Raw genomic sequence first — 527858 nt, forward strand, 5'->3', positions numbered from 1 at the left:
AGCAGAGAGAGTGACCCTTTGCTTAAGCCAGCGACTCCGTGCTCAAGCTGGTGAGTATGTGCTCAAACTGGATGAGCCTGTGCTCAAGCTGGTGACCTTGGGGTTTCGAACCTGGGTTTTCTGCATCCCAGTTTGATGCTCTATCCACTGCGCAACCACTGCCTGGCCAGGCCAGAATTTGAGGTTTTATATTAACATTCAGTTTTTTTAAAGTCACAATTATTTTTTAAAGCCTTCAAGTCTAATTTGCAAATCTTGCAAAAGTCTAGAAGTATTTGACTAAAATAAGAAAATTACTTTAATCTGACCTTTGATTAATGCCATATACATATATATATATATTTTTTTTTTTTTTTACAAGAACAGAGAGAGAGTCAGAGAGAGTGATAGATAGGGACGGACAGACAGGAACGGAGAGAGACGAGAAGCATCAATTATCAGTTTTTCATTGCGGCGCCTTAGTTGTTCATTGATTGCTTTCTCATATGTGCCTTGACCACAGGCCTTCAGCAGACCGAGTAACCCCGTGCTGGAGCCAGTGACCTTGGGTCCAAGCTGGTGAGCTTTTTCTTTTTTGCTCAAGCCAGTTGAGCCTGTGCTCAAGCTGGCGACCTCAGGGTCTCAAACCTGGGTCCTTCTGCATCCCAGTCGGACGCTCTATCCACTGCGCCACCGCCTGGTCAGGTGCCATATACATATATATTTGTGTGTGCGCATATATATATATATATATATATATATATATATATATTAAGTGAGAAGCAGGCAGGCAAACAGACTCTTACATGCACCCCAACTGGATCTACCCAGCAAGCCACTTACTGGGGATGCTTTGCCCATCTGTGGTCACTGCTCCATTGCTTGGCAACCAAACTATTTTAGTACCTTAGGTGAGGCCATGGAGCCATCCTTAGTGCCCAGGGCCAACTTGTTCAAACCACATGAGCCATGACTGTGGGAGAGGAAGAGTGAGAAAGAGAGGGGGGGAGGGAGAGAGGTGGAAAAGCAGATCTCCTCTGTGTGCCTTGACTGGGAATCAAACCTGGGACTTCTACACACTGGGCTGACACTCTAATGCTGAGCCAATTGGCCAGAGCCAGATTAATACTATATTAATCACAAAATAAACACATTTTCTAATTAATTTCATATGAGAAATTAATTTAAATATATTATATATTTCAAACCACATTTTAAAACTTAACTAATTTTTTCCAAGCATTTTAAATGCCTGACGTGGACAATTCACAGCCCTAACACGCAAGTAGCATTACAAAATTGTAAGCAGTCTCTGGAGCTAGGAAGAGCTTTGCTTTCTCTGATAAACTGGCACTTTATCCTTCTGACAATGACAGCTGTACAACCAATCATGTCCCTTTATTTGCTCTGGTCACTAGGAAGCTTAGAATCAAAATTAAAGCTCAGATAGAACATATTATTGACATTATTGTTGTTTATATTTGTTTTCTTTTTTATTGGCCCTGAATTTTTAATTTCAACTTATTATTTCACTATTTTATTACATACGACTCAGGTCCTTGTGAAAAGAAAAATGTTACCAATGAAAATAAATAAGAAAAAGATGGAGGTATTAAGAAGTTCTAATTGGCAGTTATGAAATAGTTTTCGAGATGTACAGCACAGCAGAGGGAATATAGCCAATAACATTGTAATAACTATGTATGGTGCCCGTTAGGTACTAGATTTATCAGGGGACCACTTCGCAAATTACCTAAATGTCTGACCACCATCCTGTACACCTGAAACTAATATAAAATGATATTGAATGTCAACTGTAATTGAAAAAGAAAAAGGAAAAAGAAAATAAAGAAGTAGACCTGAGTAATATTATTACTAGTGACCCTCAAAATAATTGGGAGAATCCATAACCATCATGAAAATGAATGCCTGCAGCTGCTGGGGAGAGTAACAGCTTATTATTTGGGGTGCTCCCTTGGGCATATATGCACCTCTCTACTCCACCCCTGGTGAATTTGATAGTCTATGTTTCAATTCAAACCATGCCAAATATCTTGCAAATTTGATAAAGAATAATTCCATTTTGATGTGACAGGGGAGCTTTATTTTTATAGATCACTTACTGAAACTTTAAAACTTTAAAATTTACGGCCATACCACCCTGAACGTGCCTGATCTTTAAAACTTTAAAATTCATTGACTCAGACTTGACCAGGCGGTGGCACAGTGGATAGAGCGTCAGACTGGGATGCAGAGGACCTGAGTTCGAGACCCCGAGGTCACCAGCTTGAGTGCAGGCTCATCTGGTTTGAGGAAAAGCCCACCAGCTTGAACCCAAGGTCACTGGCTCCTGCAAGGGGTTACTCGGTCTGCTGAAGGCCTGCGGTCAAGGCACATATGAGAAAGCAATCAATGAACAACTAAGGTGTTGCAACGCGCAATAAAAAACTAATGATTGATGCTTCTCATCTCTCTCCATTCCTGTCTGTCTGTCCCTGTCTATCCCTCTCTCTGACTCACTCTCTGTCTCTGTAAAAAATAAATAAATAAATAAATTTCATTGACTCAGGAAGTATTTATTGGTGCCTATGATGGTTCAGGCATCTAGGCATTTAGGATTATATGTACGGTATAATGGGCTGGGGAGGGGTGAGTCAGGGAAGGGTAGAGTGTGGGTGGAGAGATAATAATCTGCTTCTATTCTAGTGGAGAAAACAATTCTACCTATATAGTAAAAAAAAGGTATCATTTAGGTTGGTATTGTCATTTCCGAAATTGGGGTTCAAAATATATTATACAGATTATATAGAAAAAGACCAAAGACAATACATTAGAGAAAATATATTAGCAATGCATATGACAAGCAAAGGCTTAATATTATCAATGCACTCAGCTCCTAGAAATTTGTAAGAGAGGGACACACAGTCCTATAGGAAATTAAAGGGGCAAGGGTAGGAATGGGCAGTTTGCTGCAGTGGGAAATGTGCGTGTCCACTGAGCAATTGCAGAGGGTCCACCTTGCTAGTAGGCAGGAAAATACACTCTTCACCCATCAGATTTGCAATAATTTATGAGGCTGAATATAAGCAGTGCTGGTGAAATTATACAGAAATGAGCACTCTCATACCAGGTGAATATGTGAAATAAAATAACTTTTTTGTACAGTAATCTTACTGTATGTATTAAAATTTAAAAATGCATATACTTTGTGATAGCATCCCACTTGTTGGTAATCTTTCTACCAAAATAAAATACTAACAAAGAAGAACATCTTTGCAAGCACCAGTACAAGCAAGTTTATTGCAAATTATTTATGGTAAAGTGAAAACAGTAAACAATTTGAGTGTCTATCAATAGGGGTATTTCAGTTGAATAAAAAACATTCATACCATGAAGTAGCAAATTCTATGAAGAGAGTGATTTTGATTTATACTTTTTGTGCTGGAGATATGGCCACTGTGTATTAGGGTAAAAAAAAAAGCAAGTTTTCATATACAGTGTGTCCGTAAAGTCATGGTGCACTTTTGACAGGTCACAGGAAAGCAACAAAAGATGATAGAAATGTGAAATCTGCACCAAATAAAAGGAAAACTCTCCCAGTTTCATACCTATTCAGTGCAGTTCGATGTGGGCTCACGCACAGATTTTTTAGGGCTCCTTAGGTAGCTATCCCGTATAGCCTCTACAGACTCGTCACTGACTGATGGCCTACCAGGACGGGGTTTCTCCGGCAGTTTGCTGGTTTCTTTAAACTGCTTATCCCACCCAGTAATGTTATTCCTATGTGGTGGCGCTTCGTTATAAACGTGCCAATATTCACGTTGCACTTTGGTCATGAATTCGAATTTAGCGAGCCACAGAACACACTGAACTTTCCTCTGTACCGTCCACATCTCGACTGGCATGGCCATGGGCTGCTCCGCTGTATAAACGGTGTTACATCATCATCTGCGCATGCGCACATGCTGCCACATCATACTACATAAACTGGGAGGGTTTTCCTTTTATTTGGTGCAGATTTCACATTTCTATTGTCTTTTGTTGCTTTCCTGTGACCGGTCAAAAGTGCATCATGACTTTACGGACACACTGTATATATATATGTCTGTATGTTCACAGACATGTGTGCATGCAACTTTACATCAAGAAATCACGCACACATATTATATGTATAATTTGTGTAAGTCAGATAAAAGTGATAGAATTTGCCAACCAATTATTATTGATGAATTTGGTGTTTGGGATAGAGGTGGATGGAAAGAGAGGATTTTTATTTATCTATTTCTATGTTTGGCTTGTTGAAACTAATGTTTCTTAGTAATAACAACGATAAAAATGATAGGTTATATTTAGTGAGAGTTTACCGTGTACCAGAGAGTATCCTAACAGGTTTTACTTGCATTTGGTTCTGACACAATGCCAGGAGATAGTAATCCAGTAAGTACTGACATCTTCACCATGTTATCAATGAAGGTAATGAAACTCAGAGAGGTTCAAGTCACTTGTTCAAGATTACACTTTTAGTGACAAGCAAACCAGAATTTAAATCCCGTGCTTATTTTCTTTAGACAAAAATTCAATGAAGATTCCTTTATAAAAATAGAATAAATTGAGCACATGGACTTGGCATTCTTTGGAAAGTCACAATTGCAAACACACCAGGAAGTTTTGTTCTAAATTTTCATGATGTTCAATCATGAATTTTGTATATACAGTCTTTTTTTTTTAATTTTTTTATTTTTTACAGAGACAGAGAGTGAGTCAGAGAGAGGGATAGACAGGGACAGACAGACAGGAACAGAGAGAGATGAGAAGCATCAATCATTAGTTTTTCATTGCGCGTTGTAACACCTTAGTTGTTTATTGATTGCCTTCTCAAACGTGCCTTGACTGCAGGCCTTCAACAGACCGAGTAACCCCTTGCTGGAGCCAGCGATCTTGGGTTCAAGCTGGTGAGCTTTTGCTCAAACCAGATGAACTTGCACTCAAGCTGGCGAACTCGGGGTCTCGAACCTGGGTCCTCTGCATCCCAGTTTGACGCTCTATCCACTGCGCCACCGCCTGGTCAGGCTGTATATACAGTCTTATGAAAATTAATTTATCTATGTCTCAACTTACACACTGACCAAAGCCCTCTCTCTCACTATTACTCACTATTTGACAGTGTCAGTTACAAACATTACTTGTAGCTCTGAAAAGGCTTGCACATGTACAGTTGTCTCTCTTTCCACATGAATGTTCTATATTTGGGTCCTAATTATGTTACAATTAAATTTTGAAAACTTTCTCTGCTTCCTGAAAACAATTATTGTTGATATCTAAGGGATTTATTTTTTAATGTAATTTTAAACACTACCAGGGTTTTATTATTATAGGAACTGTGTGCTGTAACTGTATACTGAGCCTGTGTTGAATTCCTGTGTTGGCTACACTCTTGGTTAATAACATTTTGGAGCAGAGGTGGATATTAAACTTTGACCTTTCTTTGGTTTATGGCCTCTTTAAACTTTTGCTTTCTGTTTCCCAAAGACAAAATGAAGCAGTTTAACAATTATTTCAACAAGTAGCTTCCTGATGGAGACCCTCAAAAAAATCCCTTTCATATTCAAAATTCAGGTCACTGGTCATATCTGGGCCTCAGTTTCTTCTCCTATTACATTCATCCATAAGCATACTTATTAAAGTCTTACTAAATGTATCCTCATCATTGTGGGGGATTAAAATCCCTGACCTTTGCCCTCAAAGAGCTAAGGGCTTACTCTGGGGGGAGGAGTAGTGGTTTCAGTATGAGTATATGACTTGTTGATTGAATTAATGAATGGTCTATTGAAAAATGCCAGGCCCTAGAAAGTGGTGACCATGAGATATCTTACACTTGAGAGAGACCTGTGGAAAATTTCAGCAGCATTTTTCCAAATGTGGACTGAGAGTTGATTTAGGTATGTAGAGCTATGGACAAGAAATCTACCTTGATTCTGGACTTGTTTTGTAGTATAATTTTTAAAAATTTACTAATTTTAGAGACAAGAAGATGAGAGAAAGAGAGAGAAACATTGATTTGTCCCAGTTATTATTTTTAACATTTATTTATTGATTTCAGTGAGAGAAGAAGAGAGAGAGAGACAGGAACATCGATCCATTCCTGTATGTGCCCTGATTGGGACTGAACCAGCAGCCCTGGTGGATCAGGGTGATACTCTAATTAACTGAGCTACCTGGCCAGGGTCCCCGCAGTATCATTAGAAATATGAACTTTCTGGCCTGAGCAGGCGGTGGCTCAGTAGATAGAGCGTCGGACTGGGATGCTGAGGACCCAGGTTCGAGACCCTGAGGTCACCAGCTTGAGCATGGGCTCATCTGGTTTGAGCAAAAGCTCACCAGCTTGGACCCAAGGTCGCTGGCTCAAGCAAGGGGTTACTCGGTCTGTTGAAGGCCTGGGGTCAAGGCACGCATGAGAAAGCAATCAACGAACAACTAAGGTGTCACAATGAATAACTGATGATTGATGCTTCTCATCTCTCTCCATTCCTGTCTGTCTGTCCTTATCTATCCCTCTCTCCTCTGAAAAAAAAAGAAAAGAAAAAGAAATATGAACTTTCTGCTCCACAAAGGTGGGAAGGAGATTTATAAAATACCACAGGATACTGCTTTTTTTCAAACTCCGGGTTGCTACTACAATTTCTTTTTTAAAAGGGAGAAAGGAGGAGAGAGTAGGGAGGCTAATAATTTTTTCTTGAAGCTTTATTTCAGTTAACCTAATTGGTTGATAATCAACTAACACATGTTGATACTGCTCTAAAAGTTGTTACACCTGAATAAATAACTAGTGCCCAGGTCCCCCCTCCCCATGGCCAACACGATTTCCCCACGTTCTGGAGCCTCCACCCAGCAACTGCGTACAAGGGGAATGCATGGAGGGGCCTCTGGGAACCTGTGGAGCTTTGAGGCAGCGCTGGATCTTAACGGTCAGGGCTCAATGTCGTTGAATATTTTGATCAAAAATGTTTGTTTCTTCTGCATATGTATGTACATTGAGTTATGATATCAAATATATTCTTGGAGATCATAATTTTAAAAAGTTGAAGGTACTGTTCTCTGGGAAATATGAATGTAGGAAGAAATATTTTTCAAAGAACTATTCCCTCTGGAATGAAATCACCTTCCCTGGCCTGAGGCTGAGAATTTTGTTGAATTTATATTTGTCCTTACTCTTATAGCTATGATACTGACTTTCCCTTTACCATGGAGAGGGCAACTTCTTAAATTAACTGCATCAGGAATAAAAGTAAATTGGTTTAAAGAATAACAGTAAGTCAATCATAATACAGGTGGTACATAGTTTAAATCAGGAAGGTGGTATATGATTGTAATTTTTGAGCCCTCTCATCTAGCTAAACCTTCTATTATATAGATAAAATGATGATGCCTGAAAAATGATTAATTTTGGGTGATTAGGCACCTGCCCCAGGTCTCACGGGTCAGGCAGGGATCAGAAGCTTTGACCCACCACAAAAAGCAGGCTTGCTAACCATTGAAGGGCAGCAGAATAGGTCACTTTGGCACACTGATTCTTTTCTGCTGAATGCACTTGAAAAACAGCACATGCAGACTTGCTCTCAACTCTCCTTATCTGCCTAAAGAACTCAGTTGTCATAAATCCCCTCTTGGGAGTTTCGCCCAGAGGAGACAGACTCTTATCACAGGAGAGGAGACTAGAAGTGTATACCACATCCAGACAACTTTGCCACAATCATAACTCCCATCTACTTTGCGACAGGCCCATTCATCTTTCCTAAAATTTTTTCTCCACCCCAGACCCCCACCCCGCCCATGAGGCATACATTCCTTCTCTTTTCCTATCAAGATATTTAAACCCTAATTCTAAACCACCGTGGGGAGTTATTCATTTTTCCCTGGTTATCTCACATGTATACATGAGGTTTACATGCCCATAAATTATTCTATTTTTTTCTCTTATTAATCTTTTATTACAGGGATCTTCATGAAAAAGGATAGAGAAAAAATTATTTTTCTTTCCTTACACTGTGTTTCACGAATACCAGTATTACCTGTTAAATATAGGGCACAGAATATATATATATATATATTTTGTATTTTTCTGAAGTTGGAAACGGGGAGAGACAGTCAGACAGACTCCCGCATGCGCCCGACCGGGATCCACCCGGCACGCCCACCAGGGGCGACGCTCTGCCCACCAGGGGGCGATGCTCTGCCCCTCCGGGGCATCGCTCTGCCACGACCAGAGCCACTCTAGCGCCTGGGGCAGAGGCCAATGAGCCATCCCCAGCTCCTGGACCATCTTTGCTCCAATGGAGCCTTGGCTGCGGGAGGGGAAGAGAGAGACAGAGAGGAAGGGGGGGTAGAGAAGCAAATGGGCGCTTCTCCTGTGTGCCCTGGCCGGGAATCGAACCCGGGTCCCCCGCACGCCAGGTCGACACTCTACCGCTGAGCCAACCGGCCAGGGCTTATAGGGCACAGAATATTTGAGACACTGTAGAGCCACACTTGTTGGTCAAATAAGTTTGTAAAATATGATTTTTATGTTTGCTCGCTTATAGTTTGCATTGGGGGCTGGGCAGCACCAGGTATATGTGGTCTGTGAAATTGCAAATTACCTTCCTGCTTGAGAAGGGCCATTAAGTTTTGCCAATGTTGCTGGAGGAGAGGTTTTAGCACCAGAAAGTTTTGAAAAGGAGAGAGCAGAGTTAGAATGCAGAGTGCTGAGGAAGAAGCCAGTTTGGGGGGCGGGGAGAGAGAGAGAGAGAGAGAGAGAGAGAGAGGCGAGGGACTTTGCGAGCTCTGCTGAGACTGGTGGGGCCTTTGATTCCAGGAGGAACTGGAGAATGTGTCAGTGGCTTTGGGAGCTCTGAGCGAAAGGGAAGCGTTTTCCCTGTGTGTTTGCTCCTTGGCCAGTGTGACACTTTAATAAAGGAATGGCCCACCATTTTTTGGCTCCACTGTTTCTTTACTATCTGCCCAAATCCAATGAGAACCTGCATGTGAATGGCCACGACGGCGATGGCCACTGGCCCCGCAACACTGAACGGATAAGCATTCTTTTCTAACCTGCGGTTCAGAGCTAATGATATTGCCTCTCGGAAGCAGGTTTTGTAAGGTAATACAACTACAGGGAATGCCTCAATTCATAAGACTGCAAAATGTCTTCCTTCCATCATCATAGTGAACTGGGGGTGGGAGGGGGGGCAGGACCAGAGGACAGATAGTGTATCTGCAAATGCAAAAAGTACTTTTGAGCTTTCTGTATTGTGGTGGTGGGGAGCAGCTTTTTTAAGGATCTTAGGCTCATTTCTTTAAGAAAACCTAGACAATAGTATGCAATTTTTTATTCGAATTGCTTTGTCTTGCTGCACTGCTGGCTTTGTCATCAACGGATGTTGCAATTACTTTAACAAGCAAAGGAAATGCCAGTCAAGTGTAGCACCTGGGACCTCCCCACTCTTGCAACTTGTCGGCCTCAGGCTGGAGTCAAAAACCGCTCAGGCTGTGTGTGGAGCCCAGGTGAAAAGGAAGTGGGTGGCAGTGAGGGGGAGTGGTGGTGTGTAAGGGCGCCTGGCCCCCAAGGCCAATGTTTCCAATTAGCGATTCACTTCCATCTTTGCTACACTTAACCAGGCGCTTATTATATCCCATGGCATCATCCAGACTTCAGGACTCTGGAGGAAAGCTGGGGTCAGGAGACAGCTCAAGTTCATTTGACAATAAAATGCTTTGTGCAGCAGATGTAAATTCCGCCTGCCCAGACGCTTAGGCTGAACAGTGACCGGTGCTGACCCAAACGGAGCCGGGTTTTTTTCCACCTCGAGAATCTTGTGAGGCAGTTAAGTCCACCAACCACGCGCATATTGGGCAAAACACGATGCCACCTTAGAAGGCGGGTCAATGCTTTGCTCCAGCAGCCAGCGGAGGCAACAAATAAAATGGAAGATGCTTCTCCGTGGGAAAGCAGGCCTCGGGTTTGAAGTGGGGGGGCTCGAGGAGGGAGGTGAGCAAAGAAAGGAAGGGCGAAGGCGCTTTTCCAAGAAGCCGGGTTCATTCAAACCCGGAGGACAGCAAACCCCGCCTCCCCATGCTGCCGCCCGCTCAATCGCCGAGCGCTCCGGGTGTGAGCTCGCCCCGCGGGGAGCGGCTTGCAGCCGAGGAGGCGGTGGCAGAGGTGGTTTGGGCAGTCCCGCGCGGCGGATAGGCCCAGGCAAACAACACCCATTCCCCCTCCTCCTCGCTTAGTTCAACTCCCACTCGGCCCCGGCCACGCCCTGCCGCCACCGCCCCCTCGGGCAGCTTTCCGCTTGGCAGCGCGGTCTCGGTCGGGGGCGGGAGGGAAGGCGGTGCCAGGCTAGAACCGCAGCGGCCGCAGGAAACTACAAGGACCGACAGCCTTTGCGGCCCCGCCCCGCTGCCTTTCTCCCACCACTCAGCGTGCGTCACCAGGGGCTCAGCCAATAGGGGCTAAGCCAGGGAAAAAGGGCGCCCGGGTCCGGATGCGCCTCAGGAAAGGCATGCTCCCTGCGTGGGGGCAGTGGCCGGCTCGCTCGGCGCACCGAGCCGTCGGTGGCCGCCGCGCGCCCTCATCTGCCCCTCTCGCTGCCCGTAAGCGATAGCCCCGTTTTTTCCTTTAGTGGCAATTCCGAGGGATGCCGGAGCGGGTTTTTGAGGGGAGGGCGCCGGGGAATGAGGAGGGGGGCGGGATATCCTGAGACGACAAGTTTGGCTGTATGGAGAGCCTACCAGCAGCGCGTCTGAGCTAGAACGCCGAGAGAAGGAGCACCAGAGGAGCCACGAGAGGAAGAGAAAAGCTGCAGAGAGAAGAACCCCGAGAAAAGGGGTGGGGAGGAGGCGGCCCCAGCGCCCCGGCCCCCGGCAGGTCGGCGGCCAATCCGCTGGGGGAAGGGGTGGAGAGTCGGCGGCTCCGGCGGAGAGAGGCCGAGGGGGGTGGGGAGTCGGCCGGGCTCGCACCGCCCTGGCCCCGCCCCTGGCCCGCGCCGCCGCCCGCGCCGCGCGCCGCCGCTGTCAATCAAGGGCGAGTCAGCCGGGCTCGGGCGGAGAGAGGAGCTGCTACGCCACAGCCCAGCGGCGGCCATTCGCGGAAAAAGAGGCAGAGCCTGTGCCAGCTACAGCCTCCTCCGAGCACCGCGGGCGGGCGGGACCGGCCTCTCCGCCCGCCTCGCCCCCACCCCCACCCACCTCTATCCCAGTGTCTCCGTCTGAGGGTTTGTCCTGTTAATGCGGGATGAGCGGTACGTATTCTCCACCCCCCTCGGTCTCCTTCACCGCCTCCCGCCCTCCCTCCTTCTCCAGACCCTGCTCGGTCTCCCCCCTCCCCCGGGGCCGCGGAGATGCTGGAAGGGGAGGAGGAGAGGGCGGGAGGGAACCAGGGGGAGGGAAGGAGGGTTGTGTTTTGTCTTAATGTCTGAGAGAGAACAACCTCCTTTTGGGTGTTGCTCTCGAGCCGATGGGTCGGGTTTCAAACCACGTTTTGTGATATCCCCCTCCTCCCTTCCCTCCTTCTCCCCCACCCCCTGCCGGTGTGCGTGGATCGCGGGTTTATGGAGATTAATGTGCCGGGGGGAGGGAGAGGAGAGGAGAAGAGGAAGACGAATAATAATAATCCTAATAACCTGTTGTCGTGTGTGTGTGTGTGTGTGTGTGTGTGTGTGTGTGTGTGTATGGGGGGGTTTGTTGCAGATCAGAAGAAGGAGGAGGAGGAGGAGACGGCGGCGGCGATGGCTACAGAAGGAGGGAAAACCTCTGAGCCAGAGAATAACAATAAAAAACCCAAAACCTCAGGCTCCCAGGTAAAAGGAAACATAAGAATAATTCATTATGAACATAAGGGGGAAAAGGGAGTTATGCCCTTTAAATGCCCAGAAGTGAAGAACAGAATAAAAATGTTGATTCACTCAAAGCATCTTTCTGAGAGTGAGGAAGTTAAATTGTAAATTTATAAAGATTTCATGTGTTTGAGAGTAACGTTGGTTAAAACTACACCAGAAACTGAGACTATATGAAACGGGTGTGTATTTTTTCCTTAAGGGCATTTTGAGTTTCGGAAAATAACACATTATAAAAGTTTGTTAGAAATTTCCTTTTATTTAAACTTGATATTACAGGATTAGCTTCCTTATTCCTATATCTTAACTGTTTTTGTTAATACTTCTTTTCGATTTCTGCTACTTTCTGAGTAAGTTCTGAAATGTAGAGCTGTCAAAATAAATAAGCCCCTCCCAACTACTGGCCTCTACTAAACCCGCCCACTTTTTTCCCTCCCTCTCCTTTGCCATCCGTGTTGGGTAGGACTCTCAGCCTTCTCCTCTGGCTTTACTGGCAGCTACTTGCAGCAAGATAGGGACTCCTGGTGAAAATCAAGCAACTGGACAACAACAGATTATTATAGATCCAAGCCAAGGATTGGTGCAACTTCAAAATCAACCACAACAGCTAGAACTGGTAACAACACAACTTGCTGGAAACGCTTGGCAACTTGTTGCCTCCACTCCTCCTGCTTCAAAAGAAAATAACGTTTCTCAATCAGCTTCTAGTTCATCAAGTTCTTCCAGCAGTAATAACGGGAGTGCATCTCCTACCAAAACTAAATCAGGTAATTCTTCCACCCCCGGTCAGTTTCAAGTCATACAGGTACAAAATCCGAGTGGTAGTGTCCAGTACCAAGTGATTCCACAACTTCAGACGGTGGAAGGTCAGCAAATGCAAATCAATCCAACCAGTAGTTCGTCTCTACAGGACTTGCAGGGTCAAATTCAGCTTATATCTGCAGGTAATAATCAAGCTATCCTCACGGCTGCTAACAGGACAGCTTCTGGGAATATTCTTGCTCAAAACCTGGCAAATCAGACGGTTCCAGTCCAAATTAGACCCGGTGTTTCAATACCACTGCAATTACAGACCCTTCCTGGTACGCAGGCTCAAGTGGTAACAACCCTGCCAATTAACATCGGAGGAGTGACTTTAGCTTTGCCAGTGATAAACAACGTGGCTGCAGGAGGGGGCACTGGACAGGTTGGCCAGCCGGCTGCAACTACTGAAAGTGGGACCTCTAATGGGAGTCAGTTAGTTTCCACACCCACAACCACTACTGCTGCTGCCAGCACTATGCCAGAATCTCCCTCCTCCTCCACCGCCTGCACAACCACCACTTCAGCATCCCTGACCAGCAGTGACACGTTAGTGAGCTCAGCAGATTCCGGCCAGTACGCAAGCACATCGGCCAGTAATTCGGAACGCACGGTTGAAGAATCTCAAGCACCTGCTACTACTGAGTCTGAAGCCCAGAGCTCCAGTCAGCTTCAGTCGAATGGAATACAGAATGCACAGGATCAGTCCAACTCTCTTCAGCAGGTACAAATTGTAGGCCAGCCTATCCTACAACAGATCCAGATCCAACAGCCTCAGCAGCAGATTCTCCAGGCCATTCCACCACAGTCATTTCAACTACAGTCAGGGCAGACCATTCAGACCATCCAGCAACAGCCGTTGCAGAATGTTCAACTTCAAGCAGTAAATCCGACTCAGGTGCTTATCAGGGCTCCAACTTTAACACCTTCAGGGCAAATCAGTTGGCAAACTGTACAGGTTCAGAATATTCAGAGTCTTTCCAATTTGCAAGTTCAGAACGCTGGTTTATCCCAACAATTAACCATCACCCCAGTGTCTTCAAGTGGTGGCACGACCCTTGCTCAGATTGCTCCTGTGGCTGTTGCTGGCGCCCCAATAACTTTGAATACTGCCCAGCTTGCATCAGTGCCTAACCTTCAGACTGTGAGTGTTGCCAACCTGGGTGCTGCAGGCGTTCAAGTGCAAGGAGTTCCGGTTACAATCACTAGTGTTGCAGGTAAGTTACCGCAATTTTTTTCTCTTGAAGGATCTTTTATACATTTTTAAAATAACCATCAGTTATTGCTTTTCTTTGCTAATGCTTAGATTCGACGTAGACCTCTGAAGTAAACATAATCTTAAGGAATGAAAAATACATACATACTAATGCTATACTCTCCCAGCTCTGTAATCCTCAGTGAGACCTGTTCACATTTGTACATTTTATTTAGGTTGCGTGTGTTAAATTTGTTAGATAGTTTAATAAAATTCTTCCTTGGAGCAAAACTTGCTGTTTAGAATCATAACAGTTTTCTGTAACTTAGAGATCATATTAATATTTGAGTACACTTAAACGCTTCTGAAAGAACGCTAGTCAAAATGACGTTTATATCTTCCTTAAGGGAAAGTAGGTTTAAATATGAATTAGTATACTGTTCTGAGCCTGAAGTTTTTATTTTACTTTGTAACAAGGCTTACTTTTTCTTAAGTTGGAAGTTCCTTCTCATGCTTCAGCATCTTATCCATGCGTTTGCGTTTTATTCTACAGCATTGTTTTAAACTAGATATTGATCCAGTTGTGAGAAACAATTTTACAAGTTGTTTAACTTTTATTTACTTTTTTGCTAAAACCAGAACTTGCTCAGGCTTTTGAGTTAGTAGTCTTTACTTACAAAGTTATATTTTAAGTATATCTTATATAGTAGTTCTGTTATTTATAGTTGTCTTTAATGTGAAGTTGGTGGAAAGAAATTAAAATCGAAGGTAGTAAAATGTCATTATTTAGAATTAATTGCGGTCAGGTCATTTTAAAACCAGTTATAAGCAGTTATTATGCATATAAATTATACTTCTTAAGTATTTGGAAAACTAGTCTTACTCTTTCTGGACCAGTCCTATTTTACCTACTACCTTTGGTTTTCTAGTAATTAAACACTTTTCATTGGTTCTGATTTGGTGAAAACCTGGTTGTCAATTTTAGTGCCTTTGATACTTTTAGAACTCTTTTTGTAAATATTTGGGTTTTGATAATCTGAAATGAATAAGCATAGCACTTTTGAGTGACCTTTCTTGAAACAAGTTTCAGAAAAATTATATTAGGGTTTTTTTTTATAGTTAATACCTAAAGGGGATGTATACATTTAAAATTGGAAATTGCTGGATTGAGTTCTCTGATTAGGGGAACAGAGACTACATGTTTTATTTAGCTACCATTACCTCTAAACCAGAGCTATCCAGTAGAATTTCCTGTGATGATGGAAATGTCCTGTATCTGTTTTATTCAATATGTTGACCACTAGCCACGAGTGGCTATTGAGCACTTAAAACGTGACTGGTGCAGCTGAGGAACTGAATTTTAAATTTTATTAACTTTTAATTTAAATAACCACATATGGCTAATGGCTCCTGTGTTGACAACAGAATAATCTAGCCAAGGAGTGTGGTGTTTTTTTCCCCTAAAACAATTACTGCACAATTATATAAGTGCTTCTCTTGATTGCAGGCCTTAGCTTGCTTTGTTCCTACTCTTTTTCTGAATATTGACAACAGATATTTCAGAAAAATATGTTTTTGGTGGATTGAATGATAGCATTGTCAGAGCAAAAAATTATTTCACTTATATTTTGTCTTGTCTATTAAGCATTAGTGAATTACTAAGAGACTCGACTAATTTATAATTTACCTTAGATATAGTCAATTTTGTGCTCTTTTATCAATTACAACTCAGAGTTTTTCCCTTGCCAAATGTTGGGGTAAGCAGTGTTAACTGAGAGTGTGATGGTGACTGCCTGAGATTCACTTGAGTGGTACATTATTATAAATGCAGGATCCAGCTTCTGGCACTGTCATTTTGGGGGGATGTGGTCAAGGGATTTGCTTTTCAAGCAAACTTTCCAGATGATTGTAGATCTCAGTGAAATTTGAGAACCAAGGGTCTAGTCTTCAGCAGTGAACCAAATGGCCAAGTGTGGAAGCAGGTGAGTGTTGAGTGAATTCCTATGTACCTCAGAGAATGAAATGTGACGGCAACTACAACTCATAGTTCTACTCCACAGACATCTATGGACTGGCTGCCCGCAGAGCACTTCCAGTAGTTGTGTTTTGTCTGTCATTTTGGGGGATAGTTTGTTTATTTAAAGAGTTTACATGATGTGTGTGTGGGGGGGGACTTAAATGTATAAGGAGATAAGAATTTTTCATGGTTGGATTTTTTTTCTCCTGAAATCAAAGATCTTAAATTTTGTTGATGTTGAGGAGTCTATGTCCTAGATATGCTCATTCATTTTAAGATCATAGCCATGTTACAAAGACCAGAAATGTACCCTGATTTCTGCAGGTCATTGCAGTTAATCTGGGCCTAGTTGTTCACAGATTTACCTTACTACTTAGCATAGTAGGGCTAGACAAATGTTTACTGAATCCAAGTCTAGAAAATGATGGAGAAGATACCAGTGTGGGATTGGGAGCAATGCCCTGGAATAGTTTTACTGGAGCATTCTGATTTCGTTCATTTCTTTTGGCTTTGAGTATTAAAGACATTAAGAGTGGGACACAGGGCACTTGACTGTCTCTGGGAGGGGGATGGGCAATAAGTGCCTGCATTTTCCTTTCATAAGTGAGCCCTGGATGTTCAGACCTTTTACTTTGTGTCCCCAGTCACGTTTTAGTACTTTTTGATTATATCATGTCCCCCTTCCTTTCCCCCCACCCTAGGAAAATGGTATTATTTAATTTTGTTTATTTTATGGCGGGAAAATTTGATCTAAATGCTCACCTATTAGCAGGACTGGAAAAAATTTATTAGTAGTAAGCTTTTTTTTTTTTTTTGTATTTTTCTGAAGTGAGAAGCCGAGACACAGACTTCTGCATGCCCACTAGGGGCGATGCTCTGCCCATCTGGGGCATTGCTCTGTTGCGGCTGGAGCCATTCTAGTGCCTGAGACGGTGTCCATGGAGTCATCCTCAGTGCCCGGGCCAACTTTGCTCCAGTGGAACCTTGGCTGCAGGAGGGGAAGAGAGAGATAGGGAGAAAGGAGAGGGGTAGGGGTGGAGAAGCAGATGGGTGCTTTTCCCGCGTGCCCTGGCTGGGAATCAAACCCAGCACTTCCCATACTCCAGGCTGACGCTCTACCACTGAACCAACCGGCCAGGGCTAGTAGTAAGCTTTCACAAAATGTAATGGCTAGCTCAAGTACAGGGGACTAAAGTTTTCCACTGCCCATCCTCATGGTACTCTTCAGGAAGTAGGGGAAGTGTCTGGATGATATGGGCAGAAAAAGGGAAAAAATTGTACAAGGTAAACTGGAGAAAACTGGTTCATGGAGCTGGAGAGCTTCATACTTGATTTTATGAAATGACACTGTTAATGACAGCCTAGAGGGATCCTCTTTCCTTGATAATTTATTCAGCCTAATGTGTTGCTATGGTTTGGTCTCAGCTTGAAATCCTGAGTTCCAGGCTGAGCGTCTAGCATTTAATTAGATAGACTTGTAGCAGGAACTAAATACGTGTACCCTCTATATAGTTTGTTTCTTTGTTGGGATTTTGAGTTTGGCTTTGATGAAAGGAAAAGCAGAAATCCCGTTTTAAGTTAAGAGCTAAAGTAACAACCAAGTACTGTTGGTTTACGAACATCCATGTGTTTAACTGAGTGAAATGGAAGATGTTTTGCTGTGGTACCCAAAGATCCCTAGGTAAAGCAAACTTCAGGAGTTAGATCTCCTTAAAGAATCTAGAGTAGCCCTGGCCAGCTAGCATGATTGGTTGATACATCATCCTGATGCGCAAAGATTGCAGGTTTAATCCCAGCTCAGGGCATATACAGGGACTGATGTTTCTGTCTTTCTCTAAAAACATCAGACAGAACTGATGTTTCTGTCTTTCTCTAAAATAAATTAAAAAAAAAAAGGATTTAGAATATGCAGGAACCATTAATATTTAAATCTGTAATTAACTTGTTATTGGCCTGTATTTGATTTAATTTTGGCCCTAATCATTACATAGAGTAGCAGATCCCGTTCCTGCTTGATGGATGGATATTTAACAATCTTAATGACAGTTAACATTTTTATGCTAATTTTCACAGGAAGTTCATACTTGAGGATAAGATGTTATTAGGCCTTCAAGCACTTGACTTTCTTACCTTCCTTTACTTTTTTGGGGATTTAAAATTTGAAACCTGTGGATGTAGCAGAACCAGGAGTAGGAGGGCCAGTTTTCATTCACTGCTGAAAATGGGGGCCAAAGAAAATAATCAACATTTATATTTAATTTCAAAACCTAACAATCTAGTAGAATCAACCTCTTACTACATCATTTTTCCAGAGCTATGAAAAGTAGAACATTGACTTAAGTTTAATGCAAGTATGGTTTTCTTTTGCTACATATATTCTATTACTTTGGATTTCCCTAGGAGGCCTCTTAATAGAGCATGTGCACATATGTAAACAAACACACACACATTTACATCTGCACATACATCTGTTTGTGTACATAGACATGTACTCCTTTGTCTAGTTGTTATTTCCTTTCCGAGAAGTCAGGTCTACTCATTTAATCTTACTTCTCTAAAATAGATTTGCTCAGTGTAGATTAGCATTCATTATGAGGAATTTATACTGTACAAGTGATGTAGGTTCTGAACTGCCAAGTTGGTTTTACCCATTAGATGACCTTTAAATTTGTTGATGATGCCAAAACAGTATTGTTGCCTATTTTTAAGCTTCTCATAGAAGATGAAAAGGTACTCAGTGTAGAGCTGCATTAATTATTTAGAAGGGCATCTCTGATTGGGATTTCAGGTTAGAGAAGCAATGGAAAATAGTTTTAATCATCTGTTTTCCAAACCCAAGTGAGGGAATATGTAGTATAACAAGTACTACTTAAAGGAATATTGAAGCAGGTGGAAGAGCAAGTTGAAGAGAAAAAAGGAAAGGAAGCTTGATAAAGAAGGAAGATGGGGAGAACTTGCTATACATGTGTTTTGTAGAAATGACCTGTACAAAATTATAAATTTATTTTGAAAGAATCTTCAAGATTATTGCTCACTAGTTGTAGCATTTTGGTATTGCTACTAAAGTCTCTAAAGGAATGTTGTATTTTACTGTTACAAGCGAAAGCAGAAATATGGCTGAGAGATTCTGCAGAACTAAGTGAAGTGCTGTAGGGATGACATAGTAAGGGTTGATAGTAGAAGGGGAACCTGGCCTGATACCAGATCATATGTTTATGTGGGCTCTTCTGTAATCTTCCGATCGAGGTATGACATGTGATTGAATGTTTGTAATGCTTGTATTTTGCTACCTAATGAATAAGCAGATTGTGGCAAAGGTAACCTGCTGAACCACAAATTGGCTTTATGAGTATGCTTGTGAGATAACGGCTTAATGAAAGATAATTGACTGTTTCTTTCCCTCCCTCATTCCTTAGTGGTATTTTAGAAATGAGGAAACTGAAGCCCAGAAAGTTTGAATAACTTCATGGTGTACTTCCTGGCAAAGTGAGGGCTGGAAACTTGACTTATTCTCCAGTTGTCTTTCTGCTTATAGCTTTGTTATCCAAATCTTTTGTTAGTAAATGAGGAAATGTATCTGGGTTTAGTGTAGGAACCAGAGGGGGAGAGTATCCAACTTTAGTCTATCCTCTTCCTAATAGACTGCCTGTTTATTTTCACTGGGTATTCAATTCAGCCTTAGTATGTTGAATATGATATTGATGAAGTCTCGATGTTAATCGAATTTAATGGTGGAACCTAAGTGATACTATTCTTTCTTGAAAACAAATTCAGAATTAAAGAGATTAGTAAACTTACACGTGTAGGGAGGCAAATTCTCAGACATTTGAGATATTTGTATCTTTTCCCAAACTATAGGTAGAAATGGTTAAAAAAAATTAGAAGAAGAAGAAAAATATTTGTTTACCTAGTATGTGTTAAATTCTGGGCTGGATATTTATATTAATTTATTAAAACTCACAATACTTTTGTAAGATTGGTATTATTGGGTCCATTTTACAGGCAGCCTCACTGAGCTCTAACTTCTGTAAGCAAATCTGCCCCTGCACTACGTGGTTAGAGCCATTCTCCAAATTCACGTCGTTCCGAGGCTTTTGTTTGTGTGACGTAAGGTAAAAGGCTCAGTCCACAAATAAAGGCTGTTTTTCACCCTTTGTGTCTGATGCATACTGAAACCCTTTAAAGGGTGAGCAGTTTTGAAAATCAAAGTTCTGACTGTGCTGTTAAGGTTTCTTCTAGTCCTAACATGGTGTGGCACTGACAGACAAGTATGACCAAATGTAATTGAAAAGAAATGGTGACCAGAAACTGGTGTGGCTGCATGGAGACTTCGATGTTAAACTCAGAGTTACATGCAGTAATGTAGAAGATGGGGGGATGCTTAGGATTAAGCATGAAAATAGAAAGCAGCTTGATATTTTAAGAAGAATGTCAGGAAAGCAGAAAGCCCTGATAAAGCCAGGCTTTTAAAATTATTTTAAACAACTTGTTAAGGTTTTACATCAAAGCAAGAGACTCATTGCTTGAGCAAAACGGTGTAAAAAGGAGAAGATAGAGGAAAGGCATAGTGTCTCCATTCTGCTTGTTAACCAGTGAGGAAAATGCACTTCTGCCTGAAATGACTAAGAGCTGTCACTCAGAGATACTTGCTCAAGCTAAGTGAGGAGGTAGAGGATGTTGAGTTGCTTTTTGTGTATCAGGATGATCCGGATGAATGCTATCCTAAGGGTCAGAGGAACTTACAGATTTAGTGTCAGGCCAGTATCAGTAACTTAAAAATTATGCATTGTGGAAAAATTTAGCACAAATAAGCACTTCACTTTATAAAAAAATTCTAAACTGCAGACAAACTAGTTTGATAACCATCCTTAAAGTCTTTTGAATGAATTGAGTGGTTGGTCTTGGAGTATTTTTTAAAAATTCAGGGATCATTGGGTTCACCAAGAAACTGTGTTTATCTATTTCTTTAGGGTTTCCAGATGAGTATACAAAGGAAATAACATCAGTCCAATGTATCTTGATTTCAGTATTGATAATCATGGTTTTTGTAAAGGCTCATACTTGGTTGCTTAATTATATGAAAAATGTTGATTGTCCACCTCAGTGGAGGCCTCTGGTATTGTAGTGTAGGATTCTGTCTCGATACAGTCCTGTTTAGCAGTTTCAAACATCGGATTGAAGGATGCTGTATTTACAGAATTTGAAGGTGAGACAAAGCTGGGAGATACTGCTAATAATTAGGGCAGGCAATAAGTAGAATTGAGGTTTTGAATGATCCCAACAGGCTAGAATGCTGGGCCAGAATTAGCAAGGTAAATGCAACAGATAAGATCCTCTATTGACAGGGTGGGGTGGGGCACTGCATACCTACGAGATGAAAAACCTGGCTTGACAGTAGGGCTTGTGAGGATGACTTGGGATTTATTTTACTTAATGGGAACTAAGACTAGAGTTAAGCTCTGGTTTTCGCTTGTCAGACCATTTCTGCAATATTGTGTACAGTACTAGGTGGCACATTTTAAATAGAACATTGACAAACTGTCATATCAAGTATTCTCAGAAGGAAGAGTGTGGAGAACATTTCATAGGGGCAGTAGTCGAAGAGCGGCTATTTATTTATTTATTTATTTATTTTCCGAAGTTAGATGTGGGGAGGCAGTCAGACAGATTCCCGCATGCGCCCCACTGGGATCCACTGGCATGCACCCCAGGGGGGCAATGCTCTGCCCATCTGAGGCATTGCTCCATTGCAGTAGGAAGCATTCTAGCGCCTGAGGCGGAGGCCATGGAGCCATCCCTAGTGCCCAGGCCAACTTTGCTCCAGTGGAGCCTTGGCTGCGGGAGAGGAAGAGAGAGACAGAGGAAGAAGAGGGGGAAGGGTGGAGAAGCAGATGGGCTCTTCAGTGTGCCCTGACCAAGAATCGAACCTGGGACTTCCATATGCCGTGCCTTCGCTCTACCACTGAGCCAACCGGCCAGGGCTGTTTTTATTGTTCAAACAAAATGAGAAATTATGAAAGTTGTCTTCAGATATATGAAGGGCTAGGCTTTTTGTAATTGAAATTCTTCTGTTTGACCTTGGGGGAAAAATGGAGTATGTATTTGAGTATACACATGGACTAGAGCTGTACAATAATAGAATGGTTTGGTTCACGAAGTAGTGATCTTCCTACCATCAGAGGCGAGAGCTCTGTCCGACAGAGACTCTATGGAATTTTTTATACTGTATGGAAAATTTCATTAGGTGGAGTATGGGTCTTCATCTAATTCTAGAATTTGAGGTTCTGTGAATATTTGAGAACATGGTCTTGTTCTGGGTAATTCTAGCATGTGGTGAGAGTGCTTTATAAGTTTTAGTTAAATTTAATGATTGCTTAAGTATTTAGGGATTTTTTTTTTTTTTTTTTAACAGAGGCAGAGATAGACAGGGACAGACAGACAGGAACGGAGAGAGATGAGAAGCATCAACCATCAGTTTCTCGTTGCGTTGCGACTTCTTAGTTGTTCATTGATTGCTTTCTCACATGTGCCTTGACCGTGGCCTTCAGCAGACCGAGTAACCCCCTGCTGGAGCCAGCGACCTTGGGTCCAAGCTGGTAAGCTCTTTGCTCAAGCCAGATGAGCCCGCGCTCAAGCCAGATGAGCCCGCGCTCAAGCTGGCGACCTCGGGGTCTCGAACCTGGGTCCTTCCGCATCCCAGTCTGACGCTCTATCCACTGCACCACCACCTGGTCAGGCTAGGGAATTTTTTTTAAGGGAGGATCACATTTACCATTTTTCTTATTACGAAGACAGTATAATTAAGATAAATTCTAATAATAAATGCAGTACTTTAATTCACGTATTAATAGATTTTTTTTGGCTTTCATTATACTGTTAGATGCTATTTTTCTGAGTCATTAGCACTTTTATTTGTTGACTACCCAAGCATTAGTTGTTGGTTTTTGTGTGTGTGTGTGTGTGTGTGACAGACACAAAGACAGAGACAGATAGGGACAGACAGACCAGAAGGGGAAGAGATGAGAAGCATCAGTTCTTCATTGTGGCACCCTAGTTGTTCATTGATTGCTTTCTCATATGTGTCTTGATTGGGAGGCTACAGCCAACTGAGTGACCCCTTGCTCAAGCCAGTGACCTTGGATCCAAGCTGGTGAGCCTTGCTCAAACCAGATGAGCCCACACTCAAGCCTGCGACCTCGGGGTTTCGAACCTGGTCCTCTGTGTCCGAGTCCAGTGCCCTATCCATCCACTGTGCCACCTCCTGGTCAGGCCAAAGCATTAGTATTTTAAACATGTACTTCGGTGTTCAACATTGAATTTGTAGTTAGGATATTTTATATCAGTAACTCTTTATAGTCATATTTCTGATATTGTCATTTTAGTATGAACAATATTATTACTTTTTTTGAGTGGAATTGGAGAGCAGTTGGAAAATCTAGGATTTTAAACTATGGGAAGCACTCACAGCTTCAGATTTATTAATTGACCCCATGGAGTAAGCAAATCCAGTAAGCCTGTCTTTTTGGCTCAGACTATCTAGCTTTTGGTGTTTTAAAAACAATATTTGAGACCTGAGACGCTTGCATAGAAAAAGTGATAATTCCGATATATGAAGATTCGCCTTTCCTTGTGTATGATAAAGTTAGGTGCAGGAACTGTCGGTGTTTGATTGGAGGTGTGGTGCTGTGATTGGAGTGGGTTTATTATTACAGCAGATGTGTGTATGCAGAGGTTTCTTAGAGCACAGGGATTTTCTATTTTGTGTTGGTCAGTCAGTGGTGGCCACAAGAAGAGAGCAGAGCAAAAATGTTTCATATCACTGATTCTGGAGAAACAGTCACTGTGTGCCCGGAGGGGTCACATGCAAGAAAGGGAGCATCAAGGGGGCGACTCAGCCAAAAAGGTGGGGAGCAGAGATGAGAGCAAAGGCCCATGGTTCAGTGCCTTTATGGGGAGGTCAGGGTGGAGTACACAAGAAAGGGTGTGAGGGGTTTCACTGAAACGTGTAAATGTCAGTAGGTCCCAGTCAGGGAGAGCTGGGAAGGGACACTCGGCACTGTACACACTTGACACACTGGAGCACCTGATTCCTGGCCGGGGTGTTCACAGCCTGCTTGTGGGGATGTTGAGGGAGTTGGGAAAAATGATGTTAAAATCAAATTTATAATACAGAACTAAGTATTACAACTCTTGCATTTTTTGCCTGGGTGCTACTCCCATTTAGCTGTTCTGTCCTGGGCAAACATGGTATAATTGGAGCTTGATTCCTTTTTTTATTTGTAAATTAGTGGTATTGATTCCTTCTTTATTTACCTCATAGAGTTGCAAAGATCAAATGAGATAATATGTATAAAAAGCCTTTATTATTAAAAAGAAAACTATATATGGAAGTTGGTAACTTGGTAAAAATCTCTATGTAGCGACACCCACTAGAACAATGTGAAATATGAAATAGTGAAGTGGGAGAATGAGTAGTTTTCAATACAGATATTAGCTTGAGCTAAGCAAGAGAGTTAAAGTACAAGCAAGGCTATGGGAGAGTGTGTACAGGTGGAAAAGAAGCAGTGTGGTAAGCACTAAGGGTCTGCTGTGTGCTCAGTCTGTGAGGCTCTGAATGTACTATCTTAAAGGAATGCTTCTGTTGGGGGAAATAAGGCTTCCACGTGTGAAACAATTATATGGCAGCTGCAATTGCGTATGAGAGTTTTCAGTTAAGTACTAGGTTTCGAGGTATGGAAAATGAATAGGCAAGCTCAAAGAGGAGTGAGATCAGTGGGTTGGAGTAAATAAGGAAGAAAGGCTTTCTGTGATGGAGATAGGACTTGAAACAGGCCTTTAAGATTGGACCGGGAAGTGGACATTTGAGATTTAAAGCTAGAGAGGTGAAGGGAGAGAATGTCTTGAGTCAAGTGGCCGGACATGGAGTGAAGAGCCTGAAGCCGTCATGTGGAAGCGGATGGCGGACACAGGGAATGGTCCTCTGTGTGCTCCAGAGAGGCCCGTGGTCCCCGGAGTACCTCAGGGCACGCCACTTGAACAGCCTGCCACCCCTGCTTCAGCCAGAGAAGTTGTGTGTTTATTGGATTATTTCCTAACAGTTTGTTTGAGGAAGAGATTCTGCCAAAATAAAATAACTTTGAAAAACATGAACCTAGTCGATGGAAGCAGTTGAATGGAAAGATTTGAGGTGCAAATGTTATTATCAGAGTATTTCTCTACAGATAAAAGTGTGGAAAAGCCTGACCTGTGGTGGCGCAGTGGATAAAGCGTCGACCTGGAAATGCTGAGGTTGCCGGTTCGAAGCCCTGGGCTTGCCTGGTCAAGGCACATATGGGAGTTGATGCTTCCAGCTCCTCCCCCCCCCCTTCTTTCCCTCTCCCTCTCCTCTCTGCAATGAATAAATTAAAAAAAAAAAAGTGTGGAAAAGTTTATAGACCAGGAACCAAGTAAAAAGAAGGTTGTGGAGAAATTTAGATATGAATTCAACATGGGCTCTAGAACTGTTATGGCATTGAAGTTGCTTACTATAAAAATCAGGTTGTCAAACTTCTCTTTAGATCAGGGGTCCCCAAACTACATGCGGCCCCCTGAGGCCATTTATCCGCCCCCCCCACGCTGCACTTCCGGAAGGGGCACCTCTTTCATTGGTGGTCAGGGAGAGGAGCACAAGATGCATCCACATCCTGCTCCTGGAGTATTGTATGTGGCGGCACCGCAAAGTGTGGCAGTGCTCACGTACAGTACTACTTCCGGTGACGCCGGACGCACGTGTCACAGCTCCCGAAGCGCATCATATCACTTGTTACACCTAGCAGTGACAAATATGGAACCGGACATTGACCATCTCATTAGCCAAAAGCAGGCCCATAGTTCCCATGGAAATACTGGTCATTTGTTGATTTAAATTTACTTGTTCTTTATTTTAAATATTGTATTTGTTCTCGTTTTGTTTTTTTACTTTAAAATAAGATATGTGCAGTGTGCATAGGGATTTGTTCATAGTTTTTTTTATAGTCCGGCCCTCCAACAGTCTGAGGGACAGTGAACTGGCCCCCTGTGCCCCTGTGTAAAAAGTTTGGGGACCCCTGCTTTAGATTAATCATTGCCACTCCAATAAATTCAATAAAAGGGGGGAAAAACCTCTTTAGTACACAGAATGGTGCCATGAGAGAAATAATAAGGGGTTAGGTAAAAATAATTAGCTCTGCTGGTTCATACTCTCTTCTGTGTATCAAGCATGGTGCAGCATTGAGAAACGGAAGATGGATGAGACCTGTCTGCTGCCCTGACAGAACATACTGTCTGTCGTGGGAGACATACTGCATTTCTTTGCTTTTTTTTTTGGATGAATACATAAGAAAACCTTGTATTGATCTCATAAAAGTGGGGGTTACATTCTTAGTCACACAATCCAAACTGCTCTTAAATAGAGCTATCTTTGTCTGAAAAAAAATCATGCAAATTTGAAAGGGGCTTAATTTTTAATCAGGGATTATTTTCTTTTTTGGAAGAATCTGTTTCAAAAATATAAAGCATCATAGATTCGCATGAAAGATAAGGTTAACTGAGACGTTTCTGTGTAAGCTGCTACTAGTTGAAGAACCTGAAACCTGAGTAATAATATGTAGATAATGATGCTAGTATGTGTTACGATGTCTTGATATAAACAAAATCTAAATTCTTTGTAGCTTTATAATATGCCACAATACAGCATATAGTCATACTTTCTGATGAAACACAGCAGGAAACAAGGCATAAAATGAAAAACTGGATGAATTTAAAATCAATTGTGTTTCTGAAAAATATATTTATATTCATTTTAATACAATATAAATTTTAATTTATTTTCCTATTCAAACTATAGTTCTATAATCTAATGATTGATTGGTCCTAACTTTATAAACTTAGAAGATTTCTTTTAAAATCATTTAAAATTTTTTTATTTACAGTTGACATACAGTATTAGTTTCAGGTTTGCATCCCAGTAATAGACATTATACACTTACTAAGTGATCAGCCCAAATCTTGTACACATCTGACACCATGTGTAGGTTTTAGACTATTATTGACTATATCCCCTGTGTTGTACTTTACATCCCCATGACTATTATCAATTTGTGTTTCTTAATCCTTTCACCTTTTTTCACCCATTACCCGAAACCTTCTGCCACCTGGCAAACATCAAAATGTTCCCTGTATCTATGAGTCTGTTTCTGTTCTGCTTGTTTGTTTATTTAGTTTTTTAGATTCAGTTGTTGGTAGATATGTATTTATTGCCATTTCATTGTTCACATTTTTATCTTTTTTCTTCTTCTTAAAGAAGATCCTTTAACATTCTATGTAATACTGGTTTGGTACTGATGTCCTTTAACTTTTTCTTATCTGAGAAACTTTTTATCTGTCCTTCTATTCTGAATGATAACTTTGCTGGGTAGAGTAATCTTGGTTGTAATCCTTGCTTTTCATCACTTTGAATATTTCCTTCATGCAAAGTTTCTGTTGAGAAATCACCTGAAAGTATGTGATCTCCCTTGTATGGAACTAACTGCTTTTCTCTTTCTGCTTTAAAGATTCTCTCTTTGTCTTTTGCATTTTAATTATGGTGTGTCTTTGTATAGGCCTCTTTGGGTTCATCTTTTTTGGGACTCTGCACTTTCTAGACTTGTATGTCTAGTTCAGGGGTCCCCAAACTTTTTACACAGGGGGCCAGTTCACTGTCCCTCATACTGTTGGAGGGCCGGACTATAAAAAGAACTATGAACAAATCCCTACGCACACTGCACATATCTTATTTTAAAGTAAAAAAACAAAATGGGAACAAATGCAATATTTAAAATAAAGAACAAGTAAATTTAAATCAACAAACTGACCAGTATTTCAATGGAAACTATGCTCCTCTCACTGACCACCAATGAAAGAGATGCCCCTTCCGGAATTGCGACAGGGCCGGATAAATGGCCTCAGGGGGTCGCATGCGGCCCGCTGGCCATAGTTTGGGGACCCCTGGTCTAGTTCTTTCACCAGGTTAGGGAAGTATTCTGTCACTATCTTTTCATTTCTTGCTCTCTCTTCTTCTAGCACCTCCATGATGCAAGTGTTGGTTCTCTCGAAGTTTTTCCAGAGGCCCCTTACACTATCCTCATTTTTTTTTTCTTTTTGCTGTTCTGATTGAGTGGTTTTTCTCCCTTATATTCCAAAGTGCTGATTTGATTCTTAGCCTTGTCTCTACAGTTGAGTCCCTGTAAATTATTTTTCATTTTAGTTAGTGTATCTGTCATTTCTTTTTATTTCTTTTTTTTTTTTTTTTTTTTTTTTACAGAGAGAGAGAGTCAGAGAGAGGGATAGATAGGGACAGACAGACAGGAACGGAGAGAGATGAGAAGCATCAATCATTAGTTTTTCATTGTGACACCTTAGTTTATTGATTGCTTTCTCATATGTGCCTTGATCGTGGGCCTTCAGCAGACCGAGTAACTCCTTGCTCGAGCCAGCGACCTTGGGTCCAAGCTGGTGAGCTTTTTTTTTTTTTTCATTTTTCTGAAGCTGGAAACAGGGAGAGACAGTCAGACAGACTCCCGCATGCGCCCGACCGGGATCCACCCGGCACGCCCACCAGGGGCGACGCTCTGCCCACCAGGGGGCGATGCTCTGCCCATCCTGGGTGTCGCCATGTTGCGACCAGAGCCACTCTAGCGCCTGGGGCAGAGGCCACAGAGCCATCCCCAGCGCCCGGGCCATCTTTGCTCCAATGGAGCCTCGGCTGCGGGAGGGGAAGAGAGAGACAGAGAGGAAAGCGCGGCGGAGGGGTGGAGAAGCAAATGGGCGCTTCTCCTGTGTGCCCTGGCCGGGAATTGAACCCGGGTCCTCCGCACGCTAGGCCGATGCTCTACCGCTGAGCCACCGGCCAGGGCTGGTGAGCTTTTTTGCTCAAGCCAGATGAGCCTGCGCTCAAGCTGGCAACCTCGGGGTCTCGAACCTGAGTCCTCCGCATCCCAATCCGATGCTCTATCTACTGCGCCACTGCATGGTTAGGCATGTATCCGTCATTTCTGACTGGTTCTTTTTTTATGGTTTCATGTCCTTTTTATATGCTGTTGAAATTCTTACTAATTCCTTGAGCACCCTTATAACTATTATTTTGAACTCTGTATCTGTTATTTTGCTCTCCTGTTTCATTTAGTTCTTTTCTTTGTTCTTTCACTTAGGGCCTGTTTGTCTCCTTGTTTTAGCCGCTTCTCTGTGTTTGTTTCTATGAATTAGGTAGAGCTGCTCCATTTCCCAGGCTTGGTAGAGTAGCCTGATGTGGTAGGTGTCCTATCAGATCCAGTGGCGTGGTTTCCTCGCTCACCCAAGGTGGACACTCCGCGGGCACCACTGCAGAGGGCTCTGTGCACCCTCCTGTTGCAGTTGGGCTTTGTTTGTTGTTGGCATGTCAGCAGGAGGGATTTACACCAGGCTGATTGGCTGTGAGAAATGTGTGAACCACCATGGAGGATCAGCTGTGCAGGGTCCCATCCCCTGTAAGAGCACTTCCTCTCAGTGGGACTCTGGAGTCTGCCCTTTGAGTGTGTCGCTTGTGGAGGTGGGTGGGTGGTGACGCTTCACCATGGTTTGAAGCTGTCTACCTGGTGCATTGGCTCTGGAGTCTCTCCGGAGGGGCAGACTAGGGTTAGACCGAACCATTGCCTGTGTTCGGTCTGGGGCCCCCCAGCATGAGCTACAAAGAGATCTGCAGATAACTGCTACTTGTGCTGGGCTTGGAGGTGCCCAAGCTGCGAACCAAGGCCAGCTTCCACTCGTGCCAGGACAGTCCAGTCTGTGTCTTCACACCTCCTACCAGTCTTGATATGGCCTCTTATTTGATTCCCTAGTTGTAGGACTTACTCAGCCAGATTTCAGGTGGTTCTGAGTGATGGGTTTTCTGTAGTTTAGTTGTAAGTTTGATGTTGTGAGAGGTTCTGAGTACCACGTTGACCTATGCTGCCCTGTTGTCTGGAAAACGCCTTCTTTGCTTCTAAGACATATATATTTTTTTGTTTTAACATCTTTGAAATTGAAATGCACCCTATAATTATAGGCATGTCACAGTTTAATTAGCAGAAGTTTTTCTTCCTTATGATCACTTGCATCTTAGACTCTGTGGAATATGATGACTATAGAGTTAATTAAATTACAATGTGGCATTTGGTTTGTAGAGGCTATGAAGTGTTATAGAAGCCCAGAGAAAAAAACTAGTTCTGCTTATAGGATTCTGGAATGTGTTTTCATGGAAAGGGTGATAACAGCTTGGTCATAAAGAATAACTAAAAGTTGGCCAGGTCAGGATGAGAAAGGTCATTTTAAGTTATGTTGGATTTTGCATGCAGTTTGGAAATTCTGTAAGGAGTCGTCTATAAGCATAGCAAAATTCAGGCTTGGACAAGAAATAGTAGTATACATTAAAATTGAATTGTGAACCTCCTGTAGGTAGGGGCTGTGTCATATATATATATATATATATATATATATATATATATATATATATTTCTTTTCCTCACACTGATGAACATTGTTTAGTACATATTTGATATTGAACAAAGGGAGAGGACATAGGTAGAGAACTTTGATTTCATAGGAGACAGATGGATAGATCCTTGTGATAGATTTGAGATGCATACTTGAAAAAAGAATGAGAGAGGTTATGATCATAAAAGAAGTGATTGGTAAAATGAAATAAAAGGAACTTACATATGTTTGTTTCCTATGTTTTGGAGACAGTTACAAGTGAGAATCTTAGCACTGAGAGGAGCTTTCATAAGGGAAATTGAAGGTAAAGTGTCCAAGTTGTTTCTGTTCTTAATGTGGCCAGTCAGAGAGGGTTTAGTACAGTATTGTAAATAATGAGTCAAGTTACCATAGCTTTTTGTTCACAGAAGCGGAGCTGCTTTTGCACAGGAATATAGGAACCAGATAGTGATCTGTGCTGTGGTAAGTGGGTGCCTGTGCCTGGTGTGGGGTTGGGGGAGGGGTGTAAAATGCTCACTTGGCTGTAGTTGAGGGTGGCTAGGCCAGGGAGCTGAGGGAGAAGTGGGAAGAGGGAAAGACTAGAGGCATATAATGGTGAGTACTAACTGGATTTCTATAGGAGAAATCATTATACCTAAAGTGCTATGTAAATCCTACGTGCTTTCCATGTATTTAAGTTTCCATATGAACCAACTTACAAGTTGTCTTAATACTAAATGAATATTTGTCATAAATACTAAAACCTCTAATATGCTTATTGAAGCAGTAATTTGATTATTTGTAATTTTAATATAGTTTTATAAAGTTAAGCACATTGTATTTTTATTTCTAGAATTTCTCTCACCTTTTGTCCTCATTGGTAGGATGTTGTTACCTATATTGAATTTAATGGTAGGGTAGGTAGATGGTTTTAGTAACCTCCTGATAGACTTTCACCCCTTTCATGTACTCCCTGCAGGCAGACTGTGTGCATTAAATTTAGTCAGTAAATAGGTAATCCATTTCTGTATTGTAAGACATATTGTATTCTTTATCAGGCTGAATAACATAGGATTGAATTCCCACTTCCATAATATTCTAATAGGAAAAGAAATTATTAATTTTCTTTCATGAATGAAACTAGAAGTAAAAGGATTCTTCTTTAACCTTATGTTTGTTTTATATTTGGCTCACATTTACTGCATATTTAGAGCATGCCAGATACTGTAGGCAGCAGTTGGTAAATAAGTTCACTCACTTTTCAGAATACACTGTACAGTAGTTCTTATCAGGTGCAAAAACTGAGACTTAGAGAGGTAAAGAACTTGCTCAAGGCCACATCATTAAACACATCTGTTTCTAGAACCCTGTATTTTATTCCACTGACTGTCATTCTGTATATACTTCTTATGTTTGTGTTTTCTGTGATCATTTATGGAATTAATTTACTGTTTGTCTCTTATGTGTCAGACATTGTGTTTGAGCATTTTATTTATATTAACTCATTTAATTTTTTACAATTGTATAAAGGTAATGATGTTGACTGCAGTTTATAGGACAGGAAACCAAGGCTGTCAGAGGTTAATATCTTGGCCAAGGTCATACAGGATGTTAGGCAGCTAGTAAGTGAGAATACTTTTTAAGTTTGGTCTAGGTGAGCAGGACTAGCACCTACCTTAACAGCTAAGCAACACTAACTATCTTACTGTGAACTCCTTTAGTACATTTAATAGACATTGATTCCTGTACTTTAGCTGAACACTCTGTCTCTTTGGGCATGGGCTGGATATGACACAGAGAGAGTTAGAAATAAAAAAGTTTTATTACTTTGTGGTATCCTGTGTTGAGTGGGAATTTGAGGTTAGTAAGAACATTTCCTTTACTAATTATATGTATATTATAAACCAATCTTGAATGAGTTTATAAAACAGATTCTAGGAATATAAGCCATAGAAGAGTCATATATTACATTGTCATTAACATTTGTAAAATGTTGATAACATTAACATTTAATTACTATATATTAAGCAGTATTATGAAATATGATAAACATGTAGTGATACATTAATATTTGCATTATGTTAATATAAAATTAATAAAAATTGTCACATTTATGAGGTTTTTATTTCATGACTTGCCTCTTTTTTTTAAAAAATATTTTATTCATTATAGAGACGGGAGAGAGAGAGAGAGAGAGAGAAGGGGGGAGGAGCAGGAAGCATCAACTGCCCTATGTGCCTTGACCAGGCAAGCCCAGGGTTTTAAACCGGCAACCTCAGAGTTTCCAGGTTGACGCTTTATCCACTGCGCCACCACAGGTCTGGCATGACTTGCCTCTTAATCAGTATGTGACATGTCAGTGGATATGAATTTATTTACTTTCTGAAGGTGTTATATCATTAAGAATGACTAAGAAAAAGCAAAGACTGTGGCCTGACCTGTGGTGGCGCAGTGGATCAAGCATCAACCTGGAATGTTCAGGTCGCCGGGGCTTGCCTGGTCAAGGCACATATGGGAGTTGATGTTTCCTGCTCCTCCCCTCTTCTCTCCTCTATAAAATGAATAGATAAATAAAAATTTAAAAAATTTTGAGAAACCAAAAACTAACGATTATAGAGAATTTATGTTCTTCAGATAACCCTACATATCACTTTTATATAGCATTAACTGAGTTGACAGGGATGGTGTTATGATTTTATTTTTGTTGTCTAGTGAATAAATAATAAATATCTGCCACTACCACTGCATAGCACACTGTTGTAGGTCCTGGAGAAGCAAAACAGACATGTCCTCTACTCCTGGGGCCTCTGTTTTGTTCTAGGTGAGTTTTGTTTTATCCAAGTCTTAAATTATTGCTGTTTTATTTTATTTTTTAAATTTATTCATTTTAGAGAAGAGAGACAGAGAGAAAGGGGGGAAGGAGCAGGAAGCATCAACTCCTATATGTGCATTGACTGGGTAAGCCCAGGGCTTTGAACCGGCAACCTCAGCATTTCAGGTCGACGCTTTATCCACTGCGCCACCACACATGGGTAGTTGGGAAGAGAATCCAGTTTCCATCTGGCTTCACAACTATGTTTCATCACAAACCCTTGGAGCCAAGGAAATCAGTTTTTATGAAGTTTTTTTTTTTTTTTTCATTTTTCCGAAGCTGGGAACGGGGAGGCAGTCAGACTCCTGCATGCGCCCAACTGGGATCCACCCAGCATGCCCATCAGGGGGCGATGCTCTGCCCCTCTGGGGCGTCACTCTGTTGCATCCAGAGCCATTCTAGCACCTGAGGCAGAGGCCACAGAGCCATCCTCAGTGCCCGGGCCATCTTGGCTCCAATGGAGCCTTGACTGTGGGAGAGGAGGAGAGAGACAGAGAGGAAGGAGAGGGGGAGGAGTGGAGAAGCAGATGGGCGCTTCTCTTGTGTGCCCTGGCCGGGAATCGAACCCGGGACTCCTGCACGCCAGGCTGACGCTGTACCGTTGAGCCAACCGGTCAGGGCTTTATGAAGTTTTGAAAGACTTTTTCCCCCTCATTTTTACAGTAACTACCAAAGAAAATTAAAGCCCAATTCACATTTTACAAAGAGATTGATACACCAGAATAAATTTGTAGTATTTAAGAATAGGGTATATTTAGTTTAGTCTATATTTGCAAAAGAGGTGATTGAGTTCATTTTGTGTGTTTGTAAGTTTATATATGTGTGTATATTTACATAAATACTTTTACTCATTATATAAACATACTGAGTAAAAGAATAAGGGGATTATATTCTATATCTTTGGACCTGTCACTTTTCTTGTTCTTCCAACCAACCCTGTAATTAAGAATATCAATTCATTTTGTTGTAATTCTAAAAGGGTAACATAACTCTTCACACTCCCACCCTTACCCCAAGTCACAAAGAAAACTTGATTGTTGAAATCAAAGAATGCAGACAACTTTCAGTGCTTTTAAAAGGACTCTTTGGCCGCCCTGGCAGGTTGGCTCAGCGGTAGAGCGTCGGCCTGGCGTGCGGGGGACCCGGGTTCGATTCCCGGCCAGGGCACATAAGAGAAGCGCCCATTTGCTTCTCTCCCCCCCCCCCCCCCTCTGTCTCTCTTTTCCCCTGCCGCAGCCAAGGCTCCATTGGAGCAAAGGTAGCCCGGGCGCTAGAGTGGCTCTGGTCACGGCAGAGCAACGCCCTCTGGTGGCCAGAGCTTCACCCCTGGGGGGTGTGCCGGGTGGATCCCGGTCGGGCGCATGCGGGAGTCTGTCTGACTGTCTCTCCCCGTTTCCAGCTTCAGAAAAATACAAAAAAAAAAAAAAAAAAAGGGACTCTTTGGCCCTGGCTGGATAGCTTTGTTGGAGCACCAACGTTGTGGGTTGAATCCCAGGTTAGGGCACATGCAGGAATCAACTCATGAGTGCATGGATAAGTGAAACAACAGATCGATGCTCCTCTCTCTCCTTCTCTTCCTTCCTTCCTCTCTTTCTCTAAAAATCAAACAATTAAAAAATTTTTTTTAAAAAGCATTTTTTGGTAACTATCTGAACTGGTAGTGCTAACCATGTCTGCTTTTCAGACTGGAAGGCAAACATGTTTCATTCCATAAGCAGTTTGGAGGAACAGAAGTCATCGTGACATCTATCATACAAGGAAGAGCTCTGTGCTCCTCTCTGTGCAGGTTATCTCGACCATTACGTAGTGTATGTGTCACCCTTGGGAACGGAGGTCTTGGCTTTTTCCTCTTATTACAATAAAATATTTGAGTATGTGTGTATTTGTAAAATTAGATCTTTGAAATATTACTGTCCTGTGTTAAAATTCTATAATTTTAAGCACAAATGTGTGCAAAGCCAAATTAAGCTTAAATTTTATTTCAGTGAGTCAAGAGGAAAACTTGGGTAAAAATATTTTTAACAATATTTCTAGTTTTTAAGTCAGATTGATTATTTTTTGGAGTGAAACTACAAATGAGATATGTCAGGATTTTAAAAATATAAGGTTTTCTTTTTGTTTTGAAAAATCTTTGCAGCCAAAACTAATAATGAATGTAATGCTGTTGTCCTTTAAAGAAGATCAGTCATCTAGATTTGAGTTATTAGTAAGGATTCACATTTTTTAAGAAATTGATTTGCCACCATCCTTTTAACTAAGCACATGCCCAGCCTTCAGCAGCAGCAAAGATGAGGCCAGGGCCCTAGACCTTGGGGCATTCAGATTGCCATCTGGGACCTCATCTGGCCACTCAGAACGCCCTTGCCAGTGGATATAGACAGGGAGGACGCCTGGTCAGAGAGCAGCTGCTCTGCAGTCCTGGGAGAATGCTTGTGTAGCCAGAGCCGCTCCAGCTGACGAGCAGCACAGCCCGCCCAGTGAGAAGACGGACTGCAGAGCTCACTTTGCAGAGAGCTCTCTCACCCAGCATTGCCTCCTAACCTTTCCGAAAGCTAGTTTCTGATCTTCACACCAAAGAGTTTTGCCATAGTTTTTGCCTTCTTGCTCTCCAACTTTACAAGAACCATGCCAACCTACTTATCAGTTTTATTATCTTAGCATGTCATGACAGACTTCTGGTCAGCCTGTCCCAGGGAAAATAGTGTAAAATCTAGAAATTTAGAATTGGAAGAGTTAGATGGATCTTTGTGTCTCAGTTTCAAAAGAGAAAACTTTCTTCTTATTTTAGAAGATGAAGAATATGGCAGCTGATTTTTAGCCTAGAGAGGTCCCTTAAGAGCAGTAGTATCTTTCTTTATCTGCTGGAATTTTAGAATTTTCTGCTAGAGATTTTAAAGCAGAGAGAACACCATTTTCAGCCTTATAACTGTTGGTACAAATAGAATTCAATATCAAATTCTATCTGCTACTTTGGGAAGTAAGTACTTCTTTAGATGCGGGGTTGCACTAAGGTTAAGATGCACTTACAGAATGACTATTCTGTGAAGAATTTAAATAATTATAAACAAATTTTTTTAAACAGGGATTTCAAAAGAATTTTTAATATAATATTTGCTTGGATTTCATTTGGTAGGTTAACTTAAATTTATCAAAGCCCCTTTAAAAGTATGTGTTTAATAACCATGAGTACTGTGAAATAAAGGAGCTGTTTTGGAAATTATGTCTTCAAAAGGTTTTGTCAGGTCTAGCACTCTGTTGTTATACATGGGTTGAAAAAAACAACCCAAAACCAAACAATTGTGCCTTTAAGTAGCACAAGTACATTAGTAGCCTGGCCATATAGTTTGGTTGGTTAGAGCATTGTCCTGAAGCACAGAGGTTGTCAGTTTGATTCCCGGTCAGGGCACAAACAAGAACAGATGGATGTTTCTGTCTCTCTCACCCTTCCTCTCACTACAGTCAGTAAAAACATTTAAAAAAAAATTAAAAAATATGTTTCATTAGTTATTAAGAATCTTATATTTCTTTCCATGTGTTAGCCCAATGGTTCCAATAAAGGCCATTGAGTAATCAATTCTCAGTGGTTAGGAGGAGCTAATTTGTTCCTACATAGTAGTAATACTATAGGTTGAACTTAAAATGAAGGAGCTTTTGGTGCTGTTGAGAGTAGCAGTGGACAAGAATCGCGACTGGGCTTCTGTTCCCAGGTCTCCAAGTTACTGCCCACAGTGGGGGGATGTCCTTTAGCTTTCTTGAGCCTCAGTTATAATCGCCTGTGAAATGACGAGGGCAAACTGCCTGCTGCACAGGGGTTTTCTAAGGATTAAGTGGAGTAAAGTGAAAATGATTTGTAAAATGCAGAACACTAAGTAAATGTCAACTATTGTTCATTTTTATAAGTATACTCTTTTTTTTCTAAATTAATATGTGTATGTGTTTAGCATTTTGCAGTCTCATTTTTCTATTACGTGGCCATTTTTGTATCTACAGCATATAGTGCAATGCTGGTGTACGGTGAGTTAGTGTTCAGTGAATATCCAGTAGAAATGAGATGTATGTGCATAAAATTTTTTACTTAACTTCATCAGCAAATGACAAGTCTTATCTCTAAGCTGCCTTTACAGATCATCTTTGGTTCAGCTCTTTTTGTTTATAAGTGAAAAAACTTATAAACAAAGTGTTTATGTAATTCACACCTGTAGTTCTTGGCAAAGCCAGGATAACCCAGGTCTAACTCCTTGAGGCTCACATAGGCATGCAAGTGTCATAAGCTTCTGTATTAGGAAGGAAACTGTAGGCAATTTTTTCTTGTTTCCTCCCTCTCTCAAGGGAATAAGGTCATAAAGTTAATTTTGTTTTCTCCTATCCCAAGTGGCAGTTGGTTTGGTTGCTAAGTAACTGTTCCAATTAATTGATACAGTTTTTTCATCTAGCAAAACTAAAATTTAATATTATTTAATTTTTTATAAACTTATTTATAATAGTAGAATTCATATATTTTTATGTCCAAAATTTACCTGGTTTTTTAATCTCAGCTTTTAAAAAATTTTTTTTAAAATTTATTCATTTTAGAGAGGAGAGAGAGTGAGAGAGAGAGAGAGAGAAATGGGGGAGGAGCAGGAAGCATCAACTCCCATATGTGCCTTGACCAGACAAGTGCAGGGTTTTGAACTGGCGACCTCAGCATTCCAGATCGACGCTTTATGCACTGCGCCACCACAGGTCAGGCCTAATCTCAGCTCTTCTTAATCTTACTTTTGTTTTTGGTGTTACAAATTTAGAAACTTGTTACAGGCTTTAAGTTAAGTGCTTTGTTTTAGCCATTTTCCAGTATTTGTATTTTTAACTTAAATTTGACTGGATCAAATAGTCATATTGTGAACTGAGATAATCCCATGCTCAAGCCAGTGACCTCGGGGTTTCAAACCTGGGACCTCAGCATCCCAGGTCAGCGCTCTATCCACTGCACCAACGTCAGTCAGGATCTATTAGTTTCTTTTATTTTATAACTTTTATTTCCCATATGGTACCATAGATCATGGTTAAATGCACGTATGTGGAAATAATATTGAGATATCTTAGCTGTGAGCAATTAATGAAAAAAATCACTAGTTTGTAAAATAATAAAGGTATTGTAAATTCATGGCCTTTTGGCACTTTATTGTGATGAAGAAATTAAAAGGACAAAATAGTTAAACTTAAGAGCTCTTAAAACTATTTTGAAGAGGAAATGTAGAGTTCATTTTTTAAAAGAATAAGGGTTTGATTGTAATTTTAGAGTGACATTTATTCCTTTTATTGCCTGTACACATCTTTAAATCATTTATGCTAGTCTCTTCCATCAAATACACTGCAATTCTCCTGTCTCTTAAAGTTTATTTCTATAAATGAGGTGTAAAAATTTTTTTTTCAATTCAAGTTTACATTTAGTATTATTGATATTTTGGATTAGTTTCAGGTGTATAGCATAGTGGTTAGACAATCATGTACTTCACAAAGTACTGATATTTCCAGTGGCCACCTGGCACCATACATAGTTATTACAATATTGGCTATATTTATTTTACTGCACTTTAATAAATGAGGTTTTAAAAAAGTTAAATCAGATTGTAAAATCATGTAATTGAATAAAATTGTTTCTTTGTTTATGTTCTAATCTTCTGCCCCTAAATATGCCAGATGTTATTTGTGTTCAAGAAAGTCAATATAATTTTTAAAAAATTCTCCTTCCCCTCAAAGGTGTGCTTGCTCTTATCTCTTCATGCTAATTGAAAGTGAAAAGATAGGACTAAAACTGAAAAACGGAATTCTTTGTAACTGAAGATGGGTCTGAATTGCATGGTAGCAGGTGTTGGATGGTTCTTATATGGTTAGAATGATCCTCTCCATGGTTTTAGAGCAAATCTGTGGCTAGTTCATCTACACCTGAAAGTAGAAAGCTAGTATTTCCTGGTTGCTCCATTTGCTGTTTAAAGATGTAGCTTAAAATAGTCATCTATGGAGTTTAAACTGATCCACGACAGCCCAACAGTGTTGGCCCAGCCTCTCTTGGCCCTGAACTATGCCACTATTTTAAGCTGTGACCCTAAGAACTGACAGGGCATACTGTACCCGCGTAGCACTGAATCCCAGTTCTGTATTTTCAGGGCTGGACAGATCAGCTCTAAACTTCTCTCCAGTTAACACTGTCATTCTGACACTTTGGGAATCCTCACACTCACCTACTAGCTTTTTTTTTTTAATTTTTTTAAAAAAATTATTTTATTTTTTTACAGAGAGAGTGAGTCAGAGAGAGGGATAGGCAGGAACTGAGAGAAATGAGAAGCATCAATCATTAGTGTTTCATTGCGCGGTGCAAAACCTTAGTTGTTCATTGATTGCTCTCTCGTATGTGCCTTGACCGCGGGCCTTCAGCAGACCGAGTAACCCCTTGCTGGAACCAGTGACCTTGGGTTCAAGCTGGTGAGCTTTGCTCAAACCAGATGAGCCCGCGCTCCAGCTGGCAACCTCGGGGTCTCGAACCTGGGTCCTTGGCATCCCAGTCCGACACTCTCTCCACTGCGCCACTGCCTGGTCAGGCAAGCTTGTCTTGATAGATAAGATTTCATGAAATAAATACCATTGTAGGTAAAAAAAAAGATAAAACACAAACCCTGTATTTCACCTATTTATTTTCAACATTGCTTGTTTGGATCAACTATGTGTAAAACAGAAAAATCCCAAGAGTCATTGATTATTATTGTTATAAGAGTTGCTATTTTTAGATGGTTAGTACACTAGTGCCTGATTCAGTGATTGCCTTTGCCCGTATTCTCTGCTCTCACGTCAGATTGCTTTTTCCCTTCTTAGTTCCTATTTTACCCATTTAGTTGTTGGTGACCCTGGTTGCTGATTTTCTCTTTTTTGTATTACTTGCACCCTCTCAGCTACATATCTGTTTTTTGTGTGTGATTATTCCCTAAGTTCCTATTAAGTGTAGAAACAAGCCAAGTTCCTAGGACATAAAGATGATATAAGACACAGTCCTTACTTTCTAAAAGCTTCTGTTTTAGTTGAGGAGCCAGAAAGTTCCTTAATTAAAGATAGTATATATTAGTAATAATAGAGTAGCATATGCCAAAAGCAAACTGAATGGTAAAAGGTAGTGATACTGAAATTGAGAACAGGAAGAAGTCACTTAGAAGCAGGGCAGAAATGAAAGGTTTCATGAAGCCTAGGAGGCTTGAACTGATGGTTGAAGGAAAGTCCAAAAACCATGCATGGAGAAAGAAGGCGGTATAGGTAAAGAAACAGCAGGTGCAAAACAGGGGGCTGGAATATGCTTTACATAGTTAAAAAGAATTGGTAGATGATTTAAGTTAGTGGAGACTTGGAGAGAAATGATGGAAGATGAGGTTGGCAGGGTTAGTAGAGTCTCGTTCTAGAATGACAGTGTCAGACCAGGGACAGGTGACAGGGCATCGAGGGAGAGTGAACATGTTATTGGAGGGTTAGGGGAAGGAAACTTTAATTTATAAAGTGCTATTTTAGTTTTATTTTTTAGCAGACATAGGAGCAACAGGGAAATCAATTTGGGACCAGAGAGTCAGTTGAGATATAATGGGAAATATGAATTTGGGTATAAAGTGTTTGATTCAAAATACTTTAAGAAAACAATTTGCCTGACCAGGTAGTGGCGCAGTAGATAGAGCGTCGAACTGGGATGCGGAAGACCCAGGTTCGAGACCCCGAGGTCACCAGCCTGAGTGTGGGCTCATCTGGTTTGAGCAAAGCTCATCAGCTTGGACCCAAGGTCGCTGGCTTGAGCAAGGGGTTACTCGGTCTGCTGAAGGCCCATGGTCAAAGCATATATGAGAAAGCAATCAATGAACAACTAAGGTGTCGCAACGAAAAATTGATGATTGATGTTTCTCATCTCTCTCCATCCCTGTCTGTCTGTCCCTATCTATCCCTCTCTCTGACTCTGTCTCTGTAAAAAAAAAACAAAAATAAAACAAATAAAAACAATTCACAGGATTCAGTGCATGAATATAGAGAGGAAAAATAATTTAAAGGTAATTTTAAAAAATTTATTTTAAGGAGCTTTGTTGTTCCACTTATGCATTCATTGGTTGATTCTTGTATGTGCCATGACTGGGGATCAAACCCTCAACCTTGGTGTATGAGGACGATGCTCTAACCAACTGACGTAGTCAGCCAGGACTTAAGATTAATTCTTTAGAGTATGAACCTAGGTGACCATGAGAGAAATTGTACCATTAGAAGAAATGACATTGAGAAAAAGAAAGTGATGAACCTAAATTTGAATATTTGTTAAATTTGAGTTAGTAGTATAACATTTCATTGGGGATAATCCATTCTGTGTTTGGAGATTGATTCTGAAAGGAGGGATCAGAGTTGACATTCTAGATGTGGAAGTCTTCTACATAGAGATGATGGTTGAAATTATCACAGTATGTGAAATTGATGAGGGAAACAGTTTTGAATTTGAAGTGCAAGAATGAGAACTAGCCTTAGGGTTACACTCTGTTTTGGAGACAAAAGAAGAAAGTTAAGGAAAGTGAGAGCATCAGAGAGATAAGATGAATCAGGGTGGTATGTCAATAGCTAAGAGGAATCTCAAGAGTGTTGAATGTTGAGAAGATGACTTAGAGCAGTGGTATCAGCCTGGTCCCTACCGCCCACTAGAGGACGTTCCAGCTTTCATGGTGGGCGGTAGCGGAGCTACCAAAGTATAAATAAAAAGATAGATTTAACTATAGTAAGTTGTTTTATAAAGATTTATTCTGCCAAACTTAGCGAAAATCCGACATAAAGTACTTGGTAAGTAATTATTATTATATGCTTTAACTTGCTGTAACTCTGCTTTATAAATTTTATAAAGTAAACTGGTGGGCAATTAGAAAATTTTACTACTGACAGAGATACAAAAGTGGGCGGTAGGTATAAAAAGGTTGACTACCCCTGACTTAGAGAGTGATAGTTGAGAGAAGTTCATTGGATGTAGTGTTTGAATCATTTGATAAGATGTGAGAACTGTGCTGTTCAATATGAAGGCCACCAGCAACATGTGACTATTTAAGGTAAAATTAATTAATATTAAAAATTTATTTCCTCATGTGTTCTAACCACAGCTCAATCGCTAACAGCCACATGTGGCTAGAGGCTGAGTATTGAACAGCCCTAATAAAGTAAGTGTGTGTGTTAGTGTGTGTGTTATTTATTTATTTATTTTTCCCCTGTATTTTTTCGAAGTTAGAAGCGAGGAGGCACTCAGACAGACTCCTGCATGCGCCTGACTGAGATCCACCTGGCATGCCCACCAGGGGGCGATGCTCTGCGTCTGGAGCCATTCCAGCGCCTGAGGCAGAGGCCTTGGAGCTGTACTCAGCCCCCTGGGCTGACTTTGCTCCAGTGGAGCCTTGGCCAGGAGGGGAAGAGAGAGACAGAGAGGAAAGAGAGGGGGAAGGGTGGAGAAATGCTACAGCAAAACTGAAAGCATTTAAATTGACGAGTGCTGAAAATATTGACCGAGCATATGTAGGATACATTTTGGAAAAGTTTGATAGAAACAAGAGAAAGACAGTATCTTGGGATCTGAGAAAGGCTCTTTAAGACTGTGGTTATATTCATTTGGTAAATGTGTACTGAGGGCCTTTATTTGCCAAGTACCATGCTTCATATCTACACACAATACTGAAGAAGGTATTAAAGAATATATATAGGCCTTGGCTGGCTGGTTCAGTGTTAGAGCATTGACCCAGTATGTGGAAGTCTGAGGTTTGATTCCCGGTCAGGACACACAGGAGAGGTGACTATCTGCTTCTCCCCCGCCTCCCCCTTCTCTCTCTCTTTCTCTCTCTCTCTCTCTTCCCTCTTGCAGCCATGACTCAGCTGATTCAATCACATTGGCCCTGGGTGCTGAGGATGGCTCCATGGAGCCTCTGCCTCAGGCACTGCTAAAAATAGCTAGGTTGGGAGAGGCCCCTGGTAGGCAGAGCTTCGGCCCCAGATGGGGTTGCTGGGTGGATCCTGGTCAGGGGGCATGTGGGGTCTGTCTCTATATCTCCCATTTTCACTTAAAAAACATGTATATATGATTGGAACAAGGATGTTGGGGATTAGAGAACAGATTAGGTATGCTATAGTGTGATGGTGCTTTAAGTAGAAGGACCTGTCTTCTGTGGGCACATAGAAGTGTACTACATAATCATAGGGGAGGGTTTGTGAGGAAGGGTTCTAGAGGAGATGATAGGAGATAGCTCAGGTAGAAAGGATATTCTGGGCAAAAGGTCAGTCGTGTAATAGCAAAATGTGAAAGTGATCAGGGAACTACAGTGAGTTTCATGCTTTCAGACCAGGAGTTCATGTGTTGTGGTCAGATGATAAGGGGCCAAGAAGTGGAGGTTCTTTCCCTGCCTGCCAGTGTAAGGAGATTAGTGCCATCCTGAAAGCTGTGGGAACCTGTCCGGGACTTTATGAAGTGGAGTGTCCTGGTGAAATTTAGGTTTTAGATTGCACAGTGAGGACATGGAGGACAGGCGCCGATCTGGTTGGAAGGAAGGTGGTGGTGGAGAGGGAAGTACTGTGGAGACAGGGTGGAGGTTAAGGAGCAAACTGAGCATGTTTCCGAAGCAGTAGTAGGAGCTGAAGTCAAATTGTTTTTTGAAGAGAATCACCACCAGGTATGTCAGAAGTTCAGAGAGGCAAACAAAGGATTAGTAAAGAATGCCAATGAAGCCAGAGCAGTGCTGGCTTGAGAGTGTGGGTCCAATCAGGGACTAGAGAGCAAGGACAGGATGAAGGTGATGGTCACAAGCACTGGGGGGAGGAATGGCAGAAGGTTGAACGAGGGGTCAGAGAAGAGGCAGTGCCAGCAAAGCTTGCCATCTGGGAGGTGGAGCAGTTCTAATTGATGACAGAGTTTGAGCCAAGGTCCTGTTTTATAGGAAACATTACTGATTTTTGTTTCCAAACCTACATCCCCTGCTGGGTTCTCCTTGTGACCCAGACCAGCCTTCTTATCTGACTTGATAACAGCTTTTAACTGTTTGTAGTTTTATACCCAAACCTTGGAATGAGACCTTGATGCAGTTCTTGGTTTTGTCACTTAAATCTTGATCAAGTGTTTCTTTAGATATGAGTGTCCTCAACTGTACAATCACAATAATCAATATTACTTAAGTGGACTAATGTAACATGCTTTGCACAGTGCTTAGAATACAGAAAAGTTCTCACTAAGTGCTAGCAGCTACTTATTATAATAATTCTTGCTTTAAAACACTTTATTGATTGATTTGAGAGAGAAAGAGAGAGAGAGAGAGAGAGAGAAGAGAAAGGGGCGCGGGCAAGTGGGAAGTATCAATCCTGGTAGCTTTTAATTGTTATAGTTGCTTCTCGACCAAGCCCTGGGTTTCAAACTAGCAGCCCCAGCGTTCCAGGTTGGCGCTTTATCCGATAGTGCGCCCCCACAGGTCAGGCATAGTTGTTATTGTATCCAGTTTTTCCTTTCGATTACCAGTATTCCTTTTCTGGGCCTCGTCATCTTCTAGAAGGTAAAAATTGGCTTCTCTGCCTGTAGCTTTTCTGTCACACAGCTGCCATTCCAGGGTTTTCCTAAAATCCAGCTTTGATTATGCACTCATTTTCCCTTCCTCAAAACCATAGATTTCCAGTTGTAGACAGTTCAAGTTACTGAAACATTTTTTAATGTCTTAAAAAAAATTTTTTTTTAATTTATTGACTTTAAGCCTGACCTGTGGTGGCGCAGTAGATAAAGCAATGACCTGGAACCTTGGGTCGCCAGTTCGGAGCCCTGGGCTTGCCTGATGAAAGCACATGCGAGAAGCAACTGTGCGAGTTGGTGCTTCCCGCCCCCAACCATTTCTCTCTCTCTCTGTCTCTCTCCCTCCCCCATCTCTCTGCTTTCTAAAAAATCAGTAAATTTATTGATTTGAGAAAGAGAAAGAGAGAGGAAGGGAGAGAGAAAAGAGACGACTTGCTGTTCACCTATGTATGCATTCATTGGTGGACTCTTGTACGTGCCTGACTGGGGATGAAACGTGCACCCTTGGCCAGTGGGACAGCGCTCTAGCCACCTGAGCGCCCGGCCAGGGCTCCAGTGATTACAACTTTAATACATGTCATTTTCCAACAGTGAGAGCCCCGACGATAGGGGGAAGTCTGCGGTAGAGACCACATCAGTCTCGGACTGCCTGTGGTGTTCTAAAGGACTGGAACAGCATTACAGTTTTAAAACTACGTAGGTCTTAAAATCCCACCTACAAATAATCAGATTTTCCTTTGATATTTTTTACCATCCTTCATTAAATAGTGAATGAAATGTGAGGAAATTAGAAAAAATTTTTCCCAATTTTGTTTCAAAGAAATACCCGGATTCTTCTGGGGCTTGTCATTTGCCTACTGGGAAGGATTTCTACAACATAAACTTTTCCCTATATGGACAAAGAATTGAGAAAAGTGACCCTTAATTCAGATAAAGGCCAGAATAAATAGAAATGACTGGAAGTCGGAGAGAAGTGTATGCCTTTGCTTTGACTGAGTTATCTGTGTGTTCCTAACCCGGGGGAGGCACTCACTGAACGCGTGTGGCAGTACTGAGTACTTGCACTGGGATTGCTTTATACTATACATTTAATTATTTGTGTGTCAGTCCTTCCTAAATTATGAGGAGGAAAAATATATACGAGTTAAGTAATTTTGTGTGCCCATGGCTAATTTGTAACCCTGAGAATTGCATAGTAATGTTCTGTAAACCAATCATTTTGAAGGGAAATGTGAACTTTTATTATACACTAACAGATTTTTTTTTTTTTTTTGTATTTTTCTGAAGCTGGAAACGGGGAGAGACAGTCAGACAGACTCCCGCATGCACCCGACCGGGATCCACCCAGCACGCCCACCAGGGGCGATGCTCTGCCCACCAGGGGGCGATGCTCTGCCCCTCCGGGGCGTCGCTCTGCCGCGACCAGAGCCACTCTAGTGCCTGGGGCAGAGGCCAAGGAGCCATCCCCAGCGCCCGGGCCATCTTTGGTCCAATGGAGCCTTGGCTGCAGGAGGGGAAGAGAGAGACAGAGAGGAAGGAGGGGGTGGGGGTGGAGAAGCAAATGGGTGCTTCTCCTATGTGCCCTGGCCGGGAATCAAACCCGGGTCCCCCGCACGCCAGGCCAACGCTCTACCGCTGAGCCAACCGGCCAGGGCCACTAACAGATATTTTTATCATTGAAAACATCATCATTCCAGTGGTAAAATTGTAGAAACAGTATTGGTGCAAGTTAAGAAATAAGATTTTCTTTGGAACATGGGCTCTAGAAAATGACTTGGCCACACTTAAATACTTAAACTTATTTAAGAGCCAGTCAGTGCCATACATTTTTAAAAGTAGGCATTTATGAAGGTCTGTTAACTTCCCCATGAAGTGCTAGGGAATTGCCAGGGTCTGGGACATTAGTTTGGGAGTTGCTACCACTGCCTTTTCAGATTTCTTATACAGGCACATTTAATTGTAATGACTCAGTGCATATTTTGTATGTTTTTGCATAAATTTGCAAACTATATTTGCTTAAGAAAACTCTAAAAGTTGTCAACCTGCTTTTAAGTTAAATTACTTATATTTTACTGCATTATTGAAGTGTTTGTGTGTAGAATATTTGTATTTACTAGGGGGAGATAGTTTTCATGTTTTAGAGTAAGGCTTCCCTCAAGTGTTCTTTGATAGTGTCAAAATAAAGCTATGATTTAGAAACTGGTTTTCAAGTTCAAATTTTATTATTATTTTTTTTGTATTTTTCTGAAGTTGGAAACGAGGAGGCAGTCAGACAGACTCCCGCATGCGCCCAACCGGGATCCACCCTGCACGCCCACCAGGGGGCGATGCTGTGCTGCAACCAGAGCCACTCTAACGCCTGAGGCAGAGGCCACAGAGCCATCCCCAGCACCCGGGCCAACCCTGCTCCAATGGAGCCTCAGCTGCGGGAGGGGAAGAGAGAAACAGAGAGGAAAGAGAGGGGGAGGGGTGGAGAAGCAGATGGGCGCTTCTCCTGTGTGCCCTGGCCGGAAATCGAACCCGGGACTCCTGCACGCCAGGCCGATGCTCTACCACTGAGCCAACCGGCCAGGGCCTTCAAGTTCAAATTTTAGACAAATTGATTTATAAAGTCATGTTTTACAAGAGGCCGATTTATAAACTAGAATACTATTTTTGTTTTTCTTTGTATTATAAGCTAAGAGTGAAATCTTTGCAATTACTGGAATGTTCTTTTCCTTTTGTGACAGAGACAGAGAGAGTCAGAGAGAGAAATAGGGACAGACAGACAGGAAGGGAGATGAGAAGCATCAATTCTTTGTTACAGCACCTTAGTTGTTCATTTAATTGCTTTCTCATGTGCCTTGAAGGGAGAGCTACAGCAGAGCAAGTGACCCCTAGCTCAAGCCAGTGACATTTGGGCTCAAGCCAGCAACCATGCGATCATGTCTGTGATCCCACGCTAAAGCCAGTGACCCTGCACTGAAGCTGGATGAGCCCGCGCTCAAGCCAGCAACCTCAGGGTTTTGAACCAGAGTCCTCTGTGTTCCAGTCTGATGCTCTATCCACTGCACCACTGCCTGGTCAGGCACTGGAGTATTCTTAAGTTTCTATTCCTGGTGTCAAAGTTCTTGAGAAACCAATAATAATCAAAATTAGTTTTTGAGCATGGAGTCAGTGCAGCAGGAGACAGGCAGTCTTTTGGAGTAATGATCTGTCTCAACAGGCTATGTGTGAAGTGGAAGGACCTAATGTGCTACTTGATGGTGGATTGTATTCTCTGTGGGATTGAAGCTGCCTCTACTACCATAGAGTTTATCTTTCTAATAAATAGAGTATTGTCACTTTCTAGTGGTTTTAAAAAATATGATAGTTCTAGATAGATAGTGATAAATTCTTACTATTCACTTTTTTCCATATTCTATATTGAACATTAAAAATGTCACTGGGTTTCTTCAGGAAGAGCATTTTTTTAAAACTGATTTTTAAAGAGAGGGTGGGAGAGAGAAACAGGGAAGGAGAGAGAGAGTGAGAAGCATCAATTTGTAGTTCTACTTTAGTTGTGCATTGATTGATTCTCATATGTGCCTTGATGGGTGAAGGCCAAACAGAGCCAGTGACCCTGGGCTCAAGCCAGCGACCTTGGGGTCATGTTCATGATTCCCGTGCTCCAGCCAGCAACCCCACGCTCAAGCTAGCGATCTCAGTGATCTATCCACTGAGCACCACTACTCAGGCAAGAAGAGCATCTTAAAATTAAACTTCAGTTGTACTTTTACATCTAAAATTCTATAGAGAAAATTATTTTTGCAGTGAATATGTTAATGTATTTAATGTTCTTACCAGAAACAGTTTTATATGCTGATTTTTTTCAGCAGTCCTCAAATCTTGGTATGACTCTTCTGGGAAATTTATTATCCCTGTGATGACTGCTCTGCTTTTTAAAAAACATTTTAGAAAGATAGATAGATAGATAGATCTTCAAGTCAAGTTACAACCATCTCAAACCATATCAGTGAGGTAGATTTTGAACAAACTTAGCTGTGAGCTAAGCAGTGTTGAGTACATAGGAGGTACTCAGGAAATGTTTGTTGAATGAATAAATTTCACTTGTATACTTAGATTCTCATCCAGAAATCTAAGATTTGTGGAAATCTGAATGGCTGTTGTTAAGTATTTGTACTTAATAAATTGTATAATTTCTTATAGATTGGAGTTAACTGATATTCCTCTTACGTGTTTATAATATTCCAGATATTGTGCTAAGTGTATTATATACATTGTCTCAGTTAATCCCCATCATTTTTAGGTCCTCAAAGAAGAAACTGCAGAGAGAATTAGAACTCAAAGAAAGATCTGCCTGACCCCAGAATTCTGTTTAATCTGTAGATTGCTAAACTGTGTGCCTCCTCAGTAGCTTGGTATTGGTTTACAAATTAACATGACCCATGGTATGTAAATAGTCCTGGAAGTTATTGGCTAATATGGTTCACCTTCATTTAGGAAGTGCAGAGAGCACTCAGTTGTTTCTTAATATTTTCAGTTTACAGTTCATCTGTAGAAAACACATAGTTACGGCTCTTAAATAAGATAAAGCAATATTTTATAATTAATAAATATAATTTCTAAACTTGCGATATTATTCTTTTTATTACCACTGTACTGTGGAGTCTGTGCAAGTCATATGTCTGTCAAAGCCTATTTCCAAATTTATATTACTGTCTTTGTAAAGATGTTAATTCAGTTGTGTAGTTTCTGTTATTTATGGAGACTTATATAGTTTATAGTTTTTATAGATATCATACAAATTACCATATTATGATTTTTCAAAAATTTCAAAATTAGTTATGGTTGTTTATAATGATACGAATAAATAAGGGCCATGATCATTAGTTAGTTGGAAATTCAGTTTAAGCAGGGTTTGTAATTGTCAGCAATATTGACATTTTAGGCCAGATATTCTGTATCTGTACCGTGTAAAATGTGTAGCAGTGTCCTGGTCTCTGCTCACTGGATGGATACCAATAGTAGTTCCCCAAGTTGTGAAAACCAAAAATATATCCAGACATTGCCACATACCCCCTGAAGACAAAATTACCTTTATTGAGAACCACTAGTTGAGATCTAGAACCAACAAAAGTAGGATTCTTTTTCTAGTTACCTTTTTTTTGAAAAGCTTTATTGAAGTATGATTAATATACCATACAGTTCAGCCATTTAACATTTCCATTGCAGTGGCTTTTAGTATATTGACAGAGTGTGCAGGGTATCACCCTGGTCTAATTTTAGGGCATTTGTGTAACCTCATAAAGAAATCCCAGACGCATTAACCGTCTCTTCTCGGTTTTTCTTGTCCCCCCCCACCCCGCCCCAGCCGTAGACATAACTGGTTATCTTTTTATGTTTAGGAATGTACAGCTTCCTTGTTTAAGTCAGATTCTAAAGCAAACCAAAGTCTGCTACAGACTGTTATTTGCTGAAATTTATTGGCAATGTAGAGACATATATTCTTTCCTGTATATATTTTCAGAGGCCCTTAGACATTTGTTTAGACAGACTCCCAAGTTTAATCTGTAAAGGAAATAAATAAACCTAAATAGGCTGAGTTAAGAATTATTTCACAATTATTCAGAACAGTGAGAAGTTCCGCTAGCCCTCCATGGCAGGTATTATGTTATAGAAATTAACAGTTTTTGTTTCTCCTGATCAATTCTAGTAGATAACCTTATTTCCTACCTATGTGTAAAAAGCACAGTTATAAAACACATGTACCTATTTTGAACCTGCTGGATTTTAAGCAGGGAAATGACACAATCTGATTTAGGTTTTAGAATGAGTCATCTGGGAGCTGTGTTAAGAATCAGTTTATAAAGCAGGGCAGTGATGGCAGGGAGACCAGCTAGGAAACTGTTGTGGTGATCAAGCAAGAGGAAGTGGAGGCTTGGAAGGTGCAAGCAGGGAAGGTGGGGGGAGAAGGCTTTAATGGTAGATTGATTTGGAAGGAGCGGTCAGCAGGGTAGGTACTAGCCTGTTATAGGAAGATGGGAATCAGATTACTCCAGGGTTTGACCTAAGCAGTGAGTAGGTGTGGTTGTATGCTTGTCTGAAGAAATTGGAAATTATGATCATAGTCAAATATATCACTGTTTTGTTTTGTCTTTGGGGTTTTGTGCTAAAAGGCCTTGTGCTGCTTCTGTATTTTCTTCTAATACTTTTTTGTTGTTCTGTTTTGTTTTATAGTTTGGTGGGTTTTTTTATGTTTAGTTTCTTTTAAAAATAGAAACGTGTTTGCAGTTTATTTCTGTGTATGGTATGAGATTATCTAAATTGTTTTGCCCCACCCTCACCCATGCACACCCAGATAGCCGTAGTCCCAGACCAGAATATTTATTTCCTACTTTCCCCTCTCTTTTCGTGTTACCCACGCATTTGTTTCAGACCCTGTATTCAGGGTGGAGGAGTTAAACTTGAGCAGGGCCTTGGAGGCTTTGGTAAGGAGGTTGGTGGCCTGTACTTGGTTGGTAGCAGTGGAAACACAGTCGTACTTAGGTATGTTGAACTTGAATTGTTTGTGACATCTAGGTGAAGAAGTCAAGAGAATTGTCAGGCTTCACTATATAAACTCAAATAGATTTGCTTTATATTATTCATTCAAGTAATTTCCCAAGTGGTCTAGGTATTAAATAAATGCTTATGGTATGGGAGCTTGAGGAGATGGTCATGGGAGCTGAGGACAGTGAACAGCCAGGGATCTCTAGCTGTTTTATTTTTATTTTTTTATATTTTAATTTTTATTTAGTGATTTAAGGGAGACACACACACACACACACACACACACACACACACACACAGGAACATCAACCTACTCCTGTATGTGCCCTGACCGGGGATCAAACCGGCAACATCTCTGCCTCAGGCTGATGCTTCAACCAGCCACACTATCCGGCCAGGGCTCTTGTGCAGTTTTTTGATATAATGAAGGGTTTCTTAAGTATCATTGCAATGGGAAAGGAATGACCAACTGTTGTATGACCAGTAGCTGGAAAAATTATGATCAGAAATATCTCATGACTTCAGGAGATGTAAAGAATATTCTCCCACTTACAATACCTGTGACTCCATAGGGACCAGGCTGTAAAGACTGTGTATGGTGCTGGTTCGGATAGAACTCCTGTTTCTAGCAGTGCAGGGTTTGCGGTAGGCAGGGAGTATATGTATCACTGGGCTTCTGGATACACAAGTAGTTTGAATAGTTTGCATGGTCCAGGTTATCCTTAAGGGATCTGGTTTTAGTCAATATATAAAACTTATATGTGCTCAAAAGCTACAATGAAGCATAGTATATATAATTATACTTTACATTTACCAGTATTTTCTCATGTATAAGATGCCCCCCCAAATTTGAAGTCTAAAAACTGGGTGTATCTTATATAGTGGTTGTAGATTTTTTTTACTTGCATTTTCCGCTTGAGGAGTTGGATGAATTTTATGATAAATAAAACTTGAGTTCAATAACTTTAAGTAATACATTTTCCCCCAAATTAAGGTGCGTCTTATACATGGGGAAATATAGTATGTATTGCTTTACAATTTACAAAGCCTTTACCAATTGGGAAATCAACTTGATCTTCATAAGTAACTCTTTAGGTAGGGGACAGGTATTTTAGGGAGGTCAGCATTGTTAAGAGTCGAGGAAACGGGTAGTCTCCGAGTGTGCAGGGAGAGACCTCTATGCTGAGGCCTGGGGGGGTGGAGGCACACTTGAACAGGGCTTTGGTAAGGGGTTGTGGCTTATACCGGATTTGGCTGGTAGCAGTAGAAATAAAAGTCCTGAGGTGTGTTGAACCTCCAGGTACAGTCATTGAAGGGGACGTGAATTTACAACTTCTGACTTGACTGGCATTGCGTTACCTACCATACCATTTTACTTCAGAGGTGAACAAAAATTTAAACGTTAGTAGAAGAACTACAGTGTGTATCCTTACTAGAGTGACAAAATACATATTTTTATTTGTATTGTCGTTCAGTGCTACCAGAGGCATCAAGTGCTGTGAATACACAGGGGAGTGTGAGATTTACTTTGGCTGGCAGAGCGAGAGGTTTAATTTTGTTTAGAAAATGTGTGCTGTTTTCTCACTTGCTAATTTCCATTGTCTTTTCTTGGTTGCTATGCATAAAGTACTTCATATACAGCTTCAAAATAAGCCCTTTTATTTTATACCCAGCACTCACGTGTTTGTTTCTGCAGCTGGATTTTCTTCAGCAGTAACAATGGCTAACATGTAACGAACAGTTATGTGCCCAGGAGTGTGATAAGGGGTTTGTAAAAATTAACTTTTTAAATCCTTATATCAATTCTCTGAGGTGGGAGCATTCTTATATAAACAGGTTTTTTCTTTTCTGCCTATTCATATACTTTCTATTCCCTCACCAGTTGGGGAGAAAGTAGGCTGTGTTGAAAGAAAGGATAATTATAAGGGATACTCACGTGCACATAAGGATCAATTTAAACCATCTAAATAGCTGTTTTTTGTCATTTTATGTATTATTTATCATATTTTTCCTTAAGTGAAGAAGCCAAGTTGGTGTATGTGCTGACCTGAGAGGTGAAGTCTAAGCTATCTAAAATAAGTGAACAAAGTAGTAATATCTATCCTAAATGTTGTGTTTTATGCTTATAGTAACAGTATGAAATAAACATGGGTGCTTTTGCATTTTAAAAAACTAACTCGGTGTGCATAATTTAAAACAGTCATCAATAAAGAGATGTTTGCTAAATTTGAAGTATTTAGAAATGAGAAATGTCCATAAAACTTAATCATTTTAGTTAGTTTTCATTCATTTTCTTGGAATGAATATGTTCCTTACTGTGGAAATGGTAATAATAATGCTTTGTATTTATATAGCATCTTTCATCTGAGGATTTCAAAGTGCTTTTCAAATAATGTCTCATGAGTTCTCACAGCACTTTAGTGAGGTAGGTAGGTGGCAAGTATTATTATCTTCATTTTACAGGTGGAGAAATTAAGCCACAGGAGGGTTAAACGATTTATGTATGTAGACTCACCAACCAGACAGAGGCAGCCTGAGCTACAAAAGTAAAAATACTATATTTTAGGAGGATTGGCATAGTATAAGTCATTAACCCTTTTGCTTTGTACTTGAATTATTAGAACAAATATGGTAGCTTTATAATGTTCACATTGGAATTACTGTTTTTCTTTATTGAGTAGAAAACATTATAATACTTCTTTCCTCCCTGTTTTTAGGTCAGCAGCAAGGACAAGATGGAGTAAAAGTCCAACAAGCTACAATAGCTCCTGTAACTGTAGCAGTTGGAGGAATTGCTAATGCAACGATAGGTGCTGTTAGTCCTGACCAACTCACACAAGTGCATTTGCAGCAAGGCCAGCCCGCTTCTGATCAAGAGGTACAGCCTGGCAAGAGGCTTCGAAGAGTTGCCTGTTCCTGTCCTAACTGTAGGGAAGGAGAAGGAAGGTAAATGCTCCGTTGCCAACTCTGTCTCTTTGGAAGGCATAAAATAGTTAAAATCAAGCCATTGATTGGGTACTTTGATAATTAGAACATTTGCTAGCTTTGTAGTGCAGAAGTTGAGACATAATATTGTTATGAAGGGCATTAAATTGAGCTATTCTAGAATGGTTCTCCACCTTATACTTTTTTGAAATTTTTTGACTTTTTTCATTTATCATATAAAAAAAATTTTTTTAATTAAATGAGAGAAGGGGAGGCAGAGAGACAGACTCCTGCATGTATCCCTACCAGGATCCAACCGGAAAGCCCCCTAAAGGTGATGTTCTTCCCATTTGGGCTGTTGCTCCATTGCTTAGCAACCAAGCTATTTTTATCACCTGAGGCGAAGGCCACAGAGCCCTCCACAGTACCTGGGGCCAACTCACTGGAACCATCAAGCCATGGCTGTGGGAGGGGAAGAGAGGGAGAAGAATGGAGGGGCGGAGAAGCAGGTGGTCACTTCCTTTGTGTTCCCTGACCAGGAATTGAACCCGGAACATCCACATGTTGCGCCAACACTACCACTGAGCTGACTGGCCAGGACCCATTTAAAAAATTTAAACAGCTTTATTAATATAAAACTCACATGCCATACAATTCAGTCAAAGTGTACATTTCAGTAGTTTTTAATATATTCACAGAATTGTACATCCGTCACCACAATTAATTTTAGCACATATTTGTAATCCCCACAGGAAACCTTGTGTTCTTGAGCCATCACCCCTTCATTCCCAACCCTCTCACCTCTAGGCAACCACTAACAGTGTTTCTGTCTTTCTAGATTTGCCTGTTCTGAACATCATGTAATGGAATCATATAATATGAGGTCTTTGTGACTTGTTTTATTCATTTAGCATAATGTTTTCAAAGTTTTTCTATTAAAGCATTCATCGCACTTTATTTTTTTAATGAATAAATAATATTTTGTTGTACACACACACACACGCACAGTATTTTACTTTTCCAATCATCGGTTGATGGATATTTGGCATTTTCCACCTGTTGGCAATTATACTGCTATGAACATTCTTATACAACTCTTTGTTTAGACATGTTTTCATTTCCCTTAGGTCAGCGGTTCTCAACCTGTGGGTCGCGACCCCGGCGGGGGTCAAACGACCAAAACACAGGGGTCGCCTAAAGCCATCCACCCCTGTGTTTTGGTCGTTCGACCCCCGCCGGGGTCACGACCCACAGGTTGAGATCCGCTGCCTTAGGTATATACCAGGGGTCCCCAAACTTTTTACACAGGGGGCCAGTTCACTGTCCCTCAGACTGTTGGAGGGCTGGACTATAAAAAAAAACTATGAATAAATCCCTATGCACACTGCACATATCTTATTTTAAAGTAAAAAAACAAAACGGGAACAAATACAATATTTAAAATAAAAGAACAAGTAAATTTAAATCAACAAACTGACCAGTATTTCAATGGGAACTATGCTCCTCTCACTGACCACCAATGAAACAGGTGCCCCTTCCGGAAGTGCGGTGGGGGCCGGATAAATGGCCTCAGGGGGCCACATGTGGCCCGCGGGCCTGGCCGTAGTTTGGGGACCCCTGGCATATACCTAGGAATGGAATTCCTGGTTTTGGTGCTAACTCTCACAATTTGAGGAGCTGCCAGAATGTTTCTCAGTGTGGCTGTATCATTTTCGTTCCTACCAGCAATGTATGAGGGTTGTAATTTCTCCACATTGTTGTCAACAGTTGTTATAATCTGACCTTTTTTTTTATATAATCTGACTTTAAAAAAAAAAGATTTTATTTACTGATTTTAGAGAGAGAAGAGGGAGAAAGAGAGAAGGGGTAGGGAGGAATGGGAAGCATCAACTCAGTTGCTTCTGGTATATGACTTGACCAGGCAAGCCTGGGCTCTTAAACCGGCGACCTTAGCGTTCCAGGTTGATGCTTTATCTACTGCGCCATCACATGTGAGGCATAATTTGACTTTTTGATTGTAGCTACCCTGGTAGGTATGAAATGGCATCTCAGTGTGATTTTGATTTTTATTTCCATGGTGACTAATGACATAGAGTATGTTTTCATGTGCTTGGTGGTAGTTTGTGTATCTTTTTGGAGAAATATCTATTAATATCTTTTGTCTATTTTATTTTTTTATTATTGAGTTGTAATGGTTCTTTATATATTCTAGGTACAAGTCCCTTATCAGATAAAGGATTTGCAAATATTTTCTTCCAGCTTACGAGTTTTCCTTTCACTTCATTGATAATGTCCTTTAAGACACAAAGTTTCTCTCTTGATGAAGTTCAGTCTTTTTGACTTCTGGTTTTGCTGTTGTATCTAAGAATTCTTTACGGAATCTGAGGTCATAAAGATTCCTAGTTTTCTTGTAAGAATTTTATAGCTTTTGCACATTTCAGTCTTTGATCAATTTGGGGTTAATTTTTGAATATGATTTGAGGCAAGGGTTCATTCAAAACCATTTGTTGAAAAGACTCTACTGCCCTGGTCAGGTTGGTTAGAGCATGATCCGGATATGCAAAGGTTGCTGGTTTAATCCCCGGTCAGGACACATACAGAAACAGATTGATGTTTCTGTTGCTCTCTCTTTTCCTCCTCTTTCTCTAAAATTAACAAAAACTAAAAAAGAAAATAAAAGGCTATCCTTTTCCCGTGAACTGAATGCTCATGGCATCCTTGTCAAAAAACAGTTGACCAAAGACATACAGGGTTATTTCTGGACTTTCAGTTCTGTTTCATTGATCTGTATGTCTCTCTCTACGCCGGTACTGCCCTGTGTTGATTGATTACTTTGGCTTTGTAGTAACTTGAAATTGGGAAGTATGAGTCCTGACTTTATTATTCGTTTCTAATACTGTTTTGACTCTATTGGGACACTTGCAATATGTGAATTTTAGTATCAACTTATCAGTTTCTATAAAGAAGGCAGGTGGGATTCTGACAGGAGTGGCATTGAATCTGTTTAGATCGATTTGGGGAATATTGCCAACTTAACAGCATTAAGTCGTCTGATCCAAATACCATGGTGTGTGTTTTTCTGTTTATTTAGATCTTCTCTAATTTTCAATATTATTTTGTAGTTTTCAGAGTATAGTTTTTCACTTTTTTGTTAAATTTATTCTTAAGTCTTTTATTCTTTTTGATGCTATTGTAAATCAATTGTTTTCTTGATTGTTTATTGCAAATGTATAGAAATACAATCATATTTTGCATATTGGTCTTGAATCCTGCAACCTTGCTGAACTCCTTCACTAGTTCTAATAATGTTATAGTGAATTCCTTAGGGTTTTCTATATGTAAGGTCATGTCACTTGCAAATAGAGATAGTTTTATTTCATTCTTTCCACTCTTGATGACTTTTCTTTTTCTTTTTTTTTTTTTTTTTCTATGTATCTGTGTCTTTTTTTTTTTTTTTTTTTTTTTAATTTTTTTTTATAATTTTATTTTTTTAATGGGGTGACATCAATAAATCAGGATACATATATTCAAAGATAACAAGTCCAGGTTATCTTGTCGTTCAATTATGTTGCATACCCACCACCCAAAGTCAGATTGTCCTCTGTCACCTTCTATCTTGTTTTCTTTGTGCCCCTCCCACCCCCTATCCCTCTCCCATTCCCCCCTCCCCCCCGTAACCACCACACTCTTATCAATGTCTCTTAGTTTCACTATTATGTCCCACCTGCGTATGGAATAATACAGTTCCTGTTTTTTTCTGATTTACTTATTTCGCTTCGTATCATGTTATCAAGATCCCACCATTTTGCTGTAAATGTTCCGATGTCATCATTTCTTATGGCTGAGTAGTATTCCATAGTGTATATGTGCCACATCTTCTTTATCCAGTCATCTATTGATGGGCTTTTTGGTTGTTTCCATGTCCTGGCCACTGTGAACAATGCTGCAATAAACATGGGGCTGCATGTGTCTTTACGTATCAATGTTTCTGAGTTTTGGGGATATATACCCAGTAGAGGGATTGCTGGGTCATAAGGTAGTTCTATTTTCAGTTTTTTGAGGAACCACCATACTTTCTTCCATAATGGTTGTACTACTTTACATTCCCACCAACAGTGTATGAGGGTTCCTTTTTCTCCACAGCCTCTCCAACATTTGCTATTACCTGACTTGCTAATAACAGTTAATCGAACAGGTGTGAGGTGGTATCTCATTGCCGTTTTGATTTGCATTTCTCTAATAGCTAAAGAAGATGAGCATCTTTTCATATATCTGTTGGCCATTTGTATTTCTTCCTGTGAGAAGTGTCTATTCATATCCTCTTCCCATTTTTTTATTGGATTGTTTGTTTGTTTGTTGTTGAGTTTTATGAGTTCTTTGTATATTTTGGATATTAGGCCCTTATCTGAGCTGTTGTTTGAAAATATCATTTCCCATTTAGTTGGCTTTCTGTTTATTTTGTTATCAGTTTCCCTTGCTGAGCAAAAACTTCTTAGTCTGATGTAGTCCCATTCATTAATTTTTGCCTTCACTTCTCTTGCCATTGGAGTCAAATTCATAAAATGCTCTTTAAAACCCAGGTCCATGAGTTGAGTACCTATGTCTTCTTCTATGTACTTAATTGTTTCAGGTCTTATGTTTAGATCTTTGATCCATTTTGAGTTAATTTTTGTACAGGGGGAGAGACTGTAGTCCAGTTTCATTCTTTTGCATGTGGCTTTCCAGTTTTCCCAGCACCATTTATTGAAGAGGCTTTCTTTTCTCCATTGTGTGTTGTTGGCCCCTTTATCAAAAATTATTTGACTATATATATGTGGTTTTATTTCTGGACTTTCTATTCTGTTCCATTGGTCTGAGTGTCTATTTTTCTGCCAATACCATGCTGTTTTGATTGTCGTGGCCCTATAATAGAGTTTGAAGTCAGGTATTGTTATGCCCCCAGCTTCATTCTTTTTCTTTAGGATTGCTTTGGCTATTCGGGGTTTTTTATAGTTCCATATAAATCTGATGATTTTTTGCTCTATTTCTTTAAAAAATGTCATTGGAATTTTGATGGGAATTGCATTAAATTTGTATATTGCTTTGGGTAATATAGCCATCTTGATTATATTTATTCTTCCTAGCCAAGAACAAGGTATATTCTTCCATCTCATTATATCTTTTTCGATTTCCCTTAACAATGGTTTATAGTTTTCATTATATAAGTCCTTTACATTCTTTGTTATGTTTATTCCTAAGTATTTTATTTTTTTTGTTGCAATCGTGAAGGGGATTATTCTTTTGAGTTCCTTCTCAGTTGTTTCATTGTTGGCATATAGAAAAGCTATTGACTTCTGAATGTTAATTTTGTATCCTGCGACCTTACTGTATTGGCTTATTGTTTCTAGTAGTCTTTTTGTGGATTCTTTGGGGTTTTCTATGTATAGGATCATATCATCTGCAAAAAGTGATACCTTTACTTCTTCTTTTCCGATATGGATGCCTTTTATTTCTTTGTCTTGTCTGATTGCTCTGGCTAGAACCTCTAGTACCACATTAAATAAGAGTGGAGAGAGTGGACAACCCTGTCTTGTTCCTGATTTAAGGGGGAAAGCCTTCAGTTTAGTGCCATTTAATATGATGTTAGCTGATGGTTTATCATATATGACCTTTATCATGTTGAGATATTTTCCTTCTATACCCATTTTGTTGAGAGTCTTAAACATAAAATTGTGTTGTATTTTATCGAAAGCCTTTTCTGCATCTATTGATAAGATCATGTGGTTTTTGTTCTTTGTTTTGTTGATATGGTGTATTACATTAACCGTTTTACGTATGTTGAACCATCCTTGAGATTCTGGGATGAATCCCACTTGATCATGATGTATTATTTTTTTAATATGATGTTGTATTCGATTTGCTAGTATTTTGTTTAGTATTTTAGCATCTGTATTCATTAGAGATATTGGTCTGTAGTTTTCTTTTTTTGTGCCATCCTTGCCTGGTTTTGGTATGAGGGTTATGTTGGCCTCATAAAATGTGTTTGGAAGTATTGCTTCTTCTTCAATTTTTTGGAAGACTTTGAGTAGAATAGGAACCAAGTCTTCTTTGAATGTTTGATAAAATTCGCTGGTATAGCCGTCAGGGCCTGGACTTTTATTTTTGGGGAGGTTTTTAATGGTTTTTTCTATTTCTTCTCTACTGATAGGTCTGTTTAGGCTTTCTGCTTCTTCTTGACTCAGTCTAGGAAGGTTGTATTGTTCTAGGAATTTATCCATTTCTTCTAGGTTGTTGAATTTAGTGGCATAAAGTTTTTCATAGTATTCTACAATAATTCTTTGTATATCTACGGTGTCCGTGGTGATTTCTCCTCTTTCATTTTGTATTTTGTTTATATGAGTTCTTTCTCTTTTTTCCTTGGTAAGTCTTGCCAAGGGTTTGTCAATTTTGTTGATCTTTTCAAAGAACCAGCTCCTTGTTCTATTAATTTTTTCTATAGTTTTTCTGTTCTCTAATTCACTTATTTCTGCTCTGATTTTTATTATCTCCTTTCTTCGGCTGGTTTTGGGTTGTCTTTGTTCTTCTTTTTCTAGTTCCTTAAGGTGGGAAGTTAAGTGGTTCACTTGGGCTCTCTCTCGTTTGTTCATATATGCCTGAAGCGATATGAACTTCCCTCTTATCACTGCTTTTGCTGCATCCCATAGATTCTGATATGTCGTATTTTCATTTTCATTAGTCTGTATATATCTTTTGATCTCTGCACTTATTTCTTCTTTGACCCATTCATTTTTTAAAAGTATGTTGTTTAGTTTCCACATTTTTGTGGGATTTTTTTCCTCTTTTTTGCAGTTGAATTCTAGTTTCAAGGCTTTATGATCAGAAAATATGCTTGGTACAACTTCAATTTTTCTGAATTTGCTGATATTGTTTTTGTGGCCCAACATATGGTCAATTCTTGAGAATGATCCATGTACACTGGAGAAAAATGTATACTCAGTCACTTTGGGATGAAGTGTCCTGTAGATGTCTATCATATCCAGGTGCTCTAGTGTTTTGTTTAAGGCCACTATGTCTTTGTTGATTCTCTGTTTGGATGACCGATCTAGAGCCGTCAGCGGTGTATTGAGGTCTCCAAGTATGATTGTATTTTTGTCAGTTTTTGTTTTAAGATCAATAAGTAGCTGTCTTATATATTTTGGTGCTCCTTGGTTTGGTGCATATATATTAAGAATTGTTATGTCTTCTTGATTCAGTGTCCCCTTAGCCATTATGAAATGGCCATTTTTGTCTCTAAGTACTTTTCCTGTCTTGTAGTCAGCATTATCCGATATGAGTATTGCTACACCTGCTTTTTTTTGGATGTTATTTGCTTGGAGTATTGTTTTCCAGCCTTTCACTTTGAATTTGTTTTTATCCTTGTTACTTAGATGAGTTTCCTGTAGGCAGCATACAGTTGGATTTTCTTTTTTAATCCATTCTGCTACTCTGTGCCTTTTTATTGGTGAGTTTAATCCATTTACATTTAGTGTAATTATTGATACTTGTGAGTTCCCTATTGCCATTTTATATCTTGCTTTCTGTTAGTTTTGTGTCTTGTTTGATCCTTCTCTTTCGTTTTTCTATCTTTTGTTTTTATTTGGTTGTATTCCATACATCTTTCCTCTGTTGCTATCTTTTTTATCTCATGTGCTTCTGTGGTGGTTTTTTCAATGGTGGTTACCTTTGAGTAATGAAAAGGGTCCCTACCCTGTTCATTGTAGCGAACTATTTTGTGAGTACTTTTGCACTCCATCGTCCTTTGCTACTGTTAATCTCCGTCTTCTCCCCCTCTTTCTTTTTGTTGTTGTCACAGTTTAAATTTGGTTTTATTGTGTTCTTCTTGGAGCTTTTACTTGTGGCTCTGTTTTTTTTTTGTTCTTTGTATCTGATTGGAGAACCCCCTTTAGTAATTCCTGGAGTGGGGGTTTTCTGATGATAAATTCCCTCATCTTTTCTGTATCTGTGAATGTTTTTATTTCTCCTTCGTATTTGAAGGATAGCTTTGATGGGTATAGTATTCGTGGCTGAAAGTTCCTCTCTTTCAGGACTTTAAATATTGGGGTCCACTCTCTTCTAGCTTGTAGAGTTTCTGCTGAGAAATCTGATGATAATCTAATGGGCCTTCTTTTATATGTTGTATTCTTCTTTTCCCTGGCTGCCTTGAGAATTTTTTCTTTGCTGTTGGTTTGTGTCAATTTCATTATGATATGCCTTGGAGTAGGTTTGTTGGGGTTAAGAAAACTTGGAGTTCTGTTTGCTTCTTGAACTTGAGGCTTTAGTTCTTTCCACAGGCTTGGGAAGTTCTCATCAATTATTTGTTTAAGTATGTTCTCCATTCCATTTTCTCTCTCTTCTCCCTCTGATATACCTATTATTCTTATGTTATTCTTTTTGATGGAGTCAGATAATTCTTGTAGGGCTATCTCATTTTTTTTAATTTTTGAGTCTCTTTCTTCTTCTCTCTGTTGTGCCTCAAGTTGCTTGTCTTCTATTTCACTAATCCTCTCTTCTATCTGACCTGTTCTATTAGCTAAGCTTGTTACTTCGTTTTTCAGCTTGTGAATTGAGTTTTTCATCTCTGTTTGATTTGTTTTTATAGTTTCAATTTCCTTGGACATATATTCTTTGTGTTCATGGAGTTGTTTTCTGATTTCCCTATATTGCCTTTCTGTGTTTTCTTGTATATCTCGGAGGATTTTTAGGATTTCTATCTTGAATTCTCTGTCATTTAGCTCCAAGGTTTCCAATATATTAAATTTTTTCTCCATAGATTTTTCCTCATCTAGCTGTGTTACCTCTCTTTCTTTTGTATCCATGATATTCGATTTTCTCTTCCTTAATGGCATCTGAGGGTGGTTTTGTTGATAGTATTAATGAGATTTAATAAAGAATAAAAAGTTAAAAAAAATAAAAAAATAACAAATCGAAAAGAGTTGTTTTTTTAAAAAAAATTAATAATGAAATAAAGAAAAATAAAATAAAATAAAAATTTTTAGAAAAGGAAATTATTCCCCCCCCTCTTTTTTTCCTCTCCTCTCCTCTCCCCTCTTTCTTGAGAAAATCTTGTGGTGGACTGTGAGTTATAACAAACAATGCCTGTGATGGAGGGCCTGAATTGGGGAAAAGTAATAAAGGGGCAAAAAAGAGAGAAAGAAAAAAAAAAAGGAAAAAAAATAAAAGAAAAAAGAAAAAAAAAAGAGCGTATGGACCCACAAAAAGCAAATAAGGAAAAAATTTGGGTCAAGAATAAAATGATTTGCTTTTAGGTGTTGGTTTTCTAAGAGTTATGATGAGAGGAATAAGAGGAAAATGGAAAAATGGGGGGACAAATTAAAAACTTACTATTGTATTTAGTGGAACAAGAACTAGATAATATGGAGAGCCAGGGATGGGAGCACTGCTAGTGAGTTAAAAAGGTGAAGTAAAAACCCCCCAAAATGCCACAAACATAGGTTTGAGTCCCAGATAAGATAATTTGTTTGTTATTGAGGTTTGAATGAGAGGAGATGTAAAGGAGAAAGGAAGAAACTAATATAGAGGGAGAAAAGAAAGAGAGAGAGAGAAAAAAAGAGGGAACCACTAAAAGAAGAAAAAAGAAAGGAGAGAGAGAGAGAGAGTTAAGGGTTTTGGAGTGCAACCCTCATAGAGAGAAAGGAAGAGAAGAGAAATGATAATGGGAGATGTAACACTTATGGGTAGTGTAGTTCAAGGAGAGGAGAGAGTAAGACCGGTAGAGAGTTAATCGGCCAAATTGGAGGAGGAAAAAAAAGTCTCAAGAATGAAGATAAGAGAAACAAACGAACAAATATAATAAAATGGGATAGGTTATAAAGTCTGCAGATTATTCTTGATTTTGAGAGGTTATCTTCTTGCTTTTTCTTTTCTCTCCCTCTTCCTGGTCGGTGACTCTGTACCCCGGGTTCTGCCCCTTTGGCACGCTCAGGTAGAGGTTTGCAGTTGATAAGTCTCTATGGCAATGTCATGTATTGTGCTTTATTCTCGTTGGGAGTCGAGGCTCATTAGCATTTATAGGCTCCGACAGTGAGAGAGTCCGTGTTCCTGGAGCCTTTCTCCTAGTCTTTCCTTCCTCAATTAGTAGCCTGATAGTCCAGGTATGGGGTTGCTGCTGCCTCTGCCTGGATAGTAAGAGGCTCAAATTGCTGGCAACTCCCCACTCTATTTCCACTCAGCACAGGGCTCTGGGTAAGGCTCAGTCAGTCAGAGCTGCTAGCATAATCAGGCGGGCTTTCCGCCCACTCGAAGACCTCTGGCTCTGCCACTCTATCCGGTAACACAAGCGGGCGCCCACTTCCGGGGCGCTTGGAGGAAACTCTCACTCACTGTCTGCAACCAGGATATCCGGCCAGCAGTCTCACGCTCTGAGTGAAACCCCCAACCGCAGGGAAAAGTTGCAGCGTTGGAATTGAGTCTCGCTCCGTCCCCGTGTGCGGCTTTTGCAAGGTGCTGGGGCGGCCCGAGATTCCGCTTTGGCCCACACAAAGGCCCCTGACTCTGCCCCTCTGTGCGATAACACGGGCGCGCACTGCCGAGGCACTCGGAGGAATCGCTCACTCCTTATCTGCGCGCAAACCAGGATATGAGGCCGGCCGTGGTTCCCTCTGAGTGAAACAGCCTCCAGCACGGAAAATCTCCACCGTTGGGATTAGTTCTCACTCCCTCCCGTGCGTGGCTTTCCCAGGGCGCTGTGGCTGCCCAGAGACTCTGCCCTCAGCCCACAGAAAGGCCTCTGACCCTGCCTCTCCGTGGGGCAACACGGGCACCCACTTCCGCGGCTTAGGAAGAAATCTCTCTTCCACTAACTGCGCACCGACCAGGAGACCGGGTAAAATGGCCGCTCCGCTTGTCTTTCTTTGTTTGGGTTTGGCGCGAGTGTTAGCTTGTATTGCCCGGGTTGCCACAGGATCAGATTTTCCTCGGCTTGGATCTCTGAGCCACAGCCTGGTTCGGCCGTTTTTGCTGCGGGGGCCTGGATCTATTCACCCCCTTTGCCCGCCTCAGTTTCTATATTCACAGTTACCAGAGAAAGCCGCCCTGTTTAGGTTAGTGAGGAAGGCGGAGCATTTCTTACTCCCTATTTCCTTCGGGGTTTGGTTATATATTTAGCCAATTTTTCACTCAATCATACCTTTGGGTGTATTGCGAAGAATCTGGAAGCTCCAAGTATAGGTTTTTCTGTTTCTGGTTGAAGATCTTGTTGAGTTTTGGGGGAGATTTATCGGTATCGCTTCCTACTCCGCCATTACTCTGACGTCATCCGTATCTGTCGACTTTTCTTTTTCTTACCTAACTGTTCTGTCTAGAACCTACAGAAAGAACACTTCTATTTAGTGTTGAATAGAAGTGGTGGAAGTGGACATCACTGTTTTGATCCCTATCTTAGGGGAAAAAGCATTCGGTCTTTTACCATAAAGTATGATATTAACTCTGGGTTTTTCAAATATACCCTTGAGTCCATTCGCCTGACCTATGGTGGTGCAGTTGATAAAATGTCGGTCTGGAACACTGAGGTTGCCGGTTTGAAATGCCAGGCATGCTCAGTCAAGGCACATATGAGCGCAACTACAATGAGTTCATGCTTCCTGCTCCTTCCCCACCCCCTACCTCCCACACTTCTCTCTCTCTCCTCTCTCTAAAATCAGTCAATAAAAAAATCGTAGAAGTACACTATTTCTACTATATTGAATGTTTTTGTCTTGAAAGGATATTGGGTTATTGTCCAATGCATTTCTGCATCTGTTGAGGCGGTTATATAGTTTTTGTTTTTTATTCTATCAACATGGTATACATTAATTGATTGTTGGATGTTAAAGTACTTTAATGTTCATAGGATTAAATTCAACTCGGTTGTGGTTTATAATTATTTTTATGTTGCTGGATTTGTTTTGTTAATATTTTGTTGACGATTTTTGCATCTGTGTTCATCAGAGATACTGGGTGTTTTCTTATTATGAATGTCTTTGCTTTCATAGAATGAGTTGGGAAGTACTCCTTCCAGTTTTATTTTTGTCAGAGTTTGTTGAAGAACTGGTGTTAACTTTTTAAATGTTTTGTGGAGTTCACAGTGAAGCATTCTGGTCATTGGTATTTTTTTGACTGCTGATTCAGTCTCTTTACTTGTTACGGGTTTTTTCCTGACTGATTATTTGTTCTTGAGTCAGATTTCGTACTCTCTGTCGTTCTAGAAATTTGTCCATCTCATCTAAATTATTTAAGCAATTGGCATGTAATTGTTCTTGTTTTATGAAAATATTGAAAATAGAGATGGAGATCTCCAACTATTGTTGAATTGGCTCTCCATCTGTTTTGGTGTACTCTTGTTACTCTTTATGTTTATAATTGTTATACCTTCCTGATGGATTGACTAGGTTACCCTGAAGAAATCTTCCTCATCATCTCTGATAATGTCTTGTTTTAAAGTTTGGTTTGTCAGTGTCCGTCTAGCCATTCCAGCTTTCTTGGAGTCTTGTTGGCATGTCTATTTGCATCATTTTACTTTCAGTTTTTTTGTATCTTTGAATGTAAAGTGTGTCACTTGTATACAGCATATAGCTGGATTTTTAAAATTCAATCAGACCCACCTCCCAAAAAATCTGCCTTTTGATTGGATTATGTGATCCGTGTTTGCATTGATGCTGCTGACATACTTGAATTCACAACTGCCATTTTACTTTTTGTTTCCAATATCTCATTCTTTTTTGTACTCTATTCCTTTCTTTGCATTAAATAAATATAGCATTTTAAACTTGTAATTTTGCACTTTAATTTCATTAATGATTTTTTTCATTATACAGAGGTCCTGTTATGACACAGTCCCTGTTCTTACAACAGTGACATAACCTGAATTTTGATATGTTGAAACACACTCTAGCTAAGTCACTTACTTATCCTAACACAGTTGTAAAATCATAATCTAGAACATAAAAACACAACTAAGCCACAGAAAAAGGAAAAGGACATAAATACACTGTACTGTATACTGTGCTGTAGTAACAGAAAAAATGACAAATGATGCCAGTGGCGTAAGGCAAAACACTCCTTTCTCAATTTTTTAAAGTTTTATGGAAGTGAGCATCATAAACTCAAAATGTCTTATGTCGAGGCTGTCATGGACCCCCTGTATTATTTTGAGTTACTTCCTTAGTGGTTGCTCTTGGACTTAACATCTATATCTTATCATAATCAGTTTAAGATTTATAGTAACAGAATTCCAGTGCGTTATGGAAAGGTTACCCCTATGTAGTTCTATTCTCTTTTGTGGTATTGTTACACATAGTATAAATATTACAAACCCAAGAATACTTTGTTATAATTACTAGTTTATATAATTTTACTTATTTTACACAAGTGAAGAGGAGTGATGCACCTGAAACCTGAAAGGCAGAAACAGCAGGCTGAACCAAAAACACAAGGCTAGTATGTTTCATAAAGAAAGCTGATTTTAAAAACGCCTGGGTGCAGGCAGGCTGAGACCAGCAAAGGGTGTCATGTGGGTTGTCAGAGGGCCTTGGACAAAGGCAGGGCAAGATAACTTCTGTTTGTGGTTGGAAGTGGCACCACAGTTCTTCAAAGTTGCCTGCACCCTAATCTAGTAGTCCCTTACCAGCATTCAGCTACAAGGGTGGTCTGAGCCAGAGTACTGAATAGGCAAGTCCTTCTTCCTTTAGGCCTGCATGGTTCGTAAGATGGTGGCTGAGTAGGCATTTTATCAAAACCTATGTAATTTTATTAACCAATGTCACCCTGTCAAGGCAGTAGCCACGGCCACCATCACAGCTGCCTGGCCCATGCAGGTTCCCATTAGATTCAGACAGACAGTAATGAAACAATGGAGGCAAGAGCTGGTGGGCCATTAGCTTTAATCCTAGCTTGCACCCAGTGGGCAAGTAAAAACATACACTGGGCTCCAAAACCCACTCATTCAGTGCTCACAAAGCTACTGGCTTATTCGAGTTTCCTAGAATCAAAGGTTTCTAGCTCACCAGCTTTATTCACCTCTGTTCCCCATCTCCTTCTCTCTGCACAAACTGGTTTCTCCTTCAGCACTCTGCCATGTTGGCGGCTTCTCCTGGCCTCCTCCACGTGGCCTTTCTCTACTCTCCTACAGCATGGGCTCCTCCTAGAATGTAATCAGTCTTCCCCAGGAACAATGTGATCTCTCTTACTTTTAAAACCTTTTGGCGTGAAAGCCGTCCCCCAACACATATTAACATAATCACGCCCATTCCAAGCAATCGCGTCGGCAATGGGCTTCCATGTGGGCAGAGCCGTCTTTAACAAAGTGAGCATAATATATTTTATCTGCCCAACACACCCCAATAAAGTCTCCCATCCAAGTACCAACCAGGCCCAACCCTGCTTAGCTTCCAAGATCAGATGAGATTGGGCACATTCATGGTGCCAATAAAGTCAATTAAAAATAAGAAGTGGGCCCTGGCCTGTTGGCTCAGCGGTAGAGCGTTGGCCTGGCATGCGGGGGACCCGGGTTCGATTCCCGGCCAGGGCACATAGGAGAAGCGCCCATTTGCTTCTCCACCCCCCCCTCCTTCCTCTCTGTCTCTCTCTTCCCCTCCCGCAGCCAAGGCTCCATTGGAGCAAAGATGGCCCGGGCGCTGGGGATGGCTCCTTGGCCTCTGCCCCAGGCGCTAGAGTGGCTCTGGTCGCGGCAGAGCGACGCCCCGGAGGGGCAGAGCATCGTCCCCTGGTGGGCAGAGCATCGCCCCTAGTGGGCGTGCCGGGTGGATCCCAGTCAGGCGCATGCGGGAGTCTGTCTGACTGTCTCTCCCCGTTTCCAGCTTCAGAAAAATACAAAAAAAAAAAAAAAAAAGGTGGAGAGAAAGCAAACAGGTATGTTTAGCTTTTGCTGTGTTAACTGTATCATTTCTGGTTCCTGTGAGCTTGAGTTCCCACTTCAAGTGGTTTCCTCAGCCCAGTATAGCTTTGCTTTAATCCACCTACGTGGTGCTATTTTTGGCAAATAGTTAACATATATTACATTTTTATAATGTTATAGGCTTGATAATACGTTTTATGCATATTGTTTATAAAATTGCTTTTTAAAATTAGTTAAGAGAAGACATATGCAGTTATCCTGTTATAATTGTATAATTACCATCGCTATGTGCGGTAGAATTGCTTTTTAGGGTCGTTTGCTTTCAGAGTTGTATGGCCAGTAGCCATGGCCACCATCACAGCCGCAAGTGAAAGGCAGGGAGGCGCAGAGACAGACTCCTGTATGCATCTTGACCAGGATCCACCCAGCTACCCATCTGGGGCTGATGTTCTGTCCATCTGGAGCTGCTGTTCTGTTGCTTGGCAACCTAGCTACTTTAGCACCTGAGGCAGAACTATGGAGCCATCCTCAGCACCTGGGGCTAACTTGCTCATTTGAGCCATGGCTGTGGGAGGAGAAGAGAGGGTGGGGAGAAGGGGTGGAGAAACAGATGGTCTCTTCTCCTGTGTGCCCTGACCAGGAATCGAACCTGGGACTTTTACACGCCAGGCTGACACCCTACCTCTGAGCCAACCAGCCAAGGCCTCCAATTGTTTTTTTGTTTGTTTGTTTATTTGTTTTTACAGGGACAGAGAGAGAGAGAGAGAGAGAGTCAGAGAGAGGGATAGATAGGGACAGACAGGAACGGAGAGAGATGAGAAGCATCAATCATTAGTTTTTTTTGTTGTTGTTGCGACACCTTAGTAATTGTTCATTGATTGCTTTCTCATATGCCTTGACCGCGGGCCTTCAGCAGACCGAGTAACCCCTTGCTTGAGTCAGTGACCTTGGGTCCAAGCTGGTGAGCTTTTTGCTGAAGCCAGATGAGCCCATGCTCAAGCTGGAGACCTCGGGGTCTTGAACCTGGGTCCTCGGCATCCCAGTAGGACTCTCTACCCACTGCGCCACCGCCTGGTCAGGCTCCAATTGGTTTTTAAAAATTATTCCTCTTTATTGATATTCTCTATTTGATGTGACATTGTCGTTTTGCTTCTTTAATCATGATTTCCTTTAGTTTTTCCAACATATTTATAATGGCTACTTTGAAGTTTTATTAAAAATGGTTGCTCTCACAGGCAGCTTCTCTTTCCTGTTTTCCCCCCCTAATATATGGGTCATACCTTTTTGTTTTGTTTTTGGCATGCCTCATAATCTTTTGTTGGAAACTGGACAGTTCAGATAATATCTTGCAGCAACTCTTAGCACTGTCCCTCCCCTCTCCCTATTCACAGCTTGTTATTGTTGTTTGCTTATTTATTTAGTGACAGGCTGTATATTTTAGAGACACTCCTGGCACACCATGAAGCCTGTTGCTCCTCAGTGGATGCAGACTTGAATATGACTCTGGGATGACCTTGGTTTTGATTGTCTTCTTCCCTGACCACACCCAGCTATTATGCTTCACTAATTTCCAGCTGATTGCTCTATTGTTTTCAACAATGTCCTGGAGCATACATTTTTTCACAATCTGATCCAATCAGTTTCCTTCATGTACTAGATTACGTGGTCTGTGCTTGAGATTTATTCTAACTCTGGAGGGCTCCTCCCAACTGTCTCTTTTCTGGCTTCTGTCTGGCAGCCTAATCTAGCCTACAGTTTAACCCAGTGGTAGTCAACCTGGTCCCTACTGCCCACTAGGGGGCGTTCCAGCTTTCATGGTGGGCGGTAACGGAGCAACCAAAGTAAAAATAAAAAGATTTAACTATAGTAAGTTGTTTTATAAAGATTTATTCTGCCAAACAGCGAAAATTCGACATAAAGTACTTGGTAAGTCATTATTATTATATGCTTTAACTTGCTGTAACTCTGCTTTATAAATTTTATAAAGTTAAGTTACTTCCCTACTTTATAAATCACCATTACTGTGGAACCGGTGGGCAGTTAGAAAATGTTACTACTAACAGAGATACAAAAGTGGGCAGTAGGTATAAAAAGATTGACTGCCCCTGGTTTAACCTTTTTTTCCAATGATTGTATTAGACTTTTTCCCAGTTGACTTTTGCATTAATCTCCAGTGGTTTTTGTGTGTGTGTGGGGGGGTTTTTTTGTTTGTTTTAGTGAGAGAGACCACACAGATAGGGACAGACAGACAGGAAAGGAGAGAAATGAGAAGCATCAGTTCTTCATTGCGGCATCTTAATTGTTCATTGATTGTTCTCTCACATGTGCCCTAACCTGGGTGATGGGGCTACAGCCAAGCCAGTAACCTCTTGCTCAAGCCAGCAACCTTGGGCTTCACGCCAGTCATCTTGGGCTTCAAGCCAGCATCCATGGGATCATTACTGTGATCCTGCACTCAAGGTGGTGAGCCCACACTCAAGCCGGCAACATTGGGGTTTTGAACATGGGTCCTCCGTATCCCAGGCTGATGCTCTATCCATTGTGCCACCACGTGGTCAGGCTAATCTCCAGTATTTTTTAAGAACCTCTGAGTGTCAAACTTCTCCACACTTTGTTGCAAATAAAGTCCATTTTGGCAGAGAGAGGAGAGATTTGGAACTCTGTTTATATGGTATGCTCATCCTCTAGCCAGAATCTGTCATAATCTTGAACTGGGGGTTGAGACATGAGAGGCATCTTTCTCTCTCAGTGGCATCCCTGCTGTAGCAGGTGCATGCTCGTTGGCAGGGGCATCAGTAGCCTCAGGTTTTCTTGGCTTGCCTCTCCTGGCTTGGGAACCTCTGATTTATGAATTACAAATGAGCTGGGTCAAGGGTGATCTGGACGCTGGCGTTTTCACCTTGCCCTGTCCAAGGTGGAGCCTATGTCTAAGGAGGTGGGGTTGGGTGAAATGGAGTCCCTGGCTGTGGGCCATACTCACCTGCAATTTAGCCTCAGCCACAGGTAGTTGGGGGTAGAGTAAGAAATGCTGATGTCCTGCCCCTTGTAGGTAGATACCTTCCAACTAGAAGATGGGAGGAGAGGGAACTGTGTTCTTGGCTGCACCAATCGTGTTTCTGTGTCAAGGGAGGGGGAAGGGAAGGGAGGGGTGGGGGAGGGAGTGGAAGTGTCTTGGCTCAGATACCACATTCTCTCGCTGTTCAGTTAAATTCTGTGATTTTCATGGATGCAGGTTTCTTTATTTGCTGTATACTCCTAGGGCCAGTTCCAGACTGAAAGTGGTATTTATTTTGTTTTGTTTTTTTATAATTTTCACCAGTTTCACAGGAGTAGGTGTATGGAGTTCATCACTGTCCTGCTAGAATTGAAACTCTGTACCTTATACTATTAAATGGGGAATACTATCCTTGGGTATATCAGAGAATTCTCAGGTGTCTTGAAAGTTTAAAGAAATTTTCTTGGCCCTGGCCGGTTGGCTCAGCGGTTGAGCGTCGGCCTAGCGTGCGGAGGACCCGGGTTCGATTCCCGGCCAGGGCACACAGGAGAAGCGCACATTTGCTTCTCCACCCCTCCGCCGCGCCTTCCTCTCTGTCTCTCTCTTCCCCTCCCGCAGCCAAGGCTCCATTGGAGCAAAGATGGCCCGGGCGCTGGGGATGGCTCTGTGGCCTCTGCCCCAGGCGCTAGAGTGGCTCTGGTCGCAACATGGCGACGCCCAGGATGGGCAGAGCATCGCCCCCTGGTGGGCAGAGCGTCACCCCTGGTGGGCGTGCCGGGTGGATCCCGGTCGGGCGCATGCGGGAGTCTGTCTGACTGTCTCTCCCTGTTTCCAGCTTCAGAAAAATGAAAAAAAAAAAAAAAGAAATTTTCTTTCCACAGGGAAGAGCCTGCTAAGAAATAAACATGAGCCCTGGCTGGTTGGCTCAGTGGTAGAGCGTCGACCTGGCGTGTGGAAGTCCTGGGTTTGATTCCCAGCCAGGGCACACAGGAGAAGTGCCATCTGCTTCTCCACCCTTCCCCCCTCTCCTTCCTCTCTGTCTCTCTCTTCCCCTCCTGCAGCCAAGGCTCCACTGGAGCAAAGTTGGCCCAGGCACTGAGGACAGCTCCATGGCCTCTGCCTCAGGTGCTAGAATAGCTCCATGCCCCAGATGGACAGAGCATCGCGCCCTGGTGGGCATGCCAGGTGGATCTCGGTCAGGCACATGTGGGAGAGTGTGTGACTGCCTCCCCACTTCTCACTTTGGAAAAATACAAAAAAAGAAATAAACATGAACGTAAACTTTCTGACAGTGACATATTTTTATAGCATTTTTCAGTTTTGTATACAACCCTGGGTTTTTTTCCCCCTTAAGTGAGAGAGGGACAGAAAGGAAAGGAGATGAGAAACATCAACTCGTAGTTGCATCATTTAATTGTTCATTGATTGCTTCTCATACATGCCTTGACCAATGGCTCAACCCAAGCCAGCAACCTTGGGCTTCAAGCCAACGACCCTGTGCTTAAGCTGGCAAACCTGTGCGCGCGCCGGTGACTCGGGGTTTCCAACCTGGGCCCTCTCCCAGCCCGATGCTCTCTCCACTGCTCTGCCACTCTCAGGCAGAATTTTCCTGGTTTTTAACTACAGTTAATGCATCAAGATTTAGAAATCCTACTCAGATTTCCTTTTACTTTTCCATAATTATAAGGTGTCTGGAGTGTACTAAATGTTTGGTTTTTGTTTTGTTAGAGGCAGTAATGAACCAGGAAAAAAGAAACAGCATATCTGTCATATTGAAGGATGTGGAAAAGTTTATGGCAAAACATCTCACTTACGAGCACATCTTCGCTGGCATACTGGAGAAAGACCTTTTGTGTGCAACTGGATGTTTTGTGGCAAAAGATTCACAAGAAGTGATGAGCTCCAGAGACATAGAAGAACTCATACAGGTTAGTTGGTTTATTTTTGGACTTGTACTTTCTACTTATTTTTTCAGTGCTTAGATGAAAATTTTAGTGGTAGCTGTCAAACTGGAAATGTGGAAATTAAAACAAACTCTTTACCTTATATTTTATTCTACGTTTTGTAAGCTTTATCAGCATAATTATGTGACCTGGAATTTATTTCATTTGCTTATCTTGTATTAGCAAGGTGAATTCTAGTATGTTTTTCCCCCCAATATTTAAAATAAGATGAAAAGAGTTGAATTAAGATTATTAGTGATTTTTTATTAGTTTTTGTTTTGGCTAAAATATCTGGAATAATAGGACAAATACCCACCTAACTTAGAATTGACAAATGTTAATGTTACATTATCTGTTATTTTTTAATAAAATAAATTATATAAAGTTGACATCATCATTGTCCTTCTAGTTTTCAAGGACAGAAGCTACCATGAATTCAAAGTGTTTTGTACAGTTTTAATACTATATATTACATTTATTGTTTATGGGTATAGTAAATATTGTTTTGTGTGTACTATGAAATATTACATAAATGGTATATTACAGTATCCTAACTTCATTTGCTATGTTTTGAGACCTATCCAAGTTCTTATGTATGCATATAAACATGTATCCATGTGTCTGTTTCTTTAACTGCTGTACTGTATCTATCGTGAGACCGTAGTCCACTGTGTTAATCCAGTTTCCATACTGTTGAGATTATCATTAGCTTTTGTTGCCACAGACTTTGCTGCTATACATATACAGTGAACAAGTATAAGTAGCAGTATTGGAGCGTAGAGAAGTATATGTTTGGTAACTGCTAAAGTCCCTAACGTGGCTGTTATCATCTCTGCTTCACTAGCAGAGTGAATTTTCCACTTTGCTGTGCTCACCAGAACTCACAAATGTCAGGCTTTGAAAGTTTTTGTGAATCTAAGATGATTTCTCATTTTTTAAAATGAGCAGGGTTTTTTTTTTTTGTTATACTGAGATTAGCCTCTTTTCATGAATTTATAAGTCATATATATTTCTTTTTCTCTTGGATTATTTGGTCATCTTTCTTTTCAGTTCCTTTTTGCTACTGATTTATATGTTGCAGTCCCCGTATATCGTATATCGCTAGTCTTTTATCTTTGTGCTCTTTTGTCATGTGGAAGTTTAACATTTTTATTGAGGCAAATATAGTATAAGAGTATATAAAGGTTTCTCTCATACATTAAAGTCCTCTTTAGAGTGGCTCAACTTCTGGATCCTCCTTTTTTAAAATTATTTCTTAGAAATTAAATTTAATGGGGTAGGTCCTCTGTGTGGCTTTTATCTGTCAGTTTCTACATTAATTCTGTACTATTTTAATCACTTAAAGGCTTAATTAAGTCTTGATCTGGTAGAGCAGTTTCTTGCATAGAACACTGATTATTTAGAACATGTCTAATATATATTGGGGACTTGATATGTCAATTTTGAATAAATTAATAATTTGGGTAAATGTTTTACTTAAACTTTACCTTGTACCAAGATACATGTAAGACAAAGGGAGAGATAGAACTGACATTTATTGATTGATCAGATGTTTCAAATATATTATCTCATTTGATTCTAGCAGCAACACTGTGAGATATAATATAGCTTCTTTTCACAGATTTAGAAAATAGTCTCGAAGAAGAAAAAATAGTTGTTAAAGTTTGATGTTGCCCTTAGTAACACAGGTAAATCTTTGTGTATTGGCCAGTTTCTTAATAAGCATTATGCTGAAACTATAAGAATTTTAATTTTTAAAAAGGTTTTTAAAAGTTGTATAGCATTGCATTGGGGTTTCTGAGGCCACCTCACCATTCATATTGGCAGAGATGGTATGAATAAAAATTAATCCCATAAAAAGATTGGTTTATGTTTTAGAAAAATTGAGAGCATGCAGTATTTCCACCCTGGCTTAGCAATGGGAGAGATTAGGAAAGCCAAGAAAAATGACTAATTGCTGCTTTCTTTCCTTCCCCATCTCCCACCACTACTTTTTTTTTTTCTTCCCAGAGACAGAGAGTCAGAGAGAGGAGGGACAGACAGACAGGAATGGAGAGAAATGAGAAGCATCAATCATCAGTTTTTCATTGTGACACCTTAGTTGTTCATTGATTGTTTTCTCATATGTGCCTTGACCGCGGGCCTTCAGCAGACCGAGTAACCCCTTGCTCAAGCCAGCCACCTTGGGTCCAAGCTGGTGAGCTTTTTGCTCAGGCCAGATGAGCCCGCGCTCAAGCTGGCGACTTCGAGGTCTCAAACCTGGGTCCTCTGCATCCCAGTCTGATGCTCTATCCACTGCGCCACCGCCTGGTCAGGCTCCCCCACCCCCACTTTTGAGGGAGAGAGAGAGAGACAGGAAGGGATTGAGAGGACGAGAGGGAGATGAGAAGCATCAACCCATAGGCGCATCACTATTTATTTATTTATTTATTTGCAGACAGAGAGAGGGACAGATAGGGTCAGACAGGCAGGAAGGGAGAGAGATTAGAAGCATCAATTCTTCCTTGCGGCTCCTTAGTCTCCTTAGTTGTTCATTGATTGCTTTCTCATATGTACCTTGACTGGGGCGGGGGCTACAACAGAACGAGTAACCCCTTGCTCAAGCCAGTGACCCCACATTCAAGTTGGTAAGCCTGTGCTCAAGCCAGATGAGCCCACGCTCAAGCTGGTGACCTCAGGGCCTCGAACCTGGGTTCTCCGCATCCCAGTCTGACACTCTATCCACTGTGCCACTACCTGGTCAGGCCGGTAGGTACGTCACTTTAGTTGCTCATTGATTGCTTCTCATATGTGCCTTGACTTGGGGTGGGGCAGAGCTCAAACTGAGTCAGTGACACTTTGCTCGAGCTGGTGACCTTGGGCTTCAAGTAGCAACCTTTGTGCTCAAGCCAGTGACCCTGCACTCAAGCTGGCGACTTTAGGGGTTTTGAGCCCGGGACCTACCTCAGCATCCCAGGTCAACTATCTATTGTGCCATTACTGGTCAGGTGAAAAGTTTTTGCTTTTTTTTTTTAACTTGGAACCCACATGATTTTATAATTTTGTGTGAGAAACAATGAATTTCTAGCCTGACCAGGCGGTGGTGCAGTGGATAGAGCATCGAACTGGGATGCTGAGGACCCAGGTTCGAGACTCCAAGGTCACCAGCTTGGACCCAAGGTCGCTGGCTCGAGCAAGGGGTTACTCGGTCTGCTGAAGGCCCGTGGTCAAGGCATATGAGAAAGCAATCAATGAACAACTAAGGTGTCACAGTGCACAACGAAAAACTGATGACTCATGCTTCTCATCTCTCTTCGTTCCTGTCTGTCTATCCCTCTCTCTGACTCTCTGACTCTGTAAAAAAAAAAAAAAAAAAAAAAAAAAAGGCTAAAAAAAAGCACAATGAATTTCTAGAGTCCCTCTCTACCTCATATCCACAGTCACATAAACACACAAAACAGATTTATCCAAGCGTTTATATACACAAATACTTTAAAACTAAAGATTAATGATTTGGAAGTATATATATATATATATATTTTTTAATGACTCATACCATTATCATTTTCTACTAGCTTAAATAATTCAGAATTGAATGTACTTTAAGCTCACTTCCAGTGTTTCAAACATCTTAATACATTATATACAAAATTGTTTTAAGTAAATGTTATTCTGAGAAATACTAAACTGAATATCACTGTATTTATTTTACTTTTACTTATTTATTTTTAATTGAATTTATTAGAGTGACACTGGTTAATAAAATTTTATGGGTTTCAGATGTACCATTCTAGAATTCGTATTTACTTATGAATACTTAATATAGGAACTTCTAAGTATTTAAAATTGTTGAAAAGAATATGAATGAAACATCTTTTGAGACCAGTAAATATTATTTAAACATTTAATATGTTATGTTGAAAGCTTTGGCCATTTATTGCAAGAGCCATGTTTTATATTATGTCCAACCATTATGCTAAGTAGAAACTCTCAGTACTTTGCCATGAATGAAGTTTTTTGTTTTTTCATTTTTGAGAAAGGAAGGTGGGGTAGAGATATATAGAGAGAGACAGACAGACAGACAGGAACATCAATCTGTGTTCCTGTCTGTGTCCTGACCCTTGATCGAACCGGCAGTCTCTGTGCTTCAGGATCATACTATTAACCAGCTGAGCTATCCAGCTAGGGCTGAACGAGTTATTTTTATTCACTGCTGAAAATAATAGATTTTTTTTGCTTTATATAAAATAAATTTTAAAAAAACTTCCAAATGATACATGCATATGGTATTAAAATCAAAATCATATAGAAGGATCTTGCAGTCTTTGCCCCACCCCTGTTCTCCCAAGAGAAAATTATATTTAATCTTTTAACTATTTTTACATTTTAATTCTTCCTGTGATGGCTAGTATATAGCTAACTATTATGCCTAAAGTATTTATTGATCTTTTAATAGTATTAGACACTATTGACTTCTTGCTTTGAGAGTTAAGAATTTATCTCAGTTTGCGCCATCTGATGACACTATTTCTTTTTTAACTGTAAGCATGCTGAACATTATCTCTTGACCCACTGTGTTCATTTCCCATCTCTTTCACCTCTTACCTTCTCTCACCTAAACTTTTACTCTCTCCTCTTTCATTTGATGTTAAAATGCTTACATTTCAATAAGCAACGTCTCCTTTTTTCATAACTTAGTTCTTAAAGTTAAAAATTAGTAAATAATAATTACATTACAACTATATAATGTACAATGATTACATATTTACTGTGTGTTTTTGGTGAAATTTCTAATTGCTGTTTTTCCCTTTTCATTGTTATTTTAACATTTTTGTTACTTTTGTATTTTGGAGGCGATTCTTTGAGTTTACTCAAATATCCTGTTTATTTTTTAAAGATTTTATTTATTGATTTTACAGAGAGAATAGGGAGGGGAGCAAGAAGTATCTTTAAATATATTATTTATTTATTCATTCATTTTAAAGAAGAAAGAGAGTAAGAGAGACAGAGAAAAGGGGAGGAGCAGGAAGCATCGACTCCCATATGTGCCTTGACCAGGCAAGAAGAAGTATCAACTCATAGTTGCTTCACTTTAGTTGTTCATTGCTTGCTCGTTGCTTCTTTTAAATGCCTTGACCAAGCAAGCCCAGGGTTTTGAACAGCAACCTCAGCATTCCTGGCCAACACTTTATTCACTGCGCCACCACGGGCCAGGCGTCCTGTTTCTCTTTAAAGAACATACTAATATTTCACTTTCAGCATTTCTCATTTTATCTTGCCTGCAGTAATTATTACTATGGTATACTAAAGGTCATTTTTTCCCCTTCATTGCTTGTACAATTTTTAGTTGTAATTCTTTTTTTTTTTTTTTTTTTCATTTTTCTGAAGCTGGAAACAGGGAGAGACAGTCAGACAGACTCCCGCATGCGCCCGACCGGGATCCACCCGGCACGCCCACCAGGGGCAGTGCTCTGCCCCCCAGGGGGCGATGCTCTGCCCATCCTGGGCTTCGCCATATTGCGACCAGAGCCACTCTAGCGCCTGAGGCAGAGGCCACAGAGCCATGCCCAGCGCCCGGGCCATCTTTGCTCCAATGGAGCCTTGGCTGCGGGAGGGGAAGAGAGAGACAGAGAGGAAAGCGCGGCGGAGGGGTGGAGAAGCAAATGGGCGCTTCTCCTATGTGCCCTGGCCGGGAATCGAACCCGGGTCCTCCGCACGCTAGGCCGACGCTCTACCGCTGAGCCAACCGGCCAGGGCTAGTTGTAATTCTTGTGTAAGGAAGATTTATACCAGGGGTCTCAAACTCGCGGCCCGCCGAACAATTTTGTGCGGCCCGCCGAACAATTTTGTGCGGCCCGCAGACTAATCCACGAAGTTCAAAATATTTTGGATAAAATTAAGTTAGCCTAGGGGCCTACTTGTATTTTTCATTTCTCTAGCATCCTAGCTAGATATAGCTTATTTAACAGCAGTTGTGATGCGAACTACAGTTTCTGGTCGTTTTGTGACACTGAGTAAACTGCATGTACGATTGTGCTTGTTGTACTGATTTTTTTTTTTGTTTTCAACTGCAGTGAGAAAAGTGTTGCATAACAGTTGCCTTTTGTAGACCTAGTGCGGCCCACCGAACAGCTGTGATCTTGCTCTGCGGCCCACATGCTGAGTTGAGTTTGAGACCCATGATTTATACAATACCTTCTTCCCCAGTTGTATGTTTATTCAGTCCTTTATTTATATCACTGTGGACTCATGAGCATATATTTTATTTGGAGAGTCATAACCCAATACTGTTATTTTTTCTTACTCAAATCATTCTACCTTTGGCCAATGGAAATTGTTTTAGGTTACCTCTGCTGCCCTTTTGACATGCCCCATCTCACTCCCTGCTTACGCAGAGCCTCCAAGGGTAGGCACAGGCGAGAGTTTGGCCTTCTCGGGCCTTCACTGAGCAGGCTAACAGTCCTGAGCATGTAGGTAGCCTTCTAGATTCCAAGGAGTATGTCAGAACTTTTCAAAACCCCTATGGACATCTTATTCCCAGCTTTTCCTTTTAAACTTGTTGTTTAGTTTATCTATTACTTGTCTTAAATATTATTCACTGCCTCTTCCTTCCATGAAGTTAAAACACTTCCCCATAATTGATTTAGACAAACACAGAGCCTTCTCTCTCCTCAAAGAAGGTTTTCACATTGGGGTACCCTCCAAGTAGCTTGTTAAATACAAGTCTTACATGCGGTCTTCCAAAGGACTACAAGTCCGAAGAACTGCTAGACAGATCAGACAATGTTAATTCTTTGGGAATGAGAATTTGAAAAACCTCCAGTTCTGTTCTGCTTCCTCTGCTGGCTGCCAGGTGGCTGGGGAGTAGCAGAACATGGAGTTAGGCAAATTAAAACACCACAAAGCTGGCCTGACCAGCCGGTAGCGCAGTGGATAGAGCGTCGGACTGGGATGCGGAGGACCCAGGTCCAAGACCTCGAGGTCACCAGCTTGAGTGCAGTGTTGCAACAAAAAACTAATGATTGATGCTTCTCATCTCTCTCCGTTCCTGTCTGTCCCTATCTGTCCCTCTCTCTGACTCTGTCTCTGTAAAAAAAAAAAAAAAGAAAGAAAAATGTTTAAAACAACACAAAGTGTTCTGTTCTTGTCAAGATTCAGCCATTTTTCTTTAAAAAAAAAAAAAAAAGGAAAGAAAACACTCCCAGAGTTCCTGTAAACCTTGTTTAATTTCCAGAGTCAGAAAAGGTCAACTGATCATTTTTGTTCAGTTTTCTGATTCTTTTCGTAGAGGAGTGAATTTTTGGAGGTTGTCATCTTTATTGACATGACCTCTTTTATGGTTTTGGGTCTTTCTTCTTTATTTCTGAAGAATTACAAGGATTAGAGAGAATTGATAAATTCTGTTTATGACATGTTAAATGAGGCTGCCCAGAGCACATCTAGGAGATGTCAGATTCACAGTTGAGAAATCTAGATCTTGATGTAGTCATCCATTTATAGATGATTGGAGAAGATAAAATAGCCTCTTTTTTTTTTAAGATTTTATTAATTTTTTTTACAGAGTCAGAGAGAAGGATAGATAGGGACAGACAGACAGGAACGAAGAGAGATGAGAAGCATCAATCATCAGTTTTTTGTTGTGACACCTTAGTTGTTCATTGATTGCTTTCTCATATGTGCCTTGACCATGGGCTTTCAGCAGACTAAGTAACCCCTTGCTCAAGCCAGCGACCTTGGGTCCGAGCTGGTGAGCTTTTTGCTCAAACCAGATGAGCCCGCACTCAAGCTGGCGACCTCGGGGTCTCGAACCTGGGTCTTTCCACATCCTAGTCCGACGCTCTATCCACTGTGCCACCACCTGGTCAGGCTAAAATAGCTTTTTTAAGAATGCATTTATAGTGAAATGACCAAAGGGCTTCTATATTTGACTAGATAATTTCTGAAGGAGGAAACAAAAAACTACTCGTGCAAACTGATGTCCTGTCAATTCATGGACTCGTATCTCAGCCAGTCTCTCAGAAGAGTCTATCAGTCCTTTTCTGTGGTGTCAGCTTTCTAAGTACTTTCATAATTACATAAACCTTTTTAAGTCTTGTTTTCCTTGTGACTTCCACTGAGCCTCACCTACTCCTAATCTTTCACTTCAAGAAAATTGAAGCCACATTACTTCCCTTAAATTATCATCCCTTCCCCTTTTACCCACAAGACAGAGGAGAATTGAGTGTACTCGTGGAAAGATGTGCTTAGGCTGGGTAGGTGAGAGTGCCCATTAGGGAATGAGGGCTAAGGACTTCAGAGGGAGCAGTGGAGGGACCCACGGACTGCTGGGCTCTCAGTGTGAATAGCTAGATTTCTTAGGAAAAAAATTACAAAATGATTTCTGTGTTATATATAAAAGTCTGGTTATTTTTACTGAGAAATTATATATATGCCACATACCGACATTTGATGAAAGTTACTTATTGAGCAAATAGTGTGCTTTCACTTGTCTATTATAAATTCCAGACATTAAAAAGTTCCCAGATAATGGGTTGAATTGTGTCTCCCAGAAAAATATGTTCAAATTCTAATCCCTGGTATCTGTGAACGAAACCTTATTCAGAAACATGTTCTTTGCATATTAGATGAAGTAAAATGGGGCATACTATGCCAGGTTTTCTAGTGGGCCCTAAATCCAATGATGACAACCATTTAAAAAAGGGAAAAACACAGGGGAAAAGGCAATGTGAAGTTAGAGGTAGAGATTAGAGAGATGCAGCTTCAAGTCAGTGAGTGCCAAGGGGTCCCAGAAGTTATCAGAAGGCGAGAATGGGCCAGTGAAGGATTCTCCAGAGCCCCTGGTGGGAACACTGCCCTACAGATAAGCCCAAGGTCACACAAAATACATACATAGAATCCAAGGAAGTCTCTGATACAGAGTCACTTATCTGTGGCATAAATGGGATTCCTCATAAAAGTGCACCACTCCACATCATGCAACAGTCAAGGTTGTAGGAAGAAGCTTAGTTTTAAGAAGATCTTAGTAATTTAAAAGACAGGAAAGGCTTAGTCTTAAAACTAGGCCTTAGGCTACAATGACTTTGCTGGTTTACAGCCTGTCTCCCACACCCAGTGCAAACTATAAGCAAGCAAACATACATCATATTTACAAACTTATTTGACCAACCCTCCCGCAGCCAACGTTCCATTGGAGCAAGGTTGGCCTGGGCACTGAGGATGCCTCCATGGCCTCTGCCTCAGGTGCTAGAATGGCTCTGGTTGCAATGGAGCAATGCTCCAGAGGGGCCGAGCATCGCCCCCTGGTGGGCATGCCCAGTGGCTCCTGGTCGGATGCATGCAGGAGTCTGTCTGCCTGCCTCCCCTCTGCTTCTCACTTTGGAAAAATACAAAAAAAAAAAAAAAAGAATATCATGGTAGGAAGTCATCCAATGTTTCTAAATATGAATTTTCTACTTCAGTTATTTGAAAGAGTCTACTGTATGTTAATAGCCAGGTAGTATACAGCATGGCGTTTTCTTAGTAATCTAGGCAAAGAAGCAAAAAACTTTTTTCTATAGTCAATTTATTAAGCCAGAATTGAGTTATGTTATTGGGATTTCCTTAGAGCAGCCATTTTCAATCTTTTTCAGCTCATAGCACACGTAAACCTATTGCTAAAATTCTGTGGCACACCAAAAACTATTTTTTCCTGATCTGACACAAAAAATAAGAATAATTTTGATTCATTTACACTGGACAGTTATTGTTGTGTTTTTTAAAATATTTGACAGTCTAAGGAAAAAAGAGGTCAGTGCCCCTGACTAAATAGTCAGGTATTGTTGTAAAATGCCAAAAGCTACAGAATTAATATTAATATTTTAGGAAATTTAAAAAACATTTTTTTAATTTGGGCTAGGCATGCAGAAAGATTTTGTGAGTGTGATTTCTATGCTTGTGTGATTAGCATAAGACCAAGATGGCATTGTGTTGTAAATGCAGGAAGAGGAAGGAGGTTTGGATTCCCTGACCTTCCCCCATTCCTATGGGGGAAGGGTCAATGGCTAGCCAGGTGTAGGGAGAAAGGAATTAAATCTTTTCTTAGGCTGATGGATCATTTGCAGGCATTTTGTTCCCATGGAAACCACCCCTCCCCTCTGAAATCATGAAATTAATGTATGTATCTCTAAACAAAAGGTATAAACTTATGCCGTGATGTCAGGTTTTCTCCCCTCCCATGTATAATTAGGAGTATATAAACAGCCCCTGAACTGTTTAAGGGGGCTGCACAATTTGGGTCTGTTGCCCTGTGTCAGATGTATGCGGCCGGCATATTTAATAAATTTCTTCCTTTAATAAAACTTTTCAAAAACTTACTTGGATTTATATACCTCTACTGTTAAGCCTAATCCGGAGGGACTCGAAACACTGAAGACACGAACAAAATCCGTCGATTACACACCAAAGCTTTATTGTCTAGCTTGGTCAAACGGCGGCAACTCCGACAGAAATCTGAGGGAGAGCGCGCCGGCCCTTTGTTCTACCTAGTTTTTATAGTTTTGCAAGCAGGAAGTATAGAAGCAAAAATTGCAATTAGGAGCCCCTTACCACTATTGGTTATAGTCATATGTCCTTTAACATGATAGGACCATGTTCAATTTGCAAGCCATACATCATTTTGGAGAAAACAAAATTTACAAGTCAATACAATGATAGAAAGATGTTTCTTTACATATTAAGAGACATTCCTATATTTTCTAATGTTTATCCGCTATCTCTTTGTCCAGAGTCACACACATTAACTATATGCATTCATATGGGAGAGGTAGTTTCCATGGGGACAAATGCCCGCAAATGGCTCATTACTATAAGAAAAGGTTTATTTTGGCTTTTCTCTTCCTGCACCTGGCTAGCCATTCACCCCCTTTCCCCACAGGTGTGGTGGAATGTCAGGGAATCCATGTTTTCCTTCCCTTTGCATTTACAATGCAATGCCAAGGGCCATCCTGGTTTTATGCCAGTCACACAGTATAGAGATTATTCACAAAATTTCTCTGCACACCTTAACCCAAATTAATAAAATGTTCTTTAAGCCTCTTAAAATATTAATATCGATTCTGTAGCTTTTGGTACTTTACAACACCTGTGGGTGAGGTGGCGCAGCGGCTCCTCAGGGCTCCTCACTACTAACACCTGCGGATTTGTAGATTTAGTTACCTTACAACAGTATTGCATGTTTTAAAATTCTCAAAGCACACCAGTTGAAAATACCTGTCTTACAGAAAAATTTTGAATTTGTCCTTGACATGCTTTGGGTACTTGTAATGAAGGTATTTCACAGATCTTGAACTATACTGTATAACAGCTATAATTTATTTTCTTACTAGGCTTTAATTTTTTTAAGGGTGTATCTTATGTAACTGTTTTCTATTGCTGTCATAATAAACCACCGCAAATCGAGCAGCCTAAAACCACATGCATTTATTATATCACAGTTTCTTTAGTCTGCAGTTGAGTAAGCTCGACCTCGGTCTGCTTAACATTTTGTAGTCTAAATTGGTGTCGGCTGGGGGCTGTGCTCCTAGCCCAAGAATTTGCTTCCTACATCTTTGACCCTGGCAACCAAATCCAGCCTTTATGTGTTGTAGGACGGGAGCCTCCGTGTCCTTGCTGGCTGTCAGCTGGGGCTGGTGTTTTTGCTTTGGAGGCTGCTGATGTTTTTTCTCCCTCTTCCCCTGTGGCCTCCTCCAGCAGCAGGGCAGGTCCCTCTCAACTTCTGACCTGATTTCCCTGCGCCATCTCTGCCTGCAGCTACAGAGAGCTCTCTGCTCGGGAGACTCCTGCGATAGGGTTAGGCCCACTTAGACAAGTCTAAATAGTCTCCCTGTATTACCTATAACTGTAGCTAACATTTCTTTTGCCATGTAGTAAAACAGATTCACAAGTTCTAGGGATTAAGGGAATGGATGTATTTGGGGGGAGCCATTCTGCCTACTGTCAATAAACTAATATTAACCATTTTGATAAGTAATTGTACTAATTACCAAAAGTATTACCCTACTAAGAATAACTATAAACTAATTTAAAATATAGCATGTGTAATTAGCACAAGAATTCCGTTCCTCCTGGAGATAATGTGTGCTAAGAGTAAGAGATTTAGAAATTCTGACACCACAGAACACACACTTCTGTGGAAAAGGATAATAAACTGAAGTATCATTTCCCTATGATAGTTTAATTGTACAACATAATTATTTTGAGATTCTGGCCATATTTCTTGAAATCAGTTGAACAGCCACACTAATCAGGAGACAGACTTGGTAGACCTCAAACAAACCGTGTCACATCATTTCCCATTTATCTTGCATTTTCCATGCGGCAGGCAGGGATTTCTTTCTTACTGAAGCTTAACCAGAGCCCCACGTGGTTGCTAATAAGGTCTCAAGATCATGAAAGTTTCTTAAAGTCAGAGATTCTCACTTGTTCACTTTTGTATTGCTGGTGCCTGGCACATTGCAAGCGTTCTACAAATATTTGTTGAAAAGTGACTGAGTTCATGAACATCCCAGCTGACAAGTGCTCGCTGAACAGCCACTGTGTAGGCTGAGCACCCAGTTGGTCCAGCGCTTCCTGGATGATACCGTGTTGTGAGGCCGGCGCCTCCTGAGTTCTGTCTGGGTGTCCTTGGCCGCGTTACTGCAGAAGAACAGCAGTCTCTGGTTGCACTCGGGTGATGCAGCATAAAGAGCCCACACTGAAACTGGGTGCATTGAATTCTGCTCTGCTATTAATAAGTTGTGTGATTCTCAAGCACATTAGTTTCTGGAGCCTCAACTTACACATGGATACAGTGAGAATGTAAAATAAGATCTTTAAGATATTTTTTAGGTTTAAAATACGTAAAGAGAATTTTTCTTTTGAAAGCAAATGGGAAACTTGAAAGGTAAAGGACTTCAAAATTGGTCCTAAAATTAAACCCTCATTTAATTATTTTTCATCCTTGTCTAGGTATTAGCATTCATAAATGCAAATCACTTTTATCTTAAAGCTTAGCTGCTTGTATTTTTAATGTCTTTGAGAATTTTGTATAAACCATTTATTCTTTAATTTTTCAAGACTGAAAGAGAAAGAAAAGTTCAATGAGATACTGCAAATACAATTTAAAAAAATAAAAGCAAACACATAAAGAAGAGGGGAAAATATCTGACATGGACAAACTTGAACCTATAGATTTTCTATTGGTAAGTCAAAGTAGGCCAAGCAAAGAAGTCAGCTGAACTGAACTTGATTATCCAAGTCCTCTTGTCAGGCTGAGAAGACCTTTCCTTCCCTTAAGTTCCAGTCTCAGAAGCAAGGACTGAAGATAACAGCTGTTCCATCGTGGATGTCACAATATACTACTTAACCAATATTTTTTTACCTGCTCAATCTGTTATACACAAAATTGAAATGGCTTTTTTCTTTTGTTACCAGTTAGTTAGTTTTTATTCCAGAATGTAGAAGTGGAGAGTTTCAGTAGAACTTCTTTTGTGTTAAAGAGACCATAGATAAGGTCACTTTATATACCAGAACCTGACAGCTTTATTCCTTGAGACCTAACAACTCTGTTAGTTGAAATGCAGTGTTTGCCCGATTCTCATTTTTGCCTTGTGAGGACTCAATACACTACTAAATTATTAACTGATTTTATTTGAAATTGTTCTAAGATACTTTTATGCCTTTAGGCATTATAACAAAAACCCAGACAGTTCTCAAGGCAGAGTGCGTGAGCCTCCCACACTGTGTATTAGTACACCTGCAAGAGGCTGTAAGGGTCATCTGTTGGAAACCCTCTTATTCTGGAGATGGGAAAACGGAAGCCCAGAACGGTTATTTTACTTGCTTCAGCTTTTACTTCCAGTTCTTAGCAAAACCAAGACTTTAACGTGGATCTTTTATTCCCAGTCACGTGCTGCTGTTTCTCCTGCTCTGCTCTGTTTGTTTGATAGCATTTAAAAATAAAAACAAAGTATTTTGCACCTAGTCAAAAGTTAAAAGTGTAGTATGACCAGAAGAGAAATTATTTAAAATAATTTTGTTCACATGGAATGAATTACTATTGTTTACTATTTTTCTGTTTAGGTGAAAAGAGATTTGAATGCCCAGAATGTTCTAAAAGGTTTATGCGGAGTGACCATCTCTCCAAACATGTCAAAACGCACCAGAATAAGAAAGGTGGTGGGACAGCTCTTGCCATTGTTACCTCGGGAGAACTGGACTCGTCTGTCACGGAGGTGCTTGGCTCCCCCAGAATCGTCACAGTTGCGGCCATTTCTCAAGATTCAAACCCAGCAACTCCCAATGTTTCAGCCAACATGGAAGAATTCTGAAAAGTTATTTATAAAAGAGACCTCTAGTGCTGCACTTAAGTTTACACACCTTTGAAAATCTGGAAGTGGGCTGGTCAAGTGGATTACAGAGTAGGAAATCATGTTTTCATTCTTGGCTTCTTTACGTATTCCAAGATTTGGGGTCAACATGTAAAGTGTTTAATTTTTAAAAATACAAAAAGCAAATTGATATACTAGAAACAGAAAAGTATTTCCTCCATACTCTAAGTTGTAGTTTTTTGGAAATTGTCATATAATGTTGAAACTGAACCTTCCCCTCTCTTCCCGCCATGTGTTAGCATGTTTAGAAAGACAGACTCAGTAGTTTGCAGGCTGGACCTTAATTGGACTTGTTGTCGTTGAAATACTTTGTTTTAAATTCAGTCAGTAATAATTTATATGGATTTCTTTTTCTATAGCACAGAAAACAAGATAGTTAACTGATGATAGGGATAATATTTTATTTCCTTAGCTTGATTTTTGGAAAATCAACTGAAAATAGTTTTGGCCGTCTTTTCTAAATGTTAGACATTCTTCAACAGTTGAATTAGGTAAGTTCCAAAAAAGTAATCTGAGATGCATCTCAGATCTTTATTACCACTACATTATAGTAGTGTGTATGCAGACAATCAGTGAAGTTTTAATTACTTTCTCCGTTTGGAGAGACAAGAGGAACTTAGAGCTAAACCTTAGGTTAAATTTTAGATTGAAACCTTAGGAAAATACTGGGTGGGGGAAATGGTTAAAACAAAACTCATAATAGCTTCAGAAAAATTAAGTGAGATAACTTAACATATAAGTTAAGTGAAGTTTTGAAGTTAGGATTGATGATATTCCTAACCCTAGGTTGTACCACAAAATTCATTTTAAGGGTTTATATTGGAAATGTTTGCATAGAGTATAAATCAATCTGTAGTTTCATATTCTGTAAATATGAGTTATGTTGACAATGTGCAAAATTCTTTATGCTTTGACTTGGTAGCCAAAGAAAGAATTATCACACTTTATTTAAGGCCAGCAGAAAATTATCTTGTAAGTACATTATAATTTCCATTTTCCTCTCTAATAAAAATTAGTCAATCCCATTTTATATTTAGTACTGTGTTAGAAGGCTGATGAGAATTTATGACACAGTAATGTCTTTATGTTATGTTAGTTACTGAATTTCCCCTAAAAAGACAGCCTAACAGATATGTAACAGGTATGATATTATGAAGCAAAAGTTATTTTTTAAAATCAGAATAATGTTAGTTAAATAAATGACTAAAAAAAAATTTATTTCATTGTTTATGCAAGGGTCTTATAGGAAAGATGGCCAAAAGTTTCATATGAAAAATGTTTGGACTATATCAGTAGCTTAAATATTAGTAAGATATTTCCTATTTTAAAAATGTATTTACACAGAATCATAACGGAATTGGAATTGACCATTTGGAAACTGAAGTTTTTAACTTCTTGGTTTATTAACATCATTAGTTTGGGAACTGTTTTGACATGTTTTCTCGTGCGTTCTCTATTATTTCAGGAAAAGTACTACTCATGAGAATTCTCTTCCAAAATTGTGATATTTCTTGTATTTTTGATGAAGGAGAAATACTGTAATGATCACTGTTTACACTATGTACACTTTAGGCCAGCCCTTTGTAGCGTTATATAAAACTGAAGGTCTTTTGTGCTTTCAGTTTGTATAAAAAAGCTTTGAGATTAAAGGAAAAAATTTTTACACTGTGGTTATAAATTTCAAGTTTCTTAAAGCTTTTGTAGACTTGTAACAAAGTCTTTAAATTTTAGTTGGATTTTGTAAATTGTTTTGTATATTTTATTTAATGTACTCTTAACAACTGATGTATCTGGCTTTAAAACATCAGAATCAGTTTGTTTTGTTTGGTACAGAGGAGCATTTGGTAGTGTTAATTTTAATTTTATTATATAGGAGCTGAAACATCAAATATATATTTTATCTATCATTATGCTACACAATCAGTGCTATAAATTTTTTTATGCAAAGAAACTTTCTTAATGTTTGAATCATGTTTTCTCAGAGTGACACTTTTTGTTGAGAATACCAAGTATGAGCTCTCTGCACCATTATTCCATGATCCACTTTTAATGCATACCCATGTATGTATGCTCTTCAGAAATGGAAGTTAATTTTCAAGCAACAATGAGGCCTATTATAAATTTAACAAATTGAACCTGGGTAGCTTGATAGCATATAAAATATATTAATTTGTGTTAGCAGGTACACATTTCACCACTGAAATTAGAAATATTTTTGACAGTCTGTTCTGCATACCATTCTGAATCCACTTTTCTGTCTTATAAGAATCGTAAATTTCAGTGTCCTTCATTTGACTCAGTGGGATATAGCTGTTATAAGTAATAGGGCACAGATGTGCAGTAGAGTCTGGTTTAATGGCATTTCTCTTTTCATTCCCTTTCCACTGTTATAAACATTTTTTTAATTGTGATGATCAGTGCGAAGCTATGTATTTATCATGGTAGAACTCCAGTGTTAGGCTAGTCTTCCTTACAGTATCCTTTCTTTTGTTAGGTTTGTGTATGTGTTGCTGATTACATTAGAACTTGATGTTAAGTCATTATTTATCACACTCTCATGAGAGCAGTAATAAAAGTGTGTAATCTAGGAGAAAAAGTTAATTTGTCAAACTTAGATAAGCATGATGTTTAGGTCCTGTTTTTCAATTTTATAACTGTTTTATTGCAACAATATTTGTATTTAAGTCTTCATTTTAATGCCTTGTGGTGTTTTTTTATGCATGTCACTAAGTTGTCATCCCACATAAATTGATGTGCAGCATAGGGTATTAAATCTACGTAATGATTTTAAAACAGATATAGTTGATGGTAAAATGTAAATGTTTTGCAAAAATTCCTTATAAAAAGTTTTGTAGTAACATTTCACTTGTAAATTTTTTTTGTAAAAAAAAGAAAATGAAAAAAAAAAAAAAGAATTCAGAAAAAAATCCTGTTTCCCATATCCTAGAATTTAGACACTTATTCTGCCAGCAAAGCCTCTGGGGCTGTAACTGACATTTTTACAGTGCTGATTTGTATAAAATTTGTTTTTTGTGGATTTGGAAATAAAATCATGTACAAGTTGTTGCCTGCAATAACAATTGCAAGTAACCTATAAAAATTCCCTTGAGTTTAACATGTTTCTTCATTTAATTATGTATACTACAAAGCAGCAATAAATTGTTTGAACTATCAACCTTCTTATGACAAACACTGGAAAGTAAATGCTTCTCATTAGAAAATGTATTGGCAACTGGACCTAATTCCTGGTGTTAAGATCTGGTCACCATTTCTCTGAACACACTGCCAAAGAACACCAATCCAAATTTCATGTTAATATGTAGCCATTGTCTAGGCAGTTATGGAAATTAAAATAAGATTTAGGCACTTTTTTTTTTTTACTTAAATATTTTAAAGCAATAAATGTTAGGAAGTTGTAGGAAGAGCTAAAAATGAAAACTAATTAAAATATAATTTAAGATGACAGAAACACTGAGAAGCAAGGTATGCCACAGAGATTCTACAAGTCTATGTAAGCAAAAGCTGTCGCCTTTACCTCTTGGGAGAGCCCTGCAGATCTCCTGAAGAACCTTACAGACATAATAGCTACATTATTGTAACAACTTCGGTTAAATCAGATTTGCAATCCCAGGGCCAGATTAGATACAGCCAAGTGAGGGGTAGGGAGTGTCAGGCAGCAGGGGATGTACACTGGCCCACACCAGTGTTTAAATCGGTAGTAATCAGGGGCGGCATACTGTGTGGGCGGGTCGCTTTGCACAGCAAAGCCGTGAGGTAAAGACATGGTTGTCACAACTTGGTGTAATACTATGCGTTCATAGATGACTGTGACTCAAGAAACAGTTCTGTTTGCTACTCTGTCAAACAAGACCAAGAAGGAGTAAGTTTTTCAAAAGATGTGTGAAAACTAAAGATGTATATTTCAGTTACTTGAAAAATGTGCTTGGAAGCATCAGGATGATACATAAATTGGGGAGGGGATAATGGGATAATGTAATTAGAAAGTTATTTTGTTACTGGTTTTTAATATAGTAAGACCAGTTTGGATCTTGGGATTCTAAGTAGCACGTAACGATGAAGAAGACTGACTCAATGAGCGAATACCATAAAAGTCATGTTTTTTGTTTTATCATAGATTATTGATAATAAAACCATCGGTGTAGGAAAGTTGAATCCATGCTAAAAGCAACACTGATGTGGTGTGGTTTATAATGTCCTTCATAATGGTAACTTCAAGAAATCAGAAAAAAAAATAGTGTAGTTTGTTTGCTATTTTTAGTTAGAAGTTCTGCTCAAAGGGGTGTGTAGAGAGTTCAGATAAATGCAGGAAGTGTGGACTACTTTGTTCAGTACATCTGAGCCATGTGTTTCTGTTTATTGCAAGCAGTGGTTTCCACTTGCCATGCACACAATGAACTTGTGATTGTGTATGAGTTTAAGGCATGTATTTCTGTTCTTTTAATATTTGCTAGTTAGCACAGGCTTTAGGCTATGTTCCTCTTAGTAGCAATTGGCGGTGAAATCATTTGCTTTTGGACACCTGGGAGTAACCTTAGGTGCCAAGGAGTCTAAGAAAGAAGGAGGGAGATAAGGAGAGAAGCCTTATAAAACCTTATTTTTGTCTATACAAGTAACAGTTTATCAAATGTTAGGATAATTTTTCCTGGAATAAAAAGTTCCAATTAATAGGGTTAACTAGATTACAGAATATTAATAAATACTCCAAATTTTCATATGTAAAAAGAAAAAAAATATTGTACATTCCCCAGTTGAAGTCAACCAGAAAAACTGGGTGACAAAATTTTCACATGAATTTATATTTGAAATGTTACATGGAAACAAAATATTTTACCATAATTTTTTTTTTCAAGGAAAATAGCTGTGTTCCCCCCATTAACAGTAACTGAGATGCTGTTTAACTTTGTTCAATGGTAGCATAACAGGGTTTTTTCTTGCCTATATTTTAATAGAGTTAAGTATAATACTTTTATAAAGATAATATGTATGCTATGTGTAACATTTTAGATCTATATCAATAGAATATTTGGGTTGGATTAGGAAGTTCAGACTTCAAAATAAAACTTGTTTTAGAGCCGCTGACAGAAAACCACAGGCAGTTCCAGGTAGGCGTAAATGTGCACACACGGCCTATAATAAATTCTGTATAAAGATTTGCATCAATAATCTCCATAAAGCTCCCCTTTTATGCTCTCCTATTTCTGGGCATTAATTTGTTACAGAACTTAATGATAACAATGATTAGTAGGTTGGTAGTTTGAGTCTCCACCCGCTGAACAAATACTAAGTGTGTACTTTGAACCAGATGTCAGAGATAGACCAGGAATAGGACAAACATCCCTATACCTGCCGTCATCGAGTTCATGCATACTAGACCTGAGCAAAACTTGAAGCGAGGAGCAAGCATGGCAGATCAGTACCCAAGGGCCAGCTGGGGGAAGAGGAAGCCAGGAAAAGGGCTGAGCCCCAGGTTGGACCATGGCTGCAAGGCAACAGTCTAGAGAGGCCAGAAGGGCGGTCGGCAGGAGAGAGGTGAGGCAAGGTGGTTCAGCGGCATCCAGTAGACCAGTAAGCCCTGCCGTTGGGTTGCCGAGGCTGACTCACAATGCAGAGTGGGAATAGCAAAGCCCTGTGACCTCACCAACTGGGAGGAAGATGAGTGTGGTTTGGTCACTTGCTAGTCACACAACCTGGAACAAATAAAGCTTTCTGCAACCTCTTTTTCTACTTGCAAAATGGGGATTATACCTCATAGGTCTTGTAAGAGGATCAAATAAGATAACTCTATCAAGCCCCTGACAATAAAGTTAATAGAAGATATTGTTAATTAGAAGTTAACCCAAAAGATGGAGGGCATAGGACATTTCCCAGCTGGCCCAATGTTGAAATGCTTTAAAAACAGGCAAGAATACATTGAAAAGTTAGTTCTCAATATCCCATAAAGAAGGAAGGGAGAAATTTCAGTGGGCATTTATTAATTCAGCTGTGTTTTTCTCAAACTATCTGCCCGTCTATGAACTGGTATGTGCTCTATCTCAAAACTCTATGATGGTTATCTTTTCCTAACACTAAGCAAAATTCACATTTTAAATCTCATTGTCTAATTTTGAAATGTTGATTCCAGCTACTACTTGCCTATGTCATAGTGATAGCAGACAAGCGAACGTGGGAACAAAGCAAATCAGTTGGTGGAAAACAGTTGCTTGTGTGTTCAGTAACATATTTACGGATGTGTTTATGTACAATTTTCTAAATTAAAAATCGCCTCTTCTGTGTAGAGAGATGGTTATTACATAAATGGACCTGAGGTTACAGGGCAAAAAATACTCTTATGTTTTCAACTTCCTACCAGATTGCAGCCACAAAAAGAAAATGCCCAATTTGGTGTCCAAAGGTTTTCTTATCCTAGACAACTTCCTCTTAGACATGGTTCAGAAAAGAAGAATAGGGTTAGGGTGCTCTACATTTATGAGCTCCAAGCTACTTGTACTTAGCTTTTAAGAGTCTTTGTGGAAGAAGACGGGATATAAACAAACAAGTCAGCCAGTCTGGCTTAGTGCCCTGCCAGACTCGGAGGCACCTCTGGCTAGATCTAGCTCTCCACGTCCAGCCTTCCTGGCCGTGTGTCTTCCATGGCTTCAGATCCTGTTAGTCGGGCCCCTTGCGTTCCCAGGCTTACCTTTGAAGATCCTGGTTGTCAGTCAGTCCGTACATTTATTGAGCACCTGTGGTGTGCCAGATGCTGGCGCAAGGGATGCTGTTCCTCTTTTCTGCACTCACCCTGCCTCCTTGCCTCCTTGGATTTCTAGAGCGCTCGGAGAGAGATCCCCTGGCCCCACTCTGGGACTGGCCAGCGCTTGCAGAGGTGGGGGTGCGTTGTGTGCCTTTCGACAGGGAAGAGCCACGGCTCGGATCGTGTTCAATGAGTCGAGATGAACAGATTTCATGAAGAGATTTCAAGTCAGAGTCAGAGAGCCAAGAAGTCAGACCCTGGGAGTGAATGAAGATCAGACAAAAATAAATTACAGGGAAGAGGAGGAAATTAAACTTGAGCAGTTGTTGCAAACACCCATTAGGCTTTGAATCATGCCTTTCTAGACGGCTTGGCTCAAATTGTAATATATATTATCCTGCTATGAGATATGGTTTAATAAATATTTTATTGATAGTAGTATTATTTTTGAGATGTGGAAGCCATAATAAAGTTATATTTTCTGCTGGTAAAATCATTCCTAGCTTGTGTGACTTTATGTTGGAATAAATACACCAGTAATTCATGGTACTATATAAAGGCCAGCATGATCTCCAGGTGTTGGTCAACCTGACTACTTTGAAAACTGTGAGGAAAATGATCTGAAGGCAAACAATAAGCTCATGGAAAAAAAAAAAAAAAGATTCCAGTTCAATTCAGGAATATAGCAAATGATTACAACTTTTAACTTATGTCTTTGAAGCTTTATGTTCTGTTTTAACTTATTTGTGAAATTCATATATGTGTATGTGAAAAATGGGTGGTATGTGTTTGGTGAAATGTCATTTCTAATTCATAAGTCAGAATTAAATTTATAACTTACTCTGGTTTGTATTGTAGTTGCCTCCTCTCACTTTCTATAATTATGTGGATATAAAGATAACATTGTTAGAAAATTAAGCCCTATTCTGATAATATGTAATCTTATTTTAATTATCGTTTTTATGGAATAAATCATGACTATAGCAGGGTTTAGGGTCCTTTGGAAAAAGTCTCAGTTCTTCATTTGTTTTCTTGTTTGTTTTGTTTTTCAGAATACTGAGGATGCTAATTTTTTTGTGTAAGTATGTCCACCAATTTCCTAAGTAACTGGGAGTACTTTTATTCTTGTGTCCAATTGTAAACAGACCTTCACATGAAAAAAAAGGGCGAACATACCGAAAGAATTTCATTAAATTGATCACTTTGCAGATATAAAATATATTCTGTATTTTCAGGAAAAGTATTACCTTGTTAAACAAAAGGTTTTAAAAATATTAATTTTCTTTTCAATATCTTTGAGTTTATGATCTTGACAAATTCTCTAAAGAATTCATGCTATGAGAAAAGGTGATAATATCAGAGAATATATTCAAATAAAATATTTGTCTTCAGTTTTGGTCAGTTGGTTAGACTTAGAGCATCATCTCGAAGCACAGAGGTTGCTGGTTCAATCCCTACTCAGGGCACATACAGGAACAGATCGATGTTCCTCTCTCTCTTATTTTTTATTTTTTTTGTGATAGAGACAGAGAAGAACAGAGAGACAGACAGATAGGGACAGACAAGCAGGAAGGGAGAGAGATGAGAAGAACCAATTCTTTGTTGCAGCACCTTAGTTGTTTATTGATTGCTTTTTCACATGTGCCTTGACTGAGGGGCTACAGCAGAATGAGTGACCCCTTGCTCAAGCCAGTGACCTTGGGCTCAAGCCAGCGACCTTGGGCTTCAAACCAGCGACCTTTGGGCTCAAGCCAGCAACCATGGGGTCATGTCTATGATCCCATGCTCAAGCCAGCACCCCTGTGCTCAAGCTGGTGAGCCCGCACTCAAGCCAGCACCCCCATACTCAAGCTGGTGAGTCTGCACTCAAGCCTGATGAGTCCACGTCAAGCCGGTGACCTTGGGGTTTCGAACCTGGGTCCTCCACATCCCAGTCTGACACTCTATCCACTGCGCCACCGCCTGGTCAGGATCTCTCTCTCTCTCAATAAATAAATGTTAAAAAGAAAATTAATGGTCATATTTATGATTTAAGTATTTATGCCTCTTGCTAAGAAAAATGTATGATGTCTTTTAACGCTAGCATTGTTTAGAGTACTTCCAAAATAAGTATGATATTTAAAATATCAACTCTCCTTTAATTTTTTTTCTAGCTGAGCTATAACTTGGCCTAAAACACATCCAGCTTGTGAATCCAGAGGACATTGCTTTGTTCTATGACCAAAGTTTAGGCAGATTTCAAAGGAAGAGTTCATTAATCTAGTCCATGTTCAGTTCATTCCCCTTAAACAAAAGAATATTAAAGTAATTATTGATTCTCTCATAGATACAGGGGTGACAGTCAAAGTATTTAATAATGAACACAGCACAGCATCTATCAATCAGAAGGGATGCTAGACATAGGGATGGAGGAGGGTCCCAGAGCCTCTCTCTGTCCCTCCTGTGCCAGGTGTGTCAGAGAAGGGGTTAGCTGTTACAGCTGGTTTGCTACACCAACAGAGGTGATTGCTTTCTAAACTTCATTTTCAGTGATTTTTTTAAAACCTCGTAACTGTATTTATCAAATCTAAGACGTGAGCAATTCTTTTATATAAATGTATGTGCCGCTAAAAAAACAAAAAAAAAAACAAAAAGCTCTGCCAGTTACACTATATGCAAAGCTTTAATATCACTTAAAAGTTTTGCTTTCCACTTATGATACAGCTCTATTAGACTTAGATATTTTCTCATGTTTCACTTTTGTACGTATGGTACATTAGAAATGTAAATGAAATAGTTTCTTCCTATTCAGTGACTAACTCTTCAATCGTGTTTCTGCCCAAGAGCGGTGGTTTTAAAACTTTGTCCATAAATTCTTTGATATTCCTCCCTTCAGTCAGAGTAGCCTCCCTTCCCCTCATGTGTGGACTTAGTGACTTGCGTCTAATGAGTGGAATCAAGTGGAGTGGTTGTGACAGAGTGTGGCTTCAGAGACTAGTTGGGTTATTTGCTTCAGGGGACATCAGCTGCCGTCCTGTGAGCAACCCTCTAGAGAGGCCCTGTTGTAAAGAACTGAGACCACTGGACAGCCCCCACCTAAGTGAGGTTGAAGTGGATCTTCCAGCCCAGTCACGTGTTCAGGTGACCAATCCCAGACCCTGTTGTAACTTCAACCCCATGAGAGACCCTGAGCCAGAGCACCCAGCTCAGCCCCTGCCAGATCTTTGACCAACAGGAACTCTGTGAGCTAACAAGTGTTTGTTGTTTCAAGCTGCTACCTTTTGGGAGTTATTTGTTATGCAGCAAGAGATGACTAATACACCAGGAGTCATCAATTTTCAACCAGTGTCATCTGTGCCATTAAAAGCATAAATGATGCAGCATTTCTTAAGTGAATTCTCCACTGTTACCTCCTCCTGCATGCTGGTGACATTCTGTTCTCCAAGTTTTGCTGCAGATGTGTGGGCAGTGATAACTACAACAGACATGCCTTTCAGCAGACCACAGACGTAAGATACACCCCCGTTTCACAGATGTGAAAACATGCAGCGTAGACTTGAAACACAACCTCAGCTATGTTTACTATATATTTCCCTTCTGCTTGCATCAGCCCCGTTCTTCACTAAGACCTTGATCTTGCCAGTTGCAGTTTTGTTGACCATTTCAGGACAAAACTCCAGACTTTCACAGGGGATTACTATATTTGCATCCTCTGTTGGGGGGGGGGGGGCGGTGAAGGGCTCAGTGGCTGTAGGAAAAGACCGGTGGTGTGATCTGAAGGAATGTTTTATTGACCTTGAGCTGTCTGCCCCAGGCACCCCTTAGTGTGTCACAGAGAGGCGTGCCCTCTCTCTACGGGGCTGCGAAAGTCGTGGGGGCTCCTTGGGGCTGGCCAGATTGGGGCATTAAAGAGGACAGGCTAATCCTTGGAGATATTCCAGTTATCTGTGACATTTGATATCCTGGAACAATTCACTACCAGCATAGTAGAAATATATCCTAAATACATACTTTGAAAGAAAAGCAAGAATGCAAATAGTGCTTACTAGTTTAGGAAGAAACTTTTGTGATGCTACAATGGGTCATAATGTAACTATAAAAGATAAAACATCTGGAACACTGAGGTTGCTGGTTCGAAACCTTGGGCTTGCCTGGTCAAGGCACAGGTGGGAGTTGATGCTTCTTGCTCCTCACCCCTTCTCTCTCTATCCTCTCTAAAATGAATAAATAAAATCTTTTTTTTTTTAAAAAAAGATATAATATAAATATAAAGAGAAAAGGGGAGATTTATGTGGCTTAAGTACACCATGCTCCTCTTCAAGTCTCTCTCTCCACTATATAAGCTATCACGTGGGAAAGGGCTTTTCTACTATTGAGCACCAGACAGGTGTCAGGCTTGATTCCACTGGGCGATGCCTTCATCTGAGAGGGACCGCTGATCCTCACTTTGTTTCCACCTGCGCCCAACTTCGAGCACTTGCTCTGGGTTGGCTCCTCACTTCTGATTCAGGAAAGGTTTAACGAACAGGAATAGAAATAATAAGGTTTAATACGGTTTGGGGAAGATTCGGAAATGATTGTGCTTTTACCCTCTACAGCAGGCGTCCCCAAACTATGGCCCGCGGGCCGCATGCGGCCCCCTGAGGCCATTTATCTGGCCAGCCGCACTTCCAGAAGGGGCACGGCTTTCATTGATGGTCAGTGAGAGGAGCACTGTATGCGGCGGCGCCGCAAAGCGCAGTGTCACTCACGTACAGTACTACTTCCAGTGACGTAGGACGCACGCTTCAGGGTTCCAGAAGTGCGTCATATCACTTGTTACAGCTAGTAGTGACAAATATGGAACCGGACATTGACCATCTCATTAGCCAAAAGCAGGCCCATAGTTCCCATTGAAATACTGGTCAGTTTGTTGATTTAAATTTACTTGTTCTTTATTTTAAATATTGTATTTGTTTCCGTTTTGTTTTTTTACTTTAAAATAAGATATGTGCAGTGTGCATAGGGATTTGTTCATAGTTTTTTTTTTATAGTCTGGCCCTCCAATGGTCTGAGGGACAGAGAACTGGCCACCTGTGTAAAAAGTTTGGGGACCCCTGCTCTACAGTTTAGCTTCCTTTCAGTCTCCCGATGACTTTAATCTCTTGAGTTTTCTTCTCTGGAGCCAGTACTCCTAGAATAAAGCTGCTTGCTCTCATCTCCTGTAACTTCATTAGTCTTGTTTCACAGATTTATTTTTTCCCTTCTCTCCTCAGAGGCTCCAGGCTTTCCCTGACTAAAACTTCTTGGGACACGGAAGCCCTTCCCTTCCTGGCATTTTTTTCTAAAAGGGCGTTTTTCTTTTCCTTTCGTAATTGAATTTATTGGGGTGACATTGGTTAATAAAATTATATAGGTTTTAGGTGCACAATTCTATAACATCTGTATACTGACTGTAGTGTGCATTCTTCCACCCCAAGTCCACCTCCTTCCATCAGAAGGGCTTATTTTTTTTCAATTCAACAAATATTTGAACAAAAACATTGCTAGAGGTTTATGCTGGATGCCACAGGGGATTAGAAATAAAATGGCACCTGACCCAGTGGATAAAGCCTCCACCTGGAATGCTGAGGTTGCCGGACCAAGGCCCCAGGCTTGCCCCAGGCGCATGTGAGAAGCAACAGGAGTTGATGCCTCCTGTTCCTCACCACCCCCCTCCACCCACCTTTCTCTCTCTCTCAAAATCAATACATGAAATTTTTTTTAAGGTTAATTTTTTATTGATTTTAGAGGAAGGGAGAGAGGGAGAGAGAGAGAGACAGGAACATCAGTCTGTTCCTGTATGTGCCCTGACCGGGGATCGAACCAGCAATCTCTGTGCTTCAGGACAATGCTGTAACCAACTGAGCTATCTGGTCAGGGCAATAAATAAAATTTTAAAAAGAATTATTTTTGGGGGGGTATTTTTCCAAAATTAGAAGCAGATAGGCAGACAGACAGACTCCCACATGCGCCCAACCGGGATACACCCAGCAAGCCCACTAGGGGGCAATGCTCTGCCCATCTAGGGTGTTGCTCCATTGTGACCAGAGCCATTCTAGCACCTGAGGCAGAGGCCATGGAGCCATCCTCAGTGGCCAACTTTGCTCTGATGGAGCCTTGGCTGTGAGAGAGGAAGAGAGAGACAGAGAGAAAAGAGAGGGAGAATGGTGGAGAAGTAGATGGGCGCTTCTCTTGTGTGCCCTGACCAGAAATCAAACCTGGGACTTCCACACCCCAGGCTGACTCTCTACCACTGAGCCAACCGGCGAAGGCAAAAAAAATTTTTTTAAATGGCATGGTCTCTTACAGTGCCCGCCTTCAAAGAGCTTAGTTATAACTAAGGCAAAGTTAGAAAGCTGCATAAATAACTATAAAGTGAAGCAGTGTGCATTCTGCTTGTACAGGAAGAGATGACATCAGGACGGTGAGGGTTTCCTCTCCTGAGAGTCTTGTGGTTGCTGTTTGGTGGCTGGCTGGCTTTTGTCAGTAATTTGCAGCGCACGTCAGTATTTCTTCCCTAAATGCAGGAAAAATAGCACAGTGATTATAATACAAGAATAAATTGGGTTGCAGGTACTCACAACTGGAAACCTGCTTTTGCCCTACCCTTCATTATATAGGAATATGCTTTTCTGCAAACCCATCAGTTTTCCTACTGCGTTTCCCCCTTTAATTCTTCAATTCATATTTATTCTCTGCAAAGATGCTTTAGGTACATTGTTTTGAAAAGAAAAAAAAATCCAAACCAACAGTGGAAAGGAAATACAACTTAACGGTTTTATGTTTGCTTAGAATGCTCTTGGCCAGATGAGTTTACCTTCCTTCCTGTGATTTGCATAATGTCCTCACCTGTGTGTCCCCCTTCTCTGCCCACCCTTGTTGCAGATTGGTGACCTAAACTGCAGCTCCATTACAGTTGCCCTTCAGCCACGTGTTTCTGTGTCTTGCTATCTCCGAAAATCCAGATGTTAAAATTCCCCAAATCAACGTTTTTCTCAGCTCCGCTATGTTTCCCTTTTTCTCCTTTAAGAAACTTAGGTTGAAAAGAAAAAAAAAAAGGAAGAAACTTAGGTTGACCTTAGTCAAGGGCTTCTCAAAGAATAAAGCCCCTTGAATATTTAGCCACACTTAAAAAAAAAAAAAGGTAGTAACGTCTTGGCTCTGGCTGGATGGCTCAGTTGGTTAGAGCATCATTTCGAAGTGCAGAGGTTGCTGGTTCGATCCCTGGTCAGGGCACATACAAGAACAGATGTTCCTGTCTTTCCTGATCTCTGCCTTCCTCTCTCTAAAATCAATGAAATAAACATGTTTTTAAAAAAGTAGTAACGTCTTATAATTCATGGGGAAGCATGTTAGTTCAAGGGGATATTTCCCATCATGTTATATGTATTGGGGTTATCTGAGGAAAAAACACCTTCAATACCTTTAAATGGACACTTTCCCCCGTTTTTCCCTCACTATCAGAAAGCGGATTTTGCTCAGGCTCCCCCTAGTGGCCGTACCCTTAAGGGAAAACTGGAGCTGGGTCTTGGTAAATGAGGCTAACCTAGGAGATCTCGTTTCCCTTGCTCATACAAGGTTGAGGCTTGGGCCTGAGATGTAATTCTAGCCCGTCAGATGTAAGGGGAAATCTTTCTGGATGTTTTTGGAAAGCTTTCTTCATTCAAAAATGAAGATGATCCTTTTTCTTGCCTTTGAACATTGTCACCTACCCGATGTGCTAGCGAGCATAACTGCCACTTAGTAACCATGAATAAAAGAATCACTGAACTGTCGTCGGAGAGCACAGAAAAGAACAGATCTCGTCCCTGAGTCATTGAATTAACCAACCCACGTCTTCACTACAACCAGACTTGTCGGTGAGATTATCAGTGTCTTCAGTATATGCTTCAACTGGTTGGGTTTTCTGTTCACACAGTGTTTCTGCCTCCTCTGCTGTGGCCCTTGACTCCTCAGGGCACTCTTTTCTCCTTTATTGTTGGGGACCTCCCATAGCCTGACCAGGCGGTGGCGCAGTGGATAGAGCATCGGACTGGGATGCCAAGGACCCAGGTTCGAGACCCCAAGGTCGCCAGCTTGAACATGGGCTCATCTGGTTTGAGCAAAAAGCTCACCAACTTGGACCCAAGGTCGCTGGCTCGAGCAAGGGGTTACTCGGTCTGCTGAAGGCCCACGGTCAAGGCACATATGAGAAAGCAATCAATGAACAACTAAGGTGTCGCAATGTGCAATGAAAAACTAATAATTGATGCTTCTCATCTCTCTCCGTTCCTGTCTGTCTGTCCCTGTCTATCCCTCTCTCTGACTCTCTCTGTCTCTGTTAATAAATAAATAAATAAATAAATATTCTGCCCATTAAATTTGAAAAGAGTTGTGAGATTGGATCCTTTACCCTCACCGAGTAGTTGTGTGATTGGTGGAGGAGAAGGCTGAGGGATCTTAGGCCTAGCAAACCATGGAGGAAACTTCATGGGGACTGGAAGTGACCTCCTGCTCTGACTGCTGGGGCTGGTCCTGAAGGCGGGGTCTGAATCCCTCCTGTCCTCGGAGGGGCGCAGCAGGGGTCCAGCTTTCCCCGGGGGAGAGGCTGAATGTCTGCCTCACTGTAGGCAGGTTAGTTAGCCTCTCAGCGTCAGAATCCATGGATTCTGTCACCGTTCTACTGCCCCTTAACCCTCTCCCATGCTCATCTTCTTACCCAGGATAAATACCACTGAAAAATACGTTTTCCAGCTTTATGGAAATATTGATGTGTAACATTGTATAAACTTAAGATGTACAATGTAGCCTGACCAGGCAGTGGCGCAGTGGGTAAAGCGTCGGACTGGGATGCGGAAGACCTAGGTTCGAGACCCCGAGGTCGCCAGCTTGAGCGCGGGCTCATCTGGTTTGAGCAAAAAAGCTCATCAGCTTGAGCCCAAGGTCGCTGGTTCAAGCAAGGGGTTACTCGGTCTGCTGAAGGCCCATGGTCAAGGCACATATGAGAAAGCAATCAATGAACAACTAAGGTGTTGCAACGCGCAATGAAAAACTAATGATTGATGCTTCTCATCTCTCCATTCCTGCCTGTCTATCCCTCTCTCTGACTCTCTCTCTCTGTCGCTGTAAAAGAAAAAAAAAAAAAAAAGATGTACAATGTAATGATAGGATACACATATATGCGATGAAATGATTCATATAGATCATAATGGATATATATATATATATCCATTATGTTTATTGATTGCTTTCTCATATGTGCCTTGACCGGGGGGCTACAGCAGACCGAATAATCCCTTGCTCGAGCCAGTGACCTTGGGTCCAAGCTGGTGAGCTTTGTTCAAACCAGATGAGCCCGCGCTCAATCTGGCGACATTGGGGTCTCGAACCTGGGTCCTCTGCATCGCAGTCTGACGCTCTATCCACTGCGCCACTGCCTGGTCAGATGAAATGATTAACATAATAAGATTAGTTATCACCTCCATGACCTCACATAATTGCCTTGTTCGTGTTTGGTGTGGTGATGACATTTAAGATCAGCTCTCTAAGCAACTGTCAAGTCGAGAATGCATTATTGATAACCACAGTCACCGCACTCTCCATGAGATCTCCAGGACTTGCCGGATAGTTCACAAGGAGTGTTCTCTACTTCCTAGGACTTCAGGTGACAGTGCTGTGACAGGATTTGCTATTACAGAGCCAGAATGTCCTTCCTTCAGTTTCCAGGAAGGTTCTCCTCGCTTTTCAGTCCCCACCCACAGCCTCCTCAAAGTCTTCTACAGCAGTTCCTGCAGGTTCATCAGGATTGTACCAACGCATTCCTAAAAGTCTTTGCAGCTTCTTCCCACTCCCACATTTTAGGTATTTGTTATGGCAACACCCTGCTTTTAGGGACCAAAATCTGCATTACAAATTATTCTAAAGCCCTGTCTCTGTGGTTTAAGGCAGCAAACATTATGTCACAGTTCACGGGGGTCAGTAATTTTGGAGCTGCTTCGTGGGTGGTTCCGGCTCAGGGTCATTTGGGTGATTGCAGTTAGGATTTTGGCGGGGACTGACTGTCCTCTGAAGGTTTGACTGGGGCAGTAGGAATTGCTTCCACAATGGATCATTCACTTGGCTGCTGGAAGGAGGGCCTCTCCATTGTGAGTGATCCAAGAGGGACAGAAGGCAGCTGTTGTGTCGTCCTTCAAGACCTGGTCGCTCACTCATGTCACTTCTGCCACATTCTGTTGTTCATTAGGAGAGTCGCTGAACCCACCCTTACCTTCAAGGGCTCTAGGCTCCATCTTTTGGAGGGAAGGAGTGTTGATGAATTTATTTTTGTGGGGTATTTTTTTTTCTTAAAAGATAATTGAGATATAATTGACATATAACATTATGTAAGCTTGTGGTGTCTAATGTGTTGATTTGATACATTTATATATTGCAGTATTTGGAGGGAAGGCGTATGGGTGAGAACTGCCCCAGGAGGGACAGGGGAGGATCACGATGAGGTCATGTTCCCCTTAGAAAGGCTGAGCCACCAAGGAGGCTCACTCAGGGCTCTCACCAAACTTTTTAATTTTTTTTTTTTTTTTTTTTTGTATTTTTCTGAAGCTGGAAACGGGGAGAGACAGACAGACTTCCGCATGCGCCCGACCGGGATCCACCCGGCACGCCCACCAGGGGCGACGCTCTGCCCACCAGGGGGCGATGCTCTGCTCCTCCGGGGCGTCACTCCGTTGCGACCAGAGCCACTCTAGCGCCTGGGGCAGAGGCCAAGGAGCCATCCCCAGCGCCCGGGCCATCTTTGCTCTAATGGAGCCTTGGCTGCGGGAGGGGAAGAGAGAGACAGAGATGAAGGAGGGGGGGTGGAGAAGCACATGGGTGCTTCTCCTATGTGCCCTGGCCGGGAATCGACAGGGGTCCCCCGCACGCCAGGCCGACGCTCTACCACTGAGCCAACCGGCCAGGGCTCTACCGCTGAGCCAACCGGCCAGGGCTCTACCGCTGAGCCAACCGGCCAGGGCTCTCACCAAACTTCTTTAGTGAGAATCCTGTGATGTCTATTCTATGCCGAAGAGCCTACAAGGGGGTACACATTCTCCTTGTATCTGTGGCCCCAGTGATCTCTGTATTCTCTAGGTAGACCACACTATTGGAATCCATTTGTTTAAAGATCTAGCTAAATGTTCTCTACCAGAGTCTAGTGATACCTGCTCTAGCTAATCAAGGGTTCACGTTCAGTCTCTTCAGAGGGTTCACAGTAGTTCATTGTCCTGCACATTTAGGTCTCTGATGGGTTCATGTCAAGTTGTAATATTTTAGATTTCTCAATATTTTTTGCTTTTGTTGTAGTAAGGGTGGGAGTGAAGCTCTTTATCAGTTTTCTGCATCATAAGCAGAAGCTGGAAGTATGCTTCCAATAGAAATTGATTGACATATTATTGAAGCACTTCAAGCTACTGATGGTTTTAATCCTATTGAAGCTTAAATTGAAGGTAATGGAAATCTCTTCATGTTGGCTTCTGAAAATTTTGACACATCTTCACAAGCGTTTAATAGCTTTTCTGTTTCCTGCTCTGACAGTATGTTTCCAGACCTCCTTATATTTTTTTCTGTGCCAAAGCTAGAATCAGCCATTTCTCAAAGTTTCTTTGTTTATTGGAGTGGGAAGTCATAGTTAGAGACCAACATCTCAGCCCTGGGGATGCTCATTGCAACGTGTTACTTCTTGTTTCAAACACTTTTCAGTGAGCAAAGCTAAGTAATGGATATTTCATTAAAGACAAAATAGAGCATGAGTTTATATTGAAACTTGAACTTCAAAATCAGGTCTGAGTGGTTTTTACTTAACCTCACCTATTTTATGTGTTTCTTCTTTCTAGCACGCCGAAACTCCTGGTTTCCAATGACACTGGCATAATTATTCATTTGCTTTTAGTAGATGCTGCCAGATTTTCCCCTTCAAGAACAAGTTACTCATTCTCCCACCTGCTGGAAGTGTTGCCCGCTGATGCCTATGCTGAGTCCTTCTCCGGGAGTTGTTCCCAGCCGAGCTCAGTGCTGGGGCCGAGGCTCTGCTTTCTCCCTTGGTGCAGTATGGGGCTACCATGGTGTGCTTCTCTTACCTTAATTTGGGGCATCTCCAAAGGGCCATTACAGCTTAAGAGCTCCCCATGGCATCAGCCAAGCCTTCTCTTGTAACTGCCTGATGATTCACCCTCCTCCTCTGCCTACTCCTGCTTCCTTCAGTCCCTTACAGGTACTTTTTCCCTAAGAGCCTTCCCTAACAAGTGGCCTGCATGACTCTTCTGCTGTCATGAGAAGAGTGTCCCCAAGTAGCTTGCTGGTGCAAGGAACCAACCTGGATCCAGCATGTAACTCAGGCAAGTCCAACTCAGTCCTGTGTACCTGAATCTGCCCTCACTCAACCCACAGATGCAGGAGCAAGAACAAATGATTATTGCTAGAAGCTATCTCACTGCACTGCGGTTTGCTGTGCAGCGCCAGCAATGTGACAGTCAATCAGAGTGTTGTTGTAAGAATTAATTCAGTTTAAATATATAGAAACCACAAACACTTAGGTCAGTGCCTGGCACTTTCAAGCATTATAAAGGGTTTATATTCAGTCAGAGAATGGCAAATAAGAGCAACTAAACAAGCAAAGGCAGAGTATGTTTATTATGTCAGATAATGATAAGTTCTAAGAAGAAAAACAAAGGAGAGTAAAGGGGAGATGTTAATTATTATCAGTGTTCAAGAAAGCCTCACCTTTGAGCAGAAATCTGAGAGAGTGAGCCAGGGGTTCTGGGAGAAGAATATTCCAGGCAGAGAAGAGAGCCAGTAGATCCATAGAGAGGATGCTTCAGTTTGAAGAAACAGCAAGAAGTCCAATAAGAGGGAAAATATTAGAGGATGAGGATGGAAGAAATCCGGTTTTTCTTAAAACAAGACAGTAACTGCTAACTGTAACCAGGGTCCACTCAGCCTTTATGCCTCTTGGTAATAGAACACTTTACCTCCATTCCAAATTTTAATAGGACTCATGGTTATCCAACTGGAAATTTCATTTCCTAGTTTCTCTTATAACCAATAGAAACTGAAAGTAGTGAGATACAATTTGTGTGTCTTCTGAAAGATAATCTACCAGCCTCCATTTCTTCTTGTCTTTCCGCCTTGTTGGTTTCCTCAATAATGATGAATAGTATTTTGACATGTCTTCATTCTATATTTGGAGGTGCATGTTACTTTTTGAAAATAGTACTTTTTTAAAAAGATTTTATTTATTCATTATAGAGAGGGGAAGAGAGAGAGAGAGAGAGAGAGGAGCAGAAAGCATCAACTCCCATATGTGCCTTGACCAGGCAAGCCCAGGGTCCCAAACTGGCAACCTCAGCGTTTCCAGGTTGACACTTTATCCACTGCACCACCACAGGTCAGGTGAAAATAGTACTTTAATATTTGGATTATTATTTTTTTCCTGCTGATCTGAAAGTCGTTCTCACTTTCAATTTAGTACAATTCTTGTTGCGACACCTTAGCTGTTCATTGATTGCTTTCTCATATGTGCCTTGACCGTGGGCCTTCAGCAGACCGAGTAACCCCTTGCTCAAGCCAGCGACCTTGGGTCCAAGCTGGTGAGCTTTGCTCAAACTGGCGACCTCGGGGTCTCGAACCTGGGTCTTCCACATCCCAGTCCGACGCTCTATCCAGTGCGCTGCCGCCTGGTCAGGCTAGTACAATTCTTATTTACAGAATTCCTGTTACTTTGGGGTAGGGGGCTGCAAAGCTGGAATACAGGTTGGGGGAGGGTAGGGGAGAATAAGAAGCTTTGCAAGATGTTTGCACTGACTTCCAGATTTGCCTGCTAGCCCTGGAGCCCCAAGTGTTATAAAGGCTTTCCAGAAGCCTATTAATTCAAGATTCTGATCCTGTAACTGGAAAAGCTTATAGATGTCTCCCAGAGACAATGAACTTTCTGAAAAGAAAAAAAATTGTTGAAGCTCTGAATCTTGATGGAAACACCTGTTTATCAATAACGAGTCGTCGTAGGGGTTAATGAGGGCAACTCTCTCGGGAGGGATAGGGGTTGAAGTTTTCACAGGCAAGCCTGGCATATTGCGGTCAGAGCATGGCAGTAACGCCAGAGGCGCTTTTGTTGCTGGTGGAGTGCCTTGACTTCCATTTGTAAAACAAACAAAAAACGCAACACCTGTGGAGTGTAATAAACTGAAGAGCAACAAGAGAAGGTATGCCTATATTTCGAAATAGTGCGGATTAACTAAAAAATAATAATAAAGAGGATCAACTAAAAAAGACTTTAGTTCCAGGTCTCCCTCCCCTCACCCTCCCTTCTGGCTACTTCAGTAATCAGATTTCCTTAATCTCAGCAAATGCCATTAGTAGACCGTACTGAATCCCACCGCAGTATCACAAAGACGCGCTAATCCGGAACTTGCCTCCCTTCACCTAGTTCCCAAGCACGTCGGAATCTACGAAGGGCGCTCTGCATTCCCAAGCGGCCAGCGAGTAAGGGTCGAGGGTGGGGATCGCAGCCTGGAACACCTACACCTTGGATTTTCCCTCAAGGATGAAGTTTGCTCGCAGGGTTGGCCCTTTTCTGTTACACTGGGACAACCTCGGGCCAAGGCAATGCGAGACCTGGCCGCATTGGGGCCTGAATCCCGATCGCCCCTTCTCCTTGTCACTTAGTCCTTACGTGACTTCGTTTCCTTGCCCATACCAATTAGACGACCATTTGGAGCCAGGCCTTTCTGTGAATCACAGGAAATGATCAAGGTGAAAGATTTAGCATGAAACTCCACCCAAGATGGTATTGCTTAAATCACAGCAGTTAATCGGTTCCGGGCCGTGATTCGTCCTCACTAGCAGCAAAAGAGACGTCCAGGGGGCCGCGGGGCCGGAGGGCACTGGAGGGGGCCCAACGAGGGGCTCAGGCCGCTCCCCTGCCGGGTTTGGGGCTCAGAGCCTGAAGGCCGCGCCCCTTCGCGCTCGCTCCGCCCCCAGCGGGCCGGGGTGGGGACTCTGTCCCCCTGGAAACGGGACGCGCAGCTCGCCCGGGTCCTGCGCCTCCGCCCGCCCCGCTCGCACTGCGCGCGGAAGCCGGCTCTTAAGTAGCCGCAGGTGGGGAGGGTGGGCGGCGCTCTCGGTGGCCGCGGGAGGAGTTGGGAGCCTCTCGGGGTGTGTGTACGCAGGGGTGTCCTCACCCACCCGGGACTGGGCAGGGTGCGCGCGGAGCCGGCAAGTACCCCGTCTCCTCGGACGTGCCGATGGCAACTCCGTCGGTAGCTCGGCAGGTGCGGGGCGTCCAGGAGGTCCCAACCCTTCGGTTAACCCCCGGCGCGGGTCTGGAGGCAGCGCGCGTGCTGGAGCTGGAGGAGGAGGAAGAAGAGGAGGAGGCGGCGGCCAGGAGAGCGCGGAGTTTCGCCCAAGACGCGCGGGTGCGTTTCCTCGGCGGCCGCCTGGGGCAGATGCTGGCGCTGCCGGAGGAGAAATGGAGCCAGTATTTGGAGAGCGAGGACAACCGGCAGGTCCTGGGACAGTTTCTGGAGAGCCCCAGCCCCGCCTGCCTTGTGTTCAGCGTCGCCGCCGCGGGGCGGCTCGTGGCCTCCTGGGAGGTAAGAAGCGACGGGCGAGGGGTCCCGGCCACGCCGTCCATCCGGCATAGCGGGTACTTGGGTGCGGACAGGCCATTCGCGCCTCCTTGGGTTCACGCACTCGGGCTCTTTAAAAAACTTTTTGAAGTCCGCCCGTGCGTCGGCAGAATCCCGGAGGTGCGCCCACTCTGCAGCTAAGCGGCTGTGGGTGGTTTTCTAGAAGGCCAGCCTTTGCGCCTGCTCGACCCGCATAAAGCAGGACAAGCAGAGTTTCTTTAGCCGCCCGGGCTTTAGGCGCAAGGTGGGTTCTGTGCCGGGTAACTTCCGTTTCAACCTCTCAGCTTGGGTCACTCTGGAGCCGCAACCTTTAAAAATGTGTTCAAAAACAAACAAACAAACAAACAAACAAAACAAAACAAAAAAAAATGTGTTCAACTTGACAAGTACTCTGCCTGTCAACTCCATTTGATCCCTTCCAAATGAGTGCCGAGGTGGTCTGCGCAAACGTGGTGCTTCCCAGCCATCGAGGGGCCATCCTTTCTGCCCTCCTTTCCTCTCTCTGCCCCCCACCCCCCAACCTTTAATGTTTAGACTGCTCACCCATTTGAAGGTTAACGTATCACCTACAGGTGCAGCTTTGTCAGCTAGCATTTTTCAAGTGTGAAACGTTTGGAGCAAGGTTTAAAACCTTCAGGTGGCACATGCCTCAGGGAAAGGAAAGTGTTCTTGTCACTAGATGTGGTCGTTAGGATACTTGGGAAATAGGATCCCAGGGAAGAGAGACAGTAACCGGAACTCGCCTTCGGGTTTTGTGAGTTGTGAAATTTTTTGTTTTGCTACTTTCCTAATATGACTAATTAAAAAAAATTGTCAGTAGACAAGGAGACAGAACACTTAATTCTAGTAGGTACGGGGTTTTGTTTCTTTTGCTAGCAATCTAGATACAAGTTAGATTCTGCTTGTTAACAGAAATTAACTTGTACTTGAACTAATTATCTTGTTCTTGTTTCAGATTCCAAGAGATGCCAAATATAAACTCGTTTATATTGCCAAGAAGTTTACTGACGGCGTTGGAGTAAATGATTTCTCTCAAACGGTTTTATTTGGAGAATTACCCACCTCCCCTATTGGACATGTAACTGCTTTCCTAGACGAGGTACTAGTCTGTCTTTAATATTTGAATCTGTTCGTTTATCTCAGTGACACTGGAATTATTAGGGACAAATCTGGATGTTTTTTAAAAAGAGAGAATGGGTGGAGTATGCTAGCATTTAGGCTGTTCCTGAAATGAACTGATGCTAAGTCCACCGGAGGTCGTTTGTAGGGTCATCCTTTTCCTTTTTCAAAATAACGGAAGTAAATAAAAAGCAGCTTGGAGTGACTAGGTCCTTAGCTAGAATTAAACTTGACATTCAGAGAAGAGACAAACTGACACTTTGGAAAGGGTTTTGAAAATCAGTCTTTGATTCTTGTTAGTTTCTAAGTGTCCCTTATGACAGATAATGGCTAAAAGTAATGGAAATAAAGTGTCAGCAGTAGTTGCCTTTAATATCTTCATTTTCTTCCCTCAAATCAGAGAAATGCTCCCTAAACCAGTGTAACTGGCACTTGAATGTGTATCAGAGCCACCAGGGGATTTTGTTAAAGGCGGGCTGAATGGGGCTGGTGTTCTGCATTTCTAACCCGATAGACTAGCTTTGAGGAACAACATACTGAGTGACTGAGTTCCATGGAACCAGAGCAGTGGTTTGCAGTCTTTGCTGAACATTAGCATCACCTGCTTAACATACCGGACCCAGGTCACACCTCAGACCATTTAAATCAATGCCTGGCTCCCACCAACATCCCCAGGTGATTCTCATGTTCCGCGAACTGAACTTTGGGAACCTCTGGGTTGGATGTCAGTAAACCAGATCTCAATCAGCGCACCTGCCAAAAGTAAGGTCAGACTAATTGCCAACCTATTTATGACTATTTCCCACTTCTCTTGTACTGCCTGAGTGAGTCTCTGTGGCTGTCGTTTTGAAAGGAGGTATTTTCTTACTGCCTTTGGGCTCTAAGCCCCAACTTGTTTCCCTCTCCTCCTGTGGAATTGACTTGGCTTTAGCTGATTTCAAAAGATGCTAAGAGAGTTTTCTGTCTTCAGTGTTGGAGACATTTTGGGGTATGTGGCAGGTATATAAGAAATTTGTATTGAACTGAATCTGATGAAAGGATTTCACATGAAAAGTGCTTCTTGGTCATTGAAATCGGACTGCTGTCAGGGTCTGGGAGGGCAAGGCTGCACTTGTCATTGGCATTCTTGATCTGCCATCTGAAGGGGCAAAACTCTTTCAAGTTTCTCTGCTCTTTCTCTGAATTTGTCCTACTCTGAAAGGGTTAAGTGCGAGTAAGCTGTTTAATAAGTACATCTATAGAGGGCATAAAACACCCAGAATGTCAGGAATTAGGTGGTTTGGGAGGTTCTCATTTAATTATGCTTGAGGATATGAGAATTAGGGAGGGGAAAAACTGAGGACCTCACACTTATGGGGTCACTCAGGTCTATTTAAGGCTTAAATTTGGTAGGAAGGAGGCCCTAGGGCATGGTTGCAGATTTTTAGGTTAGAAGTTTCCAAGGATTGTCTGGGCTTAGTATCCAGTACGGCTCACAGAATTGGCTGATTAACAGTTGATGTAACATCCTCTCTCTAGCCAAGATCTCTCTCCCAAATTCCATAGTTGGAGAGCCACCTGCCTCCCTGCCATTCCCACTAGATGTGTAATAGACACCTCAAACCTGACACCCAAAGTTGAGCTGATCTTCTCCAACCTGCGTTACTTGTAATTGTCCCCAAAGTAGTGACATGAGCTCCATCAGGCCAGAAAACCTCAGTCAGCTCTGACTGACTCCTTTCTCTGTCTCACACTTCGTAGCCATTCTGTCAGGAAATCATGTGAGTTCCACTTTCAAAGTCGATCCAGTCCCCTTCTCGCTCCACTGCGACCACCCCGGTCCCGGTCACCATGATCTGTCATCTGTGTGACTACAGTCGTCCCCTGATTGGTCTCCATCTCGACCCTATTCCCAGCACAGCAGCTGAAGTGATCCTTGCCTAAACATGAGTCAGAACATGTCCCTTCTCTACTCAGACCCTGCACTGGCCCCCCCTTCACAGCAAAGAAGGGTCCAGGGACTGTGTATTGTTGCCCACTGGGACTCAGCATCACCGGAACACTTGTTAGAACTGTAGAACTTCGGGGCCCGCTCCAGACATGCGGCATCAGAACCTGCAGGCGATGCTTAGGCTTTAAAGGATGAATGAACTGGCCCCACCTCTGTGATCTGACCTCTTCCTCTCCTCTCGTAGCTCTTCTCACTTGCTAACTCATGGCCCCCTGGCTGGTTCTAATTGCTGCAGACACACAATTGCCCCAGGGCCTTTGCTCATCTTCCCTAGAATCCACTCAACCAACCCTGTTCTAGTATTTTTGCTCAAACACCTCTTTTCAGTGAAGTCTCCTTCCAGGAGAGCAGGGATCTGTGAGGGACCTACTTCAAGAGCAAAATTCACGATGGGCATGGCGGTGGGTAGGGGTGGGGAGGACAAAAGCAACTCAGTAAGAAAGATAAATATTATTTAATGCAGTATTTAAAATCAAGATGAATGGGAAAAGCCCCAGCACTTTAAAGGTTTTTTTAATTTAAAAAAAAATTGTTTTTTACAGAGACAGAGTCAGAGAGAGGGATAGATAGGGACAGACAGACAGGAACAGAGAGAGATGAGAAGCATCAATCATCAGTTTTTCGTTGCAACACCTTAGTTGTTCATTGATTGCTTTCTCATATGTGCCTTGACCGCGGGCCTTCAGCAGACCGAGTAACCCCTTGCTCAAGCCAGTGACTTTGGGTCCAAGCTGGTGGGCTTTGCTCAAACCAGATGAGCCCGCGCTCAAACTGGCGACCTCAGGGTCTCGAACCTGGGTCCTCCGCATTCCAGTCTGATGCTCTATCCACTGCACCACCTCCTGGTCAGGCAAGCCCCAGCACTTTGAATAAAAATAGGACCACTAATAGCACTAGCGCCAAGTCATATTGGAGTTTGTGACGAAAAGGAAAGTCAGTAATACCGATTCTGTCTTTTATTGAGAAAGGTTGGTATTTTGTTCACTGTGAAATGTTTGGCATTGCTTTTAAAAATATTGAAAAATATTCATCTTGCTCCTGGCTTTTTGGTGCCCTCTTGTATTTTGTTGGCGAGGTGGGTGCTCCACTCGCCTTGGTGCAGTCCGGCCCTGAATCTCTGCTCTGCTCGCTGATGTGTCCCAGACAGACAGTCCGTTGCTCCACACGCAGTAGGGGCTCAGGGAATACTTGTTCAGTGCATGAAGGTTAAGTAAGGGCTAAATGATATTCTTATAAAAAAGAGCACTGAAGCTCCGAAGCTTCAAGATATTTAGGTACAAAGCATTTGGTGCATGATTTCTGAGATCTCCACTTGAATTTTTGGACATTTATGTGAAAGGACATTTATGGGAAATTTTATGCTAATAAGCTCATGGTGTTTATTTGTGCATTTAATTAATATCTATTGACTACCTATTTGGTGCCATGACTGGCAACTAGTGATGCAGTTTCCGCCCTCGGGAAGGGCACAGTCTGAGCAGGGAGGCAGGCAGCGGAGCCAGCAGGGATGGGGCACAGTGGGTGGGCTGCCGTGGGCTCTCACAGCCTGCTGGGCAGGCCTCCTGGCACCCCCTGCCTCCTGTGGGTCCGTGGGGAGGGTGGGGAGTGCTGAACGGGATGACCCTAGGTCTCCATTTGCCGGGACAGTTTTAGTTTCCACCTCTTAGAGACCAGTTAACATCTGCTGATGATTCTTTTTTTTTTTTTTTAATTTATTTTTCTGAAGCTGGAAACGGGGAGAGGCAGTCAGACAGACTCCCACATGCGCCCCACCGGGATCCACCCGGCACGCCCACCAGGGGCGAAGCTCTGCCCACTAGGGGGCGATGCTCTGCCTGGGGCAGAGGCCAAGGAGCCATCCCCAGCGCCCGGGCCATCTTTGCTCCAATGGAACCTTGGCTGCGGGAGGGGAAGAGAGAGATAGAGAGGAAGGAAGGGGGGGGTGGAGAAGCAAATGGGCGCTTCTCCTATGTGCCCTGGCCGGGAATCGAACCCGGGTCCCCCACACGCCAGGCCGACGCTCTACCGCTGAGCCAACCGGCCAGGGCCTCCCATCTGACTTTTAGAAAATGCTGTTGCTGTCAAAGATTTCCTAGGGAAAGCGGTCTTGCAGTGGGTCAGTGCATGTCCCGGCCCACGAGCCTCTCAGTCTGGTGTCTGCAGCTCTGCAAGAACTGTCCGGCCTTTCTTTCAGCCATTCCTTTGGGGGGTCTGGGCTCTGACTCTAGGCGGGCCAGACTGGCAATTTCCCAGGGCCCCGTATTCCTGCAGTCGTCCATGACTTCATAGATCAGTGTCCAGCTTTCTGGAATGCCTGCCCTGACCTTTCATTTTAAAGATTCCAACCAAGTAGTAACTCTCCTGGCAAGTCTTCCCAGAAACCCCACCCTCCCAAAGCCAGGAATTTCTCCTGCTTCCCGGTGCGTCCTGATTGGTGCACCGTAAGCGTGCGTCCAGCTAAGGCAGTTCCTCCATCCCGGGACCAACCCACCGAGTTCACTCAGCTCACTCACCGCAGGCGGAGACTGAATCTTATAATCTTCGTTTTCCTGGCTCGTTACGTTATGGGTGCCGAGCAGGAAGCGTGTAATACTAAAACACGGCGGAAAGATTTGTTTCAACACCATTAGAAGACCAAAGAGAATTTCCAGTGTGTTTTTACCAAGGTTGTAGCCGGGGAGATGTGTAATGGATATCTCAAATAAACTTTAAAAAGGTGGAATAACTATTTTCTGAGCATTTTAGCTGATGGAAATGTTACAGTATAATTCTGGTAGACAAGGGTAGATTATGTCAGAAAAGTGAAAAATGTTTAAAATTAGTAAATATGGAAAAGAGTGGGAAAGCAAGAAAGAGACCAAGTTTGTTAACAGATTGTCATTAATCATGCTGGGTTCTGGGAATAAAAAATAATAATTTTTGAGGGTCTTCATATATAATACATGATTTCATCAATATATCCAATTTAATGATAGAAGGAGTCCCAAAAAGATCCATGTAACTAAATAAACATCTTCCTGACTGTCAAACTTAAATCCACCGGGATTCCAACCGGGACTTGTGATGAAGATTAGTTTACCCTGACCTCCATGTGATCGAGAAAGACTCTTTTCATTAATGCATCTGCCAATGTGCTCAGTTTGCATTAAGAAAGCAGTTTATTTACTTGATGTGATTCTTCTTATTTCATACCATGTTTGCGTTGTTGAGAACCTCCCCAAATGCTTGATAAGTGGGCAAGTGAATGGGCAAGCAGTAAATTATTTCCTTTTTGAGAGAATTTGTCTCATTAAGTCTAAATGGGTCACTGATTTTGTCTTCTCTTTGTAGATTTGCTATCGTAGCTGCATATTTATGAAATTAAGGGGTTTTGTTGCTGATTTTGGTCTGACAAGAAAATCTTTGAAGGAACACATTGTGTGTAACTTAACTGCTTTTAAAAATGTTTCTCTTTTTAGATTTTAGTGCCAATTCTTTCTAATAGAAGCAACCATACATCCTGGTCCTGTTTTATTTCACAAGACATGGAACGTCACGTAGAAGTCATGAAACATAAAATGCAAATTTTTAGGGGTAAAATGTTGAGAAGAACTTTCCTACCAATACCCTCTATTGCTGGAAAACTTGACCTGGATCAGAAACATCCAGAGACCAAGTATGTAATGACGTGGTGTTTATAGGATACTAAAATGCAGAGCCAACATACCCATTTAATGCCACACCCCCAGGAAATTATTAGCAAAATATAGAATTATAACAATATAACTTATTTTTAAAGATTTTATTTATTGATTTTTTTAAAGAGGAGAGAGAAGGGGGAGGAGCAAGAAGCATCAACTAGTAGTACCGTATTTACCCATGTAGAAGACGCTCCCATGTATAAGATGCACCTTAATTTTGGGGCCTGAAATTTGAAAAAAAAAATTATTACATAACTTCATTGAACTCAAGTTTTATTCATCATAAAGTTTATACAACTCTTTATCACATGAAAAAGCAGGAAATGTAAGTAAAAAAAATTTACAACCACTGTATAAGACACACCCAGTTTTTAGACCCCAAAATTTTCAGGAAAGGTATGTCTTATACATGGGGAAATATGGTAGTTGCTTTTCAGATGTTCCTTGACTGGGCAAGCATGGAGTTTCAAACTGGTGACCTCAGTATTCCAGGTTGATACTCTGTCCTGTATCCACTGTGCCACCACAGGTCAGGGAATGACATATTTTTATAATAATGTTGTGCTGAAACACCATACTTATTATTTCCTTTCAAAGTATACTTTTTAAAGCAAGTTGTAACAATTGCCATGATGTCAAGAATATTATTTTAGTAAAATGGTTTTGAGGAAATTATTCTTTGTTTAACAGTGTTTTTTTAATGTTAGAGATAGGCCAATGACAATAACAATGTCCCAACTCACATTGAGGCCATAAAAATAATGGATCTGATTTTGAAGTATTCTTATTTAGAAAACTAGTTCATGAATACATAAAATACTTTGTTAAAAGCCAAGTCCTGTCCTTATTGGGGGGAAATGATTTGATTTTGAATTCCTTATCCTTTCGATGTTTGCAGGCTAGAGCCAAGTGAGAGGACGATACTCCATGCGATCGAATCAGTGGTTATTAAATGGTCACATCAAATCCAAGAGATTACAGAAAAAGAGTCAGTGCAGCCTCTGCTGAATGGTCTTCACTCGCATCCTCAAACAGAACTGGAATTCTGGACAGTGAGGAGAGAGAATCTGTCATGCATTTATGACCAAGTAAGTAGTTAGCCCTAGAAATGGCTTGTCATTTGAATTGGCAAAGCCCTTTGTAGAATAGGCTCTGTAATGCAATGATTTCCAGTCATTCTAAAAATTGAACATACAGTCTTTGAATGACTTAGTAATTTGCTCTCCCATTCCAAAGTACTGTATAGTATGCGCTTTTAAAATTAAGGGGGGTTGCCTGACCAGGTGGTAGCGCAGTGGATAGAGCATCGGACTGGGACATGGAGGATCCAGGGTTGAAAACCAAGGTTGCCGGCTTGAGCACGGGCTCACCAGCTTGAGCGTGGGATCACAGGCGTGACCCCAAGGTCGCTGGCTTGAAGCCCAAGGTCTCTGGCTTGAAGCCCAAGGTTGCTGGCTTGAGTGCGGGCTCACCAGCTCGAGCGTGGGATCACAGGCATGACCCCAAGGTCGCTGGCTTGAAGCCCAAGGTCTCTGGCTTGAAGCCCAAGGTCTCTGGCTTGAAGCCCAAGGTTGCTGGCTCGAACAAGGGGTCACTCACTCTTCTAGAGCCCTCCCATCAAGGCATCAATGAACAACTAAGGTGCCACATGAAGAACTGATGCTTCTCATCTCTCTCCCATCCTGTCTGTCTGTCCGTATCTGTCCCTCTCTCTGACTCACTCTGTCTCTGTCAAAAAAAAAAAAAAAAAAAAAAAAAGGTTAAAATTAATGGGGGTTAAAATTAGTTTTGCCTGTTTGAGACTATTTTGACAGCATTGAAGATAACTGGGAACACTTCGTGGCATAGAAAGAGAGTGACTCTCCAGGGAAACATGGAAATTTAGGAGATTTAATTAATCTAGTCAATTTAATTGACCTGGGAAGGAATATGGGCTAGAGGGATGTCCCTTCGGGAGAGCTAACTTTGGTCCCTCTGCTGGGTGCTTGCCTTCCAAGTGACTCAACTTAATGTTCTAAAAACTAAGACATTTACTCATATGTTTTCACGTCTCTTAGAGATTTTCTGAACCACAGCAAGAAATTTTATATAGAAATTTTAATATTTTACCTGTATACTAATACTAATTGTAAATTGACAGATTTTTTTTTTTTTTTGGAAAATACAAATCAAGAAAATTAAGAAAAAAAAGTTATTTTAAAAATTACTTTAGGCTTGAAACCAGATGTCTTTGAGGGTTAACTACTGTGTGTATTGTGTGTGAGTGGAATATAATTGAAGTATTTTATTACAGAATACATTTATTTAGTGATTAATTTAACTTGTATTTGTTAAAAAGAAATGTATTTTTTCTAATTTAGCTTCAGGCTCCTACTGTCCTCAAAATGGTTAAGATCCTGAAAACCAAACGAAGCAGCTATTTCCCAACTTTGAAGGACATTTTCGTGGCTGTGAAAAGTGGTAAGACTGGTTTCTTGGCCTTCAGTGCCCCTCAGGACCTGGCCCCTGTCTGCCCGCCCCCTCAGCGCCCTGTGCCATCAGCTTGTTCATGAAATGATTGCACTTGGCTCTTCTCCTGTTACATTCATCCTAATCATCTGTAACTCTGTCCTCCATTTGTACTGAACTGTTAGGGCACCTAACTGGCAGGCACCTACCAGAGCAGGCCCGGATTGAAGTTGTATTGAGTGTGTGTGTATGTGGGGGGGGAAGGCCTTTGGTGCTCAGCAGGGCGAAGGCCCGGCGTAGAGGTTTCCGATCAGCAGCTGGGATGCGGTAGGCTCACTTAGTCGTGAGCAGACTCTGAATGTTTTCACATGTACCACTCATTTAGCTCAGAAGAACTCAAAGTCATCGTCGGAGTTGTAAAGATTAAACATACAGAGAGGAGGGTTGGTTTGCTTGCTGGATTTTGAACTGGCGGTGCCTGCGCATTGTCAAAACCCAGACATTATACAAAGGGACGCAATGAAAAGTCCCCTTGTCCTCTCACTGTCCAGTCCCAAAGCCCCCGGGAGTAGCTGCCCTCCCCAGTTTCTGGCCGTGTTTCTTGAGGTGTGTTTAAGGAAAGACACACAGGAGGGCCTGCGAAATCACCAGATGTGCTTATCACATTGTTTTTTTTTTCTTAATAAGAAACATTTATTTTCCGGCCTTGGCTGGTTGGCTCCATGGTAGGGCGTTGGCCTGGTGTGTGGAAGTCCTGGGTTCGATTCCTAGCCAGGACACACAGGAGAAGTGCCCATCTGCTTCTCCACCCTTCCCCCTCTCCTTTCTCTCTGTCACTATCTTCCCCTCCTGCAGCCAAGGCTCCATTGGAGCAAAATTGGCCCAGGCACTGAGGATGGCTCTGTGGCCTCTGCCTCAGGTGCTAGAATGGCTCTGGTTGCAACAGAGCAATGCCCCAGATGGGCAGAGCATCGCCCCCTGGTGGGCATGCCAGGTGGATCCTGGTTGGGCACATGTGGGAATCTGTGCGACTGCCTCCCTGCTTCTCACTTCGGAAAAAAATACCAAAAAGAAAAAAAAGTTTATTTCCCCACAGATGCCTTGTCTGGGAAAAGTAAGAATTAAAATTTTATTGCATTTCTTATTTTTCCTTTTTATTGAATTTATTGGGGTCACACTGGCTAAGAAAATTATACAGTTTTCAGGTGCCCAAGTCTATGACACACTTCTGTACACTGTCTCACCACATTTTAAGGGCATTTGATCTATTAGATGCAGTTATTTAACTTGAAAATTAACATCAATTAAAACACTGAGTTTAAACCATGAGCGCACCTGGGGAGTGACAGTTCCGGCCCTGGCAGGCCTTTTTTTTTAGGTGGCAGGACGAATGGGTGACATGGCAAGTAAGCAACATGGCGGTGGGGCGTCCACGTGACTCTGGACAGTTCAAAAAAGATTCAGCAGGCATTTGTCTATTTTTTTTTTCCTGACAGAGGTCTTTTGGGATAACACCTGAAAGTAAGAATTTAATTCCCTAGCTTTATAAATAAAGTTCATTTTTACTTAATTAAAGGTACTTGTAATCTCAGGAGCAAAATGGAGAGTCTGACGGAGACCCAGTTAGGGTGCATGAAAACGATCAAATTCAATGAAGAAAATTTGGTTTAGATTAAGCAGTGATGGATAATAGTTAACTGTTTAAGTTTTTCTTTATATATATAGCATTTAAAAAAATTATTCCTTTTATCCTGCTTAACAATATTTGTAATTGAACTAAAATTCACATAACACAGAAAGTAATTTTAAAGTAGACAGTTGAGGGTCATTTAATATATTCACAATGTTGAACCATCTCTAGTTCCAAAGTATGTTCATCACCCGTGCTTGACAATTTAAAAAGTTAATAAAAAAAGTTATGTTTAATAATATAATAGAAAATTTCCCAGCTCTTGCCCAAGTTAGGCTCATAGGACACTGGGATGAGACAATAAATGATTAAATTGTGCTAGACAGAATACCTCGGAGGAATTAACATTGTAGCGAAGAAGCTAGTAGTAATCCAGACCTACAGAGCTAGTAGTAATCCAGACCTCTGTGACAGCTCTACAGAGATGTCTTATTCCCGGGGTTTCCCTGGGGTTGAGTCAGTTTCTTTAGACCCTCAGGGTGTTTTCCTACTGAGTCTTTAGTCAGTTTGCTAGTGCTGTGTGAGTAGCTACACCAGGGGTCCCCAAACTTTTTACACAGGGGGCCAGTTCACTGTCCCTCAGACCATTGGAGGGCCGGACTATAAAAAAAACTACGAACAAATCCCTATGCACACTGCACATATTTTAAAGTAAAAAAGACAAAACAGGAACAAATACAATATTTAAAATAAAGAACAAGTATCAATAAATTTAAATCAACAAACTGACCAGTATTTCTTTTTTTTTTTTTTTTTAATTTTCTGAAGCTGGAAATGGGGAGAGACAGACAGACTCCCGCATGCGCCCGACCGGGATCCACCCGGCACGCCCACCAGGGGCGATGCTCTGCCCACCAGGGGGTGACGCTCTGCCCCTCCGGGGCATCGCTCTGCCGTGACCAGAGCCACTCCAGCGCCTGGGGCAGAGGCCAAGGAGCCATCCCCAGCGCCCGGGCCATCTTTGCTCCAATGGAGCCTTGGCTGCGGGAGGGGAAGAGAGAGACAGAGAGGAAGGGGGGGGGGGTGGAGAAGCAAATGGGCGCCTCTCCTATGTGCCCTGGCCGGGAATCGAACCTGGGTCCCCCACACGCCAGGCCGACGCTCCACCGCTGAGCCAACCGGCCAGGGCCCTGACCAGTATTTCAATGGGAACTATGGGCCTGCTTTTGGCTAATGAGATGGTCAATGTGCTCCTCTCACTGACCACCAATGAAAGAGGTGCCCCTTCCGGAAGTGCGGCGGGGGCCAGATAAATGGCCTCAGGGGGCCACATGCGGCCCGCAGGCCGTAGTTTGGGGACCCCTGAGCTACACCATGGCTCTCCTGAGTGGTGGTTACAGACAGAGAGTGGATAGAGGCTTCCCAACCCACCATGTGTCAACTGTGGGATAAATGATATAAGAAGAAACAGGACAACATTAAGTCCAGCCATGTTGTTTTGCATTGTTCTCTTGAACTTAGACGTTTAAAAAAGAGCCTGTCCCCCATTAACAGTGGTTTTCTTTCCCTATAGCTCTTCTCGAAGCCCAAGACGTGGAACTTTACCTGCGACCACTCAGGACACACATTCAGCGTCTCCAGGAGACTGAATTCCCCCAGACCCGCCGATTAATCGCCCCATTGTTTCATACCATCTGCCTGATCTGGAGTCACTCCAAGTTTTATAATACCCCTGCTCGGGTTATAGTGTTATTGCGGGAGTTCTGTAATCTCTTCATTGATCGGGTATGTAGCATTAAAAATAGGGATAATAAAAAGATTGCCATGTGGTAGGTTTTATTAGGTCAGTGAAGAATGAATAAACCTAGTCTACAGTCAGAACACCATTTCTTTCTCTCTCTCTCTCTCTTTTTTTTTTTTTTTTTTTTTTTTTCCAGGAAGGGCTTTTACGGTAACCAGGGCTAGGTGACTTTTTATCCTAAATAGCAAAGGAGAGTTCTGGATAGAAGTCAAACACATTCAAAGGGCAGGTTGTTACTGAATTTTGTTTGTTTAATCTTCAAAGGGATTTAAGATGACTTCTAATAAAAGGCAGCCATGCACAGTACTTTGTAGCTGTCCCTGAGGTTTGCTCAGGAACGCTGGCTGGCGGGAGATGTTTGGAAAGTAAGTTAGGAGAATCTGGCTGGTAAAAGATTATTCTCAAAAACCAGTAGTGGAATTACATTAAAAAAATTCTGATTAATTGTTGATCTTTAAAAATCCCATGTTTATAATTGCTTTTCTGCTCTTCAGTTAACTTGCAAAATGCTAAAAAAAAAAAAAAAAAAAAAAAAAAAGAATTGGACTGCTTCTGTGTCCTTCTGTGTAAATGTTCATTCTTCTTTTGTTTATGAGATCAGAGAATGTGATATGATTTGGGAGCTAAAAGATACTTGGAAGGCAGATGATGTGGCAGTTCTTAGTGGGCCTTAGTCTGCTTGAGCTGTGGTAACAAAATGCCATTGATTGGACAGCTTTTTTTTCAGAAAGTATTTACTCAGTCTCGGAGGCCGGGAGCCCAGATCAGGGTGCCGGCCCGGTCGTGTTCTGATGAGGGCTCTCGTCCTGGCTTGGAGATAGTTGCCTTTTCTCCGAGTCCTCACCTGGCGGAGAGAGACCTTTCTCTCCTGTTCTTCTTATAAAGCTCAGTCCTGTCAGATTAGGGTCCCACCCTTAAAACCTTATTTAGCCTGACCTGTGGTGGCGCAGTGGATAAAGCATCGACCTGGAAGTGCTGAGGTCGCCAGTTCAAAACCCTGGGCTTGCCTGGTCAAGGCACATATGGGAGTTGATGCTTCCAGCTCCTCCCCACCTTCTCTCTCTGTCTCTCTCTCTCTCCCTCTCTGTTTCTCTCGCTCTCCCTTTCTCTCTCCTCTCTAAAATGAATAAATAAAAATTTAAAAAAAACCCACAAAAAAAACCCCTTATTTAAATTCCTTTAATTACCACCGAAAGACCCTGTCTCCAGATAGTCACACTGGTGGTTGGAGCTTCAACATATGAATTTTTGGGACACAGTTCAGCCCGTAGCTGTGTGTGTGTCCGAACCACTAGGAATTGTTGTAAACCAGGTGCCCGAGAATCAGGATCTGTGCATATGCCTTAGCTTTTTGAGTTGTTAGGAAGGCTTCCCACCAGAATTGGAGCTCCTCCAGCTGCAGCTGACAAACTGAAGTCAAACAGAACAACAACAAAACCATATATAAGTTCATGTGAAACTGGGAAGTCTTAGAATGTGATGACTCCAAGAATAGCCTGGGGACTAAATGATCATTTCAGAGCTTCCCGCCATTCTCCGTTTTGCTGGTTTATGTTGACTTTATTCTCAGACTCTCACCACGTGTTATGTAAGGTGGCTTTCAGTAGCCCCAGATGTATATCCTGGCAGTAGAGGACTTCGCTGGGAAGAGGCTCTTCGTTTTTAGTTCTGGCTCAGTGTGTCTTCCTTCCATTTTGAAACAGCCATTGTGGCCGAGGAGATGAGATGTTTTGGAGAGGCCCGGGCTACGTGCTGGAGGACAGTGGGTAACTGGTCAGCTCTCAGTCACCGATCTAGTCTCATGTTTCCCAGTGGTTTTCACTTCATGGCTCACATAGAAAACTAAAAAGTTTTTATTGCTCAATGGGGTAAACTGGAAGAGATTGAGAGCCTGGCAAGTCTGCTTGAGTCGAGACCAACGGCTTGGAGCTCCCGCTGCCCCAGGCACCAGGAGTTTGCTGTTCTGAGTAATGGAGAGAACAAAGGTGTCGGATAAACTGGTTAGGGAACTGGGTTCCAGCCCAACCCCTGGTACCTTTTTCAAATGGATTAACTGAGATTTGAAAGATAACATCATTGGAAAGGCAACATCATTTGCTCAATTTCTCTTAGACTCTAGGGAGAAATCCAGACTAGAGAACAGGTCTAGAGACTTGCAGTTAAGAGTTTCTGGGCTATGATATTGAGTTATTAATATGCTTATTTTTTTTCTCTGTGCTTCTGAAGAGGTAGAGTGATATATGGAAAGTATGTTGGACTCAGACGAACGTGGATTCAAATCTAATTGAATCACTTAAGAGAGGTTAAATTATTTCTCTGAGCCTCAGTTTCTATATCAATAAGGGCTGGTAGTGCCCAGTCCATGTGCTGTTTTGAGAAACAAATGAGATAACCTAAATGAAATGTCCAGTATGGCATTTAGTAGAGGCTCGTAATCGTTCCAAACTTTTGATTTACAGCTAGTTGAAGCTATTGATAGGACATAACAGGTCAGTTCCTAGCTATATTTTATCTCCTCTGGCTTTATTCTATTTCTGTTTCTCTGTTGTGCAAACTCAGTTTTTGTGCTGTTGTTAAGCATGATCTCTATTGCAGGGTCAATGACTATAAGTAACCACCACTTCTCCCAAACCCCAGAACCTTGTCTCATTTTGAGAGTAAGCCCTGTTAGTGGATACACCCCAGAGGTGGTCATTCATTGCTATCAGTGGCTTGTAAGAAATCCTAGTCACTTTTAAGCAGGGGTCCCCAAACTACAGCCTGCAGGCCACATGCGGCCCCCTGAGGCCATTTATCTGGCCCCTGCCGCACTTCTGGAAGAGGCACCTCTTTCATTGGTGGTCAGTGAGAGGAGCATAGTTCCCATTGAAATACTGGTCAGTTTGTTGATTTCAATTACTTGTTCTTTATTTTAAATATTGTATTTGTTCCCGTTTTGATTTTTTACTTTAAAATAAGATGTATGCAGTGTGCATAGGGATTTGTTCATAGTTTTTTTTTTTATAGTCCGGCCCTCCAACGGTCTGAGGGACAGAGAACTGGCCCCCTGTGTAAAAAGTTTAGGGACCCCTGCCTTTAAGCCTGTGTAAACCTATTATCCCTGGCTCCTAGTCCCTGTTGATGGCCAGAGTTTGCCAAGCTCCCAAAGAAAAATGTCGCTTCTCTTGTTCCTTAGTTACTGTTCCTGTCTTCTGTTCAAAGGTTCTGTTGACCTGATTTCCTTGATTTTTCAAATGGACTTTGTAGTAAATCTGCCCCAACATATTAGGAACCAAAAATCAGTAGTGAGCCAACTTTCATACCTGGGTTCCCTGAAGAGCTAAACTGCCTACTCATAGGTTGTTTGCTGTCAGATTTTATTTATTATATTTAACAAATATTGTATAATGCCTATTATTTGCCAGGAACTCTTCTAAACCCTTTACAGAAACTCACAAATTTAATCCACATAGCAACACCGACAAAGGTGCTATTAGTAGATTTATTTTTACATTAAAAGCAAAGCAAAACAAAAAAAATCCTGATGTCCAGAGAAAATAGCTTTCTCAAGGTCACTCAGCTGTAAGTGATGGAATTCTTACTCATTATGCTTAGCTTCATATTTCACAATAAGCTTTTATTTATTTATTTACTTTTAGAGAGAGAGAGAGAGAGACAGGGACAGACAGGAAAGGAGAGAGATGAGAAGCATCAACTTATAGCCGTGGCACCTTAGTTGTTCATTGATTGCTTCTCATACATGCCTTGACTGGGGTGCTCTAGCTGAGCCAGTGACCCCTTGCTCAAGCCAGCGACCTTTGGGCTCCAGAGTCCCTGTGCTCAAGCGGATGATCCCGTGCTCCAGCTGGCGACCTCGGGGTTTTGAGCGTTTGTCCTCAGCATCCCAGGTCGATGCTGGATCCACTGTGCCAGCGCTTGATCAGGCTAATTGTCTATTTTTAATTACAACATAATATGTGGTATACTAATAATGGTAGAATATTCTCATTGCATAAAATTTATAACAATAAAAATACTCTTGCTGCTCTATCACCTTATAATTCAGCAGTTTTGGTATTTCTTTCCTTCAAAACTTACATATCCATTTAGGCATTTTATCATACATATAATTTTATTTTTTGCTAGCTTCTTAAAAATGATTTTGTTACTTGAATATTTGGATTGCTTCTAGCATCTTCTATTTATGCATAATATGCAGAAAACAACTCTGCAAAAATCTTTTTCCTTAATTTGGATAATTGGCTAGTTCAAATTCCTAATGTTGATTAAAGTGTACAATCTTTTCATGGCTCTCGAATACTAATATTTATAAATTATTTTCTAAAAGATTATATCAGTTACACTGCTGTTATCAGTGTATAAAAAGTTTTACTATAACTTACCAGCTTTGAGCATTATCATTTAAAAAAAATTGGCTTGGCCCTGGCCGGTTGGCTCAGCCGTAGAGCGTCGGCCTGGTGTGCGGGGGACCCGGGTTCGATTCCTGGCCAGGGCACATGGGAGAAGCGCCCATTTGCTTCTCCACCCCCCCTCCTTCCTCTCTGTCTCTCTCTTCCCCTCCCTCAGCCAAGGTTCCATTGGAGCAAAGATGGCCCCGGCTCTGGGGATGGCTCCTTGGCCTCTGCCCCAGGCGCTAGAGTGGCTCTGGTCGTGGCAGAGCGATGCCCCGGAGGGGCAGAGCATCGCCCCTGGTGGGCGTGCCGGGTGGATCCCGGTTGGGCGCATGTGGGAGTCTGACTGTCTCTCCCCGTTTCCAGCTTCAGATAAAAAAAAAAAAAATTGGCTTGATTTATTGGGTATATAGTGGCATCATGTTGTTTTTTAACTTGTGCCTTGAATGATTTGTGTGATTACACCTTTTTTGTGTTTTCTATAATTGTATTTCCTTACGTAGCTTTCATCTCTTTGCTTCCACAAATCTATTGGCCTCAGTGTTTATGAAACATTTGAATCCTTGCAGTGTTATATGTCAGAAGTCATAAGCTGATTGTCAGCTGCATTTGACCGATAGATCAATGCAGTATTTTTATTATTTTGCATAGCATTTTAAAATTAAGATTGTTGCCAATAATTAAATTGAAGAGTTCCCATCTGAATTCAGCATTTCAGCCTCCACTGGAAAGTCATTGGTGCCCAACCTGTGGTGGCACAGTGGATAAAGCGTCGACCTGGAACACTGAGGTCACCAAACCCTGGGCTTGCCCGGTCAAGGCACGTATTGGGGTTGATGCTTCCTGCTCCTCCCCTCTTCACTCTCTCTCTAAAATGAATAATAATAATAATAATAATAATAATAATAATAAAAGAAAGTAATTGGCACACTCAGTTACTAGAGCTTCAGGTGCCCTTTTAGGTGGGTCCCATGCTTCTAAGTGACCATGGTCTCCACTGTTTGCTGCTGTAACTGATGTGTGTCACTCATTTTTTTTTTTAAATTTTTTATTTATTTATTCATTTTTAGAGAGGAGAGAGAGGGGGAGAGAGAGAAACAGAGAGAGAGAAGTGGGGAGGAGCTGGAAGCATCAACTCCCATATGTGCCTTCACCAGGCAAGCCCAGGGTTTCGAACCGGCGACCTCAGCATTTCCAGGTCGTGTGTCACTCATTTTAATTGTCTGCCTGATCCCTCCAGACATTCTAGTCCTAGGCAGCTGTTTATTACTTTAGAAGCAAATGTGTTTCTCTTCACTTGTTTCTAACAGTGACCATTAATATAGTCATTTAGGCCAGACACATAAAAGACATCATCTGGCCACCTGAGATGATAACACACTTGAGCTTTGATAATGGGTTCTTTTTGAAAATGTTTCCCTGGTAACCCAGCTCTATAGCCTGGTCACTGAGCTTCACGACCACTGCAGACTCAGCACCTCTCTATTCCACGGCTCGGTATGGCTGCTAAGGATGTTGTCATTCACGAGATCTTAGGTGAAGAAGAGTTTGAGAGGTTGAGCTTGGGTGAGAGGTGTCAGGCTTGAGTAAAAGTGAAAATCCATAAAAGCACATGAAAAATAAAGATGCCTGGAGACAGGCATCAAATGAATAATATTGCCGATAAATTGCTGAATGATGATTGATTACCTTATTGATAAATAAGTTGGTTGGCAGAATTTTGGTTTGAGGCCTGTGAGATAAACCCATCGGCTTCTTGTTGATCTGTGCTAATACCACTGAGTATGTGAACAGATTGCTGGTGTGGTTGGGCTCACTCCAGAGAGCCACCAGAGGAAGCAGAAAATACGCGGAGTTTAAGAGCTAAAAGGGATCTTGAGATTCACTTAATTAATCTCTTCCTTTGGCAGCAAAGACAACTGAGATCCTGTGAGACAACCTAGCTTATGTTACAAAACCAGGTAGTGGTTCCTAATTGGATCAGAGCCAGGTCTGCCCTTGCTGACGCTTTTTTTTTTTTTTTTTCTTCTCACATACTCTACTACCCAGGAAGAGGGTTGTGGAGTCTAGGATATTTCATACTGTAGCCTTGCGTTTTGAGGTCTTACTCAAGCCGTATGAGGAGCAAGGGAATTGCTGTAACGGTCTCATCTATGAGAGGGTCAGCTGAGCAGCACAGGAGTGAACAGAAGGATGGCTCATGCAGTGGAAGTTACTGCAGATGTAGGTAATTAGGTCCCGAGGGGCTCCGGAAACAGAAGATGTTGGAATAATCTCCACAGATTTTTTTTTTTCACTTCCTGGAAGGACATACTCATTCTGAGGGATGCATATAGATAAAGGCATTGGAATCCCTAGCTCTACCAGAGTGTAAACTAATTTTTTGTTTGTTTGTTTGTTTTGTGGCAGAGACAGAGAGAGTCAGAGAAAGGAACAGATAGGGACAGACAGACAGGAAGGGAGAGAGATGAGAAACATCAATTCTTCGTTGCAGCTTTTTGTTGTTCATTGGTTGATCTCTCATATGTGCCTTGGGGGGGGAGGCTACAGCAGATCGAGTGACCCCTTGCTCAAGCCAGCGACCTTGGGCTCAAGCTGGTGATCTTTGCTCAAACCAGATGAACCCGCGCTCAAGCTGGCGACCTCGGGGTCTCGAACCTAGGTCCTCCACATCCCAGTTCGACGCTCTATCCACTGCGCCACCGCCTGGTCAGGCTTGAGTGTAAACTGTTTTAAACTCACATTGTTGAGGGATTACTGGTCATTTTCTCCCTGTGCTGTGTGAAATGCCTTTCTGTGGAGGTTAATTTTCCATGCAGCCCGGGGTGAGAGATAAGAGCATAGATTGGGAATCTACAGCGAGAACTTGAAGGATTCTGATCAGTAGGGATTTCAGACACTAAGTTAATGATTTTCTTATCACTTCACACATTGATGGTGCAGAGTCTATACTGTCTGTAAAACTGTGGCCGTTAATGGGAGGAGGATAAGATATCTACATTTAGGGGGGAAAAAAAATGCCTTTGCCCTGGCCGGTTGGCTCAGCCGTAGAGCGTCGGCCTAGCGTGCAGAGGACCCGGGTTCGATTCCCGGCCAGGGCACACAGGAGAAGCACCCATTTGCTTCTCCACCCCTCCGCTGCGCTTTCCTCTCTGTCTCTCTCTTCCCCTCCTGCAGCCAAGGCTCCATTGGAGCAAAGATGGCCCGGGCGCTGGGGATGGCTCTGTGGCCTCTGCCTCAGGCGCTAGAGTGGCTCTGGTCGCAACATGGCGACGCCCAGGATGGGCAGAGCATCGCCCCCTGGTGGGCAGAGCGTCGCCCCTGGTGGGCGTGCCAGGTGGATCCCGGTCGGGCGCATGCGGGAGTCTGTCTGACTGTCTCTCCCTGTTTCCAGCTTCAGAAAAATGAAAAGAAAAAAAAAAAAAAATGCCTTCACCGGCTCTGGTGAGCTCAGTGGCTTTTGTTACATACTTCATTGAGAGCTCTAGTCACTTTCTAAGCAACCACAAAATTAAAGGCACGTATTTTAAACCTGTCCAGGAGGTCCTCAAACAACATCACTTTGCTCAACGTTGCGTTGTTACAATGCTGGTGAGATGCCGTCGGAGCCTAACTCTTGTTTCTCTTCGGTCAGCCTGTGGTGAAACTGGTTTGTTACACATCGTTTCCCTGTAAGTCACAGAACCTAGCTGTGATGTTAAGGGAGGACTCACTGTAGTGAGGTTAAATCAGAGGTCTCAAACTCGCAGCCACCAATTTTGTGCAGCACGCAGACTGGCCCGCAGATTAATCCACGAAGTTTGATTAGTCTGCGGGCCACACAAAATTGGTGGGCAGGCCGCATGGCAACGAGTTTGAGATCCCTGGGTTAAATCAAGATGCATCAGGAAGAAATGATAGAAACTTAGAGGTTCTCGAGGTCCTGAAAGGGGAGTTCTGACTGTTTGTAACAAATGTTGAGAGAGAAGACTGGAAGGAACCTGGACGATGGTCCTGTGGGAGTTGACAGGCCCGCGTGAAAACTGTCTTTTGCTTTAACCCGTTGCTCTTTGCCCGTTCCCCTTTTCAAAGTGGTTCATATGGCATATGCCAGCTAGATCTTATGTCCTGGAATGATACTTAAGCCCCCAGGAGAGAAGTTTGCTAACCTCAAAGAATTGCCAGGGGTGTAGCCACCCATATCAGCTCTCTCTCATCTTTGCCAATGACCTCGTGCTGCCAGGTAAGGCGACCATATCTGTAAAATTCATGTTCCGATAGGTTCTTCCTCCTGGCTTGTGTATTTCTTTATAAGAAAAAATTATCATTGTAGAATATCTGCTGGCAGGGATATCTATGCAAATTCTGATTACACAGTTGTCATTATCTGTGAAGCTTTGCTATAATGTAATTATTGCTAGATTGTATAAATCCAAAAGTTTTAGTCAGGTGTACATTATTCTAATGTATACAAGTATGTCATTGAAACCAAATGCCTGAATTTCTAGAATTTATGCTGTCTTTTTCATAGCATTGCTGGCCCAATTCATTGTCATTTAAAAATAATTCACTGAAAAGTTTTTAAATAAAAAGAGTAATGTTTCGAAACAGATGTTTTCAGTAAAAAACTATTGAACGTATTTTTGATCATTTTTTTTTTCTGTTCACTTAATTCTAGGCAACAGCTTACCTTTCACCTGAAGACCTTTTGAAAGGAGAAATTGAAGACTCCCTGGAAAAGCTGCAGGTGGCCATTAACGTCTTAAAGACATTCGAAAATTCTTTTTTCAACTGCAGGAAAAGATTGGCAAAATATTTTATGGGAAATGAGGTGAAACCATGGGATTTCCAGTCTCATCTGGTGTTCTGTAGATTTGACAAATTTCTTGACCAGTTCATGAAAATAGAGGTATTCATTTATTCATATTGTAAATGAGTTAAAAAAAAAACCTGCAGCTTTTTATATAATTTGGGAACAGTTTATTTGGTGGAAGGTGGGAGATTTCCTTATTGATCTCACGAGGAGCTCACAAGACCAGGGCTATAAAGATCTCTTTAAAAGCTTTAGTTTGGCTTAAAAAAAATTATCTTTGATGCTTTTTTGATACTGGGAGTAAATGAATTTTTCTCTGTACCAGTGACACTTGACTTACAACTTAGTAAGTTCCTGGAAGACAGTTCTAAATCAGGAAGCTGTAAACTAATCCTTCTTTTGTCTTTATATGTTTACTATTTGACATTGGGATTCCATACTTGAAAATTATTTGATAATCTAAACCAGTGGTAGTCAACCTGGTCCCTTCTGCCCACTAGTGGGTGTTCCAGCTTTCATGGTGGGTGGTAGTGGAGCAACCAAAGTATAAACAAAAAGATAGATTTAATTATAGTAAGTTGTTTTATAAAGATGTATTCTGCCAAACTTAGCAAAAATCCGACATAAAGTACTTGGTAAGTAATTATTATTATATGCTTTAAATTGCTGTAACTCTGCTTTATACATTTTAAAAAGTAAAGTTACTTCCCTACTTTATAAATCACCATTACTGTGGAACTGGTAGGTGGTTAGAAAATTTTACTACTAACAGAGATACAAAAGTGGGCGATAGGTATAAAAAGGTTGACTACCCCTGGTCTAAACCGTCACACTATCTTTTAGTATATATATAAATATATATATACTATGCTATTAAAGTATGAAAAAACATTCATAAAAGTAAATGAAAAGAACATGAAGATGTGTACTATATAAATGTTTTAAATCACTAAAAACCAAAGTAAATGAATACGCATACTTGTACGCACATTCACACAGCTGTAGTTTGGAGCTGACTGGCTAAAGTTTACTTATTTATTTATTTAAGTTTGAACTAGTAGCATGGCCTTATTTCCTTTGTAAGCTCTTTATAGCAAGTTTGGGCTTTTTTTGTTGATACTATAAGTTTTGTTGAATTTCATTGAAAATTCGAGCTTCGTGTTTTGAAAATTCTCATTATCACTTAATCAGCCTGAATGCTTCTTAAAGTGTGAATGCTAACTAAATGCCTAACTACAGCGACTCAAGGCACCCTTTTGTAATATTCTCTTAAGCTGATTAAGAGACAGACGATTCACCGCAAAGTGTGGGCGGCTGAAATATGAATTTTGGCTCTTAGCTGAGGATCTACTTATGATTGGAAGGATATAAAATTAGAGGGTTTAGCCAGGGTAAATTAGTTTAGCCTGCACTGCCAGATAACTTTCAATAAATATGAAAATGGGAGTACTGTATGATTTTAATAATTATTCATTATAGAGAGGAGAGAGAGAGAGAGAGAGAAAGGGGGAGAAGCAGGAAGCATCAACTCCCACATGTGCCCTGACCAGGCAAGCCCAGGGTTTTGAACCGGCAACCTCAGTGTTTCCAGGTTGACGCTTTATCCACTGCGCCACCACAGGTCAGGCTGATTTTAATAATTAGCAGTGACTTTGTTCAACTAAATCATAAATATTTATCTTCTAGCATGTCACTGCCCATTAACTCATAGATTTTTGAATGTTTGAAAATCTTATTTCTTTGAAACTATAAAATGTTTCTTTCCTGCTCTAGGTGGTGGGCATATCGTCACTGTTTTATGTTATTTTTTTTTCAAAGGATGTATTTGTCACCATCCTGGAATTTGAAAAGCTGGAGAGACTCGAATTCGGTGGCAGCAAGGGAGCGATTTTGAATGGGCAGATCCAGGAGATGAGGGAAGAATTTGTGGAACTCTGTAAAATTTTTAAGCAGAGCACTTACGACCCATCTGATTATGACAACACGGTAATATTACACCTTTGCATTTCTGTTTCATAGACTCCTATCATTTTAAAGTTGGAACCGACAGTAGGTCGCGGTGATAACAGGTGCCACTGAGGCCAGCCTCTCTAGGATGACGGAGGTCTCCTTAGCGATAGACCCGGGACCAGAACATTGCCCTTTGTATCTGCAGTTCAGAACTGTTTCTAATACTGCAGCAGACCTCAGCCTGGGTTTGCTTCGCGATTATGTGCATTGTGAGGGACCTTCCACAGGAACTCATTTCGATCTGCTGATCTGATGTCCACGTAACTTGTGTGTTTTTAGCTCCTTCGTGAATAACTAGATGATTTTTTGGTCGACTTGAACAGTTAGCTTCAACCCATTCACCACTTACCTCACTAACATGTATGTTGTTTCTCGTATTTTTCATTCTTATGCTTTAGAGCTATTTATAATTTTATATTTGCAACTTCAGGAAATGGGGGGAAGCTTTCAGATGGAATCTGCTGCTGGTTCCTGTCACCCCCAGCGTGCTGGGGGCCCGGGAGTTAAACTGTGAGCCTCTCTGCAGCTCTAGGATAAAAATAGCTTCGGTTTAGTGGTTTGCCAAGAACAGCAAAGCCTGGGTAAAAAATAAATAAATAAATAATTAGCTCTTACTGTTTTATAAAGAATGTGTATTTATTCACAATCATTTATACATGGCTGAATAATTGATTCTTGACATGGGCCAGTGCAGTATGCGAGCTCTGTAAGGACCCGGTCAGCAGACTCGATCCCTCTCACTGTCATCGGCTTCTGGGGCGGGGCACTGATGGTGAGAGGATACCGCCATTGTGTGTCCCTGCTAATTTGTGGGCCACGTCGGAGGAACCCAGGACTGTGGGGACGGTAGTCTGAGCACATTCCCGGAGCCTGGTAGGATGTCTTGCACTTGGCGGCTCTTCAGTGACTGTGGGTGGGATGGGACTCGGGTGAGCCTTGACTTAGCTGTCCTGAGCAACTGAGCAGAGCAGTGTGAGGCCCAGAGCACACAGGGTCCTCGGGTGCGTTTGAATAGCAGGAGAGTCTGGATTTTCTCATGGTCAGTTTGCTAAAGTAGTGTTCCATAGAGTCAGTTTTAATTTATGTACACAGGTGTAGCCACATGACACATGCCCACCACGTATACCCCCACCACGTATTCCTTCCCTGGCCCCCACGGAATAGACACCACTACTGGTAGAGTAGTTGAGTGGGTCATGATCAGTCTTCCTGCACTTTCGTATAGAAATAGTTTAAATATGTTCCAGTAAATTAAATAGTCCCCGGTCATTTGCTTTTTGTAATGCTGTCATTTCCCTTTTCGTCAATCTCAAGCGTGTTAATTGGAATTTGGGCCTTTATTGGTGTGACAAAAGGTCTGCCACTGTAGTTCATTTACAGAACATGGGTTTTCTCAGGTGTATTGATAATGTTTTTGGTTTCTCAATTATTAATATTGAATGGAAAGGTCACTTTAGGTATATTCTTTGACTACTTCCTACAGGACTGATTGAGACTTGCTTTCTTATTTATTTTCTTTAAATTAAATTATATTAGATATACAACATTGTACACATTTAAGGTAAACAACATGTTAATTTGATACATTTATAACAATGAAAAATTATATACATGTATATAAATGTATTGTAAAATGATTGCCATTGTAGCGATAATTAGCACCTCTATCGTGTTAAGTAATTATCCTTTCTTTTTAGTAGTTGTAATCATTAAGTTCTAGTCTCTTAGCAACTTTGGTATTAGTGAATATGGCAACCACATTGTACCATAATATCAAACTTACTAAAAGCCTTGCTTTCTTTTCTTTTTTTTTTTTTTTAATATTAATATTTTTTTATTAAATTTAATGCAGTGACATTGATAAATCAGGGTACATATGTTGAGAGAAAATATCTCTAGATTATTTTGACATTTGATTGTGCTGTATACCCCTCCCGCAAAGTTAAATTGTCTTCTGTCACCTTCTATCTGGTTTTCTTTGTGCCCCTCCCCTCCCCTAACCCCTCTCTCCTTCTTCACCCCCTCCCCCCTCCCCCAACCCCCCTGCCCCTGTTGCCATCACATTCTTGTTCATGTCTCTGAGTCTCATTTTTATGTCCCTTCTATGTATGGATTCATCTCAGTTTTTTTTCTGATTTACTTATTTCACTCCGTATAATGTTATCAAGGTCCATCCATGTTATTGTAAATGATCCGATGTCATCATTTCTTATGGCTGAGTAGTATTCCATAGTATATATGTACCAAAGTTTTTTAATCCACTCGTCCTCTGACGGACACTTGGGCTGTTTCCAGATCTTCGCTATTGTGAACAATGCTGCCACAAACATGCGGGTGCATTTCTCCTTTTCGAGCTGTTCTATGGTGTCCTTGGGGTATATTCCTAAAAGTGGGATAGCTGGGTCAAAAGGCGGTTCGATTTTCAGTTTTTTGAGGAATCTCCATACTGTTTTCCACAGTGGCTGCACCAGTCTGCATTCCCACCAGCAGTGCAGGAGGGTCCCCTTTTCTCCACATCCTCGCCAGCACTTATTCTGTGTTGTTTTGTTGATAAGCGCCATTCTGACTGGTGTAAGGTGATATCTCATTGTGGTTTTAATTTGCATTTCTCTAATGATTAGTGATGTTGAGCATTTTTTCATATGCCTATTGGCCATCTGTATGTCCTCTTTGGAGAAGTGTCTATTCATCTCTTTTGCCCATTTTTGGATTGGGTTGTTTGTCTTCCTGGTGTTGAGTTTTACAAGTTCTTTTTTTTTTTTTTTTTTTTTTTTTTTTTTTTTTTTTTATTTATTCATTTTTTAGAGAGGAAGGGGGACAGAGAGAGAGAGAGAGAGAGAGAGAGAGAGAGAGAGAGAGAAGGGGGAGGAGCAGGAAGCATCAACTCCCATATGTGCCTTGACCAGGCAAGCCAGGGTTTTGAACCGGCAACCTCAGTGTTTCCAGGTTGACGCTTTATCCACTGCGCCACCACAGGTCAGGCCAAGTTTTACAAGTTCTTTATAAATTTTGGTTATTAACCCCTTATCAGACGTATTGTCAAATATGTTCTCCCATTGTGTAGTTTGTCTTTTTATTCTGTTCTTGTTGTCTTTAGCTGTGCAAAAGCTTTTTAGTTTGATATAGTCCCATTTGTTTATCCTGTCTTTTATTTCACTTCCCCGTGGAGATAAATCAGCAAATATATTGCTCCGAGAGATGTCGGAGAGCTTACTGCCTATGTTTTCTTCTAAGATGCTTATGGTTTCACGGCCTACATTCAAGTCTTTTATCCATTTTGAGTTTATTTTTGTGAGTGGTGTAAGCTGGTGATCTAGTTTCATTTTTTTGCAGGTAGCTGTCCAATTTTCCCAACACCATTTGTTAAAGAGGCTGTCTTTACTCCATTGTATTTCCTTACCTCCTTTGTCAAATATCAGTTGTCCATAGAACTGTGGGTTTATTTCTGGGTTCTCTGTTCTATTCCATTGATCTATATGCCTGTTTTTATGCCAGTACCAGGCTGTTTTGAGTACAATGGCCTTGTAGTATAACTTGATATCAGGAAGTGTGATACCTCCCACTTTATTCTTCTTTTTTAAGATTGCTGAAGGCCTTGCTTTCTTTTTCTTTTTTTTTTTCTTGCTTTCTTAATCATTGAATTTTAACAGCTTGTCGGGTGACTTTAGGCTCTGCCGCTTTGTTGACATTCTAAGGGCTACTTGATTAAATAAAATGTCCCCAGGTAACAAAGTAAAGATGGTAGCTATTCTTCTGAAGGATAACCCCTTGGCTTTACTTGGCCCTGATAATCAGAGTCCATTAATACCTACTGAGCAGGCGCTGCGTGCCAGACATGTGCCAAAGCTGCACACACATTCCTGTGTAGTTCTCACTAGAACCCTGAGAATGAGCACCAGGTCGACGCGGGTCAGCACATTGCCTGAGATTACAGTTACCCGGGAGTGAAACGGATTTTGTTTCAGAACTTTTAACCCCAAGCCCAGGTCTTTTCACTGTGCCACTCCGCTCTGTAGTATTTCTCTCTCGGGCTGCATATTCATTGAAATGAAGGGAATAAGGTCATCTGGGGCCCCTGGAGGAGCTCACCTGAGGACCTGTGCCCTGAGGTGGAGCAGTCCAAGATGCTATCTCTCTTTTCCTTTTTCCTGTTACTTTTTTTTTTTTTTTTTTACAGTGACAGAGAGAAAGTCAGAGAGAGGGATAGATAGGGACAGACAGACAGGAACGGAGAGAAATGAGAGGTATCAATCATTAGTTTTTCACTGTGACACCTTAGTTGTTTATTGATTGCTTTCTCATATGTGCCTTGACCATGGGGCTGCAGCAGACTGAGTAACCCCTTGCTCAATCCAGGGTCCTTGGGTCCAAGCTGGTGAGCTTTGCTGAAACCAGATGAGCCTGCGCTCAAGCTGGTGACCTTGGGGTCTCGAACCTGGGTCCTCGGCATCCCAGTCCGATGTTCCATCCACTGCGCCACCGCCCTGTCAGGCTTTCCTGTTACTTTTTAGTAGGACAGTTGGTCCAGGTACCTAGCCTGATATTACACCAGAATCTAAAATGCATTTGAAAAGTAGTTATTTAGTTCAGCTTTAGTAGGCTGTATTCCAGTTCCTGAGATTAGTTCTGTTCTCTTCTAGTCTGTTAAGCTATTCATTCTTTTGTTCTTGCTGTATGTCGCATTTTCTAATTTTAGCTATATAAAAATTTTTAGGATTTTCATGAATTTCCTGCTTATTTCTCATGATAAAAATTTTTTTTGTGTGTATTTTTCTGAAGTTGGAAATGGGGAGAGACAGTCAGACAGACTCCCGCATGCGCCCGACCGGGATCCACCCAGCTCGCCCACCAGGGGCGACGCTCTGCCCACCAGGGGGCGATGCTCTGCCCCTCTGGGGCATCGCTCTGCCGTGACCAGAGCCACTCTAGCGCCTGGGGCAGCGGCCAAGGAGCCATCCCCAGCACCCGGGCCATCTTTGCTCCAATGGAGCCTTGGCTGCGGGAAGGGAAGAGAGAGACAGAGAGGAAGGAGGGGGCAGGGGGTGGAGAAGCAAATGGGTGCTTCTCCTATGTTCCCTGGCCGGGAATCGAACCCCGGTCCCCCGCACGCCAGGCCGACGCTCTACCGCTGAGCCAGCCGGCCAGGGCTCATGATAAAATTTATTACTTAAAAACATTACTTACTCATTTGGAAAGGTGACATGTACAAAAATTCAGTCTCCTCTTTCTGCCCACTGACTTTCCCCTAGGTCTCCTGTGGTGGCTCCCAAAGGCATCTACCGTTACAAGTTTGTTGTGTAATGTTCCAGATACTTGGTGCATGTACTAGCATATGCATGTGTGTATTCGTTGTGTTTGATTTTGCACAAACAGCACCCTCTACTCATCATTTATGCCTTGCTTTGGTCACTTAATGCATTTTGTCAGTCATTCTGTAGCACTATAATAACATTGCCTGCTTCATTTTTTTTTAAAACAACTGCATGTGATTTCATTGCATTTATATACAGTTTATTTTAAAATATTCTTTAAAGTGTTGTAGATATCAGTGTTTAAAAATTTGCTTAGGGAAGATGGAGCAGGTGTGCTTTTCTCTATCCCTGTCACTAAGTGCAGCTAGCACACTGGTCACCGTGTAGAAAACACACTTAAGGCTGAACGGTGAAAAGAAGAACATCTAGCTAGGAACCTTGGGACCCGAAAGATGAGTGTCCGGGTTTTCTTGTTGTCTGAAATAACCCCGAGTTAGAGCTGAGGATCCTGGTACCTGGAAACTCCCATGGGCACAGACATGGAAAGCCCTAATGCAAGCCTGCTTCCTATCAAGAAGAAGACAGCCTAGCAAGACAGAAAACCTGCAGACCGTAATCTCTCTAGTCCAGCCAAACAGCACAGAAGAAAATGTGCCCCACGCCCATTTATGCCAGTACAGACCGAGTGGAGAGCCTAGACTTAGACCCAGTTTAGAACAAGATGCTCCAGCTGCTCCAGCCCCCTCTGTGTCCGAGATGGTCACGTAGGGAGCCATGATTTTCATCCCTGCTGGTCAGTAATGAGCTCACTCTGTGCAGTGTCCATGGAGAATCTGTGGGGAGCCTGGATTTCTTCTCTCACCCAGCAGCTCCCCACTAGACTAGTATCAGAGGAAGCCTGGTTGAGAGTCAGGACCATGACCAAGTGGCAACCAGGTCACCAGCACTGTGACACCTGTGGAGACCACATCGGGAACTGGGTGCCCAACTATAACAAGGTGCTCCTCACCCTTAGGTGTTAATTGATGAAGAGATGCTAGACTTCTGTCTCTATCTGACAGTAATGAGGCTAGAGGCAGTGTTAGAGAAATCCAGGAAAAACTGAAGGTTTAGATAAGATCTCAGGTCTCATAACAATATGAAAATGGATCCCAGGTTCAATAGGAAAGCACTTCTACCAAGAACCAGGGAGATCTCAACTGAATAAGAAAAGACAAGTAATAGAGGCCAACATTGAGATGACAGATGTTAGAAGTAGCTGGTAAATATTTTAAAGAGCCATCGTAAAAATGCTTTAACAAGCAGTTATGAACATATCTGAAAGAAATGAAAAAAAAATAGCCCCAATAAAGAAATAGAAATTCTCTGCAAAGAAATAGGAACAAGTGAGAATTGTAGAACTGAAAAATAGAACAAAAATATAAAGCACACTGATTGGGCTCAATGGCAAATGGAGGGCTAGAGAAACAAGTCCGTGAACCTGGAAGACAGAGCAACAGAAAACACTCAGTCTGAAGAAGAGAGAGAACATAGACTGAAGTAAAATGAACACAGCCTCGGGGACCCGTGGGACCGTGAGAGAGCTAGCATTCATGTCACAGTTACAGAAAGAGGAGAAAGACCATGTGGCTCAAAGTCTTGAAGAAAGAATGGCTGAAAACTTCCTAAACTGTCCAAGAGTTATAAACCTTCAGATTCAAGAGGAAGTTAGAATCAATAGCAGGAAGATAAACCAAATGATAAGCATAGAGAAGTCTGTGCCGAGATATATCACCATTAGACTTCCGAAAATTGAAGATAAAGAAATCTTGAAAGTTGGGAGAGAAAAATGATTTGCCTGACAGTGGATTTCTTATCAGAAATGATGGAGGCCAGGAGGAAATGGCAATGGATTTCTCAAGTGCTCAAAGAAAAGAAATGTTACCTTGGAATTCTCTACGCAGTCCAAAATAACCCTACAGGAATAAAGGGGTAATCAAGACATTCTCAATGAACAATAACTAAGAGAATTTGTTGCCAGTAGATCTGACTTCAAAATAATGGCTAAAAGAAGTTCTTGATACAGAAAGAACAATAGAAGAAGGAACCTTGGGACACCAGGAAGAATGTGGTAAGCAAAAGTATGTGTAAATACAATAGACTTGCTTTCTCTTGAATTTTCTAAATTATGTTTGATGGTGGATGCAGATATTATAGCCCTGTGATTCTAAATATGTATACAGAAAATATTTAAGAGCATTATAAATGGAAGAGAGTAAAGAACTCAAAATGGAGGGTGGTTTTGTTTGGTTTTTTTTTTTTGCCTTTTAAAAAATTGCGGTAAAATGTCTTTTACATATATTTACCATTTAATTTGTAGGTGTCCAATTCACTGGCATTAAGTATATTCAGTATCATGCAACCATCATTACTATCCACTCACAGAATTTTTCATTATCCCAAACAAGAAAATCTCTACCCATGAAGTAACTCTATTTACCCCTTCCTCTCAGTCCCTGGTATCCTTTACTCTTTATTTATGAATTTGTTTATGGTAGGTTCCTCATCTAGATGGACTCACACAAGATTTGTCATATGTGTTTGGCTTACTTCACTTACATAATCTCTTCCAAGTTCATCCATATTGTTGCATGTGTCCGAATTTTAGTCCTTTTTATGGCTAAATAATCTATTGTATGTGTGTGTGTGTATGAGTTTTGGATATTCACTTGTTGATGGATACTTGGGTTGTTCTCACCTTTTGTCTATTGTGAATAATGGCACTATGAACGTTGGTGTTTTGAGCCCCTCCTTTAATTTTTTTGGGATATATACTTTGGATTAGAATTTCCAGACCATAGGGTAATTTTATGTTTAACTTTGTGAGGAATTTCTGAGCTTTTTCCATAGTGGTTGAACCATTTCTTTTTCCCATCAGCAGTGTAGAAGGATTCCAATGTTATCCCATCCTCAGCAACACTTGTTTGTTTGTTTTTATAGTAGCCATCTCAATGTTTGTGAAGTGATATCTTCATTGTGGTTTGATTTGCATTTCCCTAATGATTAGTGATGATGATCATCTTGTCATGGGCTTATTGGCCATTGGTATATCTTTGAGGAATTATAGTCATATGGTCAGCTGCTTACTCTGCATCTCCACTTACAAATTTAATGACCCCTGGAAATAAACAAATCTGTAAAACCAAACCGCTGCCTTAACAGCTCCCTATACCCATGCTTTCCCATCTTCTCCAACCTATTAAGTGGCACATATAATGGGCTACATAGTGTGGAATATTGGAGTCATCCATGACCTTGCTCTTTTTCTCATGACAAACATCAGGTTCTCTCAGATGTCACTTGGATGCATGGCCAGATCTCACTTCTCTCCTGGGTTATTGCGCTTGCCCCACACTGCTCCCTCAGCCCCTGTCTTGGTATCCTTAGGGTCTGTTCTTCACACAGCAGCTGGAGTGAGCTGCTTTTAGGAGCTGAGTCCAAACACAGCATTTCTCTAGCTAAAACGCTTCATTAATTTCCCATGTCACCAATAAAGGGCAAATTTCCCGGTTCAGAATATAGAAAACACTTTCGGATGGTTCTTGAGTAGTACCAGCGTATCATCTATTTAACAAATATTTATATTTATTGCAAAGCAGCTATGTGCTGGGAACCTCTGTAAATATTGGTGCTACAATTGTGGAGAGAAGAGCCTGGCCATTGTACTCATGGAGCTTAACACCCAGGGGAGAATACAGGGGGGGCAGTTAGAGTGCTAGACTAAGAGTGTTTTCACCTGTTCTGGGAAGGACACAGAAAATAACAAACATAAATAGAACTAAAAAAAAAAGAAAGAAATGAGACAGGTGAAGAGTAGGTGGAAAGAAAGTGTTAGCAGAAAAATGTGTTATGCAGAGAAAGGGAATGTGGTTGGATCCTGGGGTGTGAGAGGGCTAGAGGAGCCGGAATAGTTGACAGTGTAAATAGCGTCCAAATGACAAGGGAAGGGCCTTGTAGATTGCGTAAGACTTTGAGGCTTTATCTTAAGAAATTAAGGGATCCAGTCGGAGGATGATGATTCAATCAATGAGGGACATAATCGGGTTTTTATTTTTGGAAAGCTTGTATAGACTGCAGTTGGGAGAATGATTTGGAGAGACAAGGCTAGAGGCAAAGAAAGTAGTTAGATAGTGGTTAGCGAACATCCAGGGAGGGTCATTGTGATCAGGACCAGGGCAGCGCCCAGGGGGTTGGAGAATGGCGGACATATTCAAGAAGCGGTTAAGAGAAAAGACTGATAGCACTTGACCAAGAGAAACAGGAGTCCGAGACGTTGCTGACGTTTCTGTTACAGTGTGTAAAAAAGAAGAGATGCTTTATAGAGCGGTGACTGAGTTTATAGATCCTGCCAGCGTGACTGAATTATCTGTGGGACTTCCTACGGGAGGGGTGCGTTGGCAGATGTGAATTTGGGGTTGAGAGAGTAAGGGAGAGAAAAGAGTTTGGGAGAGAGGAAGAGAGATCCGCGATGGAGATTAGCTTTTTTTTTTTTTTCCTTCCCGAGTTATTCCTTGTTTACTAAGTGTTCAGGCAATGTTTGAGGATCTTAAGTTGTGTTTTCCTTGTTGCCATATTGCGAAGAGGGATAAGTCAGGCTTGTTACAACTTGTTGGGAAATCGTGTTTACTTTCAAAAGTCAGTGATCCTTGAACGAAGGAACTGTTTGGCTGTAATTCAGAACTAGGGACTTCCTCGATGCTGAATATGACATGTGGTGTGTGACGAACAGAGCTCTAGAACTCCGCTGTTACAGTCTGTCTTCAGCATGTGTTCGCACAAGGTGCATTCCTCATAGAACATCATGGTTGGAGTGCGGGCTCTTGAGCCACGTTCCCAGGCTTTAAATTCTGGTCCTACCGTCTACCAGTGAAGTGACCGTGGGCACATTATTGACCTCCTCTGAGTTTGTTTTGTTGCCTATAAAATGGAAAAGAAAGTACTTCCCACATCCAATGTTGTGAGAATTGAGTTAATAGTGTGAAGCATTTAGAGCAGAAAACTCTAAATGAGTAAATGTTAGCTGTCATCATGAAGTTAAACGTGTGGCAGGCACTCCAGGGGTAGTTTGACCGGAAAGCGCAAGGTGTTTCTGGATTTCTGGGATAATTCACTGAAGACTGTGAATTGCAATGCTGTGCAGATGATAGTTACTCTGTCATGCTTTCTAATTATGAGTGGGTGGTTATGTATTAGGAGGAAACGGGGTTGCTAACTGCATAGTAGTGAGAGAGACACCGGGAAAATGTTAAGTGTTTTTTTTTTTTTTTACAGGGACAGAGAGAGAGTCAGATAGAGGGATAGATAGGGACAGACAGACAGGAACGGAGAGAGATGAGAAGCATCAATCATCAGTTTTTCGTTGCGACACCGTAGTTGTTCATTGATTGCTTTCTCATATGTGCCATGACCGCGGGCCTTCAGCAGACCGAGTAACCCCCCGCTCGAGCCAGTGACCTTGGGTCCAAGCTGGTGAGCTTTTTTGCTCAAGCCAGATGAGCCCATGCTCAAGCTGGCTATCCTGGGGTCTCGAACCTGGGTCCTTCCGCATCCCAGTCCAATGCTCTACCCACTGCGCCACCGCCTGGTCAGGCAAGGGTGTTTTGTTTTATCTTTATAACGAATAATGCATCTTTACAGACCTGTGATTTTAGTTCTCACCTGATGACACAGTGTTTCCTGGTAGGTTTTTCTGCTCCATGAAAAATAAACAAAACTTCCTATTTAAATGGATAGGTATACTTGAGTTACAACAAGAATGGGTTCTGTTTTCTTTTCTGAAAAGCTTTGCTTTTTTCATTTGCAATCCAAATGAATTGGGAGAAGGAGGACAGACTGGTGGGTCAGAGTGCTGATGCTGGGGTCCAAAGCAGGGACAGGGATTGTGACAAAAGTGGCGGACAGTGTGGAATGCTCAGTGTTCCCGTAAAGCTGCCACCTGAACCGCTGCTCAGGTGTACAGTGTAGCTTTCTTTTTTTTTTTTTTTTTTTTTTGTATTTTTCTGAAGTTGGAAACGGGGAGGCAGTCAGACAGACTCCCACATGTGCCCGACCGGGATCCACCCGGCATGCCCACCAGGGGGCGATGCTCTGCCCCTCTGGAGTGTTGCTCTGTTGTAACCAGAGCCACTCTAGCGCCTGAGGCAGAGGCCATGGAGCCATGCTCAGCACCCGGGCCAACTTGGCTCCAATGGAGCCTTGGATGTGGGAGGGGAAGAGAGAGACAGAGAGGAAGGAGAGGGGGAGGGGTGAAGAAGCAGATGGGCGCCTCCCCTGTGTGCCCTGGCCAGGAATCGAACCTGGGACTCCTGCACGCCAGGCCGATGCTCTACCACCGAGCCAACTGGCCAGGGCCAGTGTAGCCCTTTCTTGATCGGCCCTGGAATCCTGCTACGAAAAATAAATTCATTCAGAAAGTGAGGGCAGATGGGAGGGGGCAGGGTGTGTTATGCTTGTGTGATTGCTGTTTCCACTATTGGACTCTTTCCTGTAAACTAATATTTCACACTGAATTTTACAGGAATTTGAAAGCGATTATGTTGTGTTTAAGTCCAAAACTTTGGATTTTGACAGAAGGCTTGGGACGATTCTTTGCGAAGGTTTCTTGAACTGTAATGGTTTGGAAGCTGCATTTAAGGTTAGTTCTGAAGACGCTGTCATAATAATCATTTACTAATGAGTAATTTAGACTGTTAGATGAAAGGGTTGAATATAGTCCTTTCCGATCCAGGTAAACTATTGACTGGTCACAGTCTCTTTTCATATTTCGCTTCCTGAATTATAAATGTAGAATTATGCTCTAATGATTACTTTGGACAAGGTCAAGACATTGAACTATTGATCTTTTCTTGCATTCACAGGGTTTTAAGTTTCATTACCTTTAGAGTAAATTGGGCATGGCCTATGAAATACTGATTCAAAATTAAACCAAAGTGAAAAATATCTGTTAATTCAAGAATTTATTTTCTTAACCATTGCTTACATAGGTTGGGCTCACCTTTCTACTTATCACTCTGACAAAAACAAATAGCAACTTATATACTGTCTTTCATCAGGTATATCAATTAAAAATGTCAAGAAATTATGCATTGACAATATAACACAGTCTAATTTCAGAGATGTTAAAGCGTGAAAAGATGTTGGTGAAATATAGGATGTATCTATTAAAGTGTGCATAAAAGAAAAGCACATTGATAGTCCTTCCAAATGGAAAGCTGATCATGTAAGGAATAGGGACACCCTGTGAAACTTGCTCGCCAAAGAAAATTGTAAGCCAAGTATAAATTCAGATGACATTGCAAAAGAGGCTGCAATACCAGAAGAAACATAGCTAGAGAATCATAGGCACAGTTCGTTGACAATGGCAGTGCCAAACAGTGTGTCAGTGGTTAGAGCATCATCCTGATATGCGAAGGTTGCAGGTTCAATCCCTGGTCAGGGCACATAGAAGAATCAACCAATGAATGCATAAATAAGTGAAACAACAAACCAGTTTTTCTCTCTCTCCCTTCCTCCTTCTCTCTAAATTCAATCAATCAATAAAAGAAATATATCATAGACACAGATGTGATGATATAAGATTTGTTTGATTTTGACCTTCAAATTCAGATGAATTGGTCAGATGGTGGTGAAGACACTAGCTCAGGGGTCGGGAACCTTTCTGGCTGAGAGAGCCATGAACGCCACATATTTTAAAATGTAATTCCGTGAGAGCCATACAACAACCCATGTACGTTATGCATTATCCAATAAAAATTTGGTGTTGTTCCGGAGGACAGCTGTGATTGGCTCCAGCCACCCGCAACCATGAACATGAGTGATAGGAAATGAATGGATTGTAATACATGAAAATGTTCTATATTTTTAATGTTATTATTTTTTTTTATTAAAGATTTATCTGCAAGCCAGATGCAGCCATCAAAAGAGCCACATCTGGTTCGCGAGCCATATGTTCCAGACCCCTGCACTAGTGTCTTCTGGCCCAAGCCAAGCGTTTTAACACAGAATTCATGAGGATCAAATACTGCATTGTTTTCTAAGCGCTCTGGGATGAAACCAAGATGCTGCTGGCCAAAATATATATAGCCTGTTGTTATGAAATAAACCCCCCTGTAATCCCACCTCTCAGAAAAACTATCATATTTAATACTGCCACACTTTTTCTCGGGCTAGATATGCACACATATTTCTTTTTGACAAAAATGACATCATATTCTGATCCCCCTTGGTAACCTTTTCCACGTAGCAATGAATCATAACTGTTTTCTTGCTTTTGTAGCAGGATTTCGGCAGTATTTTTTATTAATGCCTCCCTTACAGTCTATCACGTCCTCTGTTGCTGGGAGCCCCTTGTCAGTGTTTCTGTAACAACAGGAAGAAGGCTCGGAGAGTGAGGTCTTACTTACAAGGTTGCTACCTTTTCTAATTCAAGTCCTCCTCCTTCCCCGCCTCACACACGTTAAGATGGATTCTGTTCTAGTGCATGCCAGCTGCTGGTTCTCCAAACAGTTTTCTCTTACTGCCATGGACGTTTTCTTTAGCTTCCTACATATTTCTGCCCCATCTACTGAAACGTGTAAGGTGAGCTCCCGCCCGCCACGCGCTGCAGGGGCGGGACAGCATCTTGTGGTTTTGTTGTATTCAGATCACCTGCAGTGCCCTGGGTAGAGCAGGTCCTGAGCAGCTGCTTCAAGTTAGGTGGACTGATGGGCAGTCAGGGCTGCAACGACACAGGGAGGGAGAGGACTGCAGGGAGAGTCGAAGGAAACACATTACACGCTTGTGCGTTTAGGGAGAAAATGATTTCCACCATCAGTGTGTGGGATGCTGCACTCTGATCATGTACTGTTGTGTCCAGGGAGTAAATACCTGCAGACCGTTCTCTGAAGATCACGATTCCGTGCCTGTTCTTGGCAAAGATGGTGACCAGGAAGGGCCTGGAACCAAACACTAGTCTGTCTAGTCTAGTGTGAAACTGTCGTTCAGAGCCAGCAGTGTTGGCACTCACTAAAAAAACCCAAAAAAACTCAAATGGGTATTTCTCTAAAATTTACAGTGTGCATATATGAAGGCAGACTGTTAGAAAATAAAGGTGTCTAGAAAAGTGTTTAGACAATATAATTGAAAACTAAAATTGAAGTGTATACGGGGTGGGTAAAGGAAAGTCTATAGCGACCATGTGCAACAGTTTATTCTTTTATTATTTATTATAGTGTTATTTTTCATACAAACAACAGTGAACCTACTTTTGCTTCACCCTGTATGGGTCAGGCAGCGACAGATTAAACAGAGTCTTTGAAAGGGGCAAGCCTAGGAAAATATAAATATGTACTTGACCAGCGGCAGTAGCCTGTGAGAGACGTGTTACATAATGAAACTAAGAAGCAGAAGGAAATGAAGGCAGACCTGACAGAACTCAAATGGGATATTTAAGGGAAGAAATAATAGTTTATCTTTAATCTCCTGAGGTGATGAAGGAACACATCTCTACTCTTCATGAAATAGCTCCTAGTTCCACGATGAGGAGGAAGCAAGAGGTTCAGATGACCTTTATTCTCATTCTGGAGGGTAATGAATATGTATCTGTGATGTTGCAAAATTATGATAATGTCTACTGCTTAAAAGGTGAACTCTTGTTTTATTACTACTCTCTGGCTTTAAACCTCCTCAAAGAATATTCGCTCTTTCCTCTTTTATACTTGGAGTTAAGTCCAACGAAGCCTGTCGGATAGGCAAGATGAGATGTCGTGAGGAAGCCTGTGATATTCTGTCAGTTGTAGTTGATATAAGTGTTTGAAAGAGAATGTTATAAAATAAATATCTCCTTCCTGTTGTTGACGCACATTTATTTGTTAAATGTATGAGACAGTGTTTACTTTTGAATTTAAACAGGAAGTCTAAATTCAACAAAACAGTTGAGAGGAGAAAGTTAATAATTTACATTTTGCTAGGTAGCAACCAGCCAAGCAGATCTTAAAATATTTAGCAGTTTCTACAGTAGTTATAATTAGCATTACCAGAAGAAAAGCCCCAGAATGTGTTTGTCTATATTGATCTCTAAGATACAGTTAGATTTCCATTTTAATTTGTATGACTTTTTTCATTGTGTTTTTTTTTTTCATTGAGTATAGTTTATGGAAATATTTACAGAATGTTAAATGTGTACAGGGAAGCTTTTTTTTTTTTAAAGAGAACAAATTTTGGAGAACACCTGTTATTTCCTAAGGGGAAAACTAGCTCTTCTGACGCTTCACTGACAAGGCACCAACCTTGGTATCACGAAGTTTTCTGCCACGTTGATTTCTTTAGTTATTTTGAGAAGATATCTTTTTTTTCATTTCAAAAGAAAACATCTCTATAACAGGCCTAATAATATTTTACGAGGCCTACACAGGATAAGCAAATGATAAAAGAACAATTTTATTTATCTTTTAAATTAAATTTACGGGGGTGGCACTGGTTAACATAATTATAGAGGTTTCAGGCGCCCAGTTCTACAACACATCTCTGTACTCTGTGTTCAGCCTAAGGCGAGTCTTCATCTATCACCATTTATCACCCCTGTACCCTCCTCTGCGCTTTCCCTCCCCCTGGCAATCACCACACTGTTGTCTGTGCCCAGGAGACTTTCTTCTTCTCTCTCTCTCTCTCTCTGTCTGTCTCTCTCTCACTCTGTCTCTCTCTCTCTCTCTCTCTCTCTGTCCTTTTTTGCTGAATCCCTCTACCCCCCTCGCCCAGCCCCCACCCCCAGCTCTTTGTGTATGAATCTGTCTCTATTTTGCTTGTTAGTTCATTCTGTTCATTAGAGGCCACTTGTCACCTTGGGTGGTGAGAGGCTGTACAGGGAGGCACAGGTCCTGGGAGCTGACTGCCCACTGTCAGATGCCAGCTGTACCCGTGGTTGTGTGAATTTGGGCACGTTACTCTCTCCTTATAACTCGGTTTCTTGATCTAGAGCACGTGGTAACAGCATTTTTAGAGCCCCTGAAAATATAGTGCCTGGCACGTTGTCAGCACTATATAAATTTTACTTACACAAAAATACGTATTTTAATGACATTAGCTTGCTCGCAAAGAAAGCAGTCTCAAGCTAGCACACAGCTAATCCCTGTGGGGCAGAAAACAAGACAGGAGGCTGATGGAAATCCACAGTCAGGCTCATCAGCTAGGCTGAGCTCAGTGGAAACAGGTGGTGAAGGTCGGTCGGACCCAGGGGGTCCATGGACTGAGCAAGAGGAGCCTGAGGACCTTCAGTCTTCTGCTGGCTGGCATGGGATCCTGTTTTGGGCCACGTGCCTGCTCGCTTTCTTCTGGCTCCCTACTCATTGGCTTCTTCTGCGTGCTAGTCGTTTCTGTTCACTCACGGTTTTGCCGGCGTAAGTTCAGCCCACCACGCCCGCTCCTGTTCCTGAGAAAGAAGGGATCTAATTAGCTCCAGGCATTGGTTTGGTCAGGACCTTCTTGCCAGAGAAACCGTCTGCGGAGAGGTTGTCCTTGGAGAAGATCACCCTGCTGCCCCAGGCCTCTGTCGGGAGTGGTGTGGTGCGGAACCTGGGCTGCCGGGGGCAGTCACTGTGACGAATGCATCCGGCATAGTTAATAAGGCCGTGACCTAGAGGTCCTTCCTGTGGATATTCCGCAGCTAGAGAAGACACGCGGAGGAGGGAAGAACAAATAGAGAGTACTTAAATCTTGTCCTTAGATCTGCACACATCTACATTTTCTGGAGCTCGGCAGGAAGATATAGTAAGATTTGTGAGCAGGGGTGACTGTGAGAACTGTTCGTTTCTGACACCTGCCATTTTCCACCGAAGAAGGGAAATTACATTTAGAATTTGCTTTATTGGAAAAATAGGCTTCAGGTTTGGGGACACTTTAGAATATTTGTGGGGGACTAGATTTTTGCTCTCTCTTTAGACGTGTAAAAGGTCTAATGGGATAGATAGTGAGCTGATTATTTGCATTGAGAACCCATTGTCCTTAACGTTTCTTTAACTTTGATTTTTTTTATAGCTTTTGACCATATTTGGGAATTTTCTAGAGAAACCAGTTGTCATGGAAATTTTCAGCCCACATTACAGCACGCTGGTGCACATGTTTAATGCTGAGTTGGATATGTGTAAGCAATTGTATAATGAGCACATGAAACAGGTGAGTGAGAAGCCAAGTTGAGTATATCAACAGCATCATTTCTGTGGGTGAGGGCCATCTACCAGTACTTCATTTTAATAGCTATCTAAAGAGTAGATGTAGGCACTGAGACTTCTTGCTTTTATTTAATTGATTTTCTCATGGAGATGAATGACCTACCTTAGAATCAAAACTCTTCTGACTGGAGTAATTAAGTCGAACAATGAGTTGATGCCTCTCTCTCTAAAAAATCAGTGGGGCCAAGTGTCCGTCAGAGGACGAGTGGATTAAAAAGCTTTGGTACATATATACTATGGAATACTACTCAGCCATAAGAAATGATGACATCGAATCATTTACAATAACATGGATGGACCTTGATAACATTATACGGAGTCAAATAAGTAAATCAGAAAAACTAAGAACTATATGAACCCATGCATAGATGGGACATAAAAATGAGACTCAGAGACATGGACAAGAATGTGATGGTAACAGGGAGTGGGGTGGAGGGGTGGGGGGGCAAGGAAGGAGAGGGAGGGAGTTGGGGGAGGGTAGGGGCACAAAGAAAACCAGATAGAAGGTGACGGAGGACGATTTGACTTTGAGTGAGGGGTATGCAGCACATTCAAAGGTCAAAATAATTTGGAGATATTTTCTTGGAACATATGTACCCTGATTTATCAATGTCACTGCATTAAAATTAATAAAAATAAGATAAAAAATCAGTGGGGGGGAGGGGAGGCCATTACTCTTCTACAAATCAAGTCACTTAAATGCATATATTTTATATATATTGTCCTAAAAAAAGTACTGAAATGAACAATTGCTCAACGAGGTTGGAATGCACTAATTAAATGTTCCATTTCTTTCTTTTCACCAAAATAACAACTTGCAGATTGAATGTGGAAACGTAGTTCTTAACAAGAATATGCCATTCACCTCAGGAAATATCCAGTGGGCTAAACAGGTCCTTGAACGACTTCAGACATTTTGGTCAAACTTTGCATCACTGCAGTCTCTGTGAGTATCCAGGCTTGTGAAGTTACCCTAATGATACAGGTGACTTCTATGTAGGGCAGGAGCTGTTCATGTTAACACCGACAGAAGTCTTTCCTCTCTTTTCGTTGGCTGGACTCATTGGGGAAGATTCATTGCCGTGGTATTGGAATATGTCTAATGGGACTTATAACTTCATATATTTTCATGTGGTTATCCTTTCTTCTATTCACATTTCCTTTTCACCCACGATATGTTTGTGGGTTTTTTGTTACTGTTTTTCCTTTCTTTAAGAACTGATATTTTCTTTTCTTTTGAAGACTTCTGTACCTTTCTGTTTTCTATGTAGGAATTGGTAACTCACTGCTGTTGGCATTTAGCAAATTCTTTGGCATTCTATTCATTTCTTTTAAGGCAAAGACAATCAGCATTATTTGGCCTTCCTTCTTTCTCTTCCTGATTTTTATAGTGTATTTTGTTATATTTTGGATTGTGTATTCTTGTAAAACGGTTAAGCTGAAATCTATCTAATATATAGAAAGGTGGAAAAACCATATTCCCACAGAATGTTGGGAAGCCCTGATGATGATGCCCCAGTTCGTCAGAAGTATGTTGAAATGACAGCTCTGCTAGACCAGTTTGAAAATCGTATCTATGATGAATGGAAAAGTAATGTGGATGAAATCTGTGAATTCAGTTTGAATCAACCCTTGATTAAATTCAGTGCCGTAAATGGTCTTCTCAGTGTCAACTTTGACCCAGAGGTAGGGGTTCGATGTTTTTTGTTGTTGTTGTTTTGTTTTGTTTATCTGACCAAACAGTTTTTATTTTTATTTTTTTGATTAATTTTAATGCAGTGACATTGATAAATCAGGGTACATATGTTCAGAGAAAACATCTCCAGATTATTTTGATATTTGATTATGTTGCATACCCCTTGCCCAAAGTCAAATTATCTTCCGTCACCTTCTATCTGGTTTTCTGGGGTTCGATGTTTTTAAGGTGTTTAATATATGTAATTTTTATTATAAGTGTATGCCTGATAATGGGGTCATTTATACTTTATTTTGGGAGAATGTCAGTGCCAAGAGGATGTGACTTCTAATAGGCTTTAGTTTTAGAGATTTATTTCCCAAATTCTGTTTTGCTTCACAATTATTTATTTACCATTTCTCCTTCACTAGAGCATAGGGTACATTTCATTTTATCTTTGTGTTCTGTATTTCTAAGACAGTGTCTTGCGCTTGGTTAATCAATTGAGCTCAAATGAATGAAATCATTAGTCTTTTATCATGTTGTCTGGCTTGAATTATATTTATAGCACCTATACCAGTATTTTTAGTTCATTAAAATTTTATCATGTAAGTTTAGATTTGAGGAACCCACAGATTGTATAGAATGAAAGACCTTTTGCCATGCTGTGGGTGAACAATGGTACATTTTGCTATTATTAATATCCTTCTAAGGGACAATAACCTTGAATATGTTGGTTAAATTGATTTTAATGTTTATAAAACAATTTTCAAAATTTTCAAAAATACATAAAACAACATATAAACACCAAAAATAATATTGACAGTTAAACAATATCCAGGAAAATTATCCTTAATGAACAAATTTTTTGTTATCTGCTGATAAACCACATAACAGAGAAATTTCACATTTTCTCACAATTTCATTACATGTAATAATGAAAGTACAGGTCCTGGCTGGTTGCCTCAGTTTTAGAGAGTCGGCCTGGTGTATGTATATCCTGGATTCAATTTCTGGTTAGGGCACACAGGAGAAGCACCCATCTGCTTTGCCATCCCCCACCCCTCTCTCTCTTCCCTTCCTGCAGGCATGGCTCAATGGAGTGATTTGGGGGGTACTGAGGATGGCTCCCTGGCCTCTACCTCAGGTGCTAAGAAGAGCTTGGTTGCTGAGCAATGGAGCTATGCCCCAGATGGGCAGAGCATTGCCCCCTAGTGGGCTTGCTGGATGGATCCCAGACAGTTGCATGTGGGAGTCTGTCTCTGCCTCCCCCCATCTCACTGAATAAAAAAACAAAAAAAGTACAAGTATTTAATAGCAATTATATACATATTTATATGTATGTATTTACATATGACTATATGTGCATATATACAGTAAATACAACATATATATTTTATTTTTTTAATTAAAAAAATTTTTTTGTGACAAAGAGAGAGAGACAGATAGGAAGGGAGAGAGATGAGAAGCATCAATTCTTCATTGCAGCACCTTAGTTGTTCACTAATTGCTTTCTCATATGTGCCTTGACCTGGGGGTCTACAGCAGACCAAGTGACCCCTTGCTCAAGCCAGTGATCATAGGGTCGTGTCTATGATCCCATGCTCAAGCCAGCTACCCTGTACTCATGCTGGTGAGCCTGTGCTCGAGCTGGATGAGCTTGCACTCAAGCCGGCGACCTTGAGGTTTCGAACCTGGATTCTCTGCATCCCAGTTCGATACTCAATCCACTGCACCACTGCCTGGCCAGGGACTACATACATATTTTAAACGCCTATCTTCAAGTCTGATAGCTTGGTGTGCTTATGTTGCTGTCTTCGGCTTGAATCTGTTCTCTGACAGTGGGCCATACTTACTGATTTGTACCTTCATTATTTATATTTCTATGGACTGTGTGATTGTTGCTTTTAAAAAGCATAAGAGACAAAAGCCTCTTTACTTTGACAGTTTGAAAATATTAGTAATTATTGGATGAAAATATGCTTTGATTTTAACTTGTTTTAAAAAAGAACGATATGCAACAATCATTGATTTTTCTCTAAATAGCTAGTGGCTACCTTGAAGGAAGTGAAATACCTGTTGATGTTGAAGAAGTCAGACATCCCGAATTCCGCCTTAGCCATCTTCAAAAACAGAAACACGATTTTAAAGGTTTGTATTTTTTATATACCAGGACATATTTTGAACAGAAACGTTTTGAATTTTAATGATTGACATGGAGACCTGTGATACTTTTATGCATCTAAGGCAGATATAGGAGCTTTCACATGTGTTTGGGGTCTTGTTTTGCTCAGTACATTGGAAATCTTGAGCTTCTCGTGCGAGGCTATAACAAGCTGAAGCAGACGGTCCTGGAGGTGGAGTACCCTCTGATTGAAGACGAGCTGAGGGCTCTGGATGAGCAGCTACAAGCCGCCGCGACATTGCTGACGTGGCAGGATGACTGCTGGGGGTACGTCGAGAGGGTGACCACGGCCACCTCTGAGTTGGAGCGCAGAATCGCGCACGCGCAGAACAACGTTGGAGTCATCCAGCGGACCATGCGGGCGTGGGCCGAGTGCGCGCTCCTGCCCCGGAGAGAGCACAGGAGGGAGGCTGCCTTCGCTCTGGAGGACAAGGGCGACATCTTTACCAAGAAGTACAAGCTCATCCAAGAGGATGGCTGCAAGATACACAACTTGGTGGAGGTAATGGCTTTTCAGGCCACAGCATTCACTGATGATCTTTTTTTTTTTTTTTTTTTTTTTTTTTTTTTTTTTTAGCAGAGAGAGAGAGGGGCAGACAGGGAAAGACAGGAAGGGAGAGAGATGCAAAACATCTGTTCTGTTCTTCATTGCGGCACCTTAGTTGTTCATTGACTGTTTTATCATATGTGCCTTGACGGGGGGGCTACAGCAGACCGAGTGACCCCTTACTCAAGCCAGTGACCTTGGGGTCATGTCTGTGATCTCTCACTCAAGCCAATGACCTTGGGGTTTTGAACTTGGGAGCTCAGCATCCCAGGTCAATGCTCTGTGTATTCTGTGCCACCACCTGGTCAGGTCATAGATGATATTTTCATTTAGTTTAAAAAAAAGAGCCAAAATATTCAACCTAATAATGCCGAAGTCAGCTGCATCCTGAAAGAGGTTTCTGTGTTGTTTTGTTAGGCATTTAAAGTGGCGGGGTTTGCGTTACTTGCCTGTAATTTCTATAGATTTCTTGATTCCCTTTTCTGAGAGAAGAGATCGGAATGTGAGATATTTGGTGAACCAGAGAGGCAGGAGATGGGACCCTTATTGCTGTCATAGTTAGATCCTCTTTTGGAGGCTTGAATAGCCACGATTATTTGTTGAGTGCCTGTAGGTGCGAGCTCTCTTGTTTACAACACCTCGTGTCACGCTGTCAACTATCTCCTAAGGATGGCATGATAATAGCTCTGGCTTTTGCACTGAGGGGAAATAGGAGCTGGAGGCTCTGCTCACAGGTTTTCCTGACTCCGTTGGGTGTGAACCCCAGCAGAGCCAGGGAGTGGTAGACAGGGAGACCATTGGGAGGCTATTCTAACAGTCCAGGTGACAAGTGATGCCGGCTTGGGTCAGGGCGGTAGTGACGAAAGTGCTCACAGGCGGCATATATTTTGGAGGTAGAGCCAACAGGATTTGTTGTGACAGGTCAGAGGAGAGCGAAGTCCAGGGCGACTTCAGGTGTTTGGTCTGAGCAATGGGAAGAATGATATAGAGAGGACTGTGGTGGAGCAGATTTTTTAGGGAAAAAAACAGGATTTGGTTTTGGGCATGCTAATAAGATACGCCTGCTCAAGGGGAGATTTTGAGTAGGTTGGCATTGCAAGTGGAAGTCTAGAGTTTAGGGGAGAACTTTAGGCGTGCGACACAGAATCAGAGTCAGAAACACAGACGTGATATGGAAAGCCATGGGCTTAGATGAGATAGGGCAGTGGTCAGCAGACTGCGGCTCACAAGCCACACGCAACTCTTTGACCCCTTGAGTGCGGCTCTTCCACAAAATACCACGTGCGGGCGCTACCTCGATAAGGAATGTACCTATCTATATAGTTTAAGTTTAAAAAATTTGGCTCCCAAAAAGAAATTTCAATAATTATACTGTTGATACTTGGCTCTGTGGACTAATGAGTTTGCCGACCACTGAATAGGGTATGGATCCACTGTAACAGAGAGGAGGTGCATGGACTGGCCTTGAAATGGTCCCTGAGTGATTTTTCTCCCCTCTCATCAGCAAATGGTTCTGAGCCCTGTGTTCAGACTTCCAGTGAGGAATGTGGTTTGGAGGAAAGCTGTGGAAATAGACAACAGGGCGAATCCATGCTGCCTTTTCACACCGCGTCCTCTGTGGCTGTGGGATCTCAGTGGCTACCGGCAGTCAGAGTTTAAGAGGATGAGGGAAGGGTGAGATCAAGGAAGCTTGGGCTTGGAGGTGACTCGAGCAATCATTTAGTGACCTTTCTCTTCCTTTTTCTCCCTTTGCCCTAAATTGTTGAAGATAGAACCCTTTTTATAAATGCCACCCCAGCAATACCAACTGGGTCTCTTGGTGTGAGAAGTATAAACAATGGGGCCAGCACAGGCGTGTTACTGTGAGGCTGGGAAGTGCCCCACCGTGGGGAGTCAAGAGGCACGGGTTCTAGTCCTTGCTCAGCAGCTGGCTTCGGACCAGTGTAACGCTGTGTGTGTGTTAGGGCTTTGCAGAGACTGAGTAGACGGCCTTTAAGGATTTCTTACTAGCCCTGAGATCTAGATCCCCCTTTCAGGTGTCTACAGAGGAGTCAGGCTGCTGTCAGCTGCCCGGCGTGTGTACTGCACACCATGGGCTGCGGGTCACATCTCCTACACAGATGTAAATGGTTTCACTTGGATGGTGAACAACAGAGCATCCCTGAAAGAATAGTTCTGAAATTTGTTTGAGGGCAAGAAACCCCTAGAGCTTGCTCGTTTCAGCCCTACTTTATCTGGAGCTAGGCTCACTCCTGCAGTTCAGATGTTTACATATAGCACACACCTTCGAATTTTGGATCCTATATCCACAGCAGCAAATAGTCAAAGAAAGCAGAAAGCGCAGTCTACCTTATGACCAGCTCCCCTTCCAATGTCTCCTTTTCTCTTTGCTACTGTTTCTGGCTTGGGCATCTGCCCTCTGGCCTGTGTGAACTCTCTCAGAAGGTGTCTCTGGAATCACCCTGACTGCCCACCTGGCCTTTCAAATCCATGTTCCTAGGCCTGCGCCACTGTATGCCCAACCTCTAGCAGTCCTTGACCACGTCTGTGTCTGGCCCTGTGGTGCCCCATGGACTGTTCATAACTTCACCCACGCTCTTGGGAGATGCTGAAAAGGGAGAAGAACTTCATATTGTTAAAGCACACAGAGAACCTAGACTTGACCGGACCAGTGTTTCCCAAGCTAAGCTACTGTTCCATAGACTGCTCATAGGTGGCTTGCGAGAAATATTCTTCGTGTTTGGAAGCAATTGGGTTATTAAACCAAGCTAAGTAAACCTGACTATAACAGGTACACTTTGAGTCTCTAAGAATGACCAAGAGTACATAGCACTTTGCTGACTTAGTGAACTTTGGATATCCCAGGACAGTGTTCTCTGAAGGAGAGCTTTAGGGAAACCTCTTCATTTACAAGCAGGTCTCTGGAAGGCAAAGTCCATGGCCACATAGAGTTAGGGACAGAGCAAGAATTAGAGCCTAGCCCTGGCCGGTTGGCTCAGTGGTAAGCGTCGGCCTGGCATGCAGGAGTCCCAGGTTCGATTCCTGGCCAGGGCACACAGGAGAAGTGCCCATCTGCTTCTCCACCGCTCCCCCTCTCCTTCCTCTCTGTCTCTTCCCCTCCTGCAGCCAAGGCTCCATTGGAGCAAAGTTAGCCCGGGTGCTGGGGATGACTCCATGGTCTCTGCCTCAGGCGCTAGAATGGCTCTGGTTGCAACAGAGCGGTGCCCCAGATGGGCGGAGCATCGCCCCCTGGTGGGCATGCCGGGTGGATCCCGGTCGGGCGTATGCGGGAGTCTGTCTGACTGCCTCCTCATTTCCAACTTCAGAAAAATACAAAAAAAAAAAAAGAATTGGACCCTAAATGAATATACCTTGAATGTTCTGGGAACTAATGTATTTCTTGTCTGTATTTGAAGATAGTAATCTTATAATGACTTTCTTTTAAAGAATGACTTTTTTTTTTTTTTTTTTTTTCATTTTTCTGAAGCTGGAAACAGGGAGAGACAGTCAGACAGACTCCCGCATGCGCCCGACCGGGATCCACCCGGCACGCCCACCAGGGGGCGATGCTCTGCCCACCAGGGGGCGATGCTCTGCCCATCCTGGGCGTCGCCATGTTGCGACCCTCCTGGGTGTCGCCATATTGCGACCAGAGCCACTCTAGCGCCTGGGGCAGAGGCCACAGAGCCATCCCCAGCGCCCGGGCTATCTTTTGCTCCAATGGAGCCTTGGCTGCGGGAGGGGAAGAGAGAGACAGAGAGGAAGGCGCGGCGGAGGGGTGGAGAAGCAAATGGGCGCTTCTCCTATGTGCCCTGGCTGGGAATCGAACCCGGGTCCTCCGCACGCTAGGCCGACGCTCTACCGCTGAGCCAACCGGCCAGGGGCTAAAGAATGACTTTTGAATGTGTCTTTTTTTTTTTTTTTTTTTTTTCTGAAGCTGGAAACGGGGAGAGACAGTCAGACAGACTCCCGCATGCACCCGACTGGGATCCACCTGGCACGCCCACCAGGGGCGACGCTCTGCCCACCAGGGGGCAATGCTCTGCCCCTCCGGGGCGTCGCTCTGCTGCGACCAGAGCCACTCTAGCACCTGGGGCAGAGGCCAAGGAGCCATCCCCAGCGCCCGGGCCATCTTTGCTCCAGTGGAGCCTCGGCTGCGGGAGGGGAAGAGAGAGACAGAGAGGAAGGAGGGGGGGTGGAGAAGCAAATGGGCATTTCTCCTATGTGCCCTGGCCGGGAATCAAACCCGGGTCCCCCGCATGCCAGGCCAACGCTCTACCGCTGAGCCAACTGGCCAGGGCCTTGAATGTGTCTTTTTTTTTTTTTTATTCATTTTAGAGAGGAGGGGGAGAGATAGATAGATAGATAGATAGATAGAGAGAGAGAGAGAGAGAGAGAGAGAAGGGGGAGGAGCAGGAAGCATCAACTCCCATATGTGCCTTGACCAGGCAAGCCAGGGTTTTGAACCAGCAACCTCAGTGTTTCCAGGTTGACACTTTATCCACTGCACCACCACAGGTCAGGCCTGAATGTGTCTTTAAAATGTACTAAATGTTTAAAAAAGATCCTGCTTCTATCTTTACTGTCTAGCATAAGTTTCTGCAGCCTAGCGTTAGAATGTTCCTGTGTTAGGCGCAAAAATGCAGTCTCTTCCCTAACAGATTATTTAAATAGAATGCTTTTGTTTTTATACTCACTAGTGTTTGTACTCATGTGTTAATAATTTATGTTCCTAGGAAAATAGAAAGCTCTTCAAAGCCAATCCTTCTCTGGATACCTGGAAGATTTATGTAGAATTCATTGATGACATCGTGGTGGAAGGCTTTTTTCAAGCTATAATGCACGACTTAGACTTCTTTCTGATGAATACAGAGAAGCAGTTGAAACCTGCACCATTTTTTCAGGCACAGATGATCTTGATGCCCCCCGAGATTCTGTTTAAACCTTCTTTAGAAAGAGAGGCTGGGGATGGCGTCTACGATCTGGTCGAAGAAATGCTGTGCGGTAGTTTTAGGATGTCCGCCCAGATGAAGCGAGTAGCGACGCATCTGGAGATAGCAAATTATCAGGTATTTTCTTTGAAAATGGGTGTTGGTTTCTATCTTGATGATTTCAAAAGAAATTGGGTTGGTGGAGAGTACAGGAAAGGAGAAGTTGGAAAAAAACAGCTTCATTTTTTTTTTTCATTTTTCCGAAGCTGGAAACGGGGAGGCAGTCAGACAGACTCCTGCATGCGCCCAACCGGGATCCACCCGGCACGCCCACCAGGGGGCGATGCTCTGCCCCTCTGGAGTGTCGCTCTGTTGCGCCCAGAGCCATTCCAGCGTCTGAGGCAGAGGCCACAGAGCCATCCCCAGCTCCCGGGCCATCTTTGCTCCAATGGAGCCTCGCTGCGGGAGGGGAGGAGAGAGACAGAGAGGAAGGAGAGGGGGAGGGGTGGAGAAGCAAATGGGCGCCTCTCCTGTGTGCCCTGGCCGGAAATCGAACCCGGGACTCCTGCACGCCAGGCCGACGCTCTACCGCTGAGCCAACTGGCCAGGGCCAACAGCTTCATTTTTGATTGTAGCAACTACTCTTCCTTTGAAGAATTGCCTTGGGTACTGTGATGTTGCACATAATTGATAGCTCAAGACTGGTTTTAATAAGTGCTCGGTTTTCCTCTCATTTAGAATGACATGGATAACATGTTAGGCCTGGCGGAGGCCAGGCAGGAAATAATGAACAGAGTGGCAGGCGTCATCAGCCAAGTCTTGGACTTCAGAAATACCCTGGACACGTACGCTTACCTCTGGGTGGATGACCGGGCTGAGGTCATGAAGCATTTTCTCCTGTACGGCCAGACCCTGTCATCCAAGGAGATGGATGCTCAGGCCAGCGAAGAGCTCCCCGAACAACCCCCAACTCTAGAACAATTCAAGAAACAGGCAAGGAAGCCCTTTCGCTTTTACCGTAGTTCTTGGCTTTTGATTGAGTTCTAGTGATTTTTTTCTTTTTCTAATTGTAGATTGACATTTATGAGGCGTTGTACATTCAGATGAGCAAGTTTGATGACTTCAGAGTGTTTGATAGTTGGTTCAAGGTGGACATGAAGCCTTTCAAAGTAAGCTTGCTGAACATTATCAAAAAATGGAGCTGGATGTTTCAGGAGCATCTTTTGAGATTTGTCATTGACAGGTAGTCTTTTGTGCTTTGATATTTGGACTTATAATTTAACCCCTGACTGCTTTCTAAAACTGAGATATTAATTTTTTAAGAGTATTAGTACTACCCATTTTATTAATAGAGATAACCAGTAATATTTAATTAGGTAAATAGTGAAAGTAAGATTCAATCAACCCCTGGTCAAGGCACATATGAGAAAGCATATGTGGCTCAGGTGGTTGGAGCATCATTACAATGTGCAGAAGGTTGCCGGTTTGATCCCTGGTTAGGGCACATACAGAAATAGATTGACGTTTTTCTCTCTCCTATCTTCTCTTTCTAATATCAATAAACAGATTTTAAAGAATGATTCAGTCAGATCCTATACTTCTAAATGTTTCAATGAGCTTAATTTGTGTTTGTGTGTGAGTACATATGTGCGTATATGTATTTAATAGTCTGAATGAGCTACAAGAATTTATAAAGGAAACAGATGCCGGACTTCAGAGAGAACTAAGCAAAGGTGATCACGATGGTCTGGTTGACATCATGGGGCATCTTCTGGCTGTAAGAAGCCGACAGAGTGCTACTGATGAGCTCTTCGAGCCTCTCAAGGAAACCATCACACTCTTGGAAACCTATGGCCAGAAGCTTCCTGAGCAAATCTACGTTCAGCTAGAGGTAAGTGGAATGGTAAAATCATCCTAAATACCATAAGTTGAGCATCTCCATTAGCCAAGTTCTTTACCTGTACTCTTTGGACATCCTCATAACAACCTGTACTGTGGAGATTAATGGTTTCATTTTATAGGTCAGGAGTATGAAGCTTAGAGGATTTGACCACTTTGTCAAGGTCACACAGGTAGTGAAGCCAGCCAGGACTTGCTCATATCGCTCTGTGCCGCTGCCTTCTTGTTAGAAGGTGTTTGGGCAATAGAGAGCCTCTAAGTTGCTCTTTGAGGTCCACTCTATACATCACTTTCACACATGAAATACATTCCAGCTCTCTTTCATGTAAAACTGTCACTGAGAAGTGTCCTAGTCATTGGAAAAATATCATGGACACATTAATAAAGAATAAGGAAAGGACCTGATCTGTGGTGGCGCGCCGGATAAAGCATCAACCTAGAACACTGAGGTTGCCAGTTTGAGGCCCTGGGCTTGCTGGGTCAAGGCACATACGGGAATTGATGCTTCCTGCTCCTCCCACACTCCTCTCTCAGTCTAAAAAAAAAATTCATAAATAAAATATTAAAAGAATAAAGAAAACCGAGTTTGGGTGGAGAAATTGCTGTGTTTCCCAAACAGGATTTCTGTGTCACCCTCCTGTTTCCATGCTCTGGAAAGACCTGGTGGCTACTGTGAGCCCGATGATGGACCAAGTCTTTTTAGTTGTAGCTGAAACCATGACTGAAGACCTCACCGTTGAGCCTCTGTCTCTGTGCCCACACTGACGTTCCATAGTTTGTATAAGGCAGGGGTCCCCAAACTTTTTACACAGGGGGCCAGTTCACTGTCCCTCAGACCATTGCAGGGCCGGACTATAAAAAAAAACTATGAACAAATCCCTATGCACACTGCACATATCTTATTTTAAAGTAAAAAAACAAAACGGAAACAAATACAATACTTAAAATAAAGAACAAGTAAATTTAAATCAACAAACTGACCAGTATTTCAATGGGAACTATGGGCCTGCTTTTGGCTAATGAGATGGTCAATGTGCTCCTCTCACTGACCACCAATGAAAGAGGTGCCCCTTCCGGAAGTGCGGCCGGGGCCGGATAAATGGCCTCAGGGGGCCGCATGTGGCCCACGAGCCGTAGTTTGGGGACCCCTGGTATAAGGTCTACCGGAAAGTTCTGTCTGTTTTTGGAATGAAACAAAATACAAATTTTTCTTACCATCAATAAACTTTATTAAATAATATATTTGCCATTATTATTAATGATTTCTTGCCAGCATGAGGGCAATTTGTATATCCCAATTTTGAAAAATGTTTTATCTTTTGATGTGAAAAATTGAACCAGTGCTTGTTTGATATCTTCTTCATTTTTGAATTTTTTGCCCTTCAAAAAATTTTGTAAGGACAAAAACAAGTGATAGTCGGAGGGTGCTAAGTCCGGGGAATATGGTGGATGCGACAGACATGCTTCTGTAGCATTTCTTCCTTGTTGAAATTTGTAAAAATTACAGTGGCGTAAATGAACTTTATCATAGCCATGGGTACACTATCGCTTCACACATAAGACTAACGTGAATCAACTTTATTTTAGTTAATTTGCTACGTCAGTATGTATACATTAAGTGATAAAAATAGAGAGGCACACATGCGCCAAATAAACATGCGCTTACGTGTTGAAACTTGTTGTGATCGAAATGGACAGAACTTTCCGGTAGACCTGATATATGTGTATTTATATCATCCACGAGCTCCGGGGATAGGTTTACCTTCAACCTCGCAAATGTGATCGCTCGACACATTAACTAGAAAAAGCTTTTACTGAGGTATAGTTCAGTGATTAGAACATGGAACTCAAACCTAGATTTGTTTCCAAGAGCTGTCTGAGTCCATCTCACTTGCTTGCCGCAGAGGGGGCAGTCACACGGCCCTCAGGATACGTCCTTATTTCTGTACACTCTCCGGTGTCCCATTTCCCACTTTCCGTTCTTCTTTCTCTCTCTCTTTTAAATTGAGGTGACATTCATAGTTCATATAACACAAAAGTGACCATTTCGAAGCATATGGCATTGAGTGCATTGCTTGTGTTGTGTAACCACTACCTCTGTCTAGTGTCAAAACCTTTTCATTGCCCCCAAAAGAAACATCAGACCCATTAGTTGTCCTTCCCTGCCGCCCTGCCTCCCCCCACCAGCCCCTAGCAACTGCCAGTCATTTTGTGTCTCTATGGGTTTACTTATTCTCGATACTTTGTATCAGTGGAATTATACAATATGCGGCCTTTTGTGTTTGGCTTCTTTTATTTGAGGTTCATTGATGTTGTAACTTATATCACTACTTTATTCCTTTCTGTGGCTGAATATTGTTCCATTGTGTTATACTCACCGCAATTTGTTTAGCTTTTCATTTACTGATGGACATTTGGTTTATTTCCATCTATTGGTTATTGTGAAAGGTGCTGTTATGAACATTGATGCACAGTGTATATTTTAAAATCTTTCTGAAATCACTTAGGAACGAAGTTGCCGGGTCATATGGTAATTCTAAGTTTAACTTTTTGAGGAACCACCAAACTGTTTTTCATGTTGGCTGCCCACTTTTATATCCCTCATTTTCTTTTGTGAGGGTTAAATGCAGCAGTATATTTACAGGTGCTCTCCTGACTATAAAGACTCTATATAAATAATTACTCTATATGCATTATTACATTCTGTATAAGTATGAACTGTTCTTAGAATTGAAAATCCCGTTAGGTATAGAGTAAAATGTGGATAGATATATAACAAGGATGAAGGATGATCCAGTTTCTAGTAGAACACATTATAAATATTTGGTTTTAAAAAGATTCGGATAGTCTTTCAGTCAGACCTTGGGCCTTAAATTACATGGAGATACCAGTTATAACACAAGCAATTAATAACGTGGGATTTTAGCCACAGCCTCCAGAATTTGTATTACAAAAGTTTGACTCGCACGTTAAGGTTGTGGCAGTATTGAAAATGTTGGGCCATTCCATATTTCAAATGTGAGCCCCACGTTGAGCGATGTGCGTACTGGTCAGGAGGAAATAGAAGATTGGTAGGCAGAACAGGTCGTATGTGGAGTTTAGCAGTGCCCCAATTTTATTTTAATTAAAGCAAGTTGCAGTAGTTACTATTTCTCCTTTATAATTATTAGCAGTGATAATACTTCCCAAGTACTTGCCTTTGCTTGGTTCTGTCTAGAAGCCCTTAGATATGGCTCTGTCCTCACACCTGTACTATGTGCTCTGCAGCTAGATTAAACTTTTTTTTTTTTTTTTAACAGAGATGGAGAGAGTCAGAGAGAGGGATAGACAGGGACAGACAGACAGGAACGGAGAGATGAGAAGCATTAATCATTAGTTTTTTATTGCGTATTGCGACACCTCAGTTGTTTATTGATTGCTTGCTCATGTGCGCCTTGACCGCGAGCCTTCAGCAGACCAAGTAACCCCTCGCTTGAGCCAGGGACCTTGGGTCCAAGCTGGTGAGCTTTTTGCTCAAACCAGATGAGCCCGCGCTCAAGCTGGCGACCTCAGGGTCTCGAACCTGGGTCCTCGGCATGCCAGTCCGACGCTCTATCCACTGCGCCACTGCCTGGTCAGGCTAGATTAAACTTTTAATCTTCAAATTTTATTGATTCTCTTCCCTACTAAGAAACCTTCATTCACTGCCCATATCCTCTGAATCCCGCCAGTTTCCATAAGAGCCCGCTCTCACCCCATCCTGCATTGACACCCTTCCCTCATGGGATCTCCAGGGATCTCCCTCTAATCTCTGTCTGCTGAAACCCAGTTATTCCTCTGAGCCTAAGATTCGAGGTTACCTCCTGCTGGATCATATCCGTTGTTGAGACTTGGGAGATCATCTGATCTTTTGGTTTTCAATGCAAATCTCTCTCTCTCTCTCTTTTTTTTTTTTTTTTTTTATCAAGTGGCAGCTTATTTGAAATCCTCAAATAGAAAGCAGGTAATATAGCTGGTGTAGTGGGCTGAGTGGCCTAAGCCCACTGACGGGACCTCTTTGTGGCTCCCTGCCCATGGCTTCTGAATGGACCTCACGTGCTACTTACTTAGGTTCCAGGGGACCCACTGGAAATGCAGAGTGAGACTGCACAGATGAGGATGCAGAGTGGTGATGAGATAAAGGGTGGAAGAACGAGATGAAGGGCAAGTTCAGAGCCCAGGTCCCTTGGTTCCTGGTTTGGTGTTCCTGCCACGGCAACCATGTTGCCTCTCAAACATTTAAATTCCATGACGCACAGGCCTCCCGATGGATGTTAACACATTGTGTCACGAAGACTCATAGTCGTGCGAGCCTCTCTTTCGCTCTGACAGATTGTAAAACAGTAAGTCAGAGAATGCGTTTGACCTTTGTCTCACTCCTGCATCACACAGACACAATTGATACTCAGCCCAGGGCTCACTTCTTAATTGGTGGGTATTGAATCATTCATCAACTATTTATCCAGGGTTACAAAACCTGGATACCTTTGATTTGTGCACGTCAGCTGCACAAGCGGAGTCCTACCCCTGTGGCTGGTTTCACATGACAAAACCATTTCAGTGTCCCAGGAGATGACCCGGAGAAACAATGCTCTGTTAGTCTGGACACGAGGAATGCTTTTCAACAGCAATTAGGCACAATGGCTCTTCAAAGAAAAGAACTTCCTGTTGTCCTAGTTGCATTGTGGCTGGGCAGGGTCCAGTTGAGCTGCTACCTGAACTACTCACTGCTTCTTTTGTACATCAAGCAGCAATTAACTTTCCTTGATCTCTTCTTCAAAAAATTCTGGTAATTCAAAATCAGCCTAACCTAAACGCTCAAACTCTCTACAGAGCTTCAGGGGCTAGAGACAGTGGAGGGTGGGGTTGAGTTGCACTAGCATCTCTGACCTGCTACATTGTTAAACATGGCTCCACTCCTAGTTAGGGACCACCAAAGTCATCTCCAGAACGCTTTAATTTTATTCCCTCGACAGTGAAACAATCTTGAAATTTGAGTTTATTTTGAAAAGACTTTTAGTTATTCTGAGACAAATCTTGTATCAGAGGACATCTCTGGTTTATGCCTGGGCGGTATCAATCCAGGGTGGGTGCCATGGGTCAGTCTGGACTTCAGCCCAGCTCTAAGCCTTTTAGTCACTTTAATCTTTTTTTTTTAGATTAACTCCTCTTATAAAGGAATGAGACGATGTTAGGGGTTAGTGTGGAGATGACAATTGTTTAACTCTGTGGGGTGGGTTGGTTCTAGGCATTGCAGTAATTTCCCGTTTGCTCCTGTGTTTTTGTAGGAATTACCTGAAATGTGGGAAGCTACCAAAAAGACCGCAGCAATGGTCCGGCATGAAGTATCACCTCTCCAGAATGCGGAAGTCACTCTTATAAGGAAAAAATGTATTTTGTTTGATGTAAGCGAGCTACCAAGTTTTTTCTGTTCGTTTTTTTTTTTTTCTGTTCTTTTTTTTTTAAAGAGAGGTATTACAAGGATTATTGAAGCTCTTTGAGATTCACTTTCATTTCTTTCCTGCCCTGATCAGGGGAAGCAGGCCGACTTCAGGGAGAGATTCAGACTCTCTGCTCCTTTTGGTTTTTGTGCAGAAAATCCATATACGGTGCTGGATAAGGTAATGCTGACCTCAGTTCTTGCGTGTGTGTTACTATAGCTATTTTAGAAAGCAAATGTAGACACTGCTATATTTTGCCTTAGCTTTGCAGTAAGTTATAGGAGTTGAGAAATAACTATTTAAAACACAGCAATGAATAGTTTTTCCCAAATACATTATATTGGTTTAAATCATGTCTTTCAAAACCACTATTATTATCAAAGTCATCATGCTAGTGAAAGTAACAGCTACGACTTTTAAGTACTTAATATATATATATATGTTAAGAACTTTGCTAAGTGTATTGCTTACATTATTTTATTTTTAGTTCTTACCATTTCCCTATGTTGTAGCTTCTATTTTAAGTAGTGAATAGTTGGTCCTGCCTAAACACCCACAGAGATATTTGGTTCATGCCAAAAGGCCCTTAAAATTTGGTTCTGTCCCTAATGTGCATAGGTAATACAATGTTGTTGATCTTTAAGATCCAAACCTCAACCCGTCTACCTATCCCCCTGTGCCAGGACCACCTCAGCTACCAAGGCAACGAGGGTTGTCATTGGCAATACAGCCACAACACATGGGACCAAGAAGACATGACAGTATTTTTTAATGTATTAATCCTGTAAACCAGAAATATATATTTACATTATGGGCCATGTGGGTCCAGGGCCATTTTCATAGGAACGTTTTCTGAGTGTGGATGTTTTGACAGGACCAAATGTCCTGCAAGGCCTATTATTCTCTTGTTTTCAAATAAAAAAAAAAAAAAAAGAGTAATCATGTATAATTAACTTGTTGGAGATTACACAGTAACTAATACAACTAGTATTAAAATTCTAGCTAATTTTTTTAATCAAAATTTTTAGTCATTTTACTCGTTCCTATGTGAATTTTGCTGGTAAGAAACTTCATAGCTTATTCTTAACTCTGAATAGCAATATTACTGAGTCCTTCAGTCCTAGTTTTTAATGAGCTGCTTTATTATGGTTGCCTATAAGAATGAATAAAATGGGTAAGTAATCCAGAAGGGTGAGTTATTCATCTGAGGCTTGAACAAGTGATTTGAACTTTTATTGGAAAAATAATATTGTTTGGTTTCTCTGGAAATTTTTTTTAATGTTTATTGATTTGAGAGAGAGAGAGAGAGAGAGAGAGAGAGACAGACAGACAAGAACATCAGTGTGTTCCTGTATGTGCTCTGACCAGGGATTGATCCAGCAAACTTGGTGCTTTGGGACGAAGCCGTAACCAACTGAGCTATTGACCAGGGTGGCTTCTCTAGAAATTTTTAATCAAGCAGCTGAAACGAGCAAATGACTTTGTGCCGTTTAGATTTGGAGCTGGGCGTCTTTCTGGGTTCTTCCTCTAGGCTGCCCTCTGAGTTTGCTTCATGCTGGGGATAGTTTTCACTCATTAGACTGGTGTGAAACTTGCAGCTAACAGCCAGGACCGCTCTCTCCAAATTTTGGGTAGAATTTAGTTTTAACTGCTTTTAATACATTGGAAAAAAACCCACCATTCTGTGTAGCATAAGGTTTTCTCTTTCACTTGGCTGAAGAAGAATAGTTAATGTAGTCACTGAAAAGGAGCAGGTTAGAATATGCTAATAGAGTTGTGGTTTTTTAAAATGATTCCGTCTAAATTTCGGGTGGTTTGAACAGATTGTGGATGGGAGACATTTTTATTTGACTAACCAATGTACTGTTGTAAACATTATTTACTAAATCCTGACATTTGTGTGCTATACTGTAACAGCATATAGTTACATATTTATTTTTTGTTTATTTTTTATTTTTTTTAATTTTTCTGAAGTTGGAAACAGGGAGGCAGTCAGACAGACTCCCACATGTGCCTGACTGGGATCCACCTGGCATGCCCACCAGGGGGCGATGCTCTGCCCATCCGAGGTGTTGCTCTGTTGCATCCAGAGCCACTCTAGGGCTTGAGGCAGAGGCCATGGAGCCATCCTCAGCACCCGGGCCATCTTTGCTCCAGTGGAGCCTCGGCTGCGGGAGGGGAAGAGAGAGACAGAGAGGAAGGAGAGGGGGAGGGGTGGAGAAGCAGATGGGCGCTTCTCCTGTGTGCCCTGGCCGGGAATCAAACCCAGGACTTCTGCACGCCAGGCCGACACTCTACCACTGAGCCAACTGGCCAGGGCCTAGTTACATATTTAAAAGTCAGAGATATTCATCTTTGTCTACAAAATGTGTTGAGGGGTATTTTGAATATAAGTAGGGTTGGGTTACATTTCTCTTGATGTGTGTGTGTGTGTTCAGCATGCATAGATAACAATTGTATAATGAAAGAATATTAGAGTACTAAAATTTTTATTTACATAGTAGGAAATTAAGAGATGGTTGGAAGTTGATGAACCCCAAAAGGATTCAGTATTTAAAGTTAAAAAGGAAATCAAAAGAACGTAATTGTTGCATCCTGAGAGGGGGATGGGGAAAGTCGAAAGTGGAAAAACAGAGTTAAACCTTTTTTTTTTGCAAAGCCTGTTCCTTAGTGTGATGTCTGAACTTGGTCAGTCTGGAGGGAACGCCTTGCGCACAGAGCTGAGTTAGTGAGTGCACCTGAGGACTGGGGTGTGGCCCTGGGTTTCCGGGGCGTTTCCTGCAGCGCAAGCTCCACTCTGCTCCTTGGACATTTACCACGTAATTCACCACTCTGTTGATAAAAGCTCAGAGCTGGCTTGTTAAGAAAGAAAAAAATGAGCCCTGGCCGGTTGGCTCAGCGGTAGAGCGTCGGCCTGGCGTGCGGGGGACCAGGGTTCGATTCCCGGCCAGGGCACATAGGAGAAGCGCCCATTTGCTTCTCCACCCCTCTCTGTCTCTCCTCTTCCCCTCCTTCCTCTCTGTCTCTCTCTTCCCCTCCCGCAGCCAAGGCTCCATTGGAGCAAAGATGGCCCAGGCGCTGGGGATGGCTCCTTGGCCTCTGCCCCAGGCGCTAGAGTGGCTCTGGTCGAGGCAGAGCGACGCCCTGGAGGGGCAGAGCATTGCCCCCTGGTGGGCGTGCCGGGTGGATCCCGGTCGGGCGCATGCGGGAGTCTGTCTCGCTGTCTCTCCCCGTTTCCAGCTTCAGAAAAATACAAAAAAAAAAAAAAAAAAAGAAAGAAAGAAAAAAATGAAATCAGCTTACATTTAGTATAAAGCATAATCTCTTTTACATACAGTAGATGGGAGGGTAGCTGTCCCTTGGTAAATAAAATCATGCACTGAACTTTCTCATGCTGGGCTGTGGTTCCTCACAAATTCTCTTTGGTACATTTTGTACTATTGCTTCTCTCTAGGATGTTTTTTGAATCTGAATGTTGTTTTTCTATATTTTTTTGAAGAAGTGATTTATTCTTAAGTGGCAGCTTCTGGAGCCTCATCTTTTGCTGCCCGGCAGAGTCCCCAGCTGCACAACGGAAAAAAATCAAGAGGAAAAAACCAAATCCAGAGACATCTGATCTGATGCCAGGGCAACTTCGGCTGAAATCTGTAGGGAGAACATTGCTAACACTGTTGTATTTATTAATAGTCTGCTCTCACCTTTTGAGGAGCTGCGAATTTGCTCTTCTAAAGCCTGCTACTTTACCAGTAATTACACTGCAGATTTAAAAAGAATTGACTTTCTTTTTGAAATCAAAGTTGTTAATGTTGCCGTGAGCAGAGGTAAGCAGAGCCACAGAAGCTCTGGCGGTAGTTCGCTGGATGTGAAGAGTGTCACTGTGTGTTGGTGTGTTTTCTCCGTAGGCATACCGAGAGCTTGAGGCATTAGAAGAAGAAATGTTCCAGATGCAGGAGTCCACTCGTCTGTTTGAAGTGGCGCTTCCAGAGTACAAACCCATGAAGCAGTGCCGCAGGGAAATAAAACTGCTCAAGGGACTCTGGGATGTCATTGTTCATGTCCAAGTGAGACACTGCTTTTTGAAAGCATGCTTTTTCTTTTAGTCATTGTTTTGTATAAATATGCAACTTTCTGTGTCTATGTCATTCTACCTGGGTTTTATGTCTTGAAATATGTAGTGTACATACTTCCCCACGCCCTGAATTAGAGTTCATCCATCTGTGTTAGTAGAAGAGCCTTCTCTGAATATTAGTTGTCTTATTTTTAGTTCGGAATGGAACTGTGTTTAAGTGAGTTGACTGCTTCACATCCTTTGGGGCAGTTATGTAGGATATAAATAAAAATTAATATATAAATAGGTATTACACATATATAGTGTGACCTGTTCGTCCAAACTCATGTATACCCATACTTAATACTTATGTGTGTGTGCATATATACATCAACCTAACTAAAAATAAAGTTAATTTGTATATTTTTAATTAAGTTACAGACTTAAATGTAAATAAAAATTCTAGGGAATTAGGCATATTGCAACATGCATTATACATCATTTTCCTTGAAGTTAATTGAAAGCCATCTAGAAAGATATCAACAAGAGAGGATATAGTCAAGAAGTTAATGAAAGTTTTATGCATAATGGATTATGACTCTTATGAAAACCTGGTATATTTAGTGGTTACATATTTATCCAATTCATCTAAAGTACTCAGGATTAAATGATAATGATGGTGTGTGTACGGAATTGTCATTGCTGCTAGAAATGAATGTTTTAGCCTAAAGTTTGACATGTTCTGACAATTTTTCTCTTTTGGTGATAGGAAGTTTTGACAAGTGTGCTTAATCCTGAAATAATTGTCTTTCCACCGGGTGACAGGGCTACACTATGTACCATCAGTTTATATATTTTGCTGTGGAGACTTGCTTTCACCAAATGTTGTTGACACTTTTATCTGCTTGTGTGTTTTCAGAGGAGCATTGATAATTGGACTAAAACTCAGTGGAGACAGATTAATGTGGAACAGATGGATGTAGAGCTCAGAAGGTTTGCCAAGGCAAGTTCCATAACTGTCGCTTACAACAATTCATCTTCCTCAGCCCCACCTCCCTCCATCTTCCCTAAGCTTGTGTCTGCTGTGCGGGCCGCGTGTCCTTATGGACTCGCACAGGATATGAGACAGTGTTTTTGTCCCCCCCCCCCCCCCAGCCAGTTGCACTTTTAATCAAGCCTGACTTTCTGTGAATGAGTGCAGGAAAGCATATTAGGGCTAATGAATTTTTGAGTAGCCACTGTAATCATGAGTTTCCTCAAGCTGTCTAGAATGGAGAATGTTAAGATTAGGAATACTAGGGTAGAGAGGTCAGCCTTAGGAAAGCTTTTGAATTCTTTCCTTAGCAACTGTGAACATTTTTGTATTTTAGGAAATACCTTTTGGGTCTAGAATTTGGGGTGACTAATTGGAGTTTGCCACTTGTGGATTTCTGTGGAATACTCTGATCTCTGTGCTATTGATACTCCAGCACCCCAAGGGGGCTCCGTATATACAGAACGGAGCTGTTTTGAGTTTAGTGCTGTGACACTGAGTCCCCATGGCCATGTGCCCTCTGAAGAGAGCAGACCCTCCTTGGATAAAGCCAGCGTGCATGGAGGAGAAGGCAGTAAAAAGTGCACAGGGTCTGCTGGTTTCTTTTCTCCTCAGAACATCCTTGTCTCAACTCAATCCTGAGCTCAGCTTCTACCAACTCTTCTCAGTTTTTTTCTTCCATATTATCCCAAGGACCCTACCTAAAATCCCATCCTTCTTTTGAATGGCCTGGCGCCCCTCTGTCCCATGACTGAGCTCACTCTCTGCTTAGCTCTGCCCCCATCTCCTAACCCCAAGTTAACCTCCACTCCCAGCTGGAGTTATTTTGTTTTGTTTTTAAAACATGTTGCATCGTCCTTTTCTTCACTCTGAGATTGCTGTTTTCTGATGGGTTTTCTCATTCCCAATTCTGAATGTTGTTCCATGGACCAAGAAGAAAGCCAAGTCAAGGGCCCCATCAGATGCGTCTTTAGGTCCTGAGATATATGTAAGTTCCAAGGAACAAACACGCTACTGACATTTCAAGGCTACCGTTTAAAAAAGTCAGTCTTTGGAGGAAGGTTTTAGTAATCCAGTTTTGAGATTCTTTGTTTCTAGAAGAAACTCTTTGTTGCACATGTCCTGTAAACTCTATTCCTTCCCTACGTTCAGTGTCCCGTGGGACATTTAGTTACCACCTGGAGTAAGAAACCAGTGTGTGTCCAAGTGGCTTGTGTGTAGCGGATTTATGTGCTTGAGTGGGCTCTTTTCTGTTTCTCTGGGATTAGTCCTTAATCTAGGGGTTTACATGCTTTTACACTCTTTCCTAATTCCAGGAAATGTATATTTATTCTTTCAAAGAAAGCAAATTATAAACTGTGTTGTTATATCTGGGAACACGCTTTTATTTCTTGCTTTTCCTTAGGAAGTCTGGTCACTAGACAAGGAGGTCCGAGCGTGGGACGCATACGCAGGCGTGGAGGGCGCCGTGAAGGACATGAGTGCCTCCCTGAGAGCCGTCGCAGAGTTGCAGAGCCCCGCCCTCAGGGACAGGCACTGGCACCAGCTCACGGAGGCCACTGGGGTCGGTGTCCTGAGTCTCTCACTAATTGGGTATTTTTGTGACTGGGAAGTGTTATTTCTTGCTTTATGTTATTCATCAGGGATGAAGTGGGATTTGTGACCTGGTCTCTGGTCACGTGAGAGGCTAAGCTCCTGGAGACAGGACAAACAAATGGGACGTGCAAAGATCCTAGTTTTAGCTGCCTTCTGTGGACCAAATGTGTCCCTTGAAAAGTCATATGTCGAAGCCTGAATTTCCAACGCGATGTGTTTGAAAGTGGGGCCTTGGGAAGATACTTGAGTCAGGAAGGTGGAGCCCTCATGAATGGGAGTAGTGCCCTTATAAGAATGTAAAAGACCAGGCCCTGGCTAGTTGGCTCAGTGGTAGAGCATTGGCCTGGTGCGCAGAAGTCCCAGGTTCGATTCCCGGCCAGGGCACACAGGAGAAGCGCCCATCTGCTTCTCCACCCCTCCCCCCCTCCTTCCTCTCTGTCTCTCTCTTCCCCTCCCGCAGCCGAGGCTCCATTGGAGCAAAGATGGCCCGGGCGCTGGGGATAGCTCCTTAGCCTCTGCCCCAGGCGCTGGAGTGGCTCTGGTCGCCCGGAGGGGCAGAGCATCGCCCCCTGGTGGGCAGAGCGTCACCCCCTGGTGGGCGTGCCGGGTGGATCCCGGTTGGGCGCATGCGGGAGTCTGTCTGACTGCCTCTCCCCGTTTCTAGCTTCAGAAAAATACAAAAAAAAAAAAAAAAAAAGAATGTAAAAGACCAGAGTTTTCTGTTCTCTCATTGAATGCAAGGATAAAATAAGAAGACAGACCTTTGTAAGCCAAGAAGATGGCCTTCACCAAGAACCTGTCCATGCTGGCACCTTGATCTTGGGCTTCCAGCCCCACTGTTATTTCTCAACAGTGAGAAATAAACCTTTGTTGTTTAAGCCATGGAATCTGTGGTTTTCTGCCACAGCAGCCTGAGCTGACCAAGACATCCATCCCACTTTCACCTCTTACTGGCTGTGTGACCACCACCAACACACACAAACCACTTCGAATTTGCCTCTGTACTAATAAAATGAGAGGGCTGCTGTCTGCTCTCACACATCAGAGGATCAAGTAAGAGATTGTAAAGGCATTCCATAAAGCACAACATAACTGCAAAGAATCTTAGGATCAGCAGGCAGAGAAATGAATTTAGGGAGAGAGGGAATTTTAAATTGTCATTTTTTTAATCTCACAATTTAGTAATAATGTCTTTTTTGATAGTTTTTTTTTTTTTTTTCTTATTTGAAGCTGGAAACGGGGAGAGACAGTCAGACAGACTCCCGCATGCGCCCGACTGGGATCCACCCAGCACGCCCACCAGGGGTGACGCTCTGCTACCAGGAGGCGATGCTCTGCCCCTCCGGGGCGTCGCTCTGCCGCGACCAGAGCCACTCTAGCGCCTGGGGCAGAGGCCAAGGAGCCATCCCCAGCGCCCGGGCCATCTTTGCTCCAATGGAGCCTTGGCTGCGGGAGGGAAGAGAGAGACAGAGAGGAAGGAGGGGGGGTGGAGAAGCAAATGGGCGCTTCTCCTGTGTGCCCTGGCTGGGAATCGAACCCGGGTCTTCCACACGCCAGGCCGACACTCTACCGCTGAGCCAACCGGCCAGGGCCTTTTTGACAGTTTTTTGATGGTTTTTATTTCTTTGCAAAATATAAAATTGTTTCTCATCTGTCCTTGCCACGTGATGTTACATTTTCTTGTATTTCTGCATCTTTCAAGGCAAACATACCAATCTTACAGTTTATTTTTTAGGGCAGGTGACCTCTTTGAATTTCAAATCTATGAAAGGCAGCCTGGTCTGTTTGTTTTCTCCTTAGGCAGCTCTGGACCTTGAGGGACTCCCTGTTAAAAGGCTCTCAAGATTTGAGGACTGTTTGCTGAGTTTCCAAACTAGGCTTTGGTGTTCCAACCCTAACCCTTTGTAACTCTGGGATCATGGGCAACTTACCTGCTCTTCAGACCTCACTTGTCTCTTTTATGAAGTAAAAATAATGCATAATGCTTCCCATGAAGAATTGGTGAACAAATTAGAGATGAGACCCCCCTCAGTATGTAGTAAGTGCTCAATAAATGATCCCCAGAGCTATTATTTTTACAGAATCTTTTAGACATTGGATATTTAGACTTTGCAATTGATTGATTGATTGATTCATTCATTCATTCAGAATAGTCTTTGTGGAGTTTCCCAATATGTAATAAGCTGTGGGCCCCGCCCCCCTCACACTGCCTCCGGTGACATTTCTTCTCTCCACAGCCTCTTCCCTGTGTCCTGCCTTTCTGCAAACTAGGAAGATGTACTTTCTCTGGCAGACAATTTAGAAAAAGGCACCTTCCTCCAGACTGTCCCCAGGCATCAGAGCTGCGGCGGAATTCAACCCGCACATGTCGCCTGAGCTGGCTGGTCATGTTCAGTGCACAAACTGCACAACTGATTGGGTGGTTCATTCCATACCCCTGCTCATTGTTTCTCTAAGACAGGAGTCCCCAAACTTTTTACACAGGGGGCTCAGACTACTGGAGGGCCGGACTATAAAAAAACTATGAACAAATCCCTATGCACACTGCACATATTTTATTTTAAAGTAAAAAAACAAAACGGGAACAAATACAATATTTAAAATAAAGAACAAGTAAATTTAAATCAACAAACTGACCAGTATTTCAATAGGAACTATGCTCCTCTCACTGACCACCAATGAAAGAGGTACCCCTTCTGGAAGTGCGGTGGGGGCCGGATAAATGGCCTCGGGGGGCCGCATGTAGCCCGCGGGCCGTAGTTTGGGGACCCCTGCTCTAAGACCTGGGTCCCTGGACCCATCAGCTGTGGAGCGAGGCCAAACGTGATGCAGAGACGGGGTGACTGACGCATGGGGTTTGCCCAGGATCTCCCAGGTGTTCACACTGAGAGTCCCATGTTCCAGGAAGCCCCTCAGTGCTGGGCCAACAGGGATGTTTAGTCACCCTGTGCAGAGAGGCAGATGGGGAGGGCCAGAGGAGACCGCAGCTTTCCAGAGCAGGGGCTGGGTAGTCTCAGCAGGAGCTGGAGGGGTGATGGTTTTCTTAGAACCATGTGGCTGTTTCAGCTCTTCATTCGCAAGGATCATGGGTGACTTTGGACAGTTAGGTAAACCTAAGGGATTCTTAGCAAATACTGGGATGAGTTGGAAGAGTCGGCAAGATGGTGGAGAAATAAATGTGAGTTCTCTTTTTCACGTGGTAAATAAATATGACTAATGACACTGTGAGTGGAAATATTCCCCCCCCCCCAGGAATGATGATTAAATTAGTGATAAAAATAGGTTTAATCACGGAAGCAACTGGGAATTATGTTCGGTGAATAGAGTGCTGTGAGGGAAAAAGACAAATTAGCTGCTACCTGATTCCTGGGATTTCAACCAAATTATAATAAATGAACGTAGTGATTCTCTTTTAAAAATGGGTTTTGTGGGGAAAGGAGATAAGAAATGAGCTGACAAGGGAAGGCTATGAAACAAAAGAAGGTAGAGTATAGTGTGAACGTGACCTAAGCCTTGGCCCTAACGTCTGGGGGGTGATGCCCCAGTAACTGAGAGTAAAAAGCCATGTCTCTGAGTGTCTGCGACGTTCAGAGCTAGAGGTGTGCTCAGCAGCTGACCGGAGTATTATATTTAGCTATGACTCATTCCTCTGGCCATTAGGTAAAAGGAACCAGGACTCTCCGTGGGATATAAATTCTGCCTCCTATTTCCCCCCTAATCAGGTCAGATTTTCCATAAACGAAGCCACAACTTTGGCAGACCTGCTGGCCTTGCGGTTACACCAGGTGGAAGATGATGTCCGGAGCGTCGTGGAGAAAGCCGTGAAAGAACTGGGGACTGAGAAGGTACTGTCTGTGGGGCTGTTTCTTCCCACACTGGGCTCATCCTGCGCATTAGCAGCACGTCGGCAGACTCGGGGAGTCCTCATGCCATGCTCGTGTGGGGACATGAGGCCCAGCTTGTCCTCTGCTAGGGTCAGGGTGTGACATGGACAAGAAATGAAACTATTTCAAGCCAGAGGAAATGTGTGAAACAAGAGGGTCCTTCTAGTTGATGATACCAGAAAACAACGTATCGTTTTCTTTGTAGCAAGCACTGCTTTAAGTGCTACATTTAAATTAATTCATTTAATTCTCTGAGAGAAGTAATAGTCCTATTTTACAGATGAGGAAACTGAGGTAGAGAGGTAATTAACTTACCCAAGTTCACACAGGAGAACTGGGATTCACACTCAGGCACTGTGAGCAACACCTGTCTCATACTAATGTGTATGTCATAGCAAACGTTTGGGTAACCTTTTAAATCCCCTGCTGCGCTAGCGTTCTGTTTCAGTGAAGGATGTGAATCTCTGATCCAGTAGACATTTGATAGTGATGTGATGCTTGTTCCTTTTTGTGATGGAATTTTTTTCTCTAAACTCATCACTGTGTATTATTTGAAGGAATAAAAACTGAAGCCAGTAATGTTTACTGTCAGTTACTCTGTTTTTCAAAAAATATTTTAAAAATTCAGGATGCTAGCCTGGATATTGGTTTATTTATTTATTTATTTTGTGGCAGAGACAGAAAGAGTCAGAGAAAGGGACAGATGGGGCAGACAGACAGAAAGGAAGAGATGAGAAACATCAATTCTTTGTTGCGGTTCCTTAGTTGTTCATTGATTGCTTTCTCTTTTTTTTTTTTAATTTTTTAAAGTAATTAATTTATTTTTACAGGAACAGAGAGAGAGTCAGAGAGAGGGATAGATAGGGACAGACAGACAGGAACGGAGAGAGATGAGAAGCATCAATCATCACTTTCTCATTGTGACACCTTAGTTGTTCATTGATTGCTTTCTCATATGTGCCTTGACTGGGGGGCTTCAGCAGACCGAGTAACCTCTTGCTTGAGCCAGCGACCCTGAACACAAGCTGGCGAGCTTTTTGCTCAAGCCAGATGAGCCCGCGCTCAAGCTGGAGACCTTGAGGTCTCGAACCTGGGTCCTTCCACATCCCAGTCCGACGCTCTATCCACTGTGCCACTGCCTGCTCAGGCTGGATATTGGTTCTAAGTTAAATTTTTGTATACATTACTTATTACTATTTCTCTCTAGGTTATAACTGAAATCAGTCTGACCTGGGCAACCATGGAGTTCTCTTATGAAGTTCACTATCGGACGGGCATTCCATTATTGAAGTCTGATGAACAACTCTTTGAAACTCTAGAGCACAACCAAGTAAGATGGACATTTTTTTATTACAGGTTTCTTGTCTTTTAAATTATGGTTTTAGACTTATTTTAAGTTTCCATGTTATTTATTTGTTTATTGGGCATCTACTTGTACCAGGCTCCTGGCATGGTACCATTTGGGATCAAAAGGTGTGAACACTTGTTCTCAGGGAACTTGAACTTGAGTGAGGAGACAGACGGAGGGGGTCTGAGACAGAGAGGCTCTGTGACGGGGCGGGTAAGGGACACGTCTATGCAAAGGTAGAAAGTCAGACCCAGAGCTCAGCCAGAGGTTCAGTGTGGAACTGGAGGTTGAGAGGTCACTGCTGGTGTCTGGATAATTGACAAGCTACATAATGAGAGGCAGAGAAGATAAGCAGCAGAGAGCAGAGCTTCAAAAAAGGCTGCATTTGGTGAACAAAGGAATCGTAAAGGAGACAGAGAGAGTAGTCAGAATAGAAAAAGGAGACTGCAATATCGTAGAAACCATGAGATAAGTTCTTCCCCCAAAGAAGAGTCACATGTCATAGAAACAACCTAAGTGTCCTTTGATGGATGAATGTATTAAGGAAAATGCTTGTGTGTGTGTGATGGAATATTATTCAGAAATAAAAATGAAATCCTGCCTTTGTGACAATGTGGATAGACCTTGAGGACATCATCCTAAGTGAAGTAAGTCAAACCAAGAAAGATAAGTAGTGTATGATCTCTCTTACACGTGGATTCTAAAATATCCGAACTCAGAGACAGGGTAGAATGGTGGTTGCTGGCGCTGGGAAACGGGGAAACGGGGAGATGCTGGTCGAAGGGTACCAACTTCCAGGTATGAGAGAAAGAGTTCTGAGAATCTAATGTATAGTGTGCTGACTGTGGTTAACAATTCTGTATTATATACTTGAAAATTGCTTAGAGACTAGATCTTTAAATGTTATCACCACAAAAAGTAATTATGTAGGGGATGGAGGTGTTAACTAACCTTATTGTGGTGACCATTTCATAATATGCGTGTATCAATCAAATCGTCACATTGTACACCTTAAACTTACACGATGTTATATGTCAGTGATATCCCTATACAGCTGGGGAAGAAAAGACTGAAATGTATTAAATGCTTCACATTTGCTACATTAAGCTCTTAGAGGTGAAGGAGAATGAGAAGAGGCCATTTTGCTCAGTGACTTGCTGAGATTTAACTGTCAGAGGGTGGTCAGAAGTGCCTGGCGGACGGCATGGTGTTAAAGCAAGCCTGGCTTTAAAGAGCCGCAGAGTTCAGTAATAATCTAAAGGGGGCGGAGGAGCAATAGAAGCTTGAGTGCTTAGTGAGTTAGAGGGAGGTTAGTTTTATTTTTTCCATACTGAGGGGAAAAAAAAAAGAAGAATACACAACCTTGGCATGATTTCCAGGCAAGGACCAGAGGGAGGCTGAGAAAGAATGGAGAATAAAGTTTATAAAAGCTGCAACCTAGCGCACGCAATATTTTTTTCTGCCTATGTAGCGGCATATGGCCATCATGTAGAATACATGTTAAATGCAATTGCTTATAGTTATTATATATTTTTGGATTTAATGCCACTATTCACCCATTTAGCAAATACTTATTAAATGCCCGTTCCTCGCGTTGCGTGCTTGGTCCTAGGACTCCAGCAACAAAATGAACAGGTGTGTCAGAGGAGGGGGTGGGAGACTGGGGGAAAAAGGTGAAGGGAGTAACGAAGTACAGATTGGTGGTTGCAGAACAGTCAGGGTTGTAGGTAAATTACGGCTTAGGGAATACAGTCAGTAATACCGTGATAACTGTGTGCGGTGCCAGGTGGGCACTTGAAACATCAGGGGGACCACTCTGTAAAGAACATGATTTTCCAACCACTGTGCTATACGCTTGAAACTATACAGAATAACACTGAATGTCAACTGGAATTGAAAAATTAAAAACAAAATAAATTACAATGTAGGCAGGCTTCTCTTGCGCGGTCCTTACGGTCTACCAGGTTAGCTGTTACTTCCGGTTCTTTGCCTTGCCTTGAGGTTCAGCTGCAGGCTCTGCTTCAACGCAAGTATGTGGAGTACTTCATCGAGCAAGTCTTAAGCTGGCAACACAAATTAAACACAGTGGACTCGGTCATCTTTATGTGGATGGAAGTCCAGCGAACTTGGTCTCGCCTGGAAAGCATCTTTGTTTGCTCAGAAGACATTCGAATCCAGCTTGTGAAAGATGCTGGAAGGTTCGACGGAGTGGATGCTGAATTTAAGGTTCGTAGAAGTCGGGCTGCTGCTCTCTGTCCTAGCAGCGTTTTCCAAACCATGTGAAAATCTTGCAGAGAACCGTGAGTTGGGGTATTGTATTTATACGAATATATGTTTGCATTTTAGGAAATAGAGGGTCAGGACATTTTTTCCGTGAAGGACCGGACAGTAACTATTTTAGGCTTTGCTGTATTTTTTTTTATGGTCTCAGCCACCACTGCTCCGTGCTGCCATCGGGGCTTTGAAAGAAAGCACAGACACTTCACAGACGGTGGGTTGGCTGTGCTCCACCAAAACTTTGTCGAGGGGCCCTGAAATTTGAATTTCATACCATTTTTAAGTGTTCAAAATGTGCTGCTTTAGATTTTTACCCCCACAATCAGTTAAAAATGGAAAGAATATTCTTAACTTTGGGCCACACAGAAAGAGGCGGTGGCCAGAGGTGTCCCAGAGGCGGTAGATTGCCAAAGCCCCCCACCTCCCGCAGGAAGCCACGGTAGGTGGGCTCCTCTCCATTGAGTTAAAGACCCAGGAGGGGAAGCCAGTAACAAAGTAACCCGACCGCTTATTTGTTTGTTTGTTTGTTTATTTCATAAGAACCACAAAGAACACATTGAGATATATGCGCATGGTAATGATAAATGATTTGAGAGACTTTCAGCAAAGAATAATAGACATTAAATCTTTTCCTCTTCCTAGCTAAGCCAGAACACCCAGAGAGATTCTATTTTGTAGAACTTTCAAGGAGGAAAGAAGAGATAGTTTCATCTTCATCTCATCTGCATATCTGAATGTGTTCTTTAAGATTCTTGGTTCCCTCTCTTTATTCTTTTTTAATTGTTAGGTTTAGAAAAGAGAAATTTTGTGTGGACCCAAAATGGTGGTAATGTTTGCTGAATTTGACAGAAAATGTGTGATTATACTTTGGTTTTGATATCTAGCTAAAAGTTTAAAAGCAAAAATGAGTAGTTGTGGTGTTAGATGACCTTACCCTTGCTTCCTCCTTGTCGGCTTTTCATTTTTTAATTTTTAATTTAAATTTTGAGTGTTCTTCATTCCCAAAATGTATGACAAATTTGGAAAAGTAATTTCTAATAATGGCTCCATATTGTACTTCCACACAGTCATTGATGTTCAAGACAGCTGAAATAAAAAATGTTTTAGAAGCAACATGCAGACCTAATCTCTATGAAAAACTTAAAGATTTACAGTACAGGTAAGAATAAAACCATAATATCAATTTGTTATAATTTTATGACATTTCCTTCAAGTACCTAATTATATTTAATATCATGTTATTACAAGTACAACCTCTAGTAAATTATGTCATCATTTTGCTGATAAGTTGTCTAGTTGCCTTGTATATACTAACTAGTACATGTATTTTGTGAGTTAATGTAAATAAATACAAGCTTTTGTTCTTGTTGTTTTTGTCTTTGTATATATTTACTGGCTTTTTTGTAAAGGACAAATCTCATGGATAAGGCAAGCTATGGGGTAGAAGGTAATGCATGGGACTTTTATCCAAGTATATTTCTGTTTTCCAAAAGGACTATCATAATAGTAAAATTACAATATCTTATTATCAAGATAATAGACATGATTGATTGGTCAATTCTTTTATTGAACTCTCCTGCAAGCAATTATTAAGAATCTATGCCTGACCTGTGGTGGCGCAGTGGATAAAGCATCAACCTGGAAACGCTGAGGTTGCCGGTTCAAAACCCTGGGTTTGCCTGGTCAAGGCACATATGGGAGTTGATGCTTCCTGCTCCTCCCCCCTTCTCTCTCTGTTTTTCTCTCTCTCTCTCCCCTCTCTATAATGAATAAATAGTAATAAAAAAAAACCAAACAAAGAATCTACTATAGGCCAGGCACTGGGCTTGCACTCAGTTATTTTAAGTCCTTTATTTTGCATATAATTTAATTATCCTAGAAATTACCATTATAGAACATGTTGGAAGTTTTGAAATCCTATCCTAAGGGCCACTTGTAATTTTCACATGTAATTGTACAACAGCCAGTGGTTGTAAGAATATTCTGGTAGATCATCTACTAAAAAGAAGAGCTTTGTGCCCAACTGTGGTCACTTTTTATTGCAAAGTAGAGGAGCTGTATACCTAAAAATATATATCACATTAGCAAAATTAGTTTATCATCTGGAATTTTTTCCTGAGATAACATGGGCCATAATTTTAAAAGGGTAGGTTTCTCCAGAAGTGAATTATTTCCGTTTAGTCAGTGATCTCCGGGGGTTGAGGGGGACTGGGGTTCTGGGTCATCTCTGCTCGGCTAAGAACGACAAAGTGGAAGTAATCCTGGATCTCATGACTCCTCTGAATGTCAGAGAGACTGGAAACCCCATGTGTTCTGTAGACATTCAGTGGGGAAAGGAAGACTTTAAACCAGCTACATCTTAACTAAGGCACTTTGTGCTCAGGTTGAATGATACCAAATCTCGTCTTCTCCCTGCTAGTTAGGAGTGTCATTAAGAAAAGTGATGAGTGTCATCAACCTGAGTGTGATCTAAATTAATCCTTAGCTGATGATGTGTGTGTCTCCTCCTTGTCATGACTTGTAATAGATTAGTCACAAGCAAGACGATGGTGTGGAAGACGAGGTAACCGGGAAACTGCTTGCTGTGATGGACCGATGAGAGACAGCGCGTTTTATTTTGTTGACGTTTTAATAACTGAAAGGAGCAAGACAAACTTAAAAATACTTTTTGCTCATACAGGCTTTCTCTTTGTGAAAAAGCTCTCACCCAATACCTGGAAACCAAGCGCGTGGCTTTCCCACGCTTCTATTTCATCTCGTCCGCAGATTTACTTGACATTCTCTCAAAGGGAGCTCAGCCGAAACAGGTACTTTTTTTGGAAAACTTGATATTATACTCTGTTAGCTAAGGAATGTCACTGTTTCTCTACCGTTGTCAAAATGCTGTCTCCCATGTCACATATGGCAGGAGCTAAAAAAATCAGAGAAATTTCTTTTTTCTTCTCTTCCAAGTGAAAGGAGGGGAGGTAGAGAGACAGACCCCCGCAAGCACCGTGACTGGGATCCACCCGGCAAATCCCATCTGGGGCTGATGCTCTGTCCATCTGGGGTCATGCTCGCAATGGAGTAATTTTTAGTGCCGGAGGTAGAGGAAGCTCCATGGAGCCATCCTCCGTGCCCAGGGCCGATGTGTTTGAACCAATCGAGCCATGGCTGTGGGAGGAGAAGAGAGAGAAAAAGAGAAGGAGGGAAGCATATGGTCCCTTCTCCTGTGTGCCCCAACCAGGAATTGAACCTGGGACATACACACACTGGGCCAATGCTCTACCACTGAGCCAACCAGCCAGAGCCTGCAGTGGAAATTCTTAATGCAGCAACAGAGAGGTTCAGAGTTGGTGCTAATGGAACTAGGAAGGGTCAGTAAGGGGAACAGATGTCAAAGGGATGAAGCTGAGGGCTTTGTAAGAAGTTAGTAACGTATATACAATGGAACACCACTCAGCCATGAGAAAAGATGAAATGCGTACTGCCATTTGCGACAGCATGGACACACCTGAAGAATAGCATGCTAAACGAAATAACTAAGTCAGAAAGCTAAGAACCGTATGACTTCACTCATATGTGGGATGTACAACTGAAACATAGACACAAGCAACACCAGAGAGAAGGGGTGTGGGGGGGCCGAATATTTGGGGATGGAAGATGATGGGACTTTGAGTGGCGGGCACACAGAGCAGTAGACAGATCACGTGTCATAGAGATAGGCCCCTGGAACCTATGTAATCGTAGTAACTACTGTCACCCCAGTAAATTAAAAAAAAAGAAGTTAATAGGAGAAATGTGGGTGCCAACCCCCCCCCAGAATTCTACCACAAGCTCTGGAGTGCCTGTCAGCAGCTGTCCTGGGGGAGTGGGTACTTGGAATGAGGTCATGGCTGGTATCTTCTTTCTTCTCCTTTGACGCCAGAGTAACATTCGTCATCACTTAGTTGGGCTAGTCTTCAGTGCTGTCGGAGGCGGGCTGGAATAATTTCTGTCTCATCCTTTTACCTAACGCTTTCATTTCTCCCTAGCTCTACAGAAATAACAAACCACCCATGACAGTATTTAAACCAAATAAAAGCAATCATTATCTTTTGTACCCTGAGGGCTCGGATCAGAGCTGAACTTCATACAGAACCCAAAGAGCTCCTCCCTTTAAACATTGAGAGGCCGTTGTCTCTCGCTATGTCAGTTTGAGTGGTCGCATCCGTTGGGATCTTGCAGGTGTTACAGCCGCCACGGGCGGTACCCCTGGAGTCGGCTGCATATCGCAGATGGTTCTGAAGCCAAAGGTGGTGCTTTGTTATTGTGGGTTTGTCTCCGTGTTCTTTCTCTAGGTGTTCTTGTGCCATTTTCTTTGGAATATGTGTCTCTTCACAGTATAGTTTCCTGAATTCTGCTTGTCCTTGGACACAGCATTTAACTTCATTACTTCTTCTCATTCATCACTTCTCTTTGAACCTAAATTCAGTTGGATGGTAATTTTTAAAAAAATTTTATTTATTTATTTTGTGACAGAGAGAGGAACAGACAGGAAGGGAGAGAGGTGAGAGCATCAATTCTTCATTGTGTCACCTTAGTTGTTCATTGATTGATTTCTCATATGTGCCGTAACTGGGGGGCTACAGAAGACTGAGTGAGCCAGCAGCCTTGGGTCCAAGCTGGTGAGCTTTGCTCAAACTAGATGAGCCTGCGTTCAAGCTGGCGACCTTGGAGTCTCGTACCTGGGCCCTCCTCATCCCAGTCTGATGCTCTGTCCACTGCGCTACCGCCCATCAGGCTGGATGGCAATTCTTGCTGTTGATGATACAAGTACGTGCAGTCTTGCTATTAATAACGAAGTTTGTAACCAACTTTGGTAACATTTTCAGGGTCATCATTCAAGTACTATTTAGTATTTTCATGCTAACACCCAGAAGAAGGCCTCTTTAAATAAAATCCCTTTGATTCGATTGACTAGAAACCCAGTATCATTATGTCTCATTTATGTAGCATACAACGATGTTTTGGATGGTTTTCAAAAAATGGTTTTTTTTGGGGGTGGGTTTTGTGTTATTTCACTAGCTTAAAGCCTAGCAGTACGACCACATTTGTGCTTCTGTAACCTCCTGGGAACACCCTCACGACCAGCAGCTGACCCCTCTGCCAGGGGTGATTATATGAGACAGAGGGTGTCACATGCTATTCCAGGTACATGTTCTTAACGACTTTCAAATTTGAAAGTCTTGAAGTTCTAAATTTTCAGTTTATATGTGTTAGAAGAGAGATGTATAAATTTGTAACTAGAATAACTTCCTTTTTGTTATAGTGTTTATGTACAATAAACATTTGTGTGACTGGTGTATTGGACAGTATTCATTACAGAGAAGACAAACCCGAGACAGTTTTATTTTTCTACGATCAGAAATCCCATGTGTGCTCTGCTGAATCTCTTCACAGAGTAGCAGATCCCTTTGTAACATCTGGGGTAGGTACAGTAACATCCTGATCTCTATTTCTTATTAAAAAGAAAAAAAAAGCCAAAAACAGCTCAGCAAGGTCTAGTTTAAAATTCTCATCTCACCTCTGTGTCAAGGTTTGCCTTTCGCATAATAAATACTTAATGCTTGCTCCTGCTTCTCTGGCCAGAAGTGACTTATTTCTGCTTCTGTCTTTAACGATAAGCATCCACACACTGGGCTTCTTGTAGAACACAGGTGGAAGTCCTCGGGGGACAAGGGGGCCTTCCCGAGAGAGCTATATTGCAGAGCCAACGCTGTCTCAGCTCTTGTAGTTCTTCCCTGGGCAGTGTAATCAGCCATCTGGATGCACCCTCTTCCTCCTTCTCCACATAAGCAGATGTCCAAACTAGGGACACGTCAAAAATTCACTTTCTGTAGACACCGGTAGTGTCTATGAGTGATTCTCTAGCTCCTCTCACTTGATGACGGAGGGCAGAGTTTGGGGGAGACATCCCTCACCTACCCCATAAGGAGTGAGGAAGAGCCCTAGCATCCTCCTCTGGGCTGATAACTTACAGATGTGCAGAAGGCAGCCTTTTCTCCCTTCTCTGCATTACTGTCCATAGCGGGGGCGTATGGAGGTAGATGATGACAAGGGGTTGAGATGTGTCCTACCACGCCCTGGAGGGACTAACTTGTCCTAACCCCATTCACTGTCTTCAGAAGAGGCACACGCCCAGTTCCTCTTTGCCTTTAGTTGAATCTTAGAGGAACAGATCAGTCAACATGTGCATGTCGCCAGTTCTCTTTACCTCTTCTCAGATAATAATAATAATAATAATAATAATAGTAATAATAATAATAATAATAATAATAGAATGCCTCATGACCTAGCCAGACAACATGTCTCACAGGTCTGTGCATCCCTGGTGCTTTATTTTTTCATTAGTCTTCCTAAGTTACAGGATGAGTTTTATTTTTTTTAAACAAACTTTAAAGATGTATCTTTTAGAGCATCGTTTTTTTTTAATTTTCACAGCTTCATTTCATTATTTTAGAGTGTTATCTTTAACATCAGCGAGACCTCTGGTAATAGTCTGCTCACCTGCTTCATTCCTATCGTTTTAACCCTAAGTTCTAAATTCCCAAATCTCAGGCACATGGCTCAGCACTAAGACTAGTACCACTCCTTAAAGAGTGACTAAGTAGTAGAAGACATTCAAAAGGCTTTAAATGATGAAGCTGAATATTTAAAATCACAGCACAGAAATCTCCCAAACGGCTCGCGCCCAGGCCGGCGAGGGCCCGCACGCAGCAGGCTGTCCACACTGTGCTAATAAAAGGACGTGGGTATTTCTGCTCACCAGCTGAAGGGCTTCAACCATGTGACTACCGTCCATATGTGGTTGACAGTTCTCCTGACCCACCAGCTTTAAAAAAAAAATTAGATTTGTGATATTTCTGAAAATTTGAGATACGTATTATTTCAAATTGTGTTCAAAATAGGATTTTGTTGAGGTCTTTCTGCTCCAGTAAACTTGCAACAATTTAAATTCACATAAAATGGTATTACACAGTTCCTAAAGGTCCAGAAGGAAAAAAATTGCTTAGCCGCCCCTGTGGTGCACATAAACACTCAGGAGTGAGTTGTTGGGGTGGCAGCTAGGGAAGGTGGTAAGGGCCATTCCAGTCGTCTATGGCCACCGTTAACTTCTTTCCCAGAAAATGGCTCCGTGGAGTCAAGGTGCATTCTGAATTCTTGGTCACTTACCACGGAATAATAGTTCATGCTTTTGGCAATTGTGCCCAGTAGCCTGGCCTCGCCACCCTCTTTTATCTTCCTTTCCAGCGTCAGAATCAGTTTCAGACCACCAGACACAAGTTTTCCGCCTCTGCCTTTTGTGCTAACATTCCTGAATGTGATCCCAGTCGTGTGACCGAGATAGCGTGGCCACTGCAGCTTGGGGAATACCAATGTCGTGTCCCCCGGAAAAGATACCCTTTGTGGACAGATAACTCATGTTGACATCTTGTGAATGACTTGAATTCTTTAGATGCCCCCCCTCCTCCAACCGCCGCACTCGATTTCAGAGTGTTGGCTAAAGTGAGAGTGTCTGCAGTTTATTGTAGGATTGGTTTAGCCTGGACTTTCAGCCAGGGAGGTCTGATAGTACTTCCACCTCCAGTCTCGTAAGCAGAAATTCCCAAGTGAAGATACGTGGGTTGGAACGCCAGAGTGATGAAGTCAATGTGTCTAGAATGCCTTTGGTGGTGATCAGCTGTTGGTAAGCTAGTTTAAGGGCAAGTTTTAAAGATTTTCTTCTCCCAGAATTCCCTCTGACCTTGCAATGACATGGATTATCTAAAGCAGTGATAGTCAACCTGGTCCCTGCCGCCCACTAGTGGGCGTTCCAGCTTTCATGGTGGGTGGTAGCGGAGCGACCAAAGTATAAATAAAAATACAGATTTAACTATAGTCAGTTGTTTTATAAAGATTTATTCTGCCGAACTTAGCGAAAATCCAACATAAAGTACTTGGTAATTAATTATTATTATATGTTTTAACTCGCTGTAACTCTGCTTTATAAATTTTATAAAGTAAAGTTACTTCCCTACTTTATAGATCACCATTACTGTGGAACGGTGGGCGGTTAGAAAATGTTACTACTAACAGAGATACAAAAGTGGGCGGTAGGTATAAAAAGGTTGACTGCCCCTGATTTAAAGGATGGTGGATATGGGCACTGCTTAACCTCAGTGGTCAAACGTCACTGGGTGATGCCTGTGGAAATGCAAACTTAAATAGTTATGAGCAGCTGGTCTCCAGTTGCACATGATTCAATATTAACGTTCTTTGATTTCTCCCCCCCTTTTATAAAAACATCCGTTTGTATTTTTCAGGTGAGCTGTGCAGTGGTGAGAGTCAGACGGAGCAGTAGGAGTTGCCTCCTTTGTGCCCTCCGGGCTGCCGCAGAGTGCCTTAAAATAGCTGGCAACTTTCTCTAGTCAAGATGCTTTTAGCCACCGATTCCTAATGACTCGAAAGATCTTTTTGTCCTAGAAGAGTTGCACAGTTTTCTCTCCCCCTCACCTACATGGTGATCAGCGAAAGCTTCTCCATGATGGAGCAATATTAAAAAAAGACAAACTTTCAATGTGGTCGGCTGCATTTCTGTTGTCTGATGGTGTCCCCATGAGCAAGTGTTCGGCTATTAAATAATGAAAATGTGGCAACTGACTGAATTTTTTTTTTTTTTTTTACAGGGACAGAGAGAGAGTCAGAGAGAGGGTTAGGTAGGAACAGACAGACAGGAACGGAGAGAGATGACAAGCATCAATCATCAGTTTTTTGTTGCAACACCTTAGTTGTTCATTGATTGCCTTCTCATATGTGCCTTGACCGCGGGCCTTCAGCAGACTGAGTAACCCCCTGCTCGAGCCAGTGACCTTGGGTCCAAGCTGATGAGGTTTTTGCGCAAACCAGATGAGCCTGTGCTCAAGCTGGTGACCTTGAGATCTCGAACCTGGGTCCTCTGCATCCCAGTCCGACGCTCTCTCCATTGCGCCACTGCCTGGTCAGGCACAAACTGAATTTTTAATGTCAGTAAATTTTAACTAGTCTATATTTAAAAGATGATATTTGATTCAGCTATTGGAAAGCGTGTGTGGAACTACTTGGATGTGTGAATCTGCTTTGCAAATGTTTGTTTTATGAAATCTAAATACAGATCAAGTATTGCTGATGAAAAATAATAATGCTATAAATATAAAACACATACCTGATTTCAAAAACTTACTCCAGAGAGAAGAATGTAAAATATCTCACTAATAATTTTTGTATTCCATGTTGACCTGAATACATTTTAGGTATACTAGGTCAAATAAAATACATTAAAGTTAATGTGACCTGTTTCTTCCCACTTGTTTTCCTGTGGCTACTAGAAAGCCACTGCTGTGGAAATTGAGGCCACAGTGCATCTTCTACAATGACGTGATCGAGTGTATATATGCTCAGAAATGTTTAACGTTTGCATCGAGAAATGTCCTTCAGTGGCATCGGCCCAAATCTACGTAAGAAGAAACCTGCTAGCCTGTCCTTGGAGAAACCCTCCAGACTGCAGCGATGAGACAGATGGCACTAAACGGGCACCTCTATCAGACTGCGAATACTGGCATTTGGAAAAGTGCTTGTGAGAAATGGGCTTAATAGTAGGTGAGAAAGAGCAGCGCTGGCTCGTAGAGAGGCGAGTCCCTAAGACCACACGTTCCCACAGGCACGGTCTGTCTAGATAGCACTTCCCCTGGCTTCTCTTCCTGATGGAGTGGGAGACTCTCGGCCTCTGGATTTCAGGCATTGGGGTGACGGCGCTCCGCACTCATTCACAGCGTCACACCTTCTCTAACAAGATTGAGTCATCAGACCATTAAGAGGAAAAAGACTCGGGCCTGACCTGTGGTGGCGCAGTAGATGAAGCGTCAACCTGGGAACACTGAGGTCGCCGGTTCAAAACCCTGCACTTGTCTGGTCAGGGCATGTATGGGAGCTGATGCTTCCTGCTCCTCCCCTCTTTCTTTCTCTCTCTCTCTCTCTCTCTCTCTCTCTCTCTCCTCTCTAAAATGAATAAGTAAATTAAAAAAAAAAAAGGAAAAAGGCTCAAGATGCAAGGTTAACTGATGCCATGCAGGAACACGAGTTTTAGTTGAAATAAAAATCAATAAAAAATTCCTGCTCTTTTTAGAGAAGGAGAGAGCTGGCGAGCTATTAGCTGCGGCAGGTGGAGGAAGAGGTTGCCCTTGAGTTTAGGGGTGCGGGCTGAGGACAGAATAGGGACGACAGGCAATGGTCACAGAAGGTGGTCATGGTTGGGGTTCTCTTGCCGTTGTCTCCGCTTACCTTCCACTGAGCAGCAAGGACTAGACGCTGCTCACCTCCTTGTAGTTTGTCATAGAGATCGCCAAGGAAGAGCAGCTCTTCTGGACAGAATTTAGGAATATGTCATATTTTAAACGGATGCTTTTGTGTAAAGGCTGCCTGATACCCAAAGGACTTAGGCATGTAGGTGTGTGACAAGAAAATAGACACTCTGAATATAAACGAAATAGGCCATAAATTATATACCCAGTGGGAGTTATCTTTGATTATCCTCACAAAATAGTTACTATAAAATTTGCCGCAAATTGTATAACAGTGTATGTTTTTTGTGTGGGATTAAAATACAGTATCACTTTAATGCTATGAGATCCAAATGTGACATCACACATGTGCAGCATCCTGCCACCCAAGAGGTTGAGGCCTTGCTGTGGAATCGGGGACTGCTGGTCCTGGCCTTTTTTTTTTTTTTTTTTTGTATTTTTCTGAAGCTGGAAATGGGGAGAGACAGTCAGACAGACTCCCGCATACGCCCGACCGGGATCCACCCGGCACGCCCACCAGGGGCAACGCTCTGCCCCTCCGGGGCGTTGCTCTGCCGCGACCAGAGCCACTATAGCGCCTGGGGCAGAGGCCAAGGAGCCATCCCCAGTGCCTGGGCCATCTTTGCTCCAGTGGAGCCTTGGCTGCGGGAGGGGAAGAGAGAGATAGAGAGGAAGGAGGGGGGTAGGGGTGGAGAAGCAAATGGGCGCTTCTCCTATGTGCCCTGGCCGGGAATCGAACCCGGGTTCCCCACACGCCAGGCCAACGCTCTACCGCTGAGCCAACCGGCCAGGGCTGGTCCTGGCCTTTGCTTGCTGTCTGTCACTGGTAGGTAGATGCCACCTAATTTGCTATAAACTGTACCGCGAGGGAACAATATTTCACTTTTCGCCACTAACCTTTTAGAAACCTCCTTAAGAGATCAATGAAGTTCCTGACTGTATGAATTGAAGTGTTCAAATCTACTGTTTCTTTAGTGAGATAAGAAGAGGGACCTATGAGGCATTTGCTACTATGTATTTGTTTTCATTGTCTATAATAGCAGGTCTTTCCAAACACCGCTCTAGGAAGAAGGAATTTTAATCTTGTGCTAACAAATACATTAGAAATGGGACACATTAGGAGACAACAGGGTCCGCATTAATTTAAAAACCAGTCCTATTCTCTCAAAAGCTTTACACGGAGGACAGAACTATGAAAACATCCGGCCTGAGACAGGCCCAGTAGATGCACGGGAGACCCGTCAGCCTTGGGGTTTGCATCTCCCGGTCGCTGGCCGAGTGACTACAGGCAGAGAAATTCTTTTGAAACTATTTTCTCACCCCTGCAAAAATGTGTGAGGGTGTCTGATGGTTGAAGTTTCATTTATCCTACAGCTTTTCACCTGAAGGTTCCTATATTTAGGCCCATTACCCAGTAGAAGCCATTTAGACATCTGTGTACTTCCTGGCCACTTCAGCTGTGACAGTGAATTGTGATTGTTGGAGAGACTCTCTGTGTGTCAGTGTCCTGGGGTAATGGACAGGGATGGGGAAGGGTCTGGTAGTACCAGCAGCGACCACCGGCCCCTCCTCTGTGTAGGTTAAAGGTAAATGGGAATCTCAGAAACTCATCTATTTCATACTCAGAAGATGATTTTCTGTAACCCTGAAACCGCAAATACAGCCCAAATGTTAAGGCTAAGATTAAATCAAAGATTAAATCGCCCATAAAAAGTTTCTTACCGATATTGGTATTGGTTACACAGGGAGTTTAGGCTGGTTGCTTTTGTTCCTAGAAGCTGCTATTGGAATAGTTGCCAAGTCTGCTCAAACCGTGTTTTAAGAAAAACTCATTACAGGGATGGCACCTATATGCTGGCAAATGCTGTATAGCTTTTAAACCATCTTCTGGTTATCAGACCTCTTTACATTTTCTATTGAGATAAAATTCATATAATATGAAACTAACCATTTTGAAGTGTATGACTCAGCGGCATTTTGTATATTCACGGTGTTGTGCAACAATTACCTCTATATAGTTTTAAAACATTTTCATCATCCCACAATGAAGCCCCATACCCATTAAGCAGTCACTCTGTAGTCCCTCCAGCCCTAACCACCATCAGCCTACCTTGCTTCTATGGGTTCACGTGCTCTGGACATTTTATGTAAGTGGAATCATACAGTATGTGGGCTTTTTGTGACTGGCTGCTTTTATTTAGCACGAGTTCAAGGCTATGGACCATGTTGTGGCACGCATCAGTACTTCATGCCTTTCTATGGCCGAATAATATCCCGTTGTATGGATATGGCACAATTGATTTGTCCATTTATCCATCAGTGGACATTTGGACTGGTTCTACATCTTGGCTTCTGTGAATAATTCTGTACTTATGTACAAACATTTGAGGACCTGTTTTCAGTTATTTTGGATAGGTACCGAGGAGCGGAATTGCTGGGTCATCTGGTAATTCTGTGTTTCAGTTTCTAAGGAACCGCCAAGCTGTTTTCCACCCAGCAGCTTTTATTCGCACCATATGTGAGGAGGGACCTCTTTTTCCCACTCCTGATACTTCCTCTGGTTTCATTCTTTGCCTTTTACTCAGTCCAGCCCAGGGCGGGTAGCACAGTCTACTTAATTGAGAGTCCTTGTGAGTTTGTCTACAGAAGGCATTATTTCGATGCTGGTCCTTCCGGGTAGAGAAACTTGTCCTGGTCGATGCTACCAGGGCTGGATGGATAAGTATTGCTCATTCTGCTGTTCTGTTGGGAGGCCAGGCAGGCTTTAGTCTCCAAACTGGCCTCTAGCAGAACAAATGCTCATTGTTGTTTTTTAATTTGGTTTGTTTTATGTCTCTGGTAGTTTGGAACCTGCATAACATTCAATAAGCTATTTTTTAGGGGTTTCTTCAAAAATCCTACAACTTAGGGTGTAAAAGTAATGTTCCAGGAGAATTTGAACTTTGTAGATGTAACTTGCACTCGGAGATGTAAAATTTAACTGCCCCTTACTTTGAGCAGTGCCAGCTGGATGAAGTCACCTAATATTTTCACTTCAATGTCCTTATCAATAAAGCCGGGCAAATCCCTCTCACCTTTCTTATGTAACAGTTGTGCTGCGGCGTTCATCTGAGTTATCAAAGGGAGCATGCAGCATGGGACCCAACACAGAAGTGAGATTGTATCTGACCAACTTTTTCATTTCAGGTATTTTAACACAGCTTTTTAAAAATAACATAAGATTTTTTTAGTATGCCTAGCTACTTCTCCACCATGGTCATTTCAAACTCTAGAATTTAACAAGTGATTATTTTGCAGAACAACATTTGGAGACGGTGCTGTAACTCTATAAAGTTTGGTGACATCATCACTAGCTCGCCAGACTACTTCTCCAGTAAGAAATGCTCTGATCTTTCCTAATCACGGTGTCTTAGGTAACACGCCACCTCGCCAAACTGTTCGACAGCATCGCAGACCTGCAGTTCGGAGACGATCAGGATGTTTCTGCCCACCGTGCAGTTGGCATGTGCAGCAAAGAGAAGGAATACGTCCCATTCCCAGCCGAGTGTGACTGCACCGGCCACGTAAGATTGGATAATGATGTCTTCTATGCTGGAGGAGGATTTTCGGGATAACTTTTAAAGGTTGAATTGAACAAGAAAGAAATGAGCTCCTGTCCAATCAGTGTCTGGTTAGTTTTGTGCCAAGAGCTTCCTAAGGACCTCTGTCCAGTGTGACAGGGCTCCCCTGCCAAGCTTCCCGGGCTCTGCCCACCAGGCTGCAGCACCCCACAGGGACTCAGAGATGCTGGACAGGAGGGACTGTCACAGATGGAATGAGCGGACCCCAGAGTTAGAATCAAATGCAGCCCAGTGACAGTGCCTCCCACAAAGCGTATTGTCACCACTAGTCAGAGGGTACAGGGCTGAGGGCGGGACAGCGCCTAGCAGTAAAGAATGTTGTGGGGTTTTTTTTGTATTTTTCTGAAGCTGGTAACGGGGAGAGACCGTCAGACAGACTCCCGCATGCGCCCGACCGGGATCCACCCGGCACGCCCACCAGGGGCAAAGCTCTGCCCACCAGGGGACGATGCTCTGCCCCTCCAGGGCATCGCTTTGCCGCGACCAGAGCCACTCTAGCACCTGGGGCAGAGGCCAACGAGCCATCCCCAGCGCCCGGGCCATCTTTGCTCCAATGGAGCCTTGGCTGCGGGAGGGGAAGACAGAGACAGGAAGGAGGGGGCGGGGTGGAGAAGCAAATGGGCGCTTCTCCTATGTGCCCTGGCCGGGAATCGAACCCGGGTCCCCCGCACGCCAGGCCGACGCTCTACTGCTGAGCCAACCGGCCAGGGTCAAAGAATGTTTTAAGGAGGCTTGTGGTTCAGGATTCTGATGTGAATGTTGTCAGTGGCTGCTCGTCAATTAAGTGGACGGAGCCTCCCGAGCTGATGTCACGTCCTCTAGTTACCGTGGCACAGTTTAAATGAGCATAGTCGCTTCTGTCCCAGACCTGTGCCTGGAGAGTATTCTCAACAGTGGTCTGCAAGAATGGCTCATTGTGATTGATGAGAGAGCTCTTGGTGTTTTCAGCTGATTTAGGGGAATTGCATCTCTTTATGGTGATGCTCAGAGAGCTTGGGTTAGTCCACGGAGTAACTGAGCAGTGTCCTCTATTACAGAACCATTCGGGTTGAGGCCGGGGTGTACCGTAAAGTGTCCCTGGCAGAAATGTGCTGGCCATTTTTTTTTTTTTAAAAAACAGGGGTTTTCTTTATTCCTCTCTGCTGCTTTTTAATATTGTAGCAGAAATATCCTGCCAAATGAAGAGGAAGCAGATGGTGGAATAGTTTGATTAAAATATAGTTTTTGATCTCTTGGGCTCTTTAGGATATTATTACAATGATTAGAAAAAGTCACCATAAACTATCGTGACAAAAGCGTGTTGTAGTCTGCTGCCTCCCCAGCAGACTGCTAGCCGACTGGCCCAGTGCCCAGGAGGAGGACAGTCCAGTTGACGGATGTGGTCACTAGCAGGAGCCCTTGATGCTGACATTTTCCCCAGTGTTCCAATTTATTCTGTATAAGCAACATGTGCTAGATACTTCTGAGCGTATACCGCATTTATCCTTATAATTGCCTTTATTTTATAAAAAGATGCTGTTACTTTAGGTCCTTTTCCCCCTGCACTTTTATAATAGTTTCCTCCCAATTTAGACTATTTCTATTTCATTTGACTAGTGTTTATTGAATGCCTACTATGTTCCAGAGGCTGGGTTAGGCTTTTGGGGACCCAGAAATAAATGAGACAACGGCCCCTGTCTTTGAGAAGCTCTTAGCCTCACTGAAGAAATGGATCTACAAATAATTAGTGACAGCAGGGAGTGGTAGTAGTTGTTAGAGAGGGTTGGGCAGAAGCTGATGAAATACCAAGAAGGGCGGGGCCAAGCAAGGACCTCAACAGAGCTTAGTTCTCAGACCACACTAAGTTGCTGCTGTTGGCCAATTCACCTGAGCGTGAACCGATATAGCAACTTCTCTGTGTGTTTCATCTTGCCAAATGGGCTGGGAAGCTCTTGAAAACAGGTGGCCACATTGAGGACATAGATGCCAGAGTATCTGGGAGCTTCTCAAATGATGTCTGACTCACTGAGGGTGCTTGTAGCTTGGTGCCCTCAGGAGTTGGGCTCAGTGACTTAGGACAGTGATTCGATCAGAACCCCTGAACATGTGCAGGGCCATGTGCACAGAGCCCAGCCCTGAAGTCAGAGGAGAAGGCTCTCAGGACGTGGGGGCCAGTTCCAGGGCGGTGCTTCTAGTTTCTTTCCGTAGGGAAGACTGTGAGCTCATTGACTACACCTCCCTGCTGCCCCGTGCTCCCGAGAAAGAGGTTCTGGGGACGGTGCAGCTGCCATCACCACAGAGGCAGAGAAAGAAGTCAGCCGGGGCGTCTTCAGCCTCCCGTGTGGTTCTTGGAGTTTCTTTTATGATGTCATTTTTTTTTATTAGTGTGATTAGTTTGCAAACTATCCTTTTTGTTATATACTGTCATCCCGTGGAAACCCACAAGGATACATGTAACAAAGCCTATTTGACTAGGATGGAAAACTGGCTGACATCTATTTGCAGGAGCAAAATGAACTTTAATTTCAAAAAGGAAGATTAATTTTCGCAAGTCAGCAGTTGTCCTGTGTCTCATTCCCTCCTGCTGTCTAATTTTTGACAAGTGTGAAGAGAACCGGTAGGGAACGTAATTAAGATACTTGCTGAAAACACCTTGTCTTAATGCTAAGAACTATGAAAATTTTAGAGAACCATTTTCAGTAGTTTTAAATTTTATCCAAACGTATGTTTTAAAAATAAATCTCCCTTATCCCCCCCAGCTCTGGAATATTATTCTAGCACATGACTCTCTCATTGTCTATAATGTTTGGTTTTTCAAAACGCTGTGTATTACTAGGGGGATTTCAGTCTAGACACCCCTTGTCTTCAAATCTGAAATATGGAGAATCACAAACGCCTCCTGTAGGGTTTGGAAACTTATTAGCCAGCTCATGGGTGAAATAAGATGAGTAGTGTCTCTGGGAATAGACAGGTTCATGTAGGAAAGACGCTTCATCCACCAGGTGTTTGCCTTCTCCTTTGAGTTACTGCTCTTCTGGGTTTCTCCAAGGGTTTGCAATACACCCGGCTGAGGCCTCACTCTCTGTGCGGCCTTCGGGCCCGTGAGAGGATAGAGTTACCCCTCTTCCACAGCAGAACATTTCCATTTCCTTCAAAAGGTGGAGACGTGGCTTCTGCAACTTGAGCAGACCATGCAAGAAACAGTGCGACATTCTATCACAGAAGCGATCCTGGCCTATGAGGAAAAAGCTAGGGAACGGTGGATTTTCGACTTCCCGGCTCAAGTTGCACTGACCAGCTCACAAATCTGGTGGACTACCGATGTGGGCATAGCCTTCAGCAGACTGGAGGAAGGCTATGAAACAGCCCTAAAGGATTTCCATAAAAAACAGGTATTTTATAGATAGATGATTTTGAGACTTTTAAAGGGATTTGAAGAGGTAAGTGTCATTCATTCATTCATTCATTCATTCATTCGTTCATTCGTCATGCAGGGAGCATCCTCTGTGTGCATGGCACTGTGCTAAGATTTTAGCAATCAGTTGTTTAAACTTTCTATTTTCTACCTTTGTGTTATTCTTCTAGCTTTCTACGTGGGTTTCAAAAATGTCCATCGTGGCCATTATCCCCCAGGCGCTAGTATGTCACTCATACGTGGACACTTTGTGTCTTTTCTTCCATGTCAGACTCCACCTCAGTTGATCCGATATTTATTAGAGAAGGGGTGCAATTCCACTCGGTGCCATTTGGCTGAGGAAGCTTAGTTACACTTTTACCGGCACAAAACACTGAGAGAATGAGTTAAATTGCAACAAATTCTATTATACTTACAAAACATTACTTTCTGGTTAAACTTACTGATATTTGTGCTCTTACTGTAACTATTTTCATTACCTATTGAAATAAGGATATTTTAAAATACTTAGTTAAAATTATATTCTCTTCAATTTCAGCTATTTTCAATCACTGCTCCAAGTCCAGTGTTTTAACAAACATATTTCTACTTAATCTATTCCAATCTCTAATGCTATTTGACCTTCCTTTGCCTCCAATTTAACATTTTGTTGGTGATAATTAGAGTATTTTATGGCTTAAAATAATAAATATTTTAGAAATATTTATATCAGCTTTATTGTTTTCAATCTCTTGATTTATTTATTGTTAAGGATAAAGAACATCCAGATACAAAGGGAAAAGAAAGTAATTTTTTGAAGCAAACTTTTAGCACTAATTGAAATATTTGACAGGCCAGCCAATAGCCGATACAGTTTCCAGTTTTGCAATTGATAGTGACGCGCGTATTAGGAAAGGTCATGTTTGAATACTGTTAAGCTGTAGTTTGGTTCATGAGAAATATGTGCATTTAAGTTGAAATCCCTTTGATTATTTTTCTCTTTAAAAATGGATGCAACCATCTGCTGGAGTTTGTTTTTAATTAAAATCACTCTTGGTAATACTGTGAGCAGTTTTTTTTTTAGATGAAATTCCTTTGAAATAGCTTAATTTTAAAACTGAGATTCGAGTTGGCTATAACTGATGAGCTGCCTGAACTCTGAACTAGTAATTTCTTTCCTTAGTTCTTACTTCCAAATTGTAGTGAGGTAAAGAATCTAAGATAATTATTTAAAACTGACCCTGGCTGGTTGGCTCAGTGATTGAGTGTCAGCCTGGCACGTAGAAGTGCTGGGTTTGATTCCTGGTTAGGGCACATAGGAGAAGCAACCATCTGCTTCTGCAACCCCCCCCCCCTTCTCTTTCTCTCTCTTTCTCTCTAACCTGCAGCCATGGCTCGAATGGTTTGAGTAAGTTGGCCCTGGGCACTGAGGATAGCTCCATGGCCTCTGCCTCAGGCTCTAAACTACAATAGCTTGGTTGCAGAGCAACAGAGCAGCAGGGCCCAGATGGGCAGAGCATCGCCCCCTAGTGGGCTTGCCAGGTGGATCCTGGTCAGGGTGCATACAGGAGTCTGTCTCTCTGCCTCCCCACCTCTCACCCTTTCACTGAATTAAAAATAAATAAATAAATAGATAAAACTATTGTTCCCCTAGTTCTATTGTGATTGTATGTTAGATAATGGTGGGATTAAAAGCAAAATTATTGCATTTTGGATATATGTTCTTACCTCACCAGAGTCTTTGCAAAAATGGCAAATATAATAAATTTAAATGATGAGATTTGAAGGTTCTTTGGCAAAAGTATTGTATTTTGGAGGCTTGAGACCTGGTAAAAAAGCTTTTGCACTCTTCCTTTATCACTGAGCTATGTGAAAATCATCAGAAAAAGAGACAGAAGCATTTGGACTTTAAAAAATTAATAGCTAGTGTGCTGTGACATTATCCAGAGTATTTTTAATAAGATACAGATTAGCAACATAAAACTTTTCTCATTAACCATCCATCATCCTCCACCATAAACATCCAGATATATTATACATATAAGAAGGAAACTTTCATTTTGCTGTGTGGAGGCAATATCTTGACTTCACTTTTAGTTGCCAATTAAATAATTATTTGAAAAAAAATTGAATACAATGTTGATACTGTTTTTATCTTGTCCTGACCCTATTACCTGAGTAAGGGAGCCTGTGACTTCTGCAGCTCCCAGCATATACTGAACGTGAATATGTATTTATTGCCTTTATAGAAAGTGTGATTTGATAGCTACATGCTTCATAGTATAGCAGAATCTCACAAGATCTTGAGCCGAGCACAAACTACCTCTCCTCTCATCAAAAATTATATATTGAGCCTGACCAGGCAGTGGCGCAGTGGATAGAGCTTTGGACTGGGACGTGGAGGACCCAGGTTTGAAACCCCAAGGTTGCCAGCTTGAGTGTGGGATCCCCAGCTTGAGGGTGGGGTCACTGGCTTGAACATAGGATCATAGACATGACTCCATGGTAGCTGGCTTGAGCCCGAAGGTCACTGGCTTGAAGCCCAAGGTCGCTGACTTGAGCAAGGGGTCACTTGCTCTGCTGTGCCCCCCCCCCCATCAAGGCACATATGAGAAAGGAATCAATGAATAAGCAATCAATGAACAGCTAAGATGCTGCAATGAAGAATTGATGCTTCTCATTTCTCTCCCTTCCCGTCTATCCTTATCTTTCCCTCCCTCTGACTCTGTCTCTGTCAAAATTAAAAAAAAAAAAAAATTGTATTGAATGACAAGTCAGTTATATAAGAAAGTTCATATTTTTCCGGGAAATACTGGACCACATAATTTGAGAAATGACTGGAAGTTAGATAAGAGAACATGGCAATGCTCTAGGCTAACTAAGAGAAGAGAAAAATCCCTCTTTAAACATAAAAAAGGAAGCTGTTGCAGCAATAATCCAATTTTGTCCCAGTGTAATTTCCAGAAGAATTGCAAACTCAGATTCAATAAATGTAAAAAACACCTTGAGTTCATGATCAGTGATAAGAATTAAATGTAGAAGAGATGGGCAGTTGGAACCACCAGTTCTGTCTCCTTTATTTGTTCTCAGGAAATGAGCCCTGAGAAATTCTTCATAAACAAAGTGAGCTATTTATTAAGGACTTCTGCCATTACTAAATCTTGACTTAAGAGCAAGGGTTGTCCAACTTTTTCTCTGAAGGATCAAAGAGTAAATATAAATATATACTTTAATATCTATGGGCCAGGCAGTCTCTTTTACACCTACTCTTCTTTGCAGTTGTAGGAAAGAAGCCATAGGCAATTTTTAAGTGAATAGGCATGGCTAGGTTCCAATAAAACTTTATTTATAAAAATGGGTGGTGGGCCAAATTTGGCTCATGGCCTGTAGTTTGCCAACCAAGTTCTAGAAATGGAGGCAGAATAGATCCTGAGGTATGTCAAGATCCCTATAATGAGAAAAAGGGATTTACTACTCATATAGGCCATGAGTCCAATCTGATTGATTCATCCTAAGAGTTGGTTCTTTGAACTGACCAATAACACCAACAAAAAGATTTGCAGTTCAGAGGACCAAGCAAAACAACAGAAGGGTAGGGAAAGAAAATATAACCTCTATGAGAGAGAGAGAGATCTTTCAAAGGCTGTATAAAACTGCTTGTGATTTAAGTTGAAACTCTAAATGAATGATTTTTCTGTGAACAGTTTCTAAAATTGATTCAAAATGAAGTGGGACACTTGAGTAGACCAGTAACTACAGAAATAATTCAAACGGTAATCAGGGTAGTTAAAGATGCATGCCCCCTAAATACAGCCCTGTTCCAATGGTTTTGTCAGACATTTAAAGCACAGAAAAATGCCATGTTATTTCAATGGTTAGAGTGCAGAAAAAGATGGAAAAGATATTTTTTTACTCCTTTTTTACAGTTCTAATAACCTTGATAGAAAAAGCAGTCAATGATAGAATAAAGAATAAAATTCTTTTGGCCACTCACGAATTAGCATGCCCTTTTTGGGTCTGGATTTTTCTCTTAACACTGTTGGGAGGCAATCCTTTGTGGGTCTCATTTTTGTCTATCTTTTGAGCAGAGGGAGTGCCTGCCTTTGTTCTAGACTATTTTTGTGTGGATGTTTGTATAGCGTGCATCCTTGCAAGACAGAGGCACTATCTCTCCCCAGGGCAAAGGTCAGGTGTGCTTACTGTCTCTTATAAGAGATTTGGGTCCCCTAAACCAGTGATCCCCAACCTTTTTTGGGCCACAGACTGGTTTAATGTCAGAAAATATTTTCACGGACCAGCCTTTAGGGTGGGACAGATAAATGTATCACGTGACCGAGAAGACAAGCGTCAAGAGTGAGTCTTAGACAGATGTAACAGAGGGAATCTGGTCATTTTTTTTTTTAAATAAAACATCGTTCAGACTTAAATATAAATAAAACGGAAATAATGTAAGTTATTTATTCTTTCTCTGTGGACCGGTACCGGTCCGTGGCCCGGGGTTTGGGGACCACTGCCCTAAACTCAGGGCCCCTGTCCTGTAACACAGCTGACTGTGTTATATGTAAGCATCATACGGCTCTTTTCAGGTTATCCTTTGAAAGTGAAGGTCAGGACTGGTGCAAATGCTGGTCCTCCGCTATTACTCAATGCTATTGCCGTGACTAATGAGCTGTCTTGTGTCTGAGACCCAGGAGTCTTTCTGTCTTCTGCCAGCATCCTTGAATCTGTGACAGGCCCACTTAGCATGCAAGTAGAGCAAAATCTGCGACCCTCTCCAGTTCTTAGCAAACGTTCTGGGGAGTCATTTATATTGTTGCGTTTATTAGGAGCTCAATCTTTTTTATTGCTTAGTACTCCATTGTATAGAAATACATCACACTTTGTTTATTCATTCTGTTAATTGACATTTGAGTTTAGAGTTGGGGGCTATTATTTCCAAAGCTGCTTGAAACATTCTCGTATAAATCTTTCTGTGGACAGGTCTTTGCATTTCTCCTGGGTAAATACCTGAAAGTGAAGTGGCTGGATCATAGGGAAGGTATACATTTAACTGTTTAAGAAACTGCCAGGATGTGAGGGTGATCTGGCTGCGACATCTGTGACCCCATGGATCTCCAGGGTTGATTCGACTGATCTGGCTGGCTAGGCGGGTGTCCCCTTCCTCCCTCACTGGTTCATGAGTGTCCCTCCTGAGGCTGTGCACTCAGGCGAAGAGGACGACCTTCCCCGATAGAGGAGAGGACCATTTTTCCATCAAGGGTATATGAGTAGCTGCGCTCCCCTGCTAGAGCCTCTAAACAAGCTCTCAGGAAACTGCCAAACAGGTCTCCACTGTAACATTCCCATCGACAATGTGACAGATTCTAATGGCTTCATATCCTGGCCGGTACTGGGAGTTACCAGTCTTTACACTGCGGTCATTCTAGTGGGTGTGAAGTAGTGTCTCCCTGGGCTTTTAGTTTGCTTATCTCTAATGTTTAAAGATGCAAAACAACTTTTCACATGTTTGTTGGCATTCATATATCTTTTTAAAAAAAATTTTTTTTTTTTAACAGGGACAGAGAGAGAGTCAGATAGAGGGATAGATAGGGACAGACAGGAACGGAGAGAGATGAGAAGCATCAATCATCAGTTTTTCGTTGCAACATCTTAATTGTTCATTGATTGCTTTCTCATATGTGCCTTGACTGTGGGCCTTCAGCAGACCGAGTAACCCCCTGCTCGAGCCAGTGACCTTGGGTCCATGCTAGTGAGCTTTTTGCTCAAGCCAGATGAGCCTGCACTCAAGCTGGCAACCCCGGGGTCTCGAACCTGGGTCCTTACGCATCCCAGTCCGACACTCCATCCACTGCGCCACCGCCTGGTCAGGCTATCTTTTTTTAAATTCACTTTTAGAGAGATAGGAGAGAGAGAGAGAGAGAGAGAGCGAAAGAACGGGGAAGAGCAGGAAGCATCAACTCCCTATGTGTCCCAACCAGACAAACCCAGGGTTTTGAACCAGCAACCTCAGCATTTGAGGTCGACACTTTATCCACTGCAGCGCCACAGGCCAGATGGGATTCATATATCTTGTATTGTGAAGTGACTGTTCAAATATTGTGCTCAGTTTTTATTTTTTAAATTGGGATGTTTGTCTTTTTATTGTGTTTTTGTTTTTTGTTTTTTTTTCTGAAGCTGGAAACGGGGAGAGACAGTCAGACAGACTCCCGCATGCGCCCGACCGGGATCCACCCGGCACGCCCACCAGGGGGCGATGCTCTGCCCACCAGGGGGCGATGCTCTGCCCCTCTGGGGCGTCGCTCTGTCGCGACCAGAGCCACTCTAGCGCCTGGGGCAGAGGCCAAGGAGCCATCCCCAGCGCCCGGGCCATCTTTGCTCCAATGGAGCCTTGGCTGCGGGAGGGGAAGAGAGAGACAGAGAGGAAGGAGGGGGAGGGGTGGAGAAGCAAATGGGCGCTTCTCCTATGTGCTCTGGCCGGGAATCGAACCTGGGTCCCCCGCACGCCAGGCCGACGCTCTACCGCTGAGCCAACCGGCCAGGGCCTGTCTTTTTATTGTTGGTTGTAGGATTTCTCTGTTAGGGTACAAGTCCTGTTTCAGGAAGTGCATAGACTTACTAGTCATTTATTAATGGTATATTTTGTGAATAGAGTGTTTTACTTTTGGTGCAGTACAGTATATCAAATTTTTCTTTTAGGATTGATCATTTTTGTACCATATGGAAGAAATTCTTACCTATCTCAATGTCATAAAGACATTTTCAGATATTTTCCTGGTTCCTTCTAGCTGCTTTACGTTTCCGGTTTTTCATTTAGATCTGTGATTCATATCACTTTCTTTTTCCCATTGAATTAACGTGACACCTTGGTCAAAGTCAAATGTGGGTCTATTTCCAGACTCCTTTATTTGATTGATCTTTATTTTTTCTTTTATTTTTTTGCCAAATCCATGCTGTATTAATTGCTGCAGCTTTGTAGTAAGCCTTGAAATCATGTCGTATATAATGAACTTCAACTTTGTTCTGTTCTTTTTTCCCCCCCAAATTATTTAGGTTATGCTAGGTTCTTCTCAGTTCTGCATAAATATTATTATCACGGTTTTTATTTTTAAGAGCCTAACTAATCTTTTAGCCTAATTAAATTTTAACTGGGATGACATTGAATATAAATATAAATGTTGTGAGGATGGGTATCCCAATTGTGTTGACTCTTATAATCTGAGAACGTGGTGTGTCTCTTGATATAAGTCATCTTGCATTTCTCTCAACAATGTTTCCAGTGCAGAGGTCTTCCACATTTCTTGCTAGATTTATTTTTAGGTAGCTGATATGTTTTGATGCTGTTTAATATACATGCTAATTAATTTTTATTTATTTATTTTTTTATTTTTATTTTTTGCATTTTTCTGAAGCTGGAAACAGGGAGAGACAGTCAGACAGACTCCCGCATGCGCCCGACCGGGATCCACCCGGCACGCCCACCAGGGGGCGACGCTCTGCCCACCAGGGGGCGACGCTCTGCCCACCAGGGGGTGATGCTCTGCCCATCCTGGGTGTCGCCATGTTGCGACCAGAGCCACTCTAGCGCCTGGGGCAGAGGCCACAGAGCCATCCCCAGCGCCCGGGCCATCTTTGCTCCAATGGAGCTTTGGCTGCGGGAGGGGAAGAGGGAGACAGAGAGGAAGGCGCGGCGGAGGGGTGGAGAAGCAAATGGGCGCTTCTCCTGTGTGCCCTGGCCGGGAATCATGCTAATTAATTTTTAAATTTTATTTTCCAATGTTTGTGGTTGGTACATAGAGATATATCGACTTTTAAAGTTTTAGTAGGGTTTTGTTTTAATAATTTTACAGGGTTTTCTACATACATAAACGTATCGTCTGTGAATAATGACAGTTTTACTTATCTTCCATTCTTTCTTTTTTCCCCTTTATTTCTTTTTCTTGAGTTGTTAAATTGGCTAGGACCTCCAGTACAGTGTTGCACAGAAATAACGAGAGCAGGCATCCCTACCTGTTCCCAGACTTGAAGAAGAAGAATTTAATGTTTCAGTGCTAAGTATGATGGTAGTTTCAGGTTTTTGTAGATGTCCTTTCTAGAGAAAAGCCCTTTCATTACTACATACATACTGAGAGCTTTTACCTTGAAGAGGCAATGTACTTCTACAGATCTGTCCAGATGTTCATGTGGTTTGCCTCTTTTGTTACTGGGGTGAATATATTTTTCAAACTGCAGTTTATGTACAATATTTCAGTTTCAGGTGTACAACAGAAATTGGACGCATGTACCTTATGAAGTGATCACTGGTCAATTTTTAAATGCTAAGCCAACTTCGCATTTCTGAAATAAACTGCACTTGTACATATATTTTTGTGGTAATCTCTTTGCTGATAGTTTGTCAAGGAATTCTGCATTTATGTTCAGAAGGGCAGCTTCTCTGCAGTTTTCTTATACTACCTTTGCCAGGTTTGGGGGGTCGGGGTTATGTTCCTTGAAAGGAATTAGCACATATTGTATTCTCATCTATTTTATGAAAGAGTTTATGATAGAATCACTGGTGTTGCCATCTGCGCCTGGGGTTTTCTTTGAGGAATCTTTTAGAATTATAAATTGATTTCTTTTATATATATATGTTGCTAGGTAGTGTGTGTGTGTGTGTGTGTGTGTGTGTGTCAGTTTTGGAAAAATGTATTATTCACGGTATTTCTCTATTTCATCTCAGTCAGTGGCTGGCAGATGACAGCCCACTGGCCAAGTCTGGCCACAGCCTATGTCGCCGGCTGCTTTTGCACCACATCAGCTAAGAGGAGTCACGGTAGAGGTCACACAGCCTGCCAAGCTCTTTACAGAAAAAGTTTGTCCACCTTGACCTAAGTTTTCAGACTGAGCTGATGGGGGTATCTTGACGTTTCCCTTGGCTCATCTGGACGATCTGGCCTCAGGTCCTCCCCTTATTCCTGGTGGTGTTGAGTTGTGTTTTCTTTAATCAGGCTTTCTAGGTGTTTATTGATTTTATTTATATTTTTCTAAGAACTAATCTTTGACTTTTTCCATGTTTTTTTGTTTTGTTTTGTTTTTACAGACAGAGAGTCAGAGAGAGGGATAGATAGGGACAGACAGACAGGAATAGAGAGAGATAAGAAGCATCAATCATTGGTTTTTCATTGTGACCCTTTAGTTGTTCATTGATTGCTTTTTCATATGTGCCTTGACGGCGGGCCTTCAGCAGACCAAGTAACCCCTTGCTCGAGCCAGCGACCTTGGGTTCAAGTTGGTGAGCTTTGCTCAAACCAGATGAGCCCGCACTCAAGCTGACGACCTCGGGGTCTCGAACCTGGGTCCTCCCCATCCTAGTCCGACGCTCTATCCACTGCACCACTGCCTGGTCAGGCGACTTTTTCCATGGTTTGTTTTATATTTCCCTGATTTCTGCTTTATCTTCATCATTTCCTTTCTTCTACTTAGAGTTTAATTTGCTCTCTTTTTCAAATTTCCTAAGGTAGGAACTCAGACGATTGATTTTATAGCTGTTTCTTTTCTACTGTAAGTGTTTGAAAGAAAGAAGAAACTTTGTAACTTGAATATCTTTCTGAAGCCTGCAGAGAAAATCATGCTTAACGGTGAAGCGTTAGCATCATTTCCATTAGTGTCAGGACTGGGGTAACTAGGCTCACTGCCTCTGACTTGCACGGCTCAGTCTTGTGCTGGTGGTTCCAGCAATGCGATGAAAGGAGCAGCAGGAAATGGACGTGGGAACGGAGGGTAACAAACCGGGAGCCCATGCACGTGCCCCGGTGGCATGGGCGGGTGTGGACCTGTTCTCTCTTGCAGTTTCCTTCATTCTAGCTGGCGGAAATAAAAACCCATGGCTTCTGATATTGCTGGAATGGAAAAATTGATAGGATTAGAAGTCCTCGTTCCTATTGTTTTGAAAGAAGAACATTATTTTTTGTGTTGTGTCCGGTTGGAAAGAGTTGGGGGTATTGGTAGCTGACACCCCCCACCCCACAGAACTACAGCAGTTATATTGTAATGTTCACTTTGACTTGCTGAGTGAGATTTTCCCATTTCTACAGGGGGCCGCCCCAGCCACGTGCCACAGTGGCCTGGGTGTCCCCAGGCTGGGAACTCGGTCATGCCGGATGCTGGCGGGATAACAGTTCTGCTGCTACAGGACGATGTTCTTCCTGCTTCTCCACTGGTCCCAAGTTCAGAAAAACGCACCCGCATTCTTCACTGTTTTTTCACACTAGAAGGCCATTTGACTCTTCTTTCATCATCCAATCAGCCAGCACATCTCTTTACTCGCCCTGAATATTTCTGTTTTTACTGTTTTTTTCCCCCTACCCTTTTATTCATATCCCAGTCCCGGCCACTCTGCTCACCTGGATGACTGTGGCACCCTCCTCTCTGGTCTCTTTTTCCAGCCTTACATCCCTCCAGTTCATCATGCTACAGGATAGGACATCCTTTGAAAACAACTCTAATTATCACTCCACCTCCCCCGACCCTGGAACACATCTCATCCGACTCCTCAGTCAGCTGGCCGAGCCCTGCGTGTTTGGTCCTGGCTTCCCCATGTGCCTGGTCCCTCGTTCCCTTCCTCTGTCACCATTCTAGACTTCTCCCAGGGGTCCTGGCTTCCCCATGTGCCTGGTCCCTCGTTCCCTTCCTCTGTCACCATTCTAGACTTCTCCCAGGGGTCCTGGCTTCCCCATGTGCCTGGTCCCTCGTTCCCTTCCTTGTCACCATTCTGGACTTCTCCCAGTTCCCAGACAAGGTCACCCGCTGTCTCCTGGGCCTTCCTGCAGGCTGTTTCCTGTGGCTTACACACTGCCTCCCTGAGTGGCCAACCCGAAGTTCTCTGTACCTAAATTATACTCATTCTCTAGGTCTTAGCAATAAATACCCTTTCCTCCAAGATGTCCTTCTCAGCCCTCTTTCTGTGCGTGGTCATCATACTTTGTTCTTGCCCTAACAAAACAGTTGTAATTATTTGTCTGCATTCCTCATTTTCCTGTAAGCTCAGGAAACGGTAACCACATTTGTCTCCTGTGAGTGAGTGAGTGAAGAATGAATGAATGAATGAATGAGAGAAGAAAATGTTACTCTGGTTTGTACCGTCGCTGTCATTCATTTGTTCATTCATTCTTTCATCCATAAAATGAATGTTTACTGAGCACATGCTTTATGCCGGCCGCTCTGCTAAATACAGGAATATAGTTCTGAATAAGGCAGCTGAGGGCCTTACTCCTTTGGGCTAATAGTCAAATAGAGGAGACAAACAGTAAACAGGGAAATTTAAATAGTGAATGGCAGAACATTAGTAAGTACCATGAAGAAACTAAAATAGAAACCTGTGGACTAATTGGGTAAGGGGTAATTAATAGTAGGGTGGCCAGGGAAGGTCCATCAGAGGAGGTCAATGTGAGCTAAGACTTGAATGATGAGAGGAAGCCAACCGTACAAAGATCAGAGTGAAACCAACTCCAGGCAAATGCAGCAGTTTCTAGAAGTGGCCTTGGAGCAGCTACCAGTGTAAGAACAAAGAGAAGGCCAGTAACACTGGACCGACGCGGGGCAGGGAGGTGTGGTGGGAGGTAATGGAAGGTTTTGTGTTCATGAATAAGCTAAAGGCCGAGGTGAACCAGGAAAATAGCCATTTGAGCTTCAGAGCGCTTGTTAGGTATTTGACGAAGCAACAGCCATCTTGGATCCAGCAGGAAATCATATGACACTGCTTTGATTAAAGGGCAAGAATAAGTACTGATTACATGATAGGGTATATATATATTTATAAGCTGCCAAGGGATGTTTTATGTCTCAGACCTTGAACTTGCATGCAATTATACTATGACCATATAGTAAAGGATGCAGACATTTGATAACTTTTTATTTTTGTGGGTACAGAATTTTATGATTTAGAAAAGAGCATTATTGGAGTAGGTTTAATCTTGAGAGACAACTAAGATCCCCAACCTATGAGGCTATGCAGAGAATGTTGACGAGCTGTATTTGTAATCCTCTTTCTCCTGGACTGAACTGTTGGGGAAAAAAAAATGAAGCAATAATGAAGAAATCACAGGTTCTAGGGAGGCTCAGACAAGACAATGCATTTGAAAGCACTTGAACTTATAAATAAACGTTCTTGCAAAGTATAAAATATTACTGATGTTACAACCAATTCTTTTCGACCAAATACTGGTACTGGTGGGAAATTGGAGACTGTAAAGACTGGATATCTTGACCCAGCTGAGAAACTATCGAAAACCAAACCTCCCTTCATCTCCTCCCTTCCCGGGTTGTTGGAGATCCATCTGAGGTAACACCTGAAATTGTCATGCAACCTAACAGACTCTTGGCAAATGTAAAGACTGTTGGGCTGTTGGATTCTGTATTTGTGATCCTTAGTTTCTTTTTTTAAAAATTCCTCCTAGATTTCTCAGTTGAATACCCTGATCGCACTTTTGCTGGGAGAGCTCCCACCTGGAGACAGGCAGAAGGTCACGACGATCTGCACCATCGATGTCCACGCCAGAGACGTGGTGGCGAAGCTTATTTCTCAGAAGGCAAGTTGTAGGGATTCCGTCGATTTTGGTGTTTCCTAAAAGTGGTATTTAAGAAAGTCACGGCCTGACCTGTGGTGGCGCAGTGGGATAAAGCGTCGACCTGGAACACTGAGGTTGCCGGTTCGAAACCTTGGGCTTGCCTGGTCAAGGCACATATGGGAGTTGATGCTTCCTGCTCCTCCCCCTTCTCTCTCTCTCTGTCTCTCTCTCTCACTCCTCTCTCTCTAAACAATCAATAAATAAAATATTTAAAAAAGAAAGGAAGTCGCTATTTTTTCTTTTCTTTCTTTTTCTTTTTTTAAGATTCATGTATTTTAATTAGTCCTGAGAAGTTAGTTGTACTTTGGGTGAGTTTGATTTAAGTTAGGTAATATATTATCCTCAGGAGAATTATCCCAAGTTGATATCACTATTGCCTAGATCATATTGCCTGTGATCTAGATCATCCAAAAATTAACCCAGAGCAGGAGAAGCCTGAGAAGTCACCGTGTTCATGTCTCGGTCCTCTGGCTTCTGTAACACCTGGTCAGCTTGGTCCACTGGCCAGTGATGGTCACCTCTGTGGCTTACCCAGCCCACAGCAATAACATTTGTGTCATTTAAGTCATTTCTATATGCCTGTGATTATTTTTCCTTTTGAAGAAAGAGAAACGTTGGTCACCCCTTGTCTTTTCCTTTCAAGGCTGAGTGGCTTTCTGTAAAGAAGTTATTTTCCAACCCTTTCAGTGCGTTAATAACCTCCTCGTCCCTTTAAAAAGCCCACGTGTCTCTTAGATATTGGCAGTTTTTAATGTGAAAGAATTTTCCCACGCCGTTTCCAAAATATGTTCCCACTTATAAAAATGTCAGATGTGCTTGTCTGCTGAGCACCACTGATTGTCATGCCCATCACCTCCTCTCTCCAAATTCCCCCTTTTTTTGGGGGGGGGGAATGGTGGTACTAAAACAAGATAATTCTTTTCACACAATTTGAGTGCCTGTATATATTGAGAAATGTTTTCTGTTATTTTTCTAGTCATTCTCAAGTTATTAAAATCAAAGTGAATTTTAATTCTCTCCACAAAGTGCAAGCACGTAAGACACAAACTTAAAAATACTTCTTGCTCCAGGTCCAGGGTCACTGGTGAATAATGTTCTTTAATTGCTCAGCCAAAACCGATCCTTGCAAAGCACCACTTACTGAGTATTCTCATTTTGATAATGAAGCATTGATATCTACACTTTGAATATGACCTTGCACCTTCTTACATATTTTATTATATCTTAGCACTGGTGAGTTGCTTGCAGTAGGAGAAATTATGATTTAAAACATGTCCTTTATTTTGTACTAAAAAAGATGTAAACTTAATCTAATTTCTGATCATCTGATATGCATAAAGAGGCAATATTGAGACGTATGTGGACATCAGATAAATTAGTAGTCAATTATCTTGGTAATATCAAATGATTCCCCCAAAATTCTAGGGTCACATATATTTTGAAAGAGACTGAATTATACTTTCAAACTGGAAGAAGAATGTATAGGATTGAGTAAGATACTAAAGACTAGCAATGAAAAAAGATACTGTTATTTGATTTGATAAAAAATGAAGTGGGAAACCTCTGAACTAAAAGAAGGCTGGTTTTAGAGTGGACTATTGAAAGTATAGTTTATCTCCAGCATTCAGAAATTACGGATTATGTGTCGTTTTAATAGAAAGTATATTTTTTTCCATCTGATTTTAGTGATGCGAACATAAAGTTACAAAAATGATCCAATGTCCTGGGCTGTTCACGAGAAAGGAAAAAGCATTGCTTGCACAAATTGATTCTGTTTTACAGTAAAACCCATCTCTAAATGAAGATTTTAATTACACATGTATTCCATATTAAGTATTTAGCCATATGCATACAATTATTGTTTGTAGTAGCATGTAAGAGATTTCTCTTTTAGAGAGTTTTAGAAATAAAATGGAAAACAGCATTGATTAGCTTAATAGATTAAGCTTGATGCCTCAAAAACTGTGTCTTATGCATAATGACCATGTGATGTTTTTAGGTCATCAGTCCCCAAGCTTTTGCTTGGCTGTCTCAACTTCGTCACCGGTGGGAGGACACCCAGAAACACTGCTTCGTGAATATTTGTGATGCTCAGTTCCAGTACTTCTATGAATATTTAGGAAACAGTCCTCGACTAGTGATCACTCCTCTAACCGACAGGTAACAATAAGTTTGAGTTAGATGGGAAAAACCAAGCTGAGAAGGTCCCCTGGCCCTGGTTAAGATGCATGAGATTGGAAAGAAAGGAATGGGAGGAAAGGATGAACAGTTTGGGGAGCTGCATGAAAACAGCGTGTCAGTGAACTAGTTAGGTAACACAGTGAATGTTGACTTTGATTAGAAAAACATTAAAAAAGAACCAAACTAGAGAAGCAGAATGACAGACACTATACAATATGTACAAATCATGAAATCCTGAGCAGATTAATATGGTTCAAGGCAGTATCTTTGATCACTAAGTTCATTCTCTCTTGTTATCTATGGCTGACATCCTGTATCAGGACTTATAACCACCTGCCCCCACTGAATCCTAGTATTGGAAATATAAAAATAGTAATTGCTTATGTTCAGATTTCTTTTCTTGTTTTGTTTTGTTTTTTGTATTTTCCAAAGTTAGAAGCAAGGAGGCAGAATCCTGCATGCGCCTGACCGGGATCCATCTGGCATGCCAACCAGGGGGGTGATTCTCTGCCCCTCTGGGGTGCCGCTCCATTGCAGTTGGAGCCATTCTAACACCTGACATGGAGGCCACGGAGCCGTCCTCAGCACCGGGCCAACTTTGCTCCAATGCAGCTTTGGCTGTGGGAGAGGAAGAGAGAGAGAGAGAGGAGAGGGAGAAGGGTGGAGAAGCAAATGGGCGCTTCTCCTGTGCGCCCTGGCCGGAAATTGAACCCAGGACTTCCACACGCCAGGCCAACACTCTACCACTGAGCCAACTGGCCAGGGCCAGATTCATTTTTGAAGGATTACATACAGTGGACAGAGAGAGAACGTAGACCCGTGAAATGGCTTAAGAGATACTAAGTAGGGACTGTCCTAGGTACTGTTCCAGTGTTAAACCGGCAGGGTCTCTGCTCTCCCAGGGGCTACTTTCTAGTTGAGTGTGGCATGTGGAACAAAGAGGAACAATAAATACAATTGCTTTTAGGTGGTAATATTTGCTGTGACAAAAATAAAACAGGTTGACTTGTTAGACGGTATCTTGAAGGGAGTGTCTATTATTGTAGATTGAGTGAGAGGACTTTTGAGCCGAGATCTAAATGCTAACAATGGACCAATTATTGCAGACATTTTGGGGCAGAAAGTTGCAGGTAAAGAAAAGTACAAAGTTTCTGAGGTGGAAAGGAACCTGGCCATTTCAAGGGATACAACCAAAAGCCAGTGTGGCTCAAGTATGGCAAGGGGTGGGGCTAAGGGATTACTATTACTAAAACTCATTGTAAATATATACACATAGTTAGAAAGCTGTGGAGGCAAGGATATGACATAGGACATGAAATTTTTTGTTATTGTTCTGACCTCTGTTGAATTACTTGGTGGGACAAAGCACATTTAATCCTTGGTTTTCAGGAAAGAGAAATCACACCCCAAGATCACAGGAGTGTTCTCACATTCAGTATCACCATAGCAGACGGTTTATTTGGGAAGAAAAGTGTAGACAGCTTCAAATAGGCGTCTATAAAGCTGGGCTCCGATGGTGGTCCTGGGAGGTTGGCAGAATTCTCTCAACTAGCTTTGTGATTGTTGTTTACACATTAATCTCATGATTTATTTCATCATTGCTAATTTGTATGGCTTCTGTAATTCTGTTTTCTCTAATTCAGTTCTCTTTAACTTGTCTCTAACAAAAAGTCAGTCTTTGGTATCTTAATTACATAATTTGTATACTGCTTTCAGTGTGAGAGATGAAAATTTGTAGCTTGACAAACATCACTTTGAGAACAGTGAAAACTGCAAATGCTGAGTGTCTCCCCTGAATGGGTGATGTGGTAAATAGAGAAGGGAGAGGGAGGTGCAGGGTGTAGGAGAGAATGGGAAGAGGCATTCTGAGTTTACCAATATGTGAGGACTAATAACATTAATGATTTAATTAAAAAATCACTACCTGGTTTATTTGGAAAGTGAAAGATGAATATTTTTTTGATAGTGTTAATAGTGCTACATGATGTTCACATTGTGTAGTGTGTACATTTCTATTCCATTTCATTCTATGGATCATTTACATTAACACAGTAATACCTTTCAGACTCTTTCGTTATGTCTCCTTTGATGCTGACCTTTCTTTTGTGTGGTAGGCAGGGTAGACGGCATGCCTCCTTCTTCCATATGCGGTCAAGCTCTGAGGCTTAGGTCATCAACCAGCTTGTCACTGAGAGACTTGAGTTGGAACACAAGTGGACTGGCTAGGAGGGTGCAAGCTAGGCTGCTGTTGTTACAGAGAGACCCAAAATATAACAGCTTCATTAACACAGAAACTAAAGCCCAGAGCGGACTGGTCCCAGCAGTCTAGCTTGGCCAATGGCGGACATGCTCAACATGGCTTCCACAGGTGTTTGTCAGTGGAAGAGAGAAAACCATCTCAAAGAAGGTATTTTCCTAGGATTTGGATGCATCATACCAGCACATAGCACCTTGGTTGGAGTTTGGTCACTCCTGGCTGGAAGGAAGGTAGGAAATGTAGTAGAAGGTAGAAAACTTGGAACCTCAAGCCCAGGCCAGATAGCTGGGTTGGTTAGAGCATCGTCCTGTTATACAGAGGTTGTGGGGTCGATCCCGGTCATGGCACATACAGGGACAGATTGATGTTTCTCTCTCTCTATCTCTTTCCCTCTCTCTCTCTGTCTCTCCCCCTCTTTCTCTCCTCCCTTTCCCCCCTCTTTCTCTACTCCTCCCTCTCTCTTTCTGCCCCTCCCTCACCCTCCCTTCCTCTCTCTTTAAAATCAATAGATAAAATTAAAGAAAAAACCAAAATCTTGGAACTCCAGGAAAAGACTTAGGGGACAGTCTCCACCATAAAAAGTGCTATAATTCCTTGTCCAGGGGTCTTTCTACTCCATATTCACTGTAAAGTGTGCTTAAACAGGTGATGGCCCTGACGTATAGAAACACTTTCCATTTTCATAAGGAATTGTTTCTGTTGGCATAGTACTTAGGATCTTTCAAGACATTTACCTTTGGCTCTCTTAATATCTTCCAACCATAAACCTCATTTTATGGAGGAGAAACCTGAGGCATGTTGATGTCACAAAAAAACTTAGATTATCTGCTTATTGGCAAAGCAGATACTGGTCCCTGGTCTTCTGATGTCCTTGTATATATCTTTCCATTAGATCTGCTGTCTGTGCTAAGACAAATATCATTTCTTTTTTTAAAAATTTTTTAAAATTTATTTATTCATTTTAGAGAGGAGAGAGAGAGGGAGAGAGAGAGAGAGAGAGAGAGAGAGGAGGAGGAGCTGGAAGCATCAACTCCCATATGTGCCTTGACCAGGCAAGCCCAGGGTTTCAAACCCGCGACCTCAGCATTTCCAGGTCGATGCTTTATCCACTGCGCCACCACAGGTCAGGCAACAAATATCATTTCTAAATCAGCAGAAACCCCATGTAAGGCACTTATTATTTGTTGGTTTTTCCTTCTTTTACAACTGTTCTGTCTTTGCATAATTTTTCTCAGTCTAAGACCTGCTGAGTCTTTCCTGCAAAAAACGTATTATAATCTAAACACACATAGCAATGTACTCAAAATGAGTTCCTAAAATACATTTTAATATAATAAATTGTGTCTGTATATTTGCTTTGTCCTTTGAAATAGGTATCTATTATTTGTAGACTATGAATATATTTACATATCTCATCTCAAAGTATTCATTAAGTAGCAGTTTAATGAAGTCAATGTTTAATTCATTCACCATCCAAGATTTCATGTATTTGTTTTATAAACAATAGTTGGAGATATTGTCTGCCACATGAATAGTATCTTTACCTAGGAATTTCAGAAATTCTTTTAGCATTGCAGATTGTTATTTGTATTCAAATACTCAGCTCTTAGGAAATGAATCAAATAAACAGGTAAAGCAATACATTTTTCTCTATTATTGTTAAACAACCAACCTAAAAATAAATTGAGTAGGAAATATTGTTCTGACTCTCATTCTTGCCATGAACAGATCAAAGGTGTGTCAATAGTTCGGGCTATTATCACATTCTCTGTGTTGACTTCTTCAACTTCAAAACAAACTGGATTGCCCTTCATGTTTTCTAGAACCCCCCTATTAGACCGTGACGCGTGTTTTCTGTCACTTAAAGGTGTTACATTACTCTGACTCAGTCACTTCACCTGACCATGAGTGGGGCTCCCGCTGGCCCAGCTGGTACAGGGAAAACCGAAACCACCAAAGATCTAGGACGTGCCCTTGGCATGATGGTCTACGTGTTCAACTGTTCAGAGCAAATGGACTACAAAGTAAGTCAGACATACAATGATGTAGTCTAAGAATGCTGTTCCTGATTTGAAATGATTCAAAGTAATAGCTTCACCCTCTCTCCCCTTCTGTTAAATTCTTCGTGCCTCACACCATCATTTTAACCCAGTGGGAGTCAACCTGGTCCCTACCGCCCACTAGTGGGCATTCCAGCTTTCATGATGGGCGGTAGCGGAGCAACCAAAGTATAAATAAAGAGATAGATTTAACTATAGTAAGTTGTTTTATAAAGATTTATTCTGCCACACTTAGCGAAAATCCGACGTAAAGTACTTGGTAAGTAATTATTATTATATGCTTTAACTTGCTGTAACTCTGCTTTATAAATTTTATAAAGCAAAGTTACTTTCCTACTTTATAAATCACCATTACTGTGGAACCGGTGGGCGGTTAGAAAATGTTACTATTCACAGAGTTACGGAAGTGGGCAGTAGGTATTAAAAGGTTGACTACCCCTGATTTAGTCCATAGGAAATATCTACAAGGGACTGGTGCAGACGGGAGCGTGGGGCTGCTTTGACGAGTTCAATCGGATTTCTGTGGAAGTTCTGTCCGTGGTGGCGGTTCAAGTGAAAATGATACATGATGCCATCAGAAACAGGAAAAAGAAGTGAGTGGCATGTGTCTTTTTTTCTCTTGTTACAAATAAAGTAACATGGAATAATGTAGTAAACTTCACCTTCACAATCTCTGCTGTCTCTCCCTGTCCTATGAAGTAAATAAAATAAGAGAGAATACTTACTTAGAATAACCTCCCATATTTTAGTGTTTTTAAGTGTTAACTGCAACAAAAGTATACTCTGTCATTTTAATCACTTAAAAATAAATGCCCTCTGGGCCCTGGCCCGTTGATAGAGCATCAGCCCAACGTGTGGATGTCTCAGGTTTGATTTCCGGTCAGAGCACACAGGAGAAGCACCCATCTGTTTCTCGTCCCCTCCTCCTCTCACTTCTCTTTCTCTCTTTCTCTTCTCCTCCCCTCCTGCAGCCATGGCTCCATTGGAACGAGTTAGCCCCAGGCACTGAGGATGGCTCCATGGCCTCTGCCTCAGGTGCTAGAATGGCTCCAGTTTGCAATGGAGCAACGCCCCAGGTGGGCAGAGCATCGCCCCCTAGTGGCCATGCCGGGTGGATCCCGGTTGGGTGCATGTGGGAGTCTGTCTCTGCCTTCCTTCCTCTCACTGAATAGAAAGATTAAAAAAAAATAATAAAAAATGCCCTCTGTAATGCTGAATCTGGTGATCACATCTCAATCTTGGCCTTACTTGACCTTCTGGCAGCATCTGACACAGTTGGTCCCTCCCCTCTCGGGACACACTTTCTTCACATGGGCTCTAGGACCCCGCACCTTCCCAGTTTTCTCCCACCCTCGGAGCTGTTGCTTCTCATCTATAAAATGGGGCTAAGTATAGCCCCTTACCTTACAGGTTCCTGTGATGATTCAATGCAAAGCCCTTGCACAAATGCCTGACACACACAGTTGGCACCGTACTGGTGTTAGCTACTTTTGGTATTACTATTTCCTGACCTATTCACTTGAGATTATTACTTCCTGACCTATTCAGTCTTTAGACATCTCTTTCTCTACTTTTACTCTTCCCTTGGTGACTTCAGCCAGTCGCATGGCCTTCAGTACCATCTGACTATTGGGGCATTGTAAGACTTTACTTGACATATCTCACAGTCCTCTCAAAGTCAAAATACTGGCCTTCCACCAACACCTGCTTTGTTAGTTGTCCCACCCCCGGTAAAATATATTCTTACTTCCAGTTATTTGAGCCAAAAACTTTCCAAATCTATCCAGAACCTAACCACTTCCCAACACAATGCCACACTAAAAAAATAAAAGACGACAGTGACCGTTGGCTTAATGTGAGAAATAAGTATTATAGTGCACAGTTGTGATTTTCATTGTAACATTTTTGGCATGCAGTGCAATTTCATTTATCTGACCTAACATTTACCCCCCCACACACCCATTTACTAGGATATTTTGCTCAGCTAGGGACAGTCTCCCCATCAGGACACCCTGGACACTGTGAACCTATTAGAGAAGTTCCCAGTTTTGTTTTGTTTTTTGTTTGTTTGTTTTTTCATTTTTCTGAAGCTGGAAACAGGGAGAGACAGTCAGACAGACTCCCGCATGCGCCCCACCGGGATCCACCCGGCACGCCCACCAGGGGCGATGCTCTGCCCACCAGGGGGCGATGCTCTGCCCATCCTGGGTGTCGCCATGTTGCGACCAGAGCCACTCTAGCGCCTGAGGCAGAGGCCACAGAGCCATCCCCAGCGCCCGGGCCATCTTTGCTCCAATGGAGCCTTGGCTGCGGGAGGGGAAGAGAGAGACAGAGAGGAAAGCGCGGCAGAGGGGTGGAGAAGCAAATGGGCGCTTCTCCTGTGTGCCCTGGCCGGGAATCGAACCCGGGTCCTCCGCACGCTAGGCCGACGCTCTACCACTGAGCCAACTGGCCAGGGCTGAGAAGTTCCCAGTTTTATAATTTATAGCTGCGTAGTTCCCCCTGCTAGCAAACCTCCCAGCGCGCCCACCGCATGGCTGTGGGTCACAGATAGCTGCTGCCTTACCTGCCCTCCTCCAGGGCTGTGTTGGAGAAGTGACGTCCTTTCCTCTTTCATCCCCAGGCATATTTGATTGAGCTTTTAATCAAAATCTTATTTTTTGTGGTAACCCAGCTGTCATTTGAAGCCATCTTTTTGTATGGAGGTCTGTATAGCTGATCCATGCAAGGATTTCTGAAAAGTCCCACCATACCTCTTGATGGTCTCCGTGTCTGTCTGTATGTGAGTTGTACCTGTTCATCTTCACACCAGCCCACATAGAGGTGGCTGGGCTCCTTGAGGATTGCATGTGGTTTATTAAACAGTTTACCCTTGAGGATTTAAGAGGTGGGACCCTGCCTTTACCACAGAGTCTTCCAGCACCTTGCTGGCTGTACCCTCTTGTGTTCCATACCTTTGATTTGCAGTGATTCCTGCTCTGATGAATGGGAAGAGCAATCAGTTACCTGCTCCAATAGACACCTCTCTTTCTGCAAGCAGCCCTCCCCTGTCCTGTCTGCCAGATAGTCTAGGTATGCAGATTTCTCCATTCTTACCTTGACTGTCCAAAATCCACAGTCTCTTTATTCTGTGAAACCTAAGAAGCTCATAGTCCTAAAAATGGCGGCTCTCTTCCCTCCTCACTGTATGACGTAGGACCAGCTCCTTAATGACTCCAAGTCCTCCCCTTTCCCAGCAAGAAACTGCCTCATACTTGGTCTCATTTACCGCCTGTGGAAGTTTCCTTCTCCGTCAGTTGCACTCCTACAGCCTGTTACCTAATTCATTCCATCACCAGCCTAACGGGGCCCTTGCACCTCTTGCTGAAAACCTTCCCTGCTTCTCCAGCACCTTCTAATGATGACAACAGCCAGAGTCAGAGCTAACATCTGTTGAGTATTTACCGTGTTCCAGGCATTGTACTCTAGCCATTTATACACATAATCTCTTTTAATCCTCATATAATCCAATAAGGTGGTGGATGATACTATTATCCTTTTGTTAAATTAGATGAGGGAATTGGAATGTGCCTAACGTGGTAGAGTTGACCTCTGGAAGCTCCCAGTCTGGATCCAGAGCTAGCGGTCATAGCCACCGCGCTAGCCTGCCTCTCTGTGGCTGGCCGTGGGTATTTGTTAATTAATCGGAGGGAGGAAGGAAGAAAGGGAGAGGTGGGGGTGAGCAAATAGCCTGAACAAGAAGTCCCTTTCTCCCCTTAGCACGGGCACCTTCTCTCTGCATTCAAGGAATTGCAGCCCACATTTGAAGGCAAAAATGGCATCACATGTTATTAACTTAAAGTAGCCAAGTGCTCGTTTGTATGTTCTAGCATCCTGCGGCTTGCTGAAAATATAAAAAAATTATCCCACATTGATCATTCCTTTGGGAGGGGATAGCGTGAATTTTTAATAAACATGCTTCTTAACAAGATCTGTATGCTTATGAATTTTAAAGGAAACTACACAGAATGAATGGCTTCCTAATAATGTTTGCATTGGCCAGTGGTTTGCATTTGTCTATGTGCATTCATATTCAACGAACATATTTAATTTTATCAACATTCTTCTTCCGGTAGGTTTGTGTTTCTTGGAGAAGCGATCACACTGAAGCCATCCGTTGGAATATTTATTACCATGAACCCAGGGTACGCTGGCCGGACAGAACTCCCAGAAAATCTCAAAGCTCTTTTCAGGCAAGTGTTCGGCTCAGTGGTTCAGCATCTGGAGCTCTGATGCCACCTAACGTCGCTGGCTTGCACTGCTTTTATTTCAGAACCGCCGTGGAAAGCCCCTCATTCCTTCCTAGGGATCACATGATAGAGAAAACTTTCACCATGATAAATGAAGTTTTTTGCACTATGCAACCAGACTCCACATCATTCCTTAAAAGCCATGTGGTACATTTGAACATTTAATACTAGCTCTTTTGTAATGATATTTTTATTATATACATAATTTTCACAAACTATAGAATATATGGAAAAAGATAGAAGCGAATAAAGAAAACAATTACAGTTCTACTACCTAGAAATAATGATTATTGTATATATTTTTGTAGTCCGATAATTCATGTTTTACAGAGTTAAGATAGAGTAGGTTAGGCATAATTTTTATTTAGTTCTCGTTTAATATTTTGACACAAGTAGTTTATCATAGTATTGAATATTCTTTGGAAATGCCATTTTATGTAGCTCCGAAACAGTCTCACTTGTGGCTTATTCATTATTTTCCTCACCATTCTCAATTGACATGTAGGATTTGTGTTTTTCTTTTCAGTTTTCTTATGCTCTTCAAATAGCAGACTATAAACATCTCTTCACATAGTCATCCTTATTTCTGATTATTACCCGGAATAGATTCCTACATTTAGAATTACTTGGTAGATTAAAATACCTATTGATGACCTCCTTTCCAAAAATACCAGTAGCTACGCTTATTAGCAGTCTGTCAGAGAATCTGTGCTCTCTCATTTGAACCGGTTATGTTTAATTCATGTTTCAAATCAACTTCATTCAGGGATCATTTCACAAAATAAAATGCACCCATTTAAGTGTATAGTTGGTGAAAATACTACCACGATCAAGAAATGGACTATTAGCAACAACCCTGAAGTTCTCTCATGCCCTTTGAAGTTAATCCCCCATACTACTCATGTGCTTTCTGTGACTTTGAATGAATGACAGTTGTCTCTCCTAGAGTTCACATAAGTGAAACCATACAGGCTGTATTTGTTTGAGTGTTGTCTTCTTTCCTTGAACTAGGATATGGTTTTTGGATTCTTCTGAGTTAAGAGTGTATCAGTATAGTTTGTTTCTTTTTGTTGCTGACTAGTATTCTCTTATATACACATACAATTTCTTTTACTTTTTTACCAGTTGATCGACATTTTGATTGTTTCCAGTTTGAGGCTATTCTGAATAAAGCTGCTATAGACTTTCATGAACAGTCTTTGTGTGAACATGTTTTCTTTTGGGTAAAGACCTCTAGGAATTGAATCGCTAAGTTGCTAAGTCACATGGCAAGGGTATGTTTGACTTTGTTAGAATTTGCCGATCTGGTTTCCAAGATGGTTGTATCATTTTATACTTGCTCTACATTCTTGTCAGAACTTGGCATTGTCAGTATTTTTGCTTTTAGCCAGTCTTATAGATATGTACAGCTAGTGTTCGACTTACGACCACGATTGGTTCTAACAGACCAGTCGTAACATGATTTGGTCATAAGTTGAGTGGGCTATATGTACAGTATTGTGAAATGATGTTATACAAATCTTTAAGTCAAAGACAAAGACAATTTCCTCTTGGTAGACATCTTGGGAGGAGTTTGATGAAAAATATCCAAGACACAAAACACAGATTGCTGTACCGAGTTTGGGATAACAGTTGAAATGGTGCATGCGGAGATGGTAGTCCTGCCGGAAGCTGGTCCACACTGTTGTACGCCCAGCTGGGCAACACTTGTGCTGCCAGACGCGGAGCAGTCATGGCTAGCAATTGTGGTCGTAAAGTCGAATGGTTGTAAGTTCCATAGGTCGTAAGTCGATCAATACCTGTAGTGGTTTGCGAATAAGGGCTTCGTTTGCATTTTCACGGTGGCTAATGATGTTGAACATCATTCCTGTAACTTGCTGGCCATTCCCATCCATCTTTTGTGAAGTGCTGTGTTCTGTGTACAATTTCTTTATTAAATACATCTATTGCAAATGTCTTTCTCTCAATTTGTGGCTTGTATTTTTATTTTCTTAGTGGTGTTCATCCAAGATAGAAGTTTTAAATTTGATGAGATATAGTTTATCAATTTGTTTTGTTTTTTTCTATCCTAGTTAAGAACGTTTGATTAGTCCCAGATTGCAAAAAAAAATTTCAACTATGTGTTGTTCTAGAAGTTTTGTTTCATAGTTTTCTTACAGGTTTCCTTTTTTTTCTGTTAATGTGCTGAACAATATTGATTTTTCAAATGTGAAACAATTCAATATTACATTCCTGATATAGACTTCACTGGGTCAGGAGGTACTATTTTTATATGTATCAATAGATTCAATATGCTACTATTTTGTTAAAGATTTAAACATCTATGCTGTGAGGGACATTGATCTGTAGTATCTTATAATATTTTCATCTGGTTTTGGCATCAGAGTAATGATAACCTCATGAAATGAGCTGGCAAATGTTCTCTTCTTCTCTATTTGTTAAGAGATGTTACAAGATTGGTACTACTTGCCCCTTAAATATTTGATAGACATAATCAGTGAAGTCATCTGGGCCTAGACTTTTCTTTGTTGGAATCTTTTCAATGTCTTTGATATCTATGAAATTATTCAAATTTTAAAATTTCTTCTTGAATTTGTTTTTGATCATTTGCATCTCTTAAGGAATTTCTTTGGTTATCTAGATTATTTCATTTATTAGCATTAATATGCTCTTAATATTCTCTTATTATCTGTAGTGATGTCCTGAAGGCTATGTCTGATATGGGTAATTTTTCTTTTAACTTGATGATCGGTTTTATTTTTTAGTTCTTTAGTGTCCACAATATGCATCTTTATTCACAATCTGCCTTCAAAACAATAAACTATTTCACATATAATGTAAGAACCTCAGTGGTTTTTAGTGTGATTTCTTTTGATTCTTTTAAGCTTAAAATTTGCTTGTTTTTCTCATCTAGACTATTCATTTGTATTTTCTTCCATTTTTGTTAGTATTTCTATTAAAGACTTGTTTTGGTTGATAGCATAGCAATTTTATAATGTCTATTTTTATTGAAAAAAAATTCTAGAGACTAACTAGTCTAGAAATAAATGTAATAATTACAGAACATTTTTCCTTTGAAAATTGTACATCCTTCCATTATTTTTCCATTTGTAACCCAATTCATCTCACACATGTCTTGATTTGGGTCTTAAAACTTGAAATTGTTTTGTAAAGCTTTCATAAATCTGGTTCAACTAAGTACAGCATCATTTACGTTGGGGTGAAAGGACCGGACCATCAAGGTTTGAAGGACAGTTTGGATGATGACAGTAACACTTAGGGGTGGGTGAGCAGCACTTCCACACGAGCCTTGAGAGATCATGATTCCATCTCCCACCTGCCATGTGGCCTAGGGCACGTGCTTGTGCTTCTCAGAATCTTAGCCTGCACCTCTGGGAAAGCCAGGGAAGTGTGAGAAGGAAGGGAGAGTGTGCCTGCAAAGCCTTTAGTACCCTCTGTGGCATGAAGAACGATATTAGTTGTCAATATGAATGCAAGTATCAATTAAGCAAATTTGCTAGCTTTTTTCTCTCCCTTATTTGCTCTTCATCATGACTACTTCTCTCATATGCTGAAGAGTAAAAAATGTGGGGGAAATTGTGGGGCCGGCTTAGATGGAAATGTGTACTCATTAACATGGATCCGGTGGAGGGGGGACGGGGGAATGTTTAGGATGAAAAATTAGATCTGCATGAAGTAGACTGCAATTATATTTACAAAACCAGGTGGATAAATATTTGGAATGTTTCAGAAGTATAAAATAGTGAGCTTAATTTATTCATTTATCCTGACTCCTCTTTTGCACTTGACTTCAGTTGAGTGGAATTTTATCAAGTGTTGCTTTTAATAGCAGTTGTCCTCCAAAAGGAAGGAGATTTGAAAGCTATGTTTTTATAAGTTTTCATCTTATAAACTTTTGTCTGTAGGCTGGCCTTAGGCAGTGGTATACTATAGATAGTTTGTATGAGCATAAAAGAGCTAATGGTTAAATCTTCGTGGATTTTGCCAGGTGGCTTGTTAAGTACAGCCACTAATAAAAACTATATACACTTTTGATTAAATAAACTGTTAAAAACAAAGGTGATAAATACTGAAAACTCACTTCCTAATTAATTTACTCTATTTTTTAAATGCGCTCTTAAGATAACTTAGGTCTATTGTGTGTGTACGGTGGTGCATTAGTGGGTGGCTCTTCCCAGCTCCATGTTTAGCGGTCACGTTGGTAGATAGAAATCAGCCACAGTGGAAGTTATTCCACATGAATCAGCAGACAGTGCACCCCTGCTTTTGCCATGAAAGTCTGGAACAAGTTTGCATCTTTTTTGTGTGTATCTAGTTCCTAATAGACATTTTTTTAAGTTGAAGTGAAAGGTCTTGTTAGCTGTGATTGACAGATAATTGTGACCTGCTTGGGAATGGTTAGAATGTTGATACAGATTAATCAGTTTGATTTCGGCAATTTGTACCTTTTACCTTATCATATTTTAAAACCAGATTTCATATTTGCTTTTCAGACCCTGTGCCATGGTTGCCCCTGACATTGAGCTAATCTGTGAAATCATGTTAGTTGCCGAAGGTTTTGTGGACGCACGCTCATTAGCCCGGAAGTTCATTGCATTGTACACGCTCTGCAGGGAGCTGCTCTCCAAGCAGGTGAGAAGTCTTTTGTTACTTTCTCTTGGTTTTTACATCCCATTAAAACAGCTTTTGAAATACCAAGGCTGGGTAATTTATCTTTCAAACTGCAGTTAGACATTTACAAGGATGTTTCTTTTTTCTATAAAATTTTGAAAATCTGTATTTTGACAATTCTTATTTTTTTCCCCCTGAAATTAAGTATGGGCTATTTTAAGTCCCATGTTTAATTTGTCCTTAATACAGTTTTTGCCAATGAGCTTTATGATTTTCTTTAAACTTGGCCGATGTTATAAGTGGAATTTTATGATGCCTCCTTTTCTCGGTGAGAATATTATTTTCTAGTGAGAGAAGGCAAGCGTGTCCATGAGAGCCATTTGTTGGTAATCCTTCATTTGAGAATAAAGAGTTTGCTTTTATTTTTTTTTTTTAACTTTTGCTCACCAGTTCTCTGGTCTCTGAAATGGGTCAAACTTAACTATTTTATTCTCTTAGTCGTCAGCTTCTCACAGTTCCATTGAAGCTGCTGATACACCACAAACATTACACGTGGACTAGCACCGTGATTTTTAAACTCAGCTCTTTGGCTTCCTTTGACTTGGGTCCTTTGACCTTTCGTTAATTCCTAGTGACATTACTTAGCAGCTGTTTCAGAACGAAAGTATTAAAACACCACAGTTTAACCTCCCAGTTACCTGTTCTCATTCTGTAAGTTACCCACTATTGAGGTGAAATTTGGAATCTGAGAGATAAATTTATGTTGTCATCTTAATAACTGAGTTTACATTCTGGGGGGAAGCTATAGTAAATTTAATATGGAAAATGTTGACAATTTGTATGCAAAAAAAAATACAGCATACCAAACAATCGACGTGACCTTCAATTTACATGTATTTATATTTTTCTGTATGTTTCATATACATATAAAGTGACTGGAAAATATTTGTGATATTTAACATTTGTCTCTGGGTAATAAGATTTTTGAGTATTTTTCATTTTCCTCCTTGTTTGTAATATCTTTTTGTTCAGTGATCCCATTTTAATTTCATAAGGGGAAAAGTCAGAAGAAAAAAATGTCATTGACATTAGGAAATGTGGAGTTAGAATTACATATTTTCATTTTTAGTAGTCATTTTTAAACAATTAGAGAGCGTCTCTTATATCTAAGTAATATGATTATTTTTGATGATGAAAGAAATGAAAACAAGTCAGATTTATGACCTCAAAGAATTTCAGAGACTCAGTTTTCATGAAGTAAGAATTGGAATACAGTGGAGTGTGAAAAGATTATCGCAGTTTTAAGGAAGAAAGGAATCAAATTTATGGATGGAGCTTCGGGCAAATGAAGGTGAAGAGGTTAGCCGAAAGCATACATACACAGTATGTCCGTAAAATCATGGTGTACTTTTGACCAGTCACAGGAAAGCAACAAAAGATGATAGAAATGTGAAATCTGCACCAAATAAAAGGAAAACCCTCCCAGTTTCTGTAGGATGATGTGGCAGCATGTGCGCATGTGCAGATGATGACATAACATCATGTATATAGTGGAGCAGCCCATGGCCATGCCGGTGGAGATGTGGACGGTACAGAGGAAAGTTCAGTGTGTTCTGTGGCTCGCTTAATTCGAATCTGTGACCAAAGTGCGACATGAATATTGGCACGTTTATAACGAAGCGCCACCACATAGGAATAACATTACTCGGTGGGATAAGCAGTTGAAGGAAACCGGCAGTTTGGTGGGGAAAGCCCGTTCTGGTAGGCCATCAGTCAGTGACGAGTCTGTAGAGGCTATATGGCAGGGGTCCCCAAACTTTTTACACAGGGGGCCAGTTCACTGTCCCTCAGACCGTTGGAGGGCCAGACTATAAAAAAGAACTATGAACAAATCCCTATGCACACTGCACATATCTTATTTTAAAGTAAAAAAACAAAACGGGAACAAATACAATATTTAAAATAAAGAACAAGTAAATTGAAATCAACAAACTGACCAGTATTTCAATGGGAACTATGCTCCTCTCACTGACCACCAATGAAAGAGGTGCCTCTTCTGGAAGTGCGGTGGGGGCCGGATAAATGGCCTCAGGGGGCCGCATGCGGCCCGCGGGCCATAGTTTGGGGACCCCTGCTATATGGGATAGCTACCTAAGGAGCCCTAAAAAATCTGTGCATGAGCCCACATCGAACTGCACTGAATAGGTATGAAACTGGGAGAGTTTTACTTTTATTTGGTGCAGAATTCACATTTCTATCGTCTTTTGTTGCTTTCCTGTGACTGGTCAAAAGTGCACCATGACCTTACGGACACACTGTATATACAGAACACAGAGATAGAGAAGAGTGGCAGCAGCCAGGCGGGACGAGGGTGGAAGGCAAAGTTGGGGGGGGGCGGGAAGAGGCTTTGCTTGGGGCGGGGTCCAGGGGCACGCTGCAGTGTGGAGATGGTGTGTGTTGAGTTGTCCACTTGAAACCTCTATAGTCTGGCAAACCATGTGAACTCAGTAAATTCTAAAATACATTTTTAAAAATAATAAAAGAATGCTGTGGGAAGCAGAAATTTGCTGGCAGAGGCAGAGAATCTGGCGAGAGAAGCAGGAAGAAGCCGGAGGGACATGGTTGTCATGATTTCAAAGAGGGGAGGGAAATACTACATCGCATTCTTGAAGGATGCATGTATCTGAACTCTTAGCTTTCGGCTTATACATCTCGAATGAGAGACTGTTATTCCCTCACACAATTTTTGAGAAAATTTGCCTGTGTTTTGATTTTAGGATCATTATGATTGGGGACTTCGTGCTGTGAAGTCTGTCTTGGTTGTAGCCGGCTCCCTGAAACGAGGGGACAAAAATAGACCTGAAGATCAGGTAATGCAACACTAATGTGATTTTGTTGAGTAAGTAGCTAAATGGCTTCATAGAAGTGTATACCTGGAGGGTGGGTCATGCATAAAAGGACCTTTAAAAACATAGCATCTGTTTTTAATGTTTGATATTTCGAGGACTGGTATTTTTTTACATTACAAAGACCACAAGAATTCTTGAGGAAAAGGATATGAGTGTAGGAAAGAAAATATGATTTTCTAAGAGCTTTTGAAATGTCAGCTCCAAACAATATTTTGGCAGTCATTATCAACTAATTCAGGAATAGCTGTTTAATTTCCTCTGGGGAACATTTAGAAGGTCTGATTAATCCTGGGGTATTCATCCTGAAAAAGTCAATGAAGACATAATCTAATGGGAGAAAGTACATCCACCTTATAAGATGTTAGTTAGATGGGCATGAAGAATGGAACAGGAATGTTGATCACCAGACACCAGCGAGATGCTTCATTGGTTATTCTGACCTACTAGGGAATTACCCCTCCTAGGAAGAAACAGTAACAGCCACATGTCCATTTTTCTCTATCCAATACTCAGTGAACGCACTGAATATACAGCACTGTGTATACATACAATATGGCTTGAGAAGGTGGGAACAAATAGATCTATCCTGTGATTTTCCTTTTCTGTGAAAGGATATTTATTATGGGATTTTTCTACCTTCTTTTTTTACAATCTCTCCCTTCCTCTCTGTTCCAGTTCATGATGGGGTCAGGATTTTCTTGCATTTATTTGTTCTCCTGCTATGTTATTGCTGTGGTTGAAATGCTTACCTCTTTCTGTACAAGTCATCCTGTTGTTTAAGCTCCTGCTTTTAACATCTAAAACCCTCTTTGGTTTTCAGCCAATATAGAACAAAACCCACACTGAAAATGGTTGAGTTTATTCTTCTGAGATTCTCAGAGTACTTTGAACAAAATGGTCTAATGGGCCTGGTTAACTTACATCCTGGAGTTTGAGGATGGAGGAGAGAAGGGCCCAGACCCTTTCTCAGGATCAGAGCAGATCATTGGTAGGGATGGACCAGAACCTCCTTGGTGACATTAGTCTCAGATTGTCCATGGTACCAGCAGAGCCTTCTCATGTTCTGATCTGTGACCTTGCAAGTGTTCAGTCTCCCTGTGGGTAGAATGCCCTCCCAGTAGAGAACAGTATCGAGCCTCATGCTTCAGATATGAGAATTAAAAATATCTTTAGCTGTTTGGGTGTTTGTTAGACATTGCATTGGCTTTTTAAATAAAGCGTCTTCTCTTTTCTAGGTGCTCATGAGAGCACTAAGGGACTTCAATATGCCTAAGATAGTGACTGACGACATCCCTGTGTTTCTGGGCCTGGTTGGTGACCTGTTTCCCGCCCTTGTTGTGCCCCGGAGGAGGGCGCCTGACTTTGAACAGATGGTCAGGCGGTCCACAGTGGAACTGCACCTGCAGCCCGAGGAGAGCTTCGTCCTCAAGGTAAAGGGAGACTCCCTCGTCCTGGCAGCCCTTAAAATGCACGGTGACAGTCAATGTCGTTTACTGGCACTGGACCAAGACTTCAACTTATGTATTACACTCACCTTAGTATGATTTTGGCATTTACTTGTTTAAAGCATAATATGGCAGTCTATATCAAAGTCAATAGAGCGTGTTGTCTCAATCTGTGAGAAGGTGAAAACACAAATATGGTTAAGTCATGTTTTTAATGTAGGCATCTTTTTCATTAGTTTATAAAATGAAAACACAAATATGGTTAAGTCATGTTTTTAATGTAGGCATCTTTTTCATTAGTTTATAAAATTTTTTGGTTCTTTTTGGTGACATGTACTAAAAAAGTAATTTTGCTCTTTTCTCTTCAGTTTAGAGAAAATAGGAGAAACTCAACTCTGCCCTTCCCATCTGTTTTAAGTTTTCTGGTACACTGGGTGGGGCCAAAGTAGGTTTACTGTTGTTCATATGGAAAATAATACAATAATTAATAAAAAAAATTACAAAAATAAAGTCTGTGTTTCGTGTACTCACAACTGTAAACCTGCTTTTGCCCGATCTTGTATCATATATAATGTTTAATATTGTCAGTGGGGGCTGGCTTGGATTGTAAGGAAAGAATTGGGCAGAAATGAGTAGGTTTTTTTTGGGGGGGGGGTTGTAACAGAGAGAGAGACGGAGAGAGGGACAGATAGGGACAGACAGACAGGAAGGGAGAGAGATGAGAAGCACCAATTCTTCGTTGCGGCTCCTTAGTCTCCTTAGTTGTTCATTGACTGCTTTCTCATATGTGCCTTGACGGGGGGGGGGAGGAGGGGGGGAGGCTGCATCAGAGTGAGTGACCCCTTGCTCAAGCAAGCAACCTTTCAGCTCAAGCCAGTGACCTTAGGGTCATGTCTATGATCCCACGCTCAAGCCAAGCCAGTGACCCCGCGCTCAAGCCAGATGAGCCCGTGCTCAAGCCGGCGACCTTGGGGTTTCGAACCTAGGTCCTCCACATTTCAGTCCGATGCTCTATCCGCTGCGCCACCGCCTGGTCAGGCTGTTTTATTTTTTTTAAACCACAAACTCCTTAAAGGAAGCTAGTGACCGGCTGTTTGTCTGCAGGTTGTCCAGCTTGAAGAGCTGTTGGCCGTGCGGCACTCCGTCTTCGTGGTTGGGAACGCGGGCACGGGGAAGAGTAAGGTACAGTAAATGGTCTGGTGCCTTTCAACCGCAGGAGGAGAAATCTTTTTGAGGGGGTGGAGGGGAGGCTACTTTCAATTCTATTTGCGTTCCTTTCAGTGAAGTCCATCATAATTTTGAGTTAGTACCTGAAATTCTGATACTGTTCTTTGATCAGTTGACTCTGTTTTCCTTTGTGTTGGGGACTGGGAGAGAGTAACAAATAGAACATCCCACTTAAACAGGGAAGGTAAGCTGGGATGAGGAGTGGGCTTTCCACATGAGATATCCGCATCCTAGTCATTCATTTAGATGGAAGCCATCCTGTTTAATGCCTCCTTCAACCATGTGATTCTGCCTGAGTTCTTCTATCCAAAGTTTACATATGGAGGGACTCTAGAACAAGACTCCTGGCCTCAGAGTTGAACTGGCCCTACCCACAGATGTCAACACTTATCTTCTCCAAGTTATCCTGGGTTCTCCTCAGATAATTAAGAAAATCCAACTATTTTCCTTCAGTACTCTCTCAGAATAGAGGACCCTAGAGGGCCAAAACAAAACTTGGGGGGGGGAAGGCAGCAAAACCCACATTTTTGAGGTACCTATTCTGTGTGTTGGGAGGTACCTGTCAGGTGCATTAGGTGTGATATACTCTGCACAGTATGACAGTCCATGGTGGTTATTCCCATTTTTAGTTCCCTGCTTGATTTTGCTTGTTCTTACTGACAGTTCTGGTGACATACTTACTATTTTTTTTTTGGTTGACAGACAGTGTATGCAGAAATGCATGCATTTTAATTCAGGGTGCTTGGGTATGAACATAACTAGTAGCCATCAACCATAAATAATCAGAGTGGGCATAAGAGATTTTATGCCCACGGGTGCATAGGGAACTAGCAAGTATAAATATTTAGATCTGAACCCTGACTGGAACGGTCGTAAAGGAAGGCCCTGTGGAGGGATCTTTGCAGTGAAAAATGTGATAATTGAAATACTAAAGTGGATCACTGAAAGACCTGAAATTATTTTGTTAGGGTAAGTTCCAGATGCGGGCCACGGTTTAAGGAGGGAATAATTAAATTCTGTACTTTTCAGGAGGTTGATGATTTTTGTAAATGTCAGCGTGATATTCCTAAGGCATTCAGCTGCTCTCGCCTTGCCTTTCCCCACTCTGCCTGGTCAGCCTTTCCTGACGCTGATGTAACCAGAGCGCCCAAGACAGGACCGCGCTCTTTCCACCTCCTTGTTCCACAGTGTTTGGCAGTTGCTCTTCAGTCCTTCTGAGCCTGTGCGAAGACCAGGACGGGAACTATCTGAAATAAAACCCGCTGTTTTTGGCAGAGAGAAAAAGGATACTTGGGGCAGATGTTTGGGTTAAGGAGTCAGTTTCTTTTCTTTTTTTTTTTTTTTTGTATTTTTCTGAAGCTGGAAACGGGGAGAGATAGTCAGACAGACTCCCGCATGCGCCCTACCGGGATCTACCCAGCACGCCCACCAGGGGCGATGCTCTGCCCACCAGGGGGCAATGCTCTGCCCCTCCGGGGCGTCGCTCTGCCACGACCAGAGCCACTCTAGCTCCTGGGGCAGAGGCCAAGGAGCCATCCCCAGCACCCGGGCCATCCCTGCTCCAATGGAGCCTTGGCTGCAGGAGGGGAAGAGAGAGAGAGGAAGGAGGAGGGGTGGAGAAGCAAATGGGTGTTTCTCCTATGTGCCCTGGCCGGGAATCGAACCAGGGTCCCCCTCACGCCAGGCCGACGCTCTACCACTGAGCCAACCTGCTAGGGCCAGGAGTCAGTTTCTTAAACAGACATATATTAGGCCCCCGTCCTGTGAGCTCTTCTCCAAGAGGCTTCTCCTCATCAGGCATTCTCAGCCTCAGCACTACGGACATTCTGGACCAGATGGCGCTTTGTCGCTGGGCCTGTCCTGTGTCTTGTGGGATGTTTAGCAGCATCCCTGGCCCTTGATCATGGGATGCCCAGTAGCACGCCCTCTTCCTGGAGTTCAAGACAATCTGCTGTTGAGAACTACTGCTCCAGGTCACTAGATCTCAAAGCTGGTCCAGGCCAGCATCACAGGCACCAGCTGGGACCTCATTAGAAATGCAGGTCATCAGTCCCACCCCAGACCTGCTGACTCAGAAACTCTGAGATTGAGTCCCGCAGTCTGTGTTTTAACATCCTCAGTCTAAGCCATTCTGACGCAAGCTAAATTTGGGGCACAATCTAAACAATACAGGCAGAGTGGTTTTTAGTAGCATGAACAGGAACACTTACTTACATGTAGTTTGTCACTTTACATACATGGTTACCAATCTCAAATGGTAGAGTGACTTTCTCTAGTCTACATTGTTCAGAAAATCAGGTGAACGGATCCTAAGGGATCACAGGATTAAACTTTTCAAGATGATAAGGAAAATGTACACGTGCAAATTTTTCCCGTTCTGAATCTTAAAATACATAGACTATCAGGGAACATATAATGAATAAGGAAAATTCTTCAAAATCTTCTGCTTCCCATTCGGATTGCGCTAGTATTAATTTTCTTGGCTTTCTTTTTTTTCTTCTTCTTCTTTCCTTCAGATTTTGAGAACGCTGAACCGAACATATGTTAACATGAAACGAAAACCCATTTGGAATGACTTAAACCCTAAAGCTGTGACAACAGACGAACTCTTTGGTTTCATACATCACGCTACCCGAGAATGGAAAGATGGCAAGTAGTATTTCCCCTTTTGAAGTGCTAAAAATTTCTCATTTTTATCCAGAAAACCATTTCTCAGTTCAAGCCAATTTTAGTCACAGTTGTAGATTTACTAGATTTACTGTTTATGCGTTGGCATTACTGGAGATAGAGCAGCTCACAACGGCATTTATAACCTATAAATTCAAGCTAGATTTGAATAAGTGGTCAATTTGCAATCAGCAGGTTTGTGCTCAGAGCTGTGTATTTTACCCCACGTCAGTGGTGTCAGGGCTCTGTGATAGCCACGGAAGAAGCCGACATGAGTGCCTCGGGGAACACTCACGAGGTACCTGATCTGACATAGAAGACACTGAGTTCCAGGCAGGCACTGTTCTAGGTGCCAGGAACAGAAGTCAGTGGGACCTGTTCCTTGCCTTGAAAATATTTGCAGACAAGCCAACTCCTTTGCTAAAATGTTGTTATTACTTCTCATTTCATTAAATGTCCTTGGCGTCACCTTTGAGTCCTTTCCCCATTTCACACTCTACCTTCAACTTTATAGCAGATCCTCTAGTCCAGGGGTCCCCGAACTACGGCCCCCTGAGGCCATTTATCCGGCCCCCGCCACACTTCCGGAAGGGGCACCTCTTTCATTGCTGGTCAGTGAGAGGAGCACATTGACCATCTCATTAGCCAAAAGCAGGCCCATAGTTCCCATTGAAATACTGGTCAGTTTGTTGATTTAAATTTACTTGTTCTTTATTTTAAATATTGTATTTGTTCCCGTTTTGTTTTTTTACTTTAAAATAAGATATCTGCAGTGTGCATAGGGATTTGTTCATAGTTTTTTTGATAGTCCAGCCCTCCAACGGTCTGAGGGACAGTGAACTGGCCCCCTGTGTAAAAAGTTTGGGAACCCCTGCTCTAGTCTTTAGTTTTAAAATGCATATTGTATTTTAGTATTTCTCTGCAGCTGCCATTTAGTCCAATTGGTCTCCTTGTAGTTAACTTTCCATACAGCAGACAGAGGGCGCTCTTTTTCTTTTAAGATTTTATTTATTTTATGGTGATGGGGGTGGGGTGGAGGGAAGGAGCAAGAAGTACCAACTCATAGTTGCTTCACTTTATTTGTTCATTGCTAGCTTGTCATATGTGCCTTTACTGGGCAAGCCCAGGGTTTTGAACCAGTGACCTCAGCATTCCTGGTCAATACCCTTATCACTGGCCCTGGCCAGTTGGCTCAGTGGTAGAGTGTCAGCCCAGTGTGTGGATGTCCCGGGTTCAATTCCTGATCAAGGCACACAGGAAAAGAGCCCATCTGCTTCTCCACCCCTTCCCCTCTCACTTCTCTCTCTCTCTCTCTCTCTCTCTCTCTCTCTCTCTCCTGTAGCCATGGCTTGATTGGAGCAAGTTGGCCCCAGAATGGCTCCATGTCCTCTGCCTCAGGTGCTAAGAAGAGCTTGGTTGCTGAGCAATGGAGCAATGCCCTAGATGGGCAGAACATTGCCCCCTAGTGGGCTGCTGGGTGGATCCCGGTTGGGCACATGTGGGAATCTGTCTCTCTGCCTTCCTGCTTCTCACTTCAGAAAAATACAAAGAAGAAAAAAATTACTCTTAGCTTTATATCTTTTTTTTTTTTTTTTTAAAGAACTGTGGTGGGAAGGGAATAATACCAGTTTATTCTGAAAATCCATGGAAGCTATTCAAGTCATGCTGGCTTTTTTGAATCATGTTGCCATGTTCTACAAAGTTGCTTATTTTTACACAAAATAGTTCACAGAGAAACAGAACCTTCCATATACATGCATTAAACCATTTTTCACCATAGTATTATATACTTGAGTTGTGAAAAATCAACTATTAGATACATCATGTAACATATACAATACTTAAATATGGAGTAACAGCAAAAAGGACTATGAATTTAAAAAAATTTTTTATATAGATATCATGTGAAATAATGATAATAACTTAATATAATCCCAATGATCAAAGGTTTCCAGGAAGTTTATAACACTTCTAAATACTTTATTTTAAAGATTTTATTGATTTTAGAGAGAGGAGAGTGAGAGAGAAATGGTGAGGGAAAGCAGGAAGCATCAACTCATAATAGTTGTTTCCTGTATGTGCCTTGACCCGGCAAGCCCAGGGTTTCGAACCGGCAACTTCAGTGTTCCATGTTGACGCTTTATCCACTGTGCCACCACAGGCCAGGCACACTTCTAAATACTTTAGCTTTAGAATTATGTCCCTTGAATGTTGTTATAGAAAAATGGAGAAGGTGAAATAAACTAATGTTCAACTTAAAATAGATACTAAAGGTATGTGCATAAAAAAGGATAATGTCTTTATTTGGTGTAAGTTTTGAGTTTCATGTGTGCTACCTTTTATCAATTCCCACAACTGTTCTTCAAGGAAGTTACTATCATCTTTATTTGACACACAGGGAAACTCATTCAGGTTGCGGAACCTTTTCACAAAAGTGGAACTTGCCCCTTTGGTCTAGAGCCCAGGTATGGCTAGAAAGGTAGGACACATTGCCCGCCAGAGAGAAGCAACAAGTTTGCAGCAAATTTATATATTTAATGAGAGAGCTTCCAATAGAAAAAAAAAACAGCTCTCCACTCCACCATATATATATTTAATATACTGTATATGGATATAAACGTATATGATGAGAATGATGATGTAGGTTTCTATGAACAGGATCACCAAGGAAGTCTCTGATGTGACATTGACCAGACACCTCAGTAATATAAGGGAATAGGCTGTGCAGATACTTTTTAGTGTTGCTGATGGTGGGAACTTGACATGGTACATGAGTGTTTACTATTAATTTAAAGGTCTCTTCTCGTCCATTCTGCGAGAACAAGCAAATCTTACGCATGATGGCCCAAAATGGATCATCTTGGATGGAGATATCGATCCCATGTGGATTGAATCACTAAATACGGTTATGGATGATAACAAGGTGGGTCCGTGATAAGCCTTAACCAGAACACCTGCAGTGCATTAAGAGTCCTATTCACTTGTCGATTATGGTATTGGTTTTTAAGTATTAAGCCTGATGTTCATTATATAGTTACTGTTTTGATACGTGACACTTTCCTGCGAATTCTTTTCATTTTACTGTTAAAGAATTTAAGTGAATCTGTTTTTTCTTGTCTGTATAAATTTAGCCATCTTTAAAAAGATCTGTGTAGTCAAGATTTTAGCTCATATACATTTTACCATTTTTGTAGAGCTAGGCATAAATTCTTACATCTTATCTTTAAGGAAGGAATACTTGGATAATAAAGGACAAATTTGAAATAGTTCCCGTGGCTTCCGATGGAGTATAAATGCATTCCTAAGCATTTTGTCATGGTTAACTCAGCATTCCCAGCAAAATCAAAGGATGATGGTAAAGGCCCGTGAGATGCCACTTAAGCAACACCAGGCCTGCTGTTAGGGTCAGGAGAGAGAAATCAGAAATGCTCACTACTATAGGATAGAATTAGTTACCTCCTTTAAACTAACAGTAATCACTGCTTTCTGAACTAAGACATTATTTATCATAAAACTTAATACTTGCATGAGTTTCTACAGGAAAACTGATAACTGTGGTATTTCAGATTATAAAGTTTATTTTTGTGGTGTTCAGGCCTTTTCATGTGGTCAACTCTTAGAACAAATGTCTTGTATTTAGTAATAATTTCCACAGTTATTAAAAGATTAACATCAGCAGATCCATGTTGGTGAATTTGTTCCTCAGGGGTCAGTAAGCTCCTCCGGAATAAACTGAGATCTTCATTCAAACGGTAGGACTTCTAACCCAGGACAGTGAGCTCATAGCCTTTGGCACTTCTGCTGGAGGAAGTACTTTGTGTTGCTATGGCAAACTGGCAGTGTTGCTCGGCTGCAGAATGACAGGGCGTCTTTATGCTGTGCTCCTCTGTCCAGGTGCTGACCTTGGCCAGCAACGAGCGCATAGCCCTCACTCCCTCCATGAGGCTGCTCTTTGAGATCCATCACTTAAGGACAGCAACCCCGGCTACTGTTTCCAGAGCTGGCATTCTGTATGTGAACCCTCAGGATTTGGGATGGAATCCGTGAGTATTGTTTTTGTAAAAATTGTGATAAAATAGACGTAATATAAAATTGACCATTTTAACCATTTTTTTTCTTCTTTTCCAAGCGAGAAGAGGGAGATAGATTTCCGCATTGCACCCTGACTGGGATCCACCCAACAACCCCCATCTGGGCCTGATGCTCTGCCCCTTTGGGGCCATGCTTGCAACTGAGCTATTTTTAGTGCCTGCAATGGAGGCTCCATGGAACCATCCTCAGTGCTTGGGGCCATTGCACTGGAATCAATTGAGCCCTGGCTGTGGGAGGAGAATAGAGAGAGAGAAAGAGCGGTGAGGGGTGGAGAAGCAGATGGTCACTTCTCCTGTGTGTCATAAGCAGGAATTGAACCTGGAACTTCCACATGCTGGGTTGACGCTCTACCACTGAACCAACTGGCCAGGGCCCATTTTAACCATTTTTAAGTGTACAGTTCATTAGCATTCAGTGAACTGTACATACAGTTCAATACTACATTCACTTTGTTGTCCAGCCATCACCACCAACCATCTTCATAACTAGTTTTATCTTCCCTAACTGAAGCCCCATACCCATTAAACAGTGACTTCCCGGTCCCTACTGCCTCAGCCCCTTTCTATTTGAATACTCTAGGTAATGCTCGTAAATAGAAGCATACAATCATTGTCCTTTGGTTACGGGCTTATTTCACTTAGCACGATGTCTTCAAGGTTCATCTCTGTTAGAGCACATGCCAGAACTTCCTTTCTTTCTAAGGCGGAACGATACCCCATTGTATGTGTGTACACATTTTGTTCGTTTATTCATTTGTCAACAGGCACTTGAGCTGCTTCTGTCTTTTGGCTGTTGCAAATAATGCTCCTACGAACATGGGCACACAGATGCCTTTTTGAGTTCCTACTTTGAATTATTTTGGCTATATACTCAGAAGTGGAAGTAATAGATCGTATGGTAGTTCTATTTTCATTCTTTAGAACAACTACCATACTATTTTCCATGGCGACTGTACCATTTTACATTCCCACCAACAGTGCCCAAGGATTCCAGTTTCTGCATGTCTCACCAGAACTTGTGCTCTATTTGTCTTTATAACAGCCGTCCTAGTGGGTGTGAAATGGTATCTCATTTCAGTTTGGAGTTGTGTTTTCATAATGATGAGTTATGTGGAGCATCTTTTCATGTCTTTATTGACCCAACTGTATATTTTCATTGGAGAAATGCCTATTTCAGTCCTTTGCCTATTTTTAAACATAGTTGTTTGGTTTTGTTGTTCTTGCGACCATTTCTACTTTTCATCTTTTGAAGAAAGTGTTAGCAATGAAATTTAAAGCTGGTTAATTAGGCTAATTGAAAGATAATTAAATTAGCACCTGTATGCCTTTGTCGTTTTTAGTTGGACATTACCCTGTTCATACCCTGTATATGTTTAAACAAATTGGTATTTGTTGAAGAAGTGAATAAGTAATAATAGGTCATATGGATCCCTTAGATAGAAACATAGCATTTAGTGAGCGTAGGTATGTCTGTATGTATACATACAATATGCATACATGACCAGTGGTAATGCTTTGGTTTAGAACAAGTTCATGTGCCCACTCGCTTCCTCTTCACTGGCTCCCAGCTCCCAGAATTCATCCAGGTGGTCACTTGGCACCTCCGTTAGCATTTCCTGTGTGAGCCGTAGAACATCGGAGCTCTGCCTGTGAACCCCTGCTTGGGGCCGGTGAGTTTCTCGTGTCAGATGCGTCTGTACCCTCCACGGGGCTCTGTGCCCCAGAGGCTGTCCTGTGTGGACCATGTCCAGGGGCTCCTTGCCCGGTGGATTCTGGTCACTTTGTTCGGTGAGGAGGCCTGGTAGGAAATGGGAGGGAGAGAAGAGATGAGGTCAGGCCTTCTATTCCCGACTCCTTCCCACAGGGTGCCGGTGTCGTTCAGTTGCGGGCCACAGCTTCTCCTCATTCTCTCCCTGAGATTGTCTCCTCCCGGGCTCAGGCAGTCCTTCACTCTCCTGTCCTTGTGGGCACGGGTGCAGTGACCATTCCTCAGTTATTACCCCACGGCACGGCTCTCTTCCTTCCTGTGTCCCTGCTGCATGCCCACACCTTGGTCCGGAGTCCTTCTGTTCTCTCGATTCTTCCTATAGCCTAATTTGAGTGCACCTGTGCCCTGCAAATGCGTGATGGATGCAGTCTTCCTGGCTGCTTTTTCTGTGTGATTTGCTCACTGCAAGTCTCCTCCCTTAATTCCACAGCAGAGGAGAGCCGTGTTCAGGCTTGTGTGCTGAGCAAAGTTAGTCATTTTCCCTCCAAATTTCCCATTTACTCCAGTAATTTCCTCTGTAGCTTTAAAAAAATATCAAGCATCAAAGCAAGGGTTCTACATTGCATCTAATTTTCTCTATTGTATATATATTTTATGGGCCTCAGCTCTTTCTTTTGTGACATTTTCAGTTTTGAAGAGAACAAGATAGATGTCTCAGAGAACCACCCACTGGTGGTTGCAAAGTGGTGATTCCCTAATTCAGTCATTGTATCTACCTGTATTGGGTGACACTTTTCTGTAAAAAGCTTTTCCTCTTCCATTTCTTTTCTTACTCCTTCCCTTTCTTTTTTCTCTTTTTCCTTTTTTTTTAAGGAGTATTTTCTAATCGTGACTTCTTTTGTTTAGGTTCAGTGGGTAATAGTTCATTCCCCACATTATTCTTTTGTCTGCTCATATCCCAGATTTTGCCAGCAGGAACCCATTCATACCAGCCCTTTCTGTGTTGTTTTTTTTTTTTCTTTTTACAAAGTCTTTGAGCACTTTGCTTTCTGCCGAAACAAGAGCCTTCTGGCTTATCTCAGACCGTCCCTTACCTGACGCCTGATTCAGCCATTTCTCCAAAGAACCTGGTGGTATTTGGAATCCGAGACAGGAAGCTAGCTGTGTTCATAGCCATGCCGTCCATGCTTCTGGGCTTTTTCAGTGAGCAGAATTAGGAAATAGATGTTCTTGCCTCATATTGTGAGAACTGATAAGACATTACAGATAGAAGAAGTTATGAAATACTGTGTTTATCGTATCTCTGTGGGGTTCCATTTAAAGACTAAAGATAGTGCCATTGTCACACAGGCTTCCTGGAATACTAAAATTCACTGAGCTAGTTTTTTGTTTTTTGTTTTTTGTTTGTTTGTTTGTTTTTTCTGAAGCTGGAAACGGGGAGAGACAGTCAGACAGACTCCCGCATGCGCCCGACCGGGATCCACCCGGCACACCCACCAGGGGGCGATGCTCTGCCCCTCTGGGCCGTCGCTCTGCCGCGACCAGAGCCACTCTAGCACCTGAGGCAGAGGCCAAGGAGCCATCCTCAGCACCCGGGCCATCTTTGCTTCAATGGAGCCTTGGCTGCGGGAGGGGAAGAGAGAGACAGAGAGGAAGGAGAGGGGGAGGGGTGGAGAAGCAAATGGGCGCTTCTCCTATGTGCCCTGGCCAGGAATCGAACCTGGGTCCCCCGCACGCCAGGCCGATGCTCTACCGCTGAGCCAACCGGCCAGGGCCCACTGAGCTAGTTTTAAAACTAAGTTTATGTCCATACTTTATCGATAGGGAGCATACCAGGTCAAACAACATCCTTAAAATCATACCAGCGTGTGACTTGCTATAGAAATCAAACACTATTTCATTTTAATTCTGAGTTCTAAGTTTACTGGAAGAATCCTGGATAGTTCATAGGTGTCTGTTGAGATAGAAGTAGAGGAAGGCATAGGAATTAGAAGATAATTTCTGAAAATTCTGACTAGCAAGAATTTTTTTTCTAGTAGAAAGGGATGAAAATGCATAGAAAGGGGAAAAAACATACAGGCAAATAATTATTTAAATTTATTCATAATTATTTAAATCATTTAATTATTATTTACAGTGAACATTATATTGAAAATGGAATCTACCAAACTGTATACTCTTAGCTTGTAAGCAATGATAGAGTTGGGAATATCTCCAGAATCTAGTCAGATTCCAAAAGAGATAACTGGAAAGTAACTTCCAGGAGCCACAACTTCAGATTGTTGTTTTTTTTTTTCCTCTGTTACATTGACATAAAACATCCTTTCGGCTCTATCTCGCTAACTCTCCCACCTGCATTAGATGAGCTTGTCTTCTGCCGCCATATCCCCATCCTCTTGTTTTTGGATACTGTAAGTACAGGGTGGGGCAAAAGTAGGTTTACAGTTGTGTGTTCGTGAAACAGTTTATTCCTGTGTTATTATTTACTAATTACTGAACAACTGTAAATGTACTTTTTTTTTTTTTTTTGTATTTTTCTGAAGCTGGAAATGGGGAGAGACAGTCAGACAGACTCCCACATGCACCCGACCGGGATCCACCCGGCATGCCCACCAGGGGCAAGGCTCTGCCCACCAGGGGGCGATGCTCTGTCCCTCCGGGGCGTCGCTCTGCTGCGACCAGAGCCACTCTAGCGCCTGGGGCAGAGGCCAAGGAGCCATCTCCAGCGCCCGGGCCATCTTTGCTCCAATGGAGCCTCGGCTGCGGGAGGGGAAGAGAGAGACAGAGAGGGAGGAGAGGGGGAGGGGTGGAGAAGCAAATGTGCACTTCTCCTGTGTGCCCTGGCCGGGAATCGAACCCGGGACTTCTGCACGCCAGACTGACGCTCTACCGCTGAGCCAACCGGCCAGGGCCCTGTAAATGTACTTTTGCCTCACCCTGTATTTGTGAACATAAAGGTTCAGAGATGATGGACATAACACGGCTGAGGGGCGATGTCCTAGCGTCTGACGTCTCCGTCCAGGACGCTGAGAATGGTAAGAGAGCCCGACGCTGGCCGTGAGGGGCGAGTTACGGAGAACTGTCACATGTGTCCCTGCTGTGCCCGCCAGGACAGGTTCCAGACTATTGATTGACTAAAAAAAAAAAAAAAAAGATTTTGAGAAGCCTGAAAATTTTTGACTACCTAGCTAGTTGCCAAACTACAGGATTTTAGACTGCGTGTGATACACCGATAGCACTCCTGGGGGTGGCCATAGCAACAGAGCTGATTGTGTGGAACATGCTGGCAAATGCTGGGGAGACAGCCACTGTTAGTGACCGAGATGTTGGCAGCAAGGCGAGGCATTCGGCGGCATGATGGCGCTCTGTCCTGCGGCCGTATGTCATTCTCACTTGTGTCATATGACGGCAGTATGTTTCATTTGGTCATGTTCAAATCTGTAGAATTATTTTTTAATCGTAACTTTTTTATGAAGTAGGAAAGAATTCCCCAGAAGTACAGATCTGTATCTCCTGCTTTTGCCATTGCTGCAGATAATAATCTCTCCTTCTAAAATTGCTGTCTTTTTATTCCAAACTCTAAAAATATAGTGGTAATTTATATGTGAAATGATGAACTGTCTGTATTTACCAGTATAGACTTCTTTTTTATGATACTTCCTTTGCTCTATGGTGGTGTTGACCCCTAGCAGAGGTCATTTGGGAGCTTTTTTTTTCCCCAGGCAAATTCAGCTCTTACCATGTCTCCTGATTTGCTTGAACTCACTTCCTTACTTGAGTAGTGTCATTTATTCATGGGCTCGGTAGGTTTATTTCTCACAGAGAGGCTTTGGCTACTGGCACTGTGGGTCAATGAAGTCGCCATTGCCTGTCCCCTGAGTGCAAAGCCCCTTTTCCCATCTGGGGCTGTGATGAGGCTACAGCTGCCAGTTCTCTCTGCGCAGCCCTCCGCTCCCACAGAGACTTTGCTGGGAGGTGGGAGTGGGATGTGTCACACTCGCCACCGTGCTGGCTGCCACCTGTTATGCCCTGTGGGGCACTGCTGCCTTTTGGAGATGCACAGCAGGGCAGTCAGGAGCTGAACCCAATCTCCCAGTTCCACCAACTCTGTGCTGATGAGTAACATTACTGAAAATTTGTTATATGTTAAATATTAACCTAAGAATTTTATACGTGAGAACTTGTTTAATCCTCAGAAGTCTGTATTATCATCATCTGCACTGACAGATGAGAAACATGAGGCACAGAGAGGTTAAGTAACTTGCCCAAGGTAACAAAGTTAAAAAGTGGTGGAGGCCCTGGCCGGTTGGCTCAGTGGTAGAGCGTCAGCCTGGCATGCAGAAGTCCCGGGTTTGATTCCCGGCCAGGGTACACAGGAGAGGCACCCATCTGCTTCTCCACCCCCCCTCTCCTTCCTCTCTGTCTCTCTCTTCCTCTCCCACAGCCGAGGCTCCATTGGAGCAAAAGATGGCCCGGGCACTGGGGATGGCTCCTTGGCCTCTGCCCCAGGCGCTAGAGTGGCTCTGGTTGCGACAGAGCAATGCCCTGGATGGGCAGAGCATCGCCCCCTGGTGGGCGTGCCAGGTGTATCCGGTCGGGCGCATGCGGGAGTCTGTCTGACTGCCTCCCCATTTCCAGCTTCAGAAAAAAAAAAAAGTGGTGGAGCTGGGATACAGATCCAGGCACTGTGACTCCAGTGTTCCCCTCCTCCTCCTCCCTGAAGGCTCTCGTCCCCACCCCACCCCATCCTGCCCCGCCCCACCCCACCCCACCCCACCCCATCGACAATAAGCTCTGGACACTAGGATCCCACTTCTGGCAGCTGGTGTGCAGTACGAGGAGTAGCTGAGGGGCAGGTGTGGCCTTTCAGCCTTCGTCCCCGGTAACAGCACCTGTTGTCCCTTGTTTTGTGGTGCCCACTGTCACCATCACCCAGGTGTGCTCTCTCTACTTACCAGCATGCATCTGAACTTCAACTGGAAACCATTCCTGTGGACCTGAAAAGCTTTGACAGTTCATATTTTATAAATCTAACAATAGTGTGAAGGTAGTTGAATATTCAATAAAACCCTATTGTGAAACCTTGCAAAAATCAAAGGGAGCCTTTTGTAAGATAATCATCTTGCCTTAATGTCTTTTGATACTGAAAATGTGAAATCCGACTTTCTTGAAGCAAGATATCGTTGCAATTGGGCTGGTCGCATGGCTTCTCTGCTGAGAGCTAAGTGTGTTTATTACCACTGCTTCCTATTGAATGAGAACTTGGTGAGCAGTTATTTTTCATTTAACGTCATACATTTTCACCCCAGAGACTACTGTGGGTGCTGCTAAGCCGTGCTTCATCTCATTGATAAGTATTGTTTTATTAATAAGTTAGAGATATTGTATCAACATGGATAACATTGTATAAGCTTCAGATGAACACACAGTACCCAAGAAGAAAATGCCATTCAGAGCCAGGTGTTGGAAATACATTATTATCAGCTATCCAGTTATAGTTACATGCAGTCCTGCAGAAAAAGAGGGGCTTTGAAGTAGCCCCTGTGAAATGTTAACCTTTTTATTTTGTAACTGATTTCTCATCACTAAATAACTGATGCCAAGATTAGTCAAGAACAATCCCAAGCTGTTTTCAAAAATAAGGCCAACCCTATGGGGAAGGTTTCAGCCCTCCCAAAGTAACCAACTGCACCTCCTTGTAAATGCTCGGTAGTGGCCTACTTATAGTCTATTATATGTGGCTTCTAAGCGCTGGTAGGAGTTTCTTTTACATTCTTTTTATTAAGGTAAAAATGGCTATTGAAACAAGTTTTTAAAGGGTCATTTAAAAATATTTGCAGCTTTAGAAATAGAACAAGCTCACTAAGCACGTCCCTGAAGTGTAGCCCCAAGCTGTGTGGACAGGGGAAGCTTTGGAGTTGGTGAAGTTCTGCTTTTTCAAGCTCAGGGTTCACTAAAAAGCTTCTCTGTCTTCTTTTTCAGGTATGTGGCCAGCTGGATAGACAGAAGGCCACATCAGTCAGAAAAGGCCAATCTAACTATTCTGTTTGATAAATACGTCCCTGCGTGCCTGGATAAGCTGAGAATGAGCTTTAAAACCATCACCTCGATCCCAGAGACCAGCCTGGTGCAGGTTTGCCTCCCATTCCATTGTGTGACGTTCTGGTTGTGATGGAGGTGTGGTCGGCCAAGACAGCAGACTGTTTGATGGAGGAGGTGAAGGGATTCCTGGCGCTGAGGCGTCTCCACCCCGCAGTCTCTAACCCCCCGTGTTCCCCAGGGGTTTCTACAGACCCCGTCACATACCTGCCACGTTCTGTTATTGTTAGGGTTTCTAGTCTCTTTCACAAGATTGTGAACTAGGGGCTGAAGTCACCTTTTATTCATGTTTATATCTCCAGAGGTTTACGTGGTGACAAGCATATAGTAGGTGCTGAATATGTCTTTATGGAATCATGTGCTCCTCCCAGGTAGATTTGAATAGAATAAGAAGAACAGCGTTTTAACAGCCTTATTTATTTTTCTCTATCCTAAGTAACTAGTCCAAAGAAGATGCTCCGTATGTTTTCTGAATTCAGAAAATTGATGTAATTAAAGACATTGGCAGTCAAACAAGGTGATGCTTCTCTCTTCCTCCGTCTCTCCTTCTCTCTCCCCTCCCTTTCTTCCTCTGTCCCTCCTTCCCCTCTCCTCCTCCTCTCTCCCTCAATCTCCCTCTCTACCCCCTTCTCCCTCTCCCCTTCTCTATCTCTCCTTTCCCCTCTCTCTCTATCCCTTCCACCCCCCTCATTTCCCCTTTCTCTCTCTCATGCAAATTATTGGAAAAAAAAAAAAAAGATGTTGGCAGTCAGGTAAGAGAAAGCTTCTAGACTCAACCACATAGGTGTCACTACCTACAGACCTGCCATTCTCTCCTATTACTCCCCGCCCCCCGCCCTGCCCCCAGACATTTCTAAAGTCAGGTCAGTCTAGATGGAGGTAATAATATTCCTCAGGATAAAAAAAAAAATTTTTATACTTGTGAAACAGCTGGTAAGAGTGAAGGTTATATATGATATGCTGTCATGGAGGCAAATAAAAATAATTCACAGTACACAGAAATGAAGGCTGTGATCTTAATCTCAGCATGAAGGACTATCCCAGCCTTTACAAGCATAAAATTTCACAGAAGGATTACAATTAGAAACCTTTTTTTTTTTCCTATAGGAGCAAAATTGGCTTCAAAGTACTTTGTTACCATTAACTTACTATATTACCAAATTTGTTTGAAACTAAATTAGAAAAAATCACCAGCATAATAAGAAGAGAAAGTTCAGGGTTTTTTTGGATAATTTGCACACCAATTAAGTAAACGCTAGTCTTCAACAGTAATTATCTGAGGTATAATTTATTTCTGAAAGCAGGTCTGAATTTATTCATAATGAATTAATTATGTGGTTAGCCTAATTAGACTTCCTCTGGTGTAATACTTATAAGAAGCATGGCCGTGTTCTTTCTCTAGTTGACTTGTGTATTTGTATGATTCTCTGCGGTGTGAACTTTTTCATTCAAGAGTAGTGTGAAAATAGCTCAGTAGGAATTAATATGACTTTTGCTCTCACTTCTGCCATATTCAGAAATGGCACTTTATCCTCAGCTTCTTTTTAGCTGTTTTTATACAATAGTCTGTTTTCTGTGATTACTTATAAAGACAGAAATTTGAAACAAAACTGGGCATGAGAGAGATTAACTTTAAACGGCTACTTTAAGAAATTAATGTATGGCCTGACCAGGCGGTGGCTCGGTGGATAGAGTGTTGGGCTGAGACACAGAGGACCCAGATTTGAAACCCCAAGGTTGCCGACTTGAGCGTGGGCTCACCAGCTTGAGCGCAGGGTCGCTGGCTTGAGCGTGGGATCATAGACATGACCCCTTGGTCGCTGGCTTGAGCCCAAAGGTCGCTGGCTTGAGCAAGGGGTCACTGCTCTGCTGTAGCCCCCTGGTCAAGGCACACATGAGAAAGAATCAATGAACAACTAAGGAGCCGCAACAAAGAACTGATGCTTCTCATCTCTCTCCCTTTCTTTCTGTCTGTCCCTCTCTGTGTCTGTCACAAAAATAAAAGAAAAAGAAAAAGAAAAAGAAATTAATATATGCTGTTTTCCAGCATATGAGACCTCTTTAAGTTTGGTAAGGTGTATTAACTCTCTCAGATTATGCACCAAAATGTGATTTAAATAATTGCTGACACAGAGTGCAAAATATTTTCTGAGTACTATGTTTGGGAGGAAATAGGAAAGAAAAATAAGTTATTAGTGTTCAGATCAGTAGATAACACTGGGACCTTTCAGTCCTGTTTTGATTTGAACAGTTCTTTAGAGCAGCATGGCTTCAAGTCAGAAATAGCAAAAAAGATTTGGAGTTGTGCATTATTTTTCTTGATAACAAATTGATGTTTTCTTCTATTAGAAAATGATTTTAAAGTGGCATTCATATACAATAAAAAATACTAGAGATCAAGAGAAAAGACTGAAAAGTCTAACAGGTATTCACCTATTAAAATGAGATGCATTTCCAGACTATTTCCGGACCCCATGTTCCACGCAACTGCGGACTGTCCCCGTTTCTTGTGGCCAGGAGGGAGGGGCAGTCCTGGCACACTCTGTCCAGGCTGCACTGCTGTGTATTTGAGAGTGATAAATAAAATCCCTGTGTCTCCAAAACCTAGGGAGAGGGTCCCGGGAGTTTTGAGGGTCGATGACTATGCTGATGGATGACAGTGATTTTGTGGGTTTTTTTTTTTTATTTTTCTGAAGCTGGAAATGGGGAGAGACAGTCAGACAGACTCCCGCATGCGCCTGACCGGGATCCACCCAGCACGCCCACCAGGGGCAACGCTCTGCCCACCAGGGGGCGATGCTCTGCCCCTCCGGGGGGTCGCTCTGCCGCGACGAGAGCCACTCTAGCGCCTGGGGCAGAGGCCAAGGAGCCATCCCCAGTGTCTGGGCCATCCTTGCTCCAATGGAGCCTTGGCTGCGGGAGGGGAAGAGAGAGAGAGGAAGGAGGGGGTGGGGGTAGAGAAGCAAATGGGCGCTTCTCCTATGTGCCCTGGCCGGGAATCGAACCCGGGTCCTCCGCACGCCAGGCCGACGGTCTACCGCTGAGCCAACCGGCCAGGGCGTTTTTGTGTTTTAGAGCAGTGGTCCCCAACCCCCAGGCCGTGGACCGGTACCAGTCCGTGGGCCATTTGGTACCGGTTCGCAGAGAAAGAATAAATAACTTACATTATTTCCATTGTATTTATATTTAAGTCTGAACAATGTTTTATTTTTAAAAAATGACCAGATTCCCTCTGTTACATCCGCCTAAGACTCACTCTTGACACTTGTCTCGGTCACGTGATACATTTATCCGTCCCACCCTAAAGGCCGGTCTGTGAAAATATTTTCTGACATTAAACCGGTCCGTGGCCCAAAAAAGGTTGGGGACCAGTTCTTTAGAGAACTAGCTCAAGACCATGTTTGTTGCTGGTTATTGTTTCCTGTGCGAACTGCACTGCTCCCCTCCTCGCTGACCTGGCACCCTGAACTCAGGGTGTGTGTCACACCCACAGAGCACGCGGGGTTCACCCGGAGGGTACGGAGCACAAGTTCCTGAACAGCGTTTCTCCAAACGCTCAATTTAGCCTGACGTCCAAAAAAAAATACCACAAGCTAAGGGCTGCAGTCTGACTTTCAAAAAAAATACCACAAGCTAAGGGCTGCCAGTCTGACTTTCTAAATTTACAACAACAGGTGGGAAGAATGGCTGTCTAAGCACGGAGGGAAAGCGGGTTTTGTGAATGTGCAGTAAGGGGCAGTAGTTCCATAAGCCTTCCCCCTCAGTGGAGCTGTAGTCCTTCAGTCCTGGTGATGTTGTAAGACTTCATTTCTTACTGTTGCTGGTAAGAAAAGATGTCTTCTTTTTTTTTTTTTTTTTTTTTTTTTGACAGAGATAGAGGGACAGATAGGGAAAGACAGACAGGAAGGGAGAGAGATGAGAAGCATCAGTTCTTCATTGTGGCTCCTTAGTTTGATTGCTTTCTCATATGTGCCTTGAACTGGGGACTACAGCAGAACGAGTGACCCCTTGCTCAACCCAGTGACCTTTGGGCTCAAGCCAGCGACCATGGGGTCATGTGTATGATGCCACGCTCAAGCCAGCAACCCCCCACTCAAGCTGGTGAGCCCGCACTCAAGCTGGATGAGCCTGCCCTCAAGCTGGTGACCTCAGGGTTTCGAACCTGGGTCCTCTGCATCCCAGTTCAATGCTCTATCCACTGTATCACTGCCTGGTCAGGCAAGATTTTAATTTTTTAATAGTTTGTTATTATTACTTAGAAGATGGGTTTGATTAAACGGCGGTAGAAACCCGAGGCAGTCATCGCTGTCTGTCCAGACGTAGTACAGCACAGCGTTGGCAAGAACGATGTGCTCTCCTAACCCTTTGAGTAGTACGAACATTCACGTGCGTCCTCACTCAAAGGGTTAACAGAAACTCACTACTCAAAGGGGTAAGGACAAAGCATATTTGTTACTCAATCTTGTGAACGGTACTCCACGATTAAAAAAGTGTTGCCCTAAATGAATGGCTGTTTCTTGCTCTTTAGACTCTTTGTGCCCTTCTGGAATGTTTGTTGACTCCTGAAAACGTCCCCTCTGACAGCTCCAAAGAAGTTTATGAAGTCTATTTTGTCTTTGCTTGTATCTGGGCCTTCGGAGGCACTCTGCTACAAGACCAGGTGGGTTTAGAAATAGTTTATAGAACCCGTTTTATTTGGGAGGGATTGTTATCATGTGTGACTTCTATGTTTCTGTTATATTACACGAATCTGTCCTACATGCCCTGCTCTCTCTTACACCTGGACGCGGTCCAGGCAAACCCATCCAGACTGGTCGTTCTGACCTCGGCTGACCCTGCCGAATCCACAGCCTCCCACCAGACCGCCCTGCTGAGCTCCCGGCTCTGTTTCCGCCAGCCTCTGGAGCAGCGCGGGCGGTGGGCCCGAAACAGAGCCGCTCATCTGCCCCACCCCTCAGATTTGCTCTTCCTCTTTGTCCTTCCTTTTCCTAAGTGATACATTCCTCCCAGCGGCTCCGGTTTAGAACCTGGAAGACATTACTCTCCCTTCTTCACGTGTCCGGTGGTCACCAGATCTGTTCAGTGTCAATTACAAAACGGCTGTCGAGTCTGGCCTCTCTTCTCCATCCCTACAGCCTTCATTCAAGAGTGTAACGTATTTAGATTGTCCTGGGCTGTCATGGTGTATTAGCTTGGGCTGCCATAACAAAATACTATGTACTAGGTAGCTGAAAAAGCAAAACTGTACTTTCTATTAGTTCTGGAGGCTGGAAGTCCAAGGCGAGGGGGCCTGCATGGTTGAGTTTTGGCAAGGACCTTTTTCTTGGCTTATAGACCAGTGGTCTCCAACCCCCGGGCCATGGACCGGTACCGGTCCGCAGAGAAAGAATAAATAACTTACATTATTTCCATTTTATTTATATTTAAGTCTGAACGATGTTTTATTTTTTAAAAATGACCAGATTCCCTCTGTTACATCCGTCTAAGACTCACTCTTGACGCTTGTCTCGTAAGTTCGACAATTATATTTTTAAAATACCACAGTTTTGCCCTGGCCGGTTGGCTCAGAGGTAGAGCGTCGGCCTAGCGTGCGGAGGACCTGTGTTCGATTCCCGGCCAGGGCACATAGGAGAAGCGCCCATTTGCTTCTCCACCCCTCTGCCGCGCCTTCCTCTCTGTCTCTCTCTTCCCCTCCCGCAGCCAAGGCTCCATTGGAGCAAAGATGGCCCGGGCGCTGGGGATGGCTCTGTGGCCTCTGCCCCAGGCGCTAGAGTGGCTCTGGTCGCAACATGGCAACGCCCAGGATGGTCGCAACATGGCGACGCCCAGGATGGGCAGAGCATCGCCCCCTGGTGGGCAGAGCATCGCCCCATGGTGGGCGTGCCGGGTGGATCCCGGTTGGGCGCATGCGGGAGTCTGTCTGACTGTCTCTCCCTGTTTCCAGCTTCAGAAAAATGCAAAAAAAAACCAACCACAGTTTTTACGCCGGTCGCATAATTTTATCTTGTGCATTTATCCGTCCCACCCTAAAGGCCGGTCTGTGAAAATATTTTCTGACATTAAACCCATTCGTGGCCCAAAAAAGGTTGGGGACCACTGTTGTAGACAACTGCTTTTTTTGCTACATCCTCACATGGCAGAGAGAAAGCTAAAAAGCTTTTTGGTGGCACTAATCCCATCATGAGGTCTCCACCACCCTCATGACCTATCTAAACTAAATTCCCTTCCAAAGGCTCCACCTACAAATATGACCACATTGAGGATGGGGTCTGCAACATATAAGTTTTGGTGGGTGCAATTCAATCCATAGCTTATAATAATCTTTAAAGCGGTTTCTCTGTCTCTCATCTGCCTTCCCTCCTATCAGTCTCACACACGATTCCCAGGGTAATAGGCAACCCCAGGCCAGTTTCTTTCCATTGGTCTGTCTTTCAGCCGAAAATGAAGCTGTTATTCCCGCACAGCATTTCTGGCATACCCCATGTGTGGCTTCTGACTTCTTTTGGGCAAATACTTTAGACAAGAACTTGCACAAGCATACATACATACACACACTGCCTAGAGTAGCTAAAGTGTGAGGTGGGAGCTTTTCAATGTGAGAAATTTGCACAGTTAATCTCCACCACACATCTTTCTATATAGATTTTCTCGTGTAATTTTCACAATGATTCTTCAAGAGATTCTCATTGTGCAGATGAAGTAAAAGCTCAGGGAAGTGAAGTGTACTTGACCAAGGTTCCGCTGACAGGAGAGGACAGCATCTGGACTCCCACCCACGCACGCCTCCACACACCACCCCTTCTAGGGCACCCCAGGATCTCTGATGGTCCTAGTACTTTAACAGGCACCCCTGAATCTCTGCACTAAAAATAGATAGCATGCACCTTCCACAGGTTTCTAGATGTTAACCAGAGATTTAAGTTGGGAGGTGGTACTGCCAAGGGTGACCCATATTTCTGTTGGCTTCCTCACAATAGGTCCTAAAATACATGGTTGCTATATAACCTGTGGCCCAGTTCTGCTTCTTGCCACTGGATTGCCATAGATCATTCTATAAATAAATTTGTTCTTCACTTGGCCTCCTCGGACTTATTTTGACCCTTCTCAGAAGCCACGTGTCCTTCTGTAATCTCCATGTGCTTTCTAAAGAATAGCTTTGAGCGAGAGTCAAGAATTGGTGTTGGATGACTTCACGTGGTTTTTCTCAAAAGCACAATTTACAGCAGCTGTGGGTTTCCTCTTCCTGGGGACCACATGTAGAATGCCCCCCTCCCAGCCCCGCATGGTTTATTTTTTCCCCAGTGTTCTCCACAAGGATTTTTCCTTTCCCACAATGGTAAAACCAGGGAAAATTGCATGAGTAGGGTGTTGACAGCTGAGATCTTTGTTCTCCTGACCCTGCACCTCACCTTCCTCCCAGAGGAACCTCTTTTCATCTTGCCAATTTCCAAACATGGCAGCCTTCAAGCTAGAAGCTTAGCAGCATTACAGTCACCTTTCTCTCCCAGATGCTTTCTCCCTAATTAATGGTTGTCATCGTCATCATCATCATCATATCTGAAGGGGTCTGACTGCAAAGTATTCAAAAGGGCAGCTGTGGAGTTGGAATCATTAGTGAAGCAGACACGAGACATATTCTTAAGATAGCCGTTTATTAGTTCAACAAACTCGAATGCCACTATCTGCAAGGAATGGGCTTCAGGCTTTTAATAAGCTCTCTCATGGCACTTAAAAAACAGACCTATGTGTATAGGTACAACTATCCTCTTCTTCCACTAAAAGGAACCGAAACGTAGATAAGTTAGGCTGCTTGAGGACACACAGCTAACTAATATCTTAGCCAGGTTCAAACTGCAACAGACCCACTGAGGACCTGTGTTCCTAACCCAGGCCATTGCCGACAACCCCAAAATAGGTCTCGCGTCAGCTCTCCCTGGGCTCCCGTAAACTGCCGGCACCCTTTCTTACTCGGCTTCTGCGGTAACCTTGTTGTTGGTCTTTCTGCTTCTGGGCTTGGCCCATAATTCATTATCCACTATCCACTCAGCAGCCAGAGTGATTTTTTTAAAAATGTAAATTGCATTATATGCTATGCTCTAGAGTTAACACTTTCATGGATTTCTATTGCTTCTTACCCCCTTTTTATAATTTTTCCATTATAGTTTTAATCTTTTGTATTGGTTTCATGTGTACAGCATAGTGGTTAGACAGTCCTATACTTTACAAAGTGGCCCCCTTGATATTTCCATTACCTACCTGGCAGCATACGTACTCATCACAATATTCTTTCTATATTCCCTATGCTATACTGTACATCCTTTGACTGTTTTGTAACTGCCAATGTAGATTTCTATTGCTTTTAAGATGAAGTTAAAAAAATTTTATACTAGCCTGACCAGGCGATGGCGCAGTGGATGGAGCGTTGGACTGGGATGCAGAAGGACCCAGGTTCGAGACCCCGAGGTTGCCGGCTTGAGCGCGGGCTCATCTGGCTTGAGCAAAAAGCTCACCAGCTTGGACCCAAGGTCACTGGCTTAAGCAAGGGGTTACTCGGTCTGCTGAAGGCCCGCGGTCATGGCACATATGAGAAAGCAATCAATGAACAACTAAGGTGTTGCAACGAAAAACTGATGATTGATGCTTCTCATCTCTCTCCGTTCCTGTCTGTCTGTCCCTATCTATCCCTCTATCTGGCTTTCTCTCTTTGTCCCTGTAAAAAAAATAATAATAATTTTATACTATGTACAGCCCTCTGGATCTGATCCTCCCTATCACTCCCTACTTCTCCCTCTGCTACTCCTCCCCTCCCACCTCGCCAGTACACTGGCTTATGTCTTGAGCACAGCATATCCTTTCGTACCACAGGGCTTTTGCACATGCCCACCACCTCTTCCCACTAACTGGAACAGTTTTCCCCCTGACCTGTGCCTGTTCCAAAGACAGCTGCTCTGATCATCCAATTAAAGCAGATTTACCCGTATTACTCTCACAACAAACTTTACTTTTAAGATATCTAATTTATTTATTTCTGCATTTATTGACTTAACCTCTCCTCCCATTATGTTCCCTTGTGTCTCTTCCTCAATCTTCCCAATAAACTGTGGGGCGGGGAGGTGCAGAAACCCTGTAAATTTTATTCCCCACTGTAGAATAGATGCATATTAGTTGAGTGAGTTGATGAATAAAGGATTTGTCACCAAAATTATCCTGATAATATAGGGGAAAGTATATTTTAACACCAAAATTCTGAGAACACTAGAAATGCAAATAAAGGACAGTATTTAAATCAAATGGTGTTACCAATTTTGTAAAATATTCCTTTGCTCTTAATTTTCTCATTTACCATCAATCAATTTGAATACTTAATCACCCCTTTAAAGAAATCAACACAGGGCCCTGGCCGGTTAGCTCTGTTGGTTACAGCATCATCCTGAAGCACAGAGGTTGCCGGTTCGATCCCCAGTTAGGGCACATGCAGGAACAGACTGATGTTCCTGTCTCTCTCTCTCCCCCCCCCATTCCTTTCTCTCTAAAATCAATTAAAAAAAAAAAGAAAGAAATCAACATCAATGTTTGATAACCACTGTCTGATATGAGTATTGTAATTTGTATAATAGCTGCTTCTTCAATTGAATAACCTAGGGGTAATTTACAGTTCACCTAACCTTTCTTTAAGTGCACTGGGAAACAGTGTTTTCTTTCCCCATTTTCTATTGCATGAGGTTTTAGAACTGTTTCTATATATTTCTGCATCACTGATTCCAAATCTGAAATCCATTTTTTTGTGCATGCTCTAGTTTTTATGCAATCTTAATTTCTTTTTGTTACAGTTAATGGCATGCATTGGTTTTTAAATTGGAGTTAAAGGGCAATGACTCTTGGATTGAAAATAACCAGAAGGCAATTAATGTTTTACAGACATCACTTTTACATAATTGTAGTTGTTTTTAAATGTAAAAAATTATTATCTGATGAAACACCCTCTTATTTTGTTTTAAAATTGAATCATGGCTTCTTCAAGTAGGCGTAAATGTAAGAATAGTCCTGACACCTTCTGGTATATATGTGGCTGTTACACACTTCAATGTCAAAGGCGCAATATTTCATCATTTGTGACACGTGCATATACTGCCTATTTTCAAGTTCCCCTTGGCGATCAAGACAAGAATTGGGCTCCTTATATTGTGTGTCATAATTGTGAGGAAATGCTTCGTGACAGGACAAAAGGAAAACGCAAATGAATGCCTTTTGGTATTCCCATGGTTTGGCATGAACCTAAGGACCACAGCAGTGACTGTTATTTCTGTCTGATCCATAGAAAGGGCATCGGCAAGAAAAAACAGCATATGATCGCATATCTTAATATTCCTTCAGCAATACGACCTATCCCACACTCTGAGACACTCCTGGTTCCAGTTTTCAATGGTTTTATTTCTTCTAAAGATGAAGAAAGTGAACATGACGATCAAGTGTATTTTGATAAGATGCATGAGGAAATGGTCGTAGAATCTGAAGGGTCTTCTTCTGATGCCAAGCAGTCATTAACCCCTCAGCAGTTTAGCCAACCCGAATCGAATGACTTACTAAGAGGTTTGGGCCTATCAAAGAAAGCAGCTGAGTTTTAGCCTCCAGGCTTCAAGAAAAGAATGTACTTCACTGGTCAGCTAAAGTATCCTATTTCAGGAAGCGTGAACAAATTTTTGTGGACTCTTTTTCTGAAGACAAACACTTTGTTTACTGTCATGATATCAGTAGTCTTCTCAGCCAGCTAGGTGTTACCACTTACAATCCAACAGAATGGCGGCTATTTCTTGACAGTTCTAAATGGAGTCTGAAATGTGTTCTCCTATACAACGGTAATGTTTATGCAGCGGTTCCAATTGGTTATTCAACTCATCTGCGAGAAGATTATAATGGCATAAAAATTGTCCTCGACTTTCTGAAGTTTGAGGAGCATAACTGGATAATTTGTATGGATCTTAAAATAGTAAATTTCCTGCTAGGACAACAGAGAGGTTTCATGAATTATCCTTGCTTTCTGTGTTTGTGGGACAGCTGAGCTCAGGAGAAACACTGGACACAGAAGGAGTGGCAGAAACATGAAGCTCTGGAAGTAGGGATGCAAAATATTGTGAATGAATCTTTAGTTAATCGAGACAGGATCATTTTTCCCCTACTTCACATCAAATTTGGCTTAATGAAGCAGTTTGTTCAGGCTTTGAATAGAGAAAGTGAATGCTTTCAACATATTATTTCTGCTTTTCCTGCCTTGTCTTTCGAGAAGATAAAAGCAGGTGTATTCGATGGACCTCAAATTCGAACCCTCATGCGTGACAAAGAATTTGCCAGGAAGATGAATAAGGAGGAGAAAGCAGTATGGCAGTCTTTTGTGGCAGTTACAAAGAACTTCCTTGGTAACAAAAAAGCAGAAAACTATGAACTTCTGGTTCAAAGAATGCTGTTGGCTTTCTGCGACATTGAATGTAACATGAGCGTTAAGATTCACTTCCTGAACAGTCACCTTGATAAGTTTCCTGAAAATCTTGGAGCTGTTGGTGAAGGCAGACTACTGCTGGAGCATCAAACGAGATTGTCCTCAACAAGTACACAAACGCAAGAGCTACAAATGCAAATTTTTGCCTGAATAGAATTCATACGTTTTGCGCAAATTTTATGATTAAAATAAGTGTTTTAATATGTTCTATTTTGAAATTGTAGACAAAGTCTGATGCAATCATATCTTTTAGTGTATTAGTGTATTTACTACATTATATAAATTATTATATTTTCACAAAGATGATGCCCAAGAAGACATTCTACTTCATTATGTTAAACTAAATGTTGAAAATTTTACAATAAGATGAAAACCTAAAATCTTGAATTGAAAAAAAACACCATAGCTTACAGAGAAAAACTAATGTCAGATTTGAGATCAGCACACTCGAATTAGGTAAGAACAAGTGTTTTTGTGGATGCAACAAAAACAAATTCCAGAATTTGTACCTGATGGATATATGGCAATTTTAGCTTTCTGCCTTTCTGATAGTATCAGTCCTTATAACATACGTGTAGTTATTGATTTCCTTGGGTCAGTTTCTCAATTCCATTGGTTATTATGACTCTGTACACTGCAAACTCTGTGTGTTCAGTAGGATTTGGAGGCATTTTGTATGTGTTCTCAATTACCTTGAAGTCTGCAATAAGCATTTCTCCTGTTCTCCTTAGTTTTCTGGTTACCAGGCAGAGTTCAGTCGGTGGTGGCACAGGGAGATGAAGGCAGTGAAGTTTCCCTCTCAGGGGACAGTCTTTGACTATTATCTGGACCACAACTCTAAGAAATTCTTGCCTTGGACTGATAAAATCCCCCAATTTACGATGGACCCAGAAGTACCTCTACAGGTAGGTGTGTGGAACACAGTCATTTTCAAGCCCCATTGTGCTGGTTTAAGTGTTTTTTTTTTATTTGTTTGTTTTTTTTTCTTTTTTGTATTTTTCTGAAGCTGGAAACGGGAAGAGACAGTCAGATAGAATCCCGCATGCGCCCGACCGGGATCCACCCGGCACGCCCACCAGGGGCAACGCTCTGCCCCTCCGGGGCGTCGCTTTGCCGTGATCAGAGCCACTCTAGTGCCTGGGGCAGAGGCCAAGGAGCCATCCCCAGCGCCCGGGCCATCTTTGCTCCAATGGAGCCTTGGCTGTGGGAGGGGAAGAGAGAGAGAGGAAGGGGGGGGGGGTGTGGAGAAGCAAATGGGTGCTTCTCCTATGTGCCCTGACCGGGAATCGAACCCGGGTCTCCCGCACGCCAGGCCAACGCTCTACCGCTGAGCCAACCGGCCAGGGCCTTTTTATTTGTTCTTTACCAGTCTTTTCCCACCCCCCACCCCCCACCCCTCACCTGATAGGTAAGTTATTGTTGATATGCTCAGCATATACATATTTCCTGGGAGGAAATCACCCCAGTTATAGGAATAGTTAGTGAAGTGGCTATTATATCGCTGCACCCCCTTTGTAGAAATTTCAACTTATTTCTGTGTTAACAGCTTTTTTCCAAGAAATTTTGTAGGTTTTTTGTTAAAAATTGGAGGCACATTTCTGTAGTTCAGTGGATTCTTATTTCTGACCTTATAGTAAATTTTTTAGACAGCACTTTTAGGCCCTGGCCAGTTGGCTCAGTGGTAGAGCACCAGACCAGCATGTGGATGTCCTGGGTTCAATTCTGGGTCAGGGCACACAAGAGAAGTGCCCATCTGCTTCTCCCTGCTTCCTTCCTGCTTCTCCCTCCCTCTCTTTCTCCCTTCCTCCCTCCCTCCCTTTCTCCCTTCCTTTCTCTCCCTCTTCCCCTTCTGCAGCCATGGCTCAATTGGAGTGAGTTGGCCCTGGGCACTTAGGATGGCTTCATGGCCTCCACCACAGGTGCTAAGAAGGGCTCAGTTGCTGAGCAACAGAGCAATGCCCCAGTTGTGCAGAACATCATCCCCTAGTGGACTTGCCAGGTGGATTCCAGTCGGGACACATGCAGAAGTCTGTCTCTCTGTCTCCCCTCCTCTCACTGAATTAGACAGCACTTTTATATATCTTCTCTCCTTTAACCATCCTGTGAAGCCATAAAGTGAATATGTTTGATCTCCTCAACTTGTGTTTCAAATTCACATAGCAGACAAATCTAAGTGGAACCTTATATCTTTTTATCGTTTCTCTCCATAAATTGTTCTTCTGTGTTTCTCTTATGTCAAGTTTTTTTTTAGTTGTATTCTAATTCTGCGTGAACCTATTTGTCTTTTTTTTTTTTTTTTTTCATTTTTCTGAAGCTGGAAACGGGGAGAGACAGTCAGACAGACTCCCGCATGCGCCCGACCGGGATCCAGCATCCACCAGGGGGCGATACTCTGCCCATCCTGGGCGTCGCCATATTGCGACCAGAGCCACTCTAGCGCCTGAGGCAGAGGCCACAGAGCCATCCCCAGCGCCCGGGCCATCTTTGCTCCAATGGAGCCTTGGCTGCGGGAGGGGAAGAGAGAGACAGAGAGGAAAGCGCAGCGGAGGGGTGGAGAAGCAAATGGGCACTTCTCCTATGTGCCCTGTTCGGGAATCAAACCCGGGTCCTCCACACGCTAGGCCGACGCTCTACGGCTGAGCCAACCGGCCAGGGCCTGTCTTTTTATTATGTTTTTTCTCAAAATTAGTCATTCTGATTCATTTTGGAGTGTATTGTCTCAAGGACTGCTAGATGAGTAGAATATAGATGACCTTCATGACATTGACTAGGAGGCAGCTACTGTCAAGTGAGAAAACCCAATGTGTTCTTTTCCTGGAGCTGTTTTGACAACGTACCACAAACTAGGCGGCTTGAACAACAGAAATTGTCTCATGATTTTGGAGGCTTGAAGTTCAAAATCAAGGTGTCAGCGGCATCGTTCCTTCTGAGGGCTGAGCGAGAATGCACCCGGCTTCTCTCCTAGCTGCCGGGGCTTTGCTGGCCGCCCTGGTATTCTCTGGTTTGTGGCAGCGTACCTCCCACCTTCACACGGCATATTCCCTGTGTGTCTGTATTCAAAATTCCCTTTTTGTCAGAACACCCAGCCATACTGGATGAAGGGCCTGCTCCATTTGTATGAGTGGGCTAGGGCCGCCACTACAAAATACCGCAGACTGGGTGGCTTAAACATTGGAAATTGTCACAGTTCTGGAGGCTGGACGTCCAGGGTTGAAGTGTCGGCAGGTTAGGTTTCTCCTGATAGCTCTCTGGGGTTGGCTCTCGCCATGTCCTCACATGGTCTTTTCTCTGTGAGCGTGCATCCCTGGACATTGTCCCCAGGTGTGTGTGAAGTTCCTCCTCTTCTAAGGACAACAGTCAGGTTGGATTAGTGCCCACCCTACAGCCTCATTTAAACGTAATTTCCCTTTTACAGACCCTACTTCTGAATACAGGCACACAGTCTGAAGTAGTAGGGCTTTACCATAAGAACTCTGAAAAGATATAATTCAACCAATAACCCCTAACCATGGGGAAATTTATTTCACAAACAAGAAATTCAGATGTAGGATGACTCCCCAACTGATTAATTCTGTGATTTGATGATATCACCAGGGAATCAGATCTTCCATCTGCCGGCTCACTGGTTTCATTTTAAGGATGGAATCCCTCATAGTCTCAAGATTGCTCCCATGTCCCCAGGAGTTACCTACAGAAGAAAAGTAGACTTCTTCATATCTTTTTATTAAGAGTGAGGAAACCATTCTTAAAGCCCCAGAGCAGACCTCTTGCATCTAATTTCCAGGAATCATGTGTCAGTACTAACCTGTCTCAGGCCAAGGCTAATGGGGTCACCGTGATTGGCTTTACGATTCACACCACTAGGAACGGGCTTCAGTGTCCTCTGAAGGACGTGCTGTGTGGCAGAGGCATGGAGACTTGGACAAAGAATGGGTCTGACCAGAAGGAAAGCATGGAGAAGTGGCTGATGGGAGGCAACCACAGTGTCTGTTCCACGTGCTTCATATATTTTGAAATAGCTGTTCGGTTCACCCTACCTAGACTGTATCTGCCTAGCAACATCATCTGCCTGGTTGAAAGCTGAGAGTTTGTAATTAAGCAGAGACCAAAGACTGTTATCACAGGTCGATGGGCCTGATCAATGATATCTTCTATTCAACAAGGAACCGAGCAGGACTTTGTAGTCTTTACACACAGTTGTGCTAAATGTGGTGCTTTGATTAACTGTCTCTTAACGTATTGAAAGAGAACCCTACTGAGTCCCTAACAATAGCCAGTACTAATATTACATTACTCTATGTCAGGCCCTTTTCTAATTGCTCTACGTGGATTAATTTAATCCTTATGATAACTTTCTAAGGTAGGGACTTTTACATAGGAAAAAAAACGAGGTACCAAGAGAGTCAAGAGTCTGCAGTCCATGCCCTGAAGTGTATTCTGTGTGGGAGGTGAGACGGGGCTCAGGCTCCGGACAGACCTGGGTTTGAATCCAAGTACCACCACCGACAGTTCACTGGGACCTTGGCCACATTGTTAACGTTCTCTAAGCTGCAGTTTCATCATCTCTGAAAAAGAAATACTAGAACTCTCCTCATAGATGTGTTAAGAGTATCATATGACATAATGCGTATAAAGTGCTTAGCACAGTCCGTCACGTACTCAGCTCTTAGTGTGAGTGATGGGTGTTCATGTAGAGAAAAGAGCTAATAGCCAAACAGCAAATGATGACAATGAGCAGCAAGCAAGAAAAAAATGTCATAACATGCAACTCTAATAAATAAAAAAACGTCATCTAGGACTATTTAAAGTCGCAGTCAAAGACAAATACTATATGATTTCACTCATATGTGGAATCTAATGAACAAAGTAAACTGACAAAATAGAAACAGATTCATAGATACTGAGAACAGACTGACAGCTATCATAGGGGAGTTGGGGGCTGGGTGAAAAAGCTGAAGGGATTAAGCAAAAATAAAAATAAAGACAAAAATCCAGACACAGATTGCAGTATGGTGACCGCCCGCAGGAAAGGGGGTTGGGGGAGGAGCCAAGGAGGGTAAATGGTGGTGGGAAGAGTCTTGACCTTGGGTGGTGGGCACATAACCAGTATGCAAATGAGGTGTTATAGAGGTGTACTCTTGGAACCTGTATGGTGTTATTAATCAATGTCACACCGATCAATTCAGTTTAAGAAAGGAAAAGTGGTAATGTAGCACCGAACAGTGTGTGCCTTTCGGTGGGTCCTGAGAGTATCATGGAATGAAAACACAGTTCTGGGGGAAATGTTCACTGCTATCAACATGATCCTGTATGATCTATAGTATTCTCAGTTGTGTTCAGTGTCTGCTAAGCCCAGTGGGAAGAACTTTCTTCATTACAGAATTGGTGTTTTTCTTATGAACAATATGAACCCTGCGTGTAGTTTTTTGCCCCCGTTTTAAATTGGCCATCAAGAAAGGCGAGAAATTGTCAACTCTTCTGATCACTGTGTCAGATTCTGTTTTCTGCATGTCTGCACCTGCTACCCTTTTTCCTGATCTTATGTATTAGGCTATGTTCCCTGAGTTTGATTTTTATTTCATTGCATTCTCTATTTTATTGTATTCCTGTGAGGCACCTCAAGTTCTTTGGGAAACGAGGTAGTATCTAAATAAGTAGCCCATTTTCAAAGCAGAACCATTGTTATACATTTTTTAAAACAATGTATAATAACTTTCACATATGCTTTGGATTTGGGAATATTCCACTTAAAACTACTGTTTCCCCCGAACTGTCTCCCCCCGACACTTAACTCCTATAGTGTGGACTGTTCCTAATCGTTTGCCACTTACTCTTCCTGGCCAGAGCATGGCTACCAACTTTCATTTATGTGTGCCTGGACTTTTCAAATGTTTTGTCAGCAACTGAAGTGTGCCGACGGTTTCTTAAACGTTTACTGTATCCTCTTACACGTCTAACAGCTTGGGCAGAGTGTAGGTATTCCGTCATAGGGAGCTAGGACTTTAATTGGAAAATGTAAGTCAGTTGATTGTGCTGTGTCGTGTCAACTGCACTGCCCGAGTGCAGGCTCAAGCAAGGATGTCTGAACTGACAGTTCAGAACAGAAGATTAGGTGGGTTATCTCTCCTGCAAGTGGTAACTTGAAGTGCGAGTTCATTGGGTCTCAATTCTATAGTGAGTCTGTTAGTTCGGGTATGAAACTTGGGAATGTCTCTCTCTGACCTCTCTCTCTCTCTTTCTAGAATTTTTAAAATTTATTAGAGAGAGAGAGAGAGAGAGAGAGAGAGAAGGGGGGAGGAGCAGGAAGCATCAACTCCCATATGTGCCTTGACCAGGCAAGCCCAGGGCTTCAAACAGGCAACCTCAGCGTTCCAGGTCGACGCTTTATCCTCTGCGCCACCACAGGTCATGCTCTCTGATCTCTCTCTCGTTCTGTCTTTTCCCTCCAGAGAGTTCTGGTTCCCACAGCAGAGACCAGGCGGCTTCGGTACTTCCTGGAGCTGCTGCTGGAGAAAGGGCAGCCGCTGATGCTGGTGGGCTACGCGGGAGTGGGGAAAACGGTCTTTGTCAGGGACATGCTGGCCAGTCTCTCTGAGGACTACATAGTGTCCCGCGTGCCTTTCAACTACTGCACGACGTCGGCAGCCCTGCAGAGTAAGTGTTCCCCCTGTTTCCGTCCCAGGCACGACTGGTCAGAAGCGGTCAGGGCCACTACGTGCGACCCAGTGGCTTTCTCCCGGCTTGAGACAGTTTCTGAGGCCCCAGATGAAGTTTTACTTATCACTATTCTGGGTAAAGATATTTGGTTCAAATACTGTGGTTTGGGCTTTTTATATTACTCCTGGCTTTGTTTGGGTTAGGACTGTTTAGACCGTAAAGAATTTCTGTCAGTCTTGATCACTGCTTCGCCACTAAACCGTTAGGTTTCCTTTCATCAGTTCTGTGGAGCCTGGGCGTTGTGAGGGCACACTCAGGGGGGAGCGCTCTGCTTACCTTTCCAAGGCATTGATGTAGGAGAAATTCATTCAGACTGTGTTGTTGGAATGACAGGCCATCAGTGAATAAATGTATCAATAGAATCAAAAGAACCATACTGGCTGTGGGCACTCTAAGTTAGGAAAGTCAAGCAAAGTAGACTTTGAAAGTAGAGGAGGAGGAGGAGGAGGAGGAGGAGGAGGAGGAGGAGGAGAGGGAGGAAGAGGAGGAGGAGAAAGGGCTGCTATTGGTAGATCTGTCACTTGGTCCCACAGAGTAATGGGGTTCTCTTGGGGGGAGGGGCAGCAGAGCTCACTGTTGTTTAGTAGTTTGTGGGTTTTTTTGTATTTTTCTGAAGCTAGAAACGGGGAGAGACAGACTCCCGCATGCGCCTGACTGGGATCCACCCGTCACGCCCACCAGGGGGCGATGCTCTGCCCCTCTGGGGCGTCGCTCTGTTGCGACCAGAGCCACTCTAGCGCCTGGGGCAGAGGCCAAGGAGCCATCCCCAGCGCCCGGGCCATCCCCGCTCCAATGGAGCCTCGGCTGCGGGAGGGGAAGAGAGAAACAGAGAGGAAGGAGAGGGGGAGGGGTGGAGAAGCAGACGGGCGCCTCTCCTGTGTGCCCTGGCCGGGAATCGAACCCGGGACTTCTGCACGCCAGGCCGACGCTCTACCACTGAGCCAACCAGCCAGGGCTTAGTAGTTTGTTAAACCTGCTGAGCTGCCCTGAACGTGATATCTGTGTTGTGAGTGTGCGTGGGCATGTGTTGTTGCTTTTCTTAGATAACATCAGTGGAGATTAATAATACATTTTCTCACATTATTAACTCAGCCCAGAGGGATGTTTCTGTAATCTCTTTTTGATTCAAGTTAGTCTCCCTTGTCTTTGTGAACGGGACAGTTAAAGAGCTGCCTCAGCAGTATTTTATTCAGCAAGTGTCTATCATTTATCTACTGTTTCCTGGGCACTGTGTCTAGCACGTGTGTTTCATTCCTAGACACAAAAGAAGGGATCACTATCACCTGTGAGTGGAAGGTTAGGGCTGCAGTTCAGTAGCTGAGCGGAGTCCCTGGTGGCAGTATGAGTTCGTCCTGTGAGCTCCTGGAAGGGAGGCAGGCAGGGCTCAGGTCTACAGATTGCCTGTTAGCACGAGGACCAGGAAGAGCCCTTCTTTTCTAAGGAAAGTTAGGATTTCAGAGCTTTGAGATGGCATGATATGCAGGCAAAAAATGGGACTTGGGATAGAAGAGACAAGTTAAGCCAACGCGTGAAAGGAAACTGTAGGACATGGTTGATGAAGCAGATCTCTAGGTTGACTGAATCACAGTGATGGGGTAGAAGGCGGGGAAGAGGCTGGAATGGCGGATGGACGTTGTATTGTAGATAGAGAGTCCAGCTGTCAAGTTGGCCAAAGACTGAAAGGGTTTCTGGGACTCAGGACTTGTAGTGCTAAAATTGGTGCAGTCCCAGGCAGCCTGGATGGTTGGGCATTGTAACTGCAGAGAGAGCTGAGAGGCAGGCTGAAAAGAACGTGTTTCAGTTGGAAAGCAGTGGCGAGGCGTTGATAGGAGCAAGGGACTGACAAGAGGCAAGCTAGTCTTCAGGAGAAGAAGTCTGAGGCGGCAGGCCAGCCCCCTGGGTAGGGCATTAGCTGAATGTCATGTTGCCTGGACTAGAACTGTAGAAGGTAAGGCCAAGAGAAGGAGACATGAAGAACCATGTATGGGCTGTGGTTGGGCAGACCAGTGACATAGAGTGATGATTATGGTGAGGCTTTGCATCTGAGCACAGAAGGCACATGGGAAGAGGTGGGTTGTGAGTGGGGAAGAGGCATATATATTTGGTGTTGGCCAAACATTGAGGCACCAGTGGCTGAAAGAAACGGAGGCCCAGCAGGCATATAGAAATGCATGTCTGATGCTTGCAAGAGGGATTTGTGAATTTATTGATGATGTATAGTATTTCCTTGTTGATTCATTTAACAAATTATTGTAGTTGTCATCAGGAACATAGAAATGAACAAGACATAGTTCACAGTGTTCGAGCTATTTATGGTTGGTTTGGAGAGTTAACAAGTAGATACTACATCTCAGACACACACTCTTCAGAATTTCCTACACTTACGATTTTCTCCCTACTGTATTGACACAAACTCATATGGGCACACGGGGAAATATAATTGATGTCTACACAGCATAGTGTCCTCATGCCGTAGCCTCTTGTACTGCTGCACTCCAGTGGCCCAAGAGAGGCATGGGAGACTTTTGAACTGTCCCTGGACACTCCTGCGGAGTGATAGAGAGGGACTGAGAGGCCAGGCTGGGACTGGACTGTCAGGGGGCCATGCATTAGAGTGGGCACGGGGAGAAGAGGGCACCGATCAGTGATGGCATTGTCTCGGGTGTAACTGTGATATCAGGCTGCAGACGGTGACTGTCCAGGAAAGGACAGGAGAGGTGAGCTCGGGCTATAGCAGGAGGTTGGCAAGAGAGCTTGACATACAAGGAGGTGACCGGAGACGCAGCTCTGGTACTAACCTGCAGAGAGGTGATACATGAAGCAAAAGAGTGAATGAAATGGATGGAAGATGAAGGAAAAAAAATAAGAAAAAAGGACTAAGGACAGAAAGTTACATTTTACCTGACTGGCCAGAATTATATATTTGTTTCAGGAATTCTTGAGAAGCCTCTAGAGAAAAAAGCTGGTCGCAACTATGGCCCAGCAGGAAACAAAAAACTGGTTTATTTTATCGACGACATGAACATGCCCGAAGTGGATTTATACGGCACCGTCCAGCCCCACACTCTGATCCGACAGCACCTTGATTATGGACACTGGTAAGTGATTCTCTCTGTTGTAGTCTCTACTGAAATCTAATTACTATGGATAAACATTTACAAATGAAATTACCCTAATTTCTTCCTCTTCTGAGGAGGAGCATTTTCTGTGCTACCTTTTGGATTTTACCGTGTGCCCCATTTTCGTCATCTTAAATGGAGTAGGTTCCCATTGTATCTTGGGACGAGTTAAATCGAAAAGTATTCTGGAAACATAAACTGTCTGGCTTAAGAATCAAATCCTTTAATACATAATCTCACACTGCATCACTCAGAGGGGCATGACCTCGTCCCATGGGATGTAACCACGTACTCGTATGTGGGTGCTGCAGTTTGGGGGTCCCTCAGTTAACCAGAGGGAGAGCCCCCAGCGTGGCTGTGTGTATTTCCAACTGGAAATAGAGTCACAGAAGAGTCAATAGCAGTAATAGTGTGTGTTGACTCGGCTCCACACGTGGATTCTGGCATCACAGGAGCCATGCAGCCTCCAGTTTTCCCAGCTCTTGTTTCGTTGTCTCCGAGGTGAGGCTAGCCGGCTCAGTCAGCAGAGCGGTTGTCAAGATCAAAGGAGACCGTGGGCGATGGAGTCCTGGATGAACGCGGGTGGATTTTGCTGGGCTGTCGTCCTCAGTGTTCAGATTGAAGGCTCTGTTTTCTGTCTTCCAGGTATGACAAGCAGAAGGTGACGCTCAAACAAATCCACAACTGTCAGTACGTGGCCTGCATGAATCCAATGGTGGGCAGTTTCACAGTCAATCCGAGACTCCAGGTAGGGGGCTGAGTCCTGCCCTCTTTCAAATAGCCCCTAAGTATAATACTCCAGCACTGTAGGTCTTAATCCTTGTAGAATTTAGGGCAGCGCTAGAACCTTACGAGAGCAAGTGGAAGCACACAGGCCTCTGCCAGTGACTGTCCCACGGTCACGTCTGTCTAGATTATTCAATTGGCTCAGTCAGGGCAGCCAGCCAGGCCCGAGTCAGAGAGGGTGGCACTACAAAGTGAAATGGCGGCCCTGGCCGGTTGGCTCAGTGGTAGAGCGTCAGCCTGGCATGCGGGGGACCCGGGTTCTATTCCCAGCCAGGGCACATAGGAGAAGCGCCCATTTGGTTCCCCTCCTTTCTCTCTGTCTCTCTCTTCCCCTCCCGCAGCCAAGGCTCCATTGGAGCAAAGATGGCCCGGGCGCTGGGGATGGCTCCTTGGCCTCTGCCCCAGGCGCTAGAGTGGCTCTGGTCGCGGCAGAGCGACGCCCCGGAGGGGCAGAGCATCGCCCCCTGGTGGGCAGAGCGTTGCCCCTGATGGGCGTGCCGGGTGGATCCTGGTCAGGCGCATGCGGGAGTCTGTCTGACTGTCTCTCCCCGTTTCCAGCTTCAGAAAAATACAAAAAAAAAAAAAAAAAAAAAAAAAGTGAAATGGCCATGGGCATTGGAACAGAAAGGAATGACAAAAATAAGCCCCTCCCCCTTTTTTTGAAATCTACTGGTACCGTAATAATCCTTACATTTTGCAATTCTGATACGTTCTGTTTTGTTTTTTCAGAGACACTTCACAGTGTTTGCATTCAACTTTCCATCCACGGAAGCTCTAACCACCATCTACAGCCAAATCCTGGGTTTCCGTTTCCAGCAGCAAGCCTTCGACCCAGCAGTCCTCAGGAGCGGCCCCGCACTGATCCAGGCGGCCATTGCAGCCCATCAGATGATGACGCGTCACTTTTTGCCCACGGCGGTCCGATTTCACTACCTCTTTAATCTGAGAGACCTATCGAACATCTTCCAGGTACCGTGAAGGCTCTCCGTGACGCGTCTTGGGCGGCGGGATGATCCGGCTTTAGAACTTAATTGAAAACTCTGCTATGTAATTTGCATGTATTCTTTATTTCCTATCATACCCTTCTCTGGGGAGTAAGTATGGTGGGTTTGTTACTATTCCGTTTTATTAATGGGAGGAGTCGTCGTCACTCTCGGGTCGCAGAGACTTGGCAGAAGCCAGGGTAGAAGTCTGGACTCCCTATTTTATTTGTTCTTTAGAAACATTTGGCTGCTTCATTTTGTACCAAGGAAGAGGATTATTTGTCATGTTATTTGTTTGCTACGATTTTTTTAAAACATACATCAAGAGAAGCAGTTTCTTCGACTGCTTGACTGTGTTGGTTTGGCAGCAACACTGAGAGAGAACAGTGTTTATGTGTTTGGTTTAGAAAGGAAATTCCAAAGAGGTAATTTGAAACCTGAGGTTCTTTTTTAAAAACCCAACTGTTGTTGTCTACCCTCAACAGCACCTGCAGAGGGAAAGTTACGGACTTCACTTTCTTCTGTGAAAGAAAGTGCTTCAAGGGCTTCTGTGGGAGAGGCTGTCACTGGCTAGAGAGGAAGCCTTCCTGGGGTTTCTTTCTTCCTACTGGTGACTTCTGTTTCTTTACGCTTGTGTAACCCTCTTTCCTGAGGGTTTCAGGAACCCCCAGAGGGTAGCGCTGTATCAGACACCACCTTCCTGAGAAGGTGGACCGTTCTTCCTTACGTTTGTAGTTCTAGCACTTGCCTGAAAGATTGTGCTCAATAAAAGTGCTGTTTAAAAGCAGGTTTTTAATCCTAGAAGTAAAAAGAAGGCCAGAGGGAGATGGGATGGGAGGCCAGCCTGCTCTCCACTGTGACCCAGCCTGTCAGCTGCACCTGACCTTCCCAAATACTTGTTCAGCCTTTTGCAGCTAATTGTCTACAGCTGTTCTGGGTGTGACCCTGGGAGTCCAGGGCAAGCTGACCTTCCCCGTGAGGAGTGGGTCCGTATGCATCTAAGACAGTGAAGGGCAGTGTTGAGGGACGGCGAGAGTCAAAATGTTTTTGGTGCTGGACCCCACAGGTGTGAGTTCATGCAATTGACTTTGGCCTCACATTCTTTTTTTTTTTTTTTTTTTTTTTTTTAAAGAGACAGAGAGTGAGTCAGAGAGAGGGATAGACAGGGACAGACAAACAGGAACGGAGAGAGATGAGAGGCATCAATCATTAGTTTTTTCATTTCATGTTGCAATACCTTAGCTGTTCATTGATTGCTTTCTCATATGTGCCTTGACCGCGGGCCTTCAGCAGACTGAGTAGCCCCTTGCTGGAGCCAGCAACCTTAGGTTCAAGCTGGTGGGCTTTTGCTCAAACCAGATGAGCCCACGCTCAAGCTGGCGACCTCGGGGTCTCGAACCTGGGTCCTCTGCATCCCAGTCCGACGCTCTATCCACTGCGCCATCGCCTGGTCAGGCTGGCCTCATATTCTTCATCTGTGAAATGAAAGGCTTAAATTAACTAATATCAAGGGATTTTAGAGTAAAACAAATTTTGATCCTGTGACTTTTACATTAGCTGTTCATACTGTGGTTTTGGAAACTTGATCTGTTGGAAGATGATATAGGCACAAGTTCTCATTGCAATGTTTAGTTCCTGGGCTGGCTCTTAAAATATAGTCTTAGCTGCATTCCTAAAGATGAGTTTAATTATAATAACTTTTTAAAATGTTGCTTATCATAGAGTGAAACTACTAGTATATATGTACACTATTTATAATGTTCCTTTTAACTCAACAAATTGCTAAATTCAGTATGCAATTAAAGAAAATATTAAAGGAAAATATTTTCTTGGAATGTCACTATCTTCTGAATTTTTAATTTTTTTTTTTTCCATTTTTGCCTAACAGGGGATTTTATTTGCTTCTCCTGAATGTTTAAAGGGTTCAAACGATGTAATACGCCTATGGCTTCATGAATGTTCTCGTGTCTATGGAGACAAACTGGTAGACACCAAAGATTGTGATCTGTTCCAGAAAAAAATGCTGGAAACGGCGTATAAATACTTTGAAGTACGTGTGTGAGTGTTCGAGGTCACTGTTTGCCCTGGCACTAGTTGGAGTTGGACGTGGAAGAGAAGTTAGACAGGGATGGGAATAGCTTGTGTAAAGGCTTGTCCTGCTCAACCAGCTGTGATTGCACACTGGGATTGTTCTGTACCGGGGAACGTCCCGTCCACCTGCCCAGGGTTTGATCGGCATACTCTTCCCTTGATGGGCCTCTCTGCCTCTAGAGCTGTGGTTCTCAACCTTTCTAATGCCGTGACCCCGCAATACAGTTCCTCATGCTGCGGTGACCCCAAACCAAAAAATAATTTTGGTGGCTACTTCATAACTATAATTTTGTTATAGTTATGATTCGGAATGTAAATACCTGATATGCATTATGTATTTTCCGATGGCTTTAGGCGACCCCACCGGGGTCGCGACCCACAGGTTGAGAACTGCTGCTCTAGATGAAGACTTCTGGATGGTCAACATGACCACGTCTTTCTGTTCCTCCCCCTGCAGGGTGTGGACAGTCGTGTCCTGCTTCAACAGCCTCTCATCTATTGCCACCTGCCCAGTGGTGGGGAGGACGCACGTTACATGCCAGTGAAGGACTGGGAGGGGCTGAAGGCGACTCTTACAGAGACACTGGACAACTACAATGAACTGCATGCGGCCATGCACCTCGTTTTGTTTGAAGACGCCATGCAACACGTGTGGGTTGACTAATGGTGACGCCGTTCGTACAAACTAGAGATAGCTACCGTGTTTCAATAGATTATACTAAGCACGCCGAACTGTCAGTTCTTATCTACTGTTTGCCACACAGTTACGGAACTACAGTGTCTCTGTAAATTGTCACAATCTCAGTGTCTTCCATGGGTACACGTCTTTCTCAGCTGTCATCACAGCCACAATTTCAGTTCAATTTTAGGTATAATATTAAGAAGGAAGACAGGTGACTCATTTGAAGTCATAAAGTTCATGAGTGGCAGAGACAGGTTGGACTTAAACTGATTTCCATTGATTAGGCATGTTTACTGAGTGCCTACTGTGTGCTAAACAGAAACATCACCACCCTAGTCAGTGCTTTTGTGCAAGTTAGGAAAGCAGATGGTTCAGAGAAGGCGCGTGTCCTGGTGTAAGCCGGGCTGACAGGGCTATCACTCACCTCCCAGACGGGGCGGCTCAGACAGTGCACTGGTTCACGGCCAACCGTGGGGGGGGGCCCTGCTGTCACGTCATGTGGGAGGCACTTGGGGAGGGAGCAGCAGGCAAGACGGTCCAGACCCGTCTCTAGATGAGCTTACGTTTTTGTGATTCACACGGGCATTCATAAGGACATGAACAAATAAGCAACACAATGTCAGAAGGTGACGTGCCACTCTGAAAAAAGAGGTTGATTCTGAGAAATGTAACAGGTGGATTCCCAAAGAGGAACCGAGTGTCTGTGTGAGGACGTGACGTCGATGGTGCGACCAAAATGGTGCGCAGGAGCTGGGGATGGAGAGATCTGGAGGAGGGACGTTTTCCGTGAGGGCAGATTTCATGTGGCCCCGAGGCGGAATGTGCAGAAGTGGAAACCGGGTTATCACGGCTGCGGCATGCAGAAAAAACACGGGAGCCGTCTGTGCGTGTCTGACAAGGACGGAGGGGCAGCAGCGGGCCGTGCGCGTGCAGGGTACTTCCTTGGAACCAGAGGCAGGAGTTCCGGCATTATAATAAGTGGTACTCGGGCAAAGATTAAAATAATGAAATCATGATTAAAAGTAAGTCAAGAAAGAAGGACATGTGAGAGGGAGGAAATCCAGACAAAAAAAACAAAAACGAAAACATGGGGGACTCAGTTTTTAAAAGAGTGGATGTTTAAAATGTATTGCCGAAGTGCCTGAGAAAAATGTTGCAGGCCTCCCCGTCATCATCAATTACTATAAGCATACTAAATATTGATTGTTTTATTGATCCCTTTGCAGTTGTAACCCTCTGATCGCACAGTTTTAGTTAGGATCTCTGACTGGTGGTAAGTGAATTGTTAGTAACTGTCTCTGGCTGGGTGAGTCTACAATGACTGGTCTGAGTGTCCTGGCCAGGTGTGAGGGACCTCCCCTGGAGGCAGGGAGAGGGGCCGCTTCCCCTGTCGTCCTTCAATGGGGCGTCCTCAGCAGCCTGGAAAGAAGGCTGTTTCTTTGATCGTGGTTTATGAGCTAGAAGCTGATGTCCTCTGTGTTACGGTTTCAGAGTGTGTCCTTGATTGTGGTAGAAAGAGAAGTTATTGCTCAGAGAATCCTGTGAGGTGCAAACTTCAAAACATACCTTAAAATGAAATAAAAACCCTGCCTTGTAACTGAGGCTTCACTTGTGTCAGAGCAAGTTTATGGCTTTCCCATAGTGGTTTTGTTGTGTGGTTGTGTTGTGTAAAATTTAAGGGGATGGCTGAGCTTGTAAAAAATAACCCAGCTTTTTAGTCATCGAAGGTTTTCAGGAAATGCTCACACATGCTGGTCCTAGTATAAGTGACCCCCAACTCACTTAATTTTTTTTTTTCAAGAAGTGTTTTGTTTTGTTTTGTTTTTGTATTTTTCTGAAGTGAGAAGCAGGGAGGCAGAGAGACAAATTCCCTCATGTACCTGACCAGGATCCACCCAGCATTTCCACCAGGGGGCAATGCTCTGCCCATCTGGGGCATTGCTGCATTGCAACTGGAGCCATTCTAGCGCCTGAGACGGAGGCCATGGAGCCATCCTCAGTGCCTGGGCCAACTTTGCTCCAATGGAGCCTTGGCTGAGGGACAGGAAGAGAGAGATAGAGAGAGAGAGGAAGGAAAGAAGGAAGGAAGGAAGGAGAAGAGAGGAGAGGAGAGGAGAGGAGAGGAGAGGAGAGGAGAGGAGAGGAGAGGGGGAAGGGTGGAGAAGCAGATGGTCGCTTCTCCTGTGTGCCCACCAGGAATCGAACTTGAGACTTCCACAGGCTGGGCCAACGCTCTACCGCTGAGCCAACCAGCCAGGGCCTCAAGAAGTGTTGTGTTTTTTTTTTTTAAACCATCTGTATGCATCATTCAGAGCCTAGAGTTTCTATTTCAGAAAAGCAACCTAGAGCCAACACCAAGATGTCCAGTTTTTTGTTTTGTTTTTGGTTTTGCATTTGGATAGCCATATGTTTATATTTTGTTTTGTTGCCTGTCACAGTATTGACAACATAATTATGACATCTGTCTTCAAACCCACATTTTGATCATGTTAAACTTATTCCTGTTTTAAAATGTGGCAATAATATCAATAGCTTAAGCATTCAGGATTTCTTCAATAATATGGAACAAGGGATTCGTTGGCCTGCTGAGAATCGAACTCTGCAATTCTGAATGATTTTAGCAAGTTTTCTTTTTTTTTTTTCACTTTTCTGAAGCTGGAAACAGGGAGAGACAGTCAGACAGACTCCCGCATGCGCCCGACCGGGATCCACCGGGCGCGCCCACCAGGGGCGACGCTCTGCCACGACCAGAGCCACTCTAGCGCCTGGGGCAGAGGCCAAGGAGGCATCCCCAGCGCCCGGGCCATCTTTGCTCCAATGGAGCCTTGGCTGCGGGAGGGGAAGAGAGAGACAGAGAGGAAGGAGGGGGGAGTGGAGAAGCAAATGGGCGCTTCTCCTATGTGCCCTGGCTGGGAATCGAACCCGGGTCCCCCGCACGCCAGGCCGACGCTCTACCGCTGAGCCAACCGGCCAGGGCCGATTTTAGTAAGTTTTCTAGAGTGCTCGAGGCCCAGGGAGAGTGTCAGTGCAAAAAAAATAAGAATCCTGTAAAAGAGGCGATTGTTCAATCTGCATGAAGTACATCCCATGTGTGATGTTGGTTGGTCTAAAAACAACTCCATTTTTTCCAAGTTAATTCTGCAGCAAAGGATTCTGGCACAGAGACATCGTACATGGAAGCTGATGTGAAGTTTGGGATCTTACTTGCTAATCAGACAAATGTGAGGCATTGATAGAAGACCTGTCTTTGAGTGGAGCGTGATAAAACAATAAGAGAGTCGAGGACGTTATTAGCAGAGGACAATCTGATAGGCAAACACTGAGAGGGCAGATGCAGGCAACATCTGTGATGGGGAAGTTGAGGAACAAGAACTAAAAGTTTGACATACAAATTGGAATTTAGTGTCTAAATATTTACCTACAGAACAGAGCAGCTCTAGTCCCAGGTTTCACGCCAGGTGGGTGCACTTTCTCCCACCAGGTGTCGCATCAGCCGGATCCTCCGCACGACGCAGGGATCTGCCCTCCTGATCGGAGTGGGCGGCAGTGGCAAGCGGAGCCTGTCCCGGCTGGCAGCGTACATTTGCAACCTGGAGGTCTTCCAGATCACTCTGACCGAAGGCTTTGGAATCCACGAACTTCAGGTGAGAAAAAGCGATGGTCCCTCCTCCCCTCCTGCCTGGAGGAGAGAGCGCAAGGTGGTGGTGGTGCCCCTGGATCAGCGCTGACTCCCGGACTTGGCCAAAGCCTCCCCACCCGTGCCGGCGGGAAGCTCTGTAGAGGATTTAGTTACGTTTGACCATTTCTCCCTCATGGTCAAATGAGTCATGGTAAATTTCTATTCATGTTTATAGCGGTATATAAGCCTGTAGGCCTAGGCTCAGAAAATACTTCATTAAATACTTGCTTTCTTTGCATTCACCACACCTGGTATTCAATACCATTGCTATTCCTGTGTGATGGACAAAAAAAAAGAGCTACTGCCTTGATGACTGCAAGTAGATTCCTTCTACTTTGGACAAGGTTATGACAGGAAAATGCAATGGAAATACATTCAGGAAACTCATGATGTGTGTATGTGTGTGTGTGTGTGTGTGCGCGCACGCGTGACACAGATAGAGAGAAGGACAGATAGGGACAGACAGGAAGGGAGAGAGATGAGAAGCATTGGTTCTTCATTGTGGCTCCCTAGCTATTCATTGATTACTTTCTCATATGTGCCTTGACGGGGGGTGGGGGGTGGGCTTCAGCTTAGCTAGTGACCCCTTGCTCAAACAAGCGACCTTTGAGCTTTAGCGACCCTGCACTCAAGCTGATGAGCCCATGCTCAAGCTAGAGACCTCGAGGTTTTAAACCCGGGTCTTCTGCGTCATAGTCCGACACTCTATCTACTGCACTACCACCTGGTCAGGTGAAACTCATGTGTTTTAAAAGTTTTGCTTTTTTAACCACAACCGTACTTACACAATAGTACTTAGAGTTTGTGGCAAGTACTAATTTTAAACAAACAAACCGCCCCCCCCCCCGCCTGACCAAGCGGTGGTGCAGTGGATAGAGCGTAGGACTGGGATGTGGAGGACCCAAGTTCGAGACCCCGAGGTCACCAGCTTGAGTGCGGGCTCATCTGGTTTGAGCAAAAAGTCCACTAGCTTGAACCCAAGGTCGCTGACTCCAGCAAGGGATTACTTGGTCTGCTGAAGGCCCAGGGTCAAGGCACATATGAGAAAGCAGTCAATGAACAACTAAGGTGTTGCAACGCACAATGAAAAACTGATGATTGATGCTTCTCATCTCTCTCTGTTCCTGTCTGTCTGTCCCTGTCTATCCCTCTCTCTGACTCACTCTCTGTCTCTGTAAAAAATAAATAAATAAATAAAAACCCCAAAACAAAACAAAGCAACCCCACCAAACCAATAACCAAAGCACATGCTTTCAATATTACTAAACAAAATGAAAAAGCCAAACAAAAAGTGTTTTCAATGAGATACCGAAATGAGCAGAAACTTCCTTAATACTGTGCTGCTTGACAAAGGCGTCACCAGGTTCATTTCCACTGTCAGAAGGGAGTCACTCAGCAGCACCTGTCTCACCCCTATGCTCCATTAAGCCACAGACACGACACCCATCCTTAAATGCCAGAGATGGAGGTGACGTTCATGCTGTTCGCCCCTACACGGGGTCACGGAGAGGAAAGAACACGTAAACAGATGGGCAGGACCCGGCCGCTCTCAGGTTATGGGTAGTCAGTTCCTCCCCACACTCGCACATGTACGCCCCCTGCCGCGTCGGCACTTGAACAAAACATGAGTGATGGCCTCCTCTCCTTACAGGTAGATCTTGCCAATTTGTTCATCAGAACGGGAGCCAAGAACATGCCCACTGTGTTCCTGCTGACAGAGGCCCAGGTTCTAGATGAGAGCTTCCTCGTGCTGATTAATGACTTGCTAGCATCAGGTGATGAAACCAACACATTTCTTGAAAGATCTTCCCCAGTGACAAATCACCTGTGGTTGCAGTGAACTTTACAGAGAGATCATTTGTCTTCGAGACGTTTGCCAGGGCAGTCTTGGGGGAGAAGCCTATAACCCTAACTAATTGGCGGTGTATCGCTTTCTTAGTGTGCTTATGCGTGTGAGGTGCCTGGCGGGGCCTTCACTGGAGTAAATGTCATTCCTACACGTACGGATTTAGTGGGTGTCCTCCACGTGTCATATGTCTTATAAATGCATTAAAAAAAAGGGAAAAATGGCATTTCTGATATCAAAGTCTTATTTTGTCATTTAAGTTGAACTTTGTATCGTAAAGTATTTCCAGCTATAAGAAATCATATCTACGATTTACACTGTGACAGTCTTCCAGTAATTCTGCTTGTTTTTGGGGGGGCAGGAGACATCCCAGATCTCTTCAGCGACGAAGACGTGGACAAGATTATATCTGGAATTAGCAACGAAGTTCGTGCGCTGGGCCTGGTGGACTCCAGAGAAAACTGTTGGCGGTTCTTTTTGGCCAGAGTGAGACTACAGCTCAAAGTAAGAAATGCTTTCCTTGTGTATCGTGTCAAACCTGCCATCGGAACTCCGATGTGGTTCTAGTTCGGGGTTTATATCACGAGTTTGCATTTCGGATATTCATTTCGTAAGGACATCCAGTCATTCGCTGCAAAAAGCCACCTGCCCCGGTGTGGCCTGTGACTCCCTCCAGTCTCCTGCGAGGCCGCACTCCTACAAAGCACAGTGCAGAGCAGACTGGGGGGATCGATTGAACCGGCCGTGGTCTCTGCCCTTGAGGAGCTGACACTGTTACAGGAGGCAAGAGCCCTCACAGATAAGCTGTCGAGCAGGGAGCAAGGAGCTGCACGTCAAGTGCGGGTTGCAATTCAAGGGGAAGGGATGGGGTGGGGAAGAACTTTGAGGAAGAGGAATCAGAATTTATATAAGGATAGGGGTGGGCTGCACATATTTGGAGACGCCCCAGAGAGCTCCACGTGACTGGAACCTAGACTTCCTACTGGGAGGACAGGATGGATCAGGCTGGGGAGGAACACTGGGAGGAGAGGGCAGGGGGCTGTAAGTCATCCCGGGAGCGGCAGGAGAGGCTCGGTTTAAGGAAGTGAATTCTGTCAGCGTTTAGGGCAGGTAACTATGTGGTGGTACTCAGCTGACCCGAGGCCAACGCCAGGTTCTTCCCTATAGACGACACTGCGCTGCAGCGTAGCTTATAGAGCTAGAATAGAACCAGCAACGGCAGCAGTGAAGATCAGCTATTACCAGAAAACAAGAAATGCCTCCAAACTCATGGCAGGATGCCAATTTAAGGAAAATTCAGGCTTCCTAGTACACAAATGGTTAGTAGCCTAGAAAAGCTTTGCTACTTCTAGTATTGCTCACCCTTGAAATTAGTAACAGGCTCCGAGGCTGTGACTGAGCCTGGACTACACAGAAAAGGGGAAAAGGCAGTGACATTACCCGTGAATGCACCTCTGCTAGGAAGGAGGTGGGGAGTGATTGTAAGGTTCTCTTCCACTCTACTGTGTCAAGTTCCACATTAATCTTACTGAGCAATTCTGGGCTAAGATTGGAAGATCAAAAGTTATGATCTAATTGCCCAAAGAGTTTGCTCCCTATCAGAAGTGTGACTCAGGATTGTAACAGGCCAGGGATTTCTCCCTGTTACATTGTGATATATTCAGATCAAAGTTTCTTTATGAAATGGAGAAACAAGTGCGGGAATAGTATCTGAGATGGCCGTGGCTGTCACACACCCTGGCTGTCAAAGTCTGTTTCTCAGAGCAGCAGAACTGGCATCACCTAGAAACGTCTAAAAACTGTGCATTCTCCAGCCCCTGTTCCGCCCCCAAGACCCCTTGAATCAGAAACTCTCAGTGGAACCCAGCAACCTGTTTTAATAAGGCCTCCAGGGGCATCTGAGGCATGCTGAAATTTTTAGAACTCTCGTTAAAATGTAAAATTCTTTACACATATCTTTTACACACCGCTTTGCTTGCTTCTGTAGAATAAATTCCTAGAAGGAGAATTGCTCAATGCCATAGTTATGACATGTAGTGGTTTTAAAATACACCTACCAGTCCTTTGATGCCCTCCTTACTCACAGTTGGAGTCTAGGAGTCTCTCTCCTTGAATCCAGGTGGGCTTATGACTGCATCAGCTAATAGAATAGAGCCCAGTAGAGCCGAAGGATGCTGGGTAACTTCTGAGGTTAAGTCATAAAGGACCAGCCCTGGCCGATTGGCTCAGTGGTAGAGCGTCGGCCTGGCGTGCAGGAGTCCCAGGTTCGATTCCCGGCCAGGGGACATAGGAGAAGCGCCCGTCTGCTTCTCCACCCCTCCCCCTCTCCCTCCTCTCTGTCTCTCTCTTCCCCTCCCGCAGCCGAGGCTCCATTGGAGCAAAAGATGGCCTGGGCGCTGGGGATGGCTCCTTGGCCTCTGCCCCAGGCGCTAGAGTGGCTCTGGTCGCAACAGAGCAACGCCCCGGATGGGCAGAGCATCGCCCCCTGGTGGGCGTGATGGGTGGATCCCAGTCGGGCGCATGCGGGAGTCTGTCTGACTGCCTCCCCGTTTCCAGCTTCAGAAAAATACAAAAAAAAATTTTTTTAAAAAGTCATAAAGGACCGACTTTTCCGTTGAATTGTTTCTGTTTCTGAGGTCTGTGCATATCCGTCAGTCTTATATACATGTCTCATAGTTATTGTTCTGTCATTTGCCTTTTAAATGTGTGCATGGTACCTGTTTATTTGCTTATAACTTTACATTTTAATAAGTTTTTAGGTTAGATTAATCAGCATTTTGGTTCATGGATATGGGAGGTGTCTTGTAAGTTTAGGATAGTGTTTTCTCTTCAAGATTATAAAACTCTTGCCTGACCAGGCGGTGGCACAGTGGATAGAGCATCAGACTGGGATGCGGAAGGACTCAGGTTCGAGACCCCGAGGTCGCCAGCTTGAGTGCGGGCTCATCTGGCTTGAGTAGAAAGCTCACCAGCTTGGACCCAAGGTCGCTGGCTCGAGCAAGGGGTTACTCGGTCTGCTGAAGGCCAACGGTCAAGGCACATATGAGAAAGCAATCAAAGAACAACTAAGGTGTTGCAACGACAAACTGATGATTGATGCTTCTCATTTCTCTCCGTTCCTGTCTGTCTGTCCCTATCTATCCCTCTCTCTGACTCTCTCTCTGTCCCTGTAAAAAAAGGAAAAAAAAGATTATAAAACTCTTCACTAGAAGCAGGTGGAGCTCAATTGGATAACAGAGAATATCTAGGAACAGTTCCTTGAATGTGTCCCACCTCATTGCGTCCACACTAGCTCAGCTGTCCCCGCGCAGACCCCAGGCTCTCTCCTCTCTGCTGCCAGCACTCATCCAGGTGTGCCCTGCCTCTCAGGGAGTTCAGTGGGCTCTGCACTCCAGGCAGGGAGAGGACTTGAGGCTTTCTGTATCAGGAAACCAGAGCTCCCCTCTGAACCCCTGAACTGATGTCTTACAAGCCACACGAGTGTCACATGCCACCTTCACCTACCAGTGAGTCTGGAGAAGTGTTTATGTGGTAAAGAGTGAGCCCGAAGTTTCAGGTTATTTTTTTCCCAAAAAGATATCATTTTATTTCACCACCATGCATTTTTTTCCTGATGTAAAGTACCATTATTATTTATTACATGCCAAATAACCATATTATTTGGGTCTATCTCTAGGTCCTCTATTCTCTTTTCTTGATACGTCTCTCTACTACTGATCCCAGCCTGGTATTACATAAATTATTAAAGTTTTGTTATACATTTTTAGATCTAATATCTAATTGTTCCTTCTTTCTCGTCTAGCTTTTCTTTGTTGTTCTCACATATTTATATATCTGGATAAACATCAGAATATTTTGTCAAATTCTTTTCTTTTTCATTTTGTCAGATTCTTTCTTTCACATTGCATTTTAATTTTGTTTGGAATTATGCTGAATGCTAATTTTATATTAGGAAGAATTTAATCTTTACGCTGTAAAGCCTTTTCTTGCTTTTGTAGAAGGAATATTTCTTCCATAAGGTTTTATGATGGTGGATTGTTTGTGTATAGGAGAGGTATTGATTTTTATTTATAACTAGCTCCCTCACTGCCTCTCTGACAGTTTCTGTACATTGGTTGATAGCATATAGCCTGCAGGTAGTATTTTTGTCTTTCCTAATAATCTATTTACCTGCTCTTATCTTTCACTGCATTGTTAAATCCACAGGAGAATGTTAAATAATTAATGGCAATAGTGAGAATTTGGATTTTTTACATTATTGAAGATGTTGCTAATGTTTTACTATTCTGTCCTGTTTTGCTTCAGGACATCTATCTTGTTAAGGAAGTCTCTACCTATTAAATTCCTTTTCAGCATCTATTAATGTACAGAAGTTTTACATTTTTTATGGAGTAGTTAAATCCCATCAGTCTTTTCCTGGCTATGTTTCCTTTTATCTGTGTTGAGGCAGCTTACCAGAATTGAGATCAGTTTTCTGTTCATCTCTGTTTGTGCCTTGTCCTCTTCCTAGTCTCATTTATTAGACTTTATCTCAGCACAAGCTAGAATTTATTCTGGAGTTAGATATGGGTCACACACACACACCCCCCCCCGTCATAGTCTACCCCTTTCCTACTAAAATGAGTAGGAGGACTTTTTGTTTTGTTTTGCTGTACTTGTTTAATGCTAAGAAGGAATGGGATATCTCCCCCAAGTACTCCTGACCCTTGGCCTCATCACGTAGTTTGTTTTATCATGAGAAAGGTTAGTGTAGTGGTCAGCAACTTATCCTGAGAGAGAAATAACATGGCATAAAAATAGGTTGCCTTTTGGCTAGAAAATGACACCTTCTTTCTCTTTAATCCTTATGTATTATTACCCAATCCTTGGACTTATTTTTTGACAATTCTGGATTTGTACTGTTAGTTTCATATATCGTGATATTCACCAGCGCATACTAAAGACTCAGTTTCGGGTGAGCTGATATTTCCTTTGCGTATGTTCCTAACTGGGCAGCATGGGAAGCTAAATGTGTAATAAGGCTTGGTGAGCACATCTGGCAGGTCAAGCTCAATGATGTGAAGTTGCCACCCCATTACCCATGCTTACCAGGCAAAGCCAGTTCCCATTTGGAAGACAGGGGCAGTGAGAACCTGTTGACATGCAAAACATGACCTGTGAATCTCACAGGGCAGTTCCCACTAATGGTGATCAGATGTGTCCTTGGGTTGCCTGAAACCAACCAATGAATAAATGCCAAGTGCCTTCTCTTTCACATTTGTACATGTCTCTTCTTCCGTAATTCTTATCTTTTTTTGTATGTGTGTGACAGAGACAGAGACAGAGAGAGGGACAGATAGGGACAGACAGACAGGAAGGGAGAGAGATGAGAAGCATCAATTTTTTGTTGCGACTTCTTAGTTGTTCATTGATTGCTTTCTCATATGTGCCTTGACCGTAGGACTACAGCAGACTGAGTGACCCCTTGCTCGAGCCAGCGACCTTGGGTCCAAGCTGGTGAGCCTTGCTCTAACCAGATGAGCCTCTGCTCAAGCTGGCGACCTCGAAGTTTAAAACCTGCGTCCTCCACATCCCAGTCTGACATTCTATCCACTGGTCAGGCACGTAATTCTTATTTTTCTTATCTTGCAACTTGTATTTGCATCTTCTTTCCTGCTGACTTTAGTTCACCCCAGAACTTTTCTTTCTTGCCTTCCTACCCGGCCATCTGACGCCATAGGGAAAAGAACACTCGTTATATGTAGTAGCTCCTGATTCTTTCCTGAGATTTTAGATATGTCTGTCTTGTTATATATCTATCTGTCTCTCCATCTAAGAGATCTATTTCTGATCATGTAAGAAATGTACATTGTAAAGAATTTAAAAATTCAGGACCATATGAAGAAAATAAAAACTATGTTTAGCTATATTACCTAGAGACAACTACTGTAAACATGTTGGTATATTTCCTTTCAGTTTTCTACAAAAAAAAATTATATACAGTGTGTCCGTAAAGTCATGGTGCACTTTTGACCAATCACAGGAAAGCAACAAAAGATGATAGAAATGTGAAATCTGCACCAAATAAAAGAAAAACTCTCCCAGTTTCATACCTATTCAGTGCAATTCGATGTGGGCTCACGCACAGATTTTTTAGGGCTCTTTAGGTAGCTATCCTGTACAGCCTCTACAGACTCGTCACTGACCGATGGCCTACCAGAAGGGGGTTTCTCCACCAAACTGCCAGTTTCCTTCAACTGCTTATCCCACCCAGTAATGTTATTCCTATGTGGTGGTGCTAAATGCGCCGATATTCACGTTGCACTTTGGTCACGGATTCGAATTAAGCGAGCCACAGAACACACTGAACTTTCCTCTGTCCCGTCCACATCTCGACTGGCATGGCCGTGGGTTGCTCCGCTGTATACACGGTGTTATGTCATCATCTGTGCATGCGCACATGCTGCCACATCATCCTACAGAAACCAGGAGGGTTTTCCTTTTATTTGGTGCAGATTTCACATTTCTATCGTCTTTTGTTGCTTTCCTGTGACCGGTCAAAAGTGCACCATGACTTTACGGACACACTGTATATCAAATGATTCCAAGAATTTGTTGTATAGAATGAACTATTGAACTCAAATGTTCTTTATTCTAAATAACTATTGGTGAAAAATCTTTATCCATTATATCCTTTGCCATAAATCATCTTGGTTTGTTATTATGTTTTATTGATGTATAAGAACTCTTTATGTATCTGAATAATATTTATATGTTCATAACGTCCTTGTCTCTTTTACGTGTTGCCAGTTCACTATAATTCTGCCAACTTTGTCTACAATGACCTCTGTTTTGTATTTATATGTACATAAATTTATCTGATTTATCCTCTATGGCTTTGGTGTGTTAAGGCTTTTTTAGTAGGCATTTCCATACTCCATGATTATAAAAATATTATCTTGAAATTTCTTTTAATTATAATATATTTTTTTATTTTTAAAAAATTTTTTTAAACAAGGGACACATTTTCATTGAGAAGAACTTTTATTTATTTATTTTTTTAGATTTTATTTATTCATTTTAGAGACAGGAGACAGACAGAGAGAGAGAGAGACAGAGAGAGAAGGGAGGGAGGAGCAGAAAGCATCAACTCCCATATGTGCCTTGACCAGGGAAGCCCGGGGTTTTGAACCAATGACCTCAGTGTTCCAGGTCGGTGCTTTTACACACTGCGCCACCGCAGGTCAGGCTAATTATAATATTTTTAATATTATAAACTATTGTATACAATATATGGTGGCTTTTTTACTACCCCCACCCAAATTGTTTCAATACCATTTACTATATAGTCTTTTCTTTTACTACTAATTTGAAATGCTACCTACCTCATATATTGAATGCCTAAATATGTGGCATTGTATTTTTGTTCTCTCTATTATGTCCCATAAATCTGTCTTATCTAGACTTGAATGAATACCACATTGCTTTGTTGATTGTAGCTTTACTGTATATTCTGGAATTTAATAGAACAATGTCCTTTTCCCTTTCTCCATTTAAATTTTTATTTTAATTTTGTAATTATATTTGCTGTACAGTGGTACCTTGAGATACGAATTTAATTCGTTCTGTAACCAAGCTCATAAGTTAGTCAACTCGTATATCAAACTGCTGATACTGGACCCCGTGCGCCAATGCGCTAACTAGCGGCAGCTTCCCGAATCACAACTCATATCTCGGAATTTCTCTCGGATCTTGAACAAAAATATGGACCGAGTCGCAGCTTGTATCTTAAAAAAATTTGTATGTTGGTCTGTTTGTATATCTCAAGGTACCACTGTATTATATTCATTTCAGTGTACAACAGAGTGATTAAACATTTATATACCTCACAAATTGATCACCATGATGAGTACTCATCTGACATCATATGTAGTGATGAAGATGTTATTGGCTATATTTCCTGTGCTGTACTTTACATCCCTGTGACTGTTGTTGTTTGTTTTGTTTGGGGAAAACCCCTGGGAGTGTTTTTCTGCCCTTTTTTCCTTTGTTATAAATTAAGACAATTGTTTTCGATTAGCGTTGACACTAGCTGTTATTTTGCATTCGTTTCAGGCGTGCAGCGTAGTGGTTAGATGATCGTGTCCTGCACAGAGTGCTGACCCTGATATTTCCAGTACCACCTGGCACCACACATAGTTATCACAATATTATCGACTGTACTTCATATCCCTGTGACTATTCTGTGAACACCAGTCTGTACTTCCACCCCCTTCGCGTTTCCACCCAGACCCTCACCTCTCCGCCCCTCTGGCAACCATCAGTCTGTTCCATGTATCTGTGAGTCGGTTTTGTTTGTTCATTTGTATTATTCTTTTTTTTTTTAACTTTGTTTTTTTGTTTTTTATTTTTTTATTTTTATTTATTCATTTTCTTTTAGAGAGGAGAGAAAAAGAGAGAGAGAGAGAGAGAGAGAGAGAGGAGAGAGACAGGGGGGAGGAGCTGGAAGCATCAACTCCCATATGTGCCTTGACCAGGCAAGCCCAGGGTTTCGAACCAGCGACCTCAGCATTTCCAGGTCGACGCTTTATCCACTGTGCCACCACAGGTCAGGCCATTTGTATTATTCTTTAGATTCCACATCCCGTGCCTTTTTTATCACTGAATTTGTACATTTTAATCCTTTCACCTTTTTCATTCGTCCTTCCCAGCCCCCTCCATCTGGCAGCCCTCAGTTCATTCTCCCTGTGTGTTTGTTTCTGTTTGGTTCATTTGTTTTTCAGATTCCATAGATAAGTGAAATCATATGGTATTTGTCTTTCTCTGACTTATTTCACTTAGCATAATCCCCTTATAATACCTTTTAGATCCATCCATGTTGTTGCAAATGGCAATATTTCATTCTTTTTTATGGCTGAGTAGTATTCCATTGTATATATTACCACCCACATCTTCTTTATCCATTTGTCTACTGATGGATGGGTGGGTTGCTTTCATATCTTGTGTACTGTAAATAACACTGCAGTGAACATAGGGATACATATCTTTTTTCTTTTTCTTTTTTTTTTTCTGAAGCTGGAAACAGGGAGAGATAGTCAGACAGACTCCCTCATGCACCTGACCGAGATCCACCCGGCACACCCACCAGGGGCAACGCTCTGCCCACCAGGGGGCGATGCTCTGCCCATCCTGGGTGTCACCATGTTGCGACCAGAGCCACTCTAGCTCCTGAGGCAGAGGCCATAGAGCCATCCCCAGCGCCCGGGCCATCTTTGCTCCAATGGAGCCTTGGCTGCGGGAGGGGAAGAGAGAGACAGAGAGGAAAGCGCGGCGGAGGGGTGGAGAAGCAAATGGGCGCTTCTCCTGTGTGCCCTGGCCGGGAATCGAACCCGGGTCCTCCGCACGCTAGGCCGACGCTCTACCACTGAGCCAACCGGCCAGGGCGGGATACATATCTTTTTGAATTAGGTTTTTGGATTTCTTTGGATAAATACCCAGAGTCACATGGTAGTTATATTTTTAACTTTTTAAGGACCCTCCATACTGTTTTCCATAGTGGCTGCTCCAACTTACAATTCCATGAAACAAAACACAAGTATCCCTTTTCTCCACATCCTCACCAACACTTGTTATTTGTTGGTTTATTGATGGTAGCCATTTTGGCAGAAGTTTTATGGTTTCAAGAGTTACACTGGAGTCTTTGATCTATTTTGAGTTTATTCTTATATATGGTGTAAGAAAGTGGTCCAATTTTATTCTTTGGCATATGTCTTTCCAATTTTCCCAGCACCATTTATTGAAAATACCATCTTTACCCCAATATATATTCTTGGCTCCTTGTCATAGATTAACCATATAAACATGGGTTTATTTCTGGGCTCTGTTATGTTCCATTGATACATTACACTGATTTGATTGCTATAGTTCTGTAGTATTTCTTTTCTACATTTATTTAGGTATTTGTACCTTTACTCTTCCAGATGAACTGTGAAATCAGCTTAATAGTAAAAAAATAATAATCCAATGGGGGTATATAGACTAATTTGTAGATGGTGTAATACATTTATAATACTGAATATTTCCATTCATTCACCTACACTTTTATTTATTATAATTTACGGTTTATTCCCTAAGAGTGCTCACTTTTCTCTTTTTCCAAATGTGCTTTGATATTTCTTCCCTTTTCTTAGTCCCCTATAAACTTCAGAATCACTTTGTCAAGCTCAACTGATCCTGTTGGGAATTACTAGAATTGCCTAAAATTTGTTAATGTGGGAAAAATTAACATCTTTATAATAATTAATCTCCTCCAACATTTGGTTGTCAAGATCACATCTCTCTGAATACCATGCCCTAGCTCGTGCCCTCGCATTTTCAGATATTATTGACATAAACAGAATGAAAAGAACTTTCAAGAGAGAGAAAAGGTGAGACCTTGTATTCTGTTCCTGAGGTTCACTGTCTTTGAAATTTCATAAAACAGCAAAACCTTAAAAAAATTAGAATATAGATATAAATATTTTATTTTTTGCTGAAGGATATTTTTAAAGCTGCTGTTTATTTATTCATCTATCCATTCAGCATTCAATAAATATTGAGTGCCTGTGCTGTGCTGGGTGCTGGGAGTATTATAGTAAGCAAAAGTTGGCATTTACCTGGTGCCCACCTCATCGTTGGGAAAATAAACATCAATCCCCAAGTTGCACAAACAAGTATAAAATTACAACTAAGCATACGCGGTATATAAGATAACAGAAGACAGGACAATAAAGTTTTTAGAGGGAGAAAAATGATAAGGAAGTATCTCAAAGGATGAATAGAAGTCCTCTCTCTTACTTTATATGATAAAAGAGAGTTTTAACACCAGAAATAAAGGGCTTAATCCCAGAAGAAAGGGCATCCCTTCATACTAAATTTGCATTTTGAAAAGCACATTCGTGTTCTTTACATTTTGCTTACATTTGGATGGGGATTGGCAAGGACAGAATTGGATCTTGTTCTTCCAACTGCACACATGTACGGAGTTGCCACTGAGGGTCCAATTCGGTCAGGCATCTGATTTTCTGTTAAAAGGAAATCCCACAGGCCCTGGCTGGTTGGCTCAGTGGTAGAGCATCGGCCTGGTGTGCAAGAGTCCCGGGTTCGATTCCCGACCAGGGCACACAGGAGAGGCACCCATCTGCTTCTCCACCCCTCCCCCTCTCCTTCCTCTCTCTCTCTCTCTCTTCCCCTCCCGCAGCCAAAGCTCCATTGGAGCAAAGTTGGCCTGGGCGCTGAGGATGGCTCTGTGGCCTCTGCCTCAGGCGCTAGAATGGCTCTGGTTGCAACAGAGTGACGCCCCAGATGGGCAGAGCATCTGCCCCTGGTGGGCATGCCGGGTGGATCCCAGTCGGGCGCATGCGGGAGTCTGTCTGACTGCCTCCCCGTTTCCAACTTCAGAAAAATACAAAAAAAAAAAAAAATCCCACAGACACAAGATTACGGGGCTGCCGACTGGCCTGAAAAGTAGTCTGTGGGCAATACAGACCCTGAAGACCAGCAGGACGGCTGAGATGCAGGAATGTAGTCCATATACACAGTGCAGAACATAGAGAGGAGGCTGTAACTCCCCCTGTCTTTACTCCGCAGGTGTGAATTTACTCTTTACTACTTATTGGGATTCCACATACAATTTCTTTATATATTGTAGAGTTTTGTTTTAAGAAAATAAAATAAATGAAACCCCCAATGCAAAATATTTTCTCTTGAAAAGAATCTATCCTGGCCGGATTCACAAGTACAAAGTCATAGGAATAATTTCATTGTGTGTTACCTAAAAGGAAAATATTAAAACTATTGTAAGTCTATCTATTGAAGATGCTGTTGGATATAATAAAAACAATTGAAATTCAAAAGCTAATAGATGGGGGATGATACAGGAAGCTATAAGAAATGTAACGAGGGGGTATTTTCTATGTTAAACCTCCACCCCTCTGAGGATTCTCTAGGTAAGGTTCAAGTCTTATCATTCTTATAAAAGACGGAGACTTCTGAGGGTAAATGCAAGCATAAGTTATAGATAGAAGCTTCTGAAGTATCTATGTGGGAAAGTTATATCTATCTGAGAATAAACTATATCAACTGGAAAAAATACAGAGTGACAATAGCAATTCAGATTTCCATTATGAGAGGAAATGGACTGAGTCTTGTTAGTGATGTACAAGCAAATATGTACTTACGATGAGATCTTATGTAAAAGAAATTGAAATGTATTACAAAGCCCAATGAAAAGTGGGTAATTGCAAATGAGTCATAACACCTGTGTAGGAGGGAAAAAAAGGAGTAGAAAATTCTATGGTATGGATTCCAGAAGCAAGTTTCTGACATCCAAATGTTAAAGCTGTAGGAAATACGTCGATGGTGATTTCAGGGTTTGCTTTTTATCTGTGAAAATGTACTTTTAGACCACAGCTGCCTGAGACATTTTTAACTTTATTTTCTCGACCAACTTTTCTTTCCGCTGGGAAGTAACTTAAGCCAATTTGATCCATATGCAATTGCCAGGAACTTTTTGGGGGGGAGTATATTTCAGAGGCTTTCAATGCTTAAAGGTAGATGACACCTATTCAGGTTGAAGGGTCTCTTCTCCCCAAATTTCCCAACTCAAGGTGTGCTTCAAGGAAGGGAAGTCTCAGACTGAACTCGGCTACTCATAGAGTTTATGTGTAGCACATAGCTTAGGACAAGTCTTACTTAAAGTCTTAAAAAGTGTTCTAGAAGCTTGTTGTGGTCCCAGCTCTGTTCTTTTAAGAACCTGACTCACCCTTCTTAGAGGGTTCCTTTGGGGGAAGATATGGCAATATTCTTATGGTAGGATGCAACTGGTCTTCTCTCTGGAATCACATAAAAAGATAGAATCTTGTGTAAGCTATTTACCACAGGACTGGTAAAATTCAAGAGTCTAAAGAAACAAAGGTATGATAACCGGAATACTTCGACATAGGTTTTCCGATTTTGTTCATACAGGGGTAGAGGGATGAGTACAAATTTCTTTTTTCTTCAGCTATCTTGAACACCAGTCATTACATCAGTGAAAAACTATATTAATATCCACGATGCTAACTAACCAGCCACTTATGTTGTTGAGAGAAGTTAGCTGAGAGCTCAGGAAGCTGACACTGTGGTGTGGGCCTCCATTAATGTATGTGAAATGCTGGTTAAGCATCCCTAGCCTGTGTGGTCTCTATTGGTGCATTAGCCAACAGCTCGTAAAACACAAAATAGGATTAGCATTCATATACATATTATACTAGACTGAAGTATTTCAAAGGTAAATTATATAGGCCCAGATGGCTTTACTTGTAAATTCTATCAAGTATTTAAAGAATTAATACCAAATTCTTCTCAAAGTCTTCGCCCTTAAAAAGAGAAGAGGTGGGAAAACTCATTTTACAAGGCCAGTATTACCCTGACACTAAAGCCAGATAAAGACACCCCCAAAAAAGAAAATTGGGCCCTAAAATATGGCTCAGTGGATAGAGCATCAGCAGCCCAGTGTATGGACATCCCGGGTTTGATTCTCAGTCAAGGCACACAGGGGAAGCAACCATCTGCTTTTCCCATCCTCCTTTTCCCATTTCTCTCCCTCTTTGTCTCCTGCAGCCAGTGGCTCAATTGTTTCTAGCATGGCCCTAGGCACTGAGGATAGCTCAGTTAGAACACATCAGCCTCAGGTGCTAAAAATAGCTCAGTACTTGAGTATTGGCCCCAGATGGGGTTGCAGGTGGATCGCAGTCAGGGCGCATGTGGGAGTCTGCCTCACTATCTCCCCTCCTCTCACCTAAAAAAAACCAACAAAAAACTGCAGGTCAGTATTTCTGATACCTAGATGCAAAAGTCCTCAACAAAATATTAGTAATCTGAATTGAACAGTATATTAAAAGGATCATATACCAGGACCAGGTGGGATTTACTCCACTGAGGCAAGAACAGCTCAGTATCTGCAAACCAATCAAAGAGGATGCACTACATTAACAAAAGGAAGGATAAGAATCAGAGGATCAACTCAATAGATGTAGAAAAAAACACTTGACAAAATTCAACATTTATGTATGATAACAGCTCTCAACAGAGTATAAAGGTAACATACCTCAACGTGGTAAGGTAATGTCTGAGGAGCTAACGTATAATGTGACTATAGTTGATAACAGTGCTTTTTTGTATTGCTGAAATTTGCTGAGAGAGTAGAACTGAAACGTTCTCACCTACAAAAAAGGGTAAATGTGTGGGGTAATGGATGTGTTAACCGACTCGATGGGGGTCCTTTCAGTATGGCTCTGTGTGTCATCACATTATGGACTTTAAACATCTTATTATTTTATTTGCCAATTTTACCTGAATAAAGCTGAAAAAGTAAATTGTAAACATACCATATTTTTCGCTCCATAAGACACACCTAGGGTTTAAGGAGGAAAATAAGAAAAAAAATATTCTGATCCAAATGATGTGTTAAAATATTTAATTGCCCTGGCCGGTTGGCTCAGCGGTAGAGTGTCGGCCTAGCATGCGGAGGACCCGGGTACGATTCCCTGCCAGGGCACACAGGAGAAGCGCCCATTTGCTTCTCCACCCCTCCGCCGCGCTTTCCTCTCTCTCTCTTCCCCTCCCGCAGCCAAGGCTCCATTGGAGCAAAGATGGCCCAGGCGCTGGGGATGGCTCTGTGGCCTCTGCCTCAGGTGCTAGAGTGGCTCTGGTCGCAATATGGCGACGCCCAGGATGGGCAGAGCATCGCCCCCTGGTGGGCAGAGCGGTCGCCCCTGGTGGGCGTGCCGGGTGGATCCCGGTCGGGCGCATGCGGGAGTCTGTCTGACTGTCTCTCCCTGTTTCCAGCTTCAGAAAAATGAAAAAAAAAAAATTTTAATAAAATAACGTATTTTTTGTTCCATAAGATGCACGGGCATTTCCCCTTCCACTTTTTTTGGGGGAAATTGCGTCTTATGGAGCAAAAAATACAATAATATCCCTTTTTCAATGATTTATTTGTCCTTTTATTTTTTATAAATTTGTTGCTGTGTTAATCTCATGAAATTAAGGATGCAATTATGTATAAATGAAGTTTTCTAAAATTGTCACAAATAAGAGATAAGTTGGGTGTGGCATCTGACGTCCTCAGACAGAAAGGAGCAGCAGTCAAGAATGGGGAGAAAAGAAGGACCTCTAAGAGACATGTGAAGGGGGAGGGGAGGGGCACAAAGAAAACCAGTTAGAAAGTGACAGAAGGCCCTGGCCAGTTGGCTCAGCGGTGGAACGTCGGCCTGGCGTGCGGGGGACCTGGGTTCGATTCCCGGCCAGGGCACATGGGAGAGGCACTCATTTGCTTCTCCACCCCCCCCCTCCTTCCTCTCTGTCTCTCTCTTCCCCTCCCGCAGCCGAGGCTCCATTGGAGCAAAGATGGCCCAGGCGCTGGGGATGGCTCCTTGGCCTCTGCCCCAGGCGCTAGAGTGGCTCTGGTCGCGGCAGAGTGACGCCCCGGAGGGGCAGAGCGTCGCCCCTGGTGGGCTTGCCGCGTGGATCCTGGTCGGGCGCATGCGGGAGTCTGTCTGACTGTCTCTCCCCGTTTCCAGCTTCAGGGAAATACAGAAAAAAAAATAAAAGAAAGTGACAGAAGACAATTGGACTTTGGGTGATGGGAATGCAGCATAAGCAAATGTCAAAATAACCTAGAGCTGTTTTCTATGAACATATGTACCCTGACTTATCAATGTCACCCCATTAAAATTAAAAAAACAAAACAAAAACTTAAAAACAAACAAACAAAAAAGAAGAAACCTAAAGACTGAGATGTAAGTGAAAATTAGGCGTTGCCCCCGAGGCTCAGTCACTTAGCACCTGCAATGTTAGAGCAGTTAATCCGTTTGTCATTGGATTCTTGAATATAGTGAATAAATGACCGACGATTAGTCGGCTTATGGATTGTTAAATAAGATTTTAGTTCTTAGGGTTTATCTCGAGTTGTGGAAGAGGCATAGAAAAATGAAATAAACATGAAAACATCCGTTCAGTGAAATGTTGCATGACTTCATATAAGCTAGTGATTTTCACGTGAATTTTTTAAATGCCATATGAAAAAAAATCAAACCCTTTGAAAGAGAGTGTAGAAACAGATTTAAATGAACCTCTTTAAATTATTAACTACCTAAGTAAAACTTCAGATTTAAACCAGAAATTTATAAATATCTCATCACGGCCATTCAGTAAACTGAATTTTTTACTCCTTGAAAGATGTCAGAAACTCAAATGCATGTGCTTTATTTTTAAATGGAAACAAAATTAACAATCAGCATGATAACACGTTGAGTTTTAGAAAGTGTATTGCTCAGTTTTTTGGAGGCTGATGAACTGCAGAATGGAAGAAGATGAAAATGTGGGCACGGTTTTGTCGTCGTGATTTGCTTTTAATTTTTACTTTTTGTTGTTATAATGTCATCTGTGTAATAGAAAAGGATAAATTCCCCACTATGAATGATAATCACCAAAAACGTTTCAAAGGAGGGGGCCGGATTTTAAGGAGCGTACACAGCAGTGTTCCTGCAGGTTGGAAGGCGCAGCCCTTCGGGGCAGGTCTGTACTTGGATTAGCGAGGAGGTCAGAGCTGCGTCCCACTCTGCAGAGCTGCAGGACAGTTTAATGTCACGCTTGGCTGTGTTCCTTTCATTCATTGTCTAGAATTGCGGTGGAACGCTTTGCTCACTCGTCACACTCCTGTTTGTGCCCTGCCCCGTGTCTCCACAGGTCATTCTGTGTTTCTCTCCAGTCGGTCACACCCTGCGACTTCGAGCTCGGAAGTTCCCAGCCATAGTGAACTGCACGGCTATTGACTGGTTTCATGCGTGGCCGCAGGAGGCTCTGGTCTCAGTCAGCAGGAGGTTCATTGAGGAAATCGAGGGGATTGAGGTATGTCCTGTCGGCCTCTGAATATCTCACACAGACTCTCACACACTCACACACACACACACACACACACATGCACACACAGTGCACATCAGCATGTTTTGACTCTTGTCCTGACTAATAAGAAGCTCGGGGTCATTACTTCCTTGAAACATACATAATAGGCCTTCCTGAATATAAATCCTTTAAAGCCACAGATAAAAAGCAAAACAAAACAAAAAACTAGCCATCCATAGCCTGGCAATACTTGATCTGAACAAAGGAAGGGAGTGAGTTGTGATTTTTCTCATTACAGTATCTACAGATAAAAACTCGGCCCCCTTACATTCAGCAATCATTAACGGGTTTCTGTTTTATAGATTATGTTTGTCGTTTGATCACAAGGAGACCTGCACTTTACATTGCTCTTTACCATTACGTATTAAAATGGTTACATGAAACAACAACAACAAAAAGTCAAGGATTCAGATTTAAAGGCAAAAGGACAGTAAGCAGGAAAGTATCATTCAGACTTCCTGGAAATGATGTTTTACTTGAATCTGGTGCCTTTCTGATTAGGCAATGTAGAAGGGTGGTGATGGCGGACATTTCCCAGGGAGCTGTGTCTTCTGGTTCCACTGGGGGGGAGGGGGCCTAGGCTAGGCTGGCAACTCACTGTGATTCTGTGTCTTCCTGAGGAGTCTCCAGGAAGCCCATTTAATCTAACACTAACATTAGGTCAAAGTCTACCCAAAAAATTTTATACTTTTAAAAATCTGGAAAACCAACCTGACCAGGCGGTGGAACAATGGATAAAGTGTCAGACTGGGATGCAGGGGACCCAGGCTTGAAACCCCAAGGCTCACCAGCTTGAGCCCAAGGTCGCTGGCTTGAGCAAGGGGTCACTCGGTCTGCTGTAGCCCCACAGTCAAGGCACATATGAGAAAGCAATTAATGAACAACTAAAGTGACGCAATGAAGAATTGATGCTTCTCATCTCTCTCCCTTCCTGCCTATCTGTCCCTATCTGTCCCTCTCTCCATCTCTACCACATAAACAAACAAACAAAATCCAGGAAGCCTCTCAATTTGACAAATAATGGTCACAATTATTAACATAAATTTCTTAGGCTATTGCTAGGTTCACTGCATTCCTGGGGTTATGTAGGGTTTTATTTTATTGTTTAATAATTACAAGAAGGGCTCAAAACAGTACCAATTTATTAGTGGGAGAGAGTCCGTTTGTATCTTGGTTGCAGAATTCAGCTTTATCCCCTGTGTGTTATCAGGCCGGTCTAGTGAGGGAAAGGATCCCAGCTCTTTGTTTCTCAGTGTTAATTTCTCACTGGGGAGGAAATCTGAGCTGGTAGCCTGGTGTGAGTTAGTGTTGGGCACAGTGCTTTTGTAAATTTCCTGCCTTTGCTCTGGCGCAAGCTTTCTCTTGTCAAAGTAGGTGTCACTTTGCAGACAGATACTACTGATGGAGCTCTGATATGCCAGTGACCATTGACATCTGCTGGATGAGGCAGGACTTGCATTATCTTAAGCCCAGAGGGCTCCTGGCAGGTGCTAAACCTATCTCGTGGTATCACGATGCCTCCTATAGGACGCTGAGTGCCACGTAGGCATCTAGGAAGCACTTGGCCATTTCAATGGAGCTGAATTGTGCCTGGAAACAAATTAGCCAGACGACTTCACTTCAGTGCCTTGTGCTTATTTAACTTACCCACCTTCCTAATTTGTTATGCAGGAGCAATAATTATAATTCCGAGTGCAACATGTCTGTGTTCTTTTAAATATGGGTGGTGCCTTTTCTCTGGAGGTCAGAAAGAGCTTTAAGATTTTTGAATGAGCGCTAATTTGATCACCTTCCTAGTTTTAATTTCCATTATTAAGACTGAAAGCTATCAGTATAATTTGGGTTCCTCTTAATTATCAACCTCATTTGCTAAGTGTAAGGTATTTCCACAGGTGACCCCCCCCCCTTTAGCCACAGAGAAAGAATTCATTAAGGCAAGCAGTCTGGTGCGTGCTGACATATAATTTTCCATCGGTATACATGGCACCCAGGACCGTGGGCTGACTGCGTCTCTGTAAATGTTTGTGCTACTTTTCTGTGACCTGGTACTGAACTGAAGGAGAGCTGACAGAGTGACCAAAATAGTTTGACACTTAAGCAACCCCAGGGTGTTTACCAAAGACTGTCAACACACCGCCTCCCCACAGGACACGGACATGGGGTGACGCAGTGTCAGGAGAGAGGGAAGAAGAGGCCATTGATAGGCCTTTGGGTGTCCCTGAGAGTGGGGTTCCAATTGCTAACTGGGGGGGACACCTTTCTGAGAAGTGCAAGGGTCCCAGTGAGGAACATTCAAGAAATAAAAGACGGGAGCCCCAGGTGTGAGAAAACAAGCCCCATGCTTTGCTTTTCGAGTCAACCCACAGAGTGGACGTGGACGTGGACGTGGACGTCCCTGCAAGGGGGAAATGCTCGGAAGGCAGTGGCAGGACGAGCTCTGTGGCTGGGGTGAGAGGGCGCCGGAAGGGGTGGAAGAATGGAGGAAGGTGTGGGATCCCGCCTTCAGGCAGATCCGCCCACCGGCAAGTTAAAATTCTCTGTCCTTGTGAGGCGATGCGACTTAGAGATAACTCCACAAGCTCATGAGTGTCGTCGGCTCAGTGAAATGATGATGTTCCACATGCCGCCGCGTCTTCAGTCCGGAACATGTTGCAAGGTTGGTAACGTATCAATGACGTATTTGATGACTATTTTCCAAACTGATGGTAAGAAAAAGTCCACTCAAAGAGGAATGTGATTTTACTGCTGTACTTAAAGACCGATTTCTTCGGAAGTGTCCAGGTTCCTTTTTAAATGTGAGGCCAAGCGTGAGGAGTGGTAAACAACATTTTGTTAATGTAGGGATGTTAGCAGTGTTTCTAGCAATGGTTTTTTTAGCACAGTTTTTTCTTTGAAATTTAAGTGAGGATTATCCCATATGAATTTACAGAGTACGATAGAAAGATAACCTTGTGCAATAGAAATTTTTGTAATTTGGGGGGGGGGGGAATATCCTCTTTCTGAGGAATACTGTCATCATTTTTAAAAGATCAAGACAAAAACAACGCAACCAAATTCATCTTGAAACTGCCTGAATCTCTTATGGGCTTAAGCTATGTGCAGATAGATAGGAAATGGCCCAGGTGGTCATTACTACCCCATTCTTTTTTTTTTTTTTTTTTTTTTTTAACAGAGACAGAGAGTCAGAGAGAGGGATAGATAGGGACAGACAGACAGGAACGGAGAGAGATGAGAAGCATCAAACATCAGTTTTTTGTTGTGACACCTTAGTTGTTCATTGATTGCTTTCTCCTATGTGCCTTGACCGTGGGCCTTTAGCAGACCGAGTAACCCCTTGCTCAAGCCAGCGACCTTGGGTCCACGCTGGTGAGCTTTTGCTCAAACCAGATGAGCCCGCGCTCAAGCTGGCGACCTCAAGGTCTTGAACCTGGGTCTTTTCACAACCCAGTCCGACACTATCCACTGCGCCACCGCCTGCTCAGACGTCTACCCCATTCTTTAATCCTCTTTGTCCTTGACACAGACAGACAGACACCCCATCCATCAGACATTTCCTCTGTGCATATTAATGAAATTTAGAAGAGAATTTTAAAAAACAACACAGTAGAATGCTGCTTTCCAGGGCTTTGGCTACTATGTAAACTTCAGCAAGCCCTTCTATCTCAAAAGTAGGGTCCAGTTGTTATAGCTTCCCAGGAACCTGGGCGTGCTGTTAAGCAGAAGTTTATTTAACTAAATCAAATGAAGGTGTCGCAACCTCCAAGTTGTAGTCTTGTGGCTTTCCTCTCGTGCCGGGCTCCCCAGACCAGCTGTGCCACCCCCTGCCTTGTCCCTTTGTTGTAAGGGAGCCGGGTTCCATTGTACCTGCTCACACCCTCCGTCCTCAACGGCTTTGTCTTCACGTGCAGAACCGCTGGAGCTGCTTCTCTCAGTGATGCTGGAAACGCATCTGGAAGGTTGCTGGCTTTGGCTGGACCTGATCTTGCCTTTAAAACCCAAAGTTGGTCTCCAGAGGACGAAGAATTAAAAGCATGAGCAAACGGACAACAAAATGAACCCACTAAACAAAGTAACAAACAAAACCGAAAAATAGCACATGACTTAGAAAATGGTGTGGTGCTATGTTTAACACTTGCGACTGCTCCTTCGCCATCACCAATAGCAGAAGTAACACCTCCCTGCCTCTGCATGGCTTGTCACTTCTAATCACCAGCCTTCTAAGGAGGGCCACTGGTTTCCCTGGAGCACAGGTGAAGCGATGGAGGTCATGAGCACAGGACCGGGGAAGGGCCTGTCCGCACTTTGACACGAAGCCCCGGAGTCTTAAATCCTGCTTTTGACTATTGCACACATGTTTGTTCTGGAAGAGGAAGAAAAGGAAAGGAAGGAAAGAGTAAAAAGGAGTAATGAAAGTTTAACCTTTGGTTTTGGGGACAGGAGCAAGTACAGGGACTAGAATAACTCGCCCAACTTTGCAGAACTGGAATTTAATCCAGGATCTAGGACTCAAAGCCTGCATCTCTGGCTGCCTGCAGAATCTTTTTCTGAGAGTTAATCAGCACTCTGAAGAGCTTAGGAGAGGTGCTCAAATGCAGTGCTGCTCATGCTATGCATTATTGAATTGCCTTTATTTAATAAACCAACCTGACGACCATAAGTATCTAATATAGTCTCTACTTTTACCAGCCCCAAAAGGGATTAAAAAGTACAACTAACATTATACCTCAGTAGTTTGGAATTATTAAAATATTAATATAGACATTAACATGTGCATTTATATGTAAATTATACTTTGATAAAGCTGTAAAGGCTGACCAGGCGGTGGCACAGTGGATAGAGCATCAAACTGGGATGCAGAGGGCCCAGGTTCGAAACCTGAGGTCGCCAGCTTCAGCGCGGGCTCACCAGCTTTAGCACACAGGGTCGCTGGCTTGAGCATGGGATCATAGTCATGACCCCATGGTCGCTGGTTTGAGCCCAAAGGTCACTGACTTGAAACCCAAGGTCACTGGCTTGAGTCCAAGGTTGCTGGCTTGAGCAAGGGGTCACTTGCTCTGCTGTAGCCCCTCCCCCCATCAAGGTACATATGAGAAAGTAATCAATGAACAACTAAGGAGCTGCAATGAAGAATTGATGCTTTTCATCCCTCTCCCTACCTGTCTGTCTGTCCCTATCTGTCCCTCTCTATGTCTCTCTGCCTCTGTCTCTGTCACACGCACACACACACACAAAGCTGTAAAAAATAAATTTCTGAGAAAAACTTTCAAGATGGACTGTAGGTATATAACATTATATATTACAAAGTTAACCCAAGTTAAATTTAAAATATAAAAGTTTCCTTTCATCTCCCCACTTCTCTTTTGAAATTTTGAATATTTTTGAAAGTTCATACTTAAAACTATAAACTAGCACGGTCTTCTTTGCTGGTCTCAGGAAGGTATAAAATCTTATATAATATAATATGTTTGGTTTAATTCTGGCCTCCGGATTTTGGTCATCTTTCAAATTTTGCTATCTTGTCATTTTCAACAACAGGGAGACATACTGGGCCTTTGCTTTAAAAGTCAACCATGCCTGTGTGGTCAATTAATATTTGACAAAGGATGCAAGAACATACAGTGGGGTCAAGACAGTCTATTCAGTAAATAGTTTTGGGAAAATTAGGTATATGCAAAAATAAATAAATCTAGACCACCTTCTTATACAAGAATAAACTCAAAATGGATTAAAGACTTAAATATTAGGCATGGAACTATAAAAATCATAGAAGAAAACATAGCAAAATCTCAGACACTTTTCAGCAATATTTTTTTTTCAGATAAATTTCAGGCAAGGGGAATGGGAGAAAAGAGAAACAAATGGGACTACATCAAACTAAAAAAATTTGGCCTGATTAGGTGGTGGCACGTGCAGTGGATGGAGCATCAGACTGGGATGCAGAGGACTCAGGTTCAAGACCCCAAGGCCGCCAGCTTGAGCGTGGGCTCATCTGTTTTGGGTGGAGCTCACCAGCTTGGACCCAAGGTTGCTGGCTTGAGCAAGGGGTTACTCGGTCTGCTGAAGGCCCATGGTCAAGGCACATATGAGAAAGCAATCAATGAACAACTAAGGTGTTGCAGTGAAAAACTGATGATTGATGCTTCTCATCTCTCTCCGTTCCTGTCTGTCTATTCCTCTGACTCGCTCTCAGTCGCTGTTAAAAAAAAAAAAAAAATTGCACAGCAAAGGAAACCATCAACAAAATGAAAAAACCCACTGAATGGAGGAACATATTTGCCAATATATCTGATAAGGAATTAATGTTCAAAATCTATAAAGAACTCATATAACTCAACAGTGGAAAAAATAACCCAATTAAAAAACAGGCAAAGGATCTCAATAGACACTTTTCTAAAGAGGACATACAGATGGCCAATAGACATATGAAAAGATGCTCAACATCACTAATAATCAGAAAAATGCAACTTAAAACCACAATGAGATATCACCTTACACCTGTCAGAATGGCGCTCATTGATAAACCAACAAACAACATGTGCTGGCGCGCCTGTGGAGAAAAGGGAACCCTCAGGCACTGTTGGTGGGAATGCAGGTCGGTGCAGCCACTGTGGAAAGCAGTATGGAGTTATGTCAAAAAATTAAAAATGGAACTGCCTTATCACCCAGCAACCCTGCTTCTGGGAATATATCCCAAGAATCCTGAAACCCTAATTTGAAAGACTATATGCACCCCCATGTTCATTGCAGCATGAATTACAATAGCCAGGATATGGAAACAGTGCACGTTCCCATCAGTAAATGAGTGGATAAAAAATCTGTGGTACATTTACAGAATGGAGCACTTACAGCCAGCCATAAAAAGAAGGAACTCTTACCTTTTTTTTTTTTTTTTTTTTTGTATATCTCTGAAGCTGGAAACGGAGAGGCAGTCAGACAGACTCCCACATGCGCCCGACCGGGATCCACCCGGCACGCCCACCAGGGGGCGATGCTCTGCCCATCCAGGGTGTTGCTCTGTCGCGACCAGAGCCACTCTAGCGCCTGGGGCAGAGGCCAAGGAGCCATCCCCAGTGCCCGGGCCATCTTTTGCTCCAATGGAGCCTCGGCTGCAGGAGGGGAAGAGAGAGACAGAGAGGAAGGAGAGGGGGAGGGGTGGAGAAGCAGATGGGCGCCTCTCCTGTGTGCCCTGGCCGGGAATTGAACCCGGGACTTCTGCACGCCAGGCCAACACTCTACCACTGAGCCAACTGGCCAGGGCCGGAACTCTTACCTTTTGAAACAGCATGGATGGACCTGGAGATCATTATGCTAAGTGAAATAAGCTAGTCAGAGAAAGACCAGTACCATATGATTTCATTAATTTGTGGAATCTAATGAAAGGAATGAACGAACAAGCAAAATAGAAACAGGCTCATACAAAGAGAGCTGGCTGATAGCTGTCAGAGGGTATTGGGTGAGGGAGGTGGAGGGATAGAGCAAAAACAGGACAAAACAACCTCTTGGCCACGGACAGCAGTGTGGTGATTGCCAAGGGGGGGGCGGGGAGGAGTGAAGGAGGGTGTGAGGGGATAAATGGTGATGGACAAAGACTTGACTTGGGGGGGGTGAACACAATACGGTGTGCAGAGATGTGTTATAAAGTTGGGCACCTGGCACCTGTATAAGTATGGTAACCAGTGTCGCCCCAATAAAATTCAATTATTTTAAAAAAAGTCAGCTGGCCGAGGTACCTAGTGGGGCAGTCAGTGACCGCCACCAGCCGGGAACCGTCACACCAAGGAACAGATTTGTGTATGTTTTAGTGTTTACAGCGAGCCAACTGTGAGAGAGTAGAAACTGAGCACTTTTTATTAATGTGAGGAAAAAGCAGTTTTGATTTTGCGTTTGATTATGCATTGAATACAGCATTGTTTTTCCAAAGCTGCTTCCTGGGGAAATCTTGGGCATATAACCACTTGCTAGAGGCATGGCGATTTTTGCCTTCCGCCTGACTGGCCACTAAACAACTACAGCAGGGGGTCACCTGGTTTCCACTCAGGGGCCAAATGCTGCAGGAGCCGCATTCTGAGCTCTCATGTCGGAAAGTGGAAAATACAGCATAGCATGGCCGTCCGGCAGCAGTCCAGGCAGCCGGCTCCTCCGTGCCCCCCCCCCCCAAGAAAACTGGAGATAAATGAATGGCAGAATAAATAATTTATGCTAATGAAATTACTGCAATTAGTAGTTCTACAATGACCCTTTAAAAGCCACAGCTGTTAATGTCAGGAAGTGCTGTCACTACTGACCTTATCCTAAGAGAAAGTGACAAATTGAGAATGCAGGGAAGACCAGTCATCAAAGGGGTCTGTTCTGGACCGATTAGAGTTTTCTGAAAAACAGTGTGAATTACAGCCAGCTGCTCCCTGGCTCTGGGAGCCTCCCATGCTGGGCCATTTTGTTAAAGCCCAATAACAAGAGTTATTTTGCCCCATTGAGACAAGTTGTCCCGGGGCCACCTCCAGCTCCACCGGAAACCGCTTCTTCCATGGCGGATTTACAAACGGAACTCTTGTTAAGGGGAGCTCTGTGGGGCAGCCCAGTAGCCTCCTCATAAGGATCATGATTGGGAAGAGGCCAGGATTGGATGCTGCTTCCTCTCTCTAAGGAGATTGCTCTTGGCCGGGGAAGTATTTATCTTTATTACAGAAGGCTTTGTACACATTTTCAGTTCATGTTAGAACAAGACAGGACAGGGGTGAATTTCCACCCATGTTTATTTATATTTGCAGTCAGGTCCTTTGAAAAATAAAATCCTCACGGGGATATGATTCCTATGGAGTTTATACAAATTCCTTATAAATCGATATTTCTGAGTTCACTATTCGATTCTATATGTCTTAGATCTACTGGAAACAAAGAATACCTATTCGGGATTTGGATCCAAACTTCCATTTTTGCTTTAAAAACATGTTAGTTACAAGTGAAATGGATTTTTTCATAGGCAGAACAGTCTGATATGTATATACATATGATAAAGCCACTCGGGAATTCTTCAGGAGGTGGGGAAGCGGAGCGTTGAGACTGTGCTCAGGCATGGTTGTTTCCCACCACCAAGAGCCAGCCTGTCTCTCCTCCCACCCCTGGTTCTCGTCCTGACGGTGCAGGTTCGAAGCATTTAACTGCATCACCAGCCACTTGTGCCCAATTTTCCCCAAGATGTCTGAGTGTTATTGACAACACTTTGGTAAATTATGTGTGACTTTCCTAAGAGGTGCTGTAGCTCATTTAATTCATATTAATTGATTTTTTTTAGGCTTCCCTTGATTAATTGAACCTGGTTCATCTTGTACAGAATGCAATAAATAATCATTAAAACGAGGGAGATGTGACTCTACAAATTAAAAAGTTAACTGCTTCAGAAGTCATAGAGGACAAAATGGAAAGAATGTGCAGTGGGGGGGAGGTTCTTCAGGAAATCTTCAAAGGAGAATTACTCGGAGTCTCTCCCCCTCCCCAATGAGAGTAGAAATGATCACGGTATCTTCCTGGCAAAGCGGTGACTTTTACACCTTCCCATCCAGTTTGGTTTCACGTGGATTCTTATAAAACTGGATTTCTCAGGTTTTAGCTTTTTTTCTTTTCTTTATTTCTTTTCTTTTTTGACTGCAGGGTTACTGGTTTCCTTTGCCTAAAGTTGAGTTTGAAAAGCAACACCAATACTGCTTCTCAGAGCACTGTGTCTCAGTCTCTCCAGTGTGTCGTTCTCACACGTGACGGAAAACTCAGGTTGTGAAAAGCAGCACCTGTGTTATGTTGGTTTTGGGGATTGGTGTGCAGAGCACATAAAAACCTTTTGCTCTCTTGGCAAAAAAAAAAAAAAAAAGTAGCAAAGCTGAATGCTTTTTTCTTTTAATCATCTCTCTAATCCTGTGGGTATCTCTTAAAGACTAATTAGGTGTTCCTGGATTCTGCTAGAATTTGTTCTGGCTTTTAGGAAAAAATACCGTATAAATTGGTTAAATTTTTTTTTTTTTACTTGCAGTTTTGTTTTGACTCAAGAGAATTTCACATAAATTGCCATGTTTGTGTTTTCAGCCCCTGGTCAAGGATTCCATCAGCTCTTTCATGGCCCACGTTCACACCAGCGTCAATGACATGAGCACCAGGTATTACCAAAATGAGAGAAGATACAATTATACCACCCCGAAGAGTTTTCTAGAACAAATATCCCTGTTTAAGCACCTGTTGAGAAAGAAACAAGAAGAGGTGTCGCAGAAGAAAGAGCACTTGGTGACTGGCATCCGGAAACTGGAGACGACAGCCTCGCAGGTGTGTCCAAGTGTGTGATTACTGCGTGAAACCTGTGCTCTTGCAATTTTTTTTAAAAAAAATATTTTTGAAGCAACATTTCAAACCATTGATGTAAGACACCTCGTTCTAAAATTTTACAGCTTAAGGACACAACACATTGTTGCTGCTTTCCTGGTCCTAGAAAGGGGGCAGCCAGTGACCCCATCCCTGCTGGTTTGGAGACACCTCGGCCCTGACTTGGGGCAGGGCAGTGGAGACGTGTTGAGGGGAACGGGCACAGTGGATTCCCCTGTCTTGTCGCTGATTGTTTCAGTGTGCGGGGCTTACTGTCAGGGATTTGTCCCCCGGGGAAGGAACGAGGATCTGTTTTGGTCTCAAATTCTCAGCCTTCAGTGAGATTTCCTGGTTGATGATGTCATTAGGATCCCTAAGTCTAGCCTTTTTCTCCAGTCTTGGTGTCTGGTCTCCTTTTAGCCACTCTCTCTCTTAGATGAAAGTATCCACTGTTGTTTTCATCCTTGGTGTGATAAAGGCCTTGCAACTTGAGAGGCAGTACCTCTCACCTCCAGGAGTAAACCTCCGGAGGATTCACACAGGACGGTAGTCATCTGATTTCATTGGGAAACACCAAACAAGTTTACGGTGCAGGTGTTGCTGTTGTCATTTTATATGTAAGGCTGAAAGAGTTTAAGGGCACAGAACCAGTAAGGTTAGGTTTGAACCTAGAACCCAGATCGGTATTACTTTACAGCCCATGATTGTCCGCGGTCCCATGCCGCCTCTCTGACTGGTCGAAAGGAATTAGGATGAGAGGAAATGGAGACTTTGGAGAAAGGCTCTGTTTTTCTCTGAGCCACATGGGCCCTAGAGCTGGAAGGAAAAAACAGTTGTCACTGGGGTGACCTCAACACTCTGGAGTATTGTCATCAGGTCCTACTCTCTTGCTTTTCAAGAGATTGAGCCAGTTGTTCCCCCAAGCACACAGCTGGTCCATCTGTGCCTCAAAATAAGCCACCAGCTGGTTGGGAGCACACGTTGGCACCTTTCACTCTGGACATGTCCTTCATGCACTGCATAGGCCAAAGCACTGTTCACGTCTTCCCCTCTGTGCTTTGTAAACCAGGAATGGCTCTTTGGTGAAACGTTGATCTGTACAGAGCAGTGAGTAGATAGAACACGATTGGGAAAAGGAAACTGGGGTGAGGAGGTTTCCAGGATTGAGTGGTAGGAATAGTTTCTGGGAAGCCCCCAAGGAGTGTAGCCATATTTGTGCATCTTTTTCTTCCCTTTCGAAGAATGTCTTTCTTTACTCTTCTTTCTGTGCACATTCTCTGTGACTCTTTTTCTCATTGCCCTCTTTCCCTTTCCTTTTTTTTTCCTACCTCTCCCTCCAATTCTATCTCATTTAAATCCAGACCCCTCTCCCCAGTAAAGACTTTCCTGGAGTCCTGCTGGGCTAAGAGAAGGTGAGTGGTTTTCTAACATCATCTCAGTCGTGTGTCGATGAGTCAAGGCAGTGGGGGAGAGAGAGAAAAGGGACTAGCAGTTCACTGCCAAGTGCATGGCTGCTTATGGTCTCCTATTTCTTCTCAGCTAGAAACAGGCAGAGAGTCTGAGAGGAAGCTGCACAAAGTGTTGATTGAAGGACTACTGGTGATTTATTTTCTTTAGGTGTTTGTGCCTGTGATGCTCTTAATAATGGAAGAGAGGTTGAACTACTTAGTAGCTTCTCAAGAGTTACTTTGTTTTTGTGTTTTTAAATCAACTTATTAGCAAATGAAGCATAGTTTCCTCTGTGGAAATCCCTTTTACTGCCACATATCTCCTCTTTAGATGTCATCTTAGGTCATCATTGATCTTCAGTGAGCTTTCTTCATAGATGAGGCTTCCCATCAAGGGCCTGAGCACTGGGTTTTTCAGACCTAATAGCTTCATTAAAAACTGCCATTAGTGGCCCTGGCTGGTTGGCTCAGTGGTAGAACATTGGCCCAGTGTGTGGAAGTCTCAGGTTTTATTCCTGGTCAGGGCACACAGGAGAAACAACCATCTGCTTCTCCACCCCTCCCCTTCTCCCTCTCTCTCTCTCTCTCTCTTTCTTCCCCACCTGTAGCCATGGCTCGAATGCTTCAAGCAAAGTTGGCCCCGGGTGCTGAGGATGGCTCCATGGCCTCTCCTCAGGTACTAAAAATAGCTCAGTTGGCTAGCAATGGAGCAGCTGCCCCAGATGGGCAGAGCATCCCCCAGTAGGGGGCTTGCTGAGTAGATCCTGGTCAGGGCATATGCAAGAGTCTGCCTCCCTGCCTCTCACCCTCTCACTTAATAAAAAAAAACAAAAAAAAAAAAACCTGACACTAGGGCTTGAAATAAGAGTCTTCCTAATCTCTTGGGTGATTCTTTTGATTACGACTTAACACATGACCACTTTCACATGCCTAAAAAGAACAGAAGCAAAAGTCATTATGCAGTGTTACCCTGAGTTCATAGAAAGGCTAGAACGTCCATCTTGCTTTAACCTGAAAACTACAGGTAACAGTCATAAGGGAAGTTGTGCTTTTTAGGTAGACTATAAATTAAGTGTGTTGAAGTGGAGGTTACCAGAGTCCTTGCATGTGGTAATGGGATATCATTACACAAGATAGAACACTAAAGTGCTCTTAGCAATTGGGTCAAAATAAATAGTTACAGTTGGGTTTTTTTTTTTTTGCTTCTATAATTTTAACAAAATTGGAATATTTATACTTCTGGAAAACAAGTGTCATGAAGAGTTAATTATCGTGATGTATGAAGCCGCTTTCCTGGGTTTCTGAGGGCCAAGTCACGTTTCCTTCCCTCGCGTCTCACTTCTGCTTTTATTCACATGGCCCTCAAACTTGGGGACCCAGTGGTACCTTCTGAACCTCGTGAAATCCCAACTTAACAGGTGAGGAGAGTCGTTCTTTAGAGCACTGGTCCCCAACCTTTTTTGGGCCACGGACTGGTTTAATGTCAGAAAATATTTTCACAGACCGGCCTTTAGGGTGGGACGATAAATGTATCACGTGACCGAGACAAGCGTCAAGAGTGAGTCTTAGACAGATGTAACAGAGGGAATCTGGTCATTAAAAAAAAAATAAAACATCGTTCAGACTTAAATATAAATAAAACGGAAATAATTTAAGTTATTTATTCTTTCTCTGTGGACCGGTACCAAATGGTCCACGGACCAGTACCAGTCCGCGGCCTGGGGGTTGGGGACCACTGCTCTAGAGCACATAAATTTGCTGATGCTTCCAAAAGACTGAGCTCCAGAGACCTGAGTGAAGTTGTTTAGTCGCTGCCCCGCAGGAATTCCCATCTGGGACACTCCCCTGGCTTCCAATCCCCGCTAGACGCTGTGGTTTGCCCCCTACTTCGTGTACGTGTTAAGGTGACGGTCCTATGAGGTGAAGAAAAGTCAGGAAGCGACTTCTTATTCTGTGGGAAGAGAGAAGACCTATGTGTGGGCATTTCCCTCAAAATAAGCGACTGAGGAAGTCAAGGGAGGACACCCAGGAGTACTGACATCTTCAAGTCATCTGAAGCCTGCAGCACGGGCTGGGGAATGAACGCAGGGTTCTACCAGCTTGTGACCAAGCAGATTTTCCCAAGGACTCTGGTGTTGAGTCTGAGCTGCATGTGACCAAGAGAGCGGGGGACGCAGGTGACACGGGCTCAGGTGGGCGACTGCTGTCAGCTCTTCCCCAGCTGCACAGAATGAGCTCAGCAGATGAACTTCTAGCTGATATAAATGAGTGCTGTTTCCCGCAAAACCCTTGGACAATGTTATTCTGTCCACTCCTACACGGCAGAAGACGGGGCTGCGTTTTTGCACACGTGGCTAAAGTCAACACGGTAGAAACACTTGCAACATGCTGACTGCTAGGGATCCCCAAAGCCATTAAAAAAAAACTCAGCTGTGTCTGATATTTGTCATTACCGGTGCAAGCTGCTGCAAGATAATGACTTTTTCCTTTAGGTGGGAGATCTTAAAGCCAGACTTGCCTCTCAAGAAGCCGAGCTGCAGCTGAGGAATCAGGATGCAGAAGCTCTGATCACGAAGATCGGGCTTCAGACAGAGAAAGTGAGCCGGGAAAAGGCCGTTGCCGACGCGGAGGAGCGAAAGGTCAGGCCGGTGTGCCCATTTAGAGTGCTGAGCTGTACTTAGCGCAAAATGAACCTTCGTAGGTGAACAATTTTGAACAACTTCCTCTCCAAGGAGCGTAAAAATCTAAAGAATTATTATCGTTACCCATGTAACAGCATTTCACACCATGATTACCACTTGACCTTTCTTTACATTATGCATTTCCCCAACCTTTTAGCTCTTTTAATGATAGGAAAGAACAATAAATACCGAACTCATTCAAGCATATAATGGATGTGGATCTCGAACGTCAGGCCTGTTTGTAATACAGTAAAGGTCAGGAAGTCACCTCGGAGGTTTCGAAAGGTTTTCAGTTCTCAGGCAAATCGAACAACTCAATTGTTAACAAAGCCCCATTCCGTCACTTTGCAAGATGGTTTTCAAATTTCGCATTTTAATAATACAACTGGAGTTTATTATTAAAGCCTAAGCTAAATCTGTTCCTTTTGATTCGATTGAGGCTCTGGCATTTCGTATTATGTTTCATTGTTGGAAACAATTACTTTTAAGATGATATAGAATCTGCTTCCTTTGTACTCCGGACTCCAGCAATTCTGAAATGAGTGTGGCTTCTCTTGTCTTCTTCTTTTTACCAAAACTTCAGCTTCAGATGGAAGGGATTTTTCTCTCTCTCTTAGTTTCCAAAGAAATATTAATAGTGAACATAAGATTAATAAATATTTGTTTGAAAATTGAATGAATGTATATTTGTAAGGTAAATGCTCTTATTTTAGACAAGAGATTGAAATCAGGGTTTACCTCATAAAAATATTGTAAATTACCACCATTCTCATAGCCATTGGATCAGAAGCCATTATGCCGTTAGCCTTGTATCTTATGGTCCCAGAAAGTATCTGAGTAGTTCCGATGATGTTGCCATTCATTCGTGGACAATTGAACTGGGGTTTTTTTCTACATGTGTTTTGAGTATGTTTGCCTTTAGCTTGCACAGCTAAAGACTTAAAAAGTATATTAAAGCCCTGGCCAGTTGGCTCAGCGGTAGAGTGTCAACCTCAGCATGTGGATGTCCCGGGTTCAATTCCCAGCCAGGGCACACAGGAGAGGTGATCATCTGCTTCTCTCCCTTCCCCCTCTTCTTCCTCTCTCTCTCTCTCTTCCCCTCCTACAACCAAAGCTCCATTGGGGCAAAGTTGGCCCCGGGTGCTGAGGATGGCTCCATGGCCTCTGCCTCAGGCACTAGAATGGCTCGGGTTACAGCTGAGCAACGCCCCAGATGGGCAGAGCATTGCTCCCTGGTGGGCATGCCGAGTGGATTCCAGTCAGGCGCATGCGGGAGGCAGTCAGACTGCCTCCCCGCTTCTCACTTTGAAAAAATACAGGAAAAAAAGGTATATTAAAAATTAAAACTCTAAATTAACTTTAAAAAAAGGTTTTAAAGTGAAAGATGAGACACATTTGACATGGCCAACAGGCATATAATTCCTAATTCTGGTAATAAATGTTTTCATCTAGTTACAGGTAAGTGAAAGATATTTTTAGGAGTATATTAGTAGACCTGGCCAGAGAGTTCAGTTGGTTGGACCATCCTCCAGAAGTGTAAAGGTTGCTTGTTCAATCCCCAGTCAGGGCACATACAGAAACAGCTTGACGTTCCTGTCTCTCTGTCTCTCTTCCTTTCTCTCTCACTAAATCAAGAAATAAAAATTTAAAAAAATTTTTAAAGAGTATATTAGTATAGTAAGCAATTAGGTATCACACATGGTATGATTATCATAAACTAATCCCACCCAGGGTATATTTTTCAGGCATTAACACAAATATGTGCTGTTCTACTAATTATTATATCATAACCCGTCTCTATAGATAACCTTTCCAAGATCTTAAAACGTAACAAGTACTCTACAGATATTTTCGCGTTTTTTCTTTGTTATAGTTTCATATTTTTGCATGTGAATTCCTAAGGCATATGATTCTCCCAAAGGGGGAAAAGTGTTTTTCGAAAATTAGAACTTATCTGACAAGTTGTTTTTGTCAAGTTCTTCAAACACAAAAAAAGATACATACTATTTTTATATCTAATGCTTACCAAGAAATAAGTTGATCCTTCCAAGTATTTTTATTTTACCTCGAGGCTTAATAATAAATAATAAATATTAACTGAGCACCTGTTTTTCCCCCTAGCACTGCTGTTGAGGGTATAGGCACATGAAGTGCCCTTATGTAGCTTACACTGTAACAGAAGGGACTGACGGGGGACATGTCACACACTGACAGGCAAGATACTTTGAGTTTGTGATAAAGATTTTGATAAAAATCAAGCAGATTTCATGATGGAAGGAACTATTTAAATTGCGTGGTCATGGCCTGGCCTGTGGTGGCGCAGTGGATAAAGCGTCGACCTGGAAATGCTGAGGTCGCCAGTTCGAAACCCTGGGCTTGCCTGGTCAGGGCACATATGGGAGTTGATGCTTCCAGCTCCTCCCCCCTGTCTCTCTCTCCTCTCTCTCTCTCTCTCTCTCTCTCAAATGAATAAATAAAATAAAAATTAAAAAAAAAAAAAGATTTGTTAAATTGCGTGGTCATGAAAAGAAGGTGTATATATAATTAAATCATACAGAGGCAAAGAATCAATACCAGATGGGTGCTATGGGTTCGCACTTGTTAGGTGTTCAGCAATGTGCTAGATTCTTTTTTTTTTTTAATTTAATTTTTTAAAAATATTTTCCGAAGCTGGAAACGGGGAGAGACAGTCAGACAGACTCCCGCATGCGCCCGACCGGGATCCACCCGGCACGCCCACCAGGGGCGACGCTCTGCCCACCAGGGGGCCAAGCTCTGCCCCTCCGGGGCGTCGCTCTGCTGCAACCAGAGCCACTCTAGTGCCTGGGGCAGAGGCCAAGGAGCCATCCCCAGCACCCAGGCCATCTTTGCTCCAATGGAGCCTTGGCTGCAGGAGGGGAAGAGAGAGACAGAGAGGAAGGATGGGGGGTGGAGAAGCAAATGGGAGCTTCTCCTATGTGCCCTGGCCGGGAATCGAACCCGGGTCCCCCCGCACGCCAGGCTGACGCTCTACCGCTGAGCCAACCGGCCAGGGCCATGCTAGATTCTTATGTGGTTATTAAAGAGGCGTATATGGACTCTGTGATCCTATGACATTGGGGTCTCAAGGCTTGATGTGTGAGAAGTAATTCAAAAGTAATAAAAGATCCATTGCACATTTAATGGGACTAAGCAAATATTGGGGTTGAGACACTGCCTCTCTGCCTCTTGGCAACCTACGTAGAGAAGCTGGTTGAAATGATTGCTTTAAAATCATAAAATATTAAAAGGCCATTCAAACCACTGGCATCACCAGCAATGACTTCATGTAACACCAGCACCATGAGCCTGCGAAAGTGAGTTCTTCCCTCTTTCACTTACCAGCTCCAAATTCTAAGGATCCCCTGATCCCTTTGAAGCTGCTTTCTTTGTTGAGCAGAGGGCAATCCTCACGAGTGTGAGTACCTTCCAAATTGCAGGGCTCATACAGTCTCTTCACCGATTGGTCATCCTCCTTGATTTTGAATGGTCTTCCATTATTATATGTGTTTCTTTCCTGAATGTGGGTGGGGCTGGGTTTTGAAGGACCAGCGTTAGTTTGCTAGGACCTTCGTTACAAACTACCACAGACCGGAGGCTTGAGCAACAACACTGTATTTTCTCACAATTCTGGAGGTTGGAAGTCCAGGGTGTTGGCAGGTTTGATCTTGCCAAAGAGGGGACTCTTTCGTTGGCTCCCTGAGGGCCGCTGTCTTGCTGTGTCCTCTGCTGCACACCCCTGGTGTCTCTTGTATGTGTCCAGATGTCCTCCTATGTTAAGGACACCAGTCAGATTGGATTAGGGCCCACCCCGATGGACTCATTATAACGTAATCACCTGGGTTAGGGCTCTAACATAAATTCTGGGTGAGCACAGTTCTGCCCATAACAAGCAAGTACTGTGACTTTGCTCTCTCCCTGTGATGACCACTGATTTTCATGAACCACCTGCAAGGAGTTTTTGACCAGTACAAGTGCAGGTGTCCCTGAGAATGGGACGGTCTCCCAACCTCTGCTTTAGCGGACAGTGGTAAAGCACTCACTCTGAGCACTCTGTGTAGCTCCTCCCCCTTTTCCTGGGGTGAGCCAGGGTGACCCTGACCTGGAGCCATAGGGCCAAGGAAGGGTTCCCAGGTCACTCAGACACACAGCCTTTCCCTGCGCTAGTATTGCTGCACCTTAGAGTGACAGGTGTTGGGAATGAGAAATAAGTTACCCTCGTGCAGATCTTATTTGCATTTGTGGGTTTTTATTGATTAAGTGTGCAAGATTGCTCTGTTTAGAAACATTACCCAAAGGAGTAATACTGTATTAACAGGAAACGAGTCAGAAGAAGAGGAGCAACTCCCAGGCTCGTAGAAGTAGCACTTAAAGAAAAACTCTCTGAGGTCCCTTCTAGTACTACAAAGCTACGATCCTGAGTTCGGTTTAAAATGCTGCTCTTATAAATGGTAACAGAAAGCATGTATAGATGCATTATGTTCTTATGGACAGTAAACACCTGAGGCAGTAACTCACTCACCCAGATACGCTCTTTGATCTGGATCGGTGTTCTCCAGCACACTGAAAATGGAGGGTTCCCAGCATTGTCACGGGCCATTCCTGGCAGTGTTGAGGGCTGTGGTTTTGGAGCAGTGCTCAGTAAGCATGCAGAGTTTTCTTATTTACATTAACCGTAGCTGTGTATGTATTGGCAGGTTATCCCCTATCTACCCTGAACCAATTATGTTCGTAAAGGTGCAGTATGCAGCAAAATAATGGGTAATCAGGAGATGGGTAATTACCGCTAATAAAGCTGTAGTAGACAACATAATTTGTTGTGAGCAGTGTTTAATTTTATGGTATAGTTAAACCCGGTCGTTCCGAATACGTCAGAAGAAACACGCTTTGTTCGCACTTTATATTTATTCCACAAATCACTCATCATTCCCATGGAGACCAGAGCCTGGCGCCCAGTGCCACAGCTTTTGTAATGCAAATTTCTGCTCAGGACTAAAAATGTACTCTTCCTGGCCATTTAAATTCTATAGGTGTCCTAGGAGGAGGAGGATAGACACTCCAAAGCTTCTCACTTTGATTTGGTGCAAGCTGACCAGCTTGGTTTGCCTCTGTCCATTTTATGTGTGTTCATGTCCCAAGGCTGATGCCCCACCCTCTTTGGCATGTGCAGGCTGCCAGTGGACCTTCCACAGGAGAGTGGACACCGGTGTCATTGTTCCATTGCCAACGACAACTGCACTGGGGGTGGAGGGACTGAGCAGAGGGGGAAAAGAGAGAAAACTCTTGGGAGGGAGGGAAGGAGGGAAGAAGGGAGGGAAGGAAGGAATTACTGGACTGTTACAGCTATAGTTCCTAGTGGCCCTTAGAGAAACCAGTAATTAGTCTTATAACAATTCTGTCTATGGTTTAGCACAGACAGCACAGAACATTATCTTTTAGCCAGTTGAACAAGAAAGCTTCCCATTTATTCTTTAAGAAGAGCCAACATGGCTACTAGGCAGATGTTAGCAAACATTAAGTCGGGAAATCTAGCAAGAACATTTTATGGTCCAGGTTACAAGCCAGCCTGGATTTTCACTTGTCCAGTGCTCTCTGAGAAAGGCAATTGAAGAACAGAGGAATCGCTTGATCTTGCCTTTCTTATTAGTGGCACCTTACAGAGCCCTTCTTGAAGCATTTTGATACTTGAATACATTTGTTGTCATGTGTTTTGTGCTCATACCAAGCTTTGTATATACAGTGTGCCTGAAGGGATTAGTCTTCAGACAAAGTCATCACCTATTCAGGTGTAGATAGATAAATTATTGGACAGTGTGTCTGACATAGCCCCCATTTTTCAGTAGAGATATGTAAGATGATAATTTGTGGTTCTGGCTTTGTGTTTTTCTTCCCTGATTAGGTGACAGCCATTCAGACCGAGGTGTCCCAGAAACAGAAGGAGTGTGAGGCCGACTTGCTCAAGGCCGAGCCTGCCCTGGTGGCTGCGACAGCTGCACTCAATACACTCAACAGGGTAATGAGGTTATTTGGAGGTTCCTCAAAATAAGTGCAGTTTTTAGAGTTTGAATGACTGAACTGAGAATAAGTCCATGCAATCAAAACATTTTTAAAAAGAAAGATAATGAAGTTGAAACAAACATTTGAAGTTGTCATTATAGGTCAACTTCCTTTTCCATCCAGGAGTCTGTCTGCCACCCCCCCAACAAACAGTCTCCCATTGAGTACTTGCAACACCACGGGATTTAAACGCTCATGAAGGCGATTTCGTTGTTAGCAATGGGATTTGACCCAAATCTGATGGTTCCTATTATGTGTTGCTTTAAGAACTGAGTGGAGGATTCTGTCTTTCCTCTGGAATATAAAAAGTAGCAATAATGAGAGATGCTCACGGAAAGAATGGTGGGTGGGCCTGACCTGTGGTGGCACAGTAGATAAAGCGACTACCTGGAAATGCTGAGGTCGCCGGTTTGAAACCCTGGGCTTGCCTGGTCAAGGCAAATATGGGCGTTGATGCTTCCAGCTCCTCCCCCCCTTCTCTCTCTCTGTCTCTCTCTGTCTCTCCCTCTACTCTCTAAAATGAATAAATAAAAAATTACAAAAAAAAAATTACAAAAAAAAAAAAGAATGGTGGGTGGGCACATAGGTACCTGGGTTTGGCCCGCACCATTTTCCTCATTTCAGATTATTAGTAAAACCTCGTTGAGTATTTGAATTTCCACATGACAAAGTAATCTGTGATAGTTAAAAAGGGTAGCATAAGGAAAAAGGGAATTGTGGGGGATAGTATTTTGAAGCAGTTAATCTTGTCCTCAGGTTCTACTAGGCCCCAGGGGAAAATCCCAGGGACTTGGCCGGCCTGAGGTTCTGAAGAGTCACCTTGAGAGAGTAAAGGATCCAGACTTTCCACGCTTTCCAGAGAAATATTCAGTTCTTTTTTTCTAAGTATATTTTTAGAGATAATTTTGACAGTGAGCAGCAAAGAGCTTAGTATTGCTGAAAATACAATAAAACTGAAAAATATAAAAGAACAAAGGTATGCCATGATCAAAGATTATTATGCATTCAAGTACTCTGCTATCATTAAAATGATGTTGCCTGACCAGGTGGTGGCACAGTGGATAGAGCATCGGACTGGGACGCGGAGGACCCAGGTTCAAGACCCCACGGTCGCCAGCTTGAGCACAGGCTCATCTGGTTTGAGCAAAGCTCACCAGCTTGGACCCAAGGTTGCTGGCTTGAGCAAGGGGTTACTCGGTCTGCTGAAGGCCCATGGTCAAGGCACATATGAGAAAGCAATCAGTGAACAACTGAGGTGTCGCAACGAAAAACTGATGATTGATGCTTCTCATCTCTCTCCGTTCCTTTCTGTCTGTCCCTAGCTATCCCTCTCTTTGACTCTTTCTGTCTCTGGAAAAAAAAAAAGAGAAAAAAAAAGAGACACTGAACTAAGTATGTTTCTGGGAGGACCTGGCTAAAATGCAGATGTGTTATATAGAAGGGATAGAACCCCTGAATACCTTAAAACATATATGTTTATAAAATTTCCTGAGTCAATGAGCAGGGCTCTGCAGGACTGGTATACCAGATGAACCATTTTTTCTCAGAGGCCATAGAAGGCAGTGATGTTTCCAGAGCATCAGAAAAGTGTCCAGTGAAAACTGAGCTCCTGGGGATGGAATTCCTGGGTGGGAGGGCAAAGAACAGCCACGCTGACCCGGGTGTGAAAGAAGAGAGAGGAGACCCCTGCAGACCCCCTGGATGACTCCCAGCTCCTCCCCAGACTTCCCCTGGTCCTGAAGGAGTCTGTGCTTTTCCTCAGGTCAATCTCACTGAGCTGAAAGCCTTTCCCAACCCTCCGGATGCAGTTATCAACGTTACTGCGGCTGTGATGGTCCTTCTGGCTCCCCGGGGCCGAGTGCCGAAAGACCGGAGTTGGAAAGCAGCTAGAGTCTTCATGGGAAAGGTATCAGTCTGGCAGGGTGAGAAGCCCAACAATTTCTGTCTCCAGGACCGTGTTTATCCACGACGGCAAAAGATGTTCCAACCAAAAGGAATCATCTTCCTGTTCAAGTTGGGTAATCTTCTGTTTGAGCCTTCGAGTTAGAATTTGTGTTTGCCAAATTGGAGGTTAGCTTGGGGTTTTGAGGTATGTGATTTTCTTTTTCTGTTCTGCCTTTCTTTTCTTCAAAATGTGAGTGCCTCCTTCCTGTGCAGGAACTGAGTATTTCACCCTGGGATAGAAGAGATTTTAAAAGTGCCCATTGCTAATCCACACACTAAAGACTGAAAGAAATCAAACAGTAGGATAAATACAGCGTGCCAATTTTGCCTTGGTAACGTGAGTCCTAAAAGCCGACTTGAACTTCCGATCTCGGAATTTTCTCTGCAGCCAAAGTGGGTTCATTGCAACGTCTTTTTTGCTTTGCAGGTTGATGATTTTTTGCAAGCGTTAATTAACTACGACAAAGAGCACATTCCAGAGAACTGTCTAAAAGTGGTGAATGAACAGTATTTGAGAGATCCAGAGTTCAACCCAAACCTGATTCGGACCAAATCTTTTGCAGCAGCTGGTCTCTGTGCCTGGATTATCAACATCGTTAAATTCTATGAGGTATATTAGTCCTAATCAGATGACTTACGGTGGAATTCACGAAGGCTCGTAGATATCTTCATTTCTAGACCAGCAAAAAATGCAATCATCTGAATAAGATGAAGGTCTAAGAATGAGATATGAAAGTGTCTGATTAAACAGAATCTCTATAGGAAGATACTTGAAATGTTGGAAACTGTCTTTTGTCAGGGTAGAATGATTAGCTACTTTAGATCAAATAGCAGTTGATTTGATCAGATGAAAACATGCATACATTAATTATATTTATTTGTGTTAAACTACTAATTTCATTTGGATTTGGAACAACTGCGTTTCTGAATTCAGGTGTAATTTAGCTTAATCCCTGCTCTCAGAGCAAAAATTCACACCCTCTATTGTAGACGTAGTGAGAGGAAGCAATAGCTTTTTTGTTGTTGTTTTAGTATTTCATGAGAAGTAGAATTTTGCCTGCATATGGACTAATCTAAAGTTGGTGCTTTGGGTTGTATAGAGATAGGATGATCCATTTTATTTACTTATTTATGTATTAAATGCTGATTGTCTGGCAACCATGTTCCCAGTACTTTGCAGAGAACTGGGTGTAAAAAAGGCCAGTGCATGGCCCTTAACTCTGAGAAACTATCTCATTTTGTCTTGCAAGGTCGTATATGATATGAAAAACTGGAATTACTAAGGAAGTGCCAAGGATAGCGACGTCATTCCCAGAATGATTTTCATAAAACCACCTTATGTCCTGTGTACTGAGGCCCCACCAGAATAGGCCCTCTTTCGTGGTGGTCTGTGTAGAGAAGTTTAGACAGGTGGCCACGGATGTGTGGCCGCTGTCCATAGTAAAACGCCTGACCACTGTGCCCTCCTGGCGCAAGTGGAAAGACGAGCATAGTTAGACCGTGGCTGCGTTCCTTGTCGCTTTGCTATGAAGTAGGAAATAAAATGTAATTTCCTTTCTCTCTCCTCAACAGGAGAAAAGATTGATCCACCTAAATTCTCAAATGTCCTGTTCAGAAAACACGGGGCTTTAGGTTGCCAGGAATTTAGGAAAGAAAGGGGAGGTGTGGTTCCTATAGTGTGAGGGTGTCTCCCACTTTCTGGGCCCTCCACACTTGTTTCTGCCCTAACGTCAGGACTGGATCCCAGCCGCAGCGACAGTTCCCTGCGTGCTGCAGTTTCTAGTGAGATGAGGACTATCTCCAAAATTTATGACAAACTGATCTTAGCGTATTTGTGGTATTGGATGTGCATTTAAGGCAGTACTTGTGACTCGAATATCCAGAGTCAATGAGGAAATGGGCGACAGCAGGGAGAACAGAAAGGCTGTGTGCGTTGTGGCTCTGTCATTAGGTGGAACTGTTGCTAAGAAATCAACAACCACTTGGTAGGAGAGTTAGAGATTTTAATTAATTTTAAAGCTTCCAACTCACATGGAATTGAATGATTACTTGTTCTCGTTGGCACGTTCATGGCCTCATGAGTTATGTCCCATACGGATTTTCAGGTCTACTGTGATGTGGAGCCCAAACGCCAAGCATTAGCTCAAGCAAACTTAGAATTGGCTGCAGCTACTGAAAAACTAGAAGCTCTCAGGAAAAAGCTTGGGGTAAGTGCACACGATGACCCTGAAGAAGTTCCCAAGAGGTGGTACCTCCCCTCGTAGGATCCTACCTTTGGACACGGTCTCTGGAGGGAGAGCCCAGAAATCTGGGTTTTATCAAGCCCTGCAGGTGGGTCTGCCGCACACTCAAGTCTGAGAACCACTGGGTGAGAATATCTGGTGGGCTGGGGTCCTTGTACTGAGTCCTTCCTTCCTCACTGCATTTACTTCTAAGATCTGAGAGGCCAGGGCCTGTCAAGAACTATGAAGGAACCAAGATTTTGCCCTACTTGCAAGCTAACAAGTTAGTGTGCCACAGTTCCATGGTCGCTGGCAGACATGAGACTCGTGTGTCAGAGACCAGAGGACTGATGACTCGCAGCACAACGCGCAGCCTGGGCTCCGTGCGTGCATCACTTCCTTTGTCCCCAGCCTCCCTGGCGGTGATGCACAGTGGGCCAGATGATGTGATAATTGGGTCACCAACAAATATCAGCAGTTTCTAAATCATGAATATAGTGTGATCTACAAGTTTGCTTACTAAAGTCTCTGGGAACTTTGCACATAGTTACAAAAGCAATACATATAAATCTTACTTAGGGCTGTTAAAACTTTCAGGTAACAGGATGCTATAGTAAGGTGTGTTCCACGTCTTTGATATCTTAATCAAGGGGTTTTTTTTTTTGGCTCTAAGTACTATAAATCAACTTAGAAACCCTTAAGCCAAGAAGGAGACCAGGCTGCCTCTTGGGACTCAAAGGAAAACCGTGTGACTTCTGGAAACGAGAAGCTGTTATGAATGTCTTATGGTGTCTCTTCAAGGGCCTTGCGACTTTTCATCTTTCTTCCCCTCATCCTTTCTCCTTCTCCTTCTCGTTCTCCAGAGTAGCTCCCTCTGCTTTCCTGTGCCCCTGGTGGAAGTGCCCCTCCAAATGAAGCCCTCCAAAATGTACACATCTTTCCAGATCTTTTGATGCAAAAGACAGTGAAATACCCCTGAGTTTCCATCCCAAGCTTCCAGAAGAGAACTCTGACTGGCCAGGCCGAGTCAGGTCTCCGAGGTCCAAAGGGACTTGGGCGGTAACAACCCTCCTCACCCCCCTGAGTTACGGGCCAGAGGAGAAACTAGTAAAGAGCCCAGAGCTGGAAAACCAGAGGGTGACCCTTATCGTTTAGAAAGCTGGTGCTGGAGGCTGAGGCGTAAGCACAGGAGAGAGAGGACCGGGCACCAGGGTGTGTTTGAGTCCGCAGGGCTTGTCCCCGTGCCCTGTCGCCGACGGCCCTCTGCCCCTGGCAGGAGGAAGGCGAGGTCCACGTGGAGGGCTGGTCATCTCCAGGGCCCTCCTTCCCTAACGTGCACTCAAGGGGCAGAGGTCGAAGGATGGACAGACGCTGCTTCCATTTGCTGCAAGGTCGTAGATGGGTTTTTTTTTGGTTTTTTTTTTGTATTTTTCTGAAGCTGGAAACGGGGAGAGACAGTCAGACAGACTCCCGCATGCGCCCGACTGGGATCCACCCGGCACGCCCACCAGGGGCGATGCTCTGCGCCTCCGGGGTGTCGCTCTGCTGCGACCAGAGCCACTCTAGCGCCTGGGGCAGAGGCCAAGGAGCCATCCCCAGCGCCCGGGCCATCTTTGCTCCAATGGAGCCTTGGCTGCGGGAGGGGAAGAGAGAGACAGAGAGGAAAGAGGGGGGGTGGAGAAGCAAATGGGCGCTTCTCCTATGTGCCCTGTCCTGGGAATCAAACCTGGGTCCCCCGCACGCCAGGCCGACGCTCTACTGCTGAGCCAACCGGCCAGGGCAGTCGTAGATGTTTTAAGGTGATGATAATGTTTCTGTTTTGTCTACACACAGCTCAGAAGTTAACTTTGTCTCTTATTCAGGATCTGGATCGAAACCTGAGCCGCCTCACAGCTTCATTTGAAAAAGCAATAGCTGAGAAAGTTCGGTGTCAAGAAGAGGTGAACCAAACAAACAAAACCATCCAACTGGCTAACAAACTTGTCAAGGAACTTGAGGCAAGTTAACCTTTCCTGCCCAAATTCTATCTAAAATATGCAGATCCACTTTTCTGGATTTTTACCATTATTTGCTGTTAATAATAACCAGATAGACATGAAATCAGAAATGAAAGAGAATATTTCATCACTATTCGTACTGGAGTTCTAACTTACCCAAACTGACATGTGGCAGTGTCTCTGCATTTTTTAGTAAATAGGAGTAGCTCCGTGGTTTTCCTAGACATATTATAAACTCAGGACAGCTTCTGGATAACTGTGGTGTTGAACTGTCATCTGAGTGTTTTAATATACATTTACAATTGAATTCTGTTATTAGTAAATTACCACAAGGTAAGCCTGCTTGATTTATTTCTTTTTTTCCTGTGACATCCTTTTAGAGGCAACTGACATGTTAATGTTAGTAGTTACTCCCTTAAATAAAATATAAAAATAATAATTCTTAGTAACTTTCTCCTGTTTGAGTGGTAAAAAAAGCTATAGAGCCCTTGATCTCAGTAAGTCACAGATTTCATTTGCTCTCCCGTGTGTAAGTACACTTATACAATGGGATATTATTTGCCCATAGAAAGGAATGGAGTACTGATGCATACGACGACATGAATGAGCCTTGACAACGTCATGCTAAATGAACAAAGACACAAAGGCCACATAGTATTTGATTCTATGTACGTTAGGTGTTTAGAATGGGCAAATCTGCAGAGACAGACAGTATGTGAGCGGTTGCCAGGCCGGACAAGGAGCCCTGAGTATGGGAATGCCTGCTCTTTTTGCGTGAGCAAAACATTCTAAAATTGGGTAGTTGGGATGATTACACAATGACTTTCATGATCTCTGAAGTACAACTTAATAAAACTATTTATTTTTATTTAAGTTCTACCTAGCAGTGCATAACTGCACTAAGAAATGCATTCAGCTGATGGTGATAGAAAAGTTGGTTTACAGTGGCTTAAACAAATAGGAATTTTTTTTTTTTCTTTTCATTTTTCTGAAGCTGGAAACAGGGAGAGACAGTCAGACAGACTCCCGCATGCGCCCGACCGGGATCCACCCGGCACGCCCACCATGGGGCGACGCTCTGCCCACCAGGGGACGATGCTCTGCCCATCCTGGGCGTCGCCATGTTGCGACCAGAGCCACTCTAGCGCCTGGGGCAGAGGCCACAGAGCCATCCCCAGTGCCCGGGCCATCTTTGCTCCAATGGAGCCTTGGCTGCGGGAGGGGAAGAGAGAGACAGAGAGGAAAGCGCGGCGGAGGGGTGGAGAAGCAAATGGGCGCTTCTTCTATGTGCCCTGGCCGGGAATCGAACCCGGGTCCTCCGCACGCTAGGCCGATGCTCTACCGCTGAGCCAACTGGCCAGGGCAACAAATAGGAATTTATTTTTGCATATTACAAAAAATATTCCAGGGGTACACCATGATCAGTGTTGATTCAGGTAATTAGTGATTAGACACCTAATCTCTCTGGGCCCTTCTGCTTCTCCAAAACTCAGCAGGTGGTCATCTGTCCTCCTGCATTTTGTTTGCATCATGGTCACAGATGGCTGTTAAACCTTCGGATTCAAGCAGGAGAGAAAATAATCTTATCCACTGTATTTTTGTCCTTTTATAAGAAAAATTGAAGTTTTCCTAGGAGTGTGTTGGGTGGACTGCCACTTAAGCCAGAGCTAGATTAACCACATGTAGTTGCAAAGAATGCTGGGAAAGAGGGAAACAGGCCTGTTATGATTGGCTTTGCCAATCACAGTCCATCTCATATCTCATAGGGCTGGACTTATTACCACTTGATTCAAATGCAGAGTTCTCTTAGCAAAAAAGAAGGGAAAAAATGTGTTAGGGTTGGTTGAGCTGGGGGATAACCTAACTTCTAAATATACTAAACTTTTAAAAAAAATCTAATTTAAAAAAGAAAGAAAGAAAGAAAGGAAAGAAAGAGAGAGAGAGAGAGAGAGATGGAGGGAAGGGAGGGGACGGGAGGGGAGTGGAGGGGAGGGAAGGGCAGCGAAGGGAAGGGAAGGGAAGGGAAGGGAAGGGAAGGGAAGGTTCGGGAAGTGAAGGGAAGGGAAGGGAAGGGAAGGGAAGGGAAGGGAAGGAAAAGAACGATGCCTGACCTGTGGGGCCCAGAGGATAAAGTGTCGACCAGGAATGCTGAGGTCGCTGGTTCGAAACTGTGGGCTTGCCTGGTCAAGGCACATACAGGAAGCAGCTACTATGCGTTGATGCTTCCTGCTCTCCCTTATCTTTCTCTCTCTCTTTCTCTTTCTCTCTCTATCTCTCCTCTCAAAATCAGTTTTAGAAAATGACAATTTAAACTGATCATTCCTAGTAGTTCACGCTGCAGTCTCGACTCTCTCATTCCGTCTCGGTAATCCCAGTCATTCTTCCAGTCGTCACGGCCAGAAGCTTGGGACTCACCCTGGACAGTTTGCTCTTTCTCATGACCCATACCCAGTCCACAGCCCGTGTATTCCCTCGTCTGTACCTGAAAGCCCGTTCGGAATCCCGGCGTCTTCACCACCTTTGCCTCTCCATACTGGCCCAGGCCCCCAGCAGCCTTGCTCTGGAGAACCCACCTCCCCTCCACCGTTACCCCCAAATCCACTTTCTTCACTGCAGCTGAGCGATGTTATAAAAAATTAAGTTGTTCATGTCACCGATCTCACAGAATGCTCCAATAACTAACCGTCTAACTCCACGCCCAGTCCAGAGGCTCACCCTGGCCTGCGAGGCCCCACGTGACCCGGCTCCTGGACACGTCTCCTCCTCACACCTGCCTCTTCCCTCTTGCTCCATCTTTACCGGCCTTGCTCTTTCCACCTGCGTCTCCCTTTTCCTCCGCATGGCTCACCTTTTCCCCCTGGTAAGGACATCACTGGCTCCCCGACCTCCTCCAGGTCTCTATCATATGGTTCTCAGCTCCCCCTCCCTAAGAGAGCACGGCCGCTGCCCCTGCGCGCACCCCGCTCCATAGCGTTGACCAACACCTGCCATACACACTTACACACGGACTGGCCTCAGCTCCAGGGATGGGGCTTCCTCTGCTTTCTGCACGACTCGATCCTGAGCAAACAGACTGGTCCCTGGCTGGTCAGATGGATATTTGTCAAGTGAATGAATGGGTCAACTCTGGGAGTCTCCTCTATTCATATATGTATAAAACGGGGCCTTTTGAACACTCATTTTTGTGAGGTCAGTGTGGAAGTTCCAGCACTTCCATTGGAGTGTACAACTTCTCCCATTCACAGTGGCAGGATTTAAGCCGTTTGAAGTGTTCACCAGTTGTGAGGGTATCTGAGGAAAAGAAAAAGTGCCATTTCATGAGACTGTTTTCCTGAAGCAGTTACAGAATGTCTGAAAGTTTATCAAAGGAGGAACACAGGCTCTGCCCCGGGTTTCTAACCCACAGCAGTGCCTTCCAAAGGCTCTACTTACTCAGGAAGCTATCGACGAGGGGAGGGAAAAGGTTGACGAGTGTTAACTAGCAAAAAAATTGTATATACATACAAATATATATACACACACAGAGGGGTGTGTGTGTGTGTGTGTGTGTGTGTGTGTGTGTGTGTGTGTGTTTAAAGGATTAATTGAAAATGTCAGACCTTTTCCTTTGAGGATAAATTCTTTCTGACTAGAACAGGAGACAGTTAACTTCTGAAAAGCATTAAGACTGATGATTTTGTCTATATAGCATTGACCTGGAAGCTCGGCCATTCAGACTAATAAATCAGGCAATTTATATTTAATCATTAACTAACTCTTGAGCTGAACAGCTGTTCAAAATTAGAAATGGGTCACCCCAGCCGGGCTGACATTACAGGCAATCTATAATGCATTAGAATAAAATTATAGTGATTTTTAACTGTCTAGAAATTTATTACAGGACATGTTCCAACTCTTAAACCCTTGTTAGCCAGTGTCAGTAATGATTTATGTTGCATGGGTGGTATAGTGAAATTATTGACGATTTCGGTAGCCAATAAGTCTGTGTGTTTAGTAAATCTTCAAATTTCAAAGCTGTTTTGGAGAATGAGATAGGTGCACTTTATTGTTTAACATTTACTAACCAAAGACAACAAGAATGCAGGGAAGGCAAATAAGAAATTCCTCTTCAAAATTAATGGGTATATTGTCTGTAGCTGAGGAAGGAAGTTAATGAATCCTAAAAGAGGGTCACGAGCTAAGGTTCCTCAGTGTTTAATTGTTAGAGCTGAGTTGGGGTGATCTGTATTAAGCAAAGCAAGGAGACTATCTTTTTTTGTGTGTGTGACAGAGACAGAGGGACAGACAGGGACAGACAGACAGGACGGGAGAGAGATGAGAAGCATCAATTCTTTGTTGTGGCACCTTAGTTGTTCATTGATTGCTTTCTCATCTGTGCCTTTGGGGAGAGGGTACAGCAGTGCGAGTGACCTTGGGCTCAAGCCAGCGACCTTGGGGTCATGTCTATGATCCCACACTCAAAGGCAGCGACCCCGCAATGAGACTGTCTTAACTCAACTTCTATACCCATTTTCACCTGCTCATTTTATGATTTCTGTGTTGTGGGCATTTATGCTGGCTAGTAGGCAACTGACATTCCAGTCTATTCTGACATGTACCATTTTTGTTTTCTGTGGTCTCTCTCCTTTCTTGAGAAAGCTAAATTCCACAGGGACCTTCTTCACTCATACTATCAAGCTGCTGGTTTTTCTTCCAGGTCCTGTTCATTTGCACGTGCTTAGGAATGTACTCATTTTTAGCATGCAGTGAAACAAAGTGAATTAGTGAACTATCCTGCAGTTTATTCAATCCATAGCGATTTATTTAAATCCAATATTAAGGGCTCCACATACTTCACACAAAAATCAAATTTTAAATGGCCATCCAACTAGAAAAAAGGACTTGACCAGCATACTCTAAGTGTATTACCTTCAAGGTGGTAAAGTCCTCTGATTTCCCTGCTTTTACATACGTTACGGGTCCTGCCCCTGATCAAGTGGTTTTTATGAGAAAAATAACCTGAGTTTAGTAACTACCAACACTATTGTTCAATAATAGAATTTAGGATAGGTGGCTCTTTAAGCCTTAAGTTTTAATGAACTAACATGAATGCTGTTGGTCGTTTTCTATAACATGTTAAAGAGATATAAAAGGTTGCCTAGAGCAATGTAGGACCATTGCTAAAAGGCGGGAGAGGTGGAAAAGCAGCCCAGCTGCCCTGGAAAGCCCTAACAGCACTTAGTGTTGGCCACAGTTCTTGCCTGCACTCCCGGACTGACAGGAGAGTGGACGCCGTCAGCCTTTCAGGAAGGACCTCAGTCTCAGTGAAAGAATTAGTGCACCCAGCGAGGGAGAGAGAAGATGTTCAAGATCTCAACTCCTGGCCTGACCTGTGGTGGGCGCAGTGGATAGAGCATTGACCTGGAAATGCTGAGGTTGCCGGTTCGAAACCCTGGGCTTGCCTGGTCAAGGCACATATGGGAGTTGATGCTTCCAGCTCCTCCCCCCTTCTCTCTCTCTGTTTCTCCTCTCTCTCTCTCTCTCCTCTCTAAATGAATAAATTAAAAAAAAAAAAAAAGATCTCAACTCCACTGAGGAGAGTATGACAGCTCCTTTTGAGTGCTGGGTTTCAAACATACGAGAGATGGCAGAACTGGTCATGCCAACCAGTTCTGTTCTGTTCCTTCTGAAGACTGGACGTAGACTTCAGTTGTGCTCCACGGCATGGATAGTAGGTGTTCGTTGATTCCATGCTCACCCCGCAATTACAGCTGAGACATTTTACCTTTCAGTCAGAGAAGGTTCGCTGGGGTCAGTCTATTACATCTTTTGAAGCTCAAGAGAGAACACTGTGTGGGGACGTTCTCCTTACGGCAGCCTTCGTGTCTTATGTCGGCCCCTTCACAAAGCAGTATCGGCAGGAGCTGGTGGACTGCAAGTGGGTGCCCTTTCTCCAGAGGAAGGTAAGCTCAGTTCCTTCATTACCTTGTCAGCATTTGGAACATCATGTTGAAATTCCAGCTATAAAAGCATATGTAGGCCCTGGCCAGTTGGCTCAGTGGTAGAGCATCGGCCTGGCGTACAGAAGTCCCGGGTTCGATTCCCAGCCAGGGCACACAGGAGAAGCACCCATCTGCTTCTCCACCCCTCCCCCTCTTCTTCCTCTCTGTCTCTCTCTTCCCCTCCCGCAGCCGAGGCTCCATTGGAGCAAAAGATGGCCCGGGCGCTGGGGATGGCTCCATGGCTTCTGCCCCAGCCGCTAGAGTGGCTCTGGTTGCAACAGAGCGATGCCCCGGAGGGGCAGAGCATCGCCCCCTGGTGGGCGTGCCGGGTGGATCCCGGTCGGGCGCATGAGGGAGTCTGTCTGACAGCCTCCCCATTTCCAGCTTCAGAAAAATACAAAAAAAAACCCAAACAAACCAAAAAACAAAAGTGTATGTATCCTGGGCTCTTTTGTACCTCTGTAAAAATAACTGACTGAAAATTCTGGTGTGAAGATGTTTCTTGTATGTGCAGTTTTTCTTATTTTAATGATGGCTAAACAGGGAGGTGATAAATATAAAAATTAATTATATATAATATGGAGATGTGGTTATAGCTTGTAACAAATCTGATCATTGACATCAAATTGGAATTATGTTATTGTATAGATGAAACTTTTTGTTTTCTTACTAATATGAGTTATTTAAAAGTTTTTATGACTATTTTTAGATGAAAAGTGTAGCATTTAGTACATAAGTATAAAAATAAATTCAAATCCATAAACAAGTATAATCATAGCTTTGGAAGATGCAAAATCATCTAGTGTGAGGTCCTGCTTGTAGAGAAAACTGAGACACAGGAAGTGGAAATGACTGGACTAAGGTCACATAGAACAGGAAGTCAGACCTCTGACTTCCAAGCCACTGTTTTCTATGCGACACTATCTTATCTCGGTTGATTAAAGCAGTTTCTTAGTCTATCTATCTAACCCTTAAGACAAGGATCCCCAAACTACGGCCCCCGGGCCGCATGCAGCCCCTGAGGCCATTTATCCGGCCCCCGCCGCACTTCCAGAAGGGGCACCTCTTTCCTTGGTGATCAGTGAGAGGAGCACATTGACCATCTCATTAGCCAAAAGCAGGCCCATAGTTCCCATTGAAATACTGGTCAGTTTGTTGATTTAAATTTACTTGTTCTTTATTTTAAATATTGTATTTGTTCCCATTTTGGTTTTTTTACTTTAAAATATGCGCAGTGTGCATAGGGATTTTTTCATAGTTTTTTTATAGTCCGGCCCTCCAACAGTCTGAGGGACAGTGAACTGGCCCCCCTATGTAAAAAGTTTGAGGACCCCTGCCTTAAGATATCCTAAATGTCTCTGTATATTAATGTTCTTCATTGGTAATTCTGCCTCAATTTTCATAGTACCACTGCCTTGTGAACAACATGGATTTGAACCACATGGGTTCACTTATATGTGGATTTAAAAAAATAAGGATCAGTCAGCTGTCCATATCCTCAGGTTTCTCTTCCACAGATTTAATCAACTGAGGCTCCAGAATAGTGTTTTTTGAACGTGGTTGGGAATCTGAGGATGCAGAGAACCGATTGTATTCATTGTTCTGTGCCATTGAATATGAGGAACTTGAACATGGGATTTGGGTTCTGGTGGGTGGTCCTGGAATCAAGCCCCTGCCAATACCAAGGGATGACTAGTTTTTAGGACATAAATATATGTCAGTGGGATTCTTTCAATTTAAATAAAATTAAATGTTTTAGGGAAAGCTCTTCTTTATTGAAGGCATCCCATAATTAATCATTATAAAAGAGAAATCCTTTGTTATGCAATTATTTAATATATCTGTAGTATCAAACCATGTTTTTATATTACAGATTTTTTAAAAAGGGCTTACCTGTGTAACCCCCTGGAGGTTCCAGGTTTTTCTTTAAGGAATTATGCCATAAAATGTGCTTTTATATAAGAAGATAAAGCATTCTGCTAATTGTGTCCAATCTTACTGCATTTTGAGTTTCAAAAGTGTGGGTGGTCTAATTCTTCTCTTACCTTTCTCTCAGCCTCGTCCTCTCTGCACTGGAATCCCCTAGCTGGGAGTCTTTGCTTGGATCACCCTGTGACTACTTCAAATTGACCGTGTGGCTCTTTTGTGGCTCTCTCTGCTTTCTCAGTCACAAGTTTTCCCAGTCTTGCCAGAGTTATAGGGAAACGCACTTACTTCCTGATGTCTACACTATTGAACGTCGCTCTGTCTCCTTATGGTTATAATTATACCTCCCTTTGGAGTGCGTAATACTCTTGACAGTAGGGACTTGCTCGTTTTGGTGATTCCAGACAGTGTTTTAAGTGGAGGAGGTGCTCAATAAATGTTGGGTGATTGGTGACTGAACGAATCAATTGCTTTTCATGATCGTGTTTATTTTTGGTAAAGTCGGTCCATTTTTATAAAGAATAACTCTTATTCTTTGAAATAGGTTTCTCTTTTTTTTCCTCTCTCTCTCTCTCTCTCTCTCTCTCTCTCTCTTTTTAACAGGGACAGATAGAGTCAGAGAGAGGGATAGATAGGGACAGACAGACAGGAATGGAGAGAGATGAGAAGCATCAATCATCAGTTTTTTGTTGCGAGACCTTAGTTGTTCATTGATTGCTTTCTCATATGTGCCTTGACCGCGGGCCTTCAGCAGACTGAGTAACCCCTTGCTCAAGCCAGCAACCTTGGGTCCAAGCTGGTGAGCTTTTGCTCAAACCAGATGAGCCCATGCTCAAGCTGGCGACCTTGAGGTGTCAAACCTGGTTCCTCTGCATCCCAGTCCGATGCTCTATCCACTGCGCCACCCTGGTCAGGCTCTATCTCTCTCTCTCTCTCTCTCTCTCTCTCTCTCTATCTCTCTATCTCTCTATCTCTCTCTCTATCTCTCTCTTAAAGGAGATAGCTCCCCACTTTGCAGGTTGCTTTCCACATTCTCTGTGTAGGCAGAGGAGAGCCTGTAATCTAAGTTACTGGGCCCAGTCAGCCAGCAGATGGAGTTCCAGTGGACTGAATACATTCCATTAACCCTTCCCAGAAAGGGAAGTCACCTTCGTGGTGTTGGCTTGCAGCAAAAGTGAAAATGCCCGAGCAAAATACTACATTTTAGCATGGCTTACATGGGGTGATGACTCCACTGGGCAAACACACCGCTGTTGTCCACCACTTTTGTTGTCCCCTATACTCCTTGGTGTCTGAATTCACTCACGCCTTGTTGGAGTAGCTGTAGGTGTGTGTAGAGGGCAACATCCCTTTTACTTGAAGTCAGCTAGGTGCAGTAATAAACCAGATGTTGAATGCTGCAGTAGACAGAATACTAAGAGAGATATACTGGGCTTATTGGGTTGAATTGTATTTCATGATGACAGTTTTATTTGGTTTCTTAGAGTCCACAGAGACTTTGCATGTCTTCCCCTGGCTTGCATCTCTTTCCTTGTCTGTCGTTCTGAGTCTTTTGCTCTGCCACACTATTTATTTATTACACGTAACTCTGATTTTAAAGGTTTTGATCCCAATCACCGAAGGCCTGGACTTGATTGGCATGTTGACGGATGATGCCACCATTGCCACCTGGAATAACGAAGGGCTGCCCAGTGACAGAATGTCCACTGAAAACGCCGCTATCCTGACACACTGTGAGCGCTGGCCCCTGCTGATAGATCCTCAGCAACAGGGAATTAAATGGATCAAGAATAAGTATGGAACGGACCTGAAAGTCACACATTTGGGCCAGAAAGGGTATGTGAAGTCTGAAGGTCTGGCTTTCCGGTTAGCTGCTGGGAACTGGGTCTAACTTAAGTCCTAGCATTTGTCAGACTGAGCTGCCACTTTGAATGTGACAGTTTGGTGGTACTAGTTATCGGCCTGATCCTGTTGCATTCACGAGAAGCATTTATGTTGGGCAGCATCCACTTCCCAGAAGAGGAAATTAGATAAAAGGTGAGAGAGCAGGCGCTGCATCTGAGAGAATACTTTGCCTGCAGCAGGCCTTTAGCATGACTGGAAGATCATTTAATGCCTTAGCCAAGTATTACATGTCACTTTTGAGAACTGAATCTGTTCTCGGACTTCCTGTCATTGGGTCTGATCATGCTCTCTGGGAAGTGGGAGGCTGTCTTGTATGTAGCTGGTGCTCAGTTAATGTTGAATAAATAATTTCAGGCTTCCTGATAATTCATTTGACCTCTCCATCATCTTGTCACATGTAAAATGAAAGAAGGGCTATTTGCAGTTGTGCAGATAAATGTCGCCCTTGCTTATCCGAACACTTGGAGAAAATTATTTTTGAAGGGGAGAGACTGTTTATGAAGAATCCAAATGAAATAAAATGAGAGTTCACTTTACATGACTGAACCTAAATGTTTAAAAAAATAAAAGTTTGATCAAACCACAAGGGATTTAATATAATTTGAATTTTTTAATCAAAAAAGGACCTATTAAAGACACATAAACTTACGGTGTCTGGATAGTTTCATTTATTCAGCCATGATTATTATCAGATGTAACTAATTGACGCATCAGCTTATTAGTTCACACTATTGAATTTTGCCTGGAAAATATAACTGAAATTTATCTCAAAATCTAATCTTTAATTAAGGAAGACTATTATTTCCTAAAATAGTTTTCTCTAAGTTAGACTGTCCTATTTAAACTGGGACAAACATATTCACTATATTTAATAGAAATAATTTTGGACATTTATTTTCCCTGTGCTTAATTCCATTTTATTATCTCCGTTCTGGCTGAATTGTAAGGTTTTTGAATGCCATTGAAACCGCTCTGGCCTTTGGAGATGTCATCTTGATCGAAAACCTTGAGGAAACGATAGACCCCGTCCTCGACCCACTGCTCGGCAGGAACACGGTTAAAAAAGGAAAGTGAGTATCCCTGCATTTTTCACACATAGTCTGCATTACCCGTGAGTTTGGCCATCAGCTTCTGTTTCTCAGCCTCCAAATCAGGCACCTGCTATGGGAGTCTTCTTAGTGATATTTCTGAGTGTTCATTCCACGGAGCCTACATTCCAAGACTGAAACAACCTGGGCGTGATCCAGACTTTCAGACTGTTTGCTGAATTTAGATTCATGCTACCCAGTTCCTGGCTTGTCGACAAAGAACTGCATTGTCATGGATCTGAGACAGTTGCTCCTTTATTGATTTATACCAGCGTTTCTCTAACTTCAGTACTTTGTGCAAAACATCTTTTTAGGGATGTTCATCTCAACCGCATACCACTTGTATCCTTGTTTACTTAATATTTTTCTTTAAAACCATTTTAAATTCACTATTTTTTTTAACCTTAGACTCATTGCAAGTAATAGCATCCACAAAACTATGGGCTTACTGTACGAGCTCTGTTTTTTTCTAATATGCTTAAAATATAACCATCAAAAAAGAATAAAAAAGAATTCGTCAGTGGACCCCAACCACCACCACCACCACAGCGGCAGTGGTGGACTACCAGAAAGTGGGAGTGCCCCTATGTGACAGTCTAAATGGCTGCCATTTCCCCCTGGGACACTCCGCCCTCGAGGACATTCTCCCTGGGGCAGTGGGAGCCGTTTCCAAGGAGTCGTCTGTCGCTTTCTGTAAGTGTGTGGAAGGTCGGAGGTACAATGGCGTCCCCACCAAGCCTGCAAGGCCTCGTGGGAGACTGTGGCATCCCAAGGACTCTTGGTGTCTCTGGGCTGGGGAAACCACATTCACTAGACTGATCTCGCTGGATTTCCTTCTTTCCCTTCTTTTTCTTTCTTTCTTTCTTTCTTTCTTTCTTTCTTTCTTTCTTTCTTTCTTTCTTTCTTTCTTTCTTTTTTTTTTTTTTTTTTTTTTTTGTATTTTTCTGAAGCTGGAAACGGGGAGAGACAGTCAGACAGACTCCCGCATGCGCCCGACTGGGATCCACCTGGCACGCCCACCAGGGGCGATGCTCTGCCCACCAGGGGGCGTCGCTCTGCCCCAACCAGAGCCACTCTAGCGCCTGGGGCAGAGGCCAAGGAGCCATCCCCAGCGCCCGGGCCATCTTTGCTCCAATGGAGCCTTGGCTGCGGGAGGGGAAGAGAGACAGAGAGGAAGGGGGGGGGTGGAGAAGCAAATGGGTGCTTCTCCTATGTGCCCTGGCCGGGAATCAAACCCGGGTCCCCGCACGCCAGGCCGACACTCTACCGCTGAGCCAACCGGCCAGGGCCTCCCTTCTTTTTCTTTACAGAGGTGTAATTTTAGAACTTCCCCAACCCCCTTCATCTGTGACACCCACTCTGTTCCAAAGGTGTCTGTCTGCTTTCTCATCACTAGATTATTCTTGTCAATTTTAAGTGGAAATAGGCCCAGTTAAAGATGACTAACTTCTGTTTTTTAGTCTCCAACCAAGGAGGATTGTATATATATATATTATACAACACACCAAGTAAATCCATTGGCAGTGACTGAAAACTTATAATTGTTTAATAAACCAAAATTTGCCCAGACATACATTTAGAACAATCTATAATAAACCACTTAACAAACTGCTACTCTAACATAGATATAATTGTAGCTGTGTCTGATGAGTTAAAAATATAGTGGAATATCTCAAGTGTCACTAAAGTGAAATCCTTGCTTTTAAGGTTCTGACTTGATTATGAAGACCTAAAATTGTTTGTCAGTGAAATACATATTCTCTAGCTTTAACTTGGACTTTCAATAACACAATTTACGTGTAAGAAATTTGGTGATAATCAGTCTCTCTCTCTCTCTCTCTCTCTCTCTGATATGTATGATCTGTTAGGCTTTATAGAGCTGAGCATATTATTCCAGCACTTCTAAAAGGTCAAGAGAATTTAAAATGATGTGTAAGAATATTTTTAAATGCTATTTATGGTATTCAGTTATTACCTTAACAATCCTAGCTTCTAAACTTTGATGTGTGAGAACCCCCGCTTGAATGAGGGTGAATTTTGGATCTGTGTCTTCAGTTTTTCCCACTTCCCTTTCCCATGCAGATGTTTTTAGACTATCTCTACTCAGATACTCTGAGAGCTAGTGATGCCTTCTGTATTCTAGCAGACACTGAAGAACCTGTCTGAGCACAGCTGTATGCCAGGCCCTGCACTAGGGGCAGCAGATGTGAAACATGATGGGGTATTACCGTATTTCCCCATGTATAAGACGCACCCTTTTCCAAAAAATTTGGGGTCTAAAAACTGGATGCATCTTATGCAGTGGTTATAGATTTTCCTACTTGCATTTCCTGCTTTTTTGTGCTTGTTTTTGTGCTCATTGTTAAACAGTGATTCGTCATCAGACACAGGTGAGAACAAGCTAATGGATGGGAGTTTTTGTTTGTTTTTTTGTTTTACAGAGACAGAGAGAGAGATAGATAGGGACAGACAGACAGGAATGGAGAGAGATGAGAAGCATCAATCATCAATTTTTCATTGCAACACCTTACTTGTTCATTGATTGCTTTCTCATATGTGCCTTGACCGCGGGCCTTCAGCAGACCTAGTAACCCCTTGCTTAAGCCAGTGACCTTGGGTCCAAGCTGATGAGCTTTGCTCAAACCAGATGAGCCCGCGCTCAAGCTGGCTACCTCGGGGTCTCGAACCTGGGTCCTCCACATCCCAGTCCGACACTCTATCCACTGTGCCACCGCCTGGTCAGGCTGGATGGGAGTTTTGACAGTGATGTGGAGTTGTGTGAATTTTATGAATAAAAGTTGAGTTCAGTAACTTTATGTAATACATTTTTATTTTCAAATTTTGAGCCCCAAAATGAAGGTGCGTCTTATAATACATGAGAGCGCCTTATATATGGGGAAATACGGTAGATCCTGCTCTTAAAGAAGCTGCATTTCCCTAGAGGAAGACAGACCTATCAACAATAAAAGAAGTGCAGTGCCATTGGCGAGATGCTAGAAGTATGCGTGGCAGGGGTTGTCACTACTACAGTAGAGACTTGGAATGGTTTTAGGAGGGAAACATTACATTTGATTGCATTGACATTTCATATGAGTTTTGAAAGATGAGTGGGCATTGGTCAGATAGACAAATGGGAGAAGAGGATCCTAGAACTTGAGAACTAATACCAAGCAGCAAAAGACATGAAACAGCCCAACCGCTTTGAGGAACTGCAGATAGGATCCAAATCAGTGAAGAGCCTTGTGCTGGGCAGGCAAAGAGGGGAGTATGGAGAGCTGAGGGACTTGGACAGATGAGACCAGAGAGATCATCGGAGCCCAGAACGGGGATGTCCTTGGGTGTCCACATAGGACCCGTAGGTTGGTCTTTTCCTGCAGGTTGATATTCCCTCCTCCTCTAAACACACCCAAGGGGCCCTTTCTTATCGGCAACACTAGTTGACTGCAGCAATGGTTTTTGACCAAAGGAGCATGCCTTCCTGGATAATAGATGTGGAGTCTCACTTTTTCACTCGAGAATAAAGACTATGTCAGTGGGGAAGCTAGTGAAGACTCTTAAGCATGCTGGGACGACTGTGATCAAATTTATGTTTCTGAAAGGTCACACTGTTGGTGGTGGGAAGTATTGATTGCAGGGACTGAGACCTGGCGCCAGAGTCTAATTAGCAAACAATTACAGTAATTCGGTTGAGATGTGATATGAACCTAAACTAGGTCTGTGACTGTAGAGACAGAAGAGGATAAATCAAAGAATTCTCAAACACTTCATGCCATTAGTTGGTAGCCACTAATTGGATACTGTTGTTGGTAGGGAAAGAGAAAAGTTCAAGGGTAATTTGCAGTTTTCTGTCAGATGAAATGATGGTGTGATTATGGAGAGATGTGATACACAAATAAGAATAAGTATAAGAGAAGGATTTTACTTAATAGACATTCAAAGATTGGGATGCTGCTTTTCTCCAAAAAGCAGCTATTTGGTGGAGCTGATTATTGGAGATCTTGACTGAACGTGTCAAGAGAAGAAGGTGCAGTCACTTCACAGATGAGAAAAATGGGGACTAAAGGAGCTTAGTCAACGCCTTCTTGGATGCCCTGTGACTCTATGAAGTTTAACATATGGAAACCTAATTTCTTAACCAGCTTTTCCAAACGTATAGGCGTCACCATCTTTCAGTAGAAATGCTGTGAATGTTACTTTGCTAAAGTTAACTCTTCACACTCATTCATTACATTTTCCCCCCTAAACCTTGTTTATTTTCCCACCGATGCTTTGGCATCTGCTTTTGATTCTACATCTGCCATTGTAGTCCAGGCCTTCCATTTTTTCATGCTGACTGAAGTAATTCTCTTTTTTTGCATCCAACCCAGGAAGTGGTTAAAATAATCACTTGAAATACTGCTTCCACCATTACTCCTCTGTTCAAGAACACCTTAAGAATTCTCTGTTGCCTATTACATTGAATTGAATTGAATTGAGTTGAGTTGAATTGAATTGAATCTCTTCTATTAAGTCTACAAAATGCTTTAATTTTTGATACTTCTGGATTTCCTTTACCCACCTCATTTTTTCTTACTTCACATATAATACCCCTCCCATAATGTGCTATTTTACTTACCTTTTATTTCTACAAATCCCAAATTCACTTAATTCAGAATTCAACTGCCATTTAGTCAAGTAAATACAAATTTTAATTTTTTATGTTTAACACCTCCCACACAATACATTCAACATTGTGTCAAGGTGTCATTTTGCTTTTGTATGTCCCACTTACAATGAACTTTTTTTCATTCTTATATATTCTTACTAAATTACAAGTTCTCTATGGATAAGAATCATATCCTATATGCCTTTAGAGAGATGATTAACCCAAAATAGAAACAAAACAATAAGAATATGGACTTTCATTACTGACAACAAGGTAGGTTAGATATGTGAATACTGGAAAACAACTGAATGTGTTAGTTAAAATATTAAGAACCGCCCTGGTCGGTTGGCTCAGCGGTAGAGTGTCGGCCTGGTGTGCAGGAGTCCCGGGTTCGATTCCTGGCCAGGGCACACAGGAGAGGCACCCATTTGCTTCTCCACCCCTCCCTCTCTCCTTCCTCTCTGTCTCTTCCCCTCCCACAGCCAAGGCTCCATTGGAGCAAAGATGGCCCGGGCGCTGGGGATGGCTCTGTGGCCTCTGCCTCAGGCACTTAGAATGGCTCTGGACGCAACAGAGTGACACCCCAGAGGGGCAAAGCATCGCCCCCTGGTGGGCATGCCAGGTGGATCCTGGTCGGGCGCATGTGAGAGTCTGTCTGACTGCCTCCCCGTTTCCAGCTTCGGAAAAATGAAAAGAAAAGAAAAAAAGAAAATAAAATATTAAGAACCCATTTTGTCACTTGGTTGACCAAAATAGGAAAAGTATGACTAAATAGTAGTAGTCAGACAAGGAGCACCTAAACTGGATTTCTTCCTGAGGTCACCCTCTGAAACCTGATGACCATGGGGTTCTGTTTTGATGGATGTGCCTGGACCAAGCCCAGGACCTGTTCAGTGTGTGGAGTCTGTTAAAGCGATTCTTGTATAATGCGAGAGCCTCAAGGGTACACATCTTTGTTTAAGAGTAAATTTGTTAAAAATGAAGCAAAGAACAGCACTGCAGAAAGGAAACTTTTCTTTTCACACCCTAATGCACATGGCAGAAGGAAACAAAACCCTGTCTGGAATAATGTACATAAATCCAAATATTAGAGGATTCTACCGTACATGAGCTCCCAGGCAAAATCCACACAGCATGCAAGGAGGCAAGGCACCATGAGCAAGAACCAATAGAAGCATCAGATAATAGAATCCTTGTCTCATTGCTGCTTTATTTTATATTCCTTTGATTGTTAATAAGGACATACTTATTAGCCTTCCATTGAATAGCCTTTTGTTACTTTTTACTGATTTTTTTTCTGATAGATTTCTCATCACTTTAATTCCTCCATTTTTTTTTTTTTTGCTCCTGTTTATTGTACTTTTTCTTATCTTCCAACCTGATTTTGAACTCATTCTTTCTTCGAACATGCATCTTTCCACCATTTCTAAAGGATTTGGCTTGAGAAGGGAGGTGGACATAATGCTCAACCCCCGGTCTTGAATGAGCTACCAGTGCATTTTCAAGAGAGGCAGTAAGGGCCCTGGCTGGTTGGCTCAGCGGTAGAGTGTCAGCCTGGCGTGCGGGGGACTCGGGTTCGATTCCCGGCCAGGGCACATGGGAGAAGCGCCCATCTGCTTCTCCACCCCCCACCCCCTCCTTCCTCTCTGTCTCTCTCTTCCCCTCCTGCCGCCGAGGCTCCATTGGAGCAAAGATGGCCCGGGCGCTGGGGATGGCTCCTTGGCCCCTGCCCCAGGCGCTAGAGTGGCTCTGGTCGCAGCAGAGCGACGCCCGGAGGGGCAGAGCATCGCCCCCTGGTGGGCAGAGCATCGCCCCTGGTGGGCGTGCCGGGTGGATCCCGGTCGGGCGCATGCGGGAGTCTGTCTGACTGTCTCTCCCCGTTTCCAGCTTCAGAAAAATACAAAAAAAAAAAAAAAAAAAGAGAGAGGCAGTAAGAATGTGCGGTGGGACTTACGCACCAGTGTATTATTGTCAGAGACAGGCAGCAGGGTAGACATATCAGTAAGATAAAACTTGGTTCAATCTTCATCTGCTCCCTTCTTATCAGGTGATTTGGGATAAGTTACTTAGACTTTTTCTGTGTTTACATTTTCTTATCTGGTGAGAAAAGAATACATAGAGCATAGCCCAAATAGGTGTTTGATAGATGTTATTTCCCTTGAATCTTTAACTATTGATACGTACAGTGTGTGTGTGCTATTGGGAGCATGAACGAGATGCTAAGCCAAAGCTCCTGAAGTAAGACATTGGCCTTTGGACATGGGATATGTGAACAAACCATGTGCGAAACCATAAAGCATTTTGGCAAAGAGGAGGGGTGGGAAGGGGTGGAATTAATCGTATCTTTAGATGTTGCGCCTTGTCTTCTAAGAGAAGTATAGAGTTTTAGTTTTTTAAAAAATATATGTTGTTATTTAATATTGATATGTATAATATACATCATATGAAAAAGTTATGAAGCATAATATTAAGTTAGACATGCACTATCATTCATATTATGAACTGAAAGATTCCCAATATTTTTTAAGCCGTCTTTGAATTGAATATCTACACACGCTGCCGTTCTCTCTCCCGAAGGTAGCCAATGTTCTAAATTCTGTTATCACTTCATTAATTTAAATAGTTTCAGCATACATATGCATTTTCTAAAAAATAACTTATTTTTGTGTGGTTTAGGGCTTTATGAAAATGTCACCATAGTGAATATAGTGTAAAGGACACTTAAATATTTTTACTCAACATTGTGTTTTAAATATCTAAGGACAGCCCAAAGGGGCAAACTCATCTATGTGGCAAAATAGTGAGAAGATCCTTAGATAGAGGCGACAAACCAACCGAGCCTGGTGATAGCTGGTTGTCCAGTCAATGAATTTTAGTTCAAATATAAATCTACCTAAAACACCCATAAGTTTAATGTAGACTTATATTATAGCCCAAGGGGGTACAGCCCATTGGACTCAGGGTACAACCTTTATTGGAGAGGTTTTAAGATGTAGTATAATCTTGCCCTTAGTTCTTATTCTTTCATTTTCATCACTATACTATTCAAACGTGTGGCTATTCCTCAATTTATTTAATGTTCTTATGGAAGGACACTTAGCTTATTTTCATATTATTTTGCTATTAGAAGCCATGTTGCTATGAACATTGATGAACTGAAAATTCATACACATATCTATAGGTGTATACACAAGAGATTCTTCAGAATTTATATTCTGGCATAGCATAGTGGGGTTGTGGAGTATGCACACAGTTTCAAAGGTAATGCCAAGTTGTTTTCCAAACTGTTTGTTCAAATTCCCATGCTGACCAGTAGTGCACTAGAGTTAGGAAGTCTTTCAGAGAACTGAGTTAGGAACTTTCACTTTTCTGCTGTTTTTTACAGTACAAAAGATTTCTGTATTTAATACCATTAGCCAATTTTTCCCAGTAGGAACTTTTTCCTATATCCTATTTCTTTCCACCTTTTAAAATTTTTTTTTATTTTTCCAAAGTTAGAAGTGGGGAGGCAGTCAGACAGACTCCCGCATCCACCGGACTGGGTCCACCCGGCATGCCCACTAGGGGATGATGCTCTGCCTATCTGGGGTGTTGCTCCATTGTGGCCAGAGCCATTCTAGCGCCTGAGGTGGAGCCATCCTCAGCACTCGGGCCAACTTTGCTCCAATGAAGCCTTGGCTGTGGGAGGGAAAGAGAGAGATAGAGAGGAAAGAGAGGGGGAAGGCTAGAGAAGCAGATGGGTGCTTCTCCTGTGTTCCCTAACTGGGAATTGAACCCAGGACTTCCACACGCTGGGCTGACACACTACTACTGAGCCAACAGGCTAGGGCCTCCACCTCTTATTTTTGTTTTGTTTGTTTGTTTGTGGGTTTTTTTGCATTTTTCTGAAGCTGGAAACGGGGAGGCAGTCAGACAGACTCCTGCATGCGCCGGACCGGGATCCACCCGGCATGCCCACCAGGGGGCAATGCTCTGCCCATCCGGGGCGTCGCTCTGTCACGACCAGAGCCACTCTAGCACCTGGGGCAGAGGCCAAGGAGCCATCCCCAGCGCCCGGGCCATCTCTGCTCCAATGGAGCCTTGCTGCAGGAGGGGAAGAGAGAGACAGAGAGGAAGGAGAGGGGAAGGGGTGGAGAAGCAGATGGATGCTTCTCCTGTGTGCCCTGGCCGGGAATCAAACCCGGGACTTCTGCATGCCAGGCCGACGCTCTACCACTGAGCCAACAGGCCAGGGCCCACCTCTTATTTTTGAATGGAAAAAAAGTTGACACTCAAAATTTTGGGAATAGTTTTGTTTATAAAAGCTTTACAAGTACTTTGGAATTAAGTTTGATATTTTAGTGATTGTGTTCTTTTCACCTGACAAGAAATATGTTTAAACAGAGCAAATGGTCTCTTGTTCCTTCATGTAACTCTTTAAAGAGAGAGAAACTTTATAAAATATTCACATACTTGCGAACTAGGAGGGAGTATGGAAAAATAAAAATAGATGGGTAGAAATAGTAATTATATATATTTTTTTTTTTTTTATTTATTTTTAACAGGGATAGAGAGAGAGTCAGATAGAGGGATAGACAGGGACAGACAGACAGGAACGGAGAGAGATGAGAAACATCAATCATCAGGGTTTTTTTGTTGCGACACCGTAGTTGTTCATTGACTGCTTTCTCATATGTGCCTTGACTGCGGGGCTACAGCAGACTGAGTAACCCCCGCTCGAGCCAGTGACCTTGGGTCCATGCTAGTGAGCTTTTTGCTCAAGCCAGATGAGCCCACACTCAAGCTGGCAACCCCGGGGTCTCAAACCTGGGTCCTTCTCCATCCCAGTTCGATGCTCTATCCACTGCGCCACCACCTGGTCAGGCTATTTATTTTCTAATGCAACAAATAAAAACTGGGAGAAAACAATGGAAAAGAAAATTAACAGGGAAATGTTGATATGCTTTGTTTAATAATAGAGATAGAAACCATTTGCAGTGTTAAAACAGGAACAGAAAATTTTGATTTTACCTTGCTCACATCCCAAACAAATCTACATGTTTGTAAATTTTCTAATAGATCTTCCTGTAAAATGAACATTTTACTTGCTTCTTTTCTATATTTTCTTTTTGTATTATAAAGACAAAATAGTAGTGAAACCAAGAAAAAGAGAGGGAGACCGCCGATAGCCATTGAAAGCTGGTGAATTTACCCAGAATGTCTTTATTTATCATATTCCTCAAATGCAGGTGGAATAACACTTTTATATTCCTGGGGGAAGTCACATCCCTCACAAAGTTTCCGGCTATTAATAGTGTTTTTGTTTATCTTAGTTCTGTTTGTTTGAGGGGGGATTTAAAAAAACTAATATTAGTTTATTCTTCCTAATAATGAATTTCTGAGAAGGTGCTTGTGATAGATATAGCATAGTCCAAAAGTTGAAGTTCATTAATAATTGGAATGTTGTGGAGTATAAAGTAATGAATACTAATTACTCCTTTCATGTCTGACAGCCCCTGTGGACCAATACATCAGCCCAGACTTTAATTTGGTTCTAGTAATGGTTTCGTCAATAGCACATTAAATCTGTGTTTGAGAAGATATACAGTTGAACCTGACCCACATAGTAGATGCTGCTGTCATAAAATGGCCACAGGCTGACAACAGCTGGGTAATTACAAATAATTAAATCCACCAAACTCCAGACAATCCTAATTTTAAGTAAAATATATCTTATGGTAGCAATCGACAGAAAATGTATCTGGGAAGATTTATCAACACATACTTTTTCCAAAGCAAATTTACTGGCTTACGTATTAGAGAAGTTGCTGATCTGTGAAGTATCTTCATAAAATTATATCTCTTTAATCTTTCAGATCCCCCCAAACATTATTGAACTAATTTTTTATCTTTAGCTGGAGTAACCTTGCTGCAAGATAAATTTTGAATGGAAAATGCATATATATTTTTGAGCATATAAATACTTTTTAAAGAGAATTTGTACATTATTCTGTATTAATTTTTATATAATTATTTTTTAGTTGGAATATCCTGACTGCAAGATGCATTTTAAATGGAAAATGTATATATGTTTCTGAGCATATAGATACTTTTTAAAGACATTTTATACATTATTCTGTATTTATTTTTATGTAATTTTATTTTAGTATTAGTCTTTAAGTAGTATTTCCTAAGAAGGAACTTAAAATCAACTAATAGAAATACTAGCTAGGTAATAAATTTCTAGTTTTATAGAAATAATAAAGTGAAAGGGAGATAGTATTTTACAGATATTTATTTTACAGTTACTAGGTTTCCTGAAAGTTGTGCTGAAATTAAGGCAAGGAAGTTTCTTAGCCATTTCCCAACTTATTAAATACATGTTGCTGCTTTTGGAATTGATGCCATATGATATATTACAGTTGACTCTAGATCTCTTTGGATGAGGTCTTAGTTGGGGTTAAAGAAAGAACGTGTTAAATTCAATCCCACAAGGTCATAGAATGTGCTCTCTTGAGCTGGAAGCTTGCGGTTTTAAGTAAACTCTGAAATTATATAGTTCTCTCATGTCCCTGTAGATAATAGTATTTTTATTTTCGAGGTAATTCATGCCATCATAGAATAGAAATTAGCATCCTGGGCTCTCCCAGTTCTAAATTCAAAATGAAGTTTAATTGCAGAAAAGACCTCCAAAACAACCTTTGTATTCCTAAGTTCAATCAAGATTTTTTTTCAAGTGTAATACTCGGGGTCTACAGGTAGTGCGTACACACACTTACAGTCATCTTGCTAAGATTGCTTGACTTTATCTGAAAGTAAATACCAAATAGGAACACAGATTACGAACCTTAGATTCTTTTCTTCAAAACAGCAAATTTCTTTCTTTTTACTTTCCGTGGTACATTATAATATTTAATTATGGATGTATGGGAATATATATAATACATATGTTTTCTATATTATTTATATATCTCAAAAGGGAAATCATCTGGTAATTCTCTTTTAGCTTTTTTTTTTTCTTTCTGTTCAGTGGTACCTGGACTCTTGCAACATTAATCTTTTTTTTTTTTTAATTCGAATTGAAGTTTGCTTTTATCCTAGCAGGATGTGTTGGTTATATTAAGTGCCTGAAGCAGCAAGACAATGAACTCATTTCTATTCAGGACTTTTCTTTCTTTCCTTTCCTTGAAAGTCTTGCCAGCTGTGTAGCTTTCAGCGGAAATGGGGTTGGACCAACTGGAACAGCCCCTCCTACCCAGGTTGCTAAGTAACGCTTCCTTCAGCCTCACTCTACCTGATCCTTTAGGCTGTCGGAGCTATTGAGCTCACAAGTCTCGTCTAGAAGCATTTAATTTTAAACAGCAGGACGTGCAGTAAGGCTTTTAGGTGTCCATTGAAAAGTTTTTTCCCTTTTCCTACGTGGGTGGTTTTTTGTTTTTCCAACTAGTGTGACTATATTATTTATTTACCTCAAGACCCACCTGCTGTTTACCCTGACAAAACAGCTCCAATGAAGCCCAGAGAATGGAAGTCCTCCTATTTCAGAGAACCTGTTAGCTGTCTGAATTGTCCATCTTAGAGGCACCGTGTTAGGCAATTTCCCTCCAAACAGCATTGTGAGAGCAGTTTTGCAAACCTCTTTTTAAAAAAACTCCTCCTGTACCTCCTTCCGAGTAAAATCTTAGGTCCGCCACGGAAGCGAGTCCTTATTCTCAACTGAAGATGCTGCTTCTCCGAGTCTGGTTTTAGATGGTAGTAAAGGATGATGGTGTTTGTTCAGATTCTCCGGATATCTGATCACTAGAGAAATTTCTTCAGGCTTTTTTATGATCCAAGACTGATGGCATTTTCAAAGTAGCTAACTAAATCATTTTTTTTCTTTTTTCTTTCTCAGAGAGAGGGTCAGAGAGAGGGATAGATAGGGACAGACAGGAACAGAGAGAGAGGAGAAGCATCATCATCAGTTTTTTGTTGCGACACCTTAGTTGTTCATTGATTGCTTTCTCCTATGTGCCTTGACCCTGGGCCTTCAGCAGACTGAGTAACCCCTTGCTCAAGCCAGCGACCTTGGGTCCAAGCTGGTGAGCTCTGCTCAAACCAGATGAGCCCGTGCTCAAGCTGCTGACCTTGGGGTCTTGAACATGGGTCCTCCACATCCCAGTCCGATGCTCTGTCCACAGCGCCACTGCCTGGTCGGGCTAGCTAACTAAATCTTGAGAACAGTTCTAACAAGAATAAAAGACACTTCCTTAGTTTACAGATGTATATCTTAGTAATGAGAACTCAGGATGATCATCTCAATTTCAGATAATCATCTTGCTTATCCTCTCTCTATACACAGAGATTACGGCTTTCAGGTAAATCAGAAAATTGAGAGAACTGTAAACCAATGTTTATCAGAGAAATACTGATAACATTAGCCAAGAAATCATTTTTGAGTGTTTTTAATATTTTTTTATTTCTATTTTTTTTTAATTTTTTGTATTTTTCTGGAGTTGGAAACGGGGAGGCAGTCAGACAGACTCCTGCATGTGCCCAACTGGGATCCCCTCGGCATGCCCACCAGGGGGCGATGCTCTGCCCATCTGGGGCATTGCTCGTTGCAACCAGAGCCATTCTAGTGCCTGAGGCAGAGGCCACAGAGCCATCCTCAGCACCCGGGCCAACTTTGCTCCAATGGAGCCTTGGCTGAGGGAGGAGAAGAAAGAGACAGAGAGGAAGGAGAGGGGGAGGGGTGGAGAACCAGATGGGTGCTTCTCCTGTGTGCCCTGGCCGGGAATCGAACCCAGGACTCCTGCACGCCAGGCCAACACTCTACCACTGAGCCAACCGGCCAGGGCCTCAAGTGTTTCTAATGTAATTTCAATATCAGTCTATAATAATAGTGACCTTTGATGATTTGATTAAATTAGGAATTCTTTTATCCCAGGACACTTTTGGGCTGGATTTTGAATAAATTTATGAAAGATCTTTGAAATTCCCAATATACCTGATTTTTATGCAAACCTGACATATGGAAAACTGAATTTATAGTTAATGTGTAGATGATTGTCTTTATGTTACAATAATTCATTCAGCAAAGAAGAGGGCATTTTGGCACACTTAAATTTTTTCTTTTCTTTCCTGAAAGCCAAGAGATAGAAAACTTTTATGTAAATTGAGTGATTCATCTTTATAATTTTATTAAATAATTCATTTTATGAAAACATCTACCAGAAATGATAGGTCTTGGATTAGGGCTGGGTACCTCGATAATCAATCCCTTTCTCTTGCATAAACAAGGACAGAATTCCTACCCAAAGATCAGCAGGGCATGTTCTCTGAGCTGTGTCTTTAAATTTTTTCTCTAGTGGCCATAGGTTGTTAGGAGTCAGTCATATTCTCTCGACACCCTTCTGTGATTGACTGGTTGACAGAGGTTAGGTTACAAGCTGTCACTATCAAACGGAGCAAATTAACTTTTTCAATATGATCCAGGGAAAAGAACTTTATACTAGGAGTCCGGAGACCCAGGTCCTAGTTCCCACTCTGCCACTAAGCTATGTGACCTTGGACAAGCCGTAAACTTTTTGGTTTAATAAAAGGGAATACGCTGAATGATCACGAGGGGCTCTTCTTGCCTTAGAATTACAACTCTGCTGGGTGCAACAATGTGCGAGACTCACCCTATGTCCTAGCCAAGTAAGCCATGGTGTTTGTACTGAGAACACATTTTATTTCTGTCTGTGTTTATATAAGTAGTTTCTCACCTCCAAGCCAGCGGTTCTCAGCCAATAAGAAGCGGCACCTAGGAGAGCTCTCACCCTTGGAGAGGGTGGATGAAAACCCTCTGGGAGCGAGTCTCCTCCCCATTCAGAGATTCCCGCCTCTCCTTGATTCTCACTGTGACACAGTGTCATGAGGCAGTCAGTGTCCTGTTCCCAGAGGGCCTGGAGCTGGAAAATGGGTTAAGAACTACTCTTTTAAGAAAGGAGGCACGCTTCTGAGTTTTATGCTGCTCTTCACACCTTGCTGCTGCTTCTCATTGAAGTTGAAGTTCAAGAGCTCCTAGCTGCCGCCTTCTGTCTAGTCCAAGTCACGACCTCTGGATTCATGTCTTTCACAACAACAAAAACAGAAAGATTGTTTGCTTTTCCCACCCCTCTGGTTAACTTCGTTGTTGTTTGGAGCCTTCAAATCACGAGAGAGCATTAGCCATTCATTTAATTTTCCCAGATAGGAGATTAAGCAAAAATTAACCTAGTAGCAATGATAAAACCCCCTAAGTCATTATGCAGTTTTTGCCTTTCATAGATCATAAACACCCCAGTTGAGGATAATTTACTATCCCTGGGAAATCTAAGCCTAGAAAGTAATGTTTCAGAGCAAAATGTAAAACCGATATTATAGGCAGACATTCTTATCTCTTCCATCAGCTTAACTGAGTCCTCCCGGTTAACTCTGTCTTCAGAGTTTTAAAACCAGACCTGTCCCTCAAGAAGATAGATTTCCAGTTCCCAAACTGTGAATGCTTCAGGTTATATGAGACATGCGAGAAGAGTTCAGAGCCATGGAGTCCCCGCTGAGCCATCTATGGAGCACTGCTTTAGCTGAGATTTTTGGTTAAGTACGTATTTAACCAGTTAAAAGCTTTTGTCACCTGCAAAACTGTCAGAACTTCATGATCCATCTTGGCCAGTCTCAGGCCTTTTTTTATTCCCCTCTTAAAAGCCTAGGGAGGGGAAGCACAGTTATATACAGTGGCTGATTGGGAAAACTGATATTCTTGGGAAATCCGTGGGGATTAGCAGCTATTGCTCTGAGAGGGGATTGCGCTAATACCGCTTACTAACTGGTGTGATCCTCAGAGCAGCAGACGCAAACAGCCTGTCATGGGAAGTCCTGTAAACTAAGAATAGTTGGCTGTTGTTGTTTATCTTTGATTTCTTTTTTTTCTTTTTAAGATTTTTTTTTATTCATTGCTTGGAAAACAGAGAGAGAGAGAGAGAGAGAGAGAGAGAGAGAGAGAGAGAGAGAGAAGGGAGGAGCAGGAAGCACCAACTCCCACATGTGCCCTGACTAGGCAAGCCTGGGGTTTTGAACCGGCGACCTCAGTGTTCCAGGGCGACACTTTATCCACTGCGCCACCACAGGCCAGGCTTAATTTTTTTTTTTTGTAAATTATAGCCGACATACACTGTTATGTTAGTTTCAGGTGTACAACATAGTGATTAGACCTTTATATAATTTACAAAGAGCTAACAGTGTTTTTTTTTCTTTTTTTTTATTTCTTGTTTTGTTTTGTTTTGTTTTTTACAGAGACAGAGAGTCAGAGAGAGGCATAAATAGGGACAGACAGGAACAGAGAGGTGAGAAGCATCAATCATTAGTTTTTTGTTGTGACTCCTTAGTTGTTCATTGATTGCTTTCTCATATGTGCCTTGACCGTGGGGCTACAACTGACCTAGTAACCTCTTGCTCGAGCCAGCAACCTTGGGTCCAAGCTGCAGAGCTTTTGCTCAAACCAGATGAGCCCGCACTCAAGCTGGCAACCTCGGGGTCTCGAACCTGGGTCCTCCGCATCCCAATCTGATGCTCTATCCCAGGGGTCGGGAACCTTTTTGGCTGAGAGAGCCATGAACGGCACATATTTTAAAATGTAATTCTGTGAGAGCCATACAACGACCTGTGTATGTTATGCATTATCCAATAAAAATTTGGTGTTGTCTGGAGGACAGCTGTGATTGGCTCCAGCCACCTGCAACCATGAACATGAGCGATAGGAAATGAATGGATTGTAATATATGAGAATATTTTATATTTTTAATGTTTTTTTTTATTAAAGATTTGTCTGCGAGCCAGATGCAGCCATCAAAAGAGCCACATCTGGCTCACGAGCCATAGGTTCCCAACCCCTGCTCTATCCACTGCTCCACTGCCTGGTCCGGCCTAACAATGGTTTTAAGGGTTGTAAATAACAAGGAAGAAAATAAGAAAATATAGCAGAGATGTGTGTGGCCCACAAAGCCTAAAATATATATACTCTCTGGCCCTTTGTAGAAACTGTTGTCCAATCCCTGTTCAAGAGCAATTTCTCCCTGAGGCCTGAACACCAAAGACTTTCCAAGATTTTAGTTATACTGCTGGGGGCTTGTTTTGGTACACACACACACACACCCCTTCCATACAAATCTCAAAATTAGTTTGTGCACTGCAGTTCCTAATCCTGACACAATGAGCTGTCCCATTAGACAATAATAATGAAAATTCTAGACTTGACTTATAGTGCTTTTCATGTAAATTTAAATTTTTAAGGTGTAAAAATGTTTCAGTTCTCTTTTCATCTGGGAACGTGGATTAGTGGTTTAATGCAGGAAGTTTATGAAATGTGAGCTCAAACCCAGTGAAAATTTATAAGCAAATGAGGGGAAATTCAACCTGAAATCATGGATGATTGTGACAGTCCTGGCATTTCTCTGAGACAGGTGCCAGGGGAGGAATGAATTCAAACTCAAATAGAGCAGTAATCAGAAAATCCCAAGACATACATACTCAGGGGTTGATTTAGAGCAGGGGTCCCCAAACTTTTTACACAGGGGGCCAGTTCACTGTCCCTCAGACCATTGGAGGGCCGGACTATAAAAAAAAACTATGGCCCTGGCCGGTTGGCTCAGCGGTAGAGCGTCGGCCTAGCGTGCGGAGGACCCGGGTTCGATTCCCGGCCAGGGCACATAGGAGAAGCGCCCATTTGCTTCTCCACCCCTCCGCCGCGCCTTCCTCTCTGTCTCTCTCTTCCCCTCCCGCAGCCAAGGCTCCATTGGAGCAAAGATGGCCCGGGCGCTGGGGATGGCTCTGTGGCCTCTGCCCCAGGCGCTAGAGTGGCTCTGGTCGCAACATGGCGACACCCAGGAGGGTCGCAACATGGCGACGCCCAGGATGGGCAGAGCATCGCCCCCTGGTGGGCAGAGCGTCGCCCCTGGTGGGCGTGCCGGGTGGATCCCGGTCGGGCGCATGCGGGAGTCTGTCTGACTGTCTCTCCCTGTTTCCAGCTTCAGAAAAATGCAAAAAAAAAAAACAAACTATGAACAAATCCCTATGCACACTGCACATATCTTATTTTAAAGTAAATAAACAAAACTGGAACAAATACAATATTTAAAATAAAGAACAAGTAAATTTAAATCAACAAACTGACCAGTATTTCAATGGGAACTATGGGCCTGCTTTTGGCTAATAAGATGGTCAATGTCCGGTTCCATATTTGTCACTGCTAGCCGTAACAAGTGATATGATGCGCTTCTGGAGCCGTGACGCGTCCGTCCCGCGTCACTGGAAGTAGTACTGTACGTGAGCGATGCCGCCACATACAGGACTCCAGGAGCACAGGATGAGGATGACCACTAATGAAAGAGGTGCCCCTTCCGAAAGTACAGCGGGGGGGCCGGATAAATGGCCTCAGGGCCGTAGTTTGGGGACCCCTGATTTAAAGCATGGGTTTTATTGTGGAGATGTAAATGAGTATAAACTTTGTTGTTTCTTGTGTGTGAGAGCCCCAGACTGTAATTACATGAAACCTTCACTCTTAAAATTTCCTTTAAAAGCCAGTTGAACAAATCTTGACATTCAGGTCAACAGTAATACAGTAAAGAGTGCCAGCATTGGAAGATTTTTTCCAAAGCTTCCTGGTGAGATCAATTTTGGAAACCCTTGGAAAGGGAAACTCAAGGAATGGGAGTTTTGATGATGTTTCCAATGTAGATATGGTTGAAGATGTCTTCAGTCAAATGGAAGGTTAACTAAAAAAAAAGTGTTCTTATCAAATAAGACCATCCTGTGCGGCAGCTCTATATGCTCAAAAGTGAAGAATGAACTTGTGAGAAACTACAGTTAGCATGGTTAATTTCCTTACAGATTGTTCCTTTTTTCTTTATGGTAACATGGTTACTGAGGTATAATTCATATATGTACAAGTTAGTCATTCAAAGAGAATAATTCAGTGGTTTTTAGTATAATCACAGTGTTGGGCAACCATTACCACAAACAATTTTAGGATTGTAACTGGTAAGCAACCAAACCTCCTTTCTGTCTCTGTTGATTTGCCTCGTCTGGATATTTCCTATAAATAGAATGATATAATATGTGGTCTTCTGTGATTGGCTTCTTTCACTTGGCATAATGCTTTCAGAGTCCGTCTATGTTGTAGCATGCATCAGTATGTTCTTTTTTATGGCCGAAATAATATTCCATTGTTTTGATATACTACAGTTTATTTATCCATGAGTTCACAGACATTTGGGTTGTTTCTAACTTTCAGCTATTATGAATAATGCTGCTATGAGCATTTTCATATAGATTCATATGTGGGCATATGTCTTCCATTCTTTTGGGTCTTTACCTAGAAGTAGAATTGCTGGGTTAAATGATAACTTCATGTTTAAGATTCTGAGAAACCGCCAATACTGTTTTCCAAAGTGGCTGCGCCATTTTACATTCCCACCTGCTGTTTATGAGTGTTCCGATTTCATTCCGTTCTCTCCAACACATGTTATTGTCTGCGGTCTCTTACCATAAACACCTAGTAGGTATGCTGTGGTACCTCACTGTGTCTTTGACTTGCATTTTTTTTTTTTTTTGCATTTTTCTGAAGCTGGAAACAGGGAGAGACAGTCAGACAGACTCCCGCATGCGCCCGACCAGGATCCACCCGGCACGCCCACCATGGGGCGATGCTCTGCCCATCCTGGGCGTTGCCATGTTGCGACCAGAGCCACTCTAGCGCCTGGGGCAGAGGCCAAGGAGCCATCCCCAGCACCCGGGCCATCTTTGCTCCAATGGAGCCTTGGCTGCGGGAGGGGAAGAGAGAGACAGAGAGGAAGGCGCGGCGGGGGGGTGGAGAAGCAAATGGGCGCTTCTCCTGTGTGCCCTGGCCGGGAATCGAACCCGGGTCCTCCGCACGCTAGGCCGACGCTCTACCGCTGAGCCAACCGGCCAGGGCCTGACTTGCATTTTTTTATGATTAATGATGTTGATCATCTTTTCAGTTGCTTATTGGTCATTTGTGTATCTTCTTTGGCGACATGTCTATTCATATATTTTGCCCGTTTTTTAATTGGGCAGACCTTTGAGCTGTCCCGCTGTAGGCACTTTATATATATTTATCAACTAACTGAATATGTAAAAGAATGACAGTAGGACCCCGCCTCCCTCAGACCAGAGGGTGGGGGCAGGAAAGATTCGCCTCAACCTCTCTGCCCTCCTATGCTGGGCTCTCCTCAGTTCTTCTATCCAGAACCCAGAGGAGAATGAAGGCCAGGTGATAAAGGCTTGAGAAGTTAAACTTCAGCATCTGAGAAAGAGAAACACATCAGGGAGAGGACACATTCAGAGTTGTGCTTGTAATTCCAGCAACCACCGCCACCTAGCCAAGCAATACAGACAGCACGGTACTAGGCTGCAGGTGTCATGGCAACATCAGTGAAAATGCAGCCAGGCGTCAAGGGAGGTGGGGCCTAGAACTCCAGAAAACCCAGAGCAGGCTCTCTGCGCACCACTCCTCCCTGTGGATCTTGGTTGGATTATTCTCCCTTGAGAAACCAGGAATGTCTTTTTGTACTGCGTGGTTCACCAGGACAGAGTGACTTCAACACAAGCTTTTAGGTTCCAGTTCCAACTCTCCCTGCTCTCTGCCCTGAACCCAAATCCCAGGAAAGGGTGTTCTGATTGGAATGGTGTGGATGAAGTGCCCGCTCCTGGTGCCCATGGCCAGGGAACAGGGACACAGAACAGAAGCCTGGTTACCGAGAGCCCACCGTGGAGCACAGAGGAACGTGAGCCGTGCATTCTACACAGGAGGCTTCTGAGACTTCGTTTTTGAGCCTCTGCCCGAACTATTGAAAAGTATATGTTCACATACCTGTACACAAATACATACAAACACGTATGTACTCATTTTGTCTTTAAAGAATAGCAACATTGGCCCTGGCCGGTTGGCTCAGCGGTAGAGCGTCGGCCTGGCGTGCAGGGGACCCGGGTTCAATTCCCGGTCAGGGCACATAGGAGAAGTGCCCATTTGCTTCTCCACCCTCCCCCTCCTTCCTCTCTGTCTCTCTCTTCCCCTCCCGCAGCCAAGGCTCCATTGGAGCAAAGATGGCCCGGGCGCTGGGGATGCCTCCTTGGCCTCTGCCCCAGGCGCTAGAGTGGCTCTGGTTGCAGCAGAGTGACGCCCTGGAGGGGCAGAGCATCGCCCCCTGGTGGGCAGAGCATAGCCCCTGGTGGGCAGACCGTCGCCCCTGGTGGGCATGCCGGGTGGATCCCGGTTGGGCGCATGCGGGAGTCTGTCTGACTGTCTCTCCCCGTTTCCAGCTTCAGAAAAATACAAAAAAAAAAAAAAAAAGAATAGTAACGTTTAATATGAGGTTAATCACAGAGAGTAGAATAGTAGAAGCTAACATCTGTTGTGTTAGGTCCTTTATACGCCTTATTGCAGGTAATTGTTACGTCAACACTGTGAGGTGAGGACTGCTACTACCACCATTTTGCATATGCAGAAATTTAACTAAATAGAGGTTTAGTGAATAATCCCTATTCTTCTTTACTTCAGGGATCCTGAGAGTACCTGAAAAATCCTGACTCACCTGGTCTTGAGGCCGAGATCTATGATCAGAACACAGGATGGGAATGACACCTTGGTATCAGCTGTGGCTCAGGGGGGCTCCTGAGCTCATCATGTCTGTGTTATGTCCCCTGTAGGTATATCAGGATCGGAGATAAAGAATGTGAATTTAACAAGAACTTTCGCCTTCTCCTTCACACAAAGCTGGCAAATCCTCACTACAAGCCAGAATTGCAAGCTCAGACAACCCTCCTCAATTTCACGGTCACAGAAGACGGTCTGGAAGCTCAGCTGCTGGCCGAGGTGGTCAGTATTGAAAGGCCAGATCTGGAGAAACTTAAGGTAAAAAGATATGAAATCATCCACCAACACTCATTCAGTACCTGCTTTGCACAAGTTATAGTGCCAGACACATGAATATTAATTAGATAGGACTCCTGCCCTCCAGGATCTTATAATCTAATTGAAAAAAATGAGAATCGATGTGGACAGTTAACAGAAATTGAGGGGCACCTCTGATAAAGGAGATAGTTAGGTCTGTGTCCCAGGTAGTGACGGGCTGGCTCTTGGTCTAGTTTAATGCAGGTGGTTAGGACGAGCAAAGAGGCAGAACAGCCTTGGGGACAGAGGGACATGTCCCTGCTGCACGTGCCTTCGTAGGTTGGATGATCCCAGCCAACGTGGCCAGGGCAGAAGAATGACAAAGGAGTCGTGGAGTGAGGTTGGGAAACATATGGGGCTGGTTGTTGGTTATGACCAACATTTAAAGGAATATTTCTGGCTTTTAAAGTGCACTGATTAAGGAAAAACACTGAAAATCATGAAATTCAATGTTGAATTCAGAGAACAAGAAAACAACAGAGTAAGATGATTAACACAGGAAGAGGGCAGTGAGAGAGTTAAGTAACTACAGTAGAGACTGAATAGCCTGAAAAGCCACAAGTATTTACTGCCTGCCCTTCAGGGAAAAAGCCTGCCACTCTTGGTGCCAACCAGTGGTTCTCAAACGGTGGTTCCCGGAAGAGCAGCGTCCGCATCAGATGGGAAATTCTTTACATACAAATTCCCAGGCCACAGTCCAGAGCCTGCTAAGTGAGATTGTTTAACCAAGCATTGCAAGTTGTTCTCACACATGCTCAGACTCAGTTTGAAACTACTTTTTCTTGTATGTACTTCTGCACTAGTCATCAAGCGGGACAAAGACAGCCCTGGGGTGGGTGTGAGTGGGCACAGTGCCCTGGGGTCTCCTCACAGGTATGCTCACCTTAGTGGCATTGCAACATGCCAGGAGTGAGTGATCAACAGGCCAGGGTTCAAAGGCCACAGGCTTTGCTGCCTTGTACACTAACTGGACAGGGGCCAATGTCTGTATTCAAGACACCATATGACTATGTAAGGAAATAGTGTGGCCCTGCCTAGTAGCTCACTTGGATAGAGCATCGTCCCGACATGCCAAGGTCGCAGGTTTGATTCTGGTCAGAGCACATACAAGAAGCACCAATGAATGCATAAATAAGTGGAACAACAAATTGATCTCTCTCTCTCTCTCTCCCCCTCTATTGTCATCTCTAAAATCAATCAATAAAAATTTTTAAAAAGGTTCTTTAAAAAAAATAGTCTTATCATGGTAACATATTCACACCTTTTCCCCCCCCTTTTTTCTAAAGATTTGGCAGCGTAGTTAATTTGTTTTTACTTACGATAATGAAATTTGTTCAAACATATGAAAGTAGTCATATATCCTCATATGTGATCATTAATATAGCTTCAATAATTATTAGCATTTTGTTGCTCTCCCCCAACTTTTTGTCTGAAGCAGTTTTTAAAAATAAATAAGCTGTTTTATTTTGGAATCATTTTAAATTTATTTTCATAAAAGTGGCAAAGATATTACAAAGTTCTTGCATATTTGAGTTTAGTTTCAGTTTCTCCTAATGTTCCCATCATTCTTTTTGTAATATAAAATTAATAATATTTGCTGTAGCTATTGATGTCAAGGTTTTAATTTCCTCTAATAGCCTTGATTTTGTCTCCCTGGTGTCTTTGAATTTCCCTAGAAGCTCCTTCTTAAACAGAGTCCATATTTTGCAGCTTTCTTGGTTATAATGCAGTGTTACTTACTGTACTGGAGTTTGTTGATGTGGTGGTAAGGTATTATCAATGGAAAGTATTTTATGATCTTATGATTAAATCTCAGGGTTTTCTAGTAGGGCTCGTCATTGGTTTTGCCCTTCAGAAGTTTATTATTTCTTTGATCTCTTCTATGTGAGAAAGGAAGTCCAGAGGAGACTGAATTATCTAACCATCCTTCCTCTTCGATCAGATAAGCCTCCAGTAAAGTGATTTTCCTTGAGGGCAGGCTTTTATTAAAAGAACGAAAGCTCTTTACATATTTTAAATGATTGTCTGGGTATATTTCAAAATCATTCCTTTTCCCCTTTCCCTACTGAAAGAAGGAGTAGATTTTTTTTTTTTCTGATCTTCACTGTGAGAACCCAGCCAACTCACAAAAGTGTGGAGGGCTTGCTGACGCTGAGTGCCCAGGAGTCCTTAACTCTCAAGCTTTGCCTCCGGCAATAGTCAATTATTATTTCATGTTCCCAATAAGCTGTGATTGTCTGTAATCACCTATCTCTCTAGTTTCCAGAGTGGCAGTTTGTTCTATGACCTCAGTTCTCATATGGATATGAGAAGAGTCATTGATTAGCTTTTCTGTGTGTGTGAGGATGGAAATGATGACTAACTCCTCAGATTCAAAGCTTAAACCAGAAGCTTCTGCCTGTAGAATTAATTCTTCCTGTAGGTTCATGATGTTCAATAATTATGATAAATAGTCACACTCTGGACCTTGGAGTGCAATGCAACCATGCCTTCTGAAATTTTTTTTAAAGAATTACAAAATTTTTATTATTGATATGTTTTAATATTAAGTGTGCTTTATTTTATTTGCTTCCATGAATTTGATGATCAAGAAAGCTCTACTTAAAAACCTGAATTTAACCACTACTTATTTTATTTATTTTTTTGGTTTGGATTAGTTGGCTTTGACAAAGCACCAAAATGACTTTAAGATCGAGCTGAAGTGTCTGGAAGACGACCTCCTTCTGCGCCTTTCAGCAGCAGAGGGGAGCTTTCTGGGCGACACCGAACTGGTCGAGAGATTGGAGACCACAAAGGCAACCGCCGCAGAGATAGAGCGTAAGGTAGGAGGGGGCAGCGGACACCAGGAGGGGTGGTTGCAGTGCCCTATTTGAATAACACACCGGGATGGAAACATTAGCAAATTTGGTAGTTACTCCAAGAGGGCTGGCTTACCATAGAATTCAGGTCATCTGATAAACTGCTCTTAAAAAGGAACTGTGCCCTGGCTGGTTGGCTCAGCGGTAGAGCGTCGGCCCGGCGTGTGTGGAAGTCCCAGGTTCGATTCCCGACCAGGGCACACAGGAGAAGCGCCCATCTGCTTCTCACCCCTACCCCTCTCCTTCCTCTCTGTCTCTCTCTTCCCCTCCCGCAGCCAAGGCTCCATTGGAGCAAAGTTGGCCCGGGTGCTGAGGATGGCTGCATGGCCTCTGCCTCAGGCACTAGAATGTCTCCAATTGCAGCTGAGCAACGGCCCAGATGGGCAGAGCATCGCCCCCTGGTGGGCATGCCAGGTGGATCCTGGTCGGGCACATGTGGGAGTCTGTCTGACTGCCTCTCCGCTTCTAACTTGGGGTGGGGGGACTGAGTGGGGTTCTGAGTGGACATAGCAATGTCTGAACTTGGGCTTCTCCTCGTTCAGCAGAGATGCAGTCACTCAGATTAGACCGTCAGGCTATTCTTTGTTCTGTGTGACCAAATTTGAGGGAAACAAGGGCCGGCCTCTGGCTCATATGGTCTGAAATCCTAAAACCCTTCAGTTTTAGCACCCAGCTCTGGCAAACCTGACATCGAACAGTCTCACTACAGGGTTCCTAGTCTGTTGTATGTTTTAGAGAAATACTTAGAGCTGTAGTTTTGTTTACAGGCCTTCAGTGCTGGGAGACTGAGCAAGAAATGGTCTCCTACTGAACACAAATGCATTATACACACTGGGTGACTGACATTTCCTAAAAGCTGATAAGGTTTCTCATCAGGTAAACTTCCTGCTGAATGTCCAACATGTGTCCCGATATGCTTTATGCATGGTGTGCACTTGGGATTCCCACAAGGGACCATTAACCCTTAGAAATCCCTTTCTTTCAAAGTAAGAGGAACCCTTATTTGCTTTCTGGAACATCCTCATTACTAAGAAATCTACTAATTACCCAGCGGAGGCTGTGGCGCCACACATCCAATATATTTGTCTTAATTTAAGCAAGGAAATGGAATCCCAAATTACTCTCTTTTTAACTTAAAAGGAATTCTAGTTGGCTCCTGAGATGGTAAAGATTAGAGCAATTAAGTAAATTAGGTCTTAGCTTTCAAATTAACTTCTAATGGTCCCTTAACATGTCTCTTCCTATCTCCTTCTTTCTTAAGATTTTATTTATTGATTTTTTTTTAGAGAGAAGAGAGGGAAAGAAAGGGGTGGGGGAAGGAGCGGGAAGCATAAACTCGTAGTTCTTATATGTGCCTTGACTGGGCAAGCTCGGGGTTTTGAACCAGCGACCTCAGTGTTCCAGGTCGACGCTCCATCCGCTCTGTGCCACCACAGATCAGGCTCTTCCTATTTTCTTAATATCAATATATGGCCATGTAGGGACTTCTCTCTCTGCTCTACAGTTTCTTTATCTCCTTTTATATACAAATATAGTGGATCATGTCTATTTAACAGTTTGGAAAAATACTGCATTGTATAAAGTTATATGAACAGCAGCAGCCCTATATAAAATAAATAGATAGCTGAGCCTTGAATAAAAATGAGTATGTTGGTTGATGGTGGTTTCTTTTAATTACTCTCTGAATGTACCCAGAGGTTAATACCTAAAGGTACACTCAATGGAAATATATGAGCATACGGATGATCTGGTGCAAAGTCAAAATTAGACAGTCATGAGAGTCTTTCTATAATATAAGGGCTTTTTAGTAAGCATGGCTGTTGGATGTATTATTGACCTTGGCTTTTGTATACCTTGTTGACTAATAAAGTTACTGGCATTGAACTGACCCAGCAGACTTTTTAAGAGCTATCCCTGGGAGGCGAGACAGCTGGGTTATCAACCCCTGAAAGGGAGAGGGGAAGCAGAAAGGTGACATTTCTCAGAATAAATTCTGTAGCACCAAAAACAGGCAGATGTGTTTAATTTGTAATCATAAACCCACTAGAGTATAATATCCCTTCTCATTGGAAACTCTTTTGAAAAAAAAATGTTTACAATTTTTATTATTTTAAATGTTGTAATATTCACAATAGATATAAAATTAAAATTGTTTTAAATATGAATTTAGTCATTTTGAGCAGCTCAAGCTCATAGATGCCATATGTTGTCTATTTTGATACTAATAATTTCTCACTTCAGATATGTACCTACCATCCCTTAAGTCAGTAAAGAGAATATGAATACAGGGTGTCCTCGGGTTGGGACATCCTCAACATACAATGTTTCGAGTTTACAGCGCTCACTCTCATAAAAACTTAAAACAATTGAGACGGGAGGGTTTTGGCTGATGCCATTAGCGTCATACTTTTTTTCCACACTCATTTTTTGGTCATTTTTTTCTGTTACTACAGTACAGTGTACATACAGGACAATATATTTATGTCCTTTTTACAGTATATTTATGTTCCTTTTTCAGGGACTTAGTTGTGTTTGTATATACTAGATTATGATGTTAACCACTGTGTCAGGATAGGTAAGTGACTTAGGCCAGGTAGTGTTTCGACTTACACCGAAATTCAGGTTACAGCACTGTCGTAGGAATGAGAACCCCCCTGTAGTTATGTTGTTTATTCCTACCGTAGGTGACGGAAGCTAAAGAAAATGAGAGGAAAATAAACGAAGCCCGTGAGTGTTACAGACCTGTGGCAGCCAGAGCATCTCTTCTGTATTTTGTTGTTAACGACCTCAGAAAAATCAACCCCGTCTATCAGTTCTCTTTGAAGGTAATGACAATGAGGCTAAGAAAACTATTAAACAGCAGGAGTGCAGCTTGTTTCCGGGAAGTTTAGAATTTAGTTTTAAGCAGTGAGAGCACCCAGTAAGGAGCCATGAGGATCTAGCAAGGAAAAAAAAAAAGCCAAGACATCCTCATTCTCTTACATTCATTTATAATTTCAATAAGGCTTTGAGCTAGTTCAATGCAGTATTCTAATACATTTGTTTTTGTTTGTAAACAGACTCTTGAAGAGTTTATGGTATATAAAGAAGGGAATTTGCCGTAAGGTTCCTACACTTACTTTGGGTAAATGAAGGTCTTATAAATAGATTTCCTACATTATTTTAGTATTGAGGGAGAGAGAATGAGAACAATTGTTTATTAAGCCACAAACATCTCAATATAGTATCTTATTTTATCCCTATGTAAAAAAAAAAAGAAAACTAACATTTTCAGATTTTTTTTTTTTTCATTTTTCATTTTTCTGAAGCTGGAAACAGGGAGAGACAGTCAGACAGACTCCCGCATGCGCCCGACCGGGATCCACCCGGCACGCCCACCATGGGGCGGACGCTCTGCCCACCAGGGGGCAATGCTCTGCCCATCCTGGGCGTCGCCATGTTGCGACCAGAGCCACTCTAGCGCCTGAGGTAGAGGCCACAGAGCCATCCCCAGCGCCCGGGCCATCTTTGCTCCAATGGAGCCTTGGCTGCGGGAGGGGAAGAGAGAGACAGAGAGGAAAGCGCGGCGGAGGGGTGGAGAAGCAAATGGGTGCTTCTCCTGTGTGCCCTGGCCGGGAATCGAACCCGGGTCCTCCGCACGCTAGGCCGACGCTCCACTGCTGAGCCAACCGGCCAGGGCTACATTTTCAGATTTTTAAATTGCCCAGGATTGTACATTCCATAATGAAAGAGCCAGGATTTGAACCTGCGATTCCAAGGCCTGTGCTCTCTTGAGCGCTAGTCTGCCTCTGGGTGGAGATATTCATTCATTCTGTCAGTTTTTAAACAAATAGTTTATTGAAATCAGTCATCATGCCAGATGTTGTGCTGGTCACACTGGGATATACGGTTTTTTGAAAAACAGATGTGAGTGGACAGAGTGGCATTCGGGCCGATTCCTGAAGGGTAAACAGGGTTTCGCCGTGTGGGATATTTGGAGAAAACGAGGAGGTGTGAGACATGAAAGAGTGTGGGACTCCAGAGAGTGAGTGAATCTGTGTGGCTGGAGGATCACCAGGGGGTGAGAAGGTGACGAGACAGGGTTCAGAGAGGGAGAAGGCCTAGATCAGTGGTTCTCAACCTTTCTAATGCCGTGACCCCGCAATACAGTTCCTCATGTATTGGTTGCGGTGACCCCAAACCAAAAAATAATTTTGGTGGCTACTTCATAACTGTAATTTTGCTACAGTTATGATTTGGAATGTAAATACCTGATATGCATTATGTATTTTCCGATGGCTTTAGGCGACCCCGCTGGGGTCGCGACCCACAGGTTGAGAACCGCTGGCCTAGATGCTAGGTGGCCTCTTAGGCCCTCCTAGGGGGATTGTAGATTCTAGCCTGTGTGCAAAGAGAAGCCATTGAGAGAGGTTTCAAGCAGATGACTGGTATGACGAAAGACTCAGTGATAGGTCTGGAAGCTAGAAGAACCAGCTCTTGGAGGTGGATTGGATACGGGCACTAAAGAAGAGGAAGGGAGACCGGAATACCAGGCGGGCTCTCATACGGAACTGAAGCAGTGTGGCTGCATTGTGGGACCGTCACAGAGTATAAGGAGAATAAGAAAACCAGATCAGTAGCGTCAGCCCAGTATCACCCAAATACCAGAACTCAGCTACGTCATTACGGGAAAAGAAAACTACAGAGCAGCTCCCTCCGTGCGCACTATTGCAGAACCTGCTCCAGAGGAGCTTGGGGAGTTGAATCCAGCCACAAATAAAAAACACACAATATATCAGGCCCAAGAGGATATATTGTGTCAGGAACGCATGGTGGTTAAACATTCAAAGGAACATAAGTTAATTCTTTTTTTTTTTTTTTTTCATTTTTTCTGAAGCTGGAAACAGGGAGAGACAGACAGACTCCCGCATGCGCCCGACCGGGATCCACCCGGCACGCCTACCATGGGGTGACGCTCTGCCCACCAGGGGGCGATGCTCTGCCCATCCTGGGCGTCGCCATGTTGCGCGACCAGAGCCACTCTAGCGCCTGAGGCAAAGGCCACAGAGCCATCCCCAGCGCCCGGGCCATCTTTGCTCCAAAGGAGCCTCGGCTGTGGGAGGGGAAGAGAGAAACAGAGAGGAAAGCGCAGCGGAGGGGTGGAGAAGCAAATGGGCGCTTCTCCTGTGTGCCCTGGCCGGGAATCGAACCCGGGTCCTCCACACGCTAGGCCGCCGCTCTACCGCTGAGCCAACCGGCCAGGGCAAGTTAATTCTTCATATTAGAATAAAGGACAAAACCTATATAAATGACCATTTCAGTGGATGCAGACAAAGAACTTGACAAATTTCAACACCTGGTTGAAAAAAGAAAAAAACCAACTCTGAGCAAACGAGGAATAGATGGTAACTTCTCAGTATGTCAGGGGCGGCTACAAAAATCTACAGCTAATATGAGTATAAACTCGGTGTTGAAAAATTGAATGCTTTCCCCTAAGATCAGAACAAGACAAGACAAGGATGTCTTCTCTCAGCACTTCTATTCAACACTGCACTGGAGGTTACAGCCAGTGCCATGGCACAATAAAAGGCACCAAGATTTAAAAAGAAGAAAAACGGCTTTTTTTTCCCCACAGAGAACCTGATTGTGTATGTAGAAAATCATAAGAAATCTACAAAAAAAAGCTGCTAGGACTAAGAAGTGAGATTTTAGCACTATTGTAGGGTATAAAGTCAACATAGAAAAATCCATTGTATTTACCTACACAAGGAACAAGGAAAATAATACTATTTATAATAGCTTTCACACATTGAGGATAATTTTAACAAAACAAATAGAAGATTTGCAGACTAGAAGTAAAACATTTCTGAGATTTAAATTTAAAAGGCTTTATGGAGAGAGAGAGACCACGAATTTGGTTTGGAACAATCAATATTATTAAGATGTCACATCTCTTTCAAATTGATGTATAGATTCAATTCAGTCTGTTATCAAAATCCCAGAATGCTTTTATTTTCTAAAGACATGGCTAAGGTGATTCTAAAATGTGTGCAGAAATGCAAAGGATTTAAAATAACTAAGCAATTCTGAAAAAGAACAACAAACATGGAGACAAAGTCCATGATTTCAAGGCTTATTATACACTTACACTAACTGGCCTACAGACACATACTCAGATTAACAGAACAGAGTAGAGAGTGCAGAAGTAGACCCACAAATGTGTGGTCAGCTGATTGTTTTTAGTGATGCCAAAGCACTTCAGTGAGGAAGGGATAAGTTTTATAACAAAGGTCTGAACTGTACACACAATTAACTCAAAATGAATAAACTAAGCTATAAAACTTCTAGGAAAAAAGTAAGAGAAAAACCTTTGGGCTTTGGGTTAAGATTTTTTAAAATACAATAGAAAGAAAATGATCAATGGAACCTTATAAATTTAAAATTTTATGGTCTTCTAAAGACATTATTAAAATGAAAAGGCAAGCCATGGACTACTAAAAGCCATCTCCAATAAATACATATAGCTAGCAGAATTTATATCAGACTATATAAAGAACATGTGCAGCTCAATAATAAGACAGATAACCCAATTAAAAAAATAGATGAAAAATTTGAACAGACATGTCTTATACCAAGACGTATGAATCGCCCATAAACACATTTTTAAAATGCTCAACAGTTATCAGAGAAATGCAAAGAGGATGGTGCTGTGTAGTTGTCCAGGGAAGAGTTATGGGTAGATTTTATGGAATGATGTTAATAATAATAGCAATGACAGCAAACATTTTTTTTTTTTTTTTTGCATTTTTCTGAAGCTGGAAACAGGGAGAGACAGTCAGACAGACTCCCGCATGCGCCCGACCAGGATCCACCCGGCACGCCCACCATGGGGCGAAGCTCTGCCCACCAGGGGGCGATGCTCTGCCCATCCTGGGGGTCGCCATGTTGCGACCAGAGCCACTCTAGCGCCTGAGGCAGAGGCCACAGAGCCATCCCCAGCGCCCGGGCCATCTTTGCTCCAATGGAGCCTCGGCTGCGGGAGGGGAAGAGAGAGACAGAGAGGAAAGCGTGGCGGAGGGGTGGAGAAGCAAATGGGCGCTTCTCCTGTGTGCCCTGGCCGGGAATCGAACCCGGGTCCTCCGCACGCTAGGCCGATGCTCTACCTCTGAGCCAACCGGCCAGGGCCGACAGCAAACATTTAATGAGCTCTTACTGTGGGGCAAGAACTGTTCTTGGAGCTCATATAATCCTCATAAAAATCCTGTTCTGTTGTCTCTCCCTGTGGTCAACCTCAAACTGTGTGTAGCCCAGTGCGTCTGGGGCTGGCTCGACACCCAGGCACCAGTTTTCACCCTTAAACAGTCACTTTCAATTCCCCAGGCTTTCAACATGCTGTTCCACAGAGCCATCGAGCAGGCGGACAAGGTGGAGGACACGCAGGGGCGCATCTCGGTCCTCCTGGAGAGCGTCACCCACGCCACCTTCCTCTACACCAGCCGGGCACTGTTTGAGAAGGACAAGCTCACCTTCCTCTCCCAGATGGCTTTTCAGGTGAGCAAGTCAGTCACTTGGACGCATCCCCAGAACCCAAGTCGCCCATCTCTGTTTACTAATGCTTTACTTCTGCTGCAGGGAAGCATAGTCACCTTGTTTTACAAGCCCTTGGTGCCATGAGGAGAGTTTGAGTTTCCCAGAGGGACCTTGGGCACTTGACAACCTTCTAGTCAGTCACGGGGCATTGGTTTGGGTGGGTAGGCACGTAAGCTACACATCAGCTGTCGCCCCGAAGAACAGATGGATGAGACCTTCTCTCACCCTTTCAGGTTCTGTCAGAGCTTCCCAGGTACTACCAGGGGGGTTCTTCGAGATCAGAAGTATGAACCCAGGTGTTAGGGTTTGTACAAGCCCTTTAGAAAGAACAATGAATGAGTAAAAAGAGCTCCAGATATCACACTCCCACCTTCAATGAGACCTACCGCCCGTTACTCTTTTTGATGTGGACTTCTGCAAAAGTTTTTGTTTAAATGAAGGTGACCGTGATAAGAAAAACCATTGAGAACCACCTTTTTAGATGAGATAAGCATGTTGTCCTTCTATTAGTTCGTTTACTGCAGGGGTCTCAAACTTTGTGCGGCCCGCAGACTAATCCACGAAGTTCGAAATATTTTGGATAAAATTAAGTAAGCCTAGGGGCCTACTTGTATTTTTCATTTCTCTAGCATCCTAGCTAGATATTAGCTTAGTTAACAGCAGTTGTGATGCGAACTACAGTTTCTGGTCATTTTGTGACACTGAGTAAACTGCATGTATGATTGTGCTTGTTGTACTGATTTTTTTTTGTTTTCAACTGCAGTGAGAAAAGTGTTGCATAACAGTTGCCTTTTGTAGACCTAGTGCGGCCCGCCGAACGGCTGTGATCTTGCTCTGCGGCCCACATGCTGAGTTGAGTTTGAGACCCCTGGTTTACTGTATAACTTTTGCTGTCTGTCCATATCTTGATGAATGATGTCTTCTCTATTTGTGTCCTCTAAAAACACCTCACCCAAAGAAGGTATTTTATAAATACCTTCTGTTAATAACGATAAACTGTTTCTATTTTTAGTATTTGTATATTCCTTTTGGTTATACAAGAATGTATGAGCCTGGCCTGTGGTGGCGCAGTGGATAAAGTGGCGACCTGGAACGCTGAGGTCCCCAGTTTAAAATCCCAGACTGCCCAGTCTAGACACATACAAGTAACAACTACTATGAATTGATGCTTCCTACTCTCTCCCTTTCTCCCTCTCTCTCCTCACTCTAAAATCAATAAATAAAATCTTTAAAAAAAAGAATAGATGAAAAAATAAAAGAATATATGGGTGTAGGCATTTTATAATGTATGTGATAAACAGGAGCAAAGCATTACAAAACAAAATTGTTGTTTTTAATTTTTTCCCAATTATATTGAGATACAGTCAACATATAACATTGTATTAGTTAAAGATGTACAACATCATGATTCAATATATGTATATATTATGAAATGGTTGCCATAATAAACTTAGTTAACACCCTTCACCTCACATAGTTACAATTTTTCATGTGTGATGAGAACTTGTGAGATTTACTCTCTTAGCAACATTCAAATGTACAGTACAGTACTGTTAACTGTACTCACCATGCTGTACATAGCATCCTCGGCTCTTAGTTATCTTATAACTGGAAGTTTATACCTTTAGACTACCTTCACCCATTTTGCCCACTTCCCACCTCCCGCATCTGGTAACCGCCATTGTGTCCTTTGTATCTGTGAGTTCAGTCTTTTAGAGTCCACATATAAGAAAGATCACGTAGTAATTGTCTTTCTCTGTCTGACCTATTTTACTTAGCACGGTGTCCTCTGTGTCCATCCATGTTGTCAACAAATGGCAGGATATCCTTTTAATGGCTGAATAAATTCCATTATATCTAAGGACCACATGTTCTTTATTCCTTCTTCCATCAAGGAGCATTTAAGGTTGTTTCCGTTCTTGGCTATTGTTAATCTGCAACAAACATAGAAGTGCAGCCCTGGCCGGTTGGCTCAGCGGTAGAGCGTCGGCCTAGCGTGCGGAGAACCCGGGTTCGATTCCCGGCCAGAGCACACAGGAGAAGCGCCCATTTGCTTCTCCACCCCTCCGCCGCACTTTCCTCTCTGTCTCTCTCTTCCCCTCCCGCAGCCAAGGCTCCTTTGGAGCAAAGATGGCCCGGGCGCTGGGGATGGCTCTGTGGCCTCTGCCCCAGGCGCTAGAGTGGCTCTGGTCGCAACATGGCGACGCCCAGGATGGGCAGAGCATCGCCCCCTGGTGGGCAGAGCATCGCCCCTGGTGGGCGTGCCGGGTGGATCCCGGTCGGGCGCATGCGGGAGTCTGTCTGACTGTCTCTCCCTGTTTCCAGCTTCAGAAAAATGCAAAAAAATAAAATAAAAATAAAAATAAATAAACATAGAAGTGCAGATAGCTTTCCGAGATAATGATTTTATTTCCTTTGACTATATACTCAGAAGTAGAATTGCTGGATCATATGGTAGTTGAGTTTATAATTTTTTGAGAAACCTCCACACTCTTTTTCCATCGTGGCTGCACCAGTTTCTTCCCACCAACAGTGCCCAAGGGTTCCCTTTCCTCCACATCCTCACCGTCATCTGTCATCTCTTATATTTTTTACCAACAGCCATCCTAACAGGTGTGAGGCGATGTCTCATCATGGCTTTGATTTGCATCTTCCCTGCTGACTAGTGATGTTGAGCACCTTTTAATGTGCCTGATGGCCATTTGTATGTCCTCTTTGGGAAAAAAATGTCTATTCTGTTTTTCTGCCATTTTTAATCAGATTATTTAGGGGTTTTTTGCTAATATTTTATGCTTATACATATTGCTCATGGACAGTAATGGACCAGAAATGGTAACAGATGACATGCACATCTGTTGAAAACATCCCCTTGGGAGCCATAGATAAATTATAATCTGTCTCAAATCCTGACAACCTATGCTTATCAAACCTTCATATTATGTGGACAATTTCTTGTGTGTGGAAACAAATTAAATTGAATTAAGAATTAATTACTCTGTGAAATAAAATATTTTCATGGATGCTACCACCCATAATGCATTTGGAAAATATCTAGAATTTAAAAAGTCTAAAACTCAAGCATTTTACTTTTTAAACTTTGTAAGGTTTTCGTGAATATTTCATTTATGCCCCTAAAAATGCTCTACGGACTTCTTGCCAACTCTGTAATCAGAATGTCTAAAGGTTGTTCCAGTTCGCAATGTGAGCCTCATAGTGTCTTAGATGTAATCCCTACACCAGGACTAACTCAGAGTACTAGCTCTACCTTCTGTTTACCGATTCAGCCCATTGTCACCTCAGGCTTTCTCAATTTGTATAACAAATATTAAGGCAAGTTTGATCTAACAGCAGAAGACAAATCTGAAAGCATATTTCAAATATGTTGCTGATAGGCATAAAATTGGAATCAACCAGCCTTCATAATTATTTGTTGTTAGATTTCTGATCAAGATTTTGAGACCATGGGCATGACTTATTTCTTGTTTCAACTGTAGAACAGATACATATCTATGGGAATTTTCAGAAGACTTGGTTCTGCCTATCTAATTGTATCTATTAAGGCCCTGGCCGGTTGGCTCAGCGGTAGAGCATCGGCCTGGTGTGCGGGGGACCCGGGTTTGATTCCCGGCCAGGGCACATAGGAGAAGCGCCTATTTGCTTCTCCACCGCCCCCCTCCTTCCTCTCTGTCTCTCTCTTCCCCTCCCACAGCCAAGGTTCCATTGGAGCAAAGATGGCCCAGGCGCTGGGGATGGCTCCTTGGCCTCTGCCCCAGGCGCTAGAGTGGCTCTGGTCACGGCAGAGCGATGCCCCAGAGGGGCAGAGCATCGCCCCCTGGTGGGCAGAGCATCGCCCCTGGTGGGTGTGCCGGGTGGATCCCGGTCGGGCGCATGCGGGAGTCTGTCTGACTGTCTCTCCCCGTTTCCAGCTTCAGAAAGATAAAAAAATAATAATAAATTAAAATTAAAACTAATTGTATCTGTTAAGTGGCGACTGCTTCCTGTGTTGTGATTTTGATGAGTAAACCAAATGACTCTTTCCAATTTTGTGTACTCTCAAGATTTTGTTGAGAAAGAAGGAGCTAGACCCTGCTGAATTGGATTTCCTGCTTCGATTCACAGTCGAACGCACGTACCCGAGTCCTGTCGACTTCCTAACCACTCAGTCCTGGAGTGCCATTAAGGTATGTTAGGAGCGCAGTTTTTCAGTTTCCAAGTCTTATTTCAAATCTGTTTTCTCAAGTGTCGTAATGTTGTTTTGAAAATCCAAGTGATATATATCATTTCAGTTGTAGAAATATGCTATATAATGTAATGTTCTTTCATTGATCTTTTATATTACTAAATTGATTAATTTTCCTTTGGCTCTTTTTTTAAAAATTAGTTTTCAGTTAGAGTTGGCATACATATTTTATTTATTCCAAGTATACAACTAAATTGACTGCTTTCTTATTTGGAAGTAAAGGAACTTTTGACTATTAAAATGGGTAGGAAAGTTGTTAATGAATATGTATAGTCTTTAGGACCTTTGAAAAAAGTCACGGAATATAAAGGAATATTTTTTGAATCTGCTTTATCTAGTTTCTTCCTCTTATTACTCAGTGTTTGTTCTTAGGCTCTGGAATTCCTTAAAGACGCTCATCACATGCTAAGCTTTGTCCACTCTTTTTTTCTAAAAAGGAACCATTTCTATGCATTAAAAAGAACTATTACTCCTTATATTTATGGTATATTGAGATTTTTAAAATATATATATATAATTCTAAATCATTAGAATTTATTTATTTTTTGTGACAGAGAGAGACAGACAGAAGGACAGGTAGGGACAGGCAGACAGGAAGGGAGAGAGATGAGAAGCATCAGTTCTTCATCGCAGCTCCTTAGTTGTTCACTGATTGCTTTCTCATATGTGCCTTGACCGGGGGGCTCCAGCAGAATGAGTGATCCCTTGCTTGAGCTAGCAACCTTGGGCTTGAGCTTGTTCAAACCATATGAGCCCACGCTCAAGCTGGTGACCTCAGGGTTTCGAACCTGGGTCCCCCGCGTTCCAGTCTGACACTCTTATCTACTGCGCCATTGCCTGGTCAGGCTAAATAATTAGAATGTATTTAGAATTATATAAATATTTAGAATTATTAAATCAATTGCATATTAGTCAGGACCTCTGTAGAAAACAGATGGCACACTGAAAGCAGGGATTTAAAAAATGTTTAGCAAAGAGTAGAGCATATTTTCATAGTTTGGGAAGAAGAATAAGGGAGCCAGGGATAGGGATGGGAAAGGGAAGAGAAGCAGCAGTTACGAAAATGACTGAGAAAGTTATGGGAGAGAGCCAGTGACAGGAGCCGTGGCATTCGGAAGAGGGACATGCCCAACGGTGTCACAACAGACACAGAACTGGGAAAGAAACACCCTGACCTCTCTCTTCGCCAGCCCTCTTGTCTCTTGTCACTGCCACCTATTGGACAAACCCAACCAAGCAAGGGAGCCAGGGAGCTTAGCCCAAGACATTCTTAGAGATCACCCTTGTAGCAGGGCAGAAAAGGTACAGAGTAAGTCTGCAGAGGAAATATAGACCGCCCAGCACAACTTGTCTGTAATAACTCGATACATTCACAAGTCTTTTATCTCAAATGCTGATCCCTGGTTGGCAAACCATGGCTTGCGAGCCACATGCAGCTCTTTGGCCCCTTGAGTATGGCTCTTCCACAAAATACCCCGTGCGGGCGCTACCTCGATAAGGAATGTACCTACCTATATAGTTTAAGTTTAAAAAATTTGGCTCTCAAAAGAAATTTCAGTCGTTGTACTGTTGATATTTGGCTCTGTTGATTGATGAGTTTGCCGACCACTGACTTAGATAAACTGTGCCTAATTGTTCCCCTGTTGTATTACAGGCAGTAGCCCTCATGGAAGAATTTCGAGGCATAGACCGAGATGTGGAAGGATCTGCCAAGCAGTGGAGGAAGTGGGTAGAATCCGAGTGTCCAGAAAAAGAAAAGTTACCGCAAGAATGGAAGAAGAAAAGTTTAATACAGAAGCTGATCATTTTGAGAGCAGTGCGCCCCGACAGGATGGCGTATGCTCTCAGGTGGGACAGTGAACATCTTCAGAAATGCAAGTTAACATACAAAAAGCGTAGTCTTAGGGGCTAGGAGAATCTGCCGGAGGTATTTACGGTCCATATTGATGAGAAGTGATTCTGCTGGAATTTTGATAATGTTCTCACTCCAGTTGTTAAATTTTGCTAAACATGACTCAGGACATTCTTCCTGAGAAGCTTGATTCTTGAATCTGCAGGGGAGACAGGGAAATGATAGAAATATTCTAAGACAGATGGGTGTCAGCAAAAGTTCCGAGGTCAGAGGCACGCATTATCCAAGCGTTAATCTCCATCATCTTTATTCTGTGGTGGCATTTTGGCTCCAAAGATTTTGCATGTCAAACAGAAGTGAATTCCTTTCATAGTGACATGCATTGTCCCCATAAACTCTGCAACCAGCACTGTTAAAAGCAGAAAGCCCTGTCTACATCTTGGTTCAAGGGTCCTTTTTCTCTGCCCTTTTGGCTTCCAAATGGTAATATGCTGCTTAATCCACAGAAGCCGTGTCCTCATTTGAATTCACCAACCAGGGTTCGCAACTTCCTTCCCTACCCTGCTCCTCTTTCCTCGGTGGTATTGGGCTTTTCCCCTCTGCTTTGTCTGGCGCAGCCGATTTTCCCTTCGCAGACGCCCCTGCCAAACCCGCTTTATAAATTGATTCTGCTCAGTACTTACTACTCACTTTCTGCTAAATCGGGTGCTGCTGGGAAATAATCCCTGCTTAATTGAGCTTCCCTGTGTTAGAAACACCCCCAAAAAGCATTTGTATATTCATGAGAAGCCCAGCAGGCTGGAAAATTGCACTGTGGCAAATCTAATGAACTGTTAATAAGTAATGGGGTGGGGGGTCTGGCAGGGTATTTGGGGAATATAAAGCCATAGGCAGGCAGCTAATGGTACTAGGCATATTCTCAATAGCTCCCCCCGCCCAAATGGAATGTAGGCTTCTGATCTTCAGAGCTTCAAAAAGCAGGCAGCGATCTCACTGACAGGACTGCATAAATCTAGTCGTATTCCTGTTGTCCTTCTAACAAAACATCACATGTAGAAAAACAAAAAAAAACAAAAAAATGTGGTTTGCTTTCTTCCTGTGCCTGTGGTTGAAGCGGATCCGAGTTGTGAATCAGCTTTGCGAGGTCGAAAGCAAGCCCCCATCGCGTCCTTGGCCTTGTTGTTGTGTCTAGGAATTTCGTGGAGGAAAAACTAGGTGCGAAGTATGTGGAGAGGACCAGACTGGACTTAGGGAAAGCCCTGGAAGAGAGCGGCCCGGCCACCCCCGTATTCTTCATCCTGTCTCCCGGGGTCGATGCCCTCCAAGACCTCGAGAGCCTCGGTGAGCGGCCAGGTGGCCAGGCGGCGTGTGGGCCCGCCCTCCTGCCCACCTCCCAAAGCCCGCCCACCCTTCCTTTCAGTTTACAGCTGTCTTAGTTTCTTTTCTTTTTTTCCTCCCATTTGTTGGAGATTGAATGTATGGAAAATGTTAGACTAATAACACTGTGCAGTCTGAAGAAATGTTCAAATGGCACATTCCTCTGCTTGGCATAATGCAAGTTTCTTTTATGCCATTTACCACCTTTTGACTCGATGAGGGCCAGAGGGCAATTTCCTCCATGCTCATGTAATCTTGTGCCCCCTGTGACTAAATAATGGTCATTAGAGCAAGCCTATTCATTCGTGCGAGGCGCTGTCGCTTTATGCTCTGGATTACTGCTCCCCGCGCCCCCTCGCGCAGAGAGTACCAGGTTAATAGAGCTGCGACCTGACTGCGCTCCATTCAAGTGCGGCTCGCGAGGTGAGCGGGCGCCCGCATTTACCCAACGAGCCTGTCCCTTCAAAAAAACGATGTGATACCCACCACATGTTGCTCCTTTTTTTTATGAGGGAAACGCTTTACTACTCCTGCAAGAGTTTATAAAGCTCAGTAACAATGTCTGCCATCTATCAAAATGTCAAAAGCTTTATTACCATAAAACCAGAGGAGCTGATTTTCCACCGGCCCTGCCAAGGCTTGTGAGGAGGCAGCTGCTGGGAGGTCAAGGTGCTGCTTATGGAAACAACAGAGGTTTAGTGGGGGAGGGGAGGTTTCTGCAGGAAGGTGACCTAGAAGGTCACAGGGTGACCACAGATGGGCAATGGACCACAGGGTGCCAGCCCCTTCTCACTGCTGCCTGGTACCTTTACCTTCTCACCGTGTTGTATCGTCCCACAGGCAAAAGACTCGGGTTTACAATTGACTCGGGAAAACTGCACAATGTGTGTTTAGGACAAGGTCAGGAGACAGTGGCAGAAGCAGCGCTGAAGACGGCTTCCCGAGGAGGACACTGGGTCATACTCCAAGTAACTATTACGTTTTCTTTCTTTCTTTTTTTTTTTTTTTCATGACAAAGACAGAGAGAGGGACAGATAGGGACAGACAGACAGGAAGGGAGAAGGATGAGATGCATCAATTCTTCGTTGGGGCTCCTTAGTCTCCTTAATTGTTCATTGATCACTTTATCATATGTGCCTTGACTGGGGCGCTACTGCAGACCGAGTGACCCCTTGCTCAAGCCAGTGACCTTGAGCCTCAAGATAATGACCTTGGGCTTCAAGCTAGCGACTTTTGGGCTCAAGCCAGAAACCATGAGGTCATATCTGACACTATGCTCAAGCCAGTGAGCCCACACTCAAGCCAGGTGACCTCAGGGTTTTGAACCTGGGTCCTCTGCATCCCAGTCAAACACTCTATCCACTGTGCCATCACCTGGTCAGGCAGTATTACATTTTCATGGGACACACTGCGTATGAATACAGGGGACTGCCCAGCCCAACAGGAACAATCCATTCTCACAATTCATGGTGATTTGGGGAAAATCCACAATTCATGGATTTTCTCAGCATTCATGACACCTCCAAAGGTACTTGGGGGTCTGCAAACAAGGATAGTTATTATCTTTTCAGAGATTTTCTAGGCATTGTGCTTTAAAATTAAAAATATTAGAAGGAGCCCTGTCATTCTCCTGACATAGAGATCTCTGGAACACTCTGGTGGTGCTTGAGGACAGACTTGTAGCAACATCGTCAACACCACTGTCATAATGTCTCTCCTTTGCATCTTGCTTTAAAGTTTATATACTGCTCACAAAAATTAGGGGATATTTCAAAATGAACATAAAGCTATAAAATATCCCCTAATTTTTGTGAGCAATATATATATATATTATCCCATACAACTGTGCCCCCAACTAGTGCGAAACATTCCCTTTCTAAATTAAGAGGATTAGGGTAGACAGCCTCTTTCTCCGACTTCAGGCTAGTGTTCTTTGGGTCTGTGAGTCTACATACAGCCCGTGTGCTCCAGGACTCCCTTGGCTGGGGACTGGAGCAAGGACGCAGCCATCGATGGAGCCCCACCCAGCTTTCGGGGCTCCTGGGAGCCCGACCGACCGACTCCTCTGCAGGATATGACATGCTGGCTGTCCCTGCGGGTCTGGGCATGGCCATTTGATCTGCTGTACGCTGATCCCAAAGGCTCTCGTGTGTGTGCCAGACTCTTGACTAGGCTAACCTCAGGGTACACGGTCTCAATCATACAGCAGAGCTGTACGGGGAGATGATGTCACCCCCATTATAAAGATGAGACAAGGGACCCTCAGAGGGGTCTGGCGAGCCTCAAGGCCACAGAGCTAGAGAGTGGCAGAGCTGATACTTGTTTGTTTGGCAGCAAGTGACATTTTCCCACCAGCCCACGCTGCCACCCTCATGCCGAAATAGGACGTGGCCTTGTCTTAGTGTCTCCAGTATCTGGGGTGCATGCATTTTGCATTTCTGCTTGAAATGAAATGAGATTCGTGGGAGAGTTCAAGCAGAACATAACCTTCTGGGAGAGGAATGCCTGCAGCATCAGGTGAGACGTCAGTAAGGTTATTTGGGATGATGTGTCTCCTTCTGGGCTTCCCGGGGTCACACAGGTAACAATGGAGGGTGGGTCTTTTTGCAGAAATAGTTGTTACTCCCACAGTTCTGTAGATGCTGGGATCTTCCCTCAAAGGAAAGAGGTCTCTAAGAGTTCTCAAGCATCCGGCAGCTCGAACTGGCAAGAACCTTAGAAGGGTGTAGTCATCCTCAGCAGAACATAGTATTCAAAATGGGATATTCTACTTTTAGATTGATGGGAAGATACCAGTTGCCTCTAAAAATGCAAGTTGTTAAGTTTCACCATTAAAAAATTGTTTCAAAAGATCCTATTTTGTGAAGCATCTGCTTTGGAATATTTGTTCTGGACCTTTGACTTGGTTCCTGGTGGTAAGCCAGTTACTCAGAATGTGACTTGCTATTCCTCTCCACACAAACAAGAATTCGGAGAGGAGAGACCGCCCCAGGCTTTGGCTGTCCTGGTGCCTGGAGAATTCCAGTATCTCTTTGATCGACAATTAAAAGGAAAGCAAGACGTTGAAGAAAGAGACCAACACAATGGGAGCTTATCATATTGTTTGTAATTTACATTAAATTATATCAGTGTGGGGATATGATATGTATGCACATATTAATAAGTTCCTAACCAAACTCTAATGACCAATTATTGTGATCAGATACGGCCCCTCTAGGGATAGTCAGCTAGCATTTTACCGAAAGCTCGCACTCTAGAGGAAACTATTACTAAGGCGGCAGGTTAGCAGCTGTCCTATCTCAGATCCACACCAGATGGTGTGTGAATGAACATCATGGGTTTTAAAAATTATTTTTTTCCATGGGCAAAAAATGGGTGGTTTTCAATATATGTGGGTTGGCTAAAAGTTTGCACAGGCCTTGCTGCCCTTGGACGTAGGCACAAGTCTCTCACCAGTCCCGAAGCCCGACCCTCACGGTTGGTTCCCAGGCTGGAGCCCAAGCAGGCCTGTGTTCAATGGTGGCTACCTGGGAGGTGTTTCTGGCCCCTGACACCAGCATCCTGGCCTACAATATGTTTACATATGTTTCAGATAAACTTTTCAAGTAAGAGATTGTTATAGTCCATGAGGTAGAGAATTAGGGTATAAGGAATGGGCAAAAGTAGGTTTTACAATTGTAATGCAAGTGATACAATGAGCAGTAAGTAACACAAGAATAAACTCTTGTGTTTCGGATATTCATAACTGTAAACCTACTTTTGCCCACCCCTGTATTGGAGCTTGCAAAACGAGTTTCCTTGTTTTTGGTCCTGCTTGCTACAGAGTGACACAGTTAGGTGTGAGAAATACCCTTGTTATAACCTAGTAGCAAGCATGCAGGTGGGGAAATTTAGAGCTCTCACCTAATGTATAAATTTGCTAGGCTCACCACACCAGAGTATCACAGATTGGGTTGCTTAATCAACAAAAAGTCTACTTTGTAATAGATCTGGAGGCTAGAATCATAAAACTGAAAGTCAAAGAGTGATAGTGGCAACATTATTTTCTTTTGTGATTTCTGACAGCTCTAGGGTTTAAGAAAAACAAGATGGTAACAGGGATTGGCCGCTTTTTCAGCTAGCCTTTCATCCTTCACATCCTTTTGAGTTCCTATTCAAATGAGTAGGAGCTGGAGTAGAAAAAGTTTCCATTTGAAATAATGAAGTGGGTGATCGGGTACATTTCTGGCCTTCCGTTTTTCTTGATTAAACTAAGCCATGCCAGTCTCGGTAATTGAGTGGGAACTATAGCAAAGAAGAGTATCAGGCAGCTGCATCTCAGAAGTGATGGGTGTTAGAAATAGATTAGTGTGTTGGAGGGAGATTTGGGTTTACAAAGACAGTCTGTGGTGAACCGGAGTACTTCGTGAGCTCGCTGTTTAATGCTATTTTGTTTTGTTCTCCTAACATAATGATAAAGGGACATTCATCATGGTTCTCTGAGTTCTCAACACATTGATGTATAGGAATATGTTATAATCCTATAATTTAAGTAATTTACTTGAGTTTCACAGTAATTGTAAGTCCTAACTATCTTTCAGAATGTCCATTTGGTAGCCAAGTGGCTGGGAACCTTGGAGAAACTCCTTGAAAGATTCAGCCAAGAAAGTCACAGAGATTATAGGGTTTTCATGAGTGCCGAGACTGCAGCTACACCGAGTGAACATCTCATCCCTCAGGGACTCCTGGAAAATTCCATTAAGATCACTAATGAGCCCCCCACAGGAATGCTGGCCAACTTACATGCCGCTCTCTACAGCTTCGATCAGGTAGGAAGATAGAAGGAGCCGGGTCTGCCACTCCGGTCAGCGCTTCTCACAGGACTGGGGAATTGTCATCTACTCGTGTAACTTGTTCAGAGGGGTGATGTAAAATCTTGACGTGTGTGTGCACGAGTGTGTGCGTGCGTGCATGCGTGTGCATTTAACTTTAGTACTTCTTCTGAGCCATGCCCAAACCAGCACTATGAAGAAATTATAATAATTAGCTACCTTAGAATATAGTTTTGAAGACTACCTTAACTACTTAAATAATGAGTAATTTGAAGCCTATATAAAAAAAAAACACACAGTGGATTATGTAAACAGAAGGCACTTTTATTTGATGTTTAGTTGTAGAAAAGGTATTTTTAAGGCTATGTTTCTAAACCCGTAAGTGATGTAGAAATTGCCTAGTGATTTATTTGGGTCTACACTGTATGTGGCCCGGCCAATACTAGAACTGTATTTGGTGGCAGCCCTGGATTCTGATGAAAGGGATATAGGAAGGAGCTATGATAAAAAGCTCTTCTGGTCCTGGACCAGAGAACAAATCTAGTCTCGGTTTCCATTTTTACCAGAAGTCCCCGGGAAAACCAGCTGTGAAACCCCACCCTAAGGATACTAAGTCTCTTTGCAGATGGCCCAAGTTGTCAGATCAGTTTTAAACATTGACTAGCTGTACTTTGACCATTTTAAAGGACAAGGCAAGAAGCTGAGGTGCAGATCTGGCCTTCCCTTCTGCTGCTGCCCAACCTCGGCTGAGTAGCCGTCCATCTTTCTCGTTCGCCTCACAGAATTTCCAAGTCTGCAGTTGGGCAAAGTACGACCTTTAATCCATAGATCAGATGGATTTTTTTTTTCCTTTTAATTTTATGGCTATTGGTGCTAGGACCATATCATGACTCAACTTTCCTTCTGCATTTTTTAAAAAAAATTTTTTACTGATCTAGTCTACAGGGCATCTATTTTTTTTTAACCTTCCACATGCCATTCTATTATGCCAACAGTGAATCTGACCTCCAGTTCACTGGAAGGAAACATTCGTGCGGTGACTGTGTTAGTTAAGGGTCAGCACAAAATTACAGTGATTCAAACAAGGTGATTTCTCTCGTATATAATTGGCAGCTCTGTTCCGTGGGATCAGCCACACCCCCGCGCTGAGGGGTGCTCTGCTGTCCCTCGCTGTGGCTGCACAGTGTCCAGTTGTCATCGCCCACAGCAGAAGGAAAAGAGCAATGACCAGGGCACAGCAATTTACCTTTAGGTAAAGGGCTAAGTTAGACACAGTCACTTCTGCTCAAATTCTGTTCACAAAGACTTTGGTTATGTAGTGCAGCATCTGGCTTCAGGGGTGGCCGGGAAATGGGTGGCCGTGTGCCCAGGAAGTCTGTATCACTAGGACACCAGGGGCAGATGGTATTTGGGGGTTCAATAATATTTGGCTACAGTGATGAAACTAAGACGGTGTCCTTATGTTATCCAGCTTTTACAAGGACGGTTATGCAGGGGGAGATAACGTCCAGCAGCGTTACTACTGGTCAAAACAAATCGTCTCATTTTCTAGTGAACTTAGAAGAATAACTAAGGCAAAAATAGAAGCGTTCCTCTCAAATCAGCAGACCGGCCAGCGCCACCCAGTCTCTTACGAAGCTCTCGTAGGAGAGCTGTGTGTTCTCTCTATTCTAAATCTCCCTCAACGGCCTCTACAGGGTTATTGAAGACTCAGACCCTTGCCCTCGGACACCATACAGCTGGATAATGAAACCGTTTTTCTTTCCTCCCAGGATACACTCGAAATGTGCTCCAAGGAGCACGAGTTTAAGAGCATCCTGTTCGCTCTGTGTTTCTTCCACGCCTGCGTAGCCGGGAGACGGAGGTTCGGCCCGCGGGGCTGGAGCCGCCCCTATCCCTTCTGTCTCGGGGACCTCACCATCTGCGCCAACGTCCTCTACAACCACTTAGAGGCCAACCCTAACGTAAGTGCCAGATCCCCTCTTCCGAGGAGTGGCCTGAATCCGCCAGTCCTTGGGCTCCGTCAAAACGGACCGTAGTTTCTCTTTGGAAGCTATTGTTTGAAATGGCTGCCACCCTGTGTGTATCTTCTGCCAAGTGTGAAAATAAACCAGATCAAAGGTTTGCTAGCGGCGGATGCTCGAGCTTTGAAAGGTAGGTCAGACCAGGTCTACATCAGCAGCTTCGCGCAAAAAATAAATAAATAAATAAATAAAATAAAAAAATGTCCTTCATTATGTTAACAAAAACAGTGGTTTACATGGGCATAGATGCCAGATTCATTAGGCAGGTAATGAAGCATTTGCACAAATGTAATTACATACCGCCATTCTGACAGTTCATAACACTGCATTAATAATCACTACAATTAGTCGTGATGATGGAAGCAATTTACAGCGCGTCACCAGTATAAATAATGGTGCATTTCCTGCATATGTCATTATTATGTATTATGGATGCCACCTTGTTGTGACTTTCTCGGTAATGTTCCCCTTGATTTGAAGTTAAAGGTAGATGAATGATTTTATTTCGCAGCTAAAATGTGTTCTTACAGATGGGGATGGCAATGCTTCATCAAGAACATTTGTGCCAACTCTTGTAAACCCAATGACTGGATTTCAAAATGGAGCCGTTCGTAAGGGTTTTCTGGCGTAGTCCTCAGAGGGGACACTTTTCCCATTAAGTTAAACTTGAGATATATTTGTCAAAACCAACCAGGTGTTATGCTCGAGGCCACACTGTCTACAAAGGACCTTTAAAAACAATCCATCCATTTTGCATGTTCTTTTGGTTACCCTTGTTTTATATGTATATTTTATTTAGCGAAAGGAGGGGAGGCAGAGACAGACTCCCGCATGCACCCTGACAGGGATCTACCCGGCATGCCCACTCGGGAGCAATGCTCTGCCCATCTGAGGCCATTGCTCTGTTGCAACCAGAGCCATTTTTTAGTGCCTGAGGCGGAGGCCATGGAGCCATCCTCAGCACCCAGGGCCAACTCACTCTAATCGAGCCATGGCTGCAGGAGGGGAGGAGGAGGAGGAGAGAGAGAAGCGAGATGGGAAGGGGTGGAGAAGCAGATGGGTGCTTCTCCTGTGTGCCCTTCCCGGGAATCGAACCTGGGACATCCACACACTGGGCCAATGCTCTACCACTGAGCCAACCGGCCAGGGCTCCTTGTTATAATTTTTGTTATCAAAGTTTTCTTAAGCTTTGAAGATGATTTGACTGCTATCAGAACATATACACTTGAAACATAATATGGGTATGTTATCCCAAGAAACATGTTTTGAGTAAGTGGTATTCAGAATAATGGCCTTAGTATTATACATGAGGATCAACAGTCCATATCTATTATTTTTTATCTATGAAATTTAAAAATCTGCATATGTACCTTGAGCATATTTTGACCCTTCTAATAACTAATATTTTCTGTTGATCTTAGCATGTTTAGTTTTAAAGATTGCACATAGAATTGATTATTGGGATAGTTCCCCATAGAAAATGAAATGGACAGCTTTTATTCACTCATGCGTAACTGCCCCATGAGGCTGACCAGCGGTTCATGCTGTTCCAGCTGCGTCTTGTACACACTGTGATAGAAATGAAGGGGAGAAGGGGGGGCATGCGTTTCTCCAGTGCTCACACCCTGAGACTGGGCAGCACCGGGCGGCCCTGTCAGTCACGCCGCGTACACCCCTGGGGTCCCAGGTCCGCACCGCCTCAGGCTTTCACACACTCGCTTCTCTCTAGGGTGTCTTGACTTGAGTCATTTGCTGCACATCACAAAGCAAGTTACGAGGACTGGTGAATGACGTTAACCTGTGCACACAGTTTTGTTGTACAGAATGGCCCTTTCATGAAGGTATCTGTAAAAAACAGATCAGGATTTGGAGAAAGAGAATTGGTGATATGAAAGGACAGTCCCTCCCCCCCCCCCAGCTGATTAAAATCTTGAGGGAGACGCACATCGGATGTATAGCAGCCATGAAGTAAATGTAATCAGAAAGAGAAATAAAATTGAGAAGTCTGTGCTTTTCACCCATCCCAGCTCTACGGATGGGAGTCCACTGGAGTGGTTCAGAGAGAGCACGCGGTTCAGAGAGAGCACGCAGTTCAGAGAGAGAGAGAGCACGCGGTTCAGAGAGAGAGAGCACGCGGTTCAGAGAGAGAGAGCACGCGTTCAGAGAGAGAGCACGCGGTTCAGAGAGAGCACGCGGTTCAGAGAGAGAGCACGCGGTTCAGAGAGAGAGCACGCGGTTCAGAGAGAGAGAGCACGCGGTTCAGAGAGAGAGAGCACGCGGTTCAGAGAGAGAGAGCACGCGGTTCAGAGAGAGAGCACGCGGTTCAGAGAGAGAGAGCACGCGGTTCAGAGAGAGAGAGCACGCGGTTCAGAGAGAGAGAGCACTCGGTTCAGAGAGAGAGAGCACGCGGTTCAGAGAGAGAGCGAGCACGCGGTTCAGAGAGAGAGCGAGCACGCGGTTCAGAGAAGCGAGCACGAGGTTCAGAGAGAGAGCACTCGGTTCAGAGAGAGAGCACGCGGTTCAGAGAGAGAGAGCACGCGGTTCAGAGAGAGAGCGAGCACGCGGTTCAGAGAGAGAGCGAGCACGCGGTTCAGAGAGAGAGAGCGAGCACGCGGTTCAGAGAGAGAGCACGCGGTTCAGAGAGAGAGCGAGCACGCGGTTCAGAGAGAGAGCACGCGGTTCAGAGAGAGCACGCGGTTCAGAGAGAGAGAGCACGCGGTTCAGAGAGAGAGCACGCGGTTCAGAGAGAGCACGCGGTTCAGAGAGAGAGAGCACGCGGTTCAGAGAGAGAGCGAGCACGCGGTTCAGAGAGAGAGCGAGCACGCGGTTCAGAGAGAGAGCGAGCACGCGGTTCAGAGAGAGCGAGCACGAGGTTCAGAGAGAGAGCACTCGGTTCAGAGAGAGAGAGCACTCGGTTCAGAGAGAGAGAGCACGCGGTTCAGAGAGAGAGCACGCGGTTCAGAGAGAGAGAGCACGCGGTTCAGAGAGAGAGAGCACGCGGTTCAGAGAGAGAGAGCACGCGGTTCAGAGAGAGAGCACGCGGTTCAGAGAGAGAGAGCACGCGGTTCAGAGAGAGAGCACGCGGTTCAGAGACAGCACGTGGTGCAGTCATTTCCCTTTTATTTTCCAGTCACATCAAACTGGCTGAAAAGAAAGACACATTTGAGGTTCATTTATTCACATCCACAGAAACTTGTAGCAAGTACATCGGACTAGTCGGAGCAATTTCACTTGCTCTGTCACATCGTGCAACAAATGAAGGCTATAATTAAGTTTTTACTGGAGCTGTTGGGAGGCGGTCTATTGACCCCGAGGGTAGAAAGGTTCCTGTCTAGAAAGGCTTCATCACAAACTGGCATGTTATGCAAACCCAGAGGAAGCTAAAGGGTGGCAGAGAGAGACTTAAAACCCTGCAAAGCCGAATAAAGAGGAGATAGAGTGATTTCTTGAATAAAACATGGTACAGTCATTAGCTAACACGCCTTCCACAGTGAGGTAGGTCAGACGTGCCATAAAACGAGCCCTCGAATACATCTGTGGCAAGGGGGTTTGTTTGCATGAACTTTTAGAAATCGACAGCATTCAAAACACACCCCAGATTTAAATTACATTTGTTTTCTTTCCCTTAATCAGATCGTGAAAACATGTCAGTCCTCCCAAGCCCTGTGAACCATTAGTACCCTCTCGTGATTTTTGGGATGAGATTTCGAATGTGTCAATTTTCCCTCCATAACATGTTGTAGGGGCAATTCTGTTTGCTGTAAAATCTGCATAAAGCCTGACCAGGTGGTGGCGCAGTGGACAGAGCGTCAGACTGGGATGCAGAGGACCCAGGTTCGAGACCCTGAGGTCGCCAGCTTGAGCATGGTCTCATCTGGTTTGAGCAAAGCTCACCAGCTTGGACCCAAGGTCGCTGGCTTGAGCAAGGGGTCACTTGCTCTGCTATAGGCCCCCAGTCAAGGCACATATGAGAAATCAATCAATGAACAACTAAGGAGCTGCAACAAAGAATTGATGCTTCTCATCTCCCTTCCTGTCTGTCTGTCTGTCTGTCTGTCTCTCTCTCTCTCTCACACACACACACACACACACACACACACACTGCATAAAAAGCTCATTGCTAGTAAATCTTCCCTGAATGTATTTAAACACTGAATGTGGTTCTCTCAGGAAAGCCCATGCAGAAGCCTAGACAATTTCTGAACTGCTTTTACAAGACTGGTGCTCTAAGCCCTGAGCTATGGAACCTGAACCACTTTTAGGTCTCCTGTTGGTGGAGGTCTGGGGGCTTACTGGGCTCAAGGGGCTTGTGGAGAGGCGTGTGCCTGCCACCCATGGACCACTCTGAGGCAGGCGCCCTGGGCCCAGAAGTGAACATTTGCGTGATTTCCCCCAGGTCCCATGGGAAGACCTCCGGTACCTTTTCGGTGAGATCATGTACGGGGGCCACATCACAGACGCCTGGGACCGCAGACTCTGCCGGGTGTACTTAGAGGAATTCATGAATCCATCGCTGGTAAGACTTTTTTAAAAAATTCATTTCACTGAGGAAAACAATCTGGTAAGAATTTCTAAAATTGCATTCTGTAGGTAATTCTTAAATGTTACTGCGGATTCTTGGCTTTGTGCGAGTCCATTCTGGCCCACCTTCAGGGGAGCCGGACATCTGCGGAGATGCAGTACTGTGGGCCGCCTCCCAGACGTGTAGGGTCAGAATCTGCATTGTGATGACTGCCCAGGGGAAGCCCTCTCACATGCACTGACTCCCTGGTCCCGGGAATAACCGTGTGAGGTGTGCAGAACTGACATGGCCCCATTTCACAGACAGAAAGACTGAGGCGCAGTGATTTGCTTTAAGTCACTCAGTTATCAACAGCAAGAGCCCTGGCCAAGAATTTCTATTAGAAGACTCTGAAGTTAGTGAAATCTATAGTTTTTCTCTCCACCACAGAAACCATGGAGTCTTCTAAATGTGAATCACTAACTTCTAACTCAATACATGCTCAAAGAAAAGTGGGGATTTGAGAACCAGTCCTTCCCTCTGCGCGGAGCGGGAAGAGCGCCGCTGTCCTGGGGTTTAGGGGTACGAGGTACCCTCTGCCCGTTCTCCTCCTCCCAACCCCGTGTCTGTGTGGACCAGACACCCACGTGGTTCAGGACCTGGGCTGGCCTTTCTGGCTAAAGCACTTGGTCCTTGTTTCCCACGTTGAAGCAGCTGCCAGGGGTGGCCACACTTTTCTCAGGCTGTCCCTCAAAAGATTTCCAGGTTCATGGTCATGGCGTTGCCTGGTTATTTCTTGGAAACCCAGGGCACTATCTACACCAGGGGTCCCCAAAATTTTTACACAGGGGTCCAGTTCACTGTCCCTCAGACCATTGGAGGGCCGGACTATAAAAAAAACTATGAACAAATCCCTATGCACACTGCACATATCTTATTTTAAAGTAAAAAAACAAAACAGGAACAAATACAATATTTAAAATAAAGAACAAGTAAATTTAAATCAACAAACTGACCAGTATTTCAATGGGAACTATGCTCCTCTCACTGACCACCAATGAAACAGGTGCCCCTTCCGGAAGTGTGGCGGGGGCCGGATAAATGGCCTCAGGGGGCCGCATGTGGCCCGCAGGCCGTAGTTTGGGGACCCCTGCTCTACACCATGTCATCTCCACTCCCAGCTGGACAAAACACTATGTTTAGAGCAGTGTCATTTTAAAAAATAGTTTGAGCAACCTCCTGTTTATAATTTCTGCGACGACGTCATCTCATAAAAATATCACATGGGCCTGACCGGGCGGTGGCGCAGGGGATAGAGCATCAGACTGGGATGCGGAAAACCCAGGTTCAAGACCCCGAGGTTGCTAGCTTGAGCGAGGGCTCATCTGGTTTGAGCAAAAAGCTCACCAGCTTGAGCCCAAGCTTGCTGGCTTAAGCAAGGGGTTACTCGGTCTGCTGAAGGCCCGCGGTCAAGGCACGTATGAGAAAGCAATCAATGAACAATTAAAGTGTTGCAATGTGCAACAAAAAACTAATGATTGATGCTTCTCATCTCTCCATTCCTGTCTGTCTGTCCCTGTCTATCCCTCTCTCTGAGTCTCTGTAAAAAAAAAATATATATATATATTATATATATATTATATATATATATATCACATGGTTTTTGGTTACCCTTCCTTGAGTCCACTTTGAGGGGGAATATAATTGTCTATTAAAAAACATGGTCTATTGAAAACAAATTTAGACAACTGGGGAGATGTTATTTTTTTTTCTCCTGCATTTAATATGTTAAACAATTTGAGGACAATGCAGGGGGGAGAATAGTTCCGGCCATGTGACCATTATTACTTAAGTGTTTCTGTTGATAGTGAGTCTCCTGGTCTTTCCTGAGTTCTAAATGCACAGAACTTCACAGGTCAGAAAAACAACTTTCAATTTAACACAATTGGAAGTCACTGCTCAGAAGAGGTCTGGGAGTGGGTTACCATGGAGACAGGAAGGATAAACAGTGGTGGAGCATGACCTTTACAGAGGCTGATTTCTCGGAATGATGGTGGAGGTGAGGGGCAGAGTGAGAAGCTCACGCTACTCTTTCCTCTCTGGCTCTGGCCTGAGGACAAGGAGCAAATTACCGCTGCCAAACCAGACAGTCCGTTAACCTTCCCGAATCTGAACTCCCATTCCAATAACTGTAAAACGAATCCAGACGACAGAGCCCGAGGGTGTCCCCGGAGTGTGTCAGCCCTTTGGAACCAGGGACCTGGCCTTCCGCGCAGGTCTGGTGAGGTCTTCGGGACAGAAAGGCGTCATGTGCAAGTGTGCCCCTCCCTGGACAGTGTGCCTGCTCAGCTGACAGGGGAAGGTCACGCACTGGGTGGCTGCGAGGCAGGCCGCAGAACCAGTCACTTCGTTCTCATGCAAGTGTCTCCTGTTCATGCTGTTAATATTATTAGGAACTTATTCCAAGACTTCAGCATGCGCTGGACGTCTTTTTGCCACTTCTCACGCTGGTTAACTGGCTTGGAGATTTGTATCTTTGGTTGCATCCCACCGTGTTCAGAAAGCAGCCATTAGTGACGTGGGGGTTCAAGTTACGCTGCTCAGGATACTGGCAGTGCCGCTGTCCTGTTAGGATGGGTGAGTTCTTTGTTGGATAGGTGAGTCTGCACTCAGGGAGGGTTCCCTGAGGGCAGTGAGCCTCAGAGGGTCTCTGGCCAAAGGTAGGGAATTAGTATTAATGCCATCCGCACATGTGCGGTATGTACTTGGCAATGCCAAACAAGTAGGGATAGTAAACTACATTTGGAAAGTAAGTCACCTGCAAGTTGTTATTATTAAAACTATTTTGATGATAGAAGCAATTCAGGGGCTGGGCTTTGAAGTAAAAAAGAAGCCTAATTTAGGTTCAAGTTCAATTCTTCTACTTGCTGTGATTTTAGACACCTCACTGAACCTGAGCCCCAATTTCACCTGCAGCACAAATGGTGTGAAGTGAGTGTACCACACTGTGGTTTTGATTTGCATCTCCCTAAAGATGAATGAATGTTGAGCATCTTTTCCTGTCCTTCTTGGCCATGTCTGGATTTTCTTTTTTTTTTTTGGAAAGCCGTCTATTTAGAACTATTGATTCTCTGAGACAAAAAGATGTCCAGCAGATGCTAAAGTCTTGGATTAAGTTCCTAATAATATAAACAGCATGAGCAGGAAACATTTCTCTCTGCAAAGTGAGGGTGTTTAGGAGCATCAGGGACTTGAAGCATGTGACAGGTTGACCAAAGAACAGGACAGTTCAGCAGCTGTTCGGGGTGTGTGTGTGTGTGTGTGTGTGTGTGTGTGTGTGTTGCCTCAAGGCAAACTGCAGACCGTGTGTGTGTTGCCTCAAGGCAAACTGCAGACCGTGTGTGTGTTGCCTCAAGGCAAACTGCAGACCGTGTGTGTGTGTGTGTGTGTGTGTGTGTGTGTGTGTGTGTGTTGCCTCAAGGCAAACTGCAGACCAAGCCGTCTTAGGGGTGGACGGGCTTCAGGTGCGTTCCCTGGAGTCCTCCCCAGAGCTCAGCATGGTACCACACACAGCACCAAACCATCAATTCCGAATGGGGTTGGGCAACATTTCAGAGAGCTGCTGCCTGCCCAGCAGGGTGCTGGCACTGCTCACCAGAGTTCCCCAAGTGTTTAGGAAGCCAAGACAGATGCCCGTTTAGTTTGGAATAACTGACCTTCCCTTTGTGGTTGAAGACTGAAGATGAACTCGTGCTGGCGCCGGGCTTTGCAGCCCCACCCGATCTGGATTATTCAGGCTACCACCAGTACATAGAGGAGAGGCTTCCTCCAGAAAGCCCAGCGCTGTACGGCCTCCACCCAAACGCTGAAATAGAGTTCCTGACGGTGACGTCCCACGCCCTCTTCAGAGCTTTGCTGGAGCTGCAGCCCAGGAACGCGCTGGTCAGTGAGGAGCTGGGGCAGTCCACAGAGGACAAGGTAAGGGGTCTCTTGCTTTTCTTTGCTTTTGGGGTATAATGTATATTCAGCGAAATGCACTATTCTTTGGGGTACAACTCAGTGGATTTGTACCTCTGTATACTGTATACCCATATGGCCACCCAGATAAAAATACAGAATGTTCCCAGTATTGCAGGATACTCACGCCCCTTACTGGTCAATGTACCCGTCCCGCTCCAGCCCAGAGGTGCCCTTGCTTTCCCGGCCCCTGTCCCCATAGACTAGCTTTGCCCATGTTTGAACTCCAGGTATATGCAGCCAGGCGGTATGTACTTATCAATGCTTGGCTCCTTCCGTTCTGCATTATATCTGTGGGATTCCTCCAGGCTGTGTGCAGACCGGTGGTTCATTTTTTTCACTACTGTGTTACATGAATATATACTTCTTTAACCTCTAGAGGACGAACCTCTGGGGTGGTTTCTAGTTTTTCACTATTATGTGTATCATAGCCATGAACATTCTTGTATCGTCTTTTGTCAACAAAGTTAACTCCCAAAGGTATCCACTCATAATACCCATACTCAGAAGAGGAACTGCTGGAGCAAAGAATGTAACATTCACACACTAAGCATCAACTCGAATTATAGTAGGGTTCTAGGAACTTTCAGTATCATTTAAGATCTTTCAATTATTTCTTGAAATAAGGCCATTTATTGAGAAACCTGTTTGGAATTTAGAAACTATAGAATTTGTTGTAAGGTGCTATGTTCTATATACTATACAATATCTTCCCTATGTGAATGTTAGATTTTTAAGAAGACAGTGATCAAGGTAAGAACTCATCCATTTGGGAAAAGCTCTAGTTGTGAACAGAAGCACAGAAGTGGATGGGGTTTCCATCTAGTTTCTGGATTTCATTCTTTCCAACAAGGAAGCTGATCATTAAACTCAAAAATGCAGAAAAGTCAACGAGGTCAAGATGCCCCCACACCCCAGGTTGTAGCTACAAGCGTCCGTCCAGTGTGTGCACCCGGTACCGAAGAGCGCGCTGAGTAGCAAGAGGGTCCCTATTTCAGAGAGCAGCTTGGGCAACATCCCAAAGCCAAACAGCTAGAAAGGGCCAGTGAGAGAAACCAAATTGTAGCCAACTCCAAAAGCCATCCTCTTACCCAACTGCTCTACTACACTGTGCTTCAATCTACCGCCGTTGTGAACCTGCCAGGGCGCTAACGCAGCTGGCAGGCAGGTGGCAGAAGCAGCGGCAGCCATCTGAGAGATCAAGGGTAAGTAAGCAGTTTGGGGCTGGAGATGGGCAGTACCACTCAGTTCTTTCTCCAGTGTGTTTGCTGGTTTCCCACAGCGCAGGAAAACTTAGAATAAGTATGCCCATTGGAGAGCGACAGACACATCCATGTCTCCAGAGTATATATCTTTTATTTCTTTAGGGCAACAATTAGGGAAGATAGAAGCTTCCTCGTGGAAAATGTCAACCAAATCGCTCCCAAAACTTTAGAGTATCCCAGAAGGCAGCACCCTAGAGTCACTAGATTTAACTCAAGATTACAGACATCTTCGGTTTGCATGACTTTTCAGATGACTAGTTAAATGAACTTTTTATGAAACGTAAAATACCTAAGTGTTGGGGTTCTACTTCCTGTTGTTGTATTTTCACATGTAAATGAAATGTGGCTGACAGTTCTTCTAGTCCTTCAATGCAAACAGCAAAGGACCTGCAAGCAAACAGCAGCCCCTCCCTGATGAGACCTAAAGAAGGGAGCAGGCTGGCCCTGGCAGGTTGGCTCAGTGGTAGAGCATCGCCCTGGCGTGCAGGAGTCCCGGGTTCAATTCCCGGCCAGGGCACACAGGAGAAGTGCCCATCTGCTTCTCCACCCCTCCCTCTCTCCTTCCTCTCTCTCTTCCCCTCCCGCAGCCAAGGCTCCACTGGAGCAAAGTTTGCCCGACTGCTGGGGATGGCTCTGTGGCCTCTGCCTCAGGCACTAGAATGGCTCTGGTCGTGACAGAGCGACGCCCCGGATGGGCAGAGCATCGTTCCCTGGTGGGCGTATCGGGTGGATCCCGGTCGGGTGCATGCGGGAGTCTATCTGACTGCCTCCCCATTTCCAGCTTCGAAAAAATACAAGGAAAAAAGGAAGAAAAAAAAAAAGGGCACAGGCTGCTTTGATGGGGGTTGGGGGGGGCTGGCAAGGCCACTCTGCCCACCTCCTAGAAGGGGAGGCATCTTTTCAACGCATTAGCAAGCGCCTCTGGGAGTTGTGTGCTATATTCTGGGTCTTAAAAAAAAACAAGATATATGTATATAGCTACTGTGACCAAAAATAAAACAAGAGCTGACTGTGTGCTCGTGATTTAAGGTTAGGAGTGTCCTGGGTGACATTTTGTGACTGTGTTCGTGATTTAAGGTTAGGAGTGTCCTGGGTGACATTTTGTGACTGTGTTCGTGATTTAAGGTTAGGAGTGTCCTGGATGACATTTTGGAGAAACTCCCAGCAGAGTTCAACATGGCGGAGATCACGCAGAGAAACCCCAACAGAAGCCCCTACGTTCTTGTCTGCTTCCAAGAATGCGAGAGGATGAATGCTCTCCTCCGGGAAATGCGGGCGTCGCTTCAGCAGCTGGACCTCGGTTTGAAGGTAAGCGGAAAGGGGGCTGGAGCAGGCTCCCCCCACAGTGGAAGACAGTCACGAGGCGGCCTTCTCTCTCCACGCCAGGGAGAGCTGACACTGTCCCCTGCCGTGGAAGCCCAGCAGTCCGCACTGAGTTACGACACGGTTCCCGACACTTGGAGCAAACTGGCTTACGCCTCTACCTACGGCCTGGCCCAGTGGTAAGCTCCCCTGGCTCCCGCCGGCCTCTCTGCTCATGCTCGTTCCTTGTTCAGCCCGTAAGAGTTACCAAGATTGGGCTTTGGGACTGCACTTGTTAAAAGTGTACAAACCCCTACCAGTTTCATGCGGATTTCCTTAGAGTGTTGCTTCAAAAGCAAAAGTAATTAAAACTCAGGATCAGAGCAAGATTGAAATTCTGCCTCTTACTTACTAGTTGTTTGATCTTGGACCAAAGACCTGACCTAATTTCTCATTTTATCATCTGAAAAATGTGGGTAATAGAATTCCCTCATGGAGTTGCGACGGCCACGGGAGGCAACTTGAATGTGCCGCCTCTGTGGCCCAGGGCCACCTGACAGGAGCTGCAGAGTGATCTGAGGTTGGCGGCTGCCTGTGCTTCGACTGAGGCACCCGGGAGCGGTCACCCTGTGGGATGAGGCCAGCTGTCCCTAGTGCCAGGCTTGGGGCCACTTAGCAAGATATGTAGGGCATGCAGAGGCTGGCCACTACTTGTTTGTGGGCCTGTTAGAGATTTTAGGAAAGTACACAGCTCAGGCCTGGGCCTGCGACTTGTGTGGCTCATCCTCTGAAAGAGGTTCGGCAGGGCTCCCAGTTCGGGGGGGCGGGAGGGGAGGCAGGTCTCAGAAGAGCTGTGTTAGCCTGCAGGCTGTGTGAGTGTGTGTGGGGGTCTCCACAGAGGGGTGATGACACGTGAGTCCTGGAGCGAGCTGCCCCTCCAGCCCTTAGCCCATGGCTAGCCATCTCCGGTCCGTCCCTGCGCTTACAAGCTGCTGCCCAGTGGGGCTGGAGCTCACAGCGAAGGCTCCCATCAGCAAGTAAGTGTGCACGGGGGCCTCTGAGAACGCCTGGGACTCCAGCGGCCTCCATCTCACCTGGACAGAATGCCAGACTGTCACAGCAGGGTGTCGTGAGGATGCCTCTTCCCAGCACTCAGACCCCTCTGATTCCTTTTTTTTTTTTTTTTCTGAAGCTGGAAACGGGGAGAGACAGTCAGACAGACTCCCGCATGTGCCCGACCGGGATCCACTCGGCACGCCCACCAGGGGTGACGCTCTGCCCACCAGGGGGCGATGCTCTGCCCCTCTGGGGCGTCGCTCTGCTGCAACCAGAGCCACTCTAGCGCCTGGGGCAGAGGCCAAGGAGCCATCCCCAGCGCCCGGGCCATCTTTGCTCCAATGGAGCCTTGGGGCAGGAGGGGAAGAGAAAGACAGAGAGGAAGGAGGGGGAGGGGGGTATGGAGAAGCAAATGGACGCTTCTCCTAAGTGCCCTGGCCGGGAATCAAACCCGGGTCCCCCGCACGCCAGGCCGACGCTCTACCGCTAAGCCAACCGGCCAGGGCCAGACCCCTCTGATTCTTAACTGCCACACGTGGGTGTGGGACCGGCCCAACTCACGTCTCTGCCACGCCTCCCAGTTCCCATACGGCTTCATCATCTCCTGTGTCACAGGAGCTCAGGGGGCTCTATACTCAGGATGTAATTTTGATGTGGTCGTGGGGGTGGCAAGCAGTGCTCACCTGCTCCGCCACCTTGACCGGCAGTCTCTGTGCCCTCGTTTTCAAAGCCGGCGGTGGCCAGTTTCATCACCTGGCTAACCTTGAAAAGTTTCTAGTCCGATGTGCAGTAAATCAGACTGTCCTCAGCATGTGCGTATGACTCGAGGGACATGTCACCAAGCCAGGGACAGAAGTTATTTCCAGCTGCTCCTTGGCCTTGGCAGTCAACACAGAAAGGTTCATCGGGGTCTCTGTGTTCCCCCTGACTTGTCAGGACGGGTCCATCCCCCCCGAGAGCTGCTTCGCTGGCTTCTGTGCTGGGCTGTCCTCCGCTCCCATTCCCCCGCTGTCTGTAAGTCCTTCAACCTGTATGTCAGGTTTCACACGTTCCCTGTTATCCAAGTTCACGTTTGCTTAGCCTCTGTGGGCCAGCCTCCTCCAAGGGAGACTGCGGGTACTTCCTACCCTGCCAGACCGTGCAGCTAAGATGCGAGGACCGGCCCTGGCCGGTTGGCTCAGTGGTAGAGCGTCGGCCTGGCGTGCGGGAGTCCTGGGTTCGATTCTCAGCCAGGGCACACAGGAGAAGCACCCATCTGCTTCTCCCCCCCTCCCCCCCTCCTTCCTCTCTGTCTCTCTCTTCCCCTCCCGCAGCCAAGGCTCCACTGGAGCAAAGTTGGCCCGGGTATTGGGATAGCTCCGTGGCCTCTGCCTCAGGCTCTAGAATGGCCCTGGTTGTAACAGAGCAACGCCCCCTGGTGGACATGCCAGGTGGATCCCGGTGGGGCGCATGCGGGAGTCTGTCTGACTGCCTCCCCGTTTCCAACTTCAGAAAAATAAAAAAATTAAAAAGATGCGAGGACCTGGGTAAAAGCAGCAGTCTTACATCGCAGGTTTACAGTGGATAAAATAACTTTACAACCCCCTTTCCTGCTTTCAGGAAATCACTGCCTGTGGGAAGACTTCTGTAGTATGCTCACTGCCTTTCCTGGCAACGCTGGTCTAGTAACAGTCACAGCAGCCACCCCTCCCTGTCCCCAGACACACACGGGTGGTCTTCCCATGCACCCTGCACTTCAGCCTGTTCCCCGTGGGCACCTGTCAGCCCAGACCATACACAGACCTCCAGTGAACAGCCACCACCTAGGCGTAGGATCTAAACAGTTGAATGGAGACAAGTTTCCCATACTCCCTGGTGTTCTCGTCCCTGATAGCAGTTGTACGACAGGACATTCTGCAAATCGGGGAACGATTTTGCTGGTTCTCAGTGGTGTGTACCTTTCTACCTCCACCCTTCCCCAGAATGTACCTAATCTCTTTGGGAAACTTCTGTATTAACTAAAAAGCAAGCTTATTTTCTCCTACCTTCTACCTACCAGGTTTAACAACCTCCTCTTGCGATGTCGAGAACTGGACACTTGGACACAGGATCTCGCCCTTCCGGCCGTGGTGTGGCTTTCTGGCTTCTTCAACCCCCAGTCCTTCTTAACTGGTAAGGTCCAATGCTCACAGAACCACCGCCCTCGCAGAAATCCCGCCTGCCTTCACCTGTGTGTGGCTCTCCCTGCCGGGCTCCCCAGACCTTTGCCGTTGAGGAGGAGGAGAGGTGACAAGAGATGACCCTCCAGGCAGAAGGGCAGTGCAAGGGAAGGAGACGGGATGTGGTTCATGCTAGCAAACATTTTCTGCCCAGAGCTCCATCCTGCCACGACAGGGCCAAATGGCCGGGGCGGCTCCAGTCAAAGCCGCGAGGTTGTCCTGCGGACCTTGCTCTGACGCAGCCACGTGCAAACACGCAAGCACACCAAAAACACGGTGTGGGCCAGAGCATGCCGCGGTAGATGCTCAGCTTGCTGGTGGCTCCTGGGACCCTTACACACAACTTCACCCGATTCAATTCCTGTCCCTTCTCCTCCCAAAGCAATCATGCAGACCACGGCCCGAAAAAATGAGTGGCCACTGGATAAAATGTGCCTGGCAGTTGATGTAACCAAGAAAACCAAGGAAGAATATGGCCACCCGCCGAGGGAAGGCGCCTATCTGCACGGGCTGTTCCTGGAAGGTAAGACGCCCCGGGGCGTACACGCAGCCACTCAGTGAGGGAGCCTTTTTACAGAGCTTCTTACACAGCTTCAAGTTAGTACTGACCCTCTCTGGTCTGCGTCTGGGCGTTCACTCACGTTAGTGGGTGTTCACCTCATTGCCTGCTCTTTTTTAAATGCCAGGATGTATGTCCAACGTGAGCCAAATTTTAAGGCATTTGGGGTGATGGCTCCCACTTAAATTATTGTGCTTTTCAATGCAATCCATTCAAAATCTTTCTACTTTTCACTTATTGCGAGACATCTCCAAGCCTTCAAGATGCCACTGTCCACTGTAAATCTCTTTAGTTTTCCAACTTTACCTGGCCAGGAATTGGTTCTGCGGGACTGCCTCTTATCTCAGAGAACACTTTCAGAAATGCAAGATGCTCTTTTTTTTCATTCTAGAGCACAGGCCACAAGTTCAAGTGTTTAGAGGCAGGGCAGGCAGTGGAGATGAGGTAGCTGGACTCGGTAAGCAGAGGTGCAGGGGAAAGAGTGTGTGGTCGACGGGAGCCCTCCCACTCTCCACATGCACTCCAGGGCCAGTTTTGAAAAGGCGGGGCAAACTAGTTTGCTTTAGTGTGTCTGGATTATTAGGAACGTACACTAACTTGGATGAATACAGACTCTATGAGAGGTTCAGTGTGAAGCACGGGAGCAATGGGCTGCTTTACTGCGTGTACGTGGCCTCCCACTCACACCTCCATCGTGGGCCAGCTCAGTAAGGAAGCCACCGACCAGCAGGAACGTTGACAAAACCGGGACGTTTATTGTCTACAGCAGTTACAAGAGCCGCCCCACCCTGGCCACCCGTGTGTTTTTGCTGCAGGTGCGAGATGGGACAGGGAGACGGGCACCATCGCTGAAGCCCGCCTCAAGGAGCTGACCTCGGGGATGCCGGTCATCTTTGCCAGAGCCATACCCGCGGACAGGCTGGACAGCAGACACACCTACGAGTGCCCTGTGTACAAGACCAAAAGGAGGGGCCCCGACTACGTCTGGACCTTCAGGCTGAAGAGCAGAGAGAAGGCGGCCAAGTGGGTCCTGGCAGGCGTGGCTCTGCTGCTGGAGGCGTAGATGGCCCTGGCGCCCGGACACTGCCTCCGGCCCCGGCGGGGACACAGGGCGCCTTCTGCATTGTGTCCTTGCCTCGGTCACATACACGTTAATTTATTCTGAGAGCCTTTTACAAAACATATTCCCGCTTCTGTCCCTCTTAAGTAACTGTGCGTTAATACTTCTAAACACCATCCTTTAAAAGTGGGGAAGACACAGAGGCAAACGTACAAAGAAATACTGGAAAACCGGTCAGAATGTGTTCATTAATGTTCAGCTTTCCCCAGTACCCACCCCACAACCCAGAAAGTACCACGACGCTCACAACCTCAAATACAGTGGGTCGAAGTCTCCTGGTCAACAGGTGGGATTTTAGTTCTTATAAGATATTAAACAAAAAAAAATTTTTTAAATTAAAAATTAGCTCTTACATTCTTTTCCTATAGAGAAGCCCCTGGCCCTAGGGAATCCTGAATGAAGAGGCAGACGCCCCCCAGGCCTCCAGTGTCGGCATCGTGACAGCCCACTTTTTGTGCATTCAAGTTTTAATAAAAAATAATAAACCTCTAGTACTCTCCAGTTCTGTCGTTAATCGCACTTTGTAATTTAGGGGAACGCTCTTCGGTATAAATTTCCAATCACTCAGAGCAGGTTAAACTATGGGGTTTGAACTATGGTCAGGATAAGGTAAAACGAAGGTTATGGAACCCCTGTTAAGACTTGGCCTCCCATTACCATTTGGGAGGCAAAAATAAAATCCAGGCACCATCTAGAAACAGTGTCAAAGGCAAGAGCTACCGATACAATGTTTTCTCTGGAACCTTAACTGTGCTTTTTTAATCAGCTGCAGATCATTTTAACCATTCAAACAGTCCTGCATATATGCACCTACATTGATTCCCTCGAGGTGCTTACCTGTCTTCCCAAGAAATCTTTGTAAGCAATATAAACAATCTTAAAAAAACAAAGTATTTTGATCTATGAAGGATTTCTGTATAAAAACACAACTAAGAAATCTTAGGCACAAACGGTACACCGGGCACGTCTCCCTGGAGTCCTCAGAGGTCAGTCGGCTGGTTCTTCTTTCTCTCAATTGTCTTCCACCAGCTGCTTCTGTAAGCTGAGGAAAAGACCAAGTCGCATGCTAGGCTCCAAAGCTCAGAGAGTGCAAGGCCCAGAATGGGACTCCTGCTGCTGTCAGCCCTGACTCCTGCTTCAGGAGCAGGGAACGCCACGGGCAGGCCCCCACTAGGCCTGGTCTTGCTCTGAAACTGCTTCCAGAGTGTGTTGTGGACCATAATTTATCTCCCCAACCCCCAGAATGAGACAGCCACATCCTAAATACAAATCCCCAAACCTCTCCGTTCTGCCAGGGGGGTCAGGGCTGCCCCTCAGCCTACCTTGTGTACAGTCAGTCCCGGTTACAAAAGAGACCGGTTCTGTAGGTTTGAAGATGTGTAAGTATATAACACAGCAAGGTAAAGATAAACACTATGTTAAGACAAACACTGGTCTAGATAGGTAAATGTAGCTGTTCCCATTTAAGAGCTACTCCACAGAACCTCTCTCACTCGTAACCCAGGCACTGCCTGTATTCCAGGTGTTTCCCACAGGGGGAAATGTCAGATCCAGGCAGTTCCAAGCTGAAAATCCGAGCCACGGAGGGAATTTCCCAATAAGGATAAAGAGCAGTCCTGAACCTTTCCAAGGCAAGCGCAGCAGACTGGGTGCCATTCAAGGCAGTTTGTGAGTCAGCCTGCAATGGGGCAGCCACTCCCTACCCACAGGGGCTGCCTTGCGGGGCCCAGGACGGCAGCCTCCGCTCTGATCTGGGGAACCTAGGATGGTATCCTCCACTCTGATCTGGGGGGCCCAGGACAACGGCCCCCGCTCTGATCTGGGGGCCCAGGACGGTGGCCCCCGCTCTGATCTGGGGGGCCCAGGATGGCGGCCTCCATTCTGATCTGGGGGACCTAGGATGGTATCCTCCACTCTGATCTGGGGGGCCCAGGACGACGGCCCCCGCTCTGATCTGGGGAGCCCAGGACGGCAGCCTCCGCTCTGATCTGGGGGGCCCAGGACGGCGGCCTCCATTCTGATCTGGGGGGCCCAGGACGGCGGCCCCCGCTCTGATCTGGGGGCCCAGGACAGTGGCCTCCGTTCTGATCTGGGGGACCTAGGATGGCGTCCTCCGCTCTGATCTGGGGGGCCCAGGATGGCGGCCTCCATTCTGATCTGGGGGACCTAGGATGGTATCCTCCACTCTAATCTGGGGAGCCCAGGATGGCGGCCTCCATTCTGATCTGGGGGACCTAGGATGGTATCCTCCGCTCTGATCCGGGGGGCCCAGGACAGCGGCCCCCACTCTGATCTGGGGGCCCAGGACAGTGGCCTCCGTTCTGATTTGGGGGACCTAGGATGGTGTCCTCTGCTCTGATCCGGGGGGCCCAGGATGGCGGCCTCCACTCTGATCTGGGGGACCCCGGACAGCAGCCTCCACTCTGATCTGGGGGGCTTACCTCTCCAGGTACTCCTTGACGTTGTCATAACCATAAAACTTGGCCAGGTGAATGAGGATCCCTGTGGCACAGCGGCCGTCGCGCTTCCGACAGTAACTGCAGTTGCAGATCCCACGGCAGGGAGGACACATCCAATCCTGGGAGAGAAATGAGCGCAGGAAGGCCAGCGTCAGCTGCGGGCTCTGGTCGGGCCTGGTTCAGCTGACCCCTCCCCCAGCCTTTAATCACGTCATAAGGCGAGGGCCATCTCATCTGTTTCCTCTGACAGACATCAAAAGCCCCAACATCATACCCTCAGAAACACTGAAAAATGTTGGTTTTATCCAGGACCAGCTAACGTAAACTAGTAGACACCTGTTCAGAACTTAAGATCGGTGAGACCTGGGGATGAATGTTAGTTTTTCCACTTCCCCTTTGTGGGACTGTGGTTAAATCATTTAACCCGAATGGCAGGTTAATGTCACCTGCAAACTGGGGACAGAGATCTACTGCTATGTAAGAGGTCATGAACACAGAATGTCCAGGTTCAAGGTCATACTTACTAATAACCAGGAGACTATTACTTTACAGAAGGAACGGAGGCATAGGGAGGTTACAAACCTACTTCACAGCTCCATGTAAATAAACTGCATTAACGGATGTGGAGCCTGAGCGCTCGGAGGGCACACAGAAGGCACCCTACACTGTGACACCCCCGGCCCGGCCCAGGAAAACCCCAGGCAACTCCTGCCGCTGGAGGAAAAGCCCCGGGATGAGTGAGACCACTGTCAGCAAGCTCGGCTGACCTTGGAAAACCCACTGCAGCCTTGTCCCCTGTCCTGTCCACTGGTCAGCTTGCTCCCTGTCCTTCCTTTCTCTTAGCACTTCAGGTGCAGAGAGGAGGCGGTGAGGACGGCACAAAGCTCTGCAGCTACTGGCCCCTGACAGGGGCCCGGGAGCCCCGCCCGCAGGCTCCCGTCCGTCACCCCGGGAGCCCCGCCCACAGGCTCCCGTCCGTCACCCCGGGAGCCCCGCCCGCAGGCTCCCGTCACCACCGGGAGCCCCGCCCACAGGCTCCCTGTCACCCCGGGAGCCCTGCCCGCAGGCTCCCGTCACCCTTACGATTCACGGCGAGTGTGCACGCGGCTCCTACCGGGTCCAGCAGCGCTGACCTCACGTCCTCCCCGTAGCGGTTGCGCAGGCACGGCCCACAGAACTGCCCCCGCACCCCGCCGCAGCTCTGGCTCCGACACACCGTCTTGGTGTCCATGGTCTTCTGCCGACACTGATGGCACGTGTTGCCCTAGGGGAGAAGGCTGTGAGCGGCGGAGGAAGGATCGATGGGGTGACGTCCGCGAGCCCGCCCGCTGCCAGGCACATTCCCGAGCGCACAAGGACGCACGGCCCTCTCAGACACCACAGCCTGTTTCTCTGGTAGGGGCCGTGGCACCCCTGGGGGCCGGAGAAGCCTACAGGGGCAGATGAGACTGAGCAGGAACCCTGGGAGAAACGAAATGATTAGAGACGAGAGGGTGGGAGGAGAGGCAGAGCCCACGGAGGGCGACAGGTGACAGCGGCCGGGGGCCCCGAGCAGCATCACTCAGCTCCGGCCGAGGTCCTGGTGATCTGGAGGTTCTCACTGAGGATCTTCTGGTTTGAAAATGTTGGCAATTAAAACATTGTAACAGCTGTCCCACGACTTACCTAAAATGTGCAGAATACCACAAAGCTCCCTTCTAGATCACCCTTTCAAAGAAATTTTAACCCACCTCCTCCCAACCGGTCTCTCAAACTTTAGTTGCTGTGGTTTTATTAACCAAAAAGCACATTTTTTAGTATTTAAAAGTATAACAATTATAAAGAAGCCCTTTTCTGAACTATACTCCTGCCTCCCCTCAGACACTGTGCAGCCCCCAGAGAAACCTCTCCCACGGGTGGGGAGCATTCCTGCCCCAAGCTGTCTCCCCTTCCCCAGTTAGAGCTGACCCTCCAACTCAGAGCCCACTCTGCACCCTGGGTGGTCCAGGGTGTGAACCCAGACCCAGTTTAACAACAATGCAGGATTTAAAATACTAGACCAGTGGGAGTCAACCTGGTCCCTACCGCCCACTAGGGGGCGTTCCAGCCTTCATGGTGGGCGGTAGCAGAGCAACCAAAGTATAAATAAAAAGATAGATTTAACTATAGTCAGTTGTTTTATAAAGATTTATTCTGCCAAACTTAGCAAAAATCCAACATAAAGTACTTGGTAAGTAATTATTATCACATGCTTTAACTTGCTGTAACTCTGCTTTATAAATTTTATAAAGTAAAGTTACTTCCCTACTTTATAAATCACCATGACTGTGGAACCAGTGGGCGGTTAGAAAATGTTACTACTAACAGATACAGAAGTGGGCGGTAGGTATAAAAAGGTTGACTACCCCTGTACTAGTGCCCTGGAGTCCCAGTAGAATACCAAGCAGGTGACTTACCATCCTGTATCACTTACCAGAGCTTTATCATAGATTTTATCTCGAACAGTTAGGGCAACATTTTCTAAGTCCTCTTCAGTGATGTCCTCCACGGGCCGGAAGGGAGACACCCGGTGACGCCGTCTGTACCCCTGGCACTTCTGCTGCGAGAGGTGACAAAGCAGAACCTGGCGTAAGATATTCTGAGTGGCTAAAAATTTTTGGATGTTAAACTCTCAGAGTTCTAGCACCCTTAATGAGCGTTAACTGTGTCCCTCTCCTCCTTTCCGAAAATCACCTGATCGTGGAGCCCTGGACTGAAACCCTGCTGCACAGCGAGTGCCAAGCTTCCTTCCTGGCCAGGGGACAGATCAATACACGGGGAGCTCAGGTTTCACCTGCCCCCTAAACGGGCACCTGCTGTCAACTCTGAGGACCGCAGTGAACAGCCACACCCACCAACGGGAAGCGTCCAGTTTTTCTCCCTCCTGAATGAAGGCACCTGAACCGCCTCTCGCCTAGAACAAAGGACAAAGGCCGGGCGGGATCACTGTCCTTTCCCCAAACACACCCATAAAGCTGGCTGGAGCCGGTAGCGGGCCAGGGCTGCCTGCACTGGAGAGTAAGCTGGGCTCCTGACCACTGAGCCGCTCTGCTCCTCCATGGGGCTTAGCTAAAAGTTAGACCAGGGCCTCTCAGGGGGTGGTCTCAGGAGCACAACCATCTGGGAATGAATGGAAATGCACATTGTCAGCAGCTGCGGCTCTACCGAGGCAGGAGCTCAGCACTTTTTACCAGCTCTGGGGCGACCAGGGTGAACGCTGGAGGTTAGGGGACCGCTGGCTTAGACAAAGAGTTATTTGTTCACGATGGTCAGAAAATACCCCACTGATTGTCTTCCTCCTTTTGAAACTGTAAAACTCGTCCGCGAACATGGAGGCCGAGAGAGTGAAGTTCTCCAGCGCGAACTTCTCAGGCGGTCGCGCGCTCCGGGTGGGGTTCATGCGCCGGGGGATCTGCCCCTCCGAGAAGGCCCGCCTGACGGTCCTCTTCTTCTGAAAGGGAGAGCACAGACAGGCGTGGCTGGGGGCCTCCCGGCATAGGAGCCACCTGGCCCTCGATGCCGTCCATCGGTTCTGGAGTAAATACTGATAAAGGAGTACAGCACTTACAGAAGCTGAGTTCGGGCTTCGGACCGGGAAGAAGTCTGGCACTGAGTTCAGTTCCGCCAATAACTGAGCAAGCTGCAGTTCAGAACAGAGAAAGGGCCGCACGTGAACACTCCCGCGTCCGGCTCATCTCACACCTCATCACAAGTCGTCAGCTCTGCAGCCCGGAGGCGCCTGGCTGACGCAGTGCACCGCAGACCTCCACGGCTGTTCTAAGGTTAACCTCGCATGTACAGATTCCTCTCGGCAGAGGAGAGATGCACATGTCACTGTTCACAGGAATAAACTCCGTGCCCGTTCCTTACGTGAGGGCGGGACAAGAGAAAGCCTGTCCTGAAGTGACCACGGCCAGAGCATCGGGCTGAACTCCGGACCGGGCCACTGATTAGCAGTGTGACTCCAGAATGCCGTTCTGCACACCTGAGCCAAGTTTCATCATGTTCGTAACAGAAAGGGCTCACTCAGACCATTCTGAGAGTTATTCAGAGCTCCAGAAAATGAAGCCGGTGAAGTTCTTATCAATGAAAATAATTTCTGAAAACATTTCGTAACGGGCAGTAAGTAATATGCCAATATGCAACTTCATTAGGATTCTCTTTAGTTTTAGATTTATATAAATGGACGGTGTCACTAAAAGATCATGAAAAACGTAATTCTTATTTTCAAGATGTGGACAGAAACAGTGTTAAAAATTTCCCTTAGCTAATAAGCACAAATATGCTTCAGGATAAAGTTTACCCAAAAGTAAGCTTTCTATTAACTTATTAAATATGTAAGACTGTATATACAGCATCACTACGTAACTCTTTTTAAAAAAAAATATTAAAGGGAAACATCTACCAAAAGCCAATCCACTAAAAGCAACTGGCAGAATTACTTTTTAAACTCTACCAACTTGTATTCTTATATACAAAACTATAAGGCTGGCCACTGTTATTGACCACGTACAGGAAAAACTACCCAAAACAGATTTCACCATGTCCCATGGATTCTTCTTGTGAGGACATCTGAAAGCTGTCTTACTACCTGGGCCTCTTCCATCCCTCAAGGTCATGTCTTGAAAGCACAGGTGTCAGGGCCGACAGACGCCTGCCTGACCCACGCACGGCTACTCCTCATGGGCTCCCCGACCTCTGCCCCCAGCTTCCTTCTGCGGGGACAGGCCAGCTGCTCAGCTCCCTCCAGCTCCGAGACCGCTCCGGTTACAACCTCATTCCACCAGCAGTAAGTGGCATCGGTTCACGGCATAGTGTCGGGAGCTGAACATGGTGCTGGGAGTCCCTTTCTGTTCCCAGACCAGAGCTAGCAGGGAGTCACCGCCTGGCTGCAGGGGGACAGGGTACACAGCCGCCAGGGCACATCGCCCAGCAGCAGCCAAGGCGGCAGCTGCCGGCTGGACCCGGGGCCGGTGCCCAGAGGGCCCTCGCGGGGCCTTACCATGGCTTTGTTCTCCTTGATATTCATGGTCCTTTTCAGCAGCGCATCAGAGCTCTCCTGGCCCTCCCCCCTGGAGCCGTCCTCAGACTCCGAGGCAGAATCTCCTCTCTCCTGTCCTTGCTGGCAGCCTTGACTTCTCCCAAGGACGCCTTTCTTCTTGTCCCGGAACCGGGAACTGGACAACAGCGGCTTGGCAGGGCTGTCTCTGCCGGGCTTCTTGGCCGGTTTCTTGCTGGGGAACTGCAAGGCTACGCGGAGGCCAACACTGCTTCTCCTCGGCTTGCTTCTCCTGGGCGCGGCCTCCTCCTCCTCCTCCTCTTCCTCCTCCTCCTCCTCCTCCTCGGACCCAGATGATGCCTGGCTGTCGTCACTCAGATCGGACTCCCCGAGCTAACGAAATGAGAAAAAGATGTTGTCTGATAACACACTTACAAAAAGACCTATTTAAAACCACTCTGACATTATTTCAGGAAAATAATACACAGCTGAGAGCTTCTCCTTGTGAGTCCGCCGGACCTCTTCAGTTCAGTGCTTAAGGAGTCTGCGATGGGTTGATCAGAGGCGGGCACTACCACCAGCACTGTGCTCTGCCCACCCCAACGGGTGCCTCTCCGAGGTCTGCAGCTGCGACCAGGGGCCCCTCTCCGAGTGTGGTCCCAGGAGCCCCAGCAGCTCCTGAGGGCTTAGCAGAAACGCGAAGTCTCAGCCATTGGCCCGGTGGGCTCCATTCAGAGCATCAGGCTGGAAGGAAAGGACGACAAACCAGGCTCCTCCACAGCGAACGGCCAAGCTGGCACATCGGGAAGCTGAGTAACACGGGGAAGACTCACGCTAAGGGTGTGCATGGCCCAAGACAGACGACTCTGCCCTAAGTAGTGGGACTATGACTCATGAGGTGAAAGAAGCAGGCTGAGCTGCCCCTGGGGCCTGGGGGGGGGGGGCACCGCTCGGGGACACGTTGGGTCCTCATTCCCTTTTCTGTGACCGCAGTGCCATGAGGTGGGGGTGGGGGGCATGGGGTCAGACAGCTCCGTAGGTCACCCATTCAGTCAGCTCAAGAAACTCTCCCAAGGCCCTGGCCAGTTGGCTCAGTGGTAGAGCATCAGCCCAACGTGTAAGTCCTAGGTTAGATTCCCAGCCAGGGCACACAGGAGAAGCGTTCATCTACTTCTCCATCCCTCCCCCTCTCCTTCCTCTCTGTCTCTCTCTTCCCCTCCTGCAGCCAAGGCTCCATTGGAGCAAAGTTGGCCCAGGCACTGAGGATGGCTCCATGGCCTCCGCCTCAGGTGCTAGAATGGCTCCGGTTGCAATGGAGCAACACCCCAGATGGGCAGAGCATCGCCCCCTGGTGGGCATGCTGGGTGGATCCTGGTCGGGTGCATGCGGGAGACTGTCTCTCTGCCTCCCTGCTTCTCACTTCAGAAAACTACAAAAAATAAAATGAAAAGAAACTCTCCCAATTTTCAAACTCCACTCAGTACAGGTCTCCACCATTAAATCGTAACTCAGGTTTCTCAAGAACACAGTGAGAATGGAAGGCAATGGCAAGGTGACATTACCCAGGTGACGGGGTAACAGCTCAGAGGCGGAGAGACTACCAGTAACAATAGAAAGAGGCTTACATAACGAGATCAAGGGCATCTTTCCTGGACCACATGCTGGCAGGTTGGAGTCCAGGACCTTGGACAATGGGGTCGCTGTAAGGAGAGTGGCACGCAGCCCCTAGGTGGGCCCAGGACTCACCTACCTGACTCTGCTTCCTCCTCAGGGACCACCCCCCAAATTCTAGTGCATTCAAGGTAAAAATAAGGCAGAGGGAGGGGGAAAAATACAGAAATTGCCCAATCGTGGTCTAGATATCAACCCACAAGCCAAGTAGAGAAATCAAACAACACTGCACTCATTTTTCTTTTAATATCCTGAATGTCCTACATTAGTAGCTTTGGAATTAAAAATGGTCGGCTGCAGGGGAATCCAATTTTCAGACACACTGTCAGAGAAGCTCAGAGGAAATATCCCTTAGATTGACTTGATTTATCATAATCTTCATCTAAACCACCTCTCCTTACCAAGGACATAGAGCAGCTTACTAAGGACTAAAGCAGGGAGAGAACAAACTAAAAACACCGTGGACACACAGACCCGAGGGAAGAATGTGAGGGCTGGCACCCCGCTGTCTCCCCTCTGGCTAGATGATCACGAGGCAGCAGCTAGAGCCCTGATGGCGAACCTTTTTATAAAAACCACCCACTTTTGCAGTGCTGGTCAACCTGGTCCCCTCCGCTCACTAGTGGGTGGTCCAGCTTTCATGGTGGGCCAATCGCAGCACCGTTTGGTTGCTCCGCTACCGCCCACCATGAAAGCTGGAACGCCCACTAGTGAGCGGGAGGGACCAGGTTGACCAGCACTGCAAAAGTGGGTGGTTTTTATAAAAAGGTTCATCATCACGGAGCTAGAGTAATGTGGTCTCACCACATTACTTCTCCCAGAGAAGGTGGTCTCACCAGCTCTCACTGGGGAGGTAGGGGGAGAGGGGGAGGCAACGAGACTTATTTTCTCACCAAATTTTAAAAGAAAATTTGCAGGTGGACCTGCCCCGAGCTATGAGTTGTATCAGTCAAGGTAACATGTTGCAATGCACACCCTAAATTTACAGACTGAGAGCGTGGGAGGAGGGGGACACTTTTGGGGTATTGACTGCACTGGAAACACAAATTCTTTGCATAACCAAACACCAGGTAGCTGAAGAAGAGAAGATAAATAAGACACCAAGATGACACTGTTAGGGTTTGGAAGGAACTAAGTGTCTCGCTGGACAACAATGGAAGGCTTGCTGGCCAGAACAGTTCGTGGGAAGAAAGGCAAGGGCGGGCTGGGCCTACAGTTTGGCACCGCTCAGTGCTGCTATTCACGGGGAGGAAAAATCACCACCGTATGATGCAGCCTACCGCTGGGGCCTTCGGGCCTTAAGTCCCCCCTAAGAACAGGGGACGAATTAGTTACAGCTTATTTAAACGTCTACAGAGGTTCCAAGCCACAAGAGGTCCCTTAGGCATTTCTGATCATGAAGAGTCTCAACCTGTACCCTTTATCTTGAGAACGAAACAGGAAGTAGTTCATTGATTTGAGGAATCAATGTATGCTATTTTTAGTTAGCAGAAAACACTTTTATGCCTAGAAAAACAAAGCCAAAGGCTGTTCTTCACAAAGTTACCCTGAGATTCAAATACCAGTCAGCAGTCAGCTGGCCTAAGCGCAGGGAATACTAGGAAGAGATCAACCAACAAGTCTCTCCATGGCAAAGCGACAAGAGATTTCTCTGAATCAGGCAGCTCGGAACATCTTTCTCCTTAGAAAGCACCTCAAACTCCAAGTCGAGAAAGCACAGGGAAACTCCCAGACTGGACGCAGCTGAATCTTGGCCGAATTCACCAGAACTCAAGACCATTACTTCACACACCCAACTCTAAAGAACTTATTACTCCCAGACAGACCCTCCTCTTTTCAGATAAAAAGAGTTCCAGAAAGCCTTTGACAAGGACATTAAGGTGCATCTGGGATGTCCCCATCCCAATTCCAAAGCAGGGAAAGACAACTGGATTTTCACGAAGAATAACAGACCGGTGACCAAGGATTCACCTTAGAATAGCAATTTTTATGTGTATTTTGCTCACAGGCTCATAAGATCAACATCCGTTCAGACGGGATTACGACTATGACAGCCCGCACTCCCTCATGTCGGACAGCGTTACCCTCACGTCCGGCTTGCTGCTGACGTTCAGGTCACTCTGGGTAAATCCCTCAAAATCCTCCGTCTCCGAGTCGGTGTCGTCGATGAAAATTCTTCTGAGCTCTTCTGTGAAGTATTTGGAACGGAAGTGCACATCCTGCAAAATTAAACACACACAGGTCACAGGAAAAGAAGTAACAGAGGCAACGGGAGCTATGGTTTAACGGGTCCAGAGCGTCTATCTGAGATGCTGGACAGCATCTAACGCTGGGAGTGTTCTTTCTGCCACTTAGTGTCCTGCTGGCAAGAAAGTGGGAACTTGTCTGCACTTAAAAATAGTTAAAATGGTAAATATTAAAGTATGTTTTACTACAACATACAAGCGTGCACGTGCGCACACACACACAAACACACACATTTCCAATAGCCTTTAGAGCAGGGGTCCCCAAACTGCGGCCCCCTGAGGCCATTTATCCGGCCCCCGCCGCACTTCCGGAAAGGGCACCTCTTTCATTGGTGGTCAGTGAGAGGAGCACAGGAGTACTGTATGTGGAGGCGCCGCACACTTGCATCGCTCGTTACGGCTAGCAGTGGTGACAAATATGGAATCGGACATTGACCATCTCATTAGCCAAAAGCAGGCCCATAGTTCCCATTGAAATACTGGTCAGTTTGTTGATTTAAATTTACTTGTTCTTTATTTTACATATTGTATTTGTTTCCATTTTGTTTTTTTACTTTAAAATAAGATATGTGCAGTGTGCATAGGCATTTGTTCATAGTTTTTTTTTATAGTCTGGCCCTCCAATGGTCTGAGGGACAGTGAACTGGCCCCCTGTGTAAAAAGTTTGGGGACCCCTGCCTTAAGAGATTCAGACCCACAGACTGAATGATTTTAAAAACTCCATGTCCGCAGCCTCTCTCAGCTTCCTATCTGACCGGAAAGTGCGTCTGGGACTCGGTTTCTCCGGCCAGCCGGGGCTGGCCATCAGGGGTGTCGCCTTTCACACAGAACCGCAAAGTCGCGGGGAGACGACCTGCGGGAAGACCCGCCCCCTCCCACGGCTTTCCCCGCAATAGCCACCAAGGCCCCTCTCCTCCCAGTGGGTGAGCGGCCTCCTCCCCTTCACAGACCCAGGTTTCCCTGGAGGAAAGGGGGTACACCGGCACTCCCTGCCCCACACAGCCGGCCAAGGTGTCTGCAGTGGCTCCCAAACCAACTGCCTCAGGCTGGTGGGAGGGACACCCCCACCCTCCATGCCCCCCCCTGGAGAGCCCAGGTGGCAAGAGGCCAGCAAGCCCCGACAGGTAGCAAGTGAGCAGGAGGAGGATGTTACGTGACTGACTCTTCAAAAAGGAGGGCGTTTCTCATTAGAGACGTTTTTTTTTTTTTGAACGGAAGGAAAGGAGGAAACTGGGTTCTCTAAAAGGCAGGCTTGAAAGAAAGGCGAGGGAACAGAAAGCATGCAGTTCAGAAAGGAGACCCACCCACAGCCTCCTCCAAGCTGCCATAAAGGGCTGAGTCCAGGTCCCCAGCGGCCCCGACGCCTCTTCCTCCCACACCTGGTACAGTGACACCCCCCACTGTACCACACTCAGCTGGAACATCTTTGCCCCCACCCCCATCATGCCTTTTCCTGGCTTTAATTATAGACTTCTTCAAGCTCAGATCATCTCTGGAGAAAAACAGATATAACAGAAGAGTGGGAAAACATACAAGGGAAAAAAGTACTTCTATCCAGCACTTTTTTAAGCTTAAAAATGTCCCCTATAAATTATTATGGGTAATTGGAGTGAGTCGGCTTGGAGCTAAATTACTTAGTTCCTCTGTTGAGAGCTGTGGTGCAGCTGCTTGAAACACACACACACACACACACACACACACACACGCAGGCACACACGCGCGCGCGCGCACACACACACACACACACACACACGCACAAAGTTTCCTCCAAGTGAAATTCAAATTGTGTTTAAGGGAGACTCAAGTCAGCACTGCAACACATACTGAGCACAAGTCTGTGCAGCTTCTCTCGGCAGTTAAAGTGGCCCTGAGGGTGTGGGGCCAGGGTGGGGAAGCCACAGACAAGGATTTATGATTAAGGAAGAGAGCTGGATCCCGAGGAAACCCACCAAGAACTTGCTACCTCCGAGGCCAGGAAACACCTGTTCCCAGAGCCGAGCCGGCCCCTGCAGGCTGTTTTGGGGCAAGGGGTCTATGTGTAAATGTCATCCCATACCCACAGGTCAGGCCTTACAGCGGCCAAGCGCCCACCTTCTGGCTGTTTCTATCCTGCGAGCTGGACTCACAGGGCAGTGGTCAGCCTGGGAGCAATCGGTGTCTTTGGTGGCCAGTTCTGACAAAAGAACAACTTAGCCACAGTCCTAAACCACAGCCTACGACTTTATTCTCCTATTGCACACAGGGTCAGTCATGTTTTCAATGTGGGTCTTCAGGAAGCAGATGTGCACTCCACACGGCCTCGCTGCACTCAGGGTCACAGCCCTCACGTAGCTCTTAGCTCTCTGGGATCCATCTGCTACTTTTTGTGTGTGTGTGGCAGAGACAGAGAGAGTCAGAGAGAGGGACAGATAGGGACAGACAGGAAGGATGAGAGATGAGAAACATCAGTTCTTCGTTGCGGCTCCTTAGTTGTTCATTGATTGATTTCTCATATGCGCCTTGACTGGGGGGGGGGGGAGGCTACTGCAGACCGAGTGACCTCTTGTTCAAGCCAGCAACCTTGGGCTCAAGCTGGTGACCTCGGGGTCTTGAACCTGGGTCCTCTACATCCCAGCCCGACACTCTATCCACTGCGCCACCGCCTGGTCAGGCCATCTGTTACTTTTTTAGAGCAATACTAGGCAATGTGTTAGGAACCTTGGTCACCGTGATGAAGGACTGAAGCAAATAACTCATCAGAACTAACAGAGTGGTTGCCTTTCTACTGGGAAGCTGAGGTGACGTGAAGACACAGACTAGAAAGCGAGGGCGGGTTGTACAAAGGCAGACAAGCATCCCATGCCAATCCCCACCCCCCCCAGGAGCTCATCCACAGCAGCGGCAGCTGGGTGCATGAAACAGGAGGGAGGGGCAGCAGCACCAGGAAGCAGTCCGAGCCAGGGAAGCGAGAAAGCACCATTCAAGTGGTGTGAGGTCCCTTCCATGATGGGGCTTATCATTTTAGTGGGGGAGCCGAACAGGTCCACAAGTAACCACAGCGAGGGTCAGTGTTAGAAGGGAGTCATAGGCACAATGGTGCTCAGAACAAAAAGAAAATCCAGAAAGACTTCCTGGAAGAAGCAACATTTGGACTGGATCTGCACTAGGATAGGGTCTAGAACGAGGAGCGAGCACACAGAATGGACAGCAGAGACCAGTGTGCACATGGCAGAGAGTGTCTGGGGGGATTCCACACAGTCCTGGCCTGCACAGCTCCCAGGCAAGGAGGGCGGTGGGAGTCAGAGGGTGAGAAGTGGTGCTGATAGACGGGACCGTCCCAGCTCAGCCACCTGGCAGCTGTGGGGTCTTGGGTGAGTTACTTCACCCTGAGCTTCAACTTCATCTCCTGTAAAATGGGGATAATACAGTAGGGACATCTTTCCAGAGAGGAACATGAATTAAGTGCAATCTTTATGAAAACCCTACTGTCACGGGCCACCTTGGTGAGGCATGCGGGGGGAGCAGGGGGACAGGCAGGCTTGATCACACAGAAGGAGCAGCTGGCACAGCAGCCAAGGCAGCGGCTTTGTTCCTAAAGCCTCCTGAACCCCAGGCTTGTGCTCAGCTCTCTGCCCAGGTCCTGCTCTGCTCAGACCCCCTCACGGGGGACCCAACGGGCTCACTGTGCCTCACTGCCTGGCCACGCTCGGAGGGAGAGCCTGGTGATTTCTGAGAAAGGGAGGATCATGACCACAGCTCAGACCCACAGCCGAGCTAAGGACAAGAAAGAAGAGAGGGCAGGGAACGGAGGTGAGATGATCCGCCGACTCCAGGAAGGGAGACAGGAGAAGAGGAGGAAGAGCCGAGAACCCCAGAGATGGAGCTGGGAACGGGGAAGCCAGACAGACGCCCGGGGAGGGGGTGGGGGAGTTTCAGATTTCCCTTGAATGATCAGGACCGGTCCAGCTGGCAGTCATAAATATATGTGGGGCTGGAGAGGGAAGCCAAGCCTCAGAACTCGGAGATGAAGAGCTGAAACCAGGCCCGTCACTAAGACCACTCGGTGAACAGGTCCGAGGATAAAACCTCGGAGAACACGCACGCGGGGACGGGAAACGGAGAGGACAACAAAGAACAAAAGGTGTCACTGAGAGGAAGAGGACGCGGGAGAGGAAGCAGGCGGCCCCCAAGGTAGGACAGACACACAGCCTGCCGTTCATCAAGCAGGCCCTGCACTCATGTGTAATTAAACTGCTTCCCTTCCTGTCCTTGCCCGGGTAAAGCAAAGTGGGTTTAATTTACAGCCTTTTCAAGCGAGACCACGGTCGAGGGAGAATGAGGAATTCTGAGTGCCACAGTGAACTCAGAAGAAAATGGCCAGGAAGGCCAGACAGTTTGGTGAGCCCTGCTCTCGCTAAGGCACAGTATAAACCTCCAGGAATCTAACTCCCAGAGAGCTCTAACTTGTGTGGGCCACAGAGCAAAGTAATTAAAGAAAGACGAGTGCCCTCCCCAGCCATTCCAAGAGGGAGGTGGCGACAGAACCACACTACTGGAGCAGAGACACAATTGTCCTGCGGCACCCACAGCATGGCGTGAGCCAGCGCCACGCGGGGCAGCCTTCTCCTCCTACCAGCCCCGGGGGAACCCTGAATACAGCTTCGCCACAGGTGGCACAGAAAATGGGTATGATCGTGTGAGGTCCCCTTTATTAAAAAAAATTATTGTACATAAGAATTTACATAGAAAAAGTGAGCTAGGTACTCATCACCAGTTTCTTAAAACAGGAAGGCATAAATCTTCTAGAATAAAATGCTGGACCATTAACCGGCACGGCGGCACCAAACTCCAACCACGTTCGAAGAAGAGTGTCTTAACTAAGATCCAGGCTTCCAGACGACCTTGCCTGCCTCGAAGGGAAGCATCCGTACCTGTTTCCCTGACCCCAGGGAGTCAAAACTGTCGCAGCTCTCCTCCGAGGAGGGGGTTCCCATGGGAACATCATCTTGGAAACCGACAAACTCTTCATCATCACTAGGAGCATTGAAGATGTCAGCCACTTCTTTAGGGATCTGTTTTGGATTCGAAAAAGAAAACCAGGGATTGTTATAAATCACTTTGGGAAACTGTGGAAAGAGGAGGAGATGGATTACCATCTCGTAACTTCAATCCGCCTTGGTGGCCCAGCAGCCCCCAGTAACTTGAGCAAAATGTGCTTCAGCTCACACCTCAGGCAGCAACAAGGGGAGACGGGTGGGGATAAGACTTCTTCAAATTCTAGAGATACAGCCTATCCTACAGAGCATGTCAAGAAGCCATCTTTGATCCCTTGGCAAAAAGCGAGAAAAGCAGCATCGGTTTCTGAGCTAGTTTTCTCCTGCAGTGGGTCTGTCCTTAAATGTCACCCGTGGCATAAAGACACCGCAAGCTATTACTGCGCTCTTTTCTTCATCCCCATCTCCCCTCCTTTATTTTCCTGTTCTTTCTCCTAAGTTGACTCAAATATGAAAATTCACACAATGAAATAGCTTTCCTTCTTTTCTATATTTTGAATCAATTGTAGAGTTTTATATTTCCAAAATGAATGTTATTACCATAAGCAATGACTCCCAGGGAGAAGAAGGCTGCCGGCAAACTTAACTGAATAAACACGTGTCTGCCAAGAATTCGTTTTTGTATGAGGACTACCTACTTGTTCCCAACTCCTTATTTCAAAAAAGTTAAAACTGAGGGAAAGGGGGAAGAACAGTACAAACATTTGCATATTAGTCACATGACACCCCATTTGTCACCACATTTGCTTTCTCTCTCCTTCAACAAGTACTAGTTTGAACCATAGGCACTGGCTGATATTTGACCGTTTCTGACCTGGAAAAACAGCGATTTAACACGAGCCGACCTAACCCCTGTATGTTCAAAGCTATCTGCAGACATCACCCTAAAATATTTCAGCACCTGCTGCCCCAAAATAAGGACTTTCTCCTACAGGACCACAAAACCATAACCATACCATACAAAATAATTAACAGGAATTCCATGATACCATTTATCAGGAGTCCGTATTTAAAGGTCTGCAACTGTCCCCAAAATGCCTTTTGTAACTTTTGGGGGGAAACAGGATTCCTGTAAGCAACCGTGCGTTGTATCTGATTGTTTTGTTGTTGCTGTTGCTGCTTTTTTCCTAACACTGCCATTTTTTTAGATAGCCCAAGACACCTACCTGTCTTGTAGAATGCCCCGATGAAAGTTACATGTTTTTTACAACAATTCTGTGCATGTACCATAATGAGGTACAAAGTGTCAGGTTACTCTTATTAATTAGTAGCTTTTAAAAATGTAATTATAAAAACTTTAAAATGGCCTGACCAGGTGATGGTGCAGTGGAGAGAGAGCATCGGTCTGGGATGCAGAGGACCCAGGTTCGAGCAAGGGGTTACCTGGTCTGCTGAAGGCCCATGGTCAAGGCACATATGAGAAAGCAATCAATGAACAACTAAGGTGTTGCAACAAAAAACTAATGATTGATGCTTCTCATCTCTCTCCGTTTCTGTCTGTCCCTATCTATCCCTCTCTCTCTCTCTCTCTCTGTCTCCGTAAAAAAATAAAACAAAAAAACCCCCACAACTGTAGAATGCACGTATCAGTAGATGAAGTAGTATATATAGCGCACACAAGGACACCCCAGCAGTCACTGGCCCAGGCCTTACCCTGAGTCATCCTTACTCCACGGCCTCCTTTGAAATTATTTTGAAGCAGTTACAGACAGTATCATTCACCCTGTATAATCAGCAAATATACAGTCTGTGATCAGTTTTATTAACTTCTTTTAACTCAGTTTATTTGTTATCATCCAAATAAGGTCCATACTAGTAGTTAATATGTCTCAAGTCATTCCTGATGTCTCCACTAAAGGGTTTTTACTTGCAACTTATTTTTGAAGAAACTGGGTCATTTGACTGTACAGTTTGCCAAGTTTGTTTGTTCCCAGCCCCAAGTTGGTATTTCAGACTCCTCTGACCCCGTGGATTTCTTCTTACTTGGTAGTTGAATCTGGAGGCCCGATCAGCTGCTGCCTTGCTCCTTCAGACACATCATATCTGGCTATTTCTCCTTTCAGTGGTCATGCTGGGTGAGCAACAGCTGAGACTCACCAGATTTCTCCTTAGCAAGAATACTTTTACACATTTTTTTTTTTTTTCTGAAGCTGGAAACAGGGAGAGACAGACTCCCACATGCGCCCGACCGGGATCCACCCGGCACGCCCACCATGGGGCGACGCTCTGCCCACCAGGGGGCGATGCTCTGCCCATCCTGGGCGTCGCTCTGCCACGACCAGAGCCACTCTAGCGCCTGGGGCAGAGGTCACAGAGCCATCCCCAGCGCCCGGGCCATCTTTGCTCCAATGGAGCCTCGGCTGTGGGAGGGGAAGAGAGAGACAGAGAGGAAAGTGCGGCGGAGGGGTGGAGAAGCAAATGGGCGCTTCTCCTGTGTGCCCTGGCTGGGAATCGAAACTTTTACACATTTTGATCAGTTTCACCCCTTTCCGTTTGATAAGTAATAACTGGGGTGACGTTTGATATGAATATCCTTCTCCCTAATAACATTTCACTCTGCTTTCAGTATCCACTGACAATTCTCACCTGAATCAATTACAGCAGTAGGGATTTCGAAATGATGATTTTCCCATTCTATTCCTCCTTCATATACTAGCCTGCACTTTCTGTAACATAGTATTCTCTCTTCCTGTCTTTCCCTCTCTGTTCCCCCTCCCCCGCTATGTATATTAGTGGATTTTTTTTTTTTTTCAGAGACAGAGAGTCAGAGAGAGGGATAGATAGGGACAGACAGGAACAGAGAGAGATGAGAAGCATCAATCATTAGTTTTTCGTTGTGACACCTTAGTTGTTCATTGATTGCTTTCTCATATATGCCTTGACCGTGGGGCTACAGCAGACCGAGTAACCCCTTGCTTAAGCCAGCAACCTTGGGTCCAAGCTGGTGAGCTATTGCTCACACCAGATAAGCCCACACTTAAGCTGGCGACCTCAGGGTCTCAAACCTGGGTCCTCTGCTTCCCAGTCTGACACTCTATCCACTGCACCACTGCACCACTGCCTGGTCAGGCAGGATTTTTTTTTTTTAATTCAATGTTATAACCCAGTGGTAATCAACCTGGCCCCTACTGCCCACTAGTGGGCGTTCCAGCTTTCATGGTGGGCGGTAGTGGAGCAACCAAAGTATAAATAAAAAGACAGATTTAACTAGAGTAAGTTGTTTTTATAAAGATTTATTCTGCCAAACTTAGCGAAAATCCGACATAAAGTACTTGGTAAGTAATTATTATTATATGCTTTAACTTGCTGTAACTGCTTTATAAGTTTTATAAAGTAAAGTTACTTCCCTACTTTATAAATCACCATTACTGTGGAACCAGTGGGCGGTTAGAAAATTTTACTACTAACAGAGATACAAAAGCGGGCAGTAGGTATAAAAACGTTGACCAGTTATAACCCCGTTATAACCAGGGGTGGGATTCAAATAATTTAACAAGCAGTTCTCTGCCCTAATGACCATTTTAAGTATAAAAAACTGATATACCGAAAGGTAGTTTAGTTCATGCATTTAATACTTAAATAAGAATAAAAGAGGTACACAAAACTAGATGATAAGGAACAAAGGGGGGTTGGGGTGTCCAGTGTCGGACGACCTTCAACCTTCCCAAAGCACTGTGGTGAGAAATGTCCCAGTTTTAAACTGTCAGCTTCTGAGGACCACACACCTGCAGGCTGGGTCTCAAGCTCACTCGTGGAAATCTTGGTGCTCGGTGGAACATGAGAAAAACTTTAAATACCAAACATCAAATACGACCCACAGTACATCCATCTACTAGGGTTAGCATGGGACACTGAGGTGTTAAGAAAATTAAGTAAAAAGAAAAACTTGAAATTAAAAATAGCCCTTCCCTGTGCATTGCAGCCCTATTCACAAAAGCCACCCAGATGTCCAAGACAGATGCAGAGATGAACAAAACGTTACATACACATACAGTGAATATTACTCAGCCTTAAAAAGGATGGAAGGCCTACAAATACTGAAAAATTACATTGCACACTGGAGACTAATATAATATTATAGGTAAATTATACCTCAATTAAAAAAAAATTTTTTTTCGCCCTATCCAGGTAGCTCAGTTGGTGAGAACATCACCTCGATATGCCAAGGTCGCAGGTAAGAATCTATCAATGAACGTATAAATGGATTGCAACAACAAATCGATGTTTCTCTCCCTCTCAAATTAATAAAAAATTTTTTGTATTTTTCCGAAGTGAGAAACGGGGAGGGGGGTGGGGAGGCAGACAGACAGATTCCCACGTGCACCCAACTAGGATCCACTCAGCATGCCCACCAGTGGGCGATGCTTGGCCCATCTGGGGTGTTGCTCTGCTGCAACCAGAGCCATTCTAGCACATGAGGCAGAAGCCATGGAGCCGTCCTCAATGCCCAGGGCCAACATTACTCCCATGGAGCCTTGGCTGCAGGAGGGGAAGAGAGAGACAGAGAGGAAGGAGAGGGGGAAGGGTGGAAAAACAGATGGACACTTCTCCTGTGTGCCCTGGCCAGGAATCAAACCTGGACTTCCACATGTGAGGCTGACGCTCTACCACTGAGCCAACTGGTCAGGGCCAAAAAAAAATTTAAAAACTATTTTTAAGTCTATAGAGTCTGAATCAGTGGGGTGGGGCGGGGCCTGAGAGTCTGCATTTCTCACAAGCTCCAGGGTCATCCCTCACGCTGATCTGCAGAATGCACTGAAATATAGAGATTCGGGCCTGTTTTCCGTTCCTCTCCCGGGGCTGTCACTGCTCCTACGTCATAACAGCTATCTGTGTGCATGCCTTACCCTCCACCCCAGACGGGTGGCTTGCTCAGTGGACTCTGGATCTCACTGGCATCCCTCTTCCTTACCCTGTCCCCCTCCAGTACCAACAACAGAGCCTTGTAAACTTAGAGGCACTTAAAAAGTATCTGAATGACAAACAGCGTCAACTAATTAAAAAAAAAGTAACAAGAAATGCTGTCACATGCTACAACATGAACACCTCGAGGACATTATGCTAAGTGGAATAAGCTAGTCACAAAAACAAATATTGTATGAGTCCACTCATAGGAGATCACACTCATAGACACAGGAAGTCCAATTGTGGTTGCCAGGGGCTGGGCGGAGGGTGCAACGGGGAGTGGCTGTTTAATGGGCAGAGTTTCAATTTCACAAAATGAAAACGCTCCAGAGGCTGCGCAGTAATTTGAATGTTACTTCGCGCTACTTAAAAACGGTTAAGATGGTAAATTTTATGTGTGCCTTATCACAATTTAAAAAATTTTAGTAAACAAGTTTAAAACAATAATTATAAAATGTGAGGATAATTTTCTTTCCTTAAATAAACACAATGTGTTCCAAATTCACTGGACAGTCTGGCCCTCGCCCAGTCCTCATGCTACCGGAGGCCACATGGTTTGAGAACTGAACCCCTCCGTCCAAGGCAGGTTCAGATACATCATCTCGTGCCCAGAATTAGGCTTATACGACGGACAGCCACACCTCCGACCCACGTGTCTGGGCTCCAAACCCAGAATTTAAAAGAAAGTCGGGACAGAGCCGTGGGCAGAACCAAGGTGGCTGGAATCCAGCTTTGTTCTAGCCTGGCGGAGTGATGCGAAGACACAGAGACCTGCCCAGTTGCTGCCTGCGGCCCTGCCTTTCTTCCCAGCGCTTCCTGAACGCTGGAAAGGAACACAAGCAGCGCTCTGGGCGTCTCATTCCCCCCTCACCTCTGCCTGCCCAGCTGCAGTTCAAGGTCAACGAAGAAAACTAATCAGCTCTAACGAGAACGCTGCCTCACCCTGCCAGCTGCTTCCCAATCATGTCCTTACCTTTGAAAATAATGTCATTAACTTAATATTTTCATAAAGTTAAAACTAAGTATATTTTTTTTTAATGAAGGCTTTTCTGTATCTTTTTTTTTTTTTTTTTTGCATTTTTCTGAAGCTGGAAACAGGGAGAGACAGTCAGACAGACTCCCGCATGCGCCCGACCAGGATCCACCCGGCTCGCCCACCAGGGGCAACGCTCTGCCCACCAGGGGGCGATGCTCTGCCCATCCTGGGCGTCGCCATGTTGCGACCAGAGCCACTCTAGCGCCTGAGGCAGAGGCCACAGAGCCATCCCCAGCGCCCGGGCCATCTTTGCTCCAATGGAGCCTTGGCTGCGGGAGGGGAAGAGAGAGACAGAGAGGAAGGCGCGGCGGAGGGGTGGAGAAGCAAATGGGCGCTTCTCCTGTGTGCCCTGGCCGGGAATCGAACCCGGGTCCTCCGCACGCTAGGCCGACGCTCTACCGCTGAGCCAACCGGCCAGGGCCGGCTTTTCTGTATCTTAGTATCTCTAAATCCACTCTTCCTAGGTTAAGAAACACCACTTCCTAGTCAGGAGTAACTAACTATTTATCCTCTATTTAATTTCTGAAGGTAAACAAACAAACTGAGCTTCTCTTCAAGGCCCACTGATTCAAGAGCTGGTTTTGGATCAAGCTTCAAGGAATGTTTCTTATTCCAGGAACACCGGTGTGCACATTTCACCTGGAAACAGGTTCCACTGTGAGCCCTAAAGGACAGAATAAAAGGAATTTGTGCACACATTGTTTCCATCTTCCCTCTTGTTTCTGAAAGCAGTTTTGACAGCAAGGACAGCGGGATCTGCAGGGTGAACTAACCATCCTGCCCCAGGAAAAGACCATTCACACGGAGGGGAAGCAGTTCTTCAACCCACTGCAAGGGGAGTGTGACATAAACCCTGTGATTTCCTTAAATCTCTCACGATTATATTGCTTGGTCCGTAAGAAACACACATACCTTGCACCATTTACAAAAAGTAACTCAAAATGGACCAGACTGAAATATAGAATCTAAAACCATAAAACTTTTAGAAGAAACAGGAGAAAATCTTCGTGACCTTGAGTTAGACAAAGAATTCTTTGATACAACACCAGAAGCACAATACAGACTTTTAGACAATCAAAATTAAGATCGTCTGCTCTTTGAAAAACAGTGTCATCACACACACACACACACACACACACACACGCGCGCGCCAATAGGCAATGAGGAAATCTGCAAATCAAGTTTATAAAGAACTCTCAAAACTCAGTAATAAAGCAAATAACCCAATTTAAAAATGGACAAAAGATGTGAGCAGACACTTTGCCAAACACGTATGTGTAGCATATAAGCAGAGGAAAAGATGTTCCACATCCATGGTCATTAGGCAAATGCAAATTAAAATTATAATGAGACAACTATTGACCTATCACAATGGCTTAAAAAAACATGACAATATCTAGTGCTGCCAAGGATGTGGAGCAACTGGCACTCTCATAAACTGCTGGTGGAAGTGCAAAGTGGTAAGGCCGCTTTGGAAAACAATTTGGCAGTTTCTTGTAAAGGTAAGCATGCCCTGACCACACATGCTCCACGTGGTCACCCAAGTGAAAGAAAACTTATGTTCACACAAAACTTATAATTAGCAGTTTTATTCCCAAACCTAGAAACAATTCAAAGCAACTAGTGAATAAACTGGGGTACATCCATACTATAGAAACGTACCCGGATAGACCCAATGACATGGATAAATCTCAAATGCATTGTGCCAAGCGAAAAAGGTGATAGACAGTCTCATTCCACCTGTATGACATTTTAGGAAGGTCAAAACTAGAGAGACAAGAAAACATCGTGGTTGCCAGGGGCTGGAGGTCAGCAGGAATCTTTAAGGGGTGATAAAACTGAGGACTGGTAGATGATTGTGGAGGCATCTATCAAAAGCCATGGGACTGAACACTAAAAAAGGGCTATTTTCCTGTAAATAATTAAGCCTTAGTTAAAAAAAAAAAAGTAGAAACAGTGGAACATCCAGATTGTGTGTATTTGGATCCTAGTACAGACAGTTAAAATTTAAAATTTGAAAGAGAAAACCCCACAAATTGATGGGGAAGGGTGATGTTATCAATAAATGAAACAGGCAGAACTAAAATAGTCCATTCTACTTCTGTCCTGACACTGTAAACCAGATGGTCACAAAGCAGAATACAGTTAAGGTGAAAATGCAGCTGGCCTCTGGGTGCAGAGGACTTTAAGCATCAATATAATAAGGCAGGGGTCGGGAACCTATGGCTCGCGAGCTGGATGTGGCTCTTTTGATGGCTGCATCTGGCTCAAAGACAAATCTTTAATTAAAAAAATAATGTTAAAAATATAACATTCTCATGTATTACAATCCATTCATTTCCTACTGCTCATGTTCATGGTTGCGGGTGGCTGGAGCCAATCACAGCTGTCCTCCGGGACACCACCAAATTTTTATTGGATAATGCATAACGTACACGAGTCATTGTGAGGTCAGGAAGTAAACTTCTCTCCTTTTAATCACGTAGTCAGCTAGCTAATGGCAGAAACCCTTTTGATGAAGAAGATGGCTAAAAGAAAAAAAGATGAGGAGTATCGTACTTTTCAGCAGGAATAGACAGAGTAATTCACCTTTGTGGAGAGAGCAGGTTCTGCAGTGTGTCTAATATGCAATGATAAAATTGCATCCATGAAACAGTCAAATATAAAGCGGCACTTCGACACATGCCATACTACATTTGCATCGAAATATCCAGCAGGGACAGCAGGAAGAAAGCATGTCAAGAGCTACTGTGCAGAGGGCAAGCTAGTCAGCAGCAACTCTGTGTTTGGACCCAACAAGGTGACTGGAATTCGGCCAATTTTGCAGGTGCTTTAGCAATCGTGAGAAACGGAAAGCCATTCAGAGATGGGGAGTATGCCAAAACATCCATGCTTAATGTTGCCAATGAACTTTTTGACGACTCTTCGGATAAAGACAAGATAAACAAATAAAAGACATGTCTGTCGGCAAGAACTCTTCACGATCATACCATCATGATGGCAAATCAAATTGAGGCAACACAAGTGAAGGACATAAATGCAGCACCATTCTTTTCTCTTGCTTTGGATGAGTCAACAGACATAAGCCATTTATCCCAGTTCAGCGTGATTGCAAGGTATACTGTCAGTGACACACTGTGTGAGGAAAGTCTTGCTGTTTTGCCTATGAAAGAGACAAGAGGGGAGGATTTATTCAAGTCTTTCACTGAGTTTGCTAAAGAAAAAAATCTACCAATGAATAAACTTATTTCAGTGTGTACTGATGGTGCTCCGTGCATGGTGAGGAAAAACAGAGGATTCGTAGCATTTCTTTGTCCCATCCTAAGTTTTCACAGCATCCTACATCAGGAGGCGCTTTGTGCTCAGATGTGTGGTGAGCAGCTTGGTGAGGTGATGTCGCTGGTCATTCAGGTGGTCAACTTTATTGTTGTCCGAGCTTTAAATGATCGCCAATTTAAAACACTGCTGGATGAAGTTGGGAATAATTATCCTGGTCTGCTTCTGCACAGCAATGTGCCTTGGTTGTCAAGAGGGAAGGTGCTCAGCCATTTCACGGCTTGTCTGAGCGAAATCCGGACTTTTCTTGAAATAAAAAACGTCGAGCATCCTGAGTTAGCTAACACTGAGTGGCTCCTGAAGTTCTACTATCTCATGGACATGACTGAACATCTGAACCAGCTCAATGTGAAAATGCAAGGCATTGGAAATACAGTCTTATCCCTTCAACAAGCAGTGTTTGCATTTGAAAACAAGCTGGAACTCTTCATCACGGACAGGTCGTTTACTACTTTGAAAAACTGGGAGAGTTAAAAGATGCTTGCACAGCAAGTGACCCTGCTCAACATCTTGATCTGCAGCAGCTAGCGGGCTTCACATCTAATCTCCTGCAGTCAGTCATTCAAAGTGTGCTCTGGAGAATTTTGTGAGCGTACTCGTCTTTTTTAAGTTTATCACCCATCCACACGAATGTGCAGTGGACAGCGCCGACCTGAGTTACAGCCCCGGTGTCTCCGACAGAGATTTTGAGCTACAAACTGCTGACCCAAAGGCCTCAGACATGTGGGTGAATAAGTTCAAGTCACTGAATGAAGATTTGGAAAGACTTGCACGACAGCAAGCAGAATTGGCGAGCAAACACAAGTGGGGAGAATTGAAAAATCTTCAACCCGTTGACCAGCTAATTGTCAAAATTTGGAAAGCACTTCCCGTCACATACCACACACTGTAGCGTGTGAGTATTGCTGTACTGACAATGTTTGGCTCTACGTATGCATGTGAGCAGTCTTTCTCACTTCTAAAGAATGTGAAGACCAACCTACGATCACGTTTAACGGATGGAAGTCTCAACGTCTGCATGAAGCTTAACCTCACCACGTATCAACCAGACTACAAAGCCATCAGCAAAACCATGCAGCACCAGAAGTCACATTAATGGTAAGAAGTACTTTATTCATCATTGGTTAGCAACAGCATGACAACGTTATTATGTATAAAAAGAATTCAGAGACTTATTGTACTTTAAAAGTGTTGGTCTTACATAAAATGCACACATTTACTTGTATTTAGTGTTAAACATATTGTATGGCTCTCACAGAATTACATTTTAAAATATGTGACGTTCACGGCTCTCTCAGTCAAAAAGGTTCCCGACCCCTGTAATAAGGGGATCAAAATGGAAAACAGCAGGACCATGGACCACAGAGCAATTTAAAACTTCTCCAAGGAAGAAAACAAAATTTAGAAAGGAAAAAAGAAAAGTTGGAAAAAATGGTACACTACAAATACGACAAATTATTAGTGTTACTGCCAAGTATATACAAAGTAAATGTACCAAGCAAGAGCCGCACAGATAAGACAGGTAAGACAAAGAAATGCACTGAAAAGGGAACTCAGAAGAAGCTAAAAACATTTCACAAGTCTTCAAGCTCCCTCAGCAAAGACAGAAACAGAAATCCAGGCAGGTCCAACGGGTCTGTCCGTGTTTAAGGGCACACTCAGTAATGGGGGAGGACGTGACGAGGCAAACACTTCCACACAGGACTTGTGGGGAAACAAAAGGATGAAGGTTTCAAAACAAAATCTGGTCATATGTATCCAAAGTAGGACAGCCAGTTAAGAGGGGGCTGCGTATATATACACTGAGATGTAAAGACTGCCAGAAAATGTGGGTAAACTCAGTGAAGGAGTATGAGAACTGTTAACAGTTAAGAGGTTCATAAAATAAAGAATTATCAGAGAGTGGCAGGACCTCGCCCAGCAGCTGGCACGCCTCTCCCCATTCCACAGAGGGGCAGACCTCTGCCTAGACTTGCTCAAGGGCACACGACTTGTGAACACCCCTATAAGACATTCCCGACGATCTCAGCAGGAAAGTGTTGTTTCTTGATAAAAGTAACTACATTAATTAGCATTCAGTATTTAACTCAATCAAAAAACCTAAACTCCACTATGACACCAGAAGCAGGAGAACAAAAGAAACATACAGACAAAACTGGACTTTATCAAAACTAAAAATATCTTTTCATCAAAGGACATTGTCAAGAACGTGAAAAGACAACCTATAGAATGGGAGAAATGTTTGTAAATCATACAACCAGTACTAGTACAGAGAATATACAAAAATCTTATACAATGCAACAACAAAAAATTTTTTTAAATGAGTAGATGACTTGATAAACATTTCTCAAAGAAGATATACAAACGGACGAGTACATGAGAAGATGTTGAACAACATTATTCATTAGGGAAATGTATCAAAAGCACAAGATACCACCTCACATTCTCTAGGATGGCTTTAATCCAAAAATAATGGGGGGCCAAAGGGAGTGTTGGCAAAGATGTAGAGAAGTTAGAACACCTATTCATGGCTGGTGGGAATGTAAAATGGCCCAGCTGCTGTGGACAATAGTTTGAAAAGTCAAACACTTTTACCAGCCCTTCCACTCTTAGGTTTATAACCAAAAGAACTGAAAACAGGTGTTTCGAACAAATATATGCACATTCATGTTCACAGCAGCACTATTCACAATAGCCAAAAGTTGGAAACAACCCAATGTCCATCACAGATAAATGGATTAAAAAACTGGGCATATACAGTGGAATATTACTCAGCCATAAAAAGAAAAGAAGTATTTAATCCATGCCACACTGTAGGTAAAAACCTGAAGACATTAAGCTAAGAGAAGCGAGACACAAAAGGTCACAGACTGTATGATTCCATGGAGGTGAAATATCCAAAAGAGATCAAGCCAGAAGCCCAAAGCAGATCAGTGGTTGCCAGGGGCTGGAGGAAGAAAAAACAAGGAGCAACTGCTTGACAGGTACAGGGTTTCCTTTCAGGGTCACTGTTAGAAACCCCGGGGAAAGCCAGAGACTGAAGCCTGACCTCCTGAAAATCAGCTACCTAAGCGGAGGGCAGGGAAAGATGGAAGGAGAAGGCTGCCTACTCCACTCAGGTAATGATCAGAGCTTAAGGGGAACTTACACAACTGCTCTTCAAAATTAGGGGATTGGCCTGACCTGTGGTGGCGCAGTGGATAAAGCGTCGACCTGGAAATGCTGAGGTCGCCGATTCGAAACCCTGGGCTTGCCTGGTCAAGGCACATAAGGGAGTTGATGCTTCCAGCTCCTCCCCCCTTCTCTCTCTCTCTCTCTCAGTCTTTCTCTCCTCTCTCTCTCTCTCTCTCTCCTTTCTAAAATTAAAAAAAAAAATTAGGGGATCAGGGAACGTGCAGATACTCCAGTACTTTTATCGTTTTGCAGAGCACATTTTCACCAATGAAATAAAAGCTGGTTTTGCATCTCATTTGCATAGTTGAACTTTCATTGAGCTGTCATTTGCTTTTCTAATGTTCTTGTTCAATAAAAAAAAAAATCAAATGCTTCTTTTTTATCGCTTCATATTCATTTTGAAATACCCCCTAATTTTTGTGAGCAGTATATAAAAAGCATGTCTTGGGTGGCTGCGAAACCAAACAGAACCTCCTTGCCGCTTGGCAGGCACCAAAGAATGAAATGGGGGCGGGGCATGTGGCCGGGTGACGGAAGGATGGCGTTGTCACAAGTACTAACTGGTACATGAATGCTACCGGGTACAGGAAGTTACTGGACATGCTTGACCAAGTCAGGACAAGGCCTGGTCGGGAACCAGAGCATCCCATCAGGCAAGGGAGGGTGCTGATTTATGTTAGTGATTACGATCAGAGGTCTCTAAGGTGGGTTTGGGGAATGCAACCTCCCTTCTCGCCCGGGGCCGGCTTGCAAGACAAACAGCCGTCACCTCACAGAACAGTCTCTCCTCCACAGTGATGAAATGTTTTGGACTAGACAGAGGAGGCAGTTATACAACATGAAAGTACATCCTTCATGCTGAATTGTTCACTTTCAAATGCCTAATTTGATGTTATATGAACTTAACTTAAATGTCTTAAAGTCTATAAACTCATTATTAATGATGAAAAGTCTTGTTTATCCCACTGTTCAATTTGCTTATAATTATATAAAAGTAGGCAACTGGTTTTTCAATACTTCAAATAACATAGAATGCAGGTCCTTACCAGGATAACAACTGGTCAATCTTGTCAGCACTGAGCACCATGCCAGGCACATGGTAAAGTGCTTCCCAGAGCTCCCTCTACAGGCCTGTCTCCAAATACCAGTTGGGGAGCCTTCCGAATTATATTGCTCCTCCCCTGCTCCGGGCTGGCTGGCTTCCTATCACATTGAAGAGTAAAACCCTACATTCCCACCATGGCTCACTCTGAAACTTCTTTGCTTTCCACTCTCTGTTCAATGCCCTCCAATCACAACATTCCCTTTGCTGTTTCTTGAAGGGACCAAACATTTCCTGCCTCAGGGCCCTTGCCCTTCCAAAGACAAATGCTCTCTTTACTCTCAGGGGTCCCTACTCTAAGGTCTCCTCGTCAGCAAGGCCTGCCTCTCCTGACCACTCTTCCTTCAGTGGTACCCCAAGAAGAGCTACCTCTTCTAGATCTTCACCCTACTTTATTAAATTCAGCTCATTTATTATCCAGCATTATGTAATTTTTAAAAAATGTTACACATTTATTGTCTGTCTCTCCCACGACAATGAAGCCATGAGGACTGGGGCTTTGGTTCACCCATCACTGTAGCCAGAGGCTAGCATAGAGTAGAAACACACACATTTGTTGAATAAATAATATATAATAATAAATAAATCAAAGCGTTTTATGGAATGTATAAACAGTACTGTCATACATAGGTGGTGTTATGCAATGGAAACGAACTGTAAGGCTACACCTAAGAAGAATATTAACAGTGACAATTTCTGAATAGTGAGACAATGAAAGTTAGCAGAGTAGCAAAGAGTTCTTTTAAAAGTCAGACTGCCTTGTTTCCATCCACAGCTCCGCCCAGAAGTTGAGGATCAAATAAGACAATACATGTAGAGGGCTCGCCAGAATTCCTGCTGCACAATAAACACTCAATACATTTTCTTACTGATCATTGTTAATGTTTCCCCCTGTATTTTACAAGCACTGGAAAACTTCTCAAATAAGTAATCAGGGAGCAATATCAGCAACATGGTGAACTGGGAAGCTCCAAGCCTTCAATTCCCCAAGGAGACACTGAAACCCAGAAACACTATAAACTAATCTTATGGGAGTTCTGGAAAACAATCAAAAGCCTGTGGAAACCAAGAACATGCCCAATCAAGAAAAAGTCACCTGCAAAATGGCAGGAAATTCTGTGGTATTTTCACTCACTCTTGCCCTACCTTCTCTCTACATTACAGTTCTGGTCTGGGGGACGCTGTGGCTGTTCCCAGTTCCCTTGAACTGGAGGGAGAAAAGCAGATGTTGGCTGCAACACGCTAGCTGAAGGACTGGTCCCTGTCTCACCTAACTCAGTCACAGCCGAGGACTAACAGATCTGCAGGTGCCCTGGATAGGAATTTATGCATGAATGAATACAATAGACCATCAAAAGCCCCAAAGAGAAGCTTGGGTAAAACTCCTTGGGAAATTAAGACACTCAAAAGGAGTTATGCATATGAAGGAACTGAGAAAGCTACACACACATATAGGCTAGACACGGGCTCAGAAGAGACCAAAGAAGACCATAAGCATTCTAGCTCAGAGCACGCCCAGCTAGCCAATGAATGACTTCCCTGGCACACAGCCAGCCTTTCAGTTCAAGACTTATAAAGGTGGCTGTTTTCTCAAACACCCAACTTTCAACAAAAGATCAAAGGCATACACACAAAGAGACAAGAATATGACCCATTCAAAGGAACAAAATAAATGGGTAGAAACCATGCCTGAGGAAGCACAGAAGACTGTGGACTTCATAGACAAAAAAACAACTGCCTAATCATGACCAGAAAAGCAAACAGAAAATACAAAGAACTAAAGTGAATCAAGAATGTGATTTATAGTCCCTGGGCAGTGGCTCAATTGAGAGATCATCAGCCCAGCATTTGGACATCCTGGTTTGAGTCCTGGTCAGCGCACAAAGCAGAAGCGACCATTTGCTTCTCTTCCCCTTCTCTCCCTCTTCCCTTCCTACAGCCAGTGGCTTGACTGGTTCTAGCATCAGCCCAGGGTGTTGAGGATAGTTTGGCTGGACTGAGCATGTCGGTCTCAGGTACTAAAAGTAGTTCGGTACTCAAGCATCGGCCCCAGATGAGATTGCCAGATGGATCTCAGGTGTGGCACATACGGAAATCTGCCTATCTCCCTTCTTCTCACCTAAAAAAAAAAAAAAAAATCACACACACACACACACAAACCGGTATAATCAACAAAAAGATATTTTAAAAAAAGACAAATTCCGGAGCTGAAAGTATACAAAAACTGATTTGAAAATTACACTAAAGGGGTTTAAAATTAGATTGAGGCAGCAGAAAACAGAAATCACAAATTATTTGACAAAATAATGGCTGAATACTTCCCAAATTTGATGAAATACACAAATACAGAAATCCAAGAAGCTCAATGAACTCCAAGTGTGATAAGCCCAAGAGACCCACACTGAGACACATTTTAATCAAACTGTTGAAAGCCAAAGGCAATCTTGAAAGCAGCAAGAGAAAAGAAACTCATTATATACAAGTGGTCCTCAATAAATTTATCAGCTGACTGCAGAGCAGAACCTTAGATTCCTGAAGACAGTGAGAGGACCTGTTTAAAAGCTGAAAGATAAAACTGCCAACCAAGACTTCTGTATCTGGCAAAACCGAACTTCAAAAATGAGGGAGAAATTAAGACATTACCAGATAAACAAAAGCTGACAGAGTTCATTGCTACTAGAACCACCTGACAAGAAATCCCAAAGGAAGTCCTTAGGTTGAAATGAAAGGACCCTAGAGAGTAACTCAAAACCATATGAAAATATAAAGTCCTCAAGTTTAGGTAAACACACAAATATAAAAACCTGTATCATTATAAATTTGGTTCATAACTCCATGCTTTATTTTCTACAGGATGAAAAAAAATACTTATGAATCTATGTTAGTGGGTTCGCAATGCATAGATGTCATCTGTGACATCAGTAAGACAAGTGAGGGACAGAGCTATACAGGAGTTTTTGTATGCCATTTAAGTTAAATCAGTGTCATTCAAATTACACTTTTAATTTTAGACAGTTATATATAATCCGCACTATAAATACAGAGAAAATACCTATAGAATACACATACACATAAAGCAAAAAGAGAACCAAAACGTCACTATACAGAAATCAGCAAAATACAAAAAAAAAAAAAAAAAAGGTAGGTGCTAATAGAATAAATGCAGGTCAAAAAAAGCTATCAAACATACAAAACCAAAAACAAAATGGCAAAAGTTAAGTTCCCCCCTATCAGTAATTGCTTTAAATACAAAGGGATTAAAGTCTACAATCAAAAAACAACAGATTAGATGGATTTAAAAAAAAGGGGGGGAATCCAACTATCTGTTGTCTACAAGAGACTTCAGATCTAAAAATATAAACAGGTGCAATGTGAAACTGCAGAAAAAAAGGTTCAATACAAATGGTAACCCCAAGAGAGGGTGTGGCCACACTAGTATCAGACAAAGTATTCAATACAAGGATACCTTGTTTTATTGCACTTCACAGATGCTGTATTTTTTACAAACTGAAGGTAAGACCCTCTTTTATATTGAAAAAAGGGTCAATTCGCCAAGAAGATAATACAATTATAACTACGCATGCACCAAACATCAAAACTCCAAAATAAATGCAGCAAACATTATGACTAAAAAGTGAAAGTTATTTCTACAATAGTTAGGTATTTTAATACGCCACTTTCAATAACGAACAGAACCAGACAGAAGATCTACAAGGAAACAGAGAAAGCGAACTTTCAAGAAAGCAGGTAGAACTACCAGACTTCTATAGAACACTCCAACCAACTGTATGACATTTTCCTCAGGAGCATGTGGAAAATTCCAAGACATCATCTGTTAGGCCACAATACAAGACAGAATTTATTTAAAATTACTGAAATCACACAGCTGTCTTTTCCAGTTACAATGGAATAAAACTAGAAATCAACAGAAAGAAAACTGAAATTTTCACACACACGTGGAAGCCAAACACACTCTTAAACAATGAATGTGTCAAAGAGGAAATCACCAGGGAAATCAGAAAATGCGCTCAAAACAAACACAAACAGGTGGAATGTGAAACAAAAGTACCAAACAGAACAAAATGGACCAAAACGTATGGGATGCAGAGAAAGCAACGCTATGGGGAAAATTCAGGGCTATAAACACTTATATATATTTAAAAAAGAAGAAATATCTCAAACCAGCAAACTGAATTTACATAAGGAGCTAGAAAAAGTACAACGAACTAAACCCAAAGACAGCAGAAGGAAGGAAGTAATAAATTATCACGGAGATAAATAAAACAAAATCAATATAAAAGTTGGTTCTTTGAAAATATCAAAACGAATGACAAACTTTAGCTAGATCAACTAAAAAAAAAGAGACAGAAATCAATCCATATCACTGTAATAAAGCAGGGATATTACTACCAACTTCACAGAAATCAGGATGACAGAAGAGTACTATGAACAATTGAATGCCAACAAATTGGGTTATCTAAGGGAAATGAACAGATTCCTAGAAACAGAAATACCTTCCAACGCTGAAACATAAAGAAGAAATCTGAAAAGACTTCTAACTAGTAAGGATTCGAATCAGTATTTATAAACCTCCCAGCCAAGTAATCCCAGGACCTGATGGCTTCAGCAGTGAATTCTATTCTATTTAACATTTAAAAAAGAATTAACACCAATCTTCTCAAACCCTTTAAAAAAAAAAAGTGAAGAGGAGAGAATCTTTTTTTTTTTTTTTTTTTTTTCATTTTTTCTGAAGCTGGAAACAGGGAGAGACAGTCAGACAGACTCCCGCATGCACCCGACCAGGATCCACCCGGCACGCCCACCATGGGGCGATGCTCTGCCCATCCTGGGCGTCCCCATGTTGCGACCAGAGCCATCCCCAGCGCCCGGGCCATCTTTGCTCCAATGGAGCCTTGGCTGCGGGAGGGGAAGAGAGAGACAGAGAGGAAAGCGCGGCGGAGGGGTGGAGAAGCAAATGGGCGCTTCTCCTGTGTGCCCTGGCTGGGAATCGAACCCGGGTCCTCCGCACGCTAGGCTGACGCTCTACCGCTGAGCCAACCGGCCAGGGCGAGAATACTTCTTAATTCATTCTATGAAACCAGTGTTATCCTGACACCATTTTGAACAACATAGGTTTAAACTGTGTGGGTTGACTGAAAAAAACAATCTGCATGTAAGTGAACTCATGCAGTTCACACCTGGGTTGTTCAAAGGTCAACTGTAATCAGAAAGACATCGTATGTTCATGGATTGGAAGACAACACTGTTAACATGACACTACCCAAAACTATCTATAGATCTAATGCTATCGCTATCAAAATACCAGCAATATTTTTTTACAGAAATACAAGAGCCATTTCTAATACTCATTTGGAATCTCAAGCATCCCTGAATAACCAAAACAATCTCGAAAAAGAAAAAACCATGTTGAAGGACTCACGTTTACTAATTTTAATACTTACTGCAAAGCTACAGTACTACAAAAAGTACGGTCCTAGCAAAGGCAGACATCTAGACCAGGGCAATAAAACAGAGCACTCAGAAATAAACCTTTGCATATATGATCATATGATTTTTGACAAATGATGTAGGAAAAGCTGGATCTCTATATGCAAAAGGTTGAAGTTGGATCCTTACTTAACACCATCTACAAAAAAACCTCAAAATGTATCAGACCTAAATCTAAGAGCTAAAAACACAGAGCTCTTAGATGAAAACATAGAAAGAAAATTTCATGACACTGGATTTGGCAATGAATTCTTGGATATGAAACCAACAGCATAGGCAACAATAGAAAAAAAGATAAATTCGACCTCATCAAAATTAAAAACTTTCGTGTATCCAAGAACACTCTCAAGAGAGTGAAAATCGGGTAGCTGATAAGGGATATTAATATTCAGAATATATAAAGAACTCCTACAGCTCAACAACAATACCAACTGAAAAATGAGCAAAGGGTTTAAATAGACATTTCTCCAAAGATACACAGGTGGCCAATAAGCACATGAAAAGATGTTCAGCATCACTCATCATTAGGGAAATGCAACTCAAAACCATAGTGAGACACCTCTTCACACCGGTTAGGATGGCCATTGTCAATAACACAGAACATAAGTGTTGGTGAGCATGTGAAGAAAGAAATGAGGAGCCTTGTGAACTGTTGGTGGGAATGTAAAACAGTACAGCACTTTGTCAAATATGGTGATTCCTCAAAAAGTTAAGCATAGAATTACCACACGACCCAGTAACTCCACTTTTAAGTATGTATATGTCCAAAAGTATTGAAAGCAGAGATTCAGATATTTCACACCAACGTTTATAGCAGCATTATGCACAACAGCCAAAACGTGGAAATAGCCCAAGTATCCACGGATGAATGAATGGATAAACAAAACACGATGTATACATTCACACAATGCATTATTTTTCAGCTTTTAAAAAGAATGAAATTCTGATACATGTTAAAACAGAAGAACCTTAACAACATTATGCTAAATGAAAACATTACGCTACATGAAACAAGGCCGGTAAGAAAGGACAAATCTAGTATGATTCCGGTACAATATGATTCCAAGTAACTTATAGGAGGTATCTGGAATGATCAAATTCATAGACAGAAAGTGGAATGGTGGATATTAGGGCTGGGGGCCGGGGAGGAACGGGGAGCTAAATGTTTAACGGGTATAGTTCAATTTAGGATGATGAAATGGATGGTGGTGATGGGTGCACTACAGTGTGACTCTATGCCACTGAACTGCACACTTAACCACCACTAACATGGTGTATTTTATATATACTTTACTATAGTAAAATAAAAGGGGCAAAGGCAAAATAATCTGTTATTTTTAAGAGAAAATATAAGTGGGGAGAAACGTACAGACATGTATGAGTCTAGAACTTAGAAGAGCTACTTCAACGAGTAGCCGAGGAACCAGATTTTGGCAGAGGTTCTGAGAGAGAAGTGAGTCAAACCACTTGGGAAGTGCTGGGTAACTTCCTTCTCCAGAAAGGGCAGCAGACAAGAACTGTGAAGCCAGTGTTAGGATGTCTCTGGATGCTGAGAGACTGATTATCAAATCGGACAAGTCGCTCTCGGTGTTACTCAACAGGATGCTGTTGGGGTTTTGGATACAAAGACCGCACTGCCCTGTGGGAGTCTCCTGTCCCCACAGAGCACTTCTCACCCCTGAACTCCAGATCACGAACAGGAGCACTCCCCTCACCCAATTACCCTAAAAAGCAAAATAACACCACATGGTGTGAGGTACATCACCTTTACATAGGCAGTTTCTGTTACCTCCCTATGCCCTTGTGTGTCTGTCAGGCTGGAACAGGTTATAAAGCAGCAGCAAACCCCTCCAAGTCACAAGAGCTTAAAACAAACGGTGTCTTTCTTCTTCCTAGGACTGTTCTGAGCCAGCAGGGTGAACCCCTCCACACTCCGCCACTGGACCCTGTCCTCATGCGGAACCCGGCTGACAGCTCCCACTAGCGGGAACACTGATAGACACAGAGGATGTGAGACATGGTCAGGGATGCTCCTCTGGCGTTTAAAGAATTCCTCCTAGAAGTGACACACAACACTCTGCTCACATTTCACCAGCCAAAGCGCGTCAAACAGCCTTGCCCATTTCAAGGACCAGGGAAACGCATTCCTCCCATGGACCCAGAAGGTGTATGAGAACAATTGCATAAAGCTCTGATGACTTCCAACTCTGGCTGGAGAGCGTTCTTTCTTGTGAAGCAGAGACACTATGTTCATGGTTATAATGAAAAGTTATTAAGCCTGGCTGGTGGTGGCTCAGTGGATAGAGCGCTGACCTGGGATGCTGAGGTCCCAAGTTGGAAGCTTGAGGTCACAGGCTTGAGTGGAGGCTCACCAGATTGAGTACGGAGTCACCAGCTTGAGCCCAAGGTCACTGGCTTGAGTAAGGGGTCACTGGCTTGGCTAGAGCCCCCTCCCTCCGTTAAAAGCACATTTGAGAAGCAATCCATGAACAATTAAAGTGATGCAAATGCAAGTTGATGCTTCTCATCTCTCCCTTCCTATCTCTGTCTCTCTCTCCATCACTAAAAAAAAGATAAAATATAAAAGTTATTAAGAAGACTGAAATAGTACCAACATGTGCTGGGCACCTCGCTAAGGAATCCGATGAGGGACGAGTCAGATTAGTGGTAGCGGGCGCCAAACGACCTTCCCACAATCTCAATGTGGTGTCCTGAACGTGAACGCTGGAGTCCCGAGGGGCCCCGGCCCACCTGGAGGGTAGGAGGGCAGGAAGACCGCCAGGGGCCTCGAGATCAGCCGCGTCCACACGGCTGCAGGACGAGCTGGCCTGGAGGGGGACTTGCAGTGGGGGCACAGTGCGAGAACCAGTCACAGGGATGTGCAGGGCATACAGTCAGTAACACTGTAATAACTATGGACGGTGCCAGGTGGGTCCTGGACTTTGAGGGATCACTTCTTAAAGTATAAAAATGTCAAATCACTACATGGCATACCTAAAATGGATATAATACTGTATGTCAGCTATAACTGAAGGTTTTAAAAAACGTCTGAAGCACATCGAGACAAAAAGTGCCCATCTGTCAGAGGTGGGTGCCCCTGTGCTCCACACAGGCAAGTGCTGAGCCGATCTGCATGCTGGCGGAAGGGGGTGGGGGGAGGCTCTTCACGCCACAGCCCAGCCCTGGAGCCTCCACACAGGGATCCTCCTGACACACGTGCGCCCAACGAGTGGAAAACATGCCCGAACAGTCACTGGGATGGCAGCCCGCGTGGGCGGCTGACACCACTTGGCTCCTGGCACTGTGCCGGATTGAACATACACGCTCCCTGGGAGTGTGTGCTTCCTTGGTCCCTAATTACAGCCAGGGAAGAGGACACACTCAGTCCCACGACTGTCACGAGAAAAACCAGATGCTCTTTTTACTTTTTAAAGATTTTACTTATTTATTTATTTACTTATTTATTTATTTATTTATTTTACAGAGTCAGAGAGAGAGAGAGATAGGGACAGACAGGAAGAGAGAGAGATGAGAAGCATCAATCATCAGTTTTTCGTTGTGACACCTTAGTTGTTCATTGATTGCTTTCTCATATGTGCCTTGACCACAGGCCTTCAGCAGACCGAGTAACCTCTTGCTTAAGCCAGCAACCTTGAGTCCAAGCTGGTGAGCTTTGCTCAAACCAGATGAGCCTGTGCTTAAGCTGGCGACCTCGGGGTCTTGAACCTGGGTCTTCCGCATCCCAGTTCGACGCTCTATCGACTGCGCCACTGCCTGGTCAGGCCAGATGCTCTTTTCTGTTGAGCTTTTCTTTTTAAGCTGGAAGTGTAGGAAAACAGAAGGAAGCTTTTTTTTTTTTTTGTATTTTTCTGAAGCTGGAAACGGGGAGGCAGTCAGACAGACTCCAGCATGCGCCCGACCGGGATCCACCCGGCACGCCCACCAGGGGGTGATGCTCTGCCCCTCCGGGGCGTCGCTCTGTCGCGACCAGAGCCATTCTAGCATCTGGGGCAGAGGCCAAGGAGCCATCCCCAGTGCCTGGGCCATCCTTTGCTCCAGTGGAGCCCTGGCTGCGGGAGGGGAAGAGAGAGACAGAGAGGAAGGAGAGGGGGAGGGGTGGAGAAGCAGATGGGTGCCTCTCCTGTGTGCCCTGGCCGGGAATCGACTCGGGACCTCCACACGCCAGGCCGATGCTCTACCACTGAGCCAACTGGCCAGGGCTGCTTTTTTTTTTTTTTTTTTTAAGTCAGATAAGGGGAGCCTATGTAAGAGGCCAGAGGCTAAATGAGCGGGAAAGGTTAAATGAGGCCTCACTGGCTTCAATTATAATTAAAAACTTTAATTTTAAAAACTCCCCAAATGAAAAAATGCCCGGCACCAATCATCAGGGAAAAAAAAGAGAAAGAGAATAAACAATGATTTTAAATACACTTTTTCCCCCTTAACTTTCCACCTTAAGCCAATGCTAATGGAGAACAAAATGAAGGCACTAGACATTTTACAATAATAAATATTCCCAGGGGTTTCAATATCAACTGAAGCCCACCCCCCCATCTAAGCGCCCCCAGAGTCCTGGAGCCTTACATAAAAAGACACTGTGAAGGGGGGTGGGGGAGGTAGATATCTTCTCTCTTTCAGGATTTATTACAGGTATGATTTCTAAATTTCAGGCTTGGCAGTCCCATGCCTCTCAACCTGGGGAGCTCAGTGACAGCCAGAGGGCTCGGGGGGCCCCAGCGGGGGCAGGGAGGGGAATTTTCTTCCTAGAAGAGTAATATAAAATAGCATTTTTGTATTAAAATATTTAAATGTCTCATGGAAAAGAATGCAAAACAGGCCTGACTTCTAAAGAGAAAACCAGAGATTGATGAGGAAAGTCCCGTGCCTGGGCAGGTGGGGCCACCAACGCCTCTGGGCATGAAATGGGCCGTGCGTTTGCTCAGTGGAACAAGTCGAGAAGTCTGATGACAGACATCCAGTCTGCCATAACTCAGACTTTCACTCCCTACACACTGACAGCCCCAAACTATCTTTAAAAAAATTCCAACAGCCCTTCCCAGATGGCTCAGCTGGTGGGAGCACTGTCCTTAGTATAAGCCAAGGCTGTGGGGGCCCATCCTCGCTCAGGGCACACACAAGAGTCAATGAATGAATGTACAAATAAGTGAACAACAGGTCGATGTTTCTCTCTCTTTAAGATCAATAAAAAAAATTTTTTTACTTAATAAATTTAAAAATTCAACAAACACCTATCACCAGGCCCTTCACACATCAGGGTATTAGCATTGTGGTCTGCTCCAGGGTTTTGAGTCGTGTCTGCCAGCCCGGGGGATAACAAAAGACCAAATGCCAGAGCTCACTCACAAATGCAAGCCACTCAACAGGGCCCAGGGCTCTCCTGGAGGAGAGGGGAGATGCAGAGAAGGGGGCTGCCCAAACCAAGTGCTGCATTATGGCACATGGGGGGGGGACAGCAGAGGGGGTCGGTGGACCACACTCAGTCCTGAGGATAGTGGTACAAGTGGCAGGACACAAGACGCCTGGGAACTTGCCACCCATACACCTGGTAGCCTGGGCTATTCTAAAGCACAGGCTTTAGAACTCATACTTAGGGATTCAAAATGCCTTTTTGCCAAGGGGTTAAGTGCAACAACATTCAACCAGGAAAGTGCGCCCAGCTGAAGTGCAGAGCCCGGCGAAGTTTACAAGCTGCGCCCGCCCGTTATAACCAGCACCCAGATCAGACGTCCACTGTTTTAGGTTTTAGAAATCACTCTGGGTGAACCCAGTCTGCCTGTTAAGACATCTAACACACAGGAATGCTACCTAGGAGAGGATTTATAGTTCAAATAAGCAAGACCGAAGAAAGCAGCTCTTTCTCAGCCGTGATTCATTGCCGCATGAGAGCCGCCCGCCCGGCACAGAGTACCCTGCCTTCCCCGGCCACAAGCACCTCGCTGGAATTCCAGGGCGGCCGCAGGCCCTCCCACAATGTCCCGGCGAGCACAGTCACGGATTTGGGGTGGGGGGGATTCCAGGCAGACTTGATGGTGGAAAAGAACGTACCTCTACAATGACTCTCCACTTTCCCCCAAGGAGAAATAAAACGTTTCACTAGGGGCTCTAAGTCCCTAAAGAAAAGGTCACTGTTTCACACCAGTGATCACGAGCCCAGGATTCTAACCTGACCAAAACCTACTTTCTCTCAGCCAATACAACGCAGCAAGAAGGGAAATGCCTTAAAAGACAACAATGTGTCACAGGTTCCCTCCATTGAAAATCAGGCACAACCCTTTTACTAGATAGTACTGATAAGGACTCCAACCTACTGAGAAAACCAGTGCTGAAGGTGCTAGAGGAAGAATTCAAATAGCAATCAAACGGAGAAGTTACGCAAAAAGGGTGACTGGACAGAGCCCCTCGGTGGAAAATATTTAGAAAATGACACCCAGACGCAATACAAAAGTCACATAAAAATTATTTTTATGTAAAAGCTTTGTGGATCTTATTCACAGTTCGAAGCTGACATTTGCAGGCAGCATCTAAGGAATCCTGTCCAAAGCATAATCTGGCCCGTTCCTAGGAAAGAAGTAGACCAGCTAACTTACTGTTCACACCCCAGTGCTCCTAGTTAAGAGGGAGCAGCAAAGGTACTCCGAAAAAAGCAGAAGTGCTGACTGACACCCCTTACATGTAAATAGCAGATTACACTTGGTGTGTCCTTGATCATCTCAGCAGCACCACACTGGGCAAATGTCTTCAGTGCTCATAAGATTATTTCAGTGAAAACTTGGTAACCTGCCAAGGTCCCGTGAGTCCAGTGGCGAGTCAGGCAGTGGCTCTGGGGACAGAATCCTGGCTGAGCGCCTTCCTTGCTGGTTGTCTGAAGTGGATTGCTCAATTTTACCTTATCTTTAAAATGCAGATAAGGGCCTCCTTTACAGAACTACAGTGAGGATTAATTCTGATAACTGAAGTACCTAGCACCGCCTGCTTTTTAATAAAGGAAGTGATAGTTTCCCTGGGTAGGGGGGTAGGGGGGAAGAGTTGGGAAGGATGGCTCTCTACATTCCCCACTCCCCAAACCAAAGGCCACCTAAGCCCCCACAGCCAAGAGCGGGAGCCAGCCGGGCACTGGCCACAGCAGAAAAGGCAGTCTTCCTTTCTTTTTTGCACTTTTCCAAAGCTGGAAACGGGGAGGTAGTCAGACTCCCACATGCGCCCGACCGGGATCCACCCGGCATGCCCACCAGGGGGCGATGCTCTGCCCATCCGGGGCCGTCACTTTGTTGCAACCAGAGCCATTCTAGTGCCTGAGGCAGAGACCACAGAGCCATCCTCAGTGCCCCGGCCATCTTTGCTCCAATGGAGCCTCGGCTGAGGGAGGGGAAGAGAGAGACAGAGAGGAAGGACAGGGGAAGGGGTGGAGAAGCAGATGGGCGCTTCTCCTGTGTGCCCTGGCCGGGAATTGAACCTGGGACTCCTGCACGCCAGGCCGACACTCTACCACCGAGCCAACTTTCTCTCACCAGAGCTAACATAATGCCTAGCACATCGTTGGTGCTCAAAGAATATCTGATACACAGACGAAGCCAGGCAGGGAGCCCTCTGTCATCAGCTGATGATAATAGGAGTGGGAAGGAGACAGGCAGAAGACATCAATTATTTGAACGCAGTCTCTGGCCCCAGGACATATTTTTGCACTGCATAGAGGGCACTAACATTTACTATGGAAGACACACTTTCCTGGGTGTCAGCTGCAGTAAATTTACCAAATACACCCCTCAATGGTACTATTTTAAAACATTCAGGAACCACTGCTTTTCATTAAAAGGAAGGAAGAAAAGGAGGGAGGGAGGGAAGAAGGAGAGAAAGAAAAGAAAAGGGTCCCACTATCCTTCTCTGATCTCTATCCTTCCTTCCCCTAACTGGCCTTTATCAATTCCACTTCGGTGGACAAAGCTATGTCTTTATGAAGCAAAACTGTGTTTGGAGGCAAAATTTCTAAACTGTAACTCCACAAGAGCACTGACAGGTAAGGAACTCTGAAGAGCCATTTAAAATGAACATGCCTGGACTATTCTAGTCAAATGGCCTTACTGATCTTTTCATTAATTTACTGTAACATTCATAAACTTTGTAAAGTCAAATCATTATCTCCTGGTTTTCTGTCCTGTGTCCCTGACAGGTCAGAATGGCTGTGTTCTCTGACGTTGCTCCTGAGCAGTAAAGACTCATCTAAAACTGATGAAATAGTCAGTGGGACATTGAAACAACGACCAAGTGGCCTTTTAAATACAGAACTATAAAGGTGGCAAATCATTATGCTGTCCTCTCAAGAAGTCACAGATGACCTCGCCTCCCCCTCCCCCTGACCAGCTTCTGGGACTCTGGGCACAAGTTTTAAGCCACAGGATCAGATGGGTACACACTTTATTGCTATGAGGTCAATAGCCAGACACATTCCCCTTTCCCTCTTCAATAGCATGCACGTTCCTGAGAACACTCAGCAACATTTCCTTCTCTAAGGGCCCAGCCTGCACCTGCACCTGCACCGTGGAGCTAGGGAGAGTTAAAGGACCATAGTGACATTCAGGACCTCCCAGCTTCTCGACTGGGAGCTGGGGTGGCCTCACCTCGCTCCCGTCAGTCAGGGACCAGATCCCTGCCTGGGGTACCAGTCCTCATTGACCATGAAATCACAAAGATACAGTGGTCAGCCCAACAACCGCTACAGCCCTCAGGAGGTGGGATCACTGTCAGAAGACATCCAATCTGACACACTGGTGAGGTCTCAAAAAAAAACACACAAAAAAAAAACAACAACCCCACAAAAACCCCAAACCAAACCAAACCAAAAAAACCCCACACAGAAGCCAGAAAGGAATGAAGAGTTAGTTTAAATATCCTCTCTTCTTGTTGCCTAGTTCCCTCTATGCGTAGCATCAGACCGAAGCAGCTTTGCTGAAACTCCTTCCACCTCTGCGTTTCCCAAGGGATGGAAATTTTACTTAAATGTGTAAGATTAAAACCCACTGGACCCTGAGCTGGGCCTTATTCAGCGTGCATCAGATGGCATCAGGCAGTTCATACACCGCTTTATTCGTGAGGCTAGGCACAGAGTAGGACCACACGAACTTAAATTAACATCTTGCTGTGCCTGGAATGTTCATTAAACACTACTTCTCTGCGTCCCCCGCCCACCCCATAGAACCACTCTCCGCTAATTTAAGAGACTATAATCTGCTCACATTTAAATTGTGACCAACAGAACATTTCCACTGGAAAAAAAAAAAAGCACACCTCTTAATTTGCACTACCAATTAGGAGATCTTTATTAAAGGAAAAACAAAAAAATCCTGATCATCTTACATATAGTAATTTGCCCTAACTGATGCATAATAGCTTGGATATAATTTGGGGATTACTCCCACATGGTAAACAGTTTAACATTTCAGAGTTACCAAAATTTAGCTTCATTACTTAACAGGAAAAGGTTCACTTCTGGGACACTGTGAACACCCTAAGCATGAACTATGTATACAGTAAGAGGTGGAAGCGAACCCAGCAGGGAGCCCAGCAGCACAGGATTCAGGCAGGTGCGATACATTATCAAGATACATTTCCTGATGAAATTCACAAGGAGCACAAAGCTCCTTCCAGAATGGGTTAAGTATTGGAGACACCTCCTAGAAGCACAGAATCCTAATTATATGCTCAAGTGATGAAATTCACAAGGAGCGCAAAGCTCCTTCCAGAATGGGTTAAGTATTGGAGAAATCTCCTAGAAGCACAGAATCCTAATTATATGCTCAAGTCCAATGGCAAAAATAAAATAAAAATCGAACCCTGTCTGTTCTTAACCTTGCTTTTAATAACTCACCTTGCTGGAGAAATTTAAAAGTATTACCCTTTCTTATAAACATTCACAACATATCTCTCTCAAATGTCCACATTCAGGAAGCTTTTCTGAAATTACTATATACTACTATATGGCCAAAGCGACCATTAGTGGCTCTCCCTGTAACTTGCCGCTGGACCTGGGCTGTGACAGCAGCCTGGGCTCACGCACCACTGGCCTCCCGGGCCCGTTGGCTTCCAGTCTCTGAGCGCCCAGGCCAGCACCCAGGTGGAGAAAAGAGGTAAACATCAGTCGGAGGTAAAGTGGAAGCAGTGAGTCAGAGGCCCTCACAAAAGCAAGAAAAAAACTCAACCCCTCACACAAAGTATCTCTCGGGCTCCCATGAGCTGCTTCCTTCCCATTCTAAAAGGTTTTTTTTTAGTTCGTTTTAAAAGTTTTTACTGCTTACCCGGGGGGTGGGGTGTATATTCATTACTAAAATGTAGAAAAAAACTCTTTTAAAAAGAAAGAAAACTGAAGCCACGTTCACATTCCCAGCGCCTACTGAAAATTAGGGTAACTTACTCTAAAGTGTTTGTTAATGAGATTTTTAAAAGCTACTTAAGACCCTAGCGTGTTAATTGAGGTCGTGCTGTGTATACGGTTTGGGATCTTGGGGCTTTTGGTTTTTTAATTTGGCCTAATAATGTTGCTACCCCCCCACACCCCAACCCCCCCCCCATCCCCGTCCCAAGTGGTTACAAATTCCTTGAGGACATTTACAAAAGTTCTAGAACAGATACAAGAACAAATTCTTTTAAAACTCCACGAGCCACGTTGAACTGGTCTGCCTCTGGATTTTTATTTTGTAAGAAAAATGACGCCTTTCTTAAACTTCCTTATCTCTATACCAATGCCCAGATTAGTGGGGGCGCGCACCAGAAATGCTCCCCACCCACCCTCGCCCGGATCCCACCAGCACTGCGCCCCTGCTGCCTCCCCTCCAGATGCATTCACTCACTCCTGGGGCTCGCAGGAGCAGCAGCAGCCGGGCCTGCGACCCCTGGGCACCCACCGGGACAGAGGCCAGAGCCCCAGTGCGGAAGCTTCCAGCCCCTCCGGTCCGGCTGGAGCAACCGTGACCCACTGCGCACACCTGCAGGGCGCGCCCACTCCGGAGTTTGCGGACTGGGAGCACCCTAGCCCCGACTGGGTAGCCGAGGGCCACGTTTCCAGCCCGAGGCATGCAGGAGGGCCGGGCGCAAAAGGAGGCCGGCCGTGGGGGCGTCGGGGCTGCGGCCGGCGGCCGACCCTCACCTGGGAGCGAGTCGCCAACTCCATGCTTCCACCGGGCTCCAGCCGCCTCCTAGCACGCTGCCACGGGAGCCTGGCTCGCCACCCGCAGGGCGCACGCACTCCGCGCGCGCTGCGCCCGAAGCTCCGGCGGGCTGGGGAGGGGCGCACTCGGCGCCGGGACGGGGGAGCGTGCGGCACCGCCCACTCGGCACCGTGCTCTGGACCGCGAGGCTGGGGTCACAGATCCGAACTTCGTGACCAGGCAACTTCGTCTGGCAGGCGCCGCGACAGGGCGCTGCAGACGGGCCCGGCCCGAGGCTGCTAGCAGTATGAGGGTGCTGGGCTCCCCCCTACAGCTGAGGGAGGGAGTGGAGCCGTCCGGCCGGGTTTCGAGCGGGAGAAATGAAAGGGGGCCGTCCCGTGGCTGCCTCCAGCTGGCACGCTGAGTTAGGACTTGGGCGTGAGCCTCTGCAGCAATCTCTGGGCTGCTTCTGAGCTTGTATTGTTTTGTTTTAAAGGGGCGGAGTTGTGCTGCCTCCAGAACATTTCCCTACAGGGTTCACTTTGCAAAAAGTTACAAACCCCGCTGAAACTTGATGCAACCTTTGCTACCACCATTGTACACATAGGCCTCCGGCGCTGCTAGACAGAGTTCGACGGGTCAGGCATTCTGATTACCAAATACTATTGTACTATATGTCAGGCAATGTGTTAGGCCTGGGAACACATGGTTGAACAAAATACAGGTCTCTGCTGTGTTGTAGGTTACCAGCCACCTACACAATGTAAACGTTAACAGCAACGCAAGAAAGTACGGAATAATAATGTCATCAAAAACAAATTTGATTACCAATGAGTTCAAATAATGGTGATAATAAGTTCAATAATAATGAACTTAAAAATGGCTGCAAATAAATGTAAATTTGGAGCTCTGATAGATGTCATAGTGGTGTAAAATAGGGGGACTTAATTTGGCACAGGGCAAGGAAGACTTCGTGCGATAGGGATAGGAAGAATGAAGAATTAAGTGGATGGAAATTGTGGAAGGCTGGAAATAGGTACTGCAGGGAGGTTGGTAGATATTGTCCTGAAATTGAAAGCCCTGGCTCTTGAGTTCATAGGGGAACACTGTACTCAGGAGACCTTCTGCAGTGTATCTTGGCTATTGGGATCCCATCTTTTGGGGTTTTTTAATTGATTTTAAGAGAGGAAAAAGACAGACATTGATTTGTTGTTCCACTTATTCATGCTGTCATTGTTTGATTCTTACATGTGCCCTGAGGGAGATCAACCTACAACCTCCACATATTGAGATGACGCTCCGAGAGCCACCTGCCCCAGGCTGAGATCTGACCTTTTCCATCATTTCTTTTTTGAAAGAGTGAATGAACTTGTCCAAGCATTTACTCAAGTGTGAGGAGAAAACATCTGGGAACTGCCCTCCTTCCTTCTTTCCTTGGTTCTGCAAACATGTTTTATGTGCCCTCCTTGTTCAGATCCTCAAGGTAATAAGACAATCAAATATTGTCTGATTGAAGAAAATGCTTTTTTTTTTTTTTATTGGATAATGTAAACCAGTGGTCCCCAACCCCCAGGCCGCGGACCAGTACCAGTCCGTGGGCCATTTGGTACCAGTCTGCAGAGAAAGAATAAATAACTTACATTATTTTCGTTTTATTTATATTTAAGTCTGAATGATGTTTTATTTTTTAAAAATGACCAGATTCCCTCTGTTACATCCATCTAAGACTTATTCTTGACGCTTGTCTCGGTCACGTGATACATTTATCCGTTCCACCCTAAAGGCCGGTCCGTGAAAATATTTTCTGACATTAAACCAGTCCGTGGCCCAAACAAGGTTGGAGACCACTGATGTAAACTATTGATTATAGCCACTTTCATTTTTACTATGCTTTCGAGTTTGCTTTCACAGACAGTCTCTCCTTGAATCCTCCTAACATTCTTCCAGATGCTTATTATCCATATTTTTTAAAAATAAGGAAATAGAAGAAAAACAATACCTGCCACCCTACTAGTAAATGGCAACTGCAGATTGCCCAACTGGAAACCATTCCTTATGCCTCCATATTCAACATTCGCTCCATTATTCTTTATTTTATTCCCTTTGGCTGCCAGGAAACTCAGAGCATAATTTATTTGATCAGAATTGTTAAAAAAAAAATTTTGGTATAACTGCTACCCCGTGAACCAGTGATTGTATTTTAATTTATTGTAGGCTTCATCAAATTCTTTCTGAAATTTGAAGTCAGTCAAATTTTGCAAAGCACTGGAAGTAACCTACTTCTTATTTGGAACCCTGTAGCTACTGAGGCTTCCTGCTTTAGAAATTTGCTGTGTGTAACCAGCTCTAAGTCCTCCAGTGGCAACCTGGAAACTCTTCCTTTGCCTGGCAAAGCCCATGCACTTGAGTGGTACTTAGTAACTGATTCTATAGTGGTGTGTTTTGTTGTCACATTTTGGTTCTTTTCTGTTGAGGGAAATCCCTCAGGAAGCAGGGGATTTTAATATCCTGTGATAATACTTTTCTACTGTGGTGACTAGTGGGATTAATAATGTGAGCATTGGGCTTCAGCATGGCACACAAAAGTGACTGACCCTTCCCAGAAGCAAGAGTATATTGTACCAGGAAAAGCAGACATGATGTTTGCAAAATTCCTCTAAGAAGTCTCTGTTTAGAAATCTATGCTTGCTTCTTTTTAAAAATGTTTCTATTACAGAATAAGACTTTGGTCCATAGCACCTTAAACAAGGTAAGAAATTTGTGATTAGATGTCACCACACATGCTTTAAATGACATAAAACAACTGTGATTTTATGTGATTGGATGTAGCCATGGCCCACAATTTTTGCACTGTAAAAGAAATCTTAGTATCTCTCCTCGACTCTTAAATTGGTAGCTCTGCTCTCCCTACAGATCTTAGCTGTGGGCAGACTCCTCAGTCCATCCTTTATCTCAGAGAATTGCACCAATTTGGGATTCTGGAGAAACCAGCAAAGAATCACCTTTGGCAGAGCTGGAAGCAATGTGGGTAATATCTGAATATTTCTTAGCATTATATATGATCATGAACAAATCAGTGACAGTTAAGATAACACCCCTAGTTTTTTCCCTGGCTTCTGGTATCTTGAAACTTCTATCTCATTGTGATTAGATAAAACCTAGCCTAGAAAGAGAAGATATGCCGAATTTTGAAACTCTGGGAGAGAATTTTTCCAAGTTATTGTAGAATAAAAGATCTAGAATTGAGTTCCTTGTAGCAAAATTATCTAACAGCAACTGGGTGCCTTCCTGGAAAGTTTTCTTTAGTTACAACCTGCTTATTCCATCCTCCTGACTTGGCATGCCAAGAGAATACTGTCACAGCCTCAATTTAAATACATTCTGATGATAACCACTTGAATGGCTATGGAGAAAAGGGACTGAACCAATAATAACTGACACCTTCATATACTGGGTAAGAGAAGTACACAGCATAATTAAATCATAATGCTCATGGTTCTACCAAAAAGCCAACAGTAAGAGCGGCATCGATAATGGAAGCTGACTCAATGAGCACTGGCTGTGCTCCAAGCCCTGGGCTGAGTTCATGACTGCGGGTGGGTGCTCTCTCGTTCAGTCCTTCCACCGTGACAGTGACCCACCTGTCCCTCAAGACCAGTGCTGTGGAAGTATTATAAATGAAACAATATTTTCAAAGGATCTGGAATTTCTTAGGCAATACAAACTCCAAATATGATTCATGCAATCCGTATTTCATAGGTTAGGTTTTTGCAATACCTTAGTCTTTGAATATGAAATAGGATTATAACCAGGGATGACAAAAAAAAAAAAAAAAAATGGATGAGGCCCTGGCCGGTTGGCTCAGCGGTAGAGCGTCGGCCTAGCGTGCGGAGGACCCGGGTTCGATTCCCGGCCAGGGCACACAGGAGAAGCGCCCATTTGCTTCTCCACCCCTCCGCCGCGCTTTCCTCTCTGTCTCTCTCTTCCCCTCCCGCAGCCAAGGCTCCATTGGAGCAGAGATGGCCCGGGCGCTGGGGATGGCTCTGTGGCCTCTGCCTCAGGCGCTAGAGTGGCTCTGGTCGCAATATGGCGACGCCCAGGATGGGCAGAGCATCGCCCCCTGGTAGGCAGAGCATCGCCCCTGGTGGGCGTGCCGGGTGGATCCCGGTCGGGCGCATGCGGGAGTCTGTCTGACTGTCTCTCCCTGTTTCCAGCTTCAGAAAAATGTAAAAAAAAAAAAAAAAAAAAAAAAAAAAGGATGAAAATTAGAAAAGATTATCCAATAACTCTTACCTTTCTAAGAATTTATATGCAGGGTGGGGCAAAAGTGGATTTATTCAAAAGGTTTGAGTAAAACAGTTTATTCTTATTTATTAATTATTGTATTATTCTCCATACAAACAACTGTAAACCTACTTTTGTCCTACCATGTGTTATAAAAGGAAATTATAATGATCTAGTTCCAACCTGTGGTACCAACAAAAGTACTGTGGTGCAGTGTTTTTAAAGAACTATGATTTTTCATCATGAATTATATAGGTAGCATTAAAACACTAATTTATAAAATACCAACATAAAGTCCAGAATAAATCTATAAAAATAACTTTTAAATTACTTCTTAAATGACAGGAAGTCATAAGACATTTCATTAGTTTAATAGAAAAACAACTTTTTAAAGCAGGGTTTATTTTTTATTTTGTCAAAGCTAACATAACTAACTAGTGTTCAGGAAAGAATTTCAAAGTATCAATATTCATTACAATATTAAGGAAACTTGACTGCTTTCTGTACTCGGTAATCTCAATTATTTGCTAATTGAGTATGTGGCAAGAATTAATAGAGAATCTTGGGTCAGAAAATGGAAAATTTGGGATCAGAAATGTAAAACTTCTCTAAATAGCCCCTCTACAAATATTTTGTATTGCTACTATATTTTGGGGAGAAAACACCACAACTTTCCACAGTTTGTGAAATTTCCAAATTTGTTACAGATTTATGTTTTTTCACTTGGAATAATCAGGTATTTATATGCTAGTGGTAAGGCTGAATCATATTTTCTTTCTTTTTTTTTTTTGTATTTTTCTGAAGTTGGAAACGGGGAGGCAGTCAGACAGACTCCCGCATGCACCTGACCGGGATCCACCCGGCATGCCCACCAGGGGGCGATGCTCTTCCCATCTGGGGTGTTGCTCTGTTGCAACCAGAGCCATTCTAGCGCCTGAGGCAGAGGCCACAGAGCCATCCTCAGCGCCCGGGCCAACTTTGCTCCAATGGAGCCTTGGCTGCAGGAGGGGAAGAAAGAGACAGAGAGGAAGGAGAGTGGGAGGGGTGGAAAAGCAGATGGGAGCTTCTCCTGTGTGCCCTGGCTGGGAATCGAACTCGGAACCCCTGCATGCCAGGCCGACGCTCTACCACTAAGCCAACCAGCCAAGGCCTTGAATCATATTTTCAATAGAAAAAAAACCACAGCTGTGAGGCAGTTATGGGTTCATTGATTTTAAGCTTCCAGATGATTTTGATGAGAAGCTAAATTTGAGAACCATTGCTCTAGTCTAGCTCAGTGGTTTGCAAAATATAACCTGAGCTCTGATAAATTCAAGTTCACGGGCCCCACCCCAGATCTACTGAATTGGAAGCTCTGCAATGAGTATTAATAGTAACAAGCTCCTGTTTAATGAATATTAACCAGAAACTGTTTATGCATTATTATACTCCGTCACCGCTGCAAATGTATAATGTACATAATACTATCCTCGTTATTCAGATGAGGAATCTGAGGCTTTGAGGGTTTAAGAAACTTGCTCATACTGACTCAGCAGAGCCAAACTAGAACCAAGATGGGTCTTACTACAAAGCTAAAGCTATACTCTGACCTTTTTGCCTTTATTCAGAAAGGTGGGCAGGGGGATTCAATTTTTAATTTAAAAAATAGGAACTAGTTTCTTTATGTACTATCATCCCAACCGACCTCTGAAATCTTCTCCCCATTCGTTTGTAAAAGTAATTATTTTTCCACATATAGGCCACTTTTAGCAGGTGCTCCTCCATACTTTGAGAGTCTTTCCTCCAGCATACACACCCCAGTCTCTTTTTCCCCAAACCTTCATGTGGTCTAGACTTTAATGTGGCTAAATTGTCCCAGATGGTTACTCTTGGCTGATGATTCCATCACCGTGTTTGCAAGAGCTTTCTGCTCTGACCTACTTATCATGTCTGGATTATTTTATAGCTTTTGAGTCCAAATGAGCTCCTGACCTTGCTAACTTGTAGCCCAACCCCTGGAAATTTCTGACAACATAAAACTCAAGGTCTCATTTTAAGACTACATAATGAAACCCATAACCATAAATCCCAAGTTGGGCTTAGCAACACAGTGTGATGAGAGTTGGGCATTTCTGACCGTTATTTCCCAAGCAAATCATATCTGTATATGAAATATGAACAAGAAGTCATCCACTCACTCAGGAAGCCTGTTAAATACAGCTTGTTACAGAATATCATTTTGCAAGCACAGCCTTATCACACTCCTCTGGTAAACAGGAGGTAGACTGTTTCAATCAGACACTGACCAGGTAAGCTGGAATGTTATAAATTAAGTCTTTTTGTTTTTTAAGAAAAGCAAGGTGTCAGCTCCCCTTGCCTCCTTCCTACAGTTTCCACTCCGTCTCTCCCTCCCAAACACTCTAAAACTGCCAAGCTTTTATATACCGGGCCTTGCAGTTCTCCACTGGGCTCAGGAAAGGCTGGGGGGAATTTCTTGATGCTTTTTACAATTCCTTGGGAAATTTGGGGTATGAGATGGCCCGGACACAATCTATTATACTTGAAACTTGAAACATGCTTCCCGCCCTGGCCAGTTGGCTCAGCGGTAGAGCAACTGGCCTACCGTGCAGGAATCCCGGGTTCGATTCCCGGCCAGGGCACACAGGAGAAGCGCCCATCTGCTTCTCCACCCCTCCCCCTCTCCTTCCTCTCTGTCTCTCTCTTCCCCTCCCGCAGCCAAGGCTCCATTGGAGCAAAGATGGCCCGGGCACTGAGGATGGCTCTGTGGCCTCTGCCTCAGGTGCTAGAATGGCTCTGGATGCAACAGAGCGACACCCTAGAGGGGCAGAGCATCGCCCCCTGGTGGGTATGCCGGGTGGATCCCGGTCGGGCGCATGTGGGAGTCTGTCTGACTGCCTCCCCATTTCTAGCTTCGGAAAAATGAAAAAAAAAAAAAAAAAGAAAGAAAGAAAGAAACATGGTTCCCAAAGTAGGAAGAAAAGCAGAGCAATCAAACAGAAAGCAAGACAATCATCATCATCGTCATCGTCATATATGGAGCTTTCCTATTTCGGAAACTGCTTATGTTTCACTGACCATTAGAGACTGGGATAATACAGCCTAAAAACCATGTTCTAAGAGAAGTTAAGCCCTGGCCGGTTGGCTCAGCGGTAGAGCGTCGGCCTCGCGTGCGGAGGACCCGGGTTCGATCCCGGCCAGGGCACATAGGAGAAGCGCCCATTTGCTTCTCCACCCCTCCGCCGCGCTTTCCTCTCTGTCTCTCTCTTCCCCTCCCGCAGCCAAGGCTCCATTGGAGCAAAGATGGCCCGGGCGCTGGGCATGGCTCTGTGGCCTCTGCCTCAGGCGCTAGAGTGGCTCTGGTCGCAATATGGCGACGCCCAGGATGGGCAGAGCATCCCCCCCTGGGGGGCAGAGCACCGCCCCTGGTGGGCGTGCCGGGTGGATCCCGGTCGGGCGCATGCGGGAGTCTGTCTGACTGTCTCTCCCTGTTTCCAGCTTCAGAAAAATGAAAAAAAAAAAAAAAAAAAAAAAAAAGAGAAGTTAAACACCAGAAGGGGAACTGGGCCACAGGGTTGAAAGAAAAAGCAATGCCAGCAAACCTTTTATTTGACATTATAGATATATCTTTTGCTTTCTACTCCTCCCTTAAAAAAAAAAAGTACAAACTAAACTATAGAAATAGGCTAGGCAAAAGTCACACGTTTATTTAACTTCTGGATAAAACTGTAACTACTTGCAAGTGTTTTAAGTGTCTAATCCTCATAAAGTCTTTTCACAGAACCCCTGGAGGTGAGCAGAAACCTCTGTGCTCAGAGCTGCTGCTTCAGCACCTTGATCTTAGTTCCCTCCAGCAACATGTCTGTCTATTGTGCTCACTGGCTGTTTGGGATTTCAGACATTTGATCATCATTATCGATCTCTAAACTTGAGAAACTCACCACCCATCCTCCTGCTCTGCATGTCCCAGTTAGAGCTGCAAATAAATAACGCAGTGTGTGGTCCTGTGGCAAATAGCCCGTCTTTAAATAGATTGTTTCTTGTTTAATCCTCTCTCAAGACAGAGATGGAGTTGAAATAGACCTCTAAAAGTGTCATTTCCAGTTGAAATATTAAGACCATTGTAGAGTATAAGAAATAAAATGTTGTAAGAAATAAAGAGAGAGATTCTGTGTACATTTTGCCCAGTTTTCCCCAATAGTAACATTTTGCAGTAGAACAGTAAGTACATCGTTCCATCCAGGACACTGACATTGATGCAATTTACCAACCAATTTCGATGTCCCCAGTTTGACATGTACGTGTGTATTAAGTTCTACACAATTTTATCCCGTGTGTAGATTTGTGCACGCACTACCACAGTCAAGATGCTGCACAGTTCCAACATAACAAGGACCCTCCAGTTGCCCTTATATATCCACACCCACCTCCCTCCCACCTACCCCCCTTCCTGAACCCCTGGTAGTCACTAATCTGTTCTCCACTTCTAAAACGTTACAACTGCCTGGCCTCTGGTGGCGCAGTGGATCAAGCATCGACCTGGAAATGCTGAGGTCGCCAGTTCAAAACCCTGGGCTGCCTGGTCAAGGCACATATGGGAGTTGATGCTTCCTGCTCCTCCCCCCTTCTTTCTCTCTCTCTCTCTTCTCTCTAAAATGAATAAATAAATAAATAAATAAATAAAACGTTACCATTTCAAAATTTTTGCATAACCTTTTGGAAAACAGTTGGAATTGGCTTTTTAAATCCAATGTAATTCTACCGTAGCTGGGTAACTCAGTTGGTTAGAGTATTGTCCTGATACACCAGGATTGTAGGTGTTATCTCCGGTCAAGGCACATACAAGAATCAACCAATGAATGCATAAATAAGTGAAATAACAAATCAATGTTTTGCTCTCTCTCTCTCTCTCCCCCCTCACCCTTCCTCTCTCTCTAAAAACAAGAAATAAAAATATTTTTAGGCCCTGGCCAGTTGGCTCAGCGGTAGAGCGTCGGCCTGGTGTGCGGGGGACCCGGGTTCGATTCTCGGCCAGGGCACATAGGAGAAGCGCCCATTTGCTTCTCCACCCCCACCCCCTCCTTCCTCTCTGTCTCTCTCTTCCCTTCCCGCAGCCAAGGCTCCATTGGAGCAAAGATGGCCCGGGCGCTGGGGATGGCTCCTTGGCCTCTGCCCCAGGCGCTAGAGTGGCTCTGGTCGCGGCAGAGCGACACCCTGGAGGGGCAGAGCATCGCCCCCTGGTGGGCAGAGTGTTGCCCCTGGTGGGCGTGCTGGGTGGATCCCGGTCGGGCGCATGCGGGAGTCTGTCTGACTGTCTCTCCCTGTTTCCAGCTTTAGAAAAATACAAAAAAAAAAAAACCCAAAAACAAACAAACAAAAAAAACTAAAAATATTTTTTAAATAAAAATATACTCAGCATAATTCTCTGGGGATTCATGCAAATAGTGTATCTATCAAATAGCCTGTTTCTTCTTTTTGCTGAGCAGTAGCCCATGGTGTGGGTGGACTGCGTGTTTTAAGCATTCACCTGTAGAAGGACGGCTGGGCTGATTCTAGTGTTGGGGAATTACAGTGAAGGCAAAATGTACACAGAATCTCCGGTATTATTTCTTACACCTGCTTGTAAGAAATACAAGCAGTATTCACAACTGCTTGTGAATCTACAATGGTCTCAATATTTCAACTAAAATTGACAATTTTAGAGGTGTATTTCAACCTGATTTCTGTCCCCAGAGAGGACAAAAGAAGCAACAATCTATTTCAAGTCAGCCCGTTTGCCGCAGGACCACACCTCTGAATCACTGCCTTGCTCCTCACCCTCTGCCTACCATCCTCCTGTCACGTGTTCTGTTTCTTGACAGTCTCACATTGTGTCGATCAGAGTCTAGTCAGGAAACAGGAACCTTGCCAGTTATTTGAACAGAGAGAGTTTAACATGAAGAACCGTGAGCTAGGTATAAAATTCTCACTAGATTACAGAAAAGATAAAAAAAAAAAAAAGAACACTAAGGTATCACAGAGGCAGTAACTGCAGTAGGCAGTTCACCACCCCTAGCGATGGGTTGGAGGGGAGCAAGGACCAGGATGATCAAAATCAGACACTAAGAGGAGGGCCTGCCGAGCTGAAATGCACACCTCTGAAGAGCAGTCCTCCTTGGCTGGTGCTGGTTTCCCTGAGATGGGCTCAATAAAGCTGGTTCTGCAAGTGTTAGAAAACCTCAAGCTGGACTCTGCTGTTGCTATGGGAAGGAACTGCTGTCTGGGTGAAGAAACATTGCTTGGGTAATATTGATGGAAACAGGAAACAGGAAACAGGAAGGCAAGCCCCTTCCTCCTCCAGCTTGGTCATCTCACTCTAGACACCCCTACTGACAGACTGTAACAGGGAGCCATCTGGCAAAGCAAAAATGATTTCCAGGCCCTGGCCGGTTGGCTCAGCGGTAGAGCGTCGGCCTGGCGTGCAGGGGACCCGGGTTCGATTTCCGGCCAGGGCACATAGGAGAAGTGCCCATTTGCTTCTCCATCCCCCTCCTCCTTCCTCTCTGTCTCTCTCTTCCCCTCCCGCAGCCAAGGCTCCATTGGAGCAAAGATGGCCCAGGCGCTGGGGATGGCTCCTTGGCCTCTGCCCCAGGCGCTGGAGTGGCTCTGGTCGCGGCAGAGCGACGCCCCTGGAGGGGCAGAGCATCGCCCCCTGGTGGGCAGAGCATCGCCCCCTGGTGGGCGTGCCGGGTAGATCCCGGTCGGGCGCATGTGGGAGTCTGTCTGACTGTCTCTCCCCGTTTCCGGCTTCGGAGAAATAAAAAAAAAATAAAAAAAAAGACCTTTAAATAAAAAATGATTTGCAAAGCTCCAGCCCTGGCATCACAAGAAAAGGTATGAAGGCGAGGAGCCAGGCCGCTCCTCCCATGGCGAAACTGCTCCCCCATCACCCCTTCGAAGAGCAGGAGCAGAAGGTGAGTTCTGAGCTGAGAGACAACGGCTTAATGCATCTTCAATGACCTTTTCTTCCATCTCACCTAAGTCACTCTTTTCCATGGTCATACCCTTGACCTTGTCATCACTAATATCTGCATCATCTCTGAAATAATTCTAAGCATCTCACTCTAGGACATCTACTTCTCATGCCTGTGGCTTACCTTCTCTAATTCTTCTATTTCAGCATATTTTAACCCCATTAAAACCTCCCATCCATTGACCGTTGACAGACTTGAACCATCTTCCGATGGCTTCACTTTCCTCCTTGAATAGCTTGGATTCCATATCATGATAATACTTCTTTACCTTTAACTCCCTGGGTTTTCTCTCCTTGTGTCCTACTTGCCCATCAAAATACCATCCCTAATTAAGCCCAAACAATCCAACTACTTCATGCCTGCACCAAAGCAGCTGTACATTGACTAGTTTCACTTGAATTTCATGACGATAAATTGCAAACCGGCTCAAGATTCCTGAACAATTTGACCATATCTCCCTGGTATATGTACTTCACTCCCTTTCCAAATACTGTTTCACATTTTACAACTTCTCATTCACTCTTCCTCCTTGCCATTGCCAGCTAATGACCTTTTTTCATGTTTAACGGCAAAAGTGTCGGTAATCATGTGGTACCTCCTTCAACCCCTACCACCAGATAGAACAACCGTGTTGTATCTGAGTCTATGCGTCTAGCTTTCCCTCCTGCAAATTGTGTGACGTGACCCTGCTTCCATCAAAGATCAGCCCCTCTGCTCAGGCCCTGGCTTTTACCTCCTCTCAACCCAAGGACTTCACTTCTGCAGTTACCCCCACCCTCCATCCTGCAGTCAGCCTCTCCTCCTCTATTGGATTATTTCCTATGGCCATGAACACTGAAATAGTGGATGGGAGGGACGGAGGAAGGGCAGGAGAAGAAGAGTTGCCTACAGTAGCTAGCTTTATTTTCATATGTCCCAGTCTCTCCAGAACCCAAATTAATTGGGCTTCAATCAGCATTAACAAAGACATCTGTGTTGCCAATAGTGATGATCGCTCTGCTGTCTTTATCATTCCTGACCTCTCAGCACAACGGACTCAGTTGGCCAAATGACCTCTCTCAGTCTCTGAGACGCCCTGTTCTCCAATTCCTCTATCCAGCTGGCAGCTCATGTTCAGTCTCCTTTATTGGCCTCTCTTCCTGTGTTTGACTTCTACATGTTAAAGTGCCCAGAGCTGGATCCTGATCTGTTTAAACTGTTTCTAATCACCCTCATCCACTGACTCTTGGTTTATATACTCAATTGCCTACTTTGTCATCCCCACTTAATTTTTTTCAGATTTCATTTTCCAATTGTTTGTTGCTAGTATAGAAATGCTTTTGGTATATTAACTCTGTATCCTGAGATTTCGCTAAATTCACTTATAAGTTCTAGGAATTTTTTTAAGATTCTATAGGCTTTTCTGTCTATATACAATCATGGCATGTAGAAATAAACATACATCTGTTCTTTTTTTTTTTAACCAAGCTTCACACTATCCCTGACAAACAACCACCAAAAGGAAGCTAGTATAGCATTACTAACAAAAGAGAAAAAGCAATGTATTAGGTTGCTAGGACTTCCATAACATAAGACCACAGACTGGGTGACTTAAACAGACAGACATTTATTTCCTCATACTTCTGGAGACTAGAAGTCCAAGGTTAAGTGGTTGGCAGGTTTGGTTTCTTCTGAGGCCTCCCTCCTTGATTTGCAGATGACTCTCTCCTCGCTGTGCCCTCACACGCTCCCTGCTCTGAGCAGTGCATGTCTGTGTCCTAATCTCCTTCTTACCAGTACACCAGGCATGTAGGATTACAGCCTACCCACATGACCTCATTTTACCTTACTTATCTCTTTAAATGCCCTATCTCCAAATATAGTGATATTTTGAAGTACTAAGGGTTCAGATTTCAACATATGAATGGGGGGGGGGAGACACAATTTAGTCTATAACAACCACTAAGGAGTAACAGGCCCTTAATAATTTATAATAATTATGTGTTTTTGTGTTCTCTGCCAAAATAACTTCAAGTCTAAAGTAAAATTTTAAGAATTACAGTTAGAAATTGGAAAATCCATAATGCTAATGAGAGAGATTTTAAACATATCTCTGGAACATTTTTTGATCAAGCTTACCAAATATTAGGAAGGACAAACAATACATACACATACAGTTATAGGGATACATATATCCTAAAATATATACAAGAATTGATCACAACTAGGCAATAAGCAAATATCAATTATTTACCAAGTCAAAATCACATCTATCATCTAACCTCAATTCAAAAATAAATTAGAAAGCAACCCTAGAAATATAAAGGCACTAAAAATGGAAATAAAAAATTTACTTCTGGCTAACTTGTGGGTTGAAAGAAAATAAAGCACAAAATATGAAACAGTATTTTAAAAAACTCAACACACAGCCAATCACAACTTGGCGGGTGCAGCTAAAGACACATTTGGGGAAAATGTGTAGCTTAAAGTACACTTATTAGAATACAAGACACATTGACTAGAAATGAGCTAAGTATTCAGCTGATGGTTTAAAAACGTAAAAGGATAGAATGAATTCAAAGAATATAGGAAGAAATGATAATGATACATATTATGATCAATAAAATGAACCATGAAGGCAATCTATAAAAACCAAGCTGGTTCTTGGAAAAGACAGATATAAACACTTTTGATGAAACTGATGATGACAAGGTGAGAGAAGAGACGCTGAGGAACCGTGGACGAAGGAAGGCAGCGGGCTTTTCCGACCCCCGGGGAGGTGGAGGCAGATGCTGACTCACATCAGCCCTGGAGCCGACTGCTTCTTCCCCCAAGGGAAAACGAGGCCTTCTAGATGCCCAGCTTGGCTTAAGACACGGGAAAGCCGTAAGCAGTAAACCTGGGCAAGCTCTTTTCCTGAAGCGAAATGTGAAAAGGTCAGCAGTCAAGCACAGAATTAGGCTTCTCTGTGCCCCAGACCGCTCGCAGGCTGTCAGCGTGTCTGGTCACCTCACATTCCCCTTAGAGGGTTTCCAGGGCGGGGGAGCTGCACTCAGATGCATGGCGTCTGCCCTTGTCCTGTCCGACCACTTCCTTTCTTCTGGGAATGTAGGCACTTAAATTGGAAACTTACTCTGTGAGTGTGTGTGTGCCTGTGTGAGTGGGGTGTGGAGTGTCTTCCCTCTGTCTGCAGTGGGTACATGTTGTCTTTGGTGTCACTCCCACTTCCCTCTCTCCTCTGTTATGTTTGGAAGGGGCATCGGGTGGCCCACGAAGAGCATGCCTACTCCCGAGTAGAGACAGGATATAGCCTTTGTGCCCCTGAAGGAGTTGTGTTCGTGGGCAGTAACCCTATTTCTCCCCAACTCCCAGATGGCTATACCCAGTGGTTAAAGGGGCCTGAGATGAGGGCAGGGTGGCCCCAGATGAGCACATGGTTCCCCTGTTTCTCAGAACCACACAGTCAAGGTGGCCTGGGTAACCATGGACCCCTGAAGTGAAGGAAGCCCTCAAGCTCAGGTCATGGACCAGTTGTCTTGAGTGAACACCAATCTGACATACAGAGCCACAATAGTAGGAAAGGTTGAGGGTGAAGGGCTCCTTAGCCTCCACCAGACTTCTGATCAGAGACTTGCAGACAGAAACTGGATCTCTGTCGATTTATCTTTATGTGGGAGGGAGGGAGAAGAAGCCTCAGAGAAGCTTTAATGGCTCTGACTCTACCTGCACAACTGATTAAAAAAAAGAGAGAGAGGCAGATTATAAAGAAAAAATAAGAATCGATCTATTATTTTTTTCCTTAAAAAATTGTTACAGAGGCCCTGGCTGGGTAGTTCAGTTGGTTAGAGCGTCGTTCCGACACGCCGACGTTGTGGGTTTGATCGTGTCAGGGCACATACAGGAATCAGCCAGTGACAGCATGGATGGGTGGAGCAACACATCAATGTCTCTGTCTCTGTCTCTATCCCTTTCTCTCTTGATAAAATGAATAAAAAGTTTTCTTGAAGTTAGTTACTGATATAACACATGAACACATTCTCATGAAATAAACTACACAGACAAGTAGAGAGTAAAATCTTAAACTTCGTCTTCACTCCCGTCACCACCCATCACTCATCAACTCCCAGAGGGGATCTTGAGTCAGTGATCCCCCACCCCCACCCTCTCCAGTGCGTTTTCATACATGTTTCATGACTCATTTTAAGTAGAGTTTCTGTTTTAACATTTGTGAGTCCATCTTCGGCTCTTTTCAGATGAGAAGTTTCTAGCTTCAGAAAATGGTCAAGTCCTTGGAACTGTACAGTCGGGTGAAGCAAACGGTGGTTTTAAAACGGAGTTCAGAGTTCAGGGACTCAAGAACATTTTTCTTTGGCAGAGATGCTTGTTTTCTAAGTGGAAAGTTAAAAACCTCAGTACTATTTTTACAACTTCCTGTGTGTCTATAATTATTTCAAGTTGTTTAAAAAAAAGAAAACATGGCCCTGGCCGGTTGGCTCAGCGGTAGAGCGTCGGCCTGGCGTGCGGGGGACCCGGGTTCGATTCCCAGCCAGGGCACATAGGAGAAGCGCCCATTTGCTTCTCCACCCCCCCCCACTTCCTCTCTGTCTCTCTCTTCCCCTCCCGCAGCCAAGGCTCCATTGGAGCAAAGGTGGCCCGGGCGCTGGGGATGGCTCTTTGGCCTCTGCCCCAGGCGCTAGAGTGGCTCTGGTCGCGGCAGAGCGACGCCTCAGAGGGGCAGAGCATCGCCCCTGGTGGGCGTGCCGGGTGGATCCCGGTCGGGCACATGCGGGAGTCTGTCTGTCTCTCCCCGTTTCCAGCTTCAGAAAAATCCAAAAAAAAACCCCAAAAAACCACAAACTTTTAAAAAAGCCAGCATGTATGGTTCAACATCTTTTCTTTTGCCTGGCTCTGCAGTTCTGAAAGCATGTGGCGCAGCGGGACGCCGCCCATCAGCCTGGACCCCTGGGTAACGGGGATGAGCGGAGCTTCCTTGCCCACTCACGGTAGATAAGGAGCATATGTGAGAACACACGTTACTGTGTTAAGCAAAACCACCAACAAAAATCACGAACAAAAATACAAACCTTCTGTGGCTTTTGTCATAATCTCCCTCTTTCTCTTAGATCACTCACTCTGGGAAAAGCCACCTGCCACTCAGGCAGCTTGCGAAGAGGCACAGTAGTGAGAAACTGAAGTATGTGGCCCACAGCTAGTGTGGAAGAGACACACCTTCCAACAACCACAGGAGTGAGCCTAGAGGCGGACCTTCCTGTCAAAGAGTCTTCAGACGATGGCAACCTTTACAGTAATTGGGAACCAGACCGACCCAGCTAAGCCTCTCCCAGATTCCTGATCTTCAGAAACTACATAGAAAATAAATGTTAGGCTCTGGCGGTTAGCTCAGTGGTAGAGCATTGGCCCGGCTTGTGCATGTCCTGGGTTTGATTCCCGGTCATGGCACACAGGAGAAGTGCCCATCAACTTCGCCACCTCTTCCCCTCTCGCTTCTCTCTCTCTCTCTCTCTCTCTCTCTCTTTCCTTCCCTCCTGCAGCCATGGCTCAGTTGGAGTGAGTTGGCCCCAGGTGCTGAGAATGGCACCATGGCTTCCGCCTCAGGCGCTAAGAACAGCTTGGTTGCAACTGAGCATCGCTCCCTAGTGGGCTTGTCGGGAGGATCCCTGTCAAGGCACATGTGGGAGTCTGTCTCTGCTTCCCCTGCTCTCACTGAATAATTTTTTTAAAAGTTTGCTATTTAAAGCTGCTAAATTTGAAGGTAAGGTGTCACACAGTAAAGAAATAACCAATACACACTTGCAGGGTCTCATTCTGACGTTTGAGGCCCTCCACATTTTTGTGGTTGTATGTGTCTTCCTCCATGAATGTTACAAATTCTATTTTGTGACCATGGTGTGGTGTTAGTACCCAAAATAACAGACTAGAAAGTTGAGGAGAGATCTGTGTACATGTGAGACTTAAGTATGTGATATAGTCAATATTTAAAATTAACGGGTAAAAGAATGACTGTAAGTAAATTTTGCTGGGACATTTGGTGAGTTTTTGGAGATATTTTATGTTAAATTTACAAGTTTAACTACATCAAAAAATTGTTAATCCTATATAATAAATCACCATAGCAAAGCTATATGGTAAACAACCTTTCAGTCACTAGATTGATCTTTTTTTTTTAATTTTCTCCTTATTAGAGCTCCAGTAAAATAATGGTGAAGTCATAATCAAATGTATAAACCCACAAGGGCAAAGAGACTAGAGCACGGGATGGCCGGCTTGAGCCTGGGATCATAGGCATGACCTCATGGTCGCTGGTTTGAGCCTAAAGGTCACTGGCTTGAAGCCCTAGGTCACTGGCTTGAGCAAGGGGTCACTGGCTTGAACGAAGCCCCCCCCCCCCAGTCAAGGCACATATGAGAAAGCAATCAACGAACAACTAAGGTGCTGTAATGAAAAATTGATGCTTGTCACTTCTCATCTCTCTCCCTTCCTGTCTTCCTGTCGCTGTCTTTCCCTCTCTCTCTCTCTCTAAACAAACAAAACCACCAGCAAAGCTAGCAATTCAGTGTAAGTGTAAAATAAAGCCATTATTTTATAGAAGCATAGTGTACTTCCCAGATATTAGAGGACGAACTCAGGCACAACCAGGGAATAAAATTAGGGGAGGACGTAGCGGCACTATATCCGGCAAGGAGGGGAAACACTGAACAATGTATTTGTCGGCGGAGGGAGCGCTAACGCAGACTGCGGCGGCGCAGAGAGCTCTGGAAGAAAGCTCACCAGGAAGAAGGGGAAGTCTTAAAATATTAATATATGATCAGATGGAGCATGGGGGAAAATAGAGGATAACATGTTGCAGAAGGGAAGAGACAACCAACCAAAGCACAAAGCTGGACTATAAAGAAACTGTAATTATGCTATATGTCTTGACTCTGCACTGGATAGTATTTGTTGAACTATTATGTAAATACTGATGATTTGAGCAAATATAGTAGTAAAAGTATATTGAGAAGGTGAAAAAGCAGAAGTAAATTTAATATAGAGAGGAGTACATTTTTATATGTCAAGAAATAAACGGATAATATCTAAAATGGAATAAACCAAGAAGTAGCAATATAATATAATATATAGGGATATAAAAATTTCTAACAATCACAGCTAAAAATATGGATGACTCCAGGGATTGGGAAGAAAGAAGAAGTAATAGAAGGGTCTTGTTTTTATTTTGAAAATATTACCACGGGCAGATCTAGGTTGTGTGGCTCATTGTCCTGGTTTTCTTTCTTCCAGTCTTAAAAGAGAGAACTGCCTTTGTGGTTATTTTCCATTTCCTCCTTTCACAAAGCAGCAGCTTGTCTGGCTCCGAATAAGACAAGATTCCAGCCTGCAGTGCTTGACACTATAGTTGCTATTTTCTATTCGCTGCAGGTGCTTTTCACCCCACTTAAAACAGGGGACACCATGATGCTTAAAACCCAGTGGGCTTACTCTTATACATTTGGGATTCTGTATTATATGATACATTTGTTTAAACTTTTAATTTCAAAATAATTATACACTAACGAGAAGTTGCAGAAATCGGAGGTATACCTTGACTCAGTTTCCCCTCCAGTGGTCAATCTTAAATAACTAGAGTTCATTATCAAAAGTGGGAAACTGCCATTGGCACCCTTATGAAATATTTTCATCAAGTAATTTACACAAACTTGGGACCATTGTGGAATATAACTACAGAAAAAGTGAACTGAGATAAGAGAAAGATGATAAAAGTGTGTGTGTGTGTTTACGTGTATTGTATATTGCTCCATGAATCACTTTTTTTTTTTTTCATTTTTCTGAAGCTGGAAACAGGGAGAGACAGTCAGACAGACTCCTGCATGTGCCCGACCGGGATCCACCCGGCACACCCACCAGGGGCGAGGCTCTGCCCATCCTGGGCATCGCCATGTTGCAACCAGAGCCACTCTAGCGCCTGAGGCAGAGGCCACAGAGCCATCCCCAGCGCCCGGGCCATCTTTGCTTCAATGGAGCCTTGGCTGCGGGAGGGGAAGAGAGAGACAGAGAGGAAAGCGCGGTGGAGGGGTGGAGAAGCAAATGGGCGCTTCTCCTGTGTGCCCTGGCGGGGAATCGAACCTGGGTCCTCCACACGCTAGGCCGATGCTCTACCGCTGAGCCAACCGGCCAGGGCTGAATCACTATTTTCAAGTAGATGATGTTTATTGTATTCATTTGGTGACTCTAGCAAAAAGCATAATTTTCTCATCCCCTCATTTTTGGGGACAGAGATAACGAAGCGGGCACATTTCTAGGAGACAATGGGCATCCTCAATCAGGTGACTTTGGCTAGAGGACTTCCTGGTGGCATTGCAAACTCTGTTGAAACTGCACTGCACTCTAAGATGCTCCACCTCTACACCTTCCCTTCCTTCCCTTGTTCCTGCACTTGGGGAATTGGGGTCCCCTAGCCTCTCCTTGTTCCCTCCGTGTTTTCTGCCACAGATACTCCTCCTAATAAATTTCTTACATGTTTCATCCTGTCTGGGCATCTCCTTCCCAAAGGACTCTGACTAACATGCACCTTGATGATTTTATTCCCTGTCTTGTCTACTGTGTATAAACAAATTCAAACATTATGGTTACATGCTACAACAAAAGAGACAGTACCATCTACCTCCTCCTCATAATTTTTGCAAACCCAGACCTTCTTCCTAATCTCCTCTATCTCACAAATTAAGTCCTTATGGACCATGTTGGCTCAGCCATGAACTGGCCTGGATGCCGCTTCTAGAGGAAACTGAATTACACTAAACATAGCATGAGTTTTGGGGTCTTAGCGAGTGCTTGTGGGTCACAAGGCATGAATGAAATCCCATCATAGGGAGCCATTTCATTGGTTTCAAGCCCATGGCCTCTTTTCCTACTCAGATCTCCTTAGCTCTTAACAGGTGACCTCCATGCATAGACTCCTAAGAAGTTTAGTTTAGTCTAGTCCTGTCTTTTCTCCTTTACCCTATGCCAGTCTGGTGGCCTTCCCTAAAAATGGAAAATCCAAACATAGGACTGAATAAATAAATGCATGTTGTACAAGAGTAGCTTACCCACAAGTAAGAATAATAGAAAGCCTGGTTACTACACCACCCTCTCTGCCCCATACCTTCCCATCCACCCTTTCTCCATCAACGCTCTTCCCTCGTGTCTCAGAAGGTAACTCCAGAACTTCGAGGGAGACGAGAGCTGGGGTTGCTAGATTCTTCACGTGTGCCACTGAACGCAGTCGCCTGGCCCCATCTTTTCACATGTGCGCTGGAATCGCCTCTTCACACTCCCCCCCCTCCAGGAAGTGGTAGCTTAAATGCATTCATAAGCTAATCAACCACATTGTCCTCTTTTTTCAGAAAGAAGTCTCTGAGCTTTCAAAACCGACTGAGAATCACATCACTTCATTTGGAAAGACAGCTTCAAAACTACCTGTCCCACCTATCAATTTAGGAATGAGGGGACTGGCTTGTCCAGCAGGACCAGGACTGGGAACACATTCTCTGATTTCTATCCTAGCACTTCCCCCACCACGTCCTGCTTCCTCCCAGAGGCCTATTTGTATTGTCATCTTTTTTTTTTTTTTTTTTTTTGGCACCAATGGACAAGGTCATAGTCAGATAAGTACCAGGGCTGTAAGCTCTGCCCTCTTCTCTCTTGCCTCCCTGCAGTGAATTTTCCTGTCACTTTCCAAATCTCTTCTGAATGCCACATACTTTAGTGTTGACAGCTCATGTGCCCAGTGGCTACAGATATTTCTTGTTTCTGGTGGCCACAACTTTCCCTTGTTTGTGGTGTAAAGAGCTCATAAAGGGAAGGAGGGATTTTATTTCCAGCCTTAGCAGTGTTTGTACATCAGCAAAGTGCCAACTTTTTCTGAACTAGGTAACAACTACTTTTCTTGTTGCCACTCTCTAATACAGTGGTACCTTGAGATACGAGTTTAATTCGTTCTGTAACCGAGCTCATAAGTCAGTCAACTCATATATCAAACAAATTTCTCCCATTTAAAATAACTGAAATAGATTTAATCCAGTCCAGCCCTGTGAAACATCCCCACTCCATCCTAAATTATGAAAAAAAGACATGTTTTTAATTAAGAAACACACATGTAGGCCCTGGCCAGTTGGCTCAGTGGTAGAGCATCAGCCTGGCATGCGGAAGTCCCGGGTTCGATTCCCGACCAGGGCACACAGGAGAGGCACCCATCTGCTTCTCCACTCCTCCCCCTCTCCTTCCTCTCTCTCTCTTCCCCTCCCGCAGCTGAGGCTCCATTGGAGCAAAAGATGGCCCGGGCGCTGGGGATGGCTCCTTGACCTCTGCCCCAGGCGCTAGAGTGGCTCTGGTCGCAACATGGCGACGCCCCGGATGGGCAGAGCATCGCCCCCTGGTGGGCAGAGCATCACCCCCTGGTGGGCGTGCTGGGTGGATCCTGGTCGGGCGCATGCGGGAGTCTGTCTGACTGCCTCCCCGTTTCCAGCTTCTGAGAAATACAAAAAAAAAAAAAGAAACACACATATATACTTTACCAATGCATAACAAAATATATGAAATAAAAGAAAAAAGTGTTATTTAGCACTGTATTCTTACCTTGGAGACAGATGAGTATGGCTAACGGAGGTGAATGGCGGAGGAGGAGGGAAGGTGAAAGGGATGCAGGAACTGTAGATACGTAAACTAAAACTGCACTTTCTAAACACTAAATGTAAATTAAAACTGCATTTTCTTTAAACAAAACTAAAATTGCACTTTCTTTACTTAAAATGAAACCACAAAAACATAATTGTAAAAAAATGCACTTTCTTTTCTTTTTTTTTCTTTTTCATTTTTCCAAAGCTGGAAACGGGGAGGCAGTGAGACAGACTCCCGCATGCACCCGACCGGGATCCACCCAGCATGCCCACCAGGGGGCGATGCTTTGCCCCTCTGGGGCATCGCTCTGTTGCGTCCAGAGCCATTCTAGCACCTGAGGCAGAGGCCACAGAGCCATCCCCAGCGCCCAGGCCATCTTTGCTCCAATGGAGCCTTGGCTGTGGGAGGGGAAGAGAGAGACAGAGAGGAAGGAGAGGGGGAGGGGTGGAGAAGCAGATGGGCGCCTCTCCTGTGTGCCCTGGTCGGGAATCGAACCCAGGACTTCTACACGCCAGGCCGACACTCTACCGCTGAGCCAACCAGCCAGGGCCAAAATGCACTTTCTTAACTTTAAACTTAATCTAAGCTTAACATTACGTATTTTTCATTTAATCATCACCTATTTTTGCCTTTATGGCTGCACTTTCGGCACTTTCACTTGCAGGACTTTTGAATAAAAATCTATCCAAAGAGGTTATGAAAATGTGACAAACAAGTGTCATTAAAAAGTGCTAAAGTGCTACCAGTTGAAACTTTTTCTGGGTGTTTTTTTTTTTTCAATGAAACTTGAAAGCTTCTCCCACATTGCCACCATGTCTTTAATTTCACTTGTAGAAGTCACTTCCTCCGACTCGACCTCCTCCTCACTACTAATCTCTTGCAGAAGCTCTGTACGTTGCATCATCTGTAGCTCCTTCAACTCCTCAGTTGAGAGTTCCTCCTCATGTTCCTCGATGAGCTCGTTTATGACACCCTCATCTACCTCCAGACCCATCGACTTTCCAAGGAACACAATCTCCTCCAACATTTCTACCTCGATCTCGGTCTCTGGTTCAAATCCTCCGAAGTCCCTGTCTGCAACAACATCAGGCCATAATTTTTTCCATGCCGAGTTCAAGGTTCTTGTAACCTCTTGCCATGCCAAGTCAATAATGCGTAAACATATCACGATGTTGTAGTGATCTTTCCAAAACTCTCAAAGGGTTAGATTTGTGTTCTCAGTCACCTAAAGCAGCAGCAGAACAAGTGCTTTGTGTAAAGCTTTTTAAAGTTGGAAATGACCTGCTAATTCATAGGTTGCAAGATTGAAGTCATGTTGGGTGGGAGGTAGAGGACTTTCACAAATTTGAACCCATCAAGAATGTCATCTTTAAGACCAGGTGGATGGGCTAGAGCATTTTCAAGGATTAATAATGCTTTCATTGGGAGTTAATTTTCTTGAAGATATTTCTTCACTGCAGGACCAAAGACGAGATTTACCCATTCAATAAAAAGCTGCCGCATAACCCATGCCCTAGCATTGGTGCGCCACATAACCTGCAGTTTTTCTTTAAGAATCTTGTGAGTCTTAAAGGCTCGAGGATTTTTGGAATGATACACTAGTAGTGGCTTAACTTTACAGTCACCACGAGCATTTGCACACAATGCAAGGGTCAAACGGTCCTTCATGGGTTTATGGCCTGGCAGCTTCTTCTCCTCTGCGGTGATGCAAGTCCTCCAGGGCATTTTTTTCCCAAAACAATCCTGTTTTGTCATAGTTGAACACTTGTTGGTGGATGTAGGCATCCTTTGTGATAAGCGCAGCAAAACGTGCAATGTACTCCTCAGCTGCCTTAAGGTCAGCACTCGCAGCTTCACCATGCCTCACCACCGAGTGGATGCCAGATCTCTTCTTGAAATTTTCAAACCAGCCGTGACTTGCTTTAAAGGTATCTTCTGCTGCCCCTTTTGAGGTTGATGGTTCTTTCTTCTTCAAGTTACCATAAATAATATGTGCCTTTTCTCATATTATAGTCTTCGTCACTGTATCTCCTGCCAGCTCTTTCTCTTTCACCCACACCAGCAGAAGCTTCTCCATTTCTTCATGGATATTTGTCCTTAATTGGGACATAATTGTAGATCCTTTTGCTGGATTTGTGCTTTTGATAGCATTTTTTTTGTTTAAGGATGGTACAAATTGTAGATGTATTGCAGTCATACAGCCTTGCCAGTTCAGTCACTAGTACACCACGCTCATGTTTTTCTATTATTTCTTGCTTTACTTCTATCTACATCATTCTCTTCTTCTTCTCACCACTGTCCTTTACACTCACTTTCTTCGGCCCCATGATAGCACACAAAAAAAGTTAGTAAAAAATGCAAAAATGATGCAAGAACAAGTACAGCACACGAGATTCGACTTGATTCTGTGGGTAACATGTGAGAAAGAACCAGATGCTGGTGTTGTGCTGCCAATACTGGACCCGTGCGCCAATGCGCCAACTAGCGGCAGCTTCCTGAATCATGACTCATATTTCGGAATTTCGTTCGGATCTTGAACAAAAATATGGACAGAGTTGCAGCTCGTATCTTAAAAATTCATACGTTGGTCTGCTCGTATCTCAAGGTACCACTGTATATGATGTCCACGACTGCTTCACTGAGCCCAGGGTCATCTGGTTTGTGTGTGATTCACAGCTCACAGTCCCCCACACAACCACCTGGCATGGAAAACCCTCTAATTTTGTCCGTTCACAAAACGACCCTACAAGAAAATAATGGCTTTCTTTTGTCAAGTCCATGAATAATCAAAGGCGGGCTGCAAGGGAAAACAGTGAATAATGCCATGAAGAACATTGTTTTTCTCCTTTCTTGATCTTTCTTAAGATGGTCAAGATTTAATGGAGCCTACAGTTGGTCCCAGGGGTTCTCGTATTTGATCTCGTTTTTCCTTGTTCCACTATGGAGTTGACTTTTAATCCTTTCCCATTGTTTGCAGATTGAAAGTTTTACATGGCAGTTTTTCACCTACAGAAAGACTCTATTTTCTTACAAACACGCTTTTGAGGTATATTCCCTCTTACCTTCTTAATAGTAGCATTTTAGCTCCCTAGTCTTTTTTTTCTCACTAACTAGTATTTTAAAAAAATTTGATCCAGGATGAAAGGGCTCTTGAATTTAGAAGTTAAGTCACAGCTTTCCATGGAATTTTATTGAACAAATGTTAAAATGAAAACCCGTTTTCTCTCCTCTCACTATTACCCAGGATATACCAGGTACCCAAACAGTCTTGTTTTCCTGCTCTAGGTCTTGGCCGAAGCCTGTGGCAGAGGCTGCCAGCGCCCTCCCTGCAACCCTCAGACCTCACAACCTCACAGTGTGCCCTGGCCAACTTCCGGTGCCCAGGCTCTGTGCCTCTGCGCCTGAGGATTGTCTTTCCAGAAGTGGAGGAAACACTGCTCACCACCACGGCAGCCTGAATGCCAGGACCCTGCTCTGGTAGCGGCCGCCCACCAATGATGCTTGGACAACCGGTGTAAATACTTTGGTCCCCTGGCCCCTTTGGTAAGATTTGTCTGTGTGTTTGGCACCAGTCCCAGTAAGATCAAGCTCCAGCTTCCAGGATGGCAGCAGACTTAGCAGAAGAGCCTTGACTGCCCGCCTCGCCATCTCCGTGTTACTTCTCTGTGCCCCTGGGAGTGTTCTCTACCAGACAAGGACATCCAAACACTATGGTCAAAAAGGTAGACAAATGTGTACGTATATTCTACAGAGTCAGAAGAGGTTATTTTTTTAAGTACCCAAATCAAACTTCTAAAAATGAAAAACATGATGTCTGAGATGAAAACCCTTATGTATATTCAACCCAACAGGCTGAGTTATTCATTTTCCACCTGAGCTGCTAAAGGCTGTATGGTAAAACTACGTGGTTGGTACCACTACCAAGTCACATCCACCGACTAAATGTGCTTTGCCGTCCTGCCAGCCTGTCCACGGTCAGCCCCCTCGCCCCTCCCTCGGTGGTTTCTCAATGCCTTCCCCATTCACCATCGCCACTTTCCTTATTAAGTGATGTGGGGACTGCATCACAGAGAAAATGGACGCCATCAGACAGGATATCTTTACATCATTACATTCTTCTGGCCTCTGGGTGCCACCTCTCCCTCTTCAACCCCCTCAAAATGTAACACCATGAGCTCTGAGAACTTGATCCACCCATATTCCCCTTTCCTCTCTATTTTCAACCTCTACCTCAATTCTGACATTTTTCTCTTAGCCTATAAATACATTACTCTGCTGATCTCCAAATAATCCTCCCGTGGCTTTAGATGCTCCTTTCTCCTTTCCTACCCAGTCAAGCTTCTTAAAGAACAGTGTAGGTGAAACTATAAAACTCTTAGAAGAAAATATCAAGGAAGCTTCAATACATTGGATATGACAAGGATTTCCTGAATATGACACCAAAAGCACAAGCAACAAATGCAAAAGTAATCAAATTAAACTACATCCAAACCAAAATTTTTATGCACCAAAGAGCACACTCAACACAGTAAAAAAGGCAATCTATGTGATGAAAGTATTTTCAAATCATATAGCGAGTAAGTTTAAATACCCATAATATATAAAGAACTTCTACAACTCAACAACAACAAAATAACCTGATTTTAAAAATGGATTTGAATAGATAATTCTACAAAGGTAATAGATAAGTGGCCAATGAGCATATGAAAAGATACTCAAAATCACTAAACATTAGGAATACGTAAATCAAAACTACACGAACTATCACCGCAAATATATTAGGATGGCTATTATAAAAAAGAAAATAACTTTGGCAAAGATGTGGAGAAATTAGAACCCTTGTGCTCTGTTGGTGGAAATGTACAATAGTGCAGCCACTATCGAACATTATGTGCTATTTTCTCAAAAAATCAAAAATAGAACTACCATATGATCCAGCAATTCCATTTCTGGGTATTTACCCAAAATAATTGAAAACAAAATCTCCAAAAAATATTTGCACATTCATTTTTGTAGCAGCACTATTCAACAGTAGCCAAAAAGTGGAAGCAACCCAAGTACATATCAATGGATGAATGAATAAACAAAATGTGATATATGCATACAATGGACTATTGTTCAGCCTTAACACATGTTGCCACATAGCTGAACCTTGAAAACATTAAGTAAAATAAGCTGGATACAAAAGGGCAAATGATTCTGCTTACATGAGGTGCCTAGAAGAGTCAAATTTATAGAAATAGAAAGCAAAATGATGATTTTCAGGGGTCTAGAGAGGGGGAAATGGGGAGTTATTGTTTAATGGGTATAGTGTTCAAAAAGCTTTAGTACATATATACTATGGAATACTACTCAGCCATAAGAAATGATGACATCGGATCATTTACAACAACATGGATGGACCTTGATAACATTATACGGAGCGAAATAAGTAAATCAGAAAAAACTAAGAACTATATGATTCCATACATAGGTGGGACATAAAAAATGAGACTCAGAGACATGGACAAGAGTGTGGGGGTTACGAGGGGCGGGGGAGGAGAGGGAGGGGGTTGGGGAGGGGAGGAGCACAAAGAAAACCAGTTAGAAGGTGATGGAAGACATTGGATTTTGGGTGATGGGAATGCAGCATAATCAAATGTCAGAATAACCTAGAGATGTTTTCTCTGAACATATGTACCCTGATTTATCAATGTCACCCCATTAAAATTAATAAAAAAAAGAAATAAACACTTAAAAAAAAGAAAAGAAAGAGAAAGCAATATATATTTTCAGAACAACAAAACTGGAAAGTCACCATAAGCAGATTTATAGTAAATTAAATACTAAAGTATATGTTTCTGCAGAAGGAAAATAATATGAGATGAAAGGTTGGGATTACAAGGAGAAATAAACAACAATATATAGTGTAAATTCAAGGTAAATGTGAATAAATATTAATTGTAGGTATATATGCAATTAAAGTGTTCTGATATCTTTAAAATGTCAAAAAAAATTTTTTTTTAATTTAGAGCCTGGCCGGGCGGTGGCACAGTGGATAGAGCGACAGACTGGGATGCGGAGGACCCAGGTTTGAGACCCCGAGGTCGCCGGCTTGAGTGCTGGCTCATCGGGTTTGAGCAAGGCTCACCAGCTTGGACCCAAGGTCGCTGGCTGAAGCAAGGGGTTACTCGGTCTGCTGTAGCCCCACAGTCAAGGTACATACGAGAAAGCAATCAATGAACAACTAAGGTGTCGCAACAAAAAACTGATGATTGATGCTTCTCATCTCTTTCTGTTCCTGTCTGTCTGTCCCTATCTATCCCTCTCTCTGACTCTCTGTCTCTGTAAAAAAAAAAATATTTACTTAGAAAATTAAATTTAATGGGTTGATGTTGATCAATAAGAGTACATAGGTTTTAGGTAAATAGAGTATAGAGTTTCAAGATGAAAAAGTCCTGGGGATTGGTTGCACAACAATGTAAATAAACTTAACACTATTGAGCTGTACACTTAAAAATAATTAAGATGGAAATTTTGTTATGTATATGTTACCACAATTAAATTTAAAAGCAAAAATATCAAGATAAACCTAATCCCAATTCACAAATTGTATGAAGTGTTTGCTTAAGAAAACTTAATTCAGTTTCTTCTTTGTGCTTAGAAAAGCACATGGATGGTGTGTGCTACACTTACAAGAATATGTAAACAGACTATAATCAGAACAAGTCTGATGAGGCAAATGTCATGACACAGTGAACAGTGAGAGGAACTGGAGTCATCTAGCCTGGAGAGAGAACGCTCAGTTTGGAAGTTACCCATTTCCTCAAATATCTGAAGGGCTGTCTTGTGAAGGAGGGAGATTAGATCTGACCCAAGAACCTCCCAAAATGGGACACTCAGTTTGGAAGTTACCCATTTCCTCAAATATCTGAAGGGCTGTCTTGTGAAGGAGGGAGATTAGATCTGACCCAAGTACCTCCCAAAATGGGACAAGAACGGGGTGGGAGCCCTGAGACACAAATTTCAACTCAAACTTTCCCTAAAAATTATGTTTAAATGTGGAGTGGGCTGTCTCAAGGTGGGGGGGGGAGTCCCTTTTGAAACAAATCTTCCAGAATAGTCTGCAAAGTTGCTTATCTGGATGTTATAGAAAGAATTCTTCCGAAAAGTCTTGCTTCTATAAAACCCCAGGCTCCTTCCTTTTTTTGAGATGTCCCACAGTAATGAAGTCTCACACTCCCTGATGTGTGGTCTAAATAAACCATCTCTTTCATCTCGGGTACATTTTGTCCTGCCCAGTTTTGGATCTGTGACTTGGATAGGCTTGAACCTCACCTTCGGGTCCCCATGCAACTCCACCAACAAATATTATGTATCTAAAAGAAGGTGCAAAGTGGTTTGATAGATGTATACCGGTGCAGCAGTGACCACAATCAGGTTAATGAACACATGGTCACCTTTTCATTAGGTTTGGTGAGAACCCTGAAGATTTACTCTCTTAAGCCGATTTCAAGTGCGCAATTTAATATTATTAACTGTCGTCCCTTTGCTGTGCATTTGATCCCTGGGACTAATTCCTCTTCAAAGTGCAAGTCTGTACCCTGTGAGCAGCACGTCCCCATGTTCCCCGTGCCTCGGCCCCTGCTCACCCTGCTCTACGCTCTGCTCCTACGGGTCTGACTTGTTCAGATTTCACCCGTGAGATCATACAGTATTTTTGCAAATTACCTCTCAGTAACGCTGGGGGGAGGGGGGGAATAAATTTTATAACATGACTCTGAGGCCTTCAAGGGTTTATGAGGAAATCCCTTAGAGAGATACATGCTCCTCTTTGGGGACAAACTTCATTCGACGTTCCTCTGCAGTTCCGACTATTTATGAGTTTAAGCTAGGGCAGATTGTATTTTTACACAGCGACCACTAATACTGAGTTTCCCAAGGCTACAGTTTCACATTCATAACAATGAGATTTCAGATTTCAGACGTAAATATGGAGTATCTAGGATGTGCAATCTCCCAGCCTGCAAGGAAGCCACCTGCCTTTTCAGCGTTATTTAAGGAAACAGGACAGCAGCAGTAACACATGATTTAGCAGCACAAGTGACGGTATTGGAAAGCTGTGTGTCCCCCGCCCCCCGCCCCGCTCACACTAACCTTACTGTTATTTAAGAGGCATGAGAAGAGAAGTGTTGAATGGGGTAGGAGGCTCGTCATGGTGGGCCCATATAAAAAGAGTTCAGGTGAGTTTTAGTAAAATTTTATCTTGAGTCTCTCATGGAGTTAGAGGTGAAAGCCGACCCCTAAGCAGCTTGACCTTGAACTTCCGTGCAGCCAGAGGAGATGGTGTTACTTGAACTAAAACACACATTTTAAGCATCTGGAAAAGCAAAAAAAATAAAAATAAATCTCTTGTTTAAAAAAAAAATAAGTTATTCCAGATTTTCAGAAGGGTATGATTTATCTACTTAGCAATGAACTAGAGTTTTTTTGATATAAAGAGTGATCTCATGTATCTTGTAGCTTTTAATATTCTAAAAATAGACTGGCATAAATCCAAGGACAATTAAGAAATTAAAACTGCAATAAACTTTATTACAGCATCAATAGCAATTGACATGATTCCAATTGGTAATTTTTCTGTAAGAAGGCTTATTGGATAAGTGTGTAAACAACAAAAGAACATTATTATTATTTTTTTTTTTTTTTGTATTTTTTCCGAAGCTGGAAACAGGGAGAGACAGTCAGACTCCCACATGCGCCCGACCGGGATCCACCCGGCACGCCCACAAGGGGCAATGCTCTGCCCCTCCAGGGCGTCGCTCTGCTGCTACCAGAGCCACTCTAGCGCCTGGGGCAGAGGCCAAGGAGCCATCCATCCCCAGCACCCGGCCATCTTTGCTCCAATGGAGCCTTGGCTGCGGGAGGGGAAGAGAGAGACAGAGAGGAAGGAGGGGGGGGCGGGGTAGAGAAGCAAATGGGCGCTTCTCCTATGTGCCCTGGCTGGGAATCGAACCCGGGTCCCCCACACGCCAGGCCGACGCTCTACCGCTGAGCCAACCGGCCAGGGCCAGAACATTATTTTTTACCATGATACCCCTATACTAGCACCATCTATATTTGTGTCCATATTGTCGATTTTAAAAACTCAAAAACTGCATGGTTTTATCTTTTGTGTTAAACTCTATAATGGAATTTACAGTAGCATTCACAATAACATCAGATGTACTTTGACAGGATAAACTTCCAGACACTCTATGTTGAATCCATGAGTTAGGTGGAAAAAAAAATTGGAACAATTATTGGAATTAACTAGGTTTAAAAAAAAAAAATCACTGCGATAAAAATGGCATCATTTAATTATTTGTGAACTTTTTCTTTGGGTGATGGAACCAACACATTAGGAGCTGTTGCTTGGTTTTTGAACATGCCCAGGAAAATCTGGGATATGAAAGTGCGTGCAATTATTTTAGAACAGGAGTGGGGGAACTACAGACCACAGCTGCCAGTTAAGAATTTTGTTTCACATTTTTAAAGGGTTGAAAATCAAAATAGAAACTAAAAGCAAAGAAAAGTATGTGACAGAGAGCATATGGGGCCTTCAAAGCCTAAAATATTTACTCTCTGAGCATCTGAAGAAAATGTTTGTGGACCCCCAATTTAGAAAAATAATCTTTTGATCTAACTGAAAAGTCATGCCCCACAGAGTGGTATGTGTACGCACCTCTGAGGCTGCGTGTTAAGTTGCCCTTCACAGACAAAGCCTTCCTCTAATATAGTAACTTTCAAAGTAGAAATCCTTTAAAGTTGATCTGTGTCTTGTTTTCATGCTCAGTGATATCACTACAACACCAGTGGTAGATGTTAAATATTGAAAGTTTAGGCAAAGTTCATCGTCAACTTTCTTGAGAAATAGAACCTTTCATTTTTAATGAAGTATGCACTTATTTTTTTTAGCTCATTGTTGCTAAAACAGTTTAAAAATGCTGAAGTGTTAAAAAAATATTAAAATAAATAAACAGCTGCCTGTAATTTATATCATGGTAGTGAAAACCCATTTTTAAAAGCAATAGAAAAATAAAATATTTAGAAATACATTTAGTAAGAAACGTGCAGAACTATACAAGAAAAAATTTAAAATACTCCTCAAAGATGTGAACGAGTGGAAAGACATTCCCTATCGTTTGACAGACCAACTCCACAGAATCTGTTGATAGCAGTTCTCCTAAAAGTTAATGTGATTTTAATATAAACCCAATAGAAATACTAATAAGGATTAACAACCAGTGTGACACCTGCCTGTACAGACCAGAAAAATAGAATGGAAGCCCAGAGAAAACCAAAGCACTTGTGGAAATGTACTATGTGGTAAGTGTGGCATCCTGAATTATTGCTAAAGTGATGAACATTTTAATAAATGGTACAGTGCTAACTGTGAAACTACTTAGAAAAAGAAGATAAAATTAGAGCTATAGCTCACACAATACACAGAAATAAAATGAGGAAACCTACATGTAATAAATGTGAAACCAGAAAATATGAGAAGCACGTATTGTGAATTCCTCTCCAACCTCAGTGAGGGAAGAGCCTTTAAACTATGACTCAATGCAGAATGCTAATATAAGAAGACAATCAATAAATTGTACTGCATTAAAATAAAAATATCTGCACTACAAAAGCAGTATAATCAAGGTAAAAAGAGAACTACAACAAGAATGAACTCTGGGCCCTGGCCAGTTGGCTCAGTGGTGGAGCGTCCGCCTGGCATGCAGGAATCCCAGGTTCGATTCCCGGCCAGGGCACACAGGAGAAGCGCCCATCAGCTTCTCCACCTCTCCCCCTCTCCTTCTTCTCTGTCTCTCTCTTCCCCTCCCGCAGTCAAGGCTTCATTGGAGCAAAGTTGGCCCGGGCGCTGGGGATGGCTCTGTGGCCTCTGCCTCAGGTGCTAGAATCACTCTGGTTGCAGCGGAACGACGCCCCAGATGGGCAGAGCATCGCCCCCTGGTGGGCGTGCCGGGTGGATCCTGGTCGGGCGCATGCAGGAGTCTGTCTGACTGCCTCCCCGTTTCCAACTTCAGAAAAAATACAAAAAAAAAAAAAAAAAAAGAATGAACTATTAGTTCAAACGTGTGTGTGTAGATAGGTGGGTAGGTAGGTAGACACAGAAGTAAATATAGGTGTATATGTGTGTGTGTGTGTGTATATATATATATATATATATGAATATATGAATAAGTATGTACCTGTATATGTAAACTTGTTGGCTGGGACAGCCCTCGAAGCAATGACACCCTAGTAGCAGTGAGCACATCTTGTGCTTAGATCTTATTTCTAAGTATCATTCTCAAATAAAAGGAACTGTGCTCCCAGGAGAGTGGTTGATTCCAGGATCAGAGCAGGCACAACATGAGATTAGCCCAGAATATCTTGTTGTGACAGAATGTACAGAGATGCTCACAAAAGTATGGGCCATGTCAAAGGGACGTGGAGCCCACTCCAAAGAGCCCCCAGTGCCCAAAGCTGGAATAATTTTCAGCAAGAATATTAGTAGTAGCATTATGTTACAATCTGTAGAATAAGATAAATATCAATGAGTCTACATTGATATATATAAATAAGTAATTTAGTAAATACATAAATGAGAGGGAAGAGATAAATTTTACAGAAGAAATCCAATGAATAATTATAGAAGGAACAGGGAAAAGAGGAAAAACCCACAGCAATAATAATTGTTGTAGGCACCAGTGGGTGCTAAAATTAGGGGGTAAAAGTTTAAGCAGAAACAGGACAGTTACATAGTCTTAAAATTTTTCTTCAAAGATATTGATGAGTTATAAATGGTAAAATACTAATTTTACTGTGGAGAAACTAGCAGATACCACCCTAACCAGTCATCAAGGTTATGATCTCCAGTAATAAGACATTAATACCATGTGCTCCCTGATATGATACACAGACAAGGCATAGTATCACTTCAGTGGTGTTCCTGCTAAAAATATTTAACTTCATCTAACCATGGGTACAAACATCACCATCGCCACGGTGGACAAACATCACCTCTCTACCATCAACACAGGTACTCGAGCAATAGCGACCATCTTGATTTACTGAAACAGTGTTTTGCTTCTAATGAAGGTGGCGCTCTGGTGTAAATACATTATTTTGAAGTAGTTGCTGGGGTTCATTGTTTTTTTAAAGAAATGAACCAAATTCCACCTACAGGCTGGTTCTTTTTTTTTTTCTTTTTTTTTTTTCTGAAGCTGGAAACGGGGAGAGACAGTCAGACAGACTCCCGCATGCGCCCGACCGGGATCCACCCGTCACGCCCACCAGGGGCGATGCTCTGCCCACCAGGGGGCGACGCTCTGCCCACCAGGGGGCGATGCTCTGCCCCTCCGGGGCGTCGCTATGTTGCGACCAGAGCCACTCTAGCGCCTGGGGTAGAGGCCAAGGAGCCATCCCCAGCGCCTGGGCCATCTTTGCTCCAATGGAGCCTCGCTGCGGGAGGGGAAGAGAGAGACAGAGAGGAAGGAGAGGGGGAGGGGTGGAGAAGCAGATGGGTGCTTCTCCTGTGTGCCCTGGCTGGGAATCGAACCCGGGACCCCTTGCACGCCAGGCCGACGCTCTACCATTTAGCCAACCGGCCAGGGCCGGCTGGCTATTTTCTTATCTCAGCTTATGTCAATATTGGAAGATTCGCTAAGACCAGAAAGTCATCACTGAACAATTTAATCAATCACTCAGATCCTATGGCAATATTAATTTTAATATAAATATCCACATTTATAAAGGATCTCAGGGAAGAGAAATCACAACTTGGGATATGTCACCAAGCTGTGGACATGGAAACCTCTAAACCCTTAGAGCCACAGGGTTGGGACCTGTTACTGACTTCACTTCTCCCAGACACGTAATATGGGGCTCAGAGGGACCAAGCAGGGGGAAAACCCAGGACGTGAATGAACTCTTTTGGGCACAAAGCATATGAGCTTTCCACCACACAATTCTAGGTCTTTAGATATAAACGAACTGAAGAAAATGTTAACAACAACAAATGGGGCCAATCCTTCACTCCACACCTTTATCCCAGTGGTAATAATGGGGAGAGGAATAATAAAAATACAGCTCAGGTTTCTTGATCCCACTTTTTTTTTTTTTTAAACAGAAGGTTTCTTAAACTTAGAGGTGGGGCATGCGTGGAAAGATGGTTAATCTTGCAAGCTCTATTAACGTCACAGATAAAAGCACATAGCCCCGGAATACATACATATTCAAATAAATAAAACTTTACTTATTTGAATAAGACTTTCCCATTAGCACTATCTATATTGTACCACAGAGGAAAATACTCTTATTATTCCCCTCATTCCTGTGAGTTGTCCTCTGGGTGGAGGGAGTATTCTAGAAAAACTTCAAAAACCTCTCTAGTCCCCTTGCCCAAATAGGTGGTTTTTATACAATAGTGCCACCTACTGGAATAACTCAGAATTACAGGAGACTCTAGAAATGATCTAGAAACGATCAAAGTCTCTATTTCCCGCTTCACTTTTGAAACAAGGTAACACATGTTAAGATCTCCATCCTCTGTTACTGTTATCAATAACTCCATTTTATATGTTTTCATAAGGCAAAGACCTGGCAGACTCCAGACTGTGCACTAAAACCACACAACAGCCTACAAGTATCGCTCAAGGATACAAATGGAACAAGATGCACAATTGGAAATCCGAGATTCTTTTTGAGATTAAAATCTTAAAAAACTTTGCGAAGAAATTGTTCTTTGTGGGAAGAAAAGAAAATTTAGAAGGGCCAAAGGGAAACATAGTCATCATAATTCTCATGCTAAAAAATAGCTATACTTTACATTTCTTTTTGCTTTCATTATTTACAATTGTGGAATCATATTCTATCTATTGTCGTATAAACTCTTCCTTCCACTCAGTAATAATGACACAAACATGATTATATATAATCATCATTGTTATGAATATATTGTATATAAAATACATTGTTCTGAAAATGTTAATCCTCATGCTTTGGGTCAGTGCATATAATGCTTCATTTGGGATAACGGGGTCTCAGGACAGCTCTAAGCATAGGTTTGGCTCTCTCATCGGTGTTTAATTGTTCAATCAGCCCTAAAACACCTTCTATTAATAAGAAGGCAAAAGAATGAGAAGCTAAAAATTTCCTGACTCTAGGTTTCCACCTCTTGCAGACTGTCCTTTTCATGGAAGCAGGGAAGTGAAATCACAAAACAAAAACTAAATTTTGAAGACCACTTTCAAAAGGCTCTGAACTACAAGTCCTCAGTGGTCCCTTACGCTTTTCAAAGCTGTCATGACAAAATGGAAAGAAACTGATTCCAATTTTAAGAGGAAACACGAAAGTCTCTGGAGTTATTGAGCGTGCCTCTGCTTTTCACAGAGAAATTTGTAAGCCACAAGCCATCGAATGATTTCCTCCAAAAATGATTTTTTTTTTCTTTTCTTTCTTATCAAGTGAGAGTCAAGGAGGTGAAGAAACAGACGCCCTGCATTTGCCCTGACTGAGATCCACTGGGCCAAAAGTTATTCTAAATTCTAAAAAGAGCAATATTATTACACATTAGCGGTTATTCATAGCAAAGCTACTTAACTCATAAGGGTTCAGTTTGTTAGTGGTGCTCCACCTCTTCACGTATTTGATCTGACTATAGGTGCATATGTGCCTATTTTGTAGAATCTGGGAGATAGTTTTATTTTCAAAAGATTGCTATGGGTTTATGGTTGTCTTATATCTACTTCTTTGACACATGTTGGCTCCTATTAATGATTTACTTGATTCTGAGGCCTTGTTTAGGAACACAACCTTCGGTGAGAACATTATTCCTACGGGAAGATATGCAACGCTTGGCAATGATTTACTTCCCAGCGTGGTTTCCAGGAGACCACGGTAGCAATAAAAAGTAGTACGTCTGTACTTGACTTTGAAGTTCCGTGAGGACGGACACAATTCCTCATATATCACAAAAGGGAAATGAAGTCTGCTAAGAAGCAGAATGAGGCTGGCATCTCAGGCTTTCTTCCATGGTGCATATATTGTTGGCCTATCTTTGATGGGGGGAACAGTCAAGGGTACGTACCCAGATGCCTGGGTTTGATCTCGGCTTTGTGCTTCTCTTCACTGTGTATTAGGTGAGTTGCTGATCTCTCTTTACATAGTATTCCAGTCTGTAGAATGGGATGATGATACTAATAGTACGTTATCTCAGAGAGGTGTTAAGATGATTAAGTTAATAAAGCATTTAGAACGGTGCCTTAGTAGATAGTAGCTACTATTGTCTGCAAGGTCAATTAAATTATATACTAAGAGTTATTTCAAGTATTCAAAAATATCAGCAAAGGCATTAACACAATTTAAATGACATTAATAAAATCATTCATTCCCATTTGATGGGAGCCCACTATATGCCAGGCACATTATGTACTTTCTCTTATTTATGTCTTATCAGCATTTTAGAGGCAGCACACTGGAGTCTCAGAGAAATTAAGTAACTTTTCCTAAAGTCACACAGCCTCCAAGTGGCATAGCCTGGCTTAAAACCTGGGCTCCTCCTCCTCTGCTCAGACTGGTGGGCAGGGCAGGTGTAAGCTGACAGTGCACTAAACAAAGTTACCCTGGCATGGTGTGTCTGAATTAACAACAACAGTTTGGCTCATAGTTCAAGAGATGCATTTCTGATTGTGACAGGCTACCTATTTTCTTTGAAACTCTAGGTTACTTTAAGATCAGTTGTTCGCTGAATGTTTAAGTGAACTCAGTGCCAGACAGCCAATGGTAAACAAGACACAGTCCCCGAATTCAAGCTGGGAGGAGGGGGAGGTCAGACTACTAATGGGAACACTAACAAAGTGTTCTCAAGTCATGGTCGAATAGGATGCTCTGGGAATATATTTCTTAGGAGGGGCATCAGTCTAGTCTTGTGGGGTAAAGGGGGAGTGGGGAACACCAAAACTTTTTCCTTTTTCCTGGAGGAACTGGTAGGTGAGCTAAGACCTAACTTTCCCCATCAGGTTGAAAAAAGCACAGCTAAGACATGCCCATTACCTGATGAGCATCGGGCATGCACCTAGGACACCTAATCTCATTTAATCTGTCCAACAATCCTCTAGGAGTGGTACCACTATTCCCATTTTGCAGATGAGAAAACTGAGGCTTTGAGAAGCCTAAGAAGTTAGCTAAGGTTACCCAGCTAGTAAGTGGTATGCCCAGGATTAAAACCTAATCTGTCTGCCCGGGCCATTAACCACTACATCAGATTGCCTCCACTCTTACATTGTTTTATTGCATTTGGTATAGATTAATGTGAATTATAGTTTCATCTCATACATATCTGTATTTTGCTGTTTTGCTTATTTCAACCAGCATTATTCAATAAATAAATAATTTTTATTAAAAAGGTAAAGTTCTGCCTGACCTGTGGTGGCGCAGTGGATAAAGCGTCGACCTGGAAATGTTGAGGTCGCCGGTTTGAAACCCTGGGCTTGCCTGGTCAAGGCACATATGGGAGTTTATGCTTCCAGCTCCTCCCCACTTCTCTCTCTCTCTCTGTCTCTCTCTCCTCTCTCTCCCTCTCTGTTTCTCTCTCTCCCTCTCTCTGTCCTCTCTAAAAATGAATAAATAAAATAAAAAAATTAAAAAAAAAGAAAAGTTCTTCCTATTAATTGTTAAGTCAATATGCTGAACGGAATGCATTGCCTTTTCCTAACATAAAGTGCAGATGTCTCTTGCATAGTTTCACATGCAGCAAAGTAGATTGGTAGATGGGGGAAAGGCTTGAGCATTCAGTTTTGAATTGATTTGCTGGGTCCAAGACCCCAATTTTCTATTCTTAACCCTGTTTGACAGATTTTCAGCTTTTAGGTTGGAAGGTAGTACAAGGCAATACCAGGTGAGGGGAAACGGATTCAACCTTGGTCTGATTCCTTGAGAGATCTCTGAAAGGAGGTACGTTACTTAATTAAAGCCCTTATGATATTTTCTTGTACCAACCAGATGAACACCCGTCCAAAAGAGAGGATGCTGGATATTTAGCAGGATGGAACTAGCTGGGAGGTAGAATATGAGCAAAGCATGGTTCCTGCAACATTCAGTACCCAGCAAGCTGCTTTGGCTAAATTCTCTCACCGGGCATAACAGTGGGGGTGATCCGGCCCCTGACTGCCTTCTTTCTGTGGTCTCCTGCAACTAGCTCCTCCTCCCACCCCTCCCCCCTCTTCCCACCCTGCCCTCCTCCCTCGCCCCTTCCCCTCTCCTCCTACCCTACCCCCTCCTCCTCCCTCCCCCCTCCTCCCACCCCTTCCCCTCTCCTCCCACCCTGCCCACTCCTCCCATCCCTGCCCCTCCTCACACCCTGCCCCCTCCTCCCACTCCTTCCCCCCTCCTCCCATCCCTCCCCCAAGCTCATAAGCCCCAGCACCACTGGGGATCCAGCCACACGAAGTTCTTGCGGTTCCCTAAGCAAGTCATGCTCTTTCTCAGCTCCCAGCTCTTGCACATGCCTTTGCCCCTGGCTCTTCCTCGGGCACGTTCCTTCCCCACATACCCTTGACCTCTGACTCTTCAAGGTTAGTTCACGTTCAGATCCTCTCCAGCTGTTTCTTTGAGTTCTCATTAAAATAATCAGGAGCTTTCTCTCTGGGCTTCCCCTAGAGCCCTCTGAAGGTCTTAATTCTTTTTCTTAAACCATTGCTCTAGTATTTCAAGTCTGTTTCCCGGCTGAACCATGAAGACTGGAGAACCTGAATCATATTTCCTTCATCTGGTACTCCCTACCCCTTGAATGGTGCCTACAACAGGTTAGGCCCCTAATAATTGAATGGATGGACGAACAGTATTAACTTGTACCCAGGACTTCCATACTGCACACTCTCAAACCAACTCAGGAAGGAAACTCTCCATTAAAGACACCATCGATCACTCCAAAATTAAGGATAAAAGAATTTCAGATTTCACTGAGAAAATTCCTTCACGAAGGAGCCTACAATTACAGGAACATCTGGCCCAGTGATTTCCCCCAGCTTTAGGCCAGTTCTTATATTTCATTAATCTAGACAAAAAAATGGAAAAAAAATTATGGGGAGCAGGCACAGATTTCCTTGTTCACAAAGCTATCTGGACAAGGCAAGAAAAACTTCACAAGAAAAGGACAGAGCCTCCAGATAAAAAATGGCAGCAGGCCTTGGCTACGAGGAAAACAAAACTGAACCACTCCCCCCTCCCGTCGGCTTCTGAACTCCAGTCCTTTCCGGGTGGACAAGAAGAGCGCAGAGGGCAAGGGGGTTGTAACGCTGTGCGCCTGTTGCTGGCCCAGCTCTGTAAGAGTGGGCCGGGAGGCACTTCTGTCCTTGCTGAAGGAAAGAAAGTGCTTCGGCAAGACCACAGTTAAGTTTTCTCCTCCTGCTCTTTCCTTCCCATTTCAACATTGTTTGTGAAACAGCGCTCAGGCCACAGAAAGAATCAGACCAGAAAAGTGATTATTAGTCAGACTCCATTATAAGCCCTCCCACCCCAGCCCGCTCCCCTTCTAACAACTCTTTAAGCATACAGCAGGCTTTGTGTCTTTAAATTCTCCTGGGCTCTGCTGGGGGTGACTTTACTGCTCGCCCATGGGGAAGCGATGAATGCCAACGTGCATGATTTGATCTGCAGTCTACAGGATTGTGTGAAGCTTGCTTTTACTGCCTTCAGCCTTTTCTTTCTTGCAATTTATTTTAATACGCTTGGAATTATTATCCCAAACATTAGCCAGCTGGCCCGCTGGGGTCTCCTTTGCCACGTTCGGGTCTCTCTTTTTCTAATTCTCTCTTCAGCGATAATCCACTCTAATGCTTCTTGGCTATTGAGGAGATTTTGCTATTACTTCCTGTTGATTAGAAATTCACTTTGTCCTGTGTAGGTGGCTCTAATCGTTCGGTAATGAACACCTTATTTGAGTTGGCTGAGGTCAGCGTTATAGTCATGAAATTTTCTTTCTTCTTTCCAGATTTCTGGATAGTTCCTTGTCTTTTCAATTTTTTTCTTCTCCTGAGCTACAATTCAGTTGGTCTTTGAAAACAGCCACTAAGACCAAAGAATAAAAAAAAAAAAAAGACAAAAAGTCACAATAAGAAAGCAAGCAAGCCGTACGAAGGCCTGAAGAAAGAAGGCTTTCATTTTCTCCTACAGCTGTGCAGACACCAGGTATAGGTCGCCTTTGTCTTTGCCCACCAGGGGGCCCCCAGGGGTCTCACGGAGAGAATCTGGAGTCTGTCTGTCCAGTGCTACGTGGTGATGGCCTGGGAGTACAGGAGGCAGCGAGTTCCATCAGTAGAGGCCACCAGGTTGCAAAGGGTCAAGACAGTGAGCAGGTTCCGGCTGTCTTGCTGCATCCCTCTTGAATCCCGGAAGTCAGTGACCCGTAGCGAGTCCAGCGGCGTGTGTGACCCGAGGCAGGAGCACCAAAGCTCAAGTAGTTGGGGGGGGGGGTTGTCACAGCCACTGCAGAGCCTTCACGGGGGCAGATTTCCTCCAGGATCCTCAGGAAGAACCCCAGAATGAACGGGGCTTCCTAGCTCCCATGTCAGGAATAGGTGCCACAGTCTCCAGTTAGTGCAGGGGTCGGGAACCTATGGCTGGCGATCCAGATGTGGCTCTTTTGATGGCTGCATCTGGCTCGCAGACAAATCTTTAATAAAAAAAAATAATAACGTTAAAAATATAAAACATTCTCACGTATTACAATCCATTCATTTTCTACCGCTCATGTTCATGGTTGCGGGTGGCTGGAGCCAATCACAGCTGTCCTCCGGGACAACACCAAATTTTTATTAGATAATGCCTAATGTACACGAGTTGTTGTATGGCTGTCATGGAATTACATTTTAAAATTTGTGGCGTTTATGGCTTTCTCAGCCAAAAGGGTTCCCAACCCCTGAGTTAGTTAGTGCATCTCTGGACTGAAGCATCTGCAGTCTGTATTTGTCCAAAGGCGTCAGCAGTTTGCAACACCATAACCACTGGTTACATTTCACTTGAAAAGCCACAGCTCTTCACCGGCGCTCCCAAGTGTATGCGATGCCCACGAAGACTGCACTCCGCTGGCACAAGGCTCATGATGTAGCTGTCACCTGAGCATGAGGTGGTTACAAGTGCCCTGACAAAAGTGAGGTTGGTGCCAGGAATAAAATGTTAATAGACACTTAATGACACAGGATAGTCAGTAAATTTAAATACAGAAACAGTGGCTTTTGCACTTTGCGGTTACAGTAGAAGAAATAAAACCATATCACCGGGGTTTTTTTAGAAACTTTAATGTACTCTTGCTGAATTTCCCCATACTGCAATAAGACTCCCGACCTGAAGTTAGTCTCCCATCATCATGGGTGCGTGCACGCGTGTGCGCATGTGCGTGTGTGCGTGCATGTGTGCGTGTGTGCGTGCGTGTGTGTGTGTGTGTGTGTGTGTTTGCGCGCGCGCGCGCGCCTACTCTACTTTTGGCTTCAATGAGTGATGTGGGGATGCATGGCTGGCCTGGTGAAATTGGGTACTTAGCAATCTGAAGACCAGATGCCCATGAAACAATGCCAAAGAAAAACGTTGGCATCTTGTCCTTTTGGAGAGGTGACGGAACCTGATGACTCCGGGACAAGCTGGTTTGAGTCTGGGCGGGCTCATGACCCATAAGCCCCCTGAACCCGGCAGCGCAGGCAGAGCTGGTGAGTGAAGTGAGCATGCGCAGCTCAGCCACCCTGGGCGAGGAGACGGGAACGGGAGCTCCGATGAGGAGAGGAGATGGGGGACTGTTAGATGGTGGGCACTGGAAGTGTTTATGGGGTGAGGGAGAGAGAATGACTAAGGGCCCAAGAGCAGATTTGGAAGGGGCACCCCAAGGGTCAGAGAAGAAGGAAGTAGGGAAAGTGCGCTAGAGAGTGGCCCCAGACAGGAAGTGGGCAAGAGTAGTTTGGGCCAGAACCAGTCTTGGATAACGAGGGAGTGGGAGTTGCAGGGGCAGACCATTTAGAGAAATTAATCAGGAAATAAAGAGAAATAGAAAGGCAGGTGGGAGGAACAGTCAGGTCAGGTGAAGCCCCTTTGCCAAGACCCTCCCCTGGCATCCAGCTGTGTGGAATGGGGCCTTCCAGCCACACCACACAGCCACGCTGTGATGGGCAGAGAGCCACACTGACAATAGAGAGGGCTGCTGGCGTTGAAGGTGCTCCTCACTGAAGAACATGAGAACCCAGCACAAATGACGATTGCTGGCATTGATTTAAAAACAAAACGAAACAGGAGAAAGAAACACTTGCCGTACCCAGAGGGTCACTCAAGGAATGCTGGAGAAAGACTCGGGCGAGGGCTTTCTGGACACCCGTGGGGGGTGCAGTAAAGAAAGTGCACACCCTCCTCTAGACCTGCGTGTATACACACTTGACTGCTTGGTAGAACTGGCCCGTGTTGTGATGGAATGAGTCTGCCTGGCTCTTGGGGAATCGAGGGCTCTAATGACAAGGTTATAATATCTTTTAGTTTAATTTGTAGGTTGTTTGGTTGGATTTTATTGTTGCTTTGGGTTGTTTTGCAGTCTTTTGGGGGAGGCAACACTTTGGAGGCTGAAGGGAAGAGCTAAGAAGGAGAGCAGTTGAGGAGCTATAGAAAAGGCAAGTCCGGGAATGAGAAGTCTCCCTTGAACGGGAAATGGAGGAGACTGAGGGGAGGGCGTGAAGGGAAGTCTGTGCACAGATATGTATTATTGAAACGGCCCTCTCGCCCTCTCTCTTTCTCCACATATATATATGGAGGTTGTCATGCCACAGATATCTACTAAGTGCCTAATAGGCGCTGGGTCTGTGCTTGACACTGGGCTGATAAAGTAGGCTTTTATTTTATTTTTTATTGATTGATTTTAGAGAGAGGAAGGAGGGAAGGAATGGAAGGAGGGAGACAGAGAAGCATTCGTCTGTTGTTCAATTTTGTTGTACATTCATGGGTTGCTTCCTGTGTGTGTCCTAACTGGGGGTTGAACCTGCAGCCCTGGTGTTTAGGGATGGAACAATGCTGTAACTGGCTGAGCCAACAGGCTAGGACCCTGATAGAGTAGGCTGGTAGGAGTCAGCTTGGGTTAGGGCAGTGGTCAACAAAGCCAAATATCATCAGTACAACGATTGAAATTTCTTTTGAGAGTCAAGTTTTTTAAACTTAAACTATATAGGTAGGTACATTCCTTATCGAGGTAGCGCCCGCATGTGGTATTTTGTGGAAGAGCCACACTCAAAGGGTCAAAGAGCCGCATGTGGCTCGCGAGCCACAGTTTGCCGACCAAGGGGTTAGGGGGTTAAACAAAGGTAAAATATTTAGAACAGCTTTGGGGGCTGAGGATCGATTTTTAGCAAACAATGAATCCAAGGGTAGATCAGTGAGAGTCTAGTAGAAACTGGCAAGCAGGAATCTGTAGTGGGTCTTTAATGTCTGCAGAGAAGAGACGTGACACACACAAAAACAAAAAACAAAACCCAGGAATGCTTTATAAAAATCGCAGGGTCTAAAGTGAAAGGCAAAGCATCCAGAGAGACAGACACCGCACGGCCAGGCTCCTCTCTGCCCTGGTATTACCTCCTCGGTGTTAATAAGGACACAGTTCCTGAGTTTCCAGGAGAAGCGGGAAAGGAAAGGCAAATCAGCACAATGTACCAGTACAACACAGGGGCTTATTTCTAGCCATGAAGCCTCATGCATGTTAATTCATTCAGCCAGCCCTATTGTTTATAATTCTTGCTGTCTTATTTATAATTTGCTGTCATGCTTTGTAGTTAAAATTTGCACCCTTTTTTTGGATGCAAGAAGTTATTTTTATTTATCCTTCTTTGTTAGCTGTTTCACTTCACAATAATTAATCAAATCACCAAAGCAGCATCAAATTGGGGAGTGACGATTTATTTGCATTATTTGGCTTTTCCAAAGGGGTATCTCAGAGGGTGAGGGCTCTGCTATAATGTGGCCCTCTTATTTTATGACAGGTTGCAATTTTCTTGTAATGTTAGATGTGGTTCATCTTGATAATTGTGCTAAATTAAGTAGTCCTACACATTATAGAAATGGGTGTTAAGATACATTAACATTAAGAATTTTAATTAGGTTCTACGTATCATAGAAATATGTATTAAACAAGTATTCATCTAAAACTCAGAATTTGAATGCAATTCCACACAAGTCAAACAAATGATTAATGGAGAGGTGGGGGTAACCCCAACCTTCCAGCCTTTCCCCTGAGATGAAATGTTATAATGGATATTAAGGTTACATGTCAGTGTGAAAGCCTGTCTAGTTAGGAATTCACCTCAGATTTTCTCCTCTTTCTAGTCCCCTTTTCCCCTGTCTTTCGTTCTTGCTGCTCAAGTATCAGTGACAGAGAAATTGGTCTAGGAAAGCAACTTGACCTATCCTATGAAATCTTAGTGCAGAGAGCCACACCTGGTGATGGTGATTGGGTCTGTTCCACCTTGCTGACCAGGGCTTTGTATCCACAGCAGCTCTGTAAGCACAACTCTCTCCATGGGACTGGGGGTCCTCATCCAGTAAAAGAGGGAGCCTTAGAAGACCACTCTTCAGCCCTCACCTGGGGGGACTAGTTCACCAAACACTGGGTTGGGCTTGTAAAGGTGCAGGGGTTACATCAAAGGAGCTGTTAATACACAAGACCTGGTTCCCTCTCAGCAGGAGAGGACTGCTAGGAAACACGGTGCTGGGTTTAGATGGGTCACTATTTAAACGAAATAATTAATGAATATGCAACATGTTGACCTTCTGTACTGCTTAAGTTTTTTGGTTTCTTTTCTTTTTTTTTGCAAGCAGTTGAAACCAACTTTGACTGCTTGCCATGGGCCAAATTGTGTCCCCTCAAAATTAATGTGATGAAGTCCTAACCCCCAGTATCTCAGGGTATGACTGCATTTGGAGATAGGGCCATGGCAGAGGTAACGAAGATGAATGAGGTCACATGGGTGGGCTCCAACCCAATCTGACTAGTGCTCCTATTAGGAGCAGAGATTAGGACACAAACATACACAGAGGAAAGACCCTATGAAGACACAGCAAGAAGGTGGCCATCTACAAGCCAAGGAGAGAGGCCTTGGAAGAAATGGCCTGCTGACACCTTGACACTGAACTTACAGCCGCCACAACTGCTAAATAAATTTCTGTTGTTTAAGGCACCTAGCCAGTGGGACTTTGTTATGCAGTGGCTGCTGCAAATGAATGCACGACACCCGCCCCCCACTTCCTCTCAGAGAACGGAGGTTTAGGTTTAGCGTAAGGATATTAGGGAAGCACATGGCATCTAATGGAAGACCTGGAGAATAACAATCCTGCTGTACAGAGATGCCCTTCTTGCAGATTTCTGGGACCTCAGCCGCAGAATGGAGTTTGTGGACTTGCTCCCTAGAGACCTGACATTGATGAAATTTGGCTTCAAACACTCTATCTTCCAAGTGTCTCCGATGATGCCTGCACTGCAGGCTCAGCTGTGGTCAGATAACCACTCCTTCATCCAACCTCCTGCATAGGGCTGACCACAGGGGCCCCTCCTGTATGCCAGAGCTTCCCAGAGGAGGGTGCTGACGGGAGCTGGGCACTCACCTCACCGATGTCCTCTGCTGCATCCCCGCACCCTGCATTCTACAGTGGCGGCAAGCTCTCCCCCGACTCCCAGGCCTGTCCAGGAGGCAGCTTCTCATCCAAGGTCCAGAGCTCAGACACACCAGCCTAGGATGCTCCTCTTCCCCCTCTTCCTCCTGACCTGTGTTCTCATTGATGTGAAGGTATTTTAAGTGCTGTTTGTCCTGGATCTAAAATTGTTGGAAATGAACATTTTGTTGCTGAGAGCTACACTTGACCATGGAGTCTTGGCTGTCTCATCTTCGAGAACCAATATTAGTGTTTCATTCCTTTTCTCCTTACATTTAGTGGCTTCCTACTGCCTTCAGGATGGAACCTACACTTAGTGGCTTCCTACTGCCTTCAGGATGGAACCTACACTTCTCTGTTGGCTCACAAACCCTTCATTGTCTGGCCATTACTTGCCTCTTCTGATCTCCTTGGGAAGCCTGGCTGCATTAGTCATCTTCAGAACACACCTGTCTTCTCTTCAGCCCTCTGACTTTTCATTTCGCCTCTACATCTCTGGCTCTACCCTTTGACTTATGCCCTCCACAGCCCAAGTCTCTCAAGCTCAGCTCCAGAAAGCCCAACCCACAGCACAGCCCTGGGTCTCCAGGTCCAAATGGGTGGTCAGGACAGACAAATCCATCCATCTATTTATCCATCTACCCATCTATTCATCCACTCACCACCTATCTACTCATCTGTCCCACCACCCATGTAACCATTCATCTTTTTATCCACTCACCCTCCCACCCAGCTACCCATGTATCCAGGAGTCTAACAAATACATCTCCTACGTTAGGTATTGGGGAACAAAATGGTGGACCTGACAGCCACCATTCCTTCCCTCTCATCAGACCTAAAGGACATCAGTGCGGGCAGCCACTGAACATTATACCAGGGATGAGGATTACGGAGGAAGGCACTCTGCTTTGACAGAACAGAGAAGGAGACTAACCTCGCCCCGAGGAAGCACAGAGAGCTCACAGGAGATGAATTCTAAGCTGAGACACAAAGAACAATTGGAAGTTGTTCGTCAGTTGGTGTGACAAGGAAAGGGTAACAGAGAAGAAAAGGCTTACTGTCAGGAAAGACCATGGTATTTAAAAAACTGAAGAAAGCTCAGCATGACTAGAGCAGGTTGAGCAGGGGGACAAGGGGAGGGAGCAGCAAGAAGGGGTGTGGCCACTGTGGGAGGGGGGTCACATCCCACAGCTGAAGCTTTGTCCCAAGTATCCATGCATGTGTAACTCTATTTTTTTTAAAGATTTTATTTATGTATTATAGAGAGGAGAGAGAGAGAGAGACAGACAGAGAGAGAGAGAGAGAGAGAGAAGGGGGGAGGAGCAGGAAGCATCAACTCCCATATGTGCCTTGACCAGGCAAGCCCAGGGTTTCGAACCGGCCACCTCGGCATTTCCAGGTCGACGCTTTATCCCACTGTGCCACCATAGGTCAGGCGGTAACTCTATTTTTTTTTTGACTCCTAAAATTGCTCAGGATTTCACTTTCTTTTGCCCTATTCAATTAGAGAAACGAGTTCTCTGGGCACCTGCTACGTTGTTCCCAGCACTGCACTGGCCGCTGCAGGACCAGGGAAGCCATGCAGGAGAAGAGCTGTGGTCTCATGGAGTCGCCATGTCTAGTACAGGTGCTGGGACAGTGAGCACCTCTGGTGAGAAGCGTGACGGGGTGCAGAAGAGAACGACTTCGCTGTAAACACTTCTTCATCCATTCATCCGTGTACTCTAATCTTTAGGCTATATTTGCATAATAAATAGAAATGAAAATCGCTTAGCTCTAAAAACATCTTCAAATTGAACCTGGGCATTTTGCTAAGTTTGGGGCTTTGGTTTTTTAAGGAGCATTGGTCCTGCCATGAGCACTGATGTCCTCAGTCCTTCCCTCCTGGTCCACGACCCTCCTCTTCAGACCACTGAGCACAGAGGAGCAACTCCTCAGCTCCTGAGTGGTCAGCTCTCCCAGAGTGGAAACTAGATAATAATTTCTGTAGAAAATGAAATAATGGCAACCTGTGTGAATGTTTAGCATCCCAAACCTTCAGTTAAAGACGAAGGAACCGTTAAGGGTAAATTGTAGTGGAGGCTTAAACTTTGTGCTTATTTATTCTTTCCCTGTTGGGCCCTATATAGTAAAAGAAATTCCTTTGTCTTTTCATCCATAAAGTTTTGCTGTGCACATTCAGACAGCTCTACAGGGGCACAGCTGCAGGGCTGAGGGGGTGCGCTGCACAATCCCTCCAAGCGGAGGGACCCCGAGGCTGATCATTTAACTCCATTTCCTGGGAGGCTTTTCTCTTAGTGGGATGACTCAATCCCACAGGAATCCACAGTAGGGGGACCTAAGTTGGGACAATTACACTGAATTATACGCCTTCCCCAAACAATTTACTCTGTGGGGAAGTCCCCAACTTGGGCCCGCCAGTCTTTCATAGAAGCTTTATTGTATTTTATTTTTTTTGCCTCAGTGGGAGAGGAAATGGATGTTATCACTGTTGTACCCAGAAATGCATTTTATAAACATCACTTTAAGCAGGCCAAGATTTTCTCCCCCTGGGGAGTCAGAAGACTGTTTGAAAAGCGTGGATTGTCCTGCTGGTGTGAAATGATAGACAGACTGGGATGAAGAAGTGGGGGGTGTGAGGAAGAGGAGGGCGGAGGTGGGTCAGCGAGCCTGCCAAGGTGAAGCCTGTAATATTCAGCCAAGGTTGTACCGATCGCTGTATATCTTGCGACCAGAAATTAATTGATGTACATGCAACACTCACTTAATTTGCCTAATTACAATTTGCTCGCACCCCCACCACAGGGCTTTATTACAAATGATTCCCCAGCCCAGTCCACTGGGTGCTGAAGGGTGGAATGTCACTCCGCAGTGTTTTGTGAGGGAAATTTGCATATAGCATCCCCCCCTCCACCAAAGTATTAATTGGCTCCTGGGGAGGCACCGATTTCCAAGGTTCTGCTTAATTACTGTTCACGTCAAGGTTAAACATCTGCCCGTGGCAAGCGGGCGGGGCCTGCTAACCCGTCTGCGCGCTGTCAGCATCGTGTTTACATTCACAGCTAGGTAGCTGGTGTCAACACATCTCTCCCAGGAAAACAAAAGCGAACGTTCTGGGACACTGTTTATGCTGATCACTGGAGGTTGTGTGGGTCGCGTGTAAACAAGGAGAGGAGGAGGTGCGGTGGTCCCTGCTCCTCACAGTGTCAAGCTGGGGCTGTGGATGGTGGCGGGTCCCCTCCCCACCTGCCTGAGGTGCCACACTGCTCCCCGTATTGGAAACCATTCTCAACACATCTCCCCTATCCTCTCTGGGTTTCTGAAAAGTAAAATGATTCTTTCTCCCAGCCCCATGATCCTACTAGACAAGAAAGGTCGCGTTTAGAAACAGGGTGTTAAAATACGGCTTGTTGGGCTACGCCACTAATTTCATTACCAGTTTCTACTTGAAATGTATCAACACCACTGATTTAAAGACCAAGCTCTAGGATGGAACAATCCCTGCTAAACTGACGTTAGCCATCACCAGCCAGCACTGGAAGTGTTGTAGCGGATAAGCTCCAAGTTCATTCCAGTTGTTCCCTGGTCCTCCTGGACCTGTAGGCAGCGGAGCAGAACCGGAGAGGTAGGCCGGTGAGGTCAATGAGCAACCCCGCTCCCTGGCCGTCTCCGCTCCCCTCCAAGGCTCATCCTTACACATGGCACAAGCTAAGCTATCTCTGCTACTGGAAGACCACATTTCGTTTCTCAGATCCTATGATCCCTGCGCTAGGTGGGAGCTCGATTTTAACAGCAAGGATAGAAAGAATGAAATTAACCTAAAAGTACAGTTTCAAGATAAACCAAGAAATAAGCTAGCACAAGGGTTGGCAAAATCCAGCGCACAAGACAAATCCAGTCCAGCGCGCGGCCTGTTTTTGTAAATAAAGTTTTATTGCAATACTGCTATGCGCATTCATTTACGTCCTATGGGCTAGGGACTGGGTTGTGTCCACCTCCTCACCCTCCCTGAGTTCACATGTTGAAGCCCCAAGGCCAGAGGGCTTTTAACTCTTTGAGTAGTATGAACGTTCATGTACGTCCTTTGTGCCTCCTGACCATCCAGAGGACAATCGATTTATTTTTAAAATGTGTAAGGCAACATTAAAAAAAGGCAAATATATGTTCTTCTTGTTTCCATAAATTGGTTATCAAACAAACATGATTTTAATAAAACTGTAACTGGAACTAATTTCATTTTTTGGAAAAAAAAAACAACTCACTCCCTGGGGTCAGCAAGCATGAAAAAACTCTCTACTCAAAGGGTTAAGAGGTAATAAAATGAGGTTACAAGGATAGGGTCCTAATCTGATTGGTTTGGTGGCCTTATACAGAGGAGAAAAGAGAAGAAAAAAAGAAGAGGGATTTCCTGCTCTTCAGGAAGGAAGAGGAAAGGCCACGTGAGGACATGGGGAGAGAGAAGTCAGCCATCTACGAGCCTGGAAGAGAGGCCGCACTGGAACCCGACTGGGCCAGCACCCTGGCCTCAGGTTACCAGACTGCAGAACTGTGAGGCACACACGTCTGTTGGTTAAGCCCCTGGGTCTGTGGTACTTGGTTATAGTAACCCGAGCGGCCTCACACATCCTCAATGGCTGATTTCGGGACCTGGCAGAATAGAGGGTGGACAGAAACTGCAAAGCAGAAAGTATTTACTGTCTGGATCTTTCCAGAAAAGATTTGCTGACCCTGGTGTAGAATGCTACCTTCCCAAACCATATTCAGAGACTAAAACTATTATAAAAATAACGAGGGAAAAACATCTTCCCAGGACATATGAGAAGTGGGCAGTAATGCAGCAGTTACACAGATGACCATGGATACCAATTAATGCAGAGAGATAGATTAGAAAAGACAGACGTTGATAGGTGGCCAATTATTGATAAAGGTGGACTGGGAGATGTGAAAGACTATAACTGAATGAATGTGAAGTTGGGGGCATAATTTCATATCAGTAGCTAATTTAAGATTGTTACTCTCTAAAACCAGGGAGGGCTACGAACTTCCAATGCCTAGAGCAGACAGACAGGAAGCTGGCCGAGGAGAACACATCTTCTACCAAAACGGGCGGGGACAGCTCAGCTGCAGCTCGCTCTGGTCAGTTCTTCCCATTTCATGAAAAAAGCCCCCAAATCTGAATTCTCGTATGAAGTCTCCTGCTTTTTAAAATGAAAAACACCCAGCCCTACAGAGCAAGGTAAAATCCTTGACCCATGAGCCACTAGTTTGTAATCTTTCTGTGCTAACGTATATTATATAAATGATATTTAAAAGAAAAAAATAAATAAAAAGAACATATTTCCTCTGCTGATTTCCTTAATTATTGAGGGCATTTCTTTGGGAGATGCTTGACTTTCAGGTAGGTTCAGTTTCAGTCTTTTCCCCATGTTTCCAATTTAGCCAATGGATTAACCATTGGGGGGTCACTTAAGCCCCACTGGTCCCTCATTTCAGGCAGGTGTAGCATGGCGTGAGGCAGGAAACATTGACTGATAGGTTCTAATTGCACTTAATTGCTTTCACTTGAAGAAATAATATATATATTTGTTTATATATGTATACATGTGTGTGTGCAAATAAAGTGAAAGCAAATAAGGCAGCAAAATCACATTCTAGGGAATTTTTGGCTCCCAACTTCGATATGCCTGCAGAAAATCCTCGGTGATACTGAATGATGACATCCCTGTGGTCTGGTTGGAACAGAGGTTATTCTAGCTGTTACCCTGCTTTGTTAAAAAGCGATCACATAGTATATGAACAGTGGAGCCAGGATCTCAATTTAAGAGAGTCTGACTCTGCAGTTTGAGCTCTTATCCATTACAATCATCACCACCATCATCATCAGTACTTGAGACTAGGATTTCTGGTTTCTAGCCTCCTTTTATTCTACTGTTATCTCCAAGTGCCTAGCTCTCGTTACCTTGACTACAAGTGCCCATCAGTATGAAATTGGGCAGAACAACCTTTTTCAGTTATGTATATGTGCTATGCCCAGTTCCAGGAAACAATATTCCTATTAGAAGTCTTATGATAGATCTGTATAGTTAGAATTTTCTAGAAGATGGTAGTAAAATATCTATCTTTACTGAGGCACCTTTTTCGTAATTTGCATAGCTAGCCGAGGGGAATTTTGGCATTCCCAATTATATGGTGGTGGTAGGTTAGAAAACATGGCCAGAATATTTTGTAGCTATTCAAAGCAAGAGATGGAATCAATTTCTCCATGTCTTTTAACTGGGTTGCCTTGTGACCTGGTTTGACTCCCAGTTCAGGAGTGTAGGATTCAGGAGGCCTCACAGCTTCCGCCTTTGCCCTTTTGGACACTTCTATAAAGAAGTTCAGTCCAACCTACTGGAGGATAAAATGCCAAGTGAAGGAGAATTGAGGTGACGTTTCTGATAGCTCCAGGTGACTGTCAGCTCCAGGTGACTGCCAGACATGGAGAGAATGGCCCTCTATCCTGTGATAGTGAGACACAGTGCCCAGTTCCATGCTGGCCCACCAGCTCAATGCAGCTGAAAAGTGAGCTCAGATGAGCCCCAGAGAGTAATTTCCCGCCAACCAAAAGAATCATGGAAATTAGTAAACCACTCTTTAAGGCTGAATTTTGGGGTTGGTTGTTAGATAGTAATACATACGTGATACGGTGGCTTAAAAGATAAATAAAATTCAAGGCAAATAACTCTCTTTGTAACTAATGATATTTGGAGAATTTTCCAATTTAATAAGGATTTTTTATTCAATAAAATAATTTGATGATTTAATAAAAAACAGAAGCCGGTGACCAAATTAAAGATTAAGGGGACACATTAACTCTTAGTGGTTTCCAAAATCATGTATTTCCATAACCAGAATTGCAAAGAAGGCCATTAATTAATTGCATTGATTACAAAATCTGAATTATCATTGATTTTATAATCTGAGATTTGCAGCCAGTGAGTAGAAAAAATTTATGTCTACATTTTTTATGGTAAATTTGATAAAGTGTTACAAATAATATAATTTTTTTCTTTTAGAAAAGATAATGTGAAATCAGAAATATCAATCTCCATTTCTGAAGGGATTCAACTTCCAATTGAAGGGGAACTGTTTAGTAATCTCCATGGATCTAAAATCACTTTTTTTTTTCAGTTGCTGAGTTGTAAATCCCATCTTTATGTTGGCAAGATAAAATACATTTTAGTTAATTGTGGAAAATCATAAAACCTGCCTGGGGAAGGAAATAGCAGTAGTTTACAAATTATACTTACTGTTAATCAGTTCAGACATTATTGAACTGTAAGTGAACTTTTTTCCCATGGAAACCACAGGTTCACCCCCCTTTTTTCTGCAGTAGTTACGAATATAAGAGGGTTTCAAAATCTTACACACAACAGAGCATTGTTTATTCCCAAGAGAAGCGGTAATATAACACCATTGCAAATAGACTAAATACCCACATGATGACCAAACATGATGACTGTATGGAACTACAATGCTTTAACAGTTATATAACTGTTAGTAGTTCCAAAGAAGACCAAGCAGACTGGTGGAAAGGTCACATGTCTCCTTCTCCCTTGATGGAAATCCCAAAAGCATTTGTTCCCACAAGAAACTGCTTATTTTTTCTAGCTTTCATTATTGGAAAAATTGGTGAAAAATAATGAGACTGCATTAAATTTCTTTCATTATCTTCCAAGAGCCTATTCATACTAACTCTTTGGTCTGGATGTAGATCCAAAAGATTTTTGTTTTTTCAAAAATTATTATATATGTCAATATTTTAGCTAGGAGTCTAATGGGGTCATAAGATTTTATGAAACTTCTGTCAGATTGGTACATTAATATAATCCACATAGTGACTGCCTTCCAAAGAGCAGAGTATAGAAAGGGGGAAAAGTGTAGCTTTAGAGTGGAGAAATGTGACAAACACCACCTCAGCCAGGTGATCAAGGTCAACATCAACAGTGACAAGCCCTGTACCCTTTATATGATGTGATGAAAATGACACTTCACCTCTGTGGTCTTCCTCCCCAAAACACATAGCCCCAGTCTAATCATGAGACAAACATCATACAAATTCCAATAGAGGGGCATTCCAAAAAATATTTGATCAGTATTCTCAAAATTTTCAAATTTATCCAAAAAAAAAAAAAGGAAAAGAAAGCCTGAAAACAGTCACAGTCACAAGAGGAACCTATGGAGAGGTGATGGCTACTTGTGCTAGGGTATCCTCGATCAGTGGTCCCCAACTTTTTTTGGGCCACAGACTGGTTTAATGTCAGAAAATATTTTCATGGACTGGTCTTTAGGGTGGGATGGAATAAATATATCACGTGACCGAGACAAGCGTCAAGAATGAGTCTTAGATGGATGTAACAGAGGGAATCTGGTCATTTTTAAAAAATAAAACATTGGGGCCCTGGCCGGTTGGCTCAGCGGTAGAGCGTCGGCCTAGCGTGCGGAGGACCCGGGTTCGATTCCCGGCCAGGGCACACAGGAGAAGCGCCCACTTGCTTCTCCACCCCTCCGCCGCGCTTTCCTCTCTGTCTCTCTCTTCCCCTCCCGCAGCCAAGGCTCCATTGGAGCAGAGATGGCCCGGGCGCTGGGGATGGCTCTGTGGCCTCTGCCTCGGGCGCTAGAGTGGCTCTGGTCGCAATATGGCGACGCCCAGGATGGGCAGAGCATCGCCCCCTGGGGGGCAGAGCACCGCCCCTGGTGGGCGGGCCGGGTGGATCCCGGTCGGGCGCATGCGGGAGTCTGTCTGACTGTCTCTCCCTGTTTCCAGCTTCAGAAAAATGAAAAAAAATAAAAAAATAAAAAAAAATAAAAATAAAAAATAAAACATTGTTCAGACTTAAATATAAATAAAATGGAAATAATGTAAGTTATTTATTCTTTCTCTACGGGCCGGGGGTTGGGGACCACTGTCCTAGATGGTATCCTTGAACAGAAAAAGGAGGACAGATAAGAACTAAGGACATCTGAATAACCTAATGAACCTTTGTTTTAATACTGTATCAGTATTAGTTCAGCCATTGTAACAAATGTGCCAAACTTATGTAAGATGTTAATAATTGGTGAGTTTGGGGTAGATGGGAACTCTGACTTCTCTTTGCAATTTTTCTGTAAATGTGAAACGTCTAAAAAAATAAAATTTGTTCTAAAAATGTATTTACGAGATACCAAAAAAAAAAAGGCTAAAAATTCAAATGAATACCATGTACCTGCTTCCTAGCTCAAGAAATGATGCTTGCCAATAGGAGTTCAAGTCCTTGTATGTGCCCCTCCTCATTTACACTCCCAACCCCCTCTCCCCAGAGGTAACCACTATCCTGAACTCGGTATCCATTGTTCCCATGCATTTATTGATACATTTATGATCGACAAAGAAGATAGGACAAAAAATTGAGTACCATAATATGGAAACTAATAAAAAGAATATTCAATTGTCAAATATAGTCAATATGGGGCTTAGAGGAGGTTCCTGATTATGTTGGATAGGGCAGTTCTCTGTGTTTCTATACGTCCCCAGCTCCATTTCCTGATTTACACTGTTGAATTTACAGTGACATGCCAGAACTTCTTTCTGTGGTCTTGCCTTAGTGAGAACTGGTAGGTGGCCCTGCAGTTTCCTCTGTGACAAAAGAATATGGCAGCCTAAAGGCACAATTTGCCTAGTGAGGGAGGACGATTAATGGGAAGAGAAACAGAAAGAGGCAACTTCCCCTGACTTGCAAGTTTGATGAAGGCTGGTCCTGAACTGCCCCACTTCCAGGTGCTAAAATCAGTTTCTTCCCTCTCACCTACGAAGAGGGCGAACATCTGGCTCAGCTGGTGGCTCAGCTGGTGGCACCTTCCTCCTTCTTCCATCTCTACATCTATTATTTATTTCACCCATAACATACAACTGCATCTGAAAATTCTCTGTAATATCCTTTCTTATATATCTCCTTTAACGCTACATTTTCATAGTTACTCAACAAAAACTTACTCCCCACCAGAAAGATCTATCCTACCCTTTCATAGATTTATGATTTTATTGCTTGCTTTGAATGAACTGATCAGAATTGAAATTACTCATTGAAAATGAAGAAATAAATGGCCACAAAACTACCTACTCCATCGATTTACTCAGATGTCCATTTATTGAGCACCTACTAAGTACAATCACCGATACAGGTGCTTGGGATACAAATCCCAAGAAGACATAGTCACTGTTGCCAAGGAATCTTCTGGGAGAAATGGATAGTGAGTAAGCCTTTCTAGGTGGGACCTAAGGATTATCAGGAGATGAAGTTGCCCCCTCTCACAAGGGTTTGTTATTTTATTGCTAGTCCAAAAGGGTGTGTGCTTTGAAGAATCTAGATTTAATAAGGGAACCAGGGTTTGCTTTTGGTTGGATAATGGTTTTTACAAAGGTACAGTCATATCTAGAATCTGTTATAAACGTTATGGCCAACTTAGGTTGTAGGAATTGGTTTATGTCTGGGTTGGGTATAAAAACAGGTTGACTGTGGGATTCAATAAATGGTACAAGACAAGAAAATTTTCACATGCATATTTAGGAAGTCAGTGCTGGACTCACTGGGTATGGAGATTCTATCCTTGATCCTAGTCTTTGTGTCGTCTATTTAGAATCTGTAATTCCTTAGGAGCTTCGTAAAAGTGAAATAGCAACTGGCATTTAATTCTTTTCAAATGCTCCTTTGCAATGAAGTTTCTTGCCCTTTAGGAAACAGGCACATTGAACCAAAAATGCTTAAAAAGAAATAGATACCTTTACCCACTACTTTAGTTCGCGATGTAGAACCGCACATAAGGCAACATTATAGCTTCCTTTAGGCACTATCGACAGGCTTTTTGTCTGGCTTCCCCTTCGGAGAGGACCACCAACCCACCACCAGCTTGTGGCTATGACCGCCTTCCTCCCACCACCACCACCGCAACCTCACTTTGTAATTCAAATACCTGTAAGCCTCTCTTGAGGGGGGGGATGCAGGGGGAGGGAGAAGACAAGTGGAGCAGCCTTAAATCTTCTAAGGCAGTCAAATAGATTTTGCATCTTATGAGCAAGGATAATCCTCTCACATTTTGAAAAATAAGTTTACAAGCCCACGTGCCTGGTGCTAACTTCCTGGTGCAATGGAAGTTGTGTGACAGTGGGGACAACAGAGCGTCCTGCCAGCAATCTACATGACATGCAGTAAATTCCCCTGCACTGGCAGGCCAGCCGGGGCGGGGAGGACACCAGCTAGATCCTCCCTCCTCCTCACACAGGCTCCCTCATTGCTGATGGCCGTTCAGCCCCAGGAGAACCTTCATGAAGTAGGTGCTGAAAGCCAACAGGAGTATCAGGAATGAATAGAGAGCAAGTGAAAATGCTATGAACCAAACTGGCAGAACAGAAGACCAAGTGGCTATTAGTGAGCACAAAAATAGCGCATGGCCCACTGTGTTCTCCGGCCAGCTGGTGACAACAGAGTCCGTGCTGGAGGAAGCAGCAAAATGAAAACCCGCACACAAGATGGGATCGGTGGCGGCTTGGAAATCCAAGTTACACCACAGAAAACTCAGCCCTTCCAGCACTTTGAAAAAGAAACACAGCTATGGTGAAAAGGAACTGGAACAGGTGAGCTGGGGAGGCAGGGGGAAACTGAAAGACAGAGTAATGAGGGACGAGCACCAAACAGAACCTGCGGGTAAAACCCCCTCATTGCAGCTCCTGTGTTCTTCTCCTCCATCTACTAACTTGTTGCTTGTTTGGTCCCTGTTGGGCAAATAAGTTTGGGAAATCTGTGTTATTTGATTTGCTCACTTTTATTGTTGAAGATGGCTGCCACCCACGTGGGGCGGCTGATTACCTTCCTGTTTGGGAAAGGGCTTGGTTATGCTAATGTTTTCTGGAGGAAGGGTTGTCCCCCTGGAAAGTTTTAAGAAGAAGGAAGAAGAAGGAGCTAAGAGACCACGTTGTTGCAGAGAAGCAGCCAAATGGCAGAGTGCTGAAGAACTGAGGCTGGTGGGAGTCCTTTGATTCTAGGAAAACCAGAGGAAGGCAGTGGCTTTGGGAGCCCCGAATGGAAAGGGGAAAGTGTTTTCCCGCTGTGTGTATCTACTCACCTGCCGGTGCGAGGCTAGAATACAGGCGTGGCCACCAGTTTTCAGCTCCGGTGTTTCTCCACCGTCTGTCCGAATCTAATGGGAACCTCACCTGGCTGCCAGGAGGCGGTGACGGTGACCATGGCTACTGGCCTTACAGTCCCCATATTTGTGCTTTTTATTCTTTTTTTTTTTCCTTTCCATTCTCCTTCCTTGAATTTACACAAATGCACACGAAGAATAACATTACAATTCAGGTGGAAAAATGATTGCAGAATGGGAAACATGTTTTATAGCGTGAACAGGTGTGATTAGCAGGTATGTCCACAGAAATATCAGAATGACAGGCTGGGAAAAGAAATTGCAGGGTAATCCACAAGCAGAAGAAAAGTGGCCAGGGTGGCACTATCCTGATTGAGAGGAGAAAAGGTCTGGCCCTCTGAGACAATGACAAACATCACTGAAAAGTACATCCTGACGAGGAGAGAGGGTCTCAGCCCAGCTCTGTTCAGGGCGGGCAGCCCTGCTCTGTTGGACATGTCGCTGTCACCCACACAGACGCCATCCAGAAGTTGAACACGGAGCACCGCCACGGTCCTGAGGTCAGGTTAGGACAGACTCACAGGGGCAGGCTACCTCATCTCTGAAGAGAGGTTCTGAGGGAAACTTCCCTGCTCGGAAATGATGAAATGAGTGAACTCAGCGACGGCATTGTTCCTTCGGGAAAACAGAAAACATTCGTTCTTACGATTGAAACGAGAAGGGATCGCACTATTTAGGAGGAAACCCCATAGGCTAGACGTGTTTAGAATGGAAAAAGACTATCAGTGGACAGAGATTTAGGCATCTTCATCTACTAAGTAAGAGGTAACAGGAATATACTGATATGCTATGTTAGATCTATCTAACTAGCAGACATAGATTTAGGCAAGTTGATCTAGCATCACCTTGATTGACATGGCAAGAGGTGATAGAAATATAATAAGCTGCCTGGCCTGCAGCGGTGCAGTGGATAGAGCATCAACCTGGAATGCTGAGGTTGCTGGTTCGAAACCCTGGGCTTGCCAGGTCAAGGCACATATGGTAAGCAGTAAGCAAGCAATGAACAAGTAAACTGAAGCAACTACAAGTTGATGCTTCTTGCCTCTCCTTTCTGTAAAATCAGTAAATAAAATCTTTAAAAAAATAAATCTAATAAGCTATATTAGAATTGTGCACTAGATCGTTACCAATTGGGAAATAGGTAGGCAGTTTATACACTGTCAGTTTTCTTTCTTGCCTCAAACAACAAGCCCTCAACAACAATCTTTCTAGGGCACTACCACCAGGACTCGGAGTGTTGCTTCCATACGGAAAGAAACGTGTCCATGGTAAAGTATTTGTTTGGCTTTGAGACTGTTTTCCCAGAGGTGCATAGGTTGGTCTCATGGAGTTCTGCTCTTTAATTTCTGCCAAGGTGAGCCTCAGGGTCCTGATGTCCCGACTGGAGGAATCTATATCCCCACGCTGTCCCTCGGTTACTAGTTTCAAAGTTTATGCCAAAGAACTGGGCAGAGGAGCTAGCAGGAGGGACAAGGGGGAGGGGGCGAGACGAGTGAAACAAAATGGATTATGAATTTGAAAATTGCCAATTATCTCGTATCATACAGCTCGGAGCGCTGGCACAATGATGAGCCACGATCCAGATTTTGCAGCTTAAATGGCTTTACATTCAAGCAAGCAAATTAACCATAAAATAGGGTGGGGGGAAAAAACACACAAACTATCCCAAGAAAGAATAAGCTGCAGATAATAAGCACCAATCTGGTGTTGAATGCAGCCCAAGATACCAATTGTTTTAAGTCACGACAACGACAGCTGAATGCTCATCTTGTGGATACAGAGCAAGGATGATTGCCTGCCATGAGGATCTTCTCTCACAAATAACAGTTTTTTTCGCTCTTAATTTTCTGCTAAATTGGAAGCTAACCGCTTCCCGCATTGTCATCAGAACACCTGCAGCTGCGCTGGATTTCTGCGCACCATTTCTTTGAGGTAGAGCAGCAATCCGCTTCCTTCAGCGCCTCATTATGCCCAAGCCTTCCTTTCACGGCGCCGCGGCACTAATGATTCAGGCAGGCTGGTCAGTCATTAAGTGACAAGCAAATGATACCGTGTGCAACGTGTGAGTAATCGGTCTGAACAAATGAAATCACAGACTTGCCTTTCCCATCATTCATTTCACAAACAGTAGCAATGTGCCGCACAGCAGGTAGCGGGGTTAAAACCAGCCTTGTAAAACAAATTTCCTGCAGCCGTTTAAGTTGAAGTGAGCGTTGGTGGGCTGGATGCTTCAGCTCCAGGATGGGCACCCCCCCCCCAGGAGTTAAGGGAGGTTGGGGTGGAGGGATGGAGGGAGGCAGGCAGGGATGAGGAGTGCGGGGAGGGGAGCCTCGGGACAGACATAATTAAGGGTTTCTCGTGTCCTGTCCGTATGGGTATATTTTTCATTTGTATGGCTCTCAGAAATGACTGTTGGGATAGCAAACCCAAAGCAGACAGCATACCCGTCCCTGTGCCTTGTCAGGGGGGGTGGCGGTGAAGAGACAGAAGCGAAGTTCCCAAATAAATATTCTAAACTTGGGGTTAGGAGGATGTCACTGGAAATCATATGGAGCGCTAGGAAGCTAGGGCTGCGAATCCCAGTGAGAAAGACCATCATGGCTTCTGCTTTCACCGAGAGTCCCCTTGGAATCCATAACTATTTTGTGAACGGGAAAACAGGAGACTGATAGGAATCTGACTTGCACACTAAAGCTTAAAATGGGGGCGAGCAACCTGACCAAAAAAAATAAAATAAAAAAGCAAGATGTAAAATTAGAGAGAATGACAGGAACATTTTTGTAGTCCCAAAGACTGTACCTCCAAGACTCTGGCCACTCCACCCCAGACTGGCCGGGTAGGACAGGAGAAGGGGCGGCTTTCCTCAGGGACCTGGGGCCTCCACTCAGGCCTCCCCCTCAGCAGCCACCCCCCTGGCTCTCTTGGGACTGGGACTTTGGCCCATCAGGGAACCGGCAGCGTGTGGTTGAGAGTGTGTCCTGAGCCTGTGTGGGAACAATGCCCATCTGCGCGGGAGGACGGCCCGGAGCTCGGAGCCCCTCCCTCTGCGGGAGGACGGCCCAGAGCTGGGAGCGCCCCTCCCTCAGCTCTTCCTCCCACAGCATTGGAATGAAACCGGACAGGGTCTCAGACCTGGCACCCACTTCCTCTCTCTGATAATCTGATTTTTTTTTTTTTTTTGTATTTTTCTGAAGCTGGAAACGGGGAGAGACAGTCAGACAGACTCCCGCATGCGCCCGACCGGGATCCACCCGGCATGCCCACCAGGGGCGATGCTCTGCCCACCAGGGGCGAAGCTCTGCCCCTCCGGGGCGTCACTCTGCCACACCAGAGCCACTCTAGTGCCTGGGGCAGAGGCCAAGAAGCCATCCCCAGCGCCCGGGCCATCTTTGCTCCAATGGAGCCTTGGCTGCGGGAGGGGAAGAGAGAGACAGAGAGGAAGGGGGGGTGGAGAAGCAAATGGGCGCTTCTCCTATGTGCCCTGGCCGGGGATCGGACCCCGGTCTCCCGCACGCCAGGCCAACGCTCTACTGCTGAGCCAACCGGCCAGGGCCTTGATAATCTGATTTGATTTCAACCTTACTCATCACGTCCTCTTAGGCAGCAGGCAAAGCTCCCAGAAGAGGACCCGGTGATCTGGCTCAACGGGAGTCGCACGGCAGGTGCACACCAAGAAGCCGGGAGAGGCAGTCAACACACACGGGTGTGGGATCCGGGGTCTCCAAGGATGGGCTTGCATTCGGCTCCTAGACACGCACAGACAAAATCTAGCATCCACAGCCTCCCTCTGTTCTCTGACACACAACATAACATAGAATGTGTTACAGGAGTGAATGTAAGAATATCCCTCAGTCAAGAACATTTCTATGTCACAAAGTTCCTTTTGGGTGAGGCCAGTGTTCTCAGACTGGGAACCCTTGGTGGATGGGCTTCAACTCACTGACTAAAGTGATTACAAACAATGGAATATGGGGCTGGGTGAAAAGGAGATGGGATGAAGTTCAGATTGGTAGTTACAGATAGTCACAGAGATGTACATTACAGGGAATATAGTCAATAATATTGTAATAACTGTGTACAGGGCCAGATGGGTACTTAAAGTACCAGGGCACCACTCTGTAAAGTACATGATTGTCTAACCACTATGCTGTGCACCTGAGCTAATACAGAATAATAGCGAATGTAAACTGTACTTGAAAAAATTTTAAACTGTAAAAAAAACAAACAAACCCAGAAAACAATGATGTATATGACAAGGCATTCTTGCAAATGGATGAGGCAACCTTGCTAAAGAATGATACACTATCCCTTTAACCCCACCTCCTCCTATGCCCAGCTATGAGTCTACCAAAAATGCAAAGCTATCTTTGATTTGCCAAAAAGGAAGCTCAGATTTTAAGTTTCAATAGTATATTATTGAATTTGTACCTGCTTATTACAGATAAATCAAACAGGATAGAAAATTGTGGAAGACACTCCCTTCCTCTGTGTTGGCCTTCACAAGGGTGCCTGCCCACTGTTGTGAAGTACATTGTGCACTATCCCAGAGACTTTCTATGTGACGATGACATACACATGCTTGTCATCAGACTCCACACCCTCTTCTGCAACTGATCCAGACACAGCGGGCACCTTTCCATGCCCACACACGGAAATCCATCTCATTCATTTTAACATCTACTGAAATCTTTGGCCTGTGGGTGCCTTTTAATTTATTCAGCCATTCTTCTACCAAAGGACATTTAGGTTGCTTCCAATTATTAATCTATTGAAAATAACATGGCAGAGAAAATTTTTATGTCTTCATGCATTTGTGTGAGTGTAATTATAGGGTAAAAAAAAAAAAAAAAGAGCCAGTTATCAAACGGTGTAATTCTTGCCAATCTGACAGTTGACTGTTTTTCACATTCGGTCTTATTTAAACTAAATATGAAGTTGAGAATCGTTTTGTATCTGCAGTTCTTTTGTCTTTGGCTTGCGTGTTTGTCTATTTTTTAGTTAGGCTGATGGTCTTTTCTTATTGACTTACAGATGCACTCTATTTATTGTGCATGTTTATCCAGCATGTGTTACAAACACTTTTTAAAATCATTTTGGCTCTTTTATAATAATAATAATATTTTCCCTGAAGAAAACTTTTTGATGTTCTTACAATTATAACAGCTCTTATCTTGTATGACTTGAATTTTGACCTCTTCTTGGTTCAAGAATAGATCACCGTCTCCAATCCTGAATTTAGCATGCAAACACACACACACACACAAAAACCCCCTGCAAATCCACAAATTTTTCTTCTTAATTCACTTGATGCAAAACCTAACCTTGCAGCATGAAGCTACGTAGAGTCTCTATTCTACCTCACCTGCCTAGCTATACCTTTCGCTTCAGACTTTGATAGACAGTATGCAAACTGTTTTATTTTTTGAAAATGGAACATTGTTTAAATTTCAACTACATATATGGTCCTAAGAAGTCCAGAGAGGGGAGTGTGGCTTGGGTAAGAGGCATTTATCTTACACAGAAGCAAAAGCTTGCCAATAGAGAGAATGGACTATGTTGAGGGTTAACAGAAAGGGGGGTGGTGGTGAGGAGGGAAATGATGAAATTGTGAAAAAACAAGAGCTGAGAGGAGAGAATGCTATCACAGATACTTTATTCTATTTAATGCTGCAAGAAAGCTTATCAACCAAGCTTCAAGCTCAACATCAGGCCTGAGGTTTTGTTAAGGGAATAGCAGTCAGGAAGCCACTTAAGTTTATGCGCAAAACTAAACAAACCCAAAAGGCCTTGAGACTTTATCAATAAGAGAAAAAAAAGGTCACGAGTAATATTACAGTGACTCATAAAATAATGTATTTCTGCATTTCTTTGATGGTGCTTCTTGGTACTCTGGGAGGAGGTTTCATTTCTGTCTAAGGCAGTGGTTCTCAAAGTGTGTGCCAGGGCGCACTGGTGCACCCTAGAAGATTTCCCTATGGTATTCCAGAGAAATATGTGCCTGTTAAGGACCAAAAAACCAACAGGTGTTTTGGAGTTTGGATTTTTGGGGGACAGAAGTGTGGGGAATTGGCTGTAAACTGATAGTCTGCTCAATCTCCCACCTCACTTGCCTGATTAGGTTGCAAAAGGCTGTTAAGCTGTGGTGCTGGATTGTTTACACCACCCCCCATGTTCCCCGAAAAGACTGGAGGCAAGTTTCTTCTATCCTTTGTTTGGTGTAAAGTTAAAATGATATGTATGGTGGGGTTTTCTGCACTCAACACAATTAAGAGTAAAAAGAGAGGAATTCTTCAATGTATCGATGAGGAAATGAAAGCTTGCCTTTCAAATATATGCCCAAGCATTGAAGAAATAGCAAGGACACATCAAGCTCATGTTTCTCATAAACACAAGAATGAAAAAACTTAACATAATCGCACTGGGACCTGCCAAATTTACTAAATGTTACGAAGAATGTATCTATATATATATAAGAAGATAACTTTTTTTAACCCCTATTTTTTATGAATTTTAAAGAGCATAACTCAAAAAATGTAACATAGAAATGTTTTTTAATGTCAGAATAAATTGAATTTTGTCATATTTACTTTGTTTAATTACCATAAAAGCACGCTTGGACTTTATATTTTTTTCTTTAATATCTGACTTAATCATTATAACATATTTCTCATAAATTTGTATATAGTGTGCCTACAATTATTTGTAGAATTTTAAATGCACCCCGACTTCAAAAAGTTTGAGAACCACTGGTCTAAGGGTAGGTCCTGGGGACAGAGTCTCTCAGATACATTTTAGGCCAAGCCTCTTAGACCCACAGCACAGGAAGCAAGAATTCTCTCAGCCATGGCTGTTGGGTCTAAAGAATCAGAAATGAAACAGATTACATCAATGATTCAAAAGAAGAAATGCACCATGTTTATGGCAGCATTGTTTACAATAGCCAAGATCTGGAAACAGCCCAAGTGCCTGTCAGTGGACGAGTGGATTAAAATGTGGTGATACATATATACAATGGAATACTATGGGGCCATGAAAAATAAGGAAATCTTATCTTTTGTGACAACATGGATGGACCCGGAAACTATTATGTTAAGTGAAATAAGCCAGGCAGAGAAAGAAAAATATCATATGACCTCACTCATTTGAGGAATCCAATGAACAATGTGAACTGAGGAATGGAATAGAGACAGAGGTGGGATCAATGGGTCCAGGGGGAAAGTGGACAGAGGGAAAGGGGATGATAGGAAGGGATCAGAAAGGGGAAAGAGATTGGTGAAATTATATACACACAACACAATGTTATAGAGAGCAGAAAAGCTAATCCTGGAGGGAAAGGGGGAGGGCGTCGCAGGGAGATGCATTCAGGGGGACACTAGAATCTATGTAAACACAAATTAAAATTTAAAAAATAGTGTAGGCTGGGGGGGAGGGGCAAGTCTTTCAAGATCACTCACCCACAGAACAAAGTCAACTGAAGACCACAGAGAAATAAAAAGCAACTCAAAAAAAAAAAAAAGTAGGAAGAGAGGTCTTTCCCTCTTTTCCATGAGCCTCAGCCTTGGTTCTCAACCCTGGTTGCACAGTGAAGTCACCTAGAGCCATTTAAATAATATCCACTGCAGAGGTGCTTCCCCTCAAACCTGAAGGTGCTCAGAATCACCTGAGCACTTGTGATGGCGGGACCACACTACAAGTTTCCGCTTCGTCGGGCCTGGGCTTGGGGCCCAAGAACATGCAATAAGATGTCGCTAGGTGATGTTGGTGCTGCTGGTCCAGGGACCTCATTTTGAGACCTTGATTTAATTAGTATGTGGTGGTGGGACTTGAATCCTTACTTAACATCCATAAGCTTTTGGGACTACTGTGAAATAATGCATTAAGAACATCAATTTGGCCTCACGATTTGGGTCTACAATGCCCTGTGTTAGTCATATGCAGCCAGCATATTTAATAAATCTCCTTTAATAAAACTCCTTCAAAATTAAAAAGAAAAAAGAACAGCAATTTGACCCTAGGCTCATTGACATAAACAAGAGTTCAGTTCCTTGGGCATCTCATCAACCTTATAACAAAATGGCATTGAATGAAACTACATGATTTGAGGACCTGCTGTGTTATTCATTTTTCAGAATTCCCCGGGTGACTCCAACGGGCAGCCAGGCTGGAGAAGCCCTGAGCAGGGCCAGCAGGCTTGTCCTGTGTGCACCGGACCAGCAAAGCCCACGGCGTTCTCCCGCACAGTAATGAGGTAGCCTCGGTCTCCCTCACAGCTTCAGGACATGCTACCGAAGGGAGTAAAAGGTTTCTTATAGAGAAAGTGGAAATGTTGCCATTTTTTTTTTTTTTAGAAGAAATATTTTTCAAGTACACAGATAACTAGGTTATCAGGATATGACAGGACACAAGATTTGGGAATTTTAGGTAAAATCTAATTTTTTTTTTGTATTTTTCTGAAGCTGGAAACGGGGAGAGACAGTCAGACAGACTCCCGCATGCGCCCGACCGGGATCCACCCGGCACGCCCACCAGGGACGAGGCTCTGCCCACCAGGGGGCGATGCTCTGCCCCTCCGGGGGGTCGCTCTGCCGTGACCAGAGCCACTCTAGCGCCTGGGGCAGAGGCCAAGGAGCCATCCCCAGCGCCCGGGCCATCTTTGCTCCAATGGAGCCTCGGCTGCGGGAGGGGAAGAGAGAGACAGAGAGGAAGGAGGGGGGGGGTGGAGAAGCAAATGGGCGCTTCTCCTATGTGCCCTGGCCGGGAATTGAAACCGGGTCCCCCGCATGCCAGGCCGACGCTCTACCGCTAAGCCAACCGGCCAGGGCCAGTAAAATCTAATTTAAACATACACTTTTCCCCCCTTTTGCTTAGAAGCGTAAGTAAATTGGAAACATCAGAGAGGGTTGGGCTCCTTCTCAGATGGATAGAGAGTACTTACAATGGGCTGGTGCTTCAGGGCCCACTGTACTTCGGAGCCTAGCCTTGTGCAAAAGTGGATCTTGCTGAAAAGTCACCGTGCCGTAGAAATTGCAGAGACTGCGCAACGAAATGATACCCTTAGAAAAGGAACTTACGGAGCGATGATTGTCAGTTTATTTCCGGAAACCCAATAATCTACTCTTATGAAAAACCACTTAATAGAATTGAAAAGATGACTGTCAAGGGTACACTAGGCATTTGCTTTGCTTGAATTTTTACGTTCATCTAAGATGTTGTTTGTTGCTCCTCGATGTTGGGAGAGGCAGAAGACATCCTCTGACACGCTAATTCACTCCCTGGCAGTCTGTAACACTGGACTGATTTGATTTCTTCTTTGTGGATTTTTTTTTTTTTTTTAGAGTCTCTGGTAACATGACTTGGCTCTGGGATAAGAGCCACTTGATCCTGCCAAGAAGAAATCTGGGAATTTTCTGATCGGTCTTTGTTTTCCGAATCTGCTTTGAAGACACGTGGAACTGGTGCTGGTGTATCGCGAAGGCGGAAGTGAGAGATTATAGACTTTGCTGAATGAAACAGAAGGAAATAAGTCTCTAGAATGAGTCAATACTGCGTGACCAGTTTGTTTCCCTCTGTTAGCATACTTATTTGGGCCCACGACAAGCCTCACCGCATTTCACTGCGATGCAGTCCGCATTCAGGCGACAGCACCAACTCTGCTGTGTATTAGCAAGAAGACAAAACGGCAACGAAGATGGATGTCTGGCTTTCCAGGGGCAGGCTGCATTTAGCCGAAGCAGTAAGGGCAGGAGTGCTTCCTAATTCCTTCTCTAATGTAGCTAATCGTGCCCAACACCCTGGGGTTGCTTCAGTTCCCTCACTTGGTTGATTTATGAGACAGTGTTTCACCCCTGTCTTATCAAACAGGTTGATTTCTTTGGACTTGAAATAGCTGGAACCCTAAGAGATGTTGGATTCAGAGGAGTTAGCATTTCACTGTTTTTCAGCCTTTACCTACCTTCTTGGATGATGACACACAGGTCACGGCACTCCAGAGCAGAAGACAGGAGCGATATTGCTAACAGGTTACCTCAACGCTTGGTCCAGTGGCCAGCCATCTCTGCATAGGAGTTCCATTTACCTGCCTCCGCCTATCTGAGGATCGTTCTACCACAAACGCAACCTCTGCCACGTGGATAGAAGATGGAGCCGAGAAGGTGAAATGCAAACCACTCTGTGGTATTTGCTAGCTGTAGGTCGGGGGCAGCATGAAAGAAAGCTTGACTGTCTGAAGTCAAATGACAATTTGGTGACAGATCAGAGCTCTAGTTCTCCACCCCTCCGAGTTACCACACTCAGCGGGGGGGAGCAGTGTGGCTGGGGCTTCCGGCCATCCTCACTGGCCAGTCACTGCTAAGTCATTAGTGGCTCTGAGAGCGGGTGACAGCAGCTGACGGTGAGGTTTCCTGTCTCCAATCCCTTCTGGTTTCTCTCCTCGCTGCCCACCCACCTTGGGATGCTGACACTGGGAGGGCTGTTAGGAACTAGGATAGCCTAAAATGGGTCCCCAAAAGCCATTGGGCACATTTCCATAGGGAGTCACCTTACCCATGGCAGAGCCCACATCACTGCTCACCGCTTCCGTTGCCTTAGCAACCCCTCTGCCTTTGCTCTGCTGTGAACCTCCCCAGCTTCCCTGGCTGTGTGAACTTTGAGCGTTTCTTCAAAAGATTCCCAGTTCCTTGCCTTGGGTTTGTTCCCAGGAGCCCCCAACCCCCACCCAATAACTCACAACCTAAATCCACAAAGCACTGTGGCTTGCTTTATTGTCACATACATCGCAATAACAAAGCGTAACAGGCTTGCTGTCTCCTTCTGGCAGAGCCTAGAGTCAACCCCGGAATAACGTCATTTGTGATAGGCCTATGTGATGCTTGCTGCTTAGTGTACAGAACCTAGAACTTCCCACTAAGACAACTCTGTGATCCATTGAACTGCCCAAGGATGAGAATCTAGCAGCAAGAAGACATACAAATCAGTTAGGGAGAGATGAACAATCCAACAGGGGCAAGAGGGGATGAAAACATCATTGAAGAAGAGAAGCCTGGAAGAAACATTAAACATTTTTCTGAAGTTGGAAACCAAGAGGCAGTCAGACAGACTCCCGCATGCACCCGACCGGGATCCACCCGGCACACCCACCAGGGGGCAATGCTCTGCCCATCCAGGGCATTGCTCTATGGTAACCAGAGCCATTCTAGTGCCTGAGGCAGAGGCCATGGAGCCATCCTCAGCAACCAGGCCAACTTTGCTCCAATGGAGCCTTGGCTATGGGAGGGGAAGAGAGAGACAGAGAGGAAGGAGAGGAGGAGGGTTAGAGAAGCAGATGGGCACTTCTCCTGTGTGCTCTGGCTGGGAATCGAACCCAGGACTCCTGCACGCCAGGCCGACGCTCTACCACTGAGCCAACAGGCCAGGTCCAAAACAATAAACATTTTAGAGGAATCTGAGCCTCAGTAGTAATTAGAGAAATGCCAATTCAAGTCCAGCATTAGATGAGCAACCTTTAAAAAAGCTTGATCATATAAAATATTGATAAGGATGGGGAGGCAGGGGATATGAACATTCTCAGGTCCTGCATACCAGCTTGTCAGTTGCTCAGCCACCCCAGCGAGAATGTGGGGTGAGCAGGGAAGGTGCTGGCGTCCTTGACACAGAGCCCAACATTTTCTCCCAAAGTATACGTCCCATAGAAACTCTCACAGATGCCCACAAGATGTTGTTGAGAAGGAGGCGCCTCACAACATTGTTTAGTAAAATGGTAAAAAAAAAAAAAAAAAACAAACAAAAAAAAACCACTCTAAATATTTTTCAATAGGAAATAGAAAAATAAATTGTGGTCTACACTCATATAATGGAATCGTGCACAGCATTTAAAATCAATGATCTGGAGGCACATGGATCAGTATGAATAATTCTTGAAAACATAATGGAGTACGGTACAATTTACCTAAGAATGCTACTACGTGTGCTGTGTCTAATGCCTGTGTAGTCCGAGCATTAAAATGTAGAAAAGGTAAACCAACCTCAGAACCGTGAGGAAGAAGGACGGCGAGCGGGACCTGCGACAGAAACGCCAACTATGTTCCATTTTATTACTTAAAAAATGAAGCAAAATGGTAAAATATATTAAATTGTATTATACACAGGGTGGGGTACAAGGAGGTGTACAGTTGTTCGTATGGAAAGTGATACCATAATTAATGAGTAATAATGCAAGAATAAACTGTTTTTCATATTCTCACAACTGTACTCCTCCTCGTGCCCCACTATGTTTGTTAAATATGGGTGGGCGCAGCTCTGGGTGCTTTTCTGTGCTGATACTTCTCTTCCTTTCATCATATAATAGCTTCCATTTGTCATGGATGAATCCTTTACCCTCTTTTTCTTTTCTTTATTTTAAATTGAGAGGCAGGGAGGCAGAGAGACAGACTCCCACACGTGCCTGGACCAGGATCCACTTGGCAAGTGCCCTACAGGGTGATGCTCTGCCCATCTGGGGCTGCTGCTACGTTGCTTGGCAATTGAGCTATTTCAGCGCCTGAGGCGAGGCCATGGAGCCATCCTCAGCACCTGGGGCTGAATTGCTCAAACCATGTGAGCCATAGCTGTGGGAGGACAGGAGAGAGAGAGAGAGAGGGAGAGAGAGGGAGAGAGAGGGAGAGAGAAGGGGAGAGAGGGGGAGAGGGGAGGGGAGAGGAGTGAGAGAGGTGGGGAGAGGGGGGAGAGGGAGAAACAGATGGTCGCTTCTCCTGTGTGCCCTCACCAGGAATCGAACCCGAGATTCCCACAAGCCTGGCCGACACTCTTTTGCTGAGCCAACTGGCCAGGGCCTCCTTTAACTTCTTGATATCGTGGATAAACCTAACAACTGAACACCGAGTTTCCTCTTTCCTTCTGGTTCTGGGGCCGCTTCCCCAGGACTTTCACACGGAGCACAGGGACGGAACCAAAGTCGTCAAGTGGACGCGCTGAATGCAGGGCCCTGGGAGCAGGAAACCTCTCCGTGGGCTGAGGCGACAAGGCAGAGCTCCGACGCTTCCAGAAAGCTCTTTTTGTTTCCTTTTCCTTTCAATGCTACATAAGAAACAAAAAGAGATGCCCCCCATGGCTTTAAGTCAAACCCTTAATTTTATTTGAATATAGTTTCTTTTTTGTCATTTAATTACTGCCATTTTTTCTTTTCTTTTCTTTTTTTTTTTTAATAGAGTTTCCAGATTGCCATGTAATTTATCTACGTAGATTAGACTAAGAGTCCAGGCAGACCCAGCCACTAATTAAGGACAGAACAGATCCTTCCACTTCCCGTCCATTTTCCCCAATCTAAAAAAAAAAAAAATAAAAAAAATAAAAAAAAAAAAAAAGCGACATTTTCTGTTTTCTAATCATATGTTGTTGGCTTCCAGGTTTTCACTTTAGACGTATATTTTCCGCTCAAAGCCTGCTGCAATGAACGGGCAGCTTCTCAAGTGACGATAGGTTTGAGGTGACACAGCGCCTCTGGGACTCGCTGGTGTTTTTGCGCCGTGTCTAATCCCAGGGGGGAAAAGTGGGTTCTGTATAAAAAATTCCTCCCTCATTCAGGGCCTTTGTTTGGGAACTTTTGTAGGAGCTCAAATTAGAGCTTTTATAGATTTGGGAAGACTTCCTTGCTGCACCTGGATGGCTTTTTGTTGCCTACCTGGCCGTCAAGTCTAACCTGCTTTAAGAGACGCCTGTGCAGCAATGGTGGGGCGATCAGTCAGTATCTAGAGAAACAGGTGGCTCCCCTAAGCTTGGGGATTTGAAGCAAGTTCAGTGCAGGAACCGCTTACAAAGATGTCATCTGGGTCAAGGAGACCACAAGACTAGTTACCACCCCTTGGCTTCAACAGACAGGGGCGAGGCGTGGTTATATACAGCCAGAGAGAGGTACGCAGGAAAGGTAGTGATGGGAGCTGTGACAAAGGCCCCACCACAGGGAGGGGGCCCGGAAATAAACACCCAAGCCACTGTCCTTCCTCCCCCCATGCTCTTATTGGTGCTCCCCATTGGCCAAACCCAAGGACTCAGACAGTAAGGAAACTCAGTGATTTCAGGTCAGCATTCTGGAGCACAAAGTAGAGCTGATAGGGACAGTGGAGACCCAGCACAACGGCCTGTCCAGAGAAGGTCTAAAAATGCACTTAGGTGTCTATAATATAGACTCTGTATGCTTACCATTCCACCTAGGCTAATGTGCGTTAGAAATTATTCCAAGGATAAGATAGTCTCCATTTGGGTAGTTGGGGAAGTCAGATTCCTTAGGCAATTTCTGTCATCTGGAGATGCTTCTGATTCTCAAACTATTCCACTAACGGGGTTCAACAATCAACCAGCTCAATATTAAGCTTTGGGTGTATGAATAAAGATGATTCATTGTAGGACGAGGCAACCTATTTCATACTGACTAGGAGCATGGGGTAGGGCGCAAGCGGGCTTACAGTTGTGAGTATGCAAAACACAGAGTTGATTCTTGTATTATTACTTATTATTTTTCACATGAACAACTATAAACCTACTGTTACCCCAGCCTAGATAATAAAATAAAAACAGATGCAATTAAATATAATCATAGCTGATTTCTGCCAGAAGAGACCTCTTTTCGTACTTCTGTGTTTTGTGATCTTCTGATCAACAGAGATATAGGAGTCAATAGAAGAAAATGTATTATGTTCTCTCTAACATTAAGACTTAGTATAACATATGTATTAACTATGATATATTGTTAAATTTGAAAAAAAATCAAACTGCTGCAAAATATATTTCCATTCTAGAGGTGTTAGTAATGTAAGTAAAGGCACAATTTCTGTCCTCCAAGACAAAAAAAAGAAAAAGAAAAGGATCCTGTTATCTGCTAAGTAGGCCAGTGATACCCAGAGTACTTCGTATAAATATAGTCAAGTCCAAGCGCAGACACGGGTAGAGACATAGCCACAGCCACACCGTACCCACCACACAGCCTCGTTGGCGCTCTCTGAACCCTTTCCCACTGAAACCTCCTTCTTCCCGAAGTTAAATGACATAATACACATGTTTTGTGCTTATCAAGCATCCTGGCACATAGTCAGGGCTTAGGAAATGCTGGTAGTTATAGTAGTAAAAATAATAAGTACAAAGAAAGTTCACAGAGCATTCAGAAGAAGCTCATATGTATTGTAGTTAGAAAATCCTGAAAATGTTTTTTTTAGAAAATTAACATTTCAGATAGGCCTTAGAGGATGAGTGGATTCTAACAAGTAATAAAAAAATAATGAGATTGGTAAAGAGTTACTGGGTCAAGGGAACAGCATTTGCAAAGTTTATAAATGAGATGGCGGGTACATCAGTCATATTCTTGGGCTACAGATTTTGAACTGAATTAGGTTAACACTCCAGAGCTGTTGAAGGAATTGGGGAGGGGGGATGGCAATAATAATAATAATAAAAAAAAGGAGAGTAGCTAACATTTATTGAGCACTTACTATGTATAAGGCACTGCTATAAGTCACTTACTTATTATATGCATTCATTCATCCTTACAAACATCCAAGAAAATAGTTGATCTTAACCACCATACTGGATTAGGTGATATAGGTGATTTCAAGATTATACGTAGTCCCTGAACTCATGTATATGTTTGCTAAGGGGAGAGAAGAGAAGGAATATTTTCATAGAATTTTAGAATGTCAGGGTTGGAAGGCACTCTAAAGTAATTAACTCATGTACCCTTCACAATACGCCATGAAGTAGGTCTTATTATTCTATCAATTTACAGACTAGGAAACTGTAGCTGAGGGATTTCAAGAAACTTGCCTGGATTTGCACAATTAGCCAGTAGTAGTACTGATGTTTTTTATTTCAGGTAGTTTAACACCTGAGATTTTCCTCCTTACTGCCACTATGCTATTTCACTTAACAAACATTCCTCGTCAGCCTGTTAGCTGTCCTTAACTGGGTTAAGATATGGGGCTACAGAGATAGCTAGGAAGTGGTTCTTATCTTCGGGGAATCCAGGGTTTCATAAAGAAGAGTCATAGTCACAGACAGTTACTGTAATTATGATAAAAGCCATGGTGGGGGCATCCACCAGGGGCGATGGGGACTCAGACCTGAGGAATTCATTCTCTGGAGGGTTCAAAGTATGTGTCCCATGGTGGTGGCCACTAACTAGGTCAGGAGAACCAGGCACCGGTCTGACAGAGTCAGAAGAACTCATCCGACAGAGAGGCAACATGTGGAAAGATAAAGAGGCATAAGAGACGATGGTGGTCAGGAAATGGCTGGGATTGGCTATGAAGTGGATAGCTGCGAGGGTAGAATGGCACGGTCTTAGAACCGGATTGCTTAGAGAGGCTGGTGGACGGGAGGATGGCAAGACTCTGGCCCGATGCAACGGGGTAGAAGGAAGGGTGAGTCACCAGGGCGGGGAATGGGTGACATGGAGGCTTAGGAGGAGGTTGTCTAGAGGGAGGGCTAATAAGCGGAGTCTCTGACACGTTCCCCTGAGGGAGGTGTGGGACCTGGCGGTGGAGGTGTATGCAGTAGGCAATTGGAAGCAAAGGCAGGAAGACTGGCATCTGCTGTGATGTCCAGGGTCTGTAATAGCTCTCTGGACTATATCGTATCATTTACTTGTCCCGAAAGCTGAGGGATTCCACACCTAGGAGGTGGTTTGGGGTGTCCACGTGTAATATATATGCTATAAAAACCCTTGGAATCCCATGATGGCATTTTTTTTTCAGAAATAAAACAAGAATTATAAAATTTGCTCTTTTAAGAAGGAATTTGCATTAGGAAAAGGTGAGGCAAATGACTCAGGATAAAATATTTCAGTACAAAAAAACCCAAGTTGTACCTACAAAAGAAAAAGAACACAATGTTTTAAATTATGGCTTGATGTTGGCTCTGAAGGTCATTTAGACATATGTCTCTTGTTTCCTTAGAAGGATATTTGCTAGACAGGATTGCCAAGGACGGTGGAGGATAGGCAGGCCTAGATGGAGGCGAGGGAGATGGGCACCTGGCGTCATTTCAAGGGCAGTGGAGTCCAAGGTTCTGCGAAGGGACCTGCAGACCCAGGATGAGGGTGAGGCAAGCAAGGTGCCCAGGGACCCTGAGAGTGAGTGTCTCCTCACAGTCTGTGCCCTAGTCACACCTTCCTGGTCGGATGAAGAATCGTGATGAGTCTGATTACGGATTGAGAACCCTAACGAGGCTGACGAAGCAGTAGGTAGCCTGCAGTCCCAGGAAGAAGACAGTGGGGCCGAGCAGACCCACTCACAGGTGTTCCTGAAGTCCAGGTGCCACGCCTGCACGAACACTGAAATTATCTCGAAAACTTCTAAAGAAACAATGCCCGGATGTCCCCCTCCGTAGGCTCTGAGTTCACTGGTCTAGAATGAGACTCAAACACCAGGTATTTTTTAGCTTTCCCAGGAGATTTAATATTCAGTAAAGGTTGTGAAAGGCATACCTAAAAATATGACAGGTATAGGCAGGGAAACAAAGAAAAATGGCAAGTGTATGACTGGAACCATTCAAATCCTTAGTTGCTGGAAGTTACTGTAATTTATTAGTAACACTATAATAATAATCTTACAAAGCAATATCTACTCTGTCTACTAACATAACTATCCAGGGTAAGGGGGCTAAGCCCACTTCAATAAAATACATAAAGCTACAAATGGCCCCTAGGAAGATAGAGAGGCTTATATAAGATCAGTTTCACAGAACTGGGGAAACTTTGTGAAGGCTGTTGAATAAGAGCTCCATCAGCCCCTGGCCTGTGGTGGCGCAGTGGATAGTGTCGACCTGGAACACTGAGGTCGCTGGTTCAAGACATTGGGCTTGCCTGGTCAAGGCCCATAGAACAAGCAATCAGTGAATAACTAAAGTGAAGCAACTATGAGTTGGTGTTTCTTGTTTTTGTTTTATTTTTACAGGGACAGAGAGAGAGTCAGAGAGAGGGATAGATAGGGACAGACAGACAGGAACGGCGAGAGAGATGAGAAACATCAATCATCAGTTTTTCATTTGGGACACCTTAGTTGTTCATTGATTGCTTTCTCATGTGTGCCTTGACCATGGGCCTTCAGTAGACCAAGTAACCCCTTGCTCAAGCCAGCGACCTTGGGTCCAAGCTGGTGAGCTTCTTTTTTTTTTTCCCCTCAAGCCAGATGAGCCCACGCTCAAGCTGGCACCTTAGGGTCTCGAACCTGGGTCCTCCACATCCCAGTCCAATGCTCTATCCACTGCGCCACTGCCTGGTTAGGCAAGTTGGTGTTTCTTGCTCCTTCCCCTTTCCTCTCTGTAAAATCAATAAGGTCTTTAAAACAAAAACCTCCATCAGCTATGGCTAACATAGGGCAGGGGGGTTATTATGATGTATGATTGAAGAACATTTATTACAAACACAGAGATAACATCCAAAAGATAATCCAGCTATTTCCGTGAATCCAGCTCTTGGCTGTAAATTCTGGAATGGGGGAGAGAGCACTATTTTGAAGTAAGTACAGTCCCAAAGCAGAGAATTCCCACCAAAAATAAAAAGGAGAAACCCACCCACCCTCTTTTACTTTCCATCTTCATGGAAAGTTTTATGTGGGGTTTTTTTTGGCCCCCTTCCTCCTCTCTTAGTCTCCTGACACTCTCTAATTAGCGTTCTCATCTCTGCCTCTGGCACTGCACACTGTAGGTGGCTGGGTGACATCAGATGCCTGCCCCTGCAGTGCTATCAGGCACCCTGTGGTGCACAAACAAAAAGCCCAGAAAGCCTGACCCAACTATTTTCCTATGAATAGACCCGGCTTTCTTTACCGAGATGGAAGGTGTTTGTGCATGTCTATTTGCATAGGGATGAGCTATACACATAGGCATAAACATAGGGGGCTTTACGCATGTGTATTGCATGTGCGTTTCTTTTGTCTATTTTAAAGTTTCAGGGTCAGAGATACACATATTTGCTGTGTCCTCCAATAGGATTGGAAACTCCTGAAAGATCAAACTTTTGTCCTCCACGCTGGAAAGACCCAGAGAGGAGCATGGACCTTTCTAAGAAGGAAGCTGAGTGAAACTCCTTTGATCTTGAGATTAAAGAAGAATCCAAGAAATAGGGAAACCTTCCCTTCCTCCAGCTTCTTTAGTGACTTCTCCCTTTGCCTTGGAGGCAGAAATCTCAGTGTCGCTGCAGTTCCAGTCCCCTTTCACATCCAGTGTTGAATGACAAGATATTTTTCCCCATGGTCAGACATCTAATTAGGAGTTATCGAGTGGCTACCAAAGTCTGGGCATTCTGTCTCACTGAGCACAGGGCGCGGTAGGCTCACTTGGGTTTCTTTTCCAGAGAGTGGCACCACCACCCCATTGTGGGTGCTGAGGTGTTGAAGGAGGATAATGATGGATGACAATAATCAATGCTGAAAATGGTGCCACAGAGGAGGATTTGCAAGCGGACAGTCTTTGGCTGGGAGGTGACAAATGTTGGAAAGACCCGTACTAATGCTGAAGGGATTAGTGTCAGGGCCAGGGCAGCAGAGAGTATGGTGACCAGTTAGACCAATTAAAGCCCACTCAACTCTAAAAGTTGATGCTCTGTACTCTGCGACAGTCTTTACTGATGGCTCGAACCTGGGAGGCAGGTTGTCACTCACTCCTTGTCATCTGTCTTTGTTAGACCCTAGAGCCAACACCTTCTGCTACAGTCTGAATGTTTGTGCCCCCCCTCACACACACCAAAATTGTATGTTGAAATCCTAACCTTATAGTGATGGTATTAGGAGGTGGAGCTTTTGGGAGGTGATCAGGTGCTGAGATAAAAATTCTTAAAACAAAAGCTTGCTAAACCCTTGAAAAATGATTTTTATATTGGCATTTTGTGGGTTCAGAGGACAAACAGAGGTATGGCTATCCCTTCTCTCTATCCTCAAATGACAGGACAATGAGGAAGGAGGGCAGTGGCTATGTCCCCGACCTTATAAACTCCAGCTTTAGTAAGAATCCTGTTAGGTCAGTGGAGCCGAACCCTACCATAGCCCTGATGTTTCCGTCCAGTAATTTTCCCTCAGCTGACCCTCATCCCGCTCCTTGGCTATGAATTCCCACTTGCCTACGCTGTGTTCAGAACTGAGCGCAGTTCTGTACTGAGGTCTCTTCTCTGCTGCTGCAGTAGTCCTGAATAAAGTGGATTTCTCTCTAACTACTGTGAAGGACTGTTTTTAGCTGACTCTTTGTATGTGTACGTGTGTACACACGCACATATTCTGTCTAAGCAGCCACACTCTTAATTTCCAACGTCTGCCTCTCAGAAAGACTTTTGTCTTACAAGCATTTTATAATTACTCTCCTGTACTAAAATGAGCAACAAAAGCCCAGGAACCCCTAAAAAAGTTAACAGGGCGTCATCTAGAGACTGAAAAATTAAACCTCAATACTTACATATGTTCACTGACTTCTTTGTTTTGAAAAATATCAGATGTAACCTATTTTTGAAACACTAATCTGAGAACTTGCCTTTGTGCTGAAAATAAGGGAGGGGACAAAGGAGACATTACTGAAAAAGGAGAAAAGCTCCCGAAATTTCCCAAGATGGATCATGAAGTCATAGTGCGCCTCACACTTCCCTTCTGTCCAGCTCTCCCCAGTGTGAACACCGCATTGGGCTTGACTGTATAGAGATTTATAGGCCATTTCATTGAAGGGCTGTGGGGGGCGCTGTGCACAAAGGAAAACAAGGGAGATCCCCTCCATGACTGGGGAGGCCACTTCAGACAGTGGGAAGTCCATTGGCTTTTGACTGAAGCTGGGGGTACCTGCTACATCCTGGGGAGAGACATTTTTACTGATATTGTAGTCCTATCTGTACCTGTATTCTTAAATTTGAAGAATTCAGAGGAAAACACGTCTCTTTCATTCTCTCCTTTGATTCACCATCTACAGGGGGTGTTCTAACAGGAAGGCCTCTCCCTCAGAACTGCAAGAACTGCAGAGACTTTAGGGGCAGAGGGTATGCTGTACAGAACAGCCCCACCCATGGGAGCAAGGGTCAAAACAGTGACTTTCATTCTCTCTCTTTACCATTAAAACAAAAACCAAATAACAACAACAGTAAAAAAAAAAAAAAAAAAAAAACGAAAGAAAGAAAAAGAAAAGAAAACAAACAAACAAAAAAACCTAGGCCCAACAATATTTTCCTGGGCCCCATAGCTTTAAAGGACAAGGTCCAAAACCTACTCCTAAGATTAGGATAGAATCATGGGATACTTGCTTCTTTTAAAAATGTGATGGCCCAGGGCAATGATAATTGTCAGAATTCACAGTTCTCATCCATCACTGACCATCCACATTAGGATGACTATTGTTTTAATATAAGTAACAAATGCACAGAGATTTTTCTGGTGACAAAGAATTGGTATGGTTACTACTTAACAAAGTGCATTGAAAGATGATTGAACACAATTTTGCAGATATGGCCCATGATATGCACATAAATGGGCAAAAAAGACGACATCTCTTGGAGAAGTCTTATGATAAATGAAGAAAGCAGATCCAAAATCAGGTAAAACTATCCTGTTCACCAATGTCTTCCAAGAAAGTGCCGGCCCAGCCCGGTGCCTGGTGCCTGGGCAGGCGCACAGTTACTCACTGACCCAGTGAACGGATGACTCGAGCTATGAGGAACGCACTGGGGGAGCCTGGGGAAGGAAAGTGCCGTGTCACCGGGTCTTTCTGTCCCCTTTCCCTTTTTTGTACTCTTGTACAAATTTTCTACAGCAGTGGTCCCCAACCTTTTTTGGGCCACGGACCAGTTTAATGTCAGAAAATATTTTCATGGACTGGCCTTTAGGGTGGGACGGTTAAAAGTATCACATGACCGAGACAAGCGTCAAGAGTGAGTCTTAGATGGATGTAACAGAGGGAATCTGGTCATTTTTAAAAAATAAAACATCGTTCAGACTTAAATATAAATAAAACGGAAATGATGTAAGATATTTATTCTTTCTCTACAGACCGGTACCAAATGGCCCACGGACTGGTACCGGTCCGCAGCCCAGAGGTGGGGACCACTGTTCTACAGTAAGCTTGTATTTCTTTCATCGTTTGAAAAAATAAATAGAAAACCAAGGTCTTGTTTTCTAATTCCTAGTTTTCCCCATTGGAAAGCTTTGAACTCCTTTTTCCTATGGCTGGCAATTACTTTCATATTTTACTGCATAAGGAATTTCCTACATTGAGGTATCAATGTATCAATATTTCCAATACATACTGAATTGTCAGGGGGGAAAAAAAAAAGGATGCCCTTTTACCTGGAAAGTTTATGGCCACCTAAGGAAGATAGAACAGAACAGAAAACTGCAACTGGGCTTAACAACAACCTCCTAGGAGCAAATGAGTACCCCAGGAAGTCTGTCTGGAGAGCAGAAAATGACGATCCTTCTTCAGGTTGGAGATGCTCCCTGCCATTTACTTCATTATCATTAGGGAGTGGAAACCGTGGGGGGAGGTGCGGGGGACACACGGACATGATGAGAGCTCTGCAGGCTGGCTAAGGTGTTCTGGGGATTAACCTGTATTCATTCATGTCATCACGCAGGCTCTGTCACCACGTGCCTATCATCACGGCGCTTTCGTACAAATCATACCGACTCTTAAAATGAAAGCATCTCATGAATCATAAGATCTAAGGCAGGGGTCCCCAAACTTTTTACACAGGGGGCCAGTTCACTGTCCCTCAGACTGTTGGAGGGCCAGACTATAAAAAAAAACTATGAACAAATGCCTATGCACACTGCACATATCTTATTTTAAAGTAAAAAAACAAAATGGGAACAAATACAGTATTGAAAATAAAGAATGAGTAAATTTAAATCAACAAACTGACCAGTATTTCAATGGGAACTATGCTCCTCTCACTGACCACCAATGAAAGAGTTGCCCCTTCCGGAAGTGCAACGGGGGCAGATAAATGGCTTAGGGGGCCACATGCGGCCCGGCCCTAGTTTGGGGACCCCTGATCTAAGGTATTTAACAGCAGTGGGCCTCCGGAGCCGGCACGCCCCCGGGGAGGGTCTCCCGAGCGGGCACGCCCCCGGGGAGGGCCTCCCGAGCCCGCACGCCCCTGGGGAGGGCTAGATGACGGCTTCTCCAGGGTCTGGAGATCAAGACACAACCAGAGGTTCCAGGGGTAGAGAATCTGTCATCTGCATAATATGCTCTATTTACATTGGTATAGAAGTTTTCAAAATCCTTTCACAGCACGAACCACCTTGATCTCTGTCACCTCCCTGTAAATGTGGTGGAGAGCACCATCCCCCTTTTACTAACAGGTGTGCGGAGGATGCCAGAGGTGGAGTGATTTGCCCACCTTCACGCTGTTTGCCTGGCACCGCATTCGGTTTCTTTTCAATAAGCCACACTGCCTTTATGTGCCCTGCAGGAATTTAAAGAGCGAAACGCCCACACCTATGGCACTGAGAGACTCTGAGAGTCATTGGCGTTAGGTGAGCAGTCCCAGTAATGGTCCAACTTGATGTGTTCGTGGGCAAGCAATTTTCTGCTAGACATCATCATCATTAGCTTTCAACAATTAAATTCTTTGCCCCTTTGGCCCAGACAAGCCGATGGAGAAGCTGTTCAGGTAGCTCTGGTCCAAGTTTCCCCGAGCCAGGAGGCTCGGTTTTCCCATCGAAGGGGCAGGAAAGCGTAGGAGTGGCTGGCTTGTGGCGCGTGCGCGGCTGACCCCGCTGAGGTTTGCGGGCCACCACCGGTTGCTCTGCTCAGACTGTCATCTGGCGGCTGCAGCTTTCAAGCAATGACCATTACGCATGGCCACTTAGTGACAGCATTAAGAAAGTTAAGCCAGGATTATTCCCAACTCCTAATTTACCTCTCAATGAAAGTGGGAAGTTAAAGCGAAAGCTAGCTTGGCTGCAGCCTTGAAGTGTCTCTGAAAGGACGCAGCGGGGCACAGGTGTGAAGGAAGCCACCTGACCGAGAACTTCGATTAGCGGGAGATGCTGCGGGAAGACTTGGAGACGAGCCCAGGAGCCATTTCCAGGGGCAAAGGCGCTAATGATGTTAAGAGGGCAGAGTGGGCACTTTGTCCTTATCCAGAGGGTGCTTCTCCTTTACGGGTGTTCAGACAGACCCTGTGATCTCTGCCCTTTCCAAGAATGATTTCGTCATTCTCCTGTGACAGTACATCTTAAACCCTGTGCCACCAAGGTAAACACGGAGGACCCTATTTTCTAACATCAGGACTGCTTGTAACACATTAAAGAAGGTCGGTTTATGGTAATTTTTAATTCTGTAGGTTGCTTATTTGTTTTAAAAAAAATTATTTCTGGCCTGACCTGTGGTGGCGCAGTGGATAAAGTGTCGACCTGGAATGTTGAGGTCGCTGGTTCTAACCCCCCCCCCCCCCCCCCCCGGTTTATCTGGTCAAGGCACATACAGGAAGCAATTACTATAAGCTGATGTTTCCTGCTCCTCCCCACTGCCTTTCTCTTTCCTTCTCTCCTCTCTTTAAAACCATCATCATCATCATAAGTATAAAAAAATATTTCTGATTCAAAGAACGTGATCAGAATGCTAATCCAAAGGAACAGGAGGACGTGGGGGGACAAACCACCACCAAGCCACCACGCTCATTTGCACCTTCCCTCATTATGCTCTTCACTTCAGGGAATTACTAAAGAAGTTTTCAATTTAAGATGCTGGATATTTCACAGGGCTGGGGTTCAGCACGACAATCCTGATGAAGGGTCTGGCTTTCGGAGGGTGACCACTGCTTTAAACATGGGCGACCACCGGAGGGTTCCCAGAGAGACCCCAGCTGACAAATGTTGGACACCTCCCCACCGCACAGCCCTGGACGGTCTCCCACCCGCCGTGGCTCCGATCCAAGGACTCTTGACATCGAACATTACAGCGCCTTCCTTACAATTTAAGCAAGACTTCATTTACACAGACGGTTCAGGTGCCATCTGGAAAAGGCCTGGCAGAGAGTTAGAAAACTTGTCTCAAATGTTTAACCCGTCTTACTCTACATTTTCCTAATATTGTGCTTTATGTGTCTCTTTCTGGTTAGCAGGTCCTGCTGGGTCTTCACCTTTCTCTTTGCCCACTTTCACCTGTTCCCCTGAATATGACTCTTCCTTCTCTCTCCAGGTTCTCCCTCTCTCGGTCTACCTCTCCCTCCCCTTTCTGACGAGCCAGCAGAGGAGGGTGCTGAGCAGTGCCGCAGCCCTGGTCAGGAAGGTACGACAGTGGTGACGCAGAATGAGAAATTAAATCACGACCACTTACAAACGGAAAAACGTCAGCAGACACCCAAGTCAAGGGCAGTGAAAGCAAAATAAACAAGTGGGACCACATCAAACTAAAAAGCTGCTGCACAGCCACAGAGCCATCAACAAAATGGAAAGACTGCCACGTGGGAGAAAATCTTTGTAAATCCCATGTCTGATAAGGAGTTACTATCCAAAATATATACAAACAAA

At 43.7% G+C, this 527858-nt stretch overlaps 3 protein-coding genes and 2 non-coding genes across 11 annotated transcripts; 4 read left to right on the top strand and 1 right to left on the bottom strand.

Annotated features, from left to right (window-relative positions):
- The first annotated feature begins 10537 nt into the window (after window positions 1–10537).
- Window positions 10538–91534, top strand: SP4 (Sp4 transcription factor). 2 transcript variants are annotated; one of them, XM_066238550.1, is made up of 6 exons: window positions 10538–11255; window positions 11704–11813; window positions 12313–13867; window positions 54033–54261; window positions 73833–74032; window positions 88124–91534. In XM_066238550.1, exons 1-6 carry the CDS (start codon window positions 11249–11251, stop codon window positions 88369–88371), a joined length of 2349 nt encoding a protein of 782 aa, XP_066094647.1. In that variant the 5' UTR covers window positions 10538–11248; the 3' UTR covers window positions 88372–91534. The 2 variants fall into 2 exon arrangements, with proteins under 2 accessions (XP_066094647.1, XP_066094648.1); XM_066238551.1 differs by having other exon boundaries at window positions 11709–11813.
- Window positions 91535–110285: 18751 nt separating this feature from the next.
- Window positions 110286–397202, top strand: DNAH11 (dynein axonemal heavy chain 11). 3 transcript variants are annotated; one of them, XM_066240541.1, is made up of 82 exons: window positions 110286–110784; window positions 111776–111919; window positions 117388–117584; window positions 118508–118697; window positions 119970–120069; window positions 123261–123472; window positions 132537–132767; window positions 134490–134657; window positions 146490–146606; window positions 151982–152119; window positions 152997–153121; window positions 153663–153861; window positions 155897–156001; window positions 156145–156537; window positions 161319–161651; window positions 162252–162506; window positions 162587–162756; window positions 163182–163404; window positions 168719–168835; window positions 168965–169051; window positions 172774–172932; window positions 173839–173926; window positions 175362–175516; window positions 179271–179393; window positions 180640–180762; window positions 182782–183006; window positions 184125–184216; window positions 185738–185864; window positions 196808–196957; window positions 200152–200385; window positions 212819–212950; window positions 214989–215149; window positions 219295–219451; window positions 219935–220080; window positions 223603–223719; window positions 228291–228429; window positions 231186–231278; window positions 232553–232747; window positions 233867–233944; window positions 236506–236638; window positions 239452–239579; window positions 240551–240699; window positions 248438–248588; window positions 253083–253214; window positions 260780–260953; window positions 266498–266702; window positions 269698–269863; window positions 270530–270632; window positions 271400–271639; window positions 273542–273703; window positions 274202–274395; window positions 277908–278070; window positions 279757–279880; window positions 280313–280455; window positions 296701–296862; window positions 306991–307224; window positions 311201–311347; window positions 317307–317420; window positions 319227–319370; window positions 319836–320018; window positions 321514–321615; window positions 323493–323631; window positions 329403–329569; window positions 333135–333370; window positions 334387–334509; window positions 355880–356084; window positions 358781–358945; window positions 361666–361806; window positions 366341–366511; window positions 370609–370731; window positions 372445–372638; window positions 373835–373983; window positions 374860–374987; window positions 378600–378827; window positions 380603–380794; window positions 385251–385370; window positions 389091–389333; window positions 391763–391945; window positions 392024–392139; window positions 395034–395146; window positions 395576–395716; window positions 396568–397202. In XM_066240541.1, exons 1-82 carry the CDS (start codon window positions 110437–110439, stop codon window positions 396813–396815), a joined length of 13524 nt encoding a protein of 4507 aa, XP_066096638.1. In that variant the 5' UTR covers window positions 110286–110436; the 3' UTR covers window positions 396816–397202. The 3 variants fall into 3 exon arrangements, with proteins under 3 accessions (XP_066096638.1, XP_066096636.1, XP_066096637.1); XM_066240539.1 differs by lacking the exons at window positions 110286–110784; window positions 111776–111919; window positions 117388–117584; ... (36 more) ...; window positions 236506–236638; window positions 321514–321615 and having other exon boundaries at window positions 239457–239579; XM_066240540.1 differs by lacking the exons at window positions 110286–110784; window positions 111776–111919; window positions 117388–117584; ... (38 more) ...; window positions 240551–240699; window positions 248438–248588 and adding an exon at window positions 248596–248671.
- CDCA7L (cell division cycle associated 7 like) lies at window positions 396955–443815 on the bottom strand. 4 transcript variants are annotated; one of them, XM_066240543.1, is made up of 10 exons: window positions 443518–443813; window positions 413176–413316; window positions 408104–408238; window positions 404352–404741; window positions 402918–402989; window positions 402630–402800; window positions 401784–401906; window positions 400446–400595; window positions 399314–399450; window positions 396955–397914 (listed from the first exon to the last, which is right to left on the bottom strand). In XM_066240543.1, the coding sequence occupies exons 1-10, from the start codon at window positions 443539–443541 to the stop codon at window positions 397884–397886; spliced, it is 1374 nt and encodes a 457-aa protein (XP_066096640.1). In that variant the 5' UTR covers window positions 443542–443813; the 3' UTR covers window positions 396955–397883. The 4 variants fall into 4 exon arrangements, with proteins under 4 accessions (XP_066096640.1, XP_066096639.1, XP_066096643.1 ...); XM_066240542.1 differs by having other exon boundaries at window positions 401784–401909; XM_066240546.1 differs by lacking the exon at window positions 408104–408238 and having other exon boundaries at window positions 443518–443815.
- Window positions 443816–450364: 6549 nt separating this feature from the next.
- Window positions 450365–450441, top strand: TRNAG-ACC (transfer RNA glycine (anticodon ACC)). The gene has a single exon. It is a non-coding gene; the product is annotated as a tRNA-Gly (tRNA).
- A 488-nt stretch (window positions 450442–450929) lies between these two features.
- On the top strand, window positions 450930–451004 carry TRNAA-CGC (transfer RNA alanine (anticodon CGC)). Its single transcript has one exon. It is a non-coding gene; the product is annotated as a tRNA-Ala (tRNA).
- Window positions 451005–527858: the final 76854 nt, after the last annotated feature.

The sequence above is a fragment of the Saccopteryx bilineata genome, chromosome 7 (genome assembly GCF_036850765.1).
Source record: "Saccopteryx bilineata isolate mSacBil1 chromosome 7, mSacBil1_pri_phased_curated, whole genome shotgun sequence".
Classification (NCBI taxonomy): Eukaryota; Metazoa; Chordata; class Mammalia; order Chiroptera; family Emballonuridae; genus Saccopteryx; species Saccopteryx bilineata.

What these genes read in the sequence shown, in the direction of transcription:
- SP4 (XM_066238550.1), top strand. An exon ending in TGTAGGGAAGGAGAAGGAAG is followed by an intron (nt 54,262 to 73,832) that starts GTAAATGCTCCG and finishes TTGTTTTGTTAG; the next exon opens with AGGCAGTAATGAACCAGGAA. An exon ending in ACATAGAAGAACTCATACAG is followed by an intron (nt 74,033 to 88,123) that starts GTTAGTTGGTTT and finishes TTTTCTGTTTAG; the next exon opens with GTGAAAAGAGATTTGAATGC.
- DNAH11 (XM_066240541.1), top strand. Translation starts at nt 110,437, where the DNA reads ATGGCAACTCCGTCGGTAGCTCGGCAGGTGCGGGGCGTCCAGGAGGTC. An exon ending in GTTTGGAAGCTGCATTTAAG is followed by an intron (nt 146,607 to 151,981) that starts GTTAGTTCTGAA and finishes TTTTTTTTATAG; the next exon opens with CTTTTGACCATATTTGGGAA. An exon ending in GAGTGGATGCTGAATTTAAG is followed by an intron (nt 183,007 to 184,124) that starts GTTCGTAGAAGT and finishes ACTTCCACACAG; the next exon opens with TCATTGATGTTCAAGACAGC.
- CDCA7L (XM_066240542.1), bottom strand. Translation starts at nt 443,541, where the DNA reads ATGGAGTTGGCGACTCGCTCCCAG. An exon ending in GCAGCAAGCCGGACGTGAGG is followed by an intron (nt 404,742 to 408,103) that starts GTAACGCTGTCC and finishes TCATTTCGTTAG; the next exon opens with CTCGGGGAGTCCGATCTGAG. An exon ending in GGTCAGCGCTGCTGGACCCG is followed by an intron (nt 399,451 to 400,445) that starts GTAGGAGCCGCG and finishes TTTCTCTCCCAG; the next exon opens with GATTGGATGTGTCCTCCCTG.